General features: G+C 38.7%; 1 protein-coding gene across 5 annotated transcripts; it reads left to right on the top strand.

Annotated features, from left to right (window-relative positions):
* Positions 1-1716: 1716 nt before the first annotated feature.
* Positions 1717-417524, top strand: RBM20 (RNA binding motif protein 20). Of its 5 annotated transcripts, none has more exons than XM_053692751.1 (14): positions 1717-1927; positions 214773-215673; positions 226217-226278; positions 226827-226909; positions 235772-235833; positions 261455-261598; positions 280472-280603; positions 362226-362305; positions 362546-363152; positions 373700-373798; positions 397001-397613; positions 398532-398651; positions 398757-398878; positions 417137-417524. In XM_053692751.1, exons 1-14 carry the CDS (start codon positions 1842-1844, stop codon positions 417248-417250), a joined length of 3225 nt encoding a protein of 1074 aa, XP_053548726.1. In that variant the 5' UTR covers positions 1717-1841; the 3' UTR covers positions 417251-417524. The 5 variants fall into 5 exon arrangements, with proteins under 5 accessions (XP_053548726.1, XP_053548724.1, XP_053548725.1 ...); XM_053692749.1 differs by having other exon boundaries at positions 235733-235833; XM_053692750.1 differs by having other exon boundaries at positions 226824-226909.
* Positions 417525-488395: the final 70871 nt, after the last annotated feature.

The raw sequence follows: 488395 nt of genomic DNA, 5'->3' as shown, positions 1-488395 counted from the left end.
TGGTGACATGAGAGTACTGGGAGGAGAGCTGGGACAGGTCATGCAGTATTTGAGGGGGAGTGGTCACTGCTAGGTACCCCAGTGGTGACATCAGAGTACTGGGAGGGGAGCTGGGACAGGTCATGCAGTATTTGGGGGAGAGTGGTCACTGCTAGGTACCCCAGTGGTGACATGAGAGTACTGGGAGGGGAGCTGGGACAGGTCATGCAGTATTTGGGGGGGAGTGGTCACTGCTAGGTACCCCAGTGGTGACATGAGAGTACTGGGAGGGGAGCTGGGACAGGTCATGCAGTATTTGGGGAGGAGTGGTCACTGCTAGGTACCCCAGTGGTGACATGAGAGTACTGGGAGGGGAGCTGGGAAAGGTCATGTAGTATTTGGGGGGGAGTGGTCACTGCTAGGTACCCCAGTGGTGACATGAGAGTACTGGGAGGGGAGCTGGGACAGGTCATGCAGTATTTGGGGGGAGTGGTCACTGATAGGTACCCCAGTGGTGACATGAGAGTACTGGGAGGGGAGCTGGGACAGGTCATGCAGTATTTGGGGGGGAGTGGTCACTGCTAGGTACCCCAGTGGTGACATGAGAGTACTGGGAGGGGAGCTGGGACAGGTCATGCAGTATTTGGGGGGGAGTGGTCACTGCTAGGTACCCCAGTGGTGACATGAGAGTACTGGGAGGGGAGCTGGGACAGGTCATGCAGTATTTGGGGGGGAGTGGTCACTGCTAGGTACCCCAGTGGTGACATGAGAGTACTGGGAGGGGAGCTGGGACAGGTCATGCAGTATTTGAGGGGGAGTGGTCACTGCTAGGTACCCCAGTGGTGACATCAGAGTACTGGGAGGGGAGCTGGGACAGGTCATGCAGTATTTGGGGGGGAGTGGTCACTGCTAGGTACCCCAGTGGTGACATGAGAGTACTGGGAGGGGAGCTGGGACAGGTCATGCAGTATTTGGGGGGGGAGTGGTCACTGCTAGGTACCCCAGTGGTGACATGAGAGTACTGGGAGGGGAGCTGGGACAGGTCATGCAGTATTTGGGGAGGAGTGGTCACTGCTAGGTACCCCAGTGGTGACATGAGAGTACTGGGAGGGGAGCTGGGACAGGTCATGCAGTATTTGGGGAGGAGTGGTCACTGCTAGGTACCCCAGTGGTGACATGAGAGTACTGGGAGGGGAGCTGGGAAAGGTCATGTAGTATTTGGGGGGGAGTGGTCACTGCTAGGTACCCCAGTGGTGACATGAGAGTACTGGGAGGGGAGCTGGGAAAGGTCATGTAGTATTTGGGGGGGAGTGGTCACTGCTAGGTACCCCAGTGGTGACATGAGAGTACTGGGAGGGGAGCTGGGACAGGTCATGCAGTATTTGGGGAGGAGTGGTCACTGCTAGGTACCCCAGTGGTGACATGAGAGTACTGGGAGGGGAGCTGGGACAGGTCATGCAGTATTTGGGGGGGAGTGGTCACTGCTAGGTACCCCAGTGGTGACATGAGAGTACTGGGAGGGGAGCTGGGACAGGTCATGCAGTATTTGGGGGGGAGTGGTCACTGCTAGGTACCCCAGTGGTGACATGAGAGTACTGGGAGGGGAGCTGGGACAGGTCATGCAGTATTTGGGGGGGAGTGGTCACTGCTAGGTACCCCAGTGGTGACATGAGAGTACTGGGAGGGGAGCTGGGACAGGTCATGCAGTATTTGGGGGGGGAGTGGTCAGTCTCTCCGTCTCTCAGTCCCAGGCGTGTTTGTTTTGACAGGCTGCTGCTGCTGCTGTCTTCTTATCCTAGTTGTGGAGCGATCTGAGCTGCAGCCGTCGGGAGATTTGCTAGTGCTGCTGCTGCTGCTGCTGAATGATTGTGGCTGCCATGAGCCAGGCCCGGGACCCCCGTGACTCGGAGCAGCCAGGAGGAGCCATTCCCCCCCAGCTGGGGCACAAGTAAGTCTGGGATGGCACTGGGTGCTGTTACTTTGTGTAGCGAGGACTGATCTGTATGGTCATGTGGGCATGGGGTTATGTAAGGGGTTAACATGCAGCATGGCACTCTGCTCAGAACTTTAGGGTACTTTACATTGTATTGATTGATTTTCTGTAAATAATATGTAGGACTTAACCCATTGGTTGCCTTGCAAATGCATTTTAGTCCCATAGAAACCAGTAGCTTGAATAAATGTACATGGCTATTTGTATTTAATGTAAATATGTTTTATCCTCACGGGGGACCACATGGCATATACAGGCATTGGGGGATTTGTCAGAATGATTTGCAGGATCATCTGGCTTTTGAATGTCATAGAACTGGATTTATATTTTTTTGAGTTTCCTTTCTATATTGTTATGCACAGTGATCTTAAGGACAAATCTGGGGTGCTGTGCCCTTTAATTCCATCCATAAGAAGGCTGTTACTGCTGTAAGGGCAGATAGCTATGGGGTCAGTAGAGTTAGTCCTGGCTATAGGGTCTGGAGGTTACTAGCCTCACTTTGTAGACCACTTGCCCAGAGTGCTGGAAATGTAGCTGGTTCACAATGGAAGTTTCACTTTTCAATGTCATAAGTAGAGACCTAAGAGCAGCTGTGAGTAAATACATCAGTGTTTGCCCCCCGGCTGGGGGATGTAACCAGCATGTGCAAATTAATTTATATAAATGGTTTAGGATTTACATTGTGCCCTTAGCTGGGAAGGTACAACCAGTATATGTATGAGCTGTTTACTTACCTGCTTTATGACAACTTGCTGGAGTAGATTAATAGGCCTTATACTCTGCACTAAGCTTGTATGTGATCTAGGTATATATGTTGGGTATAAGAGTGTATTATACATTATATTTCTTTTATACACCTTTTTTTTTTAATGCAGGCATGATATATATATATATGACAAATTAAACCAATGTGGTGCATCACAAGAAGTACAAACATATATATATAAATACAACAGAGAATACAATGTTGGAAAAACCGTAACATGTTGATCCTTTGTGAAATGGAGTGATTACTTTTTTTATTCACAAAGCTGATCTCCATTTTATTATTTTATTTTGATTAATAAACATTACTTTGGTATAATACAAATATATAGTACTATTTTTTTTATAGTTGAGGTCATAATAATGCTACCACCTGCAGGAAACAAGTATATGTCCCTTCTCATACAACATAATAATAATAATAATAATAATAATAAAAAAATATGTATATGTGTGTGAATAAATAGTTCCATTTAAATATATTGTACATTCTGTTACCATATTAAAAAACAGGTTGTAACTATAAGTGCAAGTGCATAGTCTGTATAAAGCAGCCATTAAAAAACAAAAAGGAAATATACAGTACATCTTTGTGTTTATTGGTGAAACATAGTTCTTCTTGTGTATACGTAACAATGGGCATATAATATAGTGTGGTCTTCTATATAGCAAAGAGGTTTGCCCCCCTGATCCATCTCAGTAAGTGCAGTTAATAATATTTACCAAGCATGAAGATGTATTTATTTTCTCACTAACCTTTGTATGTGTGGCATGCTTATAATATTGTATCATATCATTACACTTATAAAATAATACAATCACATAATCTCTAAATTCCAAATAAATACTAAGTTATATATATATTACTAAGCATATTTCTAGTATGTGAGCTCAGAGAACTGATACAATACAAAAATATATCATTATTTGCCAAACAGGGTATTCTAAATGTTAGCGTTAAATAGCTGTACTTTATATTTTATATGTTATTTCTGCAGGTAGTTGTCTATTTTTTTCTGAATATACATTTTATAAATAAACAAAATCATTTTCTAGCTATAAACAAAACAAAATATTTATACACCCAAGAAAGATGAAAATAAATTAAATAAACACAACAATTTCTAAAATGACAACAAATGTGTGTTTTAATAAACAAGTACACTTAATGTTGTTGATTTAGAAATATGCAGAATTTACTTATAGTAGCTTGTGGTATAATATGAAATTCAACAAGAAGTATCATTTTACTAAGGCTTATACAAAGCAGACACATTATGTATATATAAAAACAAAACATTTATTTATTTATGGTTGTATATGTATGGTTATAGTAATGAAGAGTTAAGTATAATTATCTTTATTCTATTTTTTAACTCAGGCTTAGTATGAAATTACACAGCTATACTATAAGCTAAAGCAGAAAATGTTAACTATTTGTATACAAAAACCTGTGGCTAAGCCAGAATAAACTCAGATGTTTAATAGTCATTATTTTACTCTATGTTACACACCCAGAGTAAGAGAGTTTTATGTGTAAAGCACACAAGCTTCTTATTCTGTATAAAGTGGCGAAAAATACTACATACCTTCTGATGTAAAATATACACACACACATATATATATATATATATATATACACACACACACACACACACATATATATATATATATATATATATATATATATGTACAAATGTTGTTATAGTTGCAGTAAGGGTAAAGGTTAAAGTTGTAACTTGTTAAAGTATTAAATGCCCTGAAATTTATTTATTGTACATTTCTGTATTTGTTGCCATTAGTAATCAATAAGCTTCTATGTATGTAAGATGTCAAAAGGGAAAACCAAGGAGAATAAATTCTACTGGATATTGCAGGTGGAGTAGTGTTAGATGTAGAACCTGACTTATCTAATGCTTTTACGTTAAATCCAACATGTCCTCCTATGGCTCTGAAATGTGATCATAGTATTTTGAAACTGCGTTGCATGACTCCATATGTACTGTCGTTTGTGACTGGTAATTAGGAGATATTTCTGCCTTCAATTAGCTTAACCGGTCATTCTTTAATTCCCCCCCCCCTGTTATGTATCTTTAGTTTCATTTTTAAATGTGCTAAGAAAAAAAAAGAATGCACATTGTAATAGATTGGGGCTAAGTGACATTTGTATTTTTTTATATGCTACTTAACTAAACTGAAATTTTTTCAACTGAAAAAAATGAATTTTTATTACTTATTTAACTCCACGTTCCCCACTGAAGCAAACATTAACAGTCCGACTTTTATAATTTATTTATCTATGTAATTTATGACCACACTAAATACTATTTTACATAGGGTCTAATAATTGTTTTACAAATATTTAGGTAACAGATATTTTTTAAGAAACGTTACAGTATGGCAATTTAAATCACTATAGCATACATATACTAACTAGTAAAAACACTGTTCAAATTTTACGGCTTTTTTAAGTGGCAGTTCGCTTTGATGTTAATAGTTTGTAGGGACTTGAAAGGGACTGCTAAATGTAAGACTCTGAAGTTATTGAATATCCAGGAACATGATTTAACTCCCATATATTTTCTATTATTTAATCATTTTAGCCAGACAGACAGACAGTTGGAAATACCAGTAGTGGAAGAAAAAGTTACTAGTCAGAGAGAACAGGTTATCCGGCAACTATTAAGAGTAGGAAAAAGCTTAATTTCCTACTCACCCACTCAACTAGAAGTAATTGCTCACACACACACATTGTGTGAATGTTTGTCTCAAAGCAACTACATAGTGTAAATCTGTTTCAAGATATATATGCGCATGCACAATGGCCATGCGCCTACATGATCAGCACAGTTATTTGATTTAGACATTCAATCATAGAAAAGGTTTTCAACAGTCTCATTTTAAATTGTATTTCCGGTTCTGATGAAGGGGCATAACTCCCTGAAATATCTATCACTCTTTATCTCAGTCTAACTTTCTAAAAATATGTAATATATGTTATACAATAATGCATTCACTGAAGTGTCGTAATAGTATATGGGAAGTAAGCTTTCCTTCTCTATATGTATGTGTGTGATTCTGTTATATATTTTCATTTATCCATCCAAAAGAACAAATGTGTGTGTGTGTGTGTCTATAAATGCACGCACGCATTTTTTTAACATTTAGCACACAAAAAATTGAGAGCAGTGCAATATATTTAAAGGTGATAAGAATAAAAGATTATTGATGGGATGAAAAGATTATTGACAGATAAAGTCTATAATTGATTCTGTGAATATTTTATATGACCTAGCTGTAAAAAGGGGAAAAAATGGGGGGGGGGGGGGCAACATTAAATAAAAAACATTATCATAGCTTTAATAGAAAAACATTTTCTTTGGAGGTTCTTATAACAGTTGGCACTTTAAATGATGATGGTTAATGGTGTCATAATCCCCCCTATATATTTTTATGTAGCAATTTATACCCACTTAAAATGTAACCTCCCTAGAGAAACAAGAATTAGAAATTAGAATCAGATGTTTTATGTAGAATGGGTTCAATGCAATTCTTTAAATAATATGTTTATATCATTTAAAATACAAAAGTTATATATAGGCATAACATTTTAATTTACAACAATATATATATATTTCACCCAAATGCTAAACAAGCAGGAAATACTTAGTTTATACTGACTCTCCTGGGAGATTTACTCAACATCATCAAAGAGATCATTTATATCACAAAGAGTGATCAAATTATACCACAGTTGATGGATACACAGTTCCCTTCCTTTTAAATATTTAGGGAGAATTGATTATAAACATTAATAGACTTTTTTTAAAAAAAACTTTTAATGTCTTGTTTTTTTATTATGAATTTGTTTTAATGTATAATACAGAAATGATATTATTTTAATTTTCAAAATACACAATAGTATTAGCATAATAATAAACTAACTGAGTATGTCTAATCTTAAGAAAATACATAAAAACCTACACAATTCTATAAAAAATTATTAGATTTTAAAAATGGCATTTCCATATGATACAATGAACTAAGTCCAGATATCAGCTTGGATACAAATATTGTTATAATGCATACATTATGGTCCATGGGCACAAAATAGTTATTTCACCATTTTGGAGCCAATATGTCCAAATTTATTGCTCATGTTTTCTGTGCTTTAATAAGAAGCAAAAGTATATTAATCTACTTTCGTCCCATATTTGGGTTGCAGCTTTGACCATGAGTCTCATATGTGGGTCCAAAACATTTTTCTCTACTGTATATCCAACTCTACAGAATTTTGCTGCACTTTAAAAATAAATGTTAATAATAACAATGATAATCATGGGAATTAATAAACCAATTTGACAATTATTACATGAATGTTATATATTAGCCAAATTGGGCATTGTGCTCCAAAGTTATAACCATCTTAAAAAGGGTTAGTATAGTGATCTGAATTAATATATAACACATGAAAAACTAGAATATTTTTATGGACATTAAACTCTGGAAAGTTCTGTTATGTATATGAAAGAGCCCTATTTGAAGATATTTTCATGAAAAAAATGTTAGGTAAATGTTAGGCACGTACAGTGCACGTGTTTGTACAACTGAACTATAGGGACTGTTTGCTCATTGGCTGATAAGCAGAACTCCTACTGATTCATTGGTGAACAGTGGTACACCTCACAAATGCAAAAACAAACATTCTTTATTCTAAGCACAGGGACATCTGTTTTACAGATCAGTTTTAATGTAACTTTAATGCAGCTTGCCTACCGACACTAGAAGCTATTATTTCAATTCCCCTGTGTACAAATATACAGCATTGTATTTTATTGGGAGAATCGCTCCCTAATTGTAATGACTGTGTGCTAAATCTTATTGAATTTCTTAGCATAATTGTACCAAGGAATTCAGTATTGTTTCATGGTAGTATAGATCTAAAAAAGATGCTGTAGAGATGTGAGGATAATTTGGAAACCCAGGTAAAACTCTGTTAAAAGATATTTATACCAAATGGCAAGAACCTTTATTATCCCCCAAAAAAATTGTTTTCTTTTTTTTTAGTCGTTTAGCTTTAAAATGGAATGATATTAAAGGGACACTGAACCCACATTTTTTCTTTCATGATTCAGATAGAGCATGACATTTTAAGCAACTTTCTAAATAACCCCCCTATTATCATTTTTTCTTCGTTCTCTTGCTAGCTTTATTTTAAAAGCAGGAATGTAAACCTTAGCAGCCAGGCCATTTTACGTTCTGCACCATGGATATCGCTTGGTTATTGGAGGCTTACATTTTCCCACCAATAAGCAAGCATAACTCAGGTTCTCAACCAAAAATGGGCTGACTCCTAAGCATCACATTCCTGATTTTTAAATAAAGATAGCAAGAGAATGAAGAAAAATTGATAATAGGAGTAAAATAGAAAGTTGCTTAAAATTGTATGCTCTATCTGAATCATGAAAGAAAAAATGTGTGTTTTGTGTCCGTTTAAGAATATCGTGCAAATTGTAATACAAAAATATGTATTTGTTTTCCTGTGCAAATATTGTATTCAAATGTCATTTATTTCATACATTTTGACCTTTTAAAATGTGTATAATTCCGATCTAACACACACACAAAAAAAAAGATTTAAAAATGACAAATCTTGATTTAACACTTTTTTTTATAGAATTATATTGTATAACTTCACACAACTAATAACAAAATAGAAAGTTATGCAATAATCTTTAGAGTTATTACTTATCTATTGTTTAACATCAATTGTGTCTATTTAAATAGTTAACATATACCCTGATTACAGATTTTGTAGTTAGAAAATCACATTAAAATGACTTTTTTTTAAATAGAGATAAAGCAAAACATAAGTTCAATTATCTGTATTACTTAATGCACTTAAATATTATGTTTAGACATTTTTTTAAATTCTCCTGGGAAAAGTTCTAAGGAACGGCATTTAGTCACATTGTAAAAAAATTGTGATGAGTGAAAAGCATCAGCTGTGTTTTCAATTAGATAAAAGGATTAAATTGGAGATTTTACTACTTTTACTATATATAACAAAATAATGTTGGGACCAAATTGGCCAGTTAGCATCTAGTGTACTAAGTGTTTGGAAATGTAGGGTCAGTATTCTTTGTTTACTTCAGAAAAGCACGAGGGGAACATTTTTAGCATTTTACATGGTGTATCTAATTGAATGCATTGGTTAGACCTTGAGTGAATCAGAATAGTGGAAGAAAGATATATTTTACTTTCAGAAAGATACATTTTTTTAAATAGAAAATGATTATTATTATTAGCAGTTATTTGTAAAGCGCCAACAGATTATTTTTCTTGAGCAAGAAAATAAAGCTGGTGAATGCCCTCTGCCTAATCTATTAAGAATTTTATTCTGCACAAGGAATTAAGTCATACAGTAAATTTATTGACAAAAGTGTGGTTTCTTCTAGCTACTCTTGTATGATTTATTTTATGATTATTTCTTTGCATATATACATATACTTAGAAGGGAACATTTGCAGTTTTTTCTGCTCCAGAAAAAACCCTATTCACTCAGCATCTAGTGCCCTGCGTGGTCAGAAACTGGATAGAATGTCTAAGAAGACATGACGCTGGGTTATAAAAACACATTTATCACAAGTGTAAATAAAGTAATGATAGAGGCTTGTCCAGTATGGATCAACTCTAGTACATCGTGCCTAGACAGGTGTAAATCCCTGACATCATTACTTAACCTCTGATCTGCTCATGCAGTGAAAGGACATACTATTGCACTGGTTCATACGAAACATTTACATTGTGACTTATCTTTTCAGAGGTCATTGTGGGGTACTCTGTATTCTCTGTATCTGTACATCTCTGTATATTTAACCATATTTTTATACAATACTGAGTTTTATGAAAACTGGAGACTACAGTACAAGCAAAGTCACACATTTTCTATTAGGAATATTTATTATAAACATTCATAAGTTGTTGTTTTATTTTGTTTTTAATAATAAGAATCGATCTTAAAAACTAAAATCATATATGTTCTTCTGTTATTAATAAAAGTATCCCTTGTATCATTGCTTGACCTATCTTTATTCTCATCAATTGGTCTTCACTCCATCTAAAGCAATGCATCGTGTCAGCATTTGGAGCTATTTGGAACATTTGATAAATGACATGGCTTTAAATTTATCTTCCTAGTTTATACTCTTCAGCATCCTTATTCATATTGCCAGATAATGAAGATATATATATTTAAGCACCTTCTTCATGACCACCTTAAAGTTTTTACTTCAGTAAAATGCATTGCTACCGTTAGGTGCAATGTTTCATCAATCCACTAACTGGACTTTCTAAAAAGCTTTAGTAGATGGGATGTGTTTGTTTGATGAAAATTACCTTAGTCACTCTACCTAACATTTTCTAAATAGTGTAAATGTTCTTACTAATATCCATTATTCTCCAACTAAAAAAAAAGTTAATAATTTTGCCTGGAGTAAAGTCTATTCAAGACATTATCATTTCCTCTATGATGGTGACAGTGTAGCATGTATTTGTCTTTACTACCACTCTGTTATTTATATCTTTTTTTTATGCATTTGGCTCCACTCTGGCCATCTTTCAGTATAACTGAAGAATACCTGATCTTGCCCTCAGACCTCTTGAACTGTAGTAAGATGTTTCCCAATATTGCTTGTTGGAATCTTGGTGTCCAAGGAAGATCAGGACCTCTCTTAAAGAAAAAATACTCCAGGGTACTTTGCTAAATTAACAACCATTAGCTTTTCTTGTTTCTTGTCATCACAACACACTGCATTCATACAGAAACCTTTTCAGCAGCTTGCCACGATTCCTGTCTTCTAAATCACAAAGGCTTCTAGATTTAGAAGATTCTCATTAACACTGTGGACTTCCCCGTCAACCTTTGTGTAATCACGGAAAAGAAGGCGAAGAATTGCAAATGACTTTCACAATGATTCAAAGTTCTATTTTGTTTTTCTCTGCAAACTATAAGATTGTATCTAGATAATATATTAAGATGCTTTACCTCCACAATATACTTCTGGTTGTGCAAGCTGAGGAGCAGAAGGCATCATACACAATTACCTTATACTGTACTGTAACTATGATATAAAACTAACCCTACTTTCATTCATGATTTTTTTTTCTCTTCAAAATAAAAGTGTTTTTACAACTAATCGCTCCAATTTACTCATACTGCTCCTCCTCTCGGTATCTATCTACACTTTTTTTATTCAGTGACGTTTATTCATCCGGCCAATTGATTTTCTGGCCTTTAGGCAGCCAAGTCCTTACACAGCATGCCCCTTGGATCAATTGCGCATGTGCTTCTTTTTTCTTACCGATCCCTGACTCCGCCGCCTAAAATCCAGAAAATCAATTGGCCAGATAAAGTTACTGAATAAAAAAAAAGTGTAGATAGTTGATGGGAGGAGGAGCGGTATGAGTAAATCAGGGTAATAAGCTATAAAAACACTTATTTTGAAGAGAAGAAATTCATGAATGAAAGTGGGGTTAAATTTATATCATAGTTACACAGTTTTGTCCCATAACGATCAAGTTTACCATCACTTTAACTCAGGTACAATGGAAGGCACATACTGATATTTATGAAGACTTTATTCAAATAGCTTGTCATCCTTTTACTTCAGTACTGTATAGTAAAAATACAACATCAATAATAGTTTGCCTAGATTACATATTTAAATTGTGTAGAGTTACTTAACAAAAATATGTTAACAGACCTATTAAAAGATATGGAATCAACTTGTCAAGGACTATTGGATTTTGTGTTTTATTTTTCTGATAATTATATTTCGAATGAATATCAATTTATGTGTGTCAAATAAATGTGATATTTTAATAAAGAAAACATTCCAATCATATAGGCACCAGATTGTGTGGTTATGTTGCTGTAACATGTCAATTCATTAAAATTACCCTACAGAATATGCAAATCACTTTTTGTGTCAGTTTATAAACCTACTGCTAATCGCTCATCTTGGAATCATAAGTTTGTGAAGGGAAAATAATTAAAACTCAATTATAATTATATTTTCAAACTATGGATGGGACATTCTTTAAAGCTATTTGATTATATTTTGTTTTGAATTATGTTTTTGAAAGTACATGTCCCTAAAGACTTTCTATTATAGTTTCTAAAGGTTTCATTACAGTTATTTGTAACTTGTACCTGGTAACACCAATCATGGATTTATTTGCATTTATAATACAATTTCTAGTCTTGGTCCATTTCCACAATTTCATATTATTTGTTGGATTGATTTCATATTAGACACACACACACACATATATATATATATACATTTCAGTGAATAAAGTAATAAAGTAAATGCTATTATTTTGTTATATTAAAAAAAATGGAAAAATCGCATAACAATTGCATAATGTATGTGTAAATGCTATATTCCTTCTTTATTAAAATTTTTTTTTTTTTTTTTCATAAAGAACATGTTAGAAGTTTTAAAAAACACAATTTTATAATCAAATGAAAAAATATTATAAGAATATGTATATTATATATTTCTGGTTTGAACATATTGTTTACATTTTTAACATAACATTGCGTTTTAGAGGTATTTTTCAAAACTAAGACCTTAGGATAAATAGCCTTTAGACATACTGTATTTATTGATCTAATATATTCAGTAAAAAGGAAAACAAATTATTTAACATAAATTTTAGGTTCAGATGATACTCATAAATTAAAGATTGTGACTGGTTGTCACCTGACACTGGGTGTGAAGCATTAAAAATGGAATTCACCGCATCTGTGCCCTAACATCAATTTGCTGACAGTCACTCTCTTGCAGTGTTGTGTTTGAGATTTCCAAAATTCCACTTTTAATTCTCTCACTTGCGCAGAATCCAAGAGACAGGACACACTTTCAGTGTAAGAGTGGTCTGCTTTAAATGCTTTATACCCACAATGATATTCAGCACATACACCCTTGGGATCTGTATTTCTTGCATGTTGTCATGCTAATTCAGTCACATTATACATTTTGTGTTTGAGCTTTTTGTGCTTTATTTTTGTTTCTTTAGAAATAAATTACATCATTTATGGTATAGATCATTAAAATCCATTACTTTACTAACCCTTCAAGGCGTATCATCTGTGACTTCAATGTAAATTTATGATCAAATCCGTCTGGTTAACCATACGCAGACTGTAATAGATTGTTCCCTTATTTGGGTAAGCCGTTGTATGACCGAACTTGGGGACTGTGTTACATTTAGTGGTGGAGGCCAAGCTTTCAGGTGTTATAAATTTAATATTTTAGAGTAAATTTCGATACATGCAAAAATATAAAATACATAAATCAATAACATTATTTGTTTTGTGTATATTTTTAAAGAGTTTTCAAGCTCCCTTTAAAAATAAAACCCTTAACTGCAATTTTGTCACCCAATAAGATAAATGCACTAAATTAAGAGTTCTTGAGTCATATAATCCTATATTTCGTAGTTTAAAAAAAAAAAAATCTATCCCATTCTATCTATTATCTATCTATCTATCTATCTATCTAATTCTATCTATTATCTATCTATCATTTATCAATCTATCTATCTATCTATCTATCTATCTATCCATTTATTAAAAAAATATTTTATTTCTGAAATTAAACACATGTATTACACTGCATAGTGGTAAATTCCAGTAAAAAATAAATATGCTATTTCATAAATTAATTGTTTGTCATTTTGTCAAAACGAAAATGAAATTCGGTGAAACTGCTTGAAATGTAATTGTAAGAATGTAAAGAAATGCTTGCTAGCTGTATGAATGATATATTTTATTTGAATGCACTATTCTAGGACAAAAAGATCTCCTTGCCTGTGTCACATGTGTGAAACCTGCTCTTGTGTTCATTTTATCTCACAACAGCTTGCTTCTCTGTATATCACAGACAATTCTCTTTCTTTTTGTAACCAATAGGCACTCAAGGAAAATTATTACATCAGCGTTTTTTGAAAACGCTTCCTTAAGATACTTTTTTTTAAAATAAATAAGTGGAGCAGATTTAGTGAAATATTTATATACTAATGTTACACATATCTATAGCCATAATAATCCCTCTACAATAATAGTGTATGTTTCTTATACAACACATATAGTACAAATCCTTAGAGCTTTTTTTTCCAAGCCAAATGAGATTTTTGTCCCCCCTGACATGTTTGTTGGCGCTGCAGAATCTATTGGTGCTCAACAAATAATTTTTAATAATAATAATAATAATAATAATAATAATGTTAGTAGTTTACTCTTGTATAGACAATGTAAAAGTTTTAACTGTCAAACTTGTATGCTTACCATTTTCTCTATATGCACCAAGAATGATACTGGAAGAATAAAGAAACTACTAGAAAGTGTAATTCAGAGGCAATTTGTTTTGTAAATAACTTCTATAAAAATATTAGAATTCTTATATTCAAAGTGGTATTCTATGGTATCAATAGCACTATTTAGATTATTTTAATTGTAAAACAGCATTCTTTTTGAGCACGTCGGGTTACACTCGTAATACAAGCTGAAAGTAAAAAGTTTGTTTTCAAGCGTAAACCCGATATGCAAAAAAAAAAAGACTGCGTTAACTTCTCCTGTAGACTTCAATGGAGCGCAAAAACTACAACTAAACCCCTTATTTAAATATTAAATATAAAATAGTTAAAAAAATATATAAAAAATATTAAAATTTATTAAACATACTGTAACATATTCTAAATAATCCATAGAATATATCTATATTTTTTACAGTAAGTTTAATAATTTGTTATAATTTGTATTATTTTTAAAAAAATATTTTATATTTAATATTTCAATAATGCAGCTTAAGATTCCAAAATTGTCATGTGCGCTTACCAGACTGCATTAAAGGGACAGTACACTGTAAAATTGTTTTTATATGAATGTATTTTCAATGACTTTCAATACCAGCTGCAGAGTACAAAATGTATAAGAAATTGCATTTTTCGGTTTATTTGTGTATATGAAGTAGCTGGTTTTGTGCTTTTAAACCACAGCCTATTACAATGGGTTGAGCTTCAGATAATATCAGATCTCATTATGTTTTCACTTTATGTACACAGACTTGCTTCCTTATCTAATATTTGTCTAGAAAGCCAAAGCTTTGTCTGGAAAATTATCATTTTATTACGTAACTATCATGCCCCCCACTGAGAGTGTAATCTCTTCTGCTGGCTGTGTTTACTTAAGCTATTCAATAGAACATACTCCAGTATAGAAACTTTCAGTATAGGTTGGGATACCACAGGCTAAATCAGCTATTTCAAATGCCAAAATAGGGGTAAAGGAGCTACTTGTAAAAAATTTAAAACACTCCAGCAGGTAAAAAGAATCATTGGGAACAATTTAAAGGGGAGACATTTTTTGGGTGAACTGTCCCTTTAAATCTAGATTGCGAAAACCCGATGCACAATATATTACATTCCTATGTTCTTCACATAAAAAATAATGTACCTTTTATTATTAAATATATATTTCTATATATATCTGATACTGTTCATATAAAATAGATATCTATACCTATATATCTATAGGAATAGATACACAGGTATAGTTATATACATATATCTAAATATGTATTTACAATAAAAAGACATTATCCTGTAAATTAAGAAAATTGGAATGTGAAATATGTACAGTAAATATACATTAAAAACATAAATACATATGTATACACATCTATATATATATATATAAATAAATACACATACATATACATAAAGACGTGTAAGTATATATATGTATCTATGCTAAAGCCCTTTGCCTGCCTTTTTTCTAACACTTGAGACCTCATATCTTTGAGCTCTTATAGCTTTTTAATGCAATACTTTTTTTAAAATAATTTTATCAGACAGTGTTATTATAAGTGTGACTGTACTTTTAAATGTATATTTGATGTGTTTTATGACACTTTTTTGTCTTGTATAAAAGTTAACCAGAGCTAGGAAGTCGTGCTAACCCGAATTTAAATTTGATTGCGCTCAAATGAACGTGTTTACGTTCAACTCGTAATACACACGCTATTTCAGACATGCACAAAGAGCAACACAATACCCTTATCACAATACACTTAGTGCTCCACTCATAATCTAACATGGGCAAACCACCCAGTTAATTTTACTGACTACTGGCAAAACTGTAAGCCAGTATTAGCCAATATTAATTTTAATCAGTTTATGTTAAATCCTGCCATTCATTTGTGCTTTGTGTAGCTTAAGTAACACTTATAATTCACAGAAAGTGTTATAATCTTGCAGTTATACACTGCCCTCACCCAACTTCTTCATAGTTCCAAGAAACGTTTGTGCGGAGAACACTGTAAATGAATAATGGGTGCTGACTATTAATTACTTTACCTTGGTGGTGTTAATAACTTTTATCTGGCTGATAACCATCAAATCGGCTGCAAAAAAGGTAACACCCTATGGCAGTTTATAAATCTATATTTTTTTTGTCTGTATTAATCACATTATGACAACAGCAATTTGTTTTCTTCTTGAAGTCAGTGGGAGCCCAAGCAATTATAATTTGTGCTTAGTTTACATTGAGCTCATTACCATTTAAGGGCCATAACAGTAAACAAATAACATGCTCTAATCCGTTAAAGCAAGTTATTTTACTATCAACACTGCTATACTGTGTGTTTAATTCTTACATTCGCTGGTGACTGGATCAGCGGCTGGTTCTGCTCGTGACCAGCAGTGCACTGTGGGTCCAGAGTGGCACTTCTACTATGTGTTTATCCCACATGCTATTATTCATCAGGTGTTAATAATATTGCAGGAAACAAAACATTTTTTTTCCTACAGACAGTTTGTGATCAAATTGCATGAAATTGCTAATGAGCAAAACAAGTTGATTTATATTGCTTTATCTAATTTGCATCAAAACATACTTACAATGGTCCCCATCTGCTGGCAAGGCTATTGTAGGTAACTGACATGTACAAACCTTTGTATTTGGTTATTTGTTATGACTGGTTTATAGTACATTACGTGGACAAGTTATCATTGGTTTGTACTGTACTGTCAATTTCGGCTAAAAATATACGGTGCATTACGGGACAAGTGATCATTGGTTTGTACTGTACTGTCAAATTCGGCTAAAAATATATGGTACATTATGGGGACAAGTGATCATTGGTTTGTACTGTCAGTTGCGTCTAAAAATATATGTTACATTACGGGGACAAGTGATCATTGGTTTGTACTCTCAATTGCGGCTAAAAATATATGGTACATTACGGGGACAAGTGATCATTGGTTGTACTATCAATTGCGGCTAAAAATATATAGTACAGGCTGGGTCCAATGATCACTTGTCCCCGTAATGTACTATATATTTTTAGCCGCAATTGACAGTACAACCAATGATCACTTATCCCCGTAGTATACCATATATTTTTATCCGAAACTGACAGTACAAACCAATGATCACTTGTCCCCGTAATGTACCATATATTTTTAGCTGCAACTGACAGTACAGTACAACCAATGATCACTTGTCCCCGTTCTTGTCACCGTAATGTACCATATATTTTTAACCGCAATTGACAGTAGACTTAGACCCGTAATCCCTAAGATACAATTGTACCCGCACTGCTGACAGTTGGAAATGCACTTGGATTCCTTTGAAACGCGCCCCCGTCACGTGTGTGCGCTCCCTTGATGTAGAGAGCGCGCTTCTCTGCTATTTAGCATGCAATTGAATAAAGATATTTGATAGGCCAAGGGGCAGGGTTACACATTTTGGAAACACAACCCTTTTATCAGGGTGTTCCGGGGTTTCCGAGCAGAAAGGCTAAGAAGCAAACTAAAAAGTTAAAAATATGGCATATTGAACTAAATAAAAAAGTTTTCTCCTTTCCTTTTAATCATACTGTGATAATCATGCTAAATAACACCATTTAGATTGAGTGAACTGGTCCTTTAACACTGAAACTCATCCCAAAAGGTTTTGTATTTTAACTCAGCCCATGGTGCCGCCCCCCTCGATGCTCTATTTTTTCTTTTGGTGACGTTTTCACAGTTTCTCCAATCATCATTTTAGCCACATGGCTTGTACATTTTTATGGGCTGCATGACGTAGCAGAGCTGCAAAAATACTGTGATGCTCAAATATTTTAAATATCCAAATGGGTCAAACGCATGGGCTAATACACATACTGTACCGGACAAAGAGGATTCCCTACTACTCATATGTAAAACAGTGATTCTGAATGACTGTGTACGTGTGAAAGCGGAAGGCATCTGCAGCATCACTGGAAGCTGTAATAGCGTGAATTTAGAAAGCTTAAATGTTTCAGTATTTATGCACTTTTTCCAAAAGCTGTAATATTATTTTTAATATTTTAAATCAAATGTTATATAAATGTTTAAAACTATTAAGATTAATTTTTATCCACAATATCTCCTCAATGCAGTCTTCTCTACAGCTCCCAGATCTACAAGTAAATGATGAATCTCGTGATTTATTTTTTACACTGGAGCGGCTGCAGAGATTTTGCACATGCGTTTTAAGTGCGCTTTACAGTCTACGTAGAGAGCAGGTGGGACCGGGACCGATCTTTACGTCACTACAGAATAAGGAATATAAGGGCCAGAGGCTGCACAGAAAAATCTGTAATAGTAACAAAATATAATTTTATAAATTATAATAATTTAAATAAGAATTATAATTTAGCGGATTAGATGGCCATAGTGTGTACTTTCAACAAGTCGATTGTGCAACTATATTAATTACCATCACTTTAAATAAACAAACCTTACATGTCATAATGCATCGCAGGTATATTTTCCAGTCACATGATTGGGTATACGTTTTTCTTCATTAACTTGAAATAAAATATATGTCTTGTGAAATTGTGGGAGGGTTGACATGTAAACTGGCTGATATTTTCCCATTAAAAAAAAAAATACACTGAATTTGTGATATTTAAAACAAACTCATAATGTACAATAATGAATTTGGTCTTTGGATTGTAAGAAGACACTTAAGTTAATTTGTTTAGCTGAATCTTTCTGTGCGTTTTCAGGTAACCGTATTTTGAAGTATTTGTCATCTTGCGGAATTCAGTTTGTGCGTACGTTAGATTCTGTGTGGTACTGGCAGCTGGTGAGAAAGAGAGAGATATTGATACAAAACTATCGAATGTGAGTAAAATGATCCATATTTCAGGAAAGTCACAGGAGAACGGGAGCCCCTTTTAATTCAGGGTCACAGACTTTTTCTATTATTTTTTTATTGCTGTTTTATGAGAAATTCAATGCATCTGTTTCTAGTCAGGCACGAAACCAGCATATGGGCGTGAAACAGCAGCACACAATATAAATAATATTAATAAACTCATATAGAGGTGTCACTTCCTCTAGTACAACATTTACAAAATAATTAACATGTCGTTTAATTACTGGTCAGGAATCCGCAACAAAAGTCCTTATAACCCTCCAAAACAGGATAGGTTGGTAGACAGAAAAACCCAGTTGTCATGAAAGTACGGCTGGTCTTGGCATATCCTGCTAGTCAGAGTGCAGCAGCAAATTTCCTTTTTAAATAATATTACCTACATCTATATACAAACACCCATCTGGCTGGAAGTGTATGGCTGAATCCACAGTATTCTTCCAGGCTTTTAAATTAAGATTTTCATTGGTAATGTTTCCACGGCCATAATGTGACTGTAATAATGGAATAATGCAAAAGAGAGAAGCAGACTCCTTTTACCACCTTTAAATGCCCACCACAGTAAAGCCAAATAAAATAGCCCACCACTATTAATCCTAAATTCTGCACCCAAACTGTGGTTATCGCTAATCACCACTATTGGAGCTTTTACCAGCTGTGACTATCTCACCCCCCCCCCCAATGCAATTATTCCACCACCTGTAACTTTCCCCCCATATTATCCTCGTTCCATGGGGGCTTCAGTTGTTATGGGGTGATTAGCAGTTTTATTCCAGCCATTTATATTAAATATATGCCTACAAGAGTGTAAACCAGAGATCTGCAAATAAGTTGACCTAGATTACAAGTGGAGTAAGAAATGTATTAGTGCTAATGTGTGTTAACATTGTTCAAGAGCAATCAATAGCTGTTCTATTTTTTTACTCATATTAAAAGTCCAATTTTTTTTTTTTTTATCTATCACTTATGCAATAGTTTAGGGCTCAATAACATCTGCATGTTGAACAGAGTGGGTGCACTAAATGCCTTACATATAAGACTTCTATGGGATAAAATTAGTAGTGCGGTTCTTCATGTAGTCCTGTTCTATACTTTTAATAACAATAATATTTTACTTTAAGGGGCCGATTTATCATGGCTCGAATGGGGCCAAATACCCCTGTTTCCATGCAAGTCTTTAGGCTCGGCGTAAACAGGAGTTAAGAAGGAAACGTCTTAAGACCACTGCTCCTTAACTCATACACCTCCTGCAGGGGGCGGTATTGCACAAGCAGTGCACCAGAACTGCTTGTGCAATGTTAAATGCTGACAGCGTATGCTGTCGGCATTCAGCAAAGTCTGGCGGACATGATCCGCTACAGCGGATCATGTCCGCCAGACATTGATAAATCAACCCCTAAGTCTTAATAAGGGCTACATTTTACAGAGGTAATTTGTATTGTGCAACTCACCGCTTTGTAATATACTCATAGTGCTCCCTGCGCTATCCAGTAAAAGTGGGACATTCTAAAAAGCTTTGGCCACTTTAAGATGCTGTAGTTAAAATATTTAACTGTCCACTTGTAATACTATATTGTGTGTTATTCTTTGAGCAAGGACATGCAAAAGAAATTGCACCCTGTGCTATTGATTGTACTCAAATCTAGCCGGTTTTGTCACTATATCGAAAAACTTTTCTGGCGCATCTTTTTATTCAAACAGATTACATGACTGATATTGATCAAATTACTTAAAATAACACACTGAGAGGGATATTTATCAAGCGGTCAACTGCAAATACGACGGAATTCTGCAGCGTAATTGTGGTGAGCTTGATTCGACCTATTTATCAAAGCCTACAGACCGGCAAAAGTTGAAATTTGTGACGTAACATATGATCCGCCGGTCTCAATCCGACACAGATCGATGCTTACATCATTACAGATGTTCTGAATACAAATTCGGCACTATCTGACTACTTTTGCCATTTATCAAATTTCTAACAGGTACGCTCGCCAGTATTCTGGCCCACCATACCTGGTTTTCAATCCGCCACCCTGGAGACCGCGGATGCCATAGGAATCAATGGGAGTCTGAAAGCAGTGAAAGCTTATGTTCGTTGCTGCCCGATATCCCATTGATTTCTTTGGTAGAAAACAAATTACGTTTATACCTAACACCCTAACATAAGCCCCGAGTCTAAACACCCCTAATCTGCTGCCCCCGACATTGCCTCAACTAAATAAATGTATTAAACCCTATCCCGCCGCTCCCAGACCCCGCCGTAACTGTAATAAAATTATTAACCCCTAAACCCCTGGCCTCCCACATCTCTACCACTAACTAAACCTATTAACCCCTAAACCGCCAGCCCCCCAGATTGCCATAAAATAAATTAAGCTATTAACCTAATTAACCTTACAACCTGCTAACTTTACATTAAATATGAACTCATTCCTATCTTATAATAAACTAAAACTTACCTTTAGAATTACATTAAACTATATTAAACTATTAATTAACCTACCATAACTATTATACTAAAATTACATTAAACTAACAATTAAATTAACTATATTACATATTTAAAAACCTAACCCTACTCAAGTTATTTAAATCTACTATTAAAAATGACTAAATTACAAAAAATAACAACTAAGTTACAAAAAATAAAAAACACTAAGTTACAAAAAATTAAAAACACTAAGTTACAAAAAATAAAAAAACACTAAGTTACAAAAAAATAAAAAAACCACAGTATCAAAAATAAAAAAAGAATTAAACCTAATCTAATAGCCCTATCAAAATAAAAAGCCCCCCAAAATAAAAAACCCTAGCCTACAATAAACTACCAATGGCCCTTAAAAGGGCCTTTTGCGGGGCATTGTCCCAAAGAAAACAGCTCTTTTACCTGTAAATAAAAATACAAACACCCCCCAACAGTAAAACCCACCACCCACACAACCAAACCCCCCAAATATATACCTATCTAAAAAACCTAAGCTCCCCATTGCCCTGAAAATTAAAACCCACCCAATAAACCCTTAAAAAAAACCTAACACTAACCACCGACGATCCACTTACAGTTTTCGAAGACCGGACATCAATCCTCATCCAAGCGGCAGAAATCCTCAGCAAAGCTGGCAGAAGTCTTCATCCAAGTGGGCAAAAGTCTTCATCCAGACGGCATCTTCTATCTTCATCCATCCTGCGCGGAGCGGGTCCATCTTCAAGACATCCTGCGCGGAGCATCCTCTTCTTACGACGTCTCTTGAAGAATGAAGTTTCTCTTTAAATGACGTCATCCAAGATGGCGTCCCCTACATTCTGATTGGCTGATAGAATTCTATCAGCCAATAGGAATTAAGGGGGAAAAAATCCTATTGGCTGTTGCAATCAGCCAATAGGATTGAGCGTTCATCCTATTGGCTGATCTAATCAGCCAATAGGATTGAGCGTGCATTCTTTTGGCTATTCCAATCAACCAATAGAATGCAAGCTCAATCCTATTGGCTGATTGGATCAGCCAATAGGATGAAAGCTCAATCCTATTGGCTGATCATAACAGCCAATAGGATTCCCCCCCCCTTCATTCCTATTGGCTGATAGAATTCTATCAGCCAAACTGAATGTAAGGGACGCCATCTTGGATGACGTCATTTAAAGGGAAACTTCATTCTTCAAGAGACGTCGAAGATGGACCCGCTCCACGTCGGATGGATGAAGATAGAAGATTCTGTCTGGATGAAGACTTCTGCCCGCTTGGATGAAGACTTCTGCCGGCTTCGCTGAGGACTTCTGCCGCTTGGATGAGGATAGATGTCCGGTCTTCGAAAACTGTAAGTGGATCTTTGGGGGGTTAGTGTTAGGTTTTTTTTAAGGGTTTATTGGGTGTGTTTTAATTTTAGGTTAGGGACTTTGGGCAGTAAAAGAGCTAAATGCCCTTTTAAGGGCAATGCCCATACAAATGCCCTTTTCAGGGCAATGGGGAGCTTAGGTTTTTTAGATAGGTTTTTATTTGGGGGGGTTGGTTGTGAGGGTGGTGGGTTTTACTGTTGGGGGGTGTTTGTATTTTTTTTACAGGTAAAAGAGCTGATTTCTTTGGTGCAATGCTCCGCAAAAGGCCCTTTTAAGGGCCATTGGTAGTTTATTGTAGGCTAGGTTTTTTTTAATTTGGGGGGGGGGGGTTATTTTGATAGGGCTATTAGATTAGGTGTAATTCTTTTTATTTTTGATACTGTGTTTTTTTATTTTTTGTAACTTAGTGTTTTTATTTTTTTGTAACTATCACCTAGATTTGGAGTTTTGTCGGTAAAGACCTGCATTGCTAACAAGCCTTTTTTTCCAGCGCACCCTTTAAACAACGCTGGTATTACGAGATTTCTGAATGGCTGCGTTAGCCTCAGAAAAGTGAGCGTTGAGCCAAATTTAGCTCCACTTCAACCCTCAATACCAGCGTTGCTTACGGTAGCGATAAGCTGGAAAAACGTGCTCGGGTACGATTTCCCCATAGGAAACAATGGGGCTGAGCTGGCTGAAAAAAAAAACCTAACACCTGCAAAAAAGCAACGTTCAGCTCCTAACGCAGCCCCATTGTTTCCTATGGGGAAAGAAAAATATGTCTGCACCTAACACCCTAGCATGAACCCCGAGTCTAAACACCCCTAATCTTACACTTATTAACCCCTAATCTGCGGCAGATTAGGGGTTAATAAGTGTAGTTAGGTTGCGGCGACGTTGGGGGGGCAGATTAGGGGTTAATAAATATAATGTAGGTGTTGGCGATGTTAGGGACAGCAGATTAGAGGTTCATAGCTATAATGTAGGTGGCGGCGGTGTCTGGTCGGCAGATGAGGGGTTAAATAATTTTATTATAGAGTTTGCGATGTGGGGGGGCCTCGGTTTAGGGGTTCATAGGTAGTTTATGGGTGTTAGTGTACTTTATAGCACTGTAGTTAAGTGTTTTATGTTCCGGCGTTAGCCCATAAAACTCTTAACTACTGACTTTTTTATGTGGTAGGAGTCTTGGCGGTAGAGGCTGTACTGCTCACTTTCTCCAAGACTCGTAATACCAGTGTTAGGCAAATCCCATTAAAAAGATAGGATACGCAATTGACGTAAGGGGATTTGTGGTAGCCTCGAGTCAAAGTGAGCGGTACACCTGTACCTGCCAAACTCTAAATACCAGCGGGCGTTAAAAAGCAGCGTTAGGACTCCTCAACGCTGCTTTTTAAGGCTAACGCAGAACTCTAAATCTAGGTGTTAGTGTTTTTTATTTTTTGTAACTTAGTTGTTATTTTTTGTAACTTAGTAATTTTTTAATAGTAGATTTAAATAATTTGAGTAGGGTTAGGTTTTTAAATATGTAATATAGTTAATTTAATTTGTAGTTTAATGTAATTTTAGTATAATAGTTAGGGAAGGTTAATTAATAGTTTAATATAGTTTAATGTAATTTTAGTATAATAGTTAGGGTAGGTTAATTAATATTAACCTGTACCTGTACCTGCCAAACTCTAAATACCAGCGGGCGTTAAAAAGCAGCGTTAGGACTCCTCAACGCTGCTTTTTAAGGCTAACGCAGAACTCTAAATCTAGGTGTTAGTGTTTTTTATTTTTTGTAACTTAGTTGTTATTTTTTTGTAACTTAGTAATTTTTAATAGTAGATTTAAATAATTTGAGTAGGGTTAGGTTTTTAAATATGTAATATAGTTAATTTAATTTGTAGTTTAATGTAATTTTAGTATAATAGTTAGGGAAGGTTAATTAATAGTTTAATATAGTTTAATGTAATTTTAGTATAATAGTTAGGGTAGGTTAATTAATATTTTAATATAGTTTAAATTAATTTTGGTATAATAGTTAGGGTAGGTTAATTAATAGTTTAATATAGTTTATTTTAATTCTACAGGTAAGTTTAAATTTATTATAAGATAGGGATGAGGTAATTATAATGTAAAGTTAGCGGGTTGTTAGGTTTAGGGGTTAAAAGCTCAATTTAGTTTATGGCGATGTGGGGGGCTGGCGGTTTAGGGGTTAATAGGTTTAGTAAGTGGTAGCGATGTGGGAGGCCAGGGCTTTAGGGGTTAATACATTTATTTAATGGCGGTGGGGTCCGGGAGTGGCGGGATAGGGGTTAATAGCTTTATTAAAGTTGCGGTGGGCTCAGGGAGCGTCGGGATAGGGGTTAATAGCTTTATTAAAGTTGCGGTGGGCTCCGGGAGCGGTGGGATAGGGGTTAATAACTTTATTTAGGTTGCGGCGGAGTCGGGGAGCGGCGGCATAGGGGTTAAACATTTTAGTATAGTGGCGACCGGTGTTTAGGGACAGGGTATAAATAAAGTCGGTAAAAAGCTGAATAGCAGCGAGATCGATGACTGTTAGTTAACAACAGTCCGCTGCTCATCACCCCGTACTTGGTGCGCAGCTTTTTGCCGGCTTTTTTTTATAAATATGGAGATCGTATTCAGGTCCACGGCCGCGATGTTAGGCGAACGTATTGGTGCCGGCGAATGCAGCATAGTTTGACGGCTTGATAGATAGGCCTCTGAGTCCTAATTTGCCATCAGCAAGTGTCAGAATAGAATTTATAATGGTTTATATAGACATGGCAGTCAGTCGTTTAGTTGGGTACTCTGGGGTGTTTGTTGAGCCTTGTGTTGGTTAACATGTTTAATTGTATTCTGTCATATGCGTGATAGACATTTTTTTTACTTACTTTACTTTACTTACATGTTTTTATCATGTATAGAAAGCAATGTTTACCGTTACAAAATAATATATATATATTTTAAAGCATAATAAACGGTGCAGGAGTTGTATGTTGAGACTGCCATACACTGCATATGAATGTGTTGCAGCAGGGGGTTAACATAAAGGATCCTATGACAATCTTCTCTTGACTTGCCTGTGTCTGATGTAGATTCTGTCTGTTGCTTTTTGGCAGGGTGTGTGCCCAGTAGGTTATACAATGTAGTGGGAAGGGCAGAATGATGATACAAGTGGATTTGAACTTCATGACATACAGCTGTATCTTAAGCACAGCTTATCACTTGTCCCAATCACAGATGATTATGAGGGTGGTGGCAAGTGTGCCAGGTCTGATACTAGACACTGCAGAGGAGGCAGGTACCCATCAAAACAACATCATAGCTATTTCCTAATCCAGTAGATAAACACAGCCAGCTCTGCCTGTGTGACATCTTAATATACCAGCTGAGAAATGTTTATGTTAAAAACCCCTGGGATCAGTTACAGAGAACTCAGACCAATAGCATCTTATCTTTACATTTTATGTTCTGTATTTTTTTCTTATAAAATAATAATTAGGTAAATATTATTATTATTATTATTATTATTATAAAGTATTTATAAAATCTCAGCATTAACAAAGCCACCGTTGTACCAATGTAAAGAGGTAGAGGATCTTGCTGGTGAGTTATCTTTAGATGGTCACTAAAGTCAAAATTAATGACTTTCATGATTCAGATAGTAAATGCAATTTATATGCACACTTTCTGAGGCACCAGGTCCTACTGAGCATGTGCAAGGGTTCAGAGTGTATTATGTATATGCATTTTGTGATTGGCTGTCACATAATACAGGGAAGGGGGAAATGGAGGAAACTTGTCAGAAAAAAACTAATATGTATTTGAAATACAGAGTGAGGTTTAATTCATCGTTATTTTTTCATCCATTTGTTGATTATGTAAATATACTGTATTTAATGTTTTTTTTTTTTTTTTTTTAATTAAACTTTTTATTAAGGTTTTGCACATTTGAAAACAAACAGAAAATAACTTAATGTACAATTGACTTGCATTCAGATAATACAATACTAGAGCTGCAACAACTAATCGTCATAATCGATAATAATCGATTATGAAAATAGTTGTCAACGAATCTCATAATCGATTAATCGGTTTGCAATTAGTTGGTCTGTGCACAACACCAGCTGCTTCACTCCAATGAACTCCTGCATATGGTATTGTGTTTTATGGTTATGTCCTTAGCCTAAAGGACGTCTACAGACGTCTACTTTTCACTTTTTCAGGACAGTATAAGTTTACAACTACCCCTGGCTTATGTGCAACCAAGATATAATAGTCATCATTTGGATTGTTTATATTAAATCTGGGGATTTGGAACTATGCTTTTCATTATATAGTGCTGAGCTTGTTATTTACACCTAGCCCCTAGATTGATAGGAGATATTTAAATTGATTTGCACTATTATCTGTTTGCACAATTATTAGCGTATTGCTTGCTATTGCTGATTATATGTACTGTATAAATAAATATGTAAGGCTTTGTCCTATTATTGATATACAGTCCTTAGCGCTTTTTGATTTTGTTTGTATTGTTTTTTTTTATATTTTTAATAAATTGTGATAATATGTACCAGATTCAACCTTTATAAGTATATATTTGTTATTTTTAGAGCGGACTAGATATTTCCCCTAACCTTATAGCTGGTTATTTACCATTGCATATAGATATTCAAGATATTTTTATGTTAGAATGAAGTCAAGGGTTACTTTATTGAGAGGCCCCTTGCCAAGGTAGAATACACTTAGCATTGGTGAAGAGCTAACAAAGATAAATATCCCACTTTGGTGAAATTGGCAAAACCCTACTTATACAACTCAACAGCCTTTTCTCTGCTGCAGGAAATATAGCTGCAAACAGAGAACCAGCCTTAGCCAGAAGCATGTGGACATGTTGAGATGTTTGCTTTTCAATGCTAAGTTTCTGAAAGAGTGAATAACAGAATGTTATTAACAGTGATAGTCTAACTCTTTCTAGTTCTACCTCTTTTCAAACAGTTTGTGGTTTTGTTTAATTATAAAACTGTGCTCTGCTGCATAAAAATTGAAGAAACAGTTGTGTTAGTGTAAAGTTTTAGTCTGAAGTTTATATTTGTAACACTCATTATGTGGATTTTATTTAAAACATAGAAAGCTATTATTGATTCTCTTTTTATCCGATTAGTCGATTAATCGAAAAAATAATCGGCCGATTAATCGATTATGAAAATAATCGTTAGTTGCAGCCCTATACAATACAATATAATGGTATAAATGAAGGACATATTTGAAAAAAGGTACACTTCTGAAACCTTCATTTTATGATTTTAGATGCTATCATAACAGACTAATTAGCAGGTCTCTTATGGACCTATTGATATAGGTAAAACTTATAACGCATATTAGTCATATCAAGGACCTTATTCGGACCCCTGCCTTATATCAAATATACCAGCGGGTAAATACCTCTTAAAATAATACTGCATAAATACAGTTGTAGTATAGGGATAATACTCAAGTGAACATTAAAAAATACAGAAGTGAATATAAGAACATATAGATTTAAGCATAAACATATAAAGATTAGTTTGCTTTAGATAATATATGTCGCCCAAATATGACCCATGTACCTACTTCAACTAGACTAATATGTTAATGTGGCTACTAATGGCTCCTCATCCAAGGTTACCTGTCATTTAATGACTAAGCTTATATAGTAAGACCCTTCAACTCTCGCCGGCTGAGAGAAGAAAAGTAGGGCTTTTTATGAACTTGTAAGCCATATAGAAAATATCAGGCTCGCCATCTGCAATAGTAATAATAAAGAATTGTGGGTAGCATGAAATTGGTACATAGTTAAAATGTGGCGTAGATGCGCAACATGACAGTAGTGTAGTATACATAACAAACAAAGAACATTCTTAAATCACATATTATAGACTACTGATTTTAGAACATTATACAACATATGATAAACTTGTAGAATGAAATCATATAGTTATGTGCGGATATGGAGGTTCAGAGTGGACTCAGTAGAATAAGATATAAAGCAACATTAGGACCTGCAGGAAGACTCCTAAAGAATTAGTCAAAGGGGACACCAAGGACTTAATAACTGAACCTTTTGTGACCTCTAATATTAGCTGCATTTGTTTGCCCTTAGAGTAGTGGGAGTTGAGACTTATGATTATCATGAGACCACACAATGGATTAGAAAATAGCATAGAGCAGAACAGACTAGACAATGAGGCATACAAAGGGACAAACGCTGCACTAAGGGTGGTCACATAAACTTTAACATGTCGCTCAATTACTATTCAAGCTACTCACCAGCCCACATAATTAAAGTAACAGGCTAATAGTGTTAGCAAAATACAATTAATAAAGATTTCTCCATGTATATCCAGCCTGGGTTATTAAAATTAAGCACATCCACAGAGAAAAGAAGCAAATTAGCACATTGAATCCACTTGGAAAGTCACTAATTCGAGTACAGGAGCAAAGTAAACTGTCATCAGTCAGTACTCAGGTAACCCACCAAATCTCACCCTATGCCCTTCCTGAGGAATGTTTCCAGTAACCGTCCTCTATACATGGGGTCAAAGTTGCTGAACTCAGCTAATCGCAGCCGGCATACATTGAGAGAGACACTCTGATATTGCGACTTCATAGCCTCCTCATCATATGGAGCTTCAGGAAATGTCATCTCTGTCGGCCGCACCTCCCCGGCTTCTGTACAAGGCTGAGACATGTACAACTGCGTCTCTCCTAGAGTGTGGGCTAGAGACAGGTAAGTGGTAGTGCTCCGAGTCCAGGCGTTGAAAAAACGCTTTGTGGAGGTCTCGGTCCGTGCTGAATCTCGAAGGCTGACTGATAGAGTGGTGCGGTACCTTAGGGGCATCTAGACCTTTGCTATTGATTGGAGTGACCATGTGTACACACTCGGGGTAAGATCCCAAAGGCTGTGGCGGCGACACCATCATCATGACTTTCTCCCGACTCGTGCTTCTTATGGTTGCAGCAAGGTCCTCCATGCAGCTGTCCATTTTGGATTCAAATCGCATCAGCAATACTTACACAAGTCCACACCTCTCCCCCATCCTGAATGTTAGATGAAAATTTTTCTGCGTTAGCGAGTAGTCTAGTAAGTGCTGTATTATCCCACTCACAAGAGGGAGATAGAGGGCCTGAATTCTCGGCACTAGGCCGCTGCCTGATATTATGATAGTCCGGACTTGGGCTGAATACTCATGTAATTTTACACCAAATGTACCAATCTCTTCAGAATAACTTCCCCTTTCAGATGGTCAAGTATATTACCATCTAAGCTCAGTAGGGTTCCAAATAAACAACCAAAATGTAAGATCTCTTTAGGAGCTTCAGAAAATGTGAACTAGTATGGCCGCCGTCCGGACACGACCCCTTAATGTTTTTTTTAAAATATACAGAACCTGTGCAAGGTTTACTGTGGGACAGTTGGGCTTGTGAGCTTATATACTAAGGGTTTTAATATGGAACAGGTGAGACGAAAGTCATGGGAACAATAGTGAAAACCAAAGTGAGAGATGATCGTATAAGTTGCTTTTATGAAGCATTTGAATCTCAGAAAGCTTGAGGACTATACAACAGAGTAAGTCAAGAAATTCCATGGAATGAGCATTGTTTGGATAAAATTCTGTAGATGGGAATGTAATTTTATTCTAAAAGGCAAGGGGAGCGAATAAAGGGGCTGACAGAGAAATTTAGCGGATGCACATGTGATTAGGAGCAGGGGTTCACATTTTTAGACTGCGGCACTTTTAGCACTGCAAATTCCTGTTGCACATGTGTTATTAATTCGGGATTCTTGTGTAATTAACTGTACATTTATAGTATTTTACAGTTTACAGTACACTAAAGTGACTATATTCAAATTCTGTTACAATATATTTTTATTGCAAGACAAAAATGAAAAATTTGGGAGAGATATTTAATTTTGCTCCTTTTCAGGGGCCTGAACTCTGGGTTAGTAACATAATGTGGCCTGGCTGAGTGTGCTGCTGAGTTTAGAGCAATAATTTCTCAGTGGTTAGTGGCTAACTGTGGGCTCACTAAAAGCTTTGTGTGCCTGTTTGATAGAAAATTAAAGTCATATATTCTTCAGGCTACCTGTTAACTTTGAGATGAAAGCATAAAAAAACACTTATAGAAGCTCTAATCTGTATACAGTCTCCTAGGCTAAAATGTTAGAATGCAGCTAATGGTGTCACAGTCAGAACAGCCTATTAAAATAAAAAAGCGGGAGAGGAAAAATGAGCCTGTGATTGTAAACTGATTACATATTAGCAAAAGTTTTCTGTAATTAATTCTTGGCGGCACACCTCTGGCTGTATTGCGGCACACCTCTGGCTGTATTGCGGCACACCTCTGGCTGTATTGCGGCACACCTCTGGCTGTATTGCGGCACACCTCTGGCTGTATTGCGGCACACCTCTGGCTGTATTGCGGCACACCTCTGGCTGTATTGCGGCATACCTCTGGCTGTATTGCGGCACACCTCTGGCTGTATTGCGGCACATCTCTGGCTGTATTGCGGCACACCTCTGGCTGTATTGCGGCATACCTCTGGCTGTATTGCGGCACACGTTTGAGAAATACTGATCTAGAATGTTGTGTTTTGAAAGCAGGACCTTCCTATTCAGTAGGGGTTCTGAAGTCCTTATATAGTTGGGCAGTTTGATTTAATTACTTCTTCACAGTCCAACAGCAGCCTAAAGCAGTAGTTAATATAATGATAATCAGACAGTTTATGTGACCCCAGACCATAAAAAATGCTGCTCTAAGGTTTTACCCTGAAACTGCACCCAATGTGCAATGTCTTTATCAGTCAGGTACAGTAAAGACATGATGTAGATGTAGGCGATCTGTGTCAGCTATGTAATCAGAGTATCATATGTATTTATTGCCAATCTATGGATATTTTAAAGGGATAGTAAACTAAAAATTTAAGTTGCACTAGTGGGAGCTAGCTGCTAATTGGTGCCTGCACACATTTGTCTCTTATGATTGGCTAAATAGATGTGTTCAGCTAGCTGTCAGTAGTGCAATGCTGTTCATTCAGCAAAAGATAACAAGAGAATGAAGCAAATTTGAGAATAGAAGTAAAATGGAAAGTTGATTAATATTGTATGTTCTAGCCAAATCATGAAATAATATTTTGGGGTTTCCTGTCCCTTTAAGAGCTGTGCCAGGTTTCTCTGTGCACTTTTCTAACCCCTCCTGATTGCAATCTAGTTTTAAAAACCACCCCTACACAGGTGTTATAAAATGGGCTGGCATATAAGATGACATTTCTTAGTGAAAAAGAAATTCAAGAGAAGGAAGAAATACACTGAAAATAGCATGACAGTAAAGAGGTGATTTTAATTTCTGCTGTATCTGATTCATGACAGTTTAAAGTTAGGTGGGCTATCCCTTTGAGCTATCAGTTTAAGATTATATTGAATCAAACATCAATTCGAATTGTAAAATTCTTGTCTAAAATATTACACTGTGTGTCCTAATGTCAGCATCAATGTTTATCTTTAATACTAATTTCACATATACATACTTTCAAAGTATAATACACAATGTAACAAATGGCACTTACAAGTTCTGATAAATGATCAATGACACAAGTATCGAGCAATTTGATTTGTTAGTGATAGTTTATAATGTGTATTTGAATCAGATTGGTCGATGTAATAAATCATGTGATTATGCATATTCCAATCAAAAGTGGTGGAAAAATTCACTAGTGTGTGGGTTATTTAGGAGTTTGCGTCATAATTGGTGCGAAAAGTGTTGCGTCAAATATGGCGCAAAGCTGAGAGTGTATTACATGGCTTAAACATGGTGCACATAGATTTTTTCAACAAATAAAAAGGAAGTTAGCTATATTATGTTGTGTATTTATTTCATTTTTATCTCTATGAGGGATATTTATCAAGCCGTCAAATCGTATCTCAATGCGCTCTCCTTAGTTATGAAAAAAGCCGGCAAAAAGACGCACACCAAGTACGGGGTGATGAGCATCGGACTGTTGTTAACTAGCAGTCATCGATCTCGCGTCTATTCGGCTTTTTCTAAACTTTATTTATACCCTGTCACTAAATGCCGCCACTATACTAAAATGTTTAACCCCTATCTTGCCGCTCCCCAACCCCGCTGCAACCTAAATAAAGTTATTATCCCCTATCCCGCCGCAACCTAAATAAACTTATTAACCCCTATGCCGCCGCTCACCGACCCCGCTGCAACATAAATAAAGTTATTAACCCCTATCCCGCCGCTCCCGACCCTGCCACAACCTAAATAAATGTATTAACCCCTATCCCGCCGCTCCCCGACCCTGCCGCAACCTAAATAAATGTATTAACCCCTATCCCGCCGCTCCCCGACCCCGCCGCAACCTAAATAAACATATTAACCCCTAAACATCTGGCCTCCCACATCACTACCACTAACTAAACCTATTAACCCCTAAACCATCAGCCCCCCACATCGCCAAAAAATAAATGAAGCTATTAACCCCTAAACCTAACAACCCGCTAACTTTAAATTAAAATTACAACATCCCTATCTTAAAATAAATTTAAACTTACCTGTAGAATTAATACTAAAATGTTTAACCCCTATCACGCCGCTCCCCGACCCCGCCGCAACCTAAATAAAATTATTAACCCTATCCCGCCGCACCCTAAATAAAGTTATTAACCCCTATGCCGCTGCTCCCCGACCCCGCTGCAACATAAATAAAGTTATTAACCCCTATCCCGCCGCTCCCCGACCCTGCCGCAACCTAAATAAACGCATTAACCCCTAAATCTCTGGCCTCCCACATCACTACCACTAACTAAACCTATTAACCCCTAAACCATCAGCCCCCCACATCGGCAAAAAATAAATTAAGCTATTAACCCCTAAACCTAACAACCCGCTAACTTTAAATTAAAATTACAACATCCCTATTTTAAAATAAATGTAAACTTACCTGTAGTATTAAAATAAACTATTAATTAACCTACCCTAACTATTATACTACAATTAAATTAACTAAATTACATATTAAAAACCCTAAGCCTACTCAAATTATTTAAATATACTATTAAACCTTATTACAAATTACTAAATTACAGAAAACCCCCCACTAAGTTACAAAAAAAACAAAACACTAAATTACGAAAAATTAAAAACCACATTATCAAAAATAAAAAAGAATTACACCTAATCTTATAGCCCTATCAAAATAAAAAAAAAACCTAGCCTACAATAAATTACCAATGGCCTATAAAAGGGCCTTTTGTGGGGCATTGCCCCAAAGAAATCAGCTCTTTTACCTGTAAAAAAAAATACAAACACCAACTAACAGTAAAACCCACCACCTAACCAACCAACCCCCCCCCCCAAATAAAAAATCTAAAATAACCTAAGCTCCCCATTGCCCTGAAAATGGCATTTGTATGGGCATTGCCCTTAAAAGGGCATTTAGCTCTTTTACATGCCCAGACCCTAATCTAAAAATAAAACCCATCCAAAAAACCCTTAAATAAACCTAACACTAACCCCCGACGATCCACTTACAGTTATTGAAGTCCTGCTTGAAGGATCCATCCAGCCGGCAAGAAGTCTTCATCCAGACGGCCTCTTCTATCTTCATCCATCCGGAGCATCCTCTTCATACGGCCGCCACCGTAAACTGGAACTTAAATGCAAGTGATGTTATCCAAGATGACGTCCCTTTCATTCCGATTGGCTGAAAGATTTCAATCCGCCAATAGGATTAGAGCTGCTAATATCATATTGGCTATTCCAATCAGCCAAAAGGATTTGAGCAGCTCTCATTCTATTGGCTGTTCCAATCAGCCAATAGGATGAAAGCTCAATCCTATTGTCTGATTGGAACAGCCAATAGGATTTTAGCAACTCTAATCCTATTGGCTGTTTGAAATCTTTCAGCCAATAGGAATGCAAGGGACGCCATATTGGATGAAGTCACTTGCATTGAAGTTCCAGTTTACGGCGGTGACCGTATGAAGAGGATGCTCCGCGCCGGATGTCTTCAGGATGGACCCGCTCCATGCCGGATGGATGAAGATAGAAGATGCCGTCTGGATGAAGACTTCTTGCCGCCTGGATGAGGACTTCGCCAGCTGGATGAAGATCGAAGAGGCAGCCTGGATGAAGACTTCTTGCCTGCTGGATGGATCCTTCAAGCGGGACTTCAATAACTGAAGTCGGGGGTTAGTGTTAGGTTTATTTAAGGATTTTTTGGGTGGGTTTTATTTTTAGATTAGGGTCTGGGTATATAAAAGAGCGAAAAGCCCTTTTAAGGGCAATGCCCATACAAATGCCCTTTTCAGGGCAATGGGGAGCTTAGGTTATTTTAGATAAGTTTTTTATTTGGGGGGGTTGGTTGGTTGGCTGGTGGGTTTTACTGTTGGGGGGTGTTTGTATTTTTTTTCACAGGTAAAAGAGCTGATTTCTTTGGGGCAATGCCCCACAAAAGGCCCTGTTAAGGGCCATTGGTAGTTTATTGTAGGCTAGATTTTTTTTTATTTTGGGGGTCTTTTTTATTTTGATAGGGCTATTAGATTAGGTGTAATTATTTTTTATTTTTGATAATGTGTTTTTTTTATTTTTTGTAATTTAGTGTTTGTTTTTTTGTAACTTAGTGTTTTTTTCTTCTGTAATTTAGTAATTTGTAATAAGGTTTAATAGTATATTTAAATAATTTGAGTAGGGTTAGGTTTTTTTTAATATGTAATTTGGTTAATTTAATTGGTAGTTTAATTTAATTGTAGTATACTAGTTAGGGTAGGTTAATTTATATTTTAAAATAGTTTATTTTAATTCTACAGGTAAGTTTAAATTAATTTTAAGATAGGGATGTTGTAATTTTAATTTAAAGTTAGCGGTTTGTTAGGGTGTAAACGTAACTTGCTTTCTACCATATAAATCAATAGGATATCTGGCAGCATCGAACATAAGCTTTCGCTGCTTTCAGACTCCCATTGATTTCTATGGCATCCGCGACCTCCAGGGTGGTGGATTGAAAACCAGGTATGCTGGGCCGGAATAGCCGCGAGCGTACCTGTTAACTATTTGGTAAATGGGAAAAAATGTCAGATAGAGCCGAATGTGTATTCGGAACATCTGTAATGACGTAAGTATCGATCTGCGTCGGATTGAGACCGGCAGATCGTATGTTACGTCACAAATTTCAACATGTGCCGGTCTGTAGGCTTTGGTAACTAGGTCAGATCAAGCTTGCAACAATTACGCTGCGGAATTCCGGCGTATTTGCTGTTGAGGCTTTGATAAATATCCCCCTATATCTATTAGTGCAACAAGTTTGGGGCAAAACTTTGCACCAAATATGTAGAAATAATATTGTCCCCTTGATTTGTAATGAGAGACAAAGTTGTAGCATAATCCATCAGTAGTAATGTATTTTTCATTTTTATCCCTATATCTACTAGTGCACCAAATGTGTAGCAATAATATTTTTTGATTTAGAAAGGGTATACAATTTTAATAACGTTTCTAATTTACTTCTATTATGTAATATACTTCATTCTCTTGCAGCATTGAACATAAGCTTTCTGTGTTTTCAGACTCCCATTGAGTTCTATGGCATCCGCGACCTGAAGGGTGGCGGATTGAAAACCAGGTACGCTGAGTCGGAAAAGACGCAAGCTTAACTGTAGAAATTATGCTAACTTTGTGAGAGCTTCAAATAGTGTCGAATAGGAGGGTGAATGAACACGATTCCGCTCGAATTCCTCTGGTTTTCAACTTGCATCAATGTGCGTTGGATTGAGATTGCGGGATCTTATGTTACGTCACAAATTTCAACATTTGCCGATCTTGACGCTTTGATAACTACGGCGGATCAATCTTGTGACAATTACGACGTGGAATTCCAGCATATTTTCAGTTGAGGCTTTGATAAATAGGCCCCTATGTGTAAGTTTTTAGCCATGTTTGTCTTACCACCTTTTCAGTTACGAGACTTAAAGTGTGAGGCAGGTAGTGTAGGTGTAGTGACAGGTTACTTAGGAATTATTTGAAGAGTTGTTACACCAACCAGTTTTGGTTTCTCTGAACGCACTGTCTGTGCTTTGTTGGAACACTGCAAATATGTCCCCCCGCTCAATGAAAGTGCAGACAAGTGGCAATGTCAGCGGAGTTGAGCAGAAGCTGTCATCCTTAATTTTTCCAATGGGAGACACATTGCAACTTGCCAGCACTTTGAGGGTCCGCCCCTTTTATTTAAATATATATCTACAAACTGACGGACTGCAAGTCAGGCAAACTCAAACAGGCAGTTTTTCGTCGGTCTGTCGATGTTTTGAATATAAGGCCCTAAATCACAAAAGACAATTTTTGGGTTTCATATCCCTTTAATTGACTGAAATTCACTGCAAAATTGTAGGAGAGTGTTACAACTGGTAATTATAGGAAAGTATTAATTGCACATACACATCTCAAAACACAGGTTACAGATATTCCATGGATATGGTTGAAGGGTCATGGGATGAGGATGGGCATACCAGTGGGCGGTTTATGTATGTGATTGTGACAAGTGGAGACTGGGCCGTTCTTATAGATTCACTAGTGAAATCTGGACATTTAAAAGAAAAGAAAGCTGTAAAATGGACAGCAGGGCAGAGCTCCAAAACTAGGGCAGTCCTGCAATATTCAGGAGAGTTGGGAGCTCTGCAAACTCTATGAATTGTGCTTTATATGAGTTAAAGAAACAGCAGTGAAACACACAAGGTAGTCAATAGCTATAATCATCATATATCATTTCTTGCATGATGTAGCTTTGATGGGGAAATTATTACAAACAGATCAGATTCTAATGGACTGGAATGGCAAGGTGTTGCTAAGCAATAGCAGAGATTAAAGTTTTCGCTACAAAAGATTGGAATAGAACACACGGATAGTCCTGATCAGTAACATCAGTAATAATCAAAGCATTGGTGTGATGTATATTTGGAAGCAAAGACAAACACATTACATAAAAAAATACATTTTTTTCGTTTTATTTTTTTTGAAGACTGGTAAAATAAATAGTTTCTATCTGTTTATCATCTATCTATCTATCTATCTATCTATCTATCTATCTATCTATATCCCTTTTATAAGAGTAAACCAGAATCCTGCAAGCATCAATGCACCCAGAGAAGAAGATTTTTTGCAGAGGAAATAAATCTAAGATCCTTTCCGATTTGCTGCTGGCTGTTATCATATGAATAGTGTCTGCTAGAGCTGTGGCTGTTTATAAAAACTCAGAGGTTGGCTCACTCAAAACGTAACGGTGTAAGTCCGACTAGGGAATGCTCATCAGCTTCTAAATATAGAGGTGATGTCAGAGCGTTGTGCTGCCTATTTATAGCTTTGTGCAGGGTATGAATATAAGCAGCATTCTCTGCAGGGTCTCCCTGTAACTCAGCCCACTTTGTACAAAAGTGTCACACAGCAATAAACCTACGCTGTATTACACAGTGATGGTTCATTAGGGGGGCAAAGAAACAATTGCTCATAAACATTATTATTAGTATCCTTATTTTAATGTATTTTCTATTTTTAATTTTCCAGCCAATTCAGCAGCACTACACAGAGGGTACAATAAATAAAGACAGGACAGGGAAAGCATACTGGGGCAGTAGGATTACAGGGTCTTGTTCCACACTCAAGCCAAAATAAACTTTTATGATTCAGACAGAGCAGCAGTTTTAGGACACTTTCCAATTTACTTCTATTATCAAATTGTGCACAGTCTTTTTATATTCACACTTTCTGAGGAATCCTACTAAGCATGTGCACAAGCTCACAGGGATTACGTATACTAGTCTGTGATTGGCTGATGTCTGTCACATAATACAGAGAGCCGGCAAAATGGAAGAAAAAATAAATTTATCAGAAGAAAATCTACTGTTTATTTGAGATTGAGGGGCCGATTTACCATTGTGTGGGCAGACATGATCCGCTGTAGCAGATCATGTCCGCTGCACATCGATAAATGCCGACAGCATACGCAATTGATCACTTTAATATATATGTGTATGTATTCTTACATTCAATGTGAAAGAGGTAAAGAGCTATAATCCCTTGGCTTCCAGAGGGCTGTGACACATTGCATTTACAAGTCTCTATGGTAGCCCAATAGTATGTAGTACATGAAAGAAGTAAGGCTATGTGTCATCTAGGAAATCCAGGTCATTTCAGTTTTTCACGTGAGACCAGTTAGGTCCTATAAGCTAGCAGAGTTACTGTGATTGTCACGTGAGACCAGTTAGGTACTATAAACTAGCAGAGTTACTGTGATTGTCACGTGAGACCAGTTAGGTACTATAAACTAGCAGAGTTACTGTGATTGTCACGTGAGACCAGTTAGGTACTATAAACTAGCAGAGTTACTGTGATTGTCACGTGAGACCAGTTAGGTACTATAAACTAGCAGAGTTACTGTGATTGTCACGTGAGACCAGTTAGGTACTATAAACTAGCAGAGTTACTGTGATTGTCACGTGAGACCAGTTAGGTACTATAAACTAGCAGAGTTACTGTGATTGTCACGTGAGACCAGTTAGGTACTATAAACTAGCAGAGTTACTGTGATTGTCACGTGAGACCAGTTAGGTGCTATAAGCTAGCAGAGTTACTGTGATTGTCACGTGAGACCAGTTAGGCACTATAAACTAGCAGAGTTACTGTGATTGTCACGTGAGACCAGTTAGGTACTATAAACTAGCAGAGTTACTGTGATTGTCACGTGAGACCAGTTAGGTACTATAAGCTAGCAGAGTTACTGTGATTGTCACGTGAGACCAGTTAGGTACTATAAACTAGCAGAGTTACTGTGATTGTCAAGTGGGACCAGTTAGGTACTATAAGCTAGCAGAGTTACTGTGATTGTCACGTGAGACCAGTTAGGTACTATAAACTAGCAGAGTTACTGTGATTGTCACGTGAGACCAGTTAGGTACTATAAACTAGCAGAGTTACTGTGATTGTCACGTGAGACCAGTTAGGTACTATAAACTAGCAGAGTTACTGTGATTGTCACGTAAGACCAGTTAGGTACTATAAACTAGCAGAGTTACTGTGATTGTCACGTGAGACCAGTTAGGTACTATAAGCTAGCAGAGTTACTGTGATTGTCACGTGAGACCAGTTAGGTACTATAAACTAGCAGAGTAACTGTGATTGTCACGTGAGACCAGTTAGGTACTATAAACTAGCAGAGTTACTGTGATTGTCACGTGAGACCAGTTAGGTACTATAAGCTAGCAGAGTTACTGTGATTGTCACGTGAGACCAGTTAGGTACTATAAACTAGCAGAGTTACTGTGATTGTCACGTGAGACCAGTTAGGTGCTATAAACTAGCAGAGTTACTGTGATTGTCACGTGAGACCAGTTAGGTACTATAAACTAGCAGAGTTACTGTGATTGTCACGTGAGACCAGTTAGGTACTATAAACTAGCAGAGTTACTGTGATTGTCACGTGAGACCAGTTAGGTACTATAAACTAGCAGAGTTACTGTGATTGTAACGTGAGACCAGTTAGGTACTATAAACTAGCAGAGTTACTGTGATTGTCACGTGAGACCAGTTAGGTACTATAAACTAGCAGAGTTACTGTGATTGTCACGTGAGACCAGTTAGGTACTATAAGCTAGCAGAGTTACTGTGATTGTCACGTGAGACCAGTTAGGTACTATAAGCTAGCAGAGTTACTGTGATTGTCACGTGAGACCGGTTAGGTACTATAAGCTAGCAGAGTTACTGTGATTGTCACGTGAGACCAGTTAGGTACTATAAGCTAGCAGAGTTACTGTGATTGTCACGTGAGACCAGTTAGGTACTATAAACTAGCAGAGTTACTGTGATTGTCACGTGAGACCAGTTAGGTACTATAAACTAGCAGAGTTACTGTGATTGTCACGTGAGACCAGTTAGGTACTATAAGCTAGAAGAGTTACTGTGATTGTCACGTGAGACCAGTTAGGTACTATAAGCTAGCAGAGTTACTGTGATTGTCACGTGAGACCAGTTAGGTACTATAAACTAGCAGAGTTACTGTGATTGTCACGTGAGACCAGTTAGGTACTATAAACTAGCAGAGTTACTGTGATTGTCACGTGAGACCAGTTAGGTACTATAAGCTAGCAGAGTTACTGTGATTGTCACGTGAGACCAGTTAGGTACTATAAGCTAGCAGAGTTACTGTGATTGTCACGTGAGACCAGTTAGGTACTATAAACTAGCAGAGTTACTGTGATTGTCACGTGAGACCAGTTAGGTACTATAAACTAGCAGAGTTACTGTGATTATCACGTGAGACCAGTTAGGTACTATAAACTAGCAGAGTTACTGTGATTATCACGTGAGACCAGTTAGGTACTATAAACTAGCAGAGTTACTGTGATTGTCACGTGAGACCAGTTAGGTACTATAAACTAGCAGAGTTACTGTGATTGTCACGTGAGACCAGTTAGGTACTATAAACTAGCAGAGTTACTGTGATTGTCACGTGAGACCAGTTAGGTACTATAAACTAGCAGAGTTACTGTGATTGTCAAGTGTGACCAGTTAGGTACTATAAACTAGCAGAGTTACTGTGATTGTCACGTGAGACCAGTTAGGTACTATAAACTAGCAGAGTTACTGTGATTGTCACGTGAGACCAGTTAGGTACTATAAACTAGCAGAGTTACTGTGATTGTCAAGTGGGACCAGTTAGGTACTATAAGCTAGCAGAGTTACTGTGATTGTCACGTGAGACCAGTTAGGTACTATAAACTAGCAGAGTTACTGTGATTGTCACGTGAGACCAGTTAGGTGCTATAAACTAGCAGAGTTACTGTGATTGTCACGTGAGACCAGTTAGGTACTATAAACTAGCAGAGTTACTGTGATTGTCACGTGAGACCAGTTAGGTACTATAAACTAGCAGAGTTACTGTGATTGTCACGTGAGACCAGTTAGGTACTATAAACTAGCAGAGTTACTGTGATTGTAACGTGAGACCAGTTAGGTACTATAAACTAGCAGAGTTACTGTGATTGTCACGTGAGACCAGTTAGGTACTATAAGCTAGCAGAGTTACTATGATTGTCACGTGAGACCAGTTAGGTACTATAAGCTAGCAGAGTTACTGTGATTGTCACGTGAGACCAGTTAGGTACTATAAACTAGCAGAGTTACTGTGATTGTCACGTGAGACCAGTTAGGTACTATAAACTAGCAGAGTTACTGTGATTGTCACGTGAGACCAGTTAGGTACTATAAGCTAGCAGAGTTACTGTGATTGTCACGTGAGACCAGTTAGGTACTATAAGCTAGCACAGTGTTTTTCAACCAGTGTGCCGTGGCACACTAGTGTGCCGTGAGAGATCCTCAGGTGTGCCACGGCAGACTGACAACAGTGTGACATATTTTTTAAACTTTGCTTGTTTTTTACTCCCAGTGCAGGGGTAGTTTGTAGGAGGCATGGCATAACAGCACAATACATACAGTATGTGTGTGTTTGTGTGTATGTGTATATATATATATGCTGTATTAGGGTACAATGTGTGATTTTTTTAAAATTTTGGGATGGTGGTGTGCCACAGGATTTTTTAATGTAAAAAAGTGTGCCACGGCACAAAAAAGGTTAAAAATCACTGAGCTAGCAGAGTTACTGTGATTGTCACGTGAGACCAGTTAGGTACTATAAACTAGCAGAGTTACTGTGATTGTCACGTGAGACCAGTTAGGTACTATAAACTAGCAGAGTTACTGTGATTGTCACGTGAGACCAGTTAGGTACTATAAGCTAGCAGAGTTACTGTGATTATCACGTGAGACCAGTTAGGTACTATAAACTAGCAGAGTTACTGTGATTGTCACGTGAGACCAGTTAGGTACTATAAACTAGGAGAGTTACTGTGATTGTCACGTGAGACCAGTTAGGTACTATAAACTAGCAGAGTTACTGTGATTGTCACGTGAGACCAGTTAGGTACTATAAACTAGCAGAGTTACTGTGATTGTCAAGTGTGACCAGTTAGGTACTATAAGCTAGCAGAGTTACTGTGATTGTCACATGAGACCAGTTAGGTACTATAAACTAGCAGAGTTACTGTGATATACGGCTTAACTGGACAATAATATCACAGTGCAGTTCATTTGTTTTAGAATAACCTAGCACTATATTTACATGATAAGGAACAAATGACTGTGGGCTCCATCACCACAGACAGGTACGATGTCTATGTAATATATTGATCATTTTATTTCCAACTTGACATAATATATGAGGATTAATATTCACAAAACTGTATATATTCTATAGAATAATGTATTTCCAAATATACAGAATGAGAATGAGACCTGCAACCAATGGGTTCCTTATAGGGGGGGAATCTGCATTCTACTATTGCACTATTGTTTATGTTTAACCCTTGCAAAGGGGATGTAGATAGGCAACGCGCTGTTGAGAGCTAGCTGAAAAGATCTCGTGAGCCAATAACAAGTGGCATATGTGCATAGCCACCAATCACCAACTAGCGCACTGTGCACTGCTGCTTCTGAGCTTACCTAGCTACTTTGCTTTCAACAAAGGATACCAAGAGAACAAAATACAGTTCTCATAAAATCACATCTATCTGAACCGTGCAAGTTTAATTTTGACTTTCACAGCCTCTTAAAGGGACATAAAACCCAAATGTATAGCTTTCATGATTTAGATAGAACATACAGTTTTAAACAACTTTTCATTGTACGTCTTTTGTCACATGTCATTGTTTTCTTGTTATCCTTCATTGAACTGCAGGAAGCTACGTTCAGGAGTGGACTCGATTTTCAAGCCGTTCACCAAGCTCCAACTGCAGGTTCTCTCAGTATTTATCAAGCAGCATCTCGTCCGACCGGGGAGATTGACAGCTCCTGCCCGTGCGTGATTGGCTCTGCTCAGGCAGGGGGCGGGATTGCACGCAAGTGCAAAATAGCGCTCATGTGCAATCTTGCATCAACGTTATACATTAGCGAGAACACTAGATGGCAGCACTATTTCCTGTCATGCGGTGCTCCAGACATATGCATGTGAACTATCTAGATATCTCTTAAAGGGACATTGTACATTAGATTTTTCTTTGCATAAATGTTTTGTAGATGATCCATTTAAAGGAACAGTAAACCTACAAAATAATGTTATATAATTCTGCACATAGTGCATAATTAAATAACATTAGCTTAGCGGCAACTTTAATTTACCTGAACTCCACTCCAGGTTCTACTGAGCGGTTCTTGTTTTTCAAAAGCGTTTCACAGGCGTGCTGTCTAGTCACAGCTTGCCTGATCGCACCATTACATTGAATGTAGCTCGCTCCCACTCTGGTCTGGTAGCGGGAGCGAGCTACATTCAGTTTAATGGCACGATCAGGCACGCTATGACTAGACACTGCGCCCGTGAAGTGCTTTTAAAAAACAAGACCCGCTCAGTTGAACCTGGATCAGAGTTCAGGTAAGTTCAATTTTGGAATAAAAAAATCTCTAAAAGCTTTTGATTGCAGAATTATATAGCATTATTTTGTAGGTTTACTTGCCCTTTAAATAGCCCATCTGGGAGTGTTTTTGTAACAATGTATAGTTTTGCTTATTTTTTCATAACATTGTGCTGGTTTTCAGACTCCTAACAATGCCCCAAAGTATCAGATGTAGACCCAGGTCTACAGATTCCTGCTGCTCTTGTCTGTGTAAGCTGTCTTTTTATATGCAAGGGAGGAGGATTGTCTGTTTTTCCAGTTTTCTAAGCCCCTTTCAGTGTGTGTCTCAGCCTAACCTCATCAACAGTAAGTTTTTAAAAGGTTTTATATGGATTTTTATATCTGTATTTGTACATATTCTTCTTTATAGTAGTGTCTATTATAGTTATATGAAAATTGGTGTATACCGTCCCTTTAAACAAAGAATAACATGAGAACGAAGTAAAACTGTAAACATTTTTTAAAATAATATTTTCTATCTGAATCATGAAAGAAATTTTTTTGTGTGTTATATCCTTTGATTATATAGTATCACAAGAAGATATACTCTGGCTAAATCACTGTAACTGTAAACAGAAAACATTTTTAGTCCTTGATTATTCTTCATGAACATTATTCCAATAAATTTAGTTTTAAAGGGACATTCCAATCAAAATTTAAATGCTCACAGATGAATGACATCTTTGAATAGAAACATATTTGCAATATAAATGTATTGGCAAAAAAGCTTCTAGTAAAAGTTATCCCTGTTTTAGTGTTAGCATTTTTCTCACGTGAATGTGAAGCATATCTAGATGTTCTCAGTGCACCAGCATTTAAAATACTGCAGCTGATTAGAGCGCCAGTGGGGCTTGTATCATGTCTTCAATTAACAAATTGAGTTATTACCAGATGGTAGAAGCGCCTTAGCTCTCTGAGCATGTGCTAGGTTTACAATGCTGGTGCACGGTGCATACTTAAATACACTTTTGAAACAGCTATAGCTTTTATTAGAAGCACTTTTGCTAATACATGTACATTGCAAAAATGCTTCTATTCAAAACTGAAATACATCCATGTGATTTCCAATTTTGGCTGGAATGTCCCTTTACGTCCTCCTTATATATTAGCCTATGCCATGATCTGTTATTTGTGTCATATATTGTAGCTGTCTCATAGGTGATGGCTGAGTGCGCTGTGGTTCTGGTCAGTGCACTGGCTTATAACTGTAAGCGGTTTTTGCTTTATCCTCATTTAGTGTCCCATGAGCCCCCGCTCCGTTTCTGAGCAGTGTTTTCTTTTAATGTAATGACAGTGAGCCTTGTAAATATGTCAGCACAGATCATAGCAAACTCATTTATCGCCGTATTAACTAATTGGAATGACTTGATAATGCCTTATAACACCACAAAGCAGCTGATCCACTCTGAGAGTGTTTACTTCCACTGTGATTTTTAAGAGACCGTAAAAATAGATTATGGGTCTGAAGTGGGAAAGGCTGGCTGCTAAGTCACAGCTTCTTTAAAACTGGATGTAAGACTGGGGTAATATTACCTTAGCCTCAGACACAGTCATTCTAGTTTGTTACAGATGTGCAAAAAAATAAAGAATAGGAATTAACGACAAATCCCAACAGATTGTCAAAATCTGTCACAATAGCACAACTGTGTCACAAAACGTCTAAAAAAATGAATGCGTTGTGACTATGCGATATTTTACATTTCATCAGAGGCTTTATAGACAGACACATGTGAGTTCTGTCCCCTACTGAGAAACTCAATTTAACACATAATGTTCCCTGAGACTAGGGCATTTGTAAGTTTGATAGTTTTAGCTGAGTTGCCATTTCTGAACATTTACTGCTCAATAGTAGACCAGGTTCATGATGTCTTCATGCAATAGCTTACGAGACTCACTGATGTCTTATTACTGCTGAAATTATCTAGAAACTTAGCTACTTTGTATAAAGGGAAACATTAAATCAAATTCACTGACAATATTCATGTGCAGGCGTTTGTATTTGTCTCTATCTGCTGTGTAAATTGTTCTTTCTTGGGATTAAGGTACACGTGCACCACTAATGTGCAAAACTTATTCTGTTAAAAAGCATTTTCTCATTAGCTATGATTAATTGCTTATGCACGTTAGTATTGGTTTGCTGCTCTGGCTATTACACCACTCTATACCAGCTGCCCAGACTTGCTCTGAGCTTGAACACTTGTCTTGTGCCTGAGATATGAATCCATTCTCTTTGGTCCCTAGAAATCCGTCTCTTCCTGCAGGTTTCTTATGCCTAGTTGCTCTGGCATTGCAAACACAATCCATCTTTTGTGAGTGCTGCAGCTGTTAACAAGTCCAGGATAAATAATCTTAGATTTGTTTATTCAATATCATGTGACAAATACATTTCATATAAAGGAGTGCTAAATGTATGGGACATTAAAGGTATTTTACTGTGTGTGGAAGGAAGTGTTTGATTTATATAATGTTGCCCTGCCTAATAATCTGAGGTTTGGTTAAATGATCAATAAAGTTTAGGCTCTTTGATTCCTGAGAGTTTACCACCTCTAGTAAATGATATTAATAATACAGACATATTGTACATTTGTGCAACAATATTAACCATATGTTAATACTGGTCTCATAATCTCGTTTTATTTCTCTGTAGCCATGTTAATATGTTAATACTTAGCAAAGCTTTTGTTTTATGTTATCCTTTCAGAAAGTCCATGGGGCTGATTTATCAACCCTGTGTTGGACATGATCCGACAGATGTGGCTCAGGCAGATGTTGGAACGTACAGGTTTTACTTTCGTTTTTGAAAGCTGCGCAGCCTGAAAGGCTTGGCGTGCTTTTTTCCTATAGCAGGGGCGGTCCTGCATTGAGCACCATTTGACCGGGTGTTATTACACTGATTTCCTCTTTCCTGACGTGCGGTTTACCAGAGAAGAAGAGGTTTCTCTGTTTGGCCTGGGTCATAGGAGGTGGTGAGTGCCCAGCCATTGTGGGTATAAGGTGATGTTTTATATTATTATCTATAGTCTGCTTTATAAGCACAAGCTATGGAGGATTCTGATGCGTTAGAGGGTACGCCCTCTTTACCTAAATCTAATACCTGTCTATATTTTGAGAAGGCCACGGTATACCCGGCTGCTCAATTATGCTCCACATGCCTTGATAAAGTAATCATGTCAAAGAAAGTTAATATGTTTGGTACCACTGAGCCGTCCACCTCTGAGGAGTCTCCGTCCCGTGAGGTGCGTACCCTACAGTCATCTCCTATTACACATGCAGCTTCCCTTAGCACTCCTAATCATCCATCTGGAAGGGCCCTTTTACCGCCAGACTTTGCTGATCAATTGCAAACGGCAGTGTCTACGGCCTTTAGTGCTTTACCTGGCCCTGCTAAGCGCAAGCGAAAGGTTAAATATTGCTTTCCTTCCCAGGGGTCATCTACTAGCTTATTGGATTTATCTGATACAAGATTATCCGATGATGAAGGCTCCTCTGATACTTCAGAGGGTGCTCTTTCTGGGTCAGAATGTGCTGCCTCTAGGCCTCCAGCTGCGGAGGAACCAGACTTTAGATTTAGGATTGAGCATTTATTCTTTCTGTTGAAGGAAGTTTTTGCTATGTTAGAGGTTCTAGAGCCCAAATTGCCTGAGGAACCTTTGATTCCTAAATCAGATAAGGTCTACAAGGACAGGGTTGTACGACAGATTTTCTTGGTTCCCGTAAAGATGGCGAACATTATTAAGAATTAATGGAAAAGAATTGGTTCTTCATTTTCCCCTTCTTCTTCCTTTGAAAATTGTTCCTGGTGCCGGATTCTCAATTGGAGTTGTGGGGCTCCATCCCCAAGGTGGATGGCGCTATCTCCATGCTTGCTAAACGCACTACTATCCCACTTGTGGATAGTCCGTCTTGAGCCCATGGATAAGAAAATAGAAACTCTGTTAAGAAAGATGTTTCAACATATGGGATATTTGTTTCAACCGGCAGCGGCTGTTGCTGCGGTTGCTGGAGCAGCTACCTACTGGTGCGACTCCTTATCTGAGTTGATCGAGGTGGAGGGTCCCCTCGACGTGATCCATTAAAGAATTAAGAACTTAAGGGTGGCTAATTCTTTTATTTGTGATGCAAATAATTTGCCTGAATGCCAAGACTTCAGGTTTTTCTGTTCCAGCCCATAAGGCACTCTGGCTGAAGTCCTGGTCTGCGGACATGACTTCGAAGTCAAGACTTCTTTCCCTCCCATTTAAGGGAAAGATTTTATTTGTTCCAGGCCTGGACTCCATTATCTCCACGGTTACTGGAGACAAAGGTGCCTTACTGCAGGATAAGAAGAACAAACCTAAAGGACAAGGTCCTAATTGTTCTAAAATTTTTGCAACAGGCTCCGTGTGAGCCTATGCATTCGGTTGACATCAAATTGTTGTCCTGCGTCGGCACGCAGAGTTTCTGAAATGACTGCCTTGCAATATGAGTCTCCTTATCTGGTGTGCCACGCTGATAAAGCTATTCTACGTCCCCGCTTGGGTTTTCTACCTAAGGTGGTGTCTGATCGTAACATCAATCAGGTGATTTTGGTTCCTTCCTTATGTCCTAATCCTTCTTCTTTTTGAAGGAACATTTACTTCGTAATCTGGATGTGGTTCAAGCTTTAAAGTTTTATCTTCAAGCTACTAAGGATTTTAGGCAAACTTCTTCCTTGTTTGTTATCTATTCTGGGATGCGTAAGGGTCTGAAGGCTTCTTCGACTTCCTTAACTTTTTGTTTGAGGAGTGTTATACGTTTACGGAAACAGCTTTTGTGAGAAAGGTTTTTCAAGCTGTGGTGCCCTCAGATTAGGGTCCGCCTTTCTTTTACCCCTCCTGTTATCATTCAGTGTCCTCTAGAGCTTGGGTATAGTTTTCCCAACAGTAAGGAATGATGCAGTGGACTCTCCTCATATTAAGAAGGAAAACATAAATTATGCTTACCTGATAATTTAATTTCCTTTTGTATGAGGAGAGTTCACGGCTCCCGGCCGTATACTCCGATGGGCGGACCGAAATTTGTTTTTCTCTTCCGGCACAATTTATATCCTGATATTTCTCCTACTGTTCCTTGTTCCCTTGGAGGAATGACTGGGATATGAGGGAAGTAGGGGGAGTATTTAAGCCTTTGACTGGGGTGTCTGCCTCCTCCTGGTGGCCAGGTTCAATATTTCCCAACAGTAAGGAAAGATGCCATGGACTCTCCTCATTCAGAAAGAAATGAAATTATCAGGTAAGCATAATTTATGCTTTCTATATATATATGACTATTTGTTTGTAAAATATATATCTATACCAGTAAGTCTATATGAATTTATATCTGTATATAGGAATAAATATTTAAAAATAAAAAAAGCATTTTCTTATAAGTGAAAAACATTGTAATGTAAAATACTTACAGTACAAACACAGTTAAACTTATTATTAAATATTAAAATTGTTAAAAAATATTTTTTCAACTTTCAAAGGTATTTGAGTGGAAAGGGAGTGTGTGTATATAAATGTATATTGGTAAAAAGGACATGGTGGGACTCAATTGCTCACTGGATGATAGGAACAGCTCCCATATAAAAAGCTGGTTTATTTAGCACAAGAAGTTCCATTTTCAAAAACAAATGGAGCACATTGTGAAAATTTCTCTGTTTGCTGGTAGAGAGATAATTTTGAGTACCATGTCTCTTTAACCAATAGTATTAATTCATAATGTGTGCAATCAAACCTACATCAACATGCGCAATGTATGTGTGTATATGTGTGTATATATGCATGTGCATGTCTGTATATTTGTGTGTGTATGTATGTGTATGTGTGTATATGTGTGTATGTATGTGTATGTGTGTATATGTGTGTATGTATGTGTATGTGTGTATATGTGTGTATATATGCATGTGCATGTCTGTATATTTGTGTGTGTATGTGTGTATATGTGTGTATGTATGCATGGGCATGTCTGTATATTTGTGTGTATGTGTGTGTATGTGTGTATATGTGTGTATGTATGTGTATGTGTGTATATGTGTGTATGTATGCATTTGCATGTCTGTATATTTGTGTGTGTATGTATGTGTATGTGTGTATATGTGTGTATGTATGTGTATGTGTGTATATGTGTGTATGTATGCATGTGCATGTCTGTATATTTGTGTGTGTATGTATGTGTATGTGTGTATATGTGTGTATGTATGTGTATGTGTGTATATGTGTGTATGTATGCATGTGCATGTCTGTATATTTGTGTGTGTATGTATGTGTATGTGTGTATATGTTTAAATGTATGTGTATGCAAACTCAAATGTTCACTTTTTGCTCAGCATCTGCATATGGTTTTCTGTATGTATATATGCATGTGTGTGTATGTATGTATGTATGTGTATGTATGTATGCATGTGGGTGTGTGTGTATGTATGCATGTGTGTGTATGTATGTATGTGTATGTATGTATGTATGCATGTGTGTGTGTATGTATGCATGTGTGAATGTATATATGCATGTGTGTGTGTATGTATGCATGTGTGTGTGTATGTATGTATGCATGTGTGTGTATGTATGTGTATGTATGTATGCATGTGTGTGTATGTATGCATGTGTGTGTATGTATGTATGCATGTGTGTGTATGTATGCATGTGTTTTTCTGTATGTATGCATGCATGTGTGTATGTATGTATGCATGTGTGTGTATGTATGTATGCATGTGTGTGTATGTATGTATGTGTATGTATGTATGCATGTGTATGTATGTATGCATGTGTGTGTATGTATGTATGCATGTGTGTGTATGTATGTGTATGTATGTATATGTATGTATGTATGTATGTGTATGTAAGTATGTGTATGTATGTATGCATGTGTGTGTATGTATGTATATATACATGTGTGTGTATTTATGTATGCATGTGTGTGTATGTATGCATGTATGTGTGTATGTATGTATGTGTTTTTCTGTATGTATGCATGCATGTGTGTGTATGTATGTATGTATGCATGTGTGTATTTGTATGCATGTGTGTGTATGTATGTATGTGTATGTATGTATGTATATGTATGTATGTATGTGTATGTATGTATGTATGTGTATGTAAGTATGTGTATGTATGTATGTGTATGTATGTATGTATGTATGTGTATGTATGTATGCATGTGTGTGTGTGTGTGTATGTATGTGTGTGTATGTATGTATGTGTTTTTCTGTATGTATGCATGCATGTGTGTGTATGTATGTATGCATGTGTGTATATGTATGTATGTGTGTGTATGCATGTGTATGTATATGTGTGCGCATGTGTATATATGTTCATGTGGGTATGTATGTATATTTGTATGTGTTGTGCTAAATGATGAGTGTGTGTTGTGAATATTGCAAATACACAGCTGCTTTTAAAGCTGCTCTGATTGCACTAAAACACAAGTTAGTTGATACATTATGCCAAAGAATTGAATTTTTCTATGGTGTAACATTTTTGAAATTACCAATAATAGTTCCTTAGACTTGACCAACTCTCCAGTTATTGTTTTGTGCAGCAAATGCATGATGCCTCACTCAACACTCTTGCTTTAGTGAATGGCTATGAATAACGCAGCCTTTTCCAGTGAATGTAGGTGAGTGTGGTATGGGCATCTTAGCCTGGCTGATATGTTACTTATTGTCTGAATCAGCTCTCATTGAGGGCACTAAAAGTACGTTACCATTTTAATGATTTTAGCACAAAATGTTCATGTTTGACTGGAAACTGGCGGATGTTATTACAATACTGCAGTCTAAAGAGATCCCTAGAGAAATGTATTTTCATCCTGAAGTGTTAACGTACTCTCACTGGAGTTGTTTACAGCCAATAAACATTGCTTAACATTTACTTCTCTATAAAGATTCTGTCTGCATTGCCAAGATTTCTTGGGAAACAGCGTTCATGGTTTGTTTAGTCTGGAAAGTTCTACGCTGGTTCATTGGAGCTCATATACCAGAAATGTGTGATGGTCATCAGTCGATGCTGAAACCTGGGAGAGTTTTCTATGTAACATACAGTATATGTGTCAGCTGATTGTGATTTGAGGTGCAGCTAGCTGATTTGATTATCAGAATATTGATAGAATTTAACAACATCTTTTCAGCCTAATGCACATTTGTGGAATTAAATTAGGATAACAAGATGCTTTACTGTACATGTAACTAACCTGTGGAGTACAAAGCTGTAGGTTGCAGGTACTCACATTTCTAGATGACAAATGCACGTCATTGCAGTATGTATCACTGCTGGTTGTGTGCAAAGATCCCAATAGTGATCATTATGACTAGAAACATGCTTGCAAAAATATTTCGGCTACAATTTAAAAAGTGCATCTTAGTATTTGAATCCAAGAAGCCTTTAGTTAGAAAGGATTTAAGCTATTAGCTTGTTAGCATATCTGCCTGTTTGGCATTTATTCTGTCTAGTGCATAAGAACATAGTGCTGTACAACACTATAGATTACCGCAGAAGGCAGTTTTCTCATCGCCTAGAACAGAAATGTAAGTAGGTTTGGAAGAATTTGCTTGTGTGGGAGAGAGACATTCACAGCTCAGTCTGTTTGCATAGCAAGTGCTTCTTGACATTTCTGTGCACAGAGGCTTCCCAATATTATGGATATTTGGGGATGTCTTTTGGCACAGCACTCTTAAGATGCAGCATACGCACATGCCCCGTCATAGTTCCTCCACTTGTTTGCCATCATTATACTTTATGGCTACAACATTCACCTAGTTTGAAATAAAACTAAATAAATAAAAAAGGAGAGATAAGATAAGAATCATTTTGTTATTTTTAAGCTACCCAGTTACTTTAAAATAATTTGCCAACCCCTGTTATCGATTACATTTTACACTATTTTAAACATTCTAACATCTAAGAATGCTGTGAATTACAACAATTTAGTTTATTGAGAGAATAGCATTGTTACATTTACCACAATGTATCTCATATATAATTTAAAATCTATTTATATTCCATCGATAAACCCATTTAAAGGGACAGTAACGTAAAAATGAAACTCATGATTCAGATGTGATTTAAAACAACTTTCCAATTTACTTCAATTGTCAAATGTGCGTGTTCTTTTTGTATTCTTTGTTGAAGATTAAAGCTAGGTAGGGTGATATGAGCTCAGGAGTGCAGTTGTGATATTGGTGGAAAAAGGGAACATAGAGCGCCAAAAGTTAAAATCACACAAACTCCTCTTGTAAGCAAGATCTCTCAACCAGATCTTAAGTGAAATAACAGAAAAATGCGGTATGAGGAGCGCTAAAAAAGCTAAGCAAGCTAAAGTATTATTGATATAAAAGATTTATTCCTCTCACAAAAACCGCCAATATGCAATTGGCTAAAAGCTACTAAAAGTTATCAATATAATATAACCTTCATGCTGGTATATAACAGCTATCCTAACGATAAAAATTATATTATATATATAAAATTGTATGCACAAAAAATGCGTTTCCGTTCTCAAATAAATCAATAAACAAACAGTTTGAATTATTAAACTATATGAACAGTTGAAATATATAAACAATAAAATTATGTGAACAATAAATTGTGCAAAAACATGCGTGTTTCCACAAGTGTCCAATAACTAATTGTAACTTTCCTTGTGATAGAAACTCTCTTTATAGTAAAAGGTCTGATAGCCAAAAAGTAGTGTCCAAATGAAAGTGTCCAAAATGTATCAATGTATGTCAATATAAGTGTCCAAAATATAGTGTACACCAAAAATACAAAAAATTATGAAAAAATAGAAAGGCCAATCTAGGTGTGAAAAATAGTGAAAAACTTGTATATTTATGCAAAAAATAAAAATAGAATATAAGTATTTAGAATATATCCAAATTCCTCTGTTGGGATATGTGGAATCTTCAAAACATTAGGAATTCTCACAGAAGTATGAGTCAATCTCCCTATAAAAAATAAAAGTACATAGTGTAATATTGCTAGGGGTCTTGTGCGGATATAAGTATTATGCTTACCAATGAACTGGATAAGACTTGGGGGTCAAAAAAGAAAAAGAACCTGAGCCGTTAGAAGGTTTGAAGCGTCTACGCGTTTCGGCCTTTTTCAAGACACTCATGGAAACGCATATTTTTGCACAATTTATTGTTCACATCATTTTATTGTTTATATATTTCAACTGTTCATATATTTTAATAATTCTAACTTTGTTCATTAATTTATTTGAGAACGGAAACGTTTTTTGTGCATACAATTTTATATATATATTATATAATTTTTATCGTTAGGATAGCTGTTATATACCAGCATGAAGGTTACATTATATAGATAACTTTTAGCACTTTTAGTAGCTTTTAGCCAATTGCATATTGGCGGTTTTCTTAAAAGGAATAAATCTTTTATATCAATAACACTTTAGCTTGCTTAGCTTTTTTAGCGCTCCTCATACCGTAATTTTCTGCAGTCGTGATATTGCTTATCTAGCCCATAGTCGGCAAGAGAATGTAAACAGAGCTTCATCTCTCAAGAAGGCAGTAATGGTAAACACACAGTGTACTGAGTTCTTTAATGGCCTAGCCAAAGTCCAGACCTTAATCCACTTGAGAAATGGTGCCAAGAAATTAACTTGACAGCAGTTTATTGTCTTAATACTGTGTCCATTTAAAATTAAAAAAAAACATTGTCTAGTTATAGAAAAATTGTAAGACACATGTTTGTGGGGGAAGAAACTCTCTGGGCACATAACTAAAAATCCATCTCCATTCAAAATCTTTGAGCCAGACATGATAATTAGATGTGGAAGAACCACTCTCTGATACAAATAAAAAGTATTTAAGATCCATTTAAAAGATATTTAAGCAATTAGCAGTATGCCTTAGACCCACACAAAATACTATTGATTTCATCTTCTATTTTATTCTGTTACTTTTAGCTTGTGAGATATTTGTCTTATTCCGAGCAGATCATTTTCTTGACACTCAGCCTATAGCAGACATCTGTTTACTGTCAGGTCAGTTAGAGCAGCCTGAAAACCTCCTGATATTTAATTCCAGTTCCCCTCTTGACAGCCCTTATCTCTATTTGTGCCCGGTCACATGGGGCGATGTGATAACCAAGCCATTTAAACACCTAGATAGTTCAGCTTGAATTCTTTGCTATTTGTGTCATCTGTACCTAACAATAGAATCTGACAGGACCAAAAAGATGATGTGGTTAGGAGATAGAGTATTGCAAGGGGTGGCTAGAGTGCGGGCCTGTTGTAGAATGTACAAAATAAGGGGCATAGTTTGGGTATAGGACACTGGGCCTTTTAACGAAGATATTTTATTCAGCTGAACTCTGCATCAGGTCATTTTGAATCTAAAAAATGATAATCACTTGAAAACACTACCAGCTGGTGGAATCCAGCCAGGTCCCAGAAGACATTACACCCCCCCCCCACCTCGCCAAATCCTGCATCACAACTGGCAGCACAGACTTGTTTATTTAAATAAACATTTAACTTATGTCTCTTCCACTATGTATATCAGTTTACCCTCATTATTTTCATAGGGGAAATACTCTACATAAAAAAACAGAATTAATGTTTAAAAAAACTAGCAAGATTCATTGTCAGCCTTCAACAAACTCCCCAGTTTGGATGTTATTTTATGAAGCTCATTTACTAAATAACAGAGGCATCAGTGAGCTTTAGTGAATAGGCTTCATACAACAGTATAGGAACTAGGGAGACTGGAGTGCTTGGAGAGGGCTGTTAGTGAACCAAGGCTAGTGTTGTTACACATACATCAGTTCAGTCAACTTAATGAACACTCCATTAAGGGCCAGATTACAAGTAGAGCGCTAAATATCGATTTTGTAAAAGCAATATTTGCGCTCCACCAAGTAATGCCAGTGCACGCTAACGTGCACTGGTATTACAAGTTGGGAAGCATTGCGCTCATGAGCACGCTTCCATAGGCTCAAATGGGAGCCTTGTTCTCATGCCGTGAGATGGGTAGCAAATTGTAAATATAAATCTATATGCTTAAATACATATATATTTTCTGGGAACACTTTTCAGGCTGTTTTTTTCTAACAACCCACTCCCACTAACTTAAGTCCCCAAAAACTGCCTGGTGCAGTTATTTTATTCTGATTATTAACCCCTAATTCTATCAGCCAATCATAATTAAGGTTGAAAAAATCCTATTGGCTGTTGCAATCAGCCAATAGGATTGAGCTTTCATCCTATTGGCTGATCCAATCAGCCAATAGGATTGAGCTCGTATTCTATTGACTGATTGGATCAGCCAATAGGATGAAAGCTCAATCCTATTGGCTGATTGCAATAGCCAATAGGATTTTTTCAACCTTAATTCCGATTGGCTGATAGAATTCAGCCAATCGGAATCTAAGGGACACCATCTTGGATGATGTCATTTAAAGGAACATTCATTCCGAAGAAGACGATGGAAGAGGATGCTCCGTGTCGGATGTCTGGAAGATGGAGCCGCTCCCAGCCGGATGGATGAAGATAGAAGCTGCCGTCTGGGTGAAGACTTCTGCGGGCTTGGATGAAGACTTCGGCCGCTTGGATGAAGACTTCTGCCAGCTTCTTGGAGGATGGATGTCGGATCTTCAAAACTGTAAGTCGATCTTCGGGGGTTAGTGTTAGGATTTTTTAATGGTTTATTGGGTGGGTTTTAGTTTTAGATTAGGGCTTGGGCTGCAATAGAGCTAAATGCCCTTTTAAGGGCAATGCCCATCCAAATGCCCTTTTCAGGGCAATGGGGATCTTAGGTTTTTTAGATTAGGTTTTTATTTGGGGGGTTGGTTGTGTGGGTGGTGGGTTTTACTGTTGGGGGGTATTTGTATTTTTTCTTTACATGTAAAAGAGCTGATTTCTTTGGGGCAATGCCCCGCAAAAGGACCTTTTAAGGGCTATTTGTAGTTTATTGTAGTCTAGGGTTTTTTTTATTTTAGGGGCCTTTTTTATTTTCATAGGGCCCTTAGATTAGGTGTAATTAGTTTAAATCTTTGATAATTTATTTTTAATTTTTTATTTTTTTGTGTAACAGTGTTTGTTATTTTTTGTAACTTAGTTGTTATTTTTTTGTTATTTAGTAATTTTTTAGTGTAGATTTAAATAATTTGAGTAGGGTTAGGTGATTATATATATAATATAGTTAATTTAATTTGTAGTTTAATTTAATTTTAGTATAAAAGTTAGGGTAGATTAATTATTAATTTAATATAGTTTAATGTAATTTTAGTATAAAAGTTAGGGTAGGTTAATTATTAGTTTATTATAGTTTAATGTAATTTTAGTATAATAGGGTAGATTAATTAATAGTTTAATATAGTTTAATGTAATTTTAGTATAACAGTTAGGGTAGGTTAATAAATAGTTTAATATTGTTTAATTTAAATCTAAAGGTAAGTTTACATTTATTATAAGATAGGGATGAGTTAAAATTTAATATAAAGTTAGCGGGTTGTTAGGTTTAGGGGTTAATAACTTTATTTAGTTGCGGTAAGCTCCGGAAGCGGCAGGATAGGGTTTAATACGTATAATGTAGGTGGTGGTGGTGTCGGGGTGGCAGATTAGGGGTTAATAAGTATAATGTAGGTGGCGGCGGTGTAGGGGGTGGCAGATTAGGGGTTAATAAGTATAATGTAGGTGGCGGCGGTGTAGGGGGCAGCAGATTAGCGGTTAATAAGTATAATGTAGGTGGCGGCGGTGTCAGGGGTGGCAGATTAGGGGTGTTTAGACTCGGGGTATATGTTAGGGTGTCAGGTGTAAACATAACTTTTATTCTCCCATAAGAATCAATGGGATATCGGGCAGCAGCAAACATGAGCTTTCGCTGCTTTCAGACTCCCATTGATTCCTATGGCATCCGCCGCCTCTAGGGCGGCGGATTGAAAAGCAGGTACGCTGGGCCGGAATAGTGGCGAGCGTACCTGTTAGACATTTGTTAACTAGCAAAAGTAGTCAGATAGTGCCGAATTTGCATTCGGAACATCTGTAGTGATGTAAGCATCGATCTGTGTCGGACTGAAACCGGCGTATCGTATGTTACGTCACAAAATTCTACTTTTGCCGGTCAGTAGGCTTTGATAACTAAGGGGAATCAAGCTCTCCACAATTACGCTGCGGAATTCCAGCGTATTTGCTGTTGACGGCTTGATAAATAGGCCTCTAATTGTAGCTTGGTCCTGCAATATTAATAGTGCTACCTTTGTAATCGAAGCCTAAAGACATTTTATAAGCTTAGTATTGAGGGTATCCCCCACCTCCCTCTAATTATAGGTGTTCCCCTGTTGAAATATGGCTTTCACTGCATTCCAGCAACTCTCCTTCAAATTCCTACAGTAAAATCTAGGCTCCAAAATGGCAGAGCCCAAAATTAAAGGGAGATGCATTAAATGTCCCTTTAACATTTATAGTTATATTTAGACAATTTTGTATTTTGACATTCTTTTTGTATTCATTCCTGGCATTTGGTTAGTTCCAGCACTGGATATAGTAGAAAAGAAGTGCTCTGTTCTAATATATCCATTGTTAGAACTAACCAAATGCTGCAATATGAGGGTAATTTCCTTTACTGGTTTGCATATGGCTTGTTGTGTTACGTGCTCCAATACGTGATATCTTGCACTGCAAACAAGAACCACTAGCAATTTAGAAACATTATAATTATAACCATGACGCTTAATAAACACACTCGCAAACGGCATTGTAAATGTTCATATTGTAAACTATCCATGCGTCGGTTTTATTAGGGTAGTTTTACGTGATAAAATGAGAAAGGACCCAGACACCTTGCAGACACGAACAAGCAGCTGGCGGGGGCATTCTGGGGATTTTTAGAGGTGTGGTTGGGAGTTTTTCATTCAAGAATTCAAAATTCATCGACTCTATTACGTTTGTGAAGTATCTTGTCTCTTGCTCGAGTCTCACTATTTAAAAGCTGTCTCATTTTTTAATTTTTTTTATTTCTCTTGAACCTTTTCAAAGTTTTGTTTTTATATGTTACAGTGGTCTATTTTAAAGAGGGTATTTGTTTTAATTGATGTGTTTTCTAAGGTTTGTAAGACTTTGTGATGTTCTAGCAAGTTTTATTGAATCTAAGCCAATGACACTGATTTTAAAAATACAGATAAATAAAAGAGATTAATCTAGAGCCTGAAATTGATCTGTGTACACAGAGAAGACATTAGCTATCGAGCAACAAGTTTTAGCAGCCACTTCCCTATTATCTTCCTGTCCAGCAGCTTGAGGTGAAGGTGCCTAACTGCTTATTAATCACTGCAGACCTAGAATAGGTGCAGACCCAATATTATCTAACATGCTCACAATGCAGGGAACTGATTGCAGAAAAATGCAAGTAAAAAAAAGCTTTTGTTTATTAAGCTTAGTTTGATGATGATGCAGTCTGTTGTGTGATTATTTAAATAGGTGCTGTTAGCAAATTTTTTTGTTCATTAAACTTAGTTTGATGATGATACAATCTATATTATTAGGTTTATAATGCTGTTTAGCATTTAAAGTCTTCATTTTAAAGCTTTAAAAATAATGTATTAGGTGTTACTTATGGCAATTTTGAGAGGGGCCTGGAGCCTAACCCCCTCACTTCCCATTGACTTACATTATAAACTGGGTTTCAATTTACAAAGGTTTCGATTTACAACCATTCCTCCTGGAACCTAACCCCAGCGTAAACTGAGGACTACCTGTACATTTGTTAATGACTTTCATTAATGATATTACCTGTTTTTCCTTTGACAATGTTAATTTCTGCAAAGAGGTAGTGTAGTGTGCCCTTTAAAATAAAATAAAAAAGTAGCATTTCTTGTAAAAAATGTTTTATTAATAGCTGCAGGAGGTAGTTTTAACGGGTTAAACGTTGGCGGGTGTGGGGTGTTGAAATAAAAATGGCACTGAAAAGTGCCTTTATATCGTGGTCTTTGTGTTCCCAGTAAATATATATGTATGTGTTAATATGTGTAGGCATACATACCCCCCTGTGCTGCGCTAGTTCTCCTGCCGTATTTGATGACATGAGACTGAGGCTCCCATTGGAGACTATGGAAGTGCTCTCTCATTAATGCAGTGCTTCCGTGCAATTGTTCGCATTGCACCTCCCTTGTAATCTCAGCACACATTTGCGTGCGCTGGTATTACAAAGGGCAGCGCAAATATCGCTTTCGTGGAAGCTATATTTTACACTCCTTTTATAATCTGGCCCTTATATTATATTCAAATCTAATTAAATGCAGAGCTTGATTGATAATATACTTTATGAATGTATGAAAATGTTTAATGTTATACTTACTTTGTTTTATTCTATTCTTGATAATAACGTGCCTAGTTTTGTGAGGGTATATTCTCAACAATGTACCAAAGTTTTTAGATAATCGTATGGACTAAAATACAGACTAAAAGAATAATGTGTTGTAGTTGAGTTATGCATTCCAAATGTACCACACTGTGTAAAAATGGCCTGCATCCCAAAATCAGTCAACATCAGCTTAGTCTGGTAGGCAGCTGGTCTTTGGCATTAAAAAAAATATTGAGCTACTAAATTCTCCTCGTCTTAGACTGAATCTGTGCAAATGTTATTTTGTTTAATACTTAATGCAAAAAGAAACTCATTGCAAGAGGAGAGGATTTCAGATGATTAAGAGTGGTGGGTCCAGGGCACCCCAGATGAGCTCTGCTAGGTTTGCACTTTACAGATTCTGATGTAAAAGGAAATCTAAAGGTAAATGCTATAATAAATTAAAGCAGGCATTTTTCCTTTGGTGTCAATTTTGTCACAATCATGCGCTTGTTTTCGGTAGATAATGATTCCTGAAATGTGTCCGGTATTGCCAGTGTGTGTTTTTTTCAGTGATCACAATTGCAAGATGCTTCTGACATTAAAGGGACATTCCAGTCAAAATTGAAATGCACATAGATGAATTAAATCTTTGAATAGAATCATATTTGTAATATACCTGTAGTATTGGCAGAGATGCTTCTAGTAAAAGTGGTTTAGTGTTAACATTTTTTTCTGCACGTGCATTATTATTATAATTATTATTATCAGGTATTTGTAGAGCGCCAACAGATTCCGCATCGCTATAAACATAGGCGGTATACAAGGTAACATTTTTCTCTGCACGTGCATTTTTTTTATAATTATTATTATCAGGTATTTGTAGAGCGCCAACAGATTCCGCAGCGCTATAAACATAGGCGGTATACAAGGTAACATTTATAGGGAACAGATGATTAGAGGGCCCAGCTGAGAGTCGCACTGTTGTAGTCGGCTCTTATGAAGGTGATCAGCAAGCAGCTGGGCTCATGGGCTTACATGCTAAGGGGTTCGAGGGGATAGCAATGGAGTTAGGAAAGGTTAGTGTAGGTTGTGTGCATCCCTGAATAGTAGAGTCTCTAGGGAGCGCTAGGGGAGAGTCTTGTGGAGCGAGGCAGAGATATCCTCAAGATGGAAGCCATATGCATGTGCATAAGAGGCATAATTAGATATTCTCAGTGCACCAACATTGTGAATACTGCAGCTGCTCAGTGCACCAGTGGGGCTTCTATCATATTAGCAATTAACAAATTGAGTCATTACCAGATGGTATAAGCATCTTATGCTCTCTGAGCATGTCCTGTGCTTAAAATGCTGGTGCACTGTAAATACTTAAAGGGACATGAAACCCAACATTTTTCTTTCATGATTCAGACAGAGCTTACAATGTTTAACAACTTACCAATTTACTTCTATTATTTAATTTGCTTCCTTGTCTTATTATCCTTTTGCTGAAAGTTTTATCTAGGAAAGCTCAGGAGCAGCAGAGAACCTAGGTTCTAGCTGCTGATTGGTGGCTGCATATATATACTGATTCTCATTGGCTCACCCATGTGTTCAGTTAGAGACCAGTAGTGCATTGCTGCTCCTTCAACAAATGATACAAAGAGAATGAAACAAATTAGATAATAGAAGTAAATTAGAAAGTTATTTAAAATTGTATGTTTTACTTAAATCACAAAAGAAAAATGTTGGGTTTCATGTTCCTTTAAATACACCTTTGAAACAGCTATAGCTTTTATTAGAAGCATTTTTTTACTAATATATTTATATTATAAAGATTATTCTATTCAAAAGTGAAATGCATCCATGTGGATTCCAATTTTGGCTGGAATGTCCCTTTAATTACCCTAAAGAGTTACCTGTGTTGTTAACCTCCAGATTTCATAATCCAAAAACCAAATGCGTAGGATTAACAAGAAACAAAGTGGGTTCTAGGGTGCAGGACCTGTACGTTATTTCATTTAATAGTGCAATAAGGTGAGTGCATAGATATGTGTATATGTCTTAGTGTGTGATAAGGTGAGTGCATAGATATGTGTATATGTCTTAGTGTGTGATAAGGTGAGTGCATAGATATGTGTATATGTCTTAGTGTGTGATAAGGTGAGTGCATAGATATGTGTATATGTCTTAGTGTGTGATAAGGTGAGTGCATAGATATGTGTATATGTCTTAGTGTGTGATAAGGTGAGTGCATAGATATGTGTATATGTCTTAGTGTGTGATAAGGTGAGTGCATAGATATGTGTATATGTCTTAGTGTGTGATAAGGTGAGTGCATAGATATGTGTATATGTCTTAGTGTGTGATAAGGTGAGTGCATAGATATGTGTATATGTCTTAGTGTGTGATAAGGTGAGTGCATAGATATGTGTATATGTCTTAGTGTGTGATAAGGTGAGTGCATAGATATGTGTATATGTCTTAGTGTGTGATAAGGTGAGTTCATAGATATGTGTATATGTCTTAGTGCGTGATAAAGTGAGTGCATAGATATGTGTATATGTCTTAGTGTGTGATAAGGTGAGTGCATAGATATGTGTATATGTCTTAGTGTGTGATAAGGTGAGTGCATAGATATGTGTATATGTCTTAGTGTGTGATAAGGTGAGTGCATAGATATGTGTATATGTCTTAGTGTTGCGATAAGGTGAGTGCATAGATATGTGTATATGTCTTAGTGTGTGATAAGGTGAGTGCATAGATATGTGTATATGTCTTAGTGTGCGATAATGTGAGTGCATAGATATGTGTATATGTCTTAGTGTGTGATAAGGTGAGTGCATAGATATGTGTATATGTCTTAGTGTGTGATAAGGTGAGTGCATAGATATGTGTATATGTCTTAGTGTGTGATAAGGTGAGTGCATAGATATGTGTATATGTCTTAGTGTGTGATAAGGTGAGTGTATAGATATCTGTATATGTCTTAGTGTGTTATAAGGTGAGTGTATAGATATGTGTATATGTCTTAGTGTGTGATAAGGTGAGTGCATAGATATGTGTATATGTCTTAGTGTGTGATAAGGTGAGTGCATAGATATGTGTATATGTCTTAGTGTGTGATAAGGTGAGTGCATAGATATGTGTATATGTCTTGGTGTGTGATAAGGTGAGTGCATAGATATGTGTATATGTCTTAGTGTGTGATAAGGTGAGTGCATAGATATGTGTATATGTCTTAGTGTGTGATAAGGTGAGTGCATAGATATGTGTATATGTCTTAGTGTGTGATAAGGTGAGTGTATAGATATGTGTATATGTCTTAGTGTGTGATAAGGTGAGTGTATAGATATGTGTATATGTCTTAGTGTGTTATAAGGTGAGTGTATAGATATGTGTATATGTCTTAGTGTGTGATAAGGTGAGTGTATAGATATGTGTATATGTCTTAGTGTGTGATAAGGTGAGTGTATAGATATGTGTATATGTCTTAGTGTGTGATAAGGTGAGTGCATAGATATGTGTATATGTCTTAGTGTGTGATAAGGTGAGTGCATAGATATGTGTATATGTCTTAGTGTGTGATAAGGTGAGTGTATAGATATGTGTATATGTCTTAGTGTGTGATAAGGTGAGTGTATAGATATGTGTATATGTCTTAGTGTGTGATAAGGTGAGTGCATAGATATGTGTATATGTCTTAGTGTGTGATAAGGTGAGTGTATAGATATGTGTATATGTCTTAGTGTGTGATAAGGTGAGTGCATAGATATGTGTATATGTCTTAGTGTGTGATAAGGTGAGTGTATAGATATGTGTATATGTCTTAGTGTGTGATAAGGTGAGTGTATAGATATGTGTATATGTCTTAGTGTGTGATAAGGTGAGTGCATAGATATGTGTATATGTCTTAGTGTGTGATAAGGTGAGTGCATAGATATGTGTATATGTCTTAGTGTGTGATAAGGTGAGTGCATAGATATGTGTATATGTCTTAGTGTGTGATAAGGTGAGTGCATAGATATGTGTATATGTCTTAGTGTGTGATAAGGTGAGTGCATAGATATGTGTATATGTCTTAGTGTGTGATAAGGTGAGTGCATAGATATGTGTATATGTCTTAGTGTGTGATAAGGTGAGTGCATAGATATGTGTATATGTCTTAGTGTGTGATAATGTGAGTGCATAGATATGTGTATATGTCTTAGTGTGTGATAAGGTGAGTGCATAGATATGTGTATATGTCTTAGTGTGTGATAAGGTGAGTGCATAGATATGTGTATATGTCTTAGTGTGTGATAAGGTGAGTGCATAGATATGTGTATATGTCTTAGTGTGTGATAAGGTGAGTGTATAGATATGTGTATATGTCTTAGTGTGTGATAAGGTGAGTGTATAGATATGTGTATATGTCTTAGTGTGTGATAAGGTGAGTGCATAGATATGTGTATATGTCTTAGTGTGTGATAAGGTGAGTGTATAGATATGTGTATATGTCTTAGTGTGTGATAAGGTGAGTGTATAGATATGTGTATATGTCTTAGTGTGTGATAAGGTGAGTGCATAGATATGTGTATATGTCTTAGTGTGTGATAAGGTGAGTGTATAGATATGTGTATATGTCTTAGTGTGTGATAAGGTGAGTGCATAGATATGTGTATATGTCTTAGTGTGTGATAAGGTGAGTGCATAGATATGTGTATATGTCTTAGTGTGTGATAAGGTGAGTGTATAGATATGTGTATATGTCTTAGTGTGTGATAAGGTGAGTGCATAGATATGTGTATATGTCTTAGTGTGTGATAAGGTGAGTGTATAGATATGTGTATATGTCTTAGTGTGCGATAAGGTGAGTGCATAGATATGTGTATATGTCTTAGTGTGCGATAAGGTGAGTGCATAGATATGTGTATATGTCTTTGTAAAGGGTCATAAAACCCAAACATTTTCTTCTATGATTCAGATAGAGCTTTCTAATTTACTCAGGCGCATGCACGTGTCTGTAGCACTATACGGCAGCAGTTTTGCTAGAATGTTATCCATTTGCAAGAGCACTAGAGGGCAGCGCTATTTCCTGCCATGTAGTGCTCTAGATGCCTACATATGTAGCTCTTCAACAAAGAACAAAGCAAATTAATAACAGAAGCAAATTGGAAAGTTTTCCACAAAATTTAAATAAAAGTAGGTGAGAATTTTGTAGATAAATAATTGAATAAGCTTTACTAAAGGATTGTAATTGACCCCTACATGTTTTTAGCCTCACAAAGGGGTTAAACACATAGATAAAGTATCTCTTGGTAGCTGCAAATCCTGCAGCTTCTGAGCTGGAACATGCTGTGAGCCAATGTCCCTTTAATATATCTGTAAACGTTTTGATAAATCCTGTTCCTGTTGAAAAGCTTAGTACAAAATGTATCTAACAACAAAACCTCTCCTTAGATGTTGGTGGATATTTTTGTACAAAACAAATGTTAAGCTTTTCAGCTGAAACATATTAGTTTTATTAACCCAATAAGGGATGTAGCATTTCTCTGTGTCGTACCATTGCTGTTACTGCTTTCTCTTCCTCATTTACTCTATATAATGTATTCGATTAAAGCTGGAAAACAAAACGTATTGTTATATACAATAAAATACTGATAGTTCTTGCTTTACTGAATTTGCATTTATAGCTGGAGATGTCTATTTAGGAAAATTAAACATTAAATATATGTATTATTTTGATTGTTATACAAAGACAGATTTAAAAAGATGTAGACTTACACTGCTCTGACCTATAGAAGTTTGAACACTTAATCAGAATAAATAAAATGTGGCAGAGATTTTTCATTCTTAATGGCTTGTTAATGTAAAATTGGATATTTAACCCCAAAATAGCCCCACAGGCCTTAAAGGTGCTATATTACCTGCAGGTAGTGGCCTTTTGATTATAATTCTTTATCTTAATTGATAGATACACAATAGATGATAGATAGATATAGATATATATACAGGTATATATATATATATATATATATATATATAGAGAGAGAGAGAGAGAGAGAGAGATAGATAGATAGATAGATAGATAGATAGATAGATAGATAGAAAGATAGATAGATAGATAGATAGATAGAAAGATAGATAGATAGAGCTATTAGAAACATGGAGTAGCATATTGCAGTGTCCCAAAGAACGATTTATATATCACTGTGGGTGCCTACCAGACTGTGCAGTGACACCCATCCTGCGTGATCTCAGCTCACATTCCCTATACTAAGCTTGTCAGCGCTTCACTCAAAAGGTTACGGCATATTTGGTAAGAAATGAACATGCAGGTGTTTTCGTTCTGTTTTCCATTTGCTTCCCAAGATAATCTAGTTACAGAGAAGAAAAAAAAAAGAAAGTTTTCGTTTGGTTTAACTAAAACCTTTTACTGACAGCTTTATCTACCAAAATAATGTCTGTTTAACGGTTACAAACCTCTCAGCAGACGTACTACCATATTATCCACTTGTGACATGTTACATGCGTATAAAAGCTCTGGATTATGTCTACACTTGAGTGCAAATCCTTCTATGTAAACTCTATTGTATCTGGATTTGTAACTATTGTAAAAGAAGAATTTTATTATTTTAGCAAAATTACCGTCTCCCCTACAAAAACTAAATAAATCCTAGTAACAATTCTAGAGCTACAATATCAGTTTTCATTCTAGCTTTCCACTTTATGTTTTCAAAGGCAAATTATGATTTAAGAAGATAATAGTTTAAGTTTAGAGACCCTAAAATTTAGATGTGAAATTTGAAAAGGTATTTGCAAACTATGTAAAAAAATAGAACATGGTTAGTTTATTAAACTATGTGTGGAACACATACACTGTGCTTATAAAGCCTTTGGGATTTTTTTGTATAAACATCATTTCTCCAACATTGGTGTGTCCGGTCCACGGCGTCATCCTTACTTGTGGGAATATCTCTTCCCCAACAGGAAATGGCAAAGAGTCCCAGCAAAGCTGGCCATATAGTCCCTCCTAGGCTCCGCCCACCCCAGTCATTCTCTTTGCCGTTGCACATGCAACATCTCCACGGAGATGGTTAAGAGTATGTGGTGTTTAGTTGTAGTTTTTTTTTTTATTCTACTATCAAGAGTTTGTTATTTTAAAATAGTGCTGGTATGTACTATTTACTCTGAAACAAAAAAAGATGAAGATTTCTGTTTGTGAGAGGAAGATGATTTTAGCAGACAGTAACTAAAATCGATTGCTGTTTCCACATAGGACTGTTGAGATGAAGTAACTTCAGTTGGGGGAAACAGTTAGCAGACTTTTCTGCTTAAGGTATGACTAGCCATATTTCTAACAAGACTCTGTAATGCTGGAAGGCTGTCATTTCCCCTCATGGGGACCGGTAAGCCATTTTCTTAGTCTCAAACAGAATAAAGGGCTTAATATGGGCTATAAAACTGGTAGACACTTTTATGGGCTAAATCGATTGCTTTATTTGGACATTTTATACATGTTTTTGCTGATAATTCACACTTATAAACTTGGGGAACGTTTTTTAACGTCAGGCACTATGTTAGACACCTTTTCCAGTCAGGAAGGGCCTTCCCAGTTGTAGGCTGAGCCTCATTTTCGCGCCATTACTGCGCAGTTGTTTTTGAGAGCAAGACATGCAGATGCATGTGTGAGGACCTGAAAGTAGTTGGAAAAGCTCCTAGAAGGCGTCATTTGGTATCATATTCCCCTCTGGGCTTGGTAAAGTCACAGCAAAGGCTGTAGCTGGGACTGTATAGGGGTTAAATCTGTAACCGGCTCCGGTTTCATTATTTTAAGGGTTAAAGCTCTGAAAATTGGTGTGCAATACATTTAATGCTTTAAGACACTGTGGTGAAATTTTGGTAAATTTTGAACAATTCCTTCATATTTGTTCACATATTCAGTAATAAAGTGTGCTCTGTTTAAAATTTAAAGAGACAGTAACGGTTTTGTTTTAAAACGGTTTTTGTGTTTTATTGACAAGTTTAAGCCTGTTTAACATGTCTGTGCCTTCAGATAAGCTATGTTCTATATGTATGAAAGCCAATGTGTCTCCCCCTTCAAAATTGTGTGATAATTGTGCCATAGCGTCCAAACAAAGTAAGGACAGTACTGCCACAGATAATGAAATTGCCCAAGATGATTCCTCAGATGAAGGGAGTAGACATGGTTCTACATCATCACCTTCTGTGTCTACGCCAGTTTTGCCCACGCAGGAGGCCCCTAGTACTTCTAGCGCGCCAATGCTTATTACCATGCAACAATTGACGGCTGTAATGGATAACTCCATAGCAAATATTTTATCCAAAATGCCTGCATATCAGAGAAAGCGCGATTGCTCTGTTTTAAACACTGAAGAGCAGGAGGGCGCTGATGATAATTGTTCTGACATACCCTCACACCAATCTGAAGGGGCCATGAGGGAGGTTTTGTCAGATGGGGAAATTTCAGATTCAGGAAAAATTTCTCAACAGGCTGAACCTGATGTTGTGACATTTAAATTTAAATTAGAACATCTCCGCGCACTGCTTAAGGAGGTGTTATCTACTCTGGATGATTGTGACAACTTGGTCATTCCAGAAAAATTATGCAAGATGGACAAGTTCCTAGAGGTTCCGGTGCATCCCGACGCTTTTCCTATACCCAAGCGGGTGGCGGACATAGTGAATAAGGAGTGGGAGAAGCCCGGCATACCTTTTGTTCCCCCTCCTATATTTAATAAATTATTTCCTATGGTCGACCCCAGAAAGGACTTATGGCAGACAGTCCCTAAGGTCGAGGGGGCAGTTTCTACTCTAAACAAGCGCACTACTATTCCTATCGAGGATAGTTGTGCTTTCAAAGATCCTATGGATAAAAAATTGGAAGGTTTGCTTAAAAAGATTTTTGTACAGCAAGGTTACCTTCTACAACCCATTTCGTGCATTGTTCCTGTCACTACAGCAGCGTGGTTCTGGTTCGAGGAACTAGAAAAGTCGCTCAGTAGAGAGACTCCATATGAGGAGGTTATGGACAGAGTTCACGCACTTAAGTTGGCTAACTCTTTTATTTTAGATGCCGCTTTGCAATTAGCTAGATTAGCGGCGAAAAATTCAGGGTTTGCAATTGTGGCGCGCAGAGCGCTTTGGCTAAAGTCTTGGTCAGCGGATGTATCATCCAAGACAAAATTGCTTAACATCCCCTTCAAGGGTAAAACTCTCTTTGGACCAGAATTAAAAGAGATTATCTCAGACATCACTGGGGGAAAGGGTCACGCCCTCCCACAAGATAGGCCTTTCAAGGCCAAGAATAAGTCTAATTTTCGTTCCTTTCGTAATTTCAGGAACGGACCGGCCTCTAATTCTGCATCCTCTAAGCAAGAGGGTAATGCCTCACAGTCCAAACCAGCCTGGAAACCGATGCAAGGCTGGAACAAGGGTAAGCAGACCAAGAAGCCTGCTACCGCTAACAAAACAGCATGAAGGAGTAGCCCCCGATCCGGGACCGGATCTAGTGGGGGGCAGACTCTCTCTCTTTGCTCAAGCTTGGGCAAGAGATGTTCAGGATCCCTGGACGCTAGAAATAGTTTCTCAGGGTTATCTTCTGGAATTCAAGGAACTACCCCCAAGGGGAAGGTTCCACATGTCTCACTTATCCTCAAACCAAATAAAGAGACAGGCGTTCTTACATTGTGTAGAAGACCTGTTAAAGATGGGAGTGATACACCCAGTTCCAATGACCGAATGGGATTTTACTCAAATCTGTTCATAGTTCCCAAAAAAGAGGGAACCTTCAGACCAATTCTGGATTTAAAGATCCTAAACAAATTTTTCAGGGTACCATCGTTCAAAATGGAAACCATTCGAACGATTCTACCCACTATCCAGGAAGGTCAATTTATGACTACCGTGGATCTAAAGGATGCGTACCTACATATTCCTATCCACAAAGAACATAATCAGTTCCTAAGGTTCGCCGTGGCCCTTCCATTCGGATTAGCCACTGCTCCAAGGATTTTCACAAAGGTACTCGGGTCCCTTCTAGCGGTTCTAAGACCGAGGGGCATTGCAATAGTACCATACTTGGACGACATTCTAATACAAGCGTCGTCCCTTTCAAAAGCAAAGGCTCATACAGACATCGTTCTGGCCTTTCTCAGATCTCACGGATGGAAGGTGAACATAGAAAAAAGTTCTCTGTCTCCGTCAACAAGAGTTCCCTTCTTGGGAACAATAATAGATTCCTTAGAAATGAGGATCTTTCTGACAGATGTCAGAAAGTCAAAACTTCTAAGCGCTTGTCAAGTTCTTCATTCTGTTCCACGTCCTTCCATAGCTCAGTGCATGGAAGTAGTAGGGTTGATGGTTGCAGCAATGGACATAGTTCCTTTTGCGAGAATTCATCTAAGACCATTACAACTGTGCATGCTGAAACAGTGGAATGGGGACTATACAGACTTGTCTCCAGTGATTCAAGTAGATCAGAAGACCAGAGATTCACTCCGTTGGTGGATATCCCAGGACCACCTATCCCAGGGAATGAGCTTCCGCAGACCAGAGTGGGTCATTGTCACGACCGACGCCAGTCTAGTGGGCTGGGGTGCGGTCTGGGAATCCTTGAAAGCTCAGGGACTATGGTCTCGGGAAGAGTCTCTTCTCCCGATAAACATTCTGGAACTAAGAGCGATATTCAATGCTCTCAGGGCTTGGCCTCAGCTTGCAAAGGCCAGATTCATAAGATTCCAATCAGACAACATGACGACTGTTGCGTATATCAATCATCAGGGGGGAACAAGGAGTTCCCTGGCGATGAAAGAAGTAACCAAAATAATACAATGGGCGGAGAATCACTCCTGCCATCTATCTGCGATCCACATCCCAGGTGTGGAAAACTGGGAAGCGGATTATCTGAGTCGTCAGACATTCCATCCGGGGGAGTGGGAACTCCACCCGGAGATTTTTGCCCAGTTGACTCAATTATGGGGCATTCCAGACATGGATCTGATTGCGTCTCGTCAGAACTTCAAGGTTCCTTGCTACGGGTCCAGATCCAGGGATCCCAAGGCGACTCTAGTGGATGCACTAGTAGCGCCTTGGACCTTCAACCTAGCTTATGTATTTCCACCGTTTCCTCTCATTCCCAGGCTGGTAGCCAGGATCAAACAGGAGAGGGCCTCTGTGATCTTCATAGCTCCTGCGTGGCCACGCAGGACTTGGTATGCAGACCTGGTGAATATGTCATCGGTTCCACCATGGAAGCTACCTTTGAGACAGGACCTTCTGGTTCAGGGTCCATTCGAACATACAAATCTGGTCTCCCTCCAGCTGACGGCTTGGAGATTGAACGCTTGATTCTATCAAAGCGTGGGTTTTCAGATTCTGTGATTGATACTCTGGTTCAGGCCAGAAAACCGGTAACTAGAAAGATTTACCATAAAATATGGAAAAGATATATCTGGTGGTGTGAATCCAAGGGATTACCTTGGAATAAGATAACAATTCCTAAGATTCTTTCCTTTCTGCAAGAAGGTTTGGATAAAGGATTATCTGCAAGTTCTCTAAAGGGACAGATTTCTGCTTTATCTGTCTTACTACACAAACGACTGGCAGCTATGCCAGATGTTCAAGCATTTGTTCAGGCTCTGGTTAGGATCAAGCCTGTTTACAGACCTTTGACTCCTCCCTGGAGTTTAAATCTAGTTCTTTCAGTTCTTCAAGGGGTTCCGTTTGAACCTCTACATTCCATAGATATTAAGTTGTTATCTTGGAAAGTTTTGTTTTTGGTTGCTATTTCTTCTGCTAGAAGAGTTTCAGAGTTATCTGCTCTGCAGTGTTCTCCGCCCTATCTGGTGTTCCATGCAGACAAAGGTGGTTTTGCGTACTAAGCCTGGTTTTCTTCCAAAGGTTGTTTCTAACAAAAATATTAACCAGGAGATAGTTGTACCTTCTTTGTGTCCGAATCCAGTTTCAAAGAAGGAACGTTTGTTACACAATTTGGACGTAGTCCGTGCTCTAAAATTCTATTTAGAAGCTACAAAAGATTTCAGACAAACATCTTCTCTGTTTGTCGTCTATTCTGGTAAAAGGAGAGGTCAAAAAGCGACTTCTACCTCTCTTTCCTTTTGGCTTAAAAGCATCATCCGATTGGCTTACGAGACTGCCGGACGGCAGCCTCCTGAAAGAATCACAGCTCACTCCACTAGGGCTGTGGCTTCCACATGGGCCTTCAAGAACGAGGCTTCTGTTGATCAGATATGTAAGGCAGCGACTTGGTCTTCACTGCACACTTTTGCCAAATTTTACAAATTTGATACTTTTGCTTCTTCGGAGGCTATTTTTGGGAGAAAGGTCTTGCAAGCCGTGGTGCCTTCCGTTTAGGTAACCTGATTTGCTCCCTCCCTTCATCTGTGTCCTAAAGCTTTGGTATTGGTTCCCACAAGTAAGGATGACGCCGTGGACCGGACACACCAATGTTGTAGAAAACAGAATTTATGCTTACCTGATAAATTACTTTCTTCAACGGTGTGTCCGGTCCACGGCCCGCCCTGGTTTTTTAATCAGGTCTGATGAATTATTTTCTCTAACTACAGTCACCACGGTACCATATGGTTTCTCCTATATTTTTCCTCCTGTCCGTCGGTCGAATGACTGGGGTGGGCGGAGCCTAGGAGGGACTATATGGCCAGCTTTTCTGGGACTCTTTGCCATTTCCTGTTGGGGAAGAGATATTCCCACAAGTAAGGATGACGCCGTGGACCGGACACACCGTTGGAGAAAGTAATTTATCAGGTAAGCATAAATTCTGTTTTTGATAGGATTTTCTAAACAATATAACCCACTATTATAATGTGATTTCTTGTAGATAATATATAAATGAAGTATAATGAAATGTACTTTACATGGTAACATAACATTAATACTAGAACTCAAGTAAGATGTCAAACTGTTTTAAATATTCAAACAGAATTTGTATAATACAAAATCTGATAAGATTCTATAACATAATGAAATACTAAGTACAATTATCACAACCCAGTATTATTTTGCTAATACCATTGTTTTTGTTTTTTTTGTGTTTTTTTCTTTCTTCATATTGCACAATTATTTGTTAAAGGGACACTGAACCCAGATATTTTTCTTTTGTGATTCAGACAGAGCATGCAGTTTTAAGCAACTTTCTAATTTACTCCTATTATCAAATTGTCTTCATTCTCTTGCTATCTTTGTTTGAAAAGCAAGAATGTAAGTTTAGATGCCGGCCCATTTTTGATGAACAACCTGGGTTGTTCTTGCTGATTGGTGGATAAATTCACCCACCAATAAACAAGTGCTGTCCAGGTTCTAAACCAAAAAATGGCTGACTCCTTAGCTTAGATGCCCTCTTTTTTCAAATAAAGATAGCAAGAGAACAAAGAAAAAATGATAATAGGAGTATATTAGAAAGTTGCTTAATATTGCGTGTTCTATCTGAATCAAGAAAGAAAAAAATTGGGTTCAGTGTCCCTTTAAGTCATATTAACAAATGAAAATCCCTGCTTCCTCATATGTGTGTGTGCACTGTGGCTCCTTTTTAGACATAAAACATAAGTGAGACAATAAAGACTAGTAGAAGACTTGCGGCTTCAGCATTTGGTGGTTGCTTTGCTTGAAAACAGAGAAGCCGTCTTTACATACACTGGGTAGCAAGATTACATGGAGCACAAAAATGCACTTCAATGAGAATCAATTAACATTCTCTGGTTATCTACTTCAAAGGATTACACTCAGTACCTTCGATAACAATTCTGGCTAAGCTCTTTGTTATAAGAACTACATTTCATTTTGAGAAGATTGGTAAGTACTTGTACGTGTATTATAAGTATTAAAGGTACATTCAATAATATGTATAAAGCTGGGAAACAAACGATTAAACATTTTAAAATAGTTTTACTTAAAAATAGATAAAGTTAAAACTGTTTAAAGAGATACATAACCCAAAAATAAATCTTATGTGACTCAGACAGAACATAACATTTTAAACAAGTTTCAAATTACTTACATTATCAAATTTGCTTCGTTCCCATGATATCCTGTCTTAAAGAGATACCTAGGTAGGCACCTGGTGCACTATATGACAGGACATAGCGCTGCCATCTACGGCTCTTGCCAATGATGAACATTCTTGCAAAAACTGCCGCAATATAGTGCTCCAGACATAGGACGTCTCAAGCTTATGTCCCTGCTTTTCAACAAAAGATACCAAGTGAACACAGAAAAATTGATTATAGAAGTAAATTAGAACGTTGTTTAAAATCGCATGCTCTGTCTGAATCACAAAAGAAAAAATTTGGGTTTGATATCCCTTTAAGCTTATATTAAAATTTACAGAAAAAGACATAGCAATAGAAACAATAGTCAGAGCTCAAACTATATTGGTCAATAAAAATAGAATAAATGTATTAAAACATATAGGGTTGGATTACAAGTGTTGTGCTATGGTTAGCGCAGGATGTAATAAGCAGTATCGCGACTGTGCTAACTAGCACAAATATTACAAGTTGAAAGCAAACAAACAAACTTTGAGGTCACTAGATTAGCGTTTCTGAAGACCTTTTCAAACCTGATCTCAGACCTCCCTAACAGGCCACATTTTGAGGATATCTGAACTGGAGCACATGTGAAATAATCAGCTGATTAGTAAACCTGGTTATTTTACCTGCTCTCATCCAAGGTGATCCTGAAAACCTGGCCTGTTGGGGGGGGTGAGGACAGGTTTGAAAACCAGTGACCTAACGTAAAGTGTAAGGGTTAAGAAAAAAGTTTCACCGAACACAACATAAATACATTAAAATAAAGTATTACACTCATATATACACTTTCTGATAACAAATATTTTATATAAATATTAATAAAAATGTTTTTGTAAGGGTTAATAGGGATATGGTATATGACAAGGTAATTGACTGGGTAGGGCTTTTATGTGTACATATATGTCAAAATATGTGTATGTGTGTATGTATATATATATATATATTTCTATCTAAAGGGGAGGAGAGTCCACAGCTTCATTCATTACTGTTGGGAATTAAGAACCTGGCCACCAGGAGGAGGCAAAGACACCCCAGCCAAAGGCTTAAATACCTCCCTCACTTCCCTCATCCCCCAGTCATTCTTTGCCTTTCGTCACAGGAGGACGGCAGAGAAGTGCTGAAGATTGGAGTAGTCTCTTATGGAGGGTGGTACTCTTCACATTGGGACTGGAGTTTTGAGTAGTCCTGTCAGCCTCTCATTGAGAGCCTGGGTGAAAGTTAGAGTCCGGAGATGCAGGGAGAGTCTTTCTGCGAAACCATCCCAACTCATTAAGAGCTCCACAAGCAATCAGTGTTGACGAGTTTCGCTGCTTGCTTTTTTACACTCAAGTCAAGTCCATGTCAGGAGCTAGGCTACTAACCTGTCACACTTGAAGGACCGTGTTCCTCTTCCACAGCGTAGATTCTGGTAAGAGTGTTTAATGTTTTATTACATAATGATAAAATGGAAGACAGGGTCACAGTGTGACGCCTCTTATCTTTAAAGAATCAAGGGTTAATATTCCTGGAAAGGGGATTATTGAACAGGTTTTTTTTTATACATGATATTGTTTATTGTGTCATTGCTGCGTTATTTGCGAGATGAGGCTCTGGCAATGTGTGGAACTTTCAGGTGACTTACGGGAGTATTGCCCTTTTTTGGCGCGTTTTCTCCTTAGGCAGGGTCGGTCCTGCCAGGCATTCCATGTGACTGGGTGTGGCTATCTCTCTTCCTCTGTTGATCAGTGGCAAAGGAGACAAAACGGTTTCTGTAGTCCGGGTCATAGGAGGTGGTGAGTGCCCCGGCCATTGGAGGTTATAAAGGTGCCTATTTATTAAGTTAATCTAGTCCATAATAACAGTGCAAGCTATGGAGGACTCTGACACGTTAGAGGGTTCTCCCTCTATAACAAGGTCTCATTCCTGTGTTTATTGTGAGGAGGTTCTGGTAGAACAGCCTGTTCAACTATGTTCCACATGCCTTAATAAAGTTACAACATCTAAAAGTCAACAAATGTCTAGTACTACTGAGCCGTCCACCTCTGAGGGTGCCCCATCCCGTGAGGTGCGTTCCCTGCATTCATCTCCAATTGCACATACAGCGCCCCAGGGTCCAACCATTATTCCTGCGGGAGAGATTCGTTGGCCGTCAGATTTTGTGGATCAACTGCAAATGGCGGTATTGAAAGTGATCCATGCCTTACCATGTTCTGCTAAGCGCAAGCGTAGGGCATATCAGAGTGGCCCAGCCCATGGGTTGTCTATGCCTATGGAAATATCAGAGGCATTATACAATGACGAGGCCCACTCCGACTCTTTGGAGGAGACCCCTTCTGGGTCAGAGTCCGTGTCATGTAAACCTCCGGCTGCGGAGGAGCCTGACTTTAGGTTTAGAATAGAGAATTTGCACTTTTTTGCTGAAGCAAGTCCTTGCTACTCTGGAGGTTCCGTAACCGAAGCTTCCGGAGGAACCTGCAATTCCTAAGCTTGATAAGGTATATGAGAACAGGGTCTGGCATCACGGGAGGCAAGGGAGCTTTCCTACCACAGGATAAGAAGGCTAATCCTAAAGGATCTACTTTTCGTCCCTTTCGTGCAGACAAGACCCAGCGCCAGCAGCCCCCCGTGAAAGCGGACCAGTACAAGGGAACTTGGAAGCCGGCTCATTCTTGGAACAAGTCTAAGCAGAGCAAAAAGCCTGCCGAGACAAAATCGTCATGAAGGGACGGCCCCCGACCGGTCTCCGGATCAAGTAGGGGGCAGCTTATCTCTATTCTCAGAAGCCTGGTTACAGAACGTTCAGGACCCTTGGGTTCTGGAGGTTGTCACCCAGGGTTACAGGATAGGGTTCAGATCCCATCCGCCCAGGGGCAGATTCCTCCTGTCAAACCTGTCTTCAAGACCAGAAAAGAGAGACGCCTTTCTAGAGTGTGTGAGGGATCTCTCCTCTCTCTGCGTTATCGTACCAGTACCCCGAGCAGAAAGGGGTCTAGGGTACTATTCAAATCTTTTTGTGGTTACAAAAAAGGAGGGCACGTTCCGCCCGATTCTGTACCTAAAGTGTTTAAACAAGTTTCTGAGTGTTCCATCGTTCAAAATTGAAATGATCAGATCTATTCTTCCCCTAGTTCAAGAGGGACAGTTCATGACAACTATAGACTAGAAGGACACTTACCTTCATGTGCCAATTCACAGGGACCACTTCAAGTTCCTAAGATTTGCGTTTCTGGATCAACACTTCCAGTTTGTGGCCCTCCCCTTTGGTCTGGCGACGGCCCCGAGAGTCTTCACGAAAGTTCTGGGGGCGCTACTTGCAGTGGCCAGAGCCAGAGGCATTGCTGTGGCGCCCTATCTGGACGACATCCTAGTCCAGGCGCCATCACTCAGTCTCGCAGAGGATCATTCGAGGGATCTTCTTCTTTTGCTCCAATCTCACGGTTGGAAGATCAACTCAGGAAAGAGTTCCCTGATTCCCAGCAACAGGGTGGAGTTCCTGGGCACGATAATAGACTCTATGTCCATGAAAATATTTTTCACAGACCATCGACGCAGGAAGATTGCGTCCTCTTGTCTTGCACTTCAGTCCTTCTCAAGCCCCTCGGTGGCTCAGTGTATGGAGGTGATCGGACTCATGGTTTCCAGCATAGACGTCATTCCATTCGCCAGGTTCCATCTCAGACCTCTTCAATTGTGCATGTTGAGACAGTGGAACGGTGATCATTCAGATCTATCACAGCAGATATCCATGGATGCTTGGACTCGGATCTCCCTCTCTTGGTGGATCTGTCTGGAGCAACTGTCCATGGGGACATCCTTCTTGAGACCGTCCTGGGAGATTGTGACTATGGATGCAAGTCTGGCAGGATGGGGAACTACTTGGGGTGCCAGGATGGCACATGGAAAATGGACCCGGGAGGAGTATCTCCTTACGATAAATATTCTGGAACTCCGAGCAATCTACAATGCTCTGAAGGCATGGCCTTCTCTGGGGTCATTCAGCTTCATCAGTTTCAAGACTAACAACATTACCTTGGTGGCTTACATCAACCATCAGGGGGGTACAAGGAGCACCCTAGCCATGAGGAAGGTTTCTCGGATCTTGGAGTGGGCGGAGTTCCACAGCTGCTCGCTCTCAGTGATTCACATTCCAGGTGTGGACAACTGGGAAGCAGATTTTCTCGGCAGGCAATCCTTCCATCCGGGAGAATGGTCTCTCCACCCCGAAGTGTTTGCAGAGATTTGTCTCAGGTGGGGATTGCCGGAGATAGATCTCATGGTGTCCAGACTCAATTGCAAGCTACCCCGATACGGGGCAAGGTCCAGGGATCCCCATGCAGAGCTGATAGATGCCTTGGCGGTGCCTTGGGGGTTCAGCCTAGCTTACATTTTTGCACCGTTACCACTTATACCTTGTGTAATGTCACGCATCAAACAGGAGCGAGCTTCGGCCATTCTGATTGCTCCATCGTGGCCGCAGAGGACGTGGTTTGTGGATCTGGTGGGGATGTCATCCTCTCCGCCGTGTAGGTTAACCCTGTTGCAGGGATCTGCTGGAACAGGGTCCTTTTCAACATCACAATCTCGATTTTCTGAGGCTCACTGCGTGGAGATTGGACGCCTAGTCTTGGCTAAGAGAGACTTTTATGAAAGTGTGATTGATACACTAATTCAGGCAAGGAAGCCAGTCACTCGTCGCATCTACCATAAGGTGTGGAGGACTTACTTGTCCTGGTGTGAGAAGCATGGATATCCTTGGCATAAGGTGAAGGTATCCAGGATTCTGTCCTTTCTCCAAAAGGGTTTGAAGAAGGGTGTTGCCGCCAGTTCCTTAAAGGGACAGATTTCGGGATTATCAGTCTTGTTGCATAGGAGACTCGCTGAGCTCCCTGACATACAATCTTTTGTTCAGGCTCTGTCTAGAATCAGGCCTGTCTTTAGACAGTCTGATCCTCCATGGAGCTTAAACTTGGTCCTTAAGGTATTGCAGAAGGTTCCTTTGAGCCTATGCACTCCTTTGACATTAAGATTCTGTCCTGGAAGGTTCTTTTCCTGTTGGCCATTGCATCGGCACATCTGAACTGGCTGCCTTGCAATGTGAACATCCTTATCTGGTTTTTCATGCAGATAAGGCTGTGCTTCGCACTGGTTTGGGGTTTCTTCCCAAGGTGGTGTCTAACCGTAACATCAATCAGGAAATAGTTGTTCCATCTTTATGTCCTAACCCTTCTTCTTCTAATGAGAGGTTACTTCATAACCTGGAGGTGGTTTGTGTCTTAAAGTTCTATCTTCAGGCTACGAAAGATTTCAGACAGTCTACATCTCTTTTTGTGTTGTATTCAGGGAAGCGCAACCTTTTGGTTGAGGAGCTTGATTTGCTTGGCTTAAGAGACAGCGGGACATAAGCCTCCTCAGAGTATCACGGCTCATTTAACTAGAGCTGTGGCTTCGTCTTGGGCCTTCAAGAATAAGGGCCTCTATGGAGCAAATTTGTAAAGGCAGCTACCTGGTCCTCCTTACACACTTTTATAAAGTTTTACAAATTTTACATTTTTGCTTCTGCGGAAGCTGTTTTTGGGAGAAAAGTTTTGCAAGCTGTGGTGCCCTCAGATTAGGGTCCACCTTTTACCCTCCCGGTTTCATTCAGTGTCCTCTAGAGCTTGGGTATATGTTCCCAACAGTAATGAATGAAGCCGTGGACTCTCCTCCCCTTTAGATGGAAAACATAAATTATGCTTACCTGATAATATAAGGAGAGTCCACGGCTCCTGCCCGTATCTCCGATGGGCGGACCTAAATTTTATTCATCTTCTGGCACCATTTATACCTTGATGTTTCTCCTACTGTTCTTTGTTCCCTCTGCAGAATGACTGGGGGATGAGGAAAGTGGGGGAGGTATTTAAACCTTTGGCTGGGGTGTCTGCCTCCTCCTGGTGGCCAGGTTCTTAAGTAACAATTGAAGCCGTGGACTCTCCTCCCCTCAATGGAAATGAAATTATCAGTTAAGCATAATTTATGTTATATACAGTATATATATATATATGTGGGTGTGTATATGTAAATGCATGTGTATTTATGTGTTTATAGATGTAGGACACTTTTGAGTCCTTTGCACTCAAATACCTTTAAACATGAAAAATAATTTGTATTCATTCATTTTTATATATTGTTTTACTGTGTTTTAATAGAAATATTTAACATTCCAATGCTCTTCACTTAGAAGAAAATGTTCTTTTTATTTTTAAATATTTATATATACGGTATATATATGTATAGACATATATAGACATATATACATATGTAACTATACACATATAGACATATATATAAGTGCATTGGAGCCCTTTGCAGTTAAGTAGATGAAAATATGTAAAATCATATTTATGCAATATTCATATTTAAGTGTTTTACTGTGTATTTACTGTAAATATTTCACATTCCAATGTTCTGCACATAGCAGAATATGTTCTATGTTATTTAAAATAGATATTCATATATATCTGTATATATCTATAGCTGTATATAATCATCTATATATAGGTATAGATATATATTGTTCAAAAATACCATCAGATATAAAGATAAATATGTATTTATGAATAAATAGAGCATATTATTGTATGTGCAGAACATTGGAATGTGAAATATTCATATTTCTCTTGTTAAGTGTGTTCAGTCCACGGGTCATCCATTACTTATGGGATATATTCTCCTTCCCAACAGGAAGTTGCAAGAGGATCACCCAAGCAGAGCTGCTATATAGCTCCTCCCCTCACATGTCATATCCTGTCATTCTCTTGCAACCCTCAACAAAGAAGGAGGTCGCGAGAGGAGTTGGAGTTTTTACTTAATTATTCTTCAATCAAAAGTTTGTTATTTTAAATGGCACCGGAGTGTGCTGTTTTTCTATCTCAGGCAGTATTTGGAAGAAGAAACTGCCTGCGTTTTCTATGATCTTAGCAGGCGTAACTAAGATCCACTGGCTGTTCTCGACATTCTGAGGAGTGGGGTAACTTCAGAAAATGGGAATAGCATGCGGGGTCCCCGCAAATGAGGTTTGTGCAGTATAATATTTTCTGGGAATGGAATTGACTAAGAAAACACTGCTGTTACCCGTATGATGTAAGTACAGCCTTAAATGCAGTAGTAGTGACTGGTATCAGGCTGATAAATGTATGCACAGTAGAGTTATTTTCTAGGGACTAGAATTTGACTGAGAAAATACTGTTAATACTGAAATAATGCTTAAGCCTTATCTGCAGTGGAAGCGACTGGTAGCAGGCTTAGTGATAACTTTGCATGACATTAAAAAAAGTTTGTTTTTAAAACGTTTACTGGCATGTTATTCGTTTTGTGAGGTACTTTGGTGATAAATCCTTTTGGGCATGATTTTTTTCCACATGGCTAACGTATATTTCTGCATAGAAACCGTTATATCAGGTCTCCCACTGTTGTAAATGAGTGGGAGGGGCCTTTTTTAGCGCCTTGTTGCGCAGTTAAAATTCTAGCACAGTCTTCCTGCTTCTTCCTCCTTGATCCAGGACGTCTCTAGAGAGCTCAGGGGTCTTCAAAATTCGTTTTTGAGGGAGGTAATCAGTCACAGCAGACCTGTGACAGTGTGTTTGACTGTGATAAAAGCGTTAAATCTTAATTTGATATCCGTTTTTGGGTACTGAGGGGTTAATCATCCTTTTGCTAATGGGTGCAATCCTCTGCTAATTAATACATTTAAAGAATTGTTGACTATAACTGAATTAGTTCTTTGTTATTCAACTGTGTTTTTTAAAAGCGCTGCAGCGTTTTTTATATTGCTTGTAAACTTATTGAAAGTAATTTCCAAGCTTGCTAGCTTCATTGCCAGTCTGTTTAAACATGTCTGATACAGAGGAATCTGCTTGTTCATTATGTTTAAAAGCCGATGTGGAGCCCAATAGAAATATGTGTACCAATTGTATTGATATTACTTTGAATAAAAGTCAATCTGTACCGATAAAGAAATTATCACCAGACAACGAGGGGGAAGTTATGCCGTCTAACTCTCCTCACGTGTCAGTACCTTCGTCTCCCGCTCGGGAGGTGCGTGAGATTGAGGCGCCAAGTACATCAAGGTCCTTACAAATCACTTTACATGATATGGCTAATGTTATGAAAGAAGTATTATACAATATGCCCGAGTTAAGAGGCAAGCGCGACAGCTCTGGGTTAAGAACAGAGCGCGCTGATGACACGAGAGCCATGTCTGATACTGCGTCACAATTTGCAGAACATGAGGACGGAGAGCTTCATTCTGTGGGTGACGGTTCTGATTCGGGGAGACCGGATTCAGAAATTTCAAATTTTAAATTTAAGCTTGAGAACCTCCGCGTGTTGCTAGGGGAGGTGTTAGCGGCTCTGAATGATTGTGACACGGTGGCAATCCCAGAGAAATTATGTAGGCTGGATAAATACTATGCGGTACCGGTGTGTACTGACGTTTTTCCTATACCAAAGAGGCTTACAGAGATTATTAGCAAGGAGTGGGATAGACCCGGTGTGCCTTTTTCCCCTCCTCCGATATTTAGAAAAATGTTCCCTATAGACGCCACCACACGAGACTTATGGCAGACGGTCCCTAAGGTGGAGGGAGCAGTTTCTACTTTAGCCAAGCGTACCACTATCCCGGTGGAGGATAGCTGTGCTTTCTCAGATCCAATGGATAAAAAATTAGAGGGTTACCTTAAGAAAATGTTTGTTCAACAAGGTTTTATATTACAGCCTCTTGCATGCATTGCGCCTGTCACTGCTGCAGCGGCATTCTGGTTTGAGTCTCTGGAAGAGGTGATTCGCACAGCACCATTTGATGAGTCTTTGAGCAAGATTAGAACCCTTAAGCTGGCTAATGCGCTTGTTTCGGATGCCGTAGTGCATTTAACCAAACTTACGGCTAAGAATTCCGGATTCGCCATACAGGCGCGCAGAGCGCTGTGGCTTAAATCCTGGTCAGCAGATGTAACTTCTAAGTCTAACCTACTGAACATTCCTTTCAAAGGGCAGACCTTATTCGAGCCCGGCTTGAAGGAAATTATTGCTGACATTACTGGAGGTAAGGGCCACACCCTTCCTCAGGACAGGGCCAAATTAAAGGCCAAACAGTCTAATTTTCGTGCCTTTCGTAATCTCAAGGCAGAAGCAGCATCAACTTCCTCCGCTCCAAAACAGGAAGGAACTACTGCTCGTTACAGACAGGTTTGGAAAGGCAACCAGTCATGGAACAAGGGCAAGCAGGCCAGAAAGCCTACTTCCGCCCCTAAGACAGCATGAAGACAGGGCCCCCTTTCCGGAGACGGATCTAGTGGGGGGCAGACTTTCTCTCTTCGCCCAGGCTTGGGCAAGAGATGTACAGGATCCCTGGACGTTGGAGATTATATCTCAGGGATACCTTCTGGATTTCAAAACTTCTCCACAAGGGAGGTTTCATCTGTCAAGGTTATCAACAAACCTAGTAAAGAAAGAGGCATTTCTACAATGTGTACAAGACCTCTTAGTGGTGGGAGTGATCCACCCAGTTCCGCAAACGGAACAGGGGCAAGGGTTTTATTCAAATCTGTTTGTGGTTCCCAAAAAAGAGGGAACCTTCAGACCAATCCTAGACTTAAAGATCTTAAACAAGTTCCTAAGGGTTCCATCGTTCAAGATGGAAACCATTCGGACCATCCTACCCATGATCCAAGAGGGTCAATATATGACCACAGTGGACTTAAAGGATGCCTACCTTCACATACCGATTCACAAAGATCATTATCGGTACCTAAGGTTTGCCTTTCTAGACAGGCATTACCAGTTTGTAGCTCTTCCCTTCGGGTTAGCTACGGCCCCGAGAATTTTTACAAAGGTTCTGGGCTCACTTCTGGCGGTGCTAAGACCACGAGGCATAGCGGTGGCTCCGTACCTAGACGACATTCTGATACAAGCGTCAAGTTTTCAAAATGCAAAGTCTCATACAGAGATAGTTCTAGCATTTCTGAGGTCGCATGGGTGGAAAGTGAACGTGGAAAAGAGTTCTCTGTTACCACTCACAAGGGTCCCTTTTCTAGGGACTCTTATAGATTCTGTAGAGATGAAAATTTACCTGACGGAGTCCAGGTTATCAAAGATTCTCAATGCTTGCCGTGTCCTTCACTCCATTCCAAGCCCATCAGTAGCTCAGTGCATGGAAGTAATCGGCTTAATGGTCGCGGCAATGGACATAGTGCCATTTGCGCGCCTACATCTCAGACCGCTGCAACTATGCATGCTAAGTCAATGGAACGGGGATTACTCAGATCTGTCCCCTTTGCTAAATCTGGACCAGGAGACCAGAGATTCTCTTCTCTGGTGGTTGTCACGGGTTCATCTGTCCAAAGGAATGACTTTTCGCAGACCAGATTGGACGATTGTAACAACAGATGCCAGCCTACTAGGCTGGGGAGCAGTCTGGAACTCCCTGAAGGCTCAGGGATCGTGGACTCAGGAGGAGAAACTCCTCCCGATAAACATTCTAGAATTAAGAGCAATATTCAATGCTCTTCTAGCTTGGCCTCAGTTAGCAACACTGAGGTTCATCAGATTTCAGTCGGACAACATCACGACTGTGGCTTACATCAATCATCAAGGGGGAACCAGGAGTTCCCTAGCGATGTTGGAAGTCTCGAAGATAATTTGCTGGGCAGAGTCTCACTCTTGCCACCTGTCAGCGATCTACATCCCAGGCGTGGAGAACTGGGAGGCGGATTTTCTAAGTCGCCAGACTTTTCATCCGGGGGAGTGGGAACTTCACCCGGAGGTATTTGCTCAACTGATTCGTCGTTGGGGCAAACCGGATCTGGATCTCATGGCATCTCGCCAGAACGCCAAGCTTCCTTGTTACGGATCCAGGTCCAGGGACCCGGGAGCGGTGCTGGTAGATGCACTAGCAGCCCCTTGGGTTTTCAACATAGCTTATGTGTTTCCACCTTTTCCGTTGCTACCTCGACTGATTGCCAGGATCAAACAGGAGAGAGCATCGGTGATTCTGATAGCGCCTGCGTGGCCACGCAGGACCTGGTATGCAGACCTAGTGGACATGTCGTCCTGTCCACCATGGTCTCTACTCCTGAGGCAGGACCTTCTAATTCAGGGTCCTTTCAACCATCCAAACCTAATTTCTCTGAGGCTGACTGCTTGGAAATTGAATGCTTGATTCTATCAAAGCGTGGGTTTTCGGATTCGGTTATTGATACATTAATACAGGCTCGGAAACCTGTTACCAGAAAAATGTACCACAAGATATGGCGTAAATATTTATATTGGTGTGAATCCAAGAGATACTCATGGAGTAAGGTTAGGATTCCTAGGATATTGTCTTTTCTACAAGAGGGTTTAGAAAAGGGCTTATCCGCTAGTTCACTAAAGGGACAGATTTCTGCTCTGTCTATTCTTTTACACAAGCGTCTGGCAGAGAATCCAGACGTCCAGGCTTTTTGTCAGGCTTTGGCTAGGATTAAGCCTGTGTTTAAAACTGTTGCTCCTCCGTGGAGCTTAAACTTAGTTCTTAAAGTTCTTCAGGGTGTTCCGTTTGAACCCCTTCATTCCATTGATATTAAGCTTTTATCTTGGAAAGTTCTGTTTTTGATGGCTATTTCCTCGGCTCGAAGAGTCTCTGAGTTATCTGCCTTACATTGTGATTCTCCTTATCTAATCTTTCATTCAGACAAGGTAGTCCTGCGTACTAAACCTGGGTTTTTACCTAAGGTTGTTTCTAACAGGAATATCAATCAAGAGATTGTTGTTCCATCATTATGTCCTAATCCTTCCTCAAAGAAGGAACGTCTTTTGCATAATCTAGACGTGGTCCGTGCCCTGAAGTTCTACTTACAGGCAACTAAAGATTTTCGACAAACTTCTTCTCTGTTTGTCGTTTACTCTGGACAGAGGAGAGGTCAAAAGGCTTCGGCTACCTTTCTCTCTTTTTGGCTTTCTTACATAATACGCTTAGCCTACGAGACTGCTGGACAGCAGCCTCCTGAAAAAATTACAGCTCATTCCACTAGAGCTGTGGCTTCCACCTGGGCCTTTAAGAATGAGGCCTCTGTTGAACAGATTTGCAAGGCTGCAACTTGGTCTTCACTTCATACTTTTTCCAAATTTTCCAAATTTGACACTTTTGCTTCTTCGGAGGCTGTTTTTGGGAGAAAGGTTCTACAGGCAGTGGTTCCTTCTGTTTAATGTTCCTGCCTTGTCCCTCCCATCATCCGTGTACTTTAGCTTTGATATTGGTATCCCATAAGTAATGGATGACCCGTGGACTGAACACACTTAACAAGAGAAAACATAATTTATGCTTACCTGATAAATTTATTTCTCTTGTAGTGTGTTCAGTCCACGGCCCGCCCTGTCTTTTTGAGGCAGGTTCTAAATTTTAAATTATAACTCCAGTCACCACTGCACTCTATAGTTTCTCCTTTCTCGTCTTGTTTCGGTCGAATGACTGGATATGACATGTGAGGGGAGGAGCTATATAGCAGCTCTGCTTGGGTGATCCTCTTGCAACTTCCTGTTGGGAAGGAGAATATATCCCATAAGTAATGGATGACCCGTGGACTGAACACACTACAAGAGAAATAAATTTATCAGGTAAGCATAAATTATGTTTTTCATGTTGGGTTAGCGCACTGGAGAATATGCAATCGGGTTTGCTCGCAAGTGGGGTGTTAGGTGTTTTTTCCACTTTTTTTTCTCCATTGACTTTTAGGGGGGAATATTTTATTGCGCTCACAATATATTGTAAATTAGGCTTTTTGCGAGTGTAGGGTTAGCGCAAGTGCGATAACTGTTTACTTTACTCGTAATACCAGCGCAACCTGATGCACGCAAATAGATTACTGCTAGTGCAATTAGCGCTAAATAATCTGGCTCTACATGTTTAGTTATGCGTAGTAAACCACTTAGCAACATATTTTCATTATTTATCCCCCCACCACCACTTTTTTCATTTCATTAGCTCTGAAAATTGTGGATTTTCTAATTCTCATGCTCCCTGTCGACTTATCAAAGCTAACCCTGCTACATACCTGCCCTGCTTGGCTTTAACTGATAACAGTTACAAAACAATTCACTTCATACTAACACTAAAACTGTGATTAATCTTGTTCTCTGCAGACACAAGCTAAGATTGGTTCTTGCAAATAAGGCAGGTGGTGGGTTGAGTTTGGCTACCGAAAACAGTTGCAGTAGACAAGATGTTCATTTGTTTGAAAATGTTTAGACTTGGCAGATATGTTATTTTATAGCAACACAATAGAAATGTTAAACACATAGTTAAAATAAGTTCCAAAGCACCAATGCACTACTGGGGCCAAACTGAACATATGTGGTGAGCCAATCACAAGAGTTATATGTGTGTTGCCACCAGTCAGCTACCAGTAGTACATTGCAGATCCTGAGACTATCTGGGTATGCTTTTCAGCAAAGTATGCCACAAGAACAAAGTAAACTTGGTAACAAACGTTCAAAATGATTTTAAAATTCTATGAACACACACACACACACACACACACTTATTCATGATAACACATTTTAAATGATTCGTTTCATTATCGTTATGGATCTACATTTAAAACATTTATAATGCTGAGAGTACAGTCAGTTACCGACTCATGGACACACATTTTTGGCTGTGATTTAGATCAGTAAGTTCTAATTGTGCTTTGTGATATGGAAAGAACTACTGTGTAGGATCTCTAGCAATTTAGAAAGTGCTATTAAAATGCTTCTGTATAATGAGGCTTTGAAAGACTACTACCAATGAGGGAAGTAGGTTGGAGCATCCCATAGGGAATTGAATGGAGCTGAAGTTGGTGCACTCATTGCAGCTGTCTCCTTGATAAATGTCCCTGTAGACTATCAGGGGCTGTGACATTCCTAGTCCCCTCTCCTGATAATCTGAAAATCTTTCTTGCTCCAGGCCTGCAACTCCGGAATGCCGGTTAATTTGCTCTTCCATTCCCAAGTGCATACCGTGGCAAGGGGCTGCGCATCCAGCTTGACTGCTCATAGGGAATAATAATAATAGGATGGAATGAAATTATAACAATCCATTCACCACTTTGCAAAGTGATACATCCTAGTGTATTATTAGTTGTTCTGTGCCAACATATTTATATACAAGGCGATAATAATAACTCTGCATTGCAGATAGTTGTAATCTTACCTAAAAGCTTAAAGGGACAGTAAACATAATATATATATATATAAATATATGTGTGTGTGTTAATATGAATGTATACGTATGTGTGTGTGTATGTATGAATATGAATATATATGCATGTGTGTGTGAATATGAATATATATTATTATTATTATTATTATTATCATTTATTTGTATAGCGCCTCCAAATTCCGTAGCGCTGATATATATATCAGTGCTATATATGTATGTGTGTGTGAATATGAATAAATATATATATATATATATATGTATGTTTGTTTGAATATTAATATATATATATATATGTGTGTGTGAATATGAATATATATATATATATATGTATGTGTGTGTGTGTGTGAATATATATATATATATATGTTTGTGTGTGTGAATATGAATATATATATGTTTGTGTGTGTGAATATATATATATATATATGTATGTGTGTGTGTGTGAATATGAATATATATATATATATATATATATATATATGTGTGTGTGTGTTTGAACATGAATATATATATATATATATATGTGTGTGTGTGTGAATATGAATATATATATATATATATGTATGTGTCTATCTGTATGTATATATATATATATAATCTTTATTTATTTAAATTTGCATTAAAAGTGGATTACCATTGTGTGCTGGTGCATCTACATCTCAGTAAACGATTGTCTTTTATGTGAGCCAGTGGTGCTTGATACTGGCACATTAGTACACAGATGTCTCTAAGAAGCCAGATACCGTGGACTAGAGCCACAATATTTAATAGGCCCAAATCTGTTTAGTTCTGTTTATTGGCTCAAACCACTTACAATGTTAATCTTGCACAAAAATGTAGAACTCGTAAAGTTTACTCCCCACTGAGTTTGTTTGTGCTGTGCGCACTGCCAGAGTTCACTTATTCATGTTCGAACAGACAGCCGCGCTGTATTTGTTAGTAAATGTGAAAACTAGTGAAACTAAGTTTTCCAATTCAAATGATTGTAAATGTGAGCCAGAAATATGCTTAATAGACCCAATCACCGAAGGTTTAGCTTTAATATACAAATATACTATAACTGCGTTATTGTAAGCAAATGGTTAGGTACATTCTAAGGGGTCAATTTAACAAGGGCCGAATGGTCCATGTTCCCCTTGTTTAAAAGACTACTGCTCCATAACTTGTCCGCTGCCTCTGAGACTGCGGTCTTCAATCTGCCCGATCCTATACGATTGGGCTGATTGACACCCCCTGCTAGCGGACGATTGGCTGCGAATCTGCAGGGGGCGGCATTGCACAAGCAGTTCTAGTGAACTGTTTGTGCAATTATAAATGCCGACAGCGTATGCTGTCGGCATTCAGTGATGTCTGTCAGACATGATATGCTACAGGGTATCATGTCGGACAGACATTGGTAAATCTACCCCTAAGCATGAACAGTATTATTAGTGCAGCATTATGGAAACAGTAGCTAAACTAGAAGAGGTTGATTGCTGAACTTTTGTAGAATTCAGGTTAATATATCGATAAAAAAATGAAGGGTGATGTAGGTTTGTATTTTAAAATAGCAGGAATGTTTAATCTATAAAGAAATGTGCCAGGTCTAGCATTTTATTTCTGCTTAAGCTGAATATTCAGCTGATTGCAATGTCTCAATGAGAAAAAAATGTTCCATTACCCCCTCTGATCAGTGTTGTGGAACTTTGGCGTGTTCGCTTTTGAGCTCTGACAAAATCACATGGCTTTGTGATGAAATGATGTTTCATGTTGATGCACTGTGTCTAGATACCTCTTTAACATGTTTCACTAATAGCCTTTGTCAAACTGATGAAGTGAATTAATTTGCCTCGTTGGGATGCTGGAAGAGTTTCCTGTCTATATTGAGTTTATGCCTTCTGTATTCTTAGCCTGCCAGTCAGTCATGCCATAATGTCTTCAGCGCTAGGTGTGCCTGGTTTGATAAATCAATCTATTTTGCTGAGAACCTTTCCTATAATAACATTACACATATCTTCTTTCTTTCTAAACCTTCTTACCCAGTGTATATATTGTGATTAGCAATATTCAGTTAACAAGACTGACACTAACGGCTAGATTTGGAGTTCGGCGGTAAAAGGGCTGTTAACGCTCCGCGGGTTTTTTTCTGGCCGCACCATAAATTTAACTCTGGTATCGAGAGTTCAAACAAATGCTGCGTTAGGCTCCAAAAAAGGAGCGTAGAGCATATTTAGCGCAAATGCAACTCTCGATACCAGAGTTGCTTACGGACGCGGCCGGCCTCAAAAACGTGCTCGTGCACGATTCTCCCATAGGAAACAATGGGGCTGTTTGAGCTGAAAAAAAACCTAACACCTGCAAAAAAGCAGCGTTCAGCTCCTAACGCAGCCCCATTGTTTCCTATGGGGAAACACTTCCTACGTCTGCACCTAACACTCTAACATGTACCCCGAGTCTAAACACCCCTAGCCTTACACTTATTAACCCCTAATCTGCCGCCCCCGCTATCGCTGACCCCTGCATTACACTTTTAACCCCTAATCTGCCGCTCCGTAAACCGCCGCCACCTACGTTATCCCTATGTACCCCTAATCTGCTGCCCTAACATCGCCGACCCCTATGTTATATTTATTAACCCCTAATCTGCCCCCCACAACGTCGCCGACACCTACCTACACTTATTAACCCCTAATCTGCCGAGCGGACCTGAGCGCTACTATAATAAAGTTATTAACCCCTAATCCGCCTCACTAACCCTATCATAAATAGTATTAACCCCTAATCTGCCCTCCCTAACATCGCCGACACCTACCTTCAATTATTAACCCCTAATCTGCCGACCGGAGCTCACCGCTATTCTAATAAATGTATTAACCCCTAAAGCTAAGTCTAACCCTAACACTAACACCCCCCTAAGTTAAATATAATTTTTATCTAACGAAATAAATTAACTCTTATTAAATAAATGATTCCTATTTAAAGCTAAATACTTACCTGTAAAATAAATCCTAATATAGCTACAATATAAATTACATTTATATTATAGCTATTTTAGGATTAATATTTATTTTACAGGTAACTTTGTATTTATTTTAACCAGGTACAATAGCTATTAAATAGTTAAGAACTATTTAATAGTTACCTAGTTAAAATAATTACAAATTTACCTGTAAAATAAATCCTAACCTAAGATATAATTAAACCTAACACTACCCTATCAATAAAATAATTAAATAAACTACCTACAATTACCTACAATTAACCTAACACTACACTATCAATAAATTAATTAAACACAATTGCTACAAATAAATACAATTAAATAAACTATCTAAAGTACAAAAAATAAAAAAGAACTAAGTTACAGAAAATAAAAAAATATTTACAAACATAAGAAAAATATTACAACAATTTTAAACTAATTACACCTACTCTAAGCCCCCTAATAAAATAACAAAGACCCCCAAAATAAAAAATTCCCTACCCTATTCTAAAATACAAATATTACAAGCTCTTTTACCTTACCAGCCCTGAACAGGGCCCTTTGCGGGGCATGCCCCAAGAATTTCAGCTCTTTTGCCTGTAAAAAAAAACATACAATACCCCCCCCCAACATTACAACCCACCACCCACATACCCCTAATCTAACACAAACCCCCTTAAATAAACCTAACACTAATCCCCTGAAGATCTTCCTACCTTGTCTTCACCATCCAGGTATCACCGATCCGTCCTGGCTCCAAGATCTTCATCCAACCCAAGCGGGGGTTGGCGATCCATAATCCGGTGCTCCAAAGTCTTCCTCCTATCCGGCAAGAAGAGGACATCCGGACCGGCAAACATCTTCTCCAAGCGGCATCTTCTATGTTCTTCCATCCGATGACGACCGGCTCCATCTTGAAGACCTCCAGCGCGGATCCATCCTCTTCTTCCGACGACTAGACGACGAATGACGGTTCCTTTAAGGGACGTCATCCAAGATGGCGTCCCTCGAATTCCGATTGGCTGATAGGATTCTATCAGCCAATCGGAATTAAGGTAGGAATATTCTGATTGGCTGATGGAATCAGCCAATCAGAATCAAGTTCAATCCGATTGGCTGATCCAATCAGCCAATCAGATTGAGCTCGCATTCTATTGGCTGATCGGAACAGGGCTGGTAAGGTAAAAGAGCTTGTAATATTTGTATTTTAGAATAGGGTAGGGAATTTTTTATTTTGGGGGTCTTTGTTATTTTATTAGGGGGCTTAGAGTAGGTGTAATTAGTTTAAAATTGTTGTAATATTTTTCTTATGTTTGTAAATATTTTTTTATTTTCTGTAACTTAGTTCTTTTTTATTTTTTGTACTTTAGATAGTTTATTTAATTGTATTTATTTGTAGCAATTGTGTTTAATTAATTTATTGATAGTGTAGTGTTAGGTTAATTGTAGGTAATTGTAGGTAGTTTATTTAATTATTTTATTGATAGGGTAGTGTTAGGTTTAATTATATCTTAGGTTAGGATTTATTTTACAGGTAAATTTGTAATTATTTTAACTAGGTAACTATTAAATAGTTCTTAACTATTTAATAGCTATTGTACCTGGTTAAAATAAATACAAAGTTACCTGTAAAATAAATATTAATCCTAAAATAGCTATAATATAAATGTAATTTATATTGTAGCTATATTAGGATTTATTTTACAGGTAAGTATTTAGCTTTAAATAGGAATCATTTATTTAATAAGAGTTAATTTATTTCGTTAGATAAAAATTATATTTAACTTAGGGGGGTGTTAGTGTTAGGGTTAGACTTAGCTTTAGGGGTTAATACATTTATTAGAATAGCGGTGAGCTCCGGTCGGCAGATTAGGGGTTAATAATTGAAGGTAGGTGTCGGCGATGTTAGGGAGGGCAGATTAGGGGTTAATACTATTTATGATAGGGTTAGTGAGGCGGATTAGGGGTTAATAACTTTATTATAGTAGCGCTCAGGTCCGCTCGGCAGATTAGGGGTTAATAAGTGTAGGTAGGTGTCGGCGACGTTGTGGGGGGCAGATTGGGGTTAATAAATATAACATAGGGGTCGGCGATGTTAGGGGCAGCAGATTAGGGGTACATAGGGATAACGTAGGTGGCGGCGATTTGCGGTCGGAAGATTAGGGGTTAATTATTTTAAGTAGCTTGCGGCGACGTTGTGGGGGGCAAGTTAGGGGTTAATAAATATAATATAGGGGTCGGCGGGGTTAGGGGCAGCAGATTAGGGGTACATAAGTATAACGTAGGTGGCGGTCGGCAGATTAGGGGTTAAAAATTTTAATCGAGTGGCGGCGATGTGGGGGGACCTCGGTTTAGGGGTACATAGGTAGTTTATGGGTGTTAGTGTACTTTAGGGTACAGTAGTTAAGAGCTTTATAAACCGGCGTTAGCCAGAAAGCTCTTAACTCCTGCTTTTTTCAGGCGGCTGGAATCTTGTCGTTAGAGCTCTAACGCTCACTGCAGAAACGACTCTAAATACCGGCGTTAGAAAGATCCCATTGAAAAGATAGGCTACGCAAATGGCGTAGGGGGATCTGCGGTATGGAAAAGTCGCGGCTGTAAAGTGAGCGTTAGACCCTTTAATCACTGACTCCAAATACCAGCGGGCGGCCAAAACCAGCGTTAGGAGCCTCTAACGCTGGTTTTGACGGCTACCGCCGAACTCTAAATCTAGGCCTAAGTATTTTTAGCTGTTTCTCCAGTGTGGCCTGTTCAGTGGATTCTGATACCTTTAATATGAAATTGATGTTGCCATTGTAACAAAATGTTTTTTTATTTATTTTTTATTTTTATGCCTTATAAATAACAGCCCACAGACGGTATTTTTCTAAATGTATGTAGTTTATGCAATTCTGTTGTGTTTAGTGGTCCATTAACTGTATAATCAATAAATACATAATAAAGAGACAATGCAAAAGCACTTGGTTTCAATTTGAAATGAGTTGTTGACTTTTTTTGACAAATGTCAGTTACATCTTCCTTCCTAATGCATCATGTGACAGCCATCAGCCAATCACCAAAATGCATTTATGTTTATCCTGTGAATCTTGCACATGCTCAGTAGGATCTTGTGTCTCAGAAAGTGAGCATATAAAAAGATTTTGCACATTTAGATAATGGAAGTGAATTGGAAAGTTGTTTAACCCCTTAACGACCAAGGACGTACGCCACACGTCCTAAAAAAAAAGACAGTTAATGACCGAGGACGTGTGGCGTACGTCCTTGGTCTGGAAAGCAGCTGGAAGCGATCCTGCTCGCTTCCAGCTGCTTTCCGGTTATTGCAGTGATGCCTCGATATGGAGGCATCCTGCAATAACCCCCCATGGCCATCCGATGCAGAGAGAGCCACTCTGTGGCCCTCTCTGCACCGGACATCGGTGGCCGGTATCGTTGGTGGGTGGGAGCAAGCCTGGGAGGCGGGTGGGCGGCCATCGATGTGCCGAGTAGAGGGAAGGGGGGCGGGATCGGGGGCGGGTCAGTCGGGAGCGCGCACGGGAGCGCGCGTGTGCACGGGGGGGGCGGGCGGGCGCGTGCACGGGGCGGGAGGGAACCGCTACACTGCAGAAAAATAAAGCTGTAAAAAGCAACAAAAAAAAAGTTTTTAAAGTTTTAAAGTAACAGCTAAGGGATCTGGAAGGGGTGGGGGGTTGGTCTTGGGGGGGGGGGGGGAAGCTACACTACAGAAAAGGGAATTTTTTTAAAAAAAAAGGCAAATTTTTTACTAAACTGGGTACTGGCAGACAGCTGCCAGTACCCAAGATGGCGCCCATTAAGGCAGAGGGGGAGGGTTAGAGAGCTGTTTAGTGGGGGATCAGTGAGGTTGGGGGCTAAGGGGGGATCCTACACAACAGCATATGTAAATATGCTAAAAAAACCCACAAAAAAAGCCCAAATATAGCTTTTATTTTAGTACTGGCAGAGTTTCTGCCAGTACTTAAGATGGCGGGGACAATTGTGGGGTGGGGGAGGGAAGTGAGCTGTTTGGGAGGGATCAGGGGGTCTCATGTTTCAGGTGGGAGGCTGAGCTCTACACTAAAGCTAAAATTAACCTTGCAAGCTCCCTACAAGCTACATAATTAACCCCTTCACTGCTAGCCATAATACACGTGTGAAATGCAGCAGCATTTGGCGGCCTTCTAATTACCAAAAAGCAACGCCAAAGCCATATATGTCTGCTATTTCTGAACAAAGGGGATCCCAGAGAAGCATTTACAACCATTTGTGCCATAATTGTACAAGCTGTTTGTAAATGATTTCAGTGAGAAACCTAAAATTGTGAAAAATTTAACGTTTTTTTTTCATTTGATCGCATTTGGCGGTGAAATGGTGGCATGAAATATACCAAAATTGGCCTAGATCAATACTTGGGGTTGTCTACTACACTACACTAAAGCTAAAATTATACCTAAAAGCTCCCTACATGCTCCATAATTAACCCCTTCACTGCTGGGCATAATACACGTGTAGTGCGCAGTGGCATTTAGCAGCCTTCTAATTACTAAAAAGCAACGCCAAAGCCATATATGTCTGCTATTTCTGAACAAAGGGGATCCCAGAGAAGAATTTACAACCAATTAAGCCATAATTGCACAAGCTGTTTGTAAATGATTTCAGTGAGAAACCAAAAGTTTGTGAAAAAATTAGTAAAAAAGTGAACGATTTTTTGTATTTAATCGCATTTGGCGGTGAAATGGTGACATGAAATATACCAAAATGGGCCTAGATGAATACTTTGGGATGTCTACTAAAAAAAAATATATACATGTCAATGGATATTCAGAGATTCCTGAAAGATATCAGTGTTCTAATGTAACTAGCGCTAATTTTGAAAAATAATGGTTTGGAAATAGCAAACTGCTACTTGTATTTATGGCCCTATAACTTACAAAAAAAGCAAAGAACATGTAAACATTGGGTATTTCTAAACTCAGGACAAAATTTAGAAACTATTTAGCATGGGTGTTTTTTGGTGGTTGTAGATGTGTAACAGATTTTTGGGGTCAAAGTTAGAAAATGTGTGTTTTTTTTCAATTTTAACTCATATTTTATAAAAAATTTTTATAGTAAATTATAAGATATGATGAAAATAATGGTATCTTTAGAAAGTCCATTTAATGGCGAGAAAAACGGTATATAATATGTGTGGGTACAGTAAATGAGTAAGAGGAAAATTACAGCTAAACACAAACACCGCAGAAATGTAAAAATAGCCTTGGTCCCAAACGGACAGAAAATGGAAAAGTGCTGTGGTCATTAAGGGGTTAAAATTGTGTGCTCCATCTAAATCATGTAAGTTTAATTTTGACTTGACTGTGCGAGAGACATAAAACCCACATTTTTTCTTTCATGATTCAGATGGAATATACAGTTTTCATTAGCTTTCCAATTTACTTCTATTGCCTAATTGTCTTTGTTCCCTTGGTATCATTTGTTGAAAAGCATATCTAGATAGGCTCAGGAGCTGGGAGCTGTCTGTTGATTGGTGGCTGCACATATATACCTCTTAATACATAAATACAGTATATATCTTTATAAGCATATACATATATATTTGTGTTTATATGTGTAATACATAAATACAGTATATATCTTTATAAGCATATACATATATATTTGTGTTTATATATGTAATACATAAATACAGTATATATCTTTATAAGCATATACATATATATTTGTGTTTATATGTGTAATACATAAATACAGTATATATCTTTATAAGCATATACATATATATTTGTGTTTATATGTGTAATACATAAATACAGTATATATCTTTATAAGCATATACATATATATTTGTGTTTATATGTGTAATGCATAAATACAGTATATATCTTTATAAGCATATACATATATATTTGTGTTTATATGTGTAATGCATAAATACAGTATATATCTTTATAAGCATATACATATATATTTGTGTTTATATGTGTAATGCATAAATACAGTATATATCTTTATAAGCATACACATATATATTTGTGTTTATATGTGTAATACATAAATACAGTATATATCTTTATAAGCATATACATATATAGTTGTGTTTATATGTGTAATACATAAATACAGTATATATCTTTATAAGCATATACATATATAGTTGTGTTTATATGTGTAATACATAAATACAGTATATATCTTTAGAAGCATATACATATATATTTGTGTTTATATGTGTAATACATAAATACAGTATATATCTTTATAAGTATATACATATATATTTGTGTTTATATGTGTAATACATAAATACAGTATATATCTTTATAAGCATATACATATATATATATGTGTTTATATGTGTAATACATAAATACAGTATATATCTTTATAAACATATACAGATATATTTGTATTTATATGTGTAATACATAAATACAGTATATATCTTTACAAGCATATACATATATATTTGTGTTTATATGTGTAATACATAAATACAGTATATATCTTTATAAGCATATACATATATATTTGTGTTTATATGTGTAATACATACATACAGTATATATCTTTATAAGCATATAAATATATATTTGTCTTTATATGTGTAATACATAAATACAGTATATATCTTTAGAAGCATATACATATATATTTGTGTTTATATGTGTAATATCTATATATCTTTATAAGCATATACATATATATTTGTGTTTATATGTGTAATATCTATATATCTTTATAAGCATTTAAATATATATTTGTGTTTATATGTGTAATATCTATATATCTTTATAAGCATATACATATATATTTGTGTTTATATGTGTAATATCTATATATCTTTATAAGCATATACATATATATTTGTATTTATATGTGTAATACATAAATACAGTATATATCTTTATAAGCATATACATATATATATGTGTTTATATGTGTAATACATAAATACAGTATATATCTTTATAAACATATACAGATATATTTGTGTTTATATGTGTAATACATAAATACAGTATATATCTTTACAAGCATATACATATATATTTGTGTTTATATGTGTAATACATAAATACAGTATATATCTTTATAAGCATATACATATATATTTGTGTTTATATGTGTAATACATAAATACAGTATATATCTTTATAAGCATATACATATATATTTGTGTTTATATGTGTAATACATACATACAGTATATATCTTTATAAGCATATAAATATATATTTGTCTTTATATGTGTAATACATAAATACAGTATATATCTTTAGAAGCATATACATATATATTTGTGTTTATATGTGTAATATCTATATATCTTTATAAGCATATACATATATATTTGTGTTTATATGTGTAATATCTATATATCTTTATAAGCATTTACATATATATTTGTGTTTATATGTGTAATATCTATATATCTTTATAAGCATATACATATATATTTGTGTTTATATGTGTAATATCTATATATCTTTATAAGCATATACATATATATTTGTATTTATATGTGTAATACATAAATACAGTATATATCTTTATAAGCATATACATATATATTTGTGTTTATATGTGTAATACATACATACAGTATATATCTTTATAAGCATATACATATATATTTGTTTTTATATGTGTAATACATAAATACAGTATATATCTTTAGAAGCATACACATATATATTTGTGTTTATATGTGTAATACATAAATACAGTATATATCTTTAGAAGCATATACATATATATTTGTGTTTATATGTGTAATACATAAATACAGTATATATCTTTAGAAGCATATACATATATATTTGTGTTTATATGTGTAATACATAAATACAGTATATATCTTTATAAGCATATATATATATATATTTGTGTTTATATGTGTAATACATAAATATATATCTTTATAAGCATATACATATATATTTGTGTTTATATGTGTAATACATAAATACAGTATATATCTTTATAAGCATACACATATATATATGTGTTTATATGTGTAATACATAAATACAGTATATATCTTTATAAACATATACAGATACATTTATGTTTATATGTGTAATACATAAATACAGTATATATCTTTAGAAGCATATACATATATATTTGTGTTTATATGTGTAATACATAAATACAGTATATATCTTTAGAAGCATATACATATATATTTGTGTTTATATGTGTAATACATAAATACAGTATATATCTTTCTAAACATATACAGATATATTTGTGTTTATATGTGTAATACATAAATACAGTATATATCTTTAGAAGCATATACAGATATATTTGTGTTTATATGTGTAATACATAAATACAGTATATATCTTTAGAAGCATATACATATATATTTGTGTTTATATGTGTAATATCTATATATCTTTATAAGCATATACATATATATATTTGTGTTTATATGTGTAATATCTATATATCTTTATAAGCAAATACACATATATTTCTGTTTATATGTGTAATACATAAATACAGTATATATCTTTATAAGCATATACATATATTTTTGTGTTCATATGTGTAATACATAAATATATATCTTTATAAGCATATACATATATATTTGTGTTTATATGTGTAATACATAAATAGAGTATATATCTTTATAAGCATATACATATATATTTGTGTTTATATGTGTAATACATAAATACAGTATATATCTTTATAAGCATATACATATATATTTGTGTTTATATGTGTAATATCTATATATCTTTATAAGCATATACATATATATTTGTGTTTATATGTGTAATACATAAATATATATCTTTATAAGCATATTCATATATATTTGTGTTTATATGTGTAATACATAAATATATATCTTTATAAGCATATACATATATATTTGTGTTTATATGTGTAATACATAAATACAGTATATATCTTTATAAGCATATAAATATATATTTGTGTTTATATGTGTAATATCTATATATCTTTATAAGCATATACATATATATTTGTGTTTATATGTGTAATACATAAATATATATCTTTATAAGCATATTCATATATATTTGTGTTTATATGTGTAATACATAAATATATATCTTTATAAGCATATACATATATATTTGTGTTTATATGTGTAATACATAAATACAGTATATATCTTTAGAAGCATACACATATATATTTGTGCTTATATGTGTAATACATAAATACAGTATATATCTTTATAAGCATATACATATATATTTGTGTTTATATGTGTAATATCTATATATCTTTATAAGCATATACATATATATTTGTGTTTATATGTGTAATATCTATATATCTTTATAAGCATATACATATATAGTTGTGTTTATATGTGTAATACATAAATACAGTATATATCTTTATAAGCATATACATATATATATTTGTGTTTATATGTGTAATATCTATATATCTTTATAAGCATATACATATATATTTGTGTTTATATGTGTAATATCTATATATCTTTATAAGCATATACATATATATATTTGTGTTTATATGTGTAATATCTATATATCTTTATAAGCATAAACATATATATTTGTGTTTATATGTGTAATACATAAATATATATCTTTAGAAGCATATACATATATATTTGTGTTTATATATGTAATACATAAATACAGTATATATCTTTATAAGCATATACATATATATTTGTGTTTATATGTGTAATATATAAATACAGTATATATCTTTATAAGCATATACAGTACATATGTATTTGTGTTTATATGTGTAATACATAAATACAGTATATATCTTTAGAAGCATATACATATATATTTTTGTTTATATGTGTAATATATAAATACAGTATATATCTTTAGAAGCATATACAGTACATATATATTTGTGTTTATATGTGTAATACATAAATACAGTATATATCTTTATAAGCATATACATATATATTTGTGTTTATATGTGTAATATCTATATATCTTTATAAGCATATAAATATATATATTTGTGTTTATATGTGTAATATCTATATATCTTTATAAGAATATACATATATATTTGTGTTTATATGTGTAATACATAAATACAGTATATATCTTTATAAGCATATACATATGTATTTGTGTTTATATGTGTAATACATAAATACAGTATATATCTTTATAAGCATATACATATATATTTGTGTTTATATGTGTAATACATAAATACAGTATACATCTTTATAAGCATATACATATATATTTGTGTTTATATGTGTAATACATAAATACAGTATACATCTTTATAAGCATATACATATATATTTGTGTTTATATGTGTAATACATAAATACAGTATACATCTTTATAAGCATATACATATATATTTGTGATTATATGTGTAATACATAAATACAGTATATATCTTTATAAGCATATACATATATATATTTGTGTTTATATGTGTAATACATAAATACAGTATATATCTTTATAAGCATATACAGATATATTTGTGTTGATATGTGTAATACATAAATACAGTATATATCTTTAGAAGCATATACATATATATTTGTATTTATATGTGTAATACATAAATACAGTATATATCTTTAGAAGCATATACATATATATGTGTGTTTATATGTGTAATACATAAATACATATCTTTATAAGTATATACATATATATTTGTGTTGTGTTTATATGTGTAATACATAAATACAGTATATATCTTTAGAAGCATATACATATATATTTGTGTTTATATGTGTAATACATAAATACATATCTTTATAAGTATATACATATATATTTGTGTTTATATGTGTAATACATAAATACAGTATATATCTTTAGAAGCATATACATATATATTTGTGTTTATATGTGTAATACATAAATACAGTATATAACTTTAGAAGCATACACATATATATTTGTGTTTATATGTGTAATATATAAATACAGTATATATCTTTATAAGCATACACATATATATTTGTGTTTATATGTGTAATACATAAATACAGTATATATCTTTAGAAGCATATACATATATATTTGTGTTTATATGTGTAATACATAAATACAGTATATATCTTTAGAAGCATATACATATATATTTGTGTTTATATGTGTAATACATAAATACAGTATATATCTTTAGAAGCATATACATATATATTTGTATTTATATGTGTAATACATAAATACAGTATATATCTTTAGAAGCATATACATATATATTTGTGTTTATATGTGTGATACATAAATACAGTATATATCTTTAGAAGCATACACATATATATTTGTGTTTATATGTGTAATACATAAATACAGTATATATCTTTATAAGCATATACATATATATTTGTGTTTATATGTGTAATATCTATATATCTTTATAAGCATATACATATATATTTGTGTTTATATGTGTAATATCTATATATCTTTATAAGCATATACATATATATTTGTGTTTATATGTGTAATTACATAAATATATATCTTTATAAGCATATACATATATATTTGTGTTTATATGTGTAATACATAAATATATATCTTTATAAGCATATACATATATATTTGTGTTTATATGTGTAATATATTAATACAGTATATATCTTTATAAGCATATACATATATATTTGTGTTTATATGTGTAATACATAAATACAGTATATATCTTTATAAGCATATACATATATATTTGTGTTTATATGTGTAATACATAAATACAGTATATATCTTTATAAGCATATACATATATATTTGTGTTTATATGTGTAATACATAAATACAGTATATATCTTTATAAGCATATACATATATATTTGTGTTTATATGTGTAATACATACATACAGTATATATCTTTATAAGCATATACATATATATTTGTGTTTATATGTGTAATGCATAAATACAGTATATAGCTTTATAAGCATATACATATATATTTGTGTTTATATGTGTAATGCATAAATACAGTATATATCTTTATAAGCATATACATATATATTTGTGTTTATATGTGTAATACATAAATACAGTATATAGCTTTATAAGCATATACATATATATTTGTGTTTATATGTGTAATACATAAATACAGTATATATCTTTATAAGCATATACATATATATTTGTGTTTATATGTGTAATACATAAATACAGTATATAGCTTTATAAGCATATACATATATATTTGTGTTTATATGTGTAATACATAAATACAGTATATAGCTTTATAAGCATATACATATATATTTGTGTTTATATGTGTAATACATAAATACAGTATATAGCTTTATAAGCATATACATATATATTTAGAGTGAACAGTCCCCCATTCACCTCAATGAAAAGGCACTTAAATGCCATTTCCACATCCCCTAATTTTAACCCCTTATAACTGCTTTTTACAGGGGGGGTTTAAAATAAAAATGGTCATCTTTATTAAACATATAAATGCACTCTAATCTGTATTTTGGGGGCAATTGGGGCATATTTGAACTTTTAACCAGAGGTCTGACTTCTGGTTTATTGCGTTAAGCGCAAAGTGAAACCGTGAGCTTGCTTGAGTTTTAACCAGCCACTTGTAATGGCTGTTTATTTAATGTGCGCCCGTAAAGAGGACAAATTTGCCAATTTATGGGTGTATGTTAAGATAGCGCCTCACTTGTAATCTGGCCCTTAGTAGTGACCAAATTCCTCTCTACTTTTTAAGTAAAAAAGTAATTATAAGAACATTTTAAATTGAGGTGTTATTGTTTAGCGTGTATGTGAATACAAGGTAATATGGCCACTACCCAACCCTACTTACCATTAGTGACTGTACCGCTATAACTCCTGCACTAGTAAAACCACACACACACATATATATATATATTCCAGCTCTTGACATTTTTTTTCTTTAGTGTAATATCCTAGGATTGAAAAAAACCAAACACATTTATAGTTCCAGTGTCAAAGCCATTTTAATCAACCTCCAGCCAGCAATATCTCTTACTTATATACTTATTGATCATATATATTATGGAATTGTTTTTATAGTTGCACTTACTTATAACTTCTCACCTTTCACTTTATATTTTGTTATTATGTGTAGATTAATAATAGATAATAGGTTTATCATAATAATAATAATAATATTATATAGTATTTTCAAGTTCAATTGAAATACCCAAGTGCATTTCACTTTTTAATAGAAGCATTTTTGTGATGTCCTATATAAATGATTCTTTGTTAAAGTGAAGGTAAACTTTGGTGAATGAAAGCCCGTTTTTTAAAAATACTATTAAAAACAGGGGCACTTTCATTCATCAAAGTTTACAAAGCAGCCGTTTTGTTAAAAAAAATACTTTTTTTTCTTTTCACTGCTACAGCAGCTTCCCCCACATAGAGAGATCCTCTATTCACATGTCAGCAATGACTAATCCTGCTTCCTCCAATCACAGCTTTCCCCCCAGGGTAGTCATTGCCTGAGGCCATGCTGTGATTGGAGGAAGCCGGATTAGTCATTGCTGACGTGTGAATAGAGGATCTCTATGTGGGAGAAGCTGCTATAGCAGTGAAAAGAAAAAAAGGTATTTTTTTTAACAAAACGGCTGCTTTGTAAACTTTGATGAATGAAAGTTGTGATGAGAGTGGGAAGTGTCGTCACCGGATGGGGGTGTGGTTTAGGGGATTGATTGTCTATGTTGCAGTTACCAAGTTAGATGTGTTGTACAAGCTGTATACATCTATGCTCTGCAATAAAATAGCATTGTACCTTCTATGCTGTGTCCTGCATCTCATGACATGGTGTCAGAAGTACTTGCCTGCACTTCTGTTTCCTTATTAATGACGATATTGAAGTTTACCCCACCTGAGCCTTTTGATTTCTCTCAGCCTGCAGCTTGGCCCACATGGCGTCAGCGGTTTCAACGCTTCAGGATTGCTTCCAAGCTGGACAAGGAGAGTGGTGAAGTACAAGTTAATTCTCTTTTATACTCTATGGGGAAAGATGTGGAGCCAGTGTTCAATGCCTTTACTTTACAAGAAGGGGAAGAATTTGACTTTGAAATAGTTATGAACAAACTCAGTGCTCACTTTTTGCCCAAAAGAAATGTGATTCATGAGAGGACTTCTTTTCACAAACGTGCTCAGCGTGTGGGAGAATCTGTGGAGACATTTGTGCGCAGCCTGTATGAACTAGCTGAATTCTGTCAGTTTGGTGTTGCTAAAGAGGAGAAAATCAGAGACAGAATAGTCATAGGAATTGCAGATGCTGAAGTCTCACTGAAGCTACAGTTGGAGGCTGATTTAACATTGGATGGGGCTATTAGGATGGCCTGCCAGAGTGAACTGGTGAAAAAGCAAAGTGCTGATCTGAGGTCCGAGAGTATTGTGGATGAAGTGCAGCAGTTCAGGAGAGCTGCTAGTGAAAGGCACAGTATGAGTGGTAGACCAAGGGCAACAGATAGGCCCAGAAGCGGATGGGCGCAGCATGCTCGCTGCACACGGTGTAACCTTACCCATGATCGTGTCGTATGCCCTGCTAAAGACAAAAGATGTAGAAAATGTAACCGAATGGGCCATTTTGAAGTGGCGTGTACAACTGAATACATTAAGGAGATGCAGGTGGATAGTGACCAGGAGGGTCAAGAAGTGTCTTTTGTAGGGTCCGTTGTTGAACGGTCTGGTTCAGATGAAGATTGGCGGGTTAGTCTTACTGTAAGATTGACACAGGAGCAGACATCACTGTTATGTCTCTTGCAGCATTCATAAAACTGCCTCAACAGCCTCAGCTGGCGAAAGTTAGAACAAAAGTTCATAGTCCTGGTGGCCGCATCGATTGTGCAGGGAAATTTCTTGCCAGCTGCGAGTACAAGCAGAGGAAATTCACCATGTGGGTTCATGTGATTAGAGGTCAGTGTGTTAACAACCTATTGAGCAAAAAAGCAGCCTGTGGTTTGGCCCTGGTCACCAGACTGAATGAGGTTTCAGAAGACATGTTTGGTGAATTGGGCCTACTGAATTGCAACCCAGTCCGAATATCACTTTAAAGTAACGCAGTCTCATGCAGCATTACCACTCCATGTAGAATTAAGTTCCCGCTCATGCCTCAAGTGGAGAAGGAACTTCTGCGTATGAAGAATATGGGAGTTATTGAAGAGGTTGTTGAAGCAACTGACTGGTGTGCCCCCATTGTGCCTGTTACGAAGAAAAACGGGAAGGTATGCATCTGCGTAGACTTGAAAAGGCTGAATGAGGCGGTGAAGAGAGAGAGATATGTGCTGTTGACACTTGAAGACATAGCTCAGAAATTGGCTTGGGCGAAGTTCTTCTCTTCACTGGATGCTTCCAGTGGCTTCTGGCAGATACCTCTAGATCCAAAGTGCCGCAAACTGACTACCTTCACTACACCGGTAGGTCAGTTTTGCTTCTGCAGACTCCCCTTCGGGATATCCTCTGCTCCTGAAATCTTTCAAAGAGAGATGAAATACGCCCAAATTGAGAAAGAGTGCCTGGCTGCAGTTTGGGCCTGTGAGCGCTTCCAGCGTTACCTAGTGGGTTTAGAGAAATTTAGTCTGGAGACTGACCATAAACCGCTAGTCCCTCTAATCAACTCCTATGATATTGACAAAGCTCCCCTAAGATGCCAGAGACTTCTGATCAGGCTGCTCAGGTTCATCGTTCAGGCAGTGCATGTGCCGGGGAAACAACTGGTAGTGGCAGATACACTTTCCAGGCTCCCGCTGGCTGCTGCTGAAGAATCTTCAACGGAATCAGATGTGAAAGTGTATGTAGATTCAGTTCTGGCATCCAAATCCATTTTGTCAGGGAAGCTAGAGCAAATTAGAAAAGAGACATATTTAGATACAGACCTTCAAGAAGTTATTAAGTACATAAAAGAAGGTTGACCCCAGAGCCGGGCAACCTGGATGTCTTTAAGTTCTTACCAGTCAGAAAGGTTGCAGCTCACGGAACTGGATGGGTTGGTGCTGTTCCAGGACCACATTGTTATTCCTGTTAGCATGCGGCAGGAGATGTTAAGCAGGATTCATGATGGCCACTTGGGCATTACAAAGTGCAGAGAAAAGGCAGCTACGACAGTATGGTGGCCTGGGATCAGTTCCGACATCGCAAGCCATGTGTCAAAATGTGCCTTTTGCCAGGAACGCAGGCCTACTCAGAGAAGGGAGCCCTTGATTTCTACTCTGCTGCCTGTAGGCCCGTGGCAGAAAATATCTGGTGATTTGTGCGAACTGCACGGGAAAAAGTACCTAGTCGTGATTGACTACTATTCCAGGTATTTGGAGATTGCACCCTTGAATGAGATCACAAGTCAAGCCGTTATCACTCATCTCAAGAGCTTGTTCGCCCGGTGGGGCATACCAATGGAGTTTGTGAGTGATAAAGGAATGCAGTTTGCTTCCACGGAGTTCAGTTCTTTCAGCAGTGAATATGATTTTGTCTATTCTACGTCGAGTCCACATTACCTGCAGGCCAATGGAATGGCTGAAAGGGCAGTTCAAACAACAAAGTTCATTTTGAAGCAATCTGAGCCATACCTAGCCCTCTTGTCCTATAGGGCGACTCCCATTCAAGCCACGGGTCTTAGCCCGGCACAGCTGATGCTAGGACGTCAGATTCACACCACTTTTCCCTCTGTGGGTGTCTTCCAGCCAACTAGCTCTGTTCCTCGGGACGAGGTCCTTAGGAGGGATAAAGAGGCTAAAAGGGGCTATCGATTCTTCTGCGACAGGAAACATTCTGTGAGGCCCTTACAGGAGCTGAATATGAGGCAAAGTGTCAGAGTTAAACTGGATGATGAGTAGAAATGGAAGATGCCTGCTACGGTAATTGGACGCTCTCCAGAACCAAGATCTTATGTAGTCCTTACTGATGGAGGGACAGTCACACGTTGAAATTGAACACATCTTCAGCCAGTACCTGAGAATTTGGAACTGGATGCCTCAGTATCACTGCCGATGGGATCCCCTGTTTTAAGAGGGGTGCCTTCCCCTCAGCAAGATCACAGCAGGGATACTTATTTGCTTCCAGCAGACTCTCAATCACCTTCTTCTGTATCAGAGGACAGTTCATGTAAAATTACATCAAGTGGAAGGGTGGTGAAACTTCCAGCCCGATATCGGGATTAGCACTAGTAAGAGCAGTGAACAGAAGAATGGGCATAATAATCCCATGGTCACTGTGGACTAGGGTAGTCTACCCCGATGTTCAAGTCAGGATTGTATTTCATGTTGTTTATGTATATCCTCTTTAACTTGTTATTTGTTGTATACTAAATAAAACTATTTCTGTATGCTTCTTGTATACCTTGTTATTTGATGTATTCAAAAAGAAAAAAAAAGTATGCTTTGTCCTTTGAAAAGGGGGAAGATGTGATGAGAGTGGGAAGTGACGTCACCGGATGGGGGCGTGGTTTAGGGAATTGATTGTCTATGTCGCAGTAACCAAGTTAGATGTGTTGTACAAGCTGTATACTTCTATGCTCTGCAATAAAATAGCGTTGAACCTTCTATGCTGTGTCCTGCATCTCATGAAAAAAGTGCCCCTGTTTTTAATAGTATTTTTAAAAAACTGACTTTCATTCACAAAAGTTTACATTCACTTTAATGATAACTGTAGGTTCACTATCTGTCCCTACTCAATGACCAGACAGTGATATATTTCATGTCAGTAAACACACAAGACTTGGCTACACTCTATACAGGTCATGTGCACAATAAAGATTTCACTAAAATAATGATACTATAGGTTTAACATATTTGTTAACAGACAACATTGCTTCTAATAAACTTTGAAATGTAATGATTTGTACATTTCAGTTTCAACAAGAAAGTGCCTAAAAGTATGATTTTCAAAATTATTGTTCTACACTCATGTTACTGTTGTTCATCTTAGAATCCTATAAATGAACTAAAACGTATCACAATTAGCTGTGAAATAACAATCCACAAGTGTAAAATACAAATAAAACTAGAAAATGTGTATAATATTCCACAGTGCACCAAACACTGTACAGTCATCTCAGAATTATGCTTTAATTTTAGAAACTAAAGCATATAATTTGTTTAATAATGTATACACTTCATTTATTGCACACATTACATTTAAGTCAGAATTATAAGAACCTTGTTAAAAAAGAAGATATATTTATTTAAATTGCAAATACATTTATTTAGAATTGACCTTAAAATATACTGGTCATAAAAGATGTATTCCTTTAGTGTAAGAGGGCTGGTGTTTGGTTTGTATGCTATGATGTTCAAACAAATGTGGTTAGATTTATAACTCTTAAAAAAAAATTCTGGCTCTTTGCCGAAACCTTTTTAGTGTCTAGGACACATTTCCCTGAAATTTACAGCCGTAAAAATTCTGTTAAACAGTTTAATGCATGAGAAGATAATAAAGATATTAGCTCCTGACACAGTTATGTCACCGTCCACACAGAGATTTAAACCTCAGTATCTTCTGCTTCCTTGCTGCTTTATCGCCCTTAGTCTTTCCATTGAGGGAAACAATATTAATGTTTTATTCTTTATTATGTGATATGGGATTTCATGTTTAGTGAATCATATTAATTGTGCAACAGTAATATGAGAGATATCATTTAATGGAAAGTCTTCTTGAATCTTCACTGTTTAGATATATAGACAAATGTTTGTTTTCATTATTTTCCTTTATAGGTTGATGCTATGGGGCATATTTATCAAGCTCCGAATCGAGCTTGATGCCCAGCGTTTCTGGCGAGCCTGCATGCTCGCCAGAAACAGCAGTTATGAAGCAGCGGTCACAGACATCGCCGGCGGACAGACATCGCCGGAAATCAACCCGATCGAGTACGATCGGGTTGATTGACACCCCCCTGTCTGCAGGGGGCGGCGTGGCACCAGCAGCTCTTGTGAGCTGCTGGTGCAGTGCTGAATACGGCGAGCAATGCGACAATCCAACAGACCTTGATAAATAGAGGCCAAAGTCTGCTGAGCATTCTACATTAGCTGATGCATTGATTTTTCCTTTATGTCACAAATCCCATGTTTAGAAGATAAACAAGTTTTCTTTTAATGTTTATTCATTTCTTTTAATTAAAGGTTAACAATGAAACATTGTTTATAGTCAAGTAGATTATGGGACAGAAGAAATAGTTTGTAAACTAATATTTAACTTTTAAGCAAACTGCAGAAAAATCAGGTTGTACTTTTTTAACATTATTTATAAATGTTACTTAAGATATCCAAGGTACAAACTGATTGCATCATTTAACATAAATTGATTTATCATAATTTGTGCACCAAACATTAAAACAATAGCTATTTCTAGCTTAAAGGGACAGTGAACCCATTTTTTTCTTTAATGATTCAGATAGAGCATGCAATTTTAAGCAACTTTCTAATTTACTCCGATCATTTTTTCTTCGTTCTCTTGCTATCTTTATTTGAAAAGAAAGGCATCTTACCTAAGGAGCCAGACAATTTTGGTTCAGAACTCTGGATAGCACTTGCTTATTGGTGGGTGAATTTATCCACCAATCAGCAAGAACAACCCAGGTTGTTCACCAAAAATGGGCCGGGTTCTAAAATTACATTCTTGCTTTTCAAATAAAGATACCAAGAGAATGAAGAACATTTGATAATAGGAGTAAATGTGTAAGTTGCTTAAAATTGCATGCTCTATCTGAATCACTTAAGAAAACAATTTGGATTCATTGTCTCTTTAAAAGGACACTGAACACAAATTTTTTCTTTTGTAATTCAGATAGAGCATGCAATTTTAAGCAACTTTCTAATTTACTTCTATTATCAATTTTTCTTCATTCTCTTGCTATCTTTATTTGAAAAAGAAGGCATCTAAGCTTTTTTTGGTTTCAGTACTCTGGACAACACTTTTTTATTGGTGGATGAATTTATCTACCAATCAGCAAGGACAACCCAGGTTGTTCACCAAAAATGGGCCGGCATCTAAACTTACATTCGTGCATTTCAAATAAAGATACCAAGAGAATGAAGAAAATTTGATAATAGGAGTAAATTAGAAAGTTGCTTAAAATTGCATGCTCTATCTGAATCACGAAAGAAAAAATTTGGGTACAGTGTCCCTTTAATATTGGCTTAAATTTAAGATTGGTGGTCAGGAAAATCAGCCAGGTTATATACAGACACACACATGTATATTTTTAATCATACAATATGCATGATCTCCTAATATATTTAACTTAAATCAAACATATTTGTATATTCACACATTTGTCCTTAGTTATTATATTAATGTAATATAAATGCAGAATATTCTCATTAAATGTATATATGCAATGCCGAATTTAAAGATATCTAGCTTTCCTTCATCTCTGTCAAACTTCTTTTAACCCCTTAACGTCAAGGGTCGTACAGGGTACGTCTTACACAAACTGGTCTTTAAAGACCAGCGACGTACCCTGTACAACCTAGGTGTTTATCGCTTCCAGACGCTTTCAAGGTATTGCCGTGATGCCTCGATATTGAGGCACCATGGCAATACCTTTTCTAGCACACCGATGCAGAGAGGGCCACTTTGTGGCCCTCTCTGCATCGGCCAGCGATGGTGCCGATCGTTGGTGGGTGGGAGCAGCTGCAGGGTGGAGGGTGGGTGGCCCATCGCTGGGAATCTTCTTCCGGAATAGTCCCCGGTGCGTGCGGGAGCGCGCACAGTGGCAGGGCTGCGTGCTGCGCGCGCCTCCCCTCGATCTAAACGGTCCGGTTGTGGTGGGAGCGGGTGGTGATCTGTGGTGGGAGCGGGTGATGGGGGTTAAATTTTTATTTATAAAAGGGATCGGGGAGAGGGGGAGGAGGTATTGAGGGGGGCCAGCTACATTACAGAAAAAAAAATATATATTAAAAAAATGCACAAAAGTTTGAAAAGTGGGTACTGGCAGACAGCTGCTAGTACCCAAAATGGCACCAAATAGTGAGAGGGGGAAGATTAGAGAGCTGTGTGTGTGGGGGGTGGGGATCAGGGAGGTTGGGTGCTATGGGGGGATCCTACACAGCAGCATATGTAAATATGCTAAAAAGATTATTTTTTTTTAATTAAAAGATAGCTTTTATTTTAGTACTGGCAGACTTTCTGCCAGTACTTAAGATAGTGTGGACAATTGTGGGGTGGGGGAGGGAAGAGAGCTGTTTGGGAGGGATCAGGGGGTGGGATGTGTCAGGTGAGAGGCTGATCTCTACACTAAAGCTAAAATTAACCCTGCAAGCTCCCTACAAGCTACCTAATTAACCCCTTCACTGCTAGCCATAATACACGTGTGATGCGCAGCGGCATTTAGCGGCCTTGTAATTACCAAAAAGTAACTTCAAAGCCATATATGTCTGCTATTTCTGAACAAAGGGGCTCCCAGAGAAGCATTTACAACCATGTGTGACATAATTGCACAAGCTGTTTGTAAATAATTTCAGTGAGAAACCTAAAATTGTGAAAAATTTTAAGTTTTTTTTAATTTGATCGCATTTGGCGTTGAAATGGTGGCATGAAATATACCAAGATGGGCCTAGATCAATACTTGGGGTTGTCTACTACACTACACTAAAGCTAAAATTAACCATTGAAGCTCCCTACATGCTCCCTAATTAACCCCATTCACTGCTGGGCATAATACACGTGTGGTGCGCAGTGGTATTTAGTGGCCTTCTAATTACCAAAAAGCAACGCCAAAGCCATATCTGTCTGCTATTTCTGAACAAAGGGGATCCCAGAGAAGCATTTACAAACATATATGCTATAATTGCACAAGTTGTTTGTAAATAATTTCAGTGACAAACCTAAAGTTTGTGAAAAAATTTGTGAAACAGTGAACAATTTTTTTTATTTGATCGCATTTGGCGGTGAAATGGTGGCATGAAATATACCAAAATGGGCCTAGATCAATACTTTGGGATGTCTTCTAAAAAATATATATATATACACGTCAATGGCTATTCAGGGATTCCTGACAGATATCAGTGTTCCAATATAACTAGCGCTAATTTGGAAAAAAAAGTGGTTTGGAAATAGAAAAGTGCTACTTGTACATATTGCCCTATAACTTGCAAAAAAAGCAAAGAACATGTAAACATTGGGTATTTCTAAACTCAGGACAAAATTTAGAAACTATTTAGCATGGGTGTTTTTGGGTGGTTTTAGATGTGTAACAGATTTTGGGGGTCAAAGTTAGAAAAAGTGTGTTTTTTTCCATTTTTTCCTCATATTTTATATTTTTTTTATAGTAAATTATAAGATAAGATAAAAATAATGGTATCTTTAGAAAGTCCATTTAATGGCGAGAAAATCGGTATATAATATGTGTGGGTACAGTAAATAAGTAAGAGGAAAATTACAGCTAAACACAAACACCGCAGAAATTTTAAAATAGCCCTGGTCCTTAAGGGAAAGAAATTGAAAAATGGCCTTGTCCTTAAGGGGTTAAATCTAAAGGAATTTAATGTCTGAATTTAAAGACTGAATAATTGCATTTTTATTAACCAAATGTTTATTTGCATGGCCTTATGTGCTACATTTTCAGTGTTTTCTTTATAAGGAGGGTAAAAGTTACCAAACATAGAAGCCATGTAATTAATGCTTAAATAGAAATGCCCAAAACTAGTAATTGTGTCTCACGGCGTTCCTAAATTGTATCTGTGGCAGGCGCTGGCTGCCAGTGCAGACTGATGTGTACTGATCATCTTTTTGGGCAGCAAATCTGTCTGCTGTTCAGGGTGAATAACTCTCATTGGCATTTGCTTCAGTAAAGTGCAAACCACTTTAGTGATATATTGCAACATAAAATATTCCGTCAGCCATATATCTAGTTTATATATTGCAACATAAAATATTCTGTCAGCCATATATCTAGTTTATATATTGCAACATAAAATATTCTGTCAGCCATATATCTAGTTTATATATTGCAACATAAAATATTCCGTTAGCCATATACTGTATCTAGTAGTTTATATATTGCAACATAAAATATTCCGTTAGCCATATACTGTATCTAGTAGTTTATATATTGCAACATAAAATATTCCGTTAGCCATATACTGTATCTAGTAGTTTATATATTGCAACATAAAATATTCTGTTAGCCATATACTGTATCTAGTTTATATATTGCAACATAAAATATTCAGTTAGCCATATACTGTATATAGTTTATATATTGCAACATAAAATATTCCGTCAGCCGTATACTGTATCTAGTTTATATATTGCAGCATAAAATATTCCGTTAGCCATATACTGTATCTAGTTTATATATTGCAACATAAAATATTCCGTTAGCCATATACTGTATATAGTTTATATATTGCAACATAAAATATTCCGTCAGCCGTATACTGTATCTAGTTTATATATTGCAACATAAAATATTCTGTCAGCCATATATCTAGTTTATTTAAACAAGTGGGAATTCTGGTATAAGAATTAGTTTCTTGGAAAGATACACACAAAACATGGGAGTGCACGTGCTTACCAGCAGCACAGGCGCCTTGAGACCCTCACGGGTGATTAGTTTGCGCTCTATAAGTACCCAATAGATAGATAGATAGATAGATAGATAGATAGATAGACAGGCATGTCTTCTGCCTTTTTATTAGAATATAATATTGTGATATTTTTTAATGGATCCATAATTGCTGTCATTTTCCAAACTAGTTAAAGGGATATGAAGTCAGATAGAGCGTGTAATTTTAAGACAGTTTTTAAATTCATTTTTATATTCAAATGTGCTTTGTTCTCTTGGTATCCCTTGTTGTAAAAAAATATGCACATATCCTACACTAGTCATCCATATATCTAGTTTATTCTAGTTTATTCTACTATTAGGAAAAAAGTAATGGCCAATGTCCTGGAAGTTTTAAATGTCAGTGTGATTACAGAGGGAAGGTATATTATATTGAAAATCAAGGTGGCAAAGACCATATATACACTCTGCAACATTTATGCACCTAATGTTTTAGACCCGTTTTTCTTGGATTCTTTACAATCCAAAATCATGTTTCTTTCATGTAATTGGCAAGAGTCCATGAGCTAGTGACATATGGGATATACAATCCTACCAGGAGGGGCAAAGTTTCCCAAACCTCAAAATGCCTATAACTACACCCCTCACCACACCCACAATTCAGTTTTACAAACTTTGCCTCCTATGGAGGTTGTGAAGTAAGTTTGTGCTAAGATTTCTACGTTGATATGCGCTTCTCAGCATTGTTGAAGCCCGATTCCTCTCAGAGTACAGCGAATGTCAGAGGGACATGAAGGGAGTATCACTTATTGAATATGATGATTTCCCTAACGGGGGTCTATTTCATGAGTTCTCTGTTATCGGTCGTAGAGATTCATCTCCTACCTCCCTTTTCAGATCGACGATATACTCTCAATTTACCATTACCTCTACTGATAACCGTTTCTGTACTGGTTTGGCTATCTGCTATATGTGGATGGGTGTCTTTTGGTAAGTATGTTTTTTATTACTTAAGACACCTCAGCTATGGTTTGACACTTTATGCATTTATATAAAGTTTTAAATATATGTATTGTACTTATATTTGCCATGAGTCAGGTTCATGTATTTCCTTCTGTAGACTGTCAGTTTCATATTTGGGTAATATAAACATCTTATATAGAAAAAAATTTCTTACCTGGGGTTTAGACTTTTTTCAATTGACTACTTCTTGCAAATTGCGGGTGGCATTAGGCCCGTGGGTGTGTCAAATGCTAAACTTTATTGCGTCATTCTTGGCGCGAAAATATTTTTGGCACAGAAAAATACGTCTACGACGCAACTTCGTCATTTCCGGCGTCATATTTGACGCCGAGACCTTTCACACGGTTGCGTCATTAGTGACGCAAGTGTGTCATTTCAGGTTATTTGTTGCGCCAAAAAGTTTACGTTACGTTGTGCGTCATACTTGGCGCCAAACTTTTTCATTATTTCAATAACCCATTGATGTTTGCCTCTTGATTTTTTCTCTATCAGAGGCCTATGCTATTTGCTTTTTTTCCCATTCCTGAAACTGTCATATAAGGAAATAGATAATTTTGCTTTTTATGTTGTTTTTTCTCTTACATTTTGCAAGATGTCTTTATCTGATCCTGCCTCAGAAGTTTCTGTTGGAACACTGCTGCCTGACATCGGTCCTACCAAAGCTAAGTGCATTTGTTGTAAAATTGTTGAAATTATTTCGACGAATGTCATTTGTAATAGTTGTCATGATAAAACTTTTACATGCAGTTAGTGTATCCATCAGTAATAGCACATTGCCAGTTGTAGTTCCTTCAATTTCTAATGTGCATGATATACCTGTAAATTTTAAAGAATTTGTTTCTGATTCTATTTTGAAGGTTTTGTCTGCATTTCCACCTTCTAATAAATGTAAAGGTCTTTTAAAACTTCTCGTTTAGTTGATGAAATTTCAAATAACCAACAACATAATTTATCCTCTTCTGATGAGGATCTATCTGATACAGAAGATCCTTCCTCAGACATTGACACTGACAAATCTACTTATTTATTTAAAATAGAGTATATGCATTCTTTATTAAAAGAAGTGTTAATTATTTTGGATATTGGGGTAACCAGTCCTATTGACGTTCAGTCTAATAAACGTTTAAATGCTGTTTTTAATCCTCCTGTGTTTTCTCCACTATTCCTGAGGCTATTTCTGATATGATTTCTAGGGAATGGAATAAGCCAGGTACTTCTTTTATTCCTTCTTCAAGGTTTAAAAAATTGTATCCTTTTCCAGCAAAATTTATAGAGTTTTGGGAAAAAATCCCCAAAGTTGATGGGGCTATTTCTACTCTTGCTAAACGTACCACTATTCGTATGGAAGTTAGTACTTACTTTTAAGGATCCTTTAGATAGGAAGCTTGAATCTTATCTAAGGAAGGCCTATTTATATTCAGGTTATCTTCTCAGATCTGCAATTTCTTTGGCTGATGTTGCGGCTGCATCAACCTTCTGGTTGGAGAATTTAGCGCAACAGGAATTGGATTCTGACTTATCTAGCATTATTCGCCTATTGCAATAGGCTAATCATTTTATTGTGATGCAATTTTTTGATATTATCAAAATTGATGTTAGATCCATGTCTTTAGCTATTTTAGCTAGAAGAGCTTTGTGGCTTAAATCTTGGAATGCTGATATGACATCTAAATCTAGATTACTATCTCTTTTTTTCCAAGGTAATAATTTATTTGGTTCTCAGTTGGATTCTATTATTTCAACTGTCACTGGGGGAAGGGAGTTTTTCTGCCTCAGGATTAAAAACCTAAGGGTAAATCTAAGGCTTCTAACCATTTTCGTTGCTTTCGTCAGAATAAGGAACAAAAACTCAATCTTCCCCCCAAGGAGTCTGCTTCCAATTGGAAGCCTTCCTCAAGTTGGAATAAATCCAAACCATTTAGGAAACCAAAGTCAGCCCCTAAGTCCGCATGAAGGTGCGGCCCTGATTCCAGCTCAGCTGGTAGGGGGCAGATTAAGGTTTTTCAAAGATATTTGGATAAAATCTGTCCAAAATCAATGGATTCAGAGCATTGTCTCTCAAGGGTATTGAATAGGATTCAGAGTAAGACCTCCTGTGAGAAGATTTTTTCTTTCACGTATCCCAGTAAATCCAGTAAAAGCTTAGGCTTTCCTGAAGTGTGTTTCAGACCTGGAGTCTTCAGGGCTAATCATGCCAGTTCCTCCTCAGGTACCAACTTTCAAGATGGTGACTATAAGGACTATTCTGCCTTTTGTTCAGCAAGGACATCATATGTCCACAATAGACTTGCAGGATGCATACCTTCATATTCCGATTCATACAGAACATTATCAGTTTCTGAGATTCTCTTTTCATGGTGTTCTTCTCATAAATTCTCCTGGCATTCTTTTAGAATTCCTAGAATTTTACAGTTTCTTCAGGACAGTTTGGATAAGGGTTTGTCTGCAAGTTCCTTGAAAGGACTAATCTCCGCTCTTCCAGTTTTATTTCACAGAAAGATTGCTATACTTCCAGATATACACTGTTTTGTACAGGCTTTAGTTCTTATTAAGCCTGTTATTTAATCAACTTCTCCTCTTTGGAGTCTTAATTTGGTTCTGACGGCTTTACAGGTTCTTCCATTTGAACCTATGCATTTTTTGGACATTAAACTACTTTCTTGGAAAGTGTTGTTCCTTTTGGCCATCTCTTCTGCTAGAAGAGTTTCTGAGTTATCTGCTCTTTCTTGTGAGTCTCCTCTTCTGATTTTTTCATCAGGATAAGGCAGTTTTGCGGACTTCTTTTTAATTTTTACCTAAGGTTGTGAATTCTAACAACATTAGTAGAGAAATTGTTGTCCTTTCCTTGTGTCCTAATCCTAAGAATTCTTTGGAAAGTTCCTTACATTCTTTGGATGTGGTAAGAGCTTTGAAATATTATGTGGAAGCTACTAAAGATTTCAGGAAGACTTCCAGTCTATTTGTTTTATTTTCTGGTACTAGGAAAGGTCAGAAGGCTTCTGCTGTTTCCTTGGCTTCTTGGTTGAAACTTTTGATTCATCAAGTTTATTTTGAGTCGGGCCAGGCCCCGCCTCAGAGAATTACAGCTCATTCTACTAGATCAGTCTCCACTTTGTGGGCTTTTAAGAATGAAGCTTCAGTTGATCAGATTTGCAAAGCAGCAACTTGGTCTTCTTTGCATACATTTACTAAATTCTACCGTTTTGATGTATTTGCTTCTTCGGAAATAGGCAACTGTTTCAGTTTGATTCTTCTGCTTTTGATTTAAGTTTTTTTCTTTCAAATGAAATAAACTTATATTTTTGGGTTGTGAATTAATTTTTTTCAGCAGATTATGGCTGTTTTTATGTTTATTCCCTCCCTCTCTAGTGACTCTTGAGTGGAGATCCACATCTTGGGTATTGATATCCCATATGTCACTAGCTCATGGACTCTTGCCAATTACATGAAAGAAAACATAATTTATGTAAGAACTTACCTGATAAATTAATTTCTTTCATATTGGCAAGAGTCCATGAGGCCCACCCTTTTTATGGTGGTTATGATTTTTTGTATAAAGCACAATTATTTCCAAATTTCCTTTGTTGATGCTTTCTACTCCTTTCTTTATCACCCCACTGCTTGGCTATGCGTTAAACTGAATTGTGGGTGTGGTGAGGGGTGTATTTATAGGCATTTTGAGGTTTGGGAAACTTTGCCCCTCCTGGTAGGATTGTATATCCCATATGTCACTAGCTCATGGACTCTTGCCAATATGAAAGAAATTAATTTATCAGGTAAGTTCTTACATAAATTATGTTTTTTCCAGGAAGGATATTTAATTCTTGGAGGATATTTTAATATGGCCCCACAATGCCCTTTAGATAGGCTGAGACAAATTTCGAACCAATCTAAAAGTAAAAGGGACAAACTGGAAGCAAAGATTTTTAAAAAAATTACTCAGAATCTGGGAATAAGTGATATTTGGACAACGCAAAATCCAGATCTGAGGGACTTCACATGTCTTTCCAAGGCTCACAAAACATTATCTAGAATTGATATCTTCCTCGCGGACGATATACTTCTTAACACAAGAGCTAAAGCAGAAATACTACCTATCTCCCTTTCTGATCATAGTCCTATTCTTCAGATCCAAGAAAATTATACGAGGTCTAAATCTACCTGTTTTCCCCCCACACTTTTCTTTCAAAGGACTTAAAATTAAAAAATTGGCTCAAATCTAAACTTGAGGAATATGCTGAACACAACTGTGAATATTTAAATCGCCTTATAGTTTTTGGGAAGCCGCAAAAGCAGTGTTAAGAGGAGAGATAATATCATTTAGCTCTAATATATCTAGAAAACTCAAGGTAAGAGAGAAGGAAGTGCTTAGATCGTTGACCAATTCTTATAATCTTTACCTTTTAGAAAGAACACCAGCAAATTGGTCAAGATATATTAGATCTAAAAACGAAAGAGATACACATTTAATTTACTCAGCAACACAAAAAGATTTAAAATTTCAAGCTAAATTTCACAGATATGGAAATAAATCAGGTAAACTCCTGGCTAAAATGGTGAGGAGAGAAAGGGGGTTGGCGGCGATAGAAGCACTACAACATGAGAGAAAAACTTCAGTTAAGCCAGAGGAAATTTCAGAGCTTCTCACAAAATATTACCAAGATTTGTATTCTTTCAGACACTCTGATAAACTACAGATGGATCAATTTTGGAGTAAAATAAAATTCCCAACACTTACGACAGAAGCTACCGAAAACTTAAATGCTCCTATTCTTGAGTCTGAAATAGAGAAAGTTATATCTTGCATTGGATAAAGCACCAGGTCCAGATGCATTACCTAATGAATTCTATAAAAGTCTCTCTCCTCTGGTAGTTTCATATTTATGTAAATTATACAATGCCATGTATATAGATGGCAGTCCGGTCCCTCCCTCTTTCTGCGCGTCTTACACAACTCTTATACCCAAGCCTGGAAAAGACCTTAGATTGAAGGAATCCTATAGACCTATAGCTCTCTTGAATACAGACTATAAGATCTTTACTTCTGCCTTAGCAAATAGGCTACAATTTATACTTACCACTATTATACATATGGACCAAGCCGGGTTTCTTTATAAACGGAATTCAGCAGCGAAGATAAGAGAGATTCTATTGGTTGTTTACTATTTCAAGACACTGGAGAAGAGGGTGCAGGGGGAGAGAGAGAACATCCCCGATTCAGCAGTTATAGCAATAGGCGCTGAAAAAGCATTTGATTCTGTACATTATGACCATTTATTCTGTTCCCTTTCTAAATTTGGCTTTGAAGGTAAATTTCCTAAATTTGTGGGGAGTTTATACAATAAGCCGTACACAAGATTGATAGTTAATAGTATACTCTCACCAGATATTACGCTAGAGAGGGGAACGTGACAGGGATGTCCTCTCTCTCCCCTTCTTTTTGACATTTCAATTGAATCTTTAGCGATCATGGTTAGGCACCAACTAGAGGGTATAAAAATTGGAGGAAAGGAGCTTAAGATTGCTCTTTATGCTGATGATATCCTTCTCTATATTTCCAACGTTTGTAATAACTTGCCCAAATTATTATTAATCGTTGATCAATTCGGATCTTTTTCAGGTTGCAAGGTAAATGCCCTCAAATCTGAATTCCTCTGGCTAAGGAAAAATAAAGATTCACCATTAAATGTACCTTTTAAGATGGTCTCAGATTCTTTTTAATATTTGGGTGTCTTAGTATCCTCCGATCCGGATAATTCTTACGCTCTTAATGTTCTTCCAATACTAGCAGATATTAAAGAGAGACTGAAGAACTGGCACAGTCTCCCACTATCCATCTCAGGCCGGATAGCTTTGTTTAAAATGGTTTTACTTCCAAAATTGTTATATATTTTGCAAAATGTTCTGATTATACTAAAAGGGAGAGATATCAAAACCCTTAATATCGCTCTAAGAAGCTTTATCTGGCAGAACAGAGCCCCAAGAATTGCTCTATTAAATATAGTTACCTTGAAAATGTGGGGGTTTTGCACTGCCAGATCTGCCTCTCTACAACTATGCTTTTCTGGCACGCATAGTGGCAGATTCGATTTTTTTCCAAGGATTATGTTACAAATAATCAATTAGAAGATAGCATATGCAATCCATTTCTTCCAGTAGCTTTAATACATTGCAAAATTAAACAAATACCTCAAGAAATGAAAGCACTTAAAACAATATTTAACCCTATTCAGAGCTGGTGGAAAATAGGCAAGCTTATGACCTTAGATTGCAATGTGTCAAAATATGTTCCATTTTTGGGCAATCCTAAATTCTTAGCAGGTATTCATTCGGCATTGTTTCAAAGATGGCATAGTCTAGGCTTAGACAGGGTTATTCAGTTAATTTGTCATCGATAATGAAAAACAATCTGTCAAAACTTTTGAATCACTTAAGTAAGAATTCAATCTCTTAAATAAGAAGTTCTTTGCATATCTACAAGCTAGACATTTTGTAGTGGAATTAGTGAAGGAGTCAGATAGAAGTTAGTCCTGGGGGAATTTGGAGGGTTGGTTAAATTTGGTAAATAATGGATTTATGTCTGTTTCTCCATGTTATCATTTTCTTATATCTCTCAAGGGCAGATCGAATATAGAGAAATTGTCAATGGAATGGAATAGTATGATACCGGACAATAACATTGATGTGAGATTGATGCAAGCTTCCATTGCAAGCATAGATCAGGTTACTTTATCCTCCACTTGGAGGGAATCACACATTAAACTCCTTCATAAGTTCTATTTCACTCCGGAAAAAGGTTTCAGATGTGGAAATACAGATTTCAACAAGTGCCCAAAATACTCAAAACCTGCAGCCGACTTAGTTCACATGATATGGAACTGTCCCAGAATCAGACAACTCTGGATGAAAGTAGAATTTTGGCTAAAAAACACACTCAAGGTTTTTACTCTTGAGCTGACATTGCTATATAGTGTGTTTTTAGGGAAGGTTAGGGAAAAACCACATTCTCAGCATAAATTAATCAATACGACCATCCTTGCAGTCAGATATTTAATTTTCAAGAAGTGGAAGATGAAAAACAATACCATCTGTTGCTGAAGTCAAAAACTATTTGAGAAAACAATGTATATTAGAGCAGATAGATACCACCATGAATGATGAAGTGGATATCAGGAAGTTTTTCACAAAATGGTCAGTTTTCATTAAAACCCTACCTCCAGCTGAAATAGACTATTTGATTTTTCCATTAGTGTTATTGGGAGTATGGTAAGGATATTTGTTTTACCAAGTTATCCGGCCAGGCTGTGAGGGGAGGGGGAGAGGGGGAGGAGGAGAGGGGGATGGAGAGGAAGGAAGGGGAGATATATATATTCCCCCCCCCCCTTTTTTTTTTTCTTCTACTTTCTTCTTCCTTCCCCTGGTGGAAGAGGGAACTCACTAGGAAGGGAAGGAGGAGGAGAGGGGGAAGGAGGTGAGAGGGAAAGGTGAAGATAAGACTGTTCGGCAACACATAGGGGTAATTTTGAAGTCCTGTGAATTACTGGAACAAGGTATCAGGAATTCGGATGGGTTAATTCATAAGGTAAACTTCCATGTTACTTGTATATTTTCATGCATACCCCTCATATATTCTGTGGACTACAATGTAAATATCAGTTTGCGATATTGGGTTATATTACGTTAGAGGGAAATTACTATAATTGGCGGCTCTTGGTTAGTTAACAACCAAGCAGGGAAGCGGGTGGCTGAGGAGCAGAGGGGAGGGGGGAAGATTGGAAAAAGAGAAAATTGTAAACATGTAGTTCTTATGAATTATTAGTACAAATTGTCAGGATCTGGGTTGTGTTATCTTATAAGGTAGAACTTTCAGGTTTTTGTTTTTTTAAAATGTGGATCATAATGAAAAGATCAGATTGTGACATAAATATAGCTGTACAATTTAGGTTGGAACTCGAATCTGCATAATTTGTATGTATTTTTTTTTATGTAAATATTGTGTTGTAGTATATCCCTTTTTTCTTTTGTACCCTGAATCAGATTACCAACTAAAAATAAATAATAATAAAAAAAAATTGTATGTTTTATACAAATCATGAAAGAAAGTGTGGGGTTTCTTGTCCCTTTAATACAAAACTTTATTCAAATTTAGAATTTTGGAAAGAAAAATAATATTAATGAATGATAAAACATTTGATATACACAAATATTAGATTACAGGACACTTCCACTGATGTATCGTTATGAGTGTTAAAGTGATGGTAAATCCTAGCGTTTGTGAAATGCTAGAATTTACCAATGGAACAAATAAAAGGGACTTTCAATCATGAAGTATAAAATACTTAATGCTGAAAGTTCCTTTATTTGTGTGTAGCATTCGCGGCATTGAGCACCTCAGGCCGCCCGCAGCAGAAAACTAATTTTTCAGTGAGGTGATATTTCCACCTCTTAGCCAATAGCTGTGCGGACCAGCTGGCATTATACTGGATAGCTAGCACGGTATTGGCTATCACCTCACTGCAGACAAATAAAGGAACTTTCAGCATCAAGTATTTTATACTTCATGACTGAAAGTCCCCTTTATTTGTTGCACTCTTAAATCCTAGTGTTTCACAAATGCTAGGATTTACCATCACTTTAAAAGTAAAATAAAAATGTTTTACTCATATTCTCTCCAGCACTTACATAATAGCTAATTTACTCTAGTTGTTTTGACAATAGGTATTACATTTCTGCCAGCCGGCATCAGGAAGAAGCCCTGGCTATAGCACCAGAACTGGCATTTTAACAAAAAAGTGATTTGGGAATGTGGTTGTTATGCCCACAGCTTTATTTTTTGTTGCTAGAATAATTTCTTTGCATAACTGACATTCTGGAAACTTGAAACACATGGTGTTCGTTAGATAGTAAACTGTATCTTTACTTAGCATCACCCATATCTTATATGGATTGGCCTCTTCCTATACAAAATACAAAGCAGGTTTAGCAATACCAGTTGGACTCAAACTTGATAAAAAGCAAATTAGCATCTTCAGCCATCAGTTGCTGAGACACTCTCCGGGACAAACACAAATGTGTATTATTAAACAATATTTACTAGTTGAAAAATACTCTCAACAAATATTGTTTTCCAATTGGTTGCATGAAAGATAGATTTAGAAAAAAAACAAGTTTGATACAACATTGCTGCAATGACACTTTTATTTAATTTGTGGTACATAATGTGTTATCTCACAGGTTTAACTCTTTATAGGGGCAGTAAACATCTTTGATTTTAAAGGGACATTCCGGTCAATATTTAAATGCACATAGATTAAAGGTATAGTCTAGTCAAAAATAAACTTCCATCATTCAGATAGAGCATGCAATTTTAAGCAACTTTCTAATTTACTCCTATTATCAATTTTTCTTTGTTCTCTTGGTATCTTTATTAAAAAAAAACAACTGGAAAGTAAGTCTAGGAGCCGGCCCATTTTTGGTTTAACACCTGGGTAGCGCATGCTGATTGGGTGGCTACGTTTAGACTCTAATCAGCAAGCGCCATCCAGGTGCTGAACCAAAAATGGGCTGGCTTCTAAGCTTATATTCCAGCTTTTTTTAAAATAAAGATATCAAGAGAACGAAGAGAAATTGATAATAGGAGTAAATTAGAAAATAGCTTAAAATTGCATCCTCTATCTGAATCATACACGTTTAATTTTGACTAGACTATCCCTTTAATTACATCTGAATAGAAATATTTGCAATATACATGTACTGGCAAAAATGCTTCTAGAAAAAGTTATCAATGTTTCAGTGTTAGTATTTTTCTGTGCACGTGCATGTGAAGCATAACTAGATATTCTCAGTGCACTAGCATTTTAAATACTGCAGCTGATCAGAGAGCCAGTGGGGCTTGTATCATGTCAGCAATTACCTAATTTAGTCATTACCAGATGGTACAAGCACCTTAGGCTCTCTGAGGAGCAAGTGCTGTGTTTAAAATGCTGGTGCACTGTGCATACTTAAATACACTTTTGAAACAGCTAAAGCTTTTATTAGAATCATTTTTCCTAATACATGTACATTACAAAAATGCTTCTATTTAAATTTGAAATGCATCCAAGTGGAATCCAATTTTGGCTGGAATGTCCCTTTAAATTTTTGTTCTCATAAATGTATTCCTGATAAGTGTTTGTAAAAATGCATATGTTATTCTTATGTCACTTAACAGTTTTATTGTTATCAGGCAAAGGTATTAACCTATATTTATATTACACTGGACACACAAGAGCTAAACGAGTTAATATACACAGCTGTTACACAAGTACTTACAATCACTGTGCAGTTTAAAGAGCCTACAGAATTAATTTCCAACACCATCAATATCTTGCCAAAAATGTGTAATTCTACTCTTGTTTTTCAGTGACTTTTTGTGACAAGGACATGGGACAGACAGCTCTTACTCAGCGAAACACAAACTTTGATATAGAAATAAGACTAATTGTAAATCACTCATACAGACATTTTTGACAACAACTGCACCAAGGCTTCTGCGTCCCAGAGGTGTTAAAAAAGGGAGAATATTCAAGTCACTTAGAAGTTTTGAATTTCACAACCTTTTTTTCACTTCAAACGCATGATATTCAGATTGATGAGAATGTCTGTTAATGGAAAAAGAGACTTCAGCCAGGCAGAATCAAATATAACTAATACTGACACAAATCAAACATTCTCGTACTAAAGTATGTTACCTCATAATGTACTTAGTAAGTTTTATTTATTTTTTAAAATTTAAAACCTTAATTTCCCATTACAGAAAATGACTTTTAATTTTAACAAGCTAAAGTCTTAATGAGTCTCATGTACAGTAATTTGCTAGCCCCAAATAAACTGTGTGGTTGTTGTCTCAGTATCCTCCCCCCCTGTGTTAGTCAGTTTTTTTTTTTTATTAAATCAGCATAGCACAAAATATCTCCACAACATGAAATCCTCTGATCTTGGGGTACCAGGAGGCTCAGCATTAAGTAGAGGCATTGTGAGAGAAGAGTCTTGGCAGTAACTGGTAAAATTTGTTAGTTGTATGTACAGATACTAGTTTGGGGGACATGGCTACACTGGTAAGAGTGTAGTTTAGTCATTTCTAGGCAGGGCTAAGATGGTAACAAATATGACTACAATAGAAAATAATGAGATAGTCTGGATGCAGGACAGTTAGGAGCTCAGCTAATTTTCTTTTAATAGTTGGTTCCACTCCTGTGACTGCTCCCTATGTAAAAGTGAGACGCTAGCTGGTTTTGAACATTAGTTATACATGAAGATGGTAACATTTTACATATATGAAGAGACCTTTCTGCTTTTCAGCATCTCTTGTGAAATCTATTGATACCCAATATGTCAAATTATAATACACATTAATGAAAACATATGGAAATATATTTATGTATTTTTTTTTACTTTATATGGGCCTAGAATAAAATTCAGAGGGAAAAAATAAAATTTATAAGATTGCAAATATGTCAAGCCTCGATTCTTCGTGAAACACCCAGATAGGTTTCCCCACACCCTAGCTGAATATAGCAGAAAATGGTATACACTGAAATGTAAAGTACATGTTTACAAATTTACTTAGCGGTATTAAAACATTACATATAATTGCTCGTTTTGTGCCTTCTCAAAAAAAATCATGATTTTAAAATTTGCCTGTTAGAAGAGAATAATAATTTAAAAATGATACAAAAAATAATAATAATGTATAGGTTTCAAGGTTAAATCTGGTGATGACTTAATGAGGGAGCAGAAGACAACCTTATACAGCTGCTCAGTACTAACAAGGGAGCTATTTCGTCTTGTTAAACAGCAAACTACATCATAAAGCCGAAGTCAGCGTAAAGAGTCAGGCCAAGGTCAGAGATGGCAGCAAGTATCCTAGTCAACAAGCAAGCAAAGGTCAAATCAGGAAGTCTATGGAGGCGCTGAGTAGCTAGACAGAGAACTAACAAGCAAAGACTACAGGGCAGAATGTGACGCCTCAGACAACGCCGAACAACACTGCAGCCACAAGGCACGAGCAGTAAAAGATTAGATCTGAACCGAGATCAGGAATATTCATTTTAAAAATAATACATTTTCTAATACTCAGTTGTAGATTTAAAAAAAGAAAAAAAAACACTTTAATATCCTATAAGAAATAAAATGTATTACTACTTAGGCAATATTTATTATTATTATCGGTTATTTGTAGAGCGCCAACAGATTCCGCAGCTAAGTTATACTTATATTACATCTTCCGCACTTATCCTGTCAATCACTGAAAAATCATCTTATGATTCTTTCTTTAAGTTACTGTTTACATTAGCTGGTCTTCTACAGCTGCCTGAAACATGTTCTGACAACGGTGACTATACATAGGGGTACATTTATTAAAGGGACACTAAAGTCAAAATTAATATTTCATTATTCAGATAGACGCAATTAGAAACAACCTTCCATTATCTAAATGTGCACATTATTTTTATATGCACGGTTTCTGAGGCACCAGTACCTACTGAGCGAGTGCAAGATTCACAGAATATACGTACAGTATGTACATTTTGCTATTGGCTGATGGCTGTCACATGATGCAGTGGGACGGACAATATTATATATAATATATTATTCAGAAAGAAATACACTTCTCATATGAAATTCATACTAAGTGATTTTGCATTTACTGATTATGCTTAGTGATCCTTTAAGCTGTGTTTGCAGCTTTTCCGGCTATGTGAAGCAGATTTGCATAAATGAGCATACTGCCATATATTTAAAAAATCACCCCCATACTCACTTGTTTGAGGTGATTGACATTTCCCGCTCTAGCACAATTGCTTGCACTGGAGCAGGGAGCGGCGTTGTACAAGAATCCATCACAAGTGGCGATTGCAGGCAGACAGGGTTACTACTTGTGAACCTGTCCGCCTGCTAGGTATTGCCTAGCACTGTTTTTCCTACTGCTAAAGAGGTTGTCAATGCTTTGAAACTGAGACAGTGTATCCCACATGCACTATACCCCTATAAAGCCCTATATAGTTTTGTGCACATGAACAGCACTGAGCAAGTTAATGTAATACACATATATTGTATTAATAATGTTATGTTTTACATGAAAGCATGGAATCATAGGTGATAATGATCAACTGAAACAAAAAAAATCAAATGTCTGCTTTCAGGACATAGTTCCTTCTCTGGGTAGTAGAAGTGAGAAACATATTCCTGTTTCCAATAGATTGTTATAACATTTTATTTAGATTGATTTTTGAGTCTTTATAAAAGATGCACATATTGTTGTAGTATTGCAGCGATTTATTAAAGCAGAATTGTTTGCTTTTATGCAAAGCTTTTTACTTAGTTGCTAATATTGGTACAAAAACAATGGAATATTTCAGTTTTTAGACACTTGTGATACTTATGTGTGTCGAAGCTGATTATACTTTACACTATCTGTGTTGCAGGTTTTGCGGGTTGGAGTTCTTGTTATTTCTTGCATATATATTAAACAAATGATGTAGTTTGGTTGACATGAGGGATAATATACATAGCTGTATTTTATCATCTGATGCACTCTGGTAACATACATTGAAGTTGTATACGTTGGAGTAATATAGTTCTCTCTTTTGACAAAAGTCCTTTTTTATTGTAACATATGTGCCTGATGATACACATTGTACTACAAATATATAATTATCTTTACTGTTTTCCTAATGATGTATATTGTGTATGTATGGGGCAATATTGTCAGTTCATTCTATGGGGCCGATTTATCAAGCTCCGTAGCTAAAGACCGCTGCTCCATAATCTGTCTGCCTGCTCTGAGGCCGCGGATAGAAATCAACCCGATGGAATACGATCGGGTTGATTGACACCCCCTGCTAGCGGCCAATTGGCCGTGAATCTGCAGGGGGCGGCATTGCACCAACAGTTCACAAAAACTGCTGGTGCAATGATAAATGCTGACAGCGATTGCTGTCGGCATTTATTGCTGTGCAGCAGACATGATACGCTACTTCGTATCATGTCCGCTCGTACTATGTTAAATATACCCCCTATAGGTTGCTCATTTAATTTAGGCTTGTTAATTAAATATTTTAAGTAGTCATTGTTTTGTTTCTATTTTTGGTGAAATAATATTTCACAATTTGCCAACAGAGAGGCATTTAATAGCTCTAGAAGATTCTTCTTTGCTGTCTACAGCAGATTATACCAATGTTGCAGCATTGCTTTTGGTCTATATCTATTTCATACAACCTCTGCTTTTTATTTCAGCTTATTTATTACATTCTGTCTACCTTTCGAGTTTCCTTTTGCCTTTCGTAGCTTTCAAGCAATAGGGTTGTGAGCGTGAACACTGATTTCTGAGAAAAAGTGTCAAATGTGTGAAATGCGTTAGTTGGGCAGGTTTCCTTCATGGCAGGCATTTAGTTTCTGCTACAATGCTTTTACACATTGTCACTTAAAAGTTACATTAAAAGTTACTTAAAAGTTACATTTTGCTTTATGTGCCTCCTAATGCTTTTGTAACTAAGAAGTAGAGCTCACTGCATTGGAACTCTGGATGGCTTTTATCTCCTGGTCGATACTCTTTTATGGGGATAGGAAACCTAATTTGTACTGACTGTGAGTAATTACACACAACTTATATCATTGATGAATGATCACTCATAGACAGGTAAAGTGCACAGTAGCCAGGATTCCTTACAGCTGTTTAAGCTCTTTGAAAATAAGCAGAACTTTGAGTTTCTTATGAGCAGTGAGCCACAGAAAGTAGGAGTAGTGTTTAACATAGCACCATCTAACAGTGCTAAAACTATTTATAGTGAATTGGATGTTATATGTATGGGTTCATTTATATTCCCTTCTAGTTTCCAATAGTTTTGTTTTGCATCTGTTTAAAGGGACAGGCAATGTTTAAAAGCATTTTCATACTATTAATGGTTACTTGCAGACCTATGAAATTTTTTCTAAAAGTTATATTGGCACCACCACAGATGCAACTGTCTAAAGCACACTGTCAACCACATATAGCAAGTATTTTGTTTTTGTTTGTCAGGTACTGTACTGTCCGCTCCAAGGCAAAATGTAATGTGTACTCACTGCACTACATAGCTTGAATTTTAAAGCATTGCAGAAGAAAAATATCTTTACTACTTTAACCGTGATATAGCTCTTAAAGGGACAGTATACTCCAAGTGCATGTAAAAGACACTACTATAAAGAAGAATATGCACAGATACTGATCTAAAAATCCAGCATATGTTTGTTTTGTAGATTATCCATTTATATAACCCATCCTGGAGTGTTTTTGTAACAATTTATAGTTTTGCTTATTTTTTAATAACATTGTGCTGATTTTCAGACTCCTAACCAAGGCCCAAAGTATCAAATGAAGTCTACAGATTCCTGCTGCTCCTGTTTGTGTAATGAGTCTTCTCATATGCAGGAGGGGAGTGTCTGCTCTTCCTGCTTTCCCAGCCCCTTTCACTGGGTGTCCTAGCCTAACACCATCAACAGTGCAAAACTGGAAGCATCTAAGTAAGTTTATAAAAGGTTTTATACTGGATTTTTAGATCAGCATCTGTGCATATTCTTCTTTATAGTAGTGTCTATTACATGCAGTTATATGATAACTTGTGTATACTGTATATTTATATCAGTATCTGTGCATATTCTTCTTTATAGTAGTGTCTATTACATGCAGTTATATGATAACTTGTGTATACTGTATATTTATATCAGTATCTGTGCATATTCTTCTTTATAGTAATGTCTATTACATGCAGTTGTATGACAATTAGTGTATACTGTATATTTATATCAGTATCTGTACATATTCTGTATAGTAGTGTCTATTACATGCAGTTATATGTAATTAGTGTATACTGTATATTTATATCAGTATCTGTACATATTCTGTATAGTAGTGTCTGTTACATGCAGTTATATGACAATTAGTGTATACTGTATATTTATATCAGTATCTGTACATATTCTGTATAGTAGTGTCTATTACATGCAGTTATATGACGATTAGTGTATACTGTATATTTATATCAGTATCTGTACATATTCTGTATAGTAGTGTCTGTTACATGCAGTTATATGACAATTATTGTATACTGTATATTTATATCAGTATCTGTGCATATTCTTCTTTATAGTAGTGTCTATTACATGCAGTTATATGACAATTAGTGTATACTGTATATTTATATCAGTATCTGTACATATTCTGTATAGTAGTGTCTATTACATGCAGTTATATGTAATTAGTGTATACTGTATATTTATATCAGTATCTGTACATATTCTGTATAGTAGTGTCTATTACATGCAGTTATATGTAATTAGTGTATACTGTATATTTAGATCAGCATCTGTGCATATTCTTCTTTATAGTAGTGTCTATTACATGCAGTTTTATGACAATTAGTGTATACTGTATATTTATATTAGTATCTGTACATATTCTGTATAGTAGTGTCTATTACATGCAGTTATATGACAATTAGTGTATACTGTATATTTATATCAGTATCTGTGCATATTCTGTATAGTAGTGTCTATTACATGCAGTTATATGACAATTAGTGTATACTGTATATTTATATCAGTATCTGCACATATTCTGTATAGTAGTGTCTATTACATGCAGTTATATGACAATTGGTGTATACTGTATATGTATATCAGTATCTGCACATATTCTGTATAGTAGTGTCTATTACATGCAGTTTTATGACAATTAGTGTATACTGTATATTTATATTAGTATCTGTACATATTCTGTATAGTAGTGTCTAGTACATGCAGTTTTATGACAATTGGTGTATACTGTATATTTATATCAGTATCTGTACATATTCTATATAGTAGTGTCTATTACATGCAGTTATATGACAATTAGTGTATACTGTATATTTATATCAGTATCTGTGCATATTCTGTATAGTAGTGTCTATTACATGCAGTTATATGACAATTAGTGTATACTGTATATTTATATCAGTATCTGCACATATTCTGTATAGTAGTGTCTATTACATGCAGTTATATGACAATTAGTGTATACTGTATATTTATATCAGTATCTTTACATATTCTGTATAGTAGTGTCTATTACATGCAGTTATATGTAATTAGTGTATACTGTATATTTATATCAGTATCTGTACATATTCTGTATAGTAGTGTCTATTACATGCAGTTATATGACAATTAGTGTATACTGTATATTTATATCAGTAGCTGTACATATTCTGTATAGTAGTGTCTATTACATGCAGTTATATGACAATTAGTGTATACTGTATATTTATATCAGTATCTGTGCATATTCTGTATAGTAGTGTCTATTACATGCAGTTATATGACAATTAGTGTATACTGTATATTTATATCAGTATCTGTACATATGCTGTATAGTAGTGTCTATTACATGCAGTTATAAGACAATTAGTGCATACTGTATATTTATATCAGTATCATCTGTACATATTCTGTATAGTAGTGTCTATTACATACAGTTATATGACAATTAGTGTATATTGTATATTTATATCAGTATCCGTACATATTCTGTATAGTAGTGTCTATTACATGCAGTTATATGACAATTAGTGTATACTGTATATTTATATCAGTATCTGTACATATTCTGTATAGTAGTGTCTATTACATACAGTTATATGACAATTAGTGTATACTGTATATTTATATCAGTACCTGTACATATTCTGTATAGTAGTGTCTATTACATGCAGTTATATGACAATTAGTGTATACTGTATATTTATATCAGTATCTGTACATATTCTGTATAGTAGTGTCTATTACATGCAGTTATATGACAATTAGTGTATACTGTATATTTATATCAGTATCTGTACATATTCTGTATAGTAGTGTCTATTACATACAGTTGTATGACAATTAGTGTATATTGTATATTTATATCAGTATCTGTACATATTCTGTATAGTAGTGTCTATTACATGCAGTTGTATGACAATTCGTGTATACTGTATATTTATATCAGTATCTGTACATATTCTGTATAGTAGTGTCTATAACATGCAGTTATATGACAATTGGTGTATACTGTATATTTATATCAGTATCTGTACATATTCTGTATAGTAGTGTCTATTACATGCAGTTATATGACAATTAGTATATACTGTATATTTATATCAGTATCTGTACATATTCTGTATAGTAGTGTCTATTACATGCAGTTATATGACAATTAGTGTATACTGTATATTTATATCAGTATATGTACATATTCTGTATAGTAGTGTCTATTACATGCAGTTATATGACAATTAGTGTAAACTGTATATTTATATCAGTATCTGTACATATTCTGTATAGCAGTGTCTATTACATACAGTTATATGACAATTAGTGTATACTGTATATTAATATCAGTATCTGTACATATTCTGTATAGTAGTGTCTATTACATGCAGTTATATGACAATTAGTGTATACTGTATATTTATATCAGTATCTGTGCATATTCTTCTTTATAGTAGTGTCTAGTACATGCAGTTTTATGACAATTGGTGTATACTGTCCAGTTTACTGCATTAGCACACAGTTGTACATAAGCATACACTTCCAGTCAGTATTACTTTAAATTTAAACAGCGCTTACAGAATCTTTTTCATGCAAAAACACAGGGCCAGAATACCCAAATGTTTAAACACCTGAAAGTGATGCAGCAGAGCTGTAAAAAGCTGTCTAGAAAATATCACCTGAACATCTCTATGTAAAAAAGAAAGATATTTTACCTCAAAAGTTCCTCAGTAGCCACCTCCCATTGTAAAGGATTTCTAAGCAGCATATTAGTGTGTCTGTCCTAGGACATCTTAGGGGATGAGCCTCGTGAACTCTCATATTATTTCACCAATCAGGTAAAGGAAGCTTACTATGAAATCTCATGAGAGTTAAGTCAAATCTCATGAGATCACAGTAAGAGTTCATGACCTCAGCACTGCTGATGCTGATTGGCTGCTGTTCATTTCTTCATTTTTTTAATTTCTCTTGTTAAGTGTATCCAGTCCACGGATCATCCATTACTTGTGGGATATTCTCCTTCCCAACAGGAAGTTGCAAGAGGATCACCCACAGCAGAGCTGCTATATAGCTCCTCCCCTAACTGCCATATCCAGTCATTCTCTTGCAACCCTCAACAAAGATGGAGGTCGTAAGAGGAGAGTGGTGTTTTATACTTAGTTTATTTCTTCAGTCAAAAGTTTGTTATTTTTAAATGGTACCGGAGTGTGCTGTTTATCTCAGGCAGTATTTAGAAGAAAAATCTGCCTGCATTTTCTATGATCTTAGCAGAAGTAACTAAGATCCATGGCTGTTCTCACATATTCTGAGGAGTGAGGTAACTTCAGAGAGGGAATGGCGTGCAGGTTTTCCTGCAATAAGGTATGTGCAGTTAATATTTTTCTAGGGATGGAATTTGCTAGAAAATGCTGCTTATACCGGATTAATGTAAGTAAAGCCTTAAATGCAGGGATAGCTACTGGTATCAGGCTTATTAATAGAGATGCATACTCTTATAAAAATGTAATATAAAACGTTTGCTGGCATGTTAATCGTTTTTATATATGTTTGGTGACAAAACTTATTGGGGCCTAGTTTTTTTTCCACATGGCTGGTTTGATTTCTGCCTAGAGACAGTTTCCTGAAGCTTTCCACTGTTGCAATATGAGTGGGAAGGGCCTATTTTAGTGCTTTTCTGTGCAGATAAAAATACTGACAGACATTCAGCTTCCCTCTGCATGATACAGGACATCTCTGAAGGGCTCAAAAGGCTTCAAAGTCGTGTTTGAGCAGGGTAACAATCACAGTAGACTGTGGCAGTTGTTGTGACTGTGTTTAAAAAACGTTTTTGTCATTTATTATTCTGTTTTTGTTATTAAGGGGTTAATCATCCATTTGCAAGTGGGTGCAATGCTCTGCTGACTTGTTACATACACTGTAAAAATTTTGTTAGTGTAACTGCCTTTTTTCACTGTTATTTCAAATGTTGTCAAAATTTGTTTCTCTTAAAGGCACAGTAACGTTTTTTTATATTGCTTGTTAACTTGCTTTAAAGTGTTTTCCAAGCTTGCTAGTCTCATTGCTAGTCTGTACAAACATGTCTGAAACAGAGGATACTTGTTCATTATGTTTAAAAGCCATGGTGGAGCCCCATAGGAGAATGTGTACTAAATTTATTGATTTCACCTTAAACAGTAAAGATCAGTCTTTATCTATTAAAGAATTGTCACCAGAGGGGTCTGTCGAGGGGGAAGTTATGCCGACTAACTCTCCCCACGTGTCGGACCCTTCGCCTCCCGCTCAAGGGACGCACGCTAATATGGCGCCAAGTACATCAGGGACGCCCATAGCGATTACTTTGCAGAACATGTCTGCAATCATGAATAATACCCTGTCAGAGGTATTATCCAGTTTGCCTGAATTGAGAGGCAAGCGCGATAGCTCTGGGGTTAGACGAGATACAGAGCGCGTAGATGCTGTAAGAGCCATGTCTGATACTGCGTCACAATATGCAGAACCTGAGGACGGAGAGCTTCAGTCTGTGGGTGACGTCTCTGATTCGGGGAGACCTGATTCAGAGATTTCTAATTTTAAATTTAAGCTTGAGAACCTCCGTGTATTGCTTGGGGAGGTATTAGCTGCTCTGAATGACTGTGACACAATTGTAGTGCCAGAGAAATTGTGTAGGCTGGATAAATACTATGCAGTGCCAGTGAGTACTGATGTTTTTCCAATACCTAAAAGGCTTGCAGAAATTATTAGTAAGGAGTGGGATAGGCCCGGTGTGCCCTTTTCCCCACCTCCTATATTTAGAAAAATGTTTCCAATAGATGCCACTACATGGGACTTATGGCAGACTGTCCTTAAGGTGGAGGGAGCAGTTTCTACTTTAGCAAAGCGTACCACTATCCCGGTTGAGGACAGTTGTGCTTTTTCAGATCCAATGGATAAAAAATTAGAGGGTTACCTTAAGAAAATGTTTATTCAACAAGGTTTTATTTTACAGCCCCTTGCATGCATTGCGCCTGTCACTGCTGCGGCGGCATTCTGGTTTGAGGCCCTGGAAGAGGCCATCCATACAGCTCCATTGACTGAAATTGTTGACAAGCTTAGAACTCTTAAGCTAGCTAATTCATTTGTTTCTGATGCCATTGTTCATTTGACTAAACTAACGGCTAAGAATTCCGGATTCGCCATCCAGTCGCGTAGGGCGCTATGGCTCAAATCCTGGTCAGCTGACGTGACTTCAAAGTCTAAATTACTCAACATTCCTTTCAAGGGGCAGACCTTATTCGGGCCTGGTTTGAAAGAAATTATTGCTGACATTACTGGAGGTAAGGGTCATACCCTTCCTCAGGACAGGGCCAAATCAAAGGCCAAACAGTCTAATTTTCGTGCCTTTCGAAATTCCAAGGCAGGTGCAGCATCAACTTCCTCCGCTTCAAGACAAGAGGGAACTTTTGCTCAATCTAAGCAGGCCTGGAAACCTAACCAGTCCTGGAACAAAGGCAAGCAGGCCAGAAAGCCTGCTGCTGCCTCTAAGACAGCATGAAGGAATGGCCCCCTATCCGGCGACGGATCTAGTAGGGGGCAGACTTTTTCTCTTCGCCCAGGCATGGGCAAGAGATGTTCAGGATCCCTGGGCGTTGGAGATCATATCTCAGGGATATCTTCTGGACTTCAAAGCTTCCCCTCCACAAGGGAGATTTCATCTTTCAAGGTTATCTGCAAATCAGATAAAGAAAGAGGCATTCCTACGCTGTGTGCAAGACCTCCTAGTAATGGGAGTGATCCATCCAGTTCCGCGGACGGAACAAGGACAGGGTTTTTATTCAAATCTGTTTGTGGTTCCCAAAAAAGAGGGAACCTTCAGACCAATTTTGGATCTAAAGATCTTAAACAAATTCCTCAGAGTTCCATCTTTCAAAATGGAAACTATTCGGACCATCCTACCCATGATCCAAGAGGGTCAGTACATGACCACAGTGGACTTAAAGGATGCCTACCTTCACATACCGATTCACAAAGATCATCATCGGTTCCTAAGGTTTGCCTTTCTAGACAGGCATTACCAATTTGTAGCTCTTCCCTTCGGGTTGGCTACAGCCCCGAGAATCTTTACGAAGGTTCTGGGCTCACTTCTGGCGGTTCTAAGACCGCGAGGCATAGCGGTGGCTCCGTATCTAGACGACATCCTGATACAGGCGTCAAGCTTTCAAATTGCCAAGTCTCATACAGAGATAGTTCTGGCATTTCTGAGATCGCACGGGTGGAAAGTGAACGAGGAAAAGAGTTCTCTATCCCCACTCACAAGAGTCTCCTTCTTAGGGACTCTTATAGATTCTGTAGAGATGAAAATTTACCTGACGGAGTCCAGGTTATCAAAGCTTCTAAATGCTTGCCGTATTCTTCATTCCATTCCGCGCCCTTCGGTGGCTCAGTGTATGGAGGTGATCGGCTTAATGGTAGCGGCAATGGACATAGAGCCATTTGCGCGCCTACATCTCAGACCGCTGCAATTATGCATGCTAAGTCAGTGGAATGGGGATTACACAGATTTGTCCCCTCTGCTAAATCTGGATCAAGAGACCAGAGATTCTCTTCTCTGGTGGTTGTCTCGGGTCCACCTGTCCGAGGGTATGACCTTTCGCAGGCCAGATTGGACAATTGTAACAACAGATGCCAGCCTTCTAGGTTGGGGTGCAGTCTGGAACTCCCTGAAGGCACAGGGATCGTGGACTCAGGAGGAGAAACTCCTTCCGATAAATATTCTGGAGTTAAGAGCAATATTCAATGCTCTTCTGGCTTGGCCTCAGTTAGCAACACTGAGGTTCATCAGATTTCAGTCGGACAATATCACGACTGTGGCTTACATCAACCATCAAGGGGGAACCAGGAGTTCCCTAGTGATGTTAGAAGTCTCAAAAATAATTCGCTGGGCAGAGACTCACTCTTGCCACCTGTCAGCAATCCATATCCCAGGCGTGGAGAACTGGGAGGCGGATTTTCTAAGTCGTCAGACTTTTCACCCGGGGGAGTGGGAACTCCATCCGGAGGTGTTTGCTCAATTGATTAATCGTTGGGGCAAACCAGAGTTGGATCTCATGGCGTCTCGCCAGAACGCCAAGCTTCCTTGTTACGGATCCAGGTCCAGGGACCCAGAAGAGACGCTGATAGATGCTCTAGCAGCGCCTTGGTTCTTCAACCTGGCTTATGTGTTTCCACCGTTTCCTCTGCTCCCTCGACTGATTGCCAAAATCAAACAGGAGAGAGCATCAGTGATTCTAATAGCGCCTGCGTGGCCACGCAGGACCTGGTATGCAGACCTAGTGGACATGTCATCCTTTCCACCATGGACTCTGCCTCTAAGACAGGACCTTCTAATACAAGGTCCTTTCAATCATCCAAATCTAATTTCTCTGAGACTGACTGCATGGAGATTGAACGCTTGATTATATCAAAGCGTGGCTTCTCCGAGTCAGTCATTGATACCTTAATACAGGCACGAAAGACTGTTACCAGGAAAATCTATCACAAGATATGGCGTACATATCTTTACTGGTGTGAATCCAAGAATTACTCATGGAGTAAGGTTAGGATTCCTAGGATATTGTCCTTTCTCCAAGAGGGTTTGGACAAAGGATTATCAGCTAGTTCCTTAAAGGGACAGATTTCTGCTCTGTCTATTCTTTTGCACAAGCGTCTGGCAGAAGTTCCAGACGTCCAGGCATTTTGTCAGGCTTTGGTTAGAATTAAGCCTGTGTTTAAACCTGTTGCTCCCCCATGGAGCTTAAACTTGGTTCTTAAAGTTCTTCAAGGAGTTCCGTTTGAACCCCTTCATTCCATGGATATTAAGCTTTTATCTTGGAAAGTTCTGTTTTTGATGGCTATTTCCTCGGCTCGGAGAGTCTCTGAGCTATCTGCCTTACAATGTGATTCTCCTTATCTGATTTTTCATGCAGATAAGGTAGTTCTGCGTACCAAACGTGGGTTTTTACCTAAGGTGGTTTCTAACAAGAATATCAATCAAGAGATTGTTGTTCCATCATTGTGTCCTAATCCTTCTTCAAAGAAGGAACGTCTTTTACATAATCTGGACGTAGTCCGTGCCTTGAAGTTTTACTTACAATCTACTAAAGATTTTCGTCAAACATCTTCCCTGTTTGTCGTTTATTCTGGACAGAGGAGAGGTCAAAAAGCTTCGGCAACCTCTCTTTCCTTTTGGCTTCGGAGTATTATACGCCTAGCCTATGAGACTGCTGGACAGCAGCCCCCTGAAAGAATTACAGCTCTTTCTACTAGAGCTGTGGCTTCCACCTGGGCCTTTAAAAATGAGGCCTCTGTTGAACAGATTTGCAAGGCCGCGACTTGGTCTTCGCTTCACACTTTTTCAAAATTTTACAAATTTGATACTTTTGCTTCTTCGGAGGCTGTTTTTGGGAGAAAGGTTCTTCAGGCAGTGGTTCCTTCCGCTTAATCCCTGCCTTGTCCCTCCCATCATCCGTGTACTTTAGCTTTGGTATTGGTATCCCATAAGTAATGGATGATCCGTGGACTGGATACACTTAACAAGAGAAAACATAATTTATGCTTACCTGATAAATTTATTTCTCTTGTAGTGTATCCAGTCCACGGCCTGCCCTGTCATTTTAAGGCAGGTCTAAAATTTAATTAAACTACAGTCACCACTGCACCCTATGGTTTCTCCTTTCTCTGTTTGTTTCGGTCGAATGACTGGATATGGCAGTTAGGGGAGGAGCTATATACAGCTCTGCTGTGGGTGATCCTCTTGCAACTTCCTGTTGGGAAGGAGAATATCCCATAAGTAATGGATGATCCGTGGACTGGATACACTACAAGAGAAATAAATTTATCAGGTAAGCATAAATTATGTTTTTTTTACCTGCAGCTGGGAGCAGCTGAGTATAACTTTTTACACAGAACTTACTCTGCTGAGCTGAGGAGATTGTGAGGTAAAATATCTTCCTTTTTTACATAGAGATGCTCAGGTGATATTTTCCTGTCAGCTTTTTACAGTTATACTGCATCAGTTTCAAGTGATTTAGCATATGAGTATTATGTCCCTTTAAAGATTTCTTGTGAAAAAAATATGGTATTCACAGGGAAAGACAAAAGTAAAATAAAAAATACATTGTAAAAAGAATAATAATTATATTGACTTGTCATCAGGTAAAATCATATAATTGTTCTGCCTTTTTTTCCTCCTTCATATATACTACAGAAATATTTTTAGCACCACGTACCTTTAAAAACCTGCATTTTTAGTGCTCTCTTTTTGTGATTGTGCTAAATAAATCTATGTGATCCAGCGTATGTTTCTAACTTCTGTCCCTATTTTGGTATCAAGACCACTGTCGTTGTGTCACTATATGATCTCACACCCTCTCCCAGAGGAAATTCCACTAAGTGTCTGAATATGTGCTTCGGAATTAAATATTAGTGGTGTCTGGAGTCTAACTTCTATTTTTATCATTTTATTTTCAAGTACCAGAGAAAAATAATACAATCACAATATTTTATGTCTTTGATAAACATTTTGCAGAATTGCAATTTATGATTTTTTTTCAAGAACATATTATATCAATCAATCAATACATAAATCAACCCATCAAAAAAAAGTTTAATGTGACATAGTTATGGCTGCTTTCAATATATATAAAGGAGTACAGCCTGTATTGAAATCTATTTGTGAATGAGGAAATAACTTCCAAATATATTCCCAAAATGCACAGCGGTCATAGGGTGTTCAATGCTGCTGAGCCCCACTTTGCAGCTGCTTGTCATTGCTTCTGCTCAGGGATCTTTAAATAAACCCCAATAAATGTCTAGTTTATATCTATGTGGTGTGTGCGCAGAAGACAAGCCAGTGGTAACTGGAAGAGCTCTATGAAGGATTAAGATTGACAGCCACAGCTTGTCCTAAATGACAGATGTGAAAATGCTGTGTCCGCAAGCAGCCGCTCCCCTGTGAAGGTCTCTCTGCAGTTAGGATTGAGGGAGTCTTGTCTACAGCTTGACCAACCAAATGAGAATACAAACCCCCTACAGGACTGCAAAGGTTCAGCACATTAACCCATTCACTATTGTTTTACTGTGGATAAAAATGTGAATTATTTCAGGGATGCAAAAATCTGCTTCTTTTTTTAAAAAAAACTATAAATATTTTTCTCTTTTTTTATGTACTACAATGATGCTTTTTTAGTTTTAGGTTTAGTGTTATAAAATTTAAAGGGACAGTTAAGTCAATATTAAACTTTCATGATTCAGATAGGTCATGCAATTTTAAACAACTTTCCAATTTACTTTTATCATCCAATTTGTTTTGTTCTCTTGGTATTCTTTGTTAAAAGCAAAACTTAGGTACGCTCATATGCTAATTTCTAAGCCCTTGAAGGCCACCTCTTATCTGAATGCATTTGACAGTTTTTCACAGATAGAGGGCATTAGTTCATGTGTGCCATATAGATAACATTGTACTAATGCCCGTGAAGTTATTTATGAGTACCACTGATTGGCTAAACTACGTCTGTCAAAAGAACTGAGATAAGGTGGCAGTTTCAAGAGGCTTAGAAACAAGGTAATCACAGTGTATTAGTATAACATTGTTGGTTGTGCAAAACTGGGGAACAGGAAATAAAGGGATTATCTTTTTTTAAGCAATTCAAGTTTTGGGGGTAGATTTACCAATGTCTGTCCGACAGACATCGCTGAATGCCGACAGCATACGCTGTCGGCTATATCATTGCACAAGCAGTTCACCAGAACTGCTTGTGAAATGCCGCCCCCTGCAGATTCGCAGCAATCTTACCCTTGATTGGGATTAGCTGAGAGGGAGCAATGTAGGCTGAAACAAATACTAGTAGTAACAATTGTGTCTGGACTCAGGCTTTTTAAAAATTCTCTATTATGTCTCTTTTATAATGAAAAAAATAGATGACAATGAAATATTTATTTTTATCTCAATTCATGGCATTGACCCATAAGCCAGATATAAAGACAGCTTTACAATGAATATAACACTTTCTGATTTACATACATTTAGGGTTCTCAATGCTACATAAATATTTTATTCCCCATGTAAAATGCTGGACACTTTTTTTATAAATAAATTTAAAAAAACAAAAACAAAAAACAGTTGATGGCTTGTTTGTAGTGAACATGGATTGATTACTCCTTAGTCTCAAATGTCATCATTCTTTTGATAGCAATTACTTGTTGCCATACAGGATTCACTAAGAGAGACGGCTTTACTCCAAGGGGGTTTTTGACAAGTGATCCCTGAGGTGAGACGGTGAGGCGAGCACGCTTTAGTTTCTTGTTGTTATTAATAGAAGTGTTCATTCACCAAACGGCACCTTGGTGTTGGGTGTAATTATAAAGGTCAGAGCCTGTTGATCAGGGGGAATTCACAGTGTTGTTTCTCCGTAGACGTTATGCAGGGTGTGTCTTCAGAGCAAACAAAATGTTACTTGGTGCTAACGAGTTGTGTTGACGCTAATTCTGAGGTATTAGAACAATAATGAGTTCATTCTCCAAAATCCATTTGTACCCAGAGACTTTGAAAACAGACAATTTATATAACGTTTGTTAGAGCCACATTTTTTCAGCTAAAATGCCCAAGAACATGTTGCTGTATAACAATTAGCTAGGGGGCATGTTCAGATGTTCCAGAAGACGAGATATAATTCACAATAAATGCATTGCTGGAAGAGTCGGTAGTCATATAAAAACGATATCCTATATAGCCTACAATTGTACAAAACATATCCTTGATAAAACTACAAAATGTGTTTACTATAAATTTGATTTAGGACTATGGGTCAGTGTGGTCACTATGATGCAGTTAAACAATGTGCACAGGAGTGACATCGTGCAAGGCCAAATCGGCTACTGACTACTCTGCCATTAATCACCTGCCATACATCCTCTGTGAAATGTAATGAAGGACCTTCTAATCCTCGGCCCCTGGCTTTGGTCACGTTGGGGTCAGCATGAGTTTCTCAGACTCACAGCCAGTTGATCTTCTGTGTTACTCTCTAGCATTCTGCATTTCTAAATTATGAGGACGCTGACAGCTTTCAGATTTCAATGTGATTATTATGTTAGTATCCCACATACTTATGACAGATCAGTACATCTAAGTGTGTTCAATCTTACCATCATTTATTGTCCTGTATTTTGTATCCCCTCTTTTACTTTGATTTTCTTTTATATTTATATAATATGTAGTTTACACATTTTATAGTGCAAAACCACATTTTGGGGTTGTGGTAGTAGGATTTAGTTCTCAAATTACTTGTACTCAACTCCAAGCTATTTTATTTGGGAGGCAACATTACAGCAATTTACCCATGCACAGTATTAAAAGACATAGGGCTAGATTACAAGAGGTGCACTGTTGTTAGCGCGGGATGCGATAAGCTATATTGCAACCACACTAACTTACACATATATTACAAGTTGAAAGTAAACGGTTGCACTCGAGCGCAAACAATTTTTTTTATAATGATTAAAGGGTATATTGTATATAACTTGGTATTTCAATGGAAAGGGCTATAATGTGTGTGTGTGTGTGTATATGTATATATATATATATATATATATATATATATATATATATGTGTGTGTGTGTGTATATAAACACATAAATACACATGTATATACATATAAACACACACACATATATATATATCTATATATATATATACATATACACACACACACATATACAATTTGGAGCTCTTTCTACTCAAATACATTTAAACATAAAACACAATTTTTAAACCATTTTAATGTTTTACTGTGTTTTTACTGTAAATATTTTACATTCCAATGTTCTTCACAATTTTTTTTACAAATATATTTATGTAAATATCTGTATATTTATATATATATATATATATATATAGGTATAGGTATAGGTATAGATATATAGTTTAAAAAAAATCATATATATATATATTTGTAAATAAAAAGAACATTTTCTTCTATGTGAAGAACATGTGAAAAAAAAAATGATGCAAACTATTTTTACTTAATTAGCCCTTTTAGAATATGCACAGATCTCAACATGTTTATGGTACTTTTAGCAGGCAAAATAATCTAATTGAATTAAAATGTAATTTTAATTACAAATAAAATAGTAAAGAGGAAACGCAAGTTCATTCAGCTGACGTATAATAAACAGTAGTTTCTGGGTTTTTTCCCAGCTCAGTGTTTGTTGCATACCATTCTTTATGGGGGCAGATTACCCTTGTGTGTGACTTGGAAAGAGAAATGCAGATATTGTTTTAGCTGCTATGGGTATTTATTCCTTTGTAAAACATCTTTCTCTATTGCTTTGTGCTTTAAGCCAAGAGCAGTAAACTTGTGAATTTTATGTCTCTGTCCTTAACATCTATTTGATCATATATGATGCCAAAATATTCTGTTTCCCTCACAACTTTTTAGACTGAAGGGACATGAAAGTCAAAATTATATTTTCTCTTGTAAGATGTATCGAGTCCACGGATTCATCCTTTAGTTGTGGGATATTCTCCTTCCCAACAGGAAGTGGCAAAGAGAGCACACAGCAGAGCTGTCCATATAGCTCCCCCTCCAGCTCCACCCCCCAGTCATTCTCTTTGCCGGCTCTAAGCAATCGGAAGTGTAAAGTGAATGTGGTAAAAAAATGTAGTTTTTATTTTCTACAAGCAAGATTTTGTTATTTTAAATGGTACTGGTGTGTACTATTTACTCTCTAGCAGAAAGGAGACGAAGATTTCTGCAGGGAGGAAGATTATTTTAGCATGTTGTAACTAAAATCCACTGCTGTTCCCACAAAGGACTGAAGAGTACAAGAAAACTTCAGTTGGGGGGAACGGTTTGCAGGTTAGGCTGCAATAAGGTATGTTCAGTCTTTTTTTCTTCTAGACAAGACTGTGATAATGCTAGAGAAGACTGATAATATCCCCATGAGGGAAGGGTAAGCTGTATTCAGAGACTAAGTATGGAATTTCAAGCTTGCATAACAGGGCTAGTTTATGCTGGTTGACACTACTTTCAGGGCAAACGGTTTTTATTGAAAATATCGTTGTTGTTTTTTTAGACACTTTGAAGGTTCCTTTGGGTTTCTTTCAGGGGTTGTTACCCACATGGCTAATATTAAAACACTTTGGAGTGTTTCTTTAGGCCTCACAAGCTCTGTAGTGAGGTGGGAGGGGCCTAATTTTGCGCCTCAGATGCGTAGTTATATTAGACTAGAAGTTCAGGCTGTTTCACATGGAGGGTCCTGCTGCAGTTTGAGGGCCTATAAGAAGCTTTTTCCCCACAAATCTGGTTCCTAAGGGCAGGTAGGGCCACAGCAGAGCTGTGTCAAGGTGCTGAACGTTTTTTAACCGTTTTTTTGGCTTACTGTCGATCCGGTTTGGACATTAAGGGGTTAATCGTTTTTATTGCTAGTGGTGCAATCTTACTAATGCTTTAGGTACATGCTGTAAAAATTTTGAAAAGTTTGCTGCATTTTTTCACTGTTTTGCAAAATTGTGTGCCTTTTTTATCTCTTAAAGGCACAGTAACGTTTTTTTCAAAGTGTGTTTTTACTTGATTAAAGTGATTTCCAAGCCTGCTTGTTTTACTACTAGTCTGTTAAACATGTCTGTCACCAAGGATAATCCTTGTTCAATGTGTTTAGAAGCCATGGTGGAACCCCCTCTCAGAATGTGTCCCACTTGTACTGATATGTCTATACACTTTAAGGAACATATTGTTACACTTAAAAATGTGGCCCAAGATGATTCTCAGACAGAAGGTAACGAGGTTAGCCCGTCAACCTCTCCCCAAGTGTCACAACCAGTTACGCCCGCTCAAACGACGCTTAGCACCTCTAGTGCGTCTAACTCTTTTACCTTGCAAGATTTGGCGGCAGTTATGAATAATACCCTCTCAGAGTTCTTATCTAAACTGCCCGTGTTACCTGCAAAGCGTGATAGCTCTGTTTTAAGAACAGATAATGAGCATTCTGACGCGTTAGTAGTCGTATCCGATATACCCTCAAAACGCTCTGAAGTTGGGGTGAGGGATGTGCTGTCTGAGGGAGAAATTTCCGATTCAGGAAAGGTTTCTCCTCAGACAGATTCAGATATATTGGCTTTTAAATTTAAACTAGAACACCTCCGCTTATTGCTCAGGGAGGTATTAGTTACTCTGGATGACTGCGACCCTATGGTGGTTCCAGAGAAATTGTGTACCTGGAAGTTCCTGTTTACACTGATGTGTTCCCGGTCCCTAAGAGGATTGCGGATATCGTTACTAGGGAGTGGGATAGACCAGGTATTCCCTTCGTTCCCCCTCCTGTTTTTAAGAAAATGTTCCCCATATCTGACCCCATGCGGGACTCGTGGCAGACGGTCCCTAAGGTGGAGGGGGCTATTTCTTCACTTGCTAAACGCACAACCATACCAATTGAAGACAGTTGTGCTTTCAAAGACCCTATGGATAAAAAATTAGAGGGTTTACTTAAGAAATTTTTTGTTCAGCAAGGTTTTCTTCTCCAACCTATTGCGTGCATTGTTCCTGTAACTACTGCAGCTGCTTTCTGGTTTGAGGCGCTGGAAGATGCGCTCCAGACGGAGACCTTATATGAGGACATTATGGACAGAATTAAGGCTCTTAAGCTGGCTAATTCTTTTATCACAGATGCCGCTTTCCAACTAGCTAAGTTAGTGGCAAAGAATTCAGGTTGCGCCATTTTAGCGCGCAGGGCGCTATGGCTAAAGTCCTGGTCGGCCGATGTGTCGTCAAAATCCAAACTCTTGAACATCCCTTTCAAAGGAAAGACCCTCTTCGGGCCTGAATTGAAAGAGATTATTTCAGAAATCACTGGGGGAAAAGGCCATGCTCTCCCTCAGGACAAGTCCTTCAAGATAAAGAACAAACAAAATAATTTTCATTCCTTTCGGAATTTCAGGAGCGGTCTCGCTTCATCCTCCCCTGCTGCAAAGCAAGAGGGTAATGCTTCCCAACCCAGGTCAGCCTGGAAACCTTACCAGGGCTGGAACAAGGGTAAACAGGCCAAGAAGCCTGCAGCTGCCTCCAAGACAGCATGAAGGGGTAGCCCCAGATCCGGGAACGGATCTAGTAGGGGGCAGACTTTCTCTCTTCGCTCAGGCCTGGGCAAGAGATGTACTTGATCCCTGGGCCTTAGAGATTGTATCCCAGGGATATCTTCTAGAATTCAAGAACTCTCCTCCAAGGGGAAGGTTCCACATTTCTCGTCTGTCTACAGACCAGACAAAGAAAGAGGCGTTCTTACGCTATGTAGAAGACCTACATACAATGGGAGTGATCCACCCAGTGCCAATTGCGGAACAAGGGCTGGGTTTTTACTCAAACCTGTTTGTGGTTCCCAAGAAAGAAGGAACTTTCAGACCAATCCTGGATCTCAAAATTCTAAACAAATTCCTCAGAGTCCCATCATTCAAGATGGAGACCATTCGGACAATCTTACCAATGATCCAGGAGGGTCAATATATGACCACCGTGGATTTAAAGGATGCATATCTGCACATTCCTATCCACAAAGAATTTTCACAAAGGTGCTAGGGTCCCTCCTGGCGGTTCTAAGACCGCGGGGCATAGCAGTGGCGCCTTATCTAGACGACATCTTAATTCAGGCGTCGACTTTCCAAAGAGCCAAGTCTCACATGGAAATTGTATTGGCCTTTCTGAGGTCTCACGGGTTGGAAGGTGAACATCAAAAAGAGTTCTCTCTCCCCCCTCTCAAGAGTTTCCTTCCTAGGAACTCTGATAGACTCGGTAGAAATGAAAATATTTCTGACGGGGGTCAGAAAGTTAAAACTCTTAACCACTTGCGGAGCCCTTCATTCCATTCCTCGGCCATCTGTAGCTCAGTGCATGGAGACAATCAGATTAATGGTAGCGGCAATGGACATAGTCCCTTTTGCATGGATACACCTCAGACCACTGCAACTATGCATGCTCAGACAGTGGAATGGGGATTATGCAGATTTGTCTCCTCAAATACAATTCTCTTCTCTGGTGGTTGTCTCAGGATCACCTGTCTCAGGGAATGTGTTTCCGCAGACCAGAGGGGATCATCGTAACGACCGACGCCAGTCTGTTGGCCTGGGGTGCAGTCTGGGACTCCCTGAAAGCTCAGGGCTTATGGTCTCGGGAAGAAGCTCTTCTCCCGATAAACATTCTGGAACTGAGGGCGATATTCAACGCGCTTCAGGCATGGCCTCAGCTAGCTGCGGCCAAATTCATCAGATTTCAGTCGGACAACATCACGACTGTAGCTTACGTCAATCATCAAGGAGGAACAAGGAGTTCCCTAGAAATGATGGAAGTAACCAAAATAATCAGGTGGGCGGAGGATCACTCCTGCCATCTCTCAGCAATTCACATCCCAGGAGTAGACAGCTGGGAGGCGGATTTTCTAAGTCGTCAGACTTTTCACTCGGAGAAGTGGGAACTCCACCCGGAGGTATTTGCCCAGCTGACTCAGCTATGGGGCACTCCAGAATTGGATCTGATGGCGTCCCGTCAGAACACCAAACTTCCTCTTTATGGGTCCAGGTCCCGGGTTCCCCAGGAGGTGCTGATAGATGCTTTAGCAGCGCCTTGGTCCTTCATTATGGCCTATGTTTTTCCACCGTTTCCTCTCCTCCCTCGTCTGGTTGCCAGAATCAAGCAGGAGAGGGCTTTGTGATTCTGATACCGCCTGCGTGGCCACGCAGGACCTGGTATGCAGACCTAATGGACATGTCCTCTGTCCCACCATGGACACTACCAATGAGGCAGGACCTTCTAATACAAGGTCCTTTCAAGCATCCAAATCTAATTTCTCTGAGTCTGACTGCTTGGAGATTGAACGCCTAATTCTATCAAAGCGTGGTTTCTCTGAGTCGGTTATTGATACCCTGATTCAGGCTAGAAAGCCTGTCACCAGGAAAATCTACCATAAGATTTGGCGAAAATATCTTTTTTGGTGTGAATCCAAGGGTTACTCATGGAGTAAGATTAGGATTCCCAGGATACTGTCTTTTCTCCAAGAAGGACTGGAGAAAGGATTATCAGCTAGTTCCTTAAAAGGACAGATATCTGCTTTGTCTATTCTTTTACACAAACGTCTGGCAGAGGTACCAGACGTTCAAGCGTTTAGTCAGGCTTTAGTTAGAATCAAGCCTGTTTATAGACCTGTGGCTCCGCCATGGAGTCTGAATTTAGTTATTTCAGTTCTGCAAGGGGTTCCGTTTGAACCTTTACATTCCATAGATATTAAGCTGTTATCTTGGAAAGTTTTGTTTTTGGTAGCTATCTCTTCTGCTCGAAGAGTTTCAGAGCTATCTGCTTTACCGTGTGATTCACCTTACCTGGTTTTCCATGCAGATAAGGTAGTTTTGCATACCAAACCCGGTTTTCTTCCTAAGGTTGTGTCTAATAAGAATATTAACCAGGAAATTGTTGTTCCTTCTCTGTGTCCTAATCCTTCTTCGAAGAAGGAATGTCTGTTACACAATCTTGATGTGGTTCGTGCTTTAAAGTTCTATTTACAAGCAACTAAGGATTTCAGACAAACACCTTCATTGTTTGTTATCTATTCTGGTAAGAGAAGAGGTCAAAAGGCGACTGCTACCTCTCTTTCCTTTTGGCTGAAAAGCATCATCCGTTTGGCCTATGAGACTGCTGGCCAGCAGCCTCCTGAAACAATTACTGCTCATTCTACCAGAGCAGTGGCTTCCACATGGGCTTTTAAAAATGAGGCTTCTGTTGAACAGATTTGTAAGGCAGCGACTAGGCTATTTTTGGGAGAAAGGTTTTACAAGCAGTGGTGCCTTCCGTTTAAGGTACCTGTCTTGTTCCCTCCCTTCATCCGTGTCCTAAAGCTTTGGTATTGGTATCCCACAAGTAAAGGATGAATCCGTGGACTCGATACATCTTACAAGAGAAAACAGAATTTATGCTTACCTGATTAATTACTTTCTCTAGTGATGTATCAAGTCCACAGCCTGCCCTGGCTATTAAGTCAGGTAGCTTTTTTGTTTAAACTACAGTCACCACTGCACCCTATGGTTTCTCCTTTTTCTTCCTAACCTTTGGTCGAATGACTGGGGGGTGGAGCTGGAGGGGGAGCTATATGGACAGCTCTGCTGTGTGCTCTCTTTGCCACTTCCTGTTGGGAAGGAGAATATCCCACAAGTAAAGGATGAATCCGTGGACTCGATATATCACAAGAGAACGTAATTTATCAGGTAAGCATAAATTCTGTTTTCGTTGTTCAGAAAGAGCAAACAATTTTAGTTTTAATGTCAAATGTTTTACTTTTTTGGAGTCCTTTGTTGAAAAGCATACCTAGGTAGGTCAGGAGCAACTAGGGTTGCCACCTGTCCCTTAAAATACAGAACACTTATAAGTTACACATGCTGTAGGTGTAGGGTGTGTAGGGGGGAATATGAATAGTGCTGTCCAGAAACACAATACATGTTCCTCCCTTAGAGTTGCCACCTCTGCCATGTTTTCCTGGACACTTATGAGTTACACATGCTGCAGGGTATGCAGGGAGGAACATGAATAGTGCTGTCCAGGATCACTATTCCATCCTGTGCTATCCATGGGTGCCATTCATGTTCCCCTCTGCACACCCTGCAACATGTGTAACTCATAAGTGTCCAGGAAAACATGGCTGAGGTGGCAACCCTAGGAGCAACAATGCAGTACTAGGAGCTAGCTGCTAATTGGTAGCTACACATATAGGGGCCGATTTAACAAGCTGTCAATCGGCCCGAATGCAGGTGTTTACACGCGAGCCTTCAGTCTTAAGACCCCTGCTCCTTAACTCGTATGCCTGCTCGGAGGCTGTATACGATTGGGTTGATTGACACCCCCGATTGGCCGTGAATCTGCAGGGGGCGGCATTGCACAAGCAGTTAAATGCTGACAGCGTATGCTGTTGGCACTCAGCGATGTCTGTATGACATGATATGTTTAGCGGATCATGTCGGACAGACACTTGATAAATCGACCCCATATGCTCTTGTCTTTGGCTCATCAGATATGCTCAGCTAGCTCTAATGCTCTAGAGCTAACTTTAATTATGTGTTTAACACATTTGCAGATTTTTTTTTTAAAAAAGCAACTCTGATTGCTGGATCAATACAGGAGCTCATGTAAAAGTTCCTAATTGGTGTCAGAAAAGGATACAAGATAAATATAAAAGGGGCTTTTCAACTGGCATGCACATGGAATGTAAAGCAATGCAGACTTTGCTGACAAGAAAGTTATTAAATGTGTACTTCTCTACTGCATCTACTGCAATCATATAGAAAATTATTTTATGCTAATGTTTTTATTTTTTAATGTTAGAAGGATCTTAGTTTGATGTGGAGAAAATGTATTAAGGCTGCAGGAGAACAAGTTGTCAGATAAAGAATCTTTCCACCTGCAATCACACATCTGAGGTGGCAGAGACGATAAGAAGCAGGAACTGCTTAAAGGGATAGACAGAGCATGCAATTTTACACAATTTACTTCTGTTGTTTAAAGGGACACTGAACCCAATTTTTTTTCTTTTGTGATTCAGATAGAGTATGCAATTTTAAGCAACTTTCTAATTTACTCCTGTTATACATTTTCCTTAGTTCTATGGGCATCTTTATTTGAAAAAGAAAATTCAGAACCCTGGACAGCACTTTTTTATTGGTGGATGAATGTATCCACCAATCAGCAAGAACAACCCAGGTTGTCCACCAAAAATGGGCTTTTCAAATAAAGAGAAGGAAGAACATTTGCTAATAGGAGTAAATTAGAAAGTTGCTTAAAACTGCATGCTCTATCTGAATCACAAAAGAGAAAAGTTGGGTTCAGTGTCCCTTTAATTTGCTTCATTCTCTTGTTATCCTTTGTTGAAAAACATAAGTTATGTAAGAACTTACCTGATAAATTAATTTCATATTGGCAAGAGTCCATGAGCTAGTGACGTATGGGATATACATTCCTACCAGGAGGGGGCAAAGTTTCCCAAGCCTCAAAATGCCTATAAATACACCTCCCACCTCACTCATACTTCAGTTTAACGTGTAGCCAAGAAGGGAGGTGTAAAAAAAGGAGTAAAAAGCATATAAAAAGAGGAACTGGAAAAATAATGTGCTTTATACAAAAAAATCATAACCACAAAAATAGGATGGGTCTCATGGACATGCCACTATGAAAGAAATGAATTTATCAGGTAAGTTCTCACATAAATTATGTTTTCTTTCATGTAAGTGGCAAGAGTCCATGAGCTAGTGACATATGGGATATAATACCCAAGATGTGGAAGTCCACGAGTCACTAGAGAGGGAGGGATAAAAATAAAACCAGCTATTTCCGCTGAGAAATTAAATCCCAAACAATAATTAAGTTTTCTTAAATATTTCAAAAAAACGTAAATCAAAGGCATTAGAATCAAGCTGAGACAACTGCCTGAAAAACCTTCCTACCAAAGGCTGCTTCCTAAGAAGCAAACACATAAAAAAGGTAAAATTAAACCAAGTTGCTGCTTTGCAAATTTGATCATTTGAAGCTTCATTCTTGAGAGTCCAAGAAGTGGCAACCAATCTAGTAGAATGAGCTGTAATTCTCTAAGCTTTGTGAATCAAAAGTCTGAACCAAAATAACAGAGACTTTCTGACCTTTCCTGGAGACAGAAAAAATAACCAAAAGACTAGAAGTCTTTCTGAAATCTTAAGTTGCCTCACCATAAGCTCTTACCACATCCAAAGAATGTAAAGACCCTACAAGAGTAGTCTTAAAATTAGGACACAAAGAAGGAACAACAATTTCCTTATTGCTGTTGTGAGAAACTCACAACTCTAGGTAAAAATGTAAATGAAGTCCGCAAACAGCTTTATCTTGATGGAAAAACAGATAAAGAGACTCGCAAAAGGGAGCAGACAGTACAGAAACTCTACAAGCAGAAGAGATAGCCAAAAGAAAGAACACTTTCCAAGAAAGTTATTTAATGTCCAGAGAAAACATAGACTCAAAAGTAGGAGACTGAAAAATCTTAATTGAGACTCCAAGGAGGAGAAATAGATTTAAAAACAGGTTTAATATGAATCAAAGCCTAAACAAAACAGTGAATATCAGGAAGTTAAGCAATCATTCTATGAAATAAGACATAAAGAGCAGAAATTTGTCCTTTCAAAGTATTTGCAGACAAAACGTTAATCCAAACCATCCTGAAGAAACTGTAAAATCCTAGGAATTCTAAAATAATGCCATGAATAATCATGAGTTGAACATCATGAAATATAGATACAGACTTATGAGCCTGTATCATAGTGTTAATAACTGAGTCAGAGAAACATCTATAACTAAACACTTAATAGTTCAATTCCCAAACCTTCAAATTTAGAAATTTGAGATCCTATGAAAAAACGGCCCCTGAAAAAGAAGGTCTGGCCTTAAAGGCCTGGCAACTGAACATCCTGACAAGGTCCGCATACCAAAACCTGAGAGACCAAGCTGGAGCTATCAGAAACACATAAAAATTGTTCCATTATGATCTTGAAGATCACCCTTGGAAAAAGAACCAGAGAATTGTAAGCAGGTTGGTAAAAACCAAAGAACTGCTAGAGTATACGCTGTCTCCGCCTGAGGATCCTTGGACCTGGAAAGGAATCTGGAAAACTTCTTGTTTAGACAAGAGACCATCAGATCTATTTCTGGAAGACCCCACATTTGTACAAGATGAAAAAAACACATCTGGATGGAAAGCACTCCCCCAGATATAAAGTCTGATGGCTGTGATAATCCCCTTCCCAATTGTCTACACCTAAGATATGAATTGCAGAAATTAGACAAGAGTTGGATTCCGTCCAAGAAAGTATCCGAGATACTTCCTCCATAACTGAAGGACTGCGAGTCCCTCCTTGATGATTGACAAATGCCACTGCTGTTATATTGTCTGTTTAAAAAACAAATGAAAAAGTTGTCTTTTCAATAGAGGCCATGCCTGAAGAGCCCTGAAAATAGCATGGAGTTCTAAAATATTGATTGGTAACCTCGCCTAATGAGGTTTCCAAACCCCTAGTGCTGTCAGAGAATCCCAGACAGCTCCCCCACCTGAAAATCTTGCATCTGCTGAGAATACATTTCAGGTAGGATGAACAAATGAGGCCCCCCTGAACAATAAGGTGATAGTCCAACCACCACATCAGAGAGAAAAAAGTGTTGGGATTTAAGTATACCAGTTGTGATAACTGAAAATAATCCCTGCATTTATGGTGCAACATGCAAAGCTATAGAGGCCCCAAATGAAAACGAGCAAAGAGGATCGCACCTGATGCTGCAGTCATGTGACCAAAAAACGTCCATACACATAATCACTGAAGGAAAAAATAGAGACTGAAGGTTTAGACAAACTAAAATTAACTTGATTCGTCTCTAGTCTATCAGAGAAAGAATCATAGACACTAAAATGAATCTGGAAACCTAAAAAGGTGATCCTTGTCTAAGGAAGAAACACTATTGTAAATTGATCCTCCAACCATGTCTTGAGGAAACCACACTAGTTGTATCAAGTGAGATTCTGCTGAATGAAAAGATTAAAGCTAGTACCAAATATCATCCAAATAAGGAAACACTGCAATAACCTGCTCTCTGAATACAGATAGAGGGACACCAAGAATCTTTGAAAAGAATCTCTAAGCTGCCGCTAGCCAAAAGGACGAGTGACAAATTGGTAATGCTTAAAAATCTCAGAAAACAATAGTGGTCTGAATGAATTAAAAATAAGCGTCCTGTAACTCTATTGTGGACATAAAGTAACCTTGCTAAATAGAAAGGCAGAATAGTCCCTATAGTCACCATCTTGAAAATTGGGACTCTTACAAAACTATATAAAAATTTCAGATCCAGAATTGGTCTGAACTAATTTTTTCTTTAGGACAATGAATAGATTTGAATAGAAACCCAAACTCCATTTCTGCAGAGGAACTAGAACCATCACCCCTAAAAATCTGAAACACATTTCAGAAAAACCTGAGCTTTCACAGGGTTTGTTATAACATGGAAAATAATCTTCCCATGGGAAGTCTTTATTCTGAAACCTATACGATACCCCTGAGAAAACAATATTCTGAATACACTGATTTGAACCGAAACTGTCCAAATGTGTTGAAATAAATTCAATCTGCCCCCACCCACCAGCAGAACTAGTTAAAAGGCCGCACCTCCATGCAGTCTTAGGGGCTGAAATTAGTTTAATTATAAGGGTTGGAATTATTCAAATTCAGAAAAAAATCTAAAATCAGAGCCAGAGGCCTTAGGGGAATGAAAAAACAACTGGGAGCTTAAAAATTACCCTTAGATTTCTTAACTTGGGGCAGAAAAGGCTCCCTTTCCCCAGTAATAGAGGAGATAATAAAATCCAATAGAAAACCTTAAAAAATTACTCTCCTAAAATAATAAGATACTAATTTAAATTTTAAACACCATATCAGAGATTTAAAGGGACAGTCTAGTCCAAAACAAACTTTCATTATTCAGATAGAGAATGTAATTTTAAACACTTTTCCAATTTACTTCTTTCACCAATTTTGCTTTGTTCTCTTGGTATTCTTAGTTAAAAACTAAATCTAGGAGGTTCATATGCTAATTTCTAAGCCCTTGAAGGCCGCCTCTTAGTTCAGGGCATTTTGACAGTTTTTCACAACTAGAGGGTGTTAGTTCATGTGTTTCATATAGATAACACTGTGCTCATGCACGTGGAGTTATCTAGGAGCCCACACTGATTGGCAAAATGCAAGTCTGTCAAAAGAACTGAAATAAGGGGCAGTTTGCAGAGGTTTAGATACAAGGTAATCACAGAGGTAAAACATGTATTATTATAACTGTGTTGGTTATGCAAAACTAGGGATAAAGGGATTATCTATCTTTTTAAACAATAAATATTCTGGTGTAGACTGTCCCTTTAAGCCATAAAACTTTTCTTGTAAAAATAGCTAAAAACAGAGATTTAATATCAGATAAGATTACATAAAATATAGCATCATAAATGAAATGATTAGCATGTTGAAGTAAAAAAACAATGTTTATACAAATCAAGATCTGATAACTAAACTGTCCAACCAAAAATATGAAACAGCAGCAACATTAGCCATAGAATGGCAGGGTAAAACATATGGCCAATATGTAAATATGCTTCTCTTAAAGGACCAGTCAACACAGTAGATTTGCATAATCAACAAATGCAAGATAACAAGACAATGCAATAGCACTTAGTCTGAACTTCAAATGAGTAGTAGATTTTTTTTCTGACAATTTTAAAAGTTATGTCTATTTCCACTCCCCCTGTACCATGTGACAGCCAGCAGCCAATCACAAATGCATACATGTACCATGTGACAGCCATCAGCCAATCACAAATGCATACACACTTATTCTTGCACATGCTCAGTAGGAGCTGGTGACTGAAAAAGTTTAAATATAAAAAGACTGTGCACATTTAGTTAATGGAAGTAAATTGGAAAGTTGTTTAAAATGACATGCTCTATCTGAATAATGAAAGTTTAATTTTGATTGAGTGTCCCTTTAAGATAGGAAATAAACTTCCTATCTAAAGGATCCTTAAAAGAAGAAATATCTTTCATAGGATAGAAATACGTTTGGCAAGAGAAGAAATAGCCCCACCTTTACGGACTTTTACCTAAAAACACTAAATTAGCCATAGGTAAAGGCTATAGCTTTTTAAACCTAGAAGAAAGGTAAAAAAAAGCACTAAGTTTAGATTCCTTACTAAACATATGATAGATAGCATCTGGAATAAGAAAAACTTCAAGAGTTACCTCAGAAGCTTAAAAAAACAAGAATTCAAACATTTGCTATTCTTGTTATCAAGAGGACTAGATTCTTCAATACTCAAAGTAAACAATACTTCCTTAATAAATAATGAATACATTTAATTGAAAGTTTGATTTATCAAAATCAGTCTCTGAAATAGAATCCTCTAAATCACAGAAATACTACAGTATGCTAACGATCAATACAAACTTCATAGGTTTATGAGAAGTTAGGAGAGATTGCGTTAATTTGAAGGCAGAATAGCAGCCATAGCCTTCTTTATGTCTTTTGCAATATAATCCTTTATATCAACAGTAATATCATGTACTGTTGATATAAAGGATTATATTGCAAAATACATAAAGAAGGCTATGACTGCTATTCTGCCTTCAAATTAACTTAAACAATCTCTCCTAACTTCTCATAAACCTATGAAGTTTGTATTAATCGTTAGCATACTGTAGTATTTCTGCTGATGTGGTACATTAGACTGTGCAGGTACATTAGACTGTGAAGGTAAAACAGTAGATGTATATGTAATAACAGTAGATGTATATGTACTATAGAAACATTATCAGTATGAATAATAAAACATAACAGTGCCACATATTTGAGCTGAAGAAATAAAATCAGCTAATTAAACAATATACACACTTAGCTTTGGTAGAAATTGTGTACAGGCAGCATAGTTTCTACAGTAACATCAGAGGCAGGATCAGTTTGAGACATCTTGCAAAAATGTAACAAAAAAATAAAAAAAATAACAACATTTAAACAAAATATCCAATTTCTTCAAAATAGCAGTTTCAGGAATGGAAAAAATGCTTATGCTAAAAAGTTTAAATGAAAATAAAATAATAAAGCAAACATCATAGCCCTCTGTAAACAAATGAGAGCAGAGAGCAAAAGAGGGGGAGACTTAATATAACACATTTTTTCTGCGCTAAAAATTATGCAAACAAAGGTGACGCAATTGCAGAGAAAAAAACTTTTGCCGTCAAAGTTAACAAGAAATTACACAATTTGCGTCATAACAAGCGCGACTTCGCATCACCAAAGACGCAAGAAATGACGTGACTTGTGCCACAACAAACACAACCTTCGAGCCAAAAATATTCACGTCAAGAATGAAGCAATAAATAGAAGCATTTTGCGCCATCGCAAGCCTAATTTGCCTGCGAAAATTTAAAAAGAAGTCTGAAGTTACAACCCCAGGTAAGAAAAAAATTACTAAATTACTCCCAAAAACATAATTTCCATGCTGAAACTGTTAGACTGCAAAGGGAAATAAACATAGACCTGACTTATGGCAAATATATGCAATATATATTAAAACTTTAAAATATAAAGTGCCAAACATAGCTGAGAGGGTCTTAAAAAATAATATATACTTACCTGAAGACACCCATCCACTTATAGCAGCCAGTACTGAAACTTATCAGCAGAGGTAATGGTAGAGGAGTATAATGTCAATCTGTAAAGGGAGGTGGCAGATGAATCCCCACGACTGAATTTACAGAGAGCCTTAGAATAGATTTCCCATAGGTGAAAACACCATCAGGCAATACTCCCTTCACATCCATCAGACAAACACTGTCATTTGAGAGGAATTGGGCTTCAAAATGCTTAGAAGCGCCTTACACAGAAGAAAATCAAGCACGACTTGCTTCACCACCTCCATTAAAGGCAAAGTTTGTAAAACTGAAGTATGAGTGAGGTGGGATAGGTAGGCTCATGAGCAGCAATACTATTACATATATGCCTCTTTTCAATGGCTCACTCAATGTGTTCAGCTAGCTCCCAGTAATGCATTGCTGCTCCTAAGCCTAGACTAAGTGTGTTTTTCAACAAAAGGTACATAGAGAATAAAGCAAATAAGATAGAAATGAACTAGAAAGTTGTTTAAAATGACATGCTCTATTTGAATCATGAAAGTTTCACTTTGACTTTACTGTCTTTTTAATTAATTGACTTCAAGTAATACAAACATCCAGCGGTTTCTTCACATTTTTACTATATAAACTCTGTTTATAGTTTAACAAAGGATATACTGTAAGAAAAATAGTCCCAAAAGTATTGCTTGCAGATGCAACATCCAAAAAAAGATAAAAGCTGCAATAAACTATGGCGTAAGTAATAAAGAGTTAATGTACTCACATACTCTAGAGCTTAAAGGGACAGTCTAGGCCAAAAAAAACTTTCATGATTCAGATAGAGCATGTAATTTTAAACAATTTTCCAATTTACTTTTATCACCAATTTTGCTTTGTTCTCTTGGTATTCTTAGTTGAAAGCTTAACCTAGGAGGTTCATATGCTAATTTCTTAGACCTTGAAGCCCACCTCTTCCAGATTGCATTTTAACAGTTTTTCACCACTAGAGGGTGTTAGTTCACATATTTCATATAGATAACACTGTGCTCATGCACGTGAAGTTATCTGTTAGCAGGCACTGATTGGCTAAACTGCAAGTCTGTCAAAAGATCTGAAAAAAGGGGCAGTTTGCAGAGGCTTAGATACAAGATAATTACAGAGGTAAAACGTGTATTATTATAACTGTGATGGTTATGCAAAACTGGGGACTGGGTAATAAAGGGATTATCTATCTTTTAAAACAATAAAAATTCTGGTGTAGACTGTCCCTTTAAAGGGACAGTCTAGTCAAAATTAAACTTTTAAGATTCAGATAGAGCAGCAATTTTAAGCCACTTTCTAATTTACTCCTATTATCAATTTTCTTCATTCTCTTGGTATCTTTATTTTAAAAAGCTGGGATTTAAGCTTAGAAGCCAGTCCATTTTTGGTTAAGCACCTGGGTAGCGCTTGCTGATTGGTGTCCAAATGTAGCCATCCAATCAACAAGCGCTACCCAGGTGTAGAACCAAAAATGGGCCGGCTCCTATGCCTACTTTCCATCTTTTTTAAATAAGGATACTACGAGAATGAAAAAAATAATAATAGGACTAAATTAGTAAGTTGCTTAAAATTGCATGGTCTATCTGAATCAGGAAAGTTTATTTTTGACTATACTATCCCTTTAACATCAAGCTCTAGATTTAAAGGCTCTTTGAAACTCCAAATGGAGACATTGAAGACTAAACTCAAAACGGATGATCTAAAAACAATTTATTGCTAAAAAGTGATATCACCAGGCTGTTATAAAGAGATTATAGTGAGAACCTCCGCTACCTCGTTACAATGAAACAATTGGGCCGATTTAACAACGGCCGAATGGCCCCTAATCGCCCTGGAAACAGGAGTTAAAAAGCAGAGGTCTTAAGACTCATACTCCTAACTCAAACGCCTCCTCTGAGGCTGCAGACATCAATCCGCCCTATCGTGTACGATCGGGTTGATTTAACACCCCGGCCGCAAATCTGCAGGGGAAGCATTGCACAAGCAGTTCACCAGCGATGTCTGATTTAGACAAGTTTATATATTGGTTTTCGTCTGTTTATAAGTTACCTTAAATATTTTTTTTATTATTTATTTTTAGAAAACACATTTTACTGAAAATGGAATAATTTTAGGTTTGAAACAGTGTTATTTAAACGTTGTTATTTTATTGAAATACATTTTATACAGGGTACATGAGGAAATGGAGAGAAATATATGTGACTAAACAAAAAGCAATATATAAACTTGTCAATCACAAACAATAATCAAATACAAACACAAACAATTTCATAGTGTGCTCTTAAAGGCAAATAAGAATACCCATTCCCCAGTTTTGCGCAAACAACATTGTTATATACTTTATTACCTCCAAATCTCTGATTGTTTTTAAGCCCTTACAGGCTGCCCCTTATCTCAGTGCATTTTATCAGCGTTTCTAGCTAGACAGTGCTAGTTCATGTGTGTCATATAGATAGCATTGTGCTCACTCCCATAGAGTTATACAGGAACCAGTACTAATTGGCTAAAATGCAATTCTGTAAATAGCATTGATATGAGGGGGCAGTCTGCAGAGGTTTAGGTACAAGGTAATCACAGAGGTAAAAAGTGTATTAATATAACAGTGTTGGTTATGCAACTGGGGAATGGGTAAGTATCTATCTTTTTAAGCAATAAACATTTTCAAGTAGACTGCCCTTTAATTTTGTTGTATTACTGTTTGTGAACAAGCATATTTTGTATTTTATCATTAGATAAACACTTGCATGTAACTATGTATTTAACCCCCACAAATGTATTAAGTACATAGTTAAAGTCTTTCAGTAAATCATTTTAATTCTTGAGCAAGACATAAGCCATTCAAGAGAATAAAATGCATGTAGCCATCAATTAAAGGGACAGTATAACCTACATGTCTCTCCCCTTTGTTTCCAGTGATCCATTTTACCTGTAAGAGTGTAATAAATTATTTACAAATGGCTCCTTTTACTTTATTTTTACATTTGAAATATCTGATTTTGCCTGTGGTATCCCTACCTATACTGAAGGTTTCTATACTTAAGAATCTACATGGAGGCATTTCAGTTTTAAATAGAAGCATTTTTATTATGTACATGTGTAAGCAAAAATGCTTCTAATAAAAGTGTATTTAGCTATGCTCTATGCACCAGCATTTTAAACACAGCACTTGCTCAGAGAGCTTAAGGTGCTTATATCATCTGGTAATGGCTTTGTTTTGTTAATTGCTGACATGATACAAGCCCCACTTGTGCTCTAAGCAGCTGCAGTATTTAAAATATTGGTGCACTGAGAATATCTAGCTGTGCTTCGCATGCATGTGCACAGAAAACACGAAAACAGTGCCAGTGCATGTATATTGCAAATATGTTTCATTGCATGTTTCATGTGCATTTAAATTTTGACCGGAATGTCCCTATAAGTATAGACAGTTTAAACATATCCAGCAGAAGAAATTACACTCCCAGTGGGAAGTAGAAGAGGTAAGCAATACAATGTTAATTTTCAATTGGGCTTTGGTTTACAGACAGAGATAATAAAAAGAAGCATGTGTGTGTACAGTAAGTAATAAAATAAGGAGATCTACATTTGTATGCTACACTATGTGGTATCCATTTAGTTTAAAACAAAACGAATACTGAATATTCAGGGAAGGTTTTTTTTAATTTCCAGTAAACGAAAGTAAGTGTTCCTTTGTTACAGGTGAAAAAGTTCAACTGTAGCATTGTACTTACTAATCTCGACCCTTCTTCATAGAGCCCTGGGTCACGCTATCAGAAGGATTAGTGCAGTAAATCCTCTCCTTTAACACAGGCTCTGCGATCTGCTGCACTAAGTCTCATACTAGTGCGGCCCTGGGGGTTTGTGCAAACGTGTCAGGATTAGCGCGGCTCTTAAGCACGCTAGAGGTAAGTAATTAACCTGTTATTGTAATTTAAAGGGAAGATATGAATGCTGACTAATTGATCCAAAACTTATGCCCAAACCCAGTTGAAACATTTGTGCAATAATAAAATGCAGAAGCAAATTAGAGAATTGTACGATTGCGTTTTTACTTCCCCTTAAAAGTCAGACTTTTGCACACTCACATTAGTTTGTTGATGGGTCTGCTTCCTTACTAACAGGTGAGCGATGGTGAAATCCTAGAGGGCAGATCTGGAGTTTTGTCATTTCAAAAAGTTACCATTGTATTCCAAGCTAAGTATTAAATCACTGCTGACGCTCTGACAAAACCATGTGTTGAAATCGCCCATTAGTTGAGGAACTCTGTAAAGATCTGTTTTGACATAAATGGGTGTCATGTTCAGTATATCAGTGACAAGTGTGAGAGCAATTCACTATGCTCACTATGAATAAAACATCTGATGTGAAGTATGGATGTGCACAATGACAAAGTGACATGATTTTCTGAATGTCTGTAAACTGAAATATTGAATTGCATGAACCCTCAAAGATCATAATATTTAGAAATCGCTTTCAACGTCTTTTAAAATTGTACCCAAAACCTGCACTATGTACCAAATAAAATTTGTTGTAAAATATGAACTAAAACACACATTGTTATCGCAAATAAAGAATATTGTGTTTATAATCACGCTGGGTGTTCATGACAGGATGGACATTGGTAAAATTGTAAGCATACTACATATACTTTATATTCACTTCAAGCAGATACTACATATATATATATATATATATATATAAATTAAAAAAATATATAGTGAGAGAGATACGCACACCTACGCACACATGCCAAAATAACAAGAGTATTGCAGTATTGCAGTAAGTTCTTTTATAGCTCTTTTTTGGACTAATAATAAATGTTAAAAAGACAAGATGTCATATATATATTTATATGTGTGTTTGTATATATATATCACACAGCACACACATATTACATCAGTTTATCTATTTATTTACATCTCGCTACTTTTCTTTAAATGCTAGTACACTATTGCCCTCAAGTGGTCATTATATGTAATAGTGAACCTCTTAAAATGGGAGTTTTAATGATTTTTGGCATATTTTTCTATGAATTTCCATTAGTCCACCCAAATTAGTAAAGATACAACAGGAAAATCTAAAGCTAAACACAAAAACCTTTTATAGGGAGTTTTATGTCAGCAAAAGATAAAAATAACAGCTGAATTATTATTTTTATTAAAAATTTAAAAGCTTTAACATAATCTGTTTTTGTGGAAACAAATAAAAAACAACAATGGGCCAGATTGCAAGTGAAGCGCTATTTAACGCTCCAGCTCGAGCATTAACTGCGCTAGAAGTAAGCTTTTTGTGTGCGTCGGGTTGCACTCGTATTATGAGTTGACAGTGAACTGTTTTTGCTTGTGCTAACCCGACTAGCGTAAAAAAATGAACTTACTATATTGTGTGCGTGATAACCTTTTCAACCATAAAAGTCAATGGAGCAAAAAGTGGAGGGAAAAACCAATCTCCAAACTTGAGCGCAAACACAATGGCATATTCTCAAGTGCGCTAACCCGACATGAAATTATGAATATTTCACATTTCAATGTTCTTCACATAGCAAAATATGTTCTATTTATTCATAAATAAATATTTCTTATATATATTTATAGGAATATCTATTTATAAACACATAGAACATATTCTGCTATGTGCAGAATATTATACTGTGTATTTACTGTAAATATTTCACATTCTAAAACTTTATTAAATACTAGTCCTAAAGCCCGTGTACACTCTCTCCCCCCACTTTTGCGCTCTCTCCCCTCTCTTTTGCTCTCTCTCCCCCCTCTTTTGCGCTCTCCCCCCCTCTCTTTTTCTCTCTCTCCCCCCCCTCTTTTGCTCTCTCTACCCCCCTCTCTTTAGCGCTCTCCCCCTCTCTTTAGCTCTCTCTCCCCCCTCTCTTTAGCACTCTCTCCCCCTTCTCTTTTGCGCTCTCTCCCCTTCTCTTTTGCGCTCTCTCTCCCCCTTCTCTTTTGCACTCTCCCCCTTCTCTTTTGCGCTCTCTCTCCCCCTTCTCTTTTGCGCTCTCTCTTTCCCCCTTTTTGATGCTTTCTCTCTGCCCCCTCTCTTTTGAGCTCTCTCTCCCCCTCTTCTGCTCTCTCTCCCCTCTCTCTTTTGCTATCTCTCTTCCTCTCTTTTGCGCTTTCTCTCCCCCCCCTCTTTTTGCTTTCTCTCCCCCCTCTCTTTTGCTCTCTCTATGCCCCTCTTTTGCTCTCTCCCCCCTCTCTTTTGCTGTCTCTCCCCCTCTCTTTATCCCCCCTCTTCTGCTCTCTCTATCCCTCCTCTTTAGAGCTCTCTATCTCTCACGGCGCATCCGGCCTGGCCACGCCCCGCCCGCCCGCGCCACCACCGGCCCCGCCCATGTCATGCCCGACCCCGCCCATGTCACGTCCGACCGGCCACGCCCACTCCACGCCAGATGCCAGGTGAGGTAGGCCAAGTGTGTTTGTCCTTGCTTGCAGTCTCTACTGCGCATGACAGCTTCGGACAAACACACTTGGCCTTTTATTATATAGGATGAATATTGCATAAATATGTTTTTACTTGTTTTTATCTACTTATCTGCAAATAGTTTCAATACACACACACACATATATATATATATATATATATATATATATATATATATATGTGTGTGTGTCTATATCTGTATACATATGTTTTTATCTGTTTATATATGTCTGTAAATACATATATATACATATAAATACATAATACATATATACACATATAAATATAAATACATAATACATATATACACATATAAATACATAATACATATATACACATCTATAAACATATAAATATACACAAATATCCATATTTAGACATGTATATGTATGTCTATCTTAAAGCCCTTTGCCTGCTTTTTTCTTCTTCTAACACCTGAGACATATCTTTGAGCACTTGAATATCTTTCATTAGATGGTGTTATTATGAGTGTAAATGTACTTTGTAATGTATTTTCATGTGTTTTTTCCAACTTTTTTGTTTTGTGAAACAGTTAACCAGCACTCTGAGGACGCAGTAATCATTCTAGCGTAAATCATTTATTTTTAACTTGTAACGAGTAGAAAACCTGATGCGCACAAAAAAACCTTTTTCACTTGCGCGTAACTTTTAGCAATCCACTCGTAATATGGCCCTATGTGTTTAACTGATTTTGTTTCATGTGTGATATAATGTTAATAGTTACTGTCTCGTTGTTTGTCATTTTGAGTACTTTTATAATAAGAAAGATTTTTTTTTTATTGTCCAAACCGCATTGCTTTTGTAAGTTTACGCCATGTCTCACAAACAGGCCAAATTTTTAAGAGGTCCAGTCTGGTAGGAAAGTGTTTTCTGTTAGACAGTTGTTGGCATACAAGGTATAGAGGGCATTATCATTCCACAGATTCATTTGAAACACTTGTAATAAGAGTTTTCAATTAACTTTTATTATCAAATTTGCTTCGTTTTCATGATATTCTGTGTTGAAGAGATACCTAGGTAGGCATTTTGAGCACTATATGGCAGGAAAAAGTGTTGCCATGGATAACATTCTTGCACAACTGTTGCCATATAGTGCTCTAGAAATGGGCCGGCACCTAAGCCTATGAAGTAAATTGAAAAGTTCTTCAAAATTACTGCTCTATCTAAATCATAAAAGAATTTTTTGGGGTTTCATGTCCCTTTAATGATTTAAATTAGTATCAGCACATTGCTAATCTTTTAAAAAAATGATCAAAATGACAGCAAATAGGTAGCGCGGCCACAGTTATAAAAAATCCCTGTAAATCGCTGTGGAATCTGTGGATGCATTAGAAATAATGATAATAAAATAATATCATCGTGGCTGAGTGACAAAGGTGACATTGTGTGATCTTCCAATCATTAAATGTTTCTTTACGTGTTTTGACAACTCATGTTGGTAACCTGTAACTTCAGACAAGCTTCAGCTTCCAGGGGTTTTAGGCCAGGGAATCTCATACTGCAAGTGGGATGGGACAAGGACCATAGCAGGATGTCACAAATTCAGCTCTCTATAAGAACTGCTCTGCATTTTTATTTCTTCAAAGGGCAACATTTGGTCTTCTGGATGTACCTAGCAAAGTGTAGCGTAGATAAGCGAAGGTGTGAACACTTATCACTGTATAACAGGATAAGGAAGAGCAGTAAAACCAAAGGGTTCAAGCAGCTGCTGGACTGGCAAGAGGTGTGAACAGTAGGAGTGTTTGTAGGAGGTAGATGAAGTGTGGAAGCAGATTGTGGACCTTACTGAACAGATACTAAACCTCCGGCTCCAAAACCAGCAAAACATCTCTAAAAAGGTGCAACAATGTTTTAGGAATAAATATACTTCTCTTCTGTCATGCGCTTGACCCTGGAAATGGCATCAAGTAATCTACAGCAACCCGCACTACACAGGTACGGTCTCTGTTTACAACTGGCTGGTGTCATTCATGTATTTAATGGATACAATCAGTGAGCGATGGGATAAGCATAGAATTAGAAAGGATGTGCATGCAATTAAATAATCTTATACCATAATCAAATCATTTTATCCTTATTATAAACAACTATAAGTCAAATATGTTTTTAAAATGTTATGAAAAAATGGGCATAATCAGTTTCTTAAAGCAGTAAAAGTGGGTAAGGGGAGGTTATGTTTTTATGGTTGTGTGATCTCTGGGTATGCAGCAATGTATTGGGTTAATTATACAGTAACAATTCTGTATCAACTTGCTGGGAAGCTGACAATGACCCCAGACTGCCAGTAATGCACAAATGAACTGCACTCTTTTATAAAAAGCTAAAATAGTACTGAAATACGACTTTAACCCTATGGAACTTGTTTAGATATCAGTTATGATCATTAGAAGCATTATTCCACTATTATTTGCATATAAATGGGGTTTTTACCCCTGCGAAAGTAGTTAAACACATAGGTAAAGTCAGAGCAACAATCCAGCACTCGGACCTAGCTGAACACATCTAGTAAGCAAACAATGTGTTGAATGCCTGCAATCATCAATCAGCAGCTAGCTCCCAGTAGTGCATTGCAGCTCCTGAGCCATCTAGGTATACTTTTTAACAAAGGATACCAAGTGCACAAAATAGATTTGGTAATAGAAGCAAATGAAAGAGCATTCTCTATCTGAATCATGTTACTTTAAGTATTTAGCTGCTACAAAGAAATTATTAGTTATGATAGGAAAGTGTTAATTGTAAAAATGTCATGAATTGAGCTTGTTAGATAAATTAAAGAAACAAACTGCACTAATGCAGATGCTGTATTTCAGGGCTTTGTAATCTAATCTTTCACTACCAGTAGCAGTCGTGTAACGGTGATTTTACCTTTTAGTTGTATAGAAGGCTCCATTTATTCAACTCTTGATTGCCTTAAAGGGACAGTCTACTCCAAAACTGTTTTTGTTTAAAAAGATAGATAATGCTTTTACGACCCATTCCCCCGCTTTGCACAACCAACATGGTTATATTAATACACTTTATAACAGTTAAACCTCTAAATTTCTGACTATTTCTAAGCCACTACAGACAGCCTCTTATCACATGCTTTTGTATTTGCTTTTCACAACAGGAGACTGCTAGCTCATGTGAGCCACATGGATAACATTGTGTTCATGCCCATGGAGTTGTGCATGACACAACACTAGTTGGCTAAAATGCAAGTCAATAGATAATATGTCATGTGATCAGGGGGCTGTCAGAAGATGCTTATATACAAGTTAATCACAGAGGTAAAAAGTATATTAATATAACTGTGTTGGTTATGCAAAACTGGGGAATGGGTAATAAAGGGATTATCTATCTTTTTAAACAATTAACATTTTGGAGTAGACTGTCCCTTTAAACAAGGAGACGTTTGCTGTTAAATCACTGTTGTGTAACACACGTGCAGAAGGTATTTAAAGAGACACTCAGGTCAAATTAAATTTTCATAAATCAGATAGAGCATGTCATTTTAAATAACTTTCCAATTTACTTCCATTAAAAAAATTTGCAGAGTCTTTTTATACAGTATTTACACTTTTTAAATCACCAGCTACTACTGAGCATGTGCAAGAATTCACAGACTATATGTATATGCATTTGTGATTGGCTGATTGCTATCACATGGTACAGGGGGAGGGGAAATATACATAACTGAAATTTAGTTAGAAAAAATCTACTGCTCATTTGAAATTCAGAGTAAATGCTATTGTATTGTCTTGTTATCTTGCATTTGTTGATTATGCAAATCTACAGTGTTTCCTTTAACTTCTTGATTGACAGAAACACAGCACTTTGATTTAACCCTTGAGTGTCTGGAATATATACAGGCAATACAAGAGTTAATCACTGCTGCACACCATACTTGCACCAGTGATTTTACTCCTTATTGCTTGGGAAAACATGAAGCAGTGACTTGAACACTTTATTGCCCACTTACCTTACATGGTTTCTGCAGGGTCACAAACTTATCTGGAGGACATTGTAGTGTAAAATGTTCTACCCTTTAATGTGTCCCCTAATAACATTTTACCTTCTAAATTGTATTAAATGTTTCCAAACAGCTCATTTACCTTTATTTTGTCATTTAAAATAAATGCTTTGCCTGCTAAAACTACCACCTATACTGAAAATATAAAAAGAAGTATTATTTGTAGAAAAGCTTTGTAAACAGGGATCAGCAGCACTTATTAAAGGGACACTGAACCCACATTTTTTCTTTTGTGATTCAGGTAGAGCATGCAATTTTAAGCAACTTTCTAATTTACTCCTATTAGCAAATGTTCTTCATTCTCTTGGTATCTTTATTTGAAAATCAAGAATGTAAGTTTAAATGCCGGCCCATTTTGGTGAACAACCTGGGTTGTTCTTGCTGATTGGTGGATACATTCATCCACCAATAAACAAGTGCTGCCCAAGGTTCTGGACTTTCTTTTTCAAATAAAGATAGCAAAAGAACAAAGAAAAGTTGATAATAGGAGTAAATTAGAAAGTTGCTTAAAATTGCATGCTCTATCTGAATCACGAAAGAAAAAGTTTGGGTTCAGTGTCCCTTTAACCTATCAGAGGGGATTAGAAAGGGAGAGCTTTTTGTACCTGAAATAGCTGGTTTTGCTCATTGAATGCCCCACCCATATATTGCATTTAAATACCTAACTATTGGTATTTGAGTATAGAGAGAGGTAACATGGGTGTGTCCTTCAGCACAAAGGGTGATGGTTTAAATCAGCAAAGCCAGCTATTTCATAAACAAAATAAACCTTAAAGGGGGCAGTACCAGAAGGCGACATATGATTGTGGCATTGGACAAAGCACTTCACAGGTGTGGTATGGAACACGTTTAATCTTATTTACTAATAGACTGTTTGAGTGGAAGAAATAAAGATCTGCTGCTGCTTATAGTTGGAGTGCAAACATGTGGCTGTGTTGGTGCACACCGCAAGCTGGATAGGCACAATAATGACACCAGCATCTTCCTTCTCCACCAGTTGCATTGTTTGTAGCTAATTAAATAATAGCTTTTACAATTACTTGAAGAGAAGATTTGGGCTCCTATAGTTTATGTTCTGTAAAGGGTCCCTATGTTTTCTTGCTACAATAATAACGCTTTCCTTTATATTCCGTCAGTGGAACCTTTCTTCAGTGTTGTTCTAAACTCTAAAATGATGTTTTTTTCCTCCTCTGCCTGAAAATGTTTTAGTATTTTCCACAATACCTAGTTCATTTCTATTACTCTGTTTCTAGTGTTGAGAAGTATTAAAGGGACATGAAACCCACATTTTTTCTTTTATCATTCAGATAAAACATATGATTTTAAACAACTTTCCAATGCACTTCTATTATCAAATTTTCTTTGTTTTTCTTGTTATCCTTTGTTGAAAAGCAGTAAGGTAAGCTCAGGAGTGTGCACGTGTCTGCATTACTATAAGCAAGAGCACTAGATGGCAGCACTAGTCCCTGTCATACAGTGCTTCAGGCATCTCCACACTACCTATCTAGATATCTCTTCAACAAATAAGAACAAGAGAACAAATCTAATTTAATAATAGAAATACATTGGAATTTTTTTTTTTTTTTTTTTTTTTAAATTGAATTCTTTATCTGACTAATTTTTAACATTAGATGAAAGAGTAGGATTGGGAACAGAATATATTTGCTGAAAGGGTCAGAAGTGCAGTGCGCTTAAAGGGACACTGAACCCAAATTTTTTTCTTTCATGATTCAGATAGAGCATGAAATGTTAAGTAACTTTCTAATTTACTCCTATTATCAATTTTTCTTTGTTCTCTTGTTATCTTTATTTTTAAAGCAGGAATGTAAATCTTAGCAGCCAGCCCATTTTAGGTTCAGCACCATGGATAGTGTTTGCTTATTGGAAACTTACATTTACCCACCAATAAGCAAGCATAACCCAGGTTATCAACCAAAAATAGGCCGGCTCCTTTGCATCACATTCCTGTTTTTTAAATAAAGATAGCAAGAGAACGAAGAAAATTTGAAAATAGGAATAAATTAGAAAGTTGCTTACAATTGCATGCTCTATCTAAATCATGAAAGAAAAATTTTGGGTTTAGTGTCCCTTTAATCTGCTTTACAAATGGTCATGGGTGCACCAGGCACGGCCTTAAAAGGGATATCAAATACTTTGAGATTGTAATATAATAAAACAATTGCAGTATATTTCAGTATTTATTTTCCCCCCACTAGTCCTGCAATATAAGGGGACAATCAAATCTAAATGAAGCTTTTATGATTCAGATAGAGCACACAATTTTTCCAATTCACTTGCATTATCTAAATGTGCATTTTTTACGCACACTTTCTGAGTCACCAGTTCCTACTGAGCATGTGCAAAATTAACAGGATATATGTAATTGCATTTTGTGATTGGCTGATGGCTGTCACATGATGCATTAGGAAGGAAAATTTAATAAACTTTGACATTTGTCAGAAAGAAAACAAAAAATAGTGGTCCTTTAACTATGAAAACTCCCTAAAAAAAAGGGAATTCATATTTCAAGACTAAACCTGTTACATAATATACACTCATTATTGTAGAAGCTTATTTAAGTCGGTCACTAACTGAAGCAGCAAAAATAATATAACTTTTACTAACAGCAGGACAGTGGCTAGCTCTGTCTACTCAAAGTCTGGACTAGCGGGAGAGTTTGGCTGTGGGCTAGTACGTTTATTACACACAAGTCTTGTAAGTACACACTGTTTGATGTCCCTTTATAGCCAGTAACAGATATAGATATGTATTGTTTACCCTTACTGAGAATGAAACTAAATTAGTAAAGTTGAAAGAATCTATAGTACTGGTATCATCTGGCTTTTGGAGAAATGACTAGGGATTTTCTTAGAGTGTTGCCCTAGATTCCATGATATTGAATGAGCTCAGCAATGATATGTATCGTAAAATGTGATAATGATTTACAGAGATAAGCAATCAGGATTATGTGTTTGGCACCTGGCATAAATGTGTCATTATAGCCCACACATGCCGCTAACATATGACCATCGTAAGAGAGAGGTATGTGGGATTACAACTTTCTTGAAGACAAGGAGACACAAGTGCCTATCACTCATCACTGGGTATTTAGAAATGTCTGAGGCTCTGAGTGAAAACTTAATAGGATTTTGAGCAGAGAATTCAAATTTAAAGGGACACGAAACCCAAAATTTTTCTTTCATGATTTTGATAGAGCATATACATTTTAAACAATTTTACAATTTACTTCAGTTATCAAATTTGCTTCATGCTCTTAGTATCCTTTGTTACAAAGTATACCTAGGTAGGGTCCGGAGCTGGGAGGTAGAAGCTGATTGGTGACTGCACATAATTGCCTCTTGTCATTGGCTTACTGACTTGTTCAGCTAGCTCTCAATAGTGCATTGCTACTCCTTCAATAAAGAATAACAAGAGAATGAAGCACAATTTATAATAGAGGTAAATTGGAACATTGTTTAAAAATGTATGCTCTATTTGAATTATAAAAGAAAACAAATTGTGTTTCATGTCCCTTTAATTAGGAGTATGTTGACATTATTCTCAGATCTGTCAGTGTCAGTAACCCAGAAGCATTTAAGTAATTATAATGCTATAGACTAGATTTATTAAGCTGTATTTGCAGCTTTTTCGGCTATATGGAGCAGCTTTGAATACGTGAGCCTGTTGTCACACATTTAACAAGCAGAAACCGCTTCTTTTTCCTCCGGTAACCTCAGAGGTAGCTCCTACCTACATTTATTCTTCAACAAAGGATACTAAAATTTAAAGGATACTAACATTTTAAAAGGTAATAATAAAAGTAAACTGGAAAGTTGTTTAAATCCCTAAAGTTTCATTTTGACTTTACGGTCCATTTAAAGCAATATTCAAGTATGTGACTGAGTTGTTTGATTTCACGTAAGATTTTTTGCTCTACTCTCAGGGCCGGCTCAAGACCTTGTATTGCCTGGGTCTAAGAATGAAATGAGGCCCCTCAGCTCTCTGCACACTAAAATCTAAACCCAACCAGAGTCAATTGCCTCAGAGATTAACGTTCATCATATTACAAATTCACATGAGAACATGCAGATGGGTACAAGAATCCAATTTTTATCTTTTGTGATTCAGATAGAGTATAAGTTTTTAAACACCTTTCCAATTTACTTCTATTATCATTTTATCTTTGTTCTCTTGGTATCTTTTGTTGGAGGAGCAGCAATGCACTACTGTGAGCTAGCTGAACACATTGGTAAGCCAATGACAAGAAGTATATATGTGCAGCCACCAATCAGCAGCTAGCTCTCATCTTAGAGAAAAAACCTCCAAATATAAACTAGAGCATGAATACCAATGTGTGATATTTTTCTTCCCCATTAATATTTACCAGGCACCTGGTTTCTTATAGATAATTTATGTCCTTTTAATTAGCACCAGTAGAGGGAGCTCTGACACCAACTGCCGGCTTTGTAATTTTCTAACATAGCGATTCTAATCTACAATCAGAAGAAACCAATATGACAAAATGTAACTTCCACAATCCTTGTAGATTTTAGTTGGCTATACTGTACAAAAAATAACATAGTGTTACAATATGTGTTAGTCATATATATATATATATATATATATATATATATATATATATATATATGTATACAGGTAGCCCTCAGTTTACGCCGGGGTTAGGTTCCAGAAGGAATGGTTGTAAATCGAAACCGTTGTAAATTGAAACCCAGGTTATAATGTAAGTCAAAGGGAAGTGAGGGGGTTAGGTTCCAGGCCCCTCTCAAAATTGTAATAAGTAACACCTTATACATTTTTTAAAAGCTTTGAAATGAAGACGTTAAATGCTAGACAACATTATAAACCTAATAAAAAAATCACACAACACAGAATATATAATTAAACTAAGTTAAATGAACAAAAACATTTGCTAAACAGCATTATAAACATAATAAAATAATCACACAACACAGACTTCACTTGCATTTTTCTGCAAACAGATTTTTCTATGCATTCCAATCTGGACTGAGTTATAGACAGGAAGATCGTGTTCCTTTGAAATGTGCTCAATAGCTCAGGTCTGGTTAAACTGATTAATTTCAGCTTGTTTGGCTTTGCTGCAACACAAGCGGACAGCTCCACCTACTGGCTATTTTAATAAATGCACTGCTTCTCAATGCTTTTCAATAGCAGTCACATGACTGGAAAAAAAGGTTGTTATTCTGAAACGGTGTAAATTGAACCGTTGTAAAACGAGGGCCACCTGTACACATTTTTTTCTTCATTTTTAATGAGATACTATTAATTTTCAGATGCCCTAAAAAAATATATAACATCATGATATGAACGTGTAAGCAACAAGCAAGTGAATGTTTTCATTCAAAAAGTCGACTGCCAGAATATTTATGCTTCCAACGTTATCAATCTCCAAATCATTTTAAGGTACATTAAACACTACATACATTTCATAATCATAGTATTGACGTTCTTCCCTGCCTCCCTCTAGCCATGGGTGCTGCCATGTTGAAATCTAGCTTTAACTACATTCCAGTGCTGAAGTGTTTGCCCATGTGCAGTAACTCTCCCTTAGATACCTGCAGTGTAAACTCGGTTCCAATATGGCAGCACCCATAATTAAAGGGAGGGTATGAAATGTATTTAGTGTTCAGTGTCCCTTTAAATCAGTAGTTCGCGGATGGTTTATTTTAACTATGTGTTTAACCCAGTTGTGGGGCTTAAACACATATCATTGCAGCATCACTAGTGATAAACTGACATGCTCTAAAGAATTAGAGCATATAATTGTATCACTATAATGGTCCTTTAAATAAAAAATTATCAAAAAGCAACTGAAACCCCCCCAAAAAACTTGTACTTTTAAAAATGAACAAAATATTTTGATGTTTAATTTTGATTAATTTATTTCTGGTTGTGCATAGGTAAAATATAATATTTAATACAAAAACTGACATTTATTACAGAAGAATAGTACAAATCTTGACACAAACACTGATATTAATATGGAATACAGCAATATATGAGTATTAAGCATCAAATTTAGTAGATAACTAGCAGAACTATATTAAGAAGATCCGGATCATATATATATATACAGTATAAATAAATATGTATGTGAAGAACATTGGAATGTGAAATATTCATATTTTCATGTCGGGTTAGAGTTGGGTGTTTTTTCCGCTCTTTTTTCTCTATTGACTTGTATGGGGGGATACATGAATACGCATGCAATATTCTAAGTTCAGCTTTTTGTGCTCGTCGGGTTAGCGCAAGAGCAAAAACAGTTTACTTTTAACTCATAAAATAAGCGCAACCTGACAAGCGCAAAAAGCGTACTTCTAGTGTAGTTAAAGGAATAGTTTAGTCAAAAATAAAATGTCATGATTCAGATAGAGCAGCAATTTTCTTATTTATTTCTTTTATCAATTTTTTTTCATTCTCTTGGTTTCTTTATTTGAAAAAGCAAGAATGTAAGCATCGGAGCCGGCCCATTTTTGGTTCAGCACCTGGGTAGTGCTTGCTAATTGGTGTCTCAATGTAACCACCAATCAGCAAACGCTACCCAGGTGAACCAAAAATGGGCCGGCTCCTACGCTTACATTCAATTAAAGAGAACAAAGAAAAATTGAAAATAGGAGTGAATTAGAATGTTGAATAAAATTGCTGCTCTATCTGAATCAAGAAAGTTTAATTTTAACTAGACTTATCCTTTAACACTCATACGGGAGCGTTAAATAGCACTCCACTTGTAATCTGGTCCTACGTATATTTTAAAGAAACAAGAGAGTGTTTGGATAAAGTTAGAGGTACTGTAGGTATTTATCCAAGATAGGCACAGCTACCCAAAACTATAATAATAATTCAACAAAGTGAGACATGGCAAACCTGACAGAAAACATCTGAACAAAGCTGTGTTTAAACTCTATTAAAGGGGTTAAACACATAGTTAAAAAGTAGCTCAGGAGATGCAATATATTGACACTGCTGTTGAGCCAATCAGGTGAGGCATATGCACTTATCTGCTAGTTGCTGGCCATGTACTGCTGCTCAGCATTATATACATAATACGCGTGTATACTGCGTTGCAGCAGCAGACGAGCAGCTGACTCACACACACAGCTGCAGCCGCACTGACAGTCTGGGACTTGCAGCATAACGTTACAGGTATGTGGGCATACCTCTGACGAAGTGGGGAGGAGCCCCACGAAACGCGTAAGGCCACGCCCACATCTACACATGCTGTGAGGAGTCAGATCCACAGACACTCTAGCCGGCTTGTGAGTGCTTAGTGGGATTCTGAATGTACCCGGCGTGAACTACTGTTTGTACGTTGTTTTGCCTAAAAGACCCTGTGGACACGGCAATATCTACCAAGAGACTCTGGGACTATGGGTATGCGGTTTTGCCTGTGACAGCCTGACCAGAGACCACGGACCTTGGAGAACTAGTGCTCGGCTATACTTGGGAGCTGCAGTTTGCACATACGGTGACGGAAGGGGAGACCCACTGCACCGGAAGAGGGTTCGTGGTGAGCAAGTGCCTGGGGCTTTTTGCTTCTTGTGCCATATTCATACCTCATTCTGTTTGAGGTTGGAAAGTGTGAGTGTGTTTTTGTCACTGTTACTTTTGTATTAAAATTCAAATTTTACTATACTACACTCAGATTAGTTCCTTGCGCTCCTGTCTCCTTTCTCTTTTGTTATCTTTTCATCCAGCCACCCCATCCTGCCGGTGGTGTTATCCAGGACGCTGCAGTGTGGATCAGAAGACAGAGCCCTAATAATATATCGATACAAACGATATCCTTTAAATTGTATTTGCTTATTTTCTTTGAAAGTTTTCAGATAAGGTTACCTAACAGCAATATTAATTTAAAGTGGCTTTGTTTCATTTATTCATTTATTTGTTTATTTATCAATTCTTTTATTTGTTAATTTTTTATATATACTGGTGGGTTTTTATTAGAAATATCAATATCTATACAGATTCATATAATACTTTTTACTCCTGCCAATACCAATAGGTGGCGCTCTTTATTGGCAGATTGTTTAGATCTTGCCCCCTTTTTTAGTATCTTTCTAAATCATGAAAGAAAAAATTTGGGTTTCATGTCCCTTTAACCCTTTTTTGTTTAAAAAACACATATAGGCTAGACCTTCTACAACAGAAAAATGCTCAACTGCATTGTAGCATCTTTAAAAAAAAAAATATCCAAGTTTAAACAGCATTAAAGGGATAGTCAAGTCCAAAATAAACTTTAATGATTCAGATAGAGCGTGCAAATTTCAAATAACTTTCCAATTTACTTTTATAACAAATTTTACTTTGTTCACTTGGTATTCTTAGTTGAAAGCTAAACCTAGGTAGGCTCATATCCATAATTCCTAATTTCTTAGACCTTGAAGACCGCCTCTTATCTGAATGAATTTTGACAGTTTTTCACCACCAGAGGGTGTTAGTTCATTTGTGTCATATAGATAACATTGAGTTCACGTGCAGTTACCTAGGAGTCAGCACTGATTGGCTAAAATGCAAGTCTGTCAAAAGAACTGAAATAAGGGGGCAATTTACAGAAGCTTAGATACAAGGTAATCACAAAGGTAAAACATGTATTATAACTGTGTTGGTTATGCAAAACTAGGGAATAGGTAATAAAGGGATTATCTATGTGTTGACTGTCCCTTTAAGTTAGCTTAGCAAATACTATATTGTACTTAAAGGGACAGTATACACCTTGAGATTTGTATATAAAATATCTAGTTATGAATATTGAAACATATAATTTTATTATTTACCCCCCCCCCCCCAAGTAATTTAGCTCTGAAAATTTAGCAATTTCCAGAGTTTAAACTACACCCTGCTGACTTCTCAAAGCTAACCCATCTACATATATGTCCCTAATTGGCTTTAACTGATAGCAACTGCAAAGCAACTCACTCTATACTAACATTATAGCTGGGCCTAGCCTTGATGTCTGAGGACTAAAGCACTGATTGGCTCCTCCTAATAAGGCAAATGGTGGGCGGAGCTTGGTTTTTGGTAAATAAATGCAGTAAAAGGATGTTAATTTGTTTTAGAAACATTGAAGCATGACTAAATGTTATTCTATAGCAACACAACAGCAATGTCTTGTAATTACAAGGTGCTTACTGTCCCTTTAAATGAAATCAGCAAGACCAGTCCTATGAGACAAAAACAATTGGGAGACATGAGTTTTCTTCTACAAAAATGCAGCTTTTAGTCATCTAAATGCAGAGAATACTGCTTAACACAAAAAATAGTGCCAACATTACATAATCTCATTGATGACATCACTATAAGCTTATGAATGCTTAAAAATTTAAATTATAGGGGGCGTGTCTGAGAAACGATCCGGAGCGGTCGCACTTTCTTGGGCTCCAGCTAAATATCTACTAATCGGCCGATTATAAGAGTAGAAGTACAGCCAAATCCATCTAATTTAACTACCTGGGCATCACAACCTGCAGTGGCGTCTAGCACACTCTATCTTAAGCTGTGCCTGTGAAGAATCTGGGGCTCGGAATCAGACGATTGGGGCCTGGTGCGGCAACACAATACAGGCTACGCTAGCCCCCTCAGGAAACTGAGGTACCCTGCCTCAACTGAATAAGCTGATCCAATAACACACTTACTGCCAATACTACACTTAGATAAAAAAAAATGCTTAACAAAGAAGAAGAGCACAATCGAATAAGGACTGCCAAAGCAACATGGCTGACACGACAATGGCTGAGGAGACAGGCCAGAGAAGCGCACAATGGCGGAAACTCAAGACTATGTTTCAATACCTCATTAACCGTGCTCCACAAGATTTTCTGCTGAACAGATACTTAGCTGTGAATTTAAGAAGGTTCCTCTTACGCCATACTAACAGCAGAATGAGATCACAAAACAGACAACATCCACCACGAGGTTCAAACTGCAATATAATAAAGAGTCCTCTGATTCATCAGGCATTTAACCAACAAAAATGGAAAATGAGGCAAATCCACCTATCTCAAAGCTACAACCCAACGATCTCAATACAATATGGAGCGAATACACAAAAAAGAGAGAACTCCAGGTGCAATCCACACTCATGAGAGGGACAGGAGGGGTCCTCCGGAAAAACACAAATAAAAGCCAGGTGCTCTTTACGCACACAGCCATAAGAGACAATCACAAAGAAATCTCTATCAAACCGGACAGTTTACCGCATGACACAATCTCCACTAGAGAAGCAATAGGAGTAACCAACCTGCATTTGCCTCAGTTCATGGCATATCCCAGCAAATTTATGCAAGAGGACCCTAAAGTTTCGATGCAGACTTTTCCATTCTTAAAGACAAAGCCTTGGGGATAAAAAGATATTTCCACAATGAAGATACTGCTATTTAAATGTTAAAACTTATAGCATGAGCACCGTCACACCAGGTTTTATATTTGTTTTGTTAGTTATATAGTTCAGTTTGTTCACTATGGGAAGCTTGATCTAAATGTTACATTCATTTTGTGTTATTCCACATTCTTGTTATCCATATTACTTTTTAAATGTACACACTTTTCTTTGATACACCATAAGTATTGCGTAGTTACCAGAGCTAAAACCTCTTATAATGCATACACAGCAATTATTACTGTACTCATGTTGTCCTGAAATATTTAAATGTCTTCTGTGGCGGTTTGTGGGGGCCCCTAGGAAGATACTCTTTATAAGACAACTTATATAAGCTTTTTTTTTAAGACCACAATAATATAGCTCCCATACACAGGAAATACATAACACTGGAGTCTTCCTCATGGCCAGTGGCCGGAGGCCGAGGGGGGAGATAACAGTAGAAAATACCTCATATATAGTAGAGGGAGCTACGCCTCAAAAATAATAGTGTGCCCAGTTTTGGCATATGCATCTTAATACTGTATATGATTATATCATTTTAAAATGAACCTTCCTCTAGATGCAATTTTTCTTTTTCTGACCGACGCCAACCCCTGAACCCGGATTATAATGATTTACCTGGTCCAAGAGTGGCCTATCCTATTGCAATAGGGGGAAGAGAGACATATTTTTTTTTTATATATACAGTATATATATATATATATATATATATATATATATATACAGGGAGTGCAGAATTATTAGGCAAATGAGTATTTTGACCACATCATCCTCTTTATGCATGTTGTCTTACTCCAAGCTGTATAGGCTCGAAAGCCTACTACCAATTAAGCATATTAGGTGATGTGCATCTCTGTAATGAGAAGGGGTGTGGTCTAATGACATCAACACCCTATATCAGGTGTGCATAATTATTAGGCAACTTCCTTTCCTTTGGCAAAATGGGTCAAAAGAAGGACTTGACAGGCTCAGAAAAGTCAAAAATAGTGAGATATCTTGCAGAGGGATGCAGCACTCTTAAAATTGCAAAGCTTCTGAAGCGTGATCATCGAACAATCAAACGTTTCATTCAAAATAGTCAACAGGGTCGCAAGAAGCGTGTGGAAAAACCAAGGCGCAAAATAACTGCCCATGAACTGAGAAAAGTCAAGCGTGCAGCTGCCAAGATGCCACTTGCCACCAGTTTGGCCATATTTCAGAGCTGCAACATCACTGGAGTGCCCAAAAGCACAAGGTGTGCAATACTCAGAGACATGGCCAAGGTAAGAAAGGCTGAAAGACGACCACCACTGAACAAGACACACAAGCTGAAACGTCAAGACTGGGCCAAGAAATATCTCAAGTCTGATTTTTCTAAGGTTTTATGGACTGATGAAATGAGAGTGAGTCTTGATGGGCCAGATGGATGGGCCCGTGGCTGGATTGGTAAAGGGCAGAGAGCTCCAGTCCGACTCAGACGCCAGCAAGGTGGAGGTGGAGTACTGGTTTGGGCTGGTATCATCAAAGATGAGCTTGTGGGGCTTTTTCGGGTTGAGGATGGAGTCAAGCTCAACTCCCAGTCCTACTGCCAGTTTCTGGAAGACACCTTCTTCAAGCAGTGGTACAGGAAGAAGTCTGCATCCTTCAAGAAAAACATGATTTTCATGCAGGACAATGCTCCATCACACGCGTCCAAGTACTCCACAGCGTGGCTGGCAAGAAAGGGTATAAAAGAAGAAAATCTAATGACATGGCCTCCTTGTTCACCTGATCTGAACCCCATTGAGAACCTGTGGTCCATCATCAAATGTGAGATTTACAAGGAGGGAAAACAGTACACCTCTCTGAACAGTGTCTGGGAGGCTGTGGTTGCTGCTGCACGCAATGTTGATGGTGAACAGATCAAAACACTGACAGAATCCATGGATGGCAGGCTTTTGAGTGTCCTTGCAAAGAAAGGTGGCTATATTGGTCACTGATTTGTTTTTGTTTTGTTTTTGAATGTCAGAAATGTATATTTGTGAATGTTGAGATGTTATATTGGTTTCAGTGGTAAAAATAAATAATTGAAATGGGTATATATTTGTTTTTTGTTAAGTTGCCTAATAATTATGCACAGTAATAGTCACCTGCACACACAGATATCCCCCTAAAATAGCTATAACTAAAAACAAACTAAAAACTACTTCCAAAACTATTCAGCTTTGATATTAATGATTTTTTTGGGTTCATTGAGAACATGGTTGTTGTTCAATAATAAAATTAATCCTCAAAAATACAACTTGCCTAATAATTTTGCACTCCCTGTATAAAAAATAAATAAATATGTAAATTATAAAAAGATGCACATATAATGGGGCCGAATTGATGCCCCTGTTTCCGCGCGAGCCTTCAGGAAACAGTAGTTATGAAGCAGTGGTCTAAAAAACGCTGCTCCATAACTGGTCCGCTGCCTCTGAGGCTGTGGTCTGCAATCCGCCCGATCCTATACAATTGGGCTGATACACCCCCTGCTAGCGGCCGATTGGCCACGAATCTACAGGGGGCGGCATTGCACAAGCAGTTCTGGTGAACTGCTTGTGCAATGTTAAATGCCAAAAGCTCATGCTGTTGGCATTCAGCGATGTATGTCGGACATGATATGCTACAGCGTATCATGTCGGACAGACATTGATAAATCGTCACCCAATGAATTGATATTTTTTTTGATATTGAGAAAACTGCCTTAGGCAATAATCATCAATAGTGAATTAATTAGATAAAATGATATTTTTTTATTATTGTTTGATATTGGCTACTTATGTACTATTTTTTTCTTTTTGATGAAAAGCCCATTTGTAAAAGTTTTTTTTATATGCTTATCCAAATTTTTCTTGGTAGATTTATGTTATTTGGGTAGTTTAGCTAAAACAAACGGTTTTGCTTCTGATGGTTTAGAATGCCTAAAAAAAACTTAAAAAAAATCTTGAATACAGATTCTTTTCACACGGAAAATTCTAATTGGTTAGAATAGAACTGTTGTAAAAGAAAGGATTTCTTTTTCTCACAATAAAGTGCCCTGGTTAGGTCTATCCTGGGTAACTGGAACCGTGATGTTAAAGTGCATAATCATATACTGTTGCACAAGGATTTTTCATTTCAGAAGCCCTGTGGTCACTATCTGTATAATGAGCCTTTAGAAATGTTTCAAATGCCATACATGACACTTAACAGCAGGAAGATGATGCTGGAACTATCTAGTAATAATGTTATCTTTCCCTGGGGGATTTAAGTGAACTCTTCAATATATTGATGGCAGCATCCTATCTGGCTCTCAGAAAATGCCTAAACAATTGTTTGGTACATTTAAATGACTAATGTAGCACATATATATCAATTGCTTGATATAAGGTCTCAAAAACAGGACTAAATAGGTTTCCATTATTTTCCATAAGCTTTTGTTAACTTTGCAGTAAGTGCAGATCAGCATCATTTATTGGAAATGTACAGTATTACTTATTTTATGTATTATTCTTAATTAATCTGAACATATTTATTATTATTCTTCTTTATTTATAAAGCGCCAACAGATTCCGCAGCGCTGTCCATGGGTACAGTACAATACGATATAAAAGACACCAGACAAATACAGAGGGAATTGAGGGCCCTGTTCCCGTGGGAACTTATTCATTCTATAAACTAATTTCTCTAATGACTAGCAGATATTTTAATAAAATCAGTCAAATATTTCTGCGGAACGCAAAGGAAAATCTTTAACTTCAAATATTTTTTTTTCCTTTTGCTCCAACAACTTGATGGTCACAGAAGGCTGCACTAATTTACATTTGTTATTGGGAACTGTAAAAAAGAAGGCAGTGAAATAACAGAACAAGAGGTTGTGTATAGAAGTGTTAATAATGCAACTTAGTATATATAAATTGTGCATGATGAGTGTTAGAAATGTACATTTTCATATATTCTATTTACATTGATGTTCATGTGATTTGCATGCTTTGGACCATTATACATAGAATGATATACTGTATATATATAATTTCCCCATTGGCACTGATCCAGTTGATACAAATGCCGTTAACAAGGTCCCCTCCCAGAGCTTTGCAAGAAGTTACATATCCAGAGCCAACACAGATACTAAGAGGTGTGGTTGAGCCTGAGAAGGACACATTGTAGACATGTCATTGAAACCTAGACATGGGAAGGGAAGCAGTCTATGTATCCTGTTACATACTCGCAACTCTTCACCCTAAATAGTCACATGCTGTTCCATGAATGCTGCATGCTGACCTCTCTATATGGCAGGCACGTCCAGCTGGTAGCCCATAGGATGTATGTATGCCCATTGCTCTCAGTCTGTCCTCTGCTTTTAACTTCCAGCTGAAATATGCAGATTGAACATGAAAGATTCTTTCTCCAAAGCTTTAAAAATATGAGTGGCAGGCACACAATCCAGAGCTTTCATACATATCTTTAAAAATGTTTTATACATAGAAACAGTGAAGAACTAGGCTAGTATAAACTACCTCATTATGTCCTTTATGAATATTCCTTATTTAATTCTTTACTTTTGTTAGTTACCAGAAAGGATTGCTGACATTATTTTACTCAGCAGGAAAATGACTGGCCACCAGCATTATTCAAAGGAGTACATATGGGGTCTCCAATTTTTCAAAAAGGTGACTTTTATCCTTGATTTTGGACTTAGAAAAAGAATATATGTGGGGGAGATGGTTTATTAAATAAGAGAGAAGGTCTGGTTCAAATATTTAGTGATTGTGTAGAAGTTATTTGTTTCTGGATGTATAAATGTAGTATACTTCCTTCTATGGAGATATGTGGGCACGGGAGAAGCTTAGGTCCACAACCTGCCTACTAACATTTACCAAATCGGGCATAAAATAGCAATCTTTTTTATATATATAAAGTGTCAAACTTTCACAGTCACTGTTCTACTCCTAGCTACAAATACAGAATTACGTTTGTTAATTCACCAGTTTTATCATATGCTACTTATAGTATGTGAGCAGAGATGTTTCCTACGTTTGGCTCTGAATTGTAGGAGTTTAACAGATGTCCAGTAACTGTTTAAGTTGTTCTTTTTTTAAACTATTTTATTTACTCAACACAACACAGTAAGTAGCGAGTCTGTGTAAAGGGGTGAGAACATGGGAGGCAAAAAAATCATAGTCCTCTTCTTGAAATAGCACAGTAGTGAACCAAGGCTTGTCACATGAGGTGCTGTAAAAGCAGTAAGCTGTAAAATGCCAAACAGATTGTGAAATATTTACAAGCTGTTACTGACCATAGGAAGAATAGGAATTGATGTTAGACTAAGATTAGAGAGCATAAGGGTGACAGCTAAATGCCTTATTTTCGCATAGTAAGAACTTTTAGAATTTAAGGGACATTAAATTCTATTTTTAATTTCCCCGTAAAGGGACAGATTACAAGTGGAGAAGTATTTAATGCTCCCGCATGAGCGCTAACTCGGCTACAAGTAAGCTTTTTTCATATGTCGGGTTACACTCATATTACAAGTTGAAAGTAAACTGTTTTCGCATGAGAGCTGACCCGAGATCGCACATTCTTTAACATATTTCTCCATAGTAGTAAATGGAGCAAAAAATGTGTGTGGGAAAAAACATAACACCCTACTTGCACGCAAATCGATTGCATATTCTCAAGTGTGCTAACCCGACATGAAAAAAAATAATATTTCACATTTCAATGTTCTTCACATAGCAGAATATCTTCTATTTATTCATAAATACATGTTTCTATATATCTGATGGTTTTCTGCACAAATATATATATATATATATATATATATATATATATATATATATATATATATATATATATAGTTATATATAGGTATAGAAATATAGAGATATGTATATGAATATCTATTTAAAAATACATAGAACATATTCTGCTATGTGCAGAACATTGTATTCGTAAAATATTTACAGTAAATACAACTTGTAATACCAGCGCTAAAGCCTATGCGGCCAAACACCTGTGATAAACCCCTTTTGAAATGCGTATAACTGTTAGCCCGTCACTCATACTCTGGTGCAAAATGTTTAATTAAAAAATAACATTCATTTATACATTCATTATTTATTCTGCCTTATTTTGCTGTAACATACCTATATTTTAGTTCCATTCCCAAAGAGCTGTAATACCACCATCATACTTCAGTGTGGTGAATTTTGTCTGAGTATGCCACATTCTATATGATGATTGGTTAGATCAGAGCACAAGATCATTTATATATTACATATTAATTGGTTAAAACAGTGATAAGCAGGAAAATGGATTCCAACTAGACGTGTATCTCTGATTTGCTATTGATTTGCATAACCTTGTAAATTGTGCTATCAAAATTACATTGCAAAATTATTAAAAAAAAATTATTTTCCAATTAATTGCTGATATTTACTATGAGTTTAATGTTCCTTTAAAAGGATTTTTTTTTAAACCAAATATCATCACCCTGGCATTCAGTAGAAAGTTATATTCGTAAATGTGCAGTGATCATTTAAAATAAAACAATAAGTATGCTGTGATCTATTGTTTGCAACAGCCACTGATTCTTAAATTCTTGCAACAGTGTTGTAACCCCTTTATTGATCAGAGACGTAGACAGCTAATTTTTTTAAATCCTTTGATTGCCTGTAAAATAGTGTAGGTTCAACATTGAATTGATGGAAGATAGATATCCAATCAAGGTATTAAATTAAAGGGACAGTAAAGTCATAATTAGACATTCATGATTTAGATAGAGAATACAATTTTAAACAACTTTCCAATTTACTTCTATTATTTAATTTGCTTCCTTCTCTTGTTATCCTTTGCTGAAAGGTTTATCTAGGCAAGCTCATGAGCAGCAGGTTTATTGGTGGCTGCATAAATATATTGATTGTGATTGGCTCACCCATGAGTTAAGTTAGAAACCAGTAGTGCATTGCCGCTCCTTTAACAAATGATACCAAGAGAATGAAACAAATTAGATAATATAAGTGAATTAGAAAGTTGTTTAAAATTGTATTCTCTATCTGAATCATGAAAGAAAAAAAATTGGGTTTCATGTCCCTTAAATGCTGCATATTACACTTGCGGCAATGATGCAACCCTTTGGTTGCTTGGAGCACATTGTTCCTTTTCAGTGAAGAGAAGCAGCACTGCTAGCTTGACAGCTGCAAATAAAATAAATGCAGCCATGTAACCACCACATTTCCTTGGTTGCTATGGCACCCTGGTATTTGCCAAGTTTTACTTTAGGAGGGGTCCAGTGTAGAGTTTAATAGATGATTGTTTGATAACAAATGTCTCTAATGAGACGCGAATCTGGGAAACCAATCAGAGTCAGGCCCTTTATCCAATGAGTTCATTTGTCTAGCAGTTATTCATTTAATTGGGTATCTAGACAGACATTTAGTCATTTGTATTGTCTTAACTATAGATAAAAGATATAAATTAAATGGATGATACCAAAATGATGAAACACCTGAAAGTGATGCAGCATATATGAATATCTGTAAAAAGCTGACTAGGAAATATCACTTGAATATCTCTATGAAAAAAGAGAGATCCCAGTAGCCACATCCCAATGTAAAGGGAATTTAAGCAGCCAATCAAGATACCGGTCCCAGGACTTGCAAGGGAGCATGCATCTGTAAAATGCAGGCACCGTCATGTTATTTCCCTCCTTGGTTTCATGATGTTTACTATGAAATCTTGTGAGATTTCAGTGAAATCTCATGAGATTCCAGTAAAGCAAAGTGCAACATCAGCACCACTGAAGCTGATTGGCTGTTTTGTTTTTTCCCCCAATATGCAGCAGACAGTATATGAAAGGATAACGGTTCACTTAGCACATATTATTATAAACTGAAGAAATTTGAGGTAAAATATCTTTCTTTTTGCATTAAGATGATCGGGTGATTATTTTTTTTTGCGAGCTTTTTACAGTTACACTGCTTCACATTCAAGTGATTTATCATATGGGTATTATGTCCCTTTAACACACTCACTATGCAAATTATATCAATGGAGAATTGTTTATGTTTAAAGGGAGAGACCATTTGAATTTGAGTCCCAATAAGGGGCTAGATTACAAGTGGAGTGCAAACGCCTGTGCCAGAGCAATAACAGGTTTATTGCGAGGGTTTGCGCTCATCAGTCTTATCGCTCTTATTACAACTTGAAAGTAAATGCGATCGTTTGAGCGCAATCGTGATTTATGCTACAATGATTACCGAAACTTCAGAGCTCTGGTTATCTGTTTCGCCAAACATAAAAGTGTTAAAAAACACATCACAAATACATTTCAAAGTATAGTTACACTCATAATAGCACTATCTAATAAAAAATATTCAAAACAATATTGCACACAAAAGTTATAAAGACTCAAAGATAGGAGGTCTTAGGTTAGATAAAAAAGTAAAAAAAAAAAAAATGGCAGCCAAAGGGTCTCTAACATAGAGATACATACATAGACATCTCAAATGAAGTATATGTATGTTTGTGTGTGTGTATATATATATATATATATATATATATATATATATAGCCGGTAGCCCAGCACTCCAACCTCCAATGTGTACTCACTACCCGGGTGCAGTCCTCATGGATGTATGTAGAAACTTTCTCCAACATAGGTGTGTCCGGTCCACGGCGTCATCCTTACTTGTGGGATATTCTCTTCCCCAACAGGAAATGGCAAAGAGCCCAGCAAAGCTGGTCACATGATCCCTCCTAGGCTCCGCCTACCCCAGTCATTCTCTTTGCCGTTGTACAGGCAACATCTCCACGGAGATGGCTTAGAGTTTTTTAGTGTTTAACTGTAGTTTTTATTATTCAATCAAGAGTTTGTTATTTTGAAATAGTGCTGGCATGTACTATTTACTCAGAAACAGAAAGAGATGAAGATTTCTGTTTGTATGAGGAAAATGATTTTAGCAACCGTCACTAAAATCCATGGCTGTTCCACACAGGACTGTTGAGAGCAATTAACTTCAGTTGGGGGAACAGTGAGCAGTCTCTTGCTGCTTGAGGTATGACATATTCTAACAAGACGATGTAATGCTGGAAGCTGTCATTTTCCCTATGGGATCCGGTAAGCCATGTTTATTACGATCGTAAATAAGGGCTTCACAAGGGCTTATTAAGACTGTAGACTTTTTCTGGGCTAAATCGATTCATTATTAACACATATTTAGCCTTGAGGAATCATTTTATCTGGGTATTTTGATATAATAATATCGGCAGGCACTGTTTAGACACCTTATTCTTTAGGGGCTTTCCCTAAGCATAGGCAGAGCCTCATGCGCACTTGTTTTTGAGAGGCATGGCATGCAGTCGCATGTGAGAGGAGCTCTGATACTTAGAAAAGACTTTCTGAAGGCGTCATTTGGTATCGTATTCCCCTTTGGGCTTGGTTGGGTCTCAGCAAAGCAGATACCAGGGACTGTAAAGGGGTTAAAGTTCAAAACGGCTCCGGTTCCGTTATTTTAAGGGTTAAAGCTTCCAAATTTGGTGTGCAATACTTTTAAGAGACTGTGGTGAAAATTTGGTGAATTTTGAACAATTCCTTCATGTTTTTTCGCAATTGCAGTAATAAAGTGTGTTCAGTTTAAAATTTAAAGTGACAGTAACGGTTTTATTTTAAAACGTTTTTTGTACTTTGTTATCAAGTTTATGCCTGTTTAACATGTCTGAACTACCAGATAGACTGTGTTCTGAATGTGGGGAAGCCAGAATTCCTATTCATTTAAATAAATGTGATTTATGTGACAATGACAATGATGCCCAAGATGATTCCTCAAGTGAGGGGAGTAAGCATGGTACTGCATCATTCCCTCCTTCGTCTACACGAGTCTTGCCCACTCAGGAGGCCCCTAGTACATCTAGCGCGCCAATACTCCTTACTATGCAACAATTAACGGCTGTAATGGATAATTCTGTCAAAAACATTTTAGCCAAAATGAACACTTATCAGCGTAAACGCGACTGCTCTGTTTTAGATACTGAAGAGCATGACGACGCTGATAATAATTTTTCTGAAGGGCCCCTAACCCAGTCTGATGGGGCCAGGGAGGTTATGTCTGAGGGAGAAATTACTGATTCAGGGAACATTTCTCAACAAGCTGAACCTGATGTGATTGCATTTAAATTTAAGTTGGAACATCTCCGCATTCTGCTTAAGGAGGTATTATCCACTCTGGATGATTGTGACAAGTTGGTCATCCCAGAGAAACTATGTAAAATGGACAAGTTCCTAGAGGTGCCGGGGCTCCCAGAAGCTTTTCCTATACCCAAGCGGGTGGCGGACATTGTTAATAAAGAATGGGAAAGGCCCGGTACTCCTTTCGTCCCTCCCCCCATATTTAAAAAATTGTTTCCTATGGTCGACCCCAGAAAGGACTTATGGCAGACAGTCCCCAAGGTCGAGGGAGCGGTTTCCACTTTAAACAAACGCACCACTATACCCATAGAGGATAGTTGTGCTTTCAAAGATCCTATGGATAAAAAATTAGAAGGTTTGCTTAAAAAGATGTTTGTTCAGCAGGGTTACCTTCTACAACCAATTTCATGCATTGTCCCTGTCGCTACAGCCGCATGTTTCTGGTTCGATGAGCTGATAAAGGCGGTCGATAGTGATTCTCCTCCTTATGAGGAGATTATGGACAGAATCAATGCTCTCAAATTGGCTAATTCTTTCACCCTAGACGCCACTTTGCAATTGGCTAGGTTAGCGGCTAAGAATTCTGGGTTTGCTATTGTGGCGCGCAGAGCGCTTTGGTTGAAATCTTGGTCGGCTGATGCGTCTTCCAAGAACAAGCTACTTAACATTCCTTTCAAGGGGAAAACGCTGTTTGGCCCTGACTTGAAAGAGATTATCTCTGATATCACTGGGGGTAAGGGCCACGCCCTTCCTCAGGATCGGCCTTTCAAGGCAAAAAATAAACCTAATTTTCGTCCCTTTCGTAGAAACGGACCAGCCCAAGGTGCTACGTCCTCTAAGCAAGAGGGTAATACTTCTCAAGCCAAGCCAGCTTGGAGACCAATGCAAGGCTGGAACAAGGGAAAGCAGGCCAAGAAACCTGCCACTGCTACCAAGACAGCATGAAATGTTGGCCCCCGATCCGGGACCGGATCTGGTGGGGGGCAGACTCTCTCTCTTCGCTCAGGCTTGGGCAAGAGATATTCTGGATCCTTGGGCGCTAGAAATAGTCTCCCAAGGTTATCTTCTGGAATTCAAGGGACTTCCCCCAAGGGGGAGGTTCCACAGGTCTCAGTTGTCTTCAGACCACATAAAAAGACAGGCATTCTTACATTGTGTAGAAGACCTGTCAAAAATGGGAGTGATTCATCCTGTTCCATTAAGAGAACAAGGGATGGGGTTCTACTCCAATCTGTTCATAGTTCCCAAAAAAGAGGGAACGTTCAGACCAATCTTAGATCTCAAGATCTTAAACAAGTTTCTCAAGGTTCCATCGTTCAAGATGGAAACCATTCGAACTATTCTTCCTTCCATCCAGGAAGGTCAATTCATGACCACGGTGGATTTAAAGGATGCGTATCTACATATTCCTATCCACAAGGAACATCATCGGTTCCTAAGGTTCGCATTCCTGGACAAACATTACCAGTTCGTGGCGCTTCCTTTCGGATTAGCCACTGCTCCAAGGATTTTCACTAAGGTACTAGGGTCCCTTCTAGCTGTGCTAAGACCAAGGGGCATTGCTGTAGTACCTTACTTGGACGACATTCTGATTCAAGCGTCGTCCCTTCCTCAAGCAAAGGCTCACACGGACATTGTCCTGGCCTTTCTCAGATCTCACGGATGGAAAGTGAACGTGGAACAGAGTTCTCTATCTCCGTCAACAAGGGTTCCCTTCTTGGGAACAATAATAGACTCCTTAGAAATGAGGATTTTTCTGACAGAGGCCAGAAAAACAAAACTTCTAGACTCTTGTCGGATACTTCATTCCGTTCCTCTTCCTTCCATAGCTCAGTGCATGGAAGTGATCGGGTTGATGGTAGCGGCAATGGACATAGTTCCTTTTGCGCGCATTCATCTAAGACCATTACAACTGTGCATGCTCAGTCAGTGGAATGGGCACTATACAGACTTGTCTCCGAAGATACAAGTAAATCAGAGGACCAGAGACTCACTCCGTTGGTGGCTGTCCCTGGACAACCTGTCACAAGGGATGACATTCCGCAGACCAGAATGGGTCATTGTCACGACCGACGCCAGTCTGATGGGCTGGGGCGCGGTCTGGGGATCCCTGAAAGCTCAGGGTCTTTGGTCTCGGGAAGAATCTCTTCTGCCGATAAATATTCTGGAACTGAGAGCGATATTCAATGCTCTCAAGGCTTGGCCTCAGCTAGCGAGGGCCAAGTTCATACGGTTTCAATCGGACAACATGACAACTGTTGCGTACATCAACCATCAGGGGGGAACAAGGAGTTCCCTAGCGATGGAAGAAGTGACCAAAATTATTCTATGGGCGGAGTCTCACTCCTGCCACCTGTCTGCTATCCACATCCCAGGAGTGGAAAATTGGGAAGCGGATTTTCTGAGTCGTCAGACATTGCATCCGGGGGAGTGGGAACTCCATCCGGAAATCTTTGCCCAAGTCACTCAGCTGTGGGGCATTCCAGACATGGATCTGATGGCCTCTCGTCAGAACTTCAAAGTTCCTTGCTACGGGTCCAGATCCAGGGATCCCAAGGCGGCTCTAGTGGATGCACTAGTAGCACCTTGGACCTTCAAACTAGCTTATGTGTTCCCGCCGTTTCCTCTCATCCCCAGGCTGGTAGCCAGGATCAATCAGGAGAGGGCGTCGGTGATCTTGATAGCTCCTGCGTGGCCACGCAGGACTTGGTATGCAGATCTGGTGAATATGTCATCGGCTCCACCTTGGAAGCTACCTTTGAGACGAGACCTTCTTGTTCAGGGTCCGTTCGAACATCCGAATCTGGTTTCACTCCAGCTGACTGCTTGGAGATTGAACGCTTGATCTTATCGAAGCGAGGGTTCTCAGATTCTGTTATCGATACTCTTGTTCAGGCCAGAAACCAGAAAGCCTGTAACTAGAAAGATTTACCACAAAATTTGGAAAAAATATATCTGTTGGTGTGAATCTAAAGGATTCCCTTGGGACAAGGTTAAGATTCCTAGGATTCTATCCTTCCTTCAAGAAGGATTGGAAAAAGGATTATCTGCAAGTTCCCTGAAGGGACAGATTTCTGCCTTGTCTGTGTTACTTCACAAAAAGCTGGCAGCTGTGCCAGATGTTCAAGCCTTTGTTCAGGCTCTGGTTAGAATTAAGCCTGTTTACAAACCTTTGACTCCTCCTTGGAGTCTCAATTTGGTTCTTTCAGTTCTTCAGGGGGTTCCGTTTGAACCCTTACCTTCCGTTGATATTAAGTTATTATCTTGGAAAGGTTTGTTTTTAGTTGCAATTTCTTCTGCTAGAAGAGTTTCAGAATTATCTGCTCTGCAGTGTTCTCCTCCTTATCTGGTGTTCCATGCAGATAAGGTGGTTTTACGTACTAAACCTGGTTTTCTTCCAAAAGTTGTTTCTAACAAAAACATTAACCAGGAGATTATCGTACCTTCTCTGTGTCCGAAACCAGTTTCAAAGAAGGAACGTTTGTTGCACAATTTGGATGTTGTTCGCGCTCTAAAATTCTATTTAGATGCTACAAAGGATTTTAGACAAACATCTTCCTTGTTTGTTGTTTATTCCGGTAAAAGGAGAGGTCAAAAAGCAACTTCTACCTCTCTCTCCTTTTGGATTAAAAGCATCATCAGATTGGCTTACGAGACTGCCGGACGGCAGCCTCCCGAAAGAATCACAGCTCATTCCACTAGGGCTGTGGCTTCCACATGGGCCTTCAAGAACGAGGCTTCTGTTGATCAGATATGTAGGGCAGCGACTTGGTCTTCACTGCACACTTTTACCAAATTTTACAAGTTTGATACTTTTGCTTCTTCTGAGGCTATTTTTGGGAGAAAGGTTTTGCAAGCCGTGGTGCCTTCCATTTAGGTGACCTGATTTGCTCCCTCCCTTCATCCGTGTCCTAAAGCTTTGGTATTGGTTCCCACAAGTAAGGATGACGCCGTGGACCGGACACACCTATGTTGGAGAAAACAGAATTTATGTTTACCTGATAAATTACTTTCTCCAACGGTGTGTCCGGTCCACGGCCCGCCCTGGTTTTTTTAATCAGGTCTGATAATTTATTTTCTTTAACTACAGTCACCACGGTACCATATGGTTTCTCCTATGCAAATATTCCTCCTTAACGTCGGTCGAATGACTGGGGTAGGCGGAGCCTAGGAGGGATCATGTGACCAGCTTTGCTGGGCTCTTTGCCATTTCCTGTTGGGGAAGAGAATATCCCACAAGTAAGGATGACGCCGTGGACCGGACACACCGTTGGAGAAAGTAATTTATCAGGTAAACATAAATTCTGTTTTCTTTTAGAAAGAGGTAGAGCTGCAATAAACGATTATGAAAATAGTTGTCAACGAATCTCATAATCGATTAGTTGGTCTGTGCACAACACCAGCTGCTTCACTCCAATGAACTCCTGCACATGGTATTGTGTTTTTATGGTTATGTCCTTAGCCTAAAGGACGTCTACAGACGTCTACTTTTCACTTTTTCAGGACAGTATACGTTTACAACTACCCCTGGCTTATGTGCAACCCAGATATAATAGTCATCATTTGGATTATTTATATTAAATCAGGCGATTTGGAACTTTTCATGATATAGTGCTGAGCTTGTTATTTACACCTAGCCCCTAGATTGATGGGAGTTATTTGAATTGATGTGCACTATTATCTGTTTGCACAATTATTAGCGTATTGCTTGCTATTGCTGATTATATGTACTGTATAAATAAAGGTGTAAGGCTTTGTCCTGTTATTTATATATAGTCCTTAGCACTTTTGATTTTGTTTTTTATTGTTTTTTTATATTTTTAATAAATTGGGATATGTACCAGATTCATACTTTATAAGTATATATCTGTTATTTTTAGAGCAGACTAGTTATTTTCCCCTAACACTATAGCTGGTTATTTACCATTGCATATAGATATTCAAGATATTTTTTATATAAGAATGAAGTCAAGGATTACTTTATTGACAGGCCCCTTGCCAAGGTGAAAAACACTTTGCATTGGTGACGAGCTAACAAAGATAAATATCCCACTTGTGAAATGGGCAAAACCCTACTTATACACCTCAACACCATCTGAGTGCCTCTTTGCTGCAGGAAATTTAGCTGCAAACAGAGAACTAGATTTAGCCAGAAGCATGTGGACATGTTGAGATTTTTGCATTTCAATGCAAAGTTTCTGAAAGAGTGAATAACAGAATGTTATTAACAGTGATAGTCTAACTCTTTCTAGTTCTACCTCTTTCCAAACAGTTTTTGTTTTGTTTAATTATAAAACTGTGCTCTGCTGCTTAAAAATTGGACAAACAGTTGCGTTAATGTAAAGTTTTAGTCTGAAGTTTATATTTGTAACACTCAGTATGTGGATTTTATTTAAAATATAGGAAACAATTATTGATTCTTTTTTTATCCGATTAGTCGATTAATAAAAAAAATAATCAGCCGATTAATCGATTATGAAAATAATCGTTAGTTGCAGCCCTAGAAGGAGGGCACTCGCAGGAATTTTTGATCATGGTTAATCTAGCCTGTCGGTTGGGAGGTCGGCTTGTTTGCCGTCGTGAGCAATGTTGATCGCTACTAAGTAATAACATTTTTGTCTTGAGAAAGGCCCACATTGGGGCTGAAACATCGACAATCAATTTGTTTATTCAATTATTTGGAAATAAAGTCTATACTGTTTGGCATGAAAAATTCCTGTGAGTGCCCTCCTTAAAAGAAAGTTTATATATATATATATATATATATATATGTCTATGGGTATGTGTACATATGTATTTATATGTGTATATATGTATTTACAGACATATACACATATAAAACACAAAAACACAATATGTATACATATAGACACATATATAGAAGTGTGTTGGAGCCCTTTGCCGTTATGTAGATGAAAACATGTAAAATCATATGAATGCAATATTCATATTTAATAAAGGTTTTAACTATTTATTTACTGTAAATATGTCACATTCCAATGTTCTGCAGACAGGGTGATATGTTCTATGTATTTCTAAATAGATATTCCTATATATATCCGTATATATCAATACCTATATATAATCATGTATATACATATAGGTATAGATATCTATTTACCAAAATACCATCAATCAAATGTATATGGAAATATTTATTTTTGAAAAAATAGAACATATTCTGCTATGTGCAGAACATCGGAATGTGAAATATTCATATTTTCATGTTGAGTTAGTGCAAATGAGATGCGATCGGGTTTGCGCGAGAGTGGGGTGTTAGATTTTTTTTCTACTTTTTTCTCCAATGACTTCTATGGGGGAATATGTGAACACACACGATATTCTAACTTCGGCTTCTTGTGCTTTTCAGGTTAGCGCAAGAGCGAAAACAGTTTACTTTCAACTAATAACAATATGAGCGCAACCTGAGAGCAAAAAGCTTATTTCTAGCGCAATTATCGCTTTTCTTCTTAAATGGAAAGAGTCCACAGCTGCATTCATTACTTTTGGGAAATAAGAACCTGGCCACCAGGAGGAGGCAAAGACACCCCAGCCAAAGAGGGATATTTATCAAGCCGCGTAATTGTGGCGAGCTTGATTCGACCCATTTATCAAAGCCTACAGACCGGCAAAAGTTGACATTTGTGACGTAACATACGATCCGCCGGTCTCAATCCGACACAGATCGATGCTTACGTCATTACAGATGTTCCGAATACAAATTCGGCACTATCTGACAACTTTTGCAAGTTATCAAATTTCTAACAGGTACGCTCGCCACTATTCCGGCCCAGCATACCTGCTTTTCAATCCACCACCCTGGAGGCCGCGGATGCCATAGGAATCAATGGGAGTCTGATCGATGCTGCCAGATATCTCATTGATTTCTATGGTAGAAAACAAATTACGTTTACACCTAACACCCTAACATAAGCCCCGAGTCTAAACACCCCTAATCTGCCGTCCCGACCCCGCTGCCACTAAATAAATGTATTAACCCCTATCCCACCGCTCCCGGAGCCCACCGCAACTAAATAAATGTATTAACCCCTATCCTGGCGCTCCCGGTCCCCGCCGCAACTAAATAAATATATTAACCCCTAACCCGCCGCTCACGGACCCCGCCGCAACTGTAATAAAATGATTAACCCCTAAACCCCTGGCCTCCCACATCACTACCACTAACTAAACCGATTAACCCCTAAACCGCCAGCCCCCCACATCGCCATAAACTAAATTAAGCTATTAACCCCTAAACCTAACAAGCTGCTAACTTTACATTATAATTACCTCATCCATATCTTATAATAAATTAAAACTTACCTTTAGAATTAAAATAAACTATATTAAACTATTAATTAACCTACCCTAACTATTATACTAAAATTACATTAAACTATATTAAACTATTAATTAACCTACCCTAACTAATATACTAAAATTACATTAAACTAACAATTAAATTAACTATATTACATATTTAAAAACCTAACCCTTCTCAAGTTATTTAAATCTACTATAAACAATTACTAAATTACAAAAAAATAACAACTAAGTTACAAAAAATAAAAAACACTGTTAGAAAAAATAAAAAACACTTCTTACAAAAAAAAAAAAACCACAGTATCAAAAATAAAAAAGAATTACACCTAATCTAAGAGCCCTATGAAAATAACCCCCCCCAAATAAAAAAACCCTAGCCTACAATAAACTACGCATTGCCCCAAAGAAATCAGCTCTTTTACCTGTAAAAAAATACAAACAACCCCCCAACAGTAAAACCCACCACCCACACAACCAACCCCCCAAATAAAACCCTATCTAAAAAACCTAAGCTCCCCATTGCCCTGAAAAGGGCATTTGTATGGGCATTGCCCTTAAAAGGGCATTTAGCTCTTTTACTGCCCAAAGTCCCTAACCTAAAATTAAAACCCACCCATAAAACCTTTAAAAAGCCTAACCGTAACCTCCGATGATCCACTTACAGTTTTAGATGACCGGACATCCATCCTCATCCAAGTGGCAAAAGTCCTCAGCGAAGCCGGCAGAAGTCTTCATCCAAGGGGGCCGAAGTCTTCATCCAAGGGGGCCGAAGTCTTCATCCAAGTGGGAAGAAATCTTCATCCAGACGGCATCTTCTATCTTCATCCATCCGGCGCGGATCGGCTCCACCTTCAAGATATCCGGCGCGGAGCATCCTCTTCTTATGACGTCTCTTGAAGAATGACGTTTCCCTTTAAATGACATCATCCAAGATGACGTCCCTTACATTCCGATTGGCTGATAGAATCAGCCAATAGGAATTAAGGGGGAACAAATCTTATTGGCTGTTGCAATCAGCCAATAGGATTGAGCTTTCATCCTATTGGCTGATCCAATCAGCCAATAGGATTGAGCTTGCATTCTATTGGCTGTTCCAATCAGCCAATAAAATGCGAACTCAATCGTATTGGCTGATCGGAACAGCCAATAGGATTGAAGCTCAATCCTATCGGCTGATTGCATCAGCCAATAGGATCTTTTCACCTTTAATTCCGGCTTCATTGTGGATGGATGTCCGGTTTTCAAAACTGTAAGTGGATCTTAGGGGGTTAGTGTTAGGTTTTTTTAAGGGTTTATTGGGTGGGTTTTATTTTTAGGTTAGGGTTTGGGCAATTATTCATTTTATTTTAGTGTCTGCGATGCGGGAGGGCCTCGGTTTAGGGGTTAATAGGTAGTTTATGGGTGTTAGTGTACTTTTTAGCACTTTAGTTATGAGTTTTATGCTACAGCTTTGTCGCGTAAAACTCATAACTCCTGACTTTAGATTGCGTTACGAATATTGCGGGATAGGCTGTACCTCTCACTTTTTGGCCTCCCAGAAAAAGCTTGTAATATCGGCGCTATGGAAGTCCCATTGAAAAAAGACTTTACGCAAAAGCAAATTGCGTAAGTTAATTTGCGGTACGGCCTAAAAAGTGTGCGGTACAGCTATGCCTACAAGACTCATAATAGCAGCGGTAGTGAAAAAGCAGCGTTATAACCCATAACGCTGCTTTTTTACTCACAAAAAAATAACAACTAAGTTAAAAAAAATATAAAACACTAAGTTACAAAAAATAAAAAACACTAACGGCTAGATTACGAGTTTTGCGTTATGAGTAAAAAAGCAGCGTTATGGGTTATAACGCTGCTTTTGTACTCATAACACAAAACTCGTAATCTAGCCGTTAGTGTTTTTTATTTTTGTAACTTAATGTTTTTTATTTTTTTTAACTTAGTTGTTATTTTTTTGTAACTTAGTCATTTTTAAAATTGTAGATTTAAATAATTTGAGTAGAGTTAGGTTTTTAAATATGTAATATAGTTAAAGGGACAGTCTACACAAGAATTGTTCTTGTTTTAAAAGATAGATAATCCCTTGTTTACCCATTCCCTAGTTTTGCATAACCAACACAGTTATATTTATATATTTTTTACCTCTGTGATTATCTTGTATCTAAGCCTCTGCAGACTGCCCCTTTATTTGTTCTTTTGACAGACTTGCAGTTTAGCCAATCAGTAATGACTCCCAGGTAACTTCACGTGCACGAGCACAGTGTTATCTATATGAAAAACATGAACTAACACACTCTAGTGGTGAAAAACCTGTTAAAATGCATTCTTAAGAGGCGGCCTTCAAGGTCTAAGAAATTAGCATATGAACCTCCTTAATTAAGCTTTCAACTTAGAATAGTAAGAGAACAAAGAATAAATGGTGATAAAAGTAAATTGGAAAATTGTTTAAAATTACATGCCCTATCTGAATCATGAAAGTTTTTTTTTGACTAGACTGTCCCTTTAATTTAATTGTTAGTTTAATGTAGTTTTAGTATAATAGTTAGGGTAGGTTAATTAATAGTTTAATATAGTTCAATGTAATTTTAGTATAACTTAGTGTTTTTTATTTTTTGTAACTTAGTGTTTTTTATTTTTTGTAACTTAGTTGTTATTTTTTTGTAGCTTAGTAATTTTTAAATGTAGATTTAAATAATTTGAGTAGGGTTAGGTTTTTAAATATGTAATATAGTTAATTTAATTGTTAGTTTAATGTAGTTTTAGTTTAATAGTTAGGGTAGGTTAATTAATAGTTTAATATAGTTTAATTTAATTGTAGTATAATAGTTAGGGTAGGTTAATTAATAGTTTAATATAGTTTAATGTAATTTTAGTATAACTTAGTGTTTTTTATTTTTTGTAACTTAGTGTTTTTTATTTTTTGTAACTTAGTTGTTATTTTTTTGTAGCTTAGTAATTTTTAAATGTAGATTTAAATAATTTGAGTAGGGTTAGGTTTTTAAATATGTAATATAGTTAATTTAATTGTTAGTTTAATGTAGTTTTAGTTTAATAGTTAGGGTAGGTTAATTAATAGTTTAATATAGTTTAATGTAATTTTAGTATAATAGTTAAGGTAGGTTAATTAATAGTTTAATATAGTTTAATTTAATTTTAGTATAATAGTTAGGGTAGGTTAATTAATAGTTTAATATAGTTTATTTTAATTCTAAAGGTAAGTTTAAATTTATTGTAAGATAGGGATGAGGTAATTATAATGTAAAGTTAGCGGGTTGTTAGGTTTAGGGGTTAATAGCTTAATTTAGTTTATGGCGATGTGGGGGACTGGTGGTTTAGAGGTTAATAGGTTTTGTAAGTGTTAGTTATGTGGGAGGCCAGGGGTTTAGGGGTTAATACATTTATGTAGTGGCGGTGGGGTCCGGGAGCGGCGGGATAGGGGTTAATAGCTTTATTAAAGTTGCGGCGGGGTCCGGGAGCGGTGGGATAGAGGTTAATACTTTTATTTAGTTGCGGCGGGATAGGGGTTAAACATTTTAGTATAGTGGCGGTGTTTAGTGACAGGGTATAAATAAAGTTGGGAAAAAGCCGAATAGCAGCGAGATTGATGACTGTTAGTTATCAATAGTCCCCATTCCCTAGTTTTGCATAACCAACACAGTTATATTTATATATTTTTTACCTCTGTGATTATCTTGTATCTAAGCCTCTGCAGACTGCCCCTTTATTTGTTCTTTTGACAGACTTGCAATTTAGCCAATCAGTAATGACTCCCAGGTAACTTCACGTGCACGAGCACAGTGTTATCTATATGAAAAACATGAACTAACACCCTCTGGTGGTGAAAAACCTGTTAAAATGCATTCTTAAGAGGCGACCTTCAAGGTCTAAGAAATTAGCATATGAACCTCCTTAATTAAGCTTTCAACTAAGAATAGTAAGAGAACAAAGAATAAATGGTGATAAAAGTAAATTGGAAAATTGTTTAAAATTACATGCCCTATCTGAATCATGAAAGTTTTTTTTTTACTAGACTGTCCCTTTAATTTAATTGTTAGTTTAATGTAGTTTTAGTATAATAGTTAGGGTAGGTTAATTAATAGTTTAATATAGTTCAATGTAATTTTAGTATAACTTAGTGTTTTTTATTTTTTGTAACTTAGTGTTTTTTATTTTTTGTAACTTAGTTGTTATTTTTTTGTAGCTTAGTAATTTTTAAATGTAGATTTAAATAATTTGAGTAGGGTTAGGTTTTTAAATATGTAATATAGTTAATTTAATTGTTAGTTTAATGTAGTTTTAGTTTAATAGTTAGGGTAGGTTAATTAATAGTTTAATATAGTTTAATGTAATTTTAGTATAATAGTTAAGGTAGGTTAATTAATAGTTTAATATAGTTTAATGTAATTTTAGTATAACTTAGTGTTTTTTATTTTTTGTAACTTAGTGTTTTTTATTTTTTGTAACTTAGTTGTTATTTTTTTGTAGCTTAGTCATTTTTAAATGTAGATTTAAATAATTTGAGTAGGGTTAGGTTTTTAAATATGTAATATAGTTAATTTAATTGTTAGTTTAATGTAGTTTTAGTTTAATAGTTAGGGTAGGTTAATTAATAGTTTAATATAGTTTAATGTAATTTTAGTATAATAGTTAAGGTAGGTTAATTAATAGTTTAATATAGTTTAATTTAATTTTAGTATAATAGTTAGGGTAGGTTAATTAATAGTTTAATATAGTTTATTTTAATTCTAAAGGTAAGTTTAAATTTATTATAAGATAGGGATGAGGTAATTATAATGTAAAGTTAGCGGGTTGTTAGGTTTAGGGGTTAATAGCTTAATTTAGTTTATGGCGATGTGGGGGACTGGCAGTTTAGAGGTGAATAGGTTTTGTAAGTGTTAGTTATGTGGGAGGCCAGGGGTTTAGGGGTTAATACATTTATGTAGTGGCGGTGGGGTCCGGGAGCGGCGGGATAGGGGTTAATAGCTTTATTAAAGTTGCGGCGGGGTCCGGGAGCGGCGGAATAGAGGTTAATACTTTTATTTAGTTGCGGCGGGATAGGGGTTAAACATTTTAGTATAGTGGCGGTGTTTAGTGACAGGGTATAAATAAAGTTGGGAAAAAGCCGAATAGCAGCGAGATTGATGACTGTTAGTTAACAATAGTCCGCTGCTCATCGCCCCGTACTTGGTGTGCCGCTTTTTTCCCGGCTTTTTTTAATAAATATGGAGATCGTATTCAGGTCCGCAGTCGTGATGTTAGGCTAGCGTATTGGTCCCGGCGAATGCAGCACAGTTGATGGCTTGATAGATAGGCCTCAAAGGCTTAAATACTCCTCCCACTCCCCTCATCCGCCAGTCATTCTTTGCCTTTCATCCCAGGAGGATGGCAGAGAAGTGTCAGAATTTTAAATTTTTGTTTGTCTTTTATGGAGGGTAGTACTCTTCGGCATGGGACAGGAGTTTTAAGTAGTCCTGTCAGTCTCTCAGTGAGGGCTTGGATGAAAGTTAGAGTCCGATGCAGGGAGTTTCTTTCTGCAAAACCATTCTGACTCATGTTAACAGCTCCTCAAGCAATCAGCGCTATCGGACCTCGCTTTGCTGCCTGCTTTCTTCTCTCCAATCCATGGCGGAGGCGATGCTACTATCTGTCACACTTGAAGGGCCGTGTTCCTGTTCCACGGCGTAGATTCCGGTGAGATTGTTTCATTTTACTTTATTTGCAATGTACTGTAATGTGAATGTTTCCCGAGAGGCTACCTTGCGGGTCTAACTATAACATAAGGGTCTCAGTGAGTCTCTTTTAGTATCTTGGAATCGAGGGTTAATATCTCCTGAGTGGGGTTATTGAACAGGGGGGGGTTTATAATCATGTTTGTGATGTGATTTAACCTGCTTATGTGCAATGTTTCTGGGCTCGTAGTTGGAACATTGAGGCCTTTGGAAGTGACGCAGCCTTTTGGTTTGGACTGTATGGTTCACCTTGTGTTCCGGCGTGACTACGTTCCGTTGTTCCATTTCCGCATTCCTGACTGTGTGGCGAAGGAGATTTTCTAGTCCGCAGAAGTCTGGTCATAGGAGGTGGTGAGTGCCCCAGCAATTGGGGATGTCAGGTGCCGTTTTATTTTTCACTACTTTAGTCCATATTTAAATATCCTCTATCCAGCTATGGAGGATTCTGATGCTGAGACTGTGTTAATTTCAGATTCAGTTACAGAGGATTCTGATACTGAGACTGTTTTGATATCTGATTCAGATTCTGTGTCCGATGATGAATCCGGAGTGGCCTCGTTGATGCCTGTCAACCAGTTTTGTTCCGTATGCCATTTTAGATCGCCTGGTTCCTCAAGCTCGGGGAATCAAGAGACTGCTGAGCCATCCGCCTCTGGGGGTCCTGTCCTCCGAGAGGCGAGTTCCCTACCAAATCATACTTCTGCACATGCGGGTAACCCAGTTTATGGTTCCTCCATGCGGGGTGGCGTGTTTTCCCCGGAGGTTGCAGCTTGTTTTTGCTTCCACATAATGTTGGCGATTGTTTGTCTGCAGAGTCCGGGCGTTTCTTTGAGAATGTGCTCGTGCCCTATTGTCCCGGGCCTTCCACCTTGGGGAGGGCCTCTACAGTTCCCCGTGGGGGTATCTGTCCCTGAGTGTTGTGCCTTCCGTTACAGGATTGCGCACCTTCGCGTGTTGCTCAGACATGTTTTTCAGTTATTGAATGACCCTATCGTTACAAATTACAGGGATTTTCAGTCTGATAATACGAATGGTGCACCTCATTAGACATGTGGGGATGAAGTAATCTCCTGATTGTCATTTTTTGACATCTTTCCCAGTTTTGTGAGATAGGGCTCCGTTTGCCTAGTCCTGCGGGTAGGCCTGTGTCTTTTGGGCGTTAACCTCCGGGTTGCCTTATATTTTATTTTTATCTGATGGGATGTCTTTTATTTGTTTTTGTTTCCTTCGGGAACCTTCTGGGATTGATACTCTTTATTACTTTTTCGGAAGTTGTTGGACATGTTAGTCCTCTGTTACAAATGTCTGTTTTCTGTTTTTTCCCCTATGAGGGAGAATTTAGCAGCTTGCCGGTTAGAACCCTAGGTGCAGGCTGGTCCTGTCAGGTTTGTTCGGTTTTGCGGCTGTTCAGACACGTGCCACTGTTCTGCTTGGCTGGCTCGATAGAAGCGCTGAGTGCTCAGGTTATCATTGTTTTTCAAGTTCAACTAAGCATTCGAGAGGACCTGTGGGGGTCCGTGAGGTGGGAAGGATTTTTCAGTCCTTATAGCCTTCAGTCATAGATGACTGGGCAGGGGAGTTTTTCCGCTGTGTCACTCTGTGCCCGGTCTTATCCCGGATTTCGCTTGGTATAGGCGAGGCCTCCTTTCCCTGTTTGGGCCCCTTTGGGTCTCTGTGAGCTGGGCTCACTCGTGGAGGTGTTCTTTTTTATATTAAGGGGACCTTTCAGTTTCCTTGGTTCTCCTTTGCCTTGTCCCCTTGGGGGTTTCGGCTGTTGTCTCCTTCATTTGTGGAGATGAGCGGTGGGGGACCGTTTGTTGGGTGACAGTGTCTCCTGGAGGACTGTTGGCTCAGTCGAGTCATTTGCGGTCTCTAGTTTGGCTTCTGGACTAACTGCGAGTCAGTGTCTCAGGGGCTTTTCCTCTTAAAATTTTCTCAGCTTTGGACGAAGCGTTTTTTTTTATTGGGTAGAGGTTCAGGCCTGTGCCCTCAGTATGGGCCGCCTATTGTACCCTCCCGTCTTGGCATTCAGTGTCCTCTATAGCTTGGGTATTGTTTTCCCAAAAGTAATGAATGCAGCTGTGGAATCTTTCCATTTAAGAAGAAAAACATAAATTATGCTTACCTGATAATTTCCTTTTCTTCTGATGGAAAGAGTCTACAGCTCCCCATCCATAGTTTTATGTGGGGCGTCCTTATATTCTTCTGGCACCTTTCACCCTATTTCTTCTACTGTTCCTTGTTCCTCGGCAGAATGACTGGGGGATGAGGGGAGTGGGAGGAGTATTTAGGCCTTTGGCTGGGTTGTCTTTGCCTCCTCCTGGTGGCCAGGTTCTAATTTCCCAAAAGTAATGAATGCAGCTGTGGACTCTTTCCATCAGAAGAGAAGGAAATTATCAGGTAAGCATAATTTATGTTTTTTTGTCCCTTTTTCCTGCAAACTGACTCTGAAAATTGTGTTGTTCCATTTTCTGTGACAGGTTGAAGTGCATACACCTGATTTTAGAAGCCTAACAGTATTACATACTATATACTTTATCAATGTAGTAGATCACTTATATATATCCTTTAATTGGCTCCATCAGATAAGATTTTTTTAAAATCAAGATGATTTTCAAAGTTTGTCCATGGACTGTAAAATAATAATTGTACTAGAAAAATCACAATTTAGATGCTTTTAAAGCATATGTTTGGAATAGATCTTTTTGCAACTCAGTGATTTATTGCTGAATGCCGAAAGCATATGCTGTCTGCATTTATCATTGCACAAGCAGTTCACCAGAACTGCTTGTGCAATGCCGCCCCGCTAGCAGGGGGTGTCAATCAGCCTGATCTTATAGGATAGGGCGGATTGAAGACCGCAGCCCAAGAGGCAGCGGACAAGTTATGGAGCAGCGGTCTTTTGACCACTGCTTCATAACTACTGTTTCGTGGAAACAAGGGGATCAAGGGCCATTCGGCCCTTGTTAAATCGACCCCTATGGCTGGTTTATCAATATTCTGGCAGCATACTTAATTTTAATGTAAAAAAAAAAAAGATAAAAATAAACCATATTTTCTTTCTAGTGTTTTTATGCACAAAAAGGTTACCTTTTATTTGTGACCTTTGCATCTTTGGAACTAAATGCCGATATGACTGGAATCTTCTGTAGTTTTACAAAGAGAATTTAGCTGCTCCACTCTTACAACGAATGCCAGTGTACAGCTATCCTGTTTCATAACTGGCTGGACAAAGGGAAGCCACTGCTCTTAATCTAAAATTAGCTGAAGCTGTGAACTGTCTGTGTAAAAAAAATGAATTAGACATTAAAGGACCAGTCAACACATTAGATTTGCATAATCAACAAATGCAAGATAACAAGGCAATGCAATAGCACTTAGTCTGAACTTCAAATGAGTAGTAGATTTTTTTTATAACAAATTTCAAAGTTAATTTATTTCCACTCCCCTTGTACCATGTGATAGCAATTAGCTAATCACAAATGCATATACGTATAGTCTGTGAATTCTTGCACATGCTCAGTAGGATCTGGTGACTCAATTCTAAATATAAAAGACTGCACATTTATTTTAATGGAAGTAAATTGGAAAGTTGTTTAAAATTACATGCTCTATCTGAATCATGAAAATGTTTCTCTCTCTATATAAAAACATTACAGCTTTCTTCTTTCCTAAAGTATTTTAAGCCATATCGGATCTAGATATATTCTAGCTCACAATTCATAGGACATACTTTCACCAAAAGAAATTAAAGTAGCTAAAGAAATGAACAAAAGAAAACTCAGGCTTTATGTTTCATGGATTGTGATATTTACCTTTGCTGATGAATTAAACATTTTTAATTAAACATTATGGGTTTCTCATTTTCTTGCCTTAATAAATTCTGAAATGAAGTGCATTGTGTTCAAGTTTGTGTCACTGTTTGTATTTAGAAAACTGTTATGTATTTAATTTAGAGAGATTTAAAAATAGAAAAGCACAACATGGAAAGATGTGAATGCTGCTACAGCTACTTTGCTGGCTGTGAATTTAACACATCCAATTATAACGAGAGAGCCCTGCATGCCTTTATACATTCTCCCTGAGTTGGAAGGCCTGGTAGCTGGGACTGTCAGTAGCTCTAGAGACAGGAGACAGAGAACATATGGTGCTAACATCAAGTGATATTGTGTGTGTAACACTAACGATCCCTGAGAGCATGTGACTCTCCTTGCTGCCATTCTATGCCTGTTCATTAAAAGTTGTGCGGCTTTGTAGAAGGAAAGATTGTAAATACCAGGGGAGCATGAAGCTGGCATTATTTGAGTATATCAGTGCACAGGAACGTCCCTATACCCTATAACAATGCTACGGTATTCCTCTTCTCTTTGGCATAAGGTAGGATTGTGATTTGTGTTTGTATGTTGTACACTGATATTTCTGCCAAGGCTTTTTCTCTTTGTTTACCACTCATCTCTTGTATATTCTGAGCCTGGTAGAATGTTCTGTACCTGACCTCAAATGCCTCATAAATATTACGGCAAAGACCGGAGTAGTAGTAGACGGGTAACTGACTTATAAGTGAACATCAAGGTCAGTTGAGACAAAGTATAATCGCTTGTTTTTGTTACTTACACAGACCTTCCATTTCCAGTACTAAATAACCATTTAACGTGGCAAATAGTTTTATATAGTGAACCCTAAATATTTGATTTGAGGAAGTAGGAATTATAACTCTAATAAACTGTGAAATTTTATAGTTGTGATTTATTTAATTTATAATGACTTTTGTTAGATTGTTAGAAACACATTTTAAATATAGACCTTGAAAATATTTAACACATTCATTTCTAGATTTTAGAAAAGTGGAAATATATGTCATGAATTTGCAGGGTCAGTTTATTATAGCATAAATGATATTTCTCCACTTCTCTTTCAATATAAAAAACTATATTCTAGAAAATTGAGAATTGTTCTTTTTGTCTGTATATAGGAATGTATATGTGTGTGTGTGTGTATATATATATTTGTTAAATATATATTTAAAACAAGCAACAATTTCTTTCACGCTCTTAAAAAAAGTTCTATATATACAAACATGTACATTTAAATAAATATATACTATATATTTTATATACTATATATATATATATATATATATATATATATATATATATATATAATATATTCTATGTTTTATATATATATATATATATATATATATATATATTTATTTTTTGCAGTGGACAAGTGAAACAATTAAAGCCCTGACTAGTAATAGAAGATATTTTTTACATTGTGTGTATATGTTTATATATAACACAGACAAAAAAAAATAAATAAATGTGCATTTGTGTGTGTGTATGTGTGTGTATATATATATATATATATATATATATATATATATATATATATATATATATATATATTGTTAAAAATGATCTACTATTACTAGTCAGGGGCTCTATTTTTTTACGTGTCCACTGCAATTTCTTAATTATTTCTTTCCTAATTGCCAGTAATACTGGAAATTCCCAGCCCTATCTATCTATCTATCTATCTATCTATCATCTATCTATCAATCTATCAGCAGGAATTGACAAACTTTATATACAATTTTGGAACCAGACAGAAGTTAGTGTAGGAATTTATAGATATATATATGTAGAAAAATAGGAGCCAGCAGAAAATTGGCTACTGCTTTGCTGATCCCTGGTTTACAGTAATTTGCACAGTTTTCCCTAGCTTTATATACATATGAACATATTTTTATAGTACAACACATTTCTCTGTAATTTCAAAGTCTGTTATTGAAATAAAATGTGAAGAAAGAAATTCATTTTTACATTTTAGTTAAATATAGATAACTTATAAGAGCTATCTATACTAGTAGCAAAAAAAAAAATGATCTCTATCTCCCACAAAAAAGCCAGTATGAAATACATTTACATGCAAAGGTTGAAAATAATGATTAAACAAAGGAAACTAAAAGGAATATTAGATTAATAATGTTGTTATTTTTTCAAATAATGTTGTTAGTCCTAATCCTTTAGAACAGTTTATCAAATGATTTTTGTTCAAAGTTCATCATTATGGGAAGTTATGAAGATAAACCATTTATTTCTAGACGATTGTTATTAACCAGTATATTGTTCAAGTACACTTTGCCATAGGCTTTAGATCCATATTTCAGAGCATGTGTCTTTCTGCTTAAATAATGTATGTAAAATATGATTTGACACATAACCGTTTTAACAAAAATACTTTTAAACAATACTTTAAAAAAATACCACCAAGGTTTTTGTTTTTTTACTAATTTGAAAGTTAGTCTTTGGTCAAGGAAGATAATGATGCTAGTTTATTCAGTCATAAAAAGATTGTCTATACATTAGGCCATCTTATAATATGTTACATAGCTTCATGCATTTTATCTTCTCTATGTAATATATGTGTAAGGTTAATACGGGACAGATAGTATAGGTCATGATTATTTTATAAACCCTATTATACTTTGGGAAAAAAAAAAAAAGATTTTCATTTACCAACCAATGTGAATTTTTGTATGTACAGCGTGCAAATTTGTAACTGGCTATAAAGGTCAAACATGTTTAAATCTATACATGTTGTGTTGTGTCTATAGTGAAAAGAGCAGCCTTATTCTGTGGAGGACTTGAAGTATAAACATCTTGATGCCAATAGATAAAGAGCAGAGTTTATTTCTAATGTTCCCTCCATATGAGATGGTGCTGTCACATGAATATACGATAATGCAAGCGGTTGTCTATGTTAAGTGTACAGATAATATATCATTAGCCTTCAGAAGCTGCTGGATGGTCTGCTAAATGCTGGTCTGATGTCCGTTAGCATAAAGTGCAGGTGCAGCCTGTTTGTCTAATTTAAACGTCTCATCACATCCAAAGCCAGGATTGCTTAGTTAATCCCAGAGTCTTGATACTTTAGCGCTATGGGATCCTAAACAAACAGTGCACACCCATAAAAAATACTGAGGAAAACCTACATCCACCCAGGAGCAAAATGATAGAAACCAAATTGCTAAAGAGCTACGTTTTGTAATATTTGAAATAAAACAGTTAATCTAGAGCTCACATTTTTCAATGGAGAGGAGTAAGAATAAAATTGTTTATGAGATGCTGTAATTGAGTGTCCTGTAGACATCCTCAGGTTGTTATTTCTGTTCATGAAAACACTTTCCTCGAACGACATCAGAGTTATCCGACCTACGTTTGAGTGTGACAGTTTACCTGTTGACCCCACATCCCATTTTCATATTTCTCCACTAGTTCTCTATTTTGCAACAAGAGTTCTCCTCTATACTTTTCTTATTCCCCTCCTTTCTTAAAGGATCCAACACGTTTCCAATATTTGTGTTGTTATTGGCTTGTGATATAAATTTTGATAAATAACTTTTATTTTTCATGTTTTTTTATGTGTGTGTGCATGTGAGTGTATGTATGTATCTTTGTTTGTGTGGTGTGTGTGTATGCATGTGAGTGTATGTATGTATGTGTGTGTGTTTATGTGTATGTATATGTGCATGTGTATGTTTGTGTGTGTGTTTATGTGTATGTATATGTGCATGTGTATGTTTGTGTGTGTGTTTATGTGTATGTATATGTGCATGTGTATGTTTGTGTGGGGTGTGTGTATGTTTGTGTGGTGAGTGTGTATATGTGTATGTGTGTGTCTGTTTGTGTGGTGAGTGTATGTGTGTATATATGTGTATGTGAGTGAATGGTTGTGTAGTGTGTGTGTATATGTGTATGTGTGTGTCTGTTTGTGTGGTGAGTGTATGTGTGTATATATGTGTATGTGTGTATGTAAGTGAATGATTGTGTGGTGTGTGTGTATGTATGTGTGTGTTTGTGTGGTGAGTGTATGTGTGTATATATGTGTATGTGTGTATGTAAGTGAATGATTGTGTGGTGTGTGTGTATGTATGTGTGTGTTTGTGTGGTGAGTGTATGTGTGTATATATGTGTATGTGTGTATGTAAGTGAATGATTGTGTGGTGTGTGTGTATGTATGTATGTGTGTGTTTGTGTGGTGAGTGTATGTGTGTATGTGTATTTGTGTATATGTGTGTATGTGAGTGTATGACTGTGTGGTGTATGTGTATATGTGTGTATGACTGTGTGATGTATGTGTATATGTGTATGTGTTTATGTGTATGTATGTGTGCATGCGTGTGTTTGTGTGGTGAGTGTATGTGTGTGTATGTATCTATGTGTCTGTGTATGTGTGTCTGTGTGTGTATATGTGTGCGTGTGTGTATATTATATGTATGTGTTCATGTGTGTATATTATATGTATGTGTTTATGTGTGTGTATATGTGCGTGCGTGCGTGCGTGTTTTTCTTAATTTTAATTTTGAGGTAATTCACTGACACTGGTTATGAAAAAATAAATTGCACTCATTTGCAAAGTTAGGAAACCGCCACACTAAATGTCATATTCTCATCTCACCCGTTATTTCAACACAAACCATCTATTCAAAACATGAAGAACAGCTTTGCGCTATCTTATGTATTTAAAATGGTAAAATATATTATAAAAATAAAAATATTTTTGAAGAAAAAATATTTAAATAACAAAATACATGAGTATGCAGGCACACATGGGAGTGCCTAAATACCTTTTTTTACTCTGTTATAAGAGATATAAAGATTCAATCTATGGGGCATATTTATCAAGCTCCGTACCGAGCTTCATGCCCCGTGTTTCTAAAGACCGCTGCTCCATAACCTATCCGCCTGCTTTGAGGCGGTGGACAGAAATCGCTAGAAATCAACCCAATCGAATACGATCGGGTTGATTGACACCCCCTGCTAGCAGCTGATTGGCCGCAAATCTGCAGGGGGCGGTATTGCACCAGCAGTTCACAAGAACTGCTGGTGCAATGGTAAATGCCGAGAGCGTATGCTGTTGGCATTTATCGAAGTGCAGCGGAGATGATCCGCAATATCGGATCATGTCCGCTCGCACAATGATAATTCGGCCCCTATGTGTGGACTGCACTAATAACAATTCAGCAGTATGAAAATTGACACTTACTGTCACTTTAAATAATACACGTCTTCAAGATCAGTGTGCATTGTGGGTAGTAAATTATTGTGTTAAATACATACAAACGCATCCTAATTTAGAACTAAAGATTTATGCCTTTGTGGTTATCCAAAATAACATGGCAAAACAAAAATCAATAAAAAGCTATCATATTATAAACATTCTGCAAACAGTGAGTGAAAATAGACTTGTAGGTTTCATAGATTTGCATAACATTTGTGTTTAAATTTAATATTATAGTAATATTTGATTTTGTACTATTCATAAAAGAAAAGAAGCCTTTTTTATTACATATTAATCCTATTTATGAAATAATAAAAATATATTCCTATGATTTAGTAAAATGCATGTTGCAGCAATTAAACTTTTTCTCTAATTTCATTGCCATTAAAAATATGCTATGGTTGCATTATTTCTGAAAGCACGCCCATTGCACAACACTATTTATATATTGCAGACGATCAAAATAATGACCACATTAAAATATATAAAATATTTTTTACTACTTTGTATTATCACGAGTTTTGTTCGTCAAGAGTACGTATCTGCTATGCTCTCATTTGTATGTGAGCTACAAGGTCATAGCTGGCAGGAAGTGTGCATAACAATGACTCAGTGTACGAGAGCCTAGATGACAGATTTGTTTCTATAAATTAAATGATTAATAGCGCCTACAACTTACTTGTTGAGATGGGTGTTGAGAACAAAGTAAATGACAAAGTTAAAGTGAAATATGCATATGACAGGTGTAATTTATTATCACTAGGTAATTTGCATTTACCAAATAATCACTGCAAAGAAATAATACCATGATGTTAATTTAAGTATTATTTCTAACACATTGGCCTAGACTCCAACCCAGTGGACGGTAGTGCTAAAATCCTACTTAAAGGGACAGTATACACCAATTTTCATATAACTGCATGCAATAGACACTACTATAAAGATGATTATGCACAGGTACTGATCTAAACATCCAGTATAAAACTTTCTTAGAAGCTCCCAGTTTAGCACTGTTGATGAGGTTAGGCTGGGGGAAGGGGGCTGAGAAAGTGGCAAGAGCAGACCCTCTCATGCATATGAGAAGATCCATTACACAAACAGGAGCAAGCGTGATGTAGACTTCAGTCTACATATTATACTTTGGGGCTTGGTTAGGAGTCTGAAAATCAGGACAATGTTATAAAAAAAAAACCAACTATATATTTTTACAAAAACACTCCCAGAAGGGCTATATAAATAGTCATCTACAAAACATTTATGCAAAGAAAAATCTAATTTACAATGTCCCTTTAAGGCAGCCATTCTCCTGAGCAGCCTCAGAAAAGGTTAAAGTGATGATAAAGTCTGTACTATCTAAAAGTAAATCCAGAATCTAACTTGCAATTTAATTGTAATTTCATGTATTTATATTTAAAGATGTGTAAAATAATTTTTTCATTATCATCTATCAGTTGAATTATTTCCCGTCTGGCCGCCCTCTACAAATGCCTCTTTTTTTTCTCTCGAGGTGACATTTTCACCTCAATCGTATCCACTTTACAGCAATACAACATGGATGCAGTCTAATCTCTCTTAGCCAGTGTCTCTTAATTTTTGTTTTATCTGTGCCATATGGCTGCAAAGTGGATTGGATGGAGGTGAAAATATCACCTCGAGGAAATTTTTTTTTTGTAGGGGGCGGCCAGACGGGGAATAATTCAACTAAACAAAAATCAACAGGTACAATATTTATCCCTTTCTGAGGGTTAGTTTACTTATGTGTTTAAGTGTTTATCAGATGGGAAAGAATTAAATGCATTTTAAAATGAACTGTGCTGTGGGAATTAATGCTTTTACTGATGAGCTGTTGTGCCTATTATGGTAAAAATAATGTATAAAATGAAATATGTCAATAAAGTAGAATTTTACTAAACAACTTGTACTTTTTTTCTTCAGTGTGGCCCCATTTTTGGACAAGAACCCATTTTCTGTTAATGCTCCATTAGGTGGTGGAACTGCAAACCCTCTTCTGCCATCCCCTGCCAGTCTTCAGCTTGCACAACTACAAGCTCAACTAACTCTACAACGGATTAAGTTGGCACAATCTGCAGTAACAAATAACACAGCTGCTGCTACAGTCCTCAATCAGGTGCTCTCCAAAGTGGCCATGTCTCAGCCACTTTTTAATCCGCTGAGACATGCAACCATGGTTGGTCCACATGGACATGCTGGAGTACCATCTCTTGGACCCACTGTGAATAATACCAGGTTTCCTTCAAGTGGAATACCATTTTCTCCTCATAGTTCAGTGGCACAGAATCCAAACCAAAACTCTTTGCCACCATTTGGGAAAGGTATGAGCACTAACAAGACTGGATCATTTTATGCAGGATCCCAGATAGATACAGAGCAGACTGGACATCACCTCTTCACTGGAGGTGTGCATAATTCAGGGACAATTCCTGATGTTCACTATGGTCATAAACATGATCACCCACACAGTTTTAAAAAGGATTACTATGATTCACATGGGCAACATCATGTCATGAACCAAAAGGGAGACTTTCCAAACACAGCCCCAAAGAGTCATTGGGAATCGCCTCAAATATGGCAGTCATCTGGTCAGCATTATGAGACTAGAAATGAGTTGTATAATCCAGAGGAACCAACTACTGACAACAGATTCAGCCCTTCAACCTCTACACCATTTAACCAACATAATAATGGTAAAGCGGGAAACTGTACTTCCAATCTGAAGAGTCTGAAGCCACACGAACTGAATGATTTTCATGGCATACCACCTTTGCACCTCCCTCATACTTGCACTATATGCGACAAAAAAGTATTTAATTTGAAGGTAAGTGGAATAACAAAAACAATTTAATGCCAATCAGCAATATTCAATGTCAGTTTTTTTTTTCTTGGTCTGGATAGATAGATAGATGATAGACAGATGATAGAGTTATTTTGCTTTACCTGGCAGTATAAAAATGAGGCCTAAGCAAAAAACACACACATTTTTAAAACGATGAATTGTCAAATTCTCCTATTTGCATTAAAGCTAAAGGGACATAAAATCCCAAAACAAAATTCCCCACAAAAATCCCTCGAAATATATTATTATTATTTATTTTGCAGCCTTTTCCTGTAATGTAATGCTGATTTATTTTTTTATAGGGGTGCAGTTTAATTTTATTGTTGAATATCAAAACAGAAGGTTTAAATAAACTTTGTGTTCGTGGTTTGATATTTATGGGGGCTTAGAGTTCCACTTAGTATCTGTACAAATTTCCAAAACAGGGAAATGTAGGTATAAAATTAAATTAGTAGTTAAAATACTTCTGCTGAAATATGTGAGATATTTAGAAATAAAACTTTTGCAACACTATTCAATATTACTAAATTTATTTTAAAAGTTCATAAAATTCTAATTCCTAAAGGAGTTAAAACTGAATGGGGGCCTATTATGTACCACTCAACCCAAGAGATAGATTACGGATGAGTTGATAAGTACTACAACAGCTCTGTTAGTGGACAAGGCTAACACTGTACAAATGTAAAAACAAAAGGGGTTTTTATTTTCACCCAAACACCTGTTGTCAGAACAAGAATGCATTTATGACTGAATAGATAAATAAACAACCTGTAGTACATATTAAAATACAATTTTTTCAGATGCAACAAAAATGACTTGAATACAATTTTGAGGTTGTAATAAAAGACTGCAGTTTATGCATTACGTCCATGTTTCTTCAAGGACATTTAAGCATAATGCTAAACTTTACAATGAGTGGCCATATTACAGTGTGGCCATATTACAATCTATCAGACTTCTCATGGTAAATAATTTTTTTATGTTTTGTTTTTACATCTTTTTTTCAAAGCCATTCCAGTTGATTACATAAGTGGCTTTTAGTAAAATCGCATGCATTAGTAATCTGTATATCTGGAAAATGTAATTAAACACAAAACAAACATTTTTTTTTAAATCCTATAGAAACAGAGGAACCTCTCGCTTTTATTTTTATTCTTTTTTTTCCACTTTTTTTTTTCTTAATGAGAAGCAAAATATATGCCAAAATAAAAGTAAAACAAGACAGGTAATTGACATACGGCTAGATTACGAGTTTTGTATTACGGCTTTTAGCGCTGAACAAATGGCAATTCCAGCGTAATGAATCAGAAAGAGAAGGAGAACAGCACACCTGTTTGTGGGGCACGGAGTAAGATTTGCCAAATGGCATTTCCAGCGTAATGGCCAGTAACGCATATTATGAGCCGTGTCAGTATAGCTATACCGCAAGCATTTTAGCCTGTAACACAACGTCCATTCTGCACCAAAAAAATTACGTTTTTTTGTGGGATTTTCATAGTGCCAGTATTACAGGTTGTGCGTTCAGGCTAAAATGCTTGCATTACAGCATATACCGACACAAGCCATACCGCCATCTGAGAGCAGTAGTTATGAGTTTTGCGCAACAAAAATGTTTCACAAAACTCATAACTAAAATGTTACAAAGTACACTAACACCTATAAACTATCTATTAACCCTTAAACTGCCACCCTCCTGCATCACAAACACTATTTAAAACTTATTTACCCCTAATCCGCCGCCCACCGACATCACAACTATTAAATAAACCTAATAACCCCTAATCTGCCACCCCCAACATCGCCGACACTATAATAAAGTTATTAACCCCTAAACCTCCGGCCTCACACATAGCCACCACTAAATAAACCTATTAACCCCTAAACTGCCGGCCCCCACATCACAAAACGCTAAATTAAACTATTAACCTCTAAACCTAACACCCCCTAACTTTAAATTAAAATGACAAATTATATAACTGTATTTAAATAAATAAAAACTTACCTGTGAAATAAAAAAATCTAACATTAAACTATAAATTAACCTAACATAACTATTCTAATAAAATAAAAAAATGCTCCCAATTAAAAAATCTAAATAACAATTTTAAAAAACCTAACACTAAGAAAAAAATTAAAAAGTCTAAAATTAAAAAAAATAATAAACACTAAATTACGAAAAAATAAAAAACACTAAACTTACAAAAATAATAAACGAAATTATTTAAAACAATTACACCTAATCTAATAGCCCTAGAAAAAGAAAAAAAAAAACCACCCCTAGCCTACAATAAACTACCAATAGCCCTTAAAATGACCTTTTGTAGGGCATGTTGTTAGGTGTTTTTATTTTGGGGGGGCTTTTTTATTTTTATAGGGCTATTAGATTAGGTGTAATTCTTTTTATTTTTGATAATTTAATTTATTTTTTGTGAGCTTAGTGTTTTTTATTTTTTCGTAATTTAGTGTTTATTATTTTTTGTAATTTTAGATTTTTTCATTTTTTTTTGTAGTGTTTTTTTAAATTTGTAGTTTTTTAATTTTATTAGAATAGTTATGTTAGGTTAATTTATACTTTAAACTTATTTCACAGGTAAGTTTTTATTTATTTTAAGATAGTTATATTTTAAATTAGAGTTAGGGGGTGTTAGGTTTAGGGGTTAATAGTTTAATTTAGTGTTTTGCGATGTGGGGGGCTGGCGGTTAAGGGGTTAATAGGTTTGTTTAGAAGTGGCGATTTGGGGGGCCGGAGGTTTAGGGGTAATTAGGTTTATTTAGCAGCAGCGATGTGGGAGGCTAGAGGTTTAGGGGTTAATAACTTTATTATAGAGGGGTGATGTCGAGGGCAGCAGATTAGGGGTGTTGACTAGGGTGTTAGGTTTAAGCGTAACTTTTTTTCCCCATAGACATCAATGGGTAACACTGTCACCCCATTGATGTCTATGGGGGAAAGCATGCACGAACATGTCAAAGCAGCCCTTGGATTTTGTGTGGTATGGAGCTTAACGCCACCATATCGCACGCATAAGTAGGCTTTTCAGTAACTCGCAATGGCAGTGCTATGGAGAGTGAAATATCGCAACTTTTTTGGCGTTAGTTTCGCACCCTGTTTAGCGCAAAATTGGTAATCTAGGTGTTAGTATTAATGATTATTTAATGTGTTTGGATGCAGGTTTTTTTATTTAGCCACTAATATTTAAGGCATGGCATGTGTGCAATTAACAGATTTATATCATTTGAGTAATTTAATATGAAATATTTTTAACTTACAAACACATAACTGAAGTCATAAATTAACGTTCTATGGCCCCTATTTAACAAAGGTCTTGCGGACCTGATCCGACAGCAGGGATCAGGTCCGCACCACCTCGCTGAATGCGGAGAGCAATACGCTCTCCATATTCAGCATTGCACCAGCAGCTCACAAGAGCTGCTGGTGCAATGCCGCCCCCTGCAGACTCGCGGCCAATCGGCCGCCAGCAGGGAGGTGTCAATCAACCCGATCGTACTCGATTAGGTTGAATTGTGGCGATTCCTGTCCACCTGCTCAGAGCAGGCGGACAGGGTTATGGAGCAGCGGTCTTTGTGACCGCTGCTTCATAACTGCTGTTTCTGGCGAGTCTGAAGACTCACCAGAAACACGGGCCGTCAAGCTCCTTTCGGAGCTTGATAGATAGGCCTCTATGTTTTTTATTATCATTTTAGTAAAATTCTCCTTTTTTTAAATTATTTTGTAGACCAAAAACTACTAGAGGGATATTGTACTGTAAAATATTCTTTAATTATCAACTTTACCTGCTAGAGTGTATTACATTCTTTACACATAGATCTTTCAACTTAATTTTGTGATTTTAAATATCTACTTTTGTTTGTTGAAACTTCCAAATATACTAAAAAAGTAAATACTGCAGCAATGGCTACAGAAATGTATGTAGAAAAGAGGCAGCAGCAGAAATAATCTTGCCCATTGGGAAGAGCCCAGCCCATTTAAAATATTAAATATTGAGCCTGCAGCAACTTTGAATTAAGGTTGCACCGATATTAGTATTGGTATCAGTACCGATACCAAGTACTGGCACCAGTACTTGTACTCATGAAAATGCACTGATACTTAAACCGATACCTCCAGATCTTATATCTTACCCAAACATCATCTTGTGGCTTTTTTTCAAACTATGTTCCCATTTCATTTTAAGCTGGAGTGGAGACTTAAAATTGTTCACTTCTGTTCTGCCAATAAAAAATACTGTTATTTGTTTTATTGTACGTCTGAGAGCAGTGCTCCAAAAGCTGCTAGTATACAGCTGGAAGCCTACCTGGGAGAGATCACTGTACCTCATTTAGACAAACCCCTGAAGTACTGGGTTAATAAACTGAGATTTAATGGCCCAAAAATATATTTCTGCCCTATGCAGTAGTGTAGAAAGTGAAAGACTGTTCAGCTTAGCGTCAAACGTCCTTACTGATAAAAGAAACAGACTTATAGCTGAACATGCAGAGATGCTTCTGTTCCTTAAAAGGAACTTGCCACTAACTTTTGAAAAATTATTCTAATTGCTAGATTGCCTGTTATACTGCTAGTTCTCATCTTGCACAATTATGCTCAAAACATACTGTACTCTGAGGAACATCCTTATATTATATAATTGCAGGAAGAGTGTTCAAAGGACATATTAAGTTAATTCCTATGAACACTCATCCTACAATTATAGGACTAGATTTAGATTACATTTGATTGGTAAGATTTACCAATGCTCTGTTCACATTTCCAACCCCATAGACTTTAATGGAGTTGGACATGTAATGAGAGCATTGGTAAAGCTTACCAGTCAATTGTAATCTATCCCATAGTGTTGTTTCCCATGATTAAACAGTGCACAGTTATATTTTTTACTGGATTGCACTTTTGGTTGGTTGTGATTTTACATTAGTTATGTATTGTTGTTATTATTAATATATTTTATTGGAATTTTTTTATTTATAAACATGTTCTGTGAAGTTTCACAACTTTCTGACAACAAGCAAATAAAATAGTTTTATTATTTCATAATGCCTTTTGAGTTAGTTTTTCATAATTATAAAGAAGCTATCTTAAATCATTAGTCTGTATTGTGCTTGAGAAACTGTCACATGACATTAAAAAAAAGTATTGGTAATTGGTATCGGCGAGTATTTGAAAAAAGTATTGGTACTTGTACTTGGTCTTAAAAAAAAATGGTATCGGTGCAACCTTACTTTGAATACAATTAACTTTTATCAGCTGCTCACTTAAAGGGACAGTCAACCATAGAATTGTTATTGTTTTAAAAGATACATAATCCCTTTATTACTCATTCCCCAGTTTTGCCTAACCAACACAGTTATATTAATGTACTTTTTACCTTTGTGATTACCTTGTATCTAGGAACCTTCTTCCAGCCCCCTGATCACATGACTGTGACTGTTTATTATCTATTGTCTTAAATTTAGCATTGTATTGTGCTAGATCTTAAATAACTTTCTGTGCCTGAACACAGTGTTATCTATATAGCCCACGTGTACTTTCTGTCTCTTTGTGTTGAAAAGAGATTTAAAAAGCATGTGATAAGAGGCAGCTCTCAAAGGCTTAGAAATTAGCATATGAGCCTACCTATGTTTAGTTTAAACTAAGAATACCAAGAGAAAAAAGCAAATTTGATGATAAAAGTAAATTGGAAAGTCAATTAAAATTAAAAGTCCTATCTGAATAATGAACGTTTAATTTATACTTGACTGTCCCTTTAAGTTCCTTTAACATGTGAACTGAATCTGTACAAAAACTTACCCATTAAAAAAAGGTCATGTGAACAGCCAAGATATTGGTTTTCAAGAGGTCAAGGCTTTTTAATTTATAAAGTCCAAAAACATTACAAAAGTCTACATGAAAAGTGTTTTCTAAGAAATCTGGATATCACTGTTAAAATTTCGCCATGCAAGATTTAGCTGGTGTTATTGGGCCAGGCATTGACTTGCAAATGGTCTGGAATGGCTTCAGATTTGGAAAAAAAAGTAAAATAAGCCATGTGAAGAGAATATATATGACAAGGGATCAGTGTTTGGAAATAAGTGATGAAATAAAAAAAATAGGAAGTATTTCAACAAATCATTTCAATAAATCATACTGCACATATGTAGAGTAAATTACTAGTGATAGCGTTCTCTAATTTCAAACAAAAGTGTCAAAATTCTACAGACATAATGATTTAAAGAGGCATTAAATGTTCTCTGTTTCATCTAAAAGAGAATGTTTTAAAATAAATTATAGCGCTTTGTTTTTTTGATACTGGAATGTATATACACACACACTTCTGGTTTAAAATTGTTGAATACAATATCCCTTTTAGTCCTAAAGGGATACAAAACTCAAATGGTTTCCTTTGTGATTAAGACAAAAGTGACATATGCAGATGGTTGTACACTGTATTTCATTTCCTTTGATGTATTTTTTGTTAAATATTTAAATTCAAGAAATCTAATAAAAGTGACCAATTAATTTTGTTATCAAATTTGCTGCGTTCCCATTATGTTCTTTGTTTAATCGATACTTAGGAAGGTAGCGCGCGTATGTCTGGAGAATTACATGACAGGAAATAGTGCTGCCATCTAGTGTTCTAGCAAATGCATAACATTCTTGCAAAACTGCGGCCATATAGTGTTCCAGACACGTGCATGCTCCTTAGCTTACATCCCTGGTTTTCAACAAAAGATACCAAAAGAACAAAGAAAATGTGGAAAAAAAAACGTCAATTAGAAAATTGTTTAAAATTGCATGCCCTATCTAAATCATGAAAGAAGAAACCTTTGTCCCTTTAACAGTTGGGTAAGAATGCTTAGTTTATAAAATAAACAAAATAGGTACAATTATTCAGTATACAACTGCAATCCTGTTTATTGTTTTAAATACAAACTAAAAATGTTAGAAAATTGGTTATAAAACAAATTTAATTTTAAAATAATGAATGCACTGTACACATTTTCTTCAGTTGATTTTACAGGTTTAGAATTGTGTTGCACATTTCATTCATGCATTGCTGTCTCACTGGTAATAATCAAGTTAAGCTGGGTACATGGAGAGATTTTACTGTGAACTTGTTTGTACCACTTAAATATGTTATTGGGATAGAAATAAATCCACTATACTTATGTACCAATCATCTTTTCTCACACTTTGACCTGTCAAACTAAGATGTATCGCTGAAAGAATCCAGGGGCGTTGACGTTCAGGAGCAACTGCTTTATGAAACAGCCAATGTCAGATTGACCCTAGTTTAACCTGAACCTGGCACATCTACGGTATGCCTCATTAGACCTCATGTAATCAGAATGCCTGTCTAGGATCACAGGGACCCGTGTCATTTTATCAGCTTGGCTACTACTCCTCACTCCCGTAAACTAATAGGTATCAGACAGACAAACTATATAAGCAGCCAGGTATATGCAAATGACACAAAGTCCCTTTTAAAAACAAAAACATACCATCCTTTCATCTTAAAAATGTGTTATATTTCCTTTCTTCTTTATGATTTATTTATTTATTGCATTATTTTCCTCTTTAACAATACTATATTTAATTTTATTATAGTTGTATGATATGATAGATTATATGATAGACAGATAGATGGAAATACTGATTTAAGGTTATTCTGTTTATATGTCATTTTAAAAGGTTTTGGTATGAATGGTAGGTACAAGGCAAGAATACTAAATTAATAAGACCTTTCTTGAATCAGAATGATTAATGTAATGTTAAATGCGATTTAATGTAATTGTAATAAAAAAATAAAAATCAAGCCAATTTCTTCATCACCCATTATTATTGAATCTACAAAATCCCTATAAACTTTAATGGTGATATTTGTAAAAAATAAAAAAATCATTAGATAAACTTGACTGCAATCAAACCCAGTGCTATATTTTGTCCTGTTTTGAGGATATTTCTTGGTTGTTCAATTTTATTAATTGTCTAAGATATAAACATTTTAATGATAAAATTTATCCAAAATTATATGAAATATTTAATGAGCTGATAATAATGGTTAAAAACTTAATTCAAGCATATTAGTCAGTCATCAATTAGTTAGTTAACATTTTTTTGTGAAAACATACATGAAAATCCTATGATTCTTCTGTTTCTTAAAGTGTTTTTTTGTTAGATGTTGATCTTATATCATTTTCTAATGTAACTTTTTTTTTCTAATTCAAATGGCAAATCTTCTCATTGTTTGAAATTGCTTTTAAATGGATAGTACACTGTAAAATAGTTATTTTCCTTAATGTATTTCCAACTACTTCTTATATAGGCTGCAGAGTATAAAATATACGAGAAATAGCTTCTTTAATGTTATTTTTGTATATTAAATAGATGGTTTTGTTCTTTGAAACCACAACCCATTGAAATGGGTTGAGCCTGCAGGGAAATAAGATCTCTTTATTTTGTCACTTTCTGTACACACACGTGTTTTTTTTTAAATATTATTTATGTTTGTATTCCAAAGGCCAATACTTTAAATAACAATTGAGTAACAAGATGTTAATTTCTTATCTCTCCTAACCATCACTGGGAGTTTAATTTCTTCTGCTGGCTATGTTTATACAGATTTTCTATAGCCTATAATTAAATATAGAAACTTTTAGTATAGCTAGTACTATAACAGGCAAAATCAGCTATTTCAAATGCTTATATAAAAGGTAAAGGAGCTATTTATTAAAATGTAATACACTCCGGCAGGAAAAATAGATAATTGGGAACAAATTAAACGGGAGAAAATGTTAGGGAACACTGTCCCTCAAATAGATTAAAAAAAAAGTACCCAAACATTTATAAAATATTTTTGCTTGCAAATTAAAACTGATTGGAATAAGTGCCTGTGTTGTTTTGTTTTTCTTGACAGTTTAAATTGATTGGAATGGGGGTAATAGTTAACAAAAAATAATAATAATAAATTACATGGTTAAAATTACAGTTACAGTCATATAAACACTATCAGATAAAAAGTATTCATATAAATATTAAATACAAAAATTATAAGAGCTCAATGGTACTATATGACGAGGTGTTTGACTAAAAAGGGCTATATTGTATAGATACATACATATACATGTTTAAATATGCTTATGTATGCATATATATATATATATATATATATATATATATATATATATATATATATATATATATATATATATGTATAGATGTGTGTGTACACATGTAGTTATCTGTTCATGTGTTTTACTGTATATTTAATGTCTATATTTCACATTCCAATGTTCTAGTCTTACAGGTAAATGTTCTTTTTATTGTAACACATATTTCTATATATATCTGTGTGTATAGATATCTGTTTCACATTAACATTATCAGATATATGTATATATTTATATATAGATATAAATATATATAGATTTAATAATACAAATTTCATTTTTTAAATGTGCAGAACATAGAAATGTAAAATATGCATAACGCGCTTTGCGCTTTTGCACTTTAGCTCTAATGCAGTGTCGGGTTAGCGCACATGAAGAGCTGCTAATCTCGAAGCGCATTTTTTAGATATTAAATATAAAATATAAAAGAAATAGAAATAATTATTACAAAGATTATACATACTGTAGAATATTATAAATAATTCATAGAATGTATCTATATTTTTACAGTATGTATAATAGAAATAGATATACAGGAATAGGTATATACAGATATATATATAAATATGTATTTACAGAGGCCCATTTATCAAGCTCTGGATGGAGCTTGAGGGCCTGTGTTGCTGGCGAGCCTGTAGGCTCGTCAGAAACAGCAGTTAAGAAACAGCGGTCTAAACACAGCTGCTTCATAATCCTGTCCGCCTGCTGTGAGCAGGCGGACAGACATCGATGTAATTCAACCCGATCGAATACGATCGGGTTGATTAACACCCCCCTGCTGGCGGGCGATTGGCCGCGAGTCTGCAGGGGGCAGCGTTGCAACAGCAGCTCACAAGAGCTGCTGGTGCAATGCTGAATACGGAGAGAGTATTGCTCTCCGTATTCAGCGAGGTCTGACGGACCTGATCCGCACTGTCGGATCAGGTCCGCCAGACCTTTGATAAATTGGCCTCACAATTAAAACAACATTCGTAATAACATTGGAATGTGAAATATGAATAATTCCTGCTGGGTTAGCGTGTGAGAGATAGGTATTAGGTCTTTTTCTTCTGCACTCTTCTTTTTAGTGTGCATTGGGTTTCACTCGCGGGCAATCTTTTTACTTTTAACTTGTAATTTGAGTGCATTCCAATGGGCGCAAAAAGATTACTTATAGCAAAGTTTATGCTCAAGCGGGGGTGATCAATAGCATGCCACTTATAATATAGTGAATCTTAATAATGCATTTGTTAATCTCTTTGACCTCAACAGAACACTGGGTTATATACACATATTTATGAATCCATAATAAGGAAAGCAAATGTGATTTAGTGTTTCATATAGTTTATTATTTATCTGCAGGGCAACTTATTTTTTATTTTTTTAGGACTGGGACTTGCATGTAAAGGGAAGAATGCATATTCAGAATTTGATGGGCTACTCTGAAAGGTGAGTTACCAGCTTGTAAAGTTAACAAAAAAAGTATTGTCAGGGAGAGAGTGTAAACAAGGCATGTTAGATAGTTACTTTAACAAACCTATATTCCACATAGCCTTGTTTGCACACTCTGTGTGACTAGCTCTGCTGATTGGATCAGCCTCAGTTTCCGCTTAGGACCAGCAGTGCTCTGGGGGTCCCAAGCAGGAGGTTTAAACAAAGGTGCATGGTTGCTTGTATTAAAATAATATGCTCTTATGTAGGGGTTTTTAAACCTTTCCTCAGGCCTCCCTAACAGGTCACATTTTCAGGATTACCTTAAGAGCAGGTTAATAACCATGTTTACTAATCAGCTGATTATTTCCCCTGTGCTACAATTCAGATATCCTGTAAATCTGGCCTGTTATGGAGGCCTGAGAACAGGTTTGAACTATAATGGCCCTTTAACTCAGTTTTGCTTCTTTTAATTGATGCAGTGTTTTTTGTTTTTTTTGTGTTTTTTTTATATTTTGGAGAATTTAAGAATAACCTTTCTCATGACCGCTCTTATTTTCTAGCAGCAGTCTACTTTGTATCCCAAACTGTAGTGACGGAATGTTAACAACATCTGTGAATTCTGAGTTTAACCCCATGATCAATGAAGGTGAGATATATCTGGAACACAATGAGATTGTTATGTGTTTCTAGAGTGCTGCATCTTTCAGCATTAGTGTCAAATGCTGCTACACCCTCAACCCTTGACTCCCACCCAATTTATATAATATATTTTATTACCCTCTTTCTATCTGATTAATAGTGGTGATTAAATCCTTCCTGAGACAGAACGCATTGTCTGTTGCATTCCCTATTAATTGTTTTAGAGACAGATGCATATGGGGCATCTATGTACTCCTTCATAAGGGACACATTTGGAACACTGATCAAGCTTTCTACTAGAAGTAGAGCTGTCATTAACTAGCAGCAATATGAAATGTAACAAGTGAAAAGGGCTTAAAAATGTATATATGTTTTATATGTGTGTGTGTGTGTGTGTGTGTATATATATATATATTTTGGAGCCCTTAGCAGTCAATTATCTGAAAAATCATATTTATACATTATTAATTTTTAATAAAGTGTTAAACTATGTATTTACTGTAAATATTTCATATTCCAATTTTATTCACATATGTTCGAAGTATTTATAAATAGATATTCCAATATATATCTGTATATATCTATACCTAAATATAATCATATTTATATATATATATATATATATATATATATATATATATATATATATATATATATATATATATATATATAGAGAGAGAGAGAGAGAGAGTTACCAAAAACATATATATATATATATATATATATGTATATATATATATATACACACATAAATTATGCTTACCAGATAATTTCCTTTCCTTCTGTATGAGGAGAGTCCACGGCTTCATTCCTTACTTGTGGGAAATACTGAACCTGGCCACCAGGAGGAGGCAAAGACACCTCCCCCGCTCCCCTCATCCCCCAGTCATTCTTCCGAGGGAACAAGGAACAGTAGGAGAAATATCAGGGTATAAATGGTGCCAAAAGAACAAAACAAAAATTTAGGTCCACACAACGGAGAAAACGTGCGGGGGCCGTGGACTCTCCTCATACAGAAGGAAAGGAAATTATCTGGTAAGCATAATTTATGCTTTCCTTCTTAATATGAGGAGAGTCCACGGCTTCATTCCTTACTTGTGGGAAACATATACTTAAGCTCTAGAGGACACTGAATGAAACGGGAGGGTTAAAAATCAAAAAGGAGAGGCGGACCCTAATCTGAGGGCACCACAGCCTGTAAAACCTTCCTCCCAATAGATGCTTCAGCCGAAGCAAAAACGTCAAACTTGTAATTTTTTTAAAAGTTATGTAAGGAGGACCAGGTAGCTGCCTTACAAATCTGCTCCATAGAGGCCTCATTCTTGAAGGCCCAAGAGGAAGCCACTGCTCTAGTTGAATGAGCCTTAATCCTCCGAGGAGACTTATTTCCCGGTGTTTCATATGTTAAACGAATAATGCTCCTCAACCAAAAAGATAAGGAAGTGGACGAGGCCTTCTGCCCCTTACGCTTCCCAGAATAGACAACAAACGAAGAAGAAGTCTGTCTAAACTCCTTAGTAGCTTGAAGATAGAACTTCAAGGCCCAAACTACATCCAAATTATGAAGTAACTGCTCCTTCAAAGAAGAAGGGTTAGGACACAAGGAAGGAACAACAATCTCTCCGATCTGAAACAACATTAGGAAGAAAACCTAACCCAGTACAAAGAACAGCCTTATCAGTATGGAATACTTTGTAAGGGGGCTCACATTGCAAGGCAGCCATCTCAGATACTCTGCGTGCCGAAGCAATAGCCAGTAGAAAAAGAACCTTCCAAGATAGCAATTTAATGTCAAGTCCGTGCATAGGCTCAAACGGAGCCCTCTGCAAAACCTTAAGAATAAGATTTAAACTCCAAGGAGGAGCGCTAGATCGAAACACAGGCCTGATTCTAGTTATAACCTGAACAAAAGACTGGATGTCTGGAAGCTCAGCGAGCCTATTGTGCAGTAAAACAGGAAAATCTGTCCCTTAAGGTAGCTAGCCCTAAGGCCCTTCTCCAGGCCATCCTGGAGAAAAGAAAAAATCCTGGAATCCCTGACCCTATGCCAGGGAAATCAACGCTCTTCACACCAGAATAAGTAGGTCCTCTACACCTTATGATAGATGCGACGAATAACCAGCTTATGAGCTTGAATGAGAGTATCAATAACTCTCTCAGAAAAACCTCTCTTGGCTAGGACTAAGCATTTAATCTCCATGCAGTCAGCCTCAGAGAATCTAGATTTTGATGAACAAAAGGACGTTCCTGCAGATCCCTGCAACAAGGTAACCTCCATGGAGGAGATGAGGACATCCCCACCAGATACGGCGAACCACATCCTCTGAGGTCACGATGGAGCAATTACTGATGCTCGCTCCTGCTTGATGTGGGCCACTACACGAGATGGAAGTGGTAATGGCGGGAAAATATAGATCAGACTGAACCTCCAAGGCACTGCTAATGCATCTATTAGCTCCGCCTGAGGATCCCTGGACCACGACCCATATCTGCGTAGCTTGGAATTGAGCCTGGATGCCATGAGATCTATCTCCGATGTCCCCCATCTGCTACAAATCTCCACAAACACCTCGGGATGGAGAGACCATTCCCCCGGATGAAAGGATTGTCTGCTGACGAAATCCGCTTCCCAGTTGTCCACACTCAGAATGTGGATCGCTGACAGCGAGCAGTTGTAAGCCTCCGCCCATTCCAGAATCCGAGATACTTCCCTCATTGCTAGGGAGATCCTCGTTCCCCTCTGATAGTTGATGTGAGGTTATGTCATCCAATTGGAATCTGATGAACTGGGCCGAACCCAGAAGGGGCCAAGCCTTCAGAGAATTGAAGATTGCTCAAAGCTCCAATATGTTGATCGGGGGGAGGGATTCTTCTAGAGTCCCCAGGCCCTGAGCCTTCCTGACACCCCAAACAGCTCCCCATCCTGTGAGACTCACGTCCGTAGCCACAATCTCCCAGGATGGTCTACAGAAGGATGTCCCTCAGGACAGGTGATCTGGACAGAGCCACCAGGAGAGCAATTCTCTCGACCGGCTATCCAGAGAAATCTGTTGAGACATGTATGAATGATTGCCTTTCCACTGTCTCAGCATGCACAGCTGAAGAGGTCTGAGATGGAATCTGGCAAAGGGAATGATGTCCATGCAGGACACAATGAGCCCAATCACCTCCATACACCGAGCCACAGAAGGCCTAAAGGAGGTCTGGAGGGCAAGACAATTGGAAGTTAGCTTGTAACGTCTCTGGTCTGTAAGATATATCCTCATGGATATGGAGTCTATTATCGTACCCAGGAACTCCACCCTGATACTGGGAATAAGATAACTTTTTTCTAAGTTTATCTTACATCCATGAGATCGAAGAAGAGAAAGAAGGGCCTTTGAATGGTTCTCTGCCAAACGACAGGACGGGGCCACTGTAATCCCTCTGGTTCTGGCCACTGCAAGCAGAGCCCCTAGAACCTTTGTAAAAACTCTTGGAGCAGTAGCTAGACCAAACGGAAGACCAATAAACTGGAAGTGCTGATCCAGGAACCCAAAACGTAGGAACTTGAAGTGATCCTTGTGTATAGGGACGTAAAAGGTAGGCATCCTTCAGGTCTATGGTTGTCATGAATTGACCTTCCTGGACTAAGGGAAGAATGGACCTTATTGTCTCCATCTTGAACGAGAGAACTGACAGGAATTTGTTTAAGCACTTTAGGTCCAAAATTGGACGAAAAGTACCCTTCTTCTTTGGTACCACAAAAAGGTTTGAATAGTATCTCAGACCTCTGCTGGATTTACCGGTACAATGCCCCCCAGGGAGGAGAGATCCCTCACACACCCTAGAAAAGCTTCTCTCTTTTGTGGTCTTGAAGACAGGTTTGATAAGAGGAATCTTCCCCTGGGAGGATGAGACTTGAAACCTATCCTGTATCCCTGAGCGATGACCTCTAGTACCCAGGGGTCCTGCACATCCCCAAACCAAGCTTCCAAAAATAGAGATAGTCTGCCCCCTACCAGATCCAAGGTCGTATCGGGGGCCCCCCCTTCATGCCGACTTGGGATTGGCGGGCTTCTTGTTCTGCCTGGATTTATTCCAGGACTGAGAAGGTTTCCAAGTTCCCTTGGACTGCTCAGGCTTCGTAGAGGGCTGCTGACATTGGGATTTGTCTGAACGAAAGGAGCTAAAATTAGGACCTTGTCCCTTAGGTTTATTCTTCTTATCCTGCGATAAAAAGGCACCCTTGCCTCCAGTAACTGTGGATATGATTGAGTCCAGGCCTGGACCAAAGAGAATTTTACCCTTAAATGGAAAGGAGAGAAGTCTAGACTTTAAAGTCATGTCCACAGGCCAAGACTTTAGCCATAGTGCCCTACGGGCCAGCACAGAAAAACCTGAAGCTTTGGCATTCAGGCGAATAATCTGCATATTAGCATCACAAATAAAATAATCAGCGACCCTTAAGGCCTAAATTCTTTCCTGGATCGCGTCAAGGGGACCTTCTACCTTGATCAATTCAGATAAGGAGTCCACCAGTAGGTCGCCGCTCCTGCAACCTCAGCAACAGCCGCAGCTGGTTGAAACAAATATCCTGTATGTTAAAACATCTTTCTTAACAGAGTTTCCAGCTTCTTATCCATGGACTCCTTAAATGATGAACTATCCTCAAGAGGCATAGTAGTGCGCTTAGCAAGCATGGAGATAGCGCCATCCACCTTAGGAACGGAACCCCACAACTCCAATTGAGAGTCCAGAATTGGTAATAATTTCTTAAAAGAAGAAGAAGGTGAAAAAGAAGAACCAAGTATTTCCCATTCATTCTTAATAATGTTCGCCATCTTTACGGGAATCAGGAAATTCTATGGTACAACCCTGTCCTTGTAGACCTTATTTAATTTAGGAATACAGGGTTCCTCAGGTAATTTAGGCTCTGGAACCTCTAAAGTAGCCAACACTTCCTTTAGCAGAAAGCGTAATTGCTCAATCCTAAATCTACAGTCTGGTTCCTCCGCAGCTGGAGGATTAGAGGCTGCAGATTCCAACCCAGAAAGAACATCTTCCAAAGTATCAGAGGTGTCTTCATCAGCGGATAATCTAGTATCCGATAAATCCAATAAGATACTAGATGACCCCTGGGAAGGATAGCAATATTTAACCTTTCGCTTGCGCTTAGCAGGGCGAGGTAAAGCACTAAAGGCCGCAGACACTGCCGTCTGTAACTGTTCAGTAAAGTCTGGCGGTAAAAGGGCCCCTCTACGTGGAGGATTAGGAGTGCTACCGGAAGCTACATGTGCATTAGGAGATGACTGTAGGGTACACACCTCACGGGACGGAGACTCCTCAGAGGTGGAAGGCTCAGTCGTACTAAACATATTAGCTTTTTTAGATAAAATTACTTTATCAAGGCATGTGGAACTTAATTGAGCAGGTGGGTACACCGTGGCCTCCTCATAATATAGACAGGTATTAGACTTAGGTAAAGAGGGAGTACCCTCTAACGCATCAGAGTCCTCCATAGCTTGCGCTTATAAAAAGGACAATAGACAAAGATAAATGGCATCTTTATACCCCCAATACCACCAATGGCTGGGGCACTCACCACCTCCCAAGAGAGAAACCGATTTGTCTTCGGAAAACCGCACAGTCAGGAAGAAAAAGATTCAGAGTTACCACACCCGTCACGTGGTGCGCCATGCAGGACCGCCCCTGCTATAGCTAAAAGCACGCCAAGCCTAAAAGTCTGCGCAGCTTATCAAAACGAAAGTAAAAACCTGTACGTTCCAACATCTGCCTGAGTTACATCTCACACATGTTGCAGCAGAATCACAATATGTACATTATGTGAAAATATCCCCCCTGTTCAATAATCCCCTTCCGGAGATATTAACCCTTGATTCCATACAGATAAAAGGAGCCACACTGTGACCCTGTATTCTTGCGTTATCATGTGTATAAATAATGAAACAATCTAACCGGAATCTATGCCGTGGAACAGAACACAGCCTCTCAAGTTTTACAGTCTTGTAGCATCTCTCCTGACATGGACTTGAGTGATGGAAGCAGGCAGTGAAACTCGTCAACACTGATTGCTTAGGAGCTGTTAATACGAGCCTGGATGGGTTCGCAGAAATACTCTCCCTGCTTCGCCAGACTCTTAAATCCGTCAATGCTCTCACTGAGAGGCTGACAAGACTACTTAAAACTCCAGTCCCATTCCAAAGGTTAGATACCCTCCATAAGGAACTACTCCGTATCTTCTGACACTTCTTTGACAACCTCCTGTGATGAAAGGCAAAGAATGACTGGGGGATGAGGGGAGTGGGGGAGGTATTTAAGCCTTTGACTGGGGTGTATTTGCCTCCTCCTGGTGGCCAGGTTCAGCATTTCCCACGAGTAAGGAATGAAGCCGTGGACTCTCCTCATATTAAGAAGGAAATATATATATATATATTATATATATATATATATATATATATATACAGTATCTCACAAAAGTGAGTACACCTCTCCCATTTTTTTAAAAATATTTTATTATATCTTTTCATGTGACAACACTGAAGAAATGACACTTTGCTACAATGTAAAGTAGTAAGTGTACAGCCTGTATAACAGTGTAAATGGGCTGTCCCCTCAAAATAACCATTGGCAACAAAAGTGAGTACACCTCTAAGTGGAAATGTCCAAATTGGGCCCTATTAGTCATTTTCCCTCCCTGGTGTCATGTGACTCGTTAGTATTACAAGGTCTCAGGTGTGAATGGGGAGCAGGTGTGTTAAATTTGGTGTTATCGCTCTCACACTCTCTCATACTGGTCACTGGAAGTTCAACATAGCACCTCATGGCAAAGAACTCTCTGAGGATTCGAAAAAAAGAATTGTTGCTCTACATAAAGATGGCCTAGTCTATAAGAATATTGCCAAGAACTCGAAACTGAGCTGCAGCATAGTGGGCAAGACCATACAGCGGTTTCACAGGACAGGTTCCACTCAGAACAGGCCCCGCCATGGTCGACCAAAAAAGTTGAGTGCACATGCTCAGCGTCATATCCAGAGGTTGTCTTTAGGAAATAGACATATGAGTGCTGCCAGCATTGCTGCAGAGGTTGAAGGGGTGGGGGTCAGCCTGTTAGTGGTCAGACCATACACTGTACACTGCATCAAATTGGTCTGCATGGCTGTCGTCCCAGAAGGAAGTCTCTTCTAAAGATGATGCTCAAGAAAACCCACAATCAATTTGCTGAAGACAAGCAGACTAAGGACATGGATTACTGGAACCATGTCCAATGGTCCGATGAGACCAAGATACATTTATTTGGCTCAGATGGTGTCAAGCGTGTGTGCTGAGGAGTACAAAGACAAGTGTGTCTTGCCTACAGTCAAGCATGGTGGTGGGAGTGTCATGGTCTGGGCCTGCATGAGTGCTGCCGGCATTGGGGAGCTACAGTTCATTGAGGGAACCTTGAATGCCAACATGTACTGTGACATACTGAAGCAGAGCATGATCCCCTTCCTTCGGGGGCCGCAGGACAGTATTCCAACATGATAACGACCCCAAATACACCTCCAAGACGACCACTGCCTTGCTAAAGAAGCTGAGGGTAAAGGTGATCGATTGACCAAGCATGTCTCCAAACCTAAACCCTATTGAGCATCTGTGGGGCATCCTCAAAAGGAAGGTGGGGGAGCGCAAGGTCTCTAACATCCACCAGCTCCGTGATGTCGTCATGGAGGAGTGGAAGAGGATTCCAGTGGCAACATGTGATGCTCTGGTGAACTCCATGTCCAAGAGGGTTAAGGCAGTGCTGGAAAATAATGGTGGCCACACAAAATATTGACACTTTGGGTCCAATTTGGACATTTCCACTTAGGGTGTACTCACTTTTGTTGCCAACGGTTTAGACATTAATGGCTGTGTGTTAAGTTATGTTGAGGGGGCAGCAAATCAACACTGTTATACAGGCTGTACACTCACTACTTTACATTGTAGCATGATATATAATAAAATATTTACAAAAACGTGAGGGGTGTACTCAATTTTGTGAGATACTGTATATATAAATAAACATATTCTTCTATGTGAAAAACATTGAAATGTGAAATATCAATATTTCATGTCTGGTTGGCACACTTGGTTAAACGCGATCAGCTTTGTGTGCAAATAAGGGTGTTAGATGTTTTTTCCCCCACTTTTCTCTCTCCATTGAAGCATACAGGGGATTATGTTATCACGGTCACTGTATTCAAACTTCATCTTTTTGCGCGCATTGGGTTACCGCTTGTGCAAAAACTTTTTACTTTCAATTTGCAAAAAGCATATTTCTAGAGGAGTTTGCACGTGAATGGGAATGCAAAATGCTGCTCCACTCATAATCTAGCCCTTAGGGGCATATTTATCAAGCTCTGTATGGAACTTGGGGCCCCTTGTTTCTAAAGACTGCTGCTCCAAAACTTGTCCGCCTGCTCTGAGGAAGCCGTCAGAAATCAACCCGATCGAATACGATCGGGTTGATTGACACCCCCTGCTAGCGGCGGATTGGCCGCGAATCTGCATGAGGCCCTATTGCACCAGCAGTTCACAAGAACTGCTGGTGCAATGATAAATGCCAACAGGGTATGCTGTCGGCGTTTATCAATGTGCGGGGGACATGATACGCTACTTCGTGTCATGTCCGCTCGCACATTGATACATATGCCCCTTAATGTCATCATATTACTTGGTCACAGGCAAATTCTTTCTTAGAGGTTTTAAAGTAGACACTGACTCTTCGTATATATTCCTTGAATTTGCATGCCCATTACATTTTATCATATAACTAGTTGTTCACATGTAGTTTGTTTTCCTATAGGTTTTAAAGCAGACACTGACTCTTCATATATTCCCTCAGTTTCTGCTGTATCCTATCTTCAGACTGGACTTGCCTTCTCATCTCCTCCAGCAATACAAAAGGTAAATGATTACCCACTTCAGCAGTAAGGTTTATGCTTCCTAATTCAGACTGTTTACTGCTTTGATCCTCCCGCTGACTCTACACCTGCTTTAGAAGACCAAGGCTTATCTAACATAATTTCTATCCCTATAATATTGAGTGAGTAAAGCAGCGATTCAGATCCCCTTAGTTGATATTTTCCAGATACCATCTGTTCATATGCGTGTTACTAATCCATAACAACTAATACAGCTGGTTAAAGACAGTGTTGTATTATATTATTTCCCATTTCCAGTTCCAGATGTGAACAATGTTAAACAAATTCCTTCTGTCTCATATAGTATATATCATAAATCGGATAATGAGGTTTTCATGGTGTAAACTTGCAGATTATAGCTTCATCCTAAATTGTAGCTATTAAAAGCGCAATTTTGAACTGTAAGGCGTGGGTAACATACTGATTTTTTCACTCACAGGACCGAGAGAAAGATTATGCAATATTATTAATAAAGCATATATAACCTCTATATAAACATACTTCAAATAATTAAAACTTTAGCAAGATAAATACCGAAATTGTGATCATACTCTCAGAAAGACATGTATATTGTATTAACACAGCTAGGGCAGGTGTGAATCATTTGATGATGACCAAATGAAAAGCATTGGCACCTTGAGCCTTGTGTTGGATATACTTGTGTCTGAATTGAGAAACCAAGGGTCTTGCTGTTTAAAGGAAATAGATGTTAATTTAGTTTTATGAGGTTCATTAATCTCAGTGGGAGTGTTTAGCCTTAGTGATTAAAGGGTCATGGAAGTGAAAATTAAACTTCAGGGATTCAGTTTAGAGTGTACAATTTAAAAAAAAAATCCAATTGACTTTTACATTTCTGTAATACTGTTATGCATTGTTGTAAACACTGTTGCCATATGATGTTCAAGACACCCGCATGCTAGGTATTCTGTCATGAAAAGGATACCAAGAAAAAGAAAGTTATTTGGGAACTTCTTTTAATTTGTGTGCTTTATCTGAATTGTGAAAGAAAATGCTGTTCCTTCAGTTTAATTGATTTGTGAGAATATTGGCAAAACACTATGACAATTATAACATACAAATCAGCTTTCTTAAGATTTGATGCTTTGTACCACACACTTTCAGTTTCACAGAGAGCTCGTAAAGCGCAACATCAAGTGTAAAAGACAAGAAAAGCAGCCAAGACAGTGGCAAATCTTGTACTTCCTTCTAAGCCTGGTGTTAAGACAGTTTGAAGTTCCCCTCTGGGGGTTATGAATGTTTTCACAGATGTCTAGATACCTGTCAGCACTAAGAGTGCAGTAAGGTGGCTAGATTTTTCCTTTTAACTGTGCACATTGGACCAGATGTATAATGTGTTTGAAATAATATGCGACAGGGTCAGCATGTCCAATCAATATCAGTAAGGTCTTGTAAGCTAGCACTTTTGGCCACTGTGAAGAGATGTGCTTGGGAACCACCTTGTTAGAATTAGTGTGGGCACAGAGATACAGAACATTATTTGTTTCAACACTAAATGTTTATTTTGCAGATGCTAAAAAAATATTCACAGTGGATAAAAAACATTTAGTTCACACAGTTTGAAAAGCTTTAGACAAAACAATAAAAAAAACATTCCTGTGCATAATTATATGGGGTCACTAGAGTGTTTATATCACCGTACTTGCTTAGTCTCAGATATATATAAACGGTTCCAAGAACTCAAAACCACAAAATGCACTTGTTATTTAGGTTTCCCCTTAGCATTTAATTTATGATTGTAGTTGATATGATTTTGCATGGAGGTTAGAAAAGTAGTTTCAGGTTATGCAGCATGAGAAGCTATTACTATTACTATTTTGTAGTTATTCTTCATCTTTAAATCATTTGGGGTTTTAATATTCTGTATATTATAAACATTTAGTTATTGATTGGTGAATGAATGATACTAAGGCCCCGATCATCTAAAGCTTTCCACTCTGGTGAGATTATCTAACAAGTCTTGTCAGCGCTGCAAGGTCTCTCTAAACATTTTGAAAGGCAAATTTTTGTTTGAACATTGATCCATGTTTGGCTTTTGTCTTCTTGTGTAAGGCAAGTAAACAAGTTTGTATTTTGAGTGACATTTCATATTTGAGTAGTAAATTGGTTCGTGATCTAGGATGGAGAATATTTAAACTTTAGGTTTTGTTCCGGACAGATTTAATTTCTGACTAGTATTTTGGAATTTTTCAATTCCTACCAGATGTGAAGAAAAATCTGCAACTCATAAAGTGAAGTGGGGATGGATTACATGCATCTGTGACTACATCTCTGCTTCACACATTTTGTATTTGCTTTTATTTTTATGCTTTTAAGTATTTAGTCATGGGTTACTTTCTATATCTGTCTTCTATTGCATTTTCAGAATCTGTATATATTTGATGGCAAAAATTATCTATGCTTTATAGTTGTTTTGTTTTGCTTTATATTTGGAAATGCAATTAAAAGCATTTATTTGAAAGTAGTTACATAATAAACAAGCAGGGTAACTCATTTGTATAGTCACCCTGTTTGCAGACTAAAGCATACATAGATGGTTTTAGATAAAAATACTGTATTGCATGCTGAAATTGTATTGTAGATATTAGTTTAGCTGTATTGTCATGATTTAGGAAATGAAAAAATAAGATGTTTATCATATTTGGAAGAGTACAACATATGAGTTGATTAATCTATTAAATACACCAAAATGAAAAATAGCTACAAGTACCCAGGGCTAGATCTTCTATAGACCTCTAAAATAGAGCTTTACCTCTTATTTAGCAACTAGAAAATACTCAGGCCTCTGCTATTTACGGACAGATTGCTACTTGGGGCTTACTAATAATAATTCAGTGGTACGGAATTTGTTGGCGCTTTATAAATAAAGAATAATAATATTGACACCTGGAGGCTAGTCATTATGACCAATCACTAGGGAGTTTATGGGGAGAAGGTAATAGTGCTATATCTCTAAACAAAATTAAAGATTTCCCCACCACCTAGATTTTTATTTTTTTACTAGCTATAACCCATTACCACAGTGAGACCTAACTGTAAACCCCCTGGACACCTTACTGCAAGTTAATCTTAATGGTGATCACCACCATTTCAATTAGCCTTACAAGAACTTCTGACACCAATTGACCCTAACAGTGATCACCCATGGGACAATTAAAGCATTCTAGATCTGTGGAGATGTGTTAGTAGATATAAACAATGTGAAAATGTAACATTGTACACTCTATAATCAAGCGCATAGTCCTTAATCAGAGTGCACAGTGTTGTATTTTCACATTGCTTATATTTATTGTTATATTCTATGTTTGTGAGTACACATTAGTAGTAACTATTTTTCTTTATTAGACATGTTAATATTGTCCATACATGTTAAATATTTGGTACATGGACCAATGGCGATATAAGGTAAAAGGAATGCTTATATACCATTTGTGGTATTTGGATCAATTAAACTTATCAACTTACAACTATTCTACAATCTTAATAATTTGATGTTATTCACATGAACTTGTTTGATACAGTTTTGCACATATTTTACCACATTAAAAGCCAGCAAGTGTAAAGTAGATTGATATATTAATCTATTACAGGACTGATGTTTTATTTGCACTTCATTGATATTTTTTTTGGTAATATATGAAATGTAATTAACACCTTAATTGCTTAGAGGATAGAGATCCCAATACTTGCCCACTTAGACACTACCTACCTGAATTTAGGTGAGATCATTATGATGTCTGGGTGTTGCTAGACCTCCCTATTTTATTTCAGTGTCTTTTCTTATTTTGATCACACATGTAGGTTCTTTTTCGTTGCATAACCTTTTTAACTATTGATGTGCATTTGTTTTTTGTGTGTATATGGCTATTTTTTTTTATCAAGCATTGAATACAATTAGTACATATTTTTGATGTCAGAAAATATTTATATATTTTTTGATCTGATAATAAAGAAATTGGATTGTATATTATCAAAAGAGTACTGTATTCACTTTTTTTTTATTAGATTAGTGTATTACCTCTTATTGACCAAGATTACAAGTTGTGCGCTAAACCCTGTGAGTAAATAACACTAACAATTTAGCGGTACCACACTTTCCATAGAACTGCCATTAAAAGTTACAAACAAACCTTTTTGTGTTGTGCGTTATGGTGCGATAAGCTCCATACCACACAGACTTGACGTGCTCGTGCACGTATTCCCCCATAGACATCAATGGAGAAAAAGTGTTAGAAAAAAACTAACACCTGCGATTGCGGAATGGTGATCGCTATAACGCAATCCACATTGATAAACCCCTAGTCTAAATAGCCCTAGTCTGCCGCCCCCGACATTGCAAATACTAAATAAACATTTGGCAGATAATTTATAAATAATGTGAATAGTAGGGGGCCAAGAATGGAACCTTGGGGAACACCGCACGTGACTGGGAGAGGGAGGGAGTCGCTGTCAGATATGGAGACATATTGTGATCGATCCAACACATATGATCGAAACCAGGTTAGCGGACGATCAGCAATACCTGAGTTTTTTAGTTTGAACTTAAACTGCAAGTTCTTTTAGTTTGAGCTTAAACGGCGAGCAAGAACTATTGTTTTTAGGATTCAGCCAATCAATATTAAAATCTCCAAGGACCAAAATATCACTTTTTGGGTTTTGAGCTATGGTTTCACTAAGGAGATGGGCCATGCCAGAAAGGGAATGCACAGAGGAGCTAGGTGGGCGGTAGATTCCGGCAACAATGATTGATTTACTGCACGGGATCTCAATTGTACCAGAAAGGAAATCAAAGGTGGCAGAAGAGCTGAATTTTTGTAAGGAGGTGAACTATATGGAATTGTTAACATAAATTACAATGCCGCCTCCTCTTTTTGCTCTCATTTCTATGGCATGAATACCCATGTATTGCAATGGCAAAGTCAGGTATTTTTGCAGTTAGCCACAATTCAGAGATCACAATGATTTTGGACTTGTAATGTGAACACTATGCTTGCAGTGCATCGATTTTTGGTGGTAAGCGCGGATATTACAATACACAAAGGAGAGGCCTTTTTTAGCTGGAAGGCTAGTAATGGAATTTGTTGGGGGACCAGGGTTAGACTCTACATCATTTGCAAGAGCAAGTAACATAAGGAATAGGAATTTGGACATCATTTTTGTTCGGCCATAAAGTAAATGGGATACTTTATAATTTTGTGAGGTGGGGGTAGGAGGACTATTTTTTATAACTCTCCACCAGCACTCAGCAGATTAGTTACAGCAACAGAGCAGGCCATGGTGTATGATAATTTGTTTTCCAGTTTGAGGTGTGTGCTTATGGCGGTAGTGATGTGAACAAAATTGGAGTGAGAAAAGGGTTATCACGAATAACAGTATGGTGATATTTAGATTCATGTTAGTGGTATGAGGTGTGTAGATGAAAATAAAATACAAATAGTAAAAACTAAAAATTATAAAAGAAATAAAAAGTATATAATATTGATGTGTGATATATAGCTTCTTGTAGGGTGAGAGGGTATGTATTCTATAGGGTTAAGTGAATGGAAGGATGTGCTGATCAGTGTTTGCAGCTGTCATTTCAGGAGAATGAAAGTTGTGTGGGAGACTATCTATAAATGAGGAAATGCATATATATATATATATATATGTATATTATATATACTGTATATATATATATATATATATATATATATATGATATATATGAGATAGCTATATGAGATATATACACAGTTGTGCTCATAAGTTTACATACCCTGGCAGAATTTATGATTTATTGGCCATTTTTCAGACAAAGATAAATCATTTCAGAACTTTTTCCACCTTTAATGTGACCTATAAACTACACAACTCAATTGAAAAAAAACTGAAATCTTTAAAGGGCCACTGTAAGTAAATATTTTCTATGCCTGTTACTAACTAATTACCCCAAATATGCTTTTTCTCAATAGCATTTCATTAACATATCTCTACCGTATATCAGAAATCTTGTCTGCAAATTTAATTGTTTTCCACACCCACACCGTGGGTATCCTTTGCTCTGTACCAATCCGTTTACAATACCTAGGTTCCAAAATGGCGCTTTAAACACAAAGTTATTGGTTTAAGTATTTTGAACACTCAGTGCTGAAAATAGTGGGCAGGATAACGTGACATCATCGGCGAATAAAAGATATAACTTTTAGAACGTTATGAAACTTCGTTTTGGAGAAAATATAGGTCAGTAGGTTTTAATGAATGTTTATTAACTTAATATGTTAGTTGTTTAGCTTAAAAATTATAACAGAAAGTAATCCTTTAAGGTGGAGGGAAGTAAACAAAAAAAACTAAAATAATGTGGTTGCATAAGGTGCACACCCTCTTATAACTGGCGATGTAGCTGTGTTCAGAATTAAGCAATCACATTCAAAACCATGTTAAATAAGAGTCATCACACACCTGCCATAATTTAAAGTGCCTCTGATTAACCCTGAATAAAGTTCAGCTGTTCTAGTATGTCTTTCCTGACATTTTCTTAGTCACGTCCTACACAAAAGCCATGGTCCGCAGAGAGCTTCTAAAGCATCAGAGGGATCTCATTGTTAAAAGGTATCAGTCAGGAGAAGGATACAAAAGAATTTCCAAGGCATTAGATATACCATGGAACACAGTGAAGACAGTCATCATCAAGTGGAGAACATATGGCACAACAGTGACATTACCAGGAACTGGATGTCCCTCCAAAATTGATGAAAAGACGAGAAGAAAATTGGTCTGGGAGGCTACCAAGAGGCCTACAACAACATTAAAGGAGGAATATCTGCCAAGTACTGGCTGTGTAGTACGTATAACAACAATCTCCCGTATTCTTCATATCTTTGGTGTAGACGGCAAGACAGAAGCCTTTTCTTACGAAGAAAAACATCCAAGCCCAGCTAAATTGAGAAAAAACACATCTGAAGTCTCCCAAAAGCATGTGAGAAAAGGTGTTATGGTCTGATGAAACCAAGGTTGAACTTTTTGGCAATAATTCCAAAATATATGTTTGGCGCAAAAACAACACTGCACATAACCAAAGGAACACCAGACCCACAGTGAAGCATGGTGGTGGCAGCATCATGCTTTGGGGCTGTTTTTCTTCAGCTGGAACTGGGGCCTTATTCAAGGTAGAAGTAATTATGAACAGTTCAAAATACCAGACAATATTGGCACAAAACCTTCAGGCTTCTGCTAGAAAGCTGAACATGAAGAGGAACTTCATCTTTAAGCATGACAACGACCCAAAGCATACATCCAAATCAACAAAGGAATGACTTCACCAGAAGAAGATTAAAGTTTTGGGATGGCCCAGCCAGAGCCCAGACCTGAATCCAATCGAAAATCTGTGGGGTGATCTGAAGAGGGCTGTGCACAGTAGATGCCCTCGCAATCTGACATATTTGGAGTGTTTTTGCAAAGAAGAGTGGGCAAATCTTGCCAAGTCAAGATGTGCCATGCTGATAGACTCATACCGAAAAAGACTGAGTGCTGCAATAAAATCTAAAGTTGCTTCAACAAAGTATTAGTTTATGGGTGTGCACACTTATGCAACCATATTATTTTTTTTACTCCCTTCACCTAAAAGATTTCAGTTTGTTTTTCAATTGAGTTGCATAGTTTATAGGTCACATTAAAGGTGGAAAAAGTTCTGAAATGATTTATCTTTGTCTCAGAAACCTGACATTTTAACAGGGGTGTGTAGACTTTTTATATCCACTATATATATATATACACACACATACACATATATACTGCCCATTCACCGGGTTGTGTAAAAAACTTAGCAGCTCCGCACAGCTGTAAACAAATTTATAGGGAATATTGCTTACTGGGTATTGGGTAATATCTTCTTACTTGCTAACATCAGCTACAGGGTATGGCTCTTTCTCTGGAAACTTCCTCTATAATAAGAGGAGCTTTTCAACAAAGAATACCAAGAAAATTAAATCAATTTGATAATACAATTAAAAAGTCTTTTAAAATTGCACGATCTGTGTGAATAAAAAAACATTTAAAGGGACATTGGTCAAAATTGAAATGCACATAGATGAATTACATCTTTAAATAGAAACATATTTGCAATATACATGCATTAGGAAAAATGCTTCTAGTAAAAGTTATCACTGTTTTAGTGTTAGCATTGTTCTCTGCAAGTGCATGTGAAGCATATCTAGATATACTTACTGCATCAGCTTTCTAGTAGTGCAGCTGCTCAGAGCACCAGTGGTACTTGTATCATGTCAGCAATTAACAAATTGAGTCATTACAAAATGGTACAAGCAGCAAGTACTGTATTTAAAATGTTATTGCACAGTCCATACTTAAATACACTTTAGAAACAGCTATAGCTTTATATTAGAAGCATTTTTGCTACAATATGTATATTACAAAAATACTTATATTCAAAACTGAAATGCATCCCTTTGGATTCCAATTTTGGCTGGAATGTCCCTTTAATTTTGGCTTTCATTTCCCTCTAAGGAAACATTGTAGGATAATCTAGTTTCCATGGTAATAAACTTGAGTTCCAGAATCTGTTAATAAAAATAAAATAAGTGGTTGCATAGTAAATTTACCAAAATCTATATGTGCATCTTGTTTGACTGAAATATTAATATGTGTTTATCAAACAACTGACATAATAGGTTAATTGAGAAATGACTTATAAGAATTATATATCAGATGTAATACACTCTTTTAAAGTTAGTACACTGAATATTTTGGATTAACTTGGATTACAAAATTATTATATTTCCCCTTTATTGTAATTTGTTTAAAACAAGGGTGCCACATTATGGTAACTTATTGAGAGTATTGCCATATATCTTTTAGTGCAGACACTTTTTTTTCCCCAAGTGAACAGCAGCAAGGGGGTTAATCCATGCAATTATGTTGAAATCCCCATAGGCGCATGCAGGGTATAATATCTCTCAGCTAGCGACAAATAGCATCTCTTTAGAATGATATCTCTTCTGTCAGCAGTGCAGTGGATGTCCACCTGTCTGCAACGGAATATCATCAGAATCACCAGCTAAATTATTAGCAGATCAGTTTGCAGTGAACATCAAAAAGAGAAAGGATTTTGTTTCAGCAGTAGACATAGTCCCAGGAGTCTCCTCTGAGCCGACAGCACAAGGATAATGAATACTAATTACCTTAAAATAAACATACAAAAAACTTTTGACAAACTCTGGTGTGATTTTATTCCTTTAAGATTATTACATGAGTAGGATACAATCTATTTCTGGTGCATTTACAAAGATGGTAATCGGTTTGTAAGGAACTCCTAATAGTATATGTTTCCTTATAGGATTAGCATCAGGTCAAAGTACACTATATTGCTTAAAGTAAACCTGATGGGGCATACACGTGTATGCTTTTTTTCCTATTGAGATTATAAAAATGTCATTAAATGCAGAATTTCATACCTGAGATTCTAAATATAGAATCATAGCACGGCACATAGTAATCATGGTTGATAAATAAGGAATGCTAGGCTATTGATTAGAGATTACACAACTTTGTTTATATCAGCAGTTGCTAGCCGGCCACCTCACTCGAACAGCATCTTAAAGGTCGAAAAAAAATGCCCTAATATGTTACAGCATTTTATGAATGCACCATATATTGTATAGATCTTGTATAGACCCTGCAAAGGGATTAAACACAGGGTTAAAGTCAGCTCTACAACAGCAAACGCACTGCTGGGAGCTAGCAGAAAACATCTGGTGAGCTAATGACAAGAAACAAATGTGAATAGCCACGAATAACCAGCTAGCTCCCAGTAGTGCAGGATATTTACATTTGTTTTATAAACAAAGGATTCCATGACAACAAAGTAAATTTAAAAATAGAAGTGAAATTAAAAGTGTCTTTACATTATATACTCTGACTCATACAGTTCTAATAGTGATGCTCTATCCATTTTAGCAATGCAAAATCGAAGTTATGGTGGCAGTTATTCATTTATAAGGAAATCTTTACAAAATTGCAACATTATCTTATACCTGGCACTAATGTGAGACTGATATACACTGGGTGACTTAAAAGCGTTAGAAGAACAGCTTCTAAGTACATAAAAACTGATCTTACACAGCTACTATTATAATTCTCAAATTATCTTAGGTTTAATGTATAAAGTTTTCTGTACATTAAAAGGATAGTAAACCCAATTTTTTTTCTTGAATGATTCATATAGAGCAGGGGTGAGCAACCTTGGGCCCCCAGATGTTTTGGAACTACATTTCCCATGATGCTGAGACACTCTTTTAGGCTGTCTGAGCATCATGGGAAATGTAGTTTCAAAACATCTGGGGGCCCAAGGTTGCTGACCCCTGATATAGAGCATGTAATTTAAAGCAACGTTCTAATTTACTCTTGTTATCCAATTTTCTTTGTTCTCTTGCTATTTTTATTTCAAAAGCAGGAATGTAAAGCTTAGGAGCCGGTCGATTTTTGGTTTAGAACCTGGGTTACACTTGCTTATTGGTGGCTGAATGTAGCCACCAATAAGCAAGCGCTATCCAGGGTGCTGAACCTAAAATGGGCTGGCTCCCAAGCTAGATCTGATGATTGCTGCCTCAGATTCCATTACGTTTATTTCGCTTTATATGAGACCTCTTCATCTTCACATGCTGAGTCAACTGTGCAAGTATTACATTCAGCTTGCCAAATGATTCTAATAGATCTTATAACAAATTAGTCTTTCTTGTTGAATAAATCTCCAGTGCATTCCTCAGGGGCTTCATTTCTCAGTCCATCCTGGACAGAAATGACAGACACAAATTTCCTATGTTGGGTCCGTTCTATCTTAAAGGGACAGTATACACTCATTTTCATATAACTGCATGTAATAGACACTACTATAAAGAATAAGATGCACAGATACTGATATAAAAATCCAGTATAAAATGGTTTAAAAACTTACTTAGAAGCTTTCAGTTTAGCTCTGTTGAAAAGGCAGCTGGAAAGCCCACTGCAAGTGGGAAATAAGACACCCCCCTCCCCCTTCTTTTGCATATGAAATGACCCTTTACACAAACAGGAGCCAGCTGGAGTAGGTAGCTGACAGAATTCAAATAAAACTTTGGGGCTTGGTTAGGAGTCTGAAAATCAGAGCAATGATATTTAAAAATAAGCAAAATTATACATTTTAAAAACAAACAAACTTTATGGGCTTTATAAATAGATCATCTACAAAACATTTATGCAAAGAAAAAATGAGTGTATAATGGCCCTTTAAGGGCTCTACAGAGCTGGCCTCCCTTGAAGGAGAAGACTTACTTGCATTTTAAATCAGGCTCAACTGGGAAGTGGATTTTCACAGTCGGCAATCCCTTCCAGGGGAATGGTCTCTTTATACAGAGGTCTTTAATCAAATAGTCAAGAGGTGAGGTCATCCAGAGATAGACCTGATGGCTTCTAGATTATTCAAAGCTCCCCAGATTTCTTGTGAGGTACACTTATCCTCAGGTGGAACTTGTAGATGCTCTAGTAGCTCCTTGGTATTTTCACCTGGCATATACTGTATATATATTTCCTCCAACTGTTCTGCTTCCTAGAGTGATAGTTTGAATAATGCTAGAGCTATCTTCAGTAATTCTAAAAGTGCAAGCTTGGCCTTCCAAATCTTGGTTTGCGGACTTAGTTCAAAATGTCCAGCTCTCCTCTGTGATCTCCTCCTCTTCGTTTCTACCTTCTATCTCAAGATCCATTATATTTTCTTGAGTGTATAAATTTAAATACTTGGTAGTAAAGGTGTTATCTATCTTTTTAAACAATAACAATTTGGTGTCCTTACAATCCTGAAAACAATTTGGTTGCCGGAAAGCCTTGCTCATGAAAGAGCTTCCAAAGGCTTCAATACGAGCCTCGTTCTCATGCCGTTAGACATGTCAAACCACATAGCGCAGTGCAGGGGGTAATTTGCGCAGCGTTGGGCAGCAAAATAAAAATATATATGTATATAAGCATATACATATATATTTACAGTAAAAACACAGTCCCCATTGACATCTATGTTAAAGGCACTTTCAGTGCCTTTTTTTCCCAAACACCCCACATCACCTTACTTTAACCCCTTATAACTGCTTTGTGCAGTTTTTTTATTAAGAAAAGAAAAATGCTCATATTTTTTATTTATGTTAAAGAACTATGCACTTTATTTGGGGGCAATTGGGGCACAGTTTTTTTAATTCTGAGCGGGTCAGAGGTGTTAGAAAAAAATGGCACTAAAAAATGCCCTTAAATTGGAGTCTTTGGGGACTGTGTGTTCTCAATAAATATATATGTATATGCTTATATACATGTATATATTTATGTGTTAATATGTGTATAAACACATATTAACACATAGATATATATGTACATATTCATATACATATATATTTCAAATTGCTGCCCATCGCTGCGTGACTTACGTTTGCTGCGCTAGTTCTCATGCCGTGGAAGCTCAACTTGTAAACTGGCCCATAGTGGTTAAGACATTTGAACGCTCCTGTATTCCGTATACATTTTAACAAAACAATAAAACAGAAAGATGTAGATTTGGTAATAGAGGTAAATTTATTTTTTTCTCTTCCTTTTGCACTCATTTCTATGAAAGCATTCTCTTTCAAATAAAGTAAGAACCATTACACAGAGTGGCATAGGGATATACTTGGCTGTCTGTATAATCATAAACAGTGGTCAGGTTTCTAAAAAAAAAAATGTCTGGCCGTGCATTCTGCAATAGGATATTTATGTCTACAGAGGGCAAATGGAGGGTAGCAACTTACACTTTGTATTTTTTTTTTTCTTCGTTTTTTTCTCTTTTGCACACTAGGAAACAAAAGTATTAGTCTACAGGCCTTTTATCTTCTCACTAAAGACATCTTCATTCTTAGAACCCAACTACAATTATCCTATTAAAAATAAAGAATGAAGTCTCTTGGTCAAAGCAGAGTTTTTGTTCTCTTCTAAGCAGTATGAGCTACTGTACATATACACCTTTATTGCCAGATTACCTATTGACCTGTTGCATGCAAGTCTGTTTGGCAGTAAAGAATTTAAAATTAGCCACATAGGATATGTTTGAAAATAAACTTTTATGATATCAGGACGTCATTTTTGGATCCAGATCCATCAATACTGTAGGCAAAATATTAGTCTTAATGTAAAAAAAACAAAATTTATGCTTACCTGATACATTTCTTTCTTTCCGGATATGGTGAGTCCACGGCGTCCTCAATTATTGTTGGGAATATCACTCCTGGCCAGCAGGAGGAGGCAAATAGCACCACAGCCAAGCTGTTTAGTATCAGTCCCCTTCCCACAAACCCCATTCATTCGACTGAAGGTAAATGGAGAAAAAAGTAACACAAGGTGTAGAGGTGCCTGAGGTTTAGGCAAAAAAAACTGTCTTAAAATAAAAGGACGGGGTCGTGGACTCACCATATCCGGAAAGAAAGAAATTCATCGGGTAAGCATAAATTTTGTTTTCTTTCTTGAGATATGGTGAGTCCACAGCGTCCTCAATTACTGTTGGGAACCAACACCCAAGCTAGAGGACACAGAGGACTAGGGAGGGACAAGACAGGCAGACCTAAACAGAAGCCATCACTGCTTGAAGAACCTTTCTCCCAAAAGAAGCCTCAGTCGAGGCAAAAGTATAAAATTTGGAAAATTTGGAAAAAGTATGCAGAAAAGACCAAGTTGCCACCTTGCAAATCTGTTCCACAGAAGATTCATTTTTGAAAGTCCAAGAAGAAGAGACAGCCCTAGTAGAATGAGCTGCAATTCTCTCAGGAGGCTGCTGTCCAGCAGTCTCATAGGCCAAACGAATTATACTTCTCAACCAGAGAGAAAATGAAGTAGCAGTAGCTTTCTGATCTTTACGTTTCCCAGAGAAACAAACAAACAGGGCAGAAGACTGGCGAAAATCTTAAGTCGCCTGTAGGTAGAATTTCAGAGCATGCACAACGTCCAAGTTGTGCAGCAAACCTTCCTTATGAGAAGAAGTATTTGTACATAGAGAAGGAACAAGAATTTCCTGATTAATATTTCTATCCAAAACAACTTTAGGAAGAAAACCAAACTTAGTATGAAGAAACGCCTTATCGGCATGAAAGATAAGGTAAGGTGATTCATGCTGCAAAGCCGAGAGTTCCGAGACTCTCCGAGCAGAAGAAATAGCAATAAGAAAAAAAACATTCCAAGATAACAACTTAATATCTAGCTTGACATTCTGCCGAGACGCCATCAGATCCACCTTTGGCACCCCCCATCTGAGAGTCAATCTGGAGAACACCTCCGGATGGAGCTCCCACTCCCCGGGATGAAAGGTCTGTCTGCTCAGAAAATCTGCTTCCCAGTTGTCCACTCCTGGAATGTGGATGGCAGATAGACAGCAATTGTGAGCTTCCGCCCACTGAATAATCCGAGCCACCTCCTTCATGCCTAAGGAACTCTGAGTTCCTCTTTGGTGGTTGATGTAAGCCATTGAGGTTATGTTGTCTGACTGGAACCTGATAAACCGGGTTAAAGAAAACTGAGGCCAAGCCATCAGAGCATTGAAAATCGCTCTCAACTCCAAGATGTTTATGGGGATAGCAGACTCCTCCTGAGACCAGAGTCCCTGTGCCTTCAACAAGTCCCAGACTGCTCTCCAGCCCAACAGACTGGCGTCCGTGGTCACAATCGCCCAGGAAGGTCTTTGAAAGCATGTTCCCTGAGAGAGATGTTCTTGAGAAAGCCACCACGGGAGAGTCACTTGTTGACTGATCTAGATCTATTCTCTGAGACAGATCCGCATAGACCCGTTCCATTGCCTGAGCATGCATAACTGCAGAGCTATTAAATGAAATCGAGCAAAGGGAATGATGTCCATGGAAGCAACCATCAGACCAATTACCTCCATACATTGAGCCACTGATGGTCGAACAGTAGACTGTAAAGAGAGGCAAGAGGAAGGAATTTTGGCGTTTCTGACCTCCGTCAGAAATATTTTCATCGATAGGGAATCTTTTACAGTCCCTAAGAAAACTACCCCTGTAGCTGGAACAAGGGAACTCTTTTTCAGATTCACTTTCCATCCATGGGAACGTAGAAAAGACAACAAGATCTCTGTGTGAGATTTTGCTTTTTGAAAAGATGGCACCTGAACCAGATTGTTGTCCAGATAAGGCGCCACTGCAATTCCCGAGACCTAATCACTGCCAAAAGAGCCCCCAGAACCTTTGAGAAAATTCTGGGAGCTGTGGCAAGGCCAAATAGAAAAGCCACAAACTGAAAGTGTGTGTTCAGAAAGGCAAATCTCATAAATTTGTGATGATCCCTGTGAATGGGAACATGAAGGTACGCATTCTTCAGATCTATTGTCGTCATGAAATGACCTTCCTGCACTAAAGGAAGAATGGAACGCAGGGCCGCCATCAGGGGGTGACAGGGGTGACTCCTGTCAGGGGCCCAATGAGCCAGGGGGGTCCCATGAGGCAAGAACTAAAAAAAAAAAAAAAAATTTATTTTTTTATTTTGACAGCCACCAGTGGGTACTATAGCAGAGTGCTAATTGAGCATGGGAAATGTTATTACAAGGAGTAAAGTATTAGCATTTGAGAGGATTTCTTAGTGTGCACTAAACCACTATGCTCAGTGTGAGACAGACTTGGCACTTTGTACAGTGTGTGCCTGAGTCAGACAGCAGATCACTTTCATTTGAAGAGGAGGTAGGACTTACTTAGCAAATGATTTTTATTTCTTTGTGCAATTTTGGATTGTAACTTCAGTGTGGTAGTAGTTGTATGGTGGGGCTAGGGGTCCATAAAAACAATTTTTTTTAGCAGCAGTGTATTTATGATTATTTGACAATGCTGTAGAAATTCTATATTTAAAACCATGCAGAAATGTTTCCTCCTCAATACACAAATGGTAGATGCCCTTTTGGCAGATATGCATTATATATATATATATATATATATATATATATATATATATATATATATATATATATATTACATTCCAGTTTACTGTCCCTTTATGCAAGGACTTTCCAGATGCAAGGAGGCATTTTATCTAAGTTTTTTACATCTGCATAAAATTTTATACTCTCAGACTAAGATTGCTCAGTGTTTGAAATGAGACAGGTTAACTTAACACTGTTCAGTTTACACTACAGCTGACTTAGTTTTGAAATACATACCAACAAGCCTAAATCCTGCATTTAAACAGATCTAATGGTATGAGTACCACAGCTTATGGTCCCACCAAGACCATATAGAGTACAGCATTTTCAAAATCCATAAGTACAGCTGACAGATGGGAACATTTGTACACTATATTTGAAGTGGTGCTCTTGGTTGGGGTAAATGGGAAACAAACAAACAAACATATGTCAAACTTTTAAAGGTACTTTTCTTAATCTAGCCATCTACCCAGCTCATTAATGTACAATTTCGAATTCACAGAATTATTTTTGTTTGCACATTTACAAATATGATTCTTTAAAAAGTGATCTCTTAATTTCTGCATTTTTTTTATCATGCATGTCACACACTGTTGATTTAGGGGATACAAGGTGCATAAATGTTTCCCCCTGTGAGTGTTTCTGTGGGTGTATGTGTTTATGTCTTTGTGCTTTGGTTTGTGTCTCTATGTGTATGTATTTTTTATCTGTGGGTCTCTCTGTGAGGGTGGGTGTTACCGTGTGTATGTCTTTGTGCATTTTCTGTGGATGTCTGTGAGGGTGTGTGCATATGTCTTTGAGCTTTTTCTATGGGTGTTTCTGTGAGGGTGTTTGTGTGTATGTATGTATGTATGTATGTCTGTGTTTTCTGTGGGTGTCTCTGTGAGGGTGTGTGTATGTCTTTGTGTGTTTTCTGTGGATGTCTCAGTGAGGGTGTGTGTATGTATGTCTTTCTGTGTTTTTCATGTGGTTGTCTCTGTGTATGTGTGTGTGTATTTCTTTGTGTGTTTTCTGTGGGTGTCTCTGTGTGTGTGTGTGTATATGTCTTTGTGTGTTTTCTGAGGCTGTCTCTATCGGTGTTTCCTTGGGTGTATGTGCAAGTTTGAGTTTGTGTGTGTGTGTCCATTGTCTGTTCCTTTTTAGGACAGTTTGACCTTACTACTAATTATTCACATCTTTCTACAGACTTTGAGACTAACAAGACCTTTCCGGAAGTAACCACTCCACCATTTAACCTTTAAATTATTGTTTAGGCAGTTCAGGGCCCTTCCTTTCAGCCACTGCATGCTGTTGTCATAATTTAGTTGTCATCTTCCTTTACAAAAAGATAATCAGAACTCCATATTTTGTTTTCTAAATCTCCTTTTTTTTTACAAAACTGTAGTTTACCTCATTACTTGTCAGGTCAATGTAAACAAGTGCTAAGTGTCTGTTTGGGTTTCTGTGTCTGAGTGTGTTTCTTTGCGTGTCTGCTAGAGTGTCTATATGTGAATCCTTATGTGTGAGTGTGTTTGTGTGTTTCAGTGTATGAGTGTGTCTGTGTGTGTGTGTATGTTACTACCTTTACAACATTTCCAAGTTTAAATAGACAATTAAGAATAATGTGCATATACATTTTAGTCACTTGGTCAAAAATTGCACATGTCAAAGGAGGGGGGGGGGGGGGCTGATCAATGGTTGAGTCAGGGGCCCCAAAATTTCTAGTGGCGGCCCTGATGGAACGTATAGTCTCCATCTTGAAGTACTGTACTCTGAGAAACTTGTTTAGACACTTTAAGTCTAGAATAGGCAAGATTTCAACCACAAAGCTCTGCGTGCTAGCACAGCGAAACCAGATACCTATGCTCCCAATTTGATAACCTGCATTGAAGCGTCAGAAATGAAGGAGTTGGCTAAATTAAAGGGACATTAAACACTTTGAGATGTCAATATAAAATGATAAATTGTATATATAAAACAACTCTGCAATATACTTTCATTATATATTTTGTCCTCTTTGCCTGTAATTCCATTCTGAAATTGTGAGCTTTTCAGTTCCTGTTAGAAATGGAAGTGCAGAACACTGTTAAATCCAGCACAACCATTGGCTGCACACTCTAATGACCTATGTATAACTGTCCCTAATTGGCCACAGCAGAGAAGGTAACACAAGTTACAACATGGCAGCTCCCAGTGTTTTATAGACACTAAAACTTTACACTTATTTTGTCAATTTTTAAACAACTAATGAAACTTTAAAAAATACATCTACATGTTAGTCATGGACTAATCTTTTCTTTGAATGTATCATTCTATCTACCATGTATTTAGTGTTTAATGTCCCTTTAAGAGCTTTAATCATATCCTGGATCTCCTCTAAGGGAGTCTCCGCTTGAAGAGACTCAGACAAGGCATCAAACCAATAGGCTGCTGCACTTGTCACAGTGGCAATACATACTGCAGGTTGCCATTGAAGACCTTGATGAACATACATTCTCTTCAAATAAGCTTCCAGCATTTTGTCCATTGGATCCTTAAAGGAACAACTGTCATCAATAGGAATAGTACTTCTCTTAGCCAGAGTAGAAATGGCCCCTTCTACTTTAGGCACCGTTTGCCACAACATCTTAATAGAGTCAGCAACAGGAAACATCTTCTTAAAGACAGGAGACAGAGAAAAAAGAATTCTAGGCTTCTCCCATTCCTGTGCTATAATCTCTGTGGCACGATCTGGCACAGGAAATACCTCCACAGAGGAAGAAACAACAAAGTATTTATTAAGCTTGCTAGATTTCCTAGGGTTGACCGCGATGGGAGTACCTGAGTTGTCAAGAGTAGCCAAAACCTCCTTTAACAGTACACAGAGGTGTTTAAGCTTAAATCTGAAGGATACAACTTCAGCATCAGATAAAGGAATTAAACTGTCAGAGTCTGAGATTTCACCCTTAGAGGCTACCAATGTATCTTCCTCATCAGACTTATGAGAAAGAGCAACAAGGCTAGCCTGCCCTGGAACAGAAACCTTACTATCTGAATCTCTGAATCTGTAGCATGGGAATAGCAGCCAATGCTGCAGATACCGCAGATAATACCTGGGCACCAATTTCTGCTTGCAAATATACTCCTCCAGGAGATTGAGATGAACCACAGGTCACTGCATGTGACGCCAATAAGGCTTGAGACGTCTGAGAATAGCATCATCCTAAGAGACTGTGACTCAGAAACAAAAAGTCTTTCTTTATTCTTGAAAGTTCTATCTATACATGAAGAACAAAAAGGCAAGGGCGACACAATTGGATTATCCCCACAAATAGGACACATATCCCTGGGAACACCCACCTGTTCCATGATGCAGGATACAAAGAAAAACTTAAATTATGCTTACCTGATCATTTTCTTTTCTTCTGATGGGAAGAGTCCACAGCTGCATCCATTACTTTTGGGAATTCAGAACCTGGCCACCAGGAGGAGGCAAAGACACACCAGCCAAAGGCTTATATACCTCCCCCACTTCCCTCATCCCCCAGTCATTCTGCCAAGGGAACAAGGAACAGTAGTAGAAATATCAGGGAGAAAAAGAAGAATAAAAACTAAAATACGGCCACACCATAAAAAACACGGGGGGGGGGGGGGAGCTGTGGACCCTTCCCGTCAGAAGAAGAGAAAATGATCAGGTAAGCATAATTTAAGTTTTTCTTCTTAAATAGGAAGAGTCCACAGCTGCATTCATTACTTTTGGGAAAACAATACCCAAGCTATAGAGGAAACTGAATGCAAACAAAGGGTGGGACCAGAAGGCGGCCCCTTCAAAGGGCACCACAGCCTGAAATTGCCCGATAAAAAAAACTGTAACACTTAGACACAAGGGGTTAAAAACCGGAGAGGACCATGTAACTCCCCATCAGTTAAACACCTGCAAGGCCATCCTAGAGACTATTAAGAATCTTTAGAATCCATTGAGCACAAAACCCCCAGAGGAACCAAGTCCCACAAACTGTCTGGTCACACAGAACTAGCCCTCGACCCGATGGAAGAGAACCTACACCTACCCTCGAAGGGGAAAACGGAGGACCCATAAGGTATCCAAAGGACCACCAACTATGGTAAAAAATCTCAAAACGACTAAGCAAACCCAAGGTTGCTAAAGACATCCACCCAGGGAAAGCCTCTCTAGAAGGACAAGGACCAGGGATCAACTCCACACCTATGAAAAGGCGATCACAAGAAAGAACCAAGGTCTACCCTTAGCTCCCTGACACAACACCATACAACTTGTAGTGCGTCAAGAAAGCCACAGGCTCCTCACTGTACCATAGTTTAGCAGAGACAACCGCTAAAAGTAGACAACATAGGAAGAAATCCATATGGAGCTGAAGAAATTTGGAGCCTGTAGACAAGGATAGAAACAAACTAGTTATCCTATCAGAAAAAAGGGCTACCTTGTGAAAACACCCAGCCACTTCTGCCTCAAGGCAGCAAGGCTGACTCTAAGCCATTGTGGGAGATAAACCCACAGAGAATGTCGAAAAAGATTGACGGCAACTCTCGCCTTAGAAGAACACCCAACACCAGCAGCATATGAAATCAGTGGAGGGATTAAACACCGTGAATCCCCCTCACCGAAAGCAGGAGACCAGATTAGAAAAACTGCCATCGCAGGACTCAAATTCCAATCCTTCAGCTACTAGGCAGGGTAGAGATCCCTTAGGCTGGCTAGACCTGCATCAACTGGAAGTACACTGTCAAGACACAGCAGAGCAGTCAGATCCCTGACCCCCACTTCGAGGAAATGGACCCAGTCCAAAGGGATTGGCAATGTCTGAAAACAAAGAATATACCATGACTAGGCCAGAAAAAAACAGACATCCAGAAGATACCAAGAGTGAAAAACAAAAAACATCATCCATCTGGTACCCCGACGCCCAGAGGTCATCCAAACCTCCAAACCCATGGGAAATGGATGAACTCTCACGAGGAGCCTCAGCAGACTCTGAATCCGGAACCGAGAGGAAACATTCCCAAAACAGAAAATCATAACAGACATGAGCTTCATAAAACAAACACATCCTAACTGGATCAAAGAAGATGAAGGCAGCAGCCGAGGGTGAACGCCCAAGGAGAATGGGAACACTAATAGGACCAGCCAATCAGAGGCTCTATTCTCCTAAGCTCAAAACTTGAACAGATACTTAAAAGAAAAGAAAAACGGAGACGTCAAGGAGATTGGCTTCATCCCCATAAGTCTAACCCAGTTTGACATCCGACACGGAAGACCGAGGATCTCTCGGCCCAGTAGGGCCGGAATCCTCCAGCACCGCCAAAGCGTGCCTTAGTAGTACACGAAGATGTGCTAGTCTATAACGGAGGGCAAAATGTTCCCCCGCCGGATCGATGGATGACCCCGGCCCCGAGGGAGGAGCCCCTGAAGTCTCAGAGGCCATCGCTTCCCCAGAAGGCCGAATTGACTCAGGCACTCTCACGCTTGACGGACCCTGGTTAACAGAACACGGACAGTATCTTAAAAATACTTCTCTTCGGAGATATAAATGTGCAAGCGCCATAGATATGGCCATGCAGAACCGTGCCGTAACCTCTGGAGGAAACAGCCGTCTTCCGGAGAAGGAGTAACGGCCATAGGGACACCTGCTTGTGTAGCAAAAGAAGGCTCTTGGGCATGCGCCTAACGGGACATGGAATTCTCAGAGGCAGATGGCTCAACACACTCTGCATTCCCTGATTTGGGGGAAGAGAGTACTCTAGAACGGCAATTGGAACATAACTGATGGGATTGCATAACCCTGGCCATTTCATACTCCTCACAAGACATATACTCAGAGTTGGAGATGTCCATCTCTAAAATATCAGAATCCTCCATAACTTGGAGATTGCAAATATGGACTAAAGCTAAACGGCACCTTACACCCCCAATGGCTGGGGCACTCACCACCTCCTGTGAACCAGACAACGAACAAACAGATTGTCTCCGTCCCCACTCGGTCAGGGTACGGAAATGAAATGACAACGTTACCACACCCGGTCACGAGGTGCAACGTGTAAGCCAGCAGAAAAAAAGGCACGCCAGTCCAAAAGGACAACACAGTCTGATGATAAGACCGTTATTGTCCGACTAACCATGAGCCCAAGCATCACTACACATTAGCAGACAGATCACATAACAAACATGATTAAAGTCCCCCCTGTTCAATAACCACCCAAAGGAGATATTAACCCTTGATTCCATTTTAAGATAAAGGAGTCCCACTGGGACCCTGACTTCTTTCATTAACATTACATTAAGATATTTAAATGAAATGAAACGATCTTACCGGAATCCACGCTTTGGAACAGGACACGTCCCTTCAAGTGTGACAGATAGTAGCATCGCTTCTGACATAGACTTGAGTGAATAAAGGCAGGCAGCGAAACTCGTTAACGGTGATTGCCAAGGAGCTGTTAACATGAAACGGGATGGTTTCGCAGAGCCGACACTCTCTGCATCTCTGGACTCTAACTTTCATCCATTCTCTCACTGAGAGGCTGACAGGATTACTTAAAACTCTAGTCCCATTTCAAGGAGTATTACCCTCCATAAGATCTTCAATCTTCTGACACTTCTCTGCCAACCTCCTGTGACGAAAGGCAAAGAATGACTGAGGGATGAGGGAAGTGGGGGAGGTATTTAAGCCTTTGGCTGGGGTGTCTTTGCCTCCTCCAGGTGGCCAGGTTCTGAATTCCCAAAAGTAATGAATGCAGCTGTGGACTCTTCCCGTTTAAGAAGAAAAAGACAAAAAAAAATATATATATAAAAAAGTTCCATCTTTTTTTTAAAATTGTACTGTCCCTTTTAAGAGACCAACTCAATTAAACTGCGTCTCTAGAGAGGATGATTCCCAATCAGTAAAAATGCCGCCAAAAAAAATTATATTTCTTTATAAAGTATTTTAGCCTCTACTCCTCAGCCCTGCGACTGAGGTGCTTACCTACTCCCATGAATGAAAGAATGGAGCGTAGGTCTTTCTTGACAAAGCTCCCAAAACCCGCTCTGCAATCTGTTTCTAAATTGCAGTGAGCGGAATAACAGAAAACACGTCACGATCTGAAGCTGCATCTGAGATACTAAAAATGCTTGCTTCATACCGGAAGAGAAGCCCCAAGGGAAATGGAGCCGCTTCAATAGCGCAACTATCTGAAAGCGCATCAGATGCGATCTACAAGTGAAAACTCTGTACTGTCTTACACTTCGCCAGAAAAATAAAACTAATGCAAACTATAAGGGGTTAATACTTCCTGTTCTTAAAGGAAGTTAACTCTAGTCTCATGTCACACACATAGTGCCTGCCTCTGCCAAAAAGTTCCTGAACTCAGGATACTGTCCCCAAAACGGTGCAGCCTTAATAAAATGAGGGTGTTTAGCTAAAGTTCCAGCAATGGCTACCCCATTCAGTGCCAGTCTCCACCCAGAAGACCAAAGGCACTTTTCTGCACCTCTAGCTGTCTGGCAGAAAGACAGCTCTCACAGTATGGAAGGATGCCGCTCCTTACAGTGACCTGTGGAAAAAAGAAAGAACAGAGTAAGCCTACTCTGGCTTTCTATACCAGGGCAGCAACATGTTAGGAAAACGCAGACTAGCCGACTTCACAAGTTACTAACTGTTTAAAAGCCATCACTGCCCTACTGAAGAGACTAACGTGGAATACGGCTAGACCCTCTTGAGAGGAAAGAACAGAGTAACTTACTCTGGCTTTCAAAATAATAAAATCTTGATTGACGTATCAGACACCCAAACTTCACCTCCTCCTTGCACCGAAGGCAAAGAGAATGACTGGGGTTTGTGGGAAGGGGAGTGATATTTAACAGTTTGGCTGTGGTGCTCTTTGCGTCTTCCTGCTGGCCAGTAGTGATATTCCCAACAGTAATTGAGGGCGCAGTGGACTCACCATATCTTAGGAAAGAAATGAATTTCTGTGACACAGATTTGTTTGCTGTTTTATACATACTGCATTTCACATTATATAATGCGTTGTAATAAAAATAAATAAATACAATAATGCTACTACAGTTTTAAGAGTTTGTGGTTGTATTGCATTCTCTAAAGTGTTTAGAGATAGATCCATATTTGTGTATCACTAAAATCCTTTAAACCTGGTCATACCTAACAACCAGTAAGTAGATTGTGATTGCTACCATAATAAGTAGTGTTACCTATATTATATAGTAACCAGTATTATTGCTTATATATTAAAGCACCAGTAAATACAGTAGATCTGCATAAACAACAAATGCATGATAACAATACAATGCAATAGCACTTAGGGGTCAATTTATGAAGCAGCGGATGCTGCTTCCGACCCACTCCAATTCAGGTTTGCCTGAAGCGGAAGTTAAGAAGCAGTGGTCGTAAGACTGATGCTCTTTAACTAGTCTGCCACCTCTGAGGTGGCGGACAGCAATCAGCACAATTAGATATGATCGGGTTGATTGACATTCCCTGCTAGCGTCCGATTGGCTGCGAATGTTCAGGGGGCGGCATTGCACAAGCATTTCACGAGAAATGCTTGTGCAATGATAAATGCCGACAGCATATGCTGTCGGTATTTATTGATGTGTGGTGGACATGATCCGCTACAGCGATTCATGTCTGCTCGCACTATAATAAATTGGCCCCTTAGTCTGAATTTCGTATGACTAGTAGATTTTTTCTGACAAATTTCCAAGTTATGTCTATTTCCACTTCCACTGCATCATGTGAAAGCCATCAGCCAATTACAAATGCGTATAAGTCTATTCTGTGAATTCTTGCACATGCTCAGTAGGAGCTGGTGACTCAAAAAGTGTAAATATAAAAAGACTGTGCACATTGTGTTAATGGAAGTAAATTGGAAAGTTGTTTAAAATTGCTACTCTATCTTAACCATGAAAGTTTAATTTTGACTTGAATGTCCCTTTAAAGGATCATATGATCCTCTAGACATCCTGCTGCCCCAGCAACCTAAACAGTGATATCACAAACAACAATAAACCAAGTTTATCCCACTACAGTTAATTCTAGCTGCTCTAACCCCGTTGCTGATAACCTTGACTGCACCATACCCGCATAACTATTATACCCCTGGACCTCGCCCACTGCTTTTCACCTTTTATCACCAGCCTTCCCCCAAGGCATTACATTGTTACCACCTGAACCTCATGCATAACCCTTTGCAGCTGGACACAATTAGTGTATTAACCTTAGACTGAAAACTCTCCCTGTGGAATCCTCAATACCTATAATGCTTCCACTACCCAAAGGATTCAGTAGCATCCAAAGAACCACTTCCTCATGACTACCAGAAAGCCTAGTGGCAACACTTAAGCCTATATTTTTAAGAAAAAAAAATAAGTATAGCCTGTAGACATTTGTATTTAGATATTCATATACTTGATGACTGGATACAAACACATTGTAAACTCTCTTTTAGAAAGAAAGATAATGTCCTTATAGTGATTTTTGTAATATAATATATAATGCAATCTACTTTATAATGTACATATTGTAACAACGGCTGCTGTTACATTATCCAGATCTACATTATATGTAGAGATAGATCTATAGATAGATTATTAGCTATGTGTAAAAAGTCATTTTTAAAAAAAATGTATACCTCTTTAGATCTCTCAGAAAAAATCTGCGATTGGTCGAGTGGTTCATATCTGTAATCTTCCTGAAGGAAGCTGCAATGAGAATGATGTTGTAAACCTCGGGCTTCCTTTTGGAAAAGTCACAAACTATATCCTTATGAAATCCACTAACCAGGTAAGTTGATACTTTTCAATGCTATTTTTAAATTATGTTATTAAGTAATGCTTACAAGTTATATAGCCAAACATTAATTAGATTATAAGATTATAAATTATAATTAGAAATAAGAAATAAAAATGTTTCCTAAGGAACTTCTTGTTTAGCAGGCAGTGGTGTAGAAGTCCACTGATGACCTCATCTAGTTTTAAAGCACTTTTTTATTTCCTAGGTGGATGGGGAATATAGTCAATCAGATGTCATACTCAGCCACATGACATGTAAGCAGGATGTATTCTCGTACTCTGCTTTATTTGCTGGAGCTTGGGTCTCAGGTGGTGTCCTATTGGTCATGTTGCATAAATGGGATACACATCAGATACCAACGCAAGGGGAGGACCCCTTACCCCTTTATCATTCTTCCTATTGTCTTTTTGTATACATTATCCTGATGTTATGCACAGTACAATAAATTAATACTTTATAAATAAATAATGAAGATAATAATACCAGTAACAGTTTTAATAAAAAAGCTCCTGAGATATAATTAACACTCCCCAAATGATTAAACGTATTAAGTCTTCGAAAGTGCATTAGAATTTTGACCTTCAGTTCACTGGGTAAAAATGTATACTTGCCAAAATCCTCAAAAGTTAAAAGATACTCCTGAGATTCGGAGTGTTCATTTCTCTCTGTTTATGTCTTGTTTTCTTTTTAATTAACCAGAGATCATGTAAATTCTGCCTAGGAATGCCCAAATTTCAGTTAAATTGCCTAAATATGTTTCCATGCAACCCAGACTAGATGGAAACCTACGGAAGTGCCCTTTTTTCTTTAAGCTCCGTGATTCATTCTTAAAAAGTTTACAAGTCTATCTTTCCTGTTAATCATCACATGTAAAACATAATTTATGTAAGAACTTACCTGATAAATTAATTTCTTTCATAGTGGCAAGAGTCCACGAGCTAGTGACGTATGGGATATACATTCCTACCAGGAGGGGGCAAAGTTTCCCAAACCTCAAAATGCCTATAAATACACCTCCCACCTCACTCATACCTTAGTTTAACGTGTAGCCAAGAAGTGAGGTGTAAAAGAAGGAGTAAAAAGCATCACAAAAAATAGGGTGGGTCTCATGAACTCTTGCCACTATGAAAGAAATGCATTTATCAGGTAAGTTCTTACATAATATATGTGTTTTTTCATATAAGTGGCAAGAGTCCATGAGCTAGTGACGTATGTGATATAATACCCAAGATGTGGAAAACCACAAGTCACTAGAGAGGGAGGGATAAAATAGCATCAGTTAAATCTGCTGATAAATTACAGTAAATCCAAAATAAATATGTTTTCTTAATTTTTTTTTTCAAAAAAACTCAAATCAAAAAGGCATTAGAAGCAAACTGAGACAACTGCCTGAAGAACCTTTCAACCAAAGGCTGCTTCCGAGGAAGCAAACACATCAGAATGGTAACATTTAGTAAAAGTATGCAAAGAAGACCAAGTTGCTGCTTTGCAAATTTGATCAATTGAAGCTTCATTCTTAGAAGCCCAAGAAGTGGCAACTGATCTAGTAGAATGAGCTGTAATTCTCTGAGTCGGAGACAGCCCCGCCTCCAAATAAGCTTTGTGAATCAAAAGTTTCAACCAAGATTCCAAAGAAATGTCAGAGGCTTTCTGACCTTTAAAAGGTTGGGTTGGAGTATCTCTATTCTATAATAAGACCCATACTCTGCCTCCTTAATAAATACAAATTATCCCAAAATTAATTTGTAAATAACAGCTACTTCAAAAAACAAAAAGGATTATGCAGTTACTGCTGGAATGGGTAAAGAATGAATTAAACAACAAAAGTAAAAAAATTTCAACACTTTCTGACCTTTCCTGGAACCAGAAAAAATAACAAATAGACTAGAAGTCTTTCTGAAATCTTTAGTAGCCTCAACATAATATTTCAAAGCTCTTACCACATCCAAAGAATGTAGAGACCTTTCAGGAGTATTCTTAGGATTAGGACACAAGGAAGGAACAACAATTTCCCTATTGATGTTAGAATTCACAACTTTAGGTAAAAATTTAAATGAAGTGCACAAAACAGCTTTATCTTTATGGAAAATCAGATAAGGAGACTCACATTAAAGAGCAGATAATTCGGAAACTCTTTTAGCAAAAGTGATAGCCAAAAGAAATAACACTTTCTAAGAATGTAGTTTAATATCCAAAGAATGTATAGACTCAAAGTGCTAATTACTGAGTCAGAGAAACCTCTATGACTAAGCACTAAGCGTTCAATTTCAATGCCTTCAAATTTAGAGAATTGAGATCCTGATGGAAAAACAGCCCTTGAGGCAGAAGGTCTGACCTTAAAGGAAGTGGCGAAGGCTGGCAACTGGACATCCGGACAAGCTCCGCATACTAAAACCTGTGAGGCCATGCTGGTGCTATCAGAAACACATGAGATTGTTCCATTATGATCTTGGCGATCACCCTCGGAAGAAGAACCAGAGGCGGAAAAATATAAGCAGGTTGGTAAAACCAAGGAACTAAGGCATCCATCATCTCCGCCTGAAGATCCCTAGACCTGGAAAGGTATCTGGGAAGCTTCTTGTTTAGACGAGAGGCCATCAGATCTATTTCTGGAAGACCCCACATCTGTACAAGATGGAAAAAAAAACCGGGTTGGAGAGACCATTCTCACGGATGTAAAGTATGACGGCTGAGATAATCTGTTTCCCAATTGTCTACACCTGGGATATGAATCACAGATATTTGACAAGAGTTGAATTCCGCCCAAGAAAGTAGCTGAGATACTTCTTTCATTGCTGAAGGTCTGCGAGTCCCTCCTTGATGATTTACATATGCCACTTTTGTGATATTGTCTGTTTGAAAACTAATGTAAAGTTGTCTCTTCAATAGAGGCCATGCCTGAAGAGCTCTGAAAATAGCACAGAGTTCTAAAATATTGATTGGTAACCTTGCCTCTTAAAGTTTCCAAACCCCTTGTGCTGTCAGAGACCCCCAGACAGCTCCCCAACCTGTAAGACTTGCATCTGTTGTGATCACAGTCCAGGTGGGATGAACAAATAAGGCCCCTTGAATAATAAGGTGATGGTCCAAGTATATCAGTTGTGATATCTGAGTATAATCCCTGCACCATTGGTGCAACATGCAAAGCTGTAGAGGCCTCATATGAAAATGAGCAAAGGGGATCGGGTCGGATGCTGCAGTCATGAGACCTAAAACTTGCATGCACATAACCACTGAAGGGAATGCTAGAGACTGAGGGTTTAGACAAGCTAAAACTAAATTCATTCGTCTCTTGTCTGTCAGAGAAAGAGTCATGGACACTGAATCTATCTGGAAAAAAAGGTGACCCTTGTCTGAGGAATCAAGAAAATCTTTTGTAAATTGATCCTCCAACCATGTCTTTGAAGAAACCACACTAGTTGTTTTGTGTGAGATTTTGCTAAATGAAAAGATTGAGCTAGTACCAATATATCATCCAAATAAGGAAACACTGCAATACCCTGCTCTCTGATTACAGATAGAAGGGTACCGAGAACTTTTGAAAAGATTCTCAAAGCTGTTGCTAGGCCAAACGGAAGAGTGACAAATTGGTAATGCTTGTCTAAGAGAATCTCAGAAACCGATAGTGGTCTGGATGAATCGGAATATGAAGATAAGCGTCCTGTAAGTCTATTGTGGATATGAAATGACCTTGCTGAACAAAAGGCAGAATAGTTCTTATAGTCACCATCTTGAAAGTTGGGACGCATACAAAACGATTTAGAAATTTTAGATCCAGAATTGATCAGAACGAACCTTCGTTCTTTAGGACAATAAATATATTTGAATAAAAACCCAAACCCTGTTCCTGCAGAGGAACTGGGGCAATCACCCCTGAAAGCTCCAGGTCTGAAACACATTTCCGAAAAACCTGAGCCTTCACAGGGTTTGTTGGAACATGAGAAAGAAAGAATCTTCCCATGGGAGCTCTTATTCTCAAACCTATTCAATACCCCATATAAACAATATTCTGAATCCACTGGTTTTGAACAGAGACTGCCCAAATGTGTTGAAATAATTTCAATCTGCCCCCAACCAGTTGAACTGGTTTGAGGGCCGCACCTTCATGCAGTCTTAGGGGCTAAATTAGGTTTTTTGAAAGGCTTGGATTTATTCCAATTCGGAGATGGTCTCCAATTAGAGCCAGAGGCCTTAGGGGAAGGAGAGGTTTTTTGTTCTCTATTCTGACAAAAGGAACGAAAACGATTGGGAGCTTTGAATTTACCCTTAGATTTATTATCTTGGGGTAGAAAAACTCCCTTTCCCCCGGTGATAGTGGAGATAATAGAATCCAATTGAGAACCAAATAAATTACTACCCTGAAATGATAAAGATATTAATCTAGATTTAGACACCATATCAGCATTCCAAGATTTAAGCCATAAAGCTCTTCAAGTAAGAATAGCTAAGGACATCGATTTAATATCAATCTTAATGACATCAAATATAGCATTACAAATAAAATGATTAGCATGTTAAAATAAAAGAACAATGCTAGACAATTCAGGATCTATCAACTGTTGAGCCAAATTGTCCAACCAAAAAGTTGATGCAGCTGCAACATCAACCATAGAAATGGCAGGTCTAAGAATATAGCCAGTATGTAAATATGCTTTTCTAAGATAAGATTCAATCTTCCTATCTAAAGGATCTTAAAAGAAGTACTATATTCCATAGTAATAGTAGTACGTTTGGCCAAAGTAGAAATAGCCCCATCAACCTTAGGGGCTTTTCCCCAAAACTCTAAATTAGCCACCGGTAAAGGATATAACTTTTTAAACCTAGAAGGGTTAAAAGAAGTACCAAGTTTAGACCATTCCTTAGTAATCATATGAGAGATAGCATCTGGAATAGGAAAACTTCAGGAGTAAACTCAGACGTTTTAAAAACAGACAACATAAGAACACAGAAGCGCCACATGGCCCAATTTTGTTGGATGCAAATGAAGGTATTAGGTTAAGAAGATACACTCACATTAGGTGAGGCATCCCTGATGGGGCAGAAGGAGCAGTCTGGTGTCAATAACAGTCACCCAGAAGACTATACTCCAGTGGATGTTTAATACTCTGCAGAAGATGATACAGAACACAAAAAGGTGCCTATATAGCCTAGTATTGTCTATATAGGCAGGGGATGTATAATAAAGGTAAGTATTACACTCACATTTAGTAGAGCACCTCCCTTGGTGCAGTCAGAGCGAGCTGAGATCAATATAGTCACCCAGTAGACTTATATACAGTCTGGAACTCCCAATAATCCAAAGGTGAGGTATAGGTCAAAGAACAGGTAATAATAATGATCCGGCAGCAAGTGGTAAATATATATATATATCCTTTGTATTAAGCCTGATGAAACAGCCATAAGTGGCTGAGAAACGCGTTGCTATTATATTTTAACATTTTATTAAAGCAAGTTTTTTATATATATTTACCACTTGGTGCCGGATCATTATTATTACCTGTTCTTTGACCTATACCTCATCTTTGGATTATTGGGAGTTCCAGACTGCCGGATATAAGTCTACTGGGTGAATACATTGATCCCAGCTCGCTCTGACTGCACCAAGGGAGATGCTCTACTAAATGTGAGTGTTATACTTATCTTTATTATACATTCCCTGCCTATATAGACAATACTAGGCCATAAAGGCAACTTTTTGTGTTCTGTATCATCTTCTGCAGAGTATTGGACATCCACCGGAGTACAGTCTTCTGGTTGACTGTTATTGACCCCAGACCGCTCCTTCTGCACCATCAGGGGTGCCTCACCTAATGTGAGTGTATCTACTTAACCTAATATCTTCATTTGCATCCAACAATATAGGGCCATGTGGCGCTTCTGTGTTCTTATGTTATCTGCAGATTACTGATCCTGGATCATGGCCTAGATCCTCTACAGATAGCTGGCTTGACCTCTATCACCATTTATCCACTGTGGACATTATCATGCAATAATGAAACTTTTTTCTCTTTTGATACCAATAACTATTTACTAATAACAATTATTTCATAGATAACACCTTTGTTTATCTCTCTAGATAGGGATTTATATTATTTACGTTATCTGCCAAGGATTATCATATTTTATTCTGCTTATTATATTTGATCACATATATATGCACTTATATTCATTCTCCATGCTCATTTGTGTGTACATATATTATTAATTTATATCATAGTTGGTATAGCTTCATTAGTTTGATTGCCTCCAATCTGACTAGATCTGCATACCAGGTCCTGCGTGGCCACGCAGGCGCTATCAAAATCACCAATGCTCTCTCCTGCTTGATCTTGGCAATCAGTCGAGGGAGCAGAGGAAACGGTGGAAACACATAAGCCAGGTTGAAAGACCATGGCGCTGCTAAAGCATCTATCAGCGTCGCCTTGGGATCCCTGGACCTGGATCCGTAACAAGGAAGCTTGGCGTTCTGGCGAGACGCCATTAGATCCAGTTCTGGTTTGCCCCAACGATTAATCAATTGTGCAAACACCTCCGGATGGAGTTCCCACTCCCCCGGATGAAAAGTCTGACGACTTAGAAAATCCGCCTCCCAGTTCTCTACACCTGGGATATGGATAGCTGATAGGTGGCAAGAGTGAATCTCTGCCCAGCGAATTATCTTTGAGACTTCTAACATCGCTAGGGAACTCCTTGTTCCCCCTTGATGGTTGATGTAAGCCATGTTAAAATAAAAGAACAATGCTAGACAATTCAGGATCTATCAACTGTTGAGCCAAATTGTCCAACCAAAAAGTTGATGCAGCTGCAACATCAACCATAGAAATGGCAGGTCTAAGAATATAGCCAGTATGTAAATATGCTTTTCTAAGATAAGATTCAATCTTCCTATCTAAAGGATCTTAAAAGAAGTACTATATTCCATAGTAATAGTAGTACGTTTGGCCAAAGTAGAAATAGCCCCATCAACCTTAGGGGCTTTTCCCCAAAACTCTAAATTAGCCACCGGTAAAGGATATAACTTTTTAAACCTAGAAGGGTTAAAAGAAGTACCAAGTTTAGACCATTCCTTAGTAATCATATGAGAGATAGCATCTGGAATAGGAAAACTTCAGGAGTAAACTCAGACGTTTTAAAAACAGACAACATAAGAACACAGAAGCGCCACATGGCCCAATTTTGTTGGATGCAAATGAAGGTATTAGGTTAAGAAGATACACTCACATTAGGTGAGGCATCCCTGATGGGGCAGAAGGAGCAGTCTGGGGTCAATAACAGTCACCCAGAAGACTATACTCCAGTGGATGTTTAATACTCTGCAGAAGATGATACAGAACACAAAAAGGTGCCTATATAGCCTAGTATTGTCTATATAGGCAGGGGATGTATAATAAAGGTAAGTATTACACTCACATTTAGTAGAGCACCTCCCTTGGTGCAGTCAGAGCGAGCTGAGATCAATATAGTCACCCAGTAGACTTAAATACAGTCTGGAACTCCCAATAATCCAAAGGTGAGGTATAGGTCAAAGAACAGGTAATAATAATGATCCGGCAGCAAGTGGTAAATATATATATATATCCTTTGTATTAAGCCTGATGAAACAGCCATAAGTGGCTGAGAAACGCGTTGCTATTATATTTTAACATTTTATTAAAGCAAGTTTTTTATATATATTTACCACTTGGTGCCGGATCATTATTATTACCTGTTCTTTGACCTATACCTCATCTTTGGATTATTGGGAGTTCCAGACTGCCGGATATAAGTCTACTGGGTGAATACATTGATCCCAGCTCGCTCTGACTGCACCAAGGGAGATGCTCTACTAAATGTGAGTGTTATACTTATCTTTATTATACATTCCCTGCCTATATAGACAATACTAGGCCATAAAGGCAACTTTTTGTGTTCTGTATCATCTTCTGCAGAGTATTGGACATCCACCGGAGTACAGTCTTCTGGTTGACTGTTATTGACCCCAGACCGCTCCTTCTGCACCATCAGGGGTGCCTCACCTAATGTGAGTGTATCTACTTAACCTAATATCTTCATTTGCATCCAACAATATAGGGCCTTGTGGCGCTTCTGTGTTCTTATGTTATCTGCAGATTACTGATCCTGGATCATGGCCTAGATCCTCTACAGATAGCTGGCTTGACCTCTATCACCATTTATCCACTGTGGACATTATCATGCAATAATGAAACTTTTTTCTCTTTTGATACCAATAACTATTTACTAATAACAATTATTTCATAGATAACACCTTTGTTTATCTCTCTAGATAGGGATTTATATTATTTACGTTATCTGCCAAGGATTATCATATTTTATTCTGCTTATTATATTTGATCACATATATATGCACTTATATTCATTCTCCATGCTCATTTGTGTGTACATATATTATTAATTTATATCATAGTTGGTATAGCTTCATTAGTTTGATTGCCTCCAATCTGACTAGATCTGCATACCAGGTCCTGCGTGGCCACGCAGGCGCTATCAAAATCACCAATGCTCTCTCCTGCTTGATCTTGGCAATCAGTCGAGGGAGCAGAGGAAACGGTGGAAACACATAAGCCAGGTTGAAAGACCATGGCGCTGCTAAAGCATCTATCAGCGTCGCCTTGGGATCCCTGGACCTGGATCCGTAACAAGGAAGCTTGGCGTTCTGGCGAGACGCCATTAGATCCAGTTCTGGTTTGCCCCAACGATTAATCAATTGTGCAAACACCTCCGGATGGAGTTCCCACTCCCCCGGATGAAAAGTCTGACGACTTAGAAAATCCGCCTCCCAGTTCTCTACACCTGGGATATGGATAGCTGATAGGTGGCAAGAGTGAATCTCTGCCCAGCGAATTATCTTTGAGACTTCTAACATCGCTAGGGAACTCCTTGTTCCCCCTTGATGGTTGATGTAAGCCATAGTCGTGATGTTGTCCGACTGAAATCTGATGAACCTCATTGTCGCTAGCTGAGGCCAAGCCTGAAGAGCATTGAATATCGCTCTCAGTTCCAGAATATTTATTGGAAGGAGTGTCTCCTCCTGAGTCCACGATCCCTGAGCATTCAGGGAGTTCCAGACTGCACCCCAACATAGAAGGCTGGCATCTGTTGTTACAATTGTCCAATCTGGCCTGCGAAAGGTCATACCTTTGGACAGATGGACCCGAGATAGCCACCAGAGAAGAGAATCCCTGGTCTCTTGATCCAGATTTAGTAGAGGGGACAAATCTGTGTAATCCCCGTTCCACTGACTGAGCATGCATAGTTGCAGTGGTCTGAGATGTAAGCGTGCAAACGGCACTATGTCCATTGCCGCTACCATTAAGCCGATTACTTCCATACACTGAGCCACCGAAGGGCACGGAATGGAATGAAGAACACGGCAGGAATTTAGAAGCTTTGATAACCTGGACTCCGTCAGGTAAATTTTCATTTCTACAGAATCTATCAGAGTCCCTAGGAAGGAAACTCTTGTGAGTGGGGATAGAGAACTCTTTTCCTCGTTCACTTTCCACCCATGCGATCTCAGAAATGCCAGTACTACGTCCGTATGAGACTTGGCAATTTGGAAGTTTGACGCCTGTATCAGAATGTCGTCTAAATAAGGGGCCACTGCTATGCCCCGCGGCCTTAGGACTGCCAGAAGCGACCCTAGAACCTTCGTAAAGATTCTTGGGGCTGTAGCTAATCCAAAGGGAAGAGCTACAAATTGGTAATGCCTGTCTAGAAAGGCAAACCTGAGAAACCGATGATGATCTTTGTGTATCGGAATGTGAAGATAAACATCCTTTAGATCCACTGTAGTCATATATTGACCCTCCTGGATCATAGGTAGGATGGTACGAATAGTTTCCATCTTGAATTTGTTTAAGATCTTTAGATCCAAAATTGGTCTTAAGGTTCCCTCTTTTTTGGGAACCACAAACAGATTTGAGTAAAAACCCTGTCCCTGTTCCTCCTTTGGAACTGGATGGATCACTCCCATAACTAGGAGGTCTCGTACACAGTGTAAGAATGCCTCTCTCCTTATCTGGTTTGCAGATAATTGTGAAAGGTGAAATCTCCCTTTTGAGGGGGGGGGGGGCTTTGAAGTCCAGAAGATATCCCTGGGATATAATATTCAACGCCCAGGGATCCTGAACATCTCTTGCCCACGCCTGGGCGAAGAGTGAAAGTCTGCCCCCTACTAGAGCCGTTACCGGATAGGGGGCCGTTCCTTCATGCTGTCTTAGAGGCAGCAGCAGGCTTTTTGGCCTGCTTACCTTTGTTCCAGGTCTGGTTTGGCCTCCAGACCGTCTTGGACTGAGCAAAAGTTCCCTCTTGTTTTGCATTAGAGGAAGTTGATGCCGCACCTGCCTTGAAATTTCGAAAGGCATGAAAATTAGACTGTTTGGCCCTTGATTTGGACCTGTCCTGAGGAAGGGCATGACCTTTTCCTCCAGTGATATCAGCAATAATCTCCTTCAAACCAGGCCCGAATAGGGTCTGCCCCTAGAAGGGAATGTTAAGCAGCTTAGATTTTGAAGTCACGTGAGCTGACCATGATTTAAGCCATAGCGCCCTGCGCGCCTGTATAGCAAAACCAGAATTCTTAGCCGTTAGTTTAGTCAAATGAACAATGGCATCAGAAACAAAAGAATTGGCTAGCTTAAGTGCTCTAAGTTTGCCAAGTATGTCATCCAATGGAGTCGCTACCTGTAAAGCCTCTTCCAAAGACTCAAACCAGAACGCCGCAGCAGCAGTGACAGGAGCAATGCATGCAAGGGGCTGTAGGATAAAACCTTGTTGAATAAACATTTTCTTAAGGTAACCTTCTAATTTTTTATCCATTGGATCTGAAAAAGCACAACTGTCCTCAACAGGGATAGTAGTACGCTTTGCTAAAGTAGAAACTGCTCCCTCCACCTTAGGGACTGTCTGCCATAAGTCCTGTGTGGTGGCGTCTATAGGAAACATTTTTCTAAAAATAGGAGGGGGAGAGAAAGGCACACCTGGTCTATCCCATTCCTTAGTAATAATTTCTGTAAACCTTTTAGGTATTGGAAAAACATCAGTACACACCGGCACTGCATAGTATTTATCCAGTCTACACAATTTCTCTGGCACTGCAATTGTATCACAGTCATTCAGAGCAGCTAAAACCTCCCTGAGCAATACGCGGAGGTGTTCAAGCTTAAATTTAAATGTAGAAATATCAGAATCAGGTATCTTTCCTGAGTCAGAAATATCACCCACAGACTGAAGCTCTCCTTCCTCAGCTTCTGCATATTGTGAGGCAGTATCAGACATGGTTCTTAAAGCGTCAGTATGCTCTGCATTTCGTCTAACCCCAGAGCTATCTTGCTTACCTCTAAATTCAGGTAGTCTGGCTAATACCGCTGACAATGTATTATCCATGACTGCCGCCATGTCTTGTAAAGTAATCGCTATGGGCGCCCTAGATGTACTTGGCGCCATTTGAGCGTGAGTCCCTTGAGCGGGAGTCAAAGGATCTGACACGTGGGGAGAGTTAGTCGGCATAACTTCCCCCTCGTCAGATTCCTCTGGTGATAAATTTTTTAAAGACAGAATATGATCTTTATTGCTTAAAGTGAAATCAGTACATTTGGTACACATTCTAAGAGGGGGTTCCACCATGGCTTTTAAACATAATGAACAAGGAGTTTCCTCTATGTCAGACATGTTTGTACAGACTAGCAATGAGACTAGCAAGCTTGGAAAACACTTTAAATCAAGTTAACAAGCAAATATAAAAAACGGTACTGTGCCTTTAAGAGAAACAAATTTTGTCAAAATTTGAAAAAAAGTGAAAAAAGGCAGTAAATCAAACAAAATTTTTACAGTGTATGTAATAAGCTAACAGAGCATTGCACCCACTTGCAAATGGATGATTAACCCCTTAGTTCAAAAAACGGATAAAAAAAAACGATATAGACATTTTTTTAACAGTCACAACAAACTGCCACAGCTCTGCTGTGGCCCTACCTTCCCCAATAAACGATTTTGGGCCCTTTAGAGATGCCCTGTAGCATTCAGGGGACTTCTGAGGAAAACTGGATGTCTCAGTCTGTAATTTTAACTGCGCAAAAAAGCGCTAAAATAGGCCCCTCCCACTCATACTACAACAGTGGAAAGCCTCAGGAAACTGTTACTAGGCAAAAATAAAGCCAGCCATGTGGAAAAAACTAGGCCCCAATAAAGTTTTATCACCAAAGCATATATAAAAACGATTAAACATGCCAGCAAACGTTTTCTATTGCATTTTTATAAGGGTATTACCCCTGAGAGTAAGCATGATACCAGTTGCTATTAAATCACTGTATTCAGGCTTAACTTACATTAATCCGGTTTCAGCAGCATTTTCTAGCATTTCCAATTCTAGAAAAAAATTGTAACTGCACATACCTCATAGCAGAGTAAACTGCACGCCAATTCTCCCGCTGAAGTTACCTCTCTCCTCAGACATATGTGAGAACAGCAATGGATCTTAGTTACAACCTGCTAAGATCATAGAAAACTCAGGCAGATTCTTCTTCTATTTACTGCCTGAGATAAAATAGTACAACTCCGGTACCATTTAAAAATAACAAACTTTTGATTGAAGAAAAAAAACTAACTATTTTTCACCACTCTCTCTTACTACCTCCATGCTTGTTGAGAGTTGCAAGAGAATGACTGGATATGGCAGTTAGGGGAGGAGCTATATAACAGCTCTGCTGTGGGTGTCCTCTTGCAACTTCCTGATGGGAATGAGAATATCCCACAAGTAATGGATGTTCCGTGGACTGGATACACCTTACAAGAGAAATAACATTAAAACAAAATATCCAATTTCCTCAAATAGCAGTTTCAGGAATGGGAAAAAACGCTTATGATAAAATTTTTAAACAAAGGTAAAATCAAAAACAAGCAACCTAGCCCCCTAAGATTAAATGAGAGCAGAGAGCAAAAAGAGGGAGAGAATTATATAACAAATTTAAGGCGCCAAAACGGCATAAATGCAGAGTAAAAAACTTTTGACGCCAAAGGTAAATGACAGAACTCGTGTCATAACAGGAGTGAATTTGCCCCCAAAATACCTTGCAACAAGAAAGAAATGACGTGACTCGCGTCCCGGCAGACATGACTTTGCGCCAAAAATATCGCAATAAAAAGTAACATTCTGCGTTATCGCAAGCCTAAGCCCGCAAAATTATTTGAAAAAAAACAGACTTCAAGTTATAATTAACTGGAACCCCAGGTAAGGCTGAAAACTCCCATAAACATAATTCCCAAGCTGAAACTGTTTAGACTGCAAAGGGAAATACACAGACCTGACTCATGGCAAATATTTACAATATACATTTAAAACTTTATAAGAAAAAGTGCCAAACATAGCTGAGAGTGTCTTAAAAAATAATATATACTTACCAGAAGACACCCATCCACATATAGCAAACCAGTACTGAAACTTATCAGCAGAGGTAATGGTAGAGCAGTATAATGTTGATCTGTAATCTCTGCGACCGATTACAGAGAGCCTTAGAATAGATTTCCCATAGGTGAAAACATGGTATCGTTAGGCAATACTCCCTTCACATCCCTAGGACAAACACTGTACTTTGAAAGGAACTGGGCCTCAATATGCTTAGAAGCGCCTATCACAGAAGAAAATCAAGCACACACTTGCTTCACCACCTCCACAAGGAGGCAAAGTTTGTAAAACTAAGTTATGAGTGAGTTGGGATGTGTATTTATAGGCATTTTGAGGTTTGGGAAACTTTGCCCCCTCCTGATAGGAATATATATCCCATACGTCACTAGCTCATGGACTCTTGCCACTTACACAAAAGAAATGTGGTTTAACAGCTGCGACTCAGGTGTAGGACCCTCTCAACTCCAGTTCTCAAGTAACGGGGGCCAGATTTTCATGATATTTTAACTAGATCACAGGTGAAATAATCAGCTGATGCTTGAGAGCAGGTTAATGACCATGGTTACTGATCAGCTGATTATTTCACCTGTGCTCTAGCTCAGATATTATGAAAACCTGGCATGTTTGGTACTTGAGGACTGGAGTTGAAAAACACTGTTTTATATTTTTCCATTATTATAGTCTCATAATATGTAAGTGCTTTATAAATAGATAATATTTGTGAAGTTATAAAAATATTGAATCTTCACCATAGATCATTAAAGTTTTGAAATGGATTAAGCGTTAAGCTTTTGCTGGTTATAATAAATCTTTATGTGTCATTTTGAGGCTGCAAAAGCCTATTTTGGAACCACAAGTCATTTGCAGGTTTTCCTGTTTGAGATGTTTGCTTTGTGTGTGTGGTGCAGAATGAATGTTATATTGTGTATGTGGCAAATGAGGAATTGTTCATACAAAATAAACAGTTTTCTGCATTTGAAACATAAATATACATGAAATAAACTTGTGCAAAACACATTTCCTTGTTTGTTTTTACCTGAAGTATTAGTGACTTCAGGGTAAAAGGAAAAAAAAACCAACAATGATGTGATTTGCTGAGCACAACTGAGTGATCGTGTCTGTGTTTTTGCTGTTATTAAATGATCTGCTGAGCACAACTGAGTGATCTTGTCTGTGTTTTTGCTGTTATTAAATGATCTGCTGAGCACAACTGAGTGATCTTGTCTGTGTTTTTGCTGTTATTAAATGATCTGCTGAGCACAACTGAGTGATCTTGTCTGTGTTTTGCTGTTATTAAATGATCTGCTGAGCACAACTGAGTGATCTTGTCTGTGTTTTTGCTGTTATTAAAGGATCTGCTGAGCACAACTGAGTGATCTTGTCTGTGTTTTTGCTGTTATTAAAGGATCTGCTGAGCACAACTTAGTGATCTTGTCTGTGTTTTGCTGTTATTAAATGATCTGCTGAGCACAACTGAGTGATCTTGTCTGTGTTTTTGCTGTTATTAAAGGATTTGCTGAGCACAACTGAGTGATCTTGTCTGTGTTTTTGCTGTTATTAAATGATCTGCTGAGCACAACTGAGTGATCTTGTCTGTGTTTTGCTGTTATTAAAGGATCTACTGAGCACAACTGAGTGATCTTGTCTGTGTTTTTGCTGTTATTAAAGGATCTGCTGAGCACAACTGAGTGATCTTGTCTGTGTTTTTGCTGTTATTAAAGGATCTGCTGAGCACAACTGAGTGATCTTGTCTGTGTTTTGCTGTTATTAAATGATCTGCTGAGCACAACTGAGTGATCTTGTCTGTGTTTTTGCTGTTATTAAAGGATTTGCTGAGCACAACTGAGTGATCTTGTCTGTGTTTTTGCTGTTATTAAATGATCTGCTGAGCACAACTGAGTGATCTTGTCTGTGTTTTGCTGTTATTAAAGGATCTACTGAGCACAACTGAGTGATCTTGTCTGTGTTTTTGCTGTTATTAAAGGATCTACTGAGCAGAGTGATTGTGTCTGTGTTTTTGCTGTTATTAAAGGATCTGCTGAGCACAACTGAGTGATCTTGTCTGTGTTTTTGCTGTTATTAAAGGATCTGCTGAGCACAACTGAGTGATCTTGTCTGTGTTTTTGCTGTTATTAAAGGATCTGCTGAGCACAACTGAGTGATCTTGTCTGTGTTTTTGCTGTTATTAAAGGATCTGCTGAGCACAACTGAGTGATCTTGTCTGTGTTTTTGCTGTTATTAAAGGATCTGCTGAGCACAACTGAGTGATCTTGTCTGTGTTTTGCTGTTATTAAATGATCTGCTGAGCACAACTGAGTGATCTTGTCTGTGTTTTTGCTGTTATTAAAGGATTTGCTGAGCACAACTGAGTGATCTTGTCTGTGTTTTTGCTGTTATTAAATGATCTGCTGAGCACAACTGAGTGATCTTGTCTGTGTTTTGCTGTTATTAAAGGATCTACTGAGCACAACTGAGTGATCTTGTCTGTGTTTTTGCTGTTATTAAAGGATCTATTGAGCAGAGTGATTGTGTCTGTGTTTTTGCTGTTATTAAAGGATCTGCTGAGCACAACTGAGTGATCTTGTCTGTGTTTTTGCTGTTATTAAAGGATCTGCTGAGCACAACTGAGTGATCTTGTCTGTGTTTTTGCTGTTATTAAAGGATCTGCTGAGCACAACTGAGTGATCTTGTCTGTGTTTTTGCTGTTATTAAAGGATCTGCTGAGCACAACTGAGTGATCTTGTCTGTGTTTTTGCTGTTATTAAAGGATCTGCTGAGCACAACTGAGTGATCTTGTCTGTGTTTTTGCTGTTATTAAAGGATCTGCTGAGCACAACTGAGTGATCTTGTCTGTGTTTTTGCTGTTATTAAAGGATCTGCTGAGCACAACTGAGTGATCTTGTCTGTGTTTTTGCTGTTATTAAAGGATCTGCTGAGCACAACTGAGTGATCTTGTCTGTGTTTTTGCTGTTATTAAAGGATCTGCTGAGCACAACTGAGTGATCTTGTCTGTGTTTTTGCTGTTATTAAAGGATCTGCTGAGCACAACTGAGTGATCTTGTCTGTGTTTTTGCTGTTATTAAAGGATCTGCTGAGCACAACTGAGTGATCTTGTCTGTGTTTTGCTGTTATTAAAGGATCTGCTGAGCACAACTGAGTGATCTTGTCTGTGTTTTGCTGTTATTAAAGGATCTGCTGAGCACAACTGAGTGATCTTGTCTGTGTTTTTGCTGTTATTAAATGATCTGCTGAGCACAACTGAGTGATCTTGTCTGTGTTTTTGCTGTTATTAAATGATCTGCTGAGCACAACTGAGTGATCTTGTCTGTGTTTTGCTGTTATTAAATGATCTGCTGAGCACAACTGAGTGATCTTGTCTGTGTTTTTGCTGTTATTAAAGGATTTGCTGAGCACAACTGAGTGATCTTGTCTGTGTTTTTGCTGTTATTAAATGATCTGCTGAGCACAACTGAGTGATCTTGTCTGTGTTTTGCTGTTATTAAAGGATCTACTGAGCACAACTGAGTGATCTTGTCTGTGTTTTTGCTGTTATTAAAGGATCTACTGAGCAGAGTGATTGTGTCTGTGTTGTTGCTGTTATTAAAGGATCTGCTGAGCACAACTGAGTGATCTTGTCTGTGTTTTTGCTGTTATTAAAGGATCTGCTGAGCACAACTGAGTGATCTTGTCTGTGTTTTTGCTGTTATTAAAGGATCTGCTGAGCACAACTGAGTGATCTTGTCTGTGTTTTTGCTGTTATTAAAGGATCTGCTGAGCACAACTGAGTGATCTTGTCTGTGTTTTTGCTGTTATTAAAGGATCTGCTGAGCACAACTGAGTGATCTTGTCTGTGTTTTTGCTGTTATTAAAGGATCTGCTGAGCACAACTGAGTGATCTTGTCTGTGTTTTTGCTGTTATTAAAGGATCTGCTGAGCACAACTGAGTGATCTTGTCTGTGTTTTTGCTGTTATTAAAGGATCTGCTGAGCACAACTGAGTGATCTTGTCTGTGTTTTTGCTGTTATTAAAGGATCTGCTGAGCACAACTGAGTGATCTTGTCTGTGTTTTTGCTGTTATTAAAGGATCTGCTGAGCACAACTGAGTGATCTTGTCTGTGTTTTTGCTGTTATTAAAGGATCTGCTGAGCACAACTGAGTGATCTTGTCTGTGTTTTTGCTGTTATTAAAGGATCTGCTGAGCACAACTGAGTGATCTTGTCTGTGTTTTTGCTGTTATTAAAGGATCTGCTGAGCACAACTGAGTGATCTTGTCTGTGTTTTTGCTGTTATTAAAGGATCTGCTGAGCACAACTGAGTGATCTTGTCTGTGTTTTTGCTGTTATTAAAGGATCTGCTGAGCACAACTGAGTGATCTTGTCTGTGTTTTTGCTGTTATTAAAGGATCTGCTGAGCACAACTGAGTGATCTTGTCTGTGTTTTTGCTGTTATTAAAGGATCTGCTGAGCACAACTGAGTGATCTTGTCTGTGTTTTTGCTGTTATTAAAGGATCTGCTGAGCACAACTGAGTGATCTTGTCTGTGTTTTTGCTGTTATTAAAGGATCTGCTGAGCACAACTGAGTGATCTTGTCTGTGTTTTTGCTGTTATTAAAGGATCTGCTGAGCACAACTGAGTGATCTTGTCTGTGTTTTTGCTGTTATTAAAGGATCTGCTGAGCACAACTGAGTGATCTTGTCTGTGTTTTTGCTGTTATTAAAGGATCTGCTGAGCACAACTGAGTGATCTTGTCTGTGTTTTTGCTGTTATTAAAGGATTTGCAGAGCACAACTGAGTGATCTTGTCTGTGTTTTTGCTGTTATTAAAGGATCTGTTGAGCACAACTGAGTGATCTTGTCTGTGTTTTGCTGTTATTAAAGGATCTACTGAGCACAACTGAGTGATCTTGTCTGTGTTTTTGCTGTTATTAAAGGATCTACTGAGCACAACTGAGTGATCTTGTCTGTGTTTTTGCTGTTATTAAAGGATCTGCTGAGCACAACTGAGTGATCTTGTCTGTGTTTTTGCTGTTATTAAAGGAATAGTCTAGTCAAAATTAAGCTTACACGATTCAGATAGAGCAGACAATTTTAAGCAACTTTCTAATTTACTGTATCTTTATTTGAATGTAAGCTTATGAGCCAGCCCATTTATGTTACAGCACCTAGGTAGCGCTTGCTGATTGGTGGCTACATTTAGACACCAATCAGAAAGTGCTACCCAGGTGCTGAATAAAAAATGGGTCAGCTCCTATGCTTACATTTTGCTTTTTAAAAAAAAAAGATACCAAGAGAATGAAGAAAAATTAATAATAGGAGTAAATTAGAAAGTTGCTTAAATTTGCATACTCTATCTGAAAGTTTAATTTTGACTAGACTACACCTTTAAGATTGTAGTTATATTTGTATCTATTTATTTTTAATACAAACCTTTTCTCTTGTCAGGCATTTTTGGAAATGGCGTATACAGAGGCAGCTGAGGCCATGGTGAAATTCTACCAGGAAAAGCCAGCAATGATAAATGATGAAAAGTTACTTATACGAATGTCAAAACGTTACAAAGAGCTGCAACTGAAAGTAAGTTAAAATAGTGATATTCAGTTTCAGATAATCGTAAAAGACCACTGGTCTATATTCACTAATGATTCACAGGACTCTACTGGGGACTATTTTCTATCTCCCTATGTTAAGTTTAAGAGCAGATTCAGTTTAATGAATATGTGCCTTAGGAATGCTTACTGACTACAAGCCATTGTTATAGTAGTAAGTAAGGATCTAGTTAACACAATTGTGTTTATATTATTATATGTAATATAGGAACATGTTTACAGTCTGGCTGTCTAAACTAAGGTTCTGGGTCACAGTGTGAGTCACTGTTTTTATCTGGGTCCCCACTGCCATTCTGCCTCTCCTTATATGCAATGCAGAGAGTGTTCATCAGCTCTGCAAATGGCAATTCTAAGTCCACACTTCTTATCAAATATCTGTGTTTCTGGGTCTGTAGGTATGTGCTGATCTATCTACCTATCTAAAAGAATTGCTCATTGGTTTCTTTGTTTGGGGTATATGCTTTGGTTGTATTAGAAAATGTTTAAAAAAAATAGGCACTGTTGCTCTGAAAAAGAACATTCGAGTGTGGATTGTCATACAAAAAGTTGGATATGTCTGGTTTATTGTTTTGATCATTTTAATATTTTGTTCTGGAAAATGGTCAATATTACGAGTTTAATTACTGCCTTCACTCTTTTTTTTTATATATGAGACATATATATGTTTTGGGCTATGAAGAATATTATGTTTTATAGAGGCACATTTCAATTGCATATAAACATATTTATAAATATATATATTAGTGGAAAAGGATGCACTTCATATCACAAACTATCATCAGGCCCAGTGCTGTATAAACAGTCAATATCAAACAGCAGAGATAAGCACTCAGTGGACTTAAGCGTTAAAACTTAGCATTTAATATCCACCAAGTAAAAGTGAGCATATTTTTTCAGAACCTGACTGGTCCCTTTGTCAAATGCAATACATCAAAAATAGCAGCTAACAAACATACATACATTGCCCCTTTATATACAAACCAGAACCTTAACACAGTGTCTTGCCATGAACGCCATGGGGCATATTTATCAAAGCGTCAACTGAAAATACGCTTGAATCCCGCGTTGTATTTGTCGCAAGATTGATCCGCCGTAGTTATCAAAATTGCAAATGTTGAAATTTGTGAAGTAATATATGCTCCTGCGATCTCAATCCGACACAGATTGATGCTTGCATCATTACAGATGTTTTGAATTTAGATTTGACTCTATTTGACCCTTTTCCAAATTTATAAAACATTTAACAGGTACGCTCGCGTCTATTCCGACGCAGCGTACCTAGTTTTCAATCTGCCACCCTTGAGGCCATGGATGCCATAGAAAGCACAGAAAGCTTATGTTCGATGCTGCAAGAAAATGAAGTATAATACATAATAAAAATAAATTAGAAACTATTAAAATTCTATACCCTTTCTAAATCAAAAAATATTATTGCTCCACATTTGGTGCACTGGTAGATAGAGGGATAAAAATGAAAAATACATTACTACTTATGGATTATGTTACAAATTTGTCTCTCATTACAAAGCAAGGGGACAATATTATTTCTCCAAAGTTGTTGAAAAGGTTTGCTCCAAACTTGTTGCACTAATAGATATAGAGATAAAAATGAAATAAATACACAACATAATATAGCTAACTTTCTTTTTCTTTTTTGTGGATTATCTATGTGCACCATGTTTAAGTCATGTAATACAAGTCCCACTCTCCACTTTGCACCAATTTTGACGCAACACTTTTCGCACCAATTATGACAGAAGCTCCTAAACAACCCACACACTAGTGAATTTTTCAACCACTTTTGATCAGAATATGCATATTCACATGATTTATGACATCAGCCAATCTGATTCAAATATACATTTTAAACTATCACTAACGAATCAAATTGCTCGATACTTGTATCATTGATCACTCACCAGAACTTGTAAGTGCCATTTGTTACATTGTATATTATATTTTGAAAGTATGTGTATGTGAAATAAGTATTAAAGATAAACATTGATGCTGACATTAGGACACACAATGTAATATTTTAGACAATGATTTTAAAATTCGAATTGATGTTTGATTCAATATAATCTTAAGCTCATAGCTCAAAGGGATAGCCCACATAACATTAAACTGTCATGATTCAGATACAGCAGAAATTAAAATCACCTTTTTACTGTCATGCTATTTTCAGTGTATTTCTTTCTTCTCTTGAATTTATTTTTCAATAAGAAATGTCATCTTATATGACAGCCCATTTTATAACACCTGTGTATGGGTGGTTTTTAAAACTAGATTGCAATCAGGAGGGGTTACACAGGTACATAGAGAAAACTGGCCCAGCTCTTAAAAAATCAATTGATTGCAAATAAATACATACTGTATGATACCCTGATATAAATAAACACAGAGATATGACAGACAACATTGTTTAGAACAAAAAAAGGAACTTAGAGACATGTAAATATGTTTGCAATAGATTTCTGACATAACATACACACACACATATATTTGTTCGACTGTTCTGAGGCAGTGGACAGAAATCAACCCGATCAAATATGGGGCGCAAATCTGCAGGGGGCGGCATTGATAAATGCTGACAGCGTATGCTGTCGGCATTTATCGATGTGCGGTGGACATGATATGCTACATCGTATCATGTCCGCTCGCACATTGATAAATATGTCCCCATGTCAAACCAATTGGACGATTTAAGAATTGTTATCAGACTAGCAGAATCTTTTAAATATGCAAACATATTTTTAACTGTAGATTGTAGGTAGTGATCTACAAAGATAGCTATCTATACTATAATCGCATTTGTAACGCGTCCGTTGTCGTCGCCAGTTGCGCACGCATCCTCAAAGGAATCTTGGCTGCACGAGGCAGCCAAAAGAATGGATGCATTGCAAAAATAGCAGGGTGGTGAAAGAATCCGCTGGATCCAGTTGGATTCCGAAAATGGCAGGGTGGTGAAAGAATCACTTTGGTGGATTCTTTTACCACCCTGCCATTTTCAGAATCCACCTGGATGGAGCGTAGGCAAACCCGAATCCTTAAAAAAAAAACGCAACCGCCTGCATGAAATAACTAAAAAACACGTAACCGCCCGCAAGAAATAAAAATGAAAAAACATAACCGCCTGCACGAAGTATAACAAAAAAACAACTATTAACCCCTAATCCGCAAATAACACAATTAAAATATTAACCCCTAAACCGCCAACCTCTCACATCGCAATAAAACTATTTAACCTATTAACTCTTAAACCGCCAACCCCACATCACAATAAATCTAATTAACATATTAACCCCTAAACCGCCAAACCCCCACAGCACAATAACCTTAATCAACCTATTAACCCCTAAACTGCCAAACCCCCACACATCAATAACCCTAATATATTAACCCCTATAACACCAACCCCCCCACAACTCAAACATAACACTGCCTAAATTAACTCCAATTACTACTAAATTACAATTTAAATTTAAAAAAAACTAACATTAAATTACAAAAAATAAAAAAGTCCAACATTACACCCCTTTATCTAAACTACCAAGGGCCTTTTGTAGGGCATTGCCGTAAGTTAAACAGCTCTTTTACCTCTAAAAAGTATTAATTTCCCCCTAACAGTAAACCCCCCCCACCCACCTAACCCCCCCAAAATAAAAAAACTTAACACTAAAAATCTAAACTATCCATACATATGGTATGGACATTACCCTTTAAAGGGCAATCAGCTTTTTTTCAAGCCCAAAAAACCCTAATCTAAAAAAAAACACCCCCCCCCCAAAAATGAAAATAAAAAAACCTAAACCTAAGCCCCAAATTGGTACTTACTGTTCCTGAAGTCCGGTGGAGAAGGTCTTCTTCCAGACGGATCCATCATCTTTTATCTTCATCCGGAGTGAAGGCGGCGCTGCAGTGTGGGGCTGTGTTCCCGATGCCTTGATCCTCAACGGCGGCGGTCCTCGGCGGCTCCTCTTCATGCGATTGTCCGTCGCTCACTGAAGATGGAATGCAAGGTTCCCCATATTTATTGGGGTACCTTGCATTCCTATTGGCTGAAAATTTGAAATCAGCCAATAGGCTGAGAGCTACTGAAATCTTATTGGCCGATTTGAACAGCCAATAGGATTTCAGTAGCTCTAATCCTATTGGCTGATTTCAAAATTTCAACCAATAGGAATGCAAGGTACCCCAAATTGATTGCGGTACCTTGCATTCAATCTTCAGTCTACGACGGACATCGGATGAAGAGGAGCCTCCATGCCACCGAGGACCGCCGCCGTTGAGGACAGCCACTAAGGATCCAGGCATCGGGAACACAGCTATGTGCCTCCGCTCCGCGCCGCCTTCACTCCGGAGGAAGATAGAAGATGATGGATCCGTCTGGAAGAAGACCTCCGCCGGACTTCAGAAACAGTGAGTACCTATTTGGGGCTTAGGTTTAGGCTTTTTTAATTTAATTTTTGGGGTGTTTTTTTTTAGATTAGGGGATTTGTGGGCTTGAAAAAGAGCTGATTGCCCTTTTAAGGGCGATGCCCATACAAATGCCCCTTTAGGGGCAATGGATAGTTTAGTTTTTTTAGTGTTAGGTTTTTATATTTTGGGGGGTTTGGTGGGTAGGGTGGTTTTACGGTTAGGGGGGACTTAGTATTTTTTAGAGTTAAAAGAGCTGTTTAACTTAGGACAATGCCCTGCAAAAGGCCATTTTAAAGGCTATTCAGTTTAGTATTAGATTAGGGGGTGTTTTAATTTTGGAAGGGAATTTTTATAGGGGTATTAGTTTAGGTTTACATTTTTTTATTTTGGATAACTTTGTTTATTTTTTTCCGTAATTTTACTTTTTTTATTTTTTGTAACTTTAGCTTGGGGGTTTGTATTTTTTTAAACATAGACTGCCCTCTGGACAGGCTTATCGCCTAGTATTGGATAAAACAAAATCATGGGCAGAAACAATGGGTCTGCCCGGAGGGTTAACTAAGGTTTTGTGTACTTTTGGAAGTAAATAGAACATAGGTATCTTAGGGTGGATTGTGGTAAAAAAAGTAAATTCTGAATCAATAAGGTGGCCAGCTTCAAAAGCAGATCTCAAGAATCGATCAATGATATCCTTAAATTTACTTGTTATGTTATGTTATAAAACAACATCGCCGTGGTGGTGATGTTGATAAACTCCTATTACAGAATGAATCACGCTGGATGTATCGGTTAAATACACTAGCACCCTATGGTCTCAATGAAAAGATCGATTTTTCAAGTTTCTTGTAATATGTACAAATTTAATGTGCAACCCTTACTGAGGTTCCCAAACCTTATCCTGTCTTTATATTTTGCAAGGTGAAAAATAGCAAGTGTATTTGTGCTTTTTTATGTCTAGGTTGGATTTGTAACAATGTGCTTCAACAGGTCTTTATAATGTTGCCATTTTAAAAAATATTCCTTTTTGAGCTATTAACATGCAAATTATATATGCACAGTTTACTGAGATAACTTCTATTGTTATTGTGTATGTATTGAAGGTAACTTTCCTTTTAAAGATCATATTGCTGATAGTTCCTTTAAAGGGACACTGAACCCAATTTCTCCAACATAGGTGTGTCCGGTCCACGGCGTCATCCTTACTTGTGGGATATTCTCTTCCCCAACAGGAAATGGCAAAGAGCCCAGCAAAGCTGGTCACATGATCCCTCCTAGGCTCCGCCTACCCCAGTCATTCTCTTTGCCGTTGTACAGGCAACATCTCCACGGAGATGGCTTAGAGTTTTTTAGTGTTTAACTGTAGTTTTTATTATTCAATCAAGAGTTTGTTATTTTAAAATAGTGCTGGTATGTACTATTTACTCTGAAACAGAAAAGAGATGAAGATTTCTGTTTGTAAGAGGAAAATGATTTTAGCAACCGTTACTAAAATCCATGGCTGTTCCACACAGGACTGTTGAGAGGAATTAACTTCAGTTGGGGGAACAGTGAGCAGTCTTTTGCTGCTTGAGGTATGACACATTCTAACAAGACGATGTAATGCTGGAAGCTGTCATTTTCCCTATGGGATCCGGTAAGCCATGTTTATTCAGAAAGTAAATAAGGGCTTCACAAGGGCTTATTAAGACTGTAGACTTTTTCTGGGCTAAATCGATTCATATATTACACATATTTAGCCTTGAGGAATCATTTAATCTGGGTATTTTGGTAAAATAATATCGGCAGGCACTGTTTTAGACACCTTATTCTTTAGGGGCTTTCCCTAATCATAGGCAGAGCCTCATTTTCGCGCCGGTATTGCGCACTTGTTTTTGAGAGGCATGACATGCAGTCGCATGTGTGAGGAGCTCTGATACATAGAAAAGACTTTCTGAAGGCATCATTTGGTATCGTATTACCCTTTGGGCTTGGTTGGGTCTCAGCAAAGCAGATACCAGGGACTGTAAAGGGGTTAAAGTTAAAAACGGCTCCGGTTCCGTTATTTTAAGGGTTAAAGCTTCCAAAATTGGTGTGCAATACTTTTAAGGCTTTAAGACACTGTGGTGAAATTTTGGTGAATTTTGAACAATTCCTTCATACTTTTTCGCAATTGCAGTAATAAAGTGTGTTCAGTTTAAAATTTAAAGTGACAGTAACGGTTTTATTTTAAAACGTTTTTTGTACTTTGTTATCAAGTTTATGCCTGTTTAACATGTCTGAACTACCAGATAGACTGTGTTCTGAATGTGGGGAAGCCAGGGTTCCTTCTCATTTAAATAAATGTGATTTATGTGACACTGAAAATGATGCCCAAGATGATTCCTCAAGTGAGGGGAGTAAGCATGGTACTGCATCATTCCCTCCTTCGTCTACACGAGTCTTGCCCACTCAGGAGGCCCCTAGTACATCTAGCGCGCCAATACTCCTTACTATGCAACAATTAACGGCTGTAATGGATAATTCTATCAAAAACATTTTAGCCAAAATGCCCACTTATCAGCGTAAGCGCGACTGCTCTGTTTTAGATACTGAAGAGCATGAGGACGCTGATGATAATGGTTCTGAAATGCCCCTACACCAGTCTGAGGGGGCCAGGGAGGTTTTGTCTGAGGGAGAAATTTCAGATTCAGGGAAAATTTCTCAACAAGCTGAACCCGATGTGATTACATTTAAATTTAAGTTGGAACATCTCCGCGCTCTGCTTAAGGAGGTATTATCCACTCTGGATGATTGTGAGAATTTGATCATCCCAGAGAAACTATGTAAAATGGACAAGTTCCTAGAGGTCCCGGGGCTCCCAGAAGCTTTTCCTATACCCAAGCGGGTGGCGGACATTGTAAATAAAGAATGGGAAAGGCCCGGTATACCTTTCGTCCCTCCCCCCATATTTAAAAAATTGTTTCCTATGGTCGACCCCAGAAAGGACTTATGGCAGACAGTCCCCAAGGTCGAGGGAGCGGTTTCTACTTTAAACAAACGCACCACTATACCCATAGAAGATAGTTGTGCTTTCAAAGATCCTATGGATAAAAAATTAGAAGGTTTGCTTAAAAAGATGTTTGTTCAGCAAGGTTACCTTCTACAACCAATTTCATGCATTGTCCCTGTCACTACAGCCGCGTGTTTCTGGTTCGATGAACTAGTTAAGGCGATCGATAGTGATTCTCCTCCTTATGAGGAGATTATGGACAGAATCCGTGCTCTCAAATTGGCTAATTCTTTCACCCTAGACGCCACTTTGCAATTGGCTAGGTTAGCGGCGAAAAATTCTGGGTTTGCTATTGTGGCGCGCAGAGCGCTTTGGTTGAAATCTTGGTCAGCGGATGCGTCTTCCAAGAACAAACTACTTAACATTCCTTTCAAGGGGAAAACGCTGTTTGGCCCTGACTTGAAAGAGATTATCTCTGATATCACTGGGGGTAAGGGCCACGCCCTTCCTCAGGATAGGTCTTTCAAGGCCAAAAATAAACCTAATTTTCGTCCCTTTCGTAGAAACGGACCAGCCCCAAGTGCTACGTCCTCTAAACAAGAGGGTAATACTTCTCAAGCCAAGCCAGCCTGGAGACCAATGCAAGGCTGGAACAAGGGAAAGCAGGCCAAGAAACCTGCCACTGCTACCAAGACAGCATGAAATGTTGGCCCCCGATCCGGGACCGGATCTGGTGGGGGGCAGACTCTCTCTCTTCGCTCAGGCTTGGGCAAGAGATGTTCTGGATCCTTGGGCACTAGAAATAGTCTCCCAAGGTTATCTTCTGGAATTCAAGGGGCTTCCCCCAAGGGGGAGGTTCCACAGGTCTCAATTGTCTTCAGACCACATAAAAAGACAGGCATTCTTACATTGTGTAGAAGACCTGCTAAAAATGGGAGTGATTCATCCTGTTCCATTAGGAGAACAAGGGATGGGGTTCTACTCCAATCTGTTCATAGTTCCCAAAAAAGAGGGAACGTTCAGACCAATCTTAGATCTCAAGATCTTAAACAAGTTTCTCAAGGTTCCATCGTTCAAGATGGAAACCATTCGAACAATTCTTCCTTCCATCCAGGAAGGTCAATTCATGACCACGGTGGATTTAAAGGATGCGTATCTACATATTCCTATCCACATGGAACATCATCGGTTCCTAAGGTTCGCATTCCTGGACAAGCATTACCAGTTTGTGGCGCTTCCTTTCGGATTAGCCACTGCTCCAAGGATTTTCACAAAGGTACTAGGGTCCCTTCTAGCGGTGCTAAGACCAAGGGGCATTGCAGTAGTACCTTACTTGGACGACATTCTGATTCAAGCGTCGTCCCTTCCTCAAGCAAAGGCTCACACGGACATAGTCCTGGCCTTTCTCAGATCTCACGGATGGAAAGTGAACGTGGAAAAGAGTTCTCTATCTCCGTCGACAAGGGTTCCCTTCTTGGGAACAATAATAGACTCCTTAGAAATGAGGATTTTTCTGACAGAGGCCAGAAAAACAAAACTTCTAAACTCTTGTCGGACACTTCATTCCGTTCCTCTTCCTTCCATAGCGCAGTGCATGGAAGTAATAGGTTTGATGGTAGCGGCAATGGACATAGTTCCTTTTGCGCGCATTCATCTAAGACCATTACAACTGTGCATGCTCAGTCAGTGGAATGGGGACTATACAGACTTGTCTCCGAAGATACAAGTAAATCAGAGGACCAGAGACTCACTCCGTTGGTGGCTGTCCCTGGACAACCTGTCACAAGGGATGACCTTCCGCAGACCAGAGTGGGTCATTGTCACGACCAACGCCAGTCTGATGGGCTGGGGCGCGGTCTGGGGATCCCTGAAAGCTCAGGGTCTTTGGTCTCGGGAAGAATCTCTTCTACCGATAAATATTCTGGAACTGAGAGCGATATTCAATGCTCTCAAGGCTTGGCCTCAGCTAGCGAAGGCCAAGTTCATACGGTTTCAATCAGACAACATGACGACTGTTGCGTACATCAACCATCAGGGGGGAACAAGGAGTTCCCTGGCGATGGAAGAAGTGACCAAAATCATTCAATGGGCGGAGACTCGCTCCTGCCACCTGTCTGCAATCCACATCCCAGGAGTGGAAAATTGGGAAGCGGATTTTCTGAGTCGTCAGACATTGCATCCGGGGGAGTGGGAACTCCATCCGGAAATCTTTGCCCAAATCACTCAACTGTGGGGCATTCCAGACATGGATCTGATGGCCTCTCGTCAGAACTTCAAGGTTCCTTGCTACGGGTCCAGATCCAGGGATCCCAAGGCGACTCTAGTAGATGCACTAGTAGCACCTTGGACCTTCAAACTAGCTTATGTATTCCCGCCGTTTCCTCTCATCCCCAGGCTGGTAGCCAGGATCCATCAGGAGAGGGCGTCGGTGATCTTGATAGCTCCTGCGTGGCCACGCAGGACTTGGTATGCAGATCTGGTGAATATGTCATCGGCTCCACCATGGAAGCTACCTTTGAGACGAGACCTTCTTGTTCAAGGTCCGTTCGAACATCCGAATCTGGTCTCACTCCAGCTGACTGCTTGGAGATTGAACGCTTGATTTTATCAAAACGAGGGTTCTCAGATTCTGTTATTGATACTCTTGTTCAGGCCAGAAAGCCTGTAACTAGAAAAATTTACCACAAAATATGGAAAAAATATATCTGTTGGTGTGAATCTAAAGGATTCCCCTGGGACAAGGTAAAGATTCCTAAGATTCTATCCTTTCTCCAAGAAGGATTGGAGAAAGGATTATCTGCAAGTTTCTTGAAGGGACAGATTTCTGCCTTGTCTGTGTTACTTCACAAAAAGCTGGCAGCTGTGCCAGATGTTCAAGCCTTTGTTCAGGCTCTGGTTAGAATCAAGCCTGTTTACAAACCTTTGACTCCTCCTTGGAGTCTCAACTTAGTTCTTTCAGTTCTTCAGGGGGTTCCGTTTGAACCCTTACATTCCGTTGATATTAAGTTATTATCTTGGAAAGTTTTGTTTTTGGTTGCAATTTCTTCTGCTAGAAGAGTTTCAGAATTATCTGCTCTGCAGTGTTCTCCTCCTTATCTGGTGTTCCATGCAGATAAGGTGGTTTTACGTACTAAACCTGGTTTTCTTCCAAAAGTTGTTTCTAACAAAAACATTAACCAGGAGATAGTCGTGCCTTCTTTGTGTCCGAAACCAGTTTCGAAGAAGGAACGTTTGTTGCACAATTTGGATGTTGTTCGCGCTCTAAAATTCTATTTAGATGCTACAAAGGATTTTAGACAAACATCTTCCTTGTTTGTTGTTTATTCTGGTAAAAGGAGAGGTCAAAAAGCAACTTCTACCTCTCTCTCTTTTTGGATTAAAAGCATCATCAGATTGGCTTACGAGACTGCCGGTCGGCAGCCTCCTGAAAGAATCACAGCTCATTCCACTAGGGCTGTGGCTTCCACATGGGCCTTCAAGAACGAGGCTTCTGTTGATCAGATATGTAGGGCAGCGACTTGGTCTTCACTGCACACTTTTACCAAATTTTACAAGTTTGATACTTTTGCTTCTTCTGAGGCTGTTTTTGGGAGAAAGGTTTTGCAAGCCGTGGTGCCTTCCATTTAGGTGACCTGATTTGCTCCCTCCCTTCATCCGTGTCCTAAAGCTTTGGTATTGGTTCCCACAAGTAAGGATGACGCCGTGGACCGGACACACCTATGTTGGAGAAAACAGAATTTATGTTTACCTGATAAATTACTTTCTCCAACGGTGTGTCCGGTCCACGGCCCGCCCTGGTTTTTTAATCAGGTCTGATAATTTATTTTCTTTAACTACAGTCACCACGGTATCATATGGTTTCTCCTATGCAAATATTCCTCCTTAACGTCGGTCGAATGACTGGGGTAGGCGGAGCCTAGGAGGGATCATGTGACCAGCTTTGCTGGGCTCTTTGCCATTTCCTGTTGGGGAAGAGAATATCCCACAAGTAAGGATGACGCCGTGGACCGGACACACCGTTGGAGAAAGTAATTTATCAGGTAAACATAAATTCTGTTTTTTTCCTTTCATGATTCAGATAGATCATGCAATTTTAAACAACTTTCTAATTTACTCCTATTATCAATTTTTCTTCGTTCTTTTGCTTTCTTTATTTGAAAAAGAAGGCATCTAAGCTATTTTTTTGGTTCAGAACCATGGAAAGCACTTGTTTATTGGTAGGTGAATTTACCTACCAATCAGCAAGAACAACACAGTGGGGCCTAGTTATCAAGCCGTCTACTTTACCTGCCTTCACTGGTTCAATACGCCCGCCTAAGCTCGCCTACCATCGCCGCCGCAGACCTGAATACATTCACCTAAGTTATCAATAAAGCTGTCAAAAAGCCACGCACCAAGTACGGGGCGATGAGCAACGGACTGTGATAGTTATCACTCATCCGATCTCGCTGCTCTTCGGCTTTTCTACAGCTTTATTGCTAGGCTGTCACTAAGCACCCACACTAAACTACACTGTTCTACCCCCTATACCGGCGCCCCCGGAGCCCCCCGCAACTCAATAAAGTTATTAACCCCTAAACCGCCGCTCCTAGACCCCGCTGCAACTCTTATAAATGTATTAACCCCTAAACCACCGCTCCCGGACACCGCCGCCACCTACATTATACCTATTAACCCCTATCCTGCCCCCCCTATACTGCCGCCCTCTATAATAAAGTTATTAACCCCTATCCTGACGATCCCGGACCTCGCCGCAACTAAATAAATAGTTTTACCCCTAAACCGCCGCTCCCGGACCCCGCCGCAACCTATATTAAACTTATTAACCCCTAATCTGCCCCCCCCTACACCGTCGCCACCTATAATACATTTATTAACCCCTATCCTGCCCCCCACTACACCGCCGCCACTATAATAAAATTATTAACCCCTAAACCTAAGTCTAACCCTAACACCCCCCTAACTTAAATATTAATTAAATAAATCTAAATAATATTTCTCTTATTAAATAAATTAATCCTATTTAAAACTAAAGACTTACCTTTAAAATAAACCCTAATATAGCTACAATATAAATAATAATTATATTGTAGCTATCTTAGGATTTATTTTTATTTTACAGGCAACTTTCAATTTATTTTAACTAGGTACAATAGCTATTAAATAGTTATTAACTATTTAATAGCTACCTAGTAAAATAAAGAGAAATTAACCTGTAAAATAAAAACTAACCTAAGTTACAATTACACCTAACACTACACTATACTTCAATAAATTATTCCTATTTAAAACTAAATACTTACCTGTAAAATAAACCCTAAGATAGCTAAAATGTAATTAATAATTACATTGTAGCTATTTTAGGATTTATATTTATTTTACAGGTAACTTGGTATTTATTTTAGCTAGTTAGAATAGTTATTAAATAGTTATTAACTATTTAATAACTACCTAGCTAAAAGAAATACAAAATTACCTGTAAAATAAATCCTAAGCTAAGTTACAATTAAACCTAACACTACACTATCATTACATTAATTAAATAAATTAACTACAAATAACTACAATTAAATTAAATTAAATAAACTAACTAAAGTACAAAAAATTAAAAAAGCTAAGTTACAAAAAATAAAAAAAATAACTTACAAACATTTAAAAAATATTACAACAAGTTTACTTTAATAAATTATTCCTATTTAAAACTAAATACTTACCTGTAAAATAAACCCTAAGATAGCTAAAATGTAATTAATAATTAAATTGTAGCTATTTTAGGATTTATATTTATTTTACAGGTAACTTGGTATTTATTTTAGCTAGTTAGAATAGTTATTAAATAGTTATTAACTATTTAATAACTACCTAGCTAAAAGAAATACAAAATTACCTGTAAAATAAATCCTAAGCTAAGTTACAATTAAACCTAACACTACACTATCATTACATTAATTAAATAAATTAACTACAAATAACTACTATTAAATTAAATTAAATAAACTAACTAAAGTACAAAAAATAAAAAAGCTAAGTTACAAAAAATAAAAAAAAATAACTTACAAACATTTAAAAAATATTACAACAATTTTAAGCTATTTACACCTAATCTAAGTCCACTAATAAAATAACAAACCCCCCAAAATAAAAAATTTCTCTACCCTATTCTAAATTAAAAAGTTCAAAGCTCTTTTACCTTACCAGCCCTTAAAAGGGCCTTTTGCGAGGCATGCCCCAAAGAATTCAGCTTGCTGAAAAAGAAAAATACAACCCCCCCAACATTAAAACCCACCACCCACATACCCCTAATCTAACCCAAACCCCCCTTAAAAAAACCTAACACTACCCCCTGAAGATCATCCTACTTTGAGTCGTCTTCACTCAGCCGAGCCACTGATGGAACCGAAGAGGAGATCCGGAGCGGCAGAAGTCATCATCCAAGGGGCGCTGAAGAAATCTTCCATCCGATGAAGTCATCATCCAGGCGGCGCTGAAGAAATCTTCCATCCGGGCGATGTCATCTTCCAAGCGGCGTCTTCAATCTTCATCCATCCGGAGCAGAGCCATCTTCAGACGAGCCGTCGCGGAGCCATCCTCTTCTTCCCGACAACAACCGACGATTCAATCAGCCAATCAGATTTTTCCTACCTTAATTCCGATTGGCTGATAGAATCCTATCAGCCAATCGGAATTGAAGGGACGCCATCTTGGATGACGTTCCTTAAAGGAATATCCATTCGTCGGGAAGAAGAGGATGGCTCCGCGTCGGCTCGTCTGAAGATGGCTCCGCTCCGGATGGATGAAGATTGAAGACGCCGCTTGGAAGATGACATCGCCCGGATGGAAGATATCTTCAGTGCCGCCTGGATGATGACTTCATCGGATGGAAGATTTCTTCAGCGCCCCTTGGATGATGACTTCTGCCGCTCCAGATCTCCTCTTCGGTTCCATCGGTGGCTCGGCTGAGTGAAGAGGACTCAAGGTAGGATGATCTTCAGGGGGGTAGTGTTAGGTTTTTTTAAGGGGGGTTTGGGTTAGATTAGGGGTATGTGGGTGGTGGGTTTTAATGTTGGGGAGGGGTTGTATTTTTCTTTTACAGGCAAAAGAGCTGAATTCTTTGGGGCATGCCCCGCAAAAGGCCCTTTTAAGGGCTGGTAAGGTAAAAGAGCTTTGAACTTTTTAATTTAGAATAGGGTAGGGAATTTTTTTATTTTGGGGGGGTTTGTTATTTTATTAGGGGGCTTAGATTAGGTGTAAGTATCTTAAAATTGTTGTAATATTTTTTAAATGTTTGTAAGTTATTTTTTTATTTTTTGTAACTTAGCTTTTTTATTTTTTGTACTTTAGTTAGTTTATTTAATTTAATTTAATTGTAGTTATTTGTAACTATTTTATTTAATTAATGTAATGATAGTGTAGTGTTAGGTTTAATTGTAACTTATCTTAGGATTTATTTTACAGGTAATTTTGTATTTCTTTTAGCTAGGTAGTTATTAAATAGTTAATAACTATTTAATAACTATTCAAACTAGCTAAAATAAATACCAAGTTACCTGTAAAATAAATATAAATCCTAAAATAGCTACAATGTAATTATTAATTATATTGTAGCTATCTTAGGCCTAGATTTGGAGTTCGGCGGTAGCCGTCAAAACCAGCGTTAGAGGCTCCTAACGCTGGTTTTGGCCGCCCGCTGGTATTTGGAGTCAGTGATTAAAGGGTCTAACGCTCACTTTTCAGCCGCGACTTTTCCATACCGCAGATCCCCCTACGCCATTTGCGTAGCCTATCTTTTCAATGGGATCTTTCTAACGCTGGTATTTAGAGTCGTTTCTGAAGTGAGCGTTAGAGCTCTAACGACAAGATTCCAGCCGCCTGAAAATAGCAGGAGTTAAGAGCTTTCTGGCTAACGCCGGTTCATAAAGCTCTTAACTACTGTACCCTAAAGTACACTAACACCCATAAACTACCTATGTACCCCTAAACCGAGGTCCCCCCACACCGCCGCCACTCGATTAAAATTTTTAACCCCTAATCTGCCGACCGCCACCTACGTTATACTTATGTACCCCTAATCTGCTGCCCCTAACCCCGCCGACCCCTGTATTACATTTATTAACCCCTAACCTGCCCCCCACAACGTCGCCGCCAGCTACTTAAAATAATTAACCCCTAATCTTCCGACCGCAAAGCGCCGCCACCTACGTTATCCCTATGTACCCCTAATCTGCTACCCCTAACACCGCCGACCCCTATATTATATTTATTAACCCCTAATCTGCCCCCCTCAACGTCGCCGACACCTGCCTACACTTATTAACCCCTAATCTGCCGAGCGGACCTGAGCGCTACTATAATAAAGTTATTAACCCCTAACCCGCCTCACTAACCCTATCATAAATAGTATTAACCCCTAATCTGCCCTCCCTAACATCGCCAACACCTAACTTCAATTATTAACCCCTAATCTGACGACCGGAGCTCACCGCTATTCTAATAAATTGATTAACCCCTAAAGCTAAGTCTAACCCTAACACTAACACCCCCCTAAGTTAAATATAATTTAAATCTAACGAAATAAATTAACTCTTATTAAATAACTTATTCCTATTTAAAGCTAAATACTTACCTGTAAAATAAATCCTAATATAGCTACAATATAAATTATAATTATATTATAGCTATTTTAGGATTAATATTTATTTTACAGGCAACTTTGTAATTATTTTAACCAGGTACAATAGCTATTAAATAGTTAAGAACTATTTAATAGTTACCTAGTTAAAATAATAACAAATTTACCTGTAAAATAAATCCTAACCTAAGATATAATTAAACCTAACACTACCCTATCAATAAATTAATTAAATAAACTACCTACAATTACCTACAATTAACCTAACACTACACTATCAATAAATTAATTAAACACAATTGCTACAAATAAATACAATTAAATAAACTAGCTAAAGTACAAAAAATAAAAAAGAACTAAGTTACAAAAAATAATAAAATATTTACAAACATAAGAAAAATATTACAACAATTTTAAACTAATTACACCTACTCTAAGCCCCCTAATAAAATAACAAAGCCCCCCAAAATAAAAAATTCCCTACCCTATTCTAAATTAAAAAAGTTACAAGCTCTTTTACCTTACCAGCCCTGAACAGGGCCCTTTGTGGGGCATGCCCCAAGGATTTCAGCTCTTTTGCCTGTAAAAGCTGAAAAAAAACCTAACACCTGCAAAAAAGCAGCGTTCAGCTCCTAACGCAGCCCCATTGTTTCCTATGGGGAAACACTTCCTATAGCGGGGGTTGGCGATCCATCATCCGGTGCTGAAGAGGTCCAGAAGAGGCTCCAAAGTCTTCCTCCTATCCGGCAAGAAGAGGACATCCGGACCGGCAAACATCTTCTCCAAGCGGCATCTTCAATCTTCTTCCATCCGGTGCGGAGCGGGTCCATCTTGAAGCAGGCGACGCGGATCCATCCTCTTCTTCCGTTGTCTCCCGACGAATGACGGTTCCTTTAAGGGACGTCATCCAAGATGGCGTCCCTCGAATTCTGATTGGCTGATAGGATTCTATCAGCCAATCGGAATTAAGGTAGGAATTTTCTGATTGGCTGATGGAATCAGCCAATCAGAATCAAGTTCAATCCGATTGGCTGATCCAATCAGCCAATCAGATTGAGCTCGCATTCTATTGGCTGATCGGAACAGCCAATAGAATGCGAGCTCAATCTGATTGGCTGATTGGATCAGCCAATCGGATTGAACTTGATTCTGATTGGCTGATTCCATCAGCCAATCAGAAAATTCCTACCTTAATTCCGATTGGCTGATAGAATCCTATCAGCCAATCGGAATTCGAGGGACGCCATCTTGGATGACGTCCCTTAAAGGAACCGTCATTCGTCGGGAGACAACGGAAGAAGAGGATGGATCCGCGTCGCCTGCTTCAAGATGGACCCGCTCCGCACCGGATGGAAGAAGATTGAAGATGCCGCTTGGAGAAGATGTTTGCCGGTCCGGATGTCCTCTTCTTGCCGGATAGGAGGAAGACTTTGGAGCCTCTTCTGGACCTCTTCAGCACCGGATGATGGATCGCCAACCCCCGCTTGGGTTGGATGAAGATGTTGGAGCCAGGACGGATCGGTGAACCTGGTATGGTGAAGACAAGGTAGGAAGATCTTCAGGGGCTTAGTGTTAGGTTTATTTAAGGGGGGTTTGGGTTAGATTAGGGGTATGTGGGTGGTGGGTTGTAATGTTGGGGGGGGTATGGTATGTTTTTTTTTACAGGCAAAAGAGCTGAAATCCTTGAGGCATGCCCCGCAAAGGGCCCTGTTCAGGGCTGGTAAGGTAAAAGAGCTTGTAACTTTTTTAATTTAGAATAGGGTAGGGAATTTTTTATTTTGGGGGGCTTTGTTATTTTATTAGGGGGCTTAGAGTAGGTGTAATTAGTTTAAAATTGTTGTAATATTTTTCTTATGTTTGTAAATATTTTATTATTTTTTGTAACTTAGTTCTTTTTTATTTTTTGTACTTTAGCTAGTTTATTTAATTGTATTTATTTGTAGCAATTGTGTTTAATTAATTTATTGATAGTGTAGTGTTAGGTTAATTGTAGGTAATTGTAGGTAGTTTATTTAATTAATTTATTGATAGGGTAGTGTTAGGTTTAATTATATCTTAGGTTAGGATTTATTTTACAGGTAAATTTGTTATTATTTTAACTAGGTAACTATTAAATAGTTCTTAACTATTTAATAGCTATTGTACCTGGTTAAAATAATTACAAAGTTGCCTGTAAAATAAATATTAATCCTAAAATAGCTATAATATAATTATAATTTATATTGTAGCTATATTAGGATTTATTTTACAGGTAAGTATTTAGCTTTAAATAGGAATAAGTTATTTAATAAGAGTTAATTTATTTCGTTAGATGTAAATTATATTTAACTTAGGGGGGTGTTAGTATTAGGGTTAGACTTAGCTTTAGGGGTTAATACATTTATTATAGTAGCGGTGAGGTCCGCTCGGCAGATTAGGAGTTAATAAGTGTAGGCAGGTGTCGGCGACGTTGAGGGGGGCAGATTAGGGGTTAATAAATATAATATAGGGGTCGGCGATGTTAGGGCAGCAGATTAGGGGTACATAGGGATAACGTAGGTTGCGGCGGTTTACGGAGCGGCAGATTAGGGGTTAAAAAATATATGCAGGGGTCAGCGATAGCGGGGGCGGCAGATTAGGGGTTAATAAGTGTAAGGTTAGGGGTGTTTAGACTCGGGGTACATGTTAGGGTGTTAGGTGCAGACGTAGGAAGTGTTTCCCCATAGGAAACAATGGGGCTGCGTTAGGAGCTGAACGCTGCTTTTTTGCAGGTGTTAGGTTTTTTTTCAGCTCAAACAGCCCCATTGTTTCCTATGGGAGAATCGTGCACGAGCACGTTTTTGAGGCCGGCCGCGTCCGTAAGCAACTCTGGTATCGAGAGTTGCATTTGCGGTAAAAATGCTCTACGCTCCTTTTTTGGAGCCTAACGCAGCATTTGATTAAACTCTCGATACCAGAGTTAAATTTATGGTGCGGCCAGAAAAAAGCCTGCGGAGCGTTAACAGCCCTTTTACCGCCGAACTCCAAATCTAGGCCTATGGGTTTATTTTACAGGTAAGTATTTAGTTTTAAATAGAAATAATTTATTAAAGTATAGTGTAGTGTTAGGTGTAATTGTAACTTAGGTTAGTTTTTATTTTACAGGTTAATTTCTCTTTATTTTACTAGGTAGCTATTAAATAGTTAATAACTATTTAATAGCTATTGTACCTATTTAAAATAAATTGAAAGTTGCCTGTAAAATAAAAATAAATCCTAAGATAGCTACAATATAATTATTATTTATATTGTAGCTATATTAGGGTTTATTTTAAAGGTAAGTATTTAGTTTTAAATAGGAATAATTTAGTTAATAAGATAAATATTATTTAGATTTATTTAATTAATATTTAAGTTAGGGGGGTGTTAGGGTTAGACTTATTTTTAGGGGTTAATAATTTTATTACAGTGGCGGCGGTGTAGTGGGGGCAGGATAGGGGGTTAATAAATGTATTATAGGTGGCAACGGTGTAGGGGGGGCAGATTAGGGGTTAGCAAGTTTAATATAGGTTGCGGCGGGGTCCGGGAGCGGCGGTTTAGGGGTTAAACTATTTATTTAGTTGCGGCGAGGTCCGGGATCGGCAGGATAGGGGTTAATAACTTTATTATAGAGGGCGGCGGTATAGGGGGGGCAGGATAAGGGTTAATAGGTATTATGTAGGTGGCGGCGGGGTCTGGGAGCGGCGGTTTAGGGGTTAATACATATATTATAGTTGCGGCGGGGACCGGGAGCGGCGGTTTAGGGGTAAACATATTTATTATAGCTTGCGGTGGGCTCCGGGAGCGGCGGTTTAGGGGGTAAGAACTTTATTTAGTTGCAGCGGTGTAGGGGGGGCAGATTAGGGGTGTTTAGACTCGGGGTACATGTTAGGGTGTTAGGTGTAGACAGCTCCCATAGGAATGAATGGGATGTCGGGCAGCAGCGAACATGAACTTTCGCTATGGTCAGACTCCCATTGATTCCTATGGGATCCGCCGCCTCCAGGGCGGAGGATTGAAAACCAGGTACGCTGGGCCGGAGCGTACCTGCTAGTTTTTTGATAACTAGCAAAAGTCGTCAGATTGTGCCGCACTTGTGTGCGGAACATGTGTAGTGACGTAAGAATCGATCTGTGTCGGACTTTGCCCAGGGGATCGAAGCTTATGTCACTAAATTCTACTTTTGCCTGTATCTAGGGCTTGATAACTTAGGCGAATCAGCCTTGCCACAAATACGCTGCGGAATTGCAGCGTATTTGAGGTTGACGGCTTGATAACTAGGCCCCATTGTGTTCACCAAAAATGGGCCAGCATCTAAACTTAAATTCTTGCATTTCAAATAAAGATACCAAGAGCATAAAAATAATTTGATAATAGGAGTAATTTAGAAATTTGCTTAAAATTGCATGCTCTATCTGAATCATGATAGAAAAAATTTGGGTTCAGTGTCCCTTTAATGAAAAAGGAGGAACATGTAAATTAATCAGTCATCAGGTGCTATAAAAGGCCGGATTAAACAACAATGTGCATCTGACAAAGTCCTGAGGTTAGCCCACAAAGGGGAGGGGCGAACCGCTTTATGTCTGACGTGGAACCGCTTTATGTCTGACGTTCCTTGCACCGGTAATTTTTGAAACAAGCATTACTTTAAGGCTCATGGTGGAGATCACTCACTCACTTCTAAGAGAATTCAAGATTGCAAACGTGGGTGCTTAGCCCAAGAAGCTTTGTTTGTTCCTGTGTGAAATAAATTGTGCTACTGGATTTGCTCTATACCAAGGAGTCCAGCTGCTCTCAATTGCTGCATTTGTTGCAGTTCAGCTTTATGTTGGGCTGTTTGTATCCAGTTGGAGATTCGCAATAAAAAAGGCCACACAGGATCAATACCGCTAGATGTGGTGAGGCTTCAATAATACAGCTTGCTATCTTTGCTTGTGAGTGAGTTTACACAATTGCAGTGGGCTGTTACGGTCCCTATGGACATTGTTGGAGCGTGTATAATACACTAAGTGCTCCACATGGACTGTTCATATATCATAATTTGCTGTTTAGCAATATATGTATGTCTGCTACTTTGTGTATTTTTATTTTGTTTTGCATATAAGAGGTATTATTCTGTGAGCGTGTTTTGACACTCATGTGCTCACTATACTTTTATGCTTAATTTGTTTATATCTTTCCAGGTCTGGTAATATTTGTTCTTGTATATATGTGTGTTTGCTTGGTGTTTTCTTAACACTTTGTCTTAATCAGGTATCAGGGTGTCGTGGACACTTGTGGAGAGAGTTCAATAAACCATTTTTATTTATGGTATTCGAGTGCAGCCTTGTCATTCTTTAACAACCTTATACATACAGGTTGTTGCTTTCTTTTTATTTTATTTACATCATTTCTAATGTACGCGGCTGCGCAGTGATGTGACCGATGGTCACTACGTGATGATGTCACTTACGCGCCGTCAGCTTTTGACTCATGCGCACATGGCATTCATGGCGTACCTGTGCAAGACACTGTGTTAAGTTTCTGGTTTGCATATAAAGGGGTAATGTATGTATTATTATTTTTATTATTATTCTTTATTTATAAAGCGCCATCAGATTCTGCAGCGTTGCCCAAGGGTACAAAGATAAAAGTGCAACAGAGAAACAATACAATATAAGACAAAATTTTACATAGAAATACAGGGAATTAAAGGGATACTAACCCCAAATTTTTTCTTTCATGATTCAGATAAAGCATGCCATTTTAAGCAACTTTCTAATTTACTCCTATTATCAAGTTTTCTTTGTTCTCATGTTATCTTGATTTGAAAAAGCAGTAATGAAAGGTTAGGAGCCAGCCCATTTTTAGTTCAGCACCTGGGTAGTGCTTGCTAATTGGTTTGCTACATTTAGCCACAAATAAGCAAGTGCTACCCAGGTGCTGAACAAAAAATGGGCTGGCTCTAAAGCTTACATTCCTGCTTTTTGAAATTTAGATAGCATGAGAACAAAGAAAAATTGATAATAGGAGTAAATTAGAAAGTTGCTTAAAATCTCATGCTCTATCTGAATCATAAAAGAAAAAAATTGGGTTTAGTATCCCTTTAAGGGCACTATTCCCATTGGAACTTTCAATCTAGATGGGTAGGAGGATGGGAAACAGGAGGTGGGGACTGCAAAGGTGAGAACAATGTTAGTGAGGAGTTAGATAAAGGCAACTGTTAGGTAAGTGAAATTTATTTGTTACTGAGTCGGGTGATAAGCTTCACTGAACAAAAAGGTCTTTAGGGAACTGGCAGCTCGAGGAAGTGTGTTCCAGAGGGTTGGTGCCGCACGAGAGAAGTCCTGTAGTCTAGCATGGAGGTGATGGTAGAAGAGGCAAGGAGCAGGTCATTGTTGGATCTTAGGGGGCGGACTGGAGTATATTTGTTCATGAGTGAGGACAGGTAGGGTGGGGCAGCATTTTTGAGGGCTTTGTAGGTCAGTGTGAGAATTTTGAATTTAACTCTGCTGTGAATTTGGAGCCAGTGAAGAGACTCACAGAGAGGTGCAGCAGATACAGAGCGTCGGGAGAGGTGGATTAGCCTGGCAGAAGCATTTAGGATGGATTGAAGGGGGGAGAGGTGGAAGAGAGGGAGGCCAGTTAGTAGGTTATTACAGTAGTCAAGTTGGGAAATTACCAGGGAGTGGATTAGCTGTTTAGTAGTTTCAGTGCTCAGAAACTGACGGATTTTGGAGATATTGGATGTGGGGAATGAAGAAGTGATTTGAGTCAAGTGTGACTCCAAGGCAGCGGACTTGGGGTGATGGGGAGATAGTGGTGCCGCCAACAGTGATAGAAAAAATAGAAACTGGAGTAGAGTAAGAGGGCGGGGGATTAGAAGTAGTTTGGTCTTGGACATGTTTATTTTTAGGTGGTGAGAGGCCATCCAGGAGGAAATGCCAGATAAGCCATCACTGATGTGAGAATTGACAGAAGGAGAGAGTGCAGGGTTGGATAGGTAGATCTGGGTATCGTCAGCATAGAGGTGACAGTTGTTTCCATAGCTGTTGATAAGTTTACTCATTGAAGAAGTGTAAATAGAGAAGAGTAGAGGACCCAGAACAGAGCCTTGAGGTACTCCAACAGACAGAGGCAATAGAGAGGAGGAGTCACCAGCAAAAGAGACGGAGAAGGATCTGTTAGAGAGATAAGAGTGAATCCAGGAGAGGGCAGTGTTACAGAGCCCAAGCGAGCTGAGAGTCTGTAGGAGGAAGGGATGGTCAACAGTGTCAAAGGCAGCAGAGAGGTCAAGTAAGATGAGTATAGAGTAGTAACCATTGTTTTTAGCAGAACGAAGATCCAACCTTGGTGAGGGCAGTCTCAGTTGAGTGTTGGGGACAGAAGCCAGATTGCAGGGGGTCAAGCAATGAGTTGGAAGACAGGAAGTAGGTTAGGCGATAGAAAACTATTTTCCTTCCTAAGATAGGGAGAGTCCACGGCATCATTCCTTACTGTTGGGAAATACAAAACCTGGCCACCTGAAGGAGGCAAAGACACCCCAGCCAAAGGCTTAAATATCCCTCCCACTTCCTCATTGCCCCAGTCATTCTTTGCCTTTCGTCACGTTAGGAGGCATGTCATGTCAATCCCTCAGTGAGAGTATTGATGAAAGTTAGTCTGGCGATGCAGGGAAAGTTTTTCTGTGAAACCATCCAGACTACTGCTAATAGCTCTTAAGCAATCAGTGTTGACGAGTTTCACTGCCTGCTTTCTCTCACTCAAGTCCATGTCAGGAGCACTGCTATAAGACTGCCATACTTCAGAGGCTGTGTTCTGTTCAACAGCATGGATCCAGGAGGTAAGATTGTTTCAATTTTTACACATAAAACACTATAACAGGGTCACAGTGTGGCTCCTTTACACCTTCATATGATCCAGGGTTAATATCCTCTGAAGGGGGTTTATTGAACAGTTGGGGTTAATTAATCAGTGTATTAATTATTTACATGCTGCTTTGTGTGATTTTTTTCCTGGGCTGATAGACTGTGTGTGTTTGGCTGGAACAAACAGGTTTCAGGTTTCAAGTGTTGCACAGCTCCTATTACTTGCTGTACTTGTAATAACAGACTGTCTTGCACTCCATGTGACTGGTTGTGGTCTATGTTCATTTCCTCCATTCCGGCTGAGAACCTGAGGAGAGTCTTTCTTCTGTTAACTGTCTGGGTCTAGGAGGTAATGAGTAAACCAGCCATTTGGAGTATAAAGGTGCAGTTTTCTATAATAAAAAACGTTTTTATTTGTGTCCTTCTGTGGGTATAACCTGAGCTATGGAGGACTCTGACATATTAGAAGGTACTCCTTCTGTACTAAATCATACCTGTTTATATTGTGAGGATGCTGTGGTTTCCCCGCCCACTCAATTATGTGCCACATGCCTTAACACCGTTATAAAGTATAGGAAGGGAGACAAGCCTGCTAAGGCTCTTAGTCCCTCTGAGCCGTCTACCTCTCAGGACTCGGCGTCCCGCAAGATTACTACCATTGCTACATTATCCACTCCACATGCAGTTCCCTGTAGCACATCTAATCCTCCATCCGGAGGGGGCCTTCTTCCTGCAGACTTTGCCACACTATTACAAAAGGCAGTGACTGCGGCCCTTAGTGCATAACCTCCCTCCAACAAACGCAAGAGAAAGGTTAAACATAGCTCTCCTGACCCAGAGTCATCTAAATATTTATCAGATTTAGCTATTATGTCCCAGTTATCTGATGATGAGTTAACCTCTGTAGCTTCAGAGGTTGAACTTTCTGGAGTCCTTAGCGTCTAAGCCTCCTGCTGCAGAGGAACCGTCCTTTAGATTTAAAATTGAGCACTTGCGTTTTTTTATTAAAGGAGGTTCTGTCTACGTAAGAGGTTCCAGAGGCCGCGCTGCCTGAAGAACCTATGATACCTAAATTAGACAGAGTTTACAAAGACAGGAAAGTTCCTTTGACTTGGCGAACATTATTAAGAACGAATGGGAAAGAATTGGTTCTCCCTTTTCCCCCGCGTCTACTTTTAAAAAGTTGTTCCCGGTCCCGGACTCCCAACTGGATTTGTGGGGCTCCATTCCTACGCTTGCTAAAAGTACTACTATACCTCTTGAGGATAGTTCTTCGTTCAGAAAGCCAATGGATAAGAAAATGGAAACCTTTCTGAGAAAGATGTTTTAACATACAGGATTTTTGTTTCAACCGGCGGCTGCAGTTGCTGCGGTTGCCGGAGCGGCTACCTACTGGTGCAACTCTTTGTCGGAACTCATTGAGGTGGAGTCTCCCCTTGAGGATATTCAAGACTGAATTAAAGCTCTTAAAATTGCTAATTCTTTTATCTGTGATGCAAACATGCAAATTATTCGCCTAAATGCAAAGGCCTCTGGCTTTGTGGTCCTAGCCTGCAAGGTGCTCTGGTTAAAGTCTTTGTCTGCAGATATGACTTCTAAGTCCAGACTCCTTTCTCTTCCCTTCAAGGGAAAGATTTTATTTGGTCCAGGCCTGGACTCCATTATTTCTACAGTTACCGGAGGCAAGGGTGCCTTCCTACCCAAAGATTAGAAGAACAAGTCTAAGGGACGACAATCTTCTAATTTTCTTCCTTTCGTTCTGACAAATCCCAACGACAACAATCCTCCTCCAAGCCTGAGCAACCCTAGAGTACTTGGAAGCTGGCTCAGTCCTCAAATAAATCTAAGCAGAATAAGAAGCCAGCTGAAAACAAATCGGCATGAAGAGGCGGCCCCCGATCCAGGATCAAGTCGTGTAGGGGGCAGACTGTCTATTTTTTCAGACGCCTGGTTCAAGGACTACAGGATCCTGGAGGTGGTATCTCAGGGATACAAGATAGACTTCACATCTCATCCACCAAGGGGCAGATTCCTTCTCTCGAATCTGTCTACCAGACCAGAAAAGAGGGATGCCTTTCTAGGGTGCGTTCGGGATCTATCCTTCTTAGGAGTTGTTGTCCCTGTGCCTATCAAAGAAAGAGGTTTGGGGTTTTATTCAAAACTTTTTGTGAACCCAAAGGAGGAAACTTTCTCCCCAATTCTGGACCTAAAATGCTTAAACAAATTTCTCAGTTGTCCTTCCTTCAAGATGGAGACGATAAGGTCCATCATTCCTTTAATTCAGGAAGGCCAGTTTATGACCACTATAGATCTGAAGGAAGCTTACCTTCATGTTCCAATCCACAGGGAACACTTTCAGTTCCTGAGGTTTACATTCCTGCACCAGCGCTTCCAGTTCATTGTCCTTCCGTTTGGCCTAGCTACTGCTCCAAGAATCTTTACAAAGGTTCTAGGGGCTCTTCTAGCCGTTGCCAGAACTCAGGGTATTGCAGTAGCCCCATACTTCAATGATATTCTGGTGCAAGCACCATCCTTTCATCTTGCGGAAGAATTCTCGGAGTCCCTTCTCAGTCTTCTTTGATCACATGGATGGAAGATAAACTTGGAAAAGAGTTCTCTTATCCCAAGTACCAGGGTGGAATTCATGGGTACTATAATAGACTCCATATCCATGAGCATATTTCTAACAGACCAGAGACGTTGCAAGCTATCTTCGGCATGTCTTGCCCTCCGGACCTCCTTGAGTCCCTCTGTGGCTCAGTGTATGGAGGTGATTGGTCTCATGGTGTCCTGCATGGACATCATTCCTTTTGCCAGGTTCCGTCTCATACTTTTACAACTGTGCATGCTGAGGCAGTGGAACGGCGATCATTCAGATCTGTCTCAACAGCCGAGAGAATCGCTTTCCTGGTGGCTCTGTCCAGATCATCTGTCCCGAGGGACATGCTTCTTAAGACCATCCTGGGAGATTGTGACTACGGACGCAAGCCTATCCGGATGAGGAGCTGTTTGGGGTGCCAGGAAGGCACAGGGGTTGTAGATTCAGGAGGGGTCCTCCCTCCCGATCAATATTTTGGAACTACGGAATACTTCAAGGCCTTGAAGGCTTGGCCACTTCTGGGTTTGTCCCAGTTTATCAGATTCCAATCAGACAATATAACCTTGGTGGCTTACATCAACCATCAGGGGGGAACGAGAAGTTCCTTGGCGATGAAAGAAGTATCCCAGATTCTGGAGTGGGCAGAGGCCCACAGCTATTTGCTGTCAGCAATCCACATTTCGGATATGGACAACTGGGAGACGTATTTTCTCAGCAGGCAATCCTTCCATCCAGGGAAATGGTCTCTCCATCCTGAGGTGTTTGCAGAGATATGCAGCAAGTGGGGGACGCCAGAGATAGATCACATGGCATCCCGTCTCAATACCAAGCTACCCAGGTACGGGTCGAGGTCGAGGGATCCCCCAGCGGATCTACTAGATGCACTAGCAGTGCCCTGGAGGTTTAAACTTATATATCTTTTTCCTCCATTACCGCTTCTTCCTTGAGTGATGACCCGCATCAAGCAGGAGCGGGTATAAGTAATCCTGATTGGTCCATCGTGGCCGCTAAGGACGTGGTTCGCAGATATAGTGGGGATGTCCTCATCTCCTCTGTGTAAGTTACCTTGTCGCAGAGACCTGCTGGTACAAGGTCCATTTGTTTATCAAAATCTAGATTATCTGAGGCTGACTGCGTGGAGATTGAACGCTTAGTCTTAGCCAAGAGAGGTTTCTCTGAGAGTGTCATTGATACTCTTATTCAAGCTTGTAAACCAGTTACTTAGCGTATCTACCACAAGGTGTGGAGGACCTACTTATTCTTGTGTGAAAAGCGTGTTTTTTTCTGGCACAGAGTTAAAGGGACACTGAACCCAAATTTTTTATTTTGTGATAATTTACTCTTAATATCAAATTTTCTTTGTTCTCTTGCTATCTTTATTTGCATGCTCTATCTGAATCACGAAAGAAAAAAATTGGGTTCAGTGTCCCTTTAAGGTTGCCAGGATCTTATCTTTTCTCCAGGATGGGCTGGAGAACGGCTTCTCTGCTAGTTCCCTGAGTGGACTGATTTCGGCCCTTTCAGTTTTATTGCACAAAAGACTGGCTGAGCTTCCAGACGTGCAGTCCTTTGTTAAGACTCTGATTAGGATCAGACCTGTGTTAAGATCTGTGGCTCCTACTTGGAGCCTAAATCTTGTTTTTCGGGTTTTGCAACAAGTTCCATTTGAGCCTCTGCATTCCGTTGAGATTTATTTTTTATCTTGAAATGTTCTATTTTTATTGGCTGTTGCCTTTGCGCGCAGAGTTTCTAAGATCTCTACTTTGCAATGTGAGCCCCCAATGTGAGCAGATAAGGCAGTTTTACGTACTAAATTAGGTTTTCTTCCTAAGGTTGTGTCAGATCGCAACATTAATTAGGAGATTGTGGTTTCTTCCTTGTGCCCTAATCCTTCTTCTTTAAAGGAAAGCTTACTTCACAATTTGGATGGGGTTCGAGCCTTGAAGTTCTATCTTCAGGCTACTAAGGAGTTTAGACAATCTTCCTCTTTGTTTGTTGTCTATTCAGGGAAGCGTAAGGGGCAGAAGGCTACTTCGACTTCCCTATCTTTTTGGTTAAGAAGTGTCATCCGCTTAGCTTATGAGACGAGAGGATTACGGCTCATTCCACTAGAGCAGTGGCTTCCTCTTGGGCCTTTAAGAACGAGGCCTCTATGGATCAGATTTGTAATGGTGGCTACCTGGTCCTCCTTACATACTTTTTCAAAATTTTACAAGTTTGATGTTTTTGCTTTGGTTGAAGCAGCTTTCGGGAGAAAAGTTTTGCAGGCTGTGGTGCCCTCAGAATAGGGTCCGCCTCTTCCTTTTTGTTACCTCCCGTTATTCATTCAGTGTCCTCTGGAGCTTTGGTATAGTTTTCCCTACAGTAAGGAATGGAGCTGTGGACTCTCCCTATCTTAGGAAGAAAAATTTAATTTATGCTTACCAGATAAATTCCTTTCTTTCCGGATAGGGAGAGTCCATGGCCCCCGCACGTTTTTTCTTGTCTATGTGCGGTCCCCTATTATTCATTTTATTCTTCTGGCACCATTTATACCCTAATGTTTCTGATACTTTTCCTTGTTCCCTCGGCAGAATGACTGGGGTAATCAGGAAGTGGGAGAGATATTTAAGCCTGTGGCTGTGGTGTCTTTGCCTCCTCCTGGTGGCCAGGTGTTGTATTTCCGTAAGGAATGAAGCTGTGGACTCTCCCTATCTGGAAGGAAAGGAATTTATCTGGTAAACATAAATGATTTTTTTCAAGGATTTTTTAATCTAGCGGGAGCAGTGATATGGGGCGGTAGTTTGCAGGAGTGTTAGGGTCAAGGGAGGGTTTTTTGAAGATGGGGGTGACCTTTGCATGTTTGAAGGAGACAGGGAATTAGCCGGTAGAAAGGGATAGGTTGAATATGTGGGTAAGAGCCGGAGTGAGGGTGGAAGACAGATAAAGTATTAGATGTGAAGGAATAGGATCAAGTGGGCAGGTAGTGAGGTGTGAGGAAGACAATAGGGAACCAACTTCACACTCAGTGGTTGGGAGGAGGGGTGCAGAGAGTGGCAGAGGGGTGACTGGGGGCGAAGTTGGGAGATTAGAGGCTTGTGTTGGGATGTTTCTTCAGATGGTAAGTGTTTTATTGAATAAGTAGTTAGCCAGGTCTTAAGCACTGAATGCAGATAAAGGGGGTGGTGCAGGTGGGTAGAGGAGAGAGTTGAAAATGGAGAAAAGTCTTTTAGGGTTTGAGGAGTGAATGGATATAAGAGAAGAGAAGTAGGTTTGCTTAGCTAAGTGAAGGGCAGAGGTGTAAGAATAAATAATTAACTTATAGTGGATGAAATCAGGTTCAGAGCGGGATTTCCTCCAGGCACGTTGAACCTAATCCTAAACCTAACACCCCTAATTTTAACATAATTAAAATAGATACTCTCTCTGTGCAAAGAAAATCACAAAGACAAGGGCGCCTCCTCGTGTGATACAGTTTGGACAAATGTAAAAAAAGGTGAATACAGATTTTATACTCACAAGTAAAGCAGCACTCTGTTGTGCTTATAGAGGCAGACTGGGAGTTCACAGTGTCCCAGTTCACTGACCAAGGCAGTGCTACAAATCACTCCAGGGTAGATTTCAATCAAGCTCAGGCTCTCAGCGAAGAGTTAAAATACCATAGTTTAATGGTGCAGTAAAATACAATATAAAATGTCACAAATGTGACCGTAACAATGGATAAACAAGCAACTAGTTTCTCAGATCTCTGTCTGTTTCCTCAGGCTTGGAAAATTCAAGTCAGCTAATACGATGAGAGCTACTGAAATCCTATTGGTTGTTCAAATCTTAATTGGTAGTTAGTTTAATTTTAGTTTAATAGTTATATTAGTTTAATTTTTAGTTTAAACTTAGTTTTTTTTAAATTGACAGGTAAGTTTTAATTTAATTTAACATAGGGAAATTGTAATTTTAATATAAAGTTGGGGGGTGTTAGGTTTAGGGGTTACTAGTTTAAATTAGTTTATTGCGATGTGGGGGGCTTAGGGGTAATAGTTTAATTTAGTATATTTCATTGTAGGGGGCTTGCGGTTTCCGGGTTAATAAGTTTATTATAGTGGCAGCGGTGTCGGGGAGCGGGGAATAGGGGTTAATAACTTTAGTATAGTCAGGGTGATTTGGGCGGACGGCAAATTAGGGGTAAATAATATTTAAATAGTGTTTGCGATGCGACATGGCGGCGGTTTAGGAGTTAATAACTTTATAATAGTGGTGATGATGTCGGGGAGCGGCGGAATAGGGGTTAATAAATGTTATTAGTGGCGGCGATGTCGGAAGCAGCAGATTAGGGGTTGATAAATTTAATATAGTGTTTGCGATGCGGGAGGGCCTCGGTTTAGGGGTTAATAGGTAGTTTATGGGTGTTAGTGTACTTTGTAACACTTAAAGGGACACTATACCCCAAAAACTTATTTCATGATTAAGGTAGAGAATATAATTTTAAACAACATTCTAATTTACTTCTATTATCTAATTTGCTTCATTTTTTAGATATCCTTTAATTAAGAAATAGCAATGCACATGGTGAGCCAATCACAGGAGGCATCTGTGTGCAGCTACCAATCAGCAGCTACTAAGCATATCTAGATATGCTTTCCAGCAAAGAATATCAAGAGAATTAAGCAAATTAGATAATAGAAATAAATTAGAAAGGTGTTTATAATTGTATGCTCTTTCTAAATCATGGAAGAAAAAAAATTGGGTTTCATGTCCCTTTAAGTTATGAGTTTTATGTAACAGTTTTTATGTAACTACTGCTCTCAGATGGCGGTACGGATCATGTCGGTATAGGCTGCAATGCAAGCATTTTAGCCTCAACGCAAAACTTGTAAAGGCTGCGCTATTGAAGTCCCATGAAAAAATGTAATTTTTACCAGTGCGGTACTGACGTTGCGTAACAGTCTAAAATGCTTGCGGTACAGCTATACCGACAAGACTTGTAATGGCTGCAATGCTGTTTTAACGCTGAAATGGCCATTTTTTCAGCGTTAAAACACGAACGCACAACTTGTAATCTACCTGTATATTATCAAAATCGACATCGGAAGAGAATGTGACATACATCAGCTGTAGCTTACAAGCTTTAGGCTTTATGCTACAGCCTTTTAATTCTATGAATAAATGATTAACATTCCATGCTATCATCATGTCACTTGAGCAGCATGTCACTATAGTTAGTAACATTACTCAAGATTTTTTGTTGGGATTATTTTACTTAGCATGTGTTGGGAAAGATCTGTAATTCTGATTACTGGAGCCTGGTAACAAACAAAATATTGTTCTATAATGTTATAATTCATCTAGAAATACTTTACTTTTTATTTCACTTCCCTAATATACTGTATTTGGATAAAAATAGGACTCTATTACGAAACAGTGCACAGCACTGTGAGCGTGTACATCGAGTCAGGCTGGGCCGGACTGGGACCAAAAAAAGGCCCAGGCATTTTAGGGCAAAAAGGCCCCCTCCACCCCCCTCACCATTTCTTATTTACATACACGCCGCCACACAACATACACAACACACAAATACTACACAGCATTCACATACATGCAGGTACACAACACACACAGCATTCACATACATGCCGCCACACAACATACACATACTACACAGCATTCACATACATGCAGGCACACAACATACACAGCATTCACATACATGCCGCCACACAACATACACAACACACAAATACTACACAGCATTCACATACATGCAGGTACACAACACACACAGCATTCACATACATGCCGCCACACAACATACACATACTACACAGCATTCACATACATGCAGGCACACAACATACACACAGCATTCACATACATGCAGGCACACAACATACACATACTACACAGCATTCACATACATGCAGGCACACAACATACACACAGCATTCACATACATGCAGGCACACAACATACACATACTACACAGCATTCACATACATGCAGGTACACAACACACACAGCATTCACATACATGCGCCACACAACATACACATACTACACAGCATTCACATACATGCAGGTACACAACACACACAGCATTCACATACATGCCGCCACACAACATACACATACTACACAGCATTCACATACATGCAGGCACACAACATACACACAGCATTCACATACATGCAGGCACACAACATACACATAGAACACAGCATTCACATACATCCAGGCACACAACACACGCAGCATTCACATACATGCCGCCACACAACATACACATACTACACAGCATTCACATACATGCAGGCACACAACACACACAGCATTCACATACATGCCGCCACACAACATACACATACTACACAGCATTCACATACATGCAGGCACACAACATACACACAGCATTCACATACATGCAGGCACACAACATACACATAGAACACAGCATTCACATACATGCAGGCACACAACACACTCATGTTATGCTTACCTGATAAAAAAAGATTTTCCGGATACGGTGAGTCCACAGGTTCATCAATTACTGTTGGGAATATCACTCCTGGCCAGCAGGAGGAGGCAAAGAGCACCACAGTCAAACTGTTAAGTATAATTTCTCTTCCCACAACCCCCAGTCATTCGACCGAAGGAAAATGGAGAAACAGAAGAAGTAACACAAGGTGTAGAGGTGCCTGAGGTTTAGTTAAAAACAAACTGTCTTGAAATAAAGGGCGGGGCCGAGGACTCACCATATCCGGAAATAAATAAATTTATCATCTAAGCATAAATTTTCTTTTCTAAGATACGGTGAGCCCACGGGTTCATCAATTACTGTTGGGAATTAGATATGTGCATGGCAAAAAAATTCGGTTCGGTTCGGATCGATTCAGATTTTTTTCGAATTTCGGTTCGGAGCGATTCAAATTCGGAAAATTCGAATCAATTTGTTTCGGATTCGTTTCGGATTCATTCAGATTCAAATAAATTCGTCTCGTTTCGGAAATTCGGAATTCGGTGGGATGTGCTGTGTATTAGACTAGTATTATGTATTGTATATTAGGTGTAACCCATAGCAGAGTGATATAACCTAATATACCGTACAATACTAGTGTAATCCATGGCCATCCGAATCTACCGAATAAGTCCGAACTAATTCGGATTTATTCGGTAAATTCGGCACTATTTTAATTTGGAAATCCAAATCGATCCGAATCCCGAATTTTATGAATTCGGACGAATTTCCGAATCGATCCGAAACGAATCGCACATGTCTATTGGGAATCAATACCCAAGCTAGAGGACACAGATGAATAGGGAGGGACAAGACAGGCTGACCAAAACGAAAGGCACCACTGATTGAATAACCTCACTCCCCAAAACTGTGGCAGTTGTTGTGACTGTGTTTAAAAAACGTTTTTGTCATTTATTATTCTGTTTTTGTTATTAAGGGGTTAATCATCCATTTGCAAGTGGGTGCAATGCTCTGCCTTTTTTCACTGTTATTTCAAATTTTGTCAAAATTTGTTTCTCTTAAAGGCACAGTAACGTTTTTTATATTGCTTGTTAACTTGCTTTAAAGTGTTTTCCAAGCTTGCTAGTCTCATTGCTAGTCTGTACAAACATGTCTGAAACAGAGGATACTTGTTCATTATGTTTAAAAGCCATGGTGGAGCCCCATAGGAGAATGTGTACTAAATGTATTGATTTCACCTTAAACAGTAAAAATCAGTCTTTATCTATATAAGAAATGTCACCAGAGGGGTCTGTCGAGGGAGAAGTTATGCTGACTAACTCTCCCCACGTGTCGGACCCTTCGCCTCCCGCTCAAGGGACGCACGCTAATATGGCGCCAAGTACATCAGGGACGCCCATAGCGATTACTTTGCAGGACATGGCTGCAATCATGAATAATACCCTGTCAGAGGTATTATCCAGATTGCCTGAATATAGAGGCAAGCGCGATAGCTCTGGGGTTAGACGAGATACAGAGCGCGTAGATGCTGTAAGAGCCATGTCTGATACTGCGTCACAATATGCAGAACCTGAGGACGGAGAGCTTCAGTCTGTGGGTGACGTCTCTGAATCGGGGAGACCTGATTCAGAGATTTCTAATTTTAAATTTAAGCTTGAGAACCTCCGTGTATTGCTTGGGGAGGTATTAGCTGCTCTGAATGACTGTGACACAATTGCAGTGCCAGAGAAATTGTGTAGGCTGGATAAATACTATGCAGTGCCGGTGAGTACTGATGTTTTTCCAATACCTAAAAGGCTTACAGAAATTATTAGTAAGGAGTGGGATAGGCCCGGTGTGCCCTTTTCCCCACCTCCTATATTTAGAAAAATGTTTCCAATAGATGCCACTACACGGGACTTATGGCAGACTGTCCCTAAGGTGGAGGGAGCAGTTTCTACTTTAGCAAAGCGTACCACTATCCCGGTTGAGGACAGTTGTGCTTTTTCAGATCCAATGGATAAAAAATTAGAGGGTTACCTTAAGAAAATGTTTATTCAACAAGGTTTTATTTTACAGCCCCTTGCATGCATTGCGCCTGTCACTGCTGCGGCGGCATTCTGGTTTGAGGCCCTGGAAGAGGCCATCCATACAGCTCCATTGACTGAAATTGTTGACAAGCTTAGAACTCTTAAGCTAGCTAACTCATTTGTTTCTGATGCCATTGTTCATTTGACTAAACTAACGGCTAAGAATTCCGGATTCGCCATCCAGGCTCAAATCCTGGTCAGCTGATGTGACTTCAAAGTCTAAATTACTCAACATTCCTTTCAAGGGGCAGACCTTATTCGGGCCTGGTTTGAAAGAAATTATTGCTGACATTACTGGAGGTAAGGGTCATACCCTTACTCAGGACAGGGCCAAATCAAAGGCCAAACAGTCTAATTTTCGTGCCTTTCGAAATTTCAAGGCAGGTGCAGCATCAACTTCCTCTGCTTCAAAACAAGAGGGAACTTTTGCTCAATCCAAGCAGGCCTGGAAACCTAACCAGTCCTGGAACAAGGGCAAGCAGGCCAGAAAGCCTGCTGCTGCCTCTAAGACAGCATGAAGGAGCGGCCCCCTATCCGACAACGGATCTAGTAGGGGGCAGACTCTGTCTCTTCGCCCAGGCGTGGGCAAGAGATGTTCAGGATCCCTGGGCGTTGGAGATCATATCTCAGGGATATCTTCTGGACTTCTAAGCTTCTCCTCCACAAGGGAGATTTCACCTTTCAAGATTATCTGCAAACCAGATAAAGAAAGAGGTATTCCTAAGCTGCGTACAAGATCTCCTTGTAATGGGAGTGATCCATCCAGTTCCGCGGACGGAACAAGGACAGGGGTTTTATTAAAATCTGTTTGTGGTTCCCAAAAAAGAGGGAACCTTCAGACCAATTTTGGATTTAAAGATCCTAAACAAATTCCTCAGAGTTCCGTCATTCAAGATGGAAACTATTCGAACCATTTTACTCATGATCCAAGAGGGTCAGTACATGACCACAGTGGACTTAAAGGATGCCTACCTTCACATTCCGATTCACAAGAATCATCATCAGTTCCTGAGGTTTGCCTTTCTAGACAGGCATTACCAATTTGTAGCTCTTCCATTCGGGTTGGCTACAGCCCCAATAATTTTTACAAAGGTTCTGGGCTCACTTCTGGCGGTCCTAAGACCGCGAGGCATAGCGGTGGCTCCTTACCTGGACGATATCCTGATACAGGCGTCAAGCTTTCAAATTGCCAAATCTCATACAGAGATAATTCTGGCATTCCTGAGGTCGCATGGGTGGAAAGTGAACGAAGAAAAGAGTTCTCTATCTCCTCTCACGAGGGTTTCCTTCCTAGGGACTCTAATAGATTCTGTAGAAATGAAAATTTACCTGACGGAGTCCAGGTTATCAAAACTTCTAAATGCTTGCCGTGTTCTTCACTCCATTCCGCGCCCCACGGTGGCTCAGTGCATGGAAGTAATCGGCTTAATGGTAGCGGCGATGGACATAGTGCCATTTGCGCGCCTGCATCTCAGACAGCTGCAATTATGCATGCTCAGTCAGTGGAATGGGGATTACACAGATTTGTCAACTCTACTAAATCTGGATCAGGAAACCAGAGATTCTCTTCTCTGGTGGTTATCTCGGGCCCATCTGTCCAAGGGTATGCCCTTTCGCAGACCAGATTGGACAATTGTAACAACAGATGCCAGCCTTCTAGGTTGGAGTGCAGTCTGGAACTCCCTGAAGGCTCAGGGTTCATGGACTCAGGAGGAGAAACTTCTCCCAATAAATATTCTGGAGTTAAGAGCAATATTCAATGCTCTTCTGGCTTGGCCTCAGCTAGCAATACTGAGGTTCATCAGATTTCAGTCGGACAACATCACGACTGTGGTTTACATCAACCATCAAGGGGGAACCAGGAGTTCCCTAGCGATGTCAGAAGTCTCCAAGATAATTCGCTGGGCAGAGACTCACTCTTGCCACCTTTCAGCGATCCATATCCCAGGTGTAGAGAACTGGGAGGCGGATTTTCTAAGTCGTCAGACTTTTCATCCGGGGGAATGGGAACTCCATCCGGAGGTGTTTGCTCAATTGGTTCTCCGTTGGGGCAAGCCAGAATTGGATCTCATGGCATCTCGCCAGAACGCCAAGCTTCCTTGTTACGGATCCAGGTCCAGGGACCCAGAAGCGGCACTGATAGATGCTCTAGCAGCGCCTTGGTTCTTCAACCTGGCTTATGTGTTTCCACCGTTTCCTCTGCTCCCTCGTCTGATTGCCAAAATCAAACAGGAAAGAGCATCAGTGATATTGATAGCGCCTGCATGGCCACGCAGGACCTGGTATGCAGACCTAGTGGACATGTCATCCTTTCCACCATGGACTCTGCCTCTGAGACAAGACCTTCTAATACAAGGTCCTTTCAATCATCCGAATCTACTTTCTCTGAGACTGACTGCATGGAGATTGAACGCTTGATCCTATCAAAGCGTGGCTTCTCCGAGTCAGTAATTGATACTTAATACAGGCACGAAAGCCTGTCACCAGGAAAATTTACCACAAGGTATGGCGTAAATATCTTCATTGGTGTGAATCCAAGAATTACTCATGGAGTAGGGTTAGGATTCCTAGGATATTGTCCTTCCTCCAAGAGGGCTTGGACAAAGGATTATCAGCTAGTTCTTTAAAGGGACAGATTTCTGCTCTGTCTATTCTTTTACACAAGCGTCTGGTAGAAGTTCCAGACGTTCAGGCATTTTGTCAAGCTTTAGTTAGAATTAAGCCTGTGTTTAAACCTGTTGCTCCTCCATGGAGCTTAAACTTGGTTCTTAAAGTTCTTCAAGGGGTTCCGTTTGAACCCCTTCATTCTATTGATATCAAACTTCTTTCATGGAAAGTTCTTTTTCTGATGGCTATTTCCTCGGCTCGAAGAGTCTCAGAGTTATCTGCCTTACATTGTGATTCTCCTTATCTGATCTTTCATTCAGATTAAGTTGTTCTGCGTACAAAACCTGGGTTTTTACCTAAGGTGGTTTCTAACAAGAATATAAATCAAGAGATTGTTGTTCCATCATTATGTCCTAATCCTTCTTCAAAGAAGGAACGTCTTTTGCATAATCTAGACGTAGTCCGTGCTCTGAAGTTTTACTTACAGGCTACTAAAGATTTTAGCCAAACATCTAACCTGTTTGTTGTTTACTCTGGACAGAGGAGCGGTCAGAAGGCCTCGGCAACCTCTCTTTCTTTTTTGGCTTCGGAGTATAATCCGTTTAGCCTATGAGACTGCTGGACAGCAGCCTCCTGAAAGGATTACAGCTCATTCTACTAGAGCTGTGGCTTCCACCTGGGCCTTTAAAAATGAGGCCTCTGTTGAACAGATTTGCAAGGCTGCAACTTCCCTTCATACTTTTTCCAAATTTTCCAAATTTGATACTTTTGCTTCTTCGGAGGCTGTTTTTGGGAGAAAGGTTCTACAGGCAGTGGTTCCTTCTGTTTAAGTTCCTGCCTTGTCCCTCCCATCATCCGTGTACTTTAGCTTTGGTATTGGTATCCCACAAGTAATGGATGATCCGTGGACTGGATACACTTAACAAGAGAAAACATAATTTATGCTTACCTGATAAATTTATTTCTCTTGTAGTGTATCCAGTCCACGGCCCGACCTGTCCTTTTCAGGCAGGTCTAAATTTTAATTAAACTACAGTTACCACTGCACCCTATGGTTTCTCCTTTTCTCGGCTTGTTTCAGTCGAATGACTGGATATGGCAGTGAGGGGAGGAGCTATATTGCAGCTCTGCTGTGGGTGATCCTCTTGCAACTTCCTGTTGGGAAGGAGAATATCCCACAAGTAATGGATGATCCGTGGACTGGATACACTACAAGAGAAATACATTTATTAGGTAAGCATAAATTATGTTTTTCACTTAGGATAAAAAACCACCTTATCCATAGGATAAAGCGAATCACACTGCAAAGCCGAGAACACCTAAACTCTTCGAACAGAAGATAAAGCCAAAAGGAAAACGGAGAATGCTATGGCTCAAACTGAGCCAGCTGCAAAACCTTAGAACGGATAAAACTCCAAGAGGAGCGACAGACTTAAAAATAGGCCTGATACTAACCAGGGTCTGACAAAAAGATTACATGGCTGGCACATCTTCCAGGCACTTGTGTAGAAAAGGATAACAAAGAATTCTGAACCTTCAGAGAACTGACTAATCACCATCCTCCAGTCCTTCCTGGAGAAAGGGCAAAACCCCTAGGAATCCTGCCTACTTTCAAGAGTAGTCCTGGGATTCATACCAATCAGGGAATTTATGCCATACCTTATGGGAAAATCACCAGTAACAGGCTTGCGAACCTGAATCATGGTCTCAAAAGACCGATACAGAAAAACCATGCTTAGACAGAACCAAGCATTCCATCTCCAAGCAGAGAGTTTAAGAGAATTTAAAAGTTGGATGAAAAAAATGGACCCTGTATTAGAAGGTCCTTCCTCACAAGCAACCACCAAAGTGGAAGAACTACATCTCCGCTAGGTCTGAAACCAGATCCTGCGACTATGTAAGAACCTATTAAAATTGATGCTCCCATTTGATATGATAAATGACCCATGGAAGGAGAGCAAACTGAGGAACAGGGATGTCAGACTAAAATCCCCAGGAACCACCAGGAAAGTTAACAGAGCAACCTTGCTGATTTTTTGACCTGTAATATAACTTGGAAGCTTGGCGTACTGCCAACTCCAGCACCTTCCATTTAAGGATTAACCTGGACATCATCTCTGGGAGAAGCGCCCACTCCCGGGATGAAAATCTGAATGTTCAAAAAGTCCACTCCCGGTATTCTCTCCTGAAATGTGAATAGTGGATAAACAACGGATGTGAGTGTCTGCCCACCGAACAATCCACGCCAATCATGGCAAAGGAACTCCAGGTTCCTCCCAGGCGGTTAATGTAACCACTGAGATGAAATTGTTCAACTAAAACCTGAAAAGCCAGATAAGGCAACTGAAGCCAAGCCATCAGAGCATTGAAGATCACTCTCGAATCCCAAATGGTTAGGGGGAGAGCAGACTCCTCCCATGTCCATAGTCACCAACCCAACAGGCTAGCAACCGTGGTCACTATAACTCAGGAAAGTCTGCCCTGAGACAGATGTTCCTGAGAAAACTAAAAGATTCTGGGGAATGCGGCAATGATCCCACTAACCTCTTGCAAGTTAAGTGAGCGCTCTACACTAATTTCCCTCTCTGAACCACAGGAAAGAATCTCATGTCAACAGATGAAGATCTATCCTCCGAGACAGAGCCACAAGGCCCCCGGTCCACTATCTGAACTGCATAACAGCAGATTCTCAGAAGGAATTTAACAAAGGAATGATGTCCAATGAAGCAACCATCAGACCAATTACCTCCATACATTGAGCCACTGAAGGGCCAAACAGTAGAGAGTGAAAAGAATTTCTGACCTCTGTTAAAAATATTTTCAGAGATAGGGAAAACTAATATGGTACCTAAGAAACTACCCCTGTAGCTGGAACCAGGGAACTCTCCATCCGTGGAATGAAGAAAAACAACAAGATCTCTGTATGAGAGTTGGCTTGTAGGAAGAGCACCACAGCAATTCCTTGACACCTGATCACTGACAATATAGCCCCCTCTGAGAGCTATGGCAAGGCCAAAGGGAAGAGTCACAAACTGAGAGTTTGACAGAAAGGCAAAACTCAGGAACTTGAACATGCACGTCCTCCAGGTCTATGGTCACCATGAATTGACCCTCTAGGTCCAAAGGAAGAAAAAAAAACACTGGTTTCCATTTTGACAGACAATACCCTGAGAAAACTTGTTGAGACACTTTGATCTATCATAGGATTAAATGTCAGTTAAGGCCATGCAAGAAGAACTCGCAGCAGTCACAGGGGGATTCAAATGCTCAACCTCCAGGTAGAGAAGCTGCTAAGCTAACCACTAGACACACCAGCGGCTTTGAACAGTCCCTCTTTTTCAGGAACCACGAACGGGAATGAAAAGAATTCTAGACCCTGTTACCTTATAGGAACTGGAACTATTCCTCTCAGGGAAGAGAGGTCCCACTGTTATCTGGCCTGCAGATAAAAAAGAGAGGAGGAACCTGCCTCTGGGAAGAAGGTATGAATTCTATGGAAACAACCTGAGATACTATGCCCGCAGACTATCTGAGACATCTCATATCCATGTTTGAAGACAAACAGAGGTTCCGCCCCTACCTGGACCTATCCCGATATGGGGGCAAACTCCATTTGGTCTATTCATCTTGTCTTGATGAAGAAAGGACCCTTAACCCGAAATATCAGAAAAATTCCTGACAGATCAGGACCTGAACAAGGTTTTACCCTTGTAAGGAAGCACCAGAAGCTTGGGCTCAGAGGAAAATTCCACTGACCAAGAATATAGCCACCACGTCCCTGGACTAGCACAGCTAAGCCATAGATCTTGGCCCAGCTTAAAAACTTGTATGGTAGCATCAGAAATAAAAGAATTGGCTTAAGAGTCTTTAATCTGTTCAGGATCTCCTCCAAGGGAATCCCTACCAAATTGGATCAAACAAAGCTTTGCACCAATAAGATGCCGCACTTGACACAGTGGAAAAAACAAACTTCCATGTAAGACGTCAGCTCAGTCTATAGTTCCTTAGAAGAACAGCTATCCTCATTAGCAATCGTAGTTCTCTTAGCCAGAGTAGAAAAACCCTACTACTTTAGGCACCATGCGCCATGATCTTTAATGGAGATAGCAACAGGAAATCTCTTTCCAAGGAAAGGAGACTGGGAAAAAGGGAATACCTGACTTCTCCCACTCCTGTGAAAATTCTCCTAGCACTGTCAGGCACAGGAAAGACCTTTCCAGAGAATCTAAGTATTTACAAAGTTCACTAGATCCTCTAGGGTTGACAACGACATATGTTTCAGAGTCACTCCAAATTAGCCAAAACCTCCTTTAGCCATACACAAAGGTGTTCAAGCTTAGATCTGAAGGATACTACTTCAGCATCAGATGAAGGAATTATACTGTCCAAATCTGAGATTTCACACTCAGAGGCTACAGACGTATCCTCCTCATCAGACATATGAGGAACGGAACCCAAGTAGCAGCAAGTGGACCAGAAACCTCACTGGTCTCTAATGTTCCTCTTGCGACTTCCCCTTTAGAATAGGAAAAGCAGACAATGCCACAGATACCTCTGACGATACCTGAGCATCAATTTCTGCAGGCAATTAAACTCCTCCAGGAGATTGATAATAACCACAGTGCAGTGCATGTGACGCCATAGCGGCTTGGTATGTTTAAGGAGAAAACTGTGGCATTGCCTGAACAGCATCACCCTGGGAGACATGAGGCTTAGAGTGCAACAAGCCATGTGTACATTAAATAGCATTGGACATATAAACAGTACAGAATGTCAGAACAAATAAATTGTCTAAAATGATGCCTGAGGAACAGGAGGCTCACAATAATAAATCAATATAACTTTATTAAAGTATTTATTCTACAATAAAGAACTTAAACGTTTTGTCCTCAAGAGCATAAAGCTAATCGCCCTGTTCCAAAACCAGGCCAAATGAATGTTAACCCAAAACAAAAGTGGTATCTAACATTCTTATAAACTTAATTATATGGCACATAAACAAAGAAACCTATGTTAAAATGTTTCATTACTTAAACAATGTTTTCTTTAATGAAATACAAAACCACATTCTCATAGACACCAGAACGTTGCTCCGTTTTCATACCGGAGAACAAGGCGGAGTTATATACATAAAAACATAGAACTCCCAAAATGGCACCGCTCCGCTGTGGAGAAGGAGGCGGGACACACACTCGGCAAGGAAATGAAGCGTGCATATAGATCGCAGTTCATTCAGCCGAAAAAATAAGAGCAGTAATGGTTACAGTATGAATTAGGGCACAAAACCAGCTTCCGTTACGTATCAAATGAAAATTAAATATCACATACAAGAGACGCCTCTAAGATAAAAAGGTGCGCCCTCCTAACAGACTCCGTGCAGGAACACTGAAAAGCTGCCAAATGCACTTATACATTAAATAACATTGGAGTAAGTGCATCTAAACCCAACAAATTAAATAAAGCAAGATTAAATTTTTTATCAAGCCCACATAAAGTACAAAGGGTCTTTAACCCCTTCAGTGCCAGCCTTCTCCCAGAAGACAAAAAAGGCACTTACCTGTATATCCAGCTGTCCGACAGGAGGACAGACTACTTGGCATGAGAGGATGCCACTCCTCACAGAGACCTGTGTAAGAAAGAGCTAGCTTTCTATACTAGGGCAGCAACATGTTAGGAAAACGCAGTGAGGCCCACCCCACAAGTTCCTAACTGCTCAAAAGCCACCACTGCCCTACTGAAGAGACTAATGTGGAGTACAGCTAGACCCAAACTTGAAAGGAAAGATCAGAGCAAACCTACTCTGGCTTTCAAAATAACAAACTCTTGATTGAATAGAAAGAAATCAAATCTTCTCCAGACACCAAAACTTCACCTCCTCCTTGCACCGAAGGCAAAGAGAATGACTGGTGGTTGTGGGAAGGGAAGTAATACTTAAACTGACATTATACACTCATTTTTTCTTTGCATAAAGGTTTTGTATATTATCTGTTTATATAGTACATAAAGTCTTTTTTTTTTTTAAATGTATAATTTTGCTTATTTCTAAATAATATTACTCTGATTTTCAGACTCCTAACCAAGCCCCAAAGTTTTAGGAGAAAACCGTCAGATACCTACTCCAGCTTGCTCCTGTTTGTGTAAAGGGTCTTTTCATATGCAAAAGAAGGGGGAGGGGGGAGTGTCTTATTTCCCACTTGCAGTTGGGATTCTAAGTAAGTTTTTAAACAGTTTTAGACTGGATTTTTATATCAGTATCTGTGCATCTTATTCTTTATAGTAATTTCTATGACATGCAGTTTTATGAAAATTGCTGTATACTGTTCCTTTAATAGTTTGACTGTGGTGCTGAGGAGTGATATTCCCAACAGTAATTAATGAACCCGTGGACTCATCGTATCTTAGGAAAGAAATCACAACATAAATACATGTAGATAGACACTAATTATATATGCATTATAGTATAATATTGGGGATAACATGGACTTTAAAACATATGGAAAAACACATATACCCATACATATAACTGTATGTTTGTGTGTGTATCAATGCTTTTAACCTCATGTTAAACCCAATGCACATAAACCTCACAAGTCTACTTTTGAAATGTTGTCTATAGGAAAAAAACTACACTTAAAGGGACAGTCTAGTCAAAATTAAATGTCATGATTCAGATAGGGCATGCAATTTTAAACAACTTTCCAATTGACTTTTATCATTAAATTTGCTTTGTTGCCTTGGTGGTATTTTTGAAAAGATAAAACTAGGTAGGCTCAAACTGATTTCTAAACTGTTGAAAACTGCCTCATAGCTCAGAGCATTTTGAAAGTTTTTCACAGAGGGCTGTACGGTTAATCGCATATGCGATTTAAAACCGCGATTAATCACTGCGATTTAAAAAACGCAAAGGTATGCAATTTTTAGCCCCGCCCCCTACGGCGTACAGGAGGGGGCTTGTATAGGCCGGGTCTGTCTCTCCCTGTGCAAGCACCTTCTCTCCCCTCTCACTATGGCTGTCTGGACTCGAGCTTCTAAGTCTGGACTCCTGGACCACCCTCTGCATGATCACTGGGTGCGTGTAAAGGCTGAGCTAACAGGGTAAAGCCTAACCCTGACATCGGAACCAGAACCTTGTGCAGCACTCAATGGTCTCAGTAATTATGAATCAGATTTAACCCTATCCTTGCACAGCATTTGCTTCCTTTAGTGCTCTCTCCTGTTCCCAGTTCACATACAAAGCAGGAGGATTTGCTGAGTCTGCATGCATTTGTAATCAGTTTTACCTCGGTATTAATAAGGAATATCTCACACTTATGTACACTCCTGTCAGAGTATCCAGGGGATAGGCTATGTCATTTGCCTTTCTTCAGTTAGAGTGGAATCTTGGGAATTTGAAAATGTCACTGTTTGTTTTGTTCTAATTTATTTCTGAAATACAGACCCTAATACAGGTATTTAAAGCATCTGCTATACAATTAATTAACATTTTCTGCACTGTGTGAAAGATCTTAGCACTACTGCAAAACAGGCTGTAACTACTCATATATAACAGTATTATAGGGTTTTAAGAAATATATATATATATTTATACACTGTGTGTGTGTATGTGTGTATATATATATATATATATATATACAGGTAGCCCTCAGTTTACGCCGGGGTTAGGTTCCAGAAGAAATGGTTGTAAATCGAAACCGTTGTAAATTGAAACCCAGTTTATAATGTAAGTCAATGGGAAGTGAGGTCCCTCTCAAAATTGTCATAAGTAACACCTAATACATTATTTTTAAAGCTTTGAAATGAAGACTTTAAATGCTAGGCAGCATTATAAACCTAATAAAATAATCACACAACACAGAATATATAATTAAACTAAGTTAAATTAACAAAAACATTTGCTAAACAGCATTATAAACCTAATAACATAATCACACAACACAGACTTCACTTGCATTTTTCTGCAAACAGTTCTTTCTATGCATTTCAATCTGGGCTGAGTTATAGACAGGAAGATCTTGTTCCTTTGAAATCTGCTCGATAGCTCAGGTCTGGTTAAACTGATTAATTTCAGCTTGCTTGGCTTTGCTGCAACACAAGCGGACAGCTCCACCTACTGGAATGGACCGCACTCACAGACTGGACTGGGTACACATCCTAAGCCACAGCAAATTCCACAGCCCTGAACACTGACAGACAGCTGTAAGGTTCCCAGCAACCCAGGCAGTTAACCCCAGAGCAGCCTGGGTGACAGACCAGAGACGATGCAAGCTTCCTTCGGCATGTCTTGCCCTCCAGGCCTCCTTAAGGCCCTCTGTGGCTCAGTGTATGGAGGCAATTGGTCTCATGGTGTCCAGCATGGACATCATTCCCTTTGCCAGGTTCCGTCTCAGACTGCTGCAACTGTGCATTCTGAGACAGTGGAATGGCGATCATTCGGATCTGTCTCAACAGATCTCTCTGGACAACTGGTCTAGAGAATAGCTCTCTTGGTGGCTCTGTCCAGATAATCTGTCCCGAGGGACATCCTTCTTAAGACCATCCTGGGAGATTGTGACTACGGATGCAAGTCTATAAGGATGGGGAGCTGTTTGGGGTGCCAAGAAGGCACAGGGCCTGTGGTCTCAGGAGGAACACTCCCTCCTGATCAACATTCTGGAACTTCGAGCAATCTTCAATGTTCTAAAGGCTTTGCCCCTTCTGGGTTCGTCCCGGTTTATCAGATTCCAATCAGACAATATAACCTTGGTGGCTTACATCAACCATCAGGGGGGAACGAGAAGCTTCCTAGCAATGAGGGAGGTATCTTGAATTCTGGAGTGGGCGGAGGCCCACAGCTGTTCGCTGTCAGCGATCCACATTCCGGGTGTGGACAACTGGGAAGCGGATTTTCTCAGCAGACAATCCTTTCATCCGGGGGAATGGTCTCTCCCTCCCAAAGTGTTTGCAGAGATATGCAACAAATGGGGGATGCCAGAGATAGATCTCATGGTGTCTCGTCTCAATACTAAGCTACCCAGATATGGGTCGAGGTCCAGGGATCCTCAGGTAGAGCTAATAGATGCATTAGCAGTGTCTTGGAGGTTCAGGGTTTACCATTTCCCCCGTTACCACTTCTTCCTCGTGTAGTGGCTCACATCAAGCAGGCATCAGTGATACTGATTGCTCCATCGTGGCCGCAAAGGATGTGGTTCGCGGATATCATCTTCTCCTCCATGGAAGTTACCTTGTCGCAGGGATCTGCAGAAACAAGGTCCTTTTGTTCATCAAAATCTAGATTCTCTGAGGCTGACTGCGTAGAGATTGAACGCTTAGTCCTAGCCAAGAGAGGTTTTTCTGAGAGAGAGATTGATACTCTCATTCAAGCTCATAAGCCGGTTACTCGTTGTATCTATCATAAAGTGTGGAGAACCTACTTATTCTGGTGTGAAGAGCGTGGATTTTCCTGGCATAAAGTTAAGGTTGCCAGGATCCTATCTTTTCTCCAGGATGGACTGGAGAAGGGTCTTTTTGCCAGTTCCCTGAGGGGACTGATTTCGGCCCTATCTGTTTTACTTCACAAGAGGCTCTCAGATCTTCCAGTTGTACAGTCCTTTGTTCCTTCTGCGAATGAATGTTTGCTTCATAATCTGGACGTGGTTCGCGCCTTGAAGTTCTACCTTCAGGCTACTAAGGATTTTAGAGAAACTTCGTCTTTGTTTGTTGTCTATTCAGGGAAGCGAAAGGGACAGACGGTCTCTTCGACTTCCTTATCTTTCTGGTTAAGGAGTGTTATGCGCCTTACTTATGAGACAGCAGGACATAAAACTCCTCAGAGGATTACACCTCATTCTACTAGAGCAGTGGCTTCCTCTTGGGCCTTTAAGAACGAGGCCTCTATGGATCACATTTGTAAGGCAGCTACCTGGTCCTCCTTACACACTTTTTCTAAATTTTACACGTTTTATGTTTTTGCTTCGGCTGAAGCAGCTTTCGTGAGAAAGGTTTTGAAGACTGTGGTGCCCTCAGATTAGGGTCCGCCTTTCTTTTTGTCCTTCCCGTTATCATTCAGTGTCCTCTAGAGCTTAGGTATAGGTTTCCCAACAGTAAGGAATGATGCTGTGGACTCTGCTTATATTAAGAAGGAAAACATAAATTATGCTTACAAGATAATTTTATTTCCTTCTTTATAAGGAGAGTCCACGGCCCCCGCCTGTGTTCTCCAATGGGCGGCACTCTAAATTATATTTTTCTTCTGGCACCATTTATACCCTGATATTTCTCCTACTGTTCCCACGGCAGAATGACTGGGGGATGGGGGAAGTGGGAGAGGTATTTAAGCCTTTGGCTGGGGTGTCTTTGCCTCCTCCTGGTGGCCAGGTTCAGTATTTCCCAACAGTAAGGTATGATGCCGTGGACTCTCCTTATACAGAAGGAAATTAAATTATCTGGTAAGCATAATTTATGTTTTTGAGCATTACCTGTCACTGTGTCTAACCTCGCAGTGCAGGGAGACGGCCATAAAACCGGCATCCTGAAACAGGGCAATTTGCAAACTTCTCTAGTAGGCTGCCTTTTTTTAGTATTATTTAGCTCAGCTAACTCCCCTGCTGAACACAGCAGTGAAGACAGTAGCGGGGGTTGGACTTTCATCACGGAGAAGGCAGCCTAGAGAGAAGTTTGTTTATTTTGCAAATTGCCCTGTTTCAGGATGCCGGTTTTATGGCTCTCTCCCTGCACTGCGTGGTCATACACAGTGACAGACATACGTTTTTACTGATCCTAATGCTTCCTTGGCACCTTGGGCTACAGCCCGGTTCGCCCGGCCCTGGTTGGGGGTCTGCACTCCATATTAAGCTCCCATTCAACTAAGCTTGAATTCAAATAATTACAAAGTGTGTTACTCACTATTTTATTATAGAAGCTCCTGCTTACCACTCCTTTACACAGACTCCTCCACGATACTGCCAGTCACTGTGCTTGCTGGAGCTACCGCAACTGAGCACTGTGTCACTGACAGACTTTTTGCGCTCAGAGGGCTCCTCCAGGATGATCGATGCGCTGCCTTGATTGACAGGTGCGCAGGACCAATGAAAGGGTTTGAGGGAATATCAGCAAAGTAGAGTGTGTCACTGTGGGTTATAATTAAAAGGTGGGTGGGGCTAAGGGGACCAGCGGCCCACTGGGCATTTGCCTGCTATGCCTGATGGTCAGTCCGGGCCTTGAGTCAGGAACTGATGTCTTCATAACTGTTAAGGTGATTATTACAATAGTTTAAGGCCTCACTTAAACATGAAATAACAGGAAAATTCCTGGTTTCTGCTGTTAATAGAGATGCAAACCTTCCTCCTCCTCTAAACACATTTGAACTTTATTTTTCACTGAATAACTCCTAGGTAAAGTATTGCATTCATTTCTAGTTGTGCATTAATGCAGTGTATTGGAGGAGCACAGAGGTACCTTTCAAATTTATATTAAAAACAGAATTTATGCTTACCTGATAAATTACTTTCTCCAACGGTGTGTCCGGTCCACGGCGTCATCCATTACTTGTGGGAAATGTTCTCCCCCACAGGGAAAGGCAAGGAGAGCACACAGCAAGAGCTGTCCATATAGCTCCCCCTCTGACTCCGCCCCCCAGTCATTCGACCGACGGTTAGGAGAAAAAGGAGAAACTATAGGGTGCCGTGGTGACTGTAGTGTATAAAGAAAAAAAATTTCAACCTGATTAAAAAAACCAGGGCGGGCCGTGGACCGGACACACCGTTGGAGAAAGTAATTTATCAGGTAAGCATAAATTCTGTTTTCTCCAACATTGGTGTGTCCACGGCGTCATCCATTACTTGTGGGAACCAATACCAAAGCTTTAGGACACGGATGAAGGGAGGGAGCAAATCAGGTTACCTAAACAGAAGGCACCACGGCTTGCAAAACCTTTCTCCCAAAAACAGCCTCCGAAGAAGCAAAAATATCAAATTTGTAGAATTTGGCAAAAGTGTGCAGAGAAGACCAAGTCGCTGCCTTACATATCTGGTCAACAGAAGCCTCGTTCTTATAGGCCCATGTGGAAGCCACAGCCCTAGTAGAGTGAGCTGTGATACGGTCAGGAGGGTGCCGTCCGGCAGTCTCATAAGCCAAGCGGATAATGCTTTTCAGCCAGAAAGAGAGAGAGGTAGCAGTAGCTTTTTGACCTCTCCTCTTACCAGAGTAAACGACAAACAAGGATGAGGTTTGTCTAAAATCTTTTGTTGCTTCTAAATAGAACTTTAAAGCACGAACAACATCTAAATTGTGTAATAAACGTTCCTTCTTTGAAACTGGATTCGGACACAAAGAAGGAACAACTATTTCCTGGTTGATGTTCTCGTTGGAAACAACTTTTGGAAGAAAACCAGGCTTAGTACGCAAAACAACCTTATCTGAATGGAACACCAGATAGGGTGGATCACACTGCAAAGCAGATAATTCAGAAACTCTTCTAGCAGAAGGAATAGCAACCAAAAACAGAACTTTCCAAGATAGTAACTTAATATCTATGGAATGTAAAGGTTCAAACGGAACCCCTTGAAGAACTGAAAGAACTAAATTTAGACTCCAAGGAGGAGTCATGGGTCTGTAAACAGGCTTGATTCTAACCAAAGCCTGAACAAAAGCTTGTACATCTGGCAAAGCTGCCAGTCGTTTGTGCAACAAGACGGATAATGCAGAAATCTGTCCTTTTAGAGAACTAGCTGACAATCCTTTATCCAAACCTTCTTGGAGAAAGGAGAGAATCTTTGGAATTTTAATCTTACTCCAGGAGAATCCTTTGGATTCACACCAACAGATATATTTTTTCCATATTTTATGGTAAATCCTTCTAGTCACAGGTTTTCTGGCTTGGACCAGAGTATCAATCACAGAATTTGAAAACCCACGCTTGGATAAAATCAAGCGTTCAATTTCCAAGCAGTCAGCTGCAGAGAAACTAGATTGGGATGTTCGAATGGACCTTGTACTAGAAGGTCCTGTCTCAAAGGTAGCTTCCATGGTGGAGCCGATGACATATTCACCAGGTCTGCATACCAAGTCCTGCGTGGCCACGCAGGAGCTATCAGAATCACCGAGGCCTTCTCCTGTTTGATCCTGGCTATGAGCCTGGGGAGGAGAGGAAACGGTGGAAACACATATGCTAGGTTGAACGACCAAGGCGCCACTAATGCATCCACTAGAGTCGCCTTGGGATCCCTGGATCTGGACCCGTAGCAAGGAATCTTGAAGTTCTGACGGGACGCCATTAGATCCATGTCTGGAATGCCCCATAATTGGGTTAACTGAGCAAAGACCTCCGGATGGAGTTCCCACTCCCCCGGATGGAAAGTCTGACGACTCAAATAGTCCGCCTCCCAGTTGTCTACTCCTGGGATGTGAATAGCAGATAGATGGCAGGAGTGATTCTCTGCCCATTGGATTATCTTGGTTACTTCCTTCATCGCTAGGGAACTCTTTGTTCCCCCCTGATGATTTATGTACGCAACAGTCGTTATGTTGTCCGATTGAAATCTTATGAACCTGGCTTCCGCTAGCTGAGGCCAAGCCAGGAGCGCATTGAATATAGCTCTTAGTTCCAAAATGTTTATCGGGAGAAGCGACTCTTCCCGCGACCATAGGCCCTGAGCTTTCAGGGAGTCCCAGAACGCGCCCTACCCCAAGAGGCTGGCGTGGGTCGTGACGATGACCCACTCCGATCTGCGGAAACTCATTCCCTGAGACAGGTGATCCTGGGTCAACCACCAGAGAAGTGCGTCCCTGGTTACCTGGTCTACTTGAATTTGGGGAGACAAGTCTGTATAGTCCCCATTCCACTGATTGAGCATGCACAGCTGTAATGGTCTTAGATGAATTTGAGCAAAAGGAACCGCATCCATTGCTGCGACCATTAGTCCTATTACTTCCATGCATTGAGCTATGGAGGGTTGAGGAATAGAGTGAAGAACTCGACAAGCTTTTAGAAGCTTTGTCTTTCTGACGTCTGTGAGAAAGATCTTCATTTCCACAGAATCTATTATTGTTCCCAGAAAAGGAACCCTTGTGGAAGGTGACAGTGAACTTTTTTCTATGTTCACTTTCCACCCGTGAGATCTGAGAAAAGCCAACACAATGTCTGTATGAGCCCTCCCTTTTAGAAAGAGACGACGCTTGGATTAGGATGTCGTCTAGATAAGGTGCTACAGCGATGCCCCTCGGTCTTAGGACCGCTAGAAGGGACCCTAGCACCTTTGTGAAAATTCTGGGAGCGGTGGCTAAACCGAATGGAAGAGCCACAAACTGGTAATGTTTGTCCAGAAAGCGAACCTCAGGAACTGATGATGAGATTTGTGGATTGGGATATGCAGATACGCATCCTTCAGATCCACGGTAGTCAAAAATTGACCCTGCTGGATTGTTGGTAAGATTGTCCGAATGGTTTCCATCTTGAAGGATGGAACTCTGAGGAACTTGTTTAATATCTTTAAATCCAGAATTGGCCTGAAAGTTCCCTCTTTTTTGGGAACCACAAACAGGTTTGAGTAAAACCCTAGACCTTGTTCCCCGGAGGGGACTGGGTTTATCGCTCCCATCTTTGATAGGTCTCTTACACAATGTAAGAATGCCTGTTTCTTTATCTGGTCTGAAGATAAGCGAGACAGGTGGAACCTTCCCTTTGGAGAAAGTCCCTTGAATTCTAACAGGTATCCCTTGGAAACTATCTCTAGTGCCCAGGGATCCAGAACATCTCTTGCCCAAGCCTGAGCGAAGAGAGATAGTCTGCCCCCTACCAGATCCGGTCCCAGATCGCGGGCTACCCCTTCATGCTGTCTTGGTAGCAGCAGCAGGTTTCTTGGTTTGTTTACCCTTGTTCCAGCCTTGCATGGGCTTCCAAGCGGGTTTGGGCTGGGCCGCGTTACCTTCCTGTCTAGCGGCAGTGGAGTTATTAGCCGGTCCGTTCCTGAAATTGCGAAAGGAACGAAAATTAGACTTGTTCTTAGCCTTAAAAGGCCTATCCTGTGGGAGGGCATGGCCCTTACCCCCAGTGATGTCTGAAATAATTTCCTTCAATTCCGGCCCAAAAAGGGTCTTACCCTTGAAAGGAATATTCAGTAACTTAGTCTTGGACGACACGTCTGCCGACCAGGATTTTAGCCAAAGCGCCCTCCGCGCTACTATAGCAAAACCTGAGTTTTTCGCCGCCAATTTCGTTATTTGAAAGGCGGCATCCAATATAAAGGAATTAGATAACTTTAATGCGTGAATTCTGTCCATGACTTCTTCATAGGAAGTCTCTTTCTGGAGCGACCTTTCTAGTTCTTCGAACCAAAAGGACGCCGCTGAAGTGACAGTAATAACACACGTAGCTGGTTGATGGATGAACCCTTGCTGAACAAAAATCTTTTTAAGCAATCCTTCCAATTTTTTATCCATAGGATCTTTGAAAGCGCAGCTGTCCTCTATAGGAATAGTTGTGCGCTTCGCTAGTGTTGAAACAGCTCCCTCAACCTTCGGGACCGTTTGCCATGCGTCCTTTCTAGGGTCTACTATGGGAAACATTTTCTTAAATATAGGAGGTGGGGCAAAGGGTACACCTGGCTTCTCCCACTCCTTTTCCACTATGTTCGCTACCCTCTTAGATATTGGAAAAGCGTTGTCGTGCACTGGGACCTCTAAAAATTTGTCCAATTTGCACAACTTCTCTGGTACTACCATGGAATCACAGTCATCCAGAGTAGCTAATACCTCCTTAAGCAAAGCGCAGAGATGTTCTAGCTTAAACTTAAATGCCACTAGATCAGGTTCTGCCTGTTGAGAAATTGTTCCAGAGTCTGAAATTTCACCCTCAGACAGCCCTTCCCTCACAGCCAATTCCGATTGATGTGAGGGTAAAATAGATAAGGCATCGTCAGCGTCTGATTGTTCATCCTTTTTATCTGTATTTAAAACTGAACAATCACGCTTTCTCTGAAAAACTGGCAGTTTGGATAAAAGATTTGCTATAGAATTATCCACTACTGCTGATAATTGTTGCATAGAAATAAGCACTGGCGCGCTAGGTGTTGCCTGCGCGGGCAAAGCTGGTGTAGACACAGAAGGAGAGGATGTAGAGCTATCCCCACTACCTTCATTAGATAAATCATCTTGGGCAACATTATGAAAAATAACAGAACTGTCCTGATTTTGTTTGGACGCTATGGCGCAATTATCACAAACACTCGAAGGGGGAACCACATTTGTCTCTATACACACAGAACATAGGTTATCTGATGGAACAGACATGTTAAACAGATTTAGGCAGGCAAACAATGCAATAAAAACGATTTTAAACAAAAACGTTACTGTCTCTTTAAATAATAAAATGACACATTTATTTCTGAATGTTCAAAAAACTATGAAGGCAATATCCGATTTTTTCTGAAATTTGGACCCCAGTGTCTTAATGCTTAGAAAGTATTGCACAGCAAATATGGAGACTCTAGCTCTTAAAACAAGCAAACCGGAGCTAATTGTTGGATTTAACCGTTTTTACACACCACAATCCCAGCTACAGCCTTGCTGCAGCTTTTTACCTTCCTTAGGGGTCACCATTCACAGAAAAAAGCCTTTTGGAGTCACTTTCTGAACCACAGGACCCTCTCACATGAATCTGCATGCACTGCCTTGAAATTCAACTGCACAGCTGAAGTGCCAAAATGAGGCTTCCTCCCTCAGCACACTAGAGTGAAGGGGCCTTCCTGACTAGATTTAGGTGTCTAAAACAAGCCAGATCAATAAAAAAACGTTCCCAAGTGTATGTGAGCTTATAAAATATTTCAAATGGTATAATATTGTAATAAAAACCAATCGATTTAGCCCCTAACAGTGTCTACCAGCATAAAAAACAAAAAGGGGAAGCCTGTTATCTTTTTTGCTGAGGTGAAAGAAAAATGGCTTACCGTTTCCCCTGAGGGGAAAAATGACTGTCATCTAGCATTAGCCTGTGTTGTTAGAAGGAGACTAGTCATACCTGAAGCAGATGAGTCTGCAAACTGTTACCCCCAACTGAAGTTCTCTTGTTTCAACAGTCCTGCGTGGTAACAGTAATGGATTTTAGTTACTTGTGCTAAAATCATAGCCCTCTTAAACAGAAATCTTCATCACTTTTCTGTTATAGAGTAAATAGTACAAGCCAGCACTATTTTAAAATAACAAACTCTTGATAGAAGAATAAAAAACTACAACTAACACCACAAACTCCTCGCCATCCTCGTGGTAGATGCTACTTGTTCAGAGCGGCAAGGAGAATGACTGGGGGGCGGAGCCAGAGGGGGAGCTATATGGACAGCTCTTGCTGTGTGCTCTCCTTGCCTTTCCCTGTGGGGGAGAACATTTCCCACAAGTAATGGATGACGCCGTGGACCGGACACACCAATGTTGGAGAAAGAGGATTTAAACCAGAAACTTCCGTTTTTGTTTTGTTTTTTAAATTGTTTGCAAATAAGTGACATCATATACATTGACAATAAGATAAAAATGTTTGCATTTGAATATATATGTAATGTCAGTGTTTATGTTTTATCAATTTGGATGTAAAATGCAAGGAAAACAAAATTTATGCTTACCAGATAAATTCCTTTCTATCCTGGCAGGGAGAGTCCATGACTTTATTCATTACTGTTGGGAATATCAACACCTGGCCACCAGGAGGATGCACAGACACCCTGCCAAAGGCTATAAATATCCCTCGCACTTACCCTATCCCCCCCCAGTCATTCAGCCGAGGGAACAAGGAAAAGCAGGAGAAACATTAGGGTATAGAGGTGCCAGAAGAAAAATAACAGTTTCGCTGCCTAAAACATATTACGGGCGGGATTTTAGATTCTCCCTGCCAGGAAAGAAATAAATTTATCTGGTAAGCATACATTTTGTTTTCTTTCCAAAGGCAGGGAGAGTCCACAACTTCATTCATTACTGTTGGGAACCAATACCCAAGCTCCAGAGGACACTGAATAAATAAAACGGGAGGGCAAAAAAAAAGAAAAAAAGAAAGGCAGACCCTAATCTAAGGGCACCACAGCCTGTAACACTTTTCTCCCAAAAGCTGCTTCCGCAGAAGCAAAAACATCAAATTTAAAGAACTTTGAAAAAGTATGTAAGGAGGACCAGGTAGCCGCCTTACAAATCTGAACCATTGAAGCTTAATTCTTAAAAGCCCAAGAAGAAGAAAATGCTCTAGTGGAATAAACCATTATCCTCTCAGGAGGGTATTGTCCAGCCTTCTCATAAGACAAACAGATGATGCTTCTCAGCCAGAAAGATAATGAAGTTGCATTGGCCTTCTAAACCCTGCACTTACCAGAATATAACACAAACAAGGAAAAGGATTGCCTGAAATCCTTTGTAGCCTGAAGATAGAATTTTAAGGCACGTACAATATCTAGATTGTGGAGCAAACGTTCCCTCTAGGAAGAAGGATTAGGACAAAGGTAAGGAACAACAATCTCTTTTCGATGCGAGACTACCTTAGGTAGGAAACCTAACTTAGTAGGTAAAACCGCCTTATCTGCATGAAAAATAAGGTAAGGCAGATTACACTGTAAGGCAGAAGGCTCAGAGACTCTGTGAGCTGAGGCAATGTCCAACAAAAACAAAACCTTCCAGCTTAAGATCAACAGAATGCATAGGCTCAAAGGACTGCAAGTCAGGAAGATCCGCTAATCTCTGCAGTAAGGCCGACAGGGCCGAAATCTGACCCCTCAGAGAACTGGGCGGATAGACCCTTTTCCAAACTATCTTGGAGAAAGGATAGAATCTGGGTAACCTTCACCCTGTGCCATGGAAGACTGCATTCCTCACACCAATGAAGGTAAATATGCCATACCTTGTGGTAAATACGGCGAGTGGCCGGCTTGCGAGTCTGCATTAAAGTGTCTATCACACTATCCGAAAAACATAAATTATGCTTACCTGATAATTTCATTTCCATCGAGGGGAGGAGAGTCCATGGCTTCATTCATTACTATTGGGAATTAAGAACCTGGCCACCAGGAGGAGGCAAAGACACCCCAGCCAAAGGCTTAAATACCTCCCCCACTACCCTCATCCCCGGTCATTCTGCCGAAGGAACCAGGAACAGTAGGAGAAATATCAGGGTATAAAAGGTGCCAGAAGATGATTCAATTTATGTCCGCCAAATGGAGATGCGGGCGGGAGCCGTGGACTCTCCTCCCCTTGATGGAAATTAAATTATCAGGTAAGCATAATTTATGTTTTCCATCTAAAGGGGAGGAGAGTCCACTGCTTCATTCATTACTATTGGGAACATATACCCAAGCTCTAGAATGAAATCGGGAGGGTAAAAGGCTGACCCTAATCTGAGGGCACCACAGCCTTTAAAACCTTTCTCCCAAAAACAGCTTCCGCAGAAGCAAAAATGTCAAACTTGTAAAACTTTGTAAAAGTGTGTAAGGAGGATCAGGTAACCACCTTACAAATTTGCTCCCTAGAGGCCCCATTCTTGAAGGCCCAAGACGAAGCCACAGCTCTAGTTGAATGAGCCATGATCCTCTGAGGAGGCTTATGTCCCGCTGTCTCATAAGACAAGCAAATCAAGCTCCTGAACCAAAAAGAAAAAGAAGTAGCAGAGGCCCTTTGCCCCTTGCGCTTCCCAGAATACACCACAAAAAGAGATGTAGACTGTCTGAAATCCTTTGTAGCCTGAAGATAGAACTTCAAGGCACGAACCACATCCAGGTTATGAAGTAGCCTTTCTTTTGAAGAAGAAGGGTTAGGACACAAAGAAGGAACCACTATTTCCTGATTGATATTACGGTTAGACACCACCTTGGGGAGAAACCCCAACCCAGTGCGAAGTACAGCCTTAGCCGCATGAAACACCAGATAAGGAGGATCACATTGCAGTTCAGATACTCTGCGTGCCGATGCAATAACAGGAAGAGAACCTTTCAGGACAAAATCTTAATGTCTATGGAATGCACTCTGCAAAATCTTAAGGACTTTAACCCCTTAATGACAACTGACGTACCTGGTACGTCATGCATTAACAAGCAGTTAATGACAATAGACGTACCTGGTACGTCAGTTGTCTAACAGAGTGCTGGAAGCGATTGCGATCGCTTCCAGCAGCTCTGAGGGTATTGAAGTGATGCCTCGATATGGAGGCATCCTGCAATACCCCTTTACAAGCCTCCGATGCAGAGAGAGCCACTCTGTGGCCCTCTCTGCACCGGAGCATCGTTGGTGGGTGGGAGCGAAACAGGGAGGCGGGTGGGCGGCCTGCAATGGGCCCGTGATCATGTGGAGGGGGGCGGGATCGGAGGCGGGAGTACCCGGGGGCGCGCACGGACCCGCGCACGTCCACGGGGGGCGGCGGGCGGACGCGTGCACAGGGCGGGAGCGGGTGGGAAACGCTACCCTACAGAAAAGTAAAATAATACATTGGGAGAAAAGGGGGGGAAAATTTTATTTATAAAGTAATCGAAAGGTTCTGGGAGGGGGGGGTAGCTACACTACAGAAAGTAGCTTAAAATTAAAGAATCTTTTTTTTTTACTTAACTTGGTACTGGCAGACAGCTGCCAGTACCCAAGATGGCACCCATTAGGCTATAGGGGGAGGGTTAGAGAACTATTTGATGGGGGATCCATGATATTGGGGGCTAAGGGGGGATTCTGCACAGCAGCATATGTAAATATGCTATTAAAAAAACAAACAAAAAAAACAAATATACCTTTTATATTAGTACTGGCAGACTTTCTGCCAGTACTTAAGATGGCGGGAACAATTGTGGGGTGGGGGAGGGAAGAGAGCTGTTTGGGAGGGATCAGGGGGTCTGATGTTTCAGGTGGGAGGCTGATCTCTACACTAAAGCTAAAATTAACCCTGCAAACTCCCTACAAGCTACCTAATTAACCCCTTCACTGCTAGCCATAATGCACATGTGATGCACAGCGGCATTTAGCGGCCTTCTAATTATCAAAAGCAACACCAAAGACACATATGTCTGCTATTTATGAACAAAGGGGATCCCAGAGAAGCATTTACAACCATTTGTGCCATAATTGCACAAGCTGTTTGTAAATCATTTCAGTGAGAAACCTAAAGTTTGTGAAAATCAAAACAATTTATTTTTATTTGATCGCATTTGGCGGTGAAATGGTGGCATGAAATATACCAAAATGGGCCTAGATCAATACTTTGGGTTGTCTACTACACTACACTAAAGCTAAAATTAACCCTACACATTCCCTACAAGCTCCCTGATTAACCCCTGCACTGCTGGACATAATACACGTGTGGTAGGCAGCAGCATTTAACAGCCTTCTAATTACCAAAAAAGCAACGCCAAAGCCATATATGTCTGCTATTCCTGAACAAAGGGGATCCCAAAGAAGCATTTACAACCATTTGTGCCATAATTGCACAAGCTGTTTGTAAATAATTTCAGTGAGAAACATAAAGTTTGTGAAAAAGCAAACAATTTATTTTTATTTGATCGCATTTGGCGGTGAAATGGTGGCATGAAATATACCAAAATGGGCCTAGATCAATACTTTGGGTTGTCTACTACACTACACTAAAGCTAAAATTAACCCTACACATTCCCTACAAGCTCCCTGATTAACCCCTGCACTGCTGGACATAATACACGTGTGGTGCGCAGCGGCATTTAACAGCCTTCTAATTACCAAAAAGCAACGCCAAAGCCATATATGTCTGCTATTTCTGAACAAAGGGGATCCCAGTGAAGCATTTACAACCATTTATGCCATAATTGCACAAGCTGTTTGTAAATAATTTCAGTGAGAAACCGAAAGTTTGTGAAACAATTTGTGAAAAAGTGAATGATTTTTTGTATTTGATCGCATTTGGCGGTGAAATGGTGGCATGAAATATACCAAAATGGGCCTAGATCCATACTTTGGGATGTCTTCTAAAAAAGGATTCCTGAAACATATCAGTGTCCCAATGTAACTAGCGCTAATTTTGAAAAAAAGTGGTTTGAAAATAGCAAAGTTCTACTTGTATTTATGGCCCTATAACTTGCTCAAAAAGCAAAGAACATGTAAACATTGGGTATTTCTAAACTCAGGACAAAATTTAGAAATTATTTAGCATGGGTGTTTTTTGGTGGTTGCAGATGTGTAACAGATTTTGGGGCTAAAAGTTAGAAAAAGTGTTTTTTTTTCCATTTTGTCCTCATATTTTATAAATTTTGTTATAGTAAATTATAAGATATGATGAAAATAATGGTATCTTTAGAAAGTCCATTTAATGGCGAGAAAAAAAACGGTATATAATATGTGTGGGTACAGTAAATGAGTAAGAGGAAAATTACAGATAAATACAAACACCGCAAAAATGTAAAAATAGCCTTTGTCACAAACGGACAGAAAATGGAAAAGTACTGTTGTCATTAAGGGGTTAAGCGGAGCCAACTGTCTAAAGACAGGCCTGATTCTAGACAGAGCCTGAACAAAAGATTGGATGTCAGGGAGCTCAGCAAGTCTCCTATGCAACAAAACTGATAATGCCAAAATCTGTCCCTTTAAGGAACTAGCGGCAAGACCCTTCTCCAAACCATCTTGGAGAAAGGACAGAATCCTGGATACCTTCACCTTATGACAAGGATATCCATGCTTCTCACACCAGGACAAGTAAGTCCTCCACACCTTATGGTAGATGCGACGAGTGACTGACTTCCTTGCCTGAATTAGAGTATCAATCACACTTTCAGAAAAGGAACCCTCTGCAAAACCTTAAGGACTAAGTTTAAGCTCCAAGGCGGCTGTCTAAAGACAGGCCTGATTTTAGACAGAGCCTGAACAAAAGATTGGATGTCAGGGAGCTCAGCGAGTCTCCTATGCAACAAAACTGATAATGCTGAAATCTGTCCCTTTAAGAAACTAGCGGCAAGACCCTTCTCCAAACCATCTTGGAGAAAGGACAGAATCCTGGATACCTTCACCTTATTCCAAGGATATCCATACTTCTCACACCAGGACAAGTAAGTCCTCCACACCTTATGGTAGATGCGACGAGTGACTGGCTTCCTTGCTTGAATTAGAGTATCAATCACACTTTAAAAAAGGCCTCTCTTGACTAAGACTAGGTGTTTAATCTCCACGCAGTCAGCCTCAGAGAATCTAGATTTTGATGTTGAAAGAGGCCCTGTGACAGCAGATCCTTCCGACAGGGCAACCTCCATGGCGGAGATGAAGAATTCCAACCAGATCCGCAAACCACGTCCTCCGCGGCCACGAAGGAGCAATCAGAATGGCCGGGGCCCGCTCCTGTTTGATGCATGCCACTATGTGAGGTAGAACTGGTAATGGTGGAAAAATGTAAGCTAGGCTTAATCCCCACGGAACCACTAAGGCATCTATCAGCTCTGCCTGGGGATCCCTGGAACTCGACCCGTATCAAGGTAGTTTGCAATTGAGTCTGGACGCTATGAGATCTATCTCCGGCGTTCCCCATCTGTGACAAAACTCTGCAAACACCTCGGATGGAAGGATTGTCTGCTGAGAAAGTCCGCTTCCAAGTTGTCCACACCTGGAATGTGAATCGCTGAGAGTGAGCAGTCATGGGACTCCACCAACTCCAGAATCTGAGACACTTTCCTCCTTACGCGGAAGCTCCTCGTACCCCCCTAATGGTTGATGTAAGCCATCGAGGTAATGTTGTTGGTCTGGAATCTGATGAAACTGACCGACGTCAGAGAAGGCCATGCCTTCAGAGCATTGTAAATTGCTCGTAGTTCTAGGATGTTGATCAGAAAGAGAGACTCCTCCCTGGAACACTTTGCTTGTGCCATCCTGGTACCCCAAACAGCTCCCCATCCTGTCAGACTGGTGTCCATGGTCACAATCTCCCAGGACGGTCTCAAGAAGGATGTCCCCATGGACAGCTGCACCGGACGAATCCACCAAGAGAGGGAGTTCCATGTCCGACCATCCATGGATATCAGCTGTGATAGATCTGAATGATCGCTGTTCCACTGTCTCAACATGCACAATTGAAGAGGTCTGAGATGTAACCTGGTGAATGGTATGACATCTATGCTTGACACCATGAGACCTATCACCTCCATACATTGAGCCACCAACGGGCTTTTGGAGGACTGAAGGGCAAGACAGGTGGACACAAGCTTCCTGAGTCGCTGATCTGTGAGAAATATCTTCATGGACATAGAGTCTATTATCGTGCCCAGGAACTCCACCCTTTTGGAACCAGGGAACTCGTTCCTGAGTTGATCTTCCAACCGTCAGATTGGAGCAGAAGAAGAAGAGCCCTTGAATGATCCTCTGCGAGGCTGAGTGACGGCCCCTGAACTAGGATGTCGTCAAGGTAAGGTGCCACTGCAATGCCCCTGGATCTTGCCACTGCAAGCAGTGCTCTCAGAACCTTCGTGAAGACTCTCGGGCCATTGTCAGACCAAAAGGAAGGGCCACAAACGGGAAGTGTTGGTCCAGAAACGCAAATCTTAGGAACTTGAAGTGGTCCCTGTGAATTGGCACATGAAGGTAAGTGTCCTTCTAGTCTACAGTTGTCATGAACTGTCCCTCTTGAACTAAGGGCAGAATAGATCTGATTGTTTCCATTTTGAACGATGGAACAATCAGAAACTTGTTTAAACACTTTTGGGCCAGAATTGGGCGAAACTTGCCCTCCTTCTTTGGAACCACAAAAAGGTTGGAATAGTACCCTAGACCCCTTTCTTCTAGGGGTACTGGTACAATAACCCAGAGAGAAGCAAGATCTCTCACACACTCTAGAAAGGCCTCTCTCTTCTCTGGTCTTGAAGACAGGTTTGACAGGAGGAATCTGCCCTCGTGCAGATGGGATCTGAACCCTATCCTGTAACCCTGGGAGACAACTTCTAGAACCCAAGGGTCCTGAACGTCCTGCCCCCTACATGATCCAGAGACTGGTCGGGGACCGCTCCTTCATGCCGATTTTGTCTCGGCAAGCTTCTTGCCCTGCTTAGACTTGTTCCAAGATTGAGCCGGCTTCCAAGATCCCTTGGAATGGTCTTCTTTCGCGCTGGGTTGCTGGCGCTGGGCCTTGTCCGCACGAAAGGGAAGAAAAGTAGAACCCTTAGGCTTAGCCTTCCTACCCTGTGGTAGGAAAGCTCCCTTGCCTCCCGTAACCGTGGATATGATCGAATCCAATCCTGGACCGAACAGGATCTTTCCCTGAAAAGGCAGAGACAACAGCCTTGATTTAGAGGTCATGTCCGCAGACCAAGATTTTAGCCACAGAGTTCTGCGCGCTAAAATTGAAAAACCTGACACCTTAGCATTCAGGCGAATAATTTGCATATTGGCATCACAGATAAAAGAATTGGCAACCTTCAGCGCCTTAATCTTCTTCTGTATCTCGTTGATGGATTACTCCCCCTCTACCATTTCACACAGGGATTCACACCAATATGTTGCAGCTCCAGCGACCACCGCAACGGCCGCTGCTGGCTGGAAAACAAACCCTGTGTGTTGAAACATATTTCTTAACATGTTTTCCATCTTTTTATCCATGGGCTCTTTAAATCACAAACTATCCTCGAGGGGAATAGTCGTTCGCTTTGCGAGCGTAAAGATAGCCCCATCCACAGTAGGGATGGTTCCCCACAGCTCAAGCTGAGAGTCCCGAAAGGGTAACAGTTTCTTAAAGGAAGAAGAAGGGGAAAAGGAAGAACCTAATCGCTCCCATTCCTTCTTAATAATATAAGCCATCTTGATGGGAACCGGGAAAGACTGAGACACTACCCTGTCCTCGTATACCTTGTCAAGCTTAGGAATCGCAGGTTCCTCCGATCTTAGGTTCCGGAACTTCCAGAGTAGCATGCCGTAGCAGAAGACGCAAATTCTCCATCCTAAACCTATAACCAGGCTCCTCCGCCGCCGGAGGTTTATATGACACAGACTCCAACCCAGAAGGGGCCTCCTCTGAAGAGTTGGAATGGTCCTCATCATCATATAGAGCCTCTGGATCTTCCATCGGTGAGGACAAACCCTGGGCCGGGCCACTATGATAAACCCTATGCTTGCGCTTAGCAGAACGTGGTAAGGCATGGATCACTTTTGAAACCGCCGATTCCAGTTGGTCTGCAAAGTCTGACGGCCAATGAATCTCTCCCAAAGGAATAACGGTTGGACCCCGGGGCGCTGCATGTGCATCATTTAGATGTTGTAACTTTATCAAGGCATGTGGAACATAGTTGAGCAGGCTGATCTACCAGAAACTCCTCACAATAAACACAGGAATGAGACTTTGTTAAGGAGGGAGAGCCCTCTTCCAGGAATATTAACCCTTGATTCTGTAAAGATAAAAAGGTGCCACACTGTGACCCTATCTTCTATGTTATCATTATTAATAAAAAATGAAACAATCTTACCAGTATCTACGCTGTGGAACAGGAACACAGCCCTTCAAGGTGACAGGTTAGTAGCCTCGCTCCTGACATAGACTTGTGTAGAAAGCAGGCAGCGAAACTCAACAACGCCAATTGCTTATGGAGCTGTTAATATGAGTCGGGATGGTTTTGCAGAAAGACTAATTCTGGGAAGGATAAGACTCTTAAGCGCTACTGCTTAATTACCCGATATGGAAAGATAGTCTTACTATGTAATTTGAATCAATAAATTCTGTTTATTTTGAACACAATATAGATACAAACAGTTAGATCTAAAAGTTTGAAATAAAAATATAGTCTAAATCACTGTTAGTTAAAACAAATATTTAAAACAGATAGTTAAAACAAATAGGTTGGCCAACCTAAAAACATGAGTCGGATGAATCAATATAATATGCTATAATCTCATAGATGTATTGAATAAGCAAGTTAATATATTTATATATGTCTGGATATATTTGAGCCTAGGTAAAGATTGCAGATATTATTTATGGATCTGATGTGGCGCAATTTATGATACAATAAAGTATTCACAAAGAATATTTGCAATGTTTAGTGATATTTATTTCAGTGTAAAAATAAAAACATACAAACAATTTTCATCAATAGTATCAGCCTTAAACGTATAAATGATTACATAAAATAATTTAGTAAAATACTGAAAGGATGAAAGTCTTTTTGTAGAGAACCTGGAAATAGCAGTATACTGCTTAAGCTGGTAAGTGTTAAAAGAGTGGAAGTCATTATTGTGGCAATTGTATGCTCGACAATGAACTGCTTATTAAGCTTCGCTGTTATGTCCTTCGTAAATGTTTATGTGTGGGCGTGTCACTAGGCAAGTTTTTGGAGTCGGCAAAAGTAAAGTTATAGAGTACTGCTTTGTGATTGGCGTAATCCTTTTTTTACATGAACTTTCTTAATGTACTCACAGTTACAGGTGTCTTTAGCGGTTTTTTCTGTTGCTGGAATTTAGACTCAGGGGACAATGGACATTCATAGATGATTAGCCTGGAGGGGATTGTGTGGGAAAAAGAGGGAATGAACATAACTTTGCCCCTTTTTTCCCTCATCTGTTATGATTTGTTTTGGTTTATGATCGATTTCTATAAACATAGGTATATTGTCTATAGTTTTTTTATATATTATGCACATACACACACACATAGATTCTCAGACACACACAGAGGCACATACACACACAGAGGCACATACACACAGAGGCATACACACACAGGCTCATATATATATATATTATGCACATACACACACATAGATTCTCACACACACACACACACACACACACACACACACACACACACAGAGGCACACACACACACACACAGAGGCACATACACACACACACACACACACACACACACAGAGGCAAATACACACACACACAGAGGCACATACACACAGAGGCACACACACACAGGCGCATACACACACAAAGGCACATACACACACAAGGGAATATACACACACACACAGAGGCACATACACATGTACACACACACAGAGGCACATATAAACACACACAGGCACATACACACACAAACACACACAAAGAGGCACATACACACACAAACAGAGGCACATACACAGGCACATACCCACACACACACACAGAGAGAGGCACATACACACACAGAGAGAAGCACATACACACACACAAGCACACACACACACACATACACACACACAGAGGCAAATACACACACATAAAGGCACATACACACCGAGGCACACACACACTGGCGCATACACACACAAAGGCACATACACACACACCCAAGGGAACATACACACACACAAGGGAACATACACACACACACACACGCACACACACACACACAGAGGCACATACACATGCACACACACACAGAGGCACACACACACACACACAGAGGCACATATACACACACACAGAGGCACATACACACACACAGAGGCACATACACACACAGAGAGGCACATACACACACACAGGCACATACACACACACATACACAGAGAGAGGCACACACACACACACAGGCACATACACACAGGCACATATACACAAACACAGAGGCACATACACACACACACAGGCACATACACACACAGAGGCACATACACACAGGCACACACAGAGGCACATACACACACAGAGAGGCACATACACACACACACACAAACACAGGCACATACACACACACAGAGACACATACACACAGGCACATACACACACACACACAGAGGCACATACACACACACACAGGCACATACACACAGGCACACACAGAGGCACATACACACACAGAGAGGCACATACACACACACACACACACAGGCACATACACACACACACAGAGGCACATACACACAGGCACATACACAAACACACACACACACACAGAGGCACATACACAAACACAAAGGCACACATACACAGGCACAGAGGCACATATAGACACACTGCATACATACAATATACAAAAATTATAATGATTTTTTAAACAGAAATAATTTAATATATAACACCTTAATTTCTTAGTAGGCACTATTTTTTTGTTTTAAGCAGTTCTGATATTTACCTCAACTTGGATACACACACACAGAGAGGCACATACACACACACAGAGAGGCACATACACACACACACACACACACACACAGGCACATACACACACACAGAGACACATACACACAGGCACATACACACACATACACAGAGAGAGGCACATACACACACACACAGGCACATACACACACACACACACACACAGAAGCACATACACACACACACACACACAGGCACATACACACACAGAAGCACATACACACAGGCACACACAGAGGCACATACACACACAGAGAGGCACATACACACACAGGGGCATACACACAGGCACATACACACACACAGAGACACATACACACAGGCACATACACACACACAGAGACACATACACACAGGCACATACACACACACACACAGAGAGGCACATACACATACACACAGGCACACACAGAGAGGCACATATACAATATACAAAAATTATAATTATTTTTTTAAACAGGAATCATTTAATATATAACACCTTAATTTCTTAGTAGGCACTATTTTTTTTTGTTTTAAGCAGTTCTGATATTTACCTCAACTTGGAAACATGCATACCTTCCCACTGCCCACTGAAACTGTCCTTTGCATACATTGTTTGATCTGTCAATTTTTTACCTCTGCAGCAGGGCAGAAGAATACTAAATACCTAGAGAGCATGCCCTAGATATCTATAAGAAGCAATCTATGTTGGCAGCTCAAGTTGCAGACTTTGGCCTCTATTTATCAAGGTCTGTCTGACCTGATCCGACAGTGCGGATCAGGTCTGACAGACCTGGCTGAATACGGCGAGCAATACGCTCGCTGTTTTCAGCATTGCACCAGCACCAGTGCAACGCCGCCCCCTGCAGACTCGCGGCCGCCAGCAGGGGGTGTCAATCGACCCGATCGTACTCGATCGGGTTGATTTCTGGCGATGTCTGTCCGCCTGCTCAGAGCAGGCGGACAGGTTAGGGAGCAGCGGTCTTTGTGACTGCTGCTTCATAACTGCTGTTTCTGGTGAGCCTGCAGGCTCGCCAGAAACACAGGGCATCAAGCTCCATTCGGAGCTTGATCCATATGCCCCTGAATCTACAGATTGCTTCTTTTCAGATAGTTGTATTTTTTAACTTTCTCAATAAGCTTTGAAGCAGGGAGCTGCTGTAGAGGGATCAGTCCTTCACACATGACTACACAAGGGGCTGGCTGCACATTTACAGACACATTTGAAAGTAAATGGGAGGTATTGCGTTTGTAATTGAATCAAATGTGTAGTTTGCAGACAACCCCTTGTGTAGTGAAACAGAAGTGAAGTGCTGCACTTAGAAGCCACTGCAGGCAAATATGTATGTAAAACATAAATATCTGCTTTATTCTGGATTTGTTTTACCTAGTTCAGAGGCTTCAGACATTTCCAGCTAAAAAAGAAGAAGGCTGTTAAATCGATATAGGTTGTAGAAAGAGGCGCTGGTTCATAGGGGATTCCTGAAGATTCCACTCTGTGTTCCACAATTCTTCCCAGAAAACTGTGTCTTTATAGATTAATTTTGAATAAAACGGCTCCACAAACGCGTTTCAATGGATATTCTGTCTTTCTCAAGAGCAGTTAAAATATAGTGTGGCTTAAAAGTCATATGACTTTTAAGCCATATTATATTTTAACTGCTCTTAAGAGAGACAGTATATCCGTTGAAACGTGTTGAGCTCAATAAAGCTACTTTTTATACTCAAAGAAATCCGTATCTATCTTTCCTGACTGTTTGTGGAGCCGTTTTATTCAAAATTACTCTATAAAGACACAGTTTTCCAGGAAGAATTGTGGAACACAGAGTGGAATCTTCAGGAATCCCCTATGAACCAGCCCCTCGTTCTACAACCTATATCAATTTAACAGACATTTTCAGCTGCCTGGCTCTCACTCCCAGAGGAACGGACATGCTGTCTTCCTGCCTTTCCCAACTTATCCTTGCGGTGTATTTCAATCATGGGTGCCAGCTCTTAGCTGGTATTAATGCAGCAGGGCACACAGAGCACAGAGAGCAGCACTGTCTAAGAGCTGCTCTCCTTCTCCAAGGCTGCTTACCTGCTCGTTTCAGCATGAGGGAGGAGGGGCTCTCAGTCAAACACAATAAATTAGCAGCAAGTATCGCTCTGCAAAACCTCTGCTGTCAGGAGTCCCAGACTCCCAGGAGATCACGCACAAAAAAATATATTGCTCCGTATAATGAGCACAGTCAGTGTGATGTGATGAGTGATCTCAAAAAGTGCCGCCCCCATAAACCTGTCACGCTAGGCACCGGCCTTGTTGGCCTATGCCATAATACACCCCTGAAATGTCCCCATATCCGGAAGAGAATAAAGTATCACACTGTGAACTGTTTATTTCAATGTCCCCATAACCTCATGCAATTTGCAGCCCTACTAGGCATAATTCCTCAAAGAAATATAAAGGACTTACCGTCCGGGATAAAAACTGTCGAGCAGGCACAGCGCCTCAAGGTCTGATAGTCTCACCAAACACATCTGACAGGGACCTGAAGATAAGGAGAAAACAGTGTAAAGCGTTAACACTGATTTCCCAGGAGGGGGTAGCTTTAAGTCTAGATAGTGGTCAGAGATCATTCCCTGCGACATCTAGAGCCAGCGTTCACCACAATTTTCACTGAGAGGATTACATGGTTACTTAAACACCCCAGTCCACACTTGAATGGAACATACCCATTAATGGACTACAAATTTCTTCTAACAATTCTCTGCCATCCTCCTATAGTGACGAAAGGCAAAGAATGACTGGGGGGATAGGGGAAGTGGGTGGGATGTTTATAGATTTTGTCTGGGGTGTATTTTCCTCCTCCTGGTGGCCAGGTGTTGATATTCCTAACAGTAATGAAGTCATAGAATCTCCCTGCCTTTGGAAAGAAATCAATGTTTTAGCTCTGTTAGCAGAAAATTGGAAATTCAAATCAGACACCCCTACCACCACCACCACACACAAATATATGTTGAATGCAAGTGCAACTAGATAAATAACCACTCAGGAACTCTTTATTTAAAAATAGAAGATTCAATATTTTAGGGAGTGCAGAGTTTTCGTTTCTGTAAAATAGAATAGAATTTCATTTGGAGAAGACATAATGCAAATATCTGATTTTGTTTAACATCTGCAAGTCTGATGCTAAAGCCGACAGCTAAATTTACAAAGTTTGCCAGGAATTTGTTGTTCAGTTAATTTGGAAAACATTTACAACAAATTTCTACATATTGGAAGCTTTAGTAGCAAACCATTTAAGCCCCCATTTGTTGATTGAAACCGCAAACAGCTGTGTTCCATGAGCTGTATAAGTCTAACTCTGTTAAATGATTGCAAGCTGTCATTTCAACAACAGTTTTTGTATGTCTGTGTCTATATTTTTATTTATACAAAAAGCCAAGCTCAGGTTGTTTGAAGGATCACTGAGATTTTTTAGCCACTGGTGAACTGGGTAGAAATAGAAACCACATACTTGCTTAAAAAAAGAACTACAGCTGTTTGGGTTGAGTTCAGCTGAATATCCCATATATATCTTCCTTTTTTTTTCTAAACTTGATATATTTCTATTTATTTAAATAACAGAAATGACTAGCATTTAGGATAGAATAACATTATTTTTTTTAAACCAGTTTCCAAGTTATTTCATACATTTATGTTACTACAGGTAGAAATCCCAAATATGGAATTCCAAAATCCAAACTTATTCTGAAATCTAAACTTTTTAATTAATACTTTAAAAAAATATATTCTAAAATGCAAATAATAATCTATATGTATTTAAAAACAACAAATATAACCTTTCTGATAATCGTACTGTACTATCTTTCTGATGGTACTATGACTGCAAAAGTATAAAAAATAATATAAAACTACCTTTAGGTTGCATGTATAAACTGTATTATGATATGTAAATGTCGCCTAAATTGCATAAGATATTATTTACACTTGGTTCCATCCCCTCTCCAAACTGTCCCATTTTGCAGATGCAAATATTCCAAAATCCAAACTATTCTAAAATCCAAACCTTTTCCGGTCTCAAGCAGTCTGGATAAAGGGTTTTCTACCTGTACTAATTTATTTCCATGTATATATTGTCTGCATGTGAGGGTTAGGCTCAACCTCAAGTAAAAAAGCTTTCGTGGTATTTTTCACATATGTCAAACCACCCAAGTTGAGAGTAGTAAAGCTATCTGCCTTTTTGAGCTATGGATCAGATGGAAGAAATCCGATCAGCATTAAATTGTATGCAATAGCAGATCTACAGAATAGTAAATCAGGGATGAGCTGAATAGTATAGATAGACTGAACTTGATACCCATGTCCTACAGTCTTCTTAAGCTGTGTACAATAATTGACAATTAACCTGTATGGATAATGGTACTGAGTGTTATTAGCTGATCCCAAGGTCTGCAAAGAAAAGATTGACATTCCCTAACATTTAGCTCTGGGATAGTAAGAGTGTATAAGATGGGCTTGTTTGGGTCAGCTGCATGACCCCCTGATATTTTACTTATCCTAAAGTAAAACAATTACATTTTCTACCATGTGCATCTAGAAAACCGTGCTACAGATTCCTTATGTAAAATCAAGGAAATATAACCATGTGGTGAAAGAGAAATTAAATAAATAAACAAGTAACACTGTCACACTTGAGTACTTATTAAGAAAAAAAGTAGAATAGCTATCAGTAGAAAACACAATAAGGTATTTAAAACAGTGATATAATAATGTTAAGGAAGCTAAGGTTTACAAAAATCACTACTAACTGATGAACTGTGAAGATAATCAACTCTATTTTAATGGAACTTGGGGAATCTATGTCAGGGCCTCATGTCTTAAGAAAAGTTTAAAAATAAAATTTATGCTTACCTGATAAATTTCTTTCTTTCCGGACACGGAGAGTCCACAACGTCATTCCAATTACTAGTGTGATATTCATTCCTGGTCAGTAGGAGGAGGCAAAGAGCACCCCAGCGAAGCTGTTAAGTGTCACTTCCCTTACCCATAGCCCCCAGTCATTCAGCCGAAGGGAAATGGAAAAAGAAGATAACACAAAGGTGTAGAGGTGCCTGAGGTTTAGTAAAAAAAATATGGTCTAATCTTAAGGGTGTGGTCGTGGACTCTCCATGTCTGGAAAGAAAAAATGTATCAGGTAAGCATAAATTTTAATTTCTTTCCTAAGACATGGAGAGTCCACAACGAAATTGCAATTACTAGTGGGAACCAATACCCAAGCTAGAGGACACGGAATGAACAGGGAGGGAGAACAAGACAGGCAGACCTAAACAGAAGGCACCACCGCTTGAAGAACCTTTCTCCGAAAAGAGGCCCCAGCCAAAGAAAAAGTATCAAATTTGGAAAATTTGGAAAAAGTATGCAAAGAGGACCATTTTGCCGCCTTGCAAATCTGTTCCATAGAAGCTTCATTTTTGAAAGCCCAAGAAGAGGAGACAGCCCTAGTGGAATGAGCCGTAATTCTCTCAGGAGGCTGCTGTCCAGCAGTCTCATAAGCTAAATGAATCATACTTCTCAACCAGAGGGAAAGAGATGTAGAAGTGGCCTTCTGACCCTTACGCTTTCCTGAGAAACAAACAGGGCAGAAGACTGACAAAAGTCTTTAGACATCAGCTGAACCATGATATGTGATAAACCATGATATGTGATATGCATTATACTTATGGGGTCTAGGACTTACTTAGAGCGTGCTGAATATTTAACACTTACATATACCTTACCCACAGGATAAAGCGGAAAGCTATAAAAGTACTGAGTTACTTAGTTTGTAACAAGCTACTTTTCTGACAGTAACAGTCCGTTTCTTTTGGCTGTATTACAAAAATCTTTAGTAGCCTGTAGGTAAAATTTTAGAGCACGCACAACATCCAACAATTTCCTGATTAATGTTTCGATCCAAAACCACCTTAGGGAGAAACCCAAATTTAGTACGAAGGACCGCCTTATCCGCATGAAAAATAACGTAAGGCAAATCACACTGCAGAGCCGTGACTTCAGAAACTCTACGAGCAGAGGAAATAGCAATAAGAAACAAAACTTTCCAGGATAACAACTTAATATCTACAGAATGCATTGGCTCAAACGAAGCCTGCTGCAAAACTCTTAAGAACTAGGTTAAGGCTCCAAGGAGGAGCAACAGGCTTAAATGCAGGTCTGATTCTGACCAAGGCCTGACAAAAAGATTGAACATCTGGAACATCCGCCAGACGTTTGTGTAAAAGAATAGACAGTGCAGGAATCGGATCCTTCAGAGAACTGACTGAAAAACCCTTCTCCAGACCTTCCTGAAGAAAAGACAAAATTCTAGGAATCCTGACCCTGCTCCAAGAGAAGCCTTTCAAATCACACCAATAAAGGTATTTGCGCCATACTTTATGGTAAATCTTGCGAGTAACTGGCTTGTGAGCTTGAAGCATGGTATCAATAACAGATTCAGAAAATCCACGCTTAGCCAAAACTAATCTTCAATCTCCAAGCAGTCAGCTTCAGAGAAACTAGATTTGGATGGAGGAAAGGATCCTGAGTTAGAAGGTCCTTCCTCAGAGGTAACCTCTAAGGTGGAAGAGAAGACATCCTCACCAGGTCTGCAAACCAGATCCTGCAAGGCCATGCAGGAGCTATCAGAATTACAGATGCTCGCTCCTGTTTGATACGAGCAATGACTCATGGAAGGAGAGGAAACTGAGGAAACAGGTATGCTAGATCGAAATCCCAAGGAACCACCAGAGCATCTATCAGGGCGGCCTGAGGATCTCTTGACCTTGAACTGTACCTTGGAAGCTTGGCATTCTGACGAGACGCCATCAGATCAAACTCCGGTACCCCCCACTTGAGAGTTAACCTGGAGAACACCTCCGGATGGAGAGCTCACTCCCTGGGATGAAAGATCTGTCTGCTCGGAAAATCCGCCTCCCAGTTGTCCACTCCTGGAATGTGGATAGCCGATAGAAACAATTGTGAGCTTCCACCCACTGAATAATCCGAGCCACCTCCTTCATGGCCAAGGAACTCAGAGTTCCTCCCTGGTGGTTGATGTAAGCCACTAAGGTGATGTTGTCCGGCTGGAACCTGATAAACCGGGCTAAAGACAACTGAGGCCAAGCCATCAGGGCATTTAAGATCGCTCTCAACTGCAAGATGTTTATGGGGAGAGAAGACTCCTCCCGAGTCCATAGGCCCTGAGCCTTTAATGAGTCCCAGACTGCTCCCCAGCCATTGCAGGCTGGCGTCCATGGTCACAATCACCCAGGAGGGTCTCCGGACACATGTGCCCTGAGACAGATGATCTTAAGAAATCCACCAAGTGAGAGACTCTCTTGTCAACTGGTCCAGATCTATCCTCTGAGACAGATCTGAATGGTCTCTATTGTCTGAGCATGCATAATTGTAGAGTTCTCAAATGGAATCGAGCATAGGGAATAATGTCAATGGAAGCGACCATCAGACCAATTACCTCCATGCATTGAGCCACTGATGGCCAAACAATAGACAGGAGAGTGAGGCAAGAGGAGAAAAGTTTGGATTTTCTGACCTCCGTCAGAAAAATCTTCATAGATAGGGAATCTATTATGGTCCCTAAGAAACACACCCTTGTAGTTGGAACAAGGGAACTCTTTTCTCCAAATTCAGTTTCCATCCATGGGAACATAGAAACGACAACAAGATCTATGTATGAGAGTTTGCTAGTTGAAAAGATGGCGCTTAAACCAATTTGTCGTTCAGGTAAGGCGCGACCGCAATTCCCTGAGACCTGACAACTGCCAAGTGAGCCCCCAGAACCTTTGTGAAAATTCTGGGAACTGTGGCAAGGCCAAATTTATAGTGCTTGTCTAGAAGAGCGAATCTCAGGAACTAGTGATGATCCCTATGGATGGGAACATGAAGATACCCGTCCTTCAGGTCTATGGTCATCATGAACTAACCCTCTTGGACCAAAGGAAGAATGGAATGAATGGTTTCCAAGGACGGTACCCTGAGAAATTTGTTGAGACACTTTAGGTCTAAAATGGGTCGAAAAGTTCCCTCTTTCTTGGGAACCACAAACAGATTTGAATAGAATCCTAGACCCTTTTCCCTTACTGGGACTGGAACAATCACTCCCAGGGAGGAAAGGTCCTGAACGCAGCTTAAGAATGCCTCTGTTTTTACCTGATCCGCAGATTATCTTGAGAGGAGGAATCAGCCCCTGGGAGGACGAGTCTTGAATTCTATTTTGTAACCCTGAGATACTATTTCCACAGCCCAAGACTCTGGGACATCGTGTATCCAAGCTTGTCGAAACAAGGAAAGTCTGCCCCCACTTGATCCAATCCTGGACCAGGGGCAGACCCTTCATGCTGACTTAGTCTCAGATGAAGGCTTTTTTGATTGCTTCCCCGTATTCCAAGTCTGATTGGGTCTCAAAGAGGACTTGGACTGCTCCAGCTTGGAGGAGGGAGAGGAAGACTTTTGACCTTTAAAGTTACGAAAGGAGCTAAAATTAGAACTTTGACGTCCCTTAGGTCTTTTTTTCTTGTCTATTTTTCTTGTCTTGTCTTAGAGGCAGTCTTCAAGGTCTAAGAAATTAACATATGAACCTCCTAGATTTAGCTTTCAACTAAGAATACAAAGAGAACAAAGCAAAATTGGTGATAAAAGTAAATTGGAAAGTTGTTTAAAATTTCTTTCCCTATTTAAATCATAAAAGTTTTTTTGGACTTGACTGTCCCTTAAAATGCATTTTGTGTGTCTTATTTTCAGTACAGTAGAAACATTAACCAGTGGTATTAGACATGACTGCAGTCTGATGGAAACAACTGAGTAACAACAACTTCAGAAGCTTTAAAAGACTACAATGTCTCTTGTGCGCATTTTTTATTTCAAAGCAGTTCAAAGGCCTATTTGTTATTGTTTAAAAAGATAATCTCTTTATTACCCATTCCCCTGTTTTGCATAACCAACACAGTTATATTAATACACTTTTTATCTCTGTGATTATCTTGTATATAAACCTTTGCAGATTGCCCCCTTATTTATGTTATTTTGACAGACATGCATTTAGTCAATCAGTGCCCTCTCACTTGTAAATCTACGGGCGTGATCACAATGTAATCTGTATGTCACACATGAACTTATGCTCTCTAGCTGTGAAAAACTGCCAAATGCATTGAAATAAGGGGCTGCCTTCAATGTTTTAGAAATTAGCATATGAGCCTACCTAGGTTTAGTTTTCAACAAAGAATACCAAGCGAACAATGCATATTTGATGATAAAAGTGAATTAGAAAGTTGTTTAAAATTCTATTCCCTTATTTGAATCATGAAAGTTTTATTTGGACTAGACTGTTCCTTTAATATGCACAAACACCAGTTGGGAGGGTTTTGTTAATAGTTATAGTATACTGAATTAATAAATATAATATAATAATAATTTATAGTATAAGCCAGTTAACTAATGAGAAAATACTAGCACACAGATCATGCAAGATGTCTGCATCCAAAACATGGAAACAATACTTATAAAAGGGACATGAAACCCCCAATTTTTCTTTCATGATTCAGACAGAACATACAATTTAAAAAAAGTTAACAATTTAATTCTAGTATAAATTTGCTTTGTTTTCTTGTTATTCTTTGTTGAAGAGATATCTAGATAGGTAGTGTGCGTATGTCTGGAGCACTATATGACAGGAAATAGTGCTGCCATCAAGTGCTCTAGCTAATGTATAACATTCTTGGAAAACTGCTGCCATATAGTTCTGCAGACACGTGCCTGCTCCGGAACTTACCTTCCTGCTTTTCAACAAAGGATACCAATAAAAAAGAAGAAAGTTTGAGGATAGAAGTAAATTGGAAAATTGTTTAAAATTGTGTGCTGTGTCTGAATCATGAAAGAAAATGTTGGGATTTTATTTACCTTTAAGAAAATACCTGAATATCTTATCTATAGCTTTTCAAAAAGGTATGCAGTGTTAATCACACTGTTGCCTTGCATGTGCATAACGCCTGACTTGTCTTGTGCTTGAAACAAACAATTGGTGTTTATATTATCTGAAATAAACCTTCCCTGTGACCCTAAGGGAAGATAAACAGTCTATGGGCTTGATTTATTAAGCATCGAGTGGACATGATTCTCTATAGCGAATCATATCCACTGGACATCGCTAAATGCCGACAGCATAGGCTGTCAGCATTTATCATTGCACAAGCATTTCACCAGAAATGCTTGTGCAATGCCACCCCTGCTGTCTGGCAGCCAATTGGCCACTAGTAGGGGCTTTTAGGTGGCGGAGAGGGTAAAGAGCGGCAGCCTTACGATTGCTGCTTCTTAACTTTGGGTCTCCGAAGCAACAACCGCTGCTTGATAAATGGTGCTTTTCTTTATCATTTATTACAGAGAAGGCAAATCTACAGACGTCTTATCAAATTCAGGTTTGAATTTTTTTTTTATAATTTCTATGGTTTATTAGAGGTCCCTTATTATTCAATGTCTGTATTAGTATTTGTGTGTATATAATGGAATTCTTATATCTCTAAAAACATAAATTATGCTTACCTGATAATTTAATTTCCTTCTGTATGAGGAGAGTCCACGGCATCATTCCTTACTGTTGGGAAATACTGAACCTGGCCACCAGGAGGAGGCAAAGACACCCCAGCCAAAGGCTTAAATACTCCCCCTACTTCCCTCATATCCCAGTCATTCTGCCAAGGGAACAAAGAACAGTAGGAGAAATATCAGGGTATAAATGGTGCCAGAAGAGAAAAACAAATTTTGGTCCGACCATTGGAGTATACGGGCGGGGGCCGTAGACTCTTCGTATACAGAAGGAAATTAAATTTTCAGATAAGCATAATTTATGTTTTCCTTCTTAATATGAGTAAAGTCCATGGCTATCATTCCTCACTGTTAGGAAAACTATACCCAAGCTCTAGAGGACACTGAATGATAACGGGAGGGGTTAAAAAATGGTGGACCCTAATCTGAGGGTACCACAGCCTGCAAAACCATTCTCCCAAAAGCTCCTTCGGCTGAAGCAAAAACGTTAAACTTGTAAAATTTAGAAAAAGTATGTAAGGAGGACCAGGTAGTCGCATTACAAATCTGATTCATAGAGGCCTCGTTCTTAAAGGCCCAAGAGGAAATCACCGCTCTAGTGGAATGAGCCATAATTCTCTGAGGAGGTCTAAGTCTTGCTGACTCATAAGCTAAGTTTATAACACTCCTCCCCAAAAAGATAAGGAAGTTGGAGAAGCCTTCAGATCCTTACGCTTCCTAGAGTAGATAACAAACAAGGAAGAAGTTTGTCTAAAATCCTTAGTAAGCTTGAAGATAAAACTTCAAAGCTCGAACCACATCCAAATTATGAAGCAAACGTTATTTTGAAGAAGAAGGATTAGGACACAAGGAAGGAACCACAATCTCCTAATTGATGTTGCAATTAGACACAACCATAGGAAGAAAATCCAAGCAGGTACATAGGACAGCCTTATCAGTGTGGAACACCAGATAAGGAGGCTCACATTGCAAGGCAGCTATTTCAGAAACTCTGCGTGTCGAAGCAATAGCCAGTAGAAAAAGAACCTTCCAGGACAATAATTTGATGTCAACTGAATGCATAGGGGCCTATCTATCAAGCTAGACCGCTGCTCCATAACCTGTCCGTCTGCTCTGAGCAGGCGGACAGACATCACCGGAATTCAACCCGATCGAGTACGATCGGGTTGATTGACACCCCCCTTCTGGCGGCCCATTGGCCACGAGTCTGCAGGGGGCGGCGTTGCACCAGCCGCTCTTGTGAGCTGCTGGTGCAATGCTGAATACGGAGAGCATATTCCCTGAGTGATGACCTCCAGGACCCACGGGTCCTGCACGTCCCCAAACCAAGCTTCTGAAAAGAGCGACAGTCTGCCCCCTACGTGATCCAGAACCGGATAGGGGGCCGCCCCTTCATGCCGACTTTGTCTTAGCGGGCTTCTTGCTCTGCTTGGATTCATTCCAGGACTGAGCCGGCTTCCAAGTACTCTTAAATTACTCTGACTTTGCAGAGGGCTGCTGACGTTGGGATTTATCAGAACGAAAGGAACGAAAATTAGGACCTTGTCCCTTAGGCTTGTTCCTCTTATCCTGCGGTAAAAAGGCACCTTTGTCGCCAGTAACCATGGAGAAAATTGAGTCCAGGCCTGGACCAAATAAAATCTTTCCCTTAAAGGGGAGTGAAAGAAGTCTGGACTTAGAAGTCATGTCTGCTGACCAGGACTTCAGCCAAAGTGCCCTACGGACTTGAACAGAAAAACCTGAAGCCTTAGCATTCAGGCGAATAATTTGCATATTTGCATCACAAATAAAAGAATTAGCAACAGCTGCTGCCGGTCGAAACAAATATCCCGTATGTTAAAACATCTTTCTTAACAGAGTTTCTATCTTCTTATCCATGGGCTCTTTGAACGATTAACTATCCTCAAGCGGGATAGTAGCGCGTTTAGCAAGCATGGAGATAGCGCCATTCACCTTGGGGATGGAACCCCAAAACTCTGAGAGTCCGGGACCGGGAACAATTTGTTAATGGAAGATGAAGGGGAAAAGGAAGAACCAATCCTTTCCCATTCATTCTTAATAATGTTTGCCATCTTTACAGGAACCCGGAAAGTTTGCGGTACAACCCTGTCCTCTTAGACCTTATCTAATTTAGGAATCAAAGGTTCCTCAGGCAATTTGGACTCTGGAACCTCTAACGTAGCCAAAACTTCCTTCAACAGAAAGCGTAAATGTTCAATCCTAAATCTAAAGTCTGATTCCTCCGCACCTTGAGGTTTAGAGGCAGCAGACTCCGACCCAGAAAGTGTGCTCTCTGAAGTGTCAGATAATCTTATATCAGATAAATCCAACAAACTAGTTGATGACCCCTGGGAAGGATAGCAACATTTGACCTTTCGCTTGCGCTTAGCAGGGCGAGTTAAAGCACTAAAGGCCGCAGACACCTTTTACCGCCAGACGGTAAAAGGTCCCCTCTAGATGGAGGATTAGGAGTGCTACGGGAAGCTGCATGTGTATTAGGAGATGACTGTAGGGTGCGCACCTCACAGGACGGAGACTCCTCAGAGGTGGATGGCTCAGTGGTATCAAACATATTAACCTTCTTTGACATGATTACTTTTTCAAGGCATGTGGAACATAGTTGAGCGGGCGGGTATACCACGGCTGCCTCACAATATAGACAGGTATTAGAGTTAGGTAAAGAGGGAGTATCCTCTAACGCATCAGAATCCTCCATAGCTTGCGCTTACAAAGCAGACTATTGATTAAGAAGAAAAAACGGCACCTTTATACCCCCAATGCCTGGGGCACTCACCATCTCCTATAACCCAGGCAAAACAGAGAAACCGCTTCCCCGGTAACCAGCACAGTCAGGAAAGAGGAAATAAAGTGTGACCACACCCGGTCACATGGAGCGTAATGCAGGACCGCCCCTGCTATAAGAGCAAAAAAAGCGCGGCAAGCCTTTCAAGCTGTGCAACTCTAAAAACAAAAGTAAAAACCTGTATGTTCCAACATCTGCCTAAGCCCAAAAAAACATCTCACACATGTTGCAGCATAATCAAATAAATTTATGTGATTAATCCCTACTGTTCAACAATCCCCCTCAGGAGATATTAGCCCTTGATTCCATTCAGATAAAAGGAGCCACACTGTGACCCTGTCTTCTGGCGTTATCATATGTGTAAAAAATGAAACGATCTTACTGGAATCTATGCCGTGGAACAGAAACACAGCCTCTCAGTGACAGTCTTGTAGCATCGCTCCTGACATGTACTTGAGCGATGGAAGCAGGCAGTGAAACTCATCAACACTGATTGCTTAGGAGCTGTTAATACGAGTGTGGATGGGTTCGCAGAAAGACTCTCCCTGCATCTCCAGACTCTAACTTTCGTCAAAGCTCTCATTGAGAAGCTGACAAGACTTCTTAAAACTCCAGTCCCATTTTGAAGGGAAGATACCCTTCAAAAGGAACTACTCTGAATCTTCTGACACTTCTCTGCAAACCTCCTGTGACAAAAGGCAAAGAATGACTGGGATATGAGGGAAGTAGGGGGAGTATGTAAGCCTTTGGCTGGGGTGCTTTACCTCCTCCTGGTGACCAGGTTCAGAATTTCCCAACAATAAGCAATGATGCCGTGGACTCTCCTCATATTAAGAAGGAAAGTAACTTGATTATTTACTCAGTGTTGTATTATCAGTATGTGCAAATGAAATCCAATTTTTATTACACATCTAGTTGTGAATCCCCTCCAAGTCACAATTTGTACAAACTTACTGCGCAATACAAAAGTATTAAACAAGGCAAAATATCTCATTCATTTGAGGAAGTTTAGTTATGAAATAAAACAATTTTTTGTTAATATGTGTGGAACAAAAATGAATAGCCCTTAAAACCCTGTAATGTCGGTGTTAACCATTCCTGTCTATCAATCTTCAGACTACCTCAGTCACTTAGGTGCTTTGCTTTTTATAGTGATTGAAGAAATATAAGGGGGACGAATTATCAAGCCCTAAATGGAGCTTGATGCCCCTGTTTCGGGGTGAACCTTCAGTCTCGCTTGAAACAGGTCTGCTGCCTCTGAAGCTGCGTTCTGCTATACTATATGATCGGGTTGATTGACACCCCCTGCTAGCGGCCGATTGCCGATCTGCAGGGGGCGGCATTGCACAAGCAGTTCTGGTGAAGTGATTGTGCAATGTTAAATGCCGACAGTGTATGCTGTTGGCATTCAGCGATGTCTGTCGGACATGATACGCTACAGCGTATCATGTCGGACAGACATTGATAAATTGGCCCCTAGGCCTTAGTTTGTGTGAGACTGATCTATATGTCTATATTTTACTTCTTTGTAGTCAGTATTAAGTTCACAAATTATTTCATATCAGTTCTCTTTTTGTTTTATTTTTATGTTTTTGCATAACAGAATAGCTTTTCCCATTCAAGCTTTGTTTCTGTTTCTTCTTAGAAACCTGGTAAGAACGTTGATGCAATTATCTACGACATACATTCACAGAGAGAAAGAGATCTCTTCCGTGACACAGACAGGTAATCAATAGTTAAATATAATTAATTTATAGAGCATCATTTTAAAAATGATAAATTGCCCTAGTAATTAGACATCAGGATAACTGCAGCAGACCATTTTAAATAACTTTTGAGTAATCAATTTTCATTCCATTTCAAAATGGTGGTTATAAATTGTAAATTATACATAATAGTTAACATTATTATTTGGTTTGTTTATGGGTTATTATTTATAACTTATATGCTACTGTTTGGGTGCAGGTATCGAAATGAAAGGACAAGGTCTCGCAGTCCAATCAGCCGCTCTTTGTCTCCAAGATCACATACTCCTAGTTTTACTTCCTGCAGTTCTACTCAAAGCCCTTTGGGTGCATCAAGAGCAGAATGGGGAAATGGAAGGGATTCTTGGGACCAGTCAGCTTATGGTAGGTGGGAAGATGAAAGGGAGCAGGCTCTTTGGAGAGACAATGGAGAAGAGAAGAAAGATAGGACAGATCACTGGGTGCATGATCGGAAACATTATTCCCGAACATTTGAAAAGCAAGATTTTGATGACCGCAGTGATGGGCCTAGATGTCATCGGGATAAAAAAGGCACCTCACATTCATCATCAAGACATAAAAGAGATGGAGAATATTATAGGAAAGAGGCTAAGTCAAAGTCAGAGTCAAAGCCTCATGAAATGACTGGGAAACTTAAGAGAAAGGAAGAGAGTAAAGTACGAGATTCCAGGGGAAGTCATGAAGAGGTTACAAACAAGAGAAACAGTTCACAACCCAAGCCATGTAAAGTGGATGATAGCCGAGAATTGAATGCGGACAAGAAAAAACACGATGATAAAGATGTCTGTAATAAAGACAATGAACAGGTAAACAAGTAGGAATTGAAGATGTTTCCTACAATATTCTTACACAAACTGTTATCTTCACAAGAAATCAGTTAAAGGGCATTGTACAAAACAATTTCTATTATTTATTTAAGAGCATCAAATATTCATGTTAAAATGTTTGTTTGTTTTTTTGCATGAAAAAGGTTAAGTAGTTTTTGAAAGAATAGATACTCTCATTTTATATGACTAATAAATACACCAGTTTTTTCAGGGTCTCAAAGAGCATATCTAGAGGAATTTTCATCTAGGCTATTTATTACACATCTTCTCTTTGGGCAACACCAGTATGAAAGAAAAAAAAATAAAAACAAGTTCTATTAAATTATTAAAAAATGTTCTAGGCAAAGGCAGTTTAGCAGTAGATGGTACAAGTGACGCTGGTAAAAGTGACGCGTCACCCAAACACGTGCTCTTTCTGACTTTTGAACAGAGAGAAATTTGCTGGCTGTAAAATACTTAACTCACTATATTTTAAAATAATGTTCAAAACAGCCATTCTGACATAACATTATTTTGAGAAGACTGTCTCCCAAAAATGAATTGTATAGATAGAAAATGACAACATTTGCAATTTGCTAATGCTCTTTATTTTACTTCCCTAGGCACGGGACTTGTTAGTTTGTACCAAAATATTTCTTTACATTTTTTTTTACGAGTTGTGTGGTAACAGGGGTGCAGTGCTAACTTGCAGTTTATTCTCACCGCTCACTTACCTGCAGCGCTGGTATTACGGGTTTTTATCAACCTGGCGTTAACAGGCAAGAAGTGAGCGTAGAGCAAAATTGCACTCCACAATGCACTCCAATACCAGCGATGCTTAAGTGAGCGGTGAGCTGGTTATACGTGCTCGTGAACGATTTCCTCATAGACATCAATGGGGAGAGCCGGCTGAGAAAAAGTCTAACACCTGCCAAAAAGCAGCGTAAAACTCAGTAGCACAGCCCTTATGATTCCTATGGGGAAACACATTTTATGTTAACACCTAACACCCTAACATGAACCCCGAGTCTAAACACCCCTAACCTTACACTTATTAACCCCTAATCTGCCACCACCAACATCGCCGACACCTACATTATACTTATTAACCCCTAATCTGCCTCTCTGGACATCGCCACCACCTACATTATACTTATTAACCCCTAATCTGCTGCCCCCAACATCGCCGACACATACATTATATTTATTAACCCCTAATCTGCAGTCCAGAACATCGCCGACACCTACATAATGTTATTAACCCCTAATCTGCCGCTCCAATGTCGCCTCAACTATACTAAATTTATTAACCCCTAAACCTAAGTCTAACATTAATCCTAACACCCCCTAGCTTAAATATAATTAAAATAAATCTAAATAAAACCTACTATTATTACCTAAATTATTCCTATTTAAAACTAAACTAAATAGTTATTAACTATTTAATAACTACCTAGCTAAAATAAATACAAATTGGCCTGTAAAATAAAACCTAAACTAAGTTACAATAACACCTAACACTACACTACACTACAATTAAATAAATTAACTAAATTAAAAACAATTAAATAAATTAAATATAATTAGCTACATTACAAAAACAAACAAACACTAAATTACAGAAAATAAAAAACAACTTACAAGATATTTAAACTAATTACACCTAATTTAATAGCCCTATCAAAATAAAAAGCCCACCCAAAATAAAAAAAAAACCCTAGCCTAAACTAAACTACCAATAGCCCTTAAAACGGCCTTTTGCGGGGCATTGCCCCAAAGAAATCAGCTCTTTTACCTGTAAAAACCCCCCACAAACAATCCCCCAACAGTAAAACCCACCACCCACACCAACCCCACAAATAAAATACTAACTAAAAAAAACCTAAGCTCCCCATTGCCCTGAAAAGGGATGCTTTCACCTCTTCCATTATTCTGCTCCTAGTCTTTCTGTTTAAATGATAACATTCTAGCCATGCAAAATGCATAATGTAAACAGACAAATATTATTTTCTGAGAAACTTAGACCTAGATGATTGATGTCCCTACATGTTTGCTGCACTAGGATTTGGCCCTAGTTGCCATATGCAAAAATACATGTGTGCAATATCAAACATGCCTATATTTACATTTATTTGAACCTACAAGTCAAAAATCTACAAGAATACTTTTTTTTGTGCTTGACTCAAATATACCAATATTATCCTAAATATGGAAAGACATTCAGTATTGTCAAAATTAAGTGTAAAATAACTGAATATCTGAGTAAAAAATCTGAGTAAAGCATGCTAAAGAATTTGGAACAGTGTTAAAAACTAAATAAAAAAACTAAAGAAATTCTGATGACTAAAATACGACTAAAACTAAATCAACATTTGCTGACAAAAACATTTGATACAATGTGTTATAATCAATCCATATCAAATTATTGTTCTTTTGTCAAATTTATGAAAATTAATTTTAATAAATTTTAAGATAAATCAAGACGTTATATACCCTACCACAACAGTTAAATCTGTATTGCATGTTCAAACCTTAATACCATAAATAAAATCAGGTTAATAAACCTTTACTCCAGGAGTATATAATGAGTTTGGAAGTTCTAGAGAAGTGCTAATATCGTTGCTGAAAATGTTTAGAATTTGTGAACAATCACAAGACATGGCGAAAGTTATGAATAATACTCTGGCAGCGGTATTAGTCAGACTACCTGAAATTAAAGAAAAGCAAGATGGCTCTGGGGGTAGATACAGAGCATACAGATGCGTTAAGAACCATGTCTGATACTGCCTCACAATATGCAGAAGCTGAGGGGAGCTTCAGTCTGTGGGTGATATTTTTGACTCAGGGAAGATGATTTAACCTGATTCTGATATTTCTACATTTAAAATTTATGCTTGAGATCCTCCACTTGTTGCTCAGGGAGGTTTTAGCGGCTCTGAATGACTGTGTTACAATCACAGTGCCAGAGAAATTGTGTAGACTGAATAAATACTATGCAGTGCCGGTGTGTACTGATGTTTTTCCAATACCTAAAGAGGTTTACAGAAATTATTAATAAGGAATGGGATAGACCAGGTGTGCCGTTCTCTTCCCCTCCTATTTTTAGAAAAATGTTTCTAACAGATGCCACCACACGGGACTTATGGCAGACAGTTCCTAAGTTGGAGAGAAGAGTTTCTACTCTAGCTAAGCGTACCACTATCCCTGTTGAGGACAGTTGTGCTTTTTTAGATCCAATGGATAAAAAATTAGAGGGTTACCTTAGGAAAATTTTTATTCAACAAGTTTTTATCCTGCAGCCCCTTGCATGCATTGCTCCTGTCACTGCTGCTGCGGCATTCTGGTTGGAGTCTCTGGATGAGGCTTTACAGGTAGCGACTCCATTGGATGAATATACTTGACAAGCTTAGAGCACTTAAGCTAGCCAATTCCTTTGTTTCTGATGCCTTTGTTCATTTGACTAAACTAACGGCTAAGAATTCTGTTTTTACTATACTGGCGCGCAGAGCGCTATGGCTTATATCATGGTCAGCTGTCGTGACTTTAATAAATAAGCTACTTAACTTCCCTTCAAGGGGCAGACCCTATTAGGGCCTGGTTTGAAGGAGATTATTGCTAATATCACTGGAGGAAAAGGTCATGCCCTTCCTCAGGACAGGTCCAAATCAATGGCCAAAAAGTCTTATTTTCGTGCCTTTCGAAACTTCAAGGCAGGTGTGGCATCAACTTCCTCTAAGGCAAATCAAGAGGGAACTTTTGCTCAGTCCATGACGGTCTGGAGACAACCGGACCTGGAACAAGATAAGCAGGCCAAGGAGCCTGCTGCTGCCTCTAAGACAGCATGAAGGAACGGTCCCCTATTCGGTAACGGATCCTGTAGGGGGCAGACTTTCATTCTTCGCCCAGGCGTGGGCAAGATATGCCCAGGATCCCTGGGCATTGGAAATTATATCCCAGAGATATCTTCTGGATTTCAAAGCTTCCCCTCCAAAAAAGAGGAGATTTCACCTTTCACAATTATCAAAATAAAAAGTCCACCCAAAATAAAAAAAAACCCTAGCCTAAACTAAACTACCAATAGCCCTTAAAACGGCCTTTTGCGGGGCATTGCCCCAAAGAAATCAGCTCTTTTACCTGTAAAACCCCCCCACAAACAATCCCCCAACAGTAAAACCCACCACCCACACAACCAACCCCACAAATAAAATACTAACTAAAAGCTCCCCATTGCCCTGAAAAGGGATGCTTTCACCTCTTCCATTATTCTGCTCCTAGTCTTTCTGTTTAAATGATAACATTCTAGCCATGCAAAATGCATAATGTAGACAGACAAAGATTATTTTCTGAGAAACTTAGACCTAGATGATTGATGTCCCTACATGTTTGCTGCACTAGGATTTGGCCCTAGTTGCCATATGCAAAAATACATGTGTGCAATATCAAACATGCCTATATTTACATTTATTTGAACCTACAAGTCAAAAACCCACAAGAATACTTTTTTTTGTGCTTGACTCAAATATACCAATATTATCCTAAATATGGAAAGACATTCAGTATTGTCAAAATTAAGTGTAAAATAACTGAATATCTGAGTAAAAAATCTGAGTAAAGCATGCTAAAGAATTTGGAACAGTGTTAAAAACTAAATAAAAAAACTAAAGAAATTCTGATGACTAAAATACGACTAAAACTAAATCAACATTTGCTGACAAAAACATTTGATGCAATGTGTTATAATCAATCCATATCAAATTATTGTTCTTTTGTCAAATTTATGAAAATTAATTTTAATAAATTTTAAGATAAATCAAGACGTTATATACCACAACAGTTAAATCTGTATTGCATGTTCAAACCTTAATACCATAAATAAAATCAGGTTAATAAACCTTTACTCCAGGAGTATATAATGAGTTTGGAAGTTCTAGAGCAGTGCTAATATCGTTGCTGAAAATGTTTAGAATTTGTGAAAAATCACAAGACATGGCGAAAGTTATGAATAATACTTTGGCAGCGGTATTAGTCAGACTACCTGAAATTAAAGAAAAGCAAGATGGCTCTGGGGGTAGATACAGAGCATACAGATGCGTTAAGAACCATGTCTGATACTGCCTCACAATATGCAGAAGCTGAGGGGAGCTTCAGTCTGTGGGTGATATTTTTGACTCAGGGAAGATGATTTAACCTGATTCTGATATTTCTACATTTAAAATTTATGCTTGAGATCCTCCACTTTTTGCTCAGGGAGGTTTTAGCGGCTCTGAATGACTGTGTTACAATCACAGTGCCAGAGAAATTGTCTAGACTGAATAAATACTATGCAGTGCCGGTGTGTACTGATGTTTTTCCAATACCTAAAGAGGTTTACAGAAATTATTAATAAGGAATGGGATAGACCAGGTGTGCCGTTCTCTTCCCCTCCTATTTTTAGAAAAATGTTTCTAACAGATGCCACCACACGGGACTTATGGCAGACAGTTCCTAAGTTGGAGAGAAGAGTTTCTACTCTAGCTAAGCGTACCACTATCCCTGTTGAGGACAGTTGTGCTTTTTTAGATCCAATGGATAAAAAATTAGAGGGTTACCTTAGGAAAATGTTTATTCAACAAGGTTTTATCCTGCAGCCCCTTGCATGCATTGCTCCTGTCACTGCTGCTGCAGCGTTCTGGTTGGAGTCTCTGGATGAGGCTTTACAGGTAGCGACTCCATTGGATGAATATACTTGACAAGCTTAGAGCACTTAAGCTAGCCAATTCCTTTGTTTCTGATGCCTTTGTTCATTTGACTAAACTAACGGCTAAGAATTCTGTTTTTACTATACTGGCGCGCAGAGCGCTATGGCTTATATCATGGTCAGCTGTCGTGACTTTAATAAATAAGCTACTTAACTTCCCTTCAAGGGGCAGACCCTATTAGGGCCTGGTTTGAAGGAGATTATTGCTAATATCACTGGAGGAAAAGGTCATGCCCTTCCTCAGGACAGGTCCAAATCAAGGGCCAAAAAGTCTTATTTTCGTGCCTTTCGAAACTTCAAGGCAGGTGTGGCATCAACTTCCTCTAAGGCAAATCAAGAGGGAACTTTTGCTCAGTCCATGACGGTCTGGAGACAACCGGACCTGGAACAAGATAAGCAGGCCAAGGAGCCTGCTGCTGCCTCTAAGACAGCATGAAGGAACGGTCCCCTATTCGGTAACGGATCCTGTAGGGGGCAGACTTTCATTCTTCGCCCAGGCGTGGGCAAGATATGCCCAGGATCCCTAGGCATTGGAAATTATATCCCAGAGATATCTTCTGGATTTCAAAGCTTCCCCTCCAAAAAAGAGGAGATTTCACCTTTCTCAATTATCTGCAAACCAGATAAAGAAAGAGGCATTCTTACATTGTGTACGAGACCCATCCAGTTCCAAGAGAGGAACAGGGACAGAGTTTTTCTCAAATCTGTTCGTGGTTCCCAAGGAGAAGGAACCTTCGGACCTATTTTGGATCTAAAGATCTTAAACAAATTCCTCAGAATTCCATCATTTAAGATGGAAACTATTCGTACCATCTTAACTATGATCCAGGAGAGTCAATAGAGGACTACAATGGATTTGAAGGATGCTTATCCTCACATAACGATGCATAAGGATCACCATCGTTTTTCAGGTTTGCCTTTCTAGACAGGCATTACCAGTTTGTTGCTCTTTCCTTTGGGTTAACTACAGCCCCAAGAATCTTTATGGAGGTTCTGGGGTCGCTTTGGCGGTCCTTAGGCCGCGGGGCATAGAAGTGGCCCCTTATTTAGGCGTCGAACATCCAAATTGCCAAGTCTCATACGGACGTAGTACTGTCATTTCTGAGATCGCATGGGTGGAAAGTGAACAAGGAAAGAGTTCTCTATCCCCAATCTCAAGGGTTTCCTTCCTAGGGACTCTGATAATTTCTGTAGAATTGAAAATTTACCTGACGGAGTCCAGGTTGTCAAAGTTTATAAATTACTGCCGTGTTCTTCATTCCATCCGCGCCCTTCGGTGGCTCGGTACATGAATGTAATCGGCTTAATGGTAGCGGCAAGGGACATAGTACCGTTTGCACGCCTACATTTCAGACCGCTGCAACTATGCATGCTCAGTCAATGGAACGGGGATTACACAGATTTGTCCCCCTCTTAAATCTGGACCAAGAGGCCAGAGATTCTCTTCTCTGGTGGCTATCTCGGGTCCATCTGTCCAAGGGTATGACCTTCCGCAGGTCAGATGGGACAGTTGTTACAACAGATGCCAGCCTTTTAGGTTGGGATACAGTCTGGAACTCCCTGAAGACTCAGGGATAGTGGACTCAGGAGGAGACCCTCCTTCTAATAAATATTCTGGAACTGGGAGCGATATTCCATGCTCTTCAGGCTTGGCCTCAGTTAGCAACTCTGAGGTACATCAGATTCAGTCGGACAATATCACGACTGTGGCTTACATCAACCATCAAGGGGGAACAGAAGTTCCCTAGCGATGTTAGAAGTCTTAAAATAATTCACTGGACAGAGACTTTCTCTTGTCTATCAGCTCTCCATATCCCAGGTGTTGAGAACTGGGAGGCGGATTTTCTAAGTCGTCAGACTTTTCACCCGGGGAAGTGGGAATTCCCTCCGGAGGTCTTTGCACAAGATCAAGCAGGAGAGTGCTTTGGTGTTTTTAACAGCGCCTGCGTGGCCACGCAGAACCTGGTATGCAGATCTGGTGGACATGTCATTCTTTCCATCATGGTCTCTGCTTCTGAGACAGGACCCTCTACCTCAGGGTCCTTTCAACCATCTAAATTAAACTTCTCTGAAATGGACTGCCTGGAGACTGAACGCTTGATGTTATCAAAGCATGGCTTCTCCGAGTCAGTCTTTGATACCTTAATACAGGCATGAAAGCCTGTCACTAGGAAAATTTAACATAGATATAGCATAAATATCTTATTGATATGAATCCAAGGGTTACTCATGGAGTAAAGTCAGGATTCCCAGGATACTATTTTTTCTCCAAGATGATTTTGAGAAAAGGGTTGTCAGCTAGTTCCTTAAAAGGACAGATTCCTACTCTGTCTATTCTTTTGCACAAGCGTCTGGCAGATACTCCAGACGTTCAGGCATTTTGTCAGGCTTTGGTTAGAACCAAGCCTGTGTTTAAACCTGTTGCTCCGCCATGGAGCTTAAACCTGATTATTAAGGTTCTTCAAGGAGTTCCGTTTGAACCTCTTCATTCCATAGATATCAAACTTTTTATCTTGGAAAGTTCCTTTTTGGTAGATATTTCCTCGGCTCGTAGAGTCTCCGAGTTATCTGCTTTACAATGTGATTCTCCTTATCTGGTCCTCCGTACGGATAAGGTAGTCCTGCGTATCAAACCTGGGGTTTTTACCTAAGGTGGTATCTAACAAGAATATCACTCAAGAGAGTGTTGTTCCATTCTTGTATCCTAATCCTTCTTCAAAGAAGGAACGTCTATCACACAATTTGGACGTGGTTCGTGCTTTAAAGTTTTACTTACAAGCTACTTCAGATTTTCATCAAACATTTACTTTGTTTGTTGTCTACTCTGGACAGAGGAGAGGTCAAAAGACTTCAGCAACCTCTCTTTCTTTTTGGTTAAAAGCATAATTCGTTTAGCCTATTAGACTGCTGGACAGCAGCCTCCTGAAGAGATTACAGCTCATTCTACTAGAGCTGTGGCTTTCACTTGGGCCTTTTTAAAATAAGGCTTCTGTTGAACAGATTTACAAGACGGCGTCTTGGTCTGCGCTTCATACTTTGCTTCTTCGGAGGCTATTTTTGGGAGAAAGGGTTTTTTTCAGGCAGTGGTACCTTCCGTTTAAGTACCTGCCTTATCCCTCCCTTCATCCGTGTACTTTAGCTTTGGTATTGGTATCCCATAAGTAATGGATGATCCGTGGACTGGATACACTTAACAAGAGAAAACATAATTTATGCTTACCTGATAAATTTATTTCTCTTGTAGTGTATCCAGTCCACGACCCGCCCTGTCATTTTAAGGCAGGTCATTTTTTCATTTAAACTACAGTCACCACTGCACCCTATGGTTTTTCCTTTCTCTGCATGTTTTCGGTCGAATGACTGGATATGGCAGTTAGGGGAGGAGCTATATAGCAGCTCTGTTGTGGGTGAACTCTTGCAACTTCCTGTTGGGAAGGAGAATATCCCATAATTAATGGATGATCCGTGGACTGGATACACTACAAGAGAAATACATTTATCAGGTAAGCATAAATTATGTTTTTACATAAGTGAAAAAAAATTGCGCACCACTTGTAATCTAGAATAGACTAAAACATGAGAAATAAAACAAATACAGCGGACAGCGGTCAGGGTATCTGCATTCTTCTCAGAGTATCACTGTCCTCTTGAATATATCTCATCACTACTCTTATCCCTCTTTACCACCCTAATCCTCATTCTAACCCATTTTTTAAATCACTCTGTAACAACTAGCACATTTCCATCCCAGTTTAAGCACTAATGTATTATATTCATCTATATAAAACCTTCCCTTGACCCAATCTCCTTTTATAAACCCAAACCCTCTAGTTTCTCTTGCCTCAAAAGGTCTGGAATAGTTAGTCTACTACAATCTTATTTTATTTCCGGCAACTCTCTGCTCAGTCCTCTACAGTTTTCCAGCTATATTTTGTTATTAAAAGTGCATTCACTAAAGTAGCAAACAACTTGGTAAAATAAAAGGACAATTTGCATTGCTTCTCCTAATGCTGCTTTTAAACTGTAAACCATCCTGTTCACTTTGCAAAGGCCTAGACAATGCTGTAATTTTACAATTTCAGTCTTATGTCTGTAGCAGTACCTATAGTGACACATTTTCTGCTACTACTTCATTATCTTTGCCATTGTCTTCTCAACTGGAACATCCACAGCTGGCAAGCTCCTTTTAGTTCCAGTACTACATTCCCACTGATGACACCCAATTGTACCTATCTTGTGACTTGTCTACTTCCCTTATAACTGGTACCACCAACTGTTCATCATCTCTTTTTGGATGACATTCTGCCACTTTGAATCCATACGTCATGTATGCAACGTTTACTGTTTCTTCCTTCTAATCCTACAATCACTTTTGAAACATTACTGTCTACAATCCCATCATCACTTCAGCTTTCAATGCATCCAATGCCTCTTCCCTGGTGTAATACTCTTTTCCTTCACCTATTGCATTTATTCTCTCACTATATTGTTTTGATTTCATCTGTAGATTATTACTAAAATTCAGCCGTCTTTAACTCAAGACACGTCAACAAAATCTGATTTGAAATTCTTCTCCAAGGCTTATTTTCTTTTGCGACCAAAATTGTGTTGCAGAATATATTTGTAAAAAATTATTTAAATGTATGCTTCTAAAATTACTACTGGCTAATGTGACAAACAGAAGTCATTAACAAGCTTATTTTACTAGGCCAGTTCCAGATATGCTGATATACAATGTTTGTCTTTTCACCATATATTTTTTCTTTAAACAGGACCTGCTAATTTGTGTGTGTGTTTCTTTTTCTATCAGAGTGAAAAGAAAGATGAATCCATGGACCATAACTCTTTATCACCAATCTATGTAAACAAATTACAGGAACAAGGGAAAGAGACTGGTACTAAACATAAAGTAAGTTATATTTGTCCTTTAGAAGACAGCCTTGCATTTATCAGATATAAAAAGATTTTAGTAAATTGTTATGAGCACAGCAATGTACGTATATTTATATATTGAACTTTAATACAATAAAAAGTGAAAAACAAATACAAATATAAATATAAGGATATGTATCCTCCACTGAATATTTCCAATGTGGTTGATGCAGGTGATTTCTTGCCTTAAATAAAACAAAGACAAAAGAATATAGTGAAGTATGTTTGAACTAGTGCTAATTCACACAATGGTCCCGCCAAGGGGTAACTCACACTTTACACTCAGGCTCTGGTATAGACGCACACCCGGTTTTATACTGCCAGGTTTCAAGTATATCACCAAACGCAGGCCACTGCTTCAGAAAGATAACATTTATTTTAAAAACATTTAAAACATATAAAAGGTTACAAATAAGACCCTTCACCCAATGTCAATCGGGTATCTATCCACCTAAGTAGCTGGGTGGAAGCGAAATCACAACACCTTTCCTGGATGGTAGCGGATGGCGTGCTCAAATGCTATGCCAACGAGATCGCTTGGTAAGTGATACACTCGATACTTGTCCTCATACAGTATGTGGCCTCCACTACTAGTCACCATGACAGGTATTGAGTGTATCACCTACCAAGCGATCTCGTTGGCATACGCTGTCGGCATTTAACATTGAACAAGCAGTTCTGATGAACTGCTTGTGCAATGCCGCCCCCTATAGACTTGTGGCCGATCGGCAGCTAGCACGGGGTGTCAATCAACCCGATTGTATAGGATCGGGCAGATTGCAGACCACAGCCTCAGAGGCACCGGACCAGTTATGGAGCAGCGGTCTTAAGAGGGGGCCCATTCGGCCCTTGATAAATAGGCCCCTATATCTGTAACTTTTGATCTAAGTTTATAAATGCACCCAGGACTCTCTAGATATATGCCTGATAATATAGTATTCTTTCTGTCTCAAGGTACATTCTGGAGTTCTAAAAAATTAATTACTGAATAAGTACTGTGGTGTGTGTGTGTGTGTATTTATATATACAGTATATATGTATATATATATATATATATATATATATATATATATATATATGCTTTTTTTTGTAAAAGTAAAGGTGCCAGTACTCAAAAAAAAGGGGCCAGTACTCATTGATTTTTCATTGATATATTCTGCTCATTAACTTTGAGAAAAGAAAAGGAACAAGGTTATTTACAGTGTTTGATGTATTTTGAAGCCCCCTCTTGTAAAAAATAGTGCATTACATGATGATTACAAATTTTACCTCTTATGAGTTGGCAGAGGTGGGCTACTCAGTACCGGTGAGTACCCCCACAAAAAAGCCATATATATATATATATCCTATATAATAAAAGGCCAAGTATGTTTGTCTAACGCAGTTATGCGCAGTAGAGACTGCGCGAGACAAACAAACCTGGCCATAACCTCTTAATGACCAGCGCCAATGCGCAGTAGAGACTGTGCGAGACAAGCGCGAGGGAGGCGCTAGTCGTTAAGCCCTGGTCCTCTCTCTGCAGCAATCTCACTAAAAGTAGCAAGACTGCGCTATTTCTGCAGGTCCCACGATTGGGGCAGTGCAGAAATAGTTGTGCAGTGTCACCGATGCAGAGGGGGACATACTGTATATATATATATATATATATATATATATATGTATCATACAATCACTCCATAAACCCATACCAAATACACTGCATATATAATTTGAGGAAAATATGCTAATAAAATAGTGTTTTACCATTTGCCAATAAAAAAAAAAAGTCCCCAGATTTCATTTTAAAAATCTGGTCACCTTACTCTACATATTACACAAACACACATACACATATATAAACACACAGTTGCACACATACACAAATATTTACAGACACACAGGAAACACTCCCCCCCCTCACTGTCTGATGGGTGGGGGTGGAATAGTTCCTTCACAGACTGGCTACTGCATCACATGACCTAGATATGCAGATGATCCTAACTCAGATAATTCCTTCACAGACCGGTGTTCTGTTAAAATGTGCTACCGCATAGAGATTTGCTACCTCTGTATGCACATGTGCATAATTACGGAATCACACTCCGCATATGTTTCACATATGAGTGTGTTGTATGCGATTACATAATTACAAGCATGCACACATGGAGGTAGCAAATCTCAACATAGAGGAAATTTAGTCCTCGCATTTCTTGTTTAAGCAGCCATGGACATGCGTGCATGCGCACAGCATAATTTCTCATTCAATTACACATGTAATCAAACATAAATAAATCGTCTCTTCACTTAAATTAAAGGTCAATATGTCATGAAAATTAAATAAAGCTTTTCTCCACCTGTTCATCATTTTTTAGTATGCACATTAATTAACATTACTCCTAAATTAATTAACTGTATGCCAAGTTGTCTCATCTGCTTGATCAGCTCCTGTAGCGTACAGTTAATGAATTTAGGAGAAATCTTAATTAAGGTGCATATTAAAAAAACTAAATTTATGCTTACCTGATAAATTTATTTCTCTTGTGGTGTATCCAGTCCACGGATTCATCCATTACTTGTGGAATATTCTCCTTCCCAACAGGAAGCTGCAAGATGATCACCCACAGCAGAGCTGTCTATATAGCTCCTCCCCTAACTGCCACCTCCAGTCATTTGACTGAAGACAAGCAAGAGAAAGGAGAAACTATAGGGTGCAGTGGTGACTGTAGTTTAAAAATAAAAAACACCTGCCTTAAAATGACAGGGCGGGCCGTGGACTGGATACACCACAAGAGAAATAAATATATCAGGTAAGCATAAATTTTGTTTTCTCTTGTAAGGTGTATCCAGTCCACGGATTCATCCATTACTTGTGGGATACCAATACCAAAGCTATAGGACACGGATGAAAGGAGGGACAAGGCAGGCGCTTAAACAGAAGGCACCATTGCCTGTAAGACCTTTATCCCAAAAATAGCCTCCGAAGAAGCAAAAGTATCAAATTTGTAGAATTTTGAAAAAGTATGAAGCAAAGACCAAGTCGCCGCCTTACAAATCTGTTCAACAGAAGCCTCATTTTTTAAAAGCCCATGTGGAAGCCACTGCTCTAGTGGAATGAGCTGTAATTCTTTCAGGAGGCTGCTGGCCAGCAGTCTCATAAGCTAAGCGAATTATACTTCTTAACCAAAAGGAAAGAGAAGTTGCTGAAGCCTTTTAGCCTTTCCTCTGTCCAGAGTAGACAACACAAACAATGCAGAAATTTGACGAAAATCTTTAGTAGCTTCTAAATAAAACTTTAAAGCAAAGCACGAACCACGTCAAGATTGTGTAATAGACGTTCCTTTTTTGAAGAAGGATTAGGACACAGTGACGGAACAACAATCTCCTGATTGATATTCTTATTAGATACTACCTTAGGAAGAAACCCAGGTTTGGTACGCAAAACTACCTTATCTGCATGGAAGATCAGATAAGGGGAATCACACTGCAAGGCAGATAACTCTGAAACTCTTCAAGCTGAAGAGATAGCTACCAAAAACAGAACCTTCCAAAATAAAAGCTTGATATCTATGGAATGCAGAGGTTCAAACGGAACCCCTTGAAGAACTTTAAGAACTAAATTTAAACTCCATGGCAGAGCAACAGGTTTAAACACAGGCTTGATTCCAACTAACGCCTGACAAAACGCCTGAATGTCTGGAACATCCGCCAGACGCTTGTGCAAAAGAATAGACAGAGCAGAAATCTGTCCCTTTAAGGAACTAGCTGACAATCCCTTCTCCAATCCTTCTTGGAGAAAAGATAATATCCTGGGAATCATGACTTTACTCCATGAGTAACCCTTGGATTCACACCAATGAAGATATTTACACCATATCTTATGATAGATTTTCCTGGTAACAGGCTTTCGAGCCTGAATTAAGGTATCAATGACCGACTCGGAGAAACCACGTTTTGATAAAATCAAGCGTTCAATCTCCAAGCAGTCAGACGCAGAGAAATTAGATTTTGATGGTTAAAAGGACCCTGAAGTAGAAGGTCCTGCCTCAGCGGTAGAGTCCATGGTGGAAGGGATGACATGTCCACCAGATCTGCATACTAAGTCCTGCGTGGCCACGCAGGTGCTATCAAAATCACTGAAGCTCTCTTCTGCTTGATCTTGGCAATCAGACGAGGGAGCAGAGGAAACGGTGGAAACACATAAGCCAGGTTGAAAGACCAAGGCGCTGCTAGAGCATCTATCAGCGTTGCCTTGGGATACCTGGACCTGGAACCATAACAAGAAAGCTTGGTGTTCTGACGAGACGCCATGAGATCCAGTTCTGGTTTGCCACAAAGTTGAATCAACTGTACAAACACCTCCGGATGGAGTTCCCACTCCCCCGGATGAAAAGTCTGTCGACTTAGAAAATCCGCCTCCCAGTTCTCTACTCCTGGGATATGGATAGCTGATAGATGGCAAGAGTGAACCTCTGCCCATAGAATTATTTTTGAAACCTCCAACATTGCTAGGGAACTCCTTGTTCCCCCTTGATGGTTGATGTAGGCTACAGTCGTGATGTTGTCCGACTGAAATCTGATTAACCTGACCGCAGCTAGCTGAGGCCAAGCCTGAAGAGCATTGAATATCGCTCTTAGTTCCAGAATGTTTATCGGAAGGAGTGTCTCCTCCTGAGTCCACAAGCCCTGAGCCTTCAGGGAGTTCCAGACTGCACCCCAGCCCAGAAGGCTGGCATCTGTCGTTACTATTGTCCAATCTGGCCTGCGGAAGGTCATACCCTTGGACAGATGGACCCGAGATAACCACCAGAGAAGAGAATCCCTGGTCTCTTGATCCAGATTTAGTAGAGGGGACAAATCTGTGTAATCCCCATTCAACTGACTGAGCATGCAGAGTTGCAGCGGTCTGAGATGTAGGCGGGCAAACTGCACTATGTCCATTGCCGCTACCATTAAGCCGATTTCTTCCATACACTGAGCCACTGAAGGGCGAGAAGTAGAATAAAGAACACGGCAGGAATTTAGAAGTTTTGACAACCTGGCCTCTGTCAGGTAAATCTTCATTTCTACAGAATCTATCAGAGTTCCTAGGAAGGAAACTCTTGTCAGAGGGGATAGAGAACTTTTTTCTTTGTTCACTTTCCACCCATGCGACCTCAGAAATGCCAGAACAATGTCTGTATGGGACCTGGCGATTTGAAAATTCAACGCCTGTAGTAGAATGTTGTCTAGGTAAGGGGCTACTGCTATACCCCGCGGCATTAGGACCGCTAGGAGTGACCCCAGAATCTTTGTAAAGATTCTTGGTGCCATAGCTAACCCAAAGGGAAGAGCCACAAACTGGTAATGCCTGTCTAGGAAGGCGAACCTGAGAAACCGATGATGATCTCTTTATATCAGAATGTGCAGATAAGCATCCTTTAAGTCCACGGTAGTCATATATTGACCCTCCTGGATCATAGGTAGGATGGTTCGAATAGTCTCCATCTTGAAGGATGGGACCCTGAGAAATTTGTTTAGGATCTTGAGATCTAAGATTGGTCTGGAGGTTCCCTCTTTCTTGGGAACCACAAACAGATTTGAATAGAAGCCTAGCCCCTGTTCCTCCTTTGGAACTGGGTGGATCACTCCCATAACTAGGAGGTCTTGAACACAATGTAAGAATGCCTCTCTCTTTATCTGGTTTGCAGATAATTGTGAGAAATGAAATCTTCCTTTTGGGGAAGAAGCTTTGAAGTCCAAAAGATATCCCTGACACACAATTTCCAACACCCAGGGATCCTAGACATCTCTTGCCCAAGCCTGGGCGAAGTGAGAAAGTCTGCCCCCTACTAGATCCGTTACCGGATCGGGGGCTGAACTTTCATGCTGTCTTAGAGGCAGCAGCAGGTTTTTTGGCCTGCTTTCCTTTGTTCCAAGCCTGGTTAGGTCTCCAGACCGGCTTAGACTGGGCAAACTTTCCCTCTTGTTTTGTATTAGAGGAAGTTGAAGCTGCGCCACTCTTGAAGTTTCGAAAGGCACAAAAATTAGGCTGTTTGGTCCTTAATTTGTTGGACCTATCCTGAGGAAGGGCGTGACCTTTTCCTCCAGTAATATCAGAAATGATCTCCTTCAGTCCAGGCCTGAATAGGGTCTGCCCTTTGAAGGGAATGTTGAGAAGCTTAGACTTTGAAGTAACGTCAGCTGACCAGGATTTAAGCCATATCGCCCTATGCGCCTGAATAGCAAAACCTGAGTTCTTAGCCGTTAGTTTGGTTAAATGAACAACTGCGTCAGAAACAAATGAATTGGCTAGCTTAAGGGCTTTAAGCTTGTCAAGGATATCATCCAATGGGGTTTCTACCTGTAGAGCCTCTTCTAAAGACTCAAACCAGAAGGCCGCAGCAGCAGTGACAGGGACAATGCATGCAAGGGGCTGGAGAATAAAACCTTGTTGAATAAAAATTTTCTTAAGGTAGCCCTCTAATGTTTTGTCCATTGGGTCTAGAAAAGCACAACTGTCCTCGACAGGGATAGTTGTACGCTTCGCTAGAGTAGAGACTGCTCCCTCCACCTTTGGGACCGTTTGCCACAAGTCCCGTGTAGCGGCATCTATGGGAAACATCTTTTTAAAAACAGGAGGGGGAGAGAATGGAACACCTCGTCTATCCCATTCCTTAGTAATAATTTCTGAAAACCTCTTAGGTATTGGAAAAAACATCAGTGTAAACAGGCACTGCGTAGTACTTATCCAATTTACACAATTTCTCTGGGACTACAATGGCGTCACAGTCATCCAGAGTTGCTAAAACCTCCCTGAGCAACATGCAGAGGTGTTCAAGCTTAAATTTTAAATGTAGACATATCAGAATCAGGTTGAAGTGTCTTCCCTGAGTCAAAAAAATCACCCACAGATAGAAGCTCTCGTTCTTTGGCTTCTGCACATTGTGAGGGTATATCGAACATTACTAAAGCGTCAGAGAGCTCTGTATTTTTTCTAGTCCCAGAGCTGTCTCGCTTTCCTTGTAACCCTGGCAGTTTGGACAATACTTCTGTAAGAGTATGATTCATAACTGTCGCCATGTCTTGTAAAGTATACGCAATGGGCGCGCTAGATGTACTTGGCGCCTCTTGAGCGGGAGTTAAAGGCTCTGACACGTGGGGAGAGTTAGTCGGCATAACTTCCCCCTTGTCAATTTCCTATGGTGATAAATCTTTTAAAGCCAGAATATGGTCTTTATAACTTATAGTAAGATCAGTGCATTTGGTACACATTCTAAGAGGGGGTTCCGCAATGGCTTCTAAACATAATGAACAAGGAGTTTCCTCTATGTCAGACATGTTTAACAGACTAGTAATGAGACCAGCAAGCTTTGAAAACACTTTAATTAATGTGAAAAAGCAGAATATAAAAAAACGGTACTGTGCCTTTAAGGGAAAAAAACAAACACAAAAACTGCAAAACAGTGAAAAAAGCAGTTAACTCTATGACATTTTTACAGTGTATATAATAGATGAAAATAGCATTGCACCCACTTGCAAATGGATGATTAACCCCTCAGGTTAAAAAACGAAGCAAAAAAAACGGTAAAAAACGTTATAACAGTCACAAGCAAACTGCCACAGCTCTACTGTGGCTCCTACCTTCCCATAAAACGACTTTTTTAGGCACAAAAACCCTTAGCAGAGGTCCAATATGTCAGGGGACTCCTTCAGGGAAGCTGGATGTCTCAGGATGTAATAAACAACTGCGCAATTAGAGCGCGAAAATAGGCCTCTCCCACCATGCACTCAAAGTCAGAGGGCCTTAAAAAACTATTCCTAGGAGTAAAATAACAGCCATGTGGAAAACTAGGCCCCAAATAAAGATTTATCACCTCAGTAAAAAACGTTCCTTATATATATAACGTTTTACATACTAAGCCATAATAGAAAGTAATATGAAAATTACCCTTTACTGCAAGCATGATGCCAGTCGTTATTAAATCACTGCAATCAGGCTTACCTTAACTATATCAGGCACTGTCAGCATTTTCTAGTTCTTATCATCCTCTAGAAAAAAATGTACTGAACATACCTCAGGGCAGTTAATTCTGCAGGCCGTTCTCCCAGCTTAAGTTTCCCCTCTCTTCAGTTATGTGTGAGAACAGCAGTGGACCTTAGTTACAACCTGCTAAGATCATCAAAAACCTCAGACAAATCCTTCTTCTAATTTCTGCCTGAGGTAAAAAAACAGTACAACGCCGGGACCGTTTAAAAATAACAAACTTTTGATTGAAGATAAACTAAACTAATTCACCACATCTCTCTAGCTACTTCCCTTGTCGAGAGCTGCAAGAGAATGACTGGAGGTGGCAGTTAGGGGAGGAGCTATATAGACAGCTCTGCTGTAGGTGATCCTCTTGCAGCTTCCTGTTGGGAAGGAGAATATCCCACACGTAATGGATGAATCCGTGGACTGGATACACCTTACAAGAGAAATGGTGGAGAGGTGGAGACAAGCTTTATTTAATTTTTATGACATATTGACCTTTAGTTAAGAATTAGGAAAAGACGCTTTATTTTGTATTACATGTGTAATTGAATGAGAAATTACGCTATGCGCATGTGTGCATGTCCATGGCTGCATTAACAAGAAATGTGAGGATTACATTTTCTCTCCTTTGAGATTTGCTATCTCCATGTGTGCATGCTTGTAATTACGTAATCACATTCCACGCATTCTTTTAAAACATGTGGAGTGCGATTACGTAATTGTGCGCATGTTCAAATGTCGATGTGGTAGCAAACAACAGAACACCAGCTACTGCATCACATGACCTAGATGTGCAGATGATCCCAACTCAGATAATTCCTTCACAGACCAGCTACTGCATCACATGACCTAGATGTGCAGATGATCCCAACTCAGATAATTCCTTCACAGACCAGCTACTGTATCACATGACCTAGATGTGCAGATGATCCCAACTCAGATAATTCCTTCACAGAACAGCTACTGCATCACATGACCTAGATGTGCAGATGATCCCAACTCAGATAATTCCTTCACAGACCAGCTACTGCATCACATGACCTAGATGTGCAGATGATCCCAACTCAGATAATTCCTTCACAGACCACCTACTTCATCACATGACCTAGATGTGCTGATGTTCCCAATTCAAATAGTTCCTTCACAGCCCAGCCACTGCATCACGTGACCTAGATGTGCAGGTGTTCCGAATTCAGATAATTCCTTCACAGAGTGGCTGCTGCATTACTTGACCTATATAACCTGCAGGGCTCAGACCCACAGAGCAATTCTCGTTTGCTGCATCTCATTGATGAAGGGGGATGGCCCATACAATGGCAACAACATGATGTCTAAGCATAGCAGAGCTTATGCTTGGGTATAAGGGGAAAAATTCCAAGGAGGGGGCATCTGCCTTCAATTGCCCTCCTGCAGACACCCATCTGGGTAAGATATGCAAATGAGATACACATCATCTGACCCTGTTTTCTATAACTGAGTTTAGTCAAAGAAAGTATTTGTATATCTTTGCATATTGCTTTTGCCCCAGAAACATACTTTACTTAGATACAAATCAAACCTATCTTCTGCTGATGTGAACAGATTAGTTCAGAACAGTTAGAAGTCAGGGTATTCTGCAGGCCTTTTGGCTGGGGACTTCCTTGTAGTTTTAAAGAAAATTATTGCAGCTGTTTATTTGAGTGGCAGAGTCTTTGGCGGAATTCAGGTTCTCTTATTGGATGGCATTACCTGATCTATCATCAGAAACCTGGGCTTAGGACAAGCAGGAGCTACTGCTTGTTTATGACTTTCTTTCTAAGTGTAACTCTACAGTTGTATTTCTCTGTTGTCGACAGTGACATCAGAAAATTGCAGGCAAAAACACTTGCACCCTTGATAGTTGGTGTTGATGGGCATGTAATCACTGGGACATGTCCTTGAAATGGTTTGTCTAAGGTTTCCTTTAAGGAGATATATCTGTTGCCACACTTGTGCAGCATCCTGAAATAGCATGGTCTTGCTGCTGTCGGGAAGATCTACTTCTCTGCAGCACTTTAAACAAATGACATACTGGGTATGTCTTTTGTCTTTAAAAACAAAAGTTGCTGTGCTGTACCTAGTATGTCACTTGGCCTTAAAGGGACAGTCTACACCAAAATTTTTCTTATTTAAAAAGATAGATAATCCCTTTATTACCCATTCCCCGTTTTTGCATAACCAACACAGTTATATTAATATGCTTTTTACCTCTGTGATTACCTTGTATCTAAGCCTTTGCAGACAGCCTCCTTATATAAGTGCCTTTGACAGACATGCAGTGTAGTCAATCAGAGAAGACTCCTAAATAACTTCACGGGAGTGAGCACAATGTTATCTATATGACACATGTGAACTAGCACAGTCTAACTGTGAAAAACTTTCAAAATGCTCTGAGCTAGGAGGCGGTTTTCAACTGTTTAGAAATCAGTTTGAGCCTAGCTAGGTTTAGCTCTTCAAAAATACCACCAAGGGAACAAAGCAAATTTGATGATAAAAGTAAATTGGAAAGTTGTTTAAAATTGCATGCCCTATCTGAATCATAAAAGTTTAGTTTTGACTTTACTGTCCCTTTAAGGGGTTAAAAACCTATTGTGGATTCTTTCACAAGCTTATATTGGGTGTCTGAACAGGATTGAATGTTTTGCTTATGCTAAATTTGTGCTAATAAACACAATTTTTTTCCTGATTTAAAAAGAATACTAATTTAAGAAATAAAGAGGGCCAGATGACAAGTGGAGCACTAAATATCTCTTTTAATACCAACTCACGATAATGTGCTCTGGTATTACAAGTTAATCGCAATGTGAAAACGATTGCTAGGAAACATTGTGCTTATGAGAGTGAGCTTCCATAGGCTCCTATGGGAGCCTCGTTCTGATGCCATCACAGAAGGCATCACAACATTGCACTGTAAATACACATATTTTCACATAAATAATAATTTATATATTTACATTGCAGTCAATGAGAACACACAGTTCCCAAAGACCGCAATGTAAAGGCATTTTCAGTGCTGTTTTTCTTCTGTTAAGTGTGATCAGTCCACGGGTCATCATTACTTGTGGGATATTAACTGCTCCCCTACAGGAAGTGCAAGAGGATTCACCCAGCAGAGTTGCTATATAGCTCCTCCCCTCTACGTCACCTCCAGTCATTCTCTTGCACCCAACGACTAGATAGGATGTGTGAGAGGACTATGGTGATATATTTAGTTTTTATATCATCAATCAAAAGTTTGTTGTTTTATAATAGCACCGGAGTGTGTTATTCCTTCTCTGGTAGAATTTGAAGAAGAATCTACCTGAGTTTTTTCTATGATTTTAGCCGGAGTAGTTAAGATCATATTGCTGTTTCTCGGCCATCTGAGGAGAGGCAAACTTCAGATCAGGGGACAGCAGGCAGATTAATCTGCAAAGAGGTATGTAGCAGTTTATTATTTTCTGACATGGAATTGATGAGAAAATCCTGCCATACCGTTATAATGTAAACCCAGCCTTGAATGCAGTAGATGTAGCTGATATCAGGCTGTCATGTATGTATATTTTATACTTCTCTGGTTTTTAGACTGTATACATAGACTTAACCTAATTTGCAGGGACTTGCAATAGGTTTTAAATGACAATTAATTATTGAGGTAAAACGTTTTTTTGCTGACATGTAAAAACGTTTTTTTTCTCTGAGGTACTGGGTGAAAAAAATGTTTTGGGCACTATTTTTCCACTTGGCAATAGTTTTGATTTAAATTAGAGCAGTTCACTGATCCCTCTCACTGTTATGTGTGTGGGGGAGGGGCCATTTTGGTGCTTTCACTATGCATCAGAAAAAACTCAGTCAGAGATTCATTTTCTTCCTGCATGATCCGGTTCATCTCTACAGAGTTCAGGGATCTCCAAAGCCTTTTTTGAGGGAAGTAATCATTACAGCACAGCTGTGCTGATTGTATTGACTGTGATAAAAAAAAAAACGTTTATTTGTGTATTTTTTTCTGCTGCCTGGGTTAGTTATCATTTGCTGAGGGGAACAATCCTTTGCTAAAACTGTATATTCTGACAAAGATTGATGCTATAACTTAATTATTTTAACTGTTATAATATTTTTCTGTGCTTCTTAAAGGCACAGTTCGTTTTCATATTATTTGTAAATTACTTTGTAAAGTATTTCCAAGTTGCTGTTTATTTGCTAGTGTGTTAAACATGTCTGATTCAGAGGAATATCTCTGTGCTATATGTGTTAATGCCAAAGTGGAGCCCAATAGAAATTTATGTACTAAATGTATTGATGCTACTTTAAAAAACAGTCAATCTGTACAAATTGAACATATTTCACCAAACAACGAGGGGAGAGTTATGCCGGCTAACTCGCCTCACGTGTCAGTACCTGCATCTCCCGCTCAGGAGGTGCGTGATATTGTAGCGCCGAGTACATCTGGGCGGCCATTACAAATCACATTACAAGATATGGCTACTGTTATGACTGAAGTTTTGGCTAAACTACCAGAACTAAGAGGTAAACGTGATCACTCTGGGGTGAGAACAGAGTGCGCTGATAATGCAAGGGCCATGTCTGATACTGCGTCACAGTTTGCAGAACGTGAAGACGGAGAGCTTAATTCTGTGGGTGACGGTTCTGATCCAAATAAACTGGACTCAGACATTTCAAATTTTAAATTTAAGCTTGAGAACCTCCGTGTGTTACTAGGGGAGGTATTAGCGGCTCTGAATGATTGTAACACAGTTGCAATCCCAGAAAAAATGTGTAGGTTGGATAAATATTTTGCGGTACCGACGAGTACTGACGTTTTTCCTATACCTAAGAGACTTACTGACATTGTTACTAAGGAGTGGGATAGACCCGGTGTGCCTTTCTCACCCCCTCCTATATTTAGAAAAATGTTTCCAATAGACGCCGCCACACGGGATTTATGGCAAATGGTTCCTAAGGTGGAGGGAGCAGTTTCTACTTTAGCTAAGCGTACCACTATCCCAGTGGAGGATAGCTGTGCTTTTTCAGATCCAATGGATAAAAAATTAGAGGGTTACCTTAAGAAAATGTTTGTTCAACAAGGATTTATATTGCAACCTCTTGCATGTATTGCGCCTGTCACGGCTGCAGCAGCATTTTGGTTTGAGTCTCTGGAAGAGACACTTCAATCATCCACACTAGATGACGTCACACACAAACTTAAATTCCTTAAGTTAGCTAATTCATTTATTTCAGATGCCGTAGTACATTTAACTAAACTTGCGGCTAAAAATTCAGGATTCGCCATTCAGACACGCAGAGCTCTGTGGCTGAAATCCTGGTCAGCTGATGTTACGTCTAAATCTAAATTGCTTAATATTCCTTTCAAAGGGCAGACCTTATTCGGGCCCGGCTTGAAAGAGATTATTGCTGACATTACAGGAGGTAAAGGTCATGCCCTGCCTCAGGACAAGGCCAAAGCCAAGGCTAGACAGTCCAATTTTCGTTCCTTTCGTAATTTCAAAGCAGGAGCAGCATCAACTTTCTCTGCACCAAAACAGGAAGGAGCTGTTGCTCGCTACAGACAAGGCTGGAAACCTAACCAGTCCTGGAACAGGGGCAAACAGGCCAGAAAACCTGCTGCTGCCCCTAAGACAGCATGAATTGAGGGCCCCCGATCCGGGACCGGATCTAGTGCGGGGCAGACTTTCCCTCTTCGCCCAGGCTTGGGCAAGAGATGTTCAGGATCCCTGGGCGTTAGAGATCATATCTCAGGGATACCTTCTGGACTTCAAATCCTCTCCCCCAAGAGGGAGATTTCATCTGTCAAGGTTGTCAACAAACCTAACAAAGAAGGAAGCGTTTCTACGCTGCGTACAAGATCTTTTATTAATGGGAGTGATCCATCCAGTTCCGCGGTTGGAACAAGGACAAGGGTTTTACTCAAATCTGTTTGTAGTTCCCAAAAAAGAGGGAACCTTCAGGCCAATCTTGGATTTAAAGATCCTAAACAAATTCCTAAGAGTTCCATCGTTCAAGATGGAAACTATTCGAACAATTTTGCCCATGATCCAAGAGGGTCAGTACATGACCACAGTGGATTTAAAGGATGCTTACCTTCACATACCGATTCACAGAAGTCATTACCGGTATCTAAGGTTTGCCTTTTTAGACAGGCATTACCAGTTTGTAGCTCTTCCATTCGGACTGGCTACGGCTCCAAGAATCTTCACAAAGGTTCTGGGCACTCTTCTGGCGGTACTAAGACCGCGAGGAATTTCAGTAGCTCCGTACTTAGACGACATACTGATACAAGCTTCAAGCTTTCAAACTGCCAAATCTCATACAGAGATAGTACTGGCATTTCTAAGGTTGCATGGATGGAAAGTGAACGAAGAGAAAAGTTCTCTCTTTCCACTCACAAGAGTTCCCTTCCTGGGGACTCTGATAGATTCTGTAGAAATGAAAATTTACCTGACAGAGGACAGGTTAACAAAACTTCAAAATGCATGCCGTGTCCTTCATTCCATTCAACACTCTAAATCTGAATCAAGAGACCAGAAATTCTCTTCTATGGTGGCTTTATCGGCCACATCTGTCCAGGGGAATGCCATTCAGCAGGCCAGACTGGTCAATTGTAACAACAGACGCCAGCCTACTAGGTTGGGGCGCTGTCTGGAATTCTCTGAAGGCTCAGGGACTATGGAATCAGGAGGAGAGTTTTCTTCCAATAAACATTCTGGAATTGAGAGCAGTCCTCAATGCTCTTCTGGCTTGGCCCCAGTTAACAACTCGGGGGTTCATCAGGTTCCAGTCGGACAACATCACGACTGTAGCTTATATCAACCATCAGGGAGGGACAAGAAGCTCCCTAGCAATGATGGAAGTATCGAAGATAATTCGCTGGGCAGAGTCTCACTCTTGCCACCTGTCTGCAATCCACATCCCGGGAGTGGAGAACTGGGAGGCGGATTTCTTAAGTCGTCAGACTTTTCATCCGGGGGAGTGGGAACTTCATCCAGAGGTCTTTGCCCAAATACTTTGACGTTGGGGCAAACCAGAGATAGATCTCATGGCGTCTCGACAGAACGCCAAGCTTCCGCGCTACGGGTCCAGATCCAGGGATCCGGGAGCGGTCCTGATAGATGCCTTGACAGCACCATGGACCTTCAGGATGGCTTATGTGTTTCCACCTTTCCCGATGCTTCCTCGATTGATTGCCAGAATCAAACAGGAGAAAGCATCAGTGATTCTAATAGCGCCTGCATGGCCACGCAGGACTTGGTATGCAGATCTGGTGGACATGTCATTCTGTCCACCTTGGTCGTTACCTCTGAAACAGGACCTTCTGATTCAGGGTCCTTTCAAACATCAAAATCTAACTTCTCTGAAGCGGACTGCTTGGAAATTGAACGCTTGATCTTATCAAAGCGTGGTTTTTCTGAGTCAGTTATTGATACCTTAATACAGGCTAGGAAGCCTGTTACCAGAAAGATTTACCATAAAATATGGCGTAAATACCTATATTGGTGCGAATCCAAAGGTTACTCTTGGAGTAAGGTTAGGATTCCTAGGATATTGTCTTTTCTACAAGAAGGTTTAGAAAAGGGGTTATCCGCTAGTTCCTTAAAGGGACAGATCTCAGCTCTGTCCATTCTGTTTCACAAGCGTCTGTCAGAAGTTCCAGACGTTCAGGCTTTTTGTCAGGCTTTGGCCAGGATTAAACCTGTGTTTAAAGCTGTGGCTCCACCATGGAGTTTAAACCTTGTTCTTAACGTTTTACAGGGTGTTCCGTTTGAACCCCTTCATTCCATTGATATAAAGTTGTTATCTTGGAAAGTTCTATTTTTAATGGCTATTTCCTCGGCTCGAAGAGTCTCTGAGTTATCAGCCTTACATTGTGATTCTCCTTATTTGATTTTTCACTCGGATAAGGTAGTTCTGCATACTAAACCTGGGTTCTTACCTAAGGTAGTCACTAACAGGAATATCAATCAGGAGATTGTTGTTCCATCCTTGTGCCCAAATCCTTCTTCGAGGAAGGAACGTCTTTTGCACAATCTGGATGTAGTTCGTGCCCTTAAATTTTATTTACAGGCAACTAAAGATTTTCGACAAACGTCTTCCTTGTTTGTCGTTTACTCTGGTCAGAGGAGAGGTCAAAAAGCTTCTGCTACCTCTCTCTCTTTTTGGCTTCGTAGCATAATTCGTTTAGCTTATGAGACTGCTGGACAGCAGCCTCCTGAAAGAATTACAGCTCATTCCACTAGAGCTGTGGCTTCCACTTGGGCCTTTAAGAATGAGGCCTCTGTTGAACAGATTGCAAGGCTGCAACTTGGTCTTCGCTTCATACTTTTTCCAAATTTTACAAATTTGACACTTTTGCTTCCTCGGAGGCTATTTTTGGGAGAAAGGTTCTTCAGGCAGTGGTTCCTTCTGTATAAAGAGCCTGCCTATCCCTCCCGTCATCCGTGTACTTTTGCTTTGGTATTGGTATCCCACAAGTAATGATGACCCGTGGACTGATCACACTTAACAGAAGAAAACATAATTTATGCTTACCTGATAAATTCCTTTCTTCTGTAGTGTGATCAGTCCACGGCCCGCCCTGTTTTTTTAAGGCAGGTAAATATTTTTTAAATTATACTCCAGTCACCACTACACCATTGGCTTCTCCTTTCTCGTTGGTCCTTGGTCGAATGACTGGAGGTGACGTAGAGGGGAGGAGCTATATAGCAACTCTGCTGGGTGAATCCTCTTGCACTTCCTGTAGGGGAGCAGTTAATATCCCACAAGTAATGATGACCCGTGGACTGATCACACTACAGAAGAAAGGAATTTATCAGGTAAGCATAAATTATGTTTTTTCTAATGCCCCACTCCCACCAACTTTAGCCCCAAAATCGCCTAGTGCAGTTTTCCATCTTAATATGGGAAGAGTCCACAGCTGCATTCCTTATTTGTGGGAAATACTGAACCTGTCCACCAGGAGGAAGCAAAGACACCCCAGCCAAAGGCCTCTAGTTATGAAGGTCTGTCGGACCGCTGCTTCATAACTGCTGTTCAGGCTCGCCAGAAACACGGGGCATCAAGCTCCATTCGGAGCTTGATAGATAGGCCCCTATGCATACTGTTGACATTAAATTGTTATCTTGGAAGATTCTTTTTTTCCTGGCTATTGCCTCTGCATGCAGAGTTTCGGCGATTTCTGCTTTACAATGTGACTCCCCTTATCTTGTTTTCCATGCTGATAAAGCAGTTTTACGTACTAAATTATGGTTCCTCCCTAAGGTAATGTCAGACCGTAACATTAATCAAGAAATTGTTGTTCCTTCCTTGTGTCCTAATCCTTCTTTAGCGAAGGAACGCTTGCTTCACAATCTGGATGTGGTTTGTGCCTTGAAGTTCTATCTTCAGGCTACTAAGGAATTCAAATAGACAATCTTCCTCTTTGTTTGTCATCTATACAGGGAAGAGTAAGGGGCAGAAGGCTACTACGACTTCCCTATCTTTCTGGTTGAGGAGTGTCATCCGCTTAGTTTATGAGACAGCGGGACGACAGCCTCCTGAGAGGATAACGGCTCGATCCACTAGAGCAGTGGCTTCCTCTTGTGCCTTTAATTATTATTATTATTATTATTATTGGTTATTTGTAGAGCGCCAACAGATTCCGCAGCGCTATAAACAAATGCGGAGTACAACAAAACAATTATAGGGATCAAATGGGTAGAGGGCCCTGCCAAGAGTTGCACTGTTGTAGTCAGCTCTTAAGAAGGTGATCTACAAACAGCTGGACTCTTAGGCTTACAGGCTAAGGGGGTTCAGGGGATAGCAATGGAGGAGAGGAACTGGTATAAAGAAAGGTTAGTGTAGGTTGTATGCATCCCTGAACAGTAGAGTCTTTAGGGAGCACTTGAAGCTTTTAAAACTAGAAGAGAGTCTTGTGGAGCGAGGCAGAGAGTTCCACAAGATGGGAGGCAGTCTGGAGAAGTCCTGTAAACGGGAGTGCGATGAGGTGACAATAGAGGAGGAGAGTAGGAGGTTGTGAGCAGAGCGAAGGGGATGGGAGGGAGAGTATCTGGAGACAAGGTCTGAGATATAGGGGGAGAAATGCAGTTGAGGGCTTTGTATGTCAGAATGAGAATTTTGTGTTTGATCCTAGAGGCAAGAGGAAGCCAGTGAAGGGATTGGCAGAGAGGTGCAGCAGATGGAGAGCGACGTGTAAGGAAGATGAGTCTGGCAAAGGCATTCATTATGGATTGTAAAGGAGCTAGGTGGCAGGTGGGGAGACCAGAGAGGACAGAGTTGCAGTAATCGAGGCGGGAGAGAATGAGAGAGTGGATTAAAATCTTAGTTGTGTCTTGTGTAAGGAAGTGTCTAATTTTAGAGATGTTTTTAAGGTGGAAGCGGCAGGCTTTAGCCAATGACTGAATGTGAGGAGTGAAAGAAAGATCTGAGTCAAATGTGACCCGGAGACATTGGGCATGCGGGGTAGGGGTAATGATGGAGTTGTCGACAGTTATAGAGAGATTGGGGATGGAGAGTTTAGAAGAAATGGGGAAGCTCAGTTTTGGAGAGATTTAGCTTGAGGTAGTGAGAGGACATCCAGTTGGAGATGTGAGAAAGACAGTTAGTGACACGGGTTAGCAAGGAAGGGGATAGGTCTGGTGCAGAGAAGTAGATTTGGGTGTCATCAGCATACCAATGATATTGTAAACCGTGGGACTTTATTAGGGAACCTAGTGATGACGTGTAGATTGAGAAGAGAAGGGGACCAAGGACAGAGCCTTGCGGTACTCCAACAGAAAGTGGTGACGGGGCAGAGGAGGCCCCAGAGAAGGCTACACTAAAGGTACCGTTTGACAGGTAGGAAGAGAGCCACGAGAGGGCTGTGTCACAGATGCCGAAGGATTGGAAGAGGGTGGTCAACAGTGTCAAAGGCTGTGGACAGATCAAGGAGGATAAGCAGAGAGAAGTGGCCTTTTGATTTTGCTGTAAGTAGGTCATTGGTAACCTTAACAATTGCTGTCTCTGTGGAGTGATGGGGACGAAATCCAGATTGCAATGGGTCAAGGAGGGAGTTTATTGTAAGGAAATGGGATAGGCGTGCATAAGCTAGTTTTTCAAGAAGCTTTGATGCAAGAGTGAGGAGGGAAATATGGCGGTAGTTGGATGGGGAGGTAGGATCAAGGGAAGGTTTTTTAAGGATAGGTGTGACCAGTGCATGTTTCAGCGATGAGGGAAATATACCGATGTTGAGGGAAAAGTTGAAAGTGTGTGTGAGTATAGGGGTAAGGGTGGCAGAGAGGGAGGGGAGTAGTTGTGAGGGGATAGGGTCAAGGGTACAGGTTAAGAACTTAAGCCTTAATGGACAAGATTTGTAAGTTGCCTACCTGGTCCTCCTTACACACTTTTTCTAAATTTTACAAGTTTGATGTGTTTGCTTCGGCTGAAGCAGCTTTCGTGAGAAAAGTTTTGCAGGCTGTGGTGCCCTCATAATAGAATTTGCGTCTTTTTTTATTCCCTCCCGTCATTCTTTCAGTGTCCTCTGGAGCTTGGGTATAGTTTTCCCAACAGTAAGGAATGAAGTCATCGACTCTCCCTGCCTTATGGAAGGAAAACAATTTATGCTTACCAGATAAATTCCTTTCCTTCCTGGCAGGGAGAGTCCATGACCCCGTCCATAATTTATTTTTTGATGGGTGGCTCCCTTTTTATATTATTTCTTCTGGCACCTTTATACCCTGATGTTTCTCCTACCTTTCCTTGTTCCCTCGGCAGAATGACTGGGGGATAGGGGAAGTGGGAGGGATATTTAAGCCTTTGGCTGGGGTGTCTTTGCCTCCTCCTGGTGGCCAGGTGTTGTATTTTCCCAAGAATAAGGAATGAAGTTGTGGACTCTCCCTGCCAGGAAGGAAATGAATTTATCTGGTAAGCATAAATTATGTTTCTTTAACAAGGGATACCAAAAGAACAAAGCACATTTGAAAATAGAAGTGAATTTAAGTGTCTTAAAATAAAATGCTCTATCTGAATCATGCAAGTTTAATTTTGACTTTCCTATCCCTTTAACCTCTGGGTTAAACACATAGATAAAGTCAGCTCCAGAACAGCAGTGCACTACTGGGGGATAGTTGAATACATCTGGTAAGCAAATAAAAAGAGACATATGTTTGTAGCCACCAATCAACAGCTAGTTCCCAGTAGTGCATTGCTGCTCCTGAGCCTACCTAAATATGGTTTCCAACAAACCATACCAAGAGAACCAAGTACATTACAAAACAGAAAAGTATGTTAAAATTGCATGCTTTATCTGAACCTTGAAAGTTGAATTCTGACTTTCATGTCCCCTTAACCAAACATACTGGGTGTTTTTCCACTATTGCAGGTACTTTGGCTGTTGCATTTTAAAGATCATACTGCGGAAAATGTTCCAGCTAGTTATCTGCCTAGATTTATATTCGTGAGGTTGCGCGGGGGCCTCGATGTAACGGCGAGATCCTGTTTGTAATTAATTGAGCTAGCATCACTTCACCTATATTTTCCATGGTTTTCTTAGTGTCTGTTCCTGCCACAAATATCTACAGTTGCTTAAGATGACCAATACATAAAAATGAGAACAGCTTACAACACAGAAACAATAATTACAACAGCAAAACACACTTACAAAATGGTTTATGTAAATGTTTGTATTTGTAAAATATGTGTATGTCTGTTTTGTTATGGTGAAGTAACCTTGCTCGATTGAAGGAAAGGTGTGCTGAGGGGCTAGCTGTGGGTGTTTTAGATGCATGGACAAGCTTTTTTCACCTACAGTTTGGACCAGCATAAATACATAAAGATTGTATTACCCCTGTGAAATACGTGGTTGTATCTCATTATTTCAAAGTTCACAGGGTTGTGTACTTTTTAGTTTTTCTTTGATTCCAGGCTTTCTTTTTGCATGTTAGCATGGCCTGTTTTATAGAGGGTTTGTTTTCACTTCCATTTGATTTGTCTGTAATGTTTTGAAGGATTTTGTGTGATGCTGATACCCTTCACAGTTCTATGTGCTGATAGGTGAATTTTTATTTTATAGATGCAGCTATTTTTAATATGCTTCCTTATTAAAAAATAGTCATACTTTAATAATTTTGGGTCAAGAAAAACAAAATTGACTTTAGATTTTTTTATTAGCTCTTGTTTTTGAGATACACTACTTGTGCTTCAGTAATATAGTCATAGTGAAAAACAATATTATTTCTCTTGAGGACTCGCCAAAGTTTTCATCCATAATAAGTTAACAAAGTTGGGGACCAACAAAGATTCCTACCTTACATTTAGCCCCTTCAGTAGTGTAAATTTTCCTCTCAGGTACTTGAAAGCTTCCCCATCCTTGCTCATTCCCATTAAAAAGTTCTTTATGAATACATTTACCTGGCATGCTGGCTTTTATTGTAAAGTATAACCACAAAAGTGAAAATAATTAAAGGAACAACACTCTAACCTTCACTTCATACAAGATATACACAGATATCATTCCTGTACTCAGGCTTGCCACGTTCCTTACTTGGCCGCTAGTAGCACCAAACCCTTTACGCTATACCCATACCCTATATCTTCATAAATGGGCTATGTCTCAGAACCAAGAGCTAAATGAGAGATTTAAATGTCATATTTATTTTTCACATGCTGAAATCAATTAGAAGTATTTTTAAGGCAGAAACATTTTCATTGTTGAGCAGTGTAATCATTCATTGTATATTTTTTTATATGCCTAATTAAATATGAGGAATTTGATATTGAGTTTAATCTTCCTTTAACCAGAACCTTTATATCAAAGCACAAATCAAACATTTAAAATAAACAATGTATAATGTGGCAATGCCCTTACAACAATTTGCAGTGTCAAACTACAAGTCATTAAGCGATGGTAAAGCATGATCTTAAGCATTTAATATCTAAAAAAAGACCTGTATCCATTGATGAAAATGATCCTGTTGACTTCTGTCCCATCCTATGTTATTTCATCTGCAGCAGTCTAATTTGATATATAGTTGACATTGGTTTGCATAGCTGTTCTGTAAGAGAATTGGCCTGCATTGACCTTCTCTTGTAGTTTTACTTTAGGGTTCTTTTTACTTGTTTGCTGGGTGTATAAATTACGTTGCATGCATTCATGTACTAAATTAACTAACGATGATGTGTAAGTGAGACATGTATCAGTAGAAATAAATACTTTATACAAAATGCGCTACTAAATATAGACCCATATGTTATGTTTGTAAAGGGTAATGCTACTGAATATGTATTACAGGCTATGATAAAATGGCCAACATGTTTCTCAACTGTGCATTTGATTTCTTTATGTAGCAACAGGTTTAGTATATAGTTACAGTTAATTAATATTAGTGTAGAAGTATTAGAGAAAAATGTATTGGGACATTCTCCAGCTCCATATATTTCTAACCATGAGCTAATAAGCAGAAGGAGAAGCTATCAGTTACTGTGTGGGCACAAAACTAGGCTCATGAGCACGGACAGAAGCAGTTGTAAAAAGCATGATGGTTTTTATTAAAAAAACAAACTAAAAATGGTCCTATTAGTAATTTGTAATTGTAAAGGGACAGTAAAGTCCAAAATAAACTTTCATGATTCAGATAGGGCATGTATTTTTAAACAATTTTCCAATTTACTTTTATCACCAATTTTGCTTTGTTCTCTTGGTATTCTTAGTTGAAAGCTAAACCTAGGAGGTACATATGCTAATTTCTTAGACCTTGAAGGCCGCCTCTAATCTGAATGCATTTTGAACGTTTTTCACCACTAGAGGGTGTTAGTTCATGTGTTTCATATAGATAACTTTGCGCTCACGCACGTGAATTTACCTAGGAGTGAGCACTAATTGGCTAAAATGCAAGTCTGTCAAAAGAACTGAAATAAGGGGGCAGTTTGCAGAGGCATAGATAATAGGTAAAACAGAGGTAATACATGTATTATTATAACTGTGTTGGTTATGCAAATCTGGGTAATAGGTAATAAAGGGATTATCTATCTTTTTAAACAACAAAAATTCTGGTGTTGACTGTCTCTTTAAGCTAGAAAAGTAAAACATTTATTAAAGTTATTTTTATCTGTCTGTTATGGATAAATAGTTGTAAATAATATCTTTATATTTTACGGATTTAGAATGGGAACTACTTTTTTTAAATGCCTTCTTTTTTCTCACAGGACAATGAGTGGGAAAGTGGAAGCGAGTTAGAAGGTGAGACATGGTATCCAACAAACATGGAAGAGCTGGTGACTGTGGATGAAGTAGGGGAGGAAGATTTCATTATAGAGCCAGACATTACTGAACTAGAGGAAATTATTCCAGTTAATTCAATAGACGATGATAATAGCAATCAGGTACCACAGCATACAGTAAATACTGTAGAATTACGGTGTAGTCAGTTAAGCAGGAGTGAATGTTCAGTTACTCATGAGGCTTCTATTGCAATGAGTAGCATGTCAGTAAGAGAAAGCACAAGTCCAAATAGCAGCTGTTGTGACCTGGTAAAGGATATCTCAGAATTAAACCATAATACTGAGCAGAAGGGTGATGAACTGGAAGCAAGTATAAGCCCGTGCTGTTCCCATGAGGATATATCGGTGCCGAAGAGTTATGAGGGTTCAAAAGAAAGCAATGAAGGAAAACAATATTGCAGCAAAGGAAATGTTGGTGAAGATTTAGATGCACCAGACACGTGCAAAAGATTGAGCTCTCAAGCAGACGATGATGTAACAGACTCGCACATTCAAGAGGAAAGCCATGATACGAAGCATCAAGATCTATCAAGCTCTGGTAATTATTTTTCTAAGCGAACATATGGCATATTAAGTATTTTATTAGATAATTAGAGGCACTTGTAGATACAGTGGTTACATTACATAAACTGTACATAACATATTTTAGTACAAACATTTTGCAAATATAATTGTATAAATGGTTTATTTCAGTGATGTTTAACCAGGATACCTTGAAATCCTGGGTTGCATAGTTAGGGGTGTCACAATGTGGGCTAATTATAAAATCCTGAATCATTGAAGTGAAAAGAATTTTAGTGACACAAATGGTACTTCACCCACATATACAAATAAATAAATAAATGTATGTGAGTGCTACCAAAGCCTTGTTCAGAAGGAGAAAGAAACAACATTTCAGTTAATCTTGGGGTTAGAGAGAGCAAGAGAAAGAGAGAGTGAGAGATAGAGATAACTGATATATGCTGGATGTAAATGTGATTAACGCTACAGAAGATATTTGATTTTTTTTCTGAATATTTAAAAATGAATGCAAAAGCTGACATCTATTATATTTTGAACAATTTATAATTATTTAAATATTTATTACAAAATGAAATTTGCATTCTGCCAGCTGAATTGCAATGAATGACATTTTAGTTGAATAAATAATGTGAAGCTTAAACTTTATTTGATGAACATGATATTTACCACATTAGTATAACATGTTAAATAAAATAATCAAATGTTTGTAGATAGATAGATAACAGGTAGATAACAATAGATAGATAGATAGATAGATAGATAGATAGATAGATAGATAGATAGATAGACAGACAGGATAGCCGATAACATACAGATTTGGATAGTGTATTACAAAGTGATTTTGTTGACATTGTATTAGAATTCACACCCATGTTGTAAATTATAGAAATATGTATATAAAGTCAACACTTTTAACATAATTTGCTTGATTAAGGTCATTCTGTATCATCAAAAACATCATCTTCAGAAGTCTCTGAATTAGAATTGAAAGAAATGCATTCTTCTCCATCATGGGAACAAGAGGATGTGTTTGCTGAACTTAACATCCCTCTAGGTAACTACTGATTTGTCATTTTATAACAGCTTCTTCTATTTTTTATATGAAACACATTTTTATCATTACCAACTGAACCTCTATTGAACTTTAAATCTTTTAAAGGTGTTGAATTTGTAGTGCCAAGAACCGGCTTTTTCTGCAAACTTTGTGGCCTCTTCTACACCAGCGAAGAGACAGCAAAAACATCTCATTGTCGAAGCCGTGTTCACTACAAAAATTTACAGGTATGTGATATTACTAAGAACTCAGTGACTTATGCAAATTGTCATAATTGTATATAATCATATTTATTTACTGAATAATAATAATGTTACTTGAAAACATGTAAAATATAATATGGATGTTTTTAAATATACTTTGCACTAGATTCTTATATGAGATAAAAATGAAATCACGTATAATATAAACATTGTAATTAAATAAGTAGAGAAATAATAAAAAATAAAAATGATTAGAGAGTCCACATCTATTCATAACAAATTCAGATCCATTCATAGCACAACAAATATTTGGAAATGGTTTGTATGCTTTAACCCTTTGGGGCCTATCTATCAAGCTCCGAATGGAGCTTGACGGCCCGTGTTTCTGGTGAGTCTTTAGACTCGACAGAAACAGCAGTTATGAAGCAGCGGTCACAAAGATCGCTGCTCCATAACCCTGTCCGCCTGCTCTGAGCCGATTGGCCGCAAGTCAGCAGGGGGCGGCGTTGCACCAGCAGCTTTTGTGAGCTGCTGGTGCAATGCTGAATACGGAGAGCGTATTGTTCTCCACATTCAGCGAGGTCTTGCGGACCTGATCCGCAGTGTCGGATCAGGTCCGCAAGACCTTTCTTAAATAGGGGGCTTTGCCTGCTAAGCCATTTCCCACCTGGGTGTTAAGCTGTTTTATAGCTTTTAGAAGCAGTTTGTGTGAATAAACTATACAAACTATATATTATTTTTTCAGCAGACCTAGCAGATTCCAAATATACCATTATTATGTGTGTATGTCTCAACAGGTTTTAAAAATAATGCATAAAATATGAAAAAGTGTATTTTTGTACTCCATAATCAATAAAAATTAGTTTGTAATTTTATTTTTCTAAACTCTATCATCAAAACCTGTGGTGCTAAATATTTGTAGTAGGTAACCTATCTAAAATAAGCAGAAATTGAGAACATTTAACTGATGTGTCAATTTGATAGACCTTAACAAAAAGCATCTTTAAATTTAATGTATTGTTGCCAGCAATTAAACAGCTTTAGCTGCCTGGAAAGTTAAGATATGACAACAAAACTATATATTTTTAGAAACGACATCCCCAGCTGCATCAAATGAGGTCTTATTTGTATTTGTACCACATATCTGAAGTGTGCAACATATAAGCGAATGACATATGTAAAAAAAAATAAAAAAATACATGCAGACCCTGATTTGATGTGCCAAGGGGCGTACTTTCCAAAACTGTGTACCTTGTCTACTATTTCTTAAATTCCCAGGTAGCTACAGATGTCTAATTGTAGATATCACCCCAAATGTTTAAAGACAATTTTAAATAAGATTTTCAAGGTTGCCATATCTGCACTTAAACAGCTCTAGCCACCTGGATAGGGTTAAATTAGGGTACTTGACTAACCTAATTAACCTAATTCTAAATGATTTTATTTCTTTTACAAGATATGACAAGTCCACGGATTTCATCCTTACTTGTGGGATTACGCCTCCTGTTCAGCAGAAAGTGGCAAAGAGCACCACAGCAGAGCTGTATATATAGCTCCTCCCTTCCCTCCCCTCCAGTCATTCTCTTTGCCTGTGTCAGTGATAGGAAGAGGTAAAGTGAGGTGTTAGTTTAGATTCTTCAATCAAGAAGTTTTTTTATTTTAAAATGGTGCCAGTGAGTACTATTTTTCTCAGGGAGAAATCTTCAGTTTATAACTTCCCAAGAGGAATGGAGACATTTTATTTTTCTGCCCTGATGTTGATGATCTTAGCAAACGTTATCTAAGATCCATTCTGGTTCCCACAGAGCAACTGAAGGTAGTGTAAAGAAAAATCTTCAGTGTGGAGAACGGTGTCATGCTACAAGCAGCATTGAGGTATGTTCAGTCTTTTGTTTCTGGGGAGACTTGATGCATCAGAACAGGCTGCCAATATTCCCTAGCTGGGGAGGGGTAATCAGTATGCACTATAGGGAAATGGTGTACCTGGAATTCCCTGTTATGTTGTTTATTTAATAGTGTACTGCTATGTCACTTTAAATTTATTATGTGGGCTGAAGCTGGAGAGATGCGGTTAGACTTTTATTATTCGGTGATGACAGGAAAATATTTTTCTCTGAGAGGCGCTTATTGCGCTGAGTGTGTATATTGTGTGGCACATGGCTGATATATGGAGGACCGACATGCGGGTCTCGTTTAGGCTAGTGTTACGCCCACGGTGGGCGGGGCCTATTTTCGCGCACTCAGACGCGCAGTGTGTTTTCCGGAACGGCAGCATGGTCCTGAGGCTCCGGTGGGGCCTTACTCTGTTTGATAATCGTAGGGTACAGAGAGGCTGAGAACGTTCCTGCAGTGCAATCTGGGGGCAGGTAGGCGCCGCAGCAGAGCTGTGGCGAGGTGCAGGGGCCTTAATTGATAATACAATGATATATGCAATAAATCTGATAAAGTTGATATAAATCTGATATATAATATACCCTAACAAGTGGTGCAATATTGTTATGCTATTTTGGGCACATAAGGGCAATTTTTATTGCTGAAAACGTCATTTTGTCTAATAACAGAAAAATCGCTTTTATTATTTAAGGGTGCAGTACATTTTTTAGTTCAAAAATTTTTATTATATATTTTGACTTCAAAGTACAATATATCAAGCATAAAACTACTATTTTGCTATTGCTAGTCTGTTTAACATGTCTAAACTTGAGGAAATTACTTCTTCTATGTGATGCCATTGTGGAACCCCCTCTTACTTTTTGTCCCTCATGTACTGAAAGGGCCTTACAATTGCCTAGATTTAGAGTTCTGCGGCCATTGGGGTGCATTAGCTACGCGTGCTTTTTTCCCCCCGCACCTTTTAAATACCGCTGGTATTTAGAGTTCACAGAAGGGCTGCGTTAGGCTCCAAAAAGGTAGCGTAGAGCATAATTTACCGCCACTGCAACTCTCAATACAAGCGGTGCTTACGGACACGGCCAGCTTAAAAAACGTGCTCGTGCACGATTCCCCTATAGGAAACAATGGGGCCGTTTGAGCTGAAAAAAAACCTAACACCCCTAATCTGCCCCCCCCAACGTCGCCGCTACCTACCTACAAGTATTAACCCCTAATCTGCCGACCGGACCTCACCGCTACTCTAATAAATGTATTAACCCCTAAAGCTAAGTCTAACCCTAACACCCCCCTAAGTTAAATATTATTTTTATCTAACGAAATAAAATAAATCTTATTAAATAAATTAATCCTATTTAAAGCTAAATACTTACCTGTAAAATAAAACCTAATATAGCTACAATATAAATAATAATTATATTGTAGCTATTTTAGGATTAATATTTATTTTACAGGCAACTTTGTATTTATTTTAACCAGGTACAATAGCTATTAAATAGTTAATAACTATTTAATAGCTACCTAGTTAAAATAATTACAAAAGTACCTGTAAAATAAATCCTAACCTAAGTTACAATTAAACCTAACACTACACTATCAATAAATTAATTAAACTACCTACAATTATCTACAATTAAACCTAACACTACACTATCAATAAATAAATTAAATACAAATACCTAAAAATAAATACAAATAAATACACTAACTAAAGTACAAAAAATAAAAAAAGAACTAAGTTACAAAAAATAAAAAAAGAACTAAGTTACAAAAAATAAAAAAGAATTTACAAACATTATAAAAATTATACAACAATTTTAAGCTAATTACACATACTCTAAGCCCCCTAATAAAATAACAAAGCCCCCCAAAATAAAAAAATGCCCTACCCTATTCTAAAATAAAAATTGAAAAGCTCTTTTACCTTACCAGCCCTTAAAAGGGCTTTTTGCGGGGCATGCCCCAAAGAATTCTGCTCTTTTGCCTGTAAAAAAAAACATACAATACCCCCCCAACATTACAACCCACCACCCACATACCCCTAATCTAACCCAAACCCCCCTTAAATAAACCTAATACTAAGCCCCTGAAGATCTTCCTACCTTGTCTTCACCACGCCGGGTATCACCGATCCGTCCAGAAGAGGGTCCGAAGTCTTCCTCCTATCCGGGCAATGTCTTCATCCAAGCGGGGGCTGAAGAGGACTATCATTGGGCTGAAGTCTTCATCCAAGCGGGGGCTGAAGAGGTCCATCATCCGGCTGAAGTCTTCTATCAAGCGGCATCTTCAATCTTCTTTCTTCCGGCTCCATCTTCATCCCGCCAACGCGGAACATCCATCCTGGCCGACGACTTCCCGACGAATGAGAGTTCCTTTAAGGGACGTCATCCAAGATGGCGTCCCTCGAATTCCGATTGGCTGATAGGATTCTATCAGCCAATCGGAATTAAGGTAGGAAATTTCTGATTGGCTGATGGAATCAGCCAATCAGATTCAAGTTCAATCCGATTGGCTGATCCAATCAGCCAATCAGATTGAGCTCGCATTCTATTGGCTGTTCCAATCAGCCAATAGAATGGATGTTCCGCGTCGGCGGGATGAAGATGGAGCCGGAAGAAAGAAGATTGAAGATGCCGCTTGATAGAAGACTTCAGCCGGATGATGGACCTCTTCAGCCGCCGCTTGGATGAAGACTTCAGCCGGATGATGGACCTCTTCAGTCCCCGCTCGGATGAAGACTTCAGCCGGATAATGGACCTCTTCAGCCCCGCATAGGAGGAAGACTTCGGACCCTCTTCTGGACGGATCGGTGATACCCGGCGTGGTGAAGACAAGGTAGGAAGATCTTCAGGGGCTTAGTGTTAGGTTTATTTAAGGGGGGTTTGGTTAGATTAGGGGTATGTGGGTGGTGGTTGTAATGTTGGGGGGTATTGTATGTTTTTTTTTACAGGCAAAAGAGCAGAATTATTTGGGGCATGCCCTGCAAAAGGCCCTTTTAAGGGCTGGTAAGGTAAAAGAGCTTTTCAATTTTTATTTTAGAATAGGGTAGGGCATTTTTTTTATTTTGGGGGGCTTTGTTATTTTATTAGGGGGCTTAGAGTAGGTGTAATTAGCTTAAAATTGTTGTAATATTTTTATAATGTTTGTAAATTATTTTTTGTAACTTAGTTCTTTTTTATTTTTTGTAACTTAGTTCTTTTTTTATTTTTTGTACTTTAGTTAGTGTATTTATTTGTAGGTATTTGTATTTAATTTATTTATTGATAGTGTAGTGTTAGGTTTTATTGTAGATAATTGTAGGTAGTTTATTTAATTAATTTATTGATAGTGTAGTGTTAGGTTTAATTGTAACTTAGGTTAGGATTTTTTTTACTGGTACTTTTGTAATTATTTTAACTAGGTAGCTATTAAGTGATGCTAGCTCAATTAATTACAAACAGGATCTCGTCGTTACATCGAGGCCCCCGCGCAAACTCACGAATATAAATACTGTGACAGGAGCGAGCTGCACTTAGTCTTATGGCGCGGTCGGGCCGGGCTGTGACTATACAGCTGGCCCAATGCGCTGACTAAATATAACAGACCCGCTCAGCAGAGAGCGTGTCTGTGAAACAGCGTTTGTTTTTTTAAATTAATAGGGTACAATTATTTTTTTTAATGTTTGGCTACTATAATGTTATATAATTCTGCACTATGTGCAGAATTATATAACATTATTTTTAAGGTTTACTGTCCCTTTAACTTATAAATATCTTGTCTTGTTTATAATAAGCAATGCAAATCTAGTTCAGTGCCCCACTGCCCCTCTACATTAACTGTACCTAACAATGGTGCCATAATTTGTTACTGCACTGGAATCTCTATGATTTTAACGAAGTCATTCCACTTCCAAATAACGTTTTCTGCTCTTTGTTCTTTTTCATACATAACATCATAAACCTTGATGGCTATTTGTTTTCTTAAGTTTTCTATAATTTTTATAACATTGGGTACATTAGATACAAGCCAAGAACCTAAAATACATTTTCTTGTTATCATTGTTACCATTACCACCAAAGCCACAAATTTCTTTCTATTGTTGAGTCAGTCAAAGTTATAACTTTTTTAAAGTTTAGTTGCAGCTTCGTTTTCAATACTTTAGATATCCAGTAGCTTATTTTAGCCCATAATTGTTTAATCTTTGGGCAATCCGAAAAGTAATGCTTTAGACTTTGGTTAGTAAGTTTACTTTGAATACATTCATTCCTACAGTTGAACCATTTGCTAACTGTTTTTGGTGTCACATAAAATGTATGCACTATTTTAGTTTGTGATTCCCCAAAGTATGCATCGCTAGTCACTTGATGAATGATTTTTAAACTTTTGTGCAAATCCTCTACAGCAACCTGTTTTTCCATCTCCCTATTCCAGGCCTCTGACAGTTTTGACATAATCTTACCTTTGTTAGACTCTAACAGAGCTTCATAAATAAATTAGTACGTAAAATTCCCCTTTTTAAACATTGCAATTGATTTATCCAAACAGTGAGTTTCCCATAACGGGGTATTTTCACAGTAAAGTGTTAATATAATGGGTAATTTGAGTATAGGAAAAATAGTAAGAATCTGGTATTGATACCTTGTTTTGAAGTTCTTGAAAGGAGATTATTTTTCTGTGAATTATGTCTAACAGCTCACCTATTGTTTTTATATTTATCTTGTGTCCTTTTTTGACAAATTCTATGGACCTTCCTGGTAGAAACCATAGATTTCCTTTTATAGGTATAAAAAGTGAAGCATAATACTGTGTTCCCAAAATTTTATGCACTTCCTGCCAGGCTCTAATAATACTTTCGTACGTAATATTTTTTCTGATTGCTGACGGTATGTCCTTCCATTTTTGATGTAACAGTGAGGCAAGTGATATATCCTCTAAAATAGACTCGTCTATAACCTGAATATAGACATGCTCAGTACCTAAGAGCCAATCTAAAGCTATCTTCGTTAATGCTGCTAGGTTATAAAAATAAATATCTGGGATACCCAAGCCCCCATTTTCCTTTTTCACCTGTAATTTTTTAGACTAATGCAAGTTTTTTTACTTTCCCACAAAAAAAGGTTAAACATCTTATTCAATTTATTGATATTGTATTTGGGGATCATAATCGGAATCATGTTCATAGGATAAATTAGTTTTGGAAAGGTCATTATTTTTATTAGATGAGCTCTCCCTGATAATGAAATAGGTAGCCCTTTCCATCTTTGAAAATCACGTTTAATGTCTTCATAGATTTGATTAAAGTTTAGTCTATACCATTAATTTTTACTTGAAATACAGATACCCAAATATGTTAAATGCTTTTTCACTTCAGTAAAGGTAGTTTTTTCGATTTCTATTTCCTTAATTTTACTTAGCCACAAAATCTCTGATTTTTTCTAATTTATTTTGAAACCTGAGAGTCGACCAAATGTCTTAAAGGGACACTGAACCCAATTTTTTTCTTTCATGATTCAGATAGAGCATGCAATTTTAAGCAACTTTCTAATTTACTCCTATTATTTGTTTCTTCGTTCTTTTGCTATCTTTATTTGAAAAAGAAGGCATCTAAGCTTTTTTTGGGTTCAGAACTCTGGATAGCATTTTTTTATTGGTGGATTAATTTATCCACCAATCTGCAAGGACAACCCAGGTTGTTCACCAAAAATGGGCCGGCATCTAAACTTACATTCTTGCATTTCAAATAAAGATACCAAGAGAATGAAGAAAATTTGATAATAGGAGCAAATTAGAAAGTTGCTTAAAATTTCATGCTGTATCTGAGTCATGAAAGAAAAAATTTGGGTTCAGTGTCCCTTTAATTACTTGTAATATGTCCTTTAGATGTAATTCTGGGTCTTGTAAAAAAAAAAAAAGGAGCATATCATCTGCATATAATGCTAGATTAAAGCTACACCCATTCATCTTAAAACCTAAAGGAATTTTGCGAATTTTGACAGCTAAGGGCTCTAATACTAGGTTAAACAAGAGAGGTGATAAAGGTCACCCTTGCCTTGTCCCTCTTTCTAAAGAAAACCTCTGGGATATTTCCCCATTAACAGATAATGCAGCCTTTAGTTTATTGTAAATATTTTTAATAAGGGAAGGAAAAAAATCCCTGAATATTAATTTTTTTTAAACAAGAGAATAAAAATGGCCATTCTACCCGGTCGAAACCGGTTTTCGCCATCTAGTGCTAAAAGCGCTGCATTCTTCTTAGGTTGTTTTATCGACTGTTCTTTGTTAAGTGCCCAGAAATGATTTGCTATATATAACACTTTCCTCATATTCTTTCCTGGGGATCTTGCTTGAACAAATCCTTACTGATCATCATGTATCAGTGGTGGTAGAATTTTTTTTAATCTATTAGCTAATATTTTTGCTAGTAATTTATAATCTTGGATAAGCAGCAAGATCGGTCTATATGATGCCACTTTAAATAGATCTTTCTCCGCTTTTGGTATAACAATTATACAGGCTGCTTAAAATTCTTGAGAGGGCTGGATTACTCCTGACAAATATAAGTTAAACAATTCTACCAGCATTTTAGAAACCTGGGTTTTAAGTATTTTATACCATTCTATCGGAAGACCGTATGGTCCAGGCGATTTTCCTATTTTAATTCACTTAAGGTTTTGTTGATTCCTCTAACATAATTTCTGCATTTAGTTCATCCTGCTGATTTGTGTAATTTCCAGAAGTGAGATTGAATAAAAAAACTCTTTATATTCTTTTTCGATATTACTATATTTTTCTGAAGTATATAATGTTTCATAGAATTTACAAAATTCTTCAACAATATCTATTGATTTTGTCTGTATACCCTTCTCCATTTCTATTTGCAGGATTTGTTTCTTAGATTTACAATTTTTAACTACATTGGCTAAATATTTCCCTGCTTTATTACTCTGCATGTAGAATTTACCTTGTGCTTTTTTATATCTCCAGTAGCTTGCTGGGTCAAGTAAATATTAATTTCCTTTTTATTTATCATATAATTTTTAAAATTGTTGTGAGACCTGTTACCCAGGTGTAAAGTATAAGCTGCTCCTAATTGTTTTCTTAGTTGTCTATATTGCGATTGCCTGGTTTTATTGTAATTAGCTACAGAGGCAATATGCCCTTTAATAACAGCTTTCCCTGTTTCCCATTTTGTCTGGATATTACATTCATCTCCTTGATTATTTTCCAGAAATTCCTCCCATTTTTTCTTTTATGTCAGAGCATTTTATTATTGCACTATTGCTTACCTAGTCATCACTAGGTTCCCTAATAAAGTCCCACGGTTTACAATATCATTTGTATGCCGACCACACCCAAATCTACTTCTCTGCACCAGACCTATCTCCTTCCTTGCTAACCCGTGTCACTAACTGTCTTTCTCACATCTCTAACTGGATGTCCTCTCACTACCTCAAGCTAAATCTCTCCAAAACTGAGCTCCTTATTTTCCCCCCTTCCTCAAAACTCTCCACCCCCAATCTCTCTATAACTGTCGACAACTCCATCATTACCCCTACCCCGCACGCCCGATGTCTCGGGGTCAGATTTGACTCAGATCTTTCTTTCACTCCTCACATTCAGTCTTTGGCTAAAGCCTGCCGCTTCCACCTTAAAAACATCTCTAAAATTAGATACTTCCTTACACAAGACACAACTAAGATTTTAATCCACTCTCATTCTTTCCCGTCTTGATTACTGCAACTCTGTCCTCAACACCTGCCGCCTAGCTCCTTTACAATCCATAATGAATGCCTCTGCCAGACTCATCTTCCTTACACGTCGCTCTTCATCTGCTGCACCTCTTTGCCAATCCCTTCACTGGCTTCCTCTTGCCTCTAGGATCAAACACAAAATTCTCATTCTGACATACAAAGCCCTCAACTGCACTGCTCCCCCCTATATCTCAGACCTTGTCTCCAGATACTCTCCCTCCCGTCCCCTTCGCTCTGCTCATGACCTCCTACTCTCCTCCTCTCTTGTCACCTCATCACACTCCCATTTACAGGACTTTTCCAGACTGGCTCCCATCTTGTGGAACTCTCTGCCTCGCTCCACAAGACTCTCTTCTAGTTTTAAAAGCTTCAAGTGCTCCCTAAAGACTCTACTGTTCAGAGATGCATACAACCTACACTAACCTTTCCTAATACCAGTTCCTCTCCTCCATTGCTATCCCCTGAACCCCCTTAGCATGTAAGCCTAAGAGTCCAGCTGTTTGTAGATCACCTTCTTAAGAGCTGACTACAACAGTGCAACTTTTGGCAGGGCCCTTTACCCATTTGATCCCTATAATTGTTTTGTTGTACTCCCCCTTTGTTTATAGCACTGCGGAATCTGTTGGTGCTCTACAAATAACCGATAATAATAATAATAAAACAATGGGGATTGGGATAAAAATCTTTGAGAAAAACAACTTGGGCCAGATTACGAGTGGAGCACAAATGTTTGGACCCAAGCGATAAGGGGTTATCATGGAGGTTTGCACTCATTGGGCTTACCACTTGTATTACAAGTTGAAAATAATCACAAAGTACGCTAGAATGATTACCACTACTTCAAAGATCTGGTTAACTGTTTTGCAAAACATAAAAGTTTCACAAAATACATTACAAAATATAGTTACACTCTCATAATAACACTGTCTAAAAAAATATTTCACAAAAAAAATTATAAGGGCTCAAAAATATGAGGTCTCAGGTGTTAGAAAAAAAGGCAGGCAAAGGGCTTTAACATATATATATATATATATATATATATATATATATATATACATACAGTATCTCACAAAAGTGAGTACACCCCTCACATTTGTGTAATTATTTTATTTTATCTATTCACGTGACAACACTGAATAAATGACACTTTGCTACAATGTAAAGTAGTGTACAGCCTGCATACCAGTGTAAATTTGCTGTCCCCTCAAAATAACTCAACACACAGCCATTAATGTCAAAACCATTGGCAACAAAAGTGAGTGCACCCCTAAGTGGAAATGTCCAAATTGGGCCAAATTAGCCATTTTCCCTCCCCGGTGTCATTTGACTCATTAGTGTTACAAGGTCTCAGGTGTGAATGGCTAGCAGGTGTGTAAAAATTTGTTGTTATCGCTCTCACACTCTCTCATACTGGTCACTGGAAGTTAAACATGGCACCTCATGGCAAAGAACTCTCTGAAGATCTGAAAAAACATAATTTATGCTTACCTGATAATTCCTTTCTTCTGTAGTGTGATCAGTCCCACAGGTCATCATTACTTGTGGGATATTAACTGCTCCCCTACAGGAAGTGCAAGAGGATTCACCCAGCAGAGTTGCTATATAGCTCCTCCCCTCTACGTCACCTCCAGTCATTCGACCAAGGACCAACGAGAAAGGAGAAGCCAAGGGTGTAGTGGTGACTGGAGTATAATTTAAAAAATATTTACCTGCCTTAAAAAACAGGGCGGGCCGTGGACTGATCACACTACAGAAGAAAGGAATTTATCAGGTAAGCATAAATTATGTTTTCTTCTGTTAAGTGTGATCAGTCCACGGGTCATCATTACTTGTGGGATACCAATACCAAAGCAAAAGTACAACGGATGACGGGAGGGATAGGCAGGCTCTTTATACAGAAGGAACCACTGCCCTGAAGAACCTTTCTCCCAAAAATAGCCTCCGAGGAAGCAAAAGTGTCAAATTTGTAAAATTTGGAAAAAGTATGAAGCGAAGACCAAGTTGCAGCCTTGCAAATCTGTTCAACAGAGGCCTCATTCTTAAAGGCCCAAGTGGAAGCCACAGCTCTAGTGGAATGAGCTGTAATTCTTTCAGGAGGCTGCTGTCCAGCAGTCTCATAAGCTAAACGAATTATGCTACGAAGCCAAAAAGAGAGAGAGTAGCAGAAGCTTTTTGACCTCTCCTCTGACCAGAGTAAAACGACAAACAGGGAAGACGTTGTCGAAATCTTTAGTTGCCTGTAAATAAAATTTAAGGGCACGAACTACATCCAGATTGTGCAAAAGACGTTCTTTCCTCGAAGAAGGATTTGGGCACAAGGATGGAACAACAATCTCCTGATTGATATTCCTTAGGTAAGAACCCAGGCTTAGTACGCAGAACTACCTTATCCCGAGTGAAAAATCAAATAAGGAGAATCACAATGTAAGGCTGATAACTCAGAGACTCTTCGAGCCGAGGAAATAGCCATTAAAAATAGAACTTTCCAAGATAACAACTTTATATCAATGGAATGAAGGGGTTCAAACGGAACACCCTGTAAAACGTTAAGAACAAGGTTTAAACTCCATGGTGGAGCCACAGCTTTAAACACAGGTTTAATCCTGGCCAAAGCCTGACAAAAAGCCTGAACGTCTGGAACTTCTGACAGACGCTTGTGTAACAGAATGGACAGAGCTGAGATCTGTCCCTTTAAGGAACTAGCGGATAACCCCTTTTCTAAACCTTCTTGTAGAAAAGACAATATCCTAGGAATCCTAACCTTACTCCAAGAGTAACCTTTGGATTCGCACCAATATAGGTATTTACGCCATATTTTATGGTAAATCTTTCTGGTGACAGGCTTCCTAGCCTGTATTAAGGTATCAATAACTGACTCAGAAAAACCACGCTTTGATAAGATCAAGCGGTTCAATTTCCAAGCAGTCAGCTTCAGAGAAGTTAGATTTTGATGTTTGAAAGGACCCTGAATCAGAAGGTCCTGTTTCAGAGGTAACGACCAAGGTGGACAGAATGACATGTCCACCAGATCTGTATACCAAGTCCTGCGTGGCCATGCAGGCGCTATTAGAATCACTGATGCTTTCTCCTGATTGATTCTGGCAATCAATCGAGGAAGCATCGGGAAAGGTGGAAACACATAAGCCATCCTGAAGGTCCATGGTGCTGTCAAGCATCTATCAGGACCGCTCCCGGATCCTGGATCTGGACCCGTAGCGCGGAAGCTTGGGCGTTCTGTCGAGACGCCATGAGATCTATCTCTGGTTTGCCCCAACGTGGAAGTATTTGGGCAAAGACCTCTGGATGATAGTTCCCACTCCCCCGGATGAAAAGTCTGACGACTTAAGAAATCCGCCTCCCCAGTTCTCCACTCCCGGGATGTGGATTGCAGACAGGTGGCAAGAGTGAGACTCTGCCCAGCGAATTATCTTCGATACTTCCATCATTGCTAGGGAGCTTCTTGTCCCCTCCCTGATGTTGATATAAGCTACAGTCGTGATGTTGTCCGACTGGAACCTGATGAACCCCCGAGTTGCTAACTGGGGCCAAGCCAGAAGAGCATTGAGGACTGCTCTCAATTCCAGAATGTTTATTGGAAGAAGACTCTCCTCCTGATTCCATAGTCCCTGAGCCTTCAGGAGAATTCCAGACAGCGCCCCAACCTAGTAGGCTGGCGTCTGTTGTTACAATTGACCAGTCTGGCCTGCTGAATGGCATTCCCCTGGACAGATGTGGCCGATAAAGCCACCATAGAAGAGAATTTCTGGTCTCTTGAATGAATGAAGGACACGGCATGCATTTTGAAGTTTTGTTAACCTGTCCTCTGTCAGGTAAATCTTCATTTCTACAGAATCTATCAGAGTCCCCAGGAAGGGAACTCTTGTGAGTGGAAAGAGAGAACTTTTCTCTTCGTTCACTTTCCATCCATGCGACCTTAGAAATGCCAGTACTATCTCTGTATGAGATTTGGCAGTTTGAAAGCTTGAAGCTTGTATCAGTATGTCGTCTAAGTACGGAGCTACTGAAATTCCTCGCGGTCTTAGTACCGCCAGAAGAGTGCCCAGAACCTTTGTGAAGATTCTTGGAGCCGTAGCCAGTCCGAATGGAAGAGCTACAAACTGGTAATGCCTGTCTAAAAAGGCAAACCTTAGATACCGGTAATGACTTCTGTGAATCGGTATGTGAAGGTAAGCATCCTTTAAATCCACTGTGGTCAAGTACTGACCCTCTTGGATCATGGGCAAAATTGTTCGAATAGTTTCCATCTTGAACGATGGAACTCTTAGGAATTTGTTTAGGATCTTTAAATCCAAGATTGGCCTGAAGGTTCCCTCTTTTTGGGAACTACAAACAGATTTGAGTAAAACCCTTGTCCTTGTTCCAACCGCGGAACTGGATGGATCACTCCCATTAATAAAAGATCTTGTACGCAGCGTAGAAACGCTTCCTTCTTGTTAGGTTTGTTGACAACCTTGACAGATGAAATCTCCCTCTTGGGGAGAGGATTTGAAGTCCAGAAGGTATCCCTGGATATGATCTCTAACGCCCAGGGATCCTGAACATCTCTTGCCCAAGCCTGGGCGAAGAGGGAAAGTCTGCCCCCCCACTAGATCCGGTCCCGGATCGGGGGCCCCCAATTCATGCTGTCTTAGGGGCAGCAGCAGGTTTTCTGGCCTGTTTGCCCCTGTCCAGGACTGGTTAGGTTTCCAGCCTTGTCTGTAGCGAGCAACAGCTCCTTCCTGTTTTGGTGCAGAGGAAGTTGATGCTGCTCCTGCTTTGAAATTACGAAAGGAACGAAAATTGGACTGTCTAGCCTTGGCTTTGGCCTGTCCTGAGGCAGGGCATGACCTTTACCTCCTGTAATGTCATCAATAATCTCTTTCAAGCCGGGCCCGAATAAGGTCTGCCCTTTGAAAGGAATATTAAGCAATTTAGATTTAGACGTAACATCAGCTGACCAGGATTTTAGCCATAGAGCTCTGCGTGCCTGAATGGCGAATCCTGAATTTTTAGCCGCAAGTTTAGTTAAATGTACTACGGCATCTGAAATAAATGAATTAGCTAACTTAAGGAATTTAAGTTTGTGTGTGATGTCATCTAGTGTGGATGATTGAAGTGTCTCTTCCAGAGACTCAAACCAAAATGCTGCTGCAGCCGTGACAGCGCAATACATGCAAGAGGTTGCAATATAAACCCTTGTTGAACAAAACATTTCTTAAGGTAACCCTCTAATTTTTTATCCATTGGATCTGAAAAAGCACAGCTATCCTCCACTGGATAGTGGTACGCTTAGCTAAAGTAGAAACTGCTCCCTCCACCTTAGGGACCATTTGCCATAAGTCCCGTGTGGCGGCGTCTATTGGAAACATTTTTCTGAATATAGGAGGGGGTGAGAAAGGCACACCGGGTCTATCCCACTCCTTAGTAACAATGTCAGTAAGTCTCTTAGGTATAGGAAAAACGTCAGTACTCGTCGGTACCCCGCAAAATATTTATCCAACCTACACATTTTTTCTGGGATTGCAACTGTGTTACAATCATTCAGAGCCGCTAATACCTCCCCTAGTAACACACGGAGGTTCTCAAGCTTAAATTTAAAATTTGAAATGTCTGAGTCCAGTTTATTTGGATCAGAACCGTCACCCACAGAATGAGCTCTCCGTCTTCACGTTCTGCAAACTGTGACGCAGTATCAGACATGGCCCTTGCATTATCAGCGCACTCTGTTCTCATCCCAGAGTGATCACGTTTACCTCTTAGTTCTGGTAGTTTAGCCAAAACTTTCAGTCATAACAGTAGCCATATCTTGTAATGTGATTTGTAATGGCCGCCCAGATGCACTCGGCGCTACAATATCACGCACCTCCTGAGCGGGAGATGCAGGTACTGACACGTGAGGCGAGTTAGTCGGCATAACTCTCCCCTCGTTGTTTGGTGAAATATGTTCAATTTGTTAAGATTGACTATTTTTTAAAGTAGCATCAATACATTTAGTACATAAATTTCTATTGGGCTCCACTTTGGCATTAACACATATAGCACAGAGATATTCCTCTGAATCAGACATGTTAACACACTAGCAAATAACAGCAACTTGGAAATACTTTTCAAAGTAATTTACAAATAATATGAAAACGAACTGTGCCTTTAAGAAGCACAGAAAATATTATAACAGATAAATAATTAAGTTATAGCATCAATCTTTGTCAGAATATACAGTTTTAGCAAAGGATTGTTCCCTCAGCAAATGATAACTAACCCAGCAGCAGAAAAAAATACACAAATAAACGTTTTTTATATCACAGTCAATACAATCAGCACAAGCTCTGCTGTGAATGATTACTTCCCTCAAAAAAGACTCTTGAGATCCCAGAACTCTGTAGAGATGACCCGGATCATGCAGGAAGAAAATGATACCTCTGACTGAGTTTTTCTGATGCATAGTGAAAGCACCAAAATGGCCCCTCCCCCACACACATAACAGTGAGAGGGATCAGTGAACTGCTCTAATTTAAATCAAAACTATTGCCAAGTGGAAAAAAAAAGTGCCCAAAACATTTTTTCACCCAGTACCTCAGAGAAAAAAACGTTTTTACATGCCAGCAAAAAAACGTTTTACCTCAATAATTAATTGTCATTTAAAACCTATTGCAAGTCCCTGCAAAATAGGTTAAGTCTATGTATACAGTTTAAAAGCCAGAGAGTACCATTTCCCAGAAAACTGAAGTGTAAAAATATACATACATGACAGCCTGATATCAGCTACATCTACTGCATTCAAGGCTGAGTTTACATTATAACGGTATGGCAGGATTTTCTCATCAATTCCATGTCAGAAAATAATAAACTGCTACATACCTCTTTGCAGATTATCTGCCTGCTGTCCCTGATCTGAAGTTTACCTCTCCTCAGATGGCCGAGAAACAGCAATATGATCTTAACTACTCCGGCTAAAATCATAGAAAAACTCAGGTAGATTCTTCTTCAAATTCTACCAGAGAAGGAATAACACACTCGGTGCTATTATAAAATAACAAACTTTTGATTGAAGATATAAAAACTAAATATATCACCATAGTCCCTCTCACACATCCTATCTAGTCGTTGGGTGCAAGAGAATGACTGGAGGTGACGTAGAGGGGAGGAGCTATATAGCAACTCTGCTGGGTGAATCCTCTTGCACTTCCCTGTAGGGGAGCAGTTAATATCCCACAAGTAATGATGACCCGTGACTGATCACACTTAACAGAAGAAATATATATATATACACACATACACATTGCTAAAGATGTTTATATCTATGTACATATGTATATACTACTGTATTTAAAGACACATAAATACATATGTACACATATATAGACATATATATAAGTGCACTTGGAGCCTTTACATTCAAGTAGATGAAAACATGTAAAAGCTATTCATATTTAATAAAGTGTTATAATTTGTATTTACTATAAATATTTCACATTCCAGTGTCCTATACCTATATATATATATATATATATATATATTATATATATATATATATATTTATTTACATACATTGCACCAAAATACCATCATATACTGTATATGTAGAAATAAGTATTTATGAATAAATAGAACATATTCTGTATTTGAACATTGGAATGTGAAATATTCATATTTCATGTTGGGGTTAGCACAAATGAGAGTATGCGATCGGTTTGCGCGAGAGTGGGGCGTTAATTTCCCCACTTTTTCTCTCTTTTGATTTCTATGGGGGAATACGTGAATGTGCACGCGATATTCTAAACAAGAACAACTCGACAAGCAGAAAAAGCTTACTTCTAACGCAATTAATTCTTAAATCGAAGTGGTTAATTTGCACTCCACTCCTAATCTGGCCCTTTATCTACATAAAGTCCATATAAGCTTTTAAATGGACTTGACACCCAAATGTTGAAGCACTTGAAAGTGATGCAGCATAGCTGTAAAAAGCAGACTAGAAAATATCACCTGAACATCTCTATGTAAAAAAGGAAGATAGTTTTCCTCACAATTTCCTCAGTAGCCACATAAAATTGTAAAGGACTTAAAGTGAAGGTAAACTTTGATGAATGAAAGCCCGTTTTTAAAAAAAATGCTATTAAAAACAGGGGCACTTTCATTCATCAAAGTTACAAAGCAGCCGTTGATGATATTTTCTTGTCCAGCTTTTAAAAGTTATGCTGCTTCACTTCAAGTGATTTAGCATATGGGTATAATCTTCCTTAAATGTTGAAGTTGATTTCTCTTGAAAATCATTAGATATGTTTTTTCAAAAGGATTGTGATCAACCCCTTTGTATTTAACCTACGCATATGGGTTAAACACATAGCGAAATCAGGTAGTGGGACATAGCTAAACACATCTAGTGAGCAAATGACAAGAGGCATATGTATGTATCCACCAGCTGTGCATGGCTGCTCCACAGCCTTATAGGTATCTTTTTCTAACAAAGGATACTAAGAGTAAATCATTTTAATGAAAGAAGTGAATTGGAAGAATCTCTTAAACTTACATGCTGTATCTGAACCATGAAAGTGTAAGTTTGGCTTAATGTCTCTTTAAAATATCTTCATTGTTGTAGTATTAGTTGTGTTAAAATACAAAAGATATTTATTTAAGTTTAAGTTTCTTTTTGTTTATCTTTCAGAGTTATTTGTCAAAGTTGGCTGAAGGAAGTTCTGAAAAAATTGAGGCTGTTAGTGTTGTACATCAAGAAGATGGGATTGTTCCTCACTTTGAGGAAAACCAGGCCTTGAGTTAAACTCTCCAAAATGTGGTGGAAAAAAAAGATTTGATTGAAAAGTCACATCCAGAGATAAGGAGTAAAATAGATGAAATATAAACAAAGAAGACAACAAATAAAGAAGGACATTCATATCCTCCTACAGCTACTGTGTTGTGGCATCAGAAAAGATGTGAAAAGGTCAAAGCAAGAACAATGTAACCAGGAGTTGCTATTTCACATTTTCCTTAAAAAAAGCACCAGTCCAGTTTAGTCGGTCCAAGGCCTGTCTCTCTCTCTCTCTCTCATAACCTTTTAATTTCTTTTTATAATCTTCACTAAGCAAATATGAATCATTCATTTAAAGTGATGGTAAATTCAGCCCAACTGCTCCACATATTTTGAAAGCTCTTATCCTAACTAGCATATCGATATGCTTTTTTATTAATAAAAGCATCAGTACACCGAATAACTTCAATTTTAGTCCTGCTACGTTATCCTTTTCAATTCAGCCTCTCTCTTACATTTTCAAAGCTCCTGCTTTGAATGGCATCTGTTCTAGCCAATCATAGCCTCACCATGCGCCCCCATGTAAAACTCTAACTGCACGCTCCCGTGCTCTGAACTCAGTAATCTGTGGAATCTGTTGGCGCTCTACAAATACCTGATAATAAATAAATAATCTTAATCCAATGTGCACGGGTGACTACTTACGCTACTTGCGTAATATATATAATAATTTGCATTTTAAAATTAAATTAATGGTATGAACAAAAGATTATATATATATATATATACACATACAGTATATATATATATAATATATATATATATAATATATATATTTTTAAATGTCATTGAGAAATGTGTGTCCAAATATAATGAATTACATGTACACAAAACAAATAACAAAATGAGTAGAGAATTGATTATAATTGTTATAAAATAGTAATTAAAATTTTTGTAAGTATTGTGCAAAAAGAACATCTATAAAAAAACTATGGTTTATTGTAAAATGGCAAACAATTACAATCAATTCTCTACTTATTTTTTTTTGTGGTACATGTGTAATTCATTATATTTGGACACACATTATTTCTCAATGACATTTAATAAAATATATATATTTTGTTCATTACCATTAATTTAATTTTAAAATCCAAATTATTATATATATTATGCAAGGTAGCATAAGTAGTCGCCCTCATGCGCATTGCATTAAGATTACCTGAGTTCAGAGCACGGAAAGTGTGCAGTTAGAGTTTTACATGGGGTGCATGGTGAGGCTGGGCTATGATTGGCTAGAAACAGATGACACTCAAAGCAGGAGCTTTGAAAATGTTAGAGAGAGGCTGAATTGAAAAGGGTAACGTAGCAGGACTAAAATTGAAGTTATTCAGTGTACTGATGTTTTTATTAATAAAAAAGCATATTGATATGCTAGTTAGGATAAAAGCCTTTCAAAATATGTGGAGCAGTTGGGCTGAATTTACCATCACATTTAAGGTTACTTATGGATGAAAAAGAGAATAAACATTTCCAGGATAGACATAGTAAATTAATTTACATAGTAATTTGGATAATACTTTCCTTATAAGTAATTTTTGGGCACATTAATGTGTTTTCCAAAGATGAAAATACACATTGCAAACTAAATTACATTGATTTTTTGAAAGACCGGAGCAAACCAGGACTGGTGTTTTAAAGGATATTAGAATGTTCCTCTTGTTACGTATAAACTGAGTCTTAATTTAAGGCTCACCTGTAGGAGTGACTTGTCATTGCAGAAAAAGAAACTGAAAGATCATTATAGTTTTATTTTTTTATATATATTGTTGCCTAGGCGTTGTTCCTTCATTGGTATACATAAACCTAAATGTAGGGATACCTGGTTGTAATATAGGAATCGACTATTACATTGCAGATTCTTTATTCAAAAGACTTTGCAGTCTTAACTGGAAATCACTCATAACCTACTGTGCCTTTTTAAGCTGAAGTTGCACTTTTTTTTGTCAGGAAGGGTACATTTTTAATTACAATTCTCAGGGATTTTTAAAGTCACATTTCAGATATAATTCATTTATACATTATATTATTCACAATATTAGTATAATTGGATAATTATACCACTAAGGTGTATAAATTGTACTGATGTACAGACTCATATTTTTATTGCTGTGAGAGTTAAAAGTAACATCATACAACAGATATAAACTATTATCAATGAATATTGTCTGTATGGGAGTTGCTTTATGACATTTTAGCACCATTTGGTTAACAGTGCCTTAATTTATTCCATTTTTTTTTGGGCGGGGGGGGGGGTGAGGTATGGTATAGCAGAGCAGATATTAACTGCTCTTAATTATTTTATGTGAGTAATTAGCATTTTGCTAACTAATAGAAGATTTATTATAAAGAAACATATCTTGTTTAATTTATACAAAATATTACCTTATTTACCTTTTTGCCAAAGTCATAAAGAGATGCAAACATGGTATACTTACTGTAATAGCTGTGAATCTCCAATGGAAATGATTGAGCCATTTTTTATGCAATACAAAAAAATATCCCAGTTCTTAGTGCAAGCTCAGGGTTTACTTATACACATTCTAATTTAATTAAATTAAGTAGTAAAGTTGCATATTTGGTAATATGAATATAAAGAGCATATTTTAAAGATTAGAAAAGTTTATGCAGACAAAAAAAAAGGATTGATTGTGATGTCTATTTCATGTTATACAAATGCAAGTATCAGTATCTGCAATGTCCAGATCAGCATTTTACCATATATATATATATATATACACACACACACACACATATATATATATATATATATATATACATACATTTATATATATATATATATATATATATATATATACACACACACACACACACACACACACACACACATATATATATATATACACACATACACTATATATATATATACACACACACACACACACACATATATATATATATATATATATATATATATATATATATTACGTACAGAAACATTTTCATTTAAAATATATTGTTTTTCCCACCACTTTTATTAGCAGTGGCCTGGTATTCTTGTGCAGTAGCTAATTAGGATTCAAAAATTAAACTGTTTTACCAAATTCAAAAGGGACAGGAAACATGCTGTTTGTATAGCAATATAAATGCATAGATCCCAACTTCTTTGGAAAGAGGGGGTAAAGGTGGTTTGTTTTCTACTTGAAGACTGGTGAACAATTTCTACTAATAAAAACAAAATGTATGTATTTAAATAAACTTCAGAAACATGTTGCATTGCCCCTTACACCTACAGACTATAAACAGAATATTTGCAAAGAAGAGGAAAAAACACCCAAATTTAACCCTTTAAGGACACAGCTTTCAGTTTGCTCAATTGTTATTATTACGGAAAAATCTGTCATAATGTCCTTTAGAGGTTAAGCTGTTAAGGATATGTGGGGGTGGGGCACACAAGGTGTTTGGGAGAGACAGATGAGCTTTATGTGATCAAAACAAAATGCTTCCCTTATACTATGCAGTCCAAATAAAGTTATATAAAGCACCTCTAGTCAACATACCAACTCTACCATAGACTATGTTTTTTCATGAAAAGCTATCCCAGAGGTATGGTCCATATTGTTCCCATGTTTGTTATAATAAGTAATGTACCTCACTGAATTTGACCTTGTGAATGTGTGTATATTTTGTTTTAGTTTGACTTTGTAATTATGTCTTGTAGCTTCAGTAGAAGTAATATTACAAATATTTCTATTTGGTTTCCATATAAACTTGGGGCCTGTACCTTAAAAAAATTGAGGTAGTTTGTTTTAAATATGAATTAAACACATGCGCCTACTCATGAATACATCAAAGGGAGAGGAACAGAAAAATAACTATATAGCTATTATACAAATTGGTCTTCTGTCATTAGACGTATGTTAATTTTATTTAAAAAAGTGATAGCCAGAAGTTTAAAATGACTTTGCATAAGTATTTTTTGATCTCAGTTGGAGACATCTACCCTTTTATGAATTTTGTTACCTTTTTTATATATTGTTTCCATAAGATGGTGGAGGAGAGTAATCATTTTGAAACGACAAAGTAAAATATTGAAGTAAATATTTGAAGTTAATATTTTTGTCCTTTATTAAAAGGAAATAATTTAGTATTTTGGAAAACAGACTTACAAGCTTTGAGACATATGAGATAAGCCTATATCTACCAAAAATTCAAATAACTTTTTAATGAGAAAAATATCTCTTAATTGTCTGTTTTTGCCTTATGAAACTGAGTTAAAGGGACACTAAAACCCAATTGTTTTCTTTCATGATTCAGATAGAGCATACAATTTTAAGCAACCTTCTAATTTACCTCCTATTATCAATTTGTCTTGTTCTCTTGCTATCTTTATTTAAAAAGAAGGAATGTGATGCATAGGAGCCGGCCCATTTTTGTTGAGAACCTGGGTAAATGTAAGCCTCCAATAAGCAGGCGCTATCCATGGTTCTGAACCTAAAATGGGCTGGCTGCTTAGATTTACATTCCTACTTTTAAAATAAAGATAGCAAGAGAACGAGAAAAATTGATAATAGGAGTAAATTAGAAAGTTTATTAAAATGTCATGCTCTACCTGAATCATGAAAGAATTTGTTTTGGTTCAGTGTCCCTTTATACAATTTGTAGAGCTCCGTAGCATTCATTTTGATGAACATATACTGATCATGTAGTCTATGAAGAAGAAAAATAACCTAATAAGTTCATGAAATATAAATCTTTGTTATGATAAAGTTGTAACTATTTGCAAATGTTTAGATTCAAAATACATCAATATATTAAACAGACAAATCTGTATGAGCTAAAATATCCCTCAAAACTAATTGTATCAGAGTGGTTTAAACTTAGTTGATAACGTATGTTCTTGAACTACAGCATAACTATGTAACATTGTTTTTAGATAAATATGTCTAACTATTCATGTTGCTATGTTTAATGTTCACCCGCCAAGAAAATTAAGCAACTTTGATAATTGCAGTAAATGGTAAAAGATGTTTAAAATTGTATGTTCTTTCGATCAATCATGAGAGAAAAAAAGTTTTGTTTTATGTCATCTTAAGGTCAATCAGTATCAACTGCTAAATGCAGGGCCTTTAATGCTACAACAATTATGAGACAAATTATAAGATATTAAGGGGCTATACAATTTGAAATTATGTTTCCATCCTTGCCCTACTAATATGATATATGAACAACCAGGAAACTCAAAATTGAGTTGCCCTGCTTATTACCTTCTGTTCATTCACATTTACCGTACTTCTGGTATATTTAAAAGGTCATAACCCATTAATTAAATGTAGGGCATACGGTAAAATGCATATACGGCTAGGCTACAGGAATGACAAAAATTCTGTTTCAGTTTTGTAGGATGATATGTTTGCTCTATTTTAATTAACACAATTTGTCGTCTATTTTTACATGTACTGCAATTTAAGTTATGAGCTGGGGCATAGTTAGGTTCCAGAAAGGGCTTTAACTAGATTTTCCCTTTTTTGGTCATTTTGTTATTCCCCAGATGAGCACCATTTTGGTTTTAAATAGCACAAAAGAGGGTTTTAAAAATAAAATAAAGCCTTGATATGTTGTGGAGATGAGATCAATCACGATTACATCCCTAGAACTTGGTATTTTACTTTGTGTGGGCACCTTTGCATCCCCCCAATTCTAAGCTCTAGAAGCACTTCTGCTTCACCTCTTAGTACCCTTCCAAAACAAAATATATATAGCAGGTTATCACAGTTATTTCAATGTCGTAAAGTAGATTCTCACCTCCACAAGCCATCTTAGAGGAAAATATGTATGCGAAATTAATAAATTAAGCCCCCAATGTGTATGTGGTGAAGCCAAGACAATATGGAAATGCAAAACACTACCATTTTTAAGCATAAATAACAGCAAAATACTTTAAAAATAAACAATCTAACATTTGAACCTTTCTAACAAGTACCTGAAATAAAAAGGACATGTAAATCATGTATTCATTTTAACACACTGCTTCCAAAAAATTAACTTCAAAGTTATATTTTTTCTAACCTCTTAAGTAGCATCTCTGTGTTATGACCCTCTTAGTAGCGTCTCCTGGTGTATGACCTCTTAAGTAGCATCTCCTGTGTATGACCTCTTAAGTAGCATCTCCTGTGTATGACACTCTTAAGTAGGGTCTCCTGTGTATGACCTCTTAAGTAGGCATCTCCTGTGTATGACCTCTTAAGTAGCATCTCCTGTGTATGACCTCATAAGTAGCATCTCCTGTGTTGACCTCTTAAGTAGCGTCTCCTGTGTATGACCTCTTAAGTAGGGTCTCCTGTGTATAGACCTCTTAAGTAGCATCTCCTGTGTATGACCTCTTAAAGTAGCGTCTCCTGTGTATGACCTCTTAAGTAGGGTCTCCTGTGTATGGACCCTCTTAAAGTAGCATCTCCTGTGTATGACCTCTTAAGTAGCATCTCCTGTGTATGACCTCTTAAGTAGCATCTCCTGTGTATGACCTCTTCGCAGCTTTGCTGCTTGCTTCAGGCAGGACAGCACACAGTGTAAGCATCCTCTCACTGGCTGTGTAGAACAAATACAAAATCATAGTGAAGGGACACTATGGGTAGTGTCAGTGTTGGCCACATGCAACTCTGAGCTGGAGTTTTGGGCAATCCGAGATGTGTGGTATAGGCAATCTGGGTGCAGTTTGGGTAGTCCCAAGTTTCTTGGAGTAATTAGGATAGAAAGAAGACACTTTGCGCTCCAATTCAGGGCAGGCTGGCAAATTGTGGGACTGTTGAGAGCAATGTGCTAATATAAATTTGCATTTTTATTTAGATGTGGAAATAATAGACATGGTAAAGCTAATACATATTACTCCACTGTCACCTGTATAGGTTCAGTACCATTTTGTCTGTTTATGAATGTTATTTTACTACAGATCAATTGCTGTTGAATCGTCACATTATTCACATTTGCGTTTACTTCCTATAAATATTCTTTTGCAAGAAGCAGAATATATAAATGTGTTCTCAAATAGTAACAGTAATGAACTGTAATCACATTATTATTATTATCATCATTTAATTTGTATAGCGCCGCCAAATTCTGTAATCACATGAGTGTTCGGAGCTGCACATTTTTAAAATAATTTGTTCTAAAGAAGCCCATTATCTAGATGAGAGAGGCCAAGTCAGGATTTCGTTTAGCACATTTCACAGAGGCAAACTCATGATTATATTCAGGGAGGTTATCTCCTTGGCTTTTTAAGGCCTGTGAATGGTGTATTATACTTGAACTGGACCAGAAACAAATATTTATTGACTTATAAATCATATTTATTTAAATAATGCATTGATACTGTTGACATTGTTAAGAAATGATGAGCTTTACAAGAATGTCATTAGAGTTTCTCACATTGTTTGATCTCAAAATATTTAAAAATGTGTTTGATAAAATTATTTTAATAAACAAGACTTTTAGGCATTTTTCCTAATGTATTTTATTTCCTGTTTTTTATTAAAAAGAAAAAATTTATGAACACAACTTTAGGAAAGCCGAGGATGCAGATCTAGCCATAACTTAGGTAGCACAAAAGGTCTTCCTGCCATATATCCATGAATAACTATGCTCTGTTCAGGGACTGGAAATAAAAAGCAGCGCCTGGCAAATTTGAGGACCAGTCATCATTGAGTCCCTATTTAAACCCACATAAAGACCTCAACACAAAACTAATTATAATAAAATCACCTTAAACAGTTTGCAACTTTGTGCAAACGCTGTTATCTTTAGTCCCTATACAAGAAGAGCTGTAAACGAGTGTCTATGACTCTAAGCAATCCCTCTGTAATATGTGGTTAGGTTTACAGAGTTTGCATGTAGACGTCTCCAAGAAACACGGGAAGAAAAAATAATAATACATTTTACATTAAACTTAAACAGATAAAGCACCAATACTTTAGAGTATTTTTGATAACTATAATGAAACACTTTATATTCCTATTACGATGTTTCTTGTTCCTTTAACTCAGCTTTTTTCCTTTATTACAAAATCATCTGACAGAACTTTGCCAGGGGGGCGTTAACACAACGTAATTATATCCACTATTCCCTACCTCAGTGCGTATAGCAAAATGGCTACTGAAAAAAACTCTCACTTCTAGTATTGACAAGAAAAATCCCGCCCTCTAACATTACGTCAACGAACAAGTCCTCGCGCTCCTCCTTTTTTCCAATCCCCCAAACTCTGATTGGTTAATCGTCCCTCACGCCCTTTATTTTAGCAAATGGTTGAAAGCTGATCCCGCCCACGTGACTATGTTACTGGGCAGACTGACGTGAGGGTTTAGAGAAAAAAAAAATCAGGATCAAAACAAAAACAGAGCAGGAACCTAACCAGAGGAAATCGGGCATCAGCGCTATATAGGGTGAGCTTGAGCTGCCTGCATCTATATAGCAAATATCCATAGAAAATAAGTAAATGCAATAGTTGTTTAGTGGTATCCATGCGGAAGAAACATATTGTGTTACTTTGTAAATAACAGTAATGTTTTTGTTAGATACTCGTGTGCATGAAATTCTATATATTTATATAGCACTATGGTTGTGCATGTAATATGTGCATACATATTAGGTTGCATGTATATGTGATTAGGTAAAGGTTACATGTATATGTATTAACCCATTACAGTGAGAGGGGCGTGTGCGGTGACAAATTATTTACAAAGTGAGGAAAAAAGTTAAAAGTCACGTGGAAATATTTTTTAATCACGATATTAGCCGTTATGTATTCAGTTTATACGTTATAATGAATGGACAAAGGAAACCTGAAGCAGATGTTCAACTAACATTTTCTATGGAGCAAGTAAAATGTATTATTTTTTGCTTGAAATGGATGTGTGCGACTGATGTTTGTTCACTATCCAGTCCACAGCTCTGCAGGTGGAAGAGGGGACACCACCTCCAAAATGCTTACTAACAAAGTTTTATTAAAAGTAGAAATATTAAAGGGCCTGTAATTTATATATATATATATATAGTCTATATATATATATATATATACTATATATATAAAATAATTTACAGTTTTATTATTTAACATTTTTTTTTTTTTTATATGGGATAGACATTCCCTAACTCAGCGTATATACATTTTTTATGCAATTAAACATGTCTCCGGTCACATATTTGTAAGACCACCCCTCTATGCCACTCTCTCTTTTTTTTTCTTCTTCTTCTTTACAGTTTATTAGTTATGTGAATCAACCAATGAGAGTGCGTCATCACACTCCTGACACGCCCCTGACCTGCCTACAGAGCAAGCTCTTGCAGAAAAAATAATGCAGCAATCCGATATTTACTTTTCTGACAGCTGAGGAGAACAGCAAGAAAGTGGCGTGCGCAGCTCAGGGAAAGAAACTGAGCGTAAACGAGCACGCTCAGTAGACTTCAATGGCTACCGATCGGTACCCCTCTGATAGGAGCAAGCGGCATAAATCGGAAACACAATACAGGCAGTGGGCAGTCAGCTGTATTTAAAAAAATAAATAAATTATAATCTGAGGGCAAATTATATGTTTAATTATAAACATAACAACTTAAAACAGTTATTATAACATTTATAAAGTTTGGTCTGTTATGGATTAAAATTTGAGGTTTACCTGTCCTTTTAATTTAAAAAATAACTTGCACTCTATTTGATGTGATAAATGAACACATTTCCTAATTTTATTTTTTTAATTTCTTTTATTGGACATCCCAAAACAAAGTTTGCACTATATATTCAATAACGAATGGATAATATATAACAAGAGTGTACCTGTCCGCTACCCAGAGCCTACAGATTTCTCAAAAGCTACTTTCTACGCTTTGATTCTAACCTCCCTCTTGTCTTCATAATCCACCCCTGTTGGCAATATATTATTGTGACACCTCCCCGGTTATCTCAGTGCTGACTCTCAAATCTATGTTTTACATAAGTCTCCCGCAACTGAGCTTAATAAATCTGTGCATCTAACACATCATGTAGTGATACTCCCTTCCATTTTTAGTATGTCATTACATTTGTGTATCCACTGTGTTATGTCTGGGACACTTCTCGACTTCCACCTCTGGGCTAAACAAAGTTTTCATACTGTTACTAAAATACAGAGCTTTTTTTTTTGTGCTGTTGTAAATTTTTAGGTGTACATAAGAATAACCATATTTTTGGATCTAGTGGCACTGGTCTGTCTAATATTTTGGACGATTCTGCAGCTATGCTTTCCCACATTGGGGCTATGCTATTACACGTCCACCATATGTGGGACATTGTACCTCTTTCCAGATCACAGCGCCAAACAGACACTGGTCTGTGTGTTGAAGAGCTTGTGTATCCTGACTTGGGGTCATATACCTGTGAAGTATTTTGAGGTTTAATTCAGTCAACTTAGTCTAGAATTCTTTGTAGATAAGTTAGCATATCTATACTTCACCAGGTCAGGGGCTCCCCAACCCCACCCTGTGCAGCAGGGGTGTATCAGAATATTTTTGTTTATACTGGCGGCTTTCTTGTCCCAGACAAACTCTAAGATTTTTGACTGCATAGACGTGAGAAAGTTGAGTGGAAGGTGGGATGGGCTGGGCCTGTAAGACATATAATATACGTGGCAAGACATTAATTTTAAATATATTTATCCTCCCCAACCAGGAGGTTTGTAGGGATCTCCAGGAGGAGAGGTCGGCAACTATTTGTTTCTGTAAAGGGATATAGTTAGTGTGAAATAAATCTTGTGGATTTTTTGTAAACAGGATCCCTAGATATTTTAGGGATTTTTCCTGCCATTTGAAAGGACACCACTTTTTTTTTTTTTTTTTTTTTTTATTTGAGTGAGATGAGCCTGTGAGAGAGATATATTCAGTATCTCCCGATTTTGATATATTGATCAAGAAATTTGATGCTAGTTGGAAATCCTATCAAATGTTGTAGTATGTGTGGTAGGGAGGAGAGTGGGTTTGTAAGGGTAAATAAGATGTCATTGGCATATAGCATGGTTTTATAATCTCTTTCCTTAATTTTTGACTCCCTCAATGTTTATATCGTTCCTAACTTTCACGGCCAGGGCTTCCACTTCACAAGCGAACAGCAGAGGGGACAGGGGACACCCCTGTCTCGTGCCATTGCTAAATGGAAATGGTTTGGACAGTACCCCATTCACTCGCACCTGTGCAGAGGGGGCACTATATAATGACATAATTTTAGTTATGAATGAGGACCTGATTCCGAATTTACCTAATACTGTTCTTAAAAATCATCACCGGACGCGGTCGAAAGCTTTCTCTTGTGATGTTGCATAATCTATCAGATCGATGGCTCTCACTGTATTGTCTCTTGCCTCTCTGCCAATTACAAACCCTACTTGATCTTTATCAATTATCTGGGGAATGATGGGGTTCAGTCTGTTAGCCAATAATTTAGCAAATATTTTTATATCATTATTAAGCAAAGATATGGGCCTGAAATTTTCCACTCTGTTTTCCTGCCTGGTTTAGGAAGTACCACTATGTGTGCTGCGAGGAACTCCTCCAAGAAGGTTTTTTTTTTCCGATATGGATTGAAATAAATCTAATAATTGAGGTGACAGTATGTCAATATATTTTTTATAAGTTGTGAAGCCATCTGGGCCAGGGGCTTTCTCGTTCGGGAGATCCCTTATTATTCTCTTTATTTCATTTATTGTGAAAGGTTCATTAAGGCGAGTTCTTTCTTCCCCTATGTCTGGGAGGACCAACTGGTCTGTGAATGTGCTTATGTTATCTAATGGAGGTTCTTGCAAATTATACAGTTTCTCATAGTATGAGAGAAAAGCCTCCGCAATATGCACAGATGAAGTATTCTCCTTTCCTTTAGGATCTTTAATTTTTAATATATAGGTTCTATTTGTTTTGAGTTTTAACTTTCTGGCAAATAGTCTACTACATTTAATATTGCCCTCATAATACAGTTCCTTTAATTTAAGCGCTGTAATTTTTACACTCCTTGTCAATAATCGTATTAAGTCTACCTCTAAAGTCCATTAAGCGTTCTAAAGTTTGTGTGTCCTGGGGGTCCTGTTTATGAGCCCTCTCTAGTTCTTCTATTTTAATTAAGACTGACTCTAAGTAGGCTCTTTGTTGTTTCACCTGGTATGCCCTTATACTCATTAATTCCCCCCTAAGAACAGCCTTGTGTGCTCCCCAGTGGTGTCTGATGTCAACTTCCATATTAGTTAAACTGAAAGATTTCAGCTAAAGTTCTCAATTTTTTTTCTGTGTATAATGGGTCGTCTAGGAGTCTATCTTCCAATTTCCATACATAACTAGTTCCCTCTCTTGTGTCCCACCGTATATGACAACTGACCAGGGAGTGATCCGTCCAAGATGTAGGAAGTATCCTGCAACTCTTAACCAGAGCCAGACTAGTGACATCTGTTTGAATGTAATCTATCCTCGAGTATCTAACGTGTGGGTGGGAGTAAAATGTGTAATCTTTCACTGTTCTGTGGAGAATCCTCCAGGTATCATGTAAAGCAAGATCCCTAAGGCACTTTTTAAGCCTATTAATGATTGCGTGTTGAGGTGGATGATGTCCCTGTGGAACTATCCATTGTGGGGTTAGTGTACAATTGAGGTCACCGCAGACTATCAAGGTTCCCTTTACTGCATCTAGTATCGCGTTGGTCAGTGTTTTAAAAATGGTATCCTGCAGAAGTGTTCGGGGCATATGCACTCTGACCAGGGTTACCTGTGTGTTTATAGAACGGCATGCCCACTAGAATGAGATCTCCCTAGTTTGTCTTTTATGCACTTGTGGACCTGAAATTATATGCCTTTTCTGAATAATATACCCCACCCCTCCCTTTTTGGCGGGTGTTTGGAAGCATAAAAAGAATCTCCCAAATTTATATTTAAATGTTTGGGGTTCTCTAATTTTTAAAAAAAGTGCGTCTCTTGTAGGAAGATCACGTCACCCTTCCTCTCCTTAAATCTCTCATAGCTATATTCCTCTTAAAAAGACTATTAAGGCCCTTAGCATTAACTGTGAGGAAGGTAATACCCTTCTGACTATCGACTCCATGTATCTTGTGGGGTGCAATGATGACAGTATGGAGTCCTTATTTGTGTATGCGTATATAATGTACGCCCCCTGGTATGTCGTGTATCTCCCGTTTAAAATTGGTGCTTGTAAAAATGGTGCTGTCGGACCTTGCAGTTTTTCATAACAAACAATAACATATTAAAAACCTTATAATAACAATAAACTTTAAAGAACAAAAGTATGGCTCAATGCCATAAAATAGGAGGAATGCAAAACAACAACATTTCCCTCTCTCTATTGTATATAAAATTTCAACCTCTATCAGAGCACATAGTGTATGCAGTTCCCATATGTTTAAGCACCATTATTATACCCTTTACACCCCGCAATGTCAAATAGCAAACACAAATGAAAGATTGGCACAATCTCTCACCCATTCTTGGTCTGCTTCATGTCTCTTGAACGGTTGAAACCACTACATCTTTAACAGAAGAGTCAGTTTTGTCCTTTTTTCGCTTGCCGGTGTTAACCACCTGCCAGCAATGTTTTTCCTGCAATGGTCCATGATTCATCAGCTCCCCTGTTTCTCTGTTCCCCCTGAGAGTCAAAATCTGAAGGGGTGTTGAAGGTTACATTGAGTCCCTTAGAGAGTGTTTCAAGATCTTGTGGTTCTTTGTAGGTGAAAACCTTGCCGTCATACAAGACCACCAGGCTAAAGGGGTACCCCCATCTGTATCTTATCTTTTTGCCCATGAGCACTTTGGTTATGAAAGCTCCCTTCTCCTTTGCAGTGTGTTGGGGCTCAGGTCCATGAAGATTTGTATGTTGTGGTCAAGGTATGTTATGTCTCTGAGTTGGCGGGCTAGGATCCACACCTCTTCTTCTTCTTTATATCGAAGAAACCTTAAAATGACGTCCCTTGGTGGAGCTTTGTCTGGTGGTGGTGGTTCTGAGGCCCCTATGGACCCCTGTCAAGTTCCACTTTCGGAGCTTGTTGATCTTCTTCAGGTGGCAAAACAGGTCCTGGACATATCTTTCAAATCTGTTTTAGCAATTTTCTCCGGTATTCCCGGATCCTTAGATTATTTCAGCGGTTTGTTGTCTAAATCGTCTATTCTGTCCTGAAGGGCAGACAATGTAGCTTCATTTATGTTAGCTTGCGTTGTAATTGAGTCGGTCAGTGAGTTTAATGTTTCTTGAGTCTCCTCTAGGTCTTCCAACCTGTGCCCAATCTCAGATACTACCTTTCATATAGTTGTGAGTTCCGATTTTAATTAAATTTTCAAGGAGTCAAAATCCCGTTTTTTAGAAGGAAGATTGGCTATGTCTGTTTTTAGCTGGTTCTTTAGGTCCACAGAACAGTTTGTGTATTTTCTGGTTGATTTTGTGTATTGCCCCCAGTATCTCTTTGCTCCAGGTTGAAGCTTCACTTGTTCCAAAAAAGCTGCTCACAGATACAGGTAGGGGAGCTTGTTTGTTATTTATTTTTTATTTTTTTTTTATCCGGTTTTAGCACTTTTTTTTTTTTTTTTTTTTTTTTTTTGGACGCCCATTTTTTAAACGATGTAATCACTCTCACAAGTAATGTTCAGGGTCCTTACACAATCAAATATAGTGAATGTGGCCAATGCTCAATGAACCCCTGAAACTTGTACCAAGTGTCCGTCATGCAGGCCCAATAGACCAAATATATAGTTGTGGAGATCCGTGGGTGTGTGCGCTTATTTTTCACTCATATAGAAGCTTTTCACATTGGGAGCTGTGAGGTATGTGCCTGCTGAGCGGTTACGTGTGCCTTATCTGTGGTTGGGTATTGATATCATTCAATGGGATAAGTTCCTAAAGCTGCCAGTCATCTTGTATATGATGCTATGTTGGAGAAGCATGTTAAATCTCACCCTTCTGGAGTTATAGGAAAGGGCCTGCTCCATAGCAGCACGTACCGCAAGCGTGGGGTGGCAGTTTTGTCCCATGTGGGTTATGTGCAGTGACTTCTTCTCCTAAGCCATTTCATAATCTGTACGTCTGTGCTATATTGCGCCTGATGTTCACCAAATACTGCTGCCTTATGTGTTTTTGCAGCGGACCGGGTTAGGCTGTCTGTGTCATACAGCAATATGGCGCCTGGTCTTGCTGGGGGGTATGTTGCGCAGATGTAGATGTCACTTATTACAGACCTGAGTTCACGCCATATATCTCTCCTCCGAGTCCCACTGCTTCTATGATGTCTTAGGCACTATTTGCAGCGCTCTGCAGGGTCGATGACCGGCTCTAATGTGAGGGAGAAGAGTTGTTCAGGCTGGAGCTCTATCTCTGTGCGGCCATGTTCCGCGACGGCCAGGCTCCGTCCCCCCTTTCTGCATGGTTTTTAACAACAAGATGCACTTCACGTGTCTCCAGTGAATGTGTAAATCAAATATGTTCTTAAAAAAAATAATAAAAAAAAAATTATATATATATATATCCACACCCCCCCCCCCCCTCCCTTTTGGAAAGCAATGCACTAATTAAAATAGCCAGTAGGTGGAGCTGTCCGCTTGTTTTGCAGCAACGTTTATGCAACTTCACAGCCTTAAATTGATCTGTGTACACAGATCAGATGAGATCTATTGAGCAAAATTTAGCAGGCACTAAACTATTATCTTCCTGTCCAGCAGCTTGAGGTGAGGGTGCCTAACTGCTTATTAATCACTGCAGATTGAAATGCATAGAATAGGTGCAGACCCAATGTTATCTAACATGCTAACAATGCAGAGAACTGAATGCAGAAAAATGCAAGTAAAAAAACATTTTCGTCTATTAAATTTAGTTTGATGATGATGCAGTCTGTTGTGTGATTATTAATTAGGTGCAGTTAGCAAATGTTTTTTGTTCATTAAACTTAGTTTGATACAATCTATATTTTTAGGTTTAAATACTGTTTAGCATTTAAAGTCTTCATTTCAAACCTTTAAAAAAGTATTAGATGTTACTTAGGACAATTTTGAGAGGGGCCTGGAACCTATCTCCCTCATTCCCTTTGACTTACATTATAAACTGGGTTTCAATTTACAACGGTTTGTTTTACAACCATTCTCCTGGAACATAAACCCCGGCGTAAACTGAGGGTTGGATGTGTGTGTGATATGTATATAATTTCCATGCAAAGGTTAGTACTCTTAGCATGACTTCTTAGAGCCTGAGTCACAAATGAATATACGTATACAAGAAAGGAGAGAAGAGTCTTTCGCCTGTGTGTGTGTATATATACATTTTTTTTTTACACTGTATGTGTATGTACAGGGCCGCCACTAGAAATTTTGGGGCCCCTGACTTAACCATTGATCAGGGCCGCCCCCCTTTGACATGTGCTAATTTTAACCAAGTGACTAAAACGTATATGCACTTTAGTCTTGAGTGTCTATTTAAACTTTGAAATGTTGTAAAAGGTAGTAACATACAGACACACTCATATACACACACACACACACACACACATAAGGATTCACATATAGACACTCTAGCAGACATGCAAAGAAACACCCTCAGACACTTGGCACTTGTTTACAATTGACCTCACAAGTAATGAGGTAGACTACAGTTTTGTAAAAAAAAAAAGTAGATTTAGAAAACAAAATATGGAGTTCTGATTATCTTTTTGTAAAGGCAGATGCCAACTAAATGATAACAGCATGCAGTGGCTGAAAGGAAGGGTCATGAACTGCCTAACAATAATTTAAGGTTGAATGGTGGATTAGGTGACTCCGGAAAGGTCTCATTAGTTTCAAAGTCTGTAGAAAGATGTGAATAATCAGTAGTAAGGTCAAAATGTCCTAAAAAGGAACAGACACACGGGCATCCAGAGAAGACACACCCACAGAAACACTCACAGGAGGAAACATTTATGCACCTTGCATCCCCTAAATCAACGTTGTGTGACATGCATGTTAAAAAAAAATGCAGAAATTAAGAGATCACTTTTTAAAGAATCATATTTCTAAATGTGCAAACAAAAATAATTCAAAATTGTACATTAATGATCTGGGTAGATGGATAGATTATTAAAAGTACTTTAAAGGTTGACATGTTTTTCCCCAACCAAGAGCACCACTTTAAATATAGTGTACAAATGTTCCCATCCTGTCAGCTGTACTTATGGATTTTGAAAATGCTGTACTCTCTATGGTCTTGATGGAACCATAAGCTGTGGTACTCATACCATTAGATCTTATAAAATTCAGGATGTAGGCTTGTTGGTATGTATTTCAAAATTAGGTCAGCTGTAGTGTAAACTGGACAGTTTTAAGTTAACCTGTCTCATTTTAAACACTGAGCAATCTTAATCTGAGACTAGAGTATAACATTTTATACAGATGTAAAATACTTAGATAAAATGCCTCCTTGTATCTGGAAAGTCCTTGCATAAAGTGGCAGTAAACTGGAATGTAATATATCAATATAAATAAAAAAATGCATATCTGCAAAAAGGGCACCTACCATTTGTGTATTGAGGAGGAAACATTTCTGCATGGTTTTAAATATAGAATTTCTACAGCATTGTCAAATAATCCTAAATACACTGCTGCTAAAAAAAAAAGTGTTTTTATGGACCCCCTGGCCCCCACCATACAACTACTACCACACTGAAGTTACAATCCGAAATTGCACAAAGAAATAAAAAAAAACATTTGGTAAGTAATTCCTACCTCCTCTTCAAATGAAAGTGATCTGCCATCTGACTCAGGCACACACTGTACAAACACAGTGCCAAGTCTATCTCACACTGTGCAAAGTTGTTTAGTGCACACTCAGAAATCCTCTCAATGCTAATACTTTACTCCTTGTAATAATATTCCCATGCTCAATTAGCACTCTGCTGTAGTACCCACTGGTGGCTGCATGGGGCCCCCCTGGCCCATGGGCCCCTGACAGGAGTCACCCCTGTCACCCCCCTTGATAGCGGCCCTGTGTGTGTGTGTGTGTATCTCTTATCGCTATTATCTCTTATCGCTATTATCTCTATCCTCTAAGAAAGGGCACTCACAGGGCTTAACAATAGAACAAAATCTTTGTTCTATGATGAATATAAAATAGTGTGTCGGTCAACGTTTCGGCTATGCATCTAGCCTTTTTCAAGACAGTCATGTTACTGTTGAAAACAAACTAATGTGTATAATATGGATTGATACTCCCCTTCGATAATAGAACTGCTGCCTTCCCACAGTCTCTACAGAAGCCTGTATAGATTGAACCTGTGCCTCCTTTTGGCACAACACATCTCTTTGAATCCTCTTCTGTTCACGTGTGTGTGTGTGTGTGTGCGCGTGCGTCCCACTTCCCTTCAGGAAACCTTCTGGAGAGGTATACTCCTAGTTCAAATTAAAGGGTTGTGGTGTGATAGTGTAAAAACAACATAAAATGGTGTGTGTGTATAGATAGATAGATAGATAGATAGAGAGATATATAGATATATATATATATATATATATATATATATATATATACATACATACATACATACATACATACATACATACATATACACACACACAGCATATGTTCCAGATGACCTGCTCCTTGTATATGCAAAGAAGAACTTTACAGGTTTTCCCATAAAAAAACGCACACCAAAAAAAAAAACAATTTTATTGTGCCCAATGCATTTCAGCGGATCCAGCTGTCTTTCTCATAAGCATTTACAATTTTTAAAAGTGCTTAACAAACCAAGCATACCTTTCCGCTACACAGGCGGTCTTTAAATATACAATCAATGACGTTACCCCATTGGTGGAGGCCGGATTTACACTCATTAAAAATCAAACTTAAGATAGACCTAAAATAAAACCTAAATGGTAAATATTATTAAACTATTGTTTGTTGTTTAAATAATAATTGTTAATAATAATTACAGTTAAGGTTTTATTTTTTAGGTTTATCTTAACTTTGATTTTTAACGAGTGTAAACCTGGCCTCCACCAATGGGGAACATATGCTGTGAGTATATACACTCCATTTTATGGTGGTTTGACACGATATCACAGAACAACCCTTTAATTTGAACTAGGAGTATACGTTTCCAGATAAATTCCTGAAGGGAAGTGGAGCGCACACACAAGTGAACAGAAGAGGATTCAAAGTGAACGTGCGCCTCATTTTGGGACAACAAATCATGTTACTGTGACTTTGTAAACTGCAGCTTCTCCCACTGAGAAGCTGCAGTTTACAAAGCCTCTTTAAAGGGACATTCAACACTGCCCACAACATTAATCTATGTTGAAAAACTATAAATAAAGATCAAGCTGCAACGTGCCCCCTTTCTCTTACTTCCTGCCTTCACTGTTGAATCGTCTACGATAACTTAAAAATTGGTGTCCTAACATGGCTTACTAACTCCCCCCACCGTGACGTATTCAGCTTCTTTTTCAAACCAGCAGCCAATGATAGCCCATTCCTCGGACTGAAATCCAAGCGCGTTCACGGCCGTTAGCGCAATGCGCGATACACTAGGAACACTAAAAGCGGAACCATAATAAGGCCAAGTTGTTTCCGTTCCGCTTATATTACGCATAGTACTCCATTTCATTCTATTAGGTAAAACCCGATCCGATATGCAGCGTCGCCCGCAAATGCCGGCGACGCTGAATTTTGCGCTGGTTTGGTATCCTATATACGGCGTAACCTAGAAGTTACGCCCGTATATTTCTGCCGTCGCCCGTAGTTTTTGGGCCATAGGCAGGTATACCAAACCTGCGCAGTTTGGTATCCAATATACAGCGTAAGGACTTACGTGGCGAAAATGGAGAAATCTTACTCCATTTTCACCTTGCCACAAAAAGCAGCCGTAGTAAGCCTTACGCTGTCTATTGGAGCCCCGTAACTCCCTAAACTACCTGCCAAATAAACCTAACACCTAACGCAATGCGCAATGTCTATCTACCTGTCAACCGCTATCCTCCGCCGCAATCCCTAATAAAATATTTAACCCTTAAACCGCCGCCATCTACCTTACCTACCCCCTAAAGTGAGCCCCTTACACCGCCGCCATCTACCTTACCTACCCCCTAAAGTGAGCTCCTACCCGCCGCCATTTATTTTAAAATTAACCCCTAATTTAATCCCCCTACCCCGCCGCCACCTATATTAAATTATTTAACCCCTAAAATACTAAACTATCCCTACCACTAAACCTAAGTCTAACCCTACAAATAGCCCTGAAAAGGGCTTTTTGCGTGACATTACCCCAAAGTAACAGCTCTTTTGCCAGCCCTTAAAAGGCTTTTTGCGGGGCATGCCCAACGAAAACTGCTCTTTTACCAGCCCTTAAAAGGGCTTTTGGCGGGGCTTTGACACAAAGTAAACTGCTCTTTTGCCTACAATCTAAATCCCCCTACACTGCTGCCACCTATAATAAATGTATTAACCCCTAATCTAATCCCCCTACACCGCCGCCAGCTATATTAACTATATAAACCTAATTATATTAGGGTTAATATAATTATTATATTTATATATATATATTAGCTATATTAACCCTAATTATATTAGGGATAATATAGTTAATATCGTTTTATTTATATATATATATATATATATATATATATATATATATATATATATATATATATATAATATATATATATATATATATATATATATTAACCCTATCTATCTCTAACATCCCTAACTAAATTCTTATTAAAATAGATCTAATTAATATTATTAATGAAAATATTCCTATTTAAATCTAAATACTTACCTATAAAATAAACCCTAAGATAGCTACAATGTAATTACGTTGTAGCTATTTTAGGGTTTATATTTATTTTACAGGTAACTTGGTATTTATTTTAACTAGGTACAATAGCTATTAATAGTTAATAACTATTTAATAGCTACCCAGTTAAAATAATTACCAATTTACCTGTAAAATAAATCCTAACCTAAGTTACAAATACACCTACACTATCAATAAATTAAACTACAAATATTTAAACTAAAATACATTTAAATAAACTAAACTAAATTACAAAAAATAAAAAAAAGATTACAAGCCCCCCAAAATAAAAAAATGTCCCTGCCCTATTCTAAATTAAAAAAGTTCAACAGCTCTTTTACCTTACCAGCCCTTAAAAGGGCCTTTGCGTGGCATGCCCCAAAGAAAACTGCTCTTTTGCCTGAAAAAAAAAACACAATACCACCCCCCAACATTACAACCCACATACCCCTAATCTACCCAAACCCCCCTTAAATAAACCTAACAATACCCCCCTGAAAATCTCCCTACCTTGTCTTCACCCAATCGGGCCGAACTCCTCATCCGATCCGGGCGATGTCTTTATCCAAGCGGCAGCAAAGTCTTCTTCCATCCGGCCATCAAGCGGCTTCTTCAATCTTCGCTCCTCCTCCCGCGGAGCAATCCATCCCGGCCCGACGACTGAACGACGAATGAGATACCTTTAAATGACGTCATCCAAGATGGCGTCCGTCGAATTCCGATTGGCTGATAGGATTCTATCAGCCAATCGGAATTAAGGTAGAAAAATCTGATTGGCTGATTGAATCAGCCAATCAGATTTTTCTACCTTAATCCGATTGGCTGATAGAATCCTATCAGCCAATCCGGAATTCAACGGACGCCATCTTGGATGACGTCATTTAAAGGTATCTCATTCGTCGTTCAGTCGTCGGCCGGGATGGATGCTCCGCGGAGGATGAGCGAAGATTGAAGATGCCGCTTGATGGGAAGATGCTGCTTGATGGCCGGATGGATAAAGACATCGCCCGGATCGGATGAGGAGTTCGGCTCGGTTGGGTGAAGACAAGGTAGGGAGATCTTCAGGGGGGTTAGTGTTAGGTTTATTTAAGGGGGTTTGGGTTAGATTAGGGGTATGTGGGTGGTGGGTTGTAATGTTGGGGGGGGGGGGTGGTATTGTGTTTTTTTTTTCAGGCAAAAGAGCAGTTTCTTTGGGGCATGCCCCTCAAAAGGCCCTTTTTAAGGGCTGGGTAAGGTAAAAGAGCTTTGAACTTTTAAATTTAGAATAGGGTAGGGCATTTTTTTTATTTTGGGGGGCTTTAATATTTTATTAGGGGGCTTAGAATAGGTGTAATTAGCTTAAAAATCTTGTAATTTTTAATTTTTTGTAATTTAGTGTTTGTTTTTTTTGTAGTTTAGTTTATTTAATTGTATTTTAGTTTAGATATTTGTCGTTTAATTTATTGATAGTGTAGGTGTATTTGTAACTTAGGTTAGGATTTATTTTACAGGTAAATTAGTAATTATTTTAACTGGGTAGCTATTAAATAGTTAACTATTTAATAGCTATTGTACCTAGTTAAAATAAATACCAAGTTACCTGTAAAATAAATATAAACCCTAAAATAGCTACAATGTAATTATTAATTACATTGTAGCTATCTTAGGGTTTATTTTATAGGTAAGTATTTACATTTAAATATGAATAATTTTCATTAATAATATTAATATTAGATTTATTTTAATAAGAGTTTAGTTAGGGATGTTAGAGTTAGATAGGGTTATTATACTTAATATATATATAATATGATAACGATATTAACTATATTAACCCTAATATAATTAGGGTTAATATAGTTAAATATATATAATATAATAATTATATTAACCCTAATATAATTAGTTAATATAGCTGGCGGCGGTGTAGGGGGATGTAGATTAGGGGTTAATGTGTTTAATATAGGCTGCGGCTGGGGTATGGGGGATTAGATTAGGGTTATGTGTTTAATATACGGCTGCGGCGGGGTAGGGGGATTAGATTAGGGGTTAACCACATTTATTATAGGTGGCAGCTGTGTAGGGGGATTTAGATTAGAGGCAAAAGAGCTGATTACTTTGTGACAAAGCCCCGCCAAAAGCCCTTTTAAGGGCTGGTAAAAGAGCAGTTTTCTTTGGGCATGCCCTGGCAAAAAGCCCTTTAAGGGCTGGCAAAAGAGCAGTTTACTTTGGGGTAATGTCACGCAAAAAAGCCCTTTTCAGGGCTATTTGTAGGGTTAGACTTAGGTTTAGCTCACTTTAGGGGTAGTTTAATATAGTTGGCGACGTTGCAGCGGGGATCACATTAGGGGGTAGTTAATGTAGGGGGGCGGTGGTTTAGGGGTTAAATATTTTATTAGGGATTGCGGCGGAGGATCGCGGTTGACAAGTAGATAGACATTGCGCATGCGTTAGGTGTTAGGTTTTATTTAGCAGATCGCGTTGACAGGTAGACTTTGCGCATGCGTTAGGTGTTAGGTTTATTTGGCAGGTAGTTTAGGGATTTACGGGGCTCCAATAGACAGCGTAAGGCTTACTACGGCTGCTTTTGTGGCGAGGTAAAAATGGAGTTAGATTTCTCCATTTTCGCCACGTAAGTCCTTACGCTGTATATTGGATACCAAACTGCGCGGGTTTGGTATACCTGCCTATGGCAGAAAATATACGGCGTAACTTCTATGTTACGCCGTATATAGGATACCAAACCAGCGCAAAATTCAGCGTCGCCGGCATTTGCGGGCGACGCTGCATATCGGATCGGGCCCTTGAAGCGGATAGGGGTTTTACCTAATAGAACGAAGTAGAGTACTATGCAGTAATATAAGCGGAACGGAAACAAATTGGCTTATTATGGTTCCGCTTTTAGTGTTCCTAGTGTATTGCGCATGCGCTAACGGGCCGTGAACGCGCTTTGCATTGAAGTAGGAGAGAAGGGGATATCACTGCAGCTAGTTTGAAGAAGAAGCTCTATACGTCACGGTGGGGGGAGTTAAGCAGCATATTAGGACACCAATTTTGAAGTTATCGTAGATGATTCAACAGTGAAGGCAGGAAGTAATAGAAAGGGGGCACGTTGCAGCTTGATCTTATTTATAGTTTTTCAACATAGGTTAATGTTGTGGGCAGTGTTGAATGTCCCTTTAACATGATTGCCTTGAAAAAGGCTAGATGCATAGCCGAAACGTCGACTGACACACTGTTCTATGATGAATATATAGAAATAAGATTTTGTTCTATTGTCAAGTCCTGTGAGTGCCCTTTCTTTTATTCCTTGTACATATGTTTGAGGGATTCATGAAAGTGTGTGTGTGGTGTGTGTATACAGGGGCTATTCAAATTTTCGTTACTTTAAAGAAAAAAATATTGTTCCCATCTGGATCTGATTATTCGAATTGGATTGCTTTGCCATCACTTTAAGTTGCAGGCATCATAGATTATGATAGTGCCCACATAGCAGCGAAAAACGCAAGAAGTTCGTGATGGAAGATTGGACGAGTTTGTTGCTTATTTTGCCTAATTGTTTCTGTACCCCGAAGATGTATGCACAAGTCCATCTTCATTCACTTGTAATGTATGGGACATGAAACGCAAATTGTTTATTTCATCATTCAGACAGAGCATACAATTTTAAACCACTTTCCAATTTACTTCTTTTATTATCGGTTATTTGTAGAGCGCCAACAGATTCCGCAGCGCTATAAACATAGGCGGAATACAAGGTAAATAGTAGGAAAGCGGGGGTTTGTGCTAAAAAAAGCTTACTATACCTGTGATGTGAACAATATTCTATTTTCGATATTCAGAGAATTATACATGTATTCCATGTTCAAAGATCCTCACCTATCTTAATTTAAAATAAATATTTATTAACTAAATAAAATATCAAGAATTATAAGAATTATATCTAGATAGGTAGACAATATTTTCTGAATATTCAACAACAATTATGCATGTTTAAGTCTGAATATACCTCTAAGTATTGGTTAATTTTATAAGGTGCACCTTATTAAAATATATTGCGTACTAAAAATATCATCTAACCTTAAAAAATGTGGATCCACAATATTAATAAAATGTGTAACACTTTTGAAACAAATCAATTGTATACTATTAACACGTGACAGAAATAGTATCACAATGTTGCATTTAGTGACAAGTAGATTTAGGACTGCCCCTTGTGTGTGATAGGGATCCTCACTTGATATTCCCAAGTCACTTTTGAAAGGAGAAAAGTCTTTAAGATGGAGTGTTTCTTAAAGGGACAGTTAACCCAAAAATGTTCTCCCCCTTAAATTAATTCTCAATGATCCTTTTTACCTGCTAATTTTTTTTTTTTTTAAAGTGGCTCCTTTACTCCGATTTCAGCATTTGAAATAGCTGATTTAGTCTGTGGTATAGCCACCTATACTGAACGTTTCTATACTAGAGTATATTCTATTGAATAGCCTAAGTAAAGACAGCCAACAGAAAAAATTACACTCTCAGTGGGCTGCAGGATAGTTAAGTAATAATAAAATGATAATTTTCCATTGTTCTCTCTATGTATTGGGCTTTGGTGTTCCAGACAAATATAAGATAGAGAAGCAAGTCTGTGTACACAAAGTTATAACATAATGAGATCTGATATTACCTTTAAAGGGACAGTCAAGTCCAAAAAAACCTTATGTTTCAAATAGGGCATGCAAAATAAACAACTTTACTATTTTATCACCAATTTTGCTTTGTTCTCTTGGTATTAGTTGAAAGCTAAACCTAGGAGGTTCATATGCTAATTTCTTAGACCTTGAAGGCCGCCTCTAATCTAAATGCATTTTGATAGTTTTTCACCACTAGAGGGCATTAGTTCACGTGTTTCATATAGATAACATTAAGCTCATGCACGGGAATTTACCATGGAGACAGCTCTGATTGGCTAAAATGCAAGTCTGTCAAAAGAGCTGAAATAAGGGGGCAGTCTGCTGAGGCTTAGATACAAGGTAATTACAGAGGCCCAGAAGCAGAACTTTTTTTTTTCACTTTCTGCGATGAGATTTTTTTGTTTTGGCAAATTTTCTGCAGGTCATTTTGAAATAGAAATCAGTTTAATTTTGACTTTACTATCCCTTTAAGATGAAATGCAGTTGTCTGAACTAGCAGAGGTGACTGATGGGTGGCTACTGTCACACTGTCTCTTGTCATTGGCTCACCACAGCAGTGCATTGTTGACGACTTTAACTGAATGCTCAACGCATTTGCGGGGGGGGGGTAAACACATGGATGGTATACACAACACAGCAGTGCAAACAATAAAAAAAAGTTCAAACATTTTTAGAATGTTTTCTTTTTGCACTTCTATGGCCGGACCCTTATACAATTTTGCTTTTTAAATATATGTTACACGACTTACAACTGCATTTTATTTTGTAAGGTAAATGATGATACACACACGGCACACCAATAGCACAATATAATATGGATATGGTACCAAAAGTGGTGACAATAGTTGAACATACTCTATTTTAAACAACTTTCCAATCTATTTCTATTATTTAATTTGTTTGGTTTTCTTGGTATCCATTGTTGAAAAGGATACCTAGGTTGGCTCAGCAGCTGCTGATTGCTTGTTGACTCACTGCACACATGTACCTACTGCCTTGGCAGCCTTGCCTAATAGAAATGTATTGAAAAATTCTTTAAATTATGTTTTATATCAGATTCAGAATCTTTATTTTTTTTATGTTTCATGTCTCTTTAAGAATAGTTAGATATGGTAAAAGTGGGTGTGTGATCTAATAAAGTTAAAAGGAAAAAAAAATGTAGATATACATATATATCAGAGATCATATCAGTTCTTGAAAACTTCCCCCTGGTCTCTTCATCATGCATCCCCCCCCTGCATATCAATCACCCTGGTCTCTCTCTTAATGCATTGCATATCCCCCCCTGCATATCAATATCACCATGGTCTCTTCATGCATATTCCCCCTGCAGATATTAGTATCACCCTGGTCTACTCTCTTCATGAATACCCCCCCTGCATATCAATATCACCCTGGTCTACTCTCTTCATGCATACCCCCCCCTGCATATCAATATCACCCTGGTCTACTCTCTTCATGCATACCCCCCCATGCATATCAATATCACCCTGGTCTACTCTCTTCATGCATATCAATATCACCCTGGTCTACTCTCTTCATGCTATCAATATCACCCTGGTCTACTCTCTTCATGCATACCCTCCCTGCATATAAATATCACCCTGGTCTACTCTCTCATGCATATCAATATCACCCTGGTCTCTTCATGCATATCACCCTGGTCTCTCTCTCGTGCATTGCATACCCCCCCCCGCATATCAATATTCAACCATGGTCTCTTCCATGCATACCCCCCTGCATATCAATATCACCCTGGTCTCTTCATACATACCCCCCCTGCATATCAATATCACCCTGGTCTCTTCATACATACCCCCCCCCCCCCGCATATCAATATCACCATGGTCTCTTCATGCATACCCCCCTGCATATCAATATCACCCTGGTCTCTTCATACATACCCCCCCTGCATATCAATATCACCCTGGTCTCTTCATACATACCCCCCCCCCCGCATATCAATATCACCCTGGTCTCTTCATGCATACCCCCCTGCATATCAATATCGCCATGGTCTCTTCATACATACCCCCCCCTGCATATCAATATCACCATGGTCTCTTCATACATAACCCCCCCTGCATATCAATATCACCCTGGTCTATTCATGCATACCCCCCTGCATATATCACCCTGGTCTCTTTTATGCATACCCCCTGCAATATATTATATAAACATACTTTCTCCAACATTGGTGTGTCCGATCCACGGCGTCATCCTTACATGTGGGAATATCTCTTCCCCAACAGGAAATGGCAAAGAGTCCCAGCAAAGCTGGCCATATAGTCCCTCCTAGGCTCCGCCCACCCCAGTCATTCTCTTTGCCGTTGCACAGGCAACATCTCCACGGAGATGGTTAAGAGTATGTGGTGTTTAGTTGTAGTTTTTTATTCTACTATCAAGCGTTTGTTATTTTAAAATAGTGCTGGTATGTACTATTTACTCTGAAACAGAAAAAGATGAAGAATTCTGTTTGTGAGAGGAAGATGATTTTAGCAGACAGTAACTAAAATCCTTTGCTGTTTCCACATAGGACTGTTGAGATGAAGTAACTTCAGTTGGGGGAAACAGTTAGCAGACTTTTCTGCTTAAGGTATGACTAGCCATATTTCTAACAAGACTGTGTAATGCTGGAAGGCTGTCATTTCCCCTCATGGGGACCGGTAAGCCATTTTCTTAGTCTCAAGCAGAATAAAGGGCTTAATATGGGCTATAAAACTGGTAGACACTTTTATGGGCAAAATCGATTGCTTTATTTGGGCATTTTATACATGTTTATGCTGGTATTTCACACTTATAAACTTGGAACGTTTTTTAACGTTAGGCACTATGTTAGACACCTTTTCCAGTCAGGAAGGGCCTTCCCAGTTGTAGGCTGAGCCTCATTTTCGCGCCATTACTGCGCAGTTGTTTTTGAGAGCAAGACATGCAGATGCATGTGTGAGGACCTGAAAGTAGTTGGAAAAGCTCCTAGAAGGCGTCATTTGGTATCGTATTCCCCTCTGGGCTTGGTAAAGTCACAGCAAAGGCTGTAGCTGGGACTGTAGAGGGGTTAAACTGTAACCGGCTCCGGTTTCGTTATTTTAAGGGTTAAAGCTCTGAAAATTGGTGTGCAATACTTTTAATGCTTTAAGACACTGTGGTGAAATTTCTCTAAAGGGACAGATTTCTGCTTTATCTGTCCTACTACACAAACGACTGGCAGTTGTGCCAGATGTTCAAGCATTTGTTCAAGCTTTGGTTAGGATCAAGCCTGTTTACAGACCTTTGACTCCTCCCTGGAGTTTAAATCTAGTTCTTTCAGTTCTTCAAGGGGTTCTGTTTGAACCTTTACATTCCGTAGATATTAAGTTGTTATCTTGGAAAGTTTTGTTTTTGGTTGCTATTTCTTCTGCTAGAAGAGTTTCTGAGTTATCCGCTCTACAATGTACTCCACCCTATCTGGTGTTCCATTCAGATAAGGTTGTTTTGCGTACTAAGCCTGGTTTTCTACCAAAGGTTGTTTCCAACAAAAATATTAATCAGGAGATAGTTGTACCTTCTTTGTGTCCGAATCCAGTTTCAAAGAAGGAACGTTTGCTACACAATTTAGATGTAGTCCGTGCTCTAAAATTCTACTTAGAAGCTACAAAAGAGTTCAGACAAATTTCTTCTCTGTTTGTCGTCTATTCTGGTAAAAGGAGAGGTCAAAAAGCAACTTCTACCTCTCTTTCCTTTTGGCTTAAAAGCATAATCCGATTGGCTTATGAGACTGCCGGACGGCAGCCTCCTGAAAGAATCACAGCTCACTCCACTAGGGCTGTAGCTTCCACATGGGTCTTCAAGAACGAGGCTTCTGTTGATCAGATATGTAAGGCAGCGACTTGGTCTTCACTGCACACTTTTGCCAAATTTTACAAATTTGATACTTTTGCTTCTTCGGAGGCTATTTTTGGGAGAGAGGTTTTGCAAGCCGTGGTGTCTTCCGTTTAGGTAACCTGATTTGCTCCCTCCCTTCATCCGTGTCCTAAAGCTTTGGTATTGGTTCCCACAAGTAAGGATGACGCCGTGGACCGGACACACCAATGTTGGAGAAAACAGAATTTATGCTTACCTGATAAATTACTTTCTCCAACGGTGTGTCCGGTCCACGGCCCGCCCTGGTTTTTTAATCAGGTCCGATTAATTATTTTCTCTAACTACAGTCACCACGACACCCTATGGTTTGTCCTATTTTTTCCTCCTGTCGGTCGAATGACTGGGGTGGGCGGAGCCTAGGAGGGACTATATGGCCAGCTTTGCTGGGACTCTTTGCCATTTCCTGTTGGAAGAGATATTCCCACATGTAAGGATGACGCCGTGGACCGGACACACCGTTGGAGAAAGTAATTTATCAGGTAAGCATAAATTCTGTTTTCACTTCACATATACCCCACCATAATGATTTTATTATGATTACTGTGTGACTGTATAATATATACATATTAACACACACTCACACATGTATACATACACACATATACATATTAACACACCTTTATTAAAAAAACTAAATCTGGCTCCTAAGTATATTGGTTTGCTTCTAGAGTCCTAGAATCATTTTTTTAAAGGGCCAGTGTACTCTAAAATCATGGATCAATATATAATACCAGTAATAAATTCCCTAATTAACTAAATGAGATATGGTATAGGAATTTTGAAAAACATGCTGGCACTCCCCAAGAAAAGGGCTGAGCTGTGCTTTTGGCTAGCACGCCCACCCTCCAATCATAAGCCATATGCAAATCCACATTGACCTCCAGCAACATATAGTCATTAGAAAAGACAGCAATGGGCAGAAAAATATAGGTCCAAACAGTGCAACAACCTTTATTAACTCATACAGCATGTATACTTGAATCACCAAGTATTTTACTGCAAATGTATGTAACCCCAGTCCATCCTCCATTCCATTTAAACAGAAGTCTATCGGTGCCAGACAGAACACTGTGTGTGGAGCAGCTCCATATAAAGAAGACCGGCAATGCATGTTCTACGCAGCAGCTGCCTATGTCATAAACTCAGATTAGATCATGAAGACTATATCGTGGGCTCCTTGACACCCTACAGTGTAGCAGCGTTCAGTTGCGATGTGTTTCCTCAATTTGAATTATTTGCCTGCCCACACAAATTTACTGTGGATCGCTAGCCGGACCTGAAGCAACTCTACTTGTTTCACTAGATGAAGACACTGCTACACATTATGGGGCTTCTTGTACAGATCTGCCCCTGCATCAGTGCACAGCAATGGGATACCAGTTCAGAGATTGTTATGCTGTGTCAGTACCTGATGTCCGGTATATAATATCTTGTGAGTCACCATGCTGTGTTCTGATGCAGGGGCAGGTCTGTGCAAGGAGCCCTAGAATGTGAAGCAGTGTCTTCATCTAGTGAAACAAGTAGATTTGCTTCAGGTCCAGGTAGCGATTGTGGCAGGCAAATAATCTAAATTGAGGCATGAAGGTGCGCAGACAGAGAAGGGAGTGGGAAGTCAGAGTTGAGGATTGTCTCTAAGCAAGCAGCTTGGGTTGGGAGAGCATTATGAAAAAATATATACACACACTTCCGATAAGTTTACCAATTCACTTACATGTATATCATGATAGATTAAAACTTTAGCACACAGAAAACTTGGGTGTATGTCTGTTTAAGCCCTGACTTACCTTTTCTGCAATCTGTTACCCTCCACACTTGAGTTCAGGAAGAGAGAAGAAATTGAAAACAGAGGAACGTAGTAAATATTTACACAGAGATGGAACGGAACAGTGACACCTGCAGGTAAAAATGAAAAGTGCAGGCAATTTTTTTTTATTTTTTTTTACGGTCACGTCCGGACTTTCTGCAGACACACTACAGATTCTGCGATGAGATCGCACATCCCACAGTATTCTGCCTTGGGGTACAGAGGTAAAACATGTATAATTATACAACTGTGTTGGTTAGGCAAAACTGGAGAATTGGTAATTAAGGTATTATCTATCTTTTAAAACAACAAAAATTCTGGTGTTGACTGTTCCTTTTAAGTTCAACCCATTGTAATAGGCTGTGGTTTCAAAGCACAAAACCAGCTACTTAATATATACAAATAAACCTAAAATGCAATTTCTAAAATAATTTATACTCTGCAGCTGGTATAACAAGTAATTTTAAAATACATTAATGGAAAAATAATTTTAGTGTACTGTTACTTTAACTTATATTCATTTATAGCGTTTCAATAGACGGTTATGTCCCAATAGCCAATGGTCTTCTACTCACTGAAAGTGCTTGTTATATTTTGGTTTCTCCAACCTTACCCTTTCTCACGTACCCTTCTTGTCAGTCTCAGCGTTTACACTGCCACTTCCGGATTCGCTGACGTATTGGTCACGTATATGTTTTTTGTCCATTCTGGTGTTCAGATTGTCGGCATGGATAGTAGATACCTTGGTGTCCACCGAATTGTTGAAAAATTTCTTTGTCAAGGTCTTTATACCAGCATAATAGTAGGCAATATTTCACACGGAGTGCTCATTAGCCTTGTGTCTTACCAGACAGAGAGATGTCTAGAATGATCAAATCCTTCTCTTACTTTAGATGATCAGTTAGCAGCAAGTTCCTTCTCTTTCAGTGAAATACAGGGCAGTTCGACATGTTTCAGCTAAACAGTAGGTTATAAATAGATTAGCATAGCTGGAGTTGAACTTGGTGCTCTATCGCCGTTTCATCAATTATATTTTCATAGTTTGGAAGGGAGACCCAGAATTACTTTAATTATTTAAAGATGACATTGATACTTATAAATATGGTGTTGGTTTTACACACCATAGCAGTTAAAAAAAATAAGTTATCTAGACATAGATGTAGAAATAGAAGGTCTAAATATTACTACCACACATTTTAAACAAGTTGACTCGAACAACTTTATACATGATAAAAGCTGCCATTATATAAAATGACTGGGTAATATACCAAAAAGTCAATTTCAAAGAATGAGAAGAAATTGTAGCAGAATTGGAAGATTATGATAGACAGGCTACCTTCCTAGAAAGTAAATCTGGAAAGAGGATATAATCGGGATGTAATAAACCCAAGCAAAATTATAGAAGTTAGATCAAAGGAAAGAGGAATCCTCCTACAAAATATAAATACAAATAAAAATCGGAAATTAATACAATCCACAAAAAAATGAAGACAGACTGGATATACCATTCATAACAGATTACAACATTAACACAAACTTCAAAGGTATTTTTGATAAACATTGACATTTATTACAACGAGATCCATATATAGGAGAATTATCTGACAAACCCAGAATGGTTTAGAGAAAAGCCAGAAATTTAAAAAAACATTCTAGCACTATTCCACGAGAAAAGAATAGTAATTATTACACAGATCTCACAGGTAACAAATTGGAAGGTTTTTATCCATGCATTAAAGGGACAGTCTACACCAGAATTTTTATTGTTTGAAAAGATAGATAATCCCTTTTTATTACCCATTCCCTAGTTTTGCATTACCAACACAGTTATATAAATACACTTTTTCTCTTGTTAAGTGTAGTCAGTCCACGGGTTATCCATTACTTATGGAATATATCTCTTCCTAACAGGAAGCTGCAAGAGGATCACCCAAGCAGAGCTGCTATATAGCTCCTCCCCTCACATGTCATATTCAGTCATTCTCTTGCAGCCTAACTAAAGATAGGTCGCTGTGAGAGGTCTGTGGTGTTTTTTAACTTAGTTTATTTCTTCAATCAAAAGTTTGTTATTTTAAATGGCACCGGAGTGTGCTGTTTGTTCTCAGGCAGCATTAGAAGAAGAATCTGCCTGCGTTTTCTATGATCTTAGCAGACGTAACTAAGATCCACTGGCTGTTCTCATCTGAGGAGTGAGGTAACTTCAGAAAAGGGGAATAGCATGCAGGGCCCCCCTGCAAAAGAGGTATGTGCAGTAAATTATTTTTCTGAGGAATGGAATTGACTGAGAAAATACTGCTGATACCAATGTAACGTAAGTTCAGCCTTAAATGCAGTGATAGCGACTGGTATTAGGCTGATGAGTGTGTGTACACTGAATGTATTTTTCTAAGGAATGGAATTGACTCTGAAAATACTGTTAATACTGAAATAATGTATGAGCCTTAACTGCAGTAACAGCGACTGGTAGCAGGCTTATTAATAACACTTCATAACTTTTCAAATGTATTTTTAAAACGTTTACTGGCATGTTTAATAGTTTTTTGTGAGGTACTTGGTGATAAAACTTATTGGGGCATGATTTTTACCACATGGCCATCTTTGTTTTCTGCATAGAAACAGTTTTCTGAGCTTCCCCACTGTTGTAATATGAGTGGGAGGGGCCTATTTTAGCGCTTTTTTGCGCAGTAAAAATTCAGTCACAATCTGTCTACTTCATCCTCCATGATCCAGATCGTCTCTAGAGAGCTCAGGGGTCTTCAAAATTCATTTTGAGGGAGGTAATCAGTCACAGCAGACCTGTGACAGTGTGTTTTGACTGTGATAAAAACGTTAATTATTAAATTGTTATCCGTTTTTGGGTATTAAGGGGTTAATCATCCATTTGCTGGTGGGTGCAATCCTTTGCTAACTTAATACATTTACTGTGAAAAATTGGTTGCTATAACTATTTTGGTTCATTGTTATTTCAACTGTGACAGCTTTTTGTGCTTCTTAAAGGCACAGTAGCTTTTTTTATATTGCTTGTAAATTTATTTAGAAAAGTATTTCCAAGCTTGCTAGTCTCATTGCTAGTCTGTTTAAACATGTCTGACACAGATGAATCTCTTTGTTCACTATGTTTAAAGGCCAATGTGGAGCCCAATAGAAATTTGTGTACTAATTGCATTGATGTTACTTTAAATAAAAGTCAATCTTTACATGTAAAGAAATTATCACCAGACAACGAGGGGGAAGTTATGCCGACTAACTCTCCTCACGTGTCAGTACCTTCGCCTCCCGCTCAGGAGGTGCGTGATTTTGTGGCGCCAAGTACATCAGGGAGGCCCTTACAAATCACTTTGCAAGACATGGCTACTGTTATGACAGAAGTATTATCTAAATTGCCAGAATTAAGAGGCAAGCGCGATAGCTCTGGGTTAAGGACAGAGCGCGCGGATGAGGTGAGAGCCATGTCAGATACTGCGTCACAGTTTGCAGAACATGAAGACGGAGAGCTTCATTCTGTGGGTGACGGATCTGATTCAGGGAGACTGGATTCAGAGATTTCTAATTTTAAATTTAAGCTTGAGAACCTCCGCATATTGCTAGGGGAGGTATTAGCGGCTCTGAATGATTGTAACACGGTTGCAATTCCAGAAAAATTATGTAGGTTGGATAGATACTATGCGGTACCGGTGTGTACTGACGTGTTTCCTATACCTAAAAGGCTTACAGAGATTATTAGCAAGGAGTGGGATAGACCTGGTGTGCCTTTTTCCCCTCCTCCCATATTTAGGAAAATGTTTCCTATAGACGCCACCACACGAGACTTATGGCAGACGGTCCCTAAGGTGGAGGGAGCAGTTTCTACTTTAGCTAAGCGTACCACTATCCCGGTGGAGGATAGTTGTGCCTTTTCAGATCCAATGGATAAGAAATTAGAGGGTTACCTTAAGAAAATGTTTGTTCAACAAGGTTTTATCTTACAGCCCCTTGCATGCATTGCGCCTGTCACTGCTGCGGCGGCATTCTGGTTTGAGTCTCTGGAAGAGGCCATTCGCACAGCTCCATTGGATGAAATTATGAACAAGCTTAAAGCACTTAAGCTAGCTAACGCATTTGTTTCTCATGCCGTCGTACATTTAACCAAACTTACGGCTAAGAACTCCGGATTCGCCATCCAAGCGCGCAGAGCGCTATGGCTTAAATCCTGGTCAGCTGACGTGACTTCTAAATCTAAATTGCTTAATATTGCTTTCAAAGGGCAGACCTTATTCGGGCCCGGCTTGAAAGAAATTATAGCTGACATTACGGGAGGTAAGGGCCATGCTCTACCTCAGGACAGGGCCAAATCAAAGGCCAAACAGTCTAATTTTCGTGCCTTTCGTAACTTCAAGGCAGGAGCAGCATCAACTTCCTCCGCTCCAAAACAGGAAGGAGCTGTTGCTCGTTACAGGCAGGGCTGGAAAGTTAACCAGTCCTGGAACAAGGGCAAGCAGGCCAAGAAACCTGCTGCTGTCCCTAAGACAGCATGAAGAGAGGGCCCCCTATCCGGAAACGGATCTAGTGGGGTCAGACTTTCTCTCTTCGCCCAGGCTTGGGCAAGAGATGTCCAGGATCCCTGGGCGTTGGAGATCATATCTCAGGGATATCTCCTGGACTTCAAAACTTCTCCTCCACGAGGGAGATTTCATCTTTCAAGGTTATCAGCAAACCAAATAAAGAAAGAGGCGTTTCTACGCTGTGTACAAGACCTCTTACTAATGGGAGTGATCCACCCAGTTCCGCGGACAGAACACGGGCAAGGATTCTATTCAAATCTATTTGTGGTTCCCAAGAAAGAGGGAACCTTCAGACCAATCTTGGACTTAAAAACAAATTTCTAAGAGTTCCATCATTCAAAATGGAAACTATTCGAACCATCCTTCCCATGATCCAAGAGGGTCAGTACATGACCACAGTGGACTTAAAGGATGCCTACCTTCACATACCGATTCACAAGGATCATTATCGGTACCTAAGATTTGCTTTCCTAGACAGGCATTACCAGTTTGTAGCTCTTCCCTTTGGATTAGCTACGGCTCAAGAATCTTTACAAAAGTTCTGGGCTCACTTCTGGCGGTACTAAGACCGCGAGGCATAGCGGTGACTCCCTACCTAGACGACATTCTGATACAAGCGTCAAGTTTTCAAACTGCCAAGTCTCATACAGAGATAGTTCTGGCATTTCTGAGGTCGCATGGGTGGAAGGTGAACGTGGAAAAGAGTTCTCTATTACCACTTACAAGGGTTCCCTTTCTAGGGACTCTTATAGATTCTGTAGAGATGAAAATTTACCTGACAGAGGCCAGGTTATCAAAACTTCTAAATGCTTGCCGTGTCCTTCATTCCATTCCACACCCGTCAGTAGCTCAGTGCATGGAAGTAATCGGCTTAATGGTAGCGGCAATGGACATAGTACCATTTGCGCGCCTGCATCTCAGACTGCTGCAATTGTGCATGCTAAGTCAGTGGAACGGGGATTACTCAGATTTGTCCCCCCTACTAAGTCTGGATCAAGAGACCAGAGATTCTCTTCTATGGTGGCTTTCTCGGCCACATCTGTCCAAGGGGATGACCTTTCGCAGGCCAGATTGGACGATTGTAACAGACGCCAGCCTTCTAGGCTGGGGCGCAGTCTGGAACTCCCTGAAGGCTCAGGGATTATGGACTCAGGAGGAGAAACTCCTCCCAATAAATATTCTGGAATTAAGAGCAATATTCAATGCTCTCCTAGCTTGGCCTCAGTTAGCAACTCTGAGGTTCATCAGATTTCAGTCGGACAACATCACGACTGTGGCTTACATCAACCATCAAGGGGGAACCAGAAGTTCCCTAGCGATGTTGGAAGTCTCAAAGATAATTCGCTGGGCAGAGTCTCACTCTTGCCACCTGTCAGAGATTTACATCCCAGGCGTGGAGAACTGGGAGGCGGATTTTCTAAGTCGCCAGACTTTTCATCCGGGGGGAGTGGGAACTTCATCCGGAGATCTTTGCTCAACTGATTCATCGTTGGGGCAAACCAGATCTGGATCTCATGGCGTCTCGCCAGAACGCCAAGCTTCCTTGTTACGGATCCAGGTCCAGGGACCCGGGAGCGGTGCTGATAGATGCTCTGACAGCCCCTTGGGTCTTCATCATGGCTTATGTGTTTCCACCATTCCCAATGCTTCCTCGTTTGATTGCCAAGATCAAACAGGAGAGAGCTTCGGTGATTCTGATAGCGCCTGCGTGGCCACGCAGGACCTGGTATGCAGACCTAGTGGACATGTCGTCCTGTCCACCGTGGTCTCTGCCTCTGAGACAGGACCTTCTAATTCAGGGTCCTTTCAACCATCCAAATCTAATTTCTCTGAGGCTGACTGCATGGAGATTGAACGCTTGATTCTATCAAAGCGTGGCTTCTCGGAGTCGGTTATTGATACCTTAATACAGGCTAGGAAGCCTGTTACCAGAAAAATTTACCATAAGATATGGCGTAAATATTTATATTGGTGCGAATCCAAGTGTTACTCATGGAGTAAGGTTAGGATTCCTAGGATATTGTCCTTTCTACAAGAGGGTTTAGAAAAGGGCTTATCTGCTAGTTTGTTAAAGGGACAGATTTCTGCTCTGTCCTTCTACACAAACGTCTGGCTGAAGTTACAGACGTTCAGGCTTTAGCTAGGATTAAGCCTGTGTTTAAGACTGTTGATCCGCCGTGGAGCTTAAACTTAGTTTTTAACGTTCTTCAAGGCATTCCATTTGAACCCCTTCATTCCATTGATATCAAGCTTGTTATCCTGGAAGGTTCTGTTTTTGATGGCTATTTCCTCGGCTCGAAGAGTGTCTGAGTTATCTGCCTTACATTATCTGATTTTTCATTCAGACAAGGTAGTTCTGCGTACTAAACCTGGGTTCTTAGCTAAGGTAGTTACTAAAAGGAATATCAATCAAGAGATTGTTGTTCCATCACTGTGTCCTAACCCTTCTTCAAAGAAGGAACGTCTTTTGCATAATCTGGACGTATTCCGTGCCCTGAAGTTCTATTTGCAGGCAACTAAGGATTTTCGTCAAACTTCTTCCCTGTTTGTCATTTACTCTGGACAGAGAAGAGGTCAAAAGGCTTCGGCTACCTCTCTCTTTTTGGCTTCGTAGCATAATACGTTTAGCCTATGAGACTGCTGGACAGCAGCCTCCTGAAAGGATTACAGCTCATTCTACTAGAGCTGTGACTGCCACCTGGGCCTTTAAAAATGAGGCCTCTGAACAGATTTGCAAGGCTGCAACTTGGTCTTTACTTCACACTTTTTCAAAATTTTACAAATTTGACACTTTTGCTTCTTCGGAGGCTGTTTTTGGGAGAAAGGTACTTCAGGCAGTGGTTCCTTCTGTTTAATGTTCCTGCCTTGTCCCTCCTTTCATCCGTGTACTTTAGCTTTGGTATTGGTATTCCATAAGTAATGGATGACCCGTGGACTGACTACACTTAACAAGAGAAAACATAATTTATGCTTACCTGATAAATTTATTTCTCTTGTAGTGTAGTCAGTCCATGGCCCGCCCTGTCTTTAAGGCAGATCTAAATTTTAATTAAACTCCAGTCACCACTGCACCCTATGGTTTCTCCTTTCTCGTCTGGTTTTGGTCGAATGACTGAATATGACATGTGAGGGGAGGAGCTATATAGCAGCTCTGCTTGGGTGATCCTCTTGCAGCTTCCTGTTAGGAAGAGATATATTCCATAAGTAATGGATGACCCGTGGACTGACTACACTACAAGAGAAATAAATTTATCAGGTAAGCATAAATTATGTTTTACCTCTGTGGTTACCTTGTATCTAAGCCTCTGCAAACTGCCCCCTTATTTCAGTTTTTTTGACAGACATCCATTTTAGCCAATCAGAGCTTGCTTACTGGAACTCCACGTGCTTGAGCACAGTTATCTATATGATGAACGTGAACTAACACCCTCTAGGGGTGAACAACTGTCAGAATGCCCTGAGAGAAGAGGCGGCTTTCAAAAGCTTAGAAATTAGCATATGAACCTCCTTGGTTTAGCTTTCAACTAAAAATACAAAGAGAACAAAGCAAAATTGGTGATAAAAGTAAATTGGGAAAATTGTTAAAAATTACATTCTCTATCTGAATCATGAAAGTTTAGTTTTGGACTAGACTGTCCCTTTAATTGTAAATCCTGCCAATTTAGTAAAAAAGCGAAAATTGTCACCTCCACAGTCACCAAAAAGGAATATAACATTAAAGATTTGATAAGATGCATTGACAATGTAATTTTATTTAATTCAATGTCCCTGTTCCAGGCAGTATTTCGGGAGAACTCCCGCCCATTAAGGTATAGGATCAGGTAACACTTACTGAACATTGAACACGGATTTGAGGGTCCCCTCCTTTCGAAACATTTCAGAGAATCGCATGCACAAAACACTAAGGGTTTTCAATATTGGGGTATTTAAAAAAAAAAAAAAAAAAAAAAAAAGAAAATCAGATCGGGGGGGGGGGGGGGGGGAGGAGATATAAATAATAAACTTTTAAGAGCAGAAGCATAATTAATCTTTGATTTTAAAACCCTAGTACCTTTTGGTTTCAATTTAAATACTTTTATTTAAAATACACCTGTTAGAAATATATATAGTATTGTTAGATATGTTTTCCATTATTTTGGATTAACCCTTGTACCATATAAATATATGGATTTTTGTATGTTCATATTGTATTCTTAAATTATATATTGCTTTTTTAGCATGCACATGGGGTGGATGTATATATGTATATGTGTGTGTGTATATATATATATATATATATATATATATATATATATATATATATATATATATATATATATATATATATATATATATATATATATATATAAAATTTTACAGGTATACCTCACTTTACAGCGCTTCGCTAATACAGCGCTTTGTGAAACTGAAGTTTAACCTCCAAGGATTTTGAAACAGTGGTGTAATCTTTGTGAGAAAAGTGACTGCCACCATTTTATTATGTGCAGTTCACTCTGTTTACAGCATTACAGGGCAATCTGTGTCTCAGTGCTATAGTCTTGCAAATTTTACTACAGTAATTGTCACTATTTTACATGTACAGTATTTATTGAATACTAATTGAATACTGTGCTGTGCTAGTGTTAAACTAAACTTAGAGCTATTGCACCCCTAATTTATGTTAGTTCAAACATGTTTTTAAACACACTGGCAAGTGAAAAGAAAGCTAAAACTGCCATGTTTCACTTTAACCCCTTAACGACTGGGTACATCCTTTAAAGGATGTCAGTTAACGACCAAGGACGTACCCTGCACGTCCTCAGTCTGGAAAGCAGCTGGAAGCGATCCTGCTCGCTTCCAGCTGCTTTCCGGTTATTGTAGTGATGCCTCGACATCGAGGCATCCTGCAATAACACTTTCTGGCCATCCGATGCAGAGAGAGCCACTCTGTGCATATAGTCCCTCCTAGGCTCCGCCCACCCCAGTCATTCGACCGACGGACAGGAGGAAAAAATAGGAGAAACCATATGGTGTCGTGGTGACTGTAGTTAGAGAAAATAATTCATCGGACCTGATTAAAAAACCAGGGCGGGCCGTGGACCGGACACACCGTTGGAGAAAGTAATTTATCAGGTAAGCATAAATTCTGTTTTCTCCAACATTGGTGTGTCCGGTCCACGGCGTCATCCTTACTTGTGGGAACCAATACCAAAGCTTTAGGACACGGATGAAGGGAGGGAGGAAATCAGGTCACCTAAATGGAAGGCACCACGGCTTGCAAAACCTTTCTCCCAAAAATAGCCTCCGAAGAAGCAAAAGTATCAAATTTGTAAAATTTGGCAAAAGTGTGCAGTGAAGACCAAGTCGCTGCCTTACATATCTGATCAACAGAAGCCTCGTTCTTGAAGGCCCATGTGGAAGCTACATCCCTAGTGGAGTGAGCTGTGATTCTTTCAGGAGGCTGCCGTCCGGCAGTCTCATAAGCCAATCGGATGATGCTTTTAAGCCAAAAGGAAAGAGAGGTAGAAGTTGCTTTTTGACCTCTCCTTTTACCAGAATAGACGACAAACAGAGAAGAAGTTTGTCTGAAGTCTTTCGTAGCTTCTAAGTAGAATTTTAGAGCACGGACTACATCTAAATTGTGTAGCAAACGTTCCTTCTTTGAAACTGGATTCGGACACAAAGAAGGTACAACTATCTCCTGATTAATATTTTTGTTGGAAACAACCTTTGGTAGAAAACCAGGCTTAGTACGCAAAACAACCTTATCTGAATGGAACACCAGATAGGGTGGAGTACATTGTAGAGCAGATAACTCAAACTCTTCTAGCAGAAGAAATAGCAACCAAAAACAAAACTTTCCAAGATAACAACTTAATATCTACGGAATGTAAAGGTTCAAACGGAACCCCTTGAAGAACTGAAAGAACTAGATTTAAACTCCAGGGAGGAGTCAAAGGTCTGTAAACAGGCTTGATCCTAACCAAAGCTTGAACAAATGCTTGAACATCTGGCACAACTGCCAGTCGTTTGTGTAGTAGGACAGATAAAGCAGAAATCTGTCCCTTTAGAGAAATTTCACCACAGTGTCTTAAAGCATTAAAAGTATTGCACACCAATTTTCAGAGCTTTAACCCTTAAAATAACGAAACCGGAGCCGGTTACAGTTTTAACCCCTCTACAGTCCCAGCTACAGCCTTTGCTGCGACTCTACCAAGCCCAGAGGGGAATACGATACCAAATGACGCCTTCTAGGAACTTTTCCAACTATTTTCAGAACCAAAGCCTGAACAAATGCTTGAACATCTGGCACAACTGCCAGTCGTTTGTGCAGTAGGACAGATAAAGCAGAAATCTGTCCCTTTAGAGAACTCGCAGATAATCCTTTATCCAAACCTTCTTGTAGAAAGGAAAGAATCCTAGGAATCTTTATCTTATTCCATGGGAATCCCTTGGATTCACACCAACAGATATATCTTTTCCATATTTTATGGTAAATCTTTCTAGTTACCGGTTTTCTGGCCTGAACCAGAGTATCTATCACAGAATCTGAAAATCCACGCTTTGATAGAATCAAGTGTTCAATCTCCAAGCCGTCAGCTGGAGGGAGACCAGATGTGGATGTTCGAATGGACCCTGAACCAGAAGGTCCTGTCTCAAAGGTAGCTTCCATGGTGGAACCGATGACATATTCACCAGGTCTGCATACCAAGTCCTGCGTGGCCACGCAGGAGCTATCAAGATCACAGAGGCCCTCTCCTGTTTGATCCTGGCTACCAGCCTGGGAATGAGAGGAAACGGTGGAAACACATAAGCTAGGTTGAAGGTCCAAGGCGCTACTAGTGCATCCACTAGAGTCGCCTTGGGATCCCTGGATCTGGACCCGTAGCAAGGAACCTTGAAGTTCTGACGGGACGCCATCAGATCCATATCTGGAATGCCCCATAGTTGCGTCAACCGGGCAAAGATCTCCGGGTGGAGTTCCCACTGCCCCGGATGGAATGTCTGACGACTCAAATAATCCGCTTCCCAGTTTTCCACACCTGGAATGTGGATCGCAGATAGATGGCAGGAGTGATTCTCCGCCCATTGTATTATTTTGGTCACTTCTTTCATCGCCAGGGAACTCCTTGTTCCCCCCTGATGATTGAGATACGCAACAGTCGTCATGTTGTCTGATTGGAATCTTATGAATCTGGCCTTTGCTAGCTGAGGCCAAGCCTGGAGAGCATTGAATATCGCTCTTAGTTCCAGAATGTTTATCGGGAGAAGAGACTCTTCCTGAGACCACAGTCCCTGAGCTTTCAGGGATTCCCAGACCGCGCCCCAGCCCACTAGGCTGGCGTCGGTCGTGACGATGACCCACTCTGGTCTGCGGAAGCTCATTCCCTGGGATAGGTGATCCTGGGTTAGCCACCAACGGAGTGAGTCTCTGGTCTTCTGATCTACTTGAATCACTGGAGACAAGTCTGTATAATCCCCATTCCACTGTTTCAGCATGCACAGTTGTAATGGTCTTAGATGAATTCGCGCAAAAGGAACTATGTCCATTGCTGCAACCATCAATCCTACTACTTCCATGCACTGAGCTACGGAAGGACGAGGAATAGAATGAAGAACTTGACAAGCGTTTAGAAGTTTTGACTTTCTGACATCTGTCAAGAAAATCCTCATTTCTAAGGAATCTATTATTGTTCCCAAGAAGGGAACTCTTGTCGACGGAGACAGGGAACTTTTTTCTATGTTCACCTTCCATCCGTGAGATCTGAGAAAGGCCAGAACGATGTCTGTATGAGCCTTTGCCTTTGAAAGAGACGACGCTTGTACTAGAATGTCGTCCAAGTACGGTACTACTGCAATGCCCCTTGGTCTTAGAACCGCTAGAAGGGATCCGAGTACCTTTGTGAAAATCCTTGGAGCAGTGGCTAACCCGAATGGGAGGGCCACAAACTGGTAATGTTTGTCCAGAAAGGCGAACCTTAGGAACTGATGATGTTGCTTGTGGATAGGGATATGTAGATACGCATCCTTTAGATCCACGGTAGTCATAAATTGACCTTCCTGAATTGTGGGTAGAATCGTTTGAATGGTTTCCATCTTGAACGATGGTACTCTGAGAAATTTGTTTAGGATCTTTAGATCCAGGATTGGTCTGAAAGTTCCCTCTTTTTTGGGAACCACAAACAGATTTGAGTAAAATCCCATTCCTTGTTCCGCCGTTGGAACTGGGTGTTCTCCCATCCTTAACAGGTCTTCTACACAATGTAAGAATGCCTGTCTCTTTATTTAGTTTGAGGATAAGTGAGACATGTGGAACTTTCCCCTTGGGGGTAGTTCCTTGAATTCCAGAAGATAACCCTGAGAAACTATTTCTAGCGTCCAGGGATCCTGAACATCTCTTGCCCAAGCCTGAGCAAAGAGAGAGAGTCTGCCCCCCACTAGATCCGGTCCCGGATCGGGGGCTACTCCTTCATGCTGTTTTGTTAGCAGCGGCAGGCTTCTTGGCCTGCTTACCCTTGTTCCAGCCTTGCATCGGTTTCCAGGCTGGTTTGGTCTGTGAGGTATTACCCTCTTGTTTAGAGGATGCAGAATTAGAGCCCGGTCCGTTCCTGAAATTACGAAAGGAACGAAAATTAGACTTATTCTTGGCTTTGAAAAGCCTATCTTGTGGGAGGGCGTGGCCCTTTCCGCCAGTGATGTCTGAGATAATCTCTTTCAATTCTGGTCCAAAGAGAGTTTTACCCTTGAAGGGGATGTTAAGCAATTTTGTCTTGGATGATACATCCGCTGACCAAGACTTTAGCCAAAGCGCTCTGCGCGCCACAATTGCAAACTCTGAATTTTTCGCCGCTAATCTAGCTATTTGCAAAGCGGCATCTAAAATAAAAGAGTTGGCCAACTTAAGTGCGTGAACTCTGTCCATAACCTCCTCATATGGAGTCTCTCTACTGAGCGACTTTTCTAGTTCCTCGAACTAGAACCACGCTGCTGTAGTGACAGGAACAATGAACGAAATGGGTTGAAGAAGGTAACCTTGCTGTATAAAAATCTTTTTAAGCAAACCCTCCAATTTTTTATCCATAGGATCTTTGAAAGCACAATTATCCTCGATAGGAATAGTAGTGCGCTTGTTTAGAGTAGAAACTGCCCCATCGACCTTAGGGACTGTCTGCCATAAGTCCTTTCTGGGGTCGACCATAGGAATTAATTTCTTAAATATAGGAGGGGGCACAAAAGGTATGCCGGGCTTCTCCCATTCCTTATTCACTATGTCCGCCACCCGCTTGGGTATAGGAAAAGCGTCGGGGTGCACCGGAACCTCTAGGAACTTGTCCCTCTTGCATAATTTTTCTGGAATGACCAGGTTGTCACAATCATCCAGAGTAGATAATACCTCCTTAAGCAGTGCACGGAGATGTTCTAATTTAAATTTAAATGTCACAACATCAGGTTCAGCCTGTTGGGAATTTTTTCCTGAATCTGAAATTTTCCCGTCTGACAAAACCTCCCTCATGGCCCCTTCAGATTGGTGTGAGGGTATGACAGAACAATTATCATCAGCGCCTTCCTGCTCTTCAGTGTTTAAAACAGAGCAATCGCGCTTTCTCTGATATGCAGGCATTTTGGATAAAATATTTGCTATGGAGTTATCCATTACAGCCGTCAATTGTTGCATGGTAATAAGCATTGGCGCGCTAGAAGTACTAGGTTCCTCCTGCGTGGGCAAAACTGGTGTAGACACAGAAGGAGATGATGTAGAACCATGTCTACTCCCTTCATCTGATGAATCATCTTGGGCAACTTCATTATCTGTGACAGTACTGTCCTTACTTTGTTTGGACGCTTTAGCACAATTATCACATAATTTAGAAGGGGGAGATACATTGACTTTCATACATATAGAACATAGCTTATCTGAAGGCACAGACATGTTAAACAGGCTTAAACTTGTCAGCAAAACACAAAAACCGTTTTAAATCAAAACCGTTACTGTCTCTTTAAATTTTAAACAGAGCACACTTTATTACTGAATATGTGAAAAAATATGAAGGAATTGTTCAAAATTTACCAAAATTTCACCACAGTGTCTTAAAGCATTAAAAGTATTGCACGCCAATTTTCAGAGCTTTAACCCTTAAAATAACGAAACCGGAGCCAGTTACAGTTTTAACCCCTCTACAGTCCCAGCTACAGCCTCTGCTGCGACTCTACCAAACCCAGAGGGGAATACGATACCAAATGACTCCTTCTAGGAACTTTTCCAACTATTTTCAGGTCCTCACACATGCATCTGCATGTCTTGCTCTCAAAAACAACTGCGCAGTAATGGCGCGAAAATGAGGCTCAGCCTACAACTGGGAAGGCCCTTCCTGACTGGAAAAGGTGTCTAACATAGTGCCTGACGTTAAAAAAACGTTCCCCAAGTTTATAAATGTGAAATACCAGCATAAACATGTATAAAATGTCCAAATAAAGCAATCGATTTTGCCCATAAAAGTGTCTACCAGTTTTATAGCCCATATTAAGCCCTTTATTCTGTTTGAGACTAAGAAAATGGCTTACCGGTCCCCATGAGGGGAAATGACAGCCTTCCAGCATTACACAGTCTTGTTAGAAATATGGCTAGTCATACCTTAAGCAGAAAAGTCTGCTAACTGTTTCCCCCAACTGAAGTTACTTCATCTCAACAGTCCTATGTGGAAACAGCAAAGGATTTTAGTTACTGTCTGCTAAAATCATCTTCCTCTCACAAACAGAATTCTTCATCTCTTTCTGTTTCAGAGTAAATAGTACATACCAGCACTATTTTAAAATAACAAACTCTTGATAGTAGAATAAAAAACTACAACTAAACAACACATACTCTTAACCATCTCCGTGGAGATGTTGCCTGTGCAACAGCAAAGAGAATGACTGGGGTGGGCGGAGCCTAGGAGGGACTATATGGCCAGCTTTGCTGGGACTCTTTGCCATTTCCTGTTGGGGAAGAGATATTCCCACAAGTAAGGATGACGCCGTGGACCGGACACACCAATGTTGGAGAAACACTTTTTTTTTCAAAAGCATCTAAGGGATCTGGAAGGGGTGGGGGGTTGGTATTGGGGGGGGTGGGGGGGAAGCTACACTACAGAAAAGGGACATTTTTTTTTTTAATAAAAAAAAGCATATTATTCACTAAAATGGGTACTGGCAGACAGCTGCCAGTACCCAAGATGGCGCACATTAAGTCAGAGGGGGCGGGTTAGAGAGCTGTTTGGTGGGGATCAGTGAGGTTGGGGGCTAAGGGGGATCCTACACAGAAGCATATGTAAATATGCTAAAAAAAAATGCACAAAAAAGCCCAAATTTTCCTTTTATTTTAGTACTGGCAGAAACTCTGCCAGTACTTAAGATGGCGGGGACATTTGTGGGGTAGGGGAGGGAAGAGAGATGTTTGGGAGGGATCAGAGGGGCTGATGTTTCAGGTGGGAGGCTGATCTTTACACTAAAGCTAAAATTAACCCTGCAAGCTCCCTACAAGCTACCTAATTAACCCCTTCACTGCTAGCCATAATACACGTGTGATGCGCAGCGCCATTTAGCAGCATTCTAATGACCAAAAAGCAACGCCAAAGTCATATATGTCTGCTTTTTCTGAACAAAGGGGATCCCAGAGAAGCATTTACAACCATTTGTGCCATAATTGCACAAGCTGTTTGTAAACGATTTCAGTGAGAAACCTAAAATTGTGAAAAATTGAACGTTTTTTTTTTTAATTTGATCGCATTTGGCGGTGAAATGGTGCCATGAAATATACCAAAATGGGCCTAGATCAATACTTGGGGTTGTCTAATACACTACACTAAAGCTAAAAATACCCCAAAAAGCTCCTTACATGCTCCCTAATTAACCCCTTCACTGCTGGGCATAATACACGTGTGGTGCGCAGTGGCATTTAGCGGCCTTCTAATTACCAAAAAGCAATGCCAAAGCCATATATGTCTAATATTTTTGAACAAAGGGGACCCCAGAGAAGAATTTACAACCATTTATGCCATAATTGCACAAGCAGTTTGTAAATAATTTCAGTGAGAAACTGAAAGTTTGTGAAAAAGTCAACGATTTTTTGTATTTGATCGCATTTGGCGGTGAAATGGTGGCATGAAATATACCAAAATGGGCCTAGATCAATACTTTGGGATGTCTTCTATAAAAAAATATATACATGTCAATGGATATTCAGGGATTCCTGATAAAGATGGTTTGAAAATAGCAAAGTGCTACTTGTATTTATGGCCCTATAAGTTACAAAAAAAGCAAAGAACATGTTAACATTGGGTATTTCTAAACTTAGGACAAAATTTAGAAACTATTTAGCATGGGTGTTTTTTGGTAGTTGTAGATATGTAACAGATTTTGGGGTTCAAAGTTAGAAAAAGTGTGGTTTTTTTTCCATTTTTCCCTCATATTTTATAATTTTTTTTTTTTATAGTAAATGGTAAGATATGATGAAAATAATGGTATTTTTAGAAAGTCCATTTAATGGCGAGAAAAATGGTATATAATATGTGTGGGTACAGTAAATGAGGAAGAGGAAAATTTCAGCTTAACACAAACACCGCAGAAATGTAAAAATAGCCTTGGTCCCAAACGGACAGAAAATGGAAAAGTGCTCTGGTCACTAAGGGGTTAAGGCAGTTTTCATTTTACAGCGGGGCTCCGGTCCTTAACCCGCTGTATGAGCAGGGTATACCTGTATATGTGTGTGTATATATATATATATGTGTGTGTGTGTGTGTATATATATGTATATATGTATGTGTCTACACACCTCTGTTAAAATGACAGGTTTCTGTGATGTAAAAATGTAAGGCAAAGATAAATCTTTTCAGAACCTTTTCCACCTTTTTAATGTGACCTATAAACTGTACAACTCAATTGAAAAACAAACTGAAATCTTTTAGGTAAAAGGAAATAAAAATAAGAAACTAAAATAATATGGTTGCATAAGTGTGAACACCCTTTTATAACTGGGGATGTAGCTGTGTTCAGAATTGAGCAATCACATTCAAAATCATGTAAAATAGGAGTCAGTACACACCTGTCATCATTTAAAGTGCCTCTGATTAACTCCAAATAAAGTTCAGCTGTTCTAGTAGGTCTTTCCTGACATTTTGTTAGTCGCATCCTACAGCAAAAGACATGGTCTGCAGAAAGCTTCTAAAGCATCAGAGGGATCTCATTGTTAAAAGGTATCAGTCAGGAGAAGGGTACAAAAGAATTTCCAAGGCATTAGATATACCATGGAACACAGTGAAGACAGTCATCATCAAGTGAAGAAAATATGGTGCAACAGTGACATTACGAAGAACTGGATGTCCCTCCAAAATTGTTGAAAAGACGAGAAGAAAACTGGTCTGGGAGGCTGCCAAGAGGCCTACAGCAACATTAAAGGAGCTGTAGGAATATCTGGCAAGTACTGGCTGTATGGTACATGTGACAACAATCGCCCGTATTCTTCATATATCTGGGCTATGGGGTAGAGTGGCAAGACGGAAGCCTTTTCTTATTTAAAAAAAACAAACAAACATCCAAGCCCGGCTAAATTTTGCAAAAACGCATTTGAATTTTCCCCAAAAGCATGTTGCAAAGGGTGTTCTGGTCTGATGAAACCAAAGTTGAACTTTTTGGCCATAATTCCAAAAGATATGTTTGGTGCAAAAACAACCAAAAGAACACCATACCAACAGTGAAGCATGGTGGTGTCGGCATCATGCTTTGGTGCTGTTTTCTCCAACATAGGTGTGTCCGGTCCACGGCGTCATCCTTACTTGTGGGATATTCTCTTCCCCAACAGGAAATGGCAAAGAGCCCAGCAAAGCTGGTCACATGATCCCTCCTAGGCTCCGCCTTCCCCAGTCATTCTCTTTGCCGTTGTACAGGCAACATCTCCACGGAGATGGCTTAGAGTTTTTTGGTGTTTAAATGTAGTTTTTATTCTTCAATCAAGAGTTTGTTATTTTAAAATAGTGCTGGTATGTACTATTTACTCTGAAACAGGAAAGAGATGAAGATTTCTGTTTGTAAGAGGAAAATGATTTTAGCAACCGTTACTAAAATCGATGGCTGTTTCCACACAGGACTGTTGAGAGGAATTAACTTCAGTTGGGGGAAACAGTGAGCAGACTTTTGCTGCTTGAGGTATGACACATTTCTAACAAGACTCGGTAATGCTGGAAGCTGTCATTTTCCCTATGGGAACCGGTAAGCCATTTTCTTTGTTTAAGTAAAAGAATAAAGGGCTTCATTAGGGCTTAAAAAACTGGTAGACATTTTTCTGGGCTAAAACGATTACTTTACTAAGTATATTTGGCAGATTATTACTTTTAATAGTTGTTAAATCTTGGGGATTGTTTTAATAAAAACGGCAGGCACTGTATTGGACACCTTTTTCACTGGGGGCCTTTTCTAGTCATAGACAGAGCCTCATTTTCGCGCCTCTAATGCGCAGTTGTTTTTGGAAAGCATGGCATGCAGATGCATGTGTGAGGAGCTAAGAACCACTGAAAAAGCTTATAGAAGGCATCATTTGGTATCGTATTCCCCTCTGGGCTTGGTTGGGTCTCAGCAAAGCAGATACCTGGGACTGTATAGGGGTTAAATGTAAAAACGGCTCCGGTTCCGTTATTTTAAGGGTTAAAGCTTTCAAATTTGGTGTGCAATACTTTTAAGGCTTTAAGTTACTGTGGTGAAATTTTGGTGAAATTTGAACAATTCCTTCATACTTTTTCACATATTCAGTAATAAAGTGTGTTCAGTTTAAAATTTAAAGGGACAGTAACGGTTTTATTGTAAAACGTTTTTTGTGCTTTAACAAGTTTAAGCCTGTTTAACATGTCTGAACCATCAGATAACGATGTTCTATATGTATGAAAGCCAATGTGTCTCCCCATTTAAATATATGTGATATATTTGTGTCATAATGTCCAAACAAAGTAGGGATAATAATGCCATAGATATGATATTGCCCAAGATGATTCCTCTAATGAGGGGAGTAAGCATGGTACTGCATCATCCCCTTCTGTGTCTACACCAGTTTTGCCCACACAAGAGGCCCCTAGTACATCTAGTGCGCCAATACTTATTACCATACAACAATTAATGGCTATAATGGATAATTCTATTGCATGCATTTTTTTCCAAAATGCCTACTTATCAGAGAAAGCGTGATTGCTCTGTTTTAAACACTGAGGAGCAAGAGGACGCTGATGATATCTTTTCTGACATACCCTCACACCTATCTGAAGGGGCCAGGAGGGAGGTTTTGTCTGAGGGAGAAATTTCAGATTCAGGGAAAATTTCTCAACAAGCAGAACCTGATATTGTAACTTTTAAATTTAAATTTCAACATCTCCACGCACTACTTAAGGAGGTATTATCTACTCTGGATGATTGTGACAATTTGGTCATTCCAGAGAAATTAGGTAAGATGGACAAGTTCCTAGAGGTTCCGGTGCCCCCCGATGTTTTTCCTATACCCAAGCGGGTGGCGGACATAGTAAATAAGGAGTGGGAAAGGCCCGGCATACCCTTTGTCCTCCCCCTATATTTAAGAAATTAGTTTCCTATAGTCGACCCCGGAAAGGACTTATAGCATACAGTCCCCAAGGTCGAGGGGGCGGTTTCTACTCTAAACAAACGCACTTCTATTCCTATAGAAGATAGTTGTGCTTTCAAGATCCTATGGATTAAAGGTTAGAGGGTTTGCTTAATAAGATGTTTGTTCAGCAAGGTTACCTTCTACAACCAATTTCATGCATTGTTCCTGTCACTACAGCTGCGTGTTTCTGGTTCGAAGAACTAGAAAAGTCGCTTAATAAAGAATCTTCGTACGAGGAGGTTTTGGACAGAGTTCAAGCTCTTAAATTGGCTAACTCTTTTTTATTTTAGATGCCGCTTTGCAATTAGCTAGATTAGCGGCGAATAATTCAGGGTTTGCTATCGTGGCGCGCAGTGCGCTTTTGCTTAACATCCCTTTCAAGGGTAAAACACTGTTTGGCCCTGACTTGAAAGAGATTATTTCAGACATCACTGGGGGAAAGGGCCACGCCCTCCCACAGGATAGGTCTTTTTAAGGCTAAAAATAAGCCAAATTTTCGTCCCTTTCGCAGAAACGGACCAGCCTCAAATTCTACACCCTCTAAGCAAGAGGGTAATACTTCTCAAACCAAGCCAGCCTGGAGGCCGATGCAAGGCTGGAAAAAGGGTAAGCAGGCCAAGTCACCTGCCACTGTTACCAAAACAGCATGAAGTGTTGGCCCCCGATCAGGGAAGGATCTGGTGGGGGGCAGACTTTCTCTCTTTGCTCAGGTTGGGGCAAGAGATGTTCAGGATCCTTGGGCGCTAGAAATAGTTTCTCAAGGTTATCTCCTGGAATTCAGGGAACTACTCCCAAGGGGAAGGTTCCACGGGTCTCAATTATCTTCGAACAGGCATTCTTACACTGTGTAGAAGACCTGTTAAGCATGGGAGTGATTCATCCTGTTCCATTAGGAGAACAAGGGATGGGTTTTTACTCCAACCTGTTCATAATTCCCAAATAAGAGGGAACATTCAGACCTATTTTAGATCTCAAGATTCTAAACAAGTTTCTAAGGGTTTCATCATTCAAAATGGAAACCATTCGAACGATCCTTTCTACCATCCAGGAAGGTCAATTCATGACCACGGTGGACTTAAAGGATGCGTACCTACGTATTCCTATCCACAAGGAACATTTTCGGTTCCTAAGGTTCGCCTTTCTGGACAAGCATTACCTGTGGCACTTCCATTCGGATTAGCCACTGCTCCAAGGATTTTCACAAGGGTACTAGGGTCCCTTCTAGCGGTGCTAAGACCAAGGGACATTGCAGTAGTACCTTACTTGGACGACATCCTGATTCAGGTGTCGTCTCTGTCAAAAGCAAGGGCTCATACGGACATTGTCCTAGCCTTTCTCAGATCTCACAGGTGGAAAGTGAACATAGAAAAAAGTTCTCTGTCCCAGTCAACAAGAGTTCCCTTCTTGGGAACAATAATAGTTTCCTTAGAAATGAAGGTTTTTCTGACAGAGGCCAGAAAATCAAAACTTCTAAGCTCTTGTCAGGTACTTCATTCTGTTCTTATTACTTCCATAGCGCAGTCCATGGAAGTAATAGGGTTGATGGTTGCGGCAATGGACATAGTTCCTTTTGCACGAATTCATCTAAGACCATTGCACCTGGGCATGCTCAGACAGTGGAATGGGGATTATACAGTCTTGTCTCAGACGATACAAGTAGATCAAATAACCAGAGATTCACTCCGTTGGTGGCTGACCCTGGACAACCTGTCACAGGGAATGAGCTTCCGCAGACCAGAATAGGTCATTGTCACGACCGACGCCAGTCTGGTGGGCTGGGGCGCGGTCTGGGAACCCCTGAAAACTCAGGGTCTATGGTTTCGGGAAGACTCTCTTCTCCCGATAAACATAATGGAACTGAGAGCGATATTCAATGCTCTCAAGGCTTGGCCTAGACTAGCAAGGGCCAAATTCATAAGGTTTCAATCAGTCATCATGACGACTGTTACATATATCAACCATCAGGGGGGTAACAAGGAGTTCCCTGGCGATGGAGGAGCATCCGGGGGAGTGGGAACTCCATCTGGAAATCTTTGCCCAAATAACTCAATTATGGGGCATTCCAGACTTGGTTCTGATGGCCTCTCGTCAGAACTTCATGGTCCCTTGTTACGGGTCCAAATCCAGGGATCCCAAGGCGACTCTATTAGATACAATAGTAGCACCTTGGATCTTCAACCTAGCTTATGTATTCCCACCGTTTCCTCTCATTCCCAGGCTGGTAGCCAGGATCAATCTGGAGAGGGCTTCGGTGACCTTGATAGTTCCTGTGTGGCCACGCAGGACTTGGTATGCAGACCTGGTGAATGTGTCATCGGCTCCACCATGGAAGCTACCTTTGAGACAGGACCTTCTTATTCAGGGTCCATTTGAACATCCGAATCTGGTTTTCCTCCAACTGACTGCTTGGAGTTTGAACGCTTGATTTTATCAAAGCGTGGGTTTTCAGATTCTGTAGTAGATACTCTTATTCAGGCTAGAAAGCCTGTAACTAGAAAAATTTACCATAATATATGGAAAAAATATATCTGTTGGTGTGAATCTAAAGGATTCCCATGGAACAAGATAAAAATTCCTAAGTTTCTTTCCTTTCTACAAGAAGGTTTGGAGAAAGGATTTTCTGCGAGTTCTCTGAAGGGACAGATCTCTGCTTATCTGTTTTACTTCACAAAAGGCTGGCAGCTGTGCCAGACGTTTAAGCGTTTGTTCAGGCTCTGGTTAGAATCAAGCCTGTTTACAGACCTTTGACTCTTCCCTGGAGTCTTAATCTAGTTCTTTCAGTTCTTCAAGGGGTTCCGTTTGAACCCTTACATTCCATAGATATTAAGTTATTATCTTGGAAAGTTTTGTTTTAGGTTGCAATTTCTTCTGCTAGAAGAGTTTCTGAGTTATCTGCTCTGCAGTGTTCTCCGCCCTATCTGGTCCATGCAGATAAGGTGGTTTTTACGTACTGAGCCTGGTTTTCTTCCGAAGGTTGTTTCCAACAAAAATATTAACCAGGAGATAGTTGTACCTTCTTTGTGTCCGAATCCAGTTTCATAGAAGGAACGTTTGTTACTCAATTTGGACGTTGTCCGTGCTCTAAAATTCTATTTAGATGCTACAAAGGATTTCAGACAAACATCTTCCTTGTTTGTTGTTTATTCTGGTAAAAGGAGAGGTCAAAAAGCAACTTCTACCTCTCTATCTTTTTGGCTTAAAAGCATCATCAGATTGGCTTATGAGACTGCCGGACGGCAGCCTCCTGAAAGAATCACAGCTCATTCCACTAGGGCCGTGGCTTCCACATGGGCCTTTAAGAACGAGGCTTCTGTTGATCAGATATGTAAGGCAGCGACTTGGTCTTCACTGCACACTTTTACCAAATTTTACAAATTTGATACTTTTGCTTCTTCTGAGGCTATTTTTGGGAGAAAGGTTTTGCAAACCGTGGTGCCTTCCATCTAGGTGACCTGATTTGCTCCCTCCCATCATCCGTGTCCTAAAGCTTTGGTATTGGTTCCCACAAGTAAGGATGACGCCGTGGACCGGACACACCGTTGGAGAAAGTAATTTATCAGGTAAACATAAATTCTGTTTTCTCCAACATAGGTGTGTCCGGTCCACGGCGTCATCCTTACTTGTGGGATATTCTCTTCCCCAACAGGAAATGGCAAAGAGCCCAGCAAAGCTGGTCACATGATCCCTCCTAGGCTCCGCCTACCCCAGTCATTCTCTTTGCCGTTGTACAGGCAACATCTCCACGGAGATGGCTTAGAGTTTTTTAGTGTTTAACTGTAGTTTTTATTATTCAATCAAGAGTTTGTTATTTTGAAATAGTGCTGGTATGTACTATTTACTCAGAAACAGAAAAGAGATGAAGATTTCTGTTTGTATGAGGAAAATGATTTTAGCAACCGTAACTAAAATCCATGGCTGTTCCACACAGGACTGTTGAGAGCAATTAACTTCAGTTGGGGGAACAGTGTGCAGTCTCTTGCTGCTTGAGGTATGACACATTCTAACAAGACGATGTAATGCTGGAAGCTGTCATTTTCCCTATGGGATCCGGTAAGCCATGTTTATTACGATGGTAAATAAGGGCTTCACAAGGGCTTATTAAGACTGTAGACTTTTCTGGGCTAAATCGATTCATATTAACACATATTTAGCCTTGAGGAATCATTTTATCTGGGTATATTGATATTATAATATCGGCAGGCACTGTATTAGACACCTTATTTCTTAGGGGCTTTCCCAAAGCATAAGCAGAGCCTCATTTTCGCGCCGGTGTGGCGCACTTGTTTTTGAGAGGCATGGCATGCAGTCGCATGTGAGAGAAGCTCTGATACTTAGAAAAGACTTTGAAGGCGTCATTTGGTATCGTATTCCCCTTTGGGTTTGGTTGGGTCTCAGCAAAGCAGATACCAGGGACTGTAAAGGGGTTAAAGTGTTAAAACGGCTCCGGTTCCGTTATTTTAAGGGTTAAAGCTTCCAAATTTGGTGTGCAATACTTTTAAGGCTTTAAGACACTGTGGTGAAAATTTGGTGAATTTTGTACAATTCCTTCATGTTTTTTCGCAATTGCAGTAATAAAGTGTGTTCAGTTTAAAATTTAAAGTGACAGTAACGGTTTTATTTTAAAACGTTTTTTGTACTTTATTATCAAGTTTATGCCTGTTTAACATGTCTGAACTACCAGATAGACTGTGTTCTGAATGTGGGGAAGCCAGAATTCCTGTTCATTTAAATAAATGTGATTTATGTGATAATGACAATGATGCCCAAGATGATTCCTCAAGTGAGGGGAGTAAGCATGGTACTGCATCATTCCCTCCTTCGTCTACACGAGTCTTGCCCACTCAGGAGGCCCCTAGTACATCTAGCGCGCCAATACTCCTTACTATGCAACAATTAACGGCTGTAATGGATAATTCTGTCAAAAACATTTTAGCCAAAATGAACCCTTGTCAGCGTAAGCGTGGCTGCTCTGTTTTAGTTACTGAAGAGCATGACGACGCTGATATTAATATCTCTGAAGGGCCCCTAACCCAATCTGAGGGGGCCAGGGAGGTTTTGTCTGAGGGAGAAATTACTGATTCAGGGAACATTTCTCAACAGGCTGAACCTGATGTAATTGCATTTAAATTTAAGTTGGAACATCTCCGCATTCTGCTTAAGGAGGTATTATCCACTCTGGATGATTGTGAAAAGTTGGTCATCCCAGAGAAACTATGTAAAATGGACAAGTTCCTAGAGGTGCCGGGGCTCCCAGAAGCTTTTCCTATACCCAAGCGGGTGGCGGACATTGTTAATAAAGAATGGGAAAGGCCCGGTATTCCTTTCGTCCCTCCCCCCATATTTAAAAAATTGTTTCCTATGGTCGACCCCAGAAAGGACTTATGGCAGACAGTCCCCAAGGTCGAGGGAGCGGTTTCTACTTTAAACAAACGCACCACTATACCCATAGAGGATAGTTGTGCTTTCAAAGATCCTATGGATAAAAAATTAGAAGGTTTGCTTAAAAAGATGTTTGTTCAGCAGGGTTACCTTCTACAACCAATTTCATGCATTGTCCCTGTCACTACAGCCGCATGTTTCTGGTTTGATGAGCTGATAAAGGCGCTCGATAGTGATTCTCCTCCTTATGAGGAGATTATGGACAGAATCAGTGCTCTCAAATTGGCTAATTCTTTCACCCTAGACGCCACTTTGCAATTGGCTAGGTTAGCGGCTAAGAATTCTGGGTTTGCTATTGTGGCGCGCAGAGCGCTTTGGTTGAAATCTTGGTCGGCTGATGCGTCTTCCAAGAACAAGCTACTAAACATTCCTTTCAAGGGGAAAACGCTGTTTGGCCCTGACTTGAAAGAGATTATCTCTGATATCACTGGGGGTAAGGGGCCACGCCCTTCCTCAGGATCGGCCTTTCAAGGCGAAAAATAGACCTAATTTTCGTCCCTTTCGTAAAAACGGACCAGCCCAAAGTGCTACGTCCTCTAAGCAAGAGGGTAATACTTCTCAAGCCAAGCCAGCTTGGAGACCAATGCAAGGCTGGAACAAGGGAAAGCAGGCCAAGAAACCTGCCACTGCTACCAAGACAGCATGAAATATTGGCCCCCGATCCGGGACCGGATCTGGTGGGGGGCAGACTCTCTCTCTTCGCTCAGGCTTGGGCAAGAGATGTTCTGGATCCTTGGGCGCTAGAAATAGTCTCCCAGGGTTATCTTCTGGAATTCAAGGGACTTCCCCCAAGGGGGAGGTTCCACAGGTCTCAGTTGTCTTCAGACCACATAAAAAGACAGGCGTTCTTACATTGTGTAGAAGACCTGTTAAAAATGGGAGTGATTCATCCTGTTCCACTAAGAGAACAAGGGATGGGGTTCTACTCCAATCTGTTCATAGTTCCCAAAAAAGAGGGAACGTTCAGACCAATCTTAGATCTCAAGATCTTAAACAAGTTTCTCAAGGTTCCATCGTTCAAGATGGAAACCATTCGAACTATTCTTCCTTCCATCCAGGAAGGTCAATTCATGACCACGGTGGATTTAAAGGATGCGTATCTACATATTCCTATCCACAAGGAACATCATCGGTTCCTAAGGTTCGCATTCCTGGACAAACATTACCAGTTCGTGGCGCTTCCTTTCGGATTAGCCACTGCTCCAAGGATTTTCACAAAGGTACTAGGGTCCCTTCTAGCGGTGCTAAGACCAAGGGGCATTGCAGTAGTACCTTACCTGGACGACATTCTGTCAGATTGGCTTACGAGACTGCAGGACGGCAGCCTCCCGAAAGAATCACAGCTCATTCCACCAGGGCTGTGGCTTCCACATGGGCCTTCAAGAACGAGGCTTCTGTTGATCAGATATGTAGGGCAGCGACTTGGTCTTCACTGCACACTTTTACCAAATTTTACAAGTTTGATACTTTTGCTTCTTCTGAGGCTATTTTTGGGAGAAAGGTTTTGCAAGCCGTGGTGCCTTCCATTTAGGTGACCTGATTTGCTCCCTCCCTTCATCCGTGTCCTAAAGCTTTGGTATTGGTTCCCACAAGTAAGGATGACGCCGTGGACCGGACACACCTATGTTGGAGAAAACAGAATTTATGTTTACCTGATAAATTACTTTCTCCAACGGTGTGTCCGGTCCACGGCCCGCCCTGGTTTTTTTTTAATCAGGTCTGATATTTTGTTTTCTTTAACTACAGTCACCACGGTACCATATGGTTTCTCCTATGCAAATATTCCTCCTTAACGTCGGTCGAATGACTGGGGTAGGCGGAGCCTAGGAGGGATCATGTGACCAGCTTTGCTGGGCTCTTTGCCATTTCCTGTTGGGGAAGAGAATATCCCACAAGTAAGGATGACGCCGTGGACCGGACACACCGTTGGAGAAAGTAATTTATCAGGTAAACATAAATTCTGTTTTTCTTCAGCTGGAACTGGGGCCTTAGTCAAGGTAGAGGGAATAATGAACAGTTCCAAATACCAGACAATATTGGCACAAAACCTTCAGGCTTCTGCTAGAAAGCTGAACATGATGAGGAACTTAATCTTTCAGCATGACAACAACCCAAAGCATACATCCAAATCAACAAAGGAATGGCTTCCCCAGAAGAAGATTAAAGTTTTGGGATGGCCCAGACCTTAATCCAATTTAAATTCTGTGGGGTGATCTGAAGAGGGCTGTGCACAGGAGATGCCCTTGCGTTCTGACAGATTTAGAGTGTTTTTGCAAAGAAGAGTGGGCAAATCTTGCCAAGTCAAGATGTGCCATGCTGAAAAACTCATACCCACAAAGACTGAGTGCTGTAATAAAATCAAAAGGTGCTTCAATTAAGTATTTATGGGTGTGCACTCTTATGCAACCATATTTTAGTTTTTGTTTTTCCCTTTACCTAAAATATTTCAGTTTGTTTTTCAATTGAGTTGTACAGTTTATAGGTCACATTAAAGGTACATTATACACTCATTTTTTTTGCAGATCTATTTATATAGCCCATGATTTTTATTTTATTTTTTATAAATAACATTACTCTGATTTTCAGACTCCTTACCAGGCCCCAAAGTTTTAGAATACCGTCAGATACCTACTCCATCTTGCTCCTGTTTGTGTAAAGGGTCTTTTCATATGCAAAAGAAGGGGGAGGGTCTTATTTCCCACTTGCAGTGGGCTTTCCAGCGACCTTTTCAACAAAGCTAAACTGAGAGCTTCTAAGTAAGTTTTTAAACAGATTTATACTGGATTTTTATATCCGTATCTGCATCTTATTTTTATAGTAGTGTCTATTACATGCAGTTATATGAAAATTGGTGTATACTGTCCCTTTAAAGATGGAAAAAGTTCTGAAATTATTTATCTTTGTCTCATATATATATATATATATATATATATATATATATATATATATATATATATATATATATATATATATAATTTTTTTTTTTTAATTTTTTTTTTTACATCAGAAACCTGACATTTTATAAAGCTATCAGTCTTAATAACAAGAGGCTTAAGAATGTTTTCTATTAGGCCAGATATTTGTTCATTGAGTGTTCCCATACCTGTTATAATGGGGCGTCCTGGGTTTCCTGGCTTGTGGATTTTAGGTAGCATGTAGAAGGTACCCATCTGAGGATTGGAAGGTACCAGATTTTCTAATTCTTGCTGTATGTGTTTAGGAAATGTTTTGATAAGTTTTGTGAGTTTAGCTGAATATTCCTTGGTGGGGTCCGTGTCTAGTTTTTTGTAGTAGTTTACATCAGACAACTGTCTGTAACCTTCTGTAGTGTAGTCCTAGGTATTCATGATAATTACTGATCCACCCTTGTCCGCCGGCTTGATGATGATGTTATTATTCTTCAAGTATTTCAAGGCATTTCTTTCCATATGTGAGAAAGTCATCACTTCACCCAGACTGGTCACTCCATCCTTAACCTCAGGATTAAAATTCTTAAAGGGACACTGTACCCAATTTTTTTCTTTTGTGATTCAGATAGAGCATGCAATTTTAAGCAACTTTCTAATTTACTTTTATTATCAATTTTTCTTCGTTCTCTTGATATCTTTATTTGAAAAAGAAGGCATCTAAGCTGAGGAGCCAGCAAATTTGTGGTTCAGAACCATGGACAGCAATTGTTTATTGGTGCTGCCCAATCAGCAAGGACAACCCAGGTTGATCACCAAAAATGGGCCGGCATCTAAACTTAAATTCTTGCTTTTCAAATAAACATACCAAGAGAATGAAGAAAATTTGATAATAGGAGTACATTAGAAAGTTGCTTCAAATTGCATGATCTATCTGAATCACAAAAGAAAAAATTTGGGTACAGTGTCCCTTTTAAAGGGAATTTCAAAGACTCTCATGAACGAAAGACGTTTGAGATGAAAATGATCACACATTTCAATACCAGAAATGAAGGACTTAATGTAGACTCTGGCTTTCTCACACACTACCATAACTTTCTATAATCTCTCATCTTATTGTCCTATATTGGTTTCTTTTTTCCTTTTTGTTTTTCCTCTCATCTGGCCTATTTACTGTCCTCTGTTTATTTACTCTTTCTGGCTATTCTCAGCTATTTTCTCCTTCAGACACATTCTCTGCTTTTATGACCCCCCCTCTCACCCCCCTCCCTCTCACCCCCCTCCCTCCCTTCCATTTGTTGTATGGGATGTGTATCTATATCCGAATGATCAGTATTGCTTTAGACCTGAGGAAGAGAGGAAAACTCTCGAAATCTTGTCTTTTAAATATTATGTTAGTCCAATAAAAAAAAGGTATCGCTGCATACTGCAATACTTTGTTTTTTGAGCATCTACCTACTGGACTAACACGGCTACTCCAATCTTCACTTAGATATATATATATATATATATATATATATATCTCAAATATCATTTTCTTGCTCATAAATAATGCTGAAGGTTCCTTTATTTGTTTGCAGCGTTCGCCGTGCTGGAAATCCTGCTTGGCGCTGCATATTCACAAATGCTAGGATTTACCATCACTTTAAAGGGACACTTAACACCTGTCTTCTAATAATCCCCTTAAACCTATTTTTTAGTAAAAATAAAATCACTGCTGTCTATTGTATCTGTTCCTCTTACCCCAAACTGTTGAAGGAGATTGTTTTGAAGTACAGTGTTGATCCAGTGCTTGATTTCCTATGTGTGCTGCCATATTGTAACGTACATTTCAGGGGCACAGCATTTACATGCTCATTATGCAGTCACATGAGATACACACACACACACACACACACACACACACACACACACACACACACACACACACACACACACACACACACCATATTACTTAGAGAATCACATCTGGCAACATACATATTTATTTGTCACTCACATTATAAATGTATTAGCTTTCCCCATCTAACACACACATTATGCAGCACAATTTAAATAAAATTCTTTATAAGGACTGTTTGTTTTTAACGTCCCCCACAATTTTACTGTGGAGGTCATAAGAAGCATGTTAAAGGGACACTCAGGTCAAATTGAATTTTCATGATTCAGATACAGCATGTAATTTTAAATAATTTTCCAATTTACTTCTATTAAGAAAAATGTGCACATTCTTTCTTTTATATTTACACTTTTTGAGTCACCAGCTCCTACTGAGCATGTGCAAGAATTCACTGACTATACGTATATGCATTTGTGATTGGCTGATTGCTATCGCATGGTACAGGGGGAGTGGAAATATACATAACTTTGAAATTTGTTTGAAATTCAGAGTAAATCCTATTGTATTGTCTCATCTTGCATTTGCTGATTATGCAAATCTACTGTGTTTACTGGTCCTTTAAATGTCCCTTTAAAGTGACTAATCTTTATGAATGTACTGAACAGTATATGTAATAGGGCTGCAACAACTAATTGGTAAGTTTGATCATAAAAATAGTTGTCAACAAATCTCATTATCAGTTAGGTGGTCAGCGATTAGTTGGTCAGTTGCACAGCACCAGCTGCTTTAATCTGATCTACTGCAACTAAGATTGTGCAAAAAAAAAAAAAAATTGAATTTATTTATATATTTTTTTTTAAATCCTTTTTCTATCTAATTAATCGGACAATAATCATCTAATTAATCAGAAAAAAATAAAATAAAAATGTTTGCACAATACCATGTGCAGGAGTTCATCGGATTGAAGCAGCTGGTGCTGTGCAATTAACCAACTAATCGCTGACCACCTAATTGATAATGAGATAATTTGACAACTCTTTTTATGATCAATCTTACCGATTAGTTGTTGCAGCCCTATTATACAATTATTCTTCAAAACTGGGGCACTTTCATTGATTACGTAAGACTCTTTATTTGTAAAATATTTACCATTTAGTGATGGTAAACATCACACCATTCCTTTATCCGCTGGACACCATGTGGGGCACGCAGCGATTGGATGAAGTCGGATTCGTCATCACTCAGCTAAACTAAGTATGAGATGCGGGCGGAGGAGTGCTACAATGTTTACCATCACTAAAAGGTAAATATTTTACAAATGGAGTCTTAAAAAAATATAATCAATGAAAGTGAAAGCTTTGCTTCAGTTTCCTGTTAAACTGATTTTACTGTAACTTTTTATGTAAAAATATTTTATTATGTTTTGCCACATTCTTTTATGTACCTAAAGGAAAATGCTTGCCTACAATGAGCTTTAATCCCATAGTAAAAAAGTATGTTGGTGTAATTTAGGAAAGTGCGGGTGGCATTTTATGAGCCAAAGGATCAATGTTTCAATGCTAAATTGTATTTCTTTCTGACACCTGTCATCTTTTATATTAGACTAGTTTTAAAACCTGTATACACGGACCAGAATATGTAAGGAAATAAAAAAATATACCTCTAAGGAGGTATTATGCACGTTTATCTCGTGCACACACTCATCCTGGTATGTAGCTGCCCAACTCCCTCCCCCCTCGCTCATTTACCCACCTCTCCCTCCAAGAACTTTTCCCTACTCTCTGATTCTCTCCCCATCCACTTGGATCCACTCTCCCTTATCCCCCCCCCTCCCTACTGCTCTAAATTTTTTCTTTTTTTCTTTTACAAGATATGACGAGTCCACGGATTTCATCCTTACTTATGGGATATCGCCTCCTGGTCAGCAGGAGGAGGCAAAGAGCTCCACAGCAGAGCTGCGTATATAGCTCCTCCCTTCCCTCCCACTCCCTATCACTAACACAGGCAAAGAGAATGACTGAAGAGGTAAAGTGAGGTGTTAGTTTAGATTCTTCAATCAAGATTTTTTTATTTTGGTGCCAAATATTTAAATGGTGCCAAAGTTTACTATTTTTCTACCGGGCAACTTCTGGAAGATCAATTATGCTGGGAACTGGTGGGGTTTTACTCTCACTGTGCCTCCCCTATTTTTGCTTCCTGGAAATGGACTTAGTGAATTTGCCTAAGACCCTTTCTTATCCACAGGACCTCTGGAGGAATAGCTGTTACTCAGCATGGAGGTAGGTGCAGTTTTATTTCTGGGGCTTGAAGCAGAACTGACTGTGCTCTGTTACGGTGTTTTTGGGGGTTAAGGACTCTGGTAAGGGGTCTCCCTACACAGTATGTTTGGATGTTATTAACGAGATAGACATGCATTGTTTATTTCTCTTGTTAAGTGTATCCAGTCCATGGATCATCCATTACTTGTGGGATATTCTCCTTCCCAACAGGAAGTTGCAAGAGGATTACCCACAGCAGAGCTGCTATATAGCTCCTCGCCTCACTGCCATATCCAGTCATCCTCTTGCAACTCTCAACTAAGATGGAGGTCGTAAGAGGACTGTGGTGTTTTATACGTTTATTTCTTCAATCAAACGTTTGTTATTTTTAAATGGTACCGGAGTGTACTGTTTATCTCAGGCAGTATTTAGAAGAAGAATCTGCCTGCGTTTTCTATGATCTTAGCAGAAGTAACTAAGATCCTTTGCTGTTCTCACATCTTCAGAGGGGGAATAGCATGCGGGTTTTCGTGCAGTTAAATTATTTTTCTAGGGATGGAATTTGCTAGAAAATGCTGCTGATACCAAACTAATGTAAGTAAAGCCTTAAATGCAGTGATAGCGACTGGTATCAGGCTTATTAATAGAGATACATACTCTTATAAAAGTGTATTTTAAAACGTTTGCTGGCATGTTTAATCGTTTTTTTATATATGTTTGGTGATAAAACTTATTGGGGCCTAGTTTTTTCTCTTGTTAAGTGTGTTCAGTCCACGGGTCATCCATTACTTATGGGATATATTCTCCTTCCCAACAGGAAGTTGCAAGAGGATCACCCAAGCAGAGCTGCTATATAGCTCCACCCCTCACATGTCATACCCAGTCATTCTCTTGCAAGTCTCAACAAAGGAGGTTGTGAGAGGAGATAGGAGTAACATTCTTCAATCAAAAGTTTATTATTTTAAAATAGCACCAGAGTGTGCTGTTTGTTCTCTCAGGCAGTATTTAGATGAAGAATCTGCCTGCGTTTTTTCTATGATCTTAGCAGACGTAACTAAGATCCACTGGCTGTTCTCGCACATTCTGAGGAGTGGGGTATCTTCAGAGAAGGGAATAGCATGCGGGGTCCCCCGCAAATGAGGTATGTGCAGTAAAATATTTTCTAGGAATGGAATTGACTATGAAAACACTGCTGTTACCCATATGACGTAAGTACAGCCTTTAATGCAGTAGTAGCGACTGGTATCAGGCTGATAAATGTATGCGCAGTTGAGTTATTTTCTAGGGACTAGAATTTAACTTTAAATACTGTTAGTACTGAAATAAATGTATGAGCCTTAACTGCAGTAGAAGCGACTGGTAGCAGGCTTAGTGATAACTTTGCATAACACTGGAAAGTTGTTTTTTAAAAACGTTTACTGGCATGTTATTCATTTTGTGAGGTACTTTGGTGATAAATCTTTTTGGGCATGATTTTTTTCCACATGGCTAACGTATATTTCTGCATAGACACCGTTATATCAGGTCTCCCACTGTTGTGATATGAGTGGGAGGGACCTTTTTTTTAGCGCCTTGTTGCGCAGTTAATATTCTAGCACAGTCTTCCTGCTTCTTCCTCTTTGATCCAGGACGTCTCCAGAGAGCTCAGGGGTCTTCAAAATTCATTTTTGAGGGAGGTAATCAGTCACAGCAGACCTGTGACAGTGTGTTTGACTGTGAGAAAAGCGTTAAATCTTAAATTGATTATCCGTTTTGGGTATTGAGGGGTTAATCATCCTTTTGCTAATGGGTGCAATCCTCTGCTAATTTCATACATTTACTGTTTAAAGTTGGTTGCTATAACCGTATTAGTTCGTTGTTATTTCAACTGTGACAGTTTTTTTTGTGTTTTTAAAAGCGCTGCAGCGTTTTTTATATTGCTTGTAAACTTATTGAAAGAAATTTCCAAGCTTGATAGCTTCATTGCTAGTCTGTTTAAACATGTCTGACACAGATGAATCTGCTTGCTCATTATGTTTAAAGGCCAATGTGGAGCCCAATAGAAATATGTGTACCAATTGTATTGATGTTACTTTAAATAAAAGTCTGTCTTTACCGGTAAAGAAATTATCACCAGACAACGAGGGGGAAGTTATGCCGCCTAACTCTCCTCACGTGTCAGTACCTTCGCCTCCCGCTCAGGAGGTGCGTGAGATTGTGGCGCCAAGCACATCAAGGCACTTACAAATCACTTTACTAGATATGGCTAATGTTATGAAAGAAGTATTATCTAATTTGCCTGAGTTAAGAGGCAAGCGCGATAGCTCTGGGTTAAGGACAGAGCGCGCTGATGTTATGAGGGCCATGTCTGACACTGCGTCACAATTTGCAGAACATGAGGACGGAGAGCTTCATTCTGTGGGTGACGGATCTGATCCAGGGAGACTGGATTCAGAAATTTCAAATTTTAAATTTAAGCTTGGGAACCTCCGTGTATTACTAGGGGAGGTATTAGCGGCTCTGAATGATTGCGACACGGTTGCAATCCCAGAGAAATTATGTAGGCTGGATAAATACTATGCGGTACCGGTGTGTACTGACGTTTTTCCTATACCTAAAAAAAGGCTTACAGAGATTATTAACAAGGAGTGGGATAAACCCGGTGTGCCTTTTTCCCCTCCTCCGATATTAAGAAAAATGTTCCCAATAGACGCCACCACACGAGACTTATGGCAGACGGTCCCTAAGGTGGAGGGAGCAGTTTCTACTTTAGCCAAGCGTACCACTATTCCGGTGGAGGATAGTTGTGCTTTCTCAGATCCAATGGATAAAAAATTAGAAGGTTACCTTAAGAAAATGTTTGTTCAACAAGGTTTTATATTACAGCCCCTTGCATGCATTGTGCCCGTCACTGCTGCAGCGGCTTTCTGGTTTGAGTCTCTGGAAGAGGCTATTCGCACAGCACCATTGGATGAGACTTTGAACAAGCTTAAAGCCCTTAAGCTAGCTAATGCATTTGTTTCGGATGCCGTTGTGCATTTAACCAAACTAACGGCTAAGAACTCCGGATTCGCCATTCAGGCGCGCAGAGCGCTATGGCTTAAATCCTGGTCAGCAGATGTAACTTCTAAATCTAAATTGCTTAATATTCCTTTCAAAGGGCAAACCTTATTCGGGCCCGGCTTGAAGGAGATTATTGCTGACATTACTGGAGGTAAGGGTCACACCCTTCCTCAGGACAGGGCCAAATCAAAGGCCAAACAGTCTAGTTTTCGTGCCTTTCGTAATTTCAAGGCAGGAGCAGCATCAACTTATCCGCTCCAAAACGGGAAGGAACTGCTGCTCGTTACAGACAGGGTTGGAAAAGCAACCAGTCCTGGAACAAGGGCAAGCAGGCCAGAAAGCCTACTTCTGCCCCTAAGACAGCATGAAGAGAGGGCCCCCTATCCGGAAACGGATCTAGTGGGGGGCAGACTTTCTCTCTTCGCCCAGGCTTGGGCAAGAGATGTACAGGATCCCTGGACGTTGGAGATTATATCTCAGGGATACCTTCTGGACTTCTAAGCTTCTCCTCCACAAGGGAGATTTCATCTTTCAAGGTTATCCGCAAACCAAATAAAGAAAGAGGCTTTTCTTCACTGTGTAAAAGACCTCCTAGTAATGGGGGTGATCCACCCAGTTCCGCGGACGGAACAAGGGCAAGGATTTTACTCAAATCTGTTTGTGGTTCCCAAGAAAGAGGGAACCTTCAGACCAATCTTGGACCTAAAAATCTTAAACAAATTCCTCAGAGTTCCATCATTCAAAATGGAAACTATTCGAACCATCCTACCCATGATCCAAGAGGGTCAGTATATGACCACAGTGGACTTAAAGGATGCCTACCTTCACATACCGATTCACAAAGATCATTATCGGTACCTAAGGTTTGCCTTTCTAGACAGGCATTACCAGTTTGTAGCTCTTCCCTTCGGGTTAGCTACGGCCCCGAGAATTTTTACAAAGGTTCTGGGCTCGCTTCTGGCGGTACTAAGACCGCGAGGCATAGCGGTGGTTCCGTACTTAGACGACATTCTGATACAAGCGTCAAGTTTTCGAAATGCAAAGTCTCATACAGAGATAGTTCTAGCATTTCTGAGGTCGCATGGGTGGAAAGTGAACATGGAAAAGAGTTCTCTGTTACCACTCACAAGGGTTCCCTTTCTAGGGACTCTTATAGATTCTGTAGAGATGAAGATTTACCTGATGGAGTCCAGGTTATCAAAAATCCTAAATGCTTGCCGTGTCCTTCATTCCATTCCAAGCCCATCAGTAGCTCAGTGCATGGATGTAATCGGCTTAATGGTCGCGGCAATGGACATAGTGCCATTTGCGCGCCTGCATCTCAGACCGCTGCAATTATGCATGCTGAGTCAGTGGAATGGGGATTACTCAGATCTGTCCCCTTTACTAAATCTGGACCAGGAGACCAGAGATTCTCTTCTCTGGTGGTTGTCTCGGATTCATCTGTCCAAGGGAATGACTTTTCGCAGACCAGATTGGACGATTGTAACAACAGATGCCAGCCTTCTAGGCTGGGGTGCAGTCTGGAATTCCCTGAAGGCTCAGGGATCATGGACTCAGGAGGAGAAACTCCTTCCAATAAACATTCTGGAATTAAGAGCGATATTCAATGCTCTTCTAGCTTGGCCTCACTTAGCAACACTGAGGTTCATCAGATTTCAGTCGGACAACATCACGACTGTGGCTTACATCAATCATCAAGGGGGAACCTGGAGTTCCCTAGCGATGTTAGCAGTCTCAAAGATAATTCGCTGGGCAGAGTCTCACTCTTGCCACCTGTCAGCGATCTACATCCCAGGCGTGGAGAACTGGGAGGCAGACTTTCTAAGCCGCCAGACCTTTCATCCGGGGGAGTGGGAACTTCACCCGGAGGTATTTGCTCAACTGATTCTTCGTTGGGGCGAACCGGAACTGGATCTCATGGCTTCTCGCCAGAACGCCAAGCTTCCTTGTTACGGATCCAGGTCCAGGGACCCGGGAGCGGTGCTGGTAGATGCACTAGCAGCCCCTTGGATTTTCAACATGGCTTATGTGTTCCCACCGTTTCCGTTGCTGCCTCGTCTGATTGCCAGGATCAAACAGGAGAGAGCATTGGTGATTCTGATAGCGCCTGCGTGGCCACGCAGGACCTGGTATACAGACCTAGTGGACATGTCGTCCTGTCCACCATGGTCTCTGCCTCTGAGGCAGGACCTTCTACTTCAGGGTCCTTTCAACCATCCAAGCCTAATTTCTCTGAGGCTGACTGCATGGAGATTGAACTCTTGATTCTATCAAAGCGTGGTTTCTCGGAGTCGGTTATTGATACATTGATACAGGCTCGGAAACCGGTTACCAGAAAAATTTACCATAAGATATGGCGTAAATATTTACATTGGTGTGAATCCAAGAGTTACTCATGGAGTAAGGTTAGGATTCCTAGGATATTGTCTTTTCTACAAGAGGGTTTAGAAAAGGGTTTATCCGCTAGTTCGTTAAAGGGACAGATTTCTGCTCTGTCTATTCTTTTACACAAACGTCTGGCAGAGAATCCAGACGTTCAGGCTTTTTGTCAGGCTTTGGCTAGGATTAAGCCTGTGTTTAAAACTGTTGCTCCTCCGTGGAGCTTAAACTTGGTTCTTAAAGTTCTTCAGGGTGTTCCGTTTGAACCCCTTCATTCCATTGATATTAAGCTTTTATCTTGGAAAGTTCTGTTTTTGATGGCTATTTCCTCGGCTCGAAGAGTCTCTGAGTTATCTGCCTTACATTGCGATTCTCCTTATCTGATTTTTCATTCAGACAAGGTAGTTTTGCGTACTAAACCTGGGTTTTTACCTAAGGTTGTTTCTAATAGGAATATCAATCAGGAGATTGTTGTTCCATCATTATGTCCTAACCCTTCTTCAAAGAAGGAACGTCTTTTGCATAATCTGGACGTAGTCCGTGCCCTGAAGTTCTACTTACAGGCAACTAAGGATTTTCGGCAAACTTCTTCTCTGTTTGTTGTTTATTCTGGACAGAGGAGAGGTCAAAAGGCTTCGGCCACCTCTCTCTCTTTTTGGCTTCGTAGCATAATACGTTTAGCCTATGAGACTGCTGGACAGCAGCCCCCTGAAAGAATTACAGCTCATTCCTCTAGAGCTGTGGCTTCCACCTGGGCCTTTAAGAATGAGGCCTCTGTTGAACAGATTTGCAAGGCTGCAACTTGGTCTTCACTTCATACCTTTTCAAAATTTGACACTTTTGCTTCTTCGGAGGCTGTTTTTGGGAGAAGGGTTCTACAGGCAGTGGTTCCTTTTTGTTTAATGTTCCTGCCTTGTCCCTCCCATCATCCGTGTACTTTAGCTTTGGTATTGGTATCCCATAAGTAATGGATGACCCGTGGACTGAACACACTTAACAAGAGAAAACATAATTTATGCTTACCTGATAAATTTATTTCTCTTGTAGTGTGTTCAGTCCACGGCCCGCCCTGTCTTTTTTTTTGAGGCAGTTATAAATTTTAATTAAAACTCCAGTCACCACTGCACCCTATAGTTTCTCCTTTCTCGTCTTGTTTCGGTCGAATGACTGGATATGACATGTGAGGGGTGGAGCTATATAGCAGCTCTGCTTGGGTGATCCTCTTGCAACTTCCTGTTGGGAAGAAGAATATATCCCATAAGTAATGGATGACCCGTGGACTGAACACACTACAAGAGAAATAAATTTATCAGGTAAGCATAAATTATGTTTTTTTCCACATGGCTGGCTTGAATTTTGCCTAGAAACAGTTCCTGGAGGCTTTCCACTGTTGTAATATGAGTGGGAGGGGCCTATTTTAGCGCTTTTTTGCGCAGCACAAATGACAGACTCGGACATCCAGCTTCTTCCTGCATGATCCAGGACTTCTCTGAAGGGCTCAAAAGGCTTCAAAAGTCGTATTGAGGGAGGTAAAAAGCCACAGTAGAGCTGTGGCAGTTGTTGGGACAGTTTAAAAAATGTTTTTGTCATTTGTTATTCCGTTTTTGGTATTAAGGGGTTAATCATCCATTTGCAAGTGGGTGCAATGCTCTGCTAACTTGTTACATACACTGTAAAAATTTCGTTAGTGTAACTGCCTTTTTCACTGTTATTTCAAATTTGGACAAAATTTGTGTTTCTTAAAGGCGCAGTAACATTTTTTATATTGCTTGTAAACTTGTTTTAAGTGTTTTCCAAGCTTGCTAGTTTCATTGCTAGTCTGTTTAAACATGTCTGATACAGAGGAACCTACTTGTTCATTATGTTTGAAAGCCATGGTGCAGACCCATAGGAGAATGTGTACTAAATGTATTGATTTCACCTTAAACAGTAAAGATCAGTCTTTATCTATAAAAAAA

This window comes from Bombina bombina, chromosome 9, assembly GCF_027579735.1.
Source record: "Bombina bombina isolate aBomBom1 chromosome 9, aBomBom1.pri, whole genome shotgun sequence".
NCBI lineage: Eukaryota > Metazoa > Chordata > Amphibia > Anura > Bombinatoridae > Bombina > Bombina bombina.
This window is presented reverse-complemented; position numbering and strand designations above follow the sequence as displayed.

What these genes read in the sequence shown, in the direction of transcription:
- RBM20 (XM_053692748.1), top strand. Translation starts at nt 1,842, where the DNA reads ATGATTGTGGCTGCCATGAGCCAGGCCCGGGACCCCCGTGACTCGGAG. An exon ending in GTAATAAAGACAATGAACAG is followed by an intron (nt 363,153 to 373,699) that starts GTAAACAAGTAG and finishes TTTTTCTATCAG; the next exon opens with AGTGAAAAGAAAGATGAATC. An exon ending in TGAACTTAACATCCCTCTAG is followed by an intron (nt 398,652 to 398,756) that starts GTAACTACTGAT and finishes AATCTTTTAAAG; the next exon opens with GTGTTGAATTTGTAGTGCCA.